Genomic DNA, 576,716 nt, shown 5'->3' on the forward strand with positions numbered 1-576,716 from the left:
AATTTAAAGGCTGGACTCAGATTTAAACTGACATCAGATTCCTGCTGGAAGTGGAGATAACTACTGTTTGTGATGAAGGCTCAGTGGGGGCTGCTGAATTGCCATAGTCTGTATTTGCAGTCCTTTATCCCTGCTTTTGCAATACTACTGTACCAGGCAGATGAACTAGCCCATGGCTGCAAGAATGAATCATCCACCTGAGCTACTGATGGCCTAGGCTGCGTTGGTGTCCTACTCACCAGTCCAAGAATATGAATCAACAGCTATGAAACTACTTTATCCTGGCTTAGGAGGTCAAATGACCAATCACTCTACATGACCACACATGATGGAGACCAAATAATTGATAAGAAACTAGGCAGCTTTCATGTGAGTTCTTTCAACATATGTAACCGCAGGATAATGTACATCCTAAGCAATATCCAACCACAACAAAAGCTACTATACATTAGAATGAATGTATATGTCATGGGCATTAGTAGGGGGCAAGGGACCAGTGTCAGGAGACACAAGTAATGATCAAAGCTTTTCAGGATAGATACATCAAAGAATTGCAGATCAGTTCTATTGCATAAGCAATAAAGATCAACAATTGTCTACTTTAACATGCTTCCTGATTGCTCTGTTACGATTTATTTGGGTACATATTTGCTTTGAAAACTTTGATATGGTTTTGCATGGAGTCCCATTGTTTTACTAGATATGCTCAGCTTTGCCTGACTTAACATAAATGAATAATCATGAAATGTTCCCATGCTGTCATTAAAATGCACTGCACCTCACATTTTGGACACAGCAAAAGCTGAGTTGTAAACTGAAATGTGAACAATACATTGGCATGAAACAGTGCAATACACAAGTGTTTTATCATATCAATATATTGCAAGTATTTTATACTACAACTCTTTCGAATAATGTACAAGTCTCTGCTGCATCACTGCATGTAACTGTACAAAAGTAGACTGGCTAAAAATGTATTAAAACTTGCAAAGAACACATTTATGTTGTGAATTTGTGCTTTAACTGTTTTTTAAAAGTGTCAAGAAATTATCAAATGAGTATCACAGAGTATTTTTCATGGGTAATAGTGCAAAGCTTTAGTCAGAGATGCCACCTGTCATCATTAAACCCCAAACTTGGCAAAACATCCAGTGTGTAGCTTGCTCCAACTTCCTAAGAAATGTGAGCCTCTTGAAACATTTCAAATAATTACCCCACAGAAAGGATCAAGTGCAAATAGTTTCTACTTTCATTACTGTTCATAACTGAAGAATTTAGAAAAGATTACACACTATATTTGAGTGCAAAAAATAAATATAAAATTTATTAAAACACCCACAATATTTCAAAGTTATCAGGAATAATACATTTATAAGTAAATTTTTAAAACAAGATGTTTACATAACAATAAAGTTCAAATAAAAAATGGTTTCATATTTGCAAATTTCAGGCATCCTGAAAACAAAATGACTGGAACACTGGGAAAAGGCTTGAGAAAATAAAAAAGAACAGAACTGTAAAAATTATACAAAATAAAATTATCAGCATATATTTACGGTCCTATCTACAGTTTAATACATGATAATCCTATTGCCTTGGAACTTTTTTTAAACCTACCATTCATCAATAACACCCCCCCCCCAAAAAAAAGAAAAACTTCATTTCAAGTCGCCACAGTCACAAATCAACAAAAAAATCTTCAAGTATGGCTCACAAAGCATAGCTCCATTGGAGACCTTGTTACCAAATATATGTATCAGAGACAAGAAATCAAATACATTAACAATCTACAGCTTAGGTTACTATACTGCATTAGTCTGCCACATTCCATCTTAGTTTTCTTTATTCTGTTACGTAAAATACTTTAAAAGTTACTGAAATGACAGTGTTAACGTATACCTATTTTAATGCATAACGTTTAAGCATAAAAACCTTAAAAGCCTAGCTAAACTGGACACTACTTTTTTAAATGTGATTCGTGAGAATTATCCCTGAATAATGGATGTTTAGAATGAGACAATATGGGGAAAATAAAAATAAAATAAAATCCCTGATTATTAGCAAGAATCCTTTGGCCACTTACTTCTATTATTCCTAGGCAACTGTAAAATAAATAAGTGTGGACATGTAACAACAACAAAAATCAAATATATATAATCAGATTTGCTTCAGATAGGAGTCTGAATTGTATAGTAAAAGCAAATGTTTGCCCATACATAGGACCATTTTTTTTTTTACATATGCTTATGTGTGTTAACATTAATGCACACATATCCATGTTTAAAAGTACAGGGGGTACAATTTTAATACTGGCAGATTTTTGCAGAACTAAATTTATTCAGTGAAATTACTTTTCAATATGAACAAAATGTGCATATGCCTTTCACTAGGCATGCAATATCTAAATTATCATTCTTGGTACAGACTTAATAGGACTAAGTAAACTTGTCAGGAGTGGTCAGAGTTGCTGTAATTTGTTCTTCTCCTGAGCTCAGTCTGGAATAGTTTTCTATACAAAAGTTGCCTAAGAAAAAAAGTTTATTTTGGCCATTAAAAAAAATTAAAATAAAAACAAAAAGACATATACAGTATTCAGCTTAAAAATTCATGTAACTTTTTTTACAGCTTAGTCTTTCACAAGCATTACATATGCATTATACGTCACAAGTTTGCCACAATATCTGGTTTTATTTTGAGGTATTTCTTTTACTGTGGCAATGGGAAGCTTACACAAAATGTGGTTTTCTGTACAATTTAAATACCCACTCATGAACATGAGAGGAAAAATAGCACCTGCATTAAATTTAAGCATTTCAAAGATTTGCAAAACAAATACTGACAAAAAACAAAAGAGATGTATAACAACCCAGTTAAGCTGAGGCAGGCTTGATGTGAAAGGAAAGACTACGGGGCTTTTCTAAAAATGACATATGCCAAAATATGCACAAATTATTTGTCTTGTAAAACCTTTATAACTACAATATTTTCAACTGTTATTCCTACCCAATGAGGTACATGGAAAAACAATCATTGATGAAGAGTTTTGATTTTTTCATGGCTGTTATGAAATGACATCATGCATTCGATTCTCTTTGCTCTGGGTTTATTAGATGTACATATCAGACTGCCTGTTAGAAACAGATGTGTAAACAATGTACATTATATACAGACATACAGGCATGTGTATTCTTCTTTAACAGATTTCAGTATAGCCACTATAATTACGTGATCTGCTACTATTGAGACAATTCCTCGTTTTCTTGAACATTCTAATATGAAGATACCTGCTTTAATTTCTTGCAGTATGTTTGAGAAGCAAATATAAAACAATCTTACTTTAAACAGTGCACATGCAAAAATTATAAACTGAAACAGCTACGAGAAAATGAAGTGCTTCTTCCACCAGTACTAGTGCAACTAAATGAAACAGCAATGTTTTAAAAAAGTTGACTTACAGGGCTTAACACTATACTAGTAATCATCACTCAGTATTTCATACTTTCTCGTCAATGTATGTTTCCAGGCAAGTTACTACAGTCTACATTAAACTAAGGAATTTGGGAGGTGATAAAATTGTTCAAAACTGAAAAACGGAGTGTGCATAAAATACATAAAATACATTGGCATTTTCTGTGTAACAGATACAGTCGTCCACAAGAATAATTTTAAATAACATGTTTAAAGCACCATAAAACACATATCAATTTATCTTTACTGTTTTGTTTTTTGAGTAACTCAACAAGGTTTCAACATTTTCACATCAACTCACTGTTGTTCAGTTTGACCATCAGTGTTTTACACAAAAAAACACTTCCGCCATACTTTCTAGCTGAATGCCATTGTATGTCTGATGTCTTCGCTTTTCTCCAGGATTTTTTATCCATGGAGTTAGGATGTTTAAGAATGGGTTGAGAGGGCAACCTTTTATATAAAAAAAACACTTCTTTCGGGGGGGATTTCATGAGCTACATCATTGACATGTTGATGTCATCCTGCTGAAGTTTACAGTGAGTTTATACTCAGGGAAAAATAAAAGAAGCTTAGTACACACCTTAGAAGAATGCAGAAACACAAAAGCAATGGCACAGTTCCAGTGAATCCAAGTATATATTATATATATATATATATATATATATATATATATATATATATATATATATATATATATATATATATGAACCCCTTTATACACACTCTCTGAACTAGTTAACTTCACTTGTAAAACAGCTTTAAAAGGTTCTTTTGAAGAGAGAAAAATTAAACTCTGACTATGTTTATAGAGATTTAAATCACAACTAAGTCAACTTGCCTTTCTTTCCATTTGGCTAAAAGGAAAGCAAATAATTCAACATATTTATTTCAAGTTCCATGATGTAGGGCTGTTAGTGAATCAGTGCTTGATCAAGAAGACTTGTGCCCCCCCCCCCAAAAAAAAAAAAAACACACCAAAAATTAGAAGCTCTGGCCTCACATCATTTTATTCTGAAATATCAGCATTTTTTTACTTTAACTACAGACTGATATAGTCTGTCTGCCTTTAGTGCCAAATATACTGTTTATGGACATTTTGAAACTATCAGTCCAGAACGGAATGGGTGATTACTTAAGATAACCTACCAGACTACATTAATGGTTGCAGATGTCACATTTAACTTTTTTTTTCATTTCAGTTAATTAAGCATTCCGGTACGAATAAATTCCTTGGTGTTAATGATAATACTCCGAACTGCTAACCTAATATTTAGTAAGATGAACATTTTCCTTGTCTATACCAATTCTGCTGCGTGACAGTAAGTAACAACACATGTGGAATGGTTCTCAATTCAGAAGATGACAAACTCTGTTCTTTACTTTCCTAGATGATCCTCCTGACAGCGATATGACTAGCAGGCTAGATTACTGTTGCCCTGTTGATCACTTCCTAATATGTACTTTATCCTACTTACAGTCACAGGGAATATGATCTTTATCACAAACAGTCGACAGGTGTAAGGCAGCGAGTCAGTCTTGTACAGGATTTCAGTCCATTACAGAAGCTACGGACATAATATATATTTAAAGGATCATTAGTTCAGTAATCTTTGTCTCTTCAGAATGTGGAAAAAAAAATAAAAATGATACTTAAAAGCCACAAGTGTCCACTCAATGTTACATATACTTCTACAGATGTGTAGAAACATAAACAAGTACATGTAAAACATAAATGTGTACACATGCATATCGTATATGTATATACATATATATTTGTAAAATTCTGATATTCTGTCAGTTTTATATAATAAAACAAAACAATAACAACAAATGTTACAGTTGGTTAAGATCTCTGTCTCACAGCAACAAAGGTTTGTGGTTCAAACATTACAACCTTCAGACACAATTTGTTAATTGAAAACTTAACAAAAAAATATGATGGTAACATTGAAAATAGCCAAGTGGTTGACTTTTCTCAAAACCACGCAGCTCATCTGTGATCATTTAACATACTATACTTTACCTCATTATCAGAAATTGGGGAAAAGAAAAGCCTTGCGCAAAATAACAGACTTCCCGCTCACTGTGCATTAACACTGGGTGGTTATAATCTGCATGCCCTGAAGCAAGAAAATCTGGACAGTTTGATGACTGACAGGTGAAGGGATATAAGTTTTTGTGGGGTGCATTATCAGCATTAATCCTTTTTCAGATAAATCAAATAAAACAAAAAGGTAAACCTATAAGACTTGAACTTCCAAAATATGATGCTATAGGGAACATGTTAGTATATTTCAGACCAAATTAAACAATAATGTGGGAGATTGCAAAAAAATAACCTTTAAATAATTAGCTTATTACATGAACTTATTATTACCTATTAAATTTGCCTCTATTTACTTTTTAAAAAAATAGGCATTTTGTATCCTCCCTAAGAGCACTTTCTTAATGAAAACTTAGAACAATAATTGAAGAAAACTCTGCATACCTGTTGATGTATTTAACTATCTGCCTCTCAACCCCACCCTCAGTTTACATGCTGTGTATTGTAACCTCATCACTGTTGCTTGGTAACAGTAATTAAATATGTGCGAATTATTGATTTACTGTACATTTAGTTTGTGAGATTAAAAAAGCTGGATTGTATGCTTTAGGAACACAACCGCTTGATACTATAGTCAATTATGTTAACAGTCTTTCTAGACTTGCTAACTTTAACACAGTACCTTCGCAAAGAAGACATGAAAAATCAAAATAAGCCTTAGAATTACACGTGAGAATGCGTGTGTGTGTGTGTTAAAAATGTTTCTTTGCCCTTTCTGCCTGTTTTGAGCATGACTTAGAACATACTGTGAGTACTCAAGGATAAACATATTTTAACAGCACTTAAAGTCCTCTTCAGCCTTATAAAAATAAATGACAGGCCATAAAATATTATACAGCACACTTTGTACATTTTTCCTTAGCGCTGGCAGCAGGAAAACTTTGCATTTTCACATCCAGTAATGGTGATTGTTATTGACTCACCTAGTCTGCCAATAAACTACATAAGTTTATTGCTCACCACTTTTCACCAGTACAGCTTATCATTACAGGTTAGTACAATCTAATTCACTTGCACTAGAGTTTACCATTCATAAGAGGCAAATGTGAGTGCATATGTAATACAAAAGGCTTCTAATAATGGTGTGATAATGCTAATGCCTACATCAGCACAGCTCAGCTAAAAAGCAGTTTATCTTTACACTTTGGGCCAGCTAATAATAGGAAAAGGAAACTCTTAGCTATGCTTTATAAAGGGATACTGTGTCACTGGTGCACAAGAAATTCTTCTTCACTGTCTGCTTTATAATTCACCTTGTGGAATGATGGAAACCTGTAATAAGCCATATTTTGGCATGAACCCATTCCTTTATTACATAGTAGCAAAGCAAACTGAAGTGACCTGACTACCTACTGTGCAGCAGGTGCATTCATGACCTTATAGCTTTGCTATATCTGCATCAGCCACAGGAAAAAATCACTGCATAAGAGCAATGAAGCATTCCAAGGCCATATGTTACTAAAGCAATAAGCTGTGTGTATTACTTTGGGATTTACTACAAAGTACTGATGGCCAAACATTTTGGGCAGGAGAGAATAAATTTCACAGTGAACCATACCCCCATGGCATGGAAGCTATGGTAATACTATGGTAAAGAGAATAAATACCATGGTAGCCATGCCATCATGGCACGGATTTTATGATAATATATAGTACAGGTAGTACAATCAGTACATTCTATTTCTAAGGAAAATGCCTTATAAACATGCAGGTGCCACCTTCCTGTATTAGAATACAGAGATCAGTATTTTTAATATTCCATGCCATAATTTTAAAGTTCAAAAAATACAATTACTTAGTTTTGTGTATGCATAGGAAGGCTTAACAATCACTGACACAAAGGCAGAAATATTCCACTTATTAGAAAGGAACAGCATAGCTTTACTTACACCTTCAGTTATCTATCACTCTATCTATCTAATATATTTATCTAGCTAGTTGTCCAATTATTTACTTATTTGTCTTTTTTTTTTTTTTTTTGATGTGCTGCATACTGGCCTTCTTTTTTAAATGGGGTAGTGGAAACTATACTGTTCTAGTTGGAGTTACTACATGATTTATAGCTGCTGAAATATGACAAGATTTCCCATAATTTTTATGAACCATGACATAACTTGTAGTAGAACCCTTACCTGTAGAGATCAGAGAATGTTTCTTTTCCTTGGGCTCCATTTAGTGGTAGGAGTATATAAATTTTCATTGTGCATTTTCCAGTGCTAGAAGTGATATTACAGTTCAAAATCTTACCATGTTTCGAAAGCCAAACTGATTTAAGTCACATATGACAGGTATTTCTGTGTCTAAATACTAACTATTTTTTATTGGAACAGATGGAAATAAGTATGCCAGTAAATTGAGGGAGCAGTCTTCGCCAAAACAATGCGTCACCTATGATAAACTGCATTGGGGTAAACCATGGAATTTAATAAGGAAGCAAAATGAGCTCAGGAACAGCTGCAAAGAAAATGTGTTAATAGGGGAAATGGAAATGCCGGATAATCCCAAAGGCATCTGAGATCCCGCAGGTGTCTAAATGTACTACATTGGGAGCATGTGTTACTTTAGTTAGGCTTGCCCTTGATATAAAATTTGATATAAAATAAAAGGAGGACAGGTGGAAAGGGCTTGTTCAGGACAAGTTAAATGATGTGGACGATTATCAGTTAAAGAAAAAAGTCCTGCAGATCCTGACCAAGTAGAGTGAAAGACTACTAAATTAAATGTCCAAGAGGTGGGTTTTCATAATAATATAAAAAGACAGTGGTCAAAATTGTATAAAAAAGGCAAAAAGCTAAATCAATCTGAATCTGGCTGATGCCAACCCACCAAAAGGGAAGAAAACAACCAAGGCTATGTTACTTTTAGCTGTAGGACTGCCAGCTGTAGATACTCACCACATACAAGCTGATTTTGTTGTATATTGACAAAAAATGTGTAGTTTTTCAAATTTTAACCTAGAGTGTTATGACTTTTATTATGTCTGTTAAGTTCTCATTCTGACAAACTAATGTGTTGTTTTGTTGTTTTTATATTTGTGCTTGAATGTTATATGACTTTGTTATGTCTGTCTAGTTTTTCATTCTGTTAACCATATGTATTGGGAGCTTTTTGCCTGGGCCTCCACTGAAAATGGGTACCTCATGACCCATTCAGACTTTCCCAGTAAACAAATGCCAAATGAATAAATATATTTAAAAGTATCTTTGATCAGAAGAAGTTTTTTTTTTTTCTCACAAGGTGCAAATGATCTTGTTGTTTTATTCTTGGTTATTAACATTTATAGTTTTTATTCCAGACTGTTTACATGTTTTCTAGCTAAGTTACTACAACTTAGCTACCTTGAAGAGAGCAAAAAGGTTTATTGGGAATAAAACATCTCTGTGGGGTTACTTTGTTAGACCTCAGTGATGCCAGAATTATTTTGGAGATGTTGATTTTTTTTTTAACTATACACCACTTCAATTCTTTGTTTGGTCTATTAACAGCACAGAAAGTATTGCTGGCATAGAAAAAGTGCTGCCTTCAAATTTAAAGGCATATGGCAGGAAAAGTCAAACTAAAAAGCTTTGAAATAGAAAGGGAAGCTAATCAAAAATATAAGATGGATAGATAGATAGATAGATAGATAGATAGATAGATAGATAGATAGATAGATAGATAAGAGATGTGCATTAAAAATGATCACGTTGACAGAAAATTTGAGAAGTACAATGCAAAGGGGGATTGCCACAGGTATCTTGTGGGAACACTCTAGCAATAACTCGAGATATGTCAAAGACAGTCACCTTTACTTTATCCTAAAAGTCCTACTACTGTTAATCTCTTCTCCTGGAAATCTCACCAAGTAAGTTTTCTTTTCCAGACAGAAGTGTCAAAAACACGTTTGTGGAGGCTTTTAGGTAATGTAACACACAACTTGACTAAATATAACTTCTTTTTTTAACTTCTCCAAGTCTTTTGGGTTTCTAATACCATGATGGGAATGGACCCCGTTCCTAAGTCAAAGTATGATTTAAGTTCATGAAATTAGTATTGTTTCAATCTTTGAGTGTTATGACTTTATTATGTTTAAGTTCTCATTCTGACAAACTAATGTGTCTATAACTCAGTTGGGGTAGGGAGATGTGTTTTCAGTTTTCCGAATGATTTAGCAAATTTTTATGAGAATCATGTTTTGTCAAATCCTCTAATGAGAAATCCTTTTGCTCCTGCTTTTTAATTTCTTTATGAAATCATTCATATTTTACTGATTAAAAAGGAACTGCATCTCATGATTTACTAAAGCTCAACCTACATTCTGATCATTTCATTTCTCATCAGTGGAACAGAACTACAACTGGGCACTTCAAAATTTAAGATGTTGAAACTGTCATTCTAATAAATGACATTCTGCCATTTAGAACTGTAAACAGTGAGCTATTATTTGTAAAATATACAAAGTCTCTAATTTCTAATGAGCTTTATTTGTGTGTGATCTACAAAACAGTGTCCCACAAGGAAGTTTGCACAACTTGGCAGCAAGTGTACTTATCTGCTATGATTTAGGAAAAGCGCTATATTTTTTTCTTTCTGTCCTTAGTTCATCTAGCTTTACTTAATGCACAAGCATCCCATATTTTTAAGTAAACAGGATAAAATACCTGCAGACCTAATATATAAAAATAAGAAAGTGCTCTTCTTTTCACACCTTCTGCTATACTTTCTGAAGGTCAGCGTTATGGTTTATGTTCATATGCTGGTAAACTAGTGGCATGCATTTTTGTACAAACCAGCTATGCTACCAGAAAGAAAACTAGTTTTTTGTTGTAAGACAGGTGCAACCATGCAGAAAAAAAAGTAATTTATATGGTTTTAAGATGGGCCCTGTAATACCACATTAAGTGACAATATGTATGCTTATACAATATCTTGAGGAACAAAACCTAACAAGTCTGTTTGTTGGCAAAGTAATGGCATTTATAACACAAACAGTACTGTCTGTATGTGTTCAATTAAACATCAGGCAAAAAAATTAAGAATCTACAGTAACACTGCATGGCCATGCAGAATGTCAGACAAATGCCACATTTGCACTACAAGTAATCCCTCTGTATGGTCTAGACATATGCATGCAGCAATGTTCTTATGTCTGTATACATACTTAATTGCTGATGCATTTAGTTTGCAACTTGTATTTTCTCATGTACATGGCACTCAAGTTACAGTACAACTAGATAACCTCTAGTGGGTTAACGATTAAGTTGTAGAGCTGTGAAAAGTGATTAATTCAAAAGCTGTATCACCCCAATCTGTCACAGGGATACGACTGCGCATATTGGTGCAACTAAGACTCCAAACTCTACATTTATCCAGAAGTTGAAAGCACTATATAATGGAATCCCTGTCATTTTAAAATGGGCTATTTTGGACAAATGCAAAAAATGATTGTGTGATACTGTCTTTGCTAACTGCCAATGTAGATTGCAAATATTTTTCACTTGTTTTAACTATTTAGTTTCTATATATATATTTAGCTAACAGGAAAAGCAGTTAGTAATTCTATGGGTAACAATTTAAAAAAATAAAGCACTTCAAAAATGTATAAGAGCTGGGAACTTCTAAAAACTAAGTGCATTTTCTGACTGTTGTTTCATGCTGCAGTTGCTGTGTGAAAAAGGCAATAGTCCAAACAATTTTACTTAAGAAATCATTAATTATTCTGATATAAGAAATATTGAACCTTTTTCAGTCTGCCTTTGAATTTTAACTTGTCTTTACTGCATTAAGTTATGTTATTTTTTTCCTGTACATAATACATGCATGTTACAGACCACTCTCACATGAAGTCTTTGAAGGTTTTTTACTGATATGTATGAATCAATGGTGATGAAAAGTAGGAAATGTCATAAGAGCTGTATCTATCAATGGCATGTCTGGTGTGCATCCAAACTTTAATTCTGTGGGATCACAAAAGATAACACCACTTACATATTTGATACTGTGTGAGTGTAAACAAATAAGTATTGCTCCTTATATTCATTGTCTTGTCATTTTACCACCATGATGTCTCACATTTGCCACCATTTGTGCATGTTTTATGATTTTCCATTGGGTTTTACCGTCACAAGGCTGGACGGAGCCTCTTTTAATGTAACCATGTTAATAGATTTAAGTGCTGCTCTTAACCAGATCAAGGGTAACTTGTAACTAAAGCTATTTTCATTCATGACTATAGACACATCTACTACTCCCACATTTTCATCTCATGTTTACTCTGACATTAAGAGATATGTGACCATGAAGGCACAACAGGGAGACACTGCCAAAGAAAAATGCAAAGGAATGTCATATGATTGTCACATTTTTGCCAAGTCGATTTCACTTTACATTACTGATGAAAAATAAAAATATTATAAGACTTATGTCAGATAGACACCTGGAACTTATAAAGCACAATTTGCCAATAAATAAGCAAGAAGGAAAGGTAAAGACTGTGATATTTTTAACTTTTGTGGCTACAGACGTCTGCATAGTCTGTATGACATTATAGACAAATGTTGAGATATTAAAATTTTGTTTATTCTGGCTTCTTTTTAAACTAAGGACAAGTATTGTATTCAGACAGGTTTTCTGTTTTAAGACACCTGAAGACATGTCAGCATTTTTTTCAGCAAACCACAGGGTTATAGTATTTTCCATACAGATGGATATTATTTCACAGTTTCAAAGTAAGCAATTGCTGGGCTGTTCATTAGGATAACAGATAAATTAAAGTCAAGCCCTGGGATTCAATGATGCCTACATTAAATGTACACACATCGTTCTGAGCGAACAGACAACACAGACATAACTCATACCTTCTTCCTCCTAATTTTGATTTTTCTACTGACATTCTTGCAACTTTAAATACTGACAGGCATTCATAAAGGTTACAACAAAGTGTAGACTACATGTACACTTAGTGTTATCTTTCTGATTGACTAGGAAGCACAAAAAATGTGTTAAGAATATTCTTGAATACATAGTGTGCACACTTAGTGTAGGCTTTACTGACGCTGGCCTAAGAAATCATTAGATGATCACTTTAGCCTTAAAAATGAAAAAAAATAACAATTTTGTCTTATCTCATTATTCGTTGCACCACAAACTTCCTGCAGTACAGTAACAATCATTACTAATTATTAGTTTGTTCTGACTGTAAATTAGCTGATTGAATGGTCATACTCATTATTTTTTTATTCTTTTTCTTTTTTAACTAAGCATTACCTTTCTTCCATTGCACTATGGAATTAAAATGCCATGCCTTCTCCGATAGGATATTCAGCTGGAATACTAGCACTCAGAATTACTGTTTACTTCAGAACTTTTTGATCATAGTTGTCACTAACTATATAGGTGTCACTACTCACGTACATTAAACTTCCTTTTTAACACTTAGTAATACTATTCTAACAATCATTCACTCTATTACATGACATTCTTGTGTCTTCTGTGACAACAGATATACCTTATTCCTTCACAAAAAGCATTACATTCAAAATACTCAAAGTTCACGCCTGCCACTGGCAAGGAAGAATGACAGAGCTACCAAAACCTTGCTGTATAGGTTTCTTGTGGTTAGCAGTCTAAAATGTAATGGGTCACAGGATAAGAGGGCCAGGAAGTCAAACTTCTAAATAAAGTATTATATAATGTCATACTAACCCAATATGGTATATACTGAAAGAGATGAAAAATACCGAAATCCTAAACAAGGTGAACAACAGTTAAGTTAACTTATGTGGCAGTGCTAACATCCCTTTGTAAGGGGAACAATAACTCTAGGGTTAGGAAAAGTTCTGTTAAGGGCATTCAGTTTGATTAAAAAGGGGAAGCATTGCTGACATTCTTGGACATGTTCATTATTTAAATCTGACCAAAAGCATAAATGATAAGATAAAGGGTATTTGATAAAAACATACCTACAATTCTTCAAATATGTATGTGTGTTTGTGTGTATGTATGTGTGTGTATGTTTTGGGATTTGTGCAAGCTGTCAACTGTACCAAAATGTCAACAAACAGCTTTGACATATACGATAAAAAGTGTACTTCATCTGTATATGAGAACAGATCAGGAAAATGTTGTTTGTAAATATGTAACACATTCATGTGTTAATTACTCCTGATGCTGTTAACCTGTTGTAAGTAATTGCATACTACTTGTTGAAACTAGAGTACGAGGAAACACAAAATTCAACACTGAACTCAAACTGCATCATTTCCAGTCTTACCAGCACAACCTACATTGTGAAGGGAATTAATCTCTCTTGACAGAAACTGAGGAGTAGCTATCCACTGCAACAAACAGTTGACATCTAGCACACAATAACCACTTTTGCTCTTCCTTCTAGAAACTACTACCAGCTAACACAGCAAAATGTTTACGAGTTAATTCCCACCCATCAGTAGCTATCCACTATTCACTATGTTATGATGGATAAAGCACTATAAATGGCAATATATAAATACACTGTTGTTTACAAATTATGTGACAATTTCTAGGACTTTGCTGTAAATGATTACCAAGTGCCCATTCTTAGGAAATGATACCAGCAAACAAGTTACCTCCACTGCTGATCTATCAGTTTGATTAAAGAAAGGACTGATATCCAAGTCTTTAAATGAGCTATTTCCAGCTTCCTCCTGAACAATATGTCATTTACATCTAGTGTATATACATCATAATTAAAGAATTCTACTTCATTTTTTTATCACTGATTTTTAAAACGTGTTTGACTAGAGCACCAACCAGTTTACCTTGGACAGGCAGCTGCAGAATGCAGAATATTTAGCAGCAAGGAAGGGCCTTTAGGTCTGCATAGATCCAAATTACTACGATGAGAGCACCTTGTAATTTCATTGACTGGGACCTGAGGTAGGTTGTTTGTAGTGTACATTATTAACATCTTGTTAGATACGGCAGTAGTACCTACTCGCCAAACCAGTTGTGACACTGGGTACAGTTTCTATCATTTCTTCTTCACTACAGCTACACTCCCAGTAATGGCAGCATTGGGAAGTTGCAGAGTGTAGCCCAAATTAGCCTCAAAAAGCCCATGACACTGTTAAACTGAATATATATATTTGTTTCCAAAGTCTGTAAAATGCTGTTTGTATTTTGTGATCAAACTTGTGAAGAGGAGGAAATATCGGAAAAATGTATCATCAGAAAAGTGGCCTAAAGCAGGGAAGACACCACTTAAACCCAAAGCTGAAACGCAATGACCCATTTCAATCTGTGTTCACTTTCTACTACAGTTAGATGTCAGTCATAAGAAACATGTCTGGGCTTACTATAACAATAATGCAAAGCTGCAGTTGAATTTTTTCAACTTAGCCAATGGAATTAGCATGATTTCTCAAATAAAATGTTTGATACAAGACTGACAAAGGAGTCTATATGGACAACAAGCGCCAACAGGTTCAGTTACCTAAATGTACAGCTTAAAAAAGACACAGGGGACTAAGCCATGAATTAGATGGTAATCATAAATCAAAGAGTTAAAACAAGAGATACAAACCATGAGCCAAAAATGGACCAGTTCACTATTGCCAAAGCTTAAAACATGCATGTCTCCAAAACTATTCCACAGTCATTGCAGTCTCCGCTGAAACCCTGAATGAAGTGCAGCATATAAAAGGTTCCTAAAGTTGCCAGAAAACATGACAATGCAGAAAAAATCATACTGAGCTTCATATACATTGCAGCTCAGAGAGTGATTCTGGCAAGCTTGTTAAATTAAAAAAAAAAAAGTTAGTGTTTGCATAACACTAATCAGTGGTGTAAAATCTGCCATTAAAAAGAACAAACACAGTTTCAAACAGAATTTGGTTGTGAACTTAAAGTAACTATCTGCCCGTGCAAAACAAACATGTGTTGATTACCACAGTTGCAGAAAAACACAACACCACTTAATTCACATTTTAATTACAGGAACGGATCATAATACTCTCACCCAAAACTTAGCATCAGACCTTTCCACAGGCTCCTACCCAAGTGTCACATAACTTCAAAAACGGTTTACTTTTTAACATTTTTTTCTAAAATGAACATTTCTTTTAAAAAGCACTGTGTGTCAATGATGATTTTATTTATTTGTTTATTTTGCATTGAATGTTGTTCTTTATAGATATAATTCCTGAGCGAACACAGATCCTGAGCCAAGAAATCGTAGAGTTCCTGCCTCATAAAAACAAAACAAAAAAATAAATAAAATATTGTGGTACTGGTGTTCTGATGTCTGTCTTCACAAATATGCCAACATCTTCACAATACACTTTGCAGTACAAATATAGAAAGTACATTCACTGTGTAACCTCAGTGGAAGAATTATTTTTTCAATCTTAAGTGCCAATGTCTTCAGTGGTGTGAGCCATTCTTTAAAAAACTGTACCAGAAGCTGCTTTGGAATTATCTTAGAAAAATAAAAATGCAGTGAATTCAGGGTATTAGAAATGCAAATCATTGAAAATGACAGCATAATTTTTCTTCTGTACAGATATTAATGAATTATAAGCAAATGTACTTCATCTAAAGCACATTATAAAACAATCCAGAAAGGGGCTGTAAAAACAAAAAGGCATAAATAATTCTAAAGTAAATCATTTTTCCTCTGTTAGATGGAAACAGATCAATATATTTAAGGCCTGCTGGTGTCAGCCTGCTCTGTTGCGACATATGCCTAAACATTTATTCTTTAGAAATGCCATTAGCTGTAAACAGTAAGACTAGGATAAACAATAAAACAAGTAAACGAAAATGTCTTCTGCTCAGAATTATGGACAAATTTCAGAATAAGAAGGGGTATCTCTGACAGGATGGATGGAAACAGACTGAATCTTCTTTAATATATATATATAGTTTTTTCCATAATATGCAGTCAAATACACTAGTTCAAGTTGTTTAAAATCATGGTGAAAGTGCTTTTACAAATCTTTCTCTATTTACAACCAATAAAATCAGAGCACATGAAGCTCAAGGTTTGGTAAAGTGGGTACCTGTTTTATGCCAGTGTTGCTGAAGTAAGGGGATTGCAGTTACAGTAAAAAAAAACACTTTGAACCTCAGCGCTCTGAGATAACATGCAAGTGCATTTTTTTTCAGATTAACATTGTAGTTTATTCCTGCTGTGACACTGTGTTAATAAAGCATTTTCTGTATAGCTTAAACTGTGACTCAGTTGTAACAGTAATTATTCAGAAGAACATGTGATGTCATCGTTTCTCATGGTGGTATACCATATGACCTCATGAATAACATGGAGAGGCACAGAATTTATTATACAGAAGCTTCAAGATGCACCTAACATTTCAGCTCTATCCCAATAATCAGGAATCGTGTAGCACCAGTAGAATGCACCATTAAAATGTGCGTACCACAAATCACAAAGGCTTTGCATTTCATTGGTAATTACAAATCCTTCCTTTAGTATTCCTGTAATCATGCCTATAACCTCTATCCTCTTCAATGATCTGAAGGAAAAATTAAGGGTCAAACCTGAAGCAGCACCATTTTGAAACAGTAGTTGTAAGTAAAAAAAGCATAGCACCTACAAATAGTACCAGTAATACCAGTTACAAAAAAGTTAAGTAAAGAAATATCAGAAGGAGGGGAACATTTTCTATTACCAAAATGACAAGCGAAGCATATAAAGTGTTATCAGAAATGAAATGGTCAATTTGTATGAGTGAACATACACACCTGATGTCATTTACTTAGCTAAATAAACAAAGCATGAAATAGAAAATGCCCCCCTCACCCACAAACACACACATTACTTAAAAGCACCAATTGCAGCAATTGCAATGTAGTCAAGAACCAAGAGTGAAAAGCTGAGCATCACCTTTGTAACAGCTTTTGTTTAAAAATACAGCAACCTTTTTCATGTCTGAGGTTATACTTTTTTCAACTACCATGTTGTCAACCAACATAGTAGTAAAATAAAGGATTACATTACACATAAATAGATGAATTCCATATTACATGAGAACCATTTTAACATACATTACTAAAAAGGAATCAGTTATTGTTTCAGCCGTTTTGCGAAAATGACACTGCATCTTTAAGACCTGCAAGCTTAGTTCAGTTTGCAACCATTTTCCTACAAACTAGTCTTCTCTTTTAGGGACATTATATGGGTGTCAATGGAGAGCAACTGCACAGATATTTCAGTTTATTACCACCAAAAACAATCATTCAGAAGCAGCTGATTTAAAATCTGCCTAGTTTTCACAATAAAAAATCCAATAAATACTTATTTAAATTGACATAAAAACCTCTCCTTTGTGAAGGACACTAAAAATTCTTCCCGTTCTTGTGACATACATGTAAAGATTAAAAATGGAGATATAAATATTAGTTTACTGAAACTGTCAACAGTAAAAGTTTTTTTTTTTTTTTGCTCGAAGTGCATCTCTCATATTTGCACTTGAGAATTTTCTTCCTCTACATGCATTCGAGGAAAGCACCACAATGCAGCAGCAGTTAAGTCAGTGCTGCAGATGTTGAGGTAAAAATTGCTGTAGATTTGAAATAATCTCATATCCAGCGGTTGAAGGGTCCGGTTACTTGGGTACAGGCATAAGCAGACACAGTGACTACAGAGTTTGTTGGGATGGCTACAGCCTGACGCTTGGGGATAGAATCTTTCAGTTCATTTTGCGACGATTCATTGTTTGAACTACCTCCCCATTTTCGTTTCCTTCCAAAAGGCTTAATGTCAGGTTGCAGTCCCAGCCTGGCAGCCTCTTCTTGCCGAGCCCTTGCTCTTTCAGCCAAAAGCTTCACTTTGGCTTCCCAAAGAGCAAGTCCATGATTTGGGTGGCAAAGGTTTTTATGCTGGTAAAACACTAGAGAGATTCGTGTTGGATGGGTCCGATTTGGTTTGTTAAGAGGAGTTGTGGCATGGAGTTCCCTTCTTGCACATTCAATCAGGACAGAACCATGACCAGGAGCAACAGCAACCCCACCAATATTTTCATCCAAAAAGTTATGCTCACTATCTGACCAAACTTCCTCCATTTCCCTGTCATGTTCTTCATCTGTATGTTCCACATTATTCTCAGATTTATACACATTCCAGTGATTCTGCTGAAGACCTAAACCATTTAGCAAGGAAAAATTACCATGCTGCAAAGCTTGGCTAAATGGTTTGTCACTGTTTATGCTTGAAACTACAGACACTGAAGGACAAGAAGAGTTCCAAGGCTTTCCATACAATCCTGGGCTTGGGGTAGGGCCTCTACTTTCACTGATGTGGGAACTCCATGGTGTACTCTGGTAGTTGGAATGACCACTAACAGATGAGATAGAACTCCAGTTGTCCATTACATTTCCATTAGGTAAACCAGACAAAGATGATGTTGACATGTCCTCATCTATCTTACATGAACTCCAAGATCTACCTTGGTCATCTGTTCCTGGGCATGTTGCCTGGCCTGATTCTGTGAGTGAATTCCACTGTTTCTCTTGAATGGGCATATCAGATAATCCAGTGCTGTTTGGAGTCAATTTATAAGAATGTAGCTTTTCCTTTGTGTTTAAGTTCAGTAGCTTAGAATTTTTATTAGACTGTAATGTTCTCCATGCATTTTCTGAGCAACCCTTTTCAAATGTTGAAAGATTTCCATTTGATGTATGAGAATTCCAGAGATGTTGTCCAGCAACTTGTGAAGACCTTGCAGTGGAAGTGATGCTGTTAGTCTGTGTGTTATGTATATTCGGAGTTGCCACTGGAACAGTTTCTGTATATGGGAAAGAATCTATTGATTCTTGCTTAATCATCTGACGTAGACAGTTAATGTTTTGTGCAAATTGTTTATTTTCTGCTGGGGTGTGACTAGTCCTGTGATCTGCGGAACTTGTGTTAGTATTTCCAAAGCCATGTGACTCCTGGAGTGTAGATGGGTACTGGTTACCTTTTGCGACTATGTGGGAACTATGCTCTGAGTGATCTTTGCTGTTTTTGAAGTTTGGATTATCCTGCAATGTATGGATATTGGGTTTCTTATCGAAGCTGTCATTTGCCCAAGGTCCAGGCCGGACTTCATTGCTTCCATAGTTTAGGAAGTGTGACTGAAGCATGCCAGGGTATCCATAACATCCATAGGGTGGAAGGGTGAATTTTGAGTGAAAACCATTGATGGGCGATGGGTTAGACTGTGCATAGATGGAATGGTATGAAGAGTAAACACTATTTCCACCATAGGGAACAGATGGTCTACAGTTCCCTAGCACTGAGTAACTTTCTACAACTGCATTCCCTTTGTACTTAATGGTGTTATACTGATCCAGTGGCTCACTTTTTATGCATTTTAGTTGTTGATGGGGCAATCCACTTGTCAGACCCAAACCTGTGACATAAAAATAATAAATAAACATGAGTTAGCATTAAATGTCAGTTGTTGGAATATACTAGAAAGCAAACTAAATATTATTCTTGCCTTCTAAAGGTTACTACTTAAGAACCCATATTATTTGTGTACTTGAACAATGTAGTGGACAAAATTTAAGCACAGCCAGCATGGAATTAGTAAAGAAGTTGGAAAATGCTAAGTAATTAAAATAACACAAACATTCAGTAATATATTCTCATTTAAGTGCAATTCCAGTCACTCCCACCTCTCACCTCTGTGTATAGTGTACTTTTATTTTCATGTGCTAATCATCTAGTAGTCAGTGCTGTCCAGTGTATATAAATAGTGTACAAGCATGTGCATCATCTACCTAGATATTTACTTTTGTACTATATTATTCTTTAATATCTATCATGTCTGCCTTTTTGTCTTTATTTTCTCCTGTAAAAGAGCTGACACTCGACATTTCGTTTAGGTAGCACTTGTGTTTCCTAAATGACAATAAAGTTTCTTTGAATCTTTGAATCAGTTACAGTCTATTATCAACTATAAGGGGATTCTTATATTGGTGTTTCTTTTTCAAGAGATTACACTGTTTTCAGTCTCCATATCTCTTCCGTAATCAAATTCAAAATCCATGTTACAGGCACTCAACATGTAATTTCTTTCTTTATACTTACTTGACCCTCACTATCTTAAAAATTTATAGTTTTATAATACATAGCAGTGATGTTCTTAATGGGTCATTTGCATATATCTCATGTTACCTCTAATAAAAGAGGCTTTAAGGAATCACACAGTGGAAAATCTTTATCTTACTGATTGGTTTGACTGTGTGACCTTGTTACCCATTGCTTTATTTTGTTAGTTGGGATATTTTGCAGACACCCTAATTGTTAGGTATCTGCTGGATATGACAACCCTGTGTTTCCAAAGGTTAAGCAAACAGTCCACTTTTGCTGTGCTGAAGAGGCCTTAAGAAGGCTGAAACATGCATGTGCACAGCTAGTACATTTGGTTTTATTCTTCTTCTTATGTCTGACAGCACTGAGTTGAAATACTTACTGTGGCCATTTATGTTATGCTCACAACCAGACACCTAAGTTTTTCACATTAAAAAGTAGTTACTTTTGGTGAGGGAAGAGAAGTCTGTGAATATAAATGTCTGAACCCCACTGTCTAATAACAGTTAAACAGGTCATTGGTCTGGCTTGACAGAAGTAATGTGAAAAAAGTTGAAATACATTCCTGTGACAAGTAATTTTTAACTGATCACAATCAGACATCTGAAGTGTCATATGTACATGGTTGGTAAAGCAGCAAAAACTGCTGGGTACGGAGGATGTCTGAAAGTGACGGACCCCCTGCTGACATACTCATTAGAAGTCCAGTGATGATGGGACATCATGAAGTTAGAAAATGCACCGCAGAGAATCTAAAACCATATGGCTTCTAAAACTTCCAACCCCCCAACTCCAACACAGCTTAATTATTTCTTCTGGAAAACTTGAAATCCCCAGTGGTGCAGTTTGATTAAAACATAACTCAGTTTTGTAAGTATTTATAGCTCACCTAAGCTAGTTTAGCTTTCCCACAACATTAGTCAGGGCTTGCTGCAGTTTAACATGATGATACAAAATAGCAGTATGTGCTATGTAAGGCAAAGCAAGATGGTCTATTTATACATTCTTGAAGACAAAAACACAAGTTCCTGAAAATGATGTTGAAATTGAAATATTCACCAGAAGTCCAATGAGGAGGAGTATAACACATACTGGGATCAAAAATGTCAGTAACATGTTGGAAAATATAACATCAAGCACTTAAACCCCCCCAACCCCCCCAGTCCCCAGCATAATTAAATTACTTCCTCCACCAAAGCTCTTAAGCAATAATCTACAACTTCTGCAGCAAATCCTATGCGTAGTTTTGGAGGTTATGATTAACAGAATGGGTAGAAAGGGAGGCTTCAAGTGGAAGCTTTGCCATTTTCTGTGCTAATCAGCACCCAGGTCCAGCAGAAGCTCCTCTTCACCCCTAACCCTGGGGGAAAACATTTAATTAAAACATTTGTCTTTTACAACTGGCATTACACAGTTATGAGTAATGGTCTTGTAACATAAAATAACTGGTCTTTAATTGGATATATATCATCCAAGTATAACTTATTGTTCACTGTTATGGATATGTTTAGAAAAAATGCAAGGGTATGAGTCTTCCAAGAAGTAGTTTTCTTATAGAAACAAAAATAAAAGAACTCTCCTTATAAAATGCTACAGATCACAAGTCAATGCTTCAGTGAAAATCAGGCCTTTATTATGCATAGAAAGAGGCACAACTTGAAATCATACATTCACCTATTTATCACTACCCCTTATATGGTGAAGCTGCAGAGAATGAGGTCTTATAAAATGTACACAGTGAATCTACTATGAATCAATTGACCGACATTGCCCATATTGTTTATTAATCTGCTGTAATTTACCACAAAGTTAATATTTTAGATGCACCTCTTACTGTTTCATTTTAAAATGAGAATGGGACTCCTGTTTTCTAAATGATGCATTTAACAGGTGGAGTACTTATAATGTGATGGCAACTCATTAAGGTGAAGCCCTTCTGCTTTGTGTGTGTGTGTGTGTGTGTGTGTGTGTGTGTGTGTGTGTGTATCTGGCATCCCAGTGAAAAGTAAATCCTCACTATGTATGCTGATAAATAACTTGCATAAGACACATTAAGGGCTGTGCTAAGACAGATGCCTTTAATACTTTAGTTTAAATGAACCCATCCATCCACCTTAATCTTCTCTTGTTGTAATATATCTGACAACAGCAGCAAGCACATTCAGATATGGTTCAAGTTGGTGATAATGAAAGTACTACAACAGCTACAACTGTAAATTTCTGTCATACCTGGAGATTGAAGACATGACATATCCATTATTTCCTGCTTTACCGAAGGCATCAGCATTCCCTTTTTTAGCTTTCTTCTCTCAGCTGCAGCTTTTCTAGCTTCTAACTGTCTTTGTCGGCAAGTCTTAGCTGGTTCTGGCAGCTTCCGTACCTCCCGAGGAAATGCAGTCAAAACCTGAATGGCTCCACTTTTAATCTTTGCCTGCTGGTGCTCTTCACTGTCAAACTCATCTGTGGGTGAAACTTTGTAGAGTGGAAGGACATGGAGCTGTTCATCTTCTGGAATCTTCCCCACCTCACGATTGTCTTCTTTTGTCAGTGTGCAAACCTGAACAGAAAATAAAAATTAGTCTGCATATCATAGGTTTGCAGTAATCCATTACTGAGTACCTACACAAGACAAGAAAAGTCAGGTTTTCTTGTAGGTTACAGGAATGCCATCACCTAAGCTCTATCCACTCAGAATTCGCTATTAAAAATGTGACTGGAAAATAGCCACTTCCAAGTGAGTTCAATCTAAACATATCCCATTAGTTATTGCCCCTTGTGCAACAGTGATTAAACATAATCCAGTAGTGACGCTTATGTAACACCATAGTGAGTTAATTGTAAAGTGAAGGCGCTGCTTTTTACTATTAATATATGAGCAAGTTGACTATAAACACCTTTATAATACCAACACAGTTCAATGAATCATCTTGCCAACTCCATCCTTCTTCTGTACCATCTGTAACAATATATTAGCAAGATCTTGATTACTACAAGAATAACTGTTAGGAAGAGAATACAGCAAGTTCAAAAATCAATGTTTCCCTTTTAATCATCAGAACTCCGGGCCAGTTAATCTACCAAACTTATTTTACAAAACAAATAATGTAAACATATCTACAGACAAGCAATCTGATGGTACTGGGAAGTTTGGTAGCTGCACATTCTAAAATGGCAACCATACTGTGAAAAACATATTCATATTCATATGTGTGATTAAACATCAAACAATTTCAGGGGAGGGTCACACTGGCATGAAAGTTAAAATCCTCTGAAGTGATGCAACCTTTCATTTCTATACCAAAACTGCTCTGAGCCACAACTGTCAGAACAGGTCATAAAGAGTAGTACATGAACATAGTATAGTCACAAGAACTTTAAGGTAATATTACTTTAAAATAGAAAGTCCATCTTGATCAAACTGTACAACATGACCCTTCTGATACAGATACTTTTGACTCATTGGTAGTTGCTCAAAACTGAAACTGAAGAAACTAGCATAGGTTAAACACACTGATAAATGCAAATGACTGAACTAACACGCACCTTACTGCCCACAAAGTCAATGATCCACAGCCTTAAAAAATGTAGTGCCACTACTGCCTGGGTAAAATTACACAACATGGACCTAGCATTAATTTGTTGTGCTTGGAGGAGATGTGGGTTCACCTACTGGCCTTTACCTTCTTCCTTGCTTGCAAACGTTAGCAGTAACATCAACTCTTAACTAGCATGTTCTAATAGTTAACACATAGGATTAAGTCTGTCAGCTGTTTACTCGTTGCTTCCTGTATTCTATAGTTTGATTCCCTGAGCCTCCATTTGCCTATTGTGTGACTTTGAGCAAGTTATTTGACAAGACAGTGATCTCAGCTGAGTCTAAAAAAGTTTCATGTGGATCAGTGCTCTAACCCAGTTAAAAAATATAAAGTAACAAAAATAGACTGCTTTTTGCTGCTGCATGAATCTTGTATTTACATGTGCAGAACAGATGGAGAAAATGGAAGGCAGTTAAAGAAGGTTGCATGGATTATGGACTGCTTTGTCTCATGCTCACTTGAAAAGAGACTGGGAAGGGGAATTAACACTTCCCATCCCCACCTTGTTACTCAAACATGCCTGCAGGTGATGTGTACTGATGACTTAGAAGAAAAAAATTAGATAAGTGAAAAATCAAAGAAAATGTGTGATAAGACTGTTATATTCCTGACAGATAAAATAAAGAGCAACAGAACTTGAAACAGATCCTTGTACCCTGACACCTTCTGCATGTCCTTTCTCCAAGGATAACAACAATGACTAGCCAAGATGAGATTGCAGTCTAACAGTGCCACACGCTATCAGCCAAGGGTGCAGTAACACCAGTAATATAGTTATATAGCTTTTGTAAGGGATACTGTAAAATGATTTAAATCTGGTTTCTTATTAAAACCATGATCAGCATCAGTGCAGCCTGCTTACTTAATAACAACATGTTTTTTGTAAAGAAAAGAGTATGGCTCATATATATCAGGGGATGCAAATCTGTAGAATGTTTCAAAACAAAACTAATAGGTCATCTGTTAACTGTGGGAAGTAGTTATGGAGTTGCTTTAAGCTAACATCTCAGGATATACATACATTCTGACTCATTTCTTCCTTAAGACAAAGTCTGCCTCATTTTTATTTTTGTTCTTTTCATTTCATTGATGATTTTTGCAGCCCTAGTGCATCTTGCTTTGATGCAGGTAACCGTATATATCTTTATTATTTGTACTACATTTTTATATACTTTATCTACAGATAAATCTCTGTTTTGTACTTATGTTATGTTTTTACAGTAAGCATGTCATGATGGTAATAGGACCCCAGTTACATCTACTTAGCTGCAAAATAAACAGGAGAAAATTCAAGCGCACAAAGACTTTCATCGGTCCACACATAAAGGCAGACATTACACCTCTTCTTTCAGGAGGAGGTAGTGGACAAAAGGAATAGTCGGAGACTTGGGGAGGTTGAAAAGAATGCAGATAATGTATTTATATTAAATGGATAAGGACTGACTAGAGGATAGCTCTAAGAAGCACCAGGGTAAGCTTGACAAATGTCATTTTCCACTAGCTCTTTTGAAAATCTTTGATAAATGGACAAGGGAATGGAGATATACTTTAGGCAGACTTTATGTATATAAATATTTGGTCAAGGAACAAAACTCACTATACATAGCCCCCTTAGAAATATAGATACATAGATAGATAGACAGATAGCTAGATAGACAGATATGGTTGTCTATCACATGCCTGATGTGACCCATACTGAAACTGGCAATGCCAGCATAATATCAATCCTCACAATGCAGGAAACACAAAACAGCATAACATACCAAATCCCAAATGGCCATACTGCTCCAGATCCAAGAACAAACAATAACATGGGTTACAGGGGGCAATTTCAGACTACAGATATATTAATCTATCTGTATACATATATATTTGGTTATTAGCAACTGTACTGTAAAGGAAACCTTGCAAGAGAAACAAAAAATAAGAGCAGCATTACAGTATTAGACGTTGGACAGTTAAGAAGAGTAATGTAAACAGCCCAGCTATACAGGTTCATAGGAATTTATCAGACTAAATGCCACAAGGACCTTTTTAACCCTAGCCATGCATCCCAAATCTCTGACAAGTTCTGATACCCTTGATAAGTGTAAGTATGGGCCTGGGAGATGAACCATTTACAGGTTAACTGTGTCCATTAGAGACATAGGTGGCAAACCAGGGATGAATTTCTGGTTTCCCATCCAATTGTCCGAGTTGCACTTGAATTGGGTTAGGGAGGAACTCTGCTTCACATAGACGGTGAATCTGTTCCATAGAAAGGGTAGTCTCAGGGATACATACCTATCTCTCCAGCAGGTCCTATTTATATCACAGGTAAGGTTTAAGTCTTCAGAATGGGTAATTCTGGTGCTATTTGTTTTATGGATATACAGGAGGTCCATCAGAGTGGGGTCTAACAATGCCCTGCATGCCAGGCATAGATCTCCCTTCAAAAGCCTGTAGGAGAGAGAATACAGGGATAGGGCCTTCAGGCAGTCTTCATAGGACATATTACTTACACCCTGTATACTTTTAGTGAGGAACCTCTGTGGACGATCCAGTTGTTAGATATGCCTGGTTACGTACATACCAAAGGGAGCACTGTACTCAATGATAGGTCTGATGAATGCCAAATACAGTGGAACAATGACTTCCTTAGACTTAGATGCCACACCATATAAGGCGCCTTCCAAAAAAAAAACACAAAAAAGGCATTGCTATCCCAGTTATACACATTATACAGATCTGATCCGGACATGCCCTCAAGTGAAAAGTCTATTGCACAAAGGAACGGTATACAATGCGGATAAAATTACCCCCCACCCCCACAAATGTTACATTTTGGATCTTTGGGATTCAGAAATCTAACAGTTGTTTGGTGGCTACTGAGTTTGCATGGATCAAAACTGCAATCACTACCGTCCTCTACTTTATGATTTTCACATTGGCAGTATACACAGAGTGGCGCTAATATAATACATGAAATCTCATTACAAGTTGATCAGATGATACAATGCTATAAATCACATGGCAAAATGGAATGAATATTGGGATATTTTCAGGCAAAAACTAGGACCAGGTGCTAGTTTTCATATATTAAGAAATATGATTTTTAATGACCCACTGTAAAGGCATCTTATGATCTTAATTTTGTATCTTTAATTTTGTATTAGTTTGCACAGATAGCACATGTGGATGTTTTGTAATGTTATACTGACTTATCTTTTAGCTCATTTATAACATTTCTTATTAATTCTGTGTGATGGAAATGTATGGTGAAAACAGAGTTGTCTACAAAAATAAAAAAAAAAAAAATTGAGAGAAAGAGAACCATATTGGTATTAATTTTACCAGCTGTCACAGAAATAAAGTAAAACAGCAGACAGAGTCAAGGAAGGCCCTGAAGAGAAAATCTTTTCAGAGAGTGAGAAAGAATGAATAAGAACTGGCTGACAGAAAAACTGTATCTGGCTACAAGGAATGATCTCTGCATGAAGAACAAAGTACAGTTGTGTACCTACCATAAATGTAGATGTTCGAGTCTATTCACTGTTGCAGTCATTACTCTTGGATTATCCTGCTGGCAGGCTACCCGCAGTCAGCCAGAATTCCAAAGTCTAGGTCTGGCGTTGGTTGCTGTCGCCTCCTCCCTGACGTCAGTGCACCAGGGGTATAAAAGATGCAGCCGACGCCATTTTCTTCAGTTTTTCTTGCCCCAGATGTCAGGTGCCCCCAAATTGGTAGGCTGAAAAATATGCCAATAAAAATGCATGCACAAAAATAACATTCCCTTTATCTACAAGCAAATACACCAAATAGGTTGTATAGGATAGAGACGTGCAGATAAGTCCCAGCAAAGAGAAGGGGGATGGTGGGTGGGTAACCTGGACTGCAACAGTGAATACACTCGAACATCTACATTTATGGTAGGTACACAACTGTACTATGTTCATTGTGTTTCACTGTTGCAGTCATTACTCTTGGGTTGAATCCCAAAGCTGAGGATGGGTGGCTGGGCTAAATAGGATTAGGAGAGGCTATGAGGCCCTGCAGAACTACAGTGGCAAAGCCTGCTCTGGACTTACAGTAAAGAGGTAAGAGGTAGTGCTTTGTGAAAGTGTGCACTGAACACCAAGTTGCAGCCTCTAGGATATCTTTGGTTGGTACTCCTCTGAGAAAGGCTGCTGAAGTGGCTGCTGCTCTGGTGGAATGAGGCCTAATGCCCTTAGGCACTGATTTGCCATGTTGAGAATAACAGAAACGGATGCAATGGCCTATCCATTTAGAAATAGTCTGTTTTGAGATAGCCTTTCCTTGTGATCCTGCAGCATATGACACTAAAAGTTGCTCAGTCTTTCTAAAAGCTTTAGTTCTGTCCAAATAGAAGCATAACTGCCTGTGTATGTCCAAAGAATGCAGAAGTTTCTCACCCTTGTTCTGTGGATTTGGATAAAAGGTAGGCAAGTGAATGGTTTGGTTGAGGGCCACACTGGATACCACCTTAGGCATAAATGTAGGATTTGTCCTCAGAGACACCCTGTCTGGATGAAAAATGATGAAAGGTTCCACAGCCATGAGTGCTTGTAACTCCGAGACTCGCCTTGCAAAGGTTATGGCTAGGAGCAGAGCTGTTTTCCAGGATAAGAATTTTATATCTGCTGTTGATGCTGGCTCGAAAGGAGGCAGTGCGAGTTTTTCCAAAACATAACTTAGGTCCCAGGCCAGAACTGGTGCTCTCCTTGGAGGCCCAATGTTTTTGGCCCCTCTGAGGTACTGCTTTATTAAAGGATGAGAAAAGATAGGTGGTTCCGTATTGTAATGTGCAGAAATGACAGAGGCATGAATCGTAATTGATGAGAAAAAAAGGCCTTTGTTCAGCATCTCAATTAGGTATTGTAAAATCTGAGGGATATTTGGTACAGACTTGTCAATGCCTTGTTCCTGGTTCCAAGCAGAGAATCTCTTCCATTTTTCTGCATAAGATTTTCTGGTACTGGGCCTCCTGGCCTCCAAGATAACATCCATAACAGCTTTTGAAAGAGGAGTGTTCTGAATGGCTACATTATCCGCCTTGCTGCCAGATTTAAGGTCCTGAGTTGGCTGTGCAGGATCTGATTGTTTTGTTGGGTCAGCAAGTGAGAAGTTTGAGGCAATATTCATGCTGGACCTTGAGACAAGCTCTTTAGGATTGGGTACCAGTGCTGGCGTGGCCAGTCTGGTGCAATCAGAATCATTTTTGGCTTCTCTTGTCTGACCTTTAGGAGTACTCTGGGAAGGAGAGGCAGTGGGGGAAAAGTATATACTGTTAGATTGTTCCAACTGAATGATAGGGTGTCCACTTTCCATACTTGCTTGTGGTAAATCCTTGTGCAAAATTTCTGCAATTGACAGTTGTGAGGGGAGGCAAATAGATCTATGTCTGGGCATCCTCATTTTCTTATTATCATCCTGAAGACTTGTGGATCCAGTTTCCATTCGTGGGGATCCATGAGGTTTCTGCTTAGTTCGTCTGCCAGAGTATTTGTTTTTCCTGGCAGGAATTGTGCTTGCAGGTAAACTTGAAAAGCCAATGCTGTGTCCCATAAGGCCATTGCTTGTCTGCACAGGGGATAGGAATGTGTACTTCCCTGCTTGTTTATGTACCACATGACCGTAGTGTTGTCTGTCCTTATCAGTAACTGTCCTGGATGAAGCAGGTCCTTGAAAGCTGTCAGGGCATTTTGAACAGCTAGCATCTCCTTTTGATTGATGTGAAGATGCCTCTGGTTTGCAGGCCATGTGCCCTGAATACATTTTCCTGCTATATGGGTCCCCCAGGCATAATCTGATGCATCCGTTGTCAGTATCTGTCTGGCTGTGGGTAAACGGAATGGTAGACCCTTGTTGTGGTGACAGGCTTCTGCCCACCATTGAAACTCCTGTTGTAGGCAGGGAATGAGTGCAATTACTGTCTCCAGGCTGTGGCAATGCTGAGTCCAAACACTTTTCAGATACCATTGTAGTTTCCTCATATGCAGTCTTGCATATGGAATTAGTAGAATGCAGGATGCCATGAAACCCAAGGCCTGCAGGATTTTCCTTGCAGATAGGTGAGTTTTTGTTGCCAAGCTCTTGAAGCAAGTAGTCAGTTGTTTTTGTTTGTCTGGTGTAAGATAAGCCATCTGGGCAGTTGTATTTAAGCTTGCACCCAGGAATATTATCTCTTGAGAGGGCACTAGTTTTGATTTCTTTTCGTTTACTGTGTACCCTAGGCCAACTAGTAATCTTTTTTACAAATGCCAGATGCTTTAGAAGAGTGTCTTTGTTCTCTGCTTGAATTAGGCAGTCGTCCAAGTAGGGATATATTTGAATTCCTTTTTGTCTGCAAAACGCAATTACTGGTGCCAGGCATTTTGTAAAGACCCTGGGCGCAGTAGATAAGCCAAAGGGCAGTGTAGAGAATTGGTAATGCATTAAGCCAGCTATGAATCTCAGGTATCTTCTGCAAGATTGTCTGATTGGGACATGCAGGTATGCCTCTTTTAGGTCCAAAGTTATGAGCCAAGCCCTCTTGCCCAGCATGGGCAGTAGCCGCTGAAGAGTCAACATCTTGAATTTTGGAACTTCTAGAAACGTATTTAGTATAGTCAGGTCCAGAATCGGTCTTCAGGTTTTGTCCTTTCTGGGCACTAGGAAAAGTCTGGAGTAAAATCCTTGCCCCTGCTCTTTTTGTGGTACTTGCCGAATGTCCCTCATGTCCATGAGGGCTGTAATTTGTTTTTGTGCCTCTGCCCATTGATTGTGTGGCAGGTCTGGCATGCCCTTTGACCTTGGTAGAGTGTGAAAATGGAACCTGTAGCCTTGGGACACTATATTCAATACCCATTTGTCTTGGGTAACGATTTGCCAATTTGATGAAGAAAGTGCTAGTTTTCCCCCTAAAGTGGCTGTCAAAAGAAAACTGTTTGGAACTGGTAGAGGAAAGTCATTGGGACTGTTTCCTGTAAGGCTGTGATTTGTCTTCTCCTCTTTTGGAGGTAGGAGCACCCCATTGTTTAGGCCTGTATGAGCCTTGGGGCTGAGATCTGCCTCTGGGATGCCTGTATCTGCCTCTTTGTGGGCTGTCTGAGACTGGAAAGGACCAATTTTTAGAAGGCCAGTTCCTGCTAAACCTGGGTGGCTGTACCTATAAGAAATCCTTGACTGTTTGCATGGATTTTGCCTTATCCTCCATTTTTTTCAACACCTCTTCTGCTTTAGTACCAAACAAAGTATCATGCTGTAATGGTGCATCTAATAATTTTGCTTTAACATGATCAGGCAGATTTTGTTCCTTTAACCAAGCATGCCTTCTAATAACAGAACCTGTAACAGCGGCCCTGCAAGAGGCCCCCAGTGAATCATAATCACATTGCAAAGTATGCTTTCCCACTTGTTCAGTTGCATGCAATAAATCCTGCAATTCCTTGTTCAATGAACATTCAGTCTTTGTCAACATTTTCTGTTTAAGTAATGACATTAAATATTGCTGATATTTAAGCATATGAAATTGACAATTTAAAGCCCTTACAGCCAGGGTAGCAGAAGTGTAAACTTTTTTCCCCCATCTGTCTAGAGCCCTAGAATCCCTATCAGAGGGGACAGGTTTTTTTGCAGTGGAAGCTTTAACCCCCTTGGGACCCTGAGATTTAGTTTCTGGGTCAGCAGCAGGGTTTTTATATAGGAATTTATGAGAATCTGGGACCCTGTAGTATCTGTCCGGCTTAGCAGGTGCAGGGGGTAAAGAGTCAGGTGCCAGTCCGGACTCTGAAAATATATCATCTACAATGTCTAGGACAGGTGGAATAGCAAGGGGTCTGTGCTGAGGAAGAAGCAGGAAGTCTCTGAGCCTTTTCTTAGATTCAGAATAATCTTGGCTCTCCCAGTGGAAATGCACCCTCGTAGTATGCAGTGTTTCCCCAAAAGAATAGTCCTCAGGAGGAGAGGCTGAAGGAATGGATTCTTCAGCATCAGAATCTTCATAAGGAAGCATGGAGTAATCCTGTTCAGAAGAGGAATCAGAGGAAATAGAAACCTGATCAGAAGGATCATACTCTGTCTCTTGCCTAGGCCTCTTATCAGGAGGGGGATGGGAACCCCTGATCACGGTAATTAGGTCTTCAGCCATTTTGAGCATCTGTTTTTTAGGTATGGAAGTCTGAATAAGAGAATGCTGTACTTGTTTCTTTTTCTTTAGAGCTGCTTTAGTCTTTGTCTTTGAAGCTGAAGATGGCTTAACATAAAGTTGTGTAGGTCTGAAGACACCCTCAGAAGCCGATGGCTGCTCAGCGTCTCCGGACCCATCTGAGGGATTGATTTCCGAGGGTCCAATACCTTGAGTTTCCAGAGGCCCAGTCGGCTCCACATGGGAGTCAGTAGCGGCCTGTGGCTCTGAGGTAGCGAGCGCCAGGGGCTGCGAAAGCACCTCACTGAGAAACGGCGAACCGGCGACTGGCCTAGAAGAGGCTTCGTCGTCAGTTTTGGAACCCGGATGCCTATCCTTGTCCTTGCATTTTTTGTAAACTCCGGTAGTCGGCTGTTCCACCGGCATTATATAATTAAATCTTCGGCCAAAGTAATGAAATGCAAAATTGAACCGACGCTTGATAGTGTGTTGGTTAAATCTAGCACAAAATTGACAGCTAGCAATGTTGTGATCAGGGCCTAGGCAAGGAATACAGTAAGAGTAAAAATCCTTATGATTTATTTGCTTTCCACAAGAAATACAATTGTTAACTTTTTCTGACATCAGTCTGGAGCAAGAAAAAAGTTTCCCCAACGGGGTACTTAGCTTTAATGAAGACTTTGGTTCTGAAATTCAGCTTTGAAAATCTCAGGAGTCGGCTGACCGGCACTTGTGAACTGCTTTTGCTTCGGGCACCACGCTGCAAGAAAGACTGAAGAAAATGGTGTCGGCTGCATCTTTTATACCCCTGGCGCACTGACATCAGGGAGGAGGTGACAGCAACCGATGCCGGATCTAGACTTTGGAATTCTGGCCAACTGCAGGTAGCCTGCCAGCAGGATAACCCAAGAGTAATGACTGCAACAGTGAAACACAATGAACATCTTCCAAACAGTGGAGGGAGAGAGTTTTTTTTGTCACTGACATAAAATGCCCCAAAGGCACACTTCCCAAGCTAACAAAGATGCAGCCTTTTTGCAGAAAGCTTAGCCCTGCCCCACTACCCAATTTAAAAATAACTAACCTCCTGGTTACACTACAAGAAAATAAGAAACACTTTTATGGGAAGCTCAGAGTTCCATTTCTTAACAAAATGTTCCATTAGGAAATATCATGTCAAAGAAACCAAGATGTACCAGAGAGATGGTATCTAAGGACAACAAAGCTGAGCAAAGATGCAAGGAAGGAAATATGCAAGGGGAGACAAGGACGAAAGGAAAAGAAATAAGTGCTGAGGGTAAGGGTCTTGGGTGTAAAAACCCAAAAGAAAAGGTATGCTTACAGAAGGTAAAGAAACAGGAGGAAAAAATAAAGGAGTCTCAGAATGTTGACAATTTAACAGTAAAATGCACAGCCATGCAACACAGACAGAGGGCCCTGTGTCTGCCTGTCCGTCACAGTGGGTTTCTTTGTCACAGGATCTGACCTATTATGTATGTACTGAATGGTCTTTCATCTTTAATATGTGACTCAAGTGTAGCCATTTACGCCTCACTTCGACTAAGCAAATCTAAGTATGTAAAGGTGGCCTTAGATGACAACGTAAACAAGCATTTAAGTTAAATTTATTGTGAAACACATTGCTGAATGCTTACTTTAGAAGTAGATATGGGATTGCACATTACACTGCACACATTTACAAAGTGACATATCACAGAAAATTGTTAATATTAGGTTACAGCCTGAAATCTGTTTTGCCTGTCCCAAAGTGGTGCCTAAACCAAAGTGTAGACCATCTTTTCAAAGACACATTTAAGATAACATCAAGAAGCCCAAATAACTGAAACTGACAGTATACATATCACAACAGTATATAGATCAAGAAACCTTAATCTGTTTGGAAAAAGCATCTGAGGAAGTGCGAAAATATAAACAACAAACCCAAGAGATATTTGAAAAGTATAAAAAAGAAATATGGACATGGGAAAGAAAGAGAGATTTGACATGGTGCAATATTTATGGAAAGGAGAAAGCCAAATTAATCAATATAAAGAAGGCAGCCCCAAAGATATTTGAAGAGAAATACAGGCAAAGGCATCCGAATATGGAAAATTTTACAATAAAAAAATAATATCACAAAGATGGAATGTAGAAAAGAAGATTAGTTAAGCAGAAGGTAAAAAACTAGAAGCTGAAGTTATGGAGTGCCTGCGAAGTGAAGGATTTGATGTAGAAGGTCTAACACACGTTAGATCACAGCAGGATGGAGTGAATCCCCAAAGCAGGGAGAAACAGGAAGATCAGGAAACATCTGAAGAAGAAATATGGACATGGGAAAGAAAAAGAGATTTAATATGGTGTAATACTAATGTAAAGGAGAAAGCAAAACTAACCAATACAAAAATTGCATTACCGAAGATATTTGAAGAGAAATACAGACAAAGGAATCCGGACATGGAAAACTTTACAATACAAAAAATAAGAAGACAAAGAGGTAAAGTAGAAAAGGAGATTAGTAATGGAGAAGTTAAAGAAATAGAAACTGAGGTTATGGAGTACCTGTGAAGTAAAGGATTCAGTGTAGAAAATCTAACTCAGAAAGCACCACAACAGGATAGAGTAATGGATATCTAAATTAATGGAAAACCAGTGGAACAGGAAGCAATTGGTCAGGTGCCATATGAAGATAATTTGGAGCCTTTCACAGGAAACCAGTAAAAATGTTCACTTGAAGCTAGACAGCAAGGGAAGGAACATGAAACCATGGAAACTCTGACGCAGTCGATGTTGAGGAGTGATAGGCCAGTGAGTTCCCATATGATACAGCAACAGTTAGCACAGGATGAAACTGATGACACTGTGTCACAGGAAGATGCTATAGAACCTTATATAGAATGCCCACAGGAACTGGAAAACAAGGGATATGCCCTCAGTTTGGAAGAAAATGAGCTAAGAGAAGAGTTACTTGATTTATTAGAAATGGACAGATATACCAAGATCAATGAAAAAAATAGACTTAAGAAGGTTAATAAAACTCAAAAAGTCAGAAGTCTGATAAAACAAATGAACACAGTAATTAGGACTGTCCATAGAGATCCATGCAATATAACAGTAGTAAACAGAATATATTACTGTGCAGCTAAATTAATAACTGATAGAGTTCTACCACAAGAACACAGGGTAGTGAAGGAAAGGAAGGGGAGAAATTGAATACCATCATGGAAATATCTAATAGAGAAAATTATAAAGCAATTAAGACAAGAGGTGCCACTGTTAGAAGACTATAGAAGAGGGAATAGATCAACAAAAATACTAAAAAAGATAGCTGTGATAAAAGCAATGGGCAATATTAGAACAGACCGAGATGATATACCATGCACAACCACAAATAAACTAAAAATTTAAGCACAGGCGGAAAAATTTAGAAGATATGAAGATAAATATAAACGAAAAGTGCAAATAAGCAATTTATTGATGATCCAAAAAGATTATATAGAGAACTTGGAAATAAGGTAAAAGGAATTGAAAAACCACCAAAAGAAAAAGAAATAGATACATTTTGGAGAAGTATCTATGAAGATCCTGTGGAACATAACAAAGATGCTAAATGGATAGAAGAAGTAAAAGAAAGAATAAGAAGGTTAAAGGTACAGGATATGAAATGGGATGAAGTAACAGCTAGAGAGATTGAAACAAAGTTAAGAAAAGCCTCTAATTGGAAAACCACAGGTCCAGATGCAGTACCTAACTTCTGGTTAAAGGTATTAACATTTTGCACGAAGATTTAGCCATAAGTAAGAACTACTTATATGCGCACCCAGAAAGTACAGTTGTGTACACTTAACATAAATGTAGATGTTCAAGTGTATTCACTGTTGCAGTTATCACATTTGGGTTACCTGCTTGCAGTAGCCCTCAATCGGCCTGATTATCAAAGTCTTGTGTCCTGGGTCGGTTGCTGTCTCATTTTCCATGACGTCAGGTAGTCAGGGGTATAAAGCATGCAGCCGACGCCATTACATCAGTTTTTCTTGCCCCAGATGTCAGGTGCCCCCCTAATGGGAAGCAATTAAATATATATACAAGGTTACACCTCCAACAAAAAAGCAAATACACCAAAAAGCTTTAAGCCTAGTAAAAAGGAAAAGAGTTATAGCCAAAAGAAGTCAGGGGGCTGGAGGAGGGTAACCAGGACTGCAACAGTGAATATACTCTAACATCTACATTTATGGTAAGTGTACACAACTGTACTATGTTCTTCATGTTTCACTGCTGCAGTCATCACATTTGGGTAGATTCCCAAAGCTAAGGATGGGAGGAGGAAATTAGATAGCATTAGGACCAGCTATAAGGCCCTGCAAGACTGCAGTGGCAAAGCCAGCTCTGGATTTAGAGAAAATTGGCAAATGGTAATGCTTGTTGATAGTATGTACGGAACTCCAGGTAGCAGCTTCTAGGATGTCCCTGGTAGGGACACCTCTGACAACGGCTGTCGAGGTAGATGAAACCCTGGTTGAATGTGATCTTATCCCCTGTGGGATAGTTTTCCATGGTGGTTATAGCAGAAATGAATGCAATGGCCTATCCATTTAGAAATGGTTTGCTTTGAAATGGCCTTCCTCTCTGCCCCTGCAGCAAATGCCACCAGCAGCTGGTCCAATTTCCTGAGAGGTTTAGTCTTGTCCAAGTAAAATCTAAGGAGTGCAATATACATTCCCCTTTGTTCTGTAGATTAGAAAAGAAGGTTGGCAAATGACTGGACTGATTAAGAACCACACTGGATACTACCTTGGGCATGAAGGAGGGATTGGTCCTGAGGGACACCCTGTTCGCATGAAAGATGATGAAAGTTTCCACTTCCATAAGGGCCTGTAATTCAGACACCCTTCATCACAGCTAAAAAGAAGGCTGTTATCCAAGAAAGGACTTTCAACTCTGCACTTGCAGCTGGCTCAAAAGGAGGCAGAGTGAGTTTTTCCAATACAAAGTTAAGATCCCAGGCTGGAGTTGGGGCTCTCCGGGGTGGTCTTAAGTTTTTGGCCCCTCTGAGGAACTGCTTGAGCAGTGGATGAGAGAAGAGGGGTGGTTCTGTGTTGTAATGAGCTGAAATGGCTGAGGCATGAGTTTTGATTGAGGAAAAGGAAAGGCCCTTGTGAAGCATCTCAGTTAAGTATTAAAAAAATCTTAGGTAAATTGGGCGCTGCTGTGCCCATCCCCCGAGTTTGGTTCCAGGAACAGAATCTTTTCCATTTTTCAGCATAAGATTTTCTAGTACTAGGCCTCCTTGCCTCCAGAATGACATCCAACACTTGTTTACTCAGGGGTGGTAACGGAGAGATCAGGTAATTAGCCAGGCTGCCAGGTTCAGGGTTTGAAGCTGAGGGTGCAGAATCTGGCCCTCCTGCTGAGACAGCAGGATAGGGGTCTGAGGCAGGTGCCATGGTGTCAGCAGTGACACAATGCGCAAGAGGGGGTACCAGTGTTGGCGTGGCATGTCTAGTGCAATCAGTATCATCCTTGGCTTGTCCTGTTTGATCTTTAGTAGTACATTGGAGAGGAAAGGCATAAACTGATAGATTTTTCCAGGTGAAGGACAGGGCATCCACTTTCCAAGATTGTTTGTGGGGAGTCCTTGTGCAGAATGTGTCCAATTGGTAGTTCGGGGGGAGGCAAACAGGTCTATATCTGGGCTCCAGCATTTGTTTATCAACATGTTGAATGTCTTTGGTTCCAGTTTCTACTCTTGTGGGTCCATGAGATTCTGCTTAGTTCATCTGCCAGTGTATTTAGCTTTCCTGGCAGGAATTGAGCCTGTACGTGCACTTGGTAGCTCAAGGCTGTGTTCCACAGAGCCATGGCTAGTCTGCAGAGAGGGTATGAGTGGGTTCCCCCCTGCTTGTTTATGTACCACATAACAGTGGTGTTGTCCGTCTTTACCATTAATTGTCATGAAAGAATGTGGTCCTTGAAGGCTGTCAGAGCACTCTGTACAGCTAAAATTTATTTTTGATTGATATGCAGGTGCATTTGACTTGGGTTCCATTTGCCCTGAATGCACTTCCCTGCCAAGTGAGCCCCCCATGCATAGTCTGGTGTTAGGGTTTGGGCGGCAGGGGGTAGAGTGAATGGCAGTCCCTTGTTTTGGTGGCAGGTCTCTGCCCACCAAAGGAACTCTAACTGTAGGCAAGGTATGATAGGAATCATTGCTTCTAGATCCTGAGAATGTTGACACCATAGGCTTTTTAGATACCATTGTAGTTTCCTCATATGCAGTCTTGCATATGAAATTCGGAGAATGCAGGAGAACATGAACCCCAAAGGCCTGCAGTATTTGTCTTGCAGATAGCAGGGTCTTTGTGGCCATTAGTTTGAAATAAGCTGTCAAATGAACTTATTTCTCTAGCGTGAGGAAAGCTATCTGGGAAGTTGTGTTCAAGCTTGCTCCCAGGAATACAATTTGTTGGCAGGGTACAAGACGTGATTTATTTTCGTTTATGGTGTACCCCAGAGAAGTTAGCACCTTTTGTACAAACACCAGATGATACAAAAGTATGTCCTGGCTTTCTGCCTGAATTAGACAATCGTCTAGGTATGGGTATATCTGAATATTTCTTTGCCTGCAAAATGCAATGACTGGAGCTAGGCACTTTGTGAATACCCTGGGCGCAGTAGATAAGCCAAAGGGCAGTGCAGAGAACTGATGTGCATGTAGCCTGCTTTGAAGCGTAGGTATCTTCTGCAAGAGTCCCTGATTGGGATGTGCAGGTAGGCTTCCTTTAAATCCAGTCTTGCCAACCAGGCATCCTTGCTTAGTATAGGAAGCAACTGGTGAAGAGTCAGCATCTTGAATTTTGGGATCACCAAAAAAGTGTTTAGGATAGAGAGATCCAGGATAGGATGCCAGGAGTTGTCTTTTCTGGGCACCAGGAAAAGTCTTGAGTAGAAACCTTGCCCCCTTTCCTCTTCTGGGACAGTTTGAATAGCCCTTATACTTAAGACAGAGAGAGAGAACTTGCTTTTGAGCCTCTGCCCACTGATTTGGGGGTAGATCTGGCCAACTTTTTGGGGTTGGTAAACTGTGGAATTGGAATCTGTAGCCTTGGGAAACTGTATTTAAAACCCGTTTGTCCTGGGTAATGAGTTCCCAGTTTTTTGCCTGCAGAGCAATCTTTCCTCCTAAAGGAGCAGACAGTTGAGAAGGGCTTGGAAGTTTTAAAATTAAGTAACTGAGAAAGTTTACCATAGGGGGAGTCTTACTACTCCCTGCTTTGGAAGTGGGAGCCCCCCACTGCTTAGTCCTGTGCGTGCCTTGGGAGACTGAAGCCTGGGTGTTCTGCTGGTTCTGGGTTTGGACTGAGAAGACCTGGAAGAGGCAGGAAAGGACCAATTCTTAGACGGCCAATGCCTACTAAATCTTGGAGGCTGTACTTGCATGAAATCTTTAACAGTTTGCATAGATTTAGCTTTTTCCTCCATCTTTTTAAGTACTTCTTCTGCTTTGTTGCCAAACAGGCGGTCCTGGTTTAAGGGAGCATCCAGCAATTTATCTTTAACACACTCTGGCAAAGATTGCTCCTTAAGCCAAGCATGCCTTCTACGTACAAACCCAGTGACAGCAGCCCTGCAAGATGCCTCTAGTGAATCAAAACCACATTGCAAAGTATGTTTTCCAACTTTTTCAGCAGAATGCGCCTGTAAATGCTTATTTTCAGCACAGTCAGGAATCAACATAATTTTCTGTTTAAGCAATCCAATAATATGCTGCTGATACTTTAACATATAAACTGGCAGTTTAAGGCCCTAATGGGGCAGAAGTGTATACCTTCTTATCCCATCTGTCCAGTGCCCTGGAATCTCTATCAGAGGGGGTAGGATTTTTGGCAGTAGTAGCCTTAATGCCCTTGGGTCCCTGTGAAATGGTCTCAGGATCCACAGTAGGATTTTTAAAGAGGAACTTGTGAGATCCTGTAATATCTATCTGGTTTTCTGGGAGCAGGAGGTAAGGAGTCTGGGACCAAGCTAGATTCTGAAAAGGCATCATCAACAATTCCCAGTACAGGGGGATAGATAAAGGCCTATATTGAGGTAGGAGTACGAAATCCCTAAGCCTCTTTTTAGAATCAGAGTAATCCTGGCTTTCCCAGCAAAAATGCTCACTAAGAGTATGCAAGGTTTCACCAAAAGAGAAATTCTCTGGAGGGGGAAGCAGAGGTAATACAGTCCTCTGCATCAGAATCCTCATAGGTAGATAAGGGTAAATCCTGGTCATCAGAGGAAACATAAATTTCAGAATCCTGAGCAGAAGAATCATAAGCATATTCAGTCCTAGGTCTCTTAGAGGAGGAAGGCTGGCTTCCCCTGATTAAAGTAATATGGTCTTCAGCCATTCTTATCATTTGTTTTTTAGGCATAGAGGCCTGACCATGCGGTCTGGGCATCGGTTTTCTAGGCACGGATCGAGTTTTAGGCCTTGAAGAAGAAGATGGCATCGGTTTAATATGCAAGTCAGTAGGCCTGAATACACCCTCAGAAGCCGGTGCTTCAGTTGAAGCATCTCGTGGCATACCGGACTACGAATGGGTCTCAGAAGAGGCCTGTGAATCTGAAGTAGCGGGTATCAGAGGCTGTGAAAGCGCCTCACTGAGTACCAGTGAACTGGCGACTAGCTTTATGAGGTATTTGCTTTCCACAAGAAATGCAATTATTGACTTTTACCGACATATGTTTAGAACAAGAAAACGTTTCCCCAACGGGGTACTTAGCTTTAGTTGAAGACTTTGGTTCTGTAACTCGAAAACGAAAATTTCAGGAGTCGGATGACCGGCACTTGTGAACTGCTTCTGCTCCGGGCACCGCACGGCAAGAAAGACTAATGTAATGGCATCGGCTGCATGCTTTATACCCCTCACTACCTGACGTCATGGAAGATGAGACAGCAACTGACACAGGACCCAAGACTTTGATAATCAGGCCGACTGAGGGCTACCTGGTTAACAACAGGAAAAACAATGCTCCTGCATAAGAGTGAACCTGCAAGCTACCCTAATATTTACAGACAAATAACTTGCCTTCCGAAGACATATAAACTATGCATGGGAATAGATGTTGACAGAGTTTATAGTCATTTAGAAGAAAACTCAATTATGGCAGTAGAACAAAAGGGCAATAAAAGAAAGTCATATGGAACAAAGGATCATTTGTTGTTAAATAAAGTCATAGTGGAGAAGTGTAAAAAAGGGAAGAATCTAAGTATGGCATGGATTGATTACAAAAAAGCAATGATAGTACCCCTCATTCATGGATAAAAGAGTGCTTAAAAATGTATAAGATACACCCTATACTGATCGACTACATTACAGTGACCATGAAACAGTGGCAGACCACTTTGCAATTAAGCCATGATAAAGGACAAATTGTTATTCCAGGGATAAAAATTCAAAGGGGGATATTCCAGGGTGACTCTCTGTCACCATTACTATTCTGTCTTGCCCTTAATCCATTAAGCTGTTTACTCAACAGCTTAGGTCATGGCTATAATCTGGCTCCTAGAAAACAACAAAGTGTAAAGACTTCTCACCTTCTCTTTGTCGATTTAAAACTGTATAGGTCATCAGATGAGGAACTGAAAGCACAAATGCAAGCTGTCAAAACTTTTTCAGATGATATAAGAATATCATTTGATCTTGATAAATGTGGAAAAGCAACCTTTAAAGCAGGAAAATTGCAATGCCAGGAAAACATCAGTTTAGGAAAAGAATGTGATATAAAAGAACTTGAGCAAGATGTAGTGTATATTTAGGAATTGATGAAGGATCAACAATAAAACATGAACAAATACAAATAAAACTTAGTAAGGAATACTTCAGAAGACTTAAATTAATCCTGAAAACAGCACTGACATCTAAGAACAAAATCCAAACTATAAACCAAGTTGCTCTTCCTGTCCTAACTTACAGTTTTGGAGGAATTAGCTGGCCCCAAAATGTGTTGGATAGATTAGACAGGAAAACAAGAAGGATGCTTCACGCTCACCAAATGATTTATAAAAATCAGTCCATACCAAGATTATATATTCCCCGTTCCAAAGGAGAGAGGGGCCTCCTTGAAACTGACTATATGTATAGATCTGCAATTGTGGGACTCCACACATACCTGCTGACCTCACAAGACCCAAATGTAGTGAAAGTTTAGAAACATCATCTTCTTCTTCTCTTTCGGCTGTTCCTGTTAGGGGGTCACCACAGCAGATCATCTGTTTCCATTTCTTTCTGTCCTCTGCATCTTGCTCTGTCACACCAACCACCTGCATGTCCTCTCTCACCTCATCCATAAACCTTATCTTAGGCCTTCCATTTTTCCTCTTACCTGGCAGCTCTATCCTTAGCATTCTTTTCCCAATATACCCATCATCCCTCCTCAGCACATGTCCAAACCAACACAATATTGCCTCAATGACTTTGTCTCAAAACCTTACAACCTGAGATGACCCTCTAATATACTGATTCTTAACATGAGGAGAATAAATCTAAAAAGACTTCTCTGCTTAATCTAGCAGAAGCTTATCGGCGTCAAGCAGGAATGGAAATCAAAGCAGTAGTGGATAAAAATCAGGCAGCAACTGAATGTGTCAAAAAACAAAAGAAAGAATATAAGGTGAAGGATCAGATGAGAAGGCAAGAAATGTGGAAAAAGCACAAATATAGTTGCAAGTACAGAAAACTTCTGGAAGAACCTCATGTTGATCAGGAACGAACACAGGAATGGTTAAGGAGAGGCGAATTCAAACCAAGAGATGAAAGGTTAATATTGGCGGCCCACGACAGTGGGCTACATACATGTTGATTTATAAAGTCCCTTGAACATGTGGGAGAAACAGACAAATGTGGGTTTTGTAAAACCAAATTGGAAACAGTTGCACACCTCAGACTGTATACTGAAAGGCATAATAATGTGGCAAGACTGCTGCACTGGGGATTGTGCAAACATTATGGTACTGAAGTGGCTGAAAAACACTGAAAACATGAGCCACAGAGCATCACAGAAAATGAAGAAGTCTATATCACATGGGATCATCCATTACCAACAGTTCAAAAGACAGATGATAGAAAACTGGCTATAGTGGTCCAAGAAAAGAAGACAAGAGTAGCATTGATCATTGAAATTGCCACACCCAGAGACTACAGTCTCTTGCATACAGAGAGACACAAAGCCATATAACATCAGGAACTGCAGGCAGAAATGAGAACAATGTGGAAGAAATACACCCAAACAGCTCTAATAGCAGTAGGAGCAATGGGGTCTTATAAAAAAGAATTTACAATCATATTTAGATATGTTACCAATACATGTAACCCCATACGAATTGCAGAAGGAGTCATTACTGGGGACATTGCGGGTGCTGTAAAGAGCACTACTCATAAGCAAAACTGCTATACAACTGGTAGCATGTTACAGACCACCCTCCCAATCTCAGGAACCCCACTCAGCCTTCCTGAAGACATTGGAGGATATGAATGTATCACAAAATACCATCATACTGGGAGACTTCAACTACCCAAACATAGATTGGGTACATTATTCTACCCCTAATACCCTAGCCCAAAGGTTCCTGGAATTCATAAATTCAAATGCGCTGGAACAACTAGTCACCTCTCCCACTAGGGGAGATAATATACTAGACCTAATCATCACAAACATGGGGACAAAATGCTCCACACCGGAAGTATACCCCTCACTAGTGAGATCTGACCACAAACTAATCACCCTGGATATACATATCCCACCTCCACCCCCAGCACAAAAGACCACAGTGAAAAACTTCTCAAAAGCAGACTTCACTCTTCTTAAGACTGAGATGGTATCCTTTAAGCCCACTGTGCCAGTGGATGCCACATCCCACAATGCCGAATCCTTCACAAATGCTTTCTATGGACATCTCCAAGAATGCATGGATCATGCAATCCCAAATAAATCCAAGTCCCTCTCCACCAAAGGCAAGCGTCCTGTCTAGTGGACCTCAGCCATTAACAAATTGTATAAAAAAAGAAGGAAGCTACTGCACGTCAGAGCAAAATCCCATGAAGGGAAGACATCTCTGATCAACATTAGCAGAAAACTACGTTCTCTCATAAAAACATCCAAGGCCAACTTTGAGAGAAAAATCGGTAAGGACACTAAAGAGAACCACAAAGCCTTCTTCAGCTATGTTAGAAACCTGGGCGGAAACCCTCAGATATGCTCAGAGTTAGTTCACAACAACAAAAAATACACTGAACCCACAGATATTGCCAACATTCTGGGTGACAGGTTCAGTGCAAATTTCTCCCCTCCCTCACCCCCAAAAGAAGAAATACTTATCCCAGCTGAATGTAATCTCTATGTCATCTCAGATGTCCAAGTGAGAACCGCCCTAAACAAAGCAAAAAACACAGCATCAATGGGACCTGACGGTATCCCGGGTTGCGTGTTACGTGAACTCCAAGAGGAGCTAAACCCACACATAAAAATGCTATTTAACCTTAGCCTTACTTCAGGATATGTACCTGAACAGTGGCGTACAGCAACAGTGGTCCCACTCCACAAAGGGGGTACCTCTACAGACCCAGAAACTACCGCCCATAAGCTTAACCAGCCTGGTCTGCAAAGCTATGGAAAGAATCATTATGGAACTCATAAACAGAGACATAGGGGACCTACAGACACTTGACCCCACCCAGTTCGGCTTTGTAAAGGGCAGATCTTGCCTTTTGAACCTGGTTGACTTTTTCGAAACAGTCACTAGAGCCATTGATGAGGGCAAAGCAGTCCATACAGCCTACCTGGACTTGGCTAAGGCCTTTGACACAATACCCCACTCAGGCATCATAGATAAGCTCAACAGCTTAAACGTAAACCCTTATGTCACTAGATGGGTTGCAAACTGGCTAAAGGAAAGAACACATAAAGTTAAAATCGCTGGAACAATGTCAGACTCAAAGCCAGTCACAAGTGGTGTCCCACAGGGATCTGTCCTGGGACCCCTCTTGTTCGGCATTTATTTCTCAGATGTTAAAGCAAACATGGGAGGGTTGTGGCTGACAAAGTTCGCAGATGACTGCAAACTAGGCGCCATAGTCGATACACCAGCGGACACATACATCCTACAAAAAGGCCTCACAGAAACGGACAACTGGTGCCAGATTCACGGCCTTAAACTAAATGCCAAAAAATGTATAGTCATCCCCTTTGGGAAAAACAAAGTACCCACAAATTATCACATAGACAGCAACCCACTGAATATGGAAAAAGTAATCAGAGACCTAGGGACCCAAGTCGACAGCGACCTCTCATTTGACACCCACGTTGCCAAAGTGGTTAGAAAAACATTCTACCTTGCACACCTCATCATGAAGGGATTCACATCCAGATCCAGGGATGTCATTGTACCCCTATACTCCTCCCTCATCAGACCCATGATTGTGTACCATGCCCCATTTGGTATGTACCTCACCCGGCATTTGCAACAGCTGGAGAGACCACAAAAGTACCTCACCAAGAGGATCAAGGGTCTCCAACATATATCTTATTCTGCCAGACTAAAGAAACTTCAGCTCTATTCAGTAGCATACCGCCAGAGGTGATCTCTGCCTGACGTACAAGGCCATGTCCAATCAGGATCTGATAGACATGCTCCACCTCAAAAAATCCAAATCCATCAGGACCACGAGAGCTAAAGACTTAAACCTCGGCACAAGTATGAATAGGACATGCTGGAGCATGTCAGGGAGGGATAGATTCATAACCCAGAGGCTTCCCATGCTTTGGAACAAGATCCCAGTTCGTATTAGGCAGAGCCCCTCACTGACTCTCTTCAAGAGAAATCTTGATGAATGGATGGGAGATTGTAAAGTTTACCCCAGGGGTCACATCTGTGTCACTGTTAGACAGGGGCACAGTAAACTAATTCTATTATATAAGGGGACCTTCATTGTGTCACTACAAGACAGAGGCACAGTATTCTAATTTTATTCTGTACATTTTTGTACCAGTTCATGAGGTGGCAAAAGCCACATCACTATGGCTAGGCTTACAAATGCCCCAGGGCAGATAGCCTAGTACTATACTATGAAACTATGAAACTATGGCTGACATCAAAGGACTTGGAGAAATTCAAAAAGACTGAAAAATCAAGTATGAAAACACAGGGCCAGATTTCAAAAGAGTTGCTCTCAGTATAAGTTACTTACCTTGTTATAAGGTCTATCTATAAACAGGCTTACTCCAGCAGCCAGATTCCAAAAGACCTGCTCTCATTGTAAGTGGCCACTTATACTGAAAGCAACCCTTCTGGAAGTGGATTCATTTTGTTAAAGCTCAAATTTAATACAAATGTTCAGAATGCAACCATGCACATAACTATCTACAGTATTTCTACTGAAAGATAAAATTCCCACCATCTACTTATAAACCTAACCAAACCCCAAATGTTACCAAAAATACACTCTACAGCAAACATACTTAAATAAATGGTACTTTGTTCAATTTACTTTCCATGCATATCAAATTCTCATTCAAGGCAACATTCACACAAATCACATTTGACCAAAAAAGACTCAAGCTGCCTCAAAAGATCTTAATATGGTTGAAGTAGATGTTTCTTACAGGAAAAAATATGCAAGGATTGAATAATATTCAATAAGATGAAATCAACAAATCTCACTTGGCAGCAACAAGAAAAGGAAGTACATCAGGAAAGAATGACATTCCACTTTCTTGATGCAAAGTTATATGTGCTCCAAGAGATCAGGGTTTCCTTACATTGACACCAAAAACAAGCCCGCACACATGCGGGAGGGACTGGCATAATGTAATGGTTAACATGTTTACTTTGCAGACACAGGGTGCAGGGTTTGATTCCTGCCTTTGAGGGACACTGTCTTGGCTTAAAATGGCCCACAAAGGGAGTTAGCCTAGTACTTATCTATGAACCATCTTCAGAATAGTTCTGCCATAATATAACCCTATTATAGCAACAGTAATCTACCCCACTGTGTGCAGCAAGACAGACCATAAAATGTGTCTCAGGCAGCTGAAGGCCTTCAAATGTGCTTTAAGCATTGCAGTTCAAAGCAGGCAAATGCACACACTTACTGTGAGATCATTAAGAAGCTATCACATCTCTACTTTACTTCTTCCTGAGGAGATGTAAAACATTACATATGAATAAAACAGAAAAAGGAAAAACAAGTAACTGATAGTGCCATCACCCAAGGAAATGTAAGGCAACATAATCAAAGACCCTCCAAAGATAGTGCAATGTAAGAATTTCATACCACTGTGCAGCCATTGAAAAGATTGTGCTGGTCTTTATGGGCATGTGCACAGAAATCCATACATGCTGTTACTCCAGAGAATGGACGTCCTTCTTCGAAACCAAGCCTGCAGTCTTTAGCCACCTCTTCATTAGTAACCTAGATGTGGAATATTAGTGACCAAAGAGAAGTCATTAAAAGCAAACCAATCACAATTTGTGCAAAACGTTACAACAGTAATATAATTCTAGCTGTACGGTTTGAACTTCATGGTTGATTACTTCTTAGTACAACAGCAACATTAACTAAGCAGAACACTGTGCATCATTCGAAACAAGGGGTCCTGGTTCCTTACATATACTACTAAATCTCAATATACTGAACCCCAGAAAATCATTCTTTACATAACAACTGGGATATAAGCACACATCCGTCCTGTACACAACACCAAGCAAAAGATCCCAGTACATTTTGTTTAATTTAAAGTTTGTTTAGACTGAGATCTCCGTACCTGGAATCAGAGATGGATCACCTACATAGTGCAAATTAAATAATCATTTGTGTACATTTAATTAATTTTGGTGACTGGGTGAACCCAACCATCTCAGGACCTTTTTCAAGTGACACACAAGCAGAATTACTGCACATGTCACAGCACACAGCACAATATGATAAGCAACAGAATATAAAAAAATAAATATTTACAAATGACAGCAAACAAAGAACTTCTAATAAGTGTATTATGAAAAAATATATATATTTTGATAAGTAGATATGTTAAAACAAGTAAATTTAACTCTAAAATCTACTGGATGGACAACTGACAATACGTAGCTGACACATTTAGAAATGAGATTGCCAATCTCCATTCAGGGGATGACACTGTGAAAGGTTAAATAAAAATTACTGAAATACTTTTTTTCATGGATAGGTTTACCCCCCCAAAAAGCCCCTTCACCTATTTGTGACCAACTTAGAGGTCAAGCAACCAGTACACCAAGGCAAAAACCCTGAGTCTCATATATTTCCTTTAACCCTTTTGCAGCAATGCCCAAACCAAGAATGAAAATTCAAAATATTTCCAAGCATCACAACACAGGAAGGTAATGGGATAAGACTAAGAACTGAATCGATATATATGAAACACGAAAGGCAAAATCTATAACACAGCTTGTTTATTTATAGACTTCTGAGTTGTAGCATTAAATCCACGGAGAGTAAGGGGGGGGGGTAACTGTACAAAAGGAGAAACATCTTTGGAGCAAAGAGAAGAGATAGGCAGGCACAGCGGAAATATATGAATGAAGCACTGAAGCAATCATGGTATATTAATCTCTACTGGATTTTACCTACGCAGTGCTCAAAAGAATTTTCCCAGAAATCAATGCCACTGGTAAAACATGCCTGCAGGAAATGCAGTAAAGGTGCTTTGCCTAGTCTGGGTAACCTATACCAGGGACATACATGATACATAAAATACAGTTTATTTATATGTAGACTTTTGCATTGCACCACTATAGTCACAGAGAGCAAGGGATGGCGGGAAGAGGAATTTTTGGAGCAAAGAGAAGAGATAGGCAGGTACAGTAGCAAGATATGAGGCACTGAAATTGTCATAGCATAATCATCTATAACAAATTTTACCTAGACAGTGCTAAAAAGAATTTACCCAGAAACCAGTTTTGCTGGAAAAATAAGCCAGCTGGGACTGCAGTATTGTTGCTTTATCTAGTCTGGGGAACCCAAACCAGAGATAGATATGATTAGACCACAGAGAGTGAAGTTTGCAGACTTTACACACTAAACCATGGAAAAGTACAACAGTAAAGACTGAGAACTAGTAGAGATTAGCACTGAGAGGTGCCTGCATAGACACCCACGAAGTTGGTTATACACTGCTATAAATACTTCAGTCGGTTTCAGAATAGGCAAAATGGCACCAGTACAGAGCAGATAGTGAAGAACGTTGGTTTTATCCAGTGAATAGAGGATTAGGACTGCTTATAACTTAGAACATCCAATTTATACACAGTAGTGAAAACATCCACTCTATGGCATTAAGCTAACTTTGTCTACCTGTACTTTTTGTTTCCTGAGGACAGGAAGAAATTTTGTGCTGGAAGTCTAGTTCTGAATAGATCAACAAGCTACTGATGGGTGCTGTAAGACTTTTGAACATTTGCAATCCTTCAGTTTATTCAGTAGTTGCAGTGCCTAAACTTTGAACACTTGACAAATCTGTGAGAAGTTAACCTGAAACCAAAAACCATAGTTTTAGTTTATCTGCGTTTAGTACTGAACATTTCCAATGCACCTGGTTCTCAAAGGCTTAGAAACACACTTCAACCTGTACAAGGATGTGGAAGATAATGGACAACAAGAGGATGAAAAAGGTTAACACCAGAAGCTTTCGGTCTTCTGCTTCCAGCCATCAAAGTAACTACTAGTCAGTTAGACATTGATACAACTAGCTACCCAGTTAGAAATCCACATAACTGGCTAGCCATCACACTGTCTATACAGAAAGCCCTGGTAGACCTTGTTTTTCACAAAATCTCACCAAGGCGACACTGATATATAGACTGTATTTATATAGCATATATTATGGGCAGAAGTAGACTGCGGTGGTGGTGCTGCGGTAGCATTGTCTCCTCACAATAAGACGTTGTCCGGTTCGATTCTCAGCTAGAGCGTTTTCTGTGTGGAGACATACGTGAATCGGCGTACCTTCGTTGAAGGTTGTGCATCAGGGCCGGAAACTCAGCACATAAAAATGTACTGCCAATCATTAGCGGACCGGAGTTCCGCTGTGGCGAACCCTAACCGGGAAAAGCCGAAAGACACAACAAAAACATATAATGGGCAGAAGTAAGTCAAAAACAAAAAAAAAACATAGCTGGGTGCACAAGACCCAGGATAAAAAAGTGCCCAATCCTGATATGCACACTGGTGCCATGACTGGAAAAAATGACAGTGTAGAATCTTCAAAATACAGAAACATTCCTACAATGGGGCCAGGCCCAGGTGGAGTTTGCCCCCCCCCCCCCCCATTGTAGAAGGAAGTAGCAGTCCACAAAAATCACAAAAAATAATTGGCCAAAGAAGAGCCATAAAGATGACAGAGTGGACTACTGAGGATAAGAAAGAAATTATGTATTGTTACAATTATGTAAAAAGTCCAGAATTTCCAGACACAACATATACAAAACGATTAAGAGAGAAATTAGTGGAAAGAAAAATACTTCCACAAGAACTGTCAGAAGCTTCAAATAAAAACAGGCATCCATTAATGCAACAGATTTTAGAAAAACAGTATATAGATCAAGAAACTTTGATCTGTTTGGAAAAAGAAGCATCTGAGGAAGTGCAAAAATAAAAAAGATTTTACAATCATATTTAGACATGTTTTAATCCATGTAACCCTGTACGAATTGCAGAAGGACTCATTACTGGGGACACTGCAGGTGTGTTAAGAGTACTTTTAGCTGACATCAAAGATTGAAACAATACTAATTTCATAAACTTTAATCATACTTGGACTTAGGAATGGGGTCCATTCCAATCATGGTATTAGAAACCAAAAAGATTTGGAGAAATTAAAAAAGCCCTGTCTCTCTGAAGCTGTTGAGCAAATGCCATGAAAAGATTTAAACATACAACACCAGTAAATTAATTTTGATGTACCTCTGGATTAAGTCAGTGATTTTATTAACTGTAGGACATCCTGACAAAAGCCAAGATGTTTAGCCATAAGTCAGTGATATTGCTTCAGTCAGCCAGAAAGTAGTTAAAGCGCAACCTTTCCCAGAATATTTACAAAAAAACATCCAAACATATAAATCTGGCAATAGTTAAAATTACATTCCCTTACTGCTCCACTTTGATGGATGGTTGAGACTGATATACTTGTTGGTGATTTATTTATGAGGTTATTAACTGGTCTGGCTATTGCTTTACCATCTAGTTTTAAGTGTAGGTCATATCTCTTTTACATCTGTCCCTCTTAATCCTTCCTAAATAGATGACTTTTAGAGAAAAAGTGATGAACTGCACTTAATAAATAATTGCAGTAACTAGAGGTATAGGCTTATTTTACTTCAGAAAATGTGTATTAATTCACATTCTCTTATTTTGTCCATGTCTCAGGTTAATAGTACTAATATTTTAAAAGTGTCACTGATTCCACCTGATTTTTTCTGGATTTGTCCCTGATTATGAAGAGATTTGGCCATGATTGGTTAAAAGTTATGGAGTTGTCCAACAGGTGTAAGTCCCCCACTGCTGTTCCATTACAGTAGTTTGTGGAAATTTTCAAGTAGTCCAGAGAAGAAACAATGGGAAGAGGTGACCAGTTATGTTGGGTACACTTGCTTCCTAATTGAGAGAGACTGCCCTTGTACAGTAGCATCGATCCCTCTGCAGATGAAGAAATGACCCTGCAAGCTACCTCAAATTGACTTGAAAGGGGGTGATGTGGGGAGAGATTTAATTGTAGGATGTGGGTATCTCTGAGTAGTAAACAGGCTTCTCTAGAAGGTTTTTGACTGCCAACAGAAGTCTGATATATTAATTAAAAACATAAAAACAATACTAGGCAATTATGGGGACAATGAGACAACAAACAATACATATATTTAACAAGATACATTTAAAAAAGTTTTTTAACACTTTTTGAGCACTTAACAGTTAAACAACACAAACTTGTGTTAGACTGCAGTCACACTATACTTATGTAAACAGCTGCTTTAGAAGCTATACACTGATTTAATACTCTGTACAGAGTCACTATGCTGTTCATCTTTGCTATGTCCAAGATGCAAACACAATTCAAGTTCTAGCTTAGATTACACAAACTCCAGCCCTCCACTGTTACATAGGCAGAAGCCATGCTTCCTTACAGAAGGGTGAGGCGGGATAAGACAGAGGGAAGGTTGTTGAAGAATACTGCCTGTGCAGAAGATTGGCTAGGCTAAATGCATGTGAAAGGCTTGGCTAAATGCATTACATGGATTTAGCAAGGATTGCTTAGACTTTGGTTCCTTAGCATTTCCAACATTACAGTGTCATCACCATTCTACACAGCTGTAAAAGAAAGCCTGAAAGCATGACACATCCTAAGACAAATGGATACTATTCATATGCAATAGTTATACAGTTCACCCTGAATGGTGATCATCTCCCACACCTTGAATCTGTCCACAGGAAATCTCGCATTCTGTACGATATTATCTTAAGCCACCACATTTGTCTTCTTTCCTACATGTGATATTATCTTCATATACCCATTACCCCACTGACCACTGTCAGAGGACACCGCTAGATGATCAACTACACTGGCATGGGCAGAAGCTTGCAGCTTTAAAAAAATATATCTCTTTCAAAGGAGGACATTACTGATCCTAAAAAGCAGGTAATTTCCAGTGTTGCAAATTATTTGTAAATGCTGAATATGTTACACTATGTGGTGATACAAAAGCAGAAGTTCCACTTACCTGCAACCATCAGAATATATTTCCAAAAATTATACAAAGAATAACTTCACTGTCAGAAAGTATGCATATTTCAATTTATGCATATTTTCTAAAGGTAATTTCTAAAGTAAGGAGGTTTAGAAAGTTAAGGAAATAACTTTGGATAAAAGATATTGTGTTAACTTTTTGTACCCAGCTAAATTATGTTTTGCATGTTAAGGCTTTATTATACATACATAAATATTATAAATATTTAAAGTCACAGAGAGTACTTCAGCAATGCAAGGCTATAATACATTTTACACAATTAGACCAGCTACTGCACAGGAGGGAACTAAAGGTGGTTTAAAACCAACCTCAAATACAGACTAGTTAAAGTGTATGACCCATTGGAACTCATACATGTGCAACTGACTTGCAACCTATAGGTCACCCTCCATGTCCTAGGAGACCCATACTACCTATCTCAGTGTACTAGAGTCCTTCACACCCATATAACAGAGTGGGAATCCTACACCACTTAAAATGCACAAGCCCAGCGATTCCTAAACTTTGTTAATACCAGCATCCTGGAACATTTGGTCCATTCTCCTACCAGGGGTAGAAACATCCTTGACCTTGTACTCATGAACATGGGGGAGCAATGTTCCTCCCCACTGTAATGTCTTCACTCATCAGATCTTATCATAAGGCACTATTGCTTAAAATAAAAAATAAATCTGCAGTTTCAGTGAAACTAAAAACCTTTAGGAATTATTCCAAGGCTAACCTCTCTCTACTAAGTGACACCTTGGCTAAATTCCAAGTACCCTCAAACCCAGTAAATACCATAGCATATGCTGAGCTATTTACAAAAATCTCTGTACAGTCATATTGACAGCTGTGTACAACAAGCAGTGCCCACTTGTTTTATGAATAAGACAAACTCAAAAGACAAGCCACCCTGTTAGAATAACAATATCAATTGGTTATACACTAAAAGAAAAAAAAAATCTTGGCCAAGCATAGAAGGAACAAAGCCATATATACCAAAAGCCCCTGACCAGTCTAAACAGGCAGCTAAGAGGGATAATTAATAGTTCAAAGGCTAAATTTGAAGAAAAAATAACCTGACAGGCAAAAGACAACCACAAACCTTCTATAGCTATGTCCATACCTTCAGGGGAAATGTGCAACAATGCACAGAACTTATTACAAATGACATCACCCATACAGATAAACAAAATCCAAATACGTTCCAAGTAGGCAGGTAGACCGGACTCCAGGTACAACTTTAAACCAAAATAAATTTATTTGTATAAAGTGCTTTTCATCCAGTTCTATACATGAACTTCTTCAGATACACTGTTACTAAAGAAAATGGTGTTTAAAATACCCTCCCTTACTAGTCATGGGATCAAAAAAACAATCAAGGATTTAAAGTACCCTCTACATAAGAACACTTACATTACTCAGACTTTTCTCATACCAAAGCATATAATAAAACTTTTTTTTAAAAAACAAATGATTATAATACATGAGTAAAAACATAATATGAAAATCTAAATTCCTATTCAACTACTCATAAATATTATCTTTTTTAAATTTTTCAATTTTAAGATGCTGTGAATTGAATACATGTAATTTTGGCCTGGTAGTGTATATGCATCCAGGCATATTTACAATTCAGATAATTCCAACATTACTGTCATTGGACCACTTCTCTTGTTAGGCTGCATCTGCTGTATTATCCAAAATTTAAAAGTGTGTCCTGGGTTCAGACTGACATGTTTTACTAAGGCATTTTGTCCTTATTCCTAGAATTACTATATAGGTGTTCATAAATCCTTTTACGTAATTTTCGTTCTGTTTTTCCTATACAGAATGAAGGGCATTCTTGACATCTAGCCAGGTACACAACCATTTTAGATTGACAACTGCATCTATTATTGTTCTTTAATTTCATGACCCTGATGTCTACATAATGCCCTTCTTCTATATATTTACAATAGGGGCAACCGCCACATTTAAAAGTACCTGGATTCCTATACAATTTAATTTTTTCTTTCTCCAAAATATTTTTCAAATTCATGCCCCTCCTGTAAATAATTTTCGGACTTGTTCCTATTTTACCAACCAAGTCCCTTTCACCTGAAATGAAATTCCAATTCTTGTATATAATATGTCTTACTTTGTAAGCTGCCTGATGACAAGTAATCACACACCCCATTTTAAAATTGGTATTAGTATTAATATTTACTATTTTCTCCTCTGATTCAGTTAACTGTCCCTCATGTATGTATTCATCTTCTAAAATGGTCCTATAAAGCCCATTCCTTCTTTTTCTTTTAACCTCTTCTATTAATTCATCCAACAAGTTACTTGGGTATGCTCGTTTAGTGAACTACCCCCTTAGGTTTTCACATTCATTTTCAAAATCGAGGTTACTAGTCACGATTCTGGCTGTCCTTACCAGTTGACCCTTCATGACAAATCATTTCTGGTGGTAAGGGTGAGCACTTGAAAAATGCAGAAAGGTGTTGGAATACATTTTTTATGATGAATTCTAGCTGTATAGCCCTTCTGTTCATTTTTATTCAACTTAAAGTCTAAATATGGGATCTCGTAGTTGTGGTAGGAAAAAGTAAACTGTAGGAAATTGGTCATACTGTTGAAGTACTCGACCAATGTTGTCGCCACCTGGCTATCACCCTTTATGATTATAAATATATCATCCAGGTATCTCGTGAAAAAATATATGGAATCAGCTATGCCTACCTTATTAAATATAAATTCTTGCTCCCAATAAGCCATTACCATATTGGCAAAGTTGGCTCCGCACGGAGAACCCATTGCCACTCCCTATCTTTTGTAAGTAGTATTTCTGTTTGAAAAAAATGAAATTATTACTGAGAATAATATCAAGTAACTCCTCCACTAGATTTCAGCTGTTGAAGCACCCTTTCTATACATCATGATGGATACCCACTCTATGCCTAAGTCATGAGGTATAGATGTATAGAGATCTTTGACGTCAACTGTCAGGAAATTATAGTCGTTGTTAAACTCTAATGAATTTATTTTCTCTAAAAAGGACCATGAATCCTTACATATTTGAGTTTCAGTAATTACATATTTTTTCAAGATATTATCTACTACTTTCAAGCAAGCGTACGTTATTGAATTTCTTCCGTTCACTATCGGTCTAAGTGGGGGGGAGGTCATTCAAATATTTATGGATTTTTGGAACCCCAAAAATCACTGGTGTTAAAGGTGTTAGAATGCTCATGCAATTATAAAGGTCTAAATCTATCTTAGCCTCAATAAATAAGTCATTAATGTATATTCTAATGCGCTGGTTTGCTAAGTTAAATTGGTTTAGTAACACTTCCTCATAAGTTTCCATTCGTAGTATTTTCTCTACTCTATTTTCATAGTCATTAATGTCCACGAAGAGTAAACCACCACCTTTGTCAGGCTTCATTATTCTTACTTGGGCTGTTTTCAATACATTTAGTATTTCCCATTCTTCTTCACTCATATTCATTTTATGGTGCCCGTCTTTGCCAGTTATGCTTCTAAGATCTAGTTTGCATACTTTCTCAAAAATCTCTAACATACGATATAAAGGGGGGGTTATACATACTAGATATAGCACAGAGTCTTACATCTAAGCCATTACTATTACCCATGATTAAATTTAGATTAGGTTTTCTCAAAAACAATTTTAAGCCCAGTACTGTTTTAGCCAAATCCATGCTCTGGTCAGGAACAAAAGTCAGTCCTTTAGCAAGGAGTTCGACCAGTTCTGTGGGAACTTCAAAGGAAGAATAGTTATAAATTATGACATCCCCTTCCACAGTCTTAACTAGAACACATTTCTGTCTATCTAGAAGGTACTGTGAGGAATTTACCTCCACCTCTTGTTGTGGGCTTTCCTGTGGTTGTTTTTCCTCTGCTGCTTGCCTCGGGTAAAATCCTGCTTTGCCCCATTTGAATAATTCGACCTTTGTTCATTATTATGTTGTCCGTTCTGATAATAATCAACATTATCATGTTGATTCCAATTCAAATTGTTATTAGCTTGCCCCTGATGTTAATTACGAATCCGCTCACTTCTCCGATTTCATTATTGCTCCATCCTGTATTATTTCCACCTCGTACTTCTTCATTCGTGATGACATCACTCGGGTCATTAGAGGTGATTGCTGTATCACTTCCTCAGTCTACATCTTGTATATTCATAGGGTGGGTGTGGTTTTGTGCATTCCACACTTGCGCTGATGATGGGCAAGGGTAGGTGGTGCCATTCTCGTATTGGAGGCGGTCCCGGTTCAGCTTTTTTATCTTGGTTGCCTTCAATTTATTTAGGTGTTGATCTATGCTCTGAAAAATTCAAAGATATTCGAATTTATACCTGCAAAAGTCAACATGGTTTCTTATTGACTTGTCAAGTATTTGTACATCATGGGTTATATCTTTAGCCGTCTTATGGTAGTGTTTGATTATTAATGCTAATAAATCAAGTCCTTGCTGGCTGAAAAGATTTATAAGTTCTTTACGAAACTCTGCATCTGGTGTCAGTCCTGTCGGATACTGATAGATTCTAAGTCCCTTAGGGATTATTTTTAAGTGAATACATTCATTGAAATATTCTATTTCGAGACATAATTTTTTGTATTTCATCAGTTTATTGTCCAGTGCTGTTAGATTATCTCTCATGGAGTTACCTTCAGCCAGTGGATCCGTTGGTGTATTAAATACTTGTTCTTTAAAATTCAAAGGTGCTGCAAGCCAAACTTGCAGATTCAGCTCCCCAATAAGCCTCAGAGGTAAATTACTCCCTTCATTATAATCCAAATTTCGATCTTCCCTTTGCTTGTTATTCATATGTCTCAAATATATCCTGCTGGTACCTTCCCCAGCAGAATTTTGAATGGGAGGTTGTGAAACTGCACCAGAAAAACCAGGTAGTTGTTGCAACATTTGCTGAGAGGCATTCTCTTTCTGTATACAGTTCATTCCAAGCTGAGGTTGTTCAAGTCTTTTATATAAAGCCTCTACCTATTTCGTGAGGTTAGATATCATCACAGTCAAATTTTTCAGTGTCTTCCTCTCATTCCTTGGTTCCATGAACAATGGTGGTGAACTATCCAGTTCATTAACTTCCATAAACTTAGTACAAAACAAACAAACCAACTATATGAACAACTGCAAAAAGCAGAATGATAAAATCCAAATAAGTTCCAGGCAGGCAGGTAGACCGGACTCCAAGTACAACTTTAAACCAAAATAAATGGATTTGTATAAAGCACTTTTCGTCCAATTCTATGCATTAACTTCTTCAGATACACTTTAACTAAAGAAAATGGTGTTTAAAATACCCTCCCTTACTAATCATGTGATAAAAAAAAAAATCAAGGATTTAAAGTACCCTGTACATAAGAACACATATTACTCAGACTTTTATAATTACATGAACATTCTAGCACCTTTAACACTGGTGATTTTTGGTGTTCCAAAAATGCATAAAGATTTGAATGACCCCCCCACCCCCCCCACACACACACACTTAGACCAACAGTGGACGGAAGAAATTCAATAACGTATGCTTGCTCCAAAGTAGTAGATAATATCTTGAAAAAATATTTAATTACTGAAACTCAAATATGTAAGGATTCATGGTCCTTTTTAGAGAAAATAAATTCATTAGAGTTTAATGACAACTATAATTTCCTAACAACTGACGTCAAAGATCTCTATACATCTATACCCCATGCCTTAGGCATAGAGTGGGTATCCAACATGATATATAGAAAGGGTGCGCCAACAACTGAAATCTAGTGGAGGAGTTACTTGATATTATTCTCAGTAATAATTTCATTTTTTTCAAACAGAAATACTACTTACAAAAGATAGGGAGTGGCAATGGGTTCTCCGTGCGGAGCCAACTTTGCCAATATGGTAATGGCATACTGGGAGCAAGAATTTATATTTAATAAGGTAGGCATAGCTGATTCCATATATTTTTTCACTAGATACCTGGATGATATATTTATGATCATAAAGGGTGACAGCCAGGTGGTGACAACATTAGTTGAGTACTTCAACAGTATGACCAATTTCCTACAGTTTACTTTTTCCTACCACAACTATGAGATCCCATATTTAGACGTTAAACTGAATAAAAATGAACAGAAGGGCTATACAGCTAGAATTCATTGTAAAAAAATGTATTCCAACACCTTTCTGCATTTTCAAGGTGCTCACCCTTACCACCAAAAATGAGCTGTCGTGAAGGTTCAACTGGTAAGGGCAGCCAGAATCGTGACTAGTAACCTCGATTTTGAAAATGAATGTGAAAACTTAAGGGGGTTGTTCACTAAACGAGCATACCCAAGTAACTTGTTGGATGAATTAATAGAAGAGGTTAAAAGAAAAAGAAGGAATGGGCTTTACAGGCCCATTTTAGAAGATGAATACATACATGAGGGGCAGTTAACTGAACCAGAGGACAGAATAGTAAATATTAATACTAATTCCACATTTAAAACAGGGTGTGTGATTACTTATCATCAGGCATCTTATAAAGTAATAAATATTATATACAAGAACTGGAATTTCATTTCATGTGAAAGGGGCTTGGTTGGCAAAATAGGAACAAGTCCGAAAATTATTTACAGGTGGGGCATGAATTAAAAAGATTTTGGAGAAAGAAAAAATTAAATTGTATAGGAATCTGGGTACTTTTAAATGTGGCGGTTCCCCTATTGTAAATATATAGAAGAAGGGCATTATATAGAAGTCAGGGGCATGAAATTGAAGAAAAATAGCAGATGCAATTGTCAATCTAAAATGGTTGTGTACCTGGCTAGATGTCAAGAATGCCCTTCATTCTGTATAGAAAAAAAAAGAACGAAAATTATGTGAAGGGATTTATGAACACCTATATAGTATTTCCAGAAATAAGGACAAAAATGCCCTAGCAAAACATGTCAGTCTGAACCCAGGGCACACTTTTAAATTTTGGATAATACAGCAGATGCAGCCTTACCCAAGAGGTGTTCCAATGACATTAATGTTGGAATTATCTGAATTGTTATGGCAAATACGCCTGGATGCATATACACTACCAGGTCAAAATGACGTGTTCAATTCACAGCATCTTAAAATTTAAAAAGATAATATTTATGAGTAGTTGAATAGGAATTTAGATTTTCATATTATGCTTTTACTCATGTATAATATTCATCTGTTTTTTAAAAAAAGTTTTTATGATATGCTTTTGTATGAGAAAAGTCTGAGTAATGTAAGTGTTCTTATGTAGAGGGCACTTTAAATCCTTGATTGGTTTTTGATCACATGACTAGTAAGGGAAGGTATTTATAACGCCATTTTCTTTAGTAACAGTGTTTTTGAAGACGTTCATGTATAGAAGTAGATGAAAAACGCTTTATACAAATCAATTTATTTTGGTTTAAAGTTGTACTTGGAGTCCAGTCTACCTGCCTGCCTGGAACATATTTGGATTTTGTTTATCGGTCTGCTTTTTGCGGTTGTTTATCACCCATACTGAACCAGAGACTATTGCTAGCCTTTTGGCAGACAGGTTCACTTCATATTTCTCCCCAGATAGTGCAGATGAAATACAGTATACCATCATTCCCCCAATCATTACTAGGGAACAGGTCATCAATGCACTTTCCAAGGCCAACATCAATGGGCCCCAGTAACATCCCAGGATGCTTAATAAATAGCATGAAACATGATCTCTCTGATCCACTATTCAACTGGAGCTTACAGTCAGGTTTTATGCCCAAGGAATTGAAGATGGCTACGGTCACTATCCTGCACAAAGGAAGTCCAAACACTGATCCAGGTAACTACAGTCCCATAAGTCTGACCAGCCTCATATGTAAGGTCTTGGAAAGAATCATCATGGACACGATAAATGAGGACAGAGTTAACCTGCAAACAATGGACCCATCACAGTTCAGCTTTGTTAAAGGAAGGTCATGCTTATTAAGTCTGGTGGACATTTCCAAGATGTTCATCAAAGCACTGAATGAAGGCAAGACTGTGCACACAGCTTACCTCGACCTGGCCAAGGCTTTTGATACAATACTCCACTCAAGCATTATAGACAAGCTCACTAATTTAGGTATAAACCCATTTATCACCCACTGGATAGCCAACAGGCTCAATGACAGAACCCGGGAGGTCAAAATGGGACAGGCCACCTCACCTCCACTAAGTGGAGAGTCACTAACGGAGTCCCCCAGGGCTCAGTACTGGGCTGACTCCTTTTTGGCATTTATTTCTCTGAAATGGGAGCAAATACATATATATATATATATATATATATATATATATATATATATATATATATATATATATGTATATACACACACACACACATAAATACATATATATATATATATATATATATATATATATATATATATACACACATACATATATATATATATATATATATATATATATATATATATACACACATATATACATATATATATATATATATATATATATATATATACACACACACACACACATATATATATATATATATATATATATATGTATGTATATATATATATATATATATATATATGTATATATATATATATATATATATATATATATATATATATATATATATATATATATATCTATGGGTCTACTTTAAAAGCCGAACGCTACTTACGACACAAAAATCACCGGCCAGATAACCGACAACACACAAAACCGACAACGCAAAACACCGAACACCATAACACCGACACACCAAACGTAAACAACACACCACACTGCATAACATACCCACTAGCCCTAACCCAAACCCTAACCCTAAGGTCCGACACTATCGCACACTCACCCTACCTGCACCCTAACCCTAACTCACTTAACCCACCCCTAACCCCAAGGTACGACACTATCGCACACTTCACCTACCTGCACCCTAACCCTAACTCACTTAACCCACCCCTAGCCCAAGGTCCGACACTATCACACACTTCACCTACCTGCACCCTAACCCTAACTCACTTAACCCACCCCTAGCCCAAGGTCCGACACTATCTCACACTTCACCTACCTGCACCCTAACCCTAACTCACGTAACCCGTCCCTAAACTACAGTCCCTCACTATCACACACTTACCTTACACGAACCCTAACTCCGACACTTACACACACTCACCTTTCCCACAGCCTAACCCGAAATCCCACAATATCGCACACTTACCTCACCGCTCCTAACGCCGTCACTGTCGCACACTTACCGAGTCGCGATCGCACATTACCCTTGTCGGTCTTTCCACTGTCGGCAAATCACCCTGTCGGTAAACTTACCTGTCGGTCGTTTGGTCTTCGTTTTCCGAGTGTCGAGGAATCGTCGGTTCGGTCTTTAGAAGTAGACCCATATATATATATATATATATATATATATATATATATATATATATATATATATATATATATATATATATATATATATACACACACACACACACACACACACACACACACACACAGACACACATCTGTGTGTGTGTTGTCTTGAGGCCCTCTGAAGAAATGCATTAAAATATTTCACTCAAATGGCAAGTATTTTTCATGTTCCTTTACTTTAATTTCAATCCATAAGCCACATACATTATAATCTTTGACTTTAACAGAACACATAAAGACTCCATTTATTGATTAGATCATGCCTTTATTGAAGTAAACTTATCAGGGCAGTATACGAGTTTGAAAACTCTGAAATGCTATCAGATATGTAAATCATTTCCAAGTTTCAATGACATTAAAATGTTTACTGAAATTCAGTTATTCGTAGTTCTCATCAGACTCATTCACACTCAGTTTATAGGCATTTCTTGTTATGTTTGTGACTTTGCTTCAGCTTATCTTCCTTCAAGACCCCTGGCCCTGGTCGTCCTATTCTTTTTAGCTCTACCTATGGTCGATTTTAATGAATGACAGGTCTTCCAACTTCACTATATCAATAATATGTTTCTGACTGATTAAATGTGTCTCACTCTTTTTGTAACTTTTTTCCTTTTTATTGTAAGAGGTACCTTACTTGAGAATACAATAATTGGTTAGCATGATAAACAGTTGCACATAATATACTTTTTTGAAATGTTAAAAATGTGTCCCACTTTTTAAGTTAGTTTTTGTAACCCTTTTCTTTACAAACATTATACTGTAGGAATCATCTTATTTACGGAAGGTACAATAATTAGTGTGATAGTTTGTTAGCTTTTTTTCTCTGATTTACAAGGTTTTGTATAAACTCCAGAAGTGACATAAGCATGTCAACTGACCTTAGAACAAATGCTGATTACTAAAACATGCATAGACTCAACATTTCCCTGTTAAGCTGGTTGCCCAAGATAAATGTGGTGTAGTTCTATTAATGAAAAAAAAAAGTTGAGAAGGCCACATTAGAAACCATTACATTGGTACTATCAGGCAGAATTATATTATTGTTTCCAAAAATGATCTCCAGCACAGTCTCAGACCACAAAAACATCATCAAACAAACAAGAACAGACATGCTCCAAACATAGACATCAATGTTTTTATTAAGTTACGATGTTTTAAAACCACATGTCCTTCCTTAGACAATTTACAGTCACATTAAAAAATAAAGAAAGCCACGGACTGATTTGAAGAATTTAGGCAAAAGTGGCAAAACTATAAGAAATTAGCATAGAAATTAGGGGAAAGTGGTTGTGATGAAAAAGGAATATGCTGTTGCTTTTACTGTTGTTTGTTTAAATGGATAAATATTCAATATAAGATTGGTGATATGCATGCTCTATTTTAAGTATATGACTACTTTCAATGACATATACACAGGTTTTCAGAGTTCATGATGGACAAACCCACCAAGAACCTCAGGGGACTGAGATGTTAATATGAATCCATGTTTAGATAGATGTCATTCCTCACCACAAACATTAATACTTGAAAAGACAGAATTAAGTTGAGATTTTATGTACAATATGTGGCATTAATCCAGAGACTAATTATGTAATTGTACAAGATTATATTTAATTTTAGTACCAAAGAACGTGTTTGACTTTAATTTTTGTCATATAATAACCATGAAGACAGTTTGGTAAATAGCATCCTCCCCACTTGTAACTACCACAAAGAACAGAAATGGTATACATTTCCCTGTTCATTATGAGCTGTTTGTCATCTTATATAAAATTATGTCTGGAAGTAGATACAAATCACCCAGCATATTTTGCAACTAATTAGAATATTTTTGAGGGATCAGTTTTTATGATGTTACTAACAAATACTTGCCTCTAAGATCATAAACCTACTGATGCTGGGAATTACAGACTTATTATTCTCCCTTTTTTGCAAGACTAGGGAATGTATTCTAACTGAATTAAAAAGCAAGGAAATGGGTGACCTTAAATCCCTGGGCAGACACCAGTATGGCTTTCTAAAAAGCAGATCATGTCTGCTTGTCCTGGATGGGTTCTTTGTAAGGGTTACTAAAACCATGGATAAATGGTATACAGTCTTTGTTGCCTACCTACACCTTGTTAAGGCCTTCCACAGTATGGACAAACTATCTCAGCTCAACATTAACCCATACATATTTTGCAGGTTAGACAGCTGGCTATCTGACAGAACCTATTTGGATGGGGGCATTTGCTCTACACATACATGGGTCAACAGGAGTATTCCACAAGGCTCTATCCTGTGCACTCTCTCTTTGATATGTACTTCTGTGGCATGAAAGTTGATATTAACAGACCATGGCTAACCAAGTTTGCCGATACTTGGAAACTGGGAGGGGTGTTCAAATTCCATTATGTAAACTCTCCAGCAATGGTTACACCACACAAATGATTTGTGTGCTAATCAAGGGCTTAATTTCATACCAAGAAATGTAGCACAGATCCAAAATCAGGTTTGGATATCTGTGTAACAGGCTCCCTTTTGATCACCATGTCTCTCTGATGGTTATAAGAAAATTCTTCTAGCTTTGCATTATTTATTATTCATGGTATTTCCTAATGGCCCAAGATCATCTAGTCCCACTTAATTTGTTCCTTATCAGGCCCATTACTGAATATAATACTACACTGGCATATACCTTGCTAAGCACCTAAACCAACTTCAGAGACCTCAAACTTTTTCTACCCGAAAGATCTCAGGTGTCAGTGCACATCCCTCAAATCAGTGTTGCACAGGCTCCTGAGGACCAACCTGTGATTAGGCTTCTCTGCAATAAATGACCCGGCACTCTTTGAACTCCTATACCTAAATAGAATTAGTGGCAAAGCAAACAAATGTCCACTCTAGTGATCTAATCCTATACTATCACATCAACAATGGCATGACAGATGTCTAACCCAATGTATCTTCCAATTCTATCACCCCATCAACCCTCATTGGCTATCATATTTACATACTCTGTGGTACCAGACATGTGACAAGCCCATATTAACCTATAAAGACTGATGCTACCTCAGGACTTTGTATATGTTAATGTGCCCCCTCCCCAAGTATCCAAGTATGCTCTAATTCTGTGTGCTGTCTTAATTTCTTGGTCTTTTGCTCAGGCCTCCTTTCACCAATTAAGTCACCTGTGGATTTCTTCACATGTAGTGGCTCAGTGCTCAACCACTGTCCCCAAGTAAATCATACTGCCCTTTGCCCTGCTTACATTATCACTATCACCACACAAATCAGACATTGTAATGAGTACAGGCCACTGGTTACCATCAAAGGTCTTGTTGTGTGGGGGAAGAACCACTGAATACAAGTGGCAGCTTACTAAACCTAACCATATGGGCTTAAGAGGAGGGGGAAAAAAGAGTGTGTGCCAACATTTGTCAATATCGGTTTCAATCTTAGGTTCCCAATAAAATACTAATTCACTTTCTCAGTTTCTTTAGAATTTGCAAATTGAGTACATAAACTTGTTAAAAATAGCATTCTAAAGAGTCAGCACTATGGCCATCTTCTGTCTTCTAAGGACTCTGACTCATGATCTATTACATTCTCATATGATGAGCCTTCAATTAGTGAAGCTCCCCATTTACTGTGGGCCTACTTGGTCCAACAAACTGCTGTGGAGAGGAGAAAGCCTTTACTTCGTAAAAGATCACACAAAAGTATGACCATTCCTGTGACAACTATTAGACCTGTACTGAAAATGCTGCCAGTGTGACTGATCTTTGCATATTTAGGGGCCCCAAGAAACAGCACACATTCATCTCACTTTAATAATTGGATTAGTTCCTGGTATGATTCTAAGGGGATGCAATATTTGTTGGCATGGAAGGAGATGGTCAACAGACCATGCTGCTTTGCAAGGATAGGGGTCTGCACATCTCCCCTCTAGGCTTCAAATATTAGCTAAAACACTGTTCTCCCCATAGTGCATTTTGTAGGCAATGCCAAACTAAAATTACTTTCAACATAGCAAATAAAAACTAAGAAAATCTACAGTTGTTACTGCTCAATGCTGGGAGTCTAAACAAGAAACTCCTCTCTCTACAAGCTCTCCTCACCCCGGAGAATGCTGACATCTGTGCAGTCACTAAAACATAGTTTAAAGCCATGAAGAGCACACCAGCAGTGCAAAACTATAATGACTTCCACACACTTACACCAGCTACAACACAGGCAGGCACTAAAGGTGGAGGTGACTTAATTTACATTAAAAATAAATATACCTGGTTAAGGCTTGTCAAACAGGGTGATGCACTTGACATTCTCCACAATCAAATCACCACAAACAAAATCCCATACCACATCCTTGCATGCTAAAGGTCCGCATCTGTGACCCAGGAAAACCACAGCATGTATTTAAGCTTAATGGTAACACTCACCAATGCAACCCAATACCATATTGATGGGCAACTTTTGGGAATTCTACACAACACCAAACATACAGGCACAAAGATTCCTGGAATTTGTAAACACAAGCTCCCTCAACCAAACTGTCAATATGCAGACCAGGGTCACAAACATACTTAATCTGGTCCTCACTAATATGGAAGAGCACTGCCCAATACCTACAGTAATGTCCTCCCTGGTGAGATCAGACCAGAAAATGGTCTCCTTTGAAGTAAAAATAAAACCTGGAACCCCAGCTTACCCTGCAATATTCAGGAACTACTCTAAGGTTAACTTCCTACTATTAAGTGATGAGCTGGAAACATTCCTAGCCCCACTAAATGCTGAGAACACTGCTATCTATATAGAACTGTTCACAGGAATTCTTTATAAACATGTTAAAAGTGGTACAGAGGCTGCTGCACTCACCAGGAATAAGTACAGAACTAACACAAAAAAATTGGCCACCCTCATGGAATCACACAACATCAAAAGGTTCTATAACCGGAGGAAGAAAATCATGGCAAAAATTAGGAGATATAGCATCTGGCAGGACAAAATGTGTTTTCATCAAACTAAACAAACTAACAACTCAGAAAAGAAATAATGTTTATCAAAGCAAATATGAGATAAATTTGGTCTCCCGAGCCAAGGACAACTAGATATAATTATATTAAAAAACACAACATTTTTAACAAATGAAGAAAAACTACAGAGAAACTATGGGGAGGAAAAACAATCTGGAATTTGGGAATTGAGACATGTTCTGGAATAGCCATATTCTATAGAAATACAATAAAGATATTAGCTATAACTATAGCAAAAATGGGAAGATTAACCATTGTAAACTTAAAATGGAAAGAACATGTATATAGAATTATAACTTTATATACAAATTGTACAGAAAGGGAAAGCTTATTTCATCATATTTTAAACTATGTAGTGATAAATATGAATATTATAATAACAGGAGACTTTAATTGTGATTTAAGAGGCACACATAGAAAGAAAGGAAATTATATAAGAAAAATGTTAGAAGTTATAAAATGTGGTAAGTTAAAACTTTGGGACAAAAATTCATGGACTTACAAAATGGGTATGCATAGAACTGAAATCGATTATTTTATAGTATCAGAAGGTTTAGTTACATAAGAAGGAGAGGTAGATGAAACAGGAGTTTCTAATCATCTTGCAATATTGCTAGATATAAAGGAAAACAAGGAATATATAAAAATAGCCAAAGGAAATAAAAAGAATAAATGAGAAAGCATGGAATGAAGAAGGAAAGATATTACTACGAGAACATTTCATAAAAATTGGTCTTATTGTTAGGTGATATTTAAGGAAAAATATAAAAAATGTTTTTTTTATACTGGCAATATGATGTTAAGAAAAGCAGAGAAAGAAAAATATAAAAGAATATATGATGATGCATTGGAAGATTTAGAATGTAATGAAGGAAAGAACTTTGGCAAAGAAAAAGAAAGAATAACATGAAAGAAATCAAGAAACAATATAAGAATTGGGATACTTAAGAAGATTAATACAGGAATATGGTAGTGTAATGAGAGAAATAAAAAATGTAACAGGAGAAAGACTCAGGAAAAGATTATGAATATAGTGTAGTACAATATGTACAAGAAATGTTTAAAGAAAAAATAAGGAAGTGAAAAAACATGGAAAGGAAAAAACATTAACAGAAAAAGAGAGTAAAGAGTTGGAAATGGAGATTTCTTAAAATTAGCAAGATAAAGTATTAGGACAAGTAAATATAGATTTGCAAAAAAGATATTTATTAAAGATTTTGAATGAATGTTTAAATGAAGGTTGTATATATAAAGAATTATGTAGTTTAATACGTAAATTCATATGGGACAAAAAGGCAGAAGACACAACTGGAGACTGATAGTATTTAATAATGATTATAAGATCTTTATGAAAATAATACAAAAGGGATTTGAAACTAAAATGGAAAATACTATGGAGCATAGTATATATATATAGTATAAAAAGGGGAAGGGTTGTCAAGAATTATTAATGATAAAGAAATTGTAGATGATATTATGAACAGAAAAGAAGCAGCAGAAATCATATATTAAAAGAATACATAAAAAGTTATTTTATATCACATAGGTTATATGGAATGAAAGAACAAATGCAATTATGTTTAATGGTGAATGGATTTTAACAATATTAAGTAAAATCAGTTGGTGGTTATGGAAAAAGGAGTGGGGGTCTAATAAGGATGAAAATTTTGTATGATTGCAAAGGAAATTAAGAATATGTGTAAACAGATTGCTATATCTATATATATTTGTACATTTGTAAATATGTAATTATGTTGTAAATAAGTATTTTTTGTATATAAATAAATGGCCCTTTCTCTTTTTGATAGGTACATTTTACATTCATCTGAGCTATCACTAACTCAAGTAGATGGGTCCTTGGTTTCACATCTCACTCCAAGGACAACATACCCCTCTTATGCTGCACTGTAGTGTCACCAATCGGTGTACCTGTTGTGGAAATAGAACCCATAGCCTTCTAACCAAAGTTGAGTGTGCTATGTGGTGTACCTCTGACACAATATGACTTTTACAACCAAACAATGACTGGCTTCCAAACAGCTCACATTTAACACATGACATGTAGTAGTGTTAATCCATGCAGAAGGGACTGTGCTTTGCACAGGAAAATAAAATGCACAAATTACAGGACAACATGAACGCTTCCAGTGCTTCTCTCTGATTTATGTTCTTTGTTAGATATACCAAGATCCAGCATACCTTAGCTATGTATCAGAAATGAAGACCAGTAAGTGGGGCTATGAGTATCTTGTTAAATACCAGCATATGTCGTCTGGAAGGGTCTTTCCAGTGTTACCAATGACAAGTTTCCACAGCCTATTAGCCCAACCTCACTGTTCCACTACCTCAGCTGACCATATAGTAAAAATGGCAAAATAAGTGGTATAAACATGTTTTTATTTGGGGGGGGGTTGCCCATACTGGACTGATGCACTAAGAGGAAAAATTCTTCTCAAGCTTCATTAAAGATGTTTGCACAGAGAATTCTGGCCAAATATGTATGTAAAAGTCTACAAAGTCTGTGTCCATCCCAGATTTAGATAGAGACATATACATTCAGTGGATTGATTCTTCTTATTAAGTCCTTATGGGCTTTAAATCAGCTTTGCTTTTAATGGAAGAGTAAGGTAATATATTAATCTATAACCCATAAACTAATCTGGATACCTGTTGTGTCACTTTGAAACCCCAAAATAGGTATAACAGCAATTCCTAGACCTGCAGTTAATGGTAACAAATTTATATGTGCTACAATTTATAAAGAAGCAATGGTCCCTGATGTTTTCTGTATATGAGATAAAATATAATATAAAAAGCTTAAAATTAAAAATACAGAGTATGATATTTATATGATGACCAGCTTGCTATAAGCAAACCCATGGAGGGGGGGTGGGGGGGTCAGTACTCTCATGTGAATAGTGTGGGTCTTTAGCCACAAAGAAAACTAAAAGCAACATTAGTACTCCAGAAAAAGAGTAACATACAGTAAAGCGCTTTTTTCAATTTTGGGGTATTTGTGTAATTGAAGTGGGTAAATATACATTTGGAACAATAAGTATTTACTCATTTTTCATAATAAGCATCACTAGTTATGCATTTAATTATTATTACATGTTTTCAAGGGATTGCTAGTCAGTTTCTTCATTAAAAATAGATTCAGCAAAAATTTAATGAAATAGTTTGTCACATAAAAATGGATAATTAGTAGACCAATGCACTAGAGAATGTAGTGGACTGCGCCATGTAATGCTTTCAATGAAAGACAGAAAACTAAGTAACAGATAGTTTTAAGAAAAGCTATCTGTACAGCTGAAAAGACCTGATATATGTATCTCTCAGCTGTCCAGACTTTTGCATAACATACAAATGTTGGTCTGTTCCTCATAACATGTGTGGTTTTCTGGCAAATCCTCAAGGATTGAAGTCTCTAAATAATGAGAGACATTTGTGTTTCAGACTTCTTGTCCTTCAAACAATAAATGCTAATGCAAAACCTGCTATTCTATCAACTTTCTAAATCTATTAAGAGCAATATTTAAAAGTTGCCCCAGGTTTGGAGCCTTTTTCCACCATTAATGTTGTCTTAATCCAGAATCCTTCCATCAAGAGCATGAGAGGTATGTTGACATATCAGTAAGCTTCTTTTTCTGCTACTGTATTTCTGTTTGTTTTTTTTTTCCATGTGTTTGTAGACTAGAGAGCAATTATCTGTTCCAATCTGTCTCAAAAATTGTGATGTTGCCCTACAAATTACTGTACAAAAAATACAGTCAGCTACATGGGCTAGATTTTCAGACTGTTGTAAAGTTATGTTTTGCCAGCAGAGGTCACTACAACTTCATCTTTTCAATGGGTCCAAGTTGGGGAATCAAGTGGAATACATCACTGAAGAAGTAAAGGCTTCAAAAAATTGACAGAAATTTAAAACGGTGTTGAATACTGGAAATTTAACTGAATAGTATGAGAAAGGAAACAAAACTGGTATACTAAGTTATTGTTTCTGTATTTAATCTCCATAACCCACCAAAAAGATGAGGCAGTTTGTAATGCTTAGTAGAACATTGCAATTAACCTGTACACTGACTGAAGTGATTATACTGCGGTGGTGGTGCTGCGGTAGCGTTGTCACCTCACAGTAAGACGCTGTCCGGTTCGATTCTCAGCTACAGCGTCTTCTGCGTGTAGACATGCGTGAATGAGCGCACCTTCGTTGAAGGTTGTGCGTCAGACCTGGCAACTCGGCACGTAAAAATCTACTGTCAATCATTAGCAGACCGGAGTTCCGCTGTGACGACCCCTAGCTGGGAAAAGCCGAAAGACACAACAACAACAACTGACTGAAGTGATTGTATTTTGGGGGAACTTAACAATCATAAAAATAAATTGCAGTAAAAGATGGCTGGAAAGCATTATTTCTAGATTAATACTCAACTTTATTTATCAGGTACTTGTATGATGTACTTCTTTTAAGTTTATAATCCTTGACAATGTGACAATGTATTCATCTGCTCTGCAGAAATGATGCCAGGCATAGACAACCAAATTACCAACTCCATCAGGGAAAAGCCTTCCAGAGTAAATCAGCTCTGTGAAGTACATACTGGTACAGCACAAAAGGAATGACATGTTTCTGAATTTACCGTTTATTCTTGTGGCAGATGAGAACCCACTCTTCCATGCATCTCTATATAAGAGGTAGTTGTTTACTTGGAGTACTGCAACATAGCTGTTTGAAAAGGTGTATAAATAGCAGTAGGTTTGTTTTGCAGTAATTAGAAAACACTAAGGATTTTTAAGGTGTTTCAAACGGCACTCTAAGGGAGATGGTGGTTGGATTTTATTAAGAGAATAGTGACATTAGGGCTTGTACAGGAAGGGGAGACACTGGTAAAGACATTATCAAGAAGATTATGACCCTTGGCAGGAAGGTGAATGATTTAAGCAAGGAAATTATCATTAATAAAATCAAAGACTCACTGATTATATGTACTGCTAGTAGCATGAACGTGCCTGTTTATAGTGGGGGTAGTTAAAGTCACCCATAATAAGTGTATTCAGTCTGATGGAGAGCTGACTTAAATAATCAGTGTGCCAAGGGGGGAAAACAATGCAGGCAATGATATGGTAAGACAGTTTTATTGTGAGTTACCTGTGTAGGGCAATGAGCTGAGCCTTACCTAAACAGACACTACTTGGGCAACAAACATTTTAACCAGTAAGCAAAAGCCATTTAATGAGAGCTGGAGTCCATCTCTGGCAAAACAAGAGGGTCTATTAGCCAACTTGTCTGAGGCAGACACATGTCTGATCTCCCTAGAATAAGCAGGCAGTTGCTAAAGATAACTGTCTTACGTTTGACCTTAGGCCTCATTCGTGGCAGCAGTACAATACTGCTATAGTACCACTGAGTATCACTCCTTGGAGACACAGAAGGAAAGATCAACAGTGTTTCTTTACATCTGCTCCAGAGTGGAGTATCTAAAGTCACACACACTTTCACAGACAATCACAAGGTCATATTCATTCACGTCTACACACACCATCACAAGGTCATACTCATATTTAGGAAGGTGAAGGATCCTGATTGTCCATGTAGTGTCCCTAGTCATAATACCAGAGAAAGAGCTTACATTTTCCAGTCAAGTGATGCATTGTCAGTGTTCCTATCTATGGAATTAAGGACCGTGTGACTCTATGCAGGCATATGGGAACTCAGGGGAGAATGTCTGTGGTTCTAGTGATTCCGAACAGACGTAATGTATGTGAGTAGGTGTGGGTATGTGCGAGTCATTAGGTAGCTGACATTTGCTACAGAGTGGTCCTGGTTGGTTTAGCAGAGATTATTTTTTTAACCAGGGTGTTATGCTGCCGTTTACTGATACCAAGTGTTATCAATGTATAGTCTCCAAAGTAAGCAAGCATCTATATTCCTCATAGTAAGCAAGCACAGTGTTCTAGAAGAAAGCAGTCATCAGTAAACTTATGGCAGTTGCTACACTACACTCCTACAACATGCCGACTGGCAACAAAAGAAGCAGAGCAAGCCATGAGTCCATGATGGCAGAAGCAGTATTACTGGATTCACCAGAAGTTCAAACAGAAGGCTTATGCAAGGTTTGTCAGTAATGAGACACAGTAACGTTTTATCAACTGACCAGCTATTACTACCACTGGACTCACTGTGGCTGTACACAGCCAGGATTTCCTGACCTTATTTCCTTCTCGCACTAGCAACAAGACACTAGCACTAACCCAGAGCTGGTTCCTGAGAACCTATCAAAGGCCATCTATTCATCAGTAGTCTCCTTCCAAATGTGGAGCAGGTATGGAAGCTTGTCACAGTCTTGTCCTGATAGATATATTGGATAATGCATTCAGCATGTCAACATAACAGCTTGATAAACTGAACAATGGTTCAGAATTTAAACTGAAGATGTTCCCACCACAACAGTAACCACACCAAATGGAGAAGCTGCATATACACCAATCAATCAGAGGTGGCTAGAAATCTATGTCGCCTCCTCCTTCTGTGAGCAGGAGTAAAGCAGCAGCACTAGCTGTAATCTGGCCCCTATGAAACAGTCTGCAGTCTCTCCAGCAATCAGTGTTCTCTAGCAAGGCTAAGAATTAATGATCCTCATCTTCCTCTCTCACCTGGAGCAAAAGAGTTGCACTCATCCCAAGCTAAGTTTTCAGAAGTGGTTTACAGACTTCTCAATGATCAGAATTCTCATCCCAGAAGACACAGATTTAAAAGTAGTCTGGAAATGGGGTAATGTTGTAAATACAGTGTGCACCTAGCTGGGTAATGTTGTAGATACAGTGTGCACCTAGTTGGGTAATGTTGTAGATACAGTGTGCACCTAGTTGGGTAATACAGTGTGCACCTAGTTGGGTAATGTTGTAGATACAGTGTGCACCTAGTTGGGTAATACAGTGTGCACCTAGCTGGGTAATGTTGTAGATACAGTGTGCACCTAGTTGGGTAATGTTGTAGATACAGTGTGCACCTAGCTGGGTAATACAGTGTGAACCTAGCTGAGTAATGTTGTAAATACAGTGTGAACCTAGCTGAGTAATGTTGTAAATACAGTGTGCACCTAGCTGGGTAATGTTGTAGATACAGTGTGCACCTAGCTGGGTAATACAGTGTGCACCTAGCTGGGTAATGTTGTAGATACAGTGTGCACCTAGCTGGGTAATACAGTGTGCACCTAGTTGATTAATGTTGTAGATACAGTGTGCACCTAGTTGGGTAATACAATGTACACCTAGTTGGATAATGTTGTACATACAGTGTGCACCTAGTTGGCAGAAAGTGATGAACAGGAAAGTACTCAAAGTTTTATCACTCTAAACGGAGGACCTTCCTAATATGATCTGGTAGTGCACACAAGTATGAACAAATGAGATGCCTGAAGGACAATCCTCAGCTCAAGAGACACTGGGTTCAAATACACAATTGAAACAAGGTGAGAAAAATCCAAAATGGTCACAAAGCAGCTTTACCTGTCAGCTAACACACATAGAGCCTTGTCCATTTCTACTTGCTTATTAAATAATTGATACTTCTCCACTCCTTCCACAATTCAGACAGTGTTAATGCTTTGTAGGCAGCATAAATGTTTGCTAACCAGCCCTAACCAAGAACTTTTCTATAACTCCAAAAAAAAAAAAAAAAAAAGTAAAACATCAAATATATACTGTGACATATGGTAAAAGGTCCTGCTCTCAGTCAGGAGCAGGCTGAGATTCCAATCATGGATTCCCTACTCCAGGGACCTTGGCAGATTCCCACTTTACACATAGGAATGTGTTAATGGCCTAGAGAGAGAGTTAAATGGTGCTAAGCTTTGGAAGTCTATTGAGAAGTTGCAACACAAGTTCTGGTACAGTGACCCATGCAAATATCTACTGTTTTGGTAAGTTCCTACACAACTGTATTTTTTATTCAAACCAGTAAAGTGTTCAAAACCTAAATTTTCACAGGTCATATATACTACTTTAAAATGACTATAGTAACTTACAAAAATTATACAAGTAACTACTGACATAAAATAACAGTATCAGAGCAGCACTGTTACTACACTGTAGCTCGGAGTTTGAGATGGACACCTTATAGATTAATCAGCATTTATTTGTTGTAAAACTAACAGCAATTCTTCCATGCCTATACTGATGCTACGTTACCGTGCTTAACATCACTAGTAACTTTTTATTTTTGTTGCATTTTGTGCTCTTTGTACCTGCTGAACACCTGATCCATTACTCTACCTCAGCCACACCACGGACATAATTCAGGCAGCCATCAGGGTGGTGGTGAGACTCTCCTTGTGCCCTAGTTCATTCCACTTGCACATGCTCTGTTAGTGTTTAAGGGGAGAGAGCACAATCTGAAAGTGTTGGAAATATTACTTGCTTCCAAGGGTGATATAAATTACAAGCTGCCCCCAATCCCCTTTCAAATTGTTTCCCATTTGGTATCCCCCCTGAGTAGCATACGCAGGTAAGAAAAAAGTGCTCTGGTTGTTCTGATATGCCACGGAAATCTACTATAATTATCCCTATGGAGAATTCTCATAATATGCAAGATATCTTCTAAAATACTTGATTGCTTTGGGAAACTATGCAGTGATTGGATTATTCCATTGAACTAAAAATAAAGATCCTTTTTAGCATTGTAAACTGACTGCAAACCGAAAAGTCAAGATCCAAGTTTGAAAGTAGCCAAGCAGCAGCAAATAAAGTGTGGTCACTCTCTCTTATTAGTTTTAGTGATGTATTTTATTATAATGTACATAAAGCTTATTTAAGTACTGGCATAGGCATCCCTGTAGAAAGAATGTGCAAATTCCATTTAATGCATCCAAAATCTTGCTAGCCCACTAAACAAGATAAAAGTAGTTTACATTCACTAGACAGAATGTGTCACAATTAGCATAAGCTACAGCAGCATTTAAAGTAATGTCTTTCAGCTTTTCCCGGTTAGGGGTCGCCACAGCTGAACTCCGGTTCGCTAATGATTAGCAGTGGATTTTTACGGTGCCGAGTTGCCAGCCCAACTTGGCAGGATGCAACAAAGAAACAAAAATAAGTCCTAGTATGTTGCTGTAGCATAAAGCTACAGCAGCATACTAGGACTTATTTTTGTTTCTTTATTGCATCCTGCCACAAATACATCAAAATTAGCAGGTTCTTACTCCTCACTAATTCTTCTGTTTGTTTTGCATATTCCTCTGTACAGCCATGAAACCTCACATACAAGGAAGTAAAGAAGAACAGCCTAGCACAAAATAACTGTCCTTAAGAAGTTAAAGTCATCTTATATGTCCCTTTTCCTGAATAGCAAAGATCCATCTCAGACCTGTGTTCCCTGTTGCAAGAAATGCCAATAAAACTGTAGTCAACTCCAATCAGCTTGCTATTTTTATTCTGTCTTTATTCCATGCAGGCAGAATTCATTACTATTATTTGCTGAGTGTAGTAGTTCATTTTCAATGTGGATTATAGTTCTGCAGGCATTACTGTAGTGTATTAATTGTCATCAGTAGCAATTAAAGCAACGGATAGTACTGTAGCCTTTACTTACCTGATTTTGGTAAGCCTGTGGTGCAAGCTGCTTATAAAGTGGAGCAACTTTTGTAGCAAGGGCCTGTAACTTATCTTTAAGTAAGTCTTCCTATAGAAATAAAAAAAGAAAAAAAGTCATATGTTGGCAGTAGTTCAAGTCATTAAATAAAGATGCTTCCTCCTTACACTTAAATCTGTCCTGACCTCATCTGGGTGATATCCCTGCAGTCGGAACTTGCGAGGTGTTTTGCTTCGGGCATATTTGCAGCCATTAAAATACATGCTCCATGAGCAACCAAAGGAAAAAGAGGCACCACAGGTATCAGGATCTTTGCCTTGGCATGCACATGTACGGCTGAAAAAGAAAAAAAAACACAGGTTACACTAATGGGTTTCACATCCATGTAAGTACAGAAGTAGTTTTATATATGATTTTAGGATTTATTGGATGTACACAGCCATGGAGGGGTAGTAGGATTGCTGGAAGGTTAGCAGGTAAGGCAGTTGTGATACTCTGCATGCACAAAAGATGATTGCTACATTAGATCTGCTCTTTATCCTCAGTTTTATCCAACTGATATGATGGGTTATGTCTTTTGTCCACAACCAATTACTTAAAATACTGTATCCACTTGAGATACATGGTACTTGACCTGTCTCAAATATATTTTATAACTTACTTGTGAGAACTATCCTAACTACTTTTTCTGATGGCTTGATTCATATGCCTACCACTCTCTCAGATATAGTTGTCTTCTTAATTTGTACTTAACACCACACACCAGTTTCTACTCATGTTTTCTAGTGGCTACATATCAAAATTTGTTCAAATGGATCCCCACTACTAAGATGCATGCAGGTTTCAGTCATGTCTCTGCATAGCATCTCACATACACATTTTGTATTTCAGACTAGCTGTCTCAGGCTTCACAGGCAAACTGCTGAAATTGGAAATGGCAGGTAGATGGGGGAATATATCACAGTCAAGATTCTTGGCTTCCTGCAGAATGAATATCAAGTGCTTTTAACTCAGACCCTGATGATTCTTACGAGTGTCAGATGGGGATAGTAAAAACCATGATAGAGCAAAGTACTTCTCAAATGCACCTGTTTTGAAGGAACTTGTCTATCTTCAGGCCTGATTTACACCTGCATATGATGTACATATTCTGAGGGGGTATGTCTCTATTTTCAGGCTTGAGTTATCCTTTCACAAAATTTTATAATACCCCCATCACACAAGGTTTTTGAAGGTCTCTAGTACACAATAAGCCATACTACATGACCAACAAACTAATTTCACCAACAGTTTAAAGAGGATGCACATTTTACATCACCTCTTTTCAGAAGCAAAAATAAATTACTTTATGTGGTAGAATTCTGCAATACAGTTCATTATAATCTATACATTTCACACCATCTCTTTGATAATTTGCTTTTATATTTCCATCAGTTTTATCACTTGTTTTTAAACATGTTTCTGAATAGAATCCCACATTCCTAATGGAAGTAGGAAGGATTATATGCTATTTGGCATTCACATTTTATGCTAATTAGACATCCACGTTTTTGTCTGGAAGTTACTACTTTTAAAGGGCCTTTGTATTTCCATGTCTGTGGGAGGTGTTGCTACCTATCTTTCTGGGCTATGTGGAAATCAAACCAATTGTCCAGTAGTCTGGAACACTGTTCAAACTCCAGTTTCAGAAGATTTACTATGCTTTTTTCTGTTGCTGTTACAGAAAAGCATAGTAAATTGGCAGATTTATGATGCTTTTCTGTAAAAAAAAGCATCACAAACCAGGAAAAGAGGACACCCCCCCCCCCCCGGTGTGACTATGATATCAGAAAATGGGCAGAAATTGGGCAGGGACAGGGTAGGAGATGGGTGGGGTAGGGGAGGTGTAAGGGGTATGGCCTTGCCCCAGTTTCAGCCACAACAAAAGATGGCAACCCTATCTGTAGGATGGGAGTTATGGAAGAGGCAAAGTAGAAAAAACATAAAGAAAAGCAATGTTCCGAATCACAGGTAATGGCAAGAAAACAAAATAATTTTCTGGAAACAACAAAGTGATTTTTTGACAGTTTAAATCATATCTGGGCTACATCCTGTGCTAAGCGTTGTGTATTTCAACAAGGCATTCAGGGTCTTGGTTAGTCCTTAGCACTGAAATCCGTATCTTTGCTTTATCACTAATAAAAACACAGACTCAACAGCAAAACAAAAATTAACTTCTACTGTATTCAAAAAAGTATGCAAGGAAGTCTTATTATGTTGAAAAAAGGATGTCTATGATGGTGGTGTTGGAGAAGGGGTTTTTGTTTCTTATATGTCCGCCATTGTCTTACACCAGCTCTGATAACTTAATCAAGTGCAAATCACTGCCAAACACACCAACATATCCGTGCTGTAAATCTGACCTTGAATGTAAGCTGCTAGTTATGTTGCATTCCACACCTGATCACCACAATTTCTGAATTTTAAAATGTAATTGGACCTGTAAGAGATCTTGTTGATCCACAGAAGTGGAACAAAATAAACTAAGAAAACAGCAGCTGTTGCTTCACACACACACACATATCTAATGGCTGATGTTAACAAACTCTTTTCCTACAAGATATGACCTGACAGATGAGCTTCTTGATATGGGAGAAATTGTATGTGATGTCATTTGGGTAAACAAGGGTTTACACAGTAATCATATTCAACAAGTGAGAAAACTGTTAGAAGTTGCACCTCACAGACAGGAAATCCTGCAGTTACTCAGGACCTAATACACTGAACATACTTTGAGATCACATAGCAGCATCTTTAGGGGTGAAAAGGTTCAGATGTATTAATCTCCATAAACAGAGGTGCAGTTTAACTGGTAAAAATAGAAAGCAGGGTGCAGGATAAAAAATACATCCCCCCTGATGTGCACGTAGGCTTGTCTCAAAATCTCAGACAGTCACCTCTGTAACTTGACGTTACTGTAACGGTTAGAGTTACCACCTTTTCACATACTCAAAGTGGGACATTTTTTGTACAAACATGAGATTTTGCATGACAAATTATACCCACGACCAGTGCAGAGGACAGAACTTCACTTTTTTGTCAAAATAAAAGCTTCTTATTGTAGCATTTGAGTTGTTTATGATATTTCTTTTAATATTTAGGTGTTTCATATACAAAATAAATGTTTTATGCAACAATTAAATAAAAGTTACGAAATATGTTTTGCCATCAAATCTTAGGACATTTGCCATTTTTTAGTTTTTTTTCGCAGGACACAACTGCCCAAAGAGGGACTGTCCCTCACAAAGACTGAGGGATGGTAACCCTAGTAACGGTATATTTCAATAATTCTCAAGTTCAAGAGTACCCTAACTTTGTGATGCTGTCAGCAAGTTAAAATATGCCTTGAGGTGGACCACAGCAGTGGTTAAACCTAGGCAGGTCTGTAAACAAACCTTGAGATGGACCTCAACAGTAGCTAAACCATATCTGGTCTATAAACTGCAGCTTAAACATAATACCACTCAAACAGATTGGATTTCTCTGCTGATGACAATCTAATAAAACAGAAGCCAGACAATGCATTTCAAACATTGTTTTTTTATAGTTATAATGTTATCAAGTAAGAATTCAATAACTGTATGAAAATAACTGCTGGTGACAAGAATAAAAGACCTGATAGAAATCCAGTACTACATTTCCAACTTTACTGTACATCACAGCTATGTAGGACTCAGCTGTGTTCTTTTAACTCAGGGTGGATTTCAAAATTTCAGAAATCACAAGCAGTAACATATAATGTTCTTGATGGCCACAGAAGCATACGCAGACAATGACTGATAAGTTAATTATTGCACAAACCTTTAATCTAGGAATCTATTTTTATTAAAAAAAAGAAAAACAGTTATCTATCAGACAGCTTACATTAGATGCCTCTAATTAAAACAATTCAATAAGGTTTGCTTGTAGTATGCACTCAGCAAAATCTGCTTCCCATGCCCCCATCAAATGGAGCCTAACAGTAACCCAGAAAGAGGGGAACGTACTCATCATTCAGTCCACATCTACGACTAGTGGGGTTCCCATACTTGGTGATGGTTTCAGTTATTTCTTTATACAGGTGGTCTCCGAAGGCACGTGGGATCCCCTCCCAAGCCATGATTAGAATGATGATGACCGCATTCTCGCAGTGATGACCAGCTCGGTGACGAACCAAGCACAGCAGCTTTTCTTCTTCACTTGCTCTTCGTATAACCTGAAAAGAAAAATGGATCTCTTAGAACATCACCACTGTGAGGAAAAAGTACCATATTCACAACCAGCTATATCCTTGCAATGTTTTCCTTCAATACTAATAAAAGGCCAAAATGTCCATCTGCTCCTTCAAACATTTTTCACTTTGTTTGGCCTGTTCTGCTTCCTATGTACAAATGTCGCATAAGAACAAGTTCACAAAAACATGCTTCATAGTAAACATCTAAATCTTGTGTATCTTACTGCATTTTACTGCTACTAAGTCAAACTAATTATTTGTATGTACTTACTGCATTTTGCTGTTGCTCACTTGAGTACAAGTCATGGCTGAAGAAGGTCAACTGACCAGTCCACCCAGCCATTTACAAAATAAAACATATTCCAATAGATAATTTTAAGTTCTAGCCAAATCCTGACTGTGAAGAACACATATTTTTAAATCTGCTGATGAACATATACATCTGCTAAAGTAGGCAGCTGGAAAAAAGTTAAACGTATATGAAAAAACAGTAATGAAATAATATGAATTACATACTCCATGACAAGGTATATTGCTTTATTTATTTACATTTTTCATTATGCTTTCTTTCCTGAAATGAAATAGGTATCTTGAAAGTTCAACTGCCATTTTATTTTCCAACTATAAAAATGTGTAAACTTCGAGTTACTACTGTGCAGGTTACTGTCAGAACACACCTTATCAAAAATTATTATTACTCAAACAAGTACCGTGTAGTCAGCAGGCAACAGTCATGAAAGAAATGTAAAGAAGTGTCATCAGTAGTTATCTTTTGTTATCTGAGCCATTAGACAGCCAGCTCATTTAAGAAACCTGAGAAAAACTAAAAAAATGCAGATTAAACAAATATAGAAAGCATTTGCTGCCTACGAATAAACGTTGCTGCTGAAACCTGTGTATGAATCACTCGCCACATACTAAACATGGAGCTGACATCACACCCGCCTACAAATGTCATGGTTACTATAGATACAAATGCTTGACAAAGCAAGCCAAGAGGTGACCAATCACTGAGTAGTGCTGTAGTTTGCTTTTCCACAGAAAGCATGACATCTGGAGGCATGCATGACACAGCTGAACAATCATCTCACCAATTCTTTTCAAAATGTGTAGGCACAGTACACGAATGCAAAAGTACTTTCAAAGCTCTGCAACACAGAAAAGTACATGGAAATGAAGCACAACTTTAGATTTTTTCCTGAATTAAACAGACTCCAAATAATGTGCAAAGCTGAATTTCAGACTATGTAGCCCATGTATAAAATCAGTTCTTAATTTCTCTTAATTCCAGTTAACTTTCTTAATAAATAATGCCAGTGTTGTCTTTAAACACTGCTAACTTAAATGTTCTCTCTGATCAGTCTGTCAAAAAAGCTCTATACCTGTACTGCATATGGGTGAGAAGAAAAGCAAGAAATGGTTTTAAATAGTTTACATTCCATCCAGTGACTTATGTTCCAAAGTGCAGTGCTTCCAGGAAAGGGAAGAAGTACAGTCTTGTAAAAATTCCCAGAATTACCAGTGTGTTATGAGATTCAAAAATAGTAATACTGGGATAAAAAAGCAATAGAAATAATCAGAGGCACAGTGCAAACTAAGTATTAAAGCAAAGTGCTTGCCTACAGCATGTACAATGAAAGATATGATCTGGGTGATGGTCCACATAAATACTAATAATGAACATGGAGGTACAAAGTTCAAAAGAAAACAGTAAGGCAGGGGCAGAAGACTGTAATTTTGGCTGGAATGCTGAGCAGCATATCTGAAAGAAGATGAGGAGACTTTATGACAGGATGAGTACTAAAGTCATAGAGCTCTCAACAGTGGTGGAAAATGGTTGATGGGTGATGGTACAGAAAGGGCTGGAATAGGAAGAAGGACTGGAGGAACTGGTAAAGACACAATAGTATAATGATCACTGCTCAAAACAGACTTGTTAAGGGTTCACTGCATCTCTACCAGTGACACTGCATGCCCATAAGTAGGCAGTCATGGAAACTAGGCAAAAAAGACAAAGTTACTTTTTTTCAAGGGGAGATATGCTTACTCTGGTACAATGATGTGGCAGTTATTAAACCATTCCTCCACACAAAGTTCTCTGAGTGAAACATTACATTAAGCAGACAGTTACTGAACATAGCCACACAATGTTTCTGATTCTTTTATCATTCTGAATGTGGCTACTGAACTAGAGATTGTCTACCTCTCAGACGGCTTAATGTTATACACCTGCAAAATATCCCCATAGGTATATATTTCAGAAGACATGTTAACATTACAAGCTTTTTGCTGCCTGTTGCGTGTGTACACTACTAAAAGAAGTTATGTCTTACAATAATGTTCCATCTGTGTTGTTGATCTTCTTCCATTCATCACTGATGGGGTCGGTTCCAAGCCCCTTGGAACCATGTCGGCCTAATACCAAGCTCACGTACACCAAAAAAAACTCTCCAGCTAACCTGCTACCCATAATGCCCTTCTCCCTGTTACCTCAGATCGAGTTTGCATAAGACATATAGAAATAAAGCAGAGGCCATTTCTGCGCACGAACCCTGACACACCACAAGGATCCATGAGATCCACCACGAGCCTTTGGTGGGGGACGGAGGGTGGGATGTGATGAATGGAAGAAGATCAACAACACAGATGGAACATTATGGTAAGACATAACTTCTTTATCTGATGTTGTTAATCTTTTTTCCATTCATCACTGATGGGACAGAATTCCAAGCTATCTGAGAAACCTGGGTGGCCCTTATGGAAGAACATTCCTGAGTTCCATTGAGTCAAAGGCCGTTCTTCCCCTGGAGACCATTTCCAACTTGTAATGTTTGATGAAAGTGTGTGGTTTAGCCCAAATGGCTGCTGTGCAAATGTTGTCCACAGAGGCTCTGGAGTGAAAGGCTACAAAGGTTGCTATAGCTCTAGTTGAATGTGCTTTGATATTATGAGGTCTAGGCTCGTTTGCACATGAATATGAAAAAGAAATACAATCTCTGAGCCATTTTGATAAAGTGACTTTTGAAACAGGCATATTCCATTCTTGAACCAGAGAAGGAAATGAAAAGTTGGTCTGTCTTGCGGATAGATTTAGTCCTGTCTAGGTAAAAATGTAGTTGCCTATGCACATCCAAGGAGTGTAGGCAGTATTCTCCTTTATTGGAATAGTTCGGGAAAAACACTGGGAGCTCGATGGATTGATTCACAGAAAAATCAGAAACCACTTTGGGGAGAAAAGATAGATTAGTACGTAGAGATACTCCGTCTTTATGAAATATTAGGTATTGTCTCTTGATGCATAAAGCCTGTAATTTTGTGATCTGTTTAGCTGAAGTGACAGCTACCAAAAGGAGAGATTTCCATGAGAGAAATTTGATATCACATTTTCCATCAGGCTTAAAGGAGGGTTGAGACAGTGATTTCAGTACTAGGGGCAGATTCCACGTCTCTAAGAGACACCTAATTGGAGGTTTGCTGTGTAACACTCCTTTGAGAAAGGTTTTGCATAAGCAAATGGACATAAGTGGAGTGCTTGAAAATTGCTGCTAAATGGACTCGTATGGTAGAGGCTGATGCTCTGTTTTCAAAGAACTCAGATATGTATTGAAGGATGACAGAGACCGGAGCTGAGAAGGGATCTAGCATCTGTTCTTTAGACCATAGAGAAAACCTTTTCCATTTATCTCTATAAAGTTTTCTGGTGGATGGTTTATGGGAGGCCAGAATAATATCGTGAACAGGTGAGAAAATGGCTTCCTGCCTCGTGACTAACGGAAGTGGAGAAACCAAGCTGTCAGCTTGAGACTGGACAGATTTGGGTGAGTCAACCCTTGGGGGTGAGAAATCAAGTCTGGGCAAGTGTCCAGGATCCATGGAGGCTGTAACAGATGAGGCCGGAGGAAGGGGAACCACACTTGGTGAGGCCAGAATGGGGCAATGAGGATCACCTTGCATCTTTCTTTAAGAATAGAGGTATCTAGGGAATTGGAGGACAGGCACAGAGGAGACCCATGGGCCAGTCGTGAGTCAGAGCATATCTCAGGAAGTCCCCCTCTCGGGGAAGGAGGACAAAGTAGCTGCTGCATTTGTTGTTCATAGGGGAGACGAAGAGATCACAGCAGAGCTGGCCCCATCAGCTGAAAATTTCTGCCATCACTTTGGGATTAAGAGCACTCATGTGGAAGGAGAACGCATCTGCTCAACCTGTCCGCAATCACGTTGGAACTCCCTGGGATGTGTGTTGCTATTAGAAAGTGGTTGGAAGCTATTGCCCAGTGCAAAATTCTCATGGCCTCTCGACACAGGAGGTAGGATTTGGTTCCTCCTTGTTCATTGATGTACCAGACTACTGACATATTGTCTGACTGAATTGCAATTGTTCCAGGGGGAAGAAGTGGATGTAATGCCTGCAATGCTAACAGCACTGCTCTTAACTCCAGAACACTGATATGCAGGTTGGCCTCTAAGCTTGACCATGTGCCCTGGACTGTTTTTCCCTGAAAATGGCCCCCCACCCTATCAGGGAAGCATCCGTGGTCACAGTGGCATTGGGTTGAAGGGACTGAAAGGGGCAAAACCAAAGTACTGTATCTGGCCTCATCCACCAAATGAGATCTTGCTTGTAAGAGTTGGTTATGAGCACCTGCGAATTTAGGGGGTGAAGATTTGAAAACCACTGGAACAATAGGAGCCATTGTAAAAGTCTCATGTGTGACCTTGCCAGAGGAACTATTGGAATGGCTGCAGCCATGGACCCCAGAGCCTGGAGAACTTCCCTTGCTGACACCTTCTTTTGACAGAGTATCACATGCACTTGCAATCTTAACCTCTGAAGCCTGTAAGCTGGGAGAGATACCAGACAGGATCGAGAATTGAAAACTGCCCCTATAAATTCCAACTGTTGGGTAGGTTCTAGGTTGGATTTCTCCCAGTGTACAGTAATTCCCAGCGACTCTGCTAGTGAAAGGGTGCATCAGAGGGCCATAGTCAGAAGACGCTTGGTGGGGGTGGAGAGGAGCCAATCATCCAAATATGGAAACACCTGGAATCCTTGAAGTCTCAGATGAGATGTCACCACTGCTAGATATTTCGTGAACACTCTGGGGGCCATCGAGAGACCGAATGGCAGGGCTTGCAATTGGTAATGATTGGCTTCTAGCTGGAAGCAGAGGAGACTCCTGGAGCATTTGTCCATTTTGATGTGGTAATACACATCCCGGAGGTCTATCGAGCACATCTAAACATCCTCCCTTAAAAAAGGGAGAATGGATTGAATAGTGACCATGTGGAACTTGGTTTGCACAAATGATTTGTTTAAGTGGCTGAGATCCAGGATGGGTCTCCAGTCCCCGGTCCTTTTTGGCACTAAAAAGAATCTTGAGTAAAACCCGGATCCACATTGGTCTGGAGGGACTGGTTGGATGACTCTTTTTTGACACAGCTTTGTTATCTCTGAAGCCGATTCTTCCCTTTAATTGGGTGGAACATTGGAAAGGTCTTTTGTAAGTTTTGGACAAGACGTTAGAGGGATGTAGTAGCCTCTGGAGATTATTCTCTGCACCCATCGATCATTTGTAATAGAGCGCCAGGCAGATTGGTGCAGAGAAAAACGAGCCCCGACTGCTTCCAGAGGAAAGCAATCAGGCAGAGCTTCAGGAGCATTGATAAGACCGCCCAGAAAAGGAATCTCTGGAGTCTTGTTTTCGGGGACCCCCTCTGCCCCTAAAGGGGTGTCTTCCACCACTGTAACCCCCTCTGACTCTGGGGGAATCCTTGCCACGTGCATTATGGAAAGGACCCTGAGATTTCTTATGCAAGATTTTCCCACTACTCTGGTTCCTGGAAAAGGAACGTTGAGGCATGGAATAATGTAGGCCAATGGTAAACAGAGTCTTTCCATCTTGCTCGCACCTGGCTAGCATGTCCTTCACTTTAGAACCAAATAAGGAAGATGGTTCAATAGGGGAAGACTTGAAGGAGTCTGGGAGGTCACAGATGCGCAACCAAGCATGATGCCTCAATACTATGCCTGCACCCACAGCTCTGGCCACCCCTTTGGTTGTGTGGGAGAGCAGCCTCATGGATGAATTGGAAATAGATTGAAGGGTGGCAAGTTGAGAGGCAACCTTGTCTCATGCCTCAACAGAAACTTGACCCGCGAGGGATTCAGAAAGTTTGGTAATCAGATCTCTTTGGAGCCTCATGAAGTGTGCCAAGTAGTTCAGGGACCTGACAGCAAAGGTCGCTGAAGCAAAGACTCACTTCCCCAAGCTGTCCACAGCCCAAGACTCCCTGTTGGGTGGGTGGACAGTAGAAATTTCTTCCACTAGATCATTTTTAGTGGTCGCTGCCACCACCATATCGTCAACTGACAAACTTTTGGACCAGTGTGGATGCTCTTCCAGGGGAGAAAGAATCTTATCACGTCTCCAGGGAATGGCCTCAATAGAGTCAGGGTTCTGCCAAACATACTGCATGATGAGCTTGATTAACTCATCAGCAGGTGTGTTCACCCAAGAGGTAGAAGGCCAGGAGAGAAAACCCTGCAGGAACACGGATTCCTCCAAGGAGGGGTTGGAGTGCTTCCAGCCACCCCTATGTTTTAATACTTCCAGGATGTCTTCAAAGGAGACATCATCTGGGGTTGACCATGGGGACCCCTCCCTATCATCGTAGTCCATGTCTTCTGTCAACGACTCTTCAGGAGGGTCCATATGCTTCCTCTTGCACACCTTCTTCCAAGGAGGTTCCTCAGTGGGAATATCTGAGGAAGATTCGAAAGGGTGGGTACCCCGAACTGGGGTTTCCTGAGGCTTCACCTCCAGGTTCCCCAGGGAGGTGGCTCATGGTAGCTGTAGCTCAGAGGGAGCAGGATGAAGATCTGATGTTGGAGGAGTGCTTCCCGAAGCAAGTCCCAGAGGGGGATGAGTCTTTGGAACATTTGGTATCCTTCTGGCTGTTAACAGCTGATCCAACAGGAGCACCACATCAAGTTCGGATAGACTCCTGGTGGATCTTGTGGATACTCCTGAAGGGGAGTCGGGTCGATCCAAAAATGGGCTATACATTTGACACAGGAACGGATCCAAAGAGGGAGAGTATTGGGTCTGTGATGTCTGAGCTAATGGCACCATAGTCTCTAATTTGAAGACAAGAAGCAAAGGAATCAATGGTGCAGTAAAAGGGCTCGGTGCCGATGGGGCAGTCAGAGTTGAAGTCATCGGTTCCAAAGTAGTGGCAGAGGTCGGCACCACTTTTGATGTAGATGAAGGCAAGGTCAGTGCTGTAGCTGGAGGAGTTGGTGCAGAAGGTGGTGCCGACATCAAAAATCTGGCAGTATCCAAGACGGCTTGAGTCATAATAGTATTTGGAGCAGAGCTCAGAACAGCAGTAGTCGGAGCTGAAGTAGAAAGTCTATGCTCCGAGGAAGTTTTGTGGACCTTATGTTTAGGCGTCTTACCTCTATCACCAGCGGGTGAAGAGGGATCAGAGTGGGGATGTTTCTTGTCCTTCATTGGAGTGGTTGAGACCTCCGACACAGAAAGGGCCTCTGAGAAAGGAGAAGCAAGAAGGCCTTTCAAAATCAATTTGTTTTAACATTCATTCAGCATCCGCTGACTGAAACTTTGACAAATTTGACAGGGGGATTGAACAGAGAGAGATGAGGAACCCCCAGGCAATAAACGCAGTCGTCATGAGAATCGTTATTAGGACGTTTACCATAGCAAGAGGTGCAATGCTTAAACCCTGAAGATCCTTTTTTCCCATACATGTCCACAAATACACTAGCAACAAGTTTACTAAACTAGAGTCAGGAAAGATAGAGAAAAGAAGATACCAACAATGGTATCAAGAGATACCACAAGGGTACGGAGAGGTTGTACCAGCGATGGTAAGAAGAATTACCCAATGGGTAGAGCTAGGTATGAGAAAGTTACAAATAACTCTGAACGAGTAAAGCAGAAAGGAGATAGTTTTAGAAAGTGACTATGTAAGAGATATGTATCAAAATGTCAAAAAAATACCACTTAACTTGAGAGCTCGGTGAAGCACGGCTAAATGGCTATGCGGCAAATGAGATCTGAGGTAACAGGGAGAACAGCATTGTGGGTAGCAGCTTAGCTCGAGAGTTTTTTTGGTGTACGTAAGCTTGGTATTGGGCCGACATGGTTGATGAATGGAAAGAAGATTAACATCAGATCAAAGGTTATAATCATGGATCTTGAAATTCATTGGATCTGCTGCAATAAACCTCTCAAAAAACTAATTAAAAAATCCAAAAACATATGTGGTATTCTCCCATGGAATATCTTTTAAATGATTCACAGAATATGACATCAACATGTCTTGCTTGTCATAGGAACTGGCCAAAACATCAGTTACTACAAATATGGTGGTTAAATGTGCTATAGAGTAACAAATGTTTGATACATCAGTGCTAATGAAAGATGTAAGAAAACTGGCTAAATGTATAAAGCACTGATGTTGTTTAGCTTAGCAGAAACATCAAAAAGAAAAAAAAATAGAAGTTCTGCAATACACCGCTTAGTCCAAGATGGTATGAATAGTCTGATAGAAGAAAAGCTAGGAAATCCAGGTAGGATGTTCAGAATGTTCTAGTGAACATCCAAAGAAATTTATGCCCAACCAGTTCAACAGATGAGAGTCACTTAGAAATTGGGAGAATTTTGTGCTCCGCAGCAAAGTAAACTACTTCTGTTTGTTACATCCAAGTATGTGTGCTCTGAGAAGACAAAAAAATGTATGTGTTTGCCCCAAATGCTTATTTGTCCTTTCCTTCTTACAGTTGTGCCAAAACAAAACAAAAGAATACCAGTACCAAAGGAAATTCTGATCTGACTTTATTCTCGTTGAGCTCAACCGAAAAAGTCAGCCCAATGTTTCCTTCGATTTTGGAGTCTTTTTATTTTGTTACTCTAGTTTTTTAAAACACTGTACCTTTGCATCATTTGATTTAATTGTTATCTTCTTACAATCCTATTTTTTGACATTGCTCAAGATTCAGCAGAGGAACCAGTGAAGTTCCTAAGCATGGCACATTTTGTACTGTGGTGATTTACCTTTTTTACTCCTGTTATACTATCCTAATACCCGCTGGTATTCCAAAACCTGTGCACCAGCTTGATTTCCCAGCATGGTCATACTGCTCTGCACCCAGTAATCAACATCCCATTATTTAAATGCCCACTCCGTTAGTATATTACTGTCAATTGTTTGAGCAAGTCTGAGGATAAAATACCTACCCAAGCCAAAAACAATCACAAGGCATTTTTTCGCCATGCTCATAATCTCAAAAGCACAATGTAGCAGTACACAGAGCTGATTATGTATGAGGCTAAAGATACAGTGAAACTACTGACCGATAAATTTAGCTGTAACTTTTCCCCTCCATCCCCTCCTTCTGTCCCTCAAGATACACCTGAAACCATCTCACCTCTAGATATCACACAAGACCGAGACCTAAAAGTGGCATCGCAAGCTAAAACTACTGCATCCATGTGTCCTGACAATATCCCTGGATGCATCTTAAACAGCATGAAACATGATTTAGCTACACCCCTAACAACACTGCTCAATCTCAGCCTCCATACAGGTTTTGTACCAAGCAAACGCAGAACAGCTACAGTCACTCCCCTGCAAAAAGGAGGACCTTCCACAGATCTAGGCAATTACAGACCCATAAATCTGACCAGCCTCATAAGCAAAGCAATAGAAAGACTTATCATAGAACTAATAAATTTGGACATATGGAACCTCCAAACACTGGACCTGTCTCAGTTTGGGTCACTAAAGCAATGGATGAAGGCCAAGCAGTACACACTGCAAACCTCAACCTGGTCAGTGCTTTGAACACAATTCCCCACTCAGCCATAGTAGAAAAGCTAAAGAGAAATGGGAATAAACCCCTATAACACCCACTGAATTGCCAACTGGCTTACAGATAGGATGCAGGAGATTAAAGTAGGGGAAGCTACCTCCACAAACAGACCAGTCACCAGTGGAACCCCCCAGGGTTCTGTACTGGAACCTCTGTTTGTCATCTTACTTTTCTGAAGGAAAAGCCAATATCAAAGTACTCTGGCTGACTATGTTTGCAGATGACTGCAAGATAGGAGAAGTCATTTAATTTGCAAATGAATTAGCCATCCTGAAGGAAGGTTTGTCCCAAATAAATAACTGGTACCAAAATCACTGACTGAAACAAAATGTCAAAAAATCCATTATTGTATCTTTTGGGAAGTCCTCTATCCCAGGGATCTGCTACATACGTCCTTGAGAGGTAATCTACTTGTTAAGAATTTGGGAGCTTATATGAACAGTGACCTTATTTTTGACTAATGTGTCCTTTGTTGTAAGAAAGTCCCTTTATACTGAACAGCTTGTAAACAAGGGGATTGTGTCTACTTCTAAGGATGTTATTATCCCCCTTTACTCAGCCATCATTAGACCAATCATTGAATATAATACCACTTTGGCATGTATCTGTCCAGAGACATGCAACAACTGGAATGCCCACAGAGATACCTTACTAAAAGGATACAAGGCCAAAGCAACATGTCCTACATGGAGTGGAGCAAAACCCTGTCATTATACTCAGTATCCTACAAACTGCAAAGAGGTGACTTGTGTCTGGCAAACAAGACATCTTCCGATCCAAGACTGATGGATTTACTGCACATCAACAAGTCAAATGGCATCAAAAAACTTAATCTAGGGCTAGGGATCTAAACCTTTTCTTCAACATCAACAGAAGGGTTTGGATGGACACATACATCATGCAGAGGATACCACTGATCTGGAACAGACTTCCCATCCATATAAAGCATAGTTCATCCTTGCACATATTCAACTGCAACTTGGATCTATGGATGGCAAAGAGACCATTTACCCCAGGACTGCTCCCTGTACTACTAATGGATAGAGGCACCCACTAAATACTGTAACCCATGCATTGGTTCCACTCAAATGATCTGTGGTATGATCCAGTTAATATATAATTGTCAGCCATGGGATGGGTAAGCATAAACTCTAACCAAATGGGATAGATTAATTTCTAGCACAAAAAGGGCAATTGGTTAAGCTTAAAATGGCCCATAAGGGTAGGTAACCTAGTACTTACCTATGAACGTATGCATTCATCTTCATAGCAAAACAAGGGAATTTTACAAATGTCACAGAAAGTGTAACAGTCTCCTGTGAACTTACTGCTATCTGCTAAGTTAACCAGACAGTCTCCTGTGAACTTAGTGGTATCTATTAAGTTAACCAGAGGTGTTCCATAAAAAATGTATTAACTAGACAAGCAAAGCACCTGCCAGAATCAGCCATTCCATTACTAAACAGAAACACACTGCAGTCTGCCCTATCCAGCACTGTCTGAGCAGATTCTCCTGACTTGTAGCTCAGGTACCCACTACCATCAACATCCCATGGACTGGAGGTTATTTTATTCCTCCAATAGGGTATGCCCTTTGTAAAATATGTGTGCCACATAAAATATGGTGTAAGGACACTCATCACCCAAGACCAGATCCTGAAACATTCTACTGGAAATGTTTTATGCTTGTTATTAGACCACAGGTCCTTTGTATGAGAGTAACAATGAAACCACAAAACGCAATAGGCATGCAGACGAGGCTAAACAACTAATAACCACAATGAAAACTCCATCCGGTAGAAGTCTGAAACAGTTGAAGGAGCCTTCCATCAGTTTTAAGTATAGTACACCTTTCTTCCCAAAGAACCGTTAAGTTTACCTCAGCGAACTGCTTATAATCATAATCCATCACCACTAGCTATAGTCTACAGCCAAACATTACTTTGAATTAAAATACTATCACAAGAACACTCCACAGCAGTACTTCTGCAAAATATCTCCCGCAGCAAAGTTGCATCTTCATTCCTACTAGACTTCTTATTTTATCTTTTCTGGATAACCCCTGCTCTCATTACATGGACTACACTATTACAGACAGCATGGCCTGTCTCTAGTGGAATAACTCAATTTGCACAGCTGCTCCTACCAGGTGTTTGTCAGAGTAGCAGTTTCCACTGATGTTCTACGAAGGAGAAAGGCTTCTGCTTGGTCCAAGTGCTATACACATTCTCTATCTGCTGCACTCTTATTTACTTATTTATTTATTTATGTTTAACCACAACAGTAGCACTAATATGCACAATCCATTTTCAAAGATGGTATAGGGATAAAAGCTCCACAACAATGACCAAGATGCAAATCTTTTGGAAGCTCTTCTGTTACAGTACATTATATGGAATTATTCTAAAAATGTATGTTTACTATCACCTTCTATAATCCCTGGATTTCCACACAAACAAAAACCTTCTGGAACATCTGTATTTACAAGAAAACTAATATGTCCAGATCAGAAAATAATAATGAAACTCATAAAATATTCACATTACAGCTTCCCCTACTGATACAAGAAAATAAAATGAATAAATGATAACTGCTATTTTTTTAAGAATCTACACTTTTAAGAAGTTACTAACCCATCACATACTATTTCCCTTCCTAAAACAAAGTATTTGGTACCAATTAGATTCTGAAGATTAGAGAAACCAAACTTTATGTTTAGTATATATGCCATAACCAGTTAAAAGGCATAGATATCACAAGCAAACCAGAGAATAGTCCTGCATTCCACTAAGACTCCTCAAAAGATTACATCACACAAAAAAAAAATACTGCAAAATCACTGAAAGACAGTATCCAGAGCAATGTTTTGAACAGACTTTATATGAAACTCTTGAAACTGGTAAACTCTCTACTCATAAAATAATATAATAAATCCACTAACAGGGAGACTTAGAAGCACTTTAAATAAAAAATCCATGTGTACAAAAAATCACACAAGCGTTTTCGTCTCTGACCATTCAGAAATTTTATAAAGATCTTAATAAAGTTTCTGAATGGTCAGAGACGAAAGTGCTTGTGTGATTTTTCTTTATTTTTTAATAAACGGACTTAAATAATGGACTTGAACAAAAGGATTTTTTATTTAACGTGCTACTGAGTCTCTCTGTTATCAGATTTATTATTTTATTTGGTTTGTTTTGTGCTTTGTAAACTCTCTACTCATGTCTGCGCTCTTTAACCCTCTCTCACTGATTCATAGGTAACACAGAAATACCATTTTCTTGAAGTGCTGCTCTAACAATTACAACTGAGAGGCAACGTGCAGTGGCAAGTAACCAGAGATTCATTTGATACACAAAAATGCACTTACCCATTTAGCAATCGGACATCCCATTGAACTCTTTCCTTCTTTTCCTGTGTACAACACTTTTTCTATTCTTATTGCCTTGCCTGTTGTGCCAAACCTAGGATGCAAACATGTAACTTGTGAATCCAACAAGAGACCACATATTTAGTACTTAACATATGCAAAAAAAAATCAGAGATTATGATATCCAGTTCAAACGGCCCTCAGAACATTTAGAAAATATAAAGAGTCTTTTAAGCCGATAGATGTCAGCCTGACTGTGGCTCTGAACTATACCCTGTCCACTTTCCCGAGCTTGAACCCAAAGTCTTTTGGTTGCAAGAGTCACCATTCTTATAACAGTCAGCTGCATTACTACCATTAAATCCTGTCAGTTTACAACAGGCAAACTCATTACTGTAGCCTCCCCAATGTCTTTCACCAAAAATGTTTTTGAAACTAATACACAAAAAAGGATAAAAATGTACACTGTGATGCAGGTAAATGTGCAGCATTCAGAGTCAAGCTGTCCAGCTTCTTAGCACTACCTGTCAGGTTAATAACCTAAAACTTTTGATGTGTACAGAAAACTCCTGTGTTGATACCCTTTCCTGCAAAAATATAAATATCCTTTCACTAAACATATATACCCTTTTTGCTATGGTATATATACCCTAAAATGCAGAATTAAAGGTACAAGCCTGAATATTGAAGGCATACTTGTTGAGACTTGTATTTCATTGAGTTCACACCTTATACTCCAAAACAAGTTAGTATTAGTTGGGAGGGTACAGGGATTGCCACCCACAATGCTGGCTTGGAGGTATCCAAAAATCCTGTAAGTACCAGTTCTGATGAGAATTAAAGGAATACATGTGATAAAATGGGATTTCTTCTCATTTATCTCTGATATTTAGGATGAAATCTACAATTAAACAAGCAAGACATACTAAAATTATTACAACAGAAGTCTGTAACTGGACAGCTAATAATATAAAATATCACTCCATGCATGGCTATCTTTTTTGCTGGCTTATTTGTACCTTTTTAATTTCATTTATGTGCTTGTGGTTTAAATGGTCAATGCCTCTGTGCAGGAAGAAATTCTGTCCACATAAAAATTAATTTGTATACAAAGACTTGTTGGAGCAGAGGAGAGTGGTCCCTAGATAGTTTAAAACAAGCTTCTAAGCTCTGTTTGACATCTGTTGGTAAATATGTAAATTCAAGAGATGTATTCACCATAGTTTATGTAGAGATTATGCCTAGCAAGAACTTCCTAGTACTTCATTCCAATCATCTACAGACTACAAAACCAAGGCAGCTGAACATACTCTCAAGGAGGCTGTGTTTCCCTTAAGAATTAACATTTACAACCTAAAGCATCTTTATACAGACTTGTCCTTTGAGGAAGGCCTCTGCACAGCCGACAGCTGAAGAATGGCAATGTGTAATGCAGAACAGGATTAAATTCCAGTTGAAAGAACAAGGCCGGTAGACAGATTACATCACACTTTTCAAATGTGCAGTTTATGGTGTGTCATTTACAGTGTGCTGACTGAAAAACTCATTCAGTACATTCAAATTTGAGATGTGCATGTTCCATAGAGCTTCAAAGTAACTTGAATACTTTTACTTTGTGGCTTCTTGCTGGCTCTTTTGCTCTGATATTGTCTCTACAAACATCTCCCTCCACACCACCTAATTCAGTTTATAAACATGAACACACATATTACTCTTTGGTGATAAAAGCTGATCTTTTCAAGAACACATCAAAGCTAAGATCAGCCTAAGTCTAGCTAGTGCATTCATCCACCATTAGGGTATAGACAGAGAAATGAACCTTCTCAGATCAACATGACAACAAAAAATTAAACAAGAGAGCATTAAGCAAGATGAAAGCCAGTGGGTGGTGGTGATACAGTGTCAGTTTCGCATATAATCATAAATGGCATGTTGTTCAGAGCATATTGCAACCTGGAATGCAAAAATAAGTTACACTTCTGAGCTTTGGCCGACTAAGATCTACCTGAAATCAACTGGACGTATATGTGAATTTAAGTCTCTCTACAACGTACTTGTTAGATTTCTGTGTAGCCATTGATAGCAGTAGGGGGGGGTGTAGTTTCACCTCATCACTGATATTCTGTCCTGCCTTGTATAAGTGGTACATTTTGAGTTATCTCTGCTTAATATCTGAGCTTTGGCCGGCTAACATCTACCTGCAATCAGCTGGACGTACAAGTGAATTTAAGTACACTTTTATCTGCTCTTTTTCATATAGTACTGTAGTTAATTTATTTATTTGTGTTTTTCACAGAATATTAACTCAACTGAAGTTGTGGCTGTCTCTCTACAGCGTACTTGTTAGATTTCTGTGTAGCCATTGATAGCAGTAGGGGGTGTAGTTTCACCTCATCACCGATATTCTGTCCTGCCCTATATAAGTGGTACATTTTGAGTTATCCCTGCTTAATAACTGAGCTTTGGCCGGCTAACTACTACCTGAAATTAACTGGACATTTAAGTGAATTTAAGTACACTTTTATCTGCTATTTTTCATATAGTACTGTAGCTAATTTATTTATTTGTATTTTTCACTGAATATTAACTCAACTGAAGTTGTGGTTGTTTCTTTACAGAGTACATGTCAGAATTTCTTTGTAGCCATTGATAGCAGTGGGGGGAAGTTTCATCTCATCACTGATATTCTGTCCTGCCTTATATAAGTGGTACCTTTTGAGGTATCTCTGCTTAATATCTGAGCTTTGGCCGGCTAACATCTACCTGAAATCAACTGGACGTATAAGTGAATTTAAGTACACTTTTATCTGCTCTTTCACACAGTACTGTAGTTAATTTATTTATTTATGTTTTTCACTAAATATTAACACTACTGAAGTTGTGGCTGTCTCTCTACAGAGTACTTATTAGAATTTCTGTGTAGCCATTGATAGCAGTGGGGGAGTTTCACCTCATCACTGATGTTCTGTCCTGCATTACATAAGTGGTACATTTTGAGTTATCTCTGCTTAATATCTGAGCTGTGCCTGGCTAACATCTACCTGAAATCAACTGGACATATAAGTGAATTTAAGTACACGTTTATCTGCTCTTTTTTATATAGTACTGTAGTTTATTTATTTGTGTTTTTCACTGAATATTAACTCAACTGAAGTTGTGGCTGTCTCTCTACAGAGTACATGTTAGAATTTCTGTGTAGCCATTGATAGCAGTGGGGGGTAGTTTCACCTCATCACTGATATTCTGTCCTGCCTTATATAACTGGTACATTTTGAGTTAACTCTGCTTAATAACTGAGCTTTGGCCGGCTAACATCTACCTGAAATAAACTGGACATATAACTGAATTTAAGTACACTTTTATCTGCTCTTTTTCATATAGTACTGTAGTTAATTTATTTATTTGTGTTTTTCACTGAATATTAACTCAACTGATGTTGTGGCTGTCTCTTTACAGAGGGCATGTTAGAATTTCTGTGTAGCCATATAGCAGTGGGGGGTAGTTTCAGCTCATCACTGATATTCTGTCCTACCTTATATAAGTGGTACATTTTGAGTTATCTCTCCTTAATATCTGAGCTTTGGCCAGCTAACATCTACCTGAAATCAACTGGACAAATAAGTAAATTTAAGTACACTTTTATCTGCTCTTTTTCATATAGTACTGTAGTTTATTTATTTGTGTTTTTCAGTGAATATTAACTCAACTGAAGTTGTGGCTGTCTCTCTACAGAGTACTTGTTAGATTTTCTGTGTAGCCATTCATAGCAGTAGGGGGGTTGTTTCACCTCATCACTGATATTCTGTCCTGCATTATGTAAGTGGTACATTTTAAGTTATCTCTCTTTAATAGCTGAGCTTTGGCCGGCTAACATCTACCTGAAATCAACTGGATGTATAAGTGAATTTAAGTACACTTTTATCTGCTCTTTTTCATATAGTACTGTAGTTAATTTATTTATTTGTGTTTTTCGCTGAATATTAACTCAACCAAAGTTGTGGCTGTCTCTCTACAGAGTACATGTTAGAATTTCTGTGTAGCCATTGATAGCAGTGGGGGTAGTTTCACCTCATCACTGATATTCTGTCCTGCCTTATATAAGTGGTACATTTTGAGTTATCTCTGCTTATTATCTGAGCTTTGGTCAGCTAACATCTACCTGAAATCAGCTGGATGTATGAGTGAATTTAAGTACACTTTTATCTGCTCTTTTTCATATAGTACTGTAGTTAATTTATTTATTTGTGTTTTTCACTAAATATTACCTCAACTGAAGTTGTGGCTATCTCTCTACAAAGGACTTGTTAGAATTTCTGTGTATCCATTGATAGCTGTGGGGGGGGGGTAGTTTCGCCTCCTCAATGATATTCTGTCCTGCCTTATGGTACATTTTGATTTATCTCTCCTTAATATCTGAGCTTTGGCCAGCTAACATCTACCTGAAATCAACTGGACGAATAAGTGAATTTAAGTACACTTTTATCTGCTCTTTTTCATATAGTACTGTAGTTAATTTATTTATTTGTGTTTTTCAGTGAATATTAACTCAACTAAAGTTGTGGCTGTCTCTCTGCAGAGTACTTGTTAGAATTTCTGTGTAGCCATTGATAGCAGGAGGGGGATTGTTTCACCTCATCACTGATATTCTGTCCTGCGTTATGTAAGTGGTACATTTTAAGTTATCTCTCTTTAATATCTGAGCTTTGGCCGGCTAACATCTACCTGAAATCAACTGGACGTATAAGAGAATTTAAGTACACTTTTATCTGCTCTTTTTCACATAGTAGTGTCGTTAATTTATTTGTGTTTTTCACTGAATATTAACTCAATTGAAGTTCTGGCTGTCTCTCTACAGTGTATTTGTTAGAATTTCTGTGTAGCCATTGATAGCAGTAGGGGGGGTGTAGTTTCATCTAATCACTGATATTCTGTCCTGCCTTGTATAAGTGGTACATTTTGAGTTATCTCTGCTTAATATCTGAGCTTTGGCCGGCTAACATCTACCTGCAATCAGCTGGACATACAAGTGAATTTAAGTACACTTTTATCTGCTCTTTTTCATATAGTACTGTAGTTAATTTATTTATTTGTGTTTTTCACAGAATATTAACTCAACTGAAGTTGTGGCTGTCTCTCTACAGCGTACTTGTTAGATTTCTGTGTAGCCACTGATAGCAGTAGGGGGTGTAGTTTCACCTCATCACCAATATTCTGTCCTGCCCTATATAAGTGGTACATTTTGAGTTATCCCTGCTTAATAACTGAGCTTTGGCAAGCTAACTACTACCTGAAATTAACTGGACATATAAGTGAATTTAAGTACACTTTTATCTGCTATTTTTCATATAGTACTGTAGCTAATTTATTTATTTGTATTTTTCACTGAATATTAACTCAACTGAAGTTGTGGTTGTTTCTTTACAGAGTACATGTCAGAATTTACTTGTAGCCATTGATAGCAGTGGGGGGAAGTTTCATCTCATCACTGATATTCTGTCCTGCCTTATATAAGTGGTACCTTTTGAGGTATCTCTGCTTAATATCTGAGCTTTGGCCGGCTAACATCTACCTGAAATCAACTGGACGTATAAGTGAATTTAAGTACACTTTTATCTGCTCTTTCACACAGTACTGTAGTTAATTTATTTATTTATGTTTTTCACTAAATATTAATACTACTGAAGTTGTGGCTGTCTCTCTACAGAGTACTTATTAGAATTTCTGTGTAGCCATTGATAGCAGTGGGGGAGGGTAGTTTCACCTCATCACTGATGTTCTGTCCTGCATTACATAAGTGGTACATTTTGAGTTATCTCTGCTTAATATCTGAGCTGTGCCTGGCTAACATCTACCTGAAATCAACTGGACATATAAGTGAATTTAAGTACATGTTTATCTGCTCTTTTTTATATAGTACTCTAGTTTATTTATTTGTGTTTTTCACTGAATATTAACTCAACTGAAGTTGTGGCTGTCTCTCTACAGAGTACATGTTAGAATGTCTGTGTAGCCATTGATAGTAGTGGGGGGTAGTTTCACCTCATCACTGATATTCTGTCCTGCCTTATATAACTGGTACATTTTGAGTTAACTCTGCTTAATAACTGAGCTTTGGCCGGCTAACATCTACCTGAAATAAACTGGACATATAGCTGAATTTAAGTACACTTTTATCTGCTCTTTTTCATATAGTACTGTAGTTAATTTATTTATTTGTGTTTTTCACTGAATATTAACTCAACTGATGTTGCGGCTGTCTCTTTACAGAGGGCATGTTAGAATTTCTGTGTAGCCATATAGCAGTGGGGGGTAGTTTCAGCTCATCACTGATATTCTGTCCTACCTTATATAAGTGGTACATTTTGAGTTATCTCTCTTTAATATCTGAGCTTTGGCCAGCTAACATCTACCTGAAATCAACTGGATGTATAAGTAAATTTAAGTACACTTTTATCTGCTCTTTTTCATATAGTACTGTAGTTAATTTATTTATTTGTGTTTTTCGCTGAATATTAACTCAACTGAAGTTGTGGCTGTCTCTCTACAGAGTACATGTTAGAATTTCTGTGCAGCCATTGATAGCAGTGGGGGGTAGTTTCACCTCATCACTGATATTCTGTCCTGCCTTATATAAGTGGTACATTTTAAGTTATCTCTCTTTAATATCTGAGCTTTGGCCAGCTAACATCTACCTGAAATCAACTGGATGTATAAGTGAATTTAAGTACACTTTTATCTGCTCTTTTTCATATAGTACTGTAGTTAATTTATTTATTTGTGTTTTTCGCTGAATATTAACTCAACTGAAGTTGTGGCTATCTCTCTACAAAGGACTTGTTAGAATTTCTGTGTATCCATTGATAGCTGTGGGGGGGGGGGGTAGTTTCACCTCCTCACTGATATTCTGTCCTGCCTTATGGTACATTTTGATTTATCTCTCCTTAATATCTGAGCTTTGGCCAGCTAACATCTACCTGAAATCAACTGGATGAATAAGTGAATTTAAGTACACTTTTATCTGCTCTTTTTCATATAGTACTTTAGTTAATTTATTTATTTGTGCTTTTCAGTGAATATTAACTCAACTAAAGTTGTGGCTGTCTCTCTGCAGAGTACTTGTTAGAATTTCTGTGTAGCCATTGATAGCAGGAGGGTTATTGTTTCACCTCATCACTGATATTCTGTCCTGCGTTATGTAAGTGGTACATTTTAAGTTATCTCTCTTTAATATCTGAGCTTTGGCCGGCTAACATCTACCTGAAATCAACTGGACGTATAAGAGAATTTAAGTACACTTTTATCTGCTCTTTTTCACATAGTACTGTCGTTAATTTATTTATTTGTGTTTTTCACTGAATATTAACTCAACTGAAGTTGTGGCTGTCTCTCTACAGCGTACTTGTTAGAATTTCTGTGTAGCCATTGATAGCAGTAGGGGGTGTAGTTTCACCTCATCACTGATATTCTGTCCTGCCTTATATAAGTGGTACATTTTGAGTTATCCCTGCTTAATAACTGAGCTTTGGCCAGCTAACTACTACCTGAAATTAACTGGACATATAAGTGAATTTAAGTACACTTTTATCTGCTATTTTTCATATGGTACTGTAGCTAATTTATTTATTTGTATTTTTCACTGAATATTAACTCAACTGAAGTTGTGGTTGTTTCTTTATAGAGTACATGTCAGAATTTCTGTGTAGCCATATAGCAGTGGGGGGTAGTTTCAGCTCATCACTAATATTCTGTCCTGCCTTATATAAGTGGTACCTTTTGAGGTATCTCTGCTTAATATCTGAGCTTTGGCCAGCTAACATCTACCTGAAATCAATTGGACGTATAAGTGAATTTAAGTACACCTTTATCTGCTCTTTCATACAGTACTGTAGTTAATTTATTTATTTATGTTTTTCACTGAATATTAACACTAGTGAGGTTGTGGCTGTCTCTCTACAGAGTACTTATTAGAATTTCTGTGTAGCCATTGATAGCAGTGGGGGGGGTAGTTTCACCTCATCACTGATGTTCTGTCCTGCATTACATAAGTGGTACATTTTGAGTTATCTCCGCTTAATATCTGAGCTGTGCCTGGCTAACATCTACCTGAAATCAACTGGACATATAAGTGAATTTAAGTACACGTTTATCTGCTCTTTTTTATATAGTACTGTAGTTTATTTATTTGTGTTTTTCACTGAATATTAACTCAACTGAAGTTGTGGCTGTCTCTCTACAGAGTACGTTAGAATATTTCTTTGCCTGGAAAATGCAATAACTGGAGCTAGGCAGTTTGTGAATACTCTGGGTGCAGTATATAAGCCAAAGGGCAGTGCAGAGAACTGATAGTGCGTGTAGCCTGCTTTGAAGCATAGGTATCTTCTGCAAGATTCCCTAATTGGGATGTGCAAGTATGCTTCTTTTCAATCTAATGTTGCCAACCAGGCATCTTTGCCTAGCATAGGAAGTAATTGGTGAAGAGTCAGCATCTTGAATTTTGAAATTTCCAAAAAGGTGTTTAGAGTAGACATGTCCAGGATAGGACGCCATGAATTGTCTTTTCTGGGTACCAGGAAAAGTCTTGAGTAGAAACCTTGTCCCTTTTCCTCTTCTGGTACCAGTTGAATAGTCCCCATGCTTAAGAGAGAAAGTACTTGTTTTTGGGCCTCTGCCTACTGATTTGGGGGTAGGTCCAGCCACCCACTTGGTGCTGGCAACATGTGGAAGTGAAATCTGTATCCGTAGGACACTATATTTAAAACCCATTTGTCCTGGGGTAATGAGTTCCCAGGTTCTTTGCATGAACAGCAATCTTTCCCCCAAAAGGGGCAGTCAGTTGATAAGTGCTTGGAAATTTTAAACGGAAGTCATTGAGACAGTTTACCATAGGGGGGAGTCTTATTACTCCCAGATTTGGAAGTGGAGGCCCCCCACTGCTTAGTCCTGTGTGTGCCCTGGGACTGAAACCTGGGGCTTTTGCTGTGTCTGGGTTTGGCTTGAGAAGACCTGGATGGGACTGGAAAGGACCAATACTTAGGGGGCTAATACCTACTAAATCTAGGAGGCTGAACTTGTAAGAAATCTTTAACAGTTTGCATAGATTTAGCTTTATCTTCCATCTTTTTAAGAACTTCCTCAGCCTTGTTGCCAAACAGGTGGTCCTGATTTAAGGGAGCATCCAACAATTTAATTTTAACATGATCAGGCAAGGATTGCTCCTTTAGCCAAGCATGCCTTCTGAGCACAGACCCAGTAACAGCAGCCTTGCAAGAGGCCTCTAATGAATGAAAACCTCATTGCAGAGTATGTTTTCCAACTTGTTCAGCAGAATGCATTAAATCCTGTAATTCTTTATTTTCCACACAGTCAGGAATCAACATCATTTTATGTTTAAGCAATCCAATAACATGCTGCTGATGAAACTGGCAGTTTAAAGCCCTAATGGCAAAGGTTGCGGAAGTGTAAACATTCTTACCGCATCAGAAGGGGTAGGATTTTTAGCAGTAGAAGCCTTAATGCCCTTGGGCCCCTGTGAAATAGCCTCTGGATCCGCAATAGGATTTTTAAAAAGGAACTTGTGTGATTCAGGGACCCTGTAGTATCTGTCAGGTTTTCTGGGAGCAGGAGGCAAGGAATCAGGGGCCAAACTAGATTCTGAAAAAGCATTATCAACAATGTCTAGTACAGGAGGAATAACTAAAGGCCTATGTTGAGGTAGGAGTAAGACATCCCTAAGCCTCTTTTTTGAATCAGAAAAATCCTGGCTTTCCCAGTGGAAATGCTCCCGTAGAGTATGCAAGGTTTCCCCAAAAGAAAAATCCTCTGGAGGGGAAGCAGAGGGAATGGAGTCCTCTGCATCAGAATCCTCATAAGTAGATAATGGCAAATCCAGATCATCAGAAGAATCAGAAAAAACAGAATCCTGGTCAGAAGATTCATAAACAACTTCAGTCCTAGGCCTCTTAGAAAGGGGGGGGGGTTGACTATCCCTGATTAGAGTTATTACATCTTCAGCCATTCTTATCATTTGTTTTTTAGGCATAGAGGCCTGAGCATGTGGCCTGGGCGTCAATTTTTTTAGGCATGGTTCGAGATTTAGGCCAAAGTGAAGAAGGAGGTATCGGTTTAATATGCAAGTCCATAGGCCTGAATACACCCTCAGAAGCCGGTGCCTGCACAGTGGCTCTGGACCCATCCAAGGTAGAGACATCCGCAGGTTCCATAGTTCAAGCATCTCGCGGCATACTGGACTCCGAATGGGTCTCAGTAGAGGCCTACGAATCAGAAGTAGCGGGTGCCTCACTGAGTACTGGTGAACTGGCGACTGGCTTAGGAGAAGCATCGTCAGCAGTTTTGGACCTTGGCAGCCTGTCTCTGTCTTTAGCCTTGCATTTTTTTGGAATCCTGGTAGTCGGATGGCTAACCACCGACATTTCTGGATAATTAAACAGAGAACCGAAATATTTAGAGGCGAAAATATACCGATGATGGATAGTGCAAGGTACATCGTGGTACATCGACAGCAAGGTACGTCATAGTCAGGGCCTAGGCAAGGAATACAGTACAAATGAAAATCTTTATGATGTATTTGCTTTCCACAAGTAATGCAATTATTAACTTTTACTGACATCGGTAAGGAGCAAGAAAAAGTTTCCCCAATGGGGTACTTAGCTTCAGTTGAAGACTTTGGTTCTGAAACTCGAAAACAAAAATTTCAGGAGTCAGCCGACCAGCACTTGCGAACTGTTTCTACTTCGGGCACCGCACGGCAAGAAAGACTGATGTAATGGTGTCGGCTGCATGTTTTATACCCCTGACGACCTGACGTCACGGAAGAAGGGACAGCAACTGACGCAGGACCCAAGACTTTGTTAATCAGGCCGACTGATGGCTACCTGCAAGCAGATAACCCAAATGTAATGACTGCAACAGTGAAACATGAAGAACATCCTTTGGTTCTTTTATGTTCAATTTTTGGTCTGAACGTATGGAAGGCATTGTAGCCCTGTAAGGCCAGGGTGCTTTCCACACCTTTGAACCATGTCTCGGTAACTGTGCAGATGTCAGCATCTTCCAAAGTGAGGAGTCCTTCCAGTAAGCGCTGTTTCTTGTTTAGACTCCTTGCATTAAGCAGCAGTACCTTGAGTTTATCTAGACAGAATTTGGTTATGTTGAGAGGTTGGTTATTTTGACACTGCCTAAAAAAGAAACAATAGGGCTGGCTAATGCCTTTGCCAGTATCCAAAAGCCTACAGGAGACAGGTGCGGACCATCTTGGGTCCCCTTGAACTGGTACCAGAAGCTAAGACAATTGTTTATTCAAGAATTCTGAACAAAGACAAAAATAATGGGGAAACAGAGGGTTGAAATACAGGACAGATTTTAGATAAAGTCTAATGAGCTAAGAAAGTTGCTAGATCAAAGGATTTTGCATTGGCATGCATTTTCTGAAGGATATGAAAACTGAAATTCATATGGCTGTTATTTAACAACTGCGTTCCTCAATGATTTGCCAGAAAACAGAAATTTAATGAGGAACAGACCAAAAATATGAGGCAAAAATCTGGCAATTCTTCAAAATTCTGGAGAGTTGAGAAGTACAGTATGTGTTTTTAACATTGGTCTAACCAAGTCTCAAAGCAACCCATTCAGAGGTGGGCATGGAAAGTCAATGTAGTTTGTATGGGAGCTGGGGATACTGCAGTCATTATTTCTTTAATTTTCCTCACAAACTTAAAAGGTGGGCACCAAAGGGCACTTTATTTTGCATCTTGGCTGGGAACAGTATGGTCATTATTTCTTCAACTTCTCAAAGTCACACCTCAGAATTGTGCACAAAAAGTCAATATAGCTTGTCCACGGCCACTGTTTTGTGTAGGAGCAACAAGATGAAATGCATTAATGTAAGTTTTCATGTTTTTTTTTCAGTTTCTTCGTAATTGATGTATATACAGGTCACTACCTTCTAGGGGGTGAGGGGAATGGAAGTATGCTGCACATGCACACCTCCATTTGTTGTTTCACTTTTGTCCTAGTTTCTTATCAGAGGGGTACAAAGAGGGTGTCTCTCTTCTGAGGTTTGGGTAGACGATACTTGTCGTGTAGATGTATGACAACAGCAACTTGAGATATATGACAATGCCCACTTATCCTTTCATTTTCATCACAGTCTAGCACCAGAAGGGTAGAAAGAAAGTTCTTTTTAAGGAGAGGTAGGGAGGAAGGCAGTCACTGCAGATATGATTCATGTGTCCTGACAAGCATTTTTCTTAACAGTTTTGGGGTATGTAACCACTGTTTTTCCAGCTTTAAACACTGAGCCTTGCACACCACTTATTTTTTTCTTTAAAAGAAAAAGAAAGTTTATTTCCTTGATCATGTTTTTTCTGGCCATCATTGGATCAAGGGTTGTGGACAAATGCTCTAAAGTGGACCTCAGATCATTTAGAACCCTTAGCTTCTGAGGCCCTAGTGGCTCCCAGACCTCCAGCTTAATTAAATTATTTTACAGACAATTATGAGAGTACAACCTTAGCTAGTTAATATGCATCCAAAAAGTGCAGGAAAAAGTTGACAAGTATAAAAAATGAACAAGCACTGGAATCTGTGTAGTTCCAACCTCACTACCACGAGTGTTGAAGAAAAAATAAAAAACAGAGAAAACTAGTGGTCTTAAAATTTCACTGATGAGCTCAGTCACAATAATTCCTAAAAATCATGAAAACCAGGTAGTGTTCCAAAGCAACAAGGCATTATTCGTCAGAGACAAGTGAACCTCAGTAACAAAAATCTGAAATATTTTACATTAAACATATCAGCTTTTATACACTTAGAAGTAGGTGTGGAAAATAGAAGTTTTGTTTAATTTTAAACCAGCCTATTCAAGGCAAATGGAATGATTTTAAGTATTTTTCTTCATAAGACAAAACTGTAAACAGAGTTGAATTTCTGGGCAAAAAAAAAAAAGTTATGAGCACATATGCAGTTTGTTGAATGCAGCCTAATAGTTTTATCAGTTTAGAGAATGGTTATTATAAACATACATGCCTTGAAACCAACTCAGAAATATGACACTAACTATACATTAGAGCTTAAATTTCCCCTCCTTTGTTCGCTGGCATGTATAAATAATTTAAGTTTTACATTTGTATGATGGATTTGGTATACTATGTAAAAGAAAATAACAAGCCTGAATGTCATTTTGACATGCAGAATTTAATGAGGGCTTCTCAACAAAAGAATGCAGCCATAAAAATGTATTTTCTTTGTGGAACATGGTCCTTGGTGCATCCTGCACTGCCCCTAAGGTATATAATCAACTTTAAGCTTTATCTCAGGGAAAGGGGATATTTCTCTGTCAGTGTGTTTTTTGGGGTACACAATACCACAGACTAGGGCTGACTGCAATAAGTAATTTGCTACAAGTCAAGTAAATAACATAACACAGGTGGTAATGTAATGATGTGTTACACATGTCCAGTCATATGGAAATGTTTCTTTCTAGTCATAAGTGAAAGAATTACTCATTTACATTCATAGATTAGTACTAAGCTAACTGCTCTTGCGAGCCATTTTAAGCTTAGCCAATTATCCCTTGTGGGACTCAAACCCAGCACCTTGTGTTTATAAGGCAAACACCTTAACCATTGGACCAACCTTTAAGCCACCCTCCCAACGTGAACTGCTTTCATTACAAAATGTGTGTCAGAATAACACTCTGCAATTGTTGTTTCAGCCATTCAATCCAGTACCTGTCTGACAAGAATTTCTAGCATACATGGAAATTAAACAACCTAGACTTACTTTTTTAACATCTTTGAGAAATATGATTATAACTTGTAGTATGTACTGTGTTTTCTGTGTTTGGCAAGGAATAAAAGCTGCAATGGACCTGAATGCAGTAAAAACCCACTGTGGTACAGAAATAGATCTGAAGCATAAACTGATGTGCTTCTAAGAAGACGAATACTGAGATACCATCCCTCTCCAGCTGTGGAATAAATAAACAGTGGATCTGAAGCAGTGACAATAGGAAGGGGTCCTCTGAATGTAATGATTTCTTCTAATCAATCAGCATGTGCATCCCGATTCATGTTAAGAAATATGGAGGAACTGGGGTGTACAGCACACACAAAGCAAAGTTCAACCAGGTCCATATCAGCTTTGCAAATGTGTATGGTATATCAACTGACTGTGTCATGGTGATGCTACCCAAGACCTGCTAAGAAGGTGACTGTAGACTGTACAGTTGTCTCTTTTTAAATGTATACAGAAAAAAGCTTACTTTAGTATAACTACTGACCTTCATACCACAGGTTATGAAAAGCAGAATGAACTTCACTACCGCAGTGAAAGCATGTAGCTGTGTGTGTGTGTGTGGAGGGGGGGGTGTCTAACACAGAGAGAGGTTGTGGGTGTTGACTGATGTGTGTACTTCACAACCAATTCCACTTCTGTATCTTCATACAAGTTACATTCCATGATCTACAGCAATTTGTTATTAGCTTTATTATGTGGGAGGTAAGTTAATGTAAGCACTTAAAAATGTTTAATTATATTTATTTAACTAAATTTCTTTAATGACAGTAGGCTCATTTCCTGTATTCTTTGGAAAAAGCTACTACAAGTACAAGAGAAATGCGAGTATGTGTTACTGTAAGTCTAGGCCAGGTTTAAATAACCAAGCCTTCCTTTTATGTGTTACTCCTCCCTCTTCCATTGTTTCACTTTCCTTTCAGGATTCTAGATACATCCATTTCTTACGTTACATATCCTTATAACTCTTTTGCAAATTTATGTTTACTGTACCGACAGTTGCCCAACAAACCGACAAGTGAATGCCTTTTAAGCTCTCAGTATGGTGCAATACATACTTCCGTGGCCTGAGAAAGAAGAATGTAAGATGTGGGCGACTTCCATATCAGCTTATGCTTACATTAAATGTTCCTGCAACCTCAGTGACAACACTTTGCAATCTTTCATGATGTTCCGACACGAGTATGAGACATTAGAAAGAGGAGCTTGTTTGTATTTTCAGTATGCTGCCCATCAGCTTGGACATTTTTGGTTTTTCATTAATATGCTTAGTTTTCAGCTTTTATGCAGGAGGAAGGTCTTTTTATGTCACATTCAAGTCTGAATGGTGAACTTCCTGTGAGTAAGGCTTAAGTGTCAACTTAACACATAATAAATCATAGGCCAGAAGTCATTGCCAGTGTCAAAACCACCGGTACTAATTCACACTAACCCAGCCAGCAGGAAGAGCTGGATATGCAGCACAATGTCTTAAAAGCACATGAATTAGCAGCCAGCAGAAGACATTTCATAAAGTATGTGAGAGGATTCTCTCTCCCTCCCCGGCAAAACTAAACTCAACTGTTTTTTATTACTGACCTTTAAAACAAGAAAAAAAAAACTCTCAGCTGGGGTTGGGGGGTTGTGGAAACAACTGGCAATAAATAAATAATTCAGTTTCTGGAAACATTAAGAGCTCACTTTGAAAAATGGAAACTTGAAGTCCTTTTAATCCAAGTCCAGCTGGCATTCTAGCTGTTGTACACTGTCCTGTCACTATCCAAGACAGATTTTCTGGTTTTCAACAGTTTTAATCTCTAGCTAAAACATTCTACATTGCAAATGTAGAAAGTCTAACAAACTTATTTCATACCTTTTCTAATAACTCCATTAACAGTTATGAATTTACCAAGTTGTCAAGGTAACAACCTTAAAAAGAAGAAAAACAATCCTGTTTTACCTTCAGATCACTTGCACTGTACATCACCCAGAGCTTGGCATTCGCATAACACATTTATTCTGTCCCATGCCCTTTAACGCAGATGTAACTGATGACGCCTTGCACTGTACTGAAGTAAGTCTTTCATTATTAGTTGTGTCTTTCGGCTTTTCCCGGTTAGGGGTCGCCACAGCAGAACTCTGGTCCGCTAATGATTGGCAGTAGATTTTTACGTGCCGGGTTGCTGGCCCTGATGCACAACCATTCACACATGTTTCCACACAGAAGACACTCTAGCTGAGAATCGAACAGGACAACGTCTTACTGTGAGGCGACAACACTACCACAGCACCACCACTGCAGTTTAATGTTCTAAAATAACCAACCAAGCACTGCCAGTTGAGCAACTCATCTCTATTCCAACACCAGCAAGTATTGTGCATTACAGAAGTTGTTTATGTGTTCTAGACCCAGTATGCAGTGCATCAACAAGCCAAAGCTGTCTTCCCAGTGCATATCTCAAGTCTAGCAGTTATCAGAGCTCTTAACATAAAAATAGACAATGAAAGAAGTTTTTGCTCTGGGTATTACAAAATTATGCTTTGCCTTCTTTACAACAAAGTTTTCATCCAGGTCCTAGCAGTGAGAATAGAACCATACATGTCCTAATGAGTACAGTGGGACACCTAGAGGCCATCTTAATCCCAGCAGCCAGATCAGGGTGACTGCCAGAGTTGTGTAATGAAGCAAAACAATGCCAACACAGTAAGCAAAACCATCTCTGTCCTTAATCGATGCCACAGTATAAAGCAGCAGTCTCTGTGTCCCCCCATTACCCCCACAAAAATACCCTTTCCAAAAACTGAAGAGATGAATCCAAGCAAGCCAGCAAAATTACTCCTGAAAAAGGAATCCAAGTGTAGGAAAACAAGAGATAATACCATAGCAAAACGTATTTATTAAAATTCTAACACACTTGTAAAGGCACTAATAACAAGATATGAGTACTTTCTGCTTTTCGCCTTCTTCAGATCTGCATTTACAAATCTAGAGCTCAGTTAAATACTAAAATCATCCAATAAAATTCAAAATGCATCATCACTAACATCATTTCCTATGGAAGTTACATCATCACTGACACAGTTTTCTGTGCAGACTTCTTCTGTCAATCACATAGGCAAAAGGAAGGCATGTCTAATCAGTGTCATCATCTTAGCCTAGGCTTCTAAGAATGGGTTTCATAGGTAACACTTCATTAAGTCCTGCTGCTTTATCTGCCCTCAAGTCAGCAATCCATTTAGTTTCTTCAAGTTCAGTTAGACCTTTAAGATCTCCTCTTCTCATATTGGGATCTATTAATTGTAGAGACATGAAGCAAAAAATATGATCTGTGTTCACGCTAATATGTTTATACAAAGCTTTGGTGAGAACTTTATGTTTAATATCCCTTATATGTGCCTGTATCCTAACCCTAAAAGGGCAATTCATTTTGCCAACGTAAAAACATGTACATTTCATACACTTGGCAACATATATAATGTTATTTGAAGCACAATTCACAAATGCTGGGGTTTTATATAGTTTTCCTGTGACTGGATGTTGAAAATTCTAGCCTGTTAAATATTGGCATGCCGTGTACTGTCCACATTTAAAGGTGTCATGTCTCTGCGAACATGTATGTTTCTTTATCACCTTGTCTCCACATAATAATTGTTTCAAGTTCTTTCTGATTCTTGGTATATCTCCTACCATATGTCGTATAGATTCATCAGATGTCAATATTCGCCAGTTTCTCCTGATCACATCGCATATTTGTTTGGCATCTTTACTATAAGTCAATGTGCATAGGATAGTATGTGGTTCTGTTCTTTTTCTTTACTATTACTATCACGACATATGTATTAGTTCTGTGGAAATATGGTTTCCCTTTGCTATCTCTTAGCCCTTGTATACTTTGTATGGTGCTATCAGTTTCTTTGGCTTTATACCCTCTCTGTACCAGTTCTTCTTTAGTTTCCATAACACTTCCTTCATAAACGCTTTTCATGGTAGTCAGTCTGGACTGTCGGAGATATCTGTTTTTAACCACCTGTGGAAATATGTGGCACGGAAGCACCCTTTTCTAAAGGCAGATCTGAAGAAGGCAAAAAGCCAAAAGTGCTCATCTCTTGTTTTTAGTGCCTTTACAAGTGCGTTGGAATTTTAATAAATACGTTTTGCCATGATATTATATCTTGCTTTCCAGAAACTGCATGGAGGAGATGGTATGGTCAAAGATGATGCAGCAGACAAACTGCGAAGACACTTTATGGATAATGACAGATTTCACTGCATTTTAGTTATTTAACATTTGTTTACCAGGAAAGTACGACTGGGACAGAGCCCATTTTAAGCCAAGGCCCAGGGGGAAATGCTCCAGACGCATGCCTTTGAAATGTGGGAGGAAACTGGAGCACCCAGAGGAAACCCACATGAACGCAGGGGGGGACATGCAGACTCCAGACAGAAAGCATGCCAGCCAAGAATCGAATCAGGGAACCTCTTGCTGTAAGGTAACAATGCTAACCACTGCACCACCCGAGAATAGTTCCTTAATGTCATTCCCTGAAAACTTTAACTGTGGTCCAATAATTAAAATGTCTTTGTTTTTTCTGCATCCACTTTTTATCATCACTATTGTATACTTCAGCAAATAAAATGCTAACAAGCTGAAGAACTGACACAGTGACTACAGCTGATAAAAAAGAAAATGTGATAGTTAAATACCAGTGCTGAAGGATGTTTTTTAGGAAAGTAATGTTTGGGTTATTTTGATGGGTTGCATCTCTAATTTCCTGGACCTATCATACAACAAGGGGTAGATGTTTTGAACATTCAGATTATTAGCCTGGAAAATGTCTGAAATGGGCACAGCAAATCAAAGAAACAAAACTTGGTGGGCCTGATTCCAAAGTGACCACTTACACTGAGAGCAGGTGTTTTGGAGTCTAGCCCACTCTGCAAGCCTGTTTATATTTAGCCTTACAAGGAAGTAACTTACACTGAGAACAAGTCTTTCAGAATCAGGGGAGACAAAATGACAGCAACTCTTATGGAATCTGGCCCAATATTACACTGTTTGAAACTGTATGTTCCCTTGTTATATCTAATGTGACAACCTAGAGGATACTCCCTGCTTTGTCTGTGAGAGGCAGCACATTATGAATATATTTTATTTCTTTCTTAGGCCCCCCTGACTTATGAGGATCTATTACAACAAAAATATGAGGGCATTTTTTTGGTTCCCCTATTAAAGCCAACAACTTGGAGAACTTGATCAAAAGGACCTTCCAATAAATGTAATCTCAAACAATAAGTAAAAAGGTCACACAGAAAAAAATCAGTTAAAAAACAAAAAGGAAATTCTGGCAAAGCTACACTTTCCTCTGTGTGATTCCTTAAACCTCTTGTATTAGAGGTGACATGGGATATATGTAAATTACCCCTTAAGGACATCAGGTGTTTCAGCTAAATGGGAATTCTGAATGTCCGTGACTTTTTCTTTTAAGTCTATTTATGGAAAATTTGAGGCCAATAAAGTCAAACCCCACTAGCTGTGGACATGCATGTTTCTGTCTTCTTATGGCATCATCAGCACAGCATAAGTAGAATGTTTGGCTAACATTTGGAAACACAGGTTTGTCATACCCATCTGATATCCATAAGCATTAGGGTGTCTGAAAAATATCCCAACTAACAAACTAAAACAATAAAAAAAATAAAAGGTCACACAGAAAAAACAATCATTTTTTGTGTCTGGTTAACAACCATGGTACAGTGATGCACTTCACTTACTTCCTTATTGCTATCTAATTCTCTTCCATGACTTTCTCTCTAAATATACCATAAGCCTGTTTTTCCCTCACTTCATATTGCAATTCCTGTTTGTATAAGACTAACGTATCTTTAATTTGTCTACAAGCTGTCTAACATTTCTCTAAATATTACATTTATTTTTTATTTATTTTAAATTTTTTTACTGGGAATTATCTAACTGGGCCAGGAGCCCATTTTCAGCAGAGGCCCGGAGAGTAAAGCTCCATTATACAGTAATTGTTAAGAGGTAAATATATGAGTCAAATGTAAAGGCTATAGTTTGAAGAGTTAACAGAAGATACAGTGGATATAAAAAGTGTACACACCCATGTTAAAATGCCAGGTTTTTGTGATATAAAAAATGAGACCACAATAAATCATTTCAAAACTTTTGTGACCTATAACCTGTACAATTTAATTAAAAACAAACAAGTTTGTTAGGGGAAAAATATAAAAAATAAAAAACGTACAATAAGCCAGTTGCATAAGTGTGCACACCCTTTAACTAATACTTTGTTGAAGTACCTTTTGATTTAATTACAGCATTCAATCTTCTTGGGTAGGAGTCTATCAGCATGGCACATCTTGACTTGTCAATATTTGCCCACTCTTCCTTGCAAAAGCACCCCAAATCTGTCAAATGAAGAGGGCATCTCTTGTGCACAGCCCTCTTCAGATCACCCCACAGATTTTCCATTGGATTTAGGTCTGGGCACTGTCTGGGCCATTACAAAACTTTAATTTTCTTCTGGTGAAGCCATTTTTTTGTTGATTTGGATGTATGCTTGGGGTCATTGTCATGTTGAAAGGTGAAATTCCTCTTCATCTTTAGCTTTCTAGCAGATGCCTGAAGGTTTTGTGCCAAAAGTGACTGGTATTTGGAGCTGTTCATAATTCCCTCCACCTTGACTAAAACCCCAGTTCTATCTGAAGAAAAGCAACCCCAAAGCATGATACTGCCACCACCATGCTTCACTGTGGGAATGGTGTTCTTTCGGTGATGCAAAGTGTTGTTTTTGCGACACATGTACCCTTTGGAATTGTGGCCAGACCATAACACATTTTCCCACATGCTTTTGGGAGACTTCATGTATTGTTTTGCAAATTTTAGCCAGGCCTGGATGTTTTTCTGTGTAAGAAAAGGTTTCTGTCTTGCAACCCTATCCCATAGTCCAGACATACGGAGAATACGGGAGATTATTGTCAAATGTAGTACACAACCAGTAATTGCCAGAAATTCCTGCAGCTCTTTCAGTGTTGCTGTAAGTCTCTTGGCAGCCTCCCTGACCAATTTTCATCTTGTCTTTTCATAAATTTTGGAGGGACGTCCAGTTCTTTGCAACGTCACTGTTTTCCCATATTTTCTCCACTTTTTGATGACTGTCTTCGCTGTGTTCCATGGTATATCCAATGCTGTGGATATTTTTTATACCCTTCTCCTGACTGATACCTTTCAACAATGAGATCCCTTTGATGCTTTGTGAGCTCTTTGCGAACCATGGCTTTTGCTGTAGCAGGCAACTGAGAAAATGTCAGGAAAATCCTGCTAGGACAGCTGAACTTTATTTGGGGTTAATCAGAGTCTCTTTAATTGATGGCAGATGTGTACTCAAGAAGGCTGAATGCTGTAATTAATTCAAAAGGTGCTTCAACAAAGTATTAGTTTAAGGGTGTGCACACTTATGCAACTAGCTTATTTTACATTTTTTATATGTTTTCCCCTAACAGATTTGTTTGCTTTTCAATTGAACTGTACAGGTTATAGGTCGCATTAAAGGTGGGAAAAGTTTTGAAATTATTTATTGTAGTCTCATTTTTTTATATCAAAAAACCTTGGCATTTTAACAGGGTTGTGTACACTTTTTTATCCACTGTAAGTGGTAAATACATGTATCAAATGTACAGGCTATATTTTGAATATTTAACATAGCAAGAAAAAAGTAAAAAGAAAAAAAACATATACAGCAATCAAAATGAAACTACAGTGGCAAAATATTTTTTTTGTCATATACCTTGTATCAATTCTTTACTACTGTTTATATATTGTCTAATTTGTTATAATTATTTAAACTGCAGATATTTTTGTTTTATTTTTGAAGATTGTAAAATTATTGTTCTTAAAATGTTTTCTAATAATTTCAAGCTTTTCTCCCCCAGCCTCTGCTGAAAATGGGCTTCAATGCAGTCGGACTTTTCTGATAATCAAATGTCAATAAATAAATCTACTGACTTGCTCTTCTTTCCCACACACATGTGCATACTTTTTCACATCTGTACTCATAGCTGGCCTTAGGCATAGGCCAACTAGGCGGTCCAGCAGGGGCGCTTTGCCAGGATTTGATTTTTTTTTTTTTTTGTAGTAAAGAAATGGTTTCTTTAAATATGTTGAATGAGTACAGGAAAAACTGAAGAGTAAGACAAACTGTGAGAAAAAGGAAGAAAAAAGTAAGCTGGATGGTACAGACCCAACGAGGGGCATCGGATGGCGAGGGAAGGTGCTGTGGAGCCCTTTTGCCTATGGCACCAGTCGCGGTTCTCAAATAAAAAGGTCAAAATAATTCTCAGATCTAGTAGACAGGGATGTGGGAAAAAGTTTTCATCAAACAATATGATTTTTCCATTAAGTTAAATATAAAGTAAAGCCAGTCAAAACTACAGGATGTGAACTTAAGGAGCGTATACATTACAAAATTGGATACAGTCCCAGAAATTTCGCAACTAATATGTAGAAAGGTTATGCCAAATAGTTTTTGCCAGCATAGGGGTTTTGCTGTCAAATGTGATGCCAACAACTGCTGCCAACTGACAAACCATGATGCTGGAAGGCATAGCTCTAACAGGATAAAGCTAAGTGGCCATTGATCTTTTCCCTTCTTCCAGAGGGGACTGAGGGGCATTAACTATGGCCAGACATTGCAAATACCATTCAAGAAGTCTGAAGGAGAATGCGTTTTCCAACAAATATATTTGGTAGCATGCTTTTCTACATATGACTAACATTAGTGCATAATGTATCACTAACATGGGGAACGGGCAAAAGTAAAAATGGTTGCTATTTTATACTGATCCCCTGGGTGAGAGGGATCAAGTTCACCATCTAGTTACGATGTCTGTGTTTTTGATACACTTATCAACCAGGTGATCTTTTTTTTAATTAAAAGGCCATGGGAAATGAGAAGATGAAGAAACATACTGTTCTGTTAAGCACAAAATTATTCTGTCACAGAGATGGGTAAGAAAGAAGATGGAAATTGTAAGGTGGAATCATATCAGTTTTTAGTTTTGAAACCCAAATGTGGTTTTATATCCTCATACTTGGAATTTCAGATTTTAATTCTTTCAAAGAATAAACAGAATTATCTCCTGTTTTTCTTAGAAAACCATGTTCTATATGCAGTGTTCACTATTTAGTTGGTTAAGTACACATACCGATAATCAGCATACCACATTAACCATGTTGTGTTCTTCATCAAAAAATGTCTCCATATAGGCAAACAAATTACTACTTGCTGTGCCTTCAAACAAGACCTTGATCAGGTCTGTGCATTCAGACTCTTTTACAACAACTGTAAACAAACAAGGCTACAAGTACTTGTACAGGAAGGAACTGATTATGAGGTGCAAACACGTCCGAAAAACATTAATGATTCTTATCGATACTACCAAGGTAACTACATATCCATTCATGTTACTGCTATCATGTCATCTCACACCTCCTAAAATACACTCCTCTCATATAAATAAGATGGACAATGTGCACACACAAAATGAACACGACAAGGTAACCTGAGGTGGAGCACAGTGACATCAGGATCACTGTTCATGGCTCTAGTTGCTTACAAAACTTGAAAGAACTTTGTGTATTACATTCCTGCCCATAAAACACACATGTATACATAAGCTTGCGAGTGCATGCTCACAGATACACATACACACACACACAGACACACAGACACACACACACACACACACACACACACACACACACACACACACACACACACACACACAGACACACACACACACACACACGCGCAAACAAAGCAGCTCATGACTCCTCTTTTGGCAGTCTGCCTTTTGTCTAAAGACTCTGAACATTTGTGCAATTGTATCCACTGGCCCACTTCTGACTTTGAACTAACTAATAACTACCATTGTGACAGGAGTAGCATGTTGAGTCATAACGGCTATAGTATATTTTGTGTTAAAAAGGGGAGAAGAAAAACAGTGATTGTAAAGTCAAATCAAAAGCATGTATTTTACGTCTCTAACTGTGGATGTTTCAACTGTATCTGTTAGTAAACTGTGATTTGGTAAGAGCTTGAAAACCATACCTTTCTTCCATAAGCTTCCTAATAGATGCAACCGAAGGCCCGGAGCCCAGATGTGTGTAATAAGGCCCTTCATCTTTCTCAAGGATTTGTTCTGTAAAAACAAAAGATGCAATTGTTCTGATTACAACAGAAGGAATAAAACGAAAGAAGCAAACTATGTGATTTTTAAAATCATTGCAAAGGTTGTCACACAGAATGCTGATACTACCTGCTAGTTCATTGGTTTATAGGTTCATAGTTAAGTACTAGACAAGGTGCCCTTGTTGGGCATTTAAAGCTAGCCAATTTCCCTCAAGGGTGATAATCAAACCCTGTAGCCTGTGTCTGTGAGGTAAACACCTTAGCCATTATGCCAACCCCAAGTTGCTTGCAATTGCTTGCTTCCTTAATATACTTTCTTATCGCCATATTAGATTTAGTACTTACAAAAACACTCTGTAGTTAAAGCTAAAATTACATGCTTGTTACCTTTTATATAAGTTTTCTTATGAGCTTTCCTTGGCAATACAATCTTGAGTCTCACCTCTCTTTATCTTGAGCTCTCTTTCACCCCTCATTTTATCCCACTACCCAGCACTTTTTGACCCTTCCTACACCCACCTGCTCCCTGCTCTTCCTCCATCCTTGCTCTACCCATTTAGTGCTTACCATCAAACCACCCTATAAAGTCACTGTAACCTATGAAATGTAGAATAAAGTCTATACGTATAAGTACATATACCCAGATCTTATTAGGACAGCTAAATGTTTACATTAGACACGTCACAAGTAATTTATTATGCCCACAAATACTTCATTCTATTTTTGTTTCTTTTTTATGCTGGGTATTATGCCTCTCACCTATCCATATTTTTGCAGAATATCCAGATTTTTGCCTCTGGTCTGTTCCTCATAAAACGTTTTTGTTTTCTGGTAAATCACTGATGACTGAAACCAGTAAATAATGGAAAACATTAAAATTTCAGACGTCTTATCTTTCAGAAAATACATGCTAACACAAATAGTGCAATTTTAGCAACTAAGTTTATAGGAACAATACTTAAAGTATGTCCTTTATTTTTGGCATTTGTCCTCCCACTATTTAGGCTTTGTCCAGACTTCTTACACTAAGAGTTTGAAACGTATGCTGGTATAGCATTTTTACTTTGCCAGTGTACTGTAAATGACTACTTTGCATACTGCAACTTCCTACTTTGTTTTAACTGGCTAAGCTTAAAATCGTCCACCTTGAATCAGTGTTTCAGTCCAATAAGCAAATGGCAAATAAATAAAATTAAATAAATACATTTAAAGATGTTCAGCTAAAGCAGCTCTCGATGCCAAGGGGTTAAACCCAAAACCACACTTTTCAAATGTACAAATGTTTGCAGAATGTCCAGATTTTTGCATCATATATCTGGACTATTCTTCAAAGAATTTATCATCTTCTGGCAAATCATTTAGGACTGAAGTCACTAAACAATGATAGATATTTGAGTTTCAGATGTCATATCCTTCAGAAAATGCATGTTAATGCAAAAAATGTCATTCTAACAATTTCATAAGTTTATAAAAGCAATATGGTGAAGACAGTTATCTTGGTTATACGTACAGTCACAGCCTTGTAACTGGCAAAACTTGGTGGTAGTCTTAAAGTTAGGATAACAGAGTCAACAAATTATCTGCAACAAACTACCGAGATTCACATCATGAATGAAACTATATGTAAAATCTCACCTTTATGTTGGCCATCTCTCCCCACAATTATTTTTGGTTTTGTCCAGAATTCTTGGACTAAGAAGTTACAAGGTATGATCAGAACTCATTGATATTAGGAGAAGAGAATAAAAGCACGCCAGAACTTTTAGGGCTTACTTAATGTGACTGGTGTGTGCAGCTGAAGCCACGTTAAAGTCATGATGATTACAGTTACTGCAAATATATATGTGAGGAAAAAGCGTCAGGACCAGCTGAAGTTTGAGCAATGCCAAGACTAAAGAGTGTATAAAATGATGTTAACAACATTGTACTAATCAGCTCACATCTTTGCTCAATGCCGAGCCAGACCCACGTCTCTACAATGGTCTTCTCTAGTTCAGAAAACAGAGTAAACACATCCTGTAATTTGCAATGCACATTGTGTTTGGGGTTTTAGAAGTCAGGCATAAAATCTCACAATGCATTAGAAAAGGAAGCATTACAAGTTCAGATACATCCCAGCTCCTGGCAAATGCAGACAAACATGGTTCAAGGAGCACAAAGGAGGACATCCCATAGCATGCCAGGCTGTTGCTCATCCTAAATTAGCAACAGTCCTACTCATATCTGTAATGACATCAAATTATGTAAAATACACACATCTTCAACGTGCCTGTGAGTCCCTCAGGAGCAGAACAAATGCATGACACAAGTGTTCCACAAACTAGAAGAGATCATGTGGCACAGACGGTTCAGAATACAGAAGCATATCTCTCTGCATAAAAACATGTTCTACACCTGTACAAACTCCTCCTCCATCTGCTATTCACAGGAAATGTAAGCGAGGGAGTTCCCTATATATCAACGACCTTTCAACAACACTGACTCCAGACCCTGTTCACAAGGAGCAACTACATACTCTCAACCTCTTAGAGCAAAAAATCTGGACAAAGCTTAAAGTGATGGGGGGACAAATAGGGACAGGTTTTAAATATTGTTCTTACAAACTTAGAAAGTTGATAGAATAATAGGTTTTGCATTAGCATGAATTTTATGAAGAATGTGGAGTCAAACTCAAATGTTTGTCATTATTTAATAACTTCAATCCTCAACTATTTGCCAGAAAGGTACAAATTCTAGGAGGAAGACACCAAAATATGAGGCAAAAATCTGGACATGTAAAAATCTGTACAGTTGAGAGGTACGGACAACTACTGTTTTGTAAAATTGTTGTGTCTTTCGGCTTTTCCCGGTTAGGGGTGGCCACAGCGGAACTGCAGTCCGCTAATGAATGGTAGTTGATTTTTACGTGCCGAGTTACCAGCCCTGATGCACAACCTTCAACTAAGGTACGTCCATTCACGCATGTCTCCATGCAGAAGACGCTCTAGCTGAGAATCGAACCGGACAGCACCTTACTGTGAGGCGACCACGCTACCACAGCACCACCACCCCAGTTACACTGTTTTGTAAAGGATGTAGTTAAAAGACTTTATCAGTGCCTATACCAGCTCTGATGCAGTAAACAGACTTTTATCATCTCTACCAGCTGCAGGGATGAGTGCACAAATTTGTCAGATTTGCAAACTGCCTTAACTACCAACTTATCCTGTAATAGTCTATGTATTGCTGAGGAGACTTCTACACTAGACATTATTCAAGGTTCATGTCTGTGGCTTCCCCAGATAGAGTTCAGCATTAAGACCACAACAAAGCATTTGAAAAATGATGCAGCACATCGTTCTGTGCCCACTGGGTTATCCTTTTTAGGCATAGACTTTTAAACCAAATTCAACAGAAGAGAAGAGATTGTTACAAGATTAGATAGGCACATAAATACAGTACGAGAGAAACAGACATGTACCACCAGCTATAACTGGAGGAAAGTTAGCATAGACAGGCAAATTAAGAGCAACTGTCTCATTCAAAATTTGCAACCACCACTTTTCCGGTCACAGTTGTTGTAAAGTACAAGTACAAAGCCACTAACAAAGACAGTCTCTTGCCTTTGGAATAGTCTGTCCCATATCCCAGCACTTAGACTATAAAATTAAGTGTCAAAAGGAATCAGTAGGTTCAAAAACAACGATGAGTATGTGTGTGGGGGTTATCTTGTTTGTTTTGTAACATTTACTAATGGTTTTATGCCCCTGGGACCTTTCTGGTGCGGAAAGACAGGCAGACATAAACTCGGCAGAGCTTGCAGCTGTGAAAAGCACATGCTGCACAGAGAAGATATTAGCCAATCCACTCACCAGAGAGCCCTGGAGATGACGATTTCTGACTGATGGTATAAACAATAGGTGCACAATGCAGAAAACAATTTGGGTCACACATGAGACCTGACAGCTGTGGTGTTTAGTCGCTCCTAATCTCAGCCTCCCTTTTCGGCTACATTTCTGCTCCGCCTTAACTTGCAGTGTATGTAATTTGATCTGTTCCACTTTCACCTTTCTTTGTCTGCTCCTCCACTAGTTTTCCGTGACATTGCTGTCCTTTTTTAACTTATCACATCCCTTCTGATCATACGTTACCTTAACAAAAATTACACCTACTTTTTGCTCAAGTGTTTGCATTAATAGAGAGTCCTAGAATGTATGTTTATATAACTGCTGGGTTTCCTTTATTTCATTATCTTATGGTACATCAAAAAACCTTCAATATCCATAGAAACCTACAAGGAAAAATAAAAATATATATGCATACATCAAAGGCAAGTTCGCAGTACAGCCACTGTGGAAAAAGTGGGAAGAAACAAATAAAATGAAGATATGAAGAAATGCATACTCCTTAATCCTCCTGGCTTGTTAAATTCATCCAAATAAAAAGGGTCGACTTAAGTAATCACAGTTAATCAGTGATCAATTGCATAGATTTTTAATTTTTTTTTATTTCTAAATATATTTTTATGTGACAATTTCTTTTTAAATGATCTTCCTCTAAAAAAATCTGAACCGTTCTGCTTAATTTAGCAGCAACTGCTAAATCCTGCATTCTATTTTTAAACCACTTTAATCAGCGCAGCCTGTGATGTTAAAGGAAAGCAGCGTAGCCTGACCATGTGATACACTCAGGAATGCACAGCAGATGATACGGAGAGGGTTAGAATCTCTGCAGTCAGTCATGTAGTATCTTTTCATTGTGCACCATTAGCACAGGTGTTGGGGACAAACAATCCTTTAAAAAAATTAAGATGTAACCACAGCTAAGGTTTTTCTGACAGAGAAAGTCTACTCCCTTTTCTTTAGATGTGTCATTGTCAAAGGCCTAGTATGATCCTTAGTGTATTCTCATTTGTTCTTTAATACAGTGCTCCTTTAACCTCTTCCATGCATCTCTGAACTCATTTTCCACTTCTGCTTCCACCATCTTAGCAAAAAAGTTGACTCTACGTAACCAAAGAGTCATTTTGGTAAAGAAATATTTTTTCACCCCTGTTTTATTTCATTGGTGTTTGATAACTAGGCAAAAATCTACTGAGCGCAGAGTTCATATTTTTATGTTCTTAATATGCAATCTTTTTTTTTTTTTTTAGAATTACACCTTCTTCTGCCTCTTACTTTCCATTATGAGGCACCTGAAAAAATCATTTTATTTACCTACAGCAATTGTTATTCATGACCACCAGCTTGACCACCTATTCTAGTTTCTGTATTAAACCACTATGATACAGACCACAGTACCAGATTATGGCTATGGGGATCTTTTCAAGGGAGGTGTTAACTTTCACTGACTTCACTTACTTCCACTATAGTGAAAGGCAAAAGCCAATTGACAGGTGATTTCCAACTTTCCGGCTGACCATGCATGTAATCCAAAACAATAACTACTGTTGCTCTCTCTCTCTTTGTCCACAAAACCAGTTTACAGCTTCCTGTCTTTACTTAAGCTCAGTCAATGCCATTGCTTTCCATGTCCACAAAACCAGCTTACAGCTTGCTGGCTTTATTCAAGCTCAGTCAATAAACTTTGTGCATCCAGGATAGCCTTCTGGCTTCCACCAGATTATCACTCTGTAGGAAACAGCTGCACTCCCTCCCTGTGATAATACAGTTTGTCATTTGCTTGTCAGTACTATGCATTCCAGCTGCACCCTCAGGTCCAAGATCTGTACGTCAGACACTGGACACCTGCATCAGAGTCAAAGCCACCTTTAAAACAGTGCAGTCGGCTCTTCACAAGATCTTTGTTGCAGTCACAGCATTGTTTTAGCCATTCTCATCTAGTACCTGACAAAGATGATTGAGCTATGAGCTACTAATGAGCTACTTTCTATGCTCCATTGTTTAATTCCCTCAGCCTCCAGTTCCATAACTGTGTGACTTTGAGCAAGAAACTTAACCAGACAGTGCTCCCAGGCATAGTCTGAGAAAGTCCCATGTGGATCAGTGCTGTACGCCACTTAACAAATAGAAATAAATAAATAAGTAATCTCCTCTCAGTGACCTTTTAGAAACTTATTTTTCAGAATACAGCAGATTTCTTACATACCCATGTATTCCAGTGTCCCACTCTATATACAGAATGCCTCTTTAGAGCTACTCCAGACTACTACACAAAGAGAGTGTGTTCAGGTAAGAATACATAAAAGTACATCACAAGTAACACTGGGGTTCCACAGGGATGTGTTCTCAGCCCACTGTTATTCACCATCCTGACCCATGACTGCTATGCTAACCACAAGTCCCACCATATCATCAAGTTTGCTGATGATACCACGGTCGTGGGACTCAACACAAAGTAGGATGAAAGGGTGTACAGAGAGGAGGTAACATCGCTGATTAGTTGGTGCGAGGGGAACAACCTTGATCTGAATGTAAGCATGACCAAAGAGATTATCAACAACTTCAGGAAAGGGAAAACAAACCACCCAGTGCTCAGGATCAATGTTGAGAGGGTGGAGAGGGTTAAGAGTACAAAATTCCTGGGTGTACACATAAATGAGGATCTCTAATGGGTGGGAAATACCAGCCAACTGGTCAAAAAAGCACAAAAATGCCTCCACTTTTTAAGAAGGCTGAAAAAAGCTAAGCTTCCTCCTCATATTCTCTTCACCTTCTATAGAGGTGCAATAGAGAGCATCCTCACCTGCAACTTCACACTGTGGTTTGGGAGCTGCACCAGTACAGAAAGGAAGGTGCTACAAAGAGTGGTGAGGGTTGCAGGGAAGGTAACATGTTCCAGTCTTCCATCGATACAACATCTTTATTTGGCAAGAAGCATCTGAAAGGTCACCAAAACAACACAGGACAACACGCATCCTGCACATGGACCGTTTAAGCACCTGGCACAGGGCAGGAGATATTGCAGCATCTGCTGCAGGACTACAAGATTCAGTAACAGTTTCTACCCTACAGTGATTAGACTTCTGAACTCGGGCACTAGTCCCAGGGGTCTGGGCACATTATAAGTCAATTTTTATTTATTTGTGCAATATATACTTACATATATTCCAAGAAAGTGCAATATTTATTTATTATATCCATAGTCTGTATTATTTAACTCATTTAAGTGCAATACTAGACAAATACATTTTCAAAAGCTGTTTTTATTTTACTTGAAATAGGATAGTTAATTTAACTCAGGGGAGGGTATCCTTTTCATATATGAGTGTTGGTAAATGTCTATGATTTTTCTTGCATGCATTGGGAGTAGTATTGTATTTGTTACTTATGCTTATTCCTTTTCTTGTATGTGTTGTTTCACTTTCCTTTGCAATCTCAAGAATTGAGCTTATGCACAAAATTTCATTTAGGCTACACGTGTGTAGTTCTAAATGACAAAGTTTACTTTCACTTTTGACCTATTAGTTCATTCTGTGCAGCTGCTCCTTAAGCTGTTTCCTGATTCAATGTGCTAAGTATTGGCTAGAGTTTATACTCTCTCTTGCGCTTCAAACAGGTGTACTTTTTTGACTGCTTTTTTTTTCCACTGGGCTAATCCACGTACACACATTTCACTTACAGTGGAAGTCCAGGAAGAACATAGTAATGTTGTGTAACTAAACTTACCATAAACATAGATGTTCGAAAGATAACTGTTGCAGTAGCCTTAGCTATATGGAATACATCCTGGTAAGGATATAACAGATGGCCAGCTTCCAAAGCTTCAGGGTGCCTTCGACATGCCTAAACTGTCAGTCAGCTCGAGGTGAGGTGACTAAAAATAGAGGTTTTGGTACCAAACCCTTTAGTGCTTTCAGAGCAAGAGTCAGACAGAGGCCAAGTACTGAACAACAAAAAATAGGTATTCACAACCTGGTATAAATATCACACCAAAAAACAAGGGGGAGGTGGAGCGAGGGAGTGACTGCTGCAGCAGTGATCATTCAAACATCTACTGTTATGATAAGTTAACTTACCTAAATGTAATATGTTCATCATTTTGATCACTGCTGTAGTAGCCTTACCTACGTGTGTGGATTAGCTTACTACATTTGGGAGGTGGAAGGGGAAGGGTCCAGGAGTCCTTGAAGAATGTTCCTAGCAAAGCCTGCTCTAGACCTAAAGAAGGAATCAAGCTTGTAAAGGCATACATAGATGACCAAGTTGCTGCTTCTACCATACTTCTAGAAACTAGCCCTTTCCAAAAAGCCATAGATGAAGCCAAAGCCCTAGTAGGGTGGGGCTTTGATCCTGTCTGGAATAGTTTTGTTGTGGTGAGTATAACAAAATGTAATTGCCTGAGACAACCATTTAGAAACAGTCTGTTTTGACATAAGTTTTCTCTTCTTCTTACCTTCGGGTTAAAAAACAAAAAGAAAAATCTAGCAAAGCTAGAATTTCCACTGTGTGATTCCTTAAACCTCTTGTATTAGAGGCGACATGGGATATATGCAAATTACCCTTTAAGGACATCTGGTGTTTCAGCTAAATTGCAATTCTGAATGTCCATGACATTTTCTTTTAAGTCTATTTATGGACAAATTCAGGCCAATAAAGCCAGGTTTGGCTTGAGATAATGAGAAAGGGTTGACTTGCTGTAAGACATTGCAACTCAGATATTCTTCTTACATAGGTCACAGCAACCAGTAATACAGTTTTCCTTGCTAAGAACCTCAAGTCTGCCTGATTAGCTGGTCTAAATGGAACAAATGTTAGCTTCGCTAACACAAAATTAAGATCCCAAGGATGGGCCACCAGTTTTATATAGACTGTTAATATATAGATTCATACTAAGCTAACTGCCCTTGCGAGACATTTTAAGCTTAGCCAATTATCCCTTGTGAGACTCAAACCCTGCACCTTGTGTTTGTAAGGCAAACACCTTAACCATCAGGCCACCCTCCAAACCTAGCTGGTTTTCTTGGAGACCTCTTATGCAAAACTCTTTCAAAAACATTTTGACATGAGAATACATTGAAAGAGGAGGATCAATGGACAGAAATGTTGAAATGGCCAAAAAATGAACTTTGGAAGATTAAGAAAGGCCATAGGATAGTAACTTACAAATATTGCAAAACCAGAGAACAATTAGTCCTGAATGGGTGCTGGCTATGATGTTGTAACCAACTAGAAAACCTTTTCCATTTGCTAATATATGATTTTCTAGTAAACAATATTTCATACCTTCATCAGTACCTGTTGCATATCCTCTGTAAACAGGTGCTTAAAGGGAATTAAGACCCAATCATCTGAAGTTGATTACGGTTGGGGGTTTATCAAATACCCCTGACCTTGTATGAATAGATCCATTCTGTGAGGATGCTTGTGTTAATTGCCCCTGGCCATTTCCAAAAGAAGGGAGAACCACTGGTTTCAGGGCCAGAAGGGAGTCACTACAATGATCTTGGGGGATTTCTTCTGCATCTTCAGAAGTACCCTGGATATCAGTGGGAAGGGTGGAAAAGTATAGGGGAACATTCCTGTCCAAGGAAAGGAACAGGCATCTGTCTTCTAGGCCATCTTGCATGGAGTCCTGGAGGAGAATCTTCCAGCTAATTGTTTAGAGAAATGGCACAGAAGTTTACTTGAAAAATTCTCCACAGATGGATCAAATCTTGGAAGACTCCTTAATCTAGTTTCTATTTGTGAGGGTCTGCCATTGTCCTGCAAAGCTTTTCTGCTACACAGTTTTGCTCTTGACGGAATGTATGATGCTTGTAGAGTGAGACTGCGCTGTGAAGCCATATCCCAAGCAAACACAGCTAGTCTATAAAGGGGGTATGACCTTGTTCCCCTTGCTTGTTGATGTACCACATGTCTGTGGTATTATCTATAACAAGTTGAAGAGGTCAGAGGGACCAAAGATGATTCAGAGAGTTCAGTGCCTTCGACAGAGCAAACATTTCTATTATATGATCTGCTTGTGTCTGTCTTTGGTGTCCCACACACATTGCGCTTTTATGCCTTCTGAAACTGTTACCCAAGCAAAGTCTAAGGCATCTGTGGTGACTGACTACATTGGAGCAAGGAGGGAGAAGAGAAGACCTGGGTTTAGTGAAATTTCTTGTATCCACCACATGATTTTTCTTCTTACAAACCCCAGCACTGGAATTTGAAAAAACAAAGGATATTGGTGAAGGGATCAAAGAGACTTCATACACCACTGTATGGTTCTCATGTGGAGCATTGCCAGGGGTATCAAGAGAACCACAGATGCCAAGAGACCCAAAATCCTATGGTTTTCCCTTGCAGTGGCTGAAGTCTGACCAGAAAACCTTAGAAATACTTCTAGATATAGATCTATTTTTTTTCCTGTGAAGGAAAGGCTCTTTGAACTGCAGTGTCTAATGCACCCCAGGAACGCAATCCTATGTGAAGAAGTCATAAAAACTTTTGAATGTTCTCTTAGAATCCCAGCTTGTGTAAGAACTCTCCCCCAAGTGATATATTCCTTACACTTTGAAAAAGACTCTGGAAAGATAAGCATGTAATCTAAATATAGAAAATGTGGATACCCTGCAGCCTTCAATGAGCTATAGCTATAGTTACACTTTGTGAACGCTGTTGGTGCAGTGGATAGTCCAAAGGGTAATGCAGAAAACTGATAAAGTGATCCAGATGCACAAAAAAGAAGTGCCTGAAGTCAGGATTAAAAGGGCTGTGATGATAGGCGTCTTTTAAATCTAGTGTTACCATGAAACATAAATGAGGAAAAAGAGGTAACAGGTTGTGAAGTGACAACATTTTTAACTTAGGCACTATCACAGGTTTAGGAAAGAAAGATCTAGAACTGGTCTCCAAGCATCTTTTTTCTTTGGCACTAAAAACATTCTTCAGTAAAATAATTTCCCAGCCTGGGAAGGAGGAAGTTGTTGTATCACTACATAAGACAGCATGTGTTGAAGGACAGGAGAAAATAAGGTGTCTGGTATGGTGGTTGAGGAACTGTCTTCTGGAAAGGAGGGATTTTCTCCAAATGCCATCTGTAACCTTGATGAATGACCCTATCTCTATGTCAGTAAGCAACTGTAACAGTGAAAATATTTATCTGATGTACTTAGAAACAGAAGTGAGGAAATGCAGAAGGGGAAGAGAAGAAAAAAAACTAACATCAGGGACATGGGATGTGAAGGAGAAGTGAGTATCATAGACGAGAGGACAGTAGTTAGTAGACTCTGATGACAACTGACAGTTACAAACCAGTGAATGGAATGCAGTAATTCAGGTAAGTGGAAGGTAAGATTAAAAACAAGGGCACAGTAGCAAAGACTAAATTAAGAAGAGAAGGAGCATGTTAAGAAAGGGAATTCAGGAAAAGTACAACAGAACTCGTAACAGTTATTGAAAGTGATTATAAGAGTTGGGCAGAATCATTCATTTTTGAAAAGCAGTTGTCATGGAAACTTTCACTGGATAATGGTATTTATATGATACTGCATTTGTATATTTTAAGATATTTAGCCTCACTGGGCTTTTAAAGTTAAGTAGATGTTTTCCATTTTGGCTAACTGTAGAAAACTATTTAGTATTCTGGCAATGTTGAATAAAAAAGATCCTTCAAAACTTTTTTCAGGACTTGCGGAGACAGTGGGAATGTACATTTCCAGTAAGTACTGGATACGCTTGTTGAAAAGAAGTACATGGATAGACAGGACATTTTGTGAACAATTTTATGCACCATTTCTATGTGGACACTTACACGTGGGTTATATAAGAATCCACTTTAAGGATGTTAAAGCTAGACATTAGGTTCATAAGTTCATAGGTTGGTACTAGGCTATCAGCCCTAGGGCCTATACAAGCCTAGCCATAACAATTCCCTGGCTACTTCTTCTCACATTATTTACTTTCTTGGACACCTGTCTGTAAAAGAGCATTTCTGTAGCTATTTTGATATATATGCTGTTGCATTTCTTTTGTTCAATGTGCAAGAGATATTAGTAAGGAGTATAAAGCCATATAAATAGGGAGAAGTACAACTCTGGACTTGTGTTTCAGCAGCTAAGTACCAGTTAGGTCTTAACAGTCTATAACTTTGCTGGTTTTTGCAGATGCAATTTTGCACATGGGAATTAAATTTCATGTCTTGACTGAAAAGTTATTTTTGTTGGGAATTGTGACTATTTCTTGTAGTGTATTAATCACAAGTAGATTAGTTTTGCAAGGTGTAATTAATCTTGGAAAAAGAAAGTATGCATTTGGGCTTATAGGTTTCTAAGCTATCCCGAGGAGCTGCCTGATTTCGGTTTGTTTTACAATTTTTGTGCAGTGCCAGAACAGCAGAGGTCATCTACAAATTATATGTTGATGAGGATTAAAAAAAATAATAGATATTAGCAGTAAGCTTTGAGGGTATGTCACAAACCTGGTAAGGACATAAAGAAAATAATGGAATAATTATTTCCAATTTAAAAACAAAACATAACCATATCCCCTGGCCAATAATTACATATTTGTCTAGAAGCACTATTCTGACTGTTTATCTTGCAACAAATACTAATCATGTGCCAAAAAGGTAAACCTTGCCATCAGTTTCTTTTACAATGTAATTTCAAAAATATATATGGAATTAATGGTAGTATCTGGCATAACCCCACAGGTCAAACTTCCCTTCTGTACAAAAGCCACATTTTTGACCACCATCCTGATGACTCTTCATATGTAGTTCCATAAGTTAACTCCCTAATCATCCACTCCTAAGTTATCACTTCCTTTTAGCAGTTTTCTACAAATTAACTTCTTATTCACTTAGTGTACAGTTATTGTACATAACTATCGTTACCATACAAAGATGGAGTTGTGTTTAATTATGCACAAATCATATTCACTACTCCATCTTTTTTGTTATTTTTTGATCAGTTGATCAAGAACACACTAACTTTATATGGTAATACATCATATCACTTCAGCTCTCTTTATGGTTCAGTTGTCTAAAAGATTAAAATGTCTTCAATACTTTAAACCAGCGGGATTTCAGATACATTCCCAAACACTGATGGTGGCCTAGCTGACCTAAAAGTTTTGCCCGTTTCCTGCAACAGTACTGAAGTGGAATTCCATCAGCCTTATTTTGGGACTTAGTAATACAATAAAGACTTTTCTTGGAATTAACCACTCCTATTAAAAATTTACTAAAAACAATTTTTGTGTCTCTGGCAGTAGTGTGTATAAACATTCAAATCCACAACATTGCCTTGAATCAGAAACATTCACTTTTATGCACAAAAATATACCTCTGTCAACTTGCATCCCTGGATTCCATGAATCAAAAGGAGTAAAAGGACCCACAGGCATGGGGGAGAAGGCCTAAAACAGCTGTAAAAAATACTTGGCTGTCACTTTCAGGGTACACATTATTGTTCTAAAACGTGCTCTCATCTAACAAAAAGGATGCAAAGGATTTATTTTTCTCTGGCCTAAATGAACAGACCTCATTATCTTCAAAAGGCCTACATGCTGTTTGATGTCATTATATGAATATACCAAGACCTTACTCAAGGAGCATGATTAGGTATGTACTTCAGATATAAATGTTGGCCCTTCCTGCAGCTACTGAGAGCACAAGACAGATGAATGCTGCTTAGGTAAGAAGAAATGGTTCTATAGCAGCCGTGATCTGTTCCAGATAGCTATTAAAAGTTTTGAAGTGTAACTTTCAAAGTTAAACATGAAGCAAGATAACTTGCTACTTCTAGTAATAGAAAATGGTTGAATGTTCCCCAAGACTTTAGCAAAAAGTATAAAATATGAGTGCAGAGTTTCACTCGATTCCATTAACAAATTAGATCACAGTTCACTACAAAAAATGGTATATTAGTATTTCTATCCAGCTGAGGGCAGTAAATACCTGCATGAGATTAGACTCTACCCAATATGATATCAGGAAGTTGAAAGGATAAGAGAAAACACAAAATCACTTTCTTTAACAGGATATCTCTCATTTTAATATAAATACTCACATTATTCAAAGCCATGCAAAGACAGCATCACACATCTAAGGATAGGGCCTTAAGAGGTGTTTTTAAAAATGATTTAGTTTCTCATTTCAGTCGATATATAGTTAAAAGATATACTGCACAGCAATAATCAGATGCATTATAAGCACTGGTATTTTTTAATGAACTTTTCCTGTAAAAACAGGTCATTTTAAGACATACTTTTACTATGTTAAAAGCTGCCAAAATGTCACACACAATATTTAATTTTATCATCTGCTTTCTACATCTGAATCCTTTGAAAGCAGACAACTAAGGGAACTCTGTTTTTTTTTTTTCATTTAAATAAACAGTATTATTATCTGCTGGGGATTTCAGGAATGATCAACTCCATCTAAATGAAGTAAAAGTTGAGCTGCAGTCCACATGACACTGTAGAATACAATCAGTTGAACTAGAGTAGAATACAATCAGTTGAACTAGAGTCCTATGCAACACTGTAAAACAGCTAGTCTAGGCGCACACCTCTTAACTGTCTAAATGTTTACAGAATGTCCCATTTGTGGTCTTTTCCTCATAAAATGTGAGGTTTTCTGGCAAATTACAGAGGATTAAAATAACTATTAATGACATACATTTGAGTTTCAGACTTCTTATCCCTCAGAAACATGCGTGCTAATGACTGTCATTTTATTCTAGCAACTTTCTAAGCTTATAAGAACAATAATTAAAATCTGTTCTTATTTTTGGGTATTTGTGCCCGCCCCCCGCCCCATTATTTTAAGCTTTGTCCAGATTTCTTTTGCTAAGAAGTTAAGAGGTATGTCTCTGGGCGTAGCTTTGCACAGCTTATAATAATGAATGAATGAAACTGCAATATATGATAACTATTAAAATTAAAAGAGAACTGCCTAAGTAATAAACTATACTCATTGTCATCTCCTGACATAACTTTATTGGCTGCTGCAGCCGTAATTTAAGTTACAAGCATCAATTGGTTTGAAAGTGTCTCAGCAGTCTTTCTAGGAATGCTGCAGTTTAAGAACAGAGTACATCAAGCCTATTCACTGTATGATTACGGAACACAGCTGCACCAATCAGTGTTGTTTCTGAGGAATCTTGTTACTTATTCATGAGAACAGAAAAGTCTCAGAGACTTCCTAGTTACAGAAACCAACAGCAGTTCACACTCTGGGCCGAACAGACCAATCAGCTTTACAGGTTCATGATGCTAGCTCTAGGCAAAGCTATAAATAGTCCCAAGGTCTGCATAAAAAAAAGTTAGGAATGATTTCAGGAAGCTTTTGTGAGGACACTGCAGGTGTTCGCAGGGCTCAGCTTCAGACCAATGATAGTGCTCCTAAATGATTTGAGGAACAGTTGGGCATGGGGAATGATGCTGGCAGGGAGATTTTGAACACATTATACACAATATGCATTCTTACAAAAGACAAATTGGCACACGTTGCAAAACACATGCACTTCTGAAAAGAGAACTTTGTAAGAAAAAAGATACATGTCATGTAGTAACCACTTACACACACACACACACACACACACACACACACACACACACACACACACACACACACACACACACACACACACACACACACTCACACAATCACACACTCACACAATCACACACTCACACACACACACACACACACACACACACACACACACACACACACACACACACACACACACACACACACACACACACACATCCTTATTGTGTGTATTTCAAAAATGAAGGAGTGCTGTATACAAAAGCAAGTATCCTCTTCCACTGGAAACATAACTCTCAAATGCCCCTGATTTTGGATAATGTTTCCAAATATTTTTTTTACATTTTAGGTATGTTCTTCATAAAAGTTGTGACTTTCTAGAAGATCTTTTAGGACTGCAGTCACTAAATAATGGCAGACATTTGAATCTCAAATGTCATATCTTTCAAAAAACACATGCTAATAAAAAAAATTACTCTATCAACTTTCTAAGTATATAAGACCAATATTTAAAATTTCTCCCTGACTTTTTTTCCTCCTCAATATTTTTTTGATTTTGCCGCTGATTCTTGTGTTTAGAAGCTGAAAGCTATAAGTGGAAATACCAAATAATGGGTATCAAAGAGTATATTCAGTTCATGGGTAATGCACTACAGAAACTTACTCTCGTTTCTGAAGTTTAGGATAAAATAGCAGTTATAACAAATAATTTCAGTGTTTCTTGACATTTTGAAACTCAGTTTATATCTGATCTACTGACAACAGCAGTAAGTGGATCAATTCCTTATCTTTTTTACAAAGAAGAATTAGGGATCTGCATTCTGCAGTACCAGCCTCTCATCACACAATATGTTGATCCCTGCAAGACTGGTATAGATGCACAATGCATTTGTTACATTTTGTTAGTAAGTAAAAATTAGGGAACCAAAACACTCTTCTAGACGTGACTTAGAGAAAGCAAACTCCAGAAAGGCAGCAAGCAACAATATTAAGCATTAAATTTAGTGTTCGTATATTTACCTAAAACACTGTAAACAGATATCATGCTAAAAGTATTAAAATAAAAAGGGAGACTGAATAATGAATAGACAAGAGCATAAGTTGTTATAAGACAAACAGAATGGGATGGTGAGAAAATAAGAAAAGTATGTTACACAGAGACACAGACACTTAAGAAAGAATAAAAACTAGAGTATGAATACATTAACAACTGCTCATCAGTCAATTTTCCAAGTACATCAAACACTACACAGATTTTGAAGACAGGAGAGGAAGCTAAAAGTTTATGATGATTGTGTGAACAAAAGTATTGTAATGTTAGGACATAAAATAAAGTTAGCACTACTGCAGTTAGGAGTACTGTTTGCAGCAGTATCAAGATTGCTAAATGTAATAATGTGCCATGCCATATGCAGAACAGGGAAAACTCCTGGCTGTAAATGATTACCAGTCTGGGTATTGCAGTGCTAGGCTTCTTGGGGGGGGGGGGGGGGGTATTTAAGCATCCGCATATGCTTGCGTGCTGTTGCCCCAGTAGACAGATTAGTGAGATAAAAGTGAAGAGGTAAGTAGTATTACTGAATGAATACACAAACTCAACAAACAAACAAATTGAAGGGGGAGGGCTTTAATAACCCCACCAGTTTACAGTGTGATGGCATGTAGTTGATCCCCAGTTCTTATCCTTAGCCACTGTGACATAATGATGAACGCCTTTACTCAAGTCAACAAGCTGGGGGGGACACACAAAAAATAACTTATAGAAGTAGCTATAATAGCACTTCTCTGGATGTATTTAGGATTATACAAAGTGGTTTCTTGCAACTTTAGGATAAATCTAGATATTTTTAGCTACATTACCACCAATCTAAAGGGACAATAGTACCGAAAATCTAAAACTGGGAGATGGACATGTGCTGACAGACAAAACTGCTGACCTGCCATTTCATAAAGACCACTTTAATGAGGAGCCGGATAGTTAAATGGTTTGGTAGATGGTTTGGTCTGTACTGGGCCAAGTTAGTGACTTAAACTTGGAGTCTGATTTGGGGTTAAAGTTTGATTTAGAGCTGGAGTGTAGGGGTTATGTTCATTGTAGGAGGGACATGGAGACCTTAGCAGAAATTGTGTTTGTAATTATGTGCATGTCTGGTATTCATTTTTGATAAACTTTTTTTTTTTTTTTTTTTTTGCTTTTTAAGGATGTGCACTGAGTGAAATTGGTTACCACATTGTTATAGTGTACAAGATGACAGAGAATTTCTAAGCACAATTTAGAAACCATACAAAGTCCCCAAAAGTGGTTCAGAAATGTCTGTTTCTAAAAGAGATCAAGTTTGGGGACTTTCTAAGCATTATAAAAACCCATTTGTGATAAGCTCATTTCATCACAATATGGTTTTAAGAGCGAGGCTACAAATGAGAAGTACAATTTAGTACATGCAAGTTGCATCATTAGAAATATTGAATGAAATGTCAACAATAGGCAGAATTAAACAACAAGACAGTGTGCTTCCATGAGTGCCATATAAATCTCATATAAGGAGTAGACAGAAATGTCACATATAGCAAATCCTCTTGAAAGAGACAGATATTCTACAAGAAATACATCAGTAAATGATCACTAAAGGTTTACTACAGGATTTAATCAGCCTGAATATGATTACAAAAGTTAATGATCATCAAGTCTAGAAATGTATGCTTTACTTCCCAGCATGCATATGCCTTCCCCACTTCCATCAATGATCCCTGTTGTATTAGATACATCCCACTTCCAGCATAGTGGCACTGCTCTTTTCCATGATGCCTCCCCATTTCCTGAACTTTCCCCTCAGTTTCCCTATTTTACACATCATAATACACACACACACACACACACACACACACACACACACACACACACACACACACACACACACACACACACACACACATATTTATCTACACATATGAGTATTTATCCTAACAAGATATCCTGGTAAAGGGGTCTGATAAAACTGTGCTTCAGTTCTGGGATGCAGATATGCTTACTTATTTATATACATCCTAGGCACATTACCAGTCAGTTATCACTAGCCTATAGCCATCATTAACCACTCAAAAATAGCAAAGTAACTCAGCTCCATTTATACTAAAAGGGGATAAATGCAACTTCACACACAACTCACAGTACTCTCAGTATAACTTCTCTCACTTAAACAAGATCTCTAGAAACTAAATTAAAAAAATTAAATGAAAAAAGTTTGACAGAATTAAAGAAGATTGCAGCTGCAACCATCCGATCAGAAAGTAACACCCCAGGCAAATGAGGCATTATTCTAAATAACTAAACTAAAGATTACACTAGCTAAAAATAATGAACCAACAAAAAAGAAAAATCAGTACACAATTTATTCAAATAATATAACATGGGCATGACAGTCAGATGAACTAAACCCCCCCCCCCCCAAAAAAAAAAACATGAAAAAATGCATAATTGGAATATCTGGAAAGCCTTATTCGTCTGATAAATGAAATATCTGGTACATTAATATTAGAAAATCTTACTTCCTGATCTTACAGTACCAAATATTTCATGCATTATTCTCCAGATCACCACATATTTCAAATCTATGCATATAATAAGTTGTATGTTTATAATACGTTTAGTGATGGGGTTACAGTCCAAAAGAGACAACTTTGTTAAGCACCTTGATAGCACAAGGGAAGTGCTTAACAAATAAAACTTATTAAGGATTAAGTCCCAGTCTCATGCTAGAGCATTAAAGGTGGGCAGGGTCAGCCATCACAGAACAGTGTCAATGGGCTAAAACATCTTGGAAAGCTGTAAAACAATTTTATGTTCCACAAAAAGGTAAAAGTGCAGTGAAGTGAAATGTCTAGCAGCTTTTAAAATCATCTGTCCATCAGAGAAACACTTGGCTTCAGACTGCTATCTGAGTGGCAGCCCTAAGTGTTTCATGACTATCAAAGCTCTAAAACATTTCACACTTTTTTCTATGACGAGTATTACAGTGCAACAGCTAAAGCTCCAGGTAAAACAACGAATTATGATCGTCCCTCTTCAGTCATAACTCATCTGTTACATGTTCCTAACAACATATTGCTCCTCCCTTCAGGTGAATTTTTCAACATCTATAATAAGAACGTAGAAAACTTGGTTATGATCAGGTACCCCAGCATAATCCTTTATATTATGACCCTTGGACATCTGTCTCTGAGCACACTTCCTCTGTCCAAAGAAGCTTTTTGAAACCACGTCTCAAGAGTCAGATTACATATGAAGTAAGTATGTAGGATCCGCTATGAGTAATCCTGTCACATTTAATCAACACACGATTACTTGAATCTAAAACATCTAAAACCTTAGGAGGCTGCTAGTCAGGGTACTGAATGTCTCAGAAAAATGTTACTTTTTTGGGGCAAGCCACTGCACATGGGGGTAAGCCTCAAACTCCCAAATTAATAAATATATATATATATGTGTGTGTGTGTGTGTGTGTGTGTGAGATATACATACATATATATAAATATATATATATATATATATATATATATATATATATATATATATATATATATATATATATATATATAGTTTACTATGAAAACAATGAACATCAGAATGTAAACCATTCAAAAATCTGGTTTACATGTCCAATATTCAGAATATGAAGTAGGTTGAAATACCAAAAAACAATACAGGTGAAATCAAATTCGACTTCTGAAGTCCGTTGACCCCTAGCAGCAGTAGGTATGGACCACATCCATACTGCACTGCTCTCACAGTAATGTTTTTACAGAAGGGCAAGCCCCCCTGTGCCCCCCCCCCACACACACCCTGCCACTTATATAATACAACTCCAAGATTGCACTACAGTGCAGAAAAGGGTAAATCTCCCAGTCGACTGCAATGAGTCTACTGCCATTATACAGTCGGTCTTCTTGAATCGACATTTCAATGTTCTTCAAATTGTTTGTCTGCATTCTTACTCCAACAAATGTCATTGTCACACAAAGCACACTTGACATTACAATAGTAGACCTATATATTCTTCTTCTTTCGACTTTTCCCGGTTAGGGGTTGCCACAGCGGATCACCTGTCTGCTCATGATTGGCAGTGGAGTTTTACAGTGTCGAGTTGCCAGCCTGGCACCCAACCTTCTGCAGAAGGCACACACACACTCACACCTAGGACCAATTTAGAGTGTCCAATCCACCTGCAGCATGTCTTTGGGATGTGGGAGGAAACTGGAGAACCCGGAGGAAACCCACGTGACCACAGGGAGGACATGTAGACTCCACACAGAAGGCACCCCAGCCGAGGATCGAACCGAAGAACCTCTTGCTGTGAGGCGACAATGCTAACCACTGCACCACCGTGGCCGCTCCAGTAGACATATATATAATATATACACACATATATATATATATATATATATATATATATATATATATATATATATATTACACACACACACACACACACACATACATATACACACAAATTGTGGCATTGAACAAACTTGGAGAAGAGGAAGAAAGTGAGGAAAATGTAACTCTCATCTTCTCCAGGTCTAGCTGCCAGGTCAGCATGTGGTGATCTTTCACGCATGATGTTCTTAATATCATTCAAATATTCAAATGGTTAGTGAAAAACAGTAGGGCTCTCAAGTCTGGAGTATCTTATGCATGATGAAAAGTTCATATCAGATGACTATGCATTCCCTCATGCCTAAGGCAGATCTCATATGAGGTCAGCATGCACACTCTCATGCACGATGTGTCATATCAGATGAGTTTGCAATCCTTCATGCCTGCAGCACATCTCATATGAGGTGGTTATGCACTCTCTCATGCACGGTGAGATCTCATATCAGATGAGTTTGTATTCCTTAATGCCTGCAACAGATCTCATATGAGGTGGTTATGCACTCTCTCATGCACGATGAGATCTCATATTAGATGAGTTTGCACACACTTGGTGCATGATGGAGATCTCATATCAGATGAGTTTGCATTCCCTCATGCCTGCAGCAGATCCCATATGAGGTGATTATGCACTCTCTCATGCACAATGAAGATCCCATATCAGATGAGTTTGCATTCCTTCATGCCTGTGGCAGATCTCATATGAGGTGATCATGCACTCACTCATGCCTGAGGCAGATCTTATAAGAGATGAGTATGTACCATCTCACACCCGAGGCAGATATCAAATCCAATAAGTATGTGTTCGCTATCTTTCATGCCTGCAGATTTTATCATTGATGCTCTCAGCACTAACATTCAGAGCTGTAAAATTATTGACAGATCCCACTACAGATTAACGGAGAGACATCAGCAATGAACTCCAAAGTCACATATAGGGGTCTGGATTCAGATATGTACTGCTTCATAGCTAATTACTAGACAATTAGCCTGCAGGCCATTACAATCATTAGTCAGATCAAACCCTGTACCTTATATATGTGAAGTAAAGACTTTAACAATTATACCAATCATGCACCCTAAGCCCCATAACATTATATGAAGAAACCACATGTACAGGCTAGCACTATACTATATAAAAGTAGCAACTGTTTTATATTAAAAACTAAGAGCTAACCACACTTGTAGGCCAGCAGATTTATTACTTTCGAAGACTTACAAAAATAAATAAATAAATAACCTTTCACTTGTTTTAGGAGTTTATATAAAAACTTCAGTTCTACTCCATTTTAGTTCTACAGCACACTGACTCCCAAATTCCTCATTCCTCTGTTGCCTATAAAGCATTGTCTGTGATCCAGACAATGAAGGTGCCACTGATAGAAAGTGGCAGTAAGTGGCCGGTACAAGTTTGAGCTTCCCCATTCCAGGAGGAGGGTAGCAGCCCACCTGCTACATTGTTTACACTCAAATTGTATGGCATGAAGCATATGGTCTACAGTTAACCTCCATCAAGCATGAACAAGAACATACAGGTGCACAAGGAATGGTCTAGCAGACCCTTGCATCCATAAGCACAGACATCAGCTACCAGTGAAGCATTAAGGCCATAATATAAAACCTTCTGATGGCTGTCTCTACTACTGACCCTTCCACATTTCTCTCCCATGCTGCTCTGAATCTCATGGGAGAATTGTAGTAGGGAAGACTTTGGGGCTGGTAGTGATAAGGGGATTGAAAAACATGCCAAAGATTTGATAACACTAGTAATGCATAAGGGCATTTAGTAAGTCAAATGACAGTCGAAGAATGCTAACATGATTATACTTAAAAAAATCCATCATGGAATGCCACTAATGCTGCCAATAAAATGTATTTAATACCAGTCATTAAGTGCTTCTGTTCTTAATATACCTACAAAGAATTTCATCAGAACAATTGTTAAACAATTGATTTCCTTATTTATGAAAAACATCATGTGATTTGTCACAACCCATCATATTCTAAAATAACACTTTAGTGTTTAACAACAAAAGAATATGAACATTTAGCAACTACCTCTCAATTTATATATTATTTGATAACAAAAAACACTGGTAGCAACAGAGGAACACATAAATAAAGATTTGGGGGAGGGGCAACATTAAAAATAGAGTGGAAAGGAAAGAAACTTTGTGGCAACTAAGGTTAGGAGCTGACAGTCCACCTGGACTTAATGATACAGTTAACAGCACATGTTTTTTGGAAGAAAAGAAGTTAGGGTTTATAGTTTTGGTTTTATTGTACTTTTTATGCATTGTGTATTTTTTCTTTCAAATTAGCATAATGAGTTGATTGATTCATTGAACTATTGAAATGATTGCTCTAATGGAGGGTGTGAATGTTAAGTATATAAATGTAAGAGGTTTTTATCTTTTTGCATTTCTGATGAAGTGTTATTGATGAAAGCACTGAATTAAATGTCTTTACACTAGTTTGTAAGTCGTTCCCTTGTTGCTTCCAGTGTTTTTTGGTTATTGGTTTTGTTTTACACGAAGTGCCATTTTTTTGGTCGTTATATATTAATTGACTAACCAAAAACCAAAACAAAAATATTATAAAATTTGTATGCTTGTGGTAATGTTTTCTGAGGCATTTTTTGTCTGTTTTTTTTTCAGTTCTTCAGTATGCTATACAGGTATTAGGGTTGCATGTACGATTAGGCATAAAGCTGTGTTGATATGCAGTATGTAAGTTATGCAAATAAGCAATACATAAGGAAGTGACATATGCCTTAAAGCCATAAACATGGTGACCCTTTGCAAATGCTTTCGATATCATCAGAAAAAGGCAGCCTGACGTGCTTCTCTTACCAGTATAAATGGAATGTAGCAAACCTGTACCCCCCCCCCCCACCCACCCATTCAAGGCCATACACGTGGCTGTTTATGACTAAAATCCATTTCTCTTTTCACTCTGAACACCTTATGATTCCTTGTCTTGTGGGTGCTGCAGTTATAAAAGAACTCAACTACTGGTAATCCATTACATCAGTGGAGCTCAGCAGATACACAGACTTCCACCAAAGTGTACCACCAGCAACAATTTAAGGTCAGGGCAGAAGAAGCCAAACATCTTCCTTCTCCTCCTCTCATCACACTAACCATGTGTGTATGGACACATTTATACATATATGCATGCAATGTCTTTTGTTTAAATAGCAAAGGAGGGATCACTATGAAAGGGAGTGTTGGAACACAGCAATGAAAACGCTTAAAGCACATCGAGCACATCCACTCCCTTCTGACTATGCAGCAGATGAACCAACGGAGGTTTACCCAAAGTAAATCAACAGAGCCCTCCCACTCTTGTATTTCCCTTCAGTTACGTGCTGTTTATTTCTTTCCTGTTTTCACTGCATAACAGCCTATCAGTTTTTCCTGGGTCTTTCCTTCCTGTTTCCCTGCTTAACAATTATGTATTTCTCTTTTTTGTCCCCTATTCTTACCATCCGCAGCGCCCCCCTGTGGCATACAGTATCATTGAAACATGCATGTGTGTAACTATCTAGTTGAATGTAAACATATCCTCTTTCTTTTTTATGCTGAATGATGTGATAAACAGGCGTGTGATAAATGAATAAATGATGGAATATTATTAATGGAATTTCTCTTTCTTAGTCTCCACTATAAAACAGCCCTGCATAGTTGGTGCCAGCCATGTTATCAAGTAAAATATATATGCTGTCAGTTTTAACTAGCATTGGTTCATTCTAAAGTAGATACACTTAAAAGGGGTGTACTATTTTCCCACTTCTGCACCCCACAACAACCCACCCCCCCTGCTCTTATCACCATCTTATACATTAACCCATTAGCAATCTTTCAACAGTAACACCTGCCCACCCCTGCACCCATAACAACTAATATCCTTTTACTACCATACTGATGTTAAGTAAACATGTAGATATTGTACTGAGAATTACATTTTTGAATCTCTCTGCACTATCCTGTTGTGTAATTATTAAAATAACCTGCTCTGCATTTCTTTAGTCTCTGTTTTATAACTATTGTACCAACTTTCTATTATGTTCTGCAACTCCCAAGTATTGGCTGAAATGGTTTTCTTTGTCTTATTCTACCACCCCAGTCAACAAAGAGTAACTACATGGGGGTGTATACCATTAATCAGTTTTCTAAGCATCATACCAGATGTGATTCTAGTCAAGCAAGGGTTTGAAACTCATGAGGGGAAAATTGATAGTTTAAAATATGGAGTTTTGGGGAAGCCCTTCACTAATAGTGGTGATAATGTTTCTGAGAAGCTACTAGAGCTGGAAACTAGGATGATTCTGAAGTTCAACACTTTGAAACCTTTTGGTTTAAATTTAGAATTGGGCATTTGATGGAGTTTAATTAATTGTTTTATTAATATTTTTTGAAAATAATTTATGAGTTTTGTATTTATTTTGTACATAAATTTATGAAGAATTTATTGTTGTGAATAATATATAAAAACATGTACATATTTATGGATATTCATCATAATTTATAAGGTCACTTTAAAAAGTATAAATGTTTCTCCTTTTGTGATACTTATTAGTAAATTGAATAATTGATTGTTTGAATATTTATTATAAAAGCTGCCATTGTGCAGCAATTAACTGTGATCCTTGAAGGCAAATTGCCGAGGTACCAGATCATTTCACATTAAAGGAGAAGAAAAGTACTGGCTGTTTGGTGTGTTGTTGCTATTTTGGTTATCCATGTTTATGTGCAAATGAGGAGAAGGGAACATTGTTATTCCTTTTTTTTTCATTTTGAGTAACTTTCAAAGCTAAAAGCACTTACAACATATATATCAATGACCTGGCCATTTATGCAGTGGGTATATTTACTTTTTCATGACACATGAAATGGGTGAAAAAAATACTTGAAGTACAGATTGCAAAGTGCCCCAGTGCACAGCATATAAAAATGAGGAAAGTGCATGTTTTGGGAGCGAGGGGGAAGCATAAGTATTGGGAACTGGAAGAGGTCAGACTGCCTTAGCTCACAGAAGGAAAAAGATGAGCACTTCTCTTTCAAAACAGGGATAATTAATACCATCTGGTCTGGGAGTGGGGTCTGAGCATGATTTTCCTGCAAAAGAGGTGGGGGGAAGGTGTTATATAAAAACGTATAAGTGATGTCTCTCAAAGAGTACAGCAACATACCCCCCAGACTATAGCTGCTGAAATGCACTCAGGGGTTCTGTCGGATGGTCACTCAGGAAATTCAGTGCAGCAGACACAGACAGACACATCAGTGTGAAGAAATCTATTGGTGGAATTGCACATTTTCATATTTGGGACTCAAATACTTTGGATTTGGCTTTATAGCTCACTGTCAGGGAGGTAACCACAGAACTCTGGTTCTTTTGCGCCTCAATATACTAATCAATTGTGGGATTAAAACAAGAAAAAAATGTTCTACAGGTTTCCCTTCCGGTGCCTGAGGTCCATTTGTTCAAGTTTTGTTATCTTGACGATGGATCCTCATGATCTCAGTTGTTATCTGTTCCTTTCAGTTTGTGCTCTCCTTGCAGTACTGTGCAAATTTTGAGGGTGAAAAACTTAAATATGCTGTCAATTTTAACTAGTGTCATTTCACTACAAAGTGAGAGATTTCCTACTATTTACTTACATGATTTTTGTTCTTTCTCCAGGTTGGATCTATATCACAGTTATAAGACTCAAGTAGTTGGTGCAAGGCTGTCTGTCCCACTACAAAAAAAATATATTTTTCTTTGTGGGTGCTATGTATACATGAGGAAATAATTTTGTGCTTTAAGAAACAGCAGTCATATTTCAAGGAATCAGAAACCAAGGCATCACAGCGGAAGCACAGTTCTACGTGCATAGTAGTGTCTAAAAGGCCAAACTGTGTAATGTACTCGCAGTTTGCAGCAAGTTACTGCCCTTTCTTCCAGTTTGCATCCTCAATACTTCAGTACTGGATTGACAGCAGCCTAACACTAGGCAGCAAAAAAACTGTTGTTTTCAGATAACAACAGCTGTCAAAATGGTTATCTTCACAAAAAACAGTTTGCACAATAATAACCTCTCCCACTCTGAACTCTGCAGTTCTGAAGTATGACTAGGGGAATTACAGTCATTATCTAATAGGAGGCAACAAAAGATTGTTTCATTCACCTAACAGCTGTGATAAAATATGGGAGTTCATTTTTATTAACAAACAATACCCACGACAGTAATAACCCCTCAGAATCCAGAATTCACAGCAAAGTATCCTGTCGGGGCAGATTTTCTAACAGCAGTACTCCAAGCAGAATTGCATCTTATGTTGGAAAATCAGACTATCCAAATAAGAAAGTTACTGTTCACTGACATCTAACCAACTAAAATAAACAGAGTGAGTTTTGTTTAATATATACTTCTGAGTTTTCTGCTGCTGCCAAGTTTCTTGTACTGCTCTGAACTAAAGCTTTGGGAATTTTGTTCTAGCACTTCCATTGTGGACAGTATATTACCTAGTGAAGTAACTTAAAATGATATAATTAAAATGCCTTAACTCATTCAGAAAGTGTTCGCTTTTAAGTAACTGTCTACTGCGGGAGCCAAGTTTTAAAACTTGACTCCATGTACTTCAATTAAAATACTTTTTCGTGAAAAGGTATGTTATGTTCATTAATGACCAATGTGTGAGTGTGAGTGTAATGTGTGTGTGTGTGTGTGTGTGTGTGTGTGTGTGTGTGTGTGTGTGTGTGTGTGAGTGTGTGTGTGTGTGTGTGTGTGCTTGACTTGAAGATTTTGTAATGGTTTGATATCAAAATTTTAACTAAAAAAATATTTTTTCAGAATTACTACTTAAAAACATACCACAGAAGTAGGTCAGTGAGGCAACGGGATGGTGCCTTACAGGTAGCACTAGTGACTTGAGTTCATTGATGAACATAAGTCATTTGATGATGGTCTGGGGTAAGATTAAACATCTTACAACTGCTGTTCTCCTTGGGAAGGAGACAGGATGAGCTCTTGCCATTATGTATCCATCAGTTAGAGACCAGGAGAGGTTGCATTTTAATTGTGTGCAGACATCAATGCACATCAGTTACTGATGTCACTGCATGCTCATCCGTGGAGGGTATGGACTTGATAAATCCTCCACTGATCACAAGCTTTTTGGTATGATGTAATTTCAAAGTCATTGCTTCTTGAACAATGTCAAGCCTAATCATTTTCATTAGTGGTAAGCTGGAAACATTACTGTTAACTAAATACTTCCTAGATGGCATAAGCCAGGCACAGCCTGGCATAACAATGGCTGGGAAGGTGCGATACCAAAGATGGCCACAGAGGCACTGGCTTGAAGCTGGCCAAGGAACAATGAGGGAAGGTAGAAGAATACACCTCTTAGATATGTGAAGTTCAATATGCTTATTTCTTTTTCCTTACTGAGTGGCACCACATTGCAATACTGCTTTAAATATGATACCAACATCAACTGGAATACTATCAACTTTGAAGCCTCATCCCACACAATCAATCTGTACAACTCATTCCTAACCCTTCTCAATCAGCAAGCCCACCCTTGAACCAAATGCATCAAAACCAATCCCTGCCCATGGTTATCAAAAGATACTAAACTAGCCTTGCACCAAAGGGACAAAAAATGGAAACAATATCAAAAACATAGAAACCCTAATAGAGTATAAGCAACTACGAAACTCCACAAAAAAATAATAATTAAAGACCACAAAGCCCACTACTCCAAACTCTAGTCCTTGCACTCAATAAATCCCAAACAAATATGGGACTCCATCTCATCCATGCTGCATCCTGGCAACAAAGAAAACCCCTGCCCAGACTCCAATCTCTCCAACCTTGAAACAGCCAGCCAGTTCAACTCATTCTTCATAGACTGCATAGCTAAACTATCAGACTCCTTCCCACCCCCCTCTTCCACCACCACCCCAATCATCAACCTTCCTCCACATCCTTCTGCCTCAAGCCCATCCCCACAAGCACTATAAAAAGACTTCTCCTCAAACTAAAACCCTGTCGCAATGCACCCTTCAACCTTCCACCCACCTTCCTCAAACAATCTGCACACAGCATTGCCTACCCCATCTCTATTCTTATAAATAGATCCATACAAGAATCATACATCCCTTCTATCTGGCGCCATGCTTACATCAGCCTCCTCCACAAAGGTGGCAAAAATACTGATACCACCAGCTTCAGGCCTGTTGCCATCCTTTCCTCTCTTTCTAACATACTAGAGAAAACAATACAAGCACAACTCATGGCACACCTAACACTAAACAATCTCTTCTCTCCTACCCAACATGGCTTTCGCCCTGGTCACAGCACCATGACTGCCCTCTTTCCATTCTTGTAGCCATAAACCTCAAACGCGACTCAGGCAAGTTCATATCCATACTATTCCTAGATCTGTCAAAGGCCTCTGACACCATCTCACACACCATACTTATATCCCAACTCTCCACCCTACACCTCACTCCCACCACCATCACCTGGTTTTCCAGCTACTTGTCCAACTGCCAACAAGCTGTCCAATTAAAAACTTCAACCTCCCCCTTCCTTCCCACACCCACAGGTGTCCCACAAGCTTCTGTTCTTGGCACTCTTCTCTTTAACCTATTCATTAACAACTTTCACCAATCCATCCCAGACTCATGTATCATCCAATATTCAGATGACTCAACAATCATCTGCTCAGCCTTCTCCCCCTCCGAGCTCCTAGCAAAACCCAACTAGCCTTCTCCAAACCAGAAACCTGGATGCAGTCTAACCATCTGGCACTAAATGCAAATAAAACCAAACTAATGTTTTTTTCCCCTACCAAAAACTCCATTGGCAAATCTACACTCACCATAGAGAGCCAAAACAACACCCTCCGTGAAATTGTTCCCAACACCAAGCTTCTTGGCATTATTGATAAAGAACTAAAATTTGACACCCACATCCACTTCACAATCAAGAAAATCCACCAAAAGTTAGGTCTCCTCTACAGGCACAATCACTTCATAAGCCCCTCTACTGTCAAACTCTTGCATCCACCTTCCTACTCCCTTCCCTTATGTATGGTGCCCCTCTTTTCACCAATCTCCATCTTGGCCTTTGGTCCAAACTTGAATCCTGCTACCACAAGATTTCCAGATTTGCAACCAATTCAAAAAACTCATCCCACCACTGCCACTCCCTCCTCACCCCCAACTGGCTTGAACTACCCAACTACCTCAGTTACCTACAACTAACAATTGCCCACAAGCTCATCTTTAAACCTGCCAACTGCCCAGCTCTCGCTACTTCCTTAAAACCTTACATTCCCAACCGATCACTCAGGTCCACAAAACAAAATCTCTTTCAGGTCCACAAACCTGCACAACCTCCTGGCCATTTACTGCTATCTCACTCCTTAGCTAAACAGTGGAACTCTCTCCTCACACACCTACGCAACCTACCTAACCATACAAATTTCAAATCTCAACTACTCTCTCATCTTTCTTCCAAATGGGAATGGCCTTGCCACGCTCCAACTTAAACTCCCCCTCATTCCACCTTGCAGTGACTCATCCAACTACCTCTACTATTATTTCATCCCACCCAAAACAATACCTCCCCTACTAAAAACTAATTTTCTCTCTAATATCTATTGCACTATACTCTCCAATCTTAAATATACTATTACCCTCTCCATGCATAATATTTTCTTAACCTACTAATGGCTAGTAGATATATATTTTGAAATGTTAAACCTACAATTGAGTTTATAACAAAAATATTCACTTTATGTAAATGTTGAAATTTCTGTATTGAATTATATCTTTTCATTTTTGTAACATTGTGACAAGCCAATTGCAAATATCAATGAGCTTATCTGTAAAAGTTTAATTAGCTGTATGAAATATGTCCTTTTGTAACATGTGAAATGTAACTTGCAGTTATTGTGGAGCTTTTGTCCCCAGGCCACCACTGAAAATGGGCTCTTCTTGGCCCAGTGGACTTCCCCAGTCATCAAACTTAAATAAATAAATAAATAAATATGAGAGCAGGCATGAGCTTACAGATTCTCTTTTGAACCATTTTGTGTCACAGTTAATAAGTACTTGTGCCTTGGTTTCCATGTGCCCAAAGTCTGGAAACGAGCAACAGAAGTTAACGTGTTAAGAGTGTGGAGAATTCTGAGGCCCTGTTGGCTACTATGTTCCTTTAATATAGTAGGACTACATTCCTTCAACAAAATGAATGGTGTGTAGTTCCTACTACAGAATTTACAGGAAACCCAAATGATCCATTGTTCCAGCTGTAAATGTTCTGAAACCATAAACTTTTTAGCCCATAACACTTTGGTATGCTTTTCTTTTTAGTCTACTGTAGATGTGTGTGTGTGTGTGTGTGTGTGTGTGTGTGTATATATATATATATATATATATATATATATATATATATATATATATATATAGAGAGAGAGATATATATATATGTGCAGCGGTAGCTTTGTCGCCTCACAGCATTCTCCCGTTCGATTCTCGGCTGGAGCGCCTTCTGTGTGGAGTCTGCATGTCCTCCCTGCGGTCGAGTGATGTTCAAAAGTCGTGCGTAGGGCATGCCTTCGTTGAAGGTTGGGCATCGAGTTGGCACCTCAGCACCGTAAAAATCTACTGCCAATCATTAGCGGACCAGAGTTCCGCTGTGGCAACCCCTAACCGGGAAAATCGGAAAGAACAACATATATATATATATATATATATATATATATATATATATATATATATGATTTTTTTTTTATTTGTATTATGTTCTTGCCTTACATTTCTTTGACTGACTATCTTATACTCCCGGGCTGAGGCTGGTAATATTCCGTTGTGATCGATACTCTACTCTGGTTAACAAATGTAAGGAAAGAAAGAAAGTCATGACTTGTGGAAAAAAAAATTCACTTGAATCATAAATGCAGACATTTTTAGTAATGTAGTAAGTACAGACAAACATCTGCTATTAAACAATCTGGTATAATGCCTGAATCAAGGCAGATTGCCAGCAGTGTGACCTAAAGAAATGTGTCAGTAGGGTTACAACAGGACTCATTAGGAATTAAGCACACTTGATCAAATTAATGATAAGCAGTACCAAATTTAAAATTCACTTCCCTCACCAGAGAGCTATCATCTATACTCTTTACTGACTTGGGGGTGACATGAATTATCAGTAAAGTCTACCACACTGGAGCATGTCTATCTGACAGTGTCATAACAAACTATGTCATCTACATGCAGCGTTTATCAACTCTTCATTCAGAGTCACTGAAGTGCTTTAGCAAAGCATATGCAAATTAGGCAATTAAAGATCAGATCGCAGTACAAGGACAATTACATTAAGTTAGCAAAACCTGCGGTCTTTGAATGTTGCTTGCTAGAATCTGCCTGTTCGAAACATGGCACAAGGAGAATACTGCAAAACGGTTTGTAACAGGGAAGTGTACACCTTGTCCCAGCTTCTTACACACACTAACTGCCATCTTTGTGCTGAAGTTTCCATGCTACAATCCCAAGAAATATGTTCATGTATGCATCACTGAAGGTAGGCTCTTTCATCCCCTGGAAATTACAACTTACTGCATTTGAAGTTTCATAAAATGGGAACCAATTAGTATTGAACTGCAGAAGAACAATCACAAAAAATAAATAAAATCCTATGATTTCTTTCAGTGCATACTGTGGACAAAGGCACTTTCTTGCAGTGACTCCCTTTACCAAAAATGCTTTTTACTCAAACTGCCAAAAAACACAATTTATCCAAATGGTATCTGGGTAAAATCATCTAGTCACCCTATTGTGTTTAGTAGAGTTTGCATCAACTTGACTATATATGCCTGATTACTTTTTGATTTGCAATTCCCATCCAGACATGGTTTGTTATATTTTTGCTTTTTTTTTTTTTCTTGTGCAACATCTAAAGCACTTTGCCTAGGTATGGATGCTTTACCTCGGGGAATGAAGAAAGCATTTGTAAAAGGCTGACAGGATACAATGTGAAGTGCAATAGAATGCTGTTACAAGACCTTCAAACTTTGCTCCACTGAAGTTCTGAGAGGCTACAAGTTACTTAGTGTCGATACAAAGATATACTACACATAATTCAACAGAAACGTAGCCTCAGTAAACAAAACGAAAGTGAAACTCATTACTTTGCCCAGACACTCAGAAAGCCACCAGTAGTTAGTTTTCTTCTCAGACTGGGTACTAAAGTCAATGGTTGCCATTCCCATAAGCAGTTTTACATGGAGATGACACCATGGACATTTGATTGTTGGAATTGCAAAAATAGCAATATATCTTTCATTCATCGTGTTAAAAATTAAATTAGGCAAAATGCAAACAGAATAAGTATCTTGACCAAATGGCTATACCTATGGTCAGGATTGTTGTACTATAGATTTAACTATACTTATTTTTAAAACTTAGTTGGAGAGAGTGTGACGTCTAATATGGTAACTGTTAAACATGCACTGATACAGGATACAGAAATTCAGGTCAGCACAGTAGCATGGCAGTTAGGAATGGTATCCTGCAGTGGTTCTCCAAAATTGTTCATAGCTAGGGTGCCTTCTTTGTAGAATCTGCAAATCATCCCTGTGCCTACATGGGCTTTTATGAGGTGCACCTGCTCCCTCCCACATTCCAGAGATGTGCTTTATGTAAACTGGCGATGCAAAATGTCCGTAGGTTTACAAGCCATATCCATATATAAATAAGCATGTATTTCCTGTGAATGTATGGTGCCCTCCCCAGCATAAGTTTATTTGCCTTGCATCCATTAAATGCTAGTATAGGCTCCATTTCCAATGCAACACTGAACCAGATTAAGCCAATAATAGGAGAATGTAAGAAAATCCAGAGAAAGGTAAAAATCTGGTAAGTCAAGGAGTACTCAGTCAACCTTTTAAGGGTTCCTATCAGCTGACTGAAGACGCAGGTTAGCGAATGCGTCTTGGTCGAGCTGTAAATGCCGAAACAGCAAAATATTGAAGTGGCATATAAGCAAATTCTTTGCCTGGGAAAGAATTTGCTTGACCACTTCAGTAGTTTGCAGTTTTCGGCACTGTAGTGCAGTCTCGGAGTTGGTATATTTAAGTCGGGGAGGTGGGGGGGGCAAAGCCCCCCACTTAATTTCATGTTTAAAAGTGTTTTCTTTTTTTTTTTTGAAACAGTGATTTTTTTTTCCCTTGGAAGAAAATCTCTGTTCTGACAGTTCGGTTTTGTAAGCTTTTGCTTACATGGGGTCAATCAATCACCGTTCGCTAACCTAAGCGTTCGGTGATCTAATATAGACCCCACTTTAATGTGCCTTTTATCCCTCCTTCCTGGTGATAAATCAAGCCTTCCCTTCACAAATCAAACCCATTTTTCCAAACAAAAACACTGTTATGGAGACATTATCATCCAGGTGGCCCCCAAGTGATCTTAATGGTCTAGCTCTTCCCTGATGGCTGATGTTCTGGCAGGCATCAGAGTCTGCCATGCCTGTGTGTGTGTGTGTGTGTGTGTGTGTGTGTGTGTGTGTGTGTGTGTGTGTGTGTGTGTGTGTGTGTGTGTGTGTGTGCGTGTGTGTGTGTGTGTGTGTGTCTCAACACTCTCACATAAATATGACAATGGGTACTGCATGGATATGGCTTTGCAGATTCCATTTACCAACATATATCTCCAGTAGGTGCCTGCATTGTTGCATAATAGCCCCCTCCCCCAGCCAACATTTGGAATTAGAAGCCAGCAACTCCCTCCACAAGCTCCTTCTCAGGCTTTTGCAATGCCCGCATGCTAGCTTTTCTTTTTAAGTCCTACGTTTGTAGAAAAACAGAAACAATAATGGATTTCAAGGCCTAATGCCACATAACTTAAAAAAGTGCATTGATAATCCTTGTGACATCACACTTTTGGCATGTATTATCATTTAGATAGCAAAATATTTAAGGTGGGATGTATAATCCATTATTTAACTGGTAAGAAATAATGTTAGCAGTATCCACACACAATGAAATGTGAAAAAGGGGGTTAACAACAATCCTGAACAGCAGTTTGGCACCTTTAATTGTATAACATGTCTGCATGGGATCTAGATTCCAAATAAGCAATGACATCAACAGTTTTAGCAACAAGAACAGTTCAAACTGCTTTATTCAGACTCCAGAAAATAACTGCATTACAACAAACTTTATTCTCTGAAAAACATGACCATCTACTGGCCTTTTACAATACTGCATGTAACTTAACACAAAATATAAGTTGACATATAAGATAGTACAAACATTAATAAACTACCTGCAATAACCATTTTTCCAATTGTCAACTAGGATGGTACCACAGTGACCACATAAATTTGACAAAAGACATAAAATAAATCTGTCTACTTTGGATTGAGCATGAATCTTCAACATTTGCATAAGATACCATCATACCTCTCAAATGTACAGATTTTCGCTGACCATTAGAAAAGACAAGCAGGACCTCAGTTCAGGGTCTTATACATAGTGCTGGAAACTGGTACCAGCTTGAAGTCTATTACTTCTAGGTCATATAAAGAGATGGTGCAGCGGTAGCATTGTCACCTCACAGCAAGAGGTTCCCTGGTTCGATTCTTGGCTAGGGTGCCTTCTGTGTGGAGTCTGCATGTCCTCCCTGCATTCGTGTGGGTTTCCTCTGGGTGCTTCGGTTTCTTCCCACATTACAAAGACATGCATCTGGAGCATTTCTCCATGGGCCACCACTGAAAATTGGCTTTGTTCCAAGTTGGACTTCCCCTGTTAACAAATGTTAAATAAATAAATAAACTCTGAATCAGTATTTCAGTTTTAGTTGACCCTTTGCTTTGGTGCACTGTTGCATTGTGGGAGAACTTTAGGTACAACAGATAGCAGACTTACATGGTATGCTAGGACTCTGGTTCACCCTCCACCTCCTGGTCCTAACTTCCCCACTACCAGCACTTTGACGTAAGCCTTAGTTCATTCTGAATTCGCAGGATAGTATACATACTGTGATCCCAAAATTCTGAGGTTTCATGGGTAGAAAAAATAAAAATAAATCAAAACTCAGAAGGCAATATTTTATCTGTGATTCTTTATTGTCTTGCATTCTAATTATTCCCTCCGTTAATGCCACTGGTTACATTAAAACCGTATGTTGCTCATGAACAAATAACGTTTTAGAGTTACATAGATATAAAATTGCTGCTGCAGCCTTTTTTAACAAGTTCTTTCTTATTTTGCAGTAATCTGCTGTTCTCTAACTGCTACTGGGTAGACTGGTGAGAACTCACAGCAGTAGCTTCATCAAAGACATTTAATTTTGTAATCTATCTCTACCTCCCCCGTGGCTGCAGTCAGGGTTTGAAAAGCAGTACAATGAGGTTGAAACAACAATGATTTTTTTTTTCCGCTTCTTCATTTTATCAGCACCTAGGAACTCAGGGAATTTGCTGTGAAAGGAGCTTTGCTGGTTGTTCACCTTTGTCTGCTAACAATGCATTCTCTTTGAAGAGCTATGGCTTTGACAGTTTCTTTTTCTACTGGAGAAAATGCGGGAGAGTCTTTTCCAAGGCTGAGCTGCTGTATAGTCCAGCGTGGCTGTCCTGTGTAGGTCAAGGGGTCACGGTCTTTACTGGGACTGAAGGAGGTACTTAGAATACCACTGCACAAAAGACATGACTCCCTGCCCTTTCAGCTTTAAGCATTTTTAGAATCAATGCCAAAAGTTTAAATGCTAAAGCAAAATTCCTCCACATAACTAACACCCTTTTTTTTTTTTTTTTGCTTTTCTTCCAATTCCACACCACAGCAAAAAGCAGAAATAACAACAATGTAAACAAGCACATGGATTAATTCTAAAAGCAAAGCTTCCCTTACAGAGTCACAAGAAATACAAGTTTCAGCTGTGATATATAGAAGGCAGCCTCTAAAGAGCCTGCTTTGTCCTTGAGCTATACGGGAAAAGGTACAATGAGAAATCCAACAGGAAAAGAGCCACAGACAAAATCAAACATGGAAAACAGCCAAAGATTGGTGAACGTTACAGTGGCAAACGTGTGGCTTAACACATGGGCAAGTGTACCATTCTAAGGTCACCAAAAATATGCATTTGCAGGTCTAGTTATTATGGCTACTGCAGTTTCCAGAGCTAGATTCCCACTCTTACTACATAAAATGAAGTAAAGGAGAATGCAGCTGTTCTGACTATACCGTCACAGGACATAGCTTTTAACTGTCTGATTTTGGCTCAAAATTTTGCTCTGTCCTTCCTAATCCCTCCTAAAACTGACAATGTTTTGAGGAAAAGGTGATTGATGACATTAAATATATGACAAATATTAGTTATAAACTCACTTTCCTTCAGATAATGCGTGTTAATTCAGCGGTTAGTGTTGTTGCCTCACAGCAAGAGGTTCTCCCGTTCGATTCTTGGCTGGAGCACCTTCTGTGTGGAGTCTGCATGTCCTCCCCGCAGTCAATTGATGTCTAAAGACATGCAGGTAGGTGCGTGCGTGAATGGGTGTGCCTTGTTTGAAGGTTGGACATTGGGCTGGCAACTCGGTGCCGTAAAAATCCACTGCCAATCATTAGCGGATCGGAGTTCCGCTGTGGCGACCCCTAAACGGGAAAAGCCGAAAGGCATTACTTTTTTAGTCTATCACTTCTTCTGGTTAACAGTATTAATATTTTAAGAAGTGCTACTGATTAATTCTGGAGTTGTCCCTAATTCACGAGCTAAGAGGTTGAGAGTTATGCTATGGAATACCTACTTCACTGCTTGAGACCATACACAGAAAAAAAGTGACCATGTTCTTTTGAGCATGTCACAGTGGCAAAAGTGCAGCTTAACACATGAGTAAGTATGTCATTCTAGGGTCACCAGAAGATACACTCTGGTACTTCATCCTCAGAGAACTAGGTTCCTAGTCGCTTTACACAAAACCAAGTAAAGCAGACTGCAGCTTTCTTAGCTGTACTGACACAAATCCCCATCACTCTGGTAAGGAGCGATTGCTACAGGATGAATGACTAGACACCAGTGTTTTCACCTTTAAGCACTAACTTGATATGGCAGTAATATTTCATTCCTCAACACCTGACCAAAGTACAATGCAGGTTTTTATTCTGGGTTTTTCCTTCATGCACTTAAAGGTAATGAAGTAATACCCTTTGCCTTGCACTGCATATGGTGCTGTTTCTACAGTTTGCTACAGCATTTCACTGTTGTCTGAGACATTAATTGACTTGTTTACTGAACTTTGTATGCACTTACAAAATTCCTTTACTGTGACACCAAGGCTCAAAAACTGGATTTAAATATTGACTGTGCCATAATAAAGGCACACAACATGCTAAGACTTCTCCCTTTACCATGACTCTCCCAGTAAAATCACAATCCAGATTTGCAGTGGAAAATAATGTAGTGTTGATTATATTACATCATACTTAGTAATGTTGTTAGCATTGCACTGGCTAGGTTTTATTGTATAAATGATGCTGTTTATTAATAGACTAGCTGATATCCCTAGCATCTATGAATGTTTGGATTAGCAGTAGGCTTTTCATTTGGTTGGGAAACAGCATTTTTATTGAATGTAGACAAAGTGGTGAATATTTCTGTCTGTAACTGATAAAGTTTTGTCCATCTGTTGTGACATAACTGGTAACCAAGTTTGCTTTCCTACTTAGTGTCCAGTGGTTTATGAAATCATGGAGGTCCAGGGCTCCCCATAGTAAAGGTGAGAACTGGTTGCAAATCCTGACACTTCAATAAATAAACTATGATTCAACATTAAAATACTATCATTGTTACAACTTTTAAGATTTTTTGTATTGTCCTTGACCTCTTGCACCCCCTCCCTTTTGTAAAGACCTGCACCTCCCACTTCTGCAACACACACACACATATATATATATATATATATATATATATATATATATATATATATATATATATATATATATATATATTACCACAGACATTGATGCACTTCGAGAAAAGGAGAAAAGAACACATTGAGATACTGCACACACTGACTTAGTACATCCCTTTTCCTTAATACTTATAATTCTAAAGCTATACAGACAGGAAATACAACCCTCAGACTTTCAACAAGCACCTGGAGTCCAGTGTCAGTTGCCGCCTAACTGGGCAATGGGTATGCAGTGATGGAGTTTCTATTATCTTGGTAGATATAAATTTAATCACCATATTTATGGCACAAAGTCATCACCCCAAACAATCAAATATGAGGCTGTTTGTGTGCACTTTTCTTGATGAGTGGTATGGAAGACGTAGTGCTCAGTCATGTGGACATCTGGGAACAGACCATTTGCAGAAACTTCGAAAAAATGTTAAAAAAACTAAGCTCTAGGTGAAGTGATGGTAACTCCTCTGCAATGCATGGTAATTCAGCTTCTATGTACTCTTAATTCATGTATGCTAGCAACTCTCACAGTAATGTTTCATTGTTTAATTGAAAATCAAGTCTATTATTAACACTCAAGAGCTTTGCAACATGTTTACTGTTTTGCATGTGTTTCCTTGGTGATAGTAAAAATCAAGAAGTTTCTATAGCAACAGCATTGCACTACTGCCAGCATCTTTGTAGTAGCTCTGAATTTACCACCAGCATGCCTACATGCAGTGGTACCTATATGAATTCCCTGCTTCAATGGAATAAACCATTCTCCAGTGCTAAAGCATTTAAATACTAGATTCAGACTCAAATGCTTTGCATTCAATTATCAAATGCATAGAAACTATGGCAGCACAGATTTGAAGCTTTCTGTTTTAAAATACATTTTATATTAATGGTGGCATTTAAACGAAGTAAAATTGTTTCTCAGTTTTAAATGCTGCAATACTTTTCTTACACCTAAAAAGGTTTTGCAGTACTCCACCCCTTTTTGTGAGTGTATTGGATACGAGTAAAAAAGTAATTTTTTGTGTTGGATTTTGTCGAGTATTTTATGTAGGATTTGGCACATAAAAACAACATTCCTACTGACTTACTGATATGTAAAAAAACCTTTCTATGAAGACCTTCTAGTCATTTGGCTGCTCTGTAAAATGTCATTAAAACAACTCACCCTGGACGATGCATGACTGAAAACCACATAAGTGAAGGAATGGGTCTATCATCCATAATGATCCATCCTGCCTTTCCCCATTCTGGGTTTCCTGTATAACTCTCAGCTGTCTAAAATTTTCCAGAATGTCCCTGTTTTTGCCTCTTATCATTGCTCCGTCCTTTGTATAATTTCTGATTTTCCAGGAAATCACTAAGGAATACATTCAGTCAATAATGCCAACCATTATAGTATTATACTACCTATTGTTTGGAAAATGCATACTGATGTAAAATTTGTTTTCTACCAACTTTTTAAGTGAATTAGAGCAATATTTTTAAATCTGCCTGATGGTAATCCTTTGCATTGTATTATTTTTGGATTTGTCTGGAATTCTTAGTTCAAAAAGGTTCACAGATTAGTACTAGGCAAGCTGCCCATCAGGCCATTTCAAGCCAAGCCAACTACCCCATGTGAGAATCAAACTCTGCACCTTGTGTGTGTAAGGTAAAACACCTTATCCATTATGCCAACCTTCTATCTCCCAGTATGTAGGTAAGTAGTATGATGCCATTATCACATGTCTAGAAAGGGGAGCTGCTGCAGTGCATTCTGGGATATGGGTTGTAGCAGCCTGAGAAAGTTTTGAGTGCTTAACAGTCCTAATGCCTGTGGCCTTAGTCTTTGAAATTGCAAAGGAAAGACCCATGCCTACAGATCTGTCATTATAATAAGTACATACCCTTCATTTGAGAAGCATTTACATTTACAACTTAAGACTTTGCTACATTGTTTACTCATAATAAGACATTTTCTTAACAAAAACACACACACACACACACACACACACACACACACACACACACACACACACACACACACTTCAAAAATAAATAATTTAAGATACCATACCAGAGTTATAAAATCCTAGAATGTAGAAGGCAATTGGGCCATGTGACTATTTAAGCCTTACCAGTACCCACCCTTAGACTTGACCTTCTTTTTCAAGGTGTGATAGGCCAGTCCTGTTGGGGGGGGGGGGGGAATTTATGAATACTCATCCAATTGTCTAATTCTTTCTCAGTGGAACATAGTGTGTCATGTTGCCTGATCTGGAGAAGACTTTTGTTGTTGTTCCATGACAACTCTGGCTCTCCACTGTGATTTATTTACGTGCTGAAGCAAGTTCAGATCTCTGGTTCTAGTCTTCACTGGACTGTTTGATTTGTGGAAAAATATGAGGTCTTGGACAGTTGGATCACTGATAGCCACAAGGCAAGGCACAGATCACCCCCTAAGAAGTCTACAAGATAGAGGAACAAGGCCTCCAGCTTCTCTTCATGGCTTATGTCCTTTAGGTTCACAATCTTTTTTTCAGGAACCTTTGGGGTCACTCCTACTGCTTGATATGTTTAGTAATATATATCCTAAACAGCCCATTGTATTTGATGATAAGCCTGATCAGTGCAGAATGCAGAGTGATGAGCACTTCTTTGGATATGGAGAAAATACACTTTTTTGATCAACTGCAACAGACAGAGTTATTTCCTAACCAGTGGTGCAATATGATGACTGAACGAGAGGGAATTACCTACCCATGTTCTAAGCCTCTCACAGCATCTTTATGTTGGTCTGGGGTCTTTTCTATACTATAAGCTAGGTGGGGGGGTTTGTTTGCCAAATGCGACAACATTGCATTTTTCAGCATTTAATGTTATCCTGGTATTAATGTGTGCAAGTTTGCCTTGTAGCTTCTGCAAATAAGAAGTGGATTTGAGTATAACACCCACTTTAAAATTAACTGCAAACTCAAGTTTACCAGAGATCCCTGTTTTTGATTTTGAAATCAGAGAATTATATGCTGAATATCAGAAGTCCTAGTACAGATCCCTGTGTTACTGTGCCAGTCGCCTTCATGCTCTCTAAAGATGCATCTGCCACCCTCACAGAGTGGGTTCTGCCCCTCTGTCAATCAGTTATCCATCTAACTACATAGGAATCAGTTTGGAGCACATTTAGCTTGTTGATAACATCAACATGTGGTATTCATACTAACAAATTAAATTCAAATTGTATGGGTCTGCATGGTACATCGACCAAGATATTGTGCTTTGCTTTTCCAAAAAAGTAAAAAATATGTGTAATGTCAACATTCCTTGCCAAATATTTAATAATGACTTTGATATGCACTATCAAGATATGGTATTACAAATGGATTTGCTGAAAAAGAGCTCAGGCTGCACTGTTGTTCCTATGGTAGAATTAAGCAGGCAGCTTTTTCTGAGCTGCTGCGGAGTGAATGAGTTAACAGTTATTAAAATATAACAAACATATTTAATTATAAATGTTTGAAAAGCTTGTTGTTCATAGCTGTGATAGAATTGAAATAGTAAAAGAAATATAATGATATGAACTTATATGGACACAAAAACTGCTGCTAGAAAAGTTGTGCTATGGAGTTACCAATAAGTGTTCAGTCACCTCTAAATACGGAAAAGTGGGTCCGACAAACAGAAACAGCTTCACCTCCAATATGAATAGCTCCACACCGTCACAAAAACATTTCCACAAGTTCTAAGTTAAAATTGATACTTTATTGCCAGAAATATCAAAGGCCAACGCCACTACATAAAATCGGTTAAGCGCTTTCACCCATGTGATATGGGCTTCATCAGAACACCATATCTGATCCAAAGACACCTTATAAAACTTTTTTGGTACCAAAAACTTCCAATTCAAATATTTGCATTCATATGCATTAAAGCAATATTACCTAACTAAATGTTTTGCCCTGCCTATAAAACAGCATGTGCGCAATCCTAAAAATACATATGCAACACTAATAACTTATAAAATCTAATAAAAACGTAAATCTAAAAAGTAGTAATCTAAAAAATGCTGGCACTATTGCTTGTAACATTTAATTAAAATACGTGCCATTATTAAATATACTCTACTACTGTTACATTTCCTTCAACATGAAACTCGACAGTAATTATTGCTAAAGAAATTCATAACGTTCTACTGTTTTCAAAAAAAACACTGCTTAATTTTAAACAATAACATCATAATGCTCTTGTGACCTTACTTATGTGATTTTGGAATCAATTAATGTGTTCACACATAATTGTAAATATAAGTTTATAAAAAACATATAGCATATATATGGGTCTGCTAATCATTAATCTAAACATAGCAGATATTTAGCTATTTTATTGGTTAGTTACTACTAACTTTAATTGATGTCAGACAAAAACTAAGAATAGATATTTGCCCATATTATTTGCTTAAATACATACATACAATGAGTGAACCCCCTATAGTTCCTAACTTATATTTTCTCTCAACTGCTGAAAGGCTAACCTTTATAAGCCAATATTAATAAAAATTAATAGTAATAAAAAGATATATAGATGTACAACTGCATATATTTATATATATGTATGTGTATGTGTAACCTATTCGTCTCCAAGCTAAGGGAAAATTAAAATGATCTCTGGTAGGAACATAAATAATATAAATGATAACAAAATAGTTATGAATTGTCCTTTATATATGTTTTGTTTTAACTTGGAGGGGTGAAAATTACTATATTCAAGATAATCATTAGAAAAAGTGTATTTCCTATAAATTTTGCAATACAAACATCCTTCGTGTTTGTATACATATGTGTCCAAATAAGCAATACCCTCCAAACTTTGAGAATAAGTAAATTTAAGAAAGTCACTACTTCTGTTCAAAAATTTGATAAATTCATCCAGTTTATCCTTACTCGAATTCCACAATATATAAATGTCGTCTAAAAATCTCGAATAATGTAAAATGTTGGAAAAATGGGAGCTGGGGAATAAGATGTTATCTTCCTAGTCAAGCATCACCAGGTTGGCAAATATGGGAGCACACGCCGCTCCCATAGCTACCCCCCCAGTTTGCCTAAAATGCTCACCCTCATAGTAAATAAAGTTATCTAACACTATGTTCATCAATTCCATAAGTAAACTGACTTCTTCCCATTGTATATCCGAATGCTTAATAATACTATTACAAAAGGCTTCAAGTCCAGCCTGTTTGGGAATGCATGAGAAGAGATCTATAACATCTATGGTTACAAATATAAAGCTATCATTCCAAGATTGGGTGGGATATTTTCTTAAAAATTCCCACGAGTCTTTAACCATGTGTGGAATTTTATTGTAGATGTGTTTCAATTTAACATCGATAAATTTGCCCATCGGAAATGTTTTGGACTTACTGCCCAAAATAATGGGTCTAAATGGTGGATCTAATGCATTCTTATGGACCTTTGGTATACCCACCAATGTGGCAAGCCTAGGATACTTAACATTTAAAAATTTGTGTGTATCTCTATCTATTCTACCATCTATGTAGAATTCGTCAATATAGGAGTCAATTCTTTGGTATGCAATATTGATCTCATTAGTGGAAATTGGTTCATAGTTACCTGAACCATATAGGATGTCATACATTCTTTTAATGTATTCTATGTTGTCATATAGCACTACCCCACCACCTTTGTCGGGTTTCATTACCCTCACACTAGTGTCCGATTGTAGATCACTTAATGTATCTCTCTCCTCTATAATCAGATTGCTTATAAAAGATTTGTTCTTATATTCACTATATAAATTGTAAGTCTCTCTAGTCACAATTTTCTCATAAACTTCTATTGATGGATGACTTGGAGGGACATAGGTACTTTTCAAACTAAGTCCTGTATTCACCTTGTTAGTTTCTTTATTAATGTCCCTATGAGTGTTACGCATATCGTTTACATAATCACGAAGTTCATTTTCCTAGTGAATTTCTTAATTTCACATAAACAGTCGACTAAATCAAAACGGGGGGGTCGGTATGTATTTCATCCCCTTTGCCAATAAACTAAAGTGTGTATTATGTATACTTTTGTTGGAATAATTGTATATATTGAAACCATTTAATGTATACATTCTGTCCTTCACTTTAATACTATTGATAGCATTAGTATTGATGTTGATACTATCATCGGTCTCTTTTTCTACCACCGTCTGTCGTTGTCCCATCCCTTCTGTTTGTCCTTCCCCCTCAGGTAGTATTGCTTTTGATAATGGTTTCTGTATGGTTCCCTTTGTTGTACCTGATCTTTCCAAAAATGTGGTTTATAGTGCAACTGTTCCCTATTTTGAACATTGTCTGTATTCTGTTCATTCTTATATGTCATATTAGTAAAACCTCTCTTCACATTATCTCTAGACCAGTTGTATGCCATCCCTTTTCTGTATTGTTACACATCTCGATAAATCTTTTTCTGTTTATTTTCACAAATATTGTGTATCCACCTTTCTGCCATATTGAATTGTTTACAGTATAGCCTTTCCCATTCACAAAACAATAGATCACTACTAATTTTCATATTTAATTTTTCAGATTCCTGTACTAGTCTACTTAGTTTTTCATCATTGTATTTCATAATCATTTTCATAAACTTCATACCACAATCATCAAAAAATTGGTTAAAATCACTAATTGCATTATCTGTCAACACTATTCCCATAGGTACTTTGAAAAATCTCACACCCTTGGGTACGATATTCATTGAAATGCATTTCCGTAAATAGGCATTGTCTGCCTTAAGACCATTAATATTTTTTAACTTCTTCCCCACTGTAAAAATCATATCCTTCAAAGTTCCCAATACCTCAGAGTTGGTATCAGTTCTGTCATTACTCTGAGATATATTATCAAAATTACAGTCAGTGTTCAAAAATTTGTAGAACTGTATTTCATTATTGTTACCAACTCTTCCTACTGATATCATAGGGTTAGTTGAAGAATATACAGTACCTTTAAATTGTTGTTCATTCCTACCAACAGCATTTGAATATGTCTTTGTGGGAAATACTCTCTTGTGCTTGGTGCCCTTCTCTGAAGATGCATCTGCCACCCTCACAGAGTGGGTTCTGTTTCTCTGTCAATCAGTTATCCATCTAACTACATAGGAATCAGTTTGGAGAACATTTAGCTTGTTGATAACATCAACATGTGGTATTCATACTAACAAATTAAATTCAAATTGTATGGGTCTGCATGGTACCAAGATATTGTGCTTTGCTTTTCAAAAAAAGTAAAAAAATATGCGTAATGTCAACATTCCTTGCCAAATATTTAATAATGACTTTGATATGCACTATCAAGATTTGCACTCTTGGAAAGGTCAGTGTCTGCTGAACAACTTTCACATTTACATTTTTAGTCTAGCTCTTATAGTTAAAGAGTTATGAACATTTGTTTTCTGTATGGCATTACAAATGGATTTGCTGAAAAAGAGCTCAGGCTGCACTGTTGTTCCTATGGTAGAATTAAGCAGGCAGCTTTTTCTGAGCTGCTGCGGAGTGAATGAGTTAACAGTTATTAAAATATAACAAACATATTTAATTAAAAATGTTTGAAAAGCTTGTTGTCCATGTTATAGAATTTAAATAGTAAAAGAAATATAATGATATGAACTTATAGTTATTTACATTTTTCTAAATAGTCGTATGGACTATTAGCACAGGATAATTTTGATTTAAGTTTACTAATGTTTTAGGGGTAGTAAGATGGTGGGTTGTATTGATGGATGTTACAATAATAGATGTTTATAAAGATTTTGATGTAGGCAAGAAGCATGCATAGTCAGCTTGGTTAAAGAAATGTGATATTAATGCTTTTTTGAATGATGGTTGAAGGGGCGTATTTGCAATAAATAAATAATAATTGTGACTGTGCAATTACTCAATATGAGCAGTCATTGAAACAGTCATGTGCATTACCTAATGTCAATAAAATGTTTAGTTGGTTTTATACAAAACAGACAAAAACAATGAAAGAGACGGACAGAAAGACATGCAGACAGACTGAACCACATACATACCTTCCTCCTGTTTGCCCTATTTAAATATGCTTGAGTCATGCTATTCACTCATTATATACATTTCCTCTCTTCTTCTGCAGTCTCCCCTTATATCCTTATCCCCTTAACCTCCATCCCTCTTATAGCCATTGTAACCTTTTTTGTAGTCTCTTAACTAGCATGAGTTCCTTCTTCTTTGTAATCTACCAGAACTGTCAATAATACTCGATGAACATCTGTAGAGCAGTAGTAAAAATGTTCTGCTTCTCAAGTTACTCACTTTAGGGATAGATCCTTGCACTGCAGTGACTTTAACCACAGATTCCTCAGTTTTTGCCTGCTGGTTCATTTCTTATATTACTGCTGCTTTGAAGTAATTTCTTGCTGTGTACTTCTCATTGTAATTTCATGTAGTTGGACTTTTGCCATGAAGTTTGTTGGACTCCAGTTTTCTTATATTGAACCACACTTGCCATTTTCTACCTAGTCTGATACTCTCCACTGTAAGTTATCCACCTTCCGCCTTCCAACTTATGCTAGTATCATCCACAATCAGGCTAATCATGGTCTCATTGTTTCTTTTCTCCTTGTAATGTCGGACACAGAGAAAATGAAGAATACTGGGGCCAAGACTGAACCCTGTAGTATCCCACTCACCAGCTCTCTTAATTTTGATAGTCCCCCCAACCACTACTTTGTGTTTTTGGCACTTAGCCAGTCTTCTATGCTTTTTGTTTGTTCTCATCACCCATTTATTTATTTTTATTTATTTGGTTTGCTGATCAAGCCATTATTTACTTATTTCAGGCAAAGCCCAACAGTTAGAGAAAAATATTGAACAGGGGTGGTTCATAATACTGGGCATGCAGCTTGTGATTCCTGTGCACTGGCCCAGTAATCAAGGAGCCTCAATTCTCACCATTAGCACCAGTGAGGGGCATGCACATTGGAAAAGATAACAAGTACACACACACAGTAAAGTGCAATTTCCCTTAAGAGCACACAGAGATCACATTCAGTCCGGGGTTGGGTTCTCCCTTTCTCTCCAGATCCCCAGTAAGACTCCCCACTGGCACAGCTATAGGGTACAGGTCTCAGCCTGGTGGTCAAGACCCTAAAACCTCCAGCACCCTCTCTGTCCAACCAGTGCTTTGTGTCCCTGCCCAAGTAGCTGACACACACATTTTGAGATATACGTTATATACAAACACACAGACACTCCTGGGCAGGGATGGCCCATGCTATTGGACTGCAGGACTGCAGCCCCCCCCAGCTGTAAAAGAAAAAAGAAAGTATTAGAAAGTAAAATAAAAAACAAAGAAAAAATAAAAAACGAATGCAAATCGAGGACCTTCACGCATGCGTGCTAGCAGCATGCACAGAATCCGGACCATCTCAGCAGCAGTCCAGATTAGGAAGCATTCAAGTGCAGAGATCCCAGAAGTCTGTGCAGTTGTAACTGCATAGACTGGAAAGGGATCAGACTCAGACTGCAACATCTGCAGGCTGGGAGTCTCGTCGGGGAAGGACGTCTCGTGGGGCTTTCTAGTGCAATCAATGGAAGGACTTAGTGCTGCAATGAACGAAACTAGCAATGGACCAATCCCAGGTAGGGTGTGTGTGTGTGTGTGTGGTATAGAGTTCAAAGCTAAGAAGTTTAAATTCATGCACTTTGGTACTAAAAATCTATGCTGTTCTTATTCTTTTATTGATACCGTCTTAGACAGCATTGAAAACATAACAGACTTGGCTTTTACTATTGACAAGAGTTTCTCCTTTGGTGCTCACCAGTTAGATGTAGTTGGAAAATGCTAGTTTAAACTTGGGGTTGGGAGGGTGGCCTAATAGTTAAGGTGTTTGCCTTGCAAACACAAGGTGCTGGGTTTGAGTCCCACAAGGGATAGTTGGCTAGGCTTAAAATGGCCCACAAGGGCAGTTAGTCTAGTACTAATCTGTGAACGTATAATATCAAATAGCTTTACAAAGACAAAGTATACTGTATGGACAGTGTGACCACTGCCCACATTCCCATTACCTTCTCAAAATAATTCACCGGATTCATTAAACAGGATCTAGCCTTAAGAAAATCAAACTGGTGGGAGTTGAGTCTTATAAGATTTTTTTATATATCATAGTTTATCACTTCTGCTATTAATCATTCCTTTGCCTTGCAGATGAGGCTCATCAGACTGTTGGGCCTGTAAATCTTGGGCTCTATAGTTGGGCCGCCCCTGCAAAGTGGCATCACACACATACACACACACACACACACACACACACACACACACACACACGCACACACACCCCATACCATATTACAACAATGCTACTCAGACGGGGGGGGGGGGGTGATAGCCCACCACACTGAATAAAAGTATTAAACTTTCACCTTCAATACTACTGTTTGGCAGCTCATATGTAATCATACAGCTGTAAGTGTTAGCATCACTGTAAAGGGATGTTAATCACCTTACTTAATAGTTTTTAACTAGCAAAATCCACTTTAGGGATTGGCAAACATTACAGAACTCCTGTGTGGAAGGCTTTAGAAGTGCTATATCTCAGTTTCTGATTCTACATCACAAGAAGACCTTGAAAACCTCTCTAGGAGCTTTTAGGTTCACATGCTTCGCTTCTTAGCTTTAAATCATTCACAGAGGCCAAGACAGGCTGGAATGAGCATGTGATTTTTTTTTAGTATTAAAAACTGCATTTTTTTATATTTATAATGAATTTGCAGAAGGAACGTATGTATTTCAAGAATATTTGTTTGGAATCAACATAGTTTACATTATAAAATTGCTTAACATTTAAAGTCAGTCCAGCAATTGTTGAGCAGGTAGAAAAGATAATAGGAAGTGTGGACACTGCAAGAGTACAAAGAAAACTAAGTTATCAGGACATGTTGAAAGCAGACACAGGCAGCTCTGGTTTATTAATAAGCTTAGAACAGAATTATTGTGGTATAGTGTTGGAAAGAATATCAGAATGTGGGCTACCAAATGGAGTTTAGGTCTGACTCTGGAGAAGCCATTATTGGAGCAGCTGAGTGAGTTAGAAGGTCTCTGAGAGATAGGGGTATTATTAAAGTAAGAGTACAATCAATATGTAATCCTTGACATGTGCGGACAAGAGGGAGGGATCACAGGCTGCTAATGTTACACTAGACCTCTCAATTGCATTGCTCAAGAATTCTGGACAAAGACAAAAATAATGTTAAGGCAAAGGCCCAAATCCGGGATAATTTCAAAATGTTACTCTTAATCACCTTAAAAAGTTAACAAAACATCAGGATTTGCAACAATGCGTATTTCCTGAACAAGAGGTATGAAATTCTAATGTCTGGCATTAATGACTGATCATGATTTACTGGAAAATCTGAAATTTTAAGGAAGAGACAGGCAAAAATATGAAGTACACGCAGGGACAGCTGAAAGGCATGCCACCCTCCTTTATTCATAGTTAAGTAATGTCTGATATGCATGAAATCACAAAACAACCTCAAAGCCTCTTAAACATCAGCTAATGGCGAAAGTGATTGTGATACCAACACCGAGGATTATGATCAGGCCACTGACTGTATTGAGCATATTATATGTTTAGACATGGTTGCCAAGAAATTCACCTTGAGAGCTAAAGTCGAGAGGTGAAACTTGGCATCCATGTTGAGAACACATCATTTTTCATTATGATCTGAGATCATAATTCTTTGTAGTGCATAGAGATTTATCTTCTCCATGTACAACTAGTTAGTGAAAAATTAGATTATAATAATGATGTGTTGTACCAGCTTTGAAAACTGGTAAAGCAACGGGGAAGCAGTTGACATCCTATGTATTCCCTGTGAAAGGGAAGCATTACCTTATTTAAAAGTTACTTATTAGAACACCAGCAGGCTGTTCAATGGCAACATGAACTCTCCCTCTTTCTACAAGTTACATCAGGGGTTCCCCAAGGCTCCATCCTTGGACGTCTGCTGTTCTCTCTTTTCACCAACAAACTCCACACCTCTACTCCTCACACAACAGTTATATAATATGCAGATGACGCTACGCTAATATGCGTAGCCTCCTTCTTGCAAGACCTCCAGAACATAATTCAAGATTCTTTTCTATCTGCCGAAACATGGCTTGCTAACAACCAAACTCATTTTGAATCCCAACAAAACCAAGCTCCTTCTCTTCTACCCCGCAAGATCTCCCCCGTCATACCTGTCATTCATTATTACATCCAAAACCAAAGCCACTATCACACCAGCAACCCATACCAAACTTCTACGTGTAGAAATCATCAACAATTTGAAATTCAGTATTCACATCTCTCAAACCATTAAGACATTTCACAAGAAACTAGGTGTTCTCTATAGAAATAAACAATTTCTAACCTTAAACACAAAAGCTACCATTGTTTACACTCACCTCTTAGCAACCCTTCTATACACTGCTCCAATTCTAAACAACCTCAGAAAAACTGATCTAGCTAAACTAGAATCATGTTATAATAAAATTGCCAGGTTCACCACAGACTCCCCATATAGCACACATCATTGTACACCCCTAAACTGGCTAGAACTAACTCAACTACTAGTCTTTAATCAATTAACCTTTGTCCATAAAATCCTGCATCAACCAGAAAAAACCCTGCTCTCCAAAATCTTATACAGCCACATACCAACAACTGTATTCTCCGTTCCAGCAAAAAATTATCTTGATATTTCCAAAGCAAACAACTCAGCCAGGGGCTCACTCTTCTCAAACTTCATTCACCAAAACATGGAATAAACTGCCAGTCCCAATAACCTCCAACTGCTCTTTAGTACAATTCAAAAAACTTCTAAAGTCTCACTTAACTGACACTTGGCGCTGTTCTTGCACCTGTGCTGGCTAATACTAGTACTTGTAAGATCTCAGCAGCCTACACCTTATTGGTTCAACTACTCTCATCTGAATGTGTATGGAATATGGTGTTTGTATTGACATTGTATATAGCTGTTTAACTTTAAAATGTGCATTCCCACAGAAAATTTTACATGAATCATTATTTGATAATTGCATGTTGTAACTCTTCTGATTTCTGTCAATCATACATGTATTACCAATTTTTTAAAGTTCTACTGTATTTTGTCAGTCATGTATCCTTGTCAACTTTTGTAATTTTTTTATGTCGGAGCTTTTCTTCCCCCGGCCTCCACTGAAAAAGGACCTGTGTCCAGCTGGACTTTCCCGGTAAACAAATGTAAAATTAATAAATGTGTATCCAAAGTTCTGGGTGTACTTTAGCAGAGAGAAGGCAGAAACCCAAGTTGAAATGAATCTGTTTCGAGCTGCTGCTATTTTCTTGTCAGCACTGTCTGTGTTTCATGCACAATTGGTGTTATTAGTGCCTAAGGAGTGCTTAGCAATACTCTGTGTTTTTAAGTTATGGTCTCGCACCATTTAACCATTTTTTTGAGTGTAGTCACGGCACTCTGTGCACTAAAACTGAATTTGACATCAGCAAAGGTTTAACAGCTGCACACCACTGTGCTCTTGGAATGTACACTCTGTTTCTACTTAAAAACACCTAATGTGGTACATTCCATTTCCACCTAAACAGAACATAATCTTGAAGAGCAAATGTCACAGAAAATGGAAAAAACAAAAACATGAAAGTTGAACTGCTTCACAGAAATATGGTTTCTGTAAATGACAAAAGCAGTGTTTCAGTTTCAGCTCATTATGCTAATGAAAATAGTCTCTTCAAATGCATACTGAACAATGGATTTCTCAGATCTTGCACACTGTCCGATTTCCATTATGTGAGCATAACTGCACTGCATTTGTACTGTTTTCTGTTTTTCTCATTCCCAAAGTTCAATCCATATCCAATAACAAAGCTCCAAGTGCACAAAGCAGATCAGAACAACTGCTCTGCAGGCTCTGATGAGTAATAATACATCCTTTGGGAGGATTTGAAAATCATTACTTCAAGTGCTGCCTGGTATCCAGTCATGTCTTTTGTATTGGTTGCAGTAACTGATACGTAGCAGCTGCTTAAGAGCTGTTATCAGTTCTTTACCCAGCATGCTTCAGTTCTCTGATGACACCCTTAGGGACTACTCTTGCAAGGACAATGCTAACATTCTCTGCTGATGTCTATATTTAAATTACATCTCACTGGCGCAAGATTTTTTCTTCACAGAGGAAGCATACAATGGTCTTTTCAGATCCCAGATAAAATATCCCCTTTCTCTGGTAAAAATGTTTTAGTATACTTTCTGAACTGTACGTATTATGACTTATTTTATTTTCTAGGGAAGGAATTCTGAATCAACGCTCCTCATAAAACCCAGACAGTATGCCAAAGGAAGATGGAGTAGCTTGCAGTAAAGTACATTACAGAATAGTCTAAAATTGAATCTAGTAGTACAAGCCAAAGGCTAAGCTGATCAAAACTGAGAGAAGACAGATTGATCAAATTAGTTCACAGACAGAAATGAACAATGACAACCATGGGCTTGAATAGTACTCCAGTAAACTTCCAATCCAGAAGGTCAATTTGTCAAAACACACTGGAAAAATTACATTTACACTTAATTCAGCATGGAAGGCATTGTAGACCTGTGAACAATCTTGGGTAGAGTCAAATACCTGAATTTTAAAACAGAAAAGAAAGATTTAAACATGAATCTGATCACTTGAAAAGTTTCTGATTTCATCAGCTGGCAGTGCCTAGATGCAGTGAATGAAGTTGCCTCCTTTTACATCCAGACTGCTTAAATCAAACCATTAACTGTACTAAGGAGATCCCAGGTATAAAGGGAGAACAGTTGTATCACTCAGTGCTGTCTACAAAAGGCCACAGATCTTACTTCCTCATGGAAGTATGTTGCTGTGCATATCAAACGGCTATTCTGAATTGTTGGAAAATATGCAGTCACTGAAGTAATCAGAAACAATTATCATAAATAATAATAATAATAATAATAATAATAATAAAACAATAATAATAATAATAAATACCCATTTGTTAACCAGGTAGGCCCCAGTGCGCACACAGACCCTTTTAGGGGTGACTGGGGAGCAATCTCTGGTTAAGTGACTTAATCAAGGTCAAGCAACAGGCAAATGAGTGCTGAGAGAATCAGACCCTGTACCACAGGACCTGCAGCTCACAGCCTTAACCCTCTGTGCCAACTGCCAGAAATATAACACTGTTTGCAGTTCTAAAATCTACAGGCATTCGTTACTCTGATTGGTATAGTTCTTATGTATTTAACCATCTTGCACTTTTGAACCCAGATACCATCACTGGAATCAGAGACTTCTCTTTTGTGGACTTTTAGTGGACAAGAACATCTGACATCTTTTGCAGGCTGTGATCTTTCAGGATTACACTGAACACAAAAGAGATTTGAGCGGAAATATCCTGTGTACCTTCACAGCACGTTTAAAAAGTAAATTCTCTGATGAATTTACATACTGGAGAGCCCTAAGAAAATTGCAAAACTGGGCATTTCTTACTGCACATTTGCAGAGAGTAAGACCAACCTTCTTTTACTGCCCCTCCCATTGACCCTGTAGCAGTTCTTACAAAGATCAAGGTAGCCTGAACTGCATGCCATACCACAGGCTTCATCACTGAAGACAGTAAGTTACTGTACATTGAACTCCTTGTCATATGGTTCCCAAAACATTCCAAGATGATGACATAAATGAAAAAGTAAGATCATATGACACTGCACATGCACCTGATTAGACATGGAGACAGGAAACAGCTGTACATTAAAAGCAACAGCACACACTAACTTGCATCTAAGGGACAGAGGTATAGTGTAAACCTTAAGAGAGTTATTTAAAAGCAACACAAGAGGGAGCAAGTTGCTGCTACAAAGACTAGCAGCAAAAGAAGTAGGCCAAGACATGGAGGTATATTGTGGTCACTGATGTAAAATTTAAGAGCAGCAGAGAACAGACACTTGAGGTGGACAACACAGGACAACAAGCATTACTAGGGTGATACAGGAAGTTAAAGCAGAGAATACAATACATTCACACACACCACATATCATCATCAGATTTTTAAAATGGATTTCACAGCAGATCAGATGAATACTATGGACTTCTTCCAGTGAAGAACGCCAAGTCTAAATAATGTTACTCTCACGAAGAGAGATGACAGGTTTCTTCTAACAATGCAGTGAATTAAATGAAGTAAGCAGTTACATGTCCCCTACAGACAACTCAAAGAAACACAGTTTGGCAAAAGACAATTCTCTGAATCTATTTCACTGTATAGTGTTTGGCCAAAAACATTCAGTGAGTGGAAATTAAGTAACAGTACAGACATGATATACTTGCACGATGTGCGGTGGACGTGTTGGGAGAAAAGGGTTGTCATCTTTTGGCAAATTCTGCAAATCATTCAGTAAATTATTTTTTACCAAAATGATCCTTATATTTTTTTTGCATTTCACATTCAAGCATATAGAATAAAACAAGATTTCTGTCAAGTTAGCTCTTCTCAGATTAAATTACGTGTACTGTCACTGCCAGTTTTCAGCACCATGGCTAGTCTTGATTGCAATATCATTGTGAAAATACTAACTGCAGGCATTAGATTCCATGCTATTTTGAGAACCATACACAACTTGTCCCTGACACTTTGTCTACAGGAAAAAATAAGCATTAATAAAATAAGCTCCTCTACAGATGAAATGTGTGCCAGGAGTTCTCCACAGTATTTTCGGCAGAACAGTGACTCCGCATTTAATATCTGTGCCTCTCAGTTGTGGAGTTCAAGCTTGACCTCCATTCACTGTCTTTCTGGATTTTACTTGTTTTTGTGTATATTTATGGGTTTTCACTGGGTAATCCAAGTTTTCTACTGAATACTCTAAAATGTCCATATATACATACTGCATTTAATCATGCCCTTATGGCCTGGGTCATGAATGAAATGGTCCAAGACAGACTGTTTTACTTACTCAGTTAACAGATGAATAAATTAAATTAAAAGTTTCAAGCCCAAAAGCAAGGCAATGTTACTGAACATTACTACATTAATTCAATATGTGTGTGCAGCCACAGTTTAAATTCTTTGGCCAAGGGGGTATGAATTTCACTAAGCTTTTAAGCACATACCACGGATACTAGCTAATGGACCTGTAAAGCCTGAAGAGCAGCTATGCTTCCTTTTGATATGCTCTTTCTCCACCCCTCTTTTCCCCCCACTTCTCTCAAATGCCCAGAATTTTGCATAATGTCAAGATTTTTGCCTCATAGTTTGTCTGTTCCTGATAGTATTTGTGGTTTTCTAGCAAATCTCTGAAAGACTGAAGTCAGTGAATAATTTGAATGTTCATAGGTAGGTACTAGGCTATTGGCCCTAGGGCCTATACAAGCCTAGCCAAAAAGGTACCCTGGCTTTCGCCACCCAGGAAAATTATGGCGAAAGCCAGGGTACCTTTTTGGATAGGCTTATATAGGCCCTAGGACCAATAGCCTAGTACCTCCCTATGAACTTCATATCTTTCAGAAAATGCATTTTAATACAAAACCTGTTTATTCTATCAGCCTTCTAAGTTTATAAGAGCAATATTTAAAACCAGTCCCTGATTTTGGGCCTTTGTGTCTCTCCCCCATTTTTTTTTTTTTTAATTCTTGGTTCAAGAGTTTGAGACGTCCCTTTATCTCTCTCGCTCTCTCTCGCAATTCTTCTACAATATTAACTATAGATAATATTAGGAATAGAATGTACTTCACTCGTAGACTGTACTCTAACATCAGTGGTACTATAGTATGAAACTGAGATGCCAGGACAGGAACAGTGCAAGACTGCAACAAAAACAAAATGAGGATCAATAATACTGTCTCACCAGATCAATAACATGTTCTCACCTACTTGACAACAAAGGCCTGGACAAATAATACTGCATAGATGCAAGTATCTGAAGCAAAACACAGCATGGCTTCCTTCAACTGGGTTTCAACTAAAGCATGAGCAGAAGCTAAACAATCTCTCTGTGCTGTTGACTCCTACTCAGTCTAAACTGCAGGCACTGCACAGATTGCCCAAAAACAGCTATGTATTCATGTAGACTGTAAGCAACTGAAACACTTCCATGACTGTGTTATGAGCAGAACTGCAGCCTTTTATGTGCCCAGCATTTGCAGTACCCTGTCTGGCTTCACCCTCAAGTCAAGTCCTATGTTTTATGCATTCAGATGGACTGTCTGTTCAATGGCTAGTCTCGTTTTTATAGTCAGGTCTGCTTGTCGCTGGCATCAGTTGAAGGAAGATAATTCCCTCCGCCAGTAGCCTTACCTTAAATCAAGTCTCCTATTCTGGCTGTAAATCCATTCACAGGTCACAAAACATGTGTAGAGAAACAATGAGAAGAGAAGCAGCACACACTCCCCTCCCCCCACCTCCCAGTTTAATAGTCTCCAGTCTTATGTCTTATTGTTGTGCATGTCTGTTCACAGCATGGTCTTGCTGGCAAGGTGCCAGGAAAAGGAAAAAGCGGAACTCAGCTAGACAGCTGCCATCCAAAGATGAATAAGTGACACAGACTGAGGCCTGATTATACTAACGTGCCCATTTCCTGCAACCTCCACAAAGCATTTTATGAAACATGCCAGCTTCCATGCATTGTCTTTCTATTTCTGCTCTGTGCATCTTGAAAAAATGTATTATTTTATTCTACCACATATAAATAAATGGACATTCAGAGATCTGATTGCTCTTGGCCATAAAAAAAGTGAAATTCAATGTAACTATTTCCAGAAGACATTTGCTATTTCTGTTGGCACCTCCCTCAGTAAAAAAGGCAATGTTCTGTAATGTCATTCTTCTCTAATTTTCCCCTTGCCTGTTCATGGTACAGATGCAGAAGTTGCCATCTGTCTTGTTCCTATGTTATTCTGATCTTGTTAAAACGTGTGCTGCATACAGTAGTAAAAGTGAACACAGACAAAGCTGCAACCGTCTGAAAGTCTGGACAGACAGTTACAGATTGAAGGGAGAACCAGGAATAAGAAACAAAGGAAACCATGAAAAATACTTTATTTGCTAACCTTGTCAAAAGACTTACCCAGAGGATTTGCTTCATTATTTGGGCCTAGTCACTGTACAGGCAGTTGCAAATTAAAGGGTACAATTGCAAATCTATTTGCAGTTAAACAATTTAGGACATCCATACATGTCAGGGTGAGAACTGTATAAATGGAATGATATGGATTCCCAAAATGCTGTGGATGAGGCAGTTACATTAAATAATCTAACTATACTTCAGAAGTTATAAAGGACCAAACACAATTCCTACATGAGAAGAAAAGTTGTGGATAGAATGTAAGGCAAACAAAGAGAAGGTATGAATGTACTTACAAACTTTAGGGGCTTAAAATACACGGAATGGACCACTGGAGATGCATCCAGAAGCAAGACAGGATCCAGGAAAAAAAAGCTAAATGGTCCATCAGCATGACTTTACAATCTTTCATCTGTGATTGGTACAGAGCAAAAGTACTGGAAGAACATGACTGATGTTCCACTGCATAAAGCGGGAATCAGGATCATGGAGAAAAGTTGGAAATTACAGTGTTAATGACACCAACATCTCTGGAAAGATTTTTCTTGGAAATTGTAGAGTGAGTTTACTTAAGCAATTCCAAATGTCACTTCTTTTGCAAACATGAGACAGTACAGTTTATTCCAAATAAGTCTAACCATGTTGACAGCCCTAAATTGTGATAGCTGCAATACCTGGGATTCCTAAAGGTGAAGTCCATTGTGGCAAACCCCATTAAAGCCGCCCATTTAAGGCTTCTTTAGTTTCTGGCTATCAAGCTTGCATAGGTCTTCTGGGGAAAATGGTGAATAGTCAGGGCCAAAACATACATGCTGCAGAGTTGGCGGTACATTTTTGTTAAATGATTAATTCGTCACAAGTCTGCATTTAGATACACAACGTTTTGCTTATCAAATAATCTATTTTAATTAGTTTGAGGTCTGAATTTTAGCCATTCCACCCCTGGAATCCCATTTAAAGTAAGCATGTTATTGCAGAATTCTAATCTAAGCAATGGTTTTACAGAACAATTGCAAAATCTGTCTATGAAGTGGAATTGTACGATAACACTGTTATACTTCAGGTCACAGAAGAGTATAGTAAAACATTGGTCTAAATGTACTGATAGCTGACAAAGGTAGTTATGTGCATCATCTTAACCTGGTAAATGTTTGCTCACAACTTTGCCAGCCAGAGGAATTAGCATCATGTAATTCATATAGTGCTGCAATTAGCATCTTCTCAAAAAGCTGGGAAATTCTTTGAAAAAAATAGTGTGCATTTAGGTCCATGTTACAGCACCAAAAAGTATGGAGTGAAATGTACAGTTGTGTACATCTCAGAGGAGTGACTGTTCTATCAATAAGTCACAAATACAATATCATCTACAGCTCTCCTCGGCAGCATCAGACTTCATCTGAAAGCCTTATCTGTTCCTGTACCAGCATTACACGGAACCTTCATACATAGCACAAGGCACATGTATAACCCAGAATTGCCAAGCGGTTTCTTCTGTTCTTGGATCCCCTTAGCTGCCCCAGGGAATTGTGACTGTGGCAAAAAGAGTGTCTAAGCAATAACATTCTATAACTACAACAGAAAACAACAAGCAGCTGTGAAATAAAACAGTTAAAAAAAACATGTAAAGCAATTCAAGGGATGTTGGGAGGATATCTGTACTGTTACAGTGCCCATTCACAAAGATCTGCTGTTACAATACTTACAGTTACAGTTGCACTTGCTTCTTTAGATAGTGTCACTGTAATAGTAAAATATAACATTTGGGTAGATTCCCATGTACTACTGTCATACCATGCAATGTGGACAGTTAAGATGATCCTCTGTAGAAAAGCATTACCAAAGCCTGTCCATCCAGTTTGCAATGTTTTCTAAAGTTGTGGACTCTAGACCATGCGTCAGTGTCCAAAATATTGTTTGCACAAATACTTCTGAAATGTGCTGCTGATGTTTGTACTGCAGTAGTGGAATGTGACCTTATTATGCTGTGTATGAGTTTGTTATATTTATCATAAAAAAGGCCAAGAAGTAAGTTAACTTGGACTGCGCAGTCAGGAGCGGCCTTAGGTCAACTGGTGCCCTAGGCAAAAGGACTCAACAGCGCCCCCCTCCACAACACTTGGTGCCCCCATCCTGGTCTACCTACACTAAATAAATACTGGAAAAGTGGCCCTGCTAGGCGGCCGCCTAGTTGGCCTATGCCTAAGGCCAGCTATGTGTGCAGTGGTGCAGCAGTAGTGTTGCCGCCTCACAGCAAAACGTTTTCTGGTTCGATTCTCAGCTGGAGTGCCTTCTGTGCGGAGTCTGCATGTCCTCCATTCATGTGGGTTTCCTCCAGACTTGCATCTGGAGCCTTTTTCCCCGGGCTTCTGCTGAAAATTGGCTTCATTCCAAGTAGGACTTTCCTAGTTAATAAATAATAAATAAATAAATAAAACATTTGTATTTTGAGTAATCTTTTGTACCATCTTTTCACTATTACTATTTTTGTTTCATTTAACACATTCACGTATTTATTTATTTAATTTATTTTATTTTACATTTGTTGACCGGGATAGTCCGACTGGATGCATGTCCATTTTCAGCGGAGGCCTGGGGAGAAAAGCTCCAAGGGTAAGCAGATACAGCATTACATAATACCAGCATTACATATTACAAACAGACTATTTACAGAGATTACATAAGTAAGCAAGTTAAACAAGTTCCACAGGTTACAGTTAATCCTGAGCACAAGTCTGGATTAAATTAAATTACACAGTAAACTGGTTAACAGATTTTTACACATTCTAGAGAGAGTTACACTGACATAGCCAGTTAAGTGACAAATGTTGTTGAGTCTAGTTTTAAATTGACCTAAGGTGGAAAGTAAGGTAATATCAGCTGGAAGAGAGTCCCAGGATCTACTTCCAGAGTTTGCAAAAGAGAGAATCACCGGCTGTGTTATTAATTTTGCTAGTCTGAATTAGTAGTTTGTTAGAGGATCGAAGCGGTCTAGGATTGTTATTGGGGGTGATAATATTTTTAAGTGCAGGAGTATTGTCCGGATTATAGAGGATTTTATAGGCCATAATCAGTTGGTTATACTGGATTAGGCTGGGTAGTTCAAGCCACCCAAGCTGATTTAGATTGATGCAATGATGTGTCCTAAAAGGCAGCCCAGTGGCAAACCTGGCAATGTGGTTGTAGCAAATTGAGAGTTTGTTAAGGACAGTCTTGTTTAAATTCAAGAGTAGAGGGGATGCATGCAGAAGGGTTGAAAGAAGGTGAGAGCGAGCTATGGCAATTTTAGCTGGAGAGGTTAGGAAGGCTTTTATTCTGTAAAGTGACCCTAGTTTTTTTATTGATGGTTTTGATAGTTTGGTTAACATGTAGGTCAAATTTTAGATTATTGTCTATGATGACACCCAATAGTTTTGTAGATGGGTCAGGGGAGATTATTGTGCCATCATTTGATTTTATGGTAAAGGTGAAAACAGTAGACCTATGTGTAGGTGAAAATAACAGCATTTTAGTTTTTTTGGGATTTAGGATCGGACGATGTTCAGAAAGCCAGTTTTCTACTGTATTAAAGGTGGTCTGGGTAGCTGACCATAACTCTACTGGAGAAGTGGCTGAGCAAATCAGAGTAAAGTCATCAGCATACTGGATACAGCTGACTTTTAGGATGACAGTATAAAGGTCGTTAATGAAGATGGAGAACAGCAAGGGCCCTAGTATAGAGCTTTGTGGTACTCCAAGGGTGTTAGGTAGAAGGTTAGAGAGTTTGTTCTGCCAGAGGACAGCCTGCTGTCGACCATTCAGGTAGGATTGAAACCATTGGAGGGCTCCAGTATCTAGACAGAATGTTTGCAGAGTGTGGATTAAAAGTTGGTGATCAACCATATCGAATGCCTTGGAAAGATCCAAAAAGAGGGCTGAGGATATATAATTATTGTTGCGATTATGGTTTATGGTGTTGGTAAAGGCTAGGAGGGCTGACGTAGTACTGTGATGAGGACGGAAGCCATGCTGAGTGTCTGCCATAAGGCGATTCTGGATTAGGTGGTGCATGAGTTGTCTATGAATACATTTTTCCATAATCTTTGCAAGTGGAGAGAGTATAGCTATTGGCCTATAATTGGAGAATTCAGTAGAGCTGCCTCCTTTGTGAAGTGGGATTACATAGGATATTTTCCAGATGGTGGGAATTTTAGCTTCTCCTATGGCTCGATTGATTAGTATTGAGACGGGGTAAGGAATAGCATCAGCTGATTTTTGTAGTTACTCGGCAGGGAGTTGATCAGCAGAAAGTGTAGTGGGTTTTAATTTTTTGATCAAGGTATGGATAAGTGAAGTGGCGACTGGTTGGAAGCTGAATGCGAGTAGGTTTCTAGGGGTGCTACTTTCAGGACCAGGGGAGCTAGGAGGTAGTTGGCTAGCTAGGGCTTGAATTGTCTCAGTAAAGAATTGGTTAAAACTATCAGAAACATCTTCAGGGGTTTTATCAATAGTAGCAGCAGGGATTGGGGCTGAAGTTTGTCCAGGATGTAGTAGATTATTTAAACCTGCCCAAAACTTCTGAGGGTTATTTTGATTTACTGTCTGTAAATTACAGTAGTATTGTTTTTTGTCTTGTAAAATTGATTTTCTGGTTCTGTTCATGGATTGCCTGTATTTAATGTGATCTTGAGGGTCTTTAGAAGAATGCCATAAAGCCCATGCTTTGTTTCTAAGGGTAATTTTGAGTTTAGACTCTATAGAAAGCCATGGCGCAGTTTTTACCTTGGTTCTCTTTGAACGAACAGGTGCATGCAAATCAAGGATCTCAAGGAATTTGTTGTTAAAGTATGCTACTGCTTCCTCTAAGGGGAGATGTTTTAGAATAGACCAATTACATGAGTTTAGTTCTTGTTGGAATTTGGGAGGGTGAAAGTTTTTATTGTTCCTAACCTTTCTAAGTAAGGGTTGTTGGGAATTAATGGTTTTGTGCTTAATTACATATGTGAGAAGGTGATCACTTAGGCCATTAAGGAGGGTACCAGAGGTGTACAGTTGGGGGTGACTATTTATGAGTACCCAGTCAAGTATACTTTCTTTTTGGTTGGGTTTACCTATCCTGGTAGGGGTGGATATGATTTGTGTAAACGCATGCAGGTTAATATGGGTGGTTGGGGATTCTGAGGAACAGGTGCCCCAGTCTATGTTAAAGTCTCCAAGTAGTAGGGTTTCTTGGGGGTAGTAACATGATAGCCAGTGCAGGATATCTTCAACTGTAGATATATTGTTACCTGGGGGAATGTACATACAGATGATATTAATGCATTTATTTTTATTAAGTTGCAATTTGGTGGCAAGAATCTCTTGAGTTATTAATCTGAGGTGGTTGTATTACATCTATGGTGACATTCAACTCAGATTTATAGAGTACAGCTACCCCACCCCCCTTCCTCGAAGCACGATCCAGCCTGTGTATGTTGTACCCAGGTGGTAACACTTCATTGTCTTTAGTGTTAGGTTTTAACCAGGTTTCAGATAAACAGAGAATCTCAGGGGAGTGGACATCCAGAAGTGCATGCAATTCATGTACCTTGTTATTAATGCTTCTAATATTGAGATGACAGACTAGCAGAGAGTTAGTTGGCCTATTAATTGTAGGTTTGTAGCTTAGATTGCAAGTAGAGGGGGTATATGTATCTGACGTGAGTGGGCCAGGGTTGGGGTGAATATCACCACCAAGTATTAGGTTGAGTCTATACTTGGTGATGAACTTCAGGAATTTGTTTATTAGTTTGTGGTAGTGTTTGGATCTAGAGCTAATGTGCCTGGGGTTGAGATATTGATAGACTGAACAAGATGTTGGATAGGATCTGGTACTGTAAGTATGGTTGAAGGTGGAAGGATTTACAGCTGGGGTGATAGTATGGCCTTTTGAGACCTGAAATCCCGTGAGAAACTGTTTTTCATACAAGGTAAGGAGGTATGGTGTGAACAAGAGGGGTAGTAAAGAGGAGTATATAATTATCTGTGATTCAGCTAGTGAGTTAAGGAACTGTTTTACCTGGTGATGCAACACCAGAAGATACAGTGGTGAAGTAAAGATATTGGAAGGGGGATGGGAGAATGCCAGATGAAAGCTGATAGGTGCTATTAAAATGTAGGTAGTAGAATGAGGGTGGGTGGAATTATCCCAGATGAAAGCAGATAGGATCTAGAAAGTGGGGGAGTGGCTATAGTACTATAAATTTAGAGGTACTGGGGGCGGGAGGAAATTGGGGGCAGGGAGGGGAGCGAAGAGAGCCCGAGCGTAGCGAAGGCGAATGTAGCGAGGCTATTGCAGTTTACAAGGTTTCCTAAGGTGTCCTAAAGCTATAAGGTAAGTATTACAGCTCTTAATGTAAGAGTCAATTTACTTCAGTTACAGGGGAAGGAGGCAACCACTCAAGTAGAAACAAAGAGCCCTATGGCTGACCAATATGGTGACCTGCTTAATTACAAAGCACTGTAAGTGAAAGCTTAACAAATTCTTTTTGTGTGTGCAGCCTAATCTGTTTAAATGTTGAGAGAAACTGATTGCAGTCCTGTAGACACCGTTTTGTAGGGAACTGTAGAGTTCAACTAGGAAAAGAGAAAAGCAGAGATTCTAGGGTAAGCATGAAGGTAACAACAGGCAGTTATTATATAATAATGCACTCAGAAAGGTTTGGTGGTTGGGGGGTAAAGTAGCATACTTCAGAATGAACTAAGATTTATAGCTAAGAAACCTAAGCAAGAGAGCAATGCAGTAAATAAACACTTGCCAGATTTTAAAGATATACCAGAAAAACTAAATCAATTGTTCACAATTGTACAACTGGAAAATTGCCAGTAAAAGCACTTCAGGTATAGCTAGCCCAAGTTATTCAAGTCATAAAAGCACTTCTTCAATGTGTGTGTGTGTGCAATTTAAACATTAAAAAACACATGCAGCAAGGAGGAGATCTGATTATACACTTTCTCTAGGTACAGGTTCAGTTTAAACACAAATATTACCACAGACATTCAGTAAAGTCACTAGCTACTTATAGAGCCTCTGAAAAAAAATAGAGCAGTCTGTGCAGAATCAGAAATTAGCAGCAGGTTATTCAGTTACACAAAAAACAGTAAAAGATCCATACAATGAAGAAACTTACACTAAGTCACACCAGGTCAGCCAAGGGGGGAAGAGAGAGGGAAATCCTGAGCACCTAGATTTGAAAATGATGCCTGTACTGAGTTTTAGCAGTTTAACCTGTTTGAGGAAAGAGGGGGGTGGGGGAAAAGAGAAGGCAGTAGGAGTGGTTACAGGGAATACCCTGATTGACTCAAGACACCACACCAGAGATAAGTTGAATGTAAGGACCTAAAATCTGCACTCAGCACTGCGTTATTTGCACTCAGTACTTTAATTTTAATGTTACTTGCACTCAGCATTGTAATTTCACTTATGTTTAGTAGGAAGACAGACCAACAGTATACAATTTCGGGAATACTTACAAGGGTTACTTGTTCAAATGTCAGGCTGTTGCAGTTTACAAGGTTTCCTAAGGTGTCCTACAGCTATAAGGTAAGTATTACAGCTCTTAATGTAAGAGTCAATTTACTTCAGTTACAGGGGAAGGAGGCAACCACTCAAGTAGAAACAAAGAGCCCTATGGCTGACCAATATGGTGACCTGCTTAATTACAAAGCACTGTAAGTGAAAGCTTATTTTGTTATATGTAATTATGTATTTATTTGATATGTGAAAATTATTTATAGGGTACAGCTCTTTTAGTAAATGAAGGATGAAGTTGGTTTTATATCAAATATTTAATATCCTTAGGAACAAAATTATATCATTAGGAATTAAATAAATTCAAAAGAAAAGTGCAGCGTAATGATGGTGGGGTGATTTTCATTTGCAGGTAGTTTATTCAGTGCATTCCAACTATTATATTTACTATATTTGTGATTTTTATAATATATTATTAGGAAATTAAATATAATTGATTTTACATGTATTATAGTTATATGTTTATTATACTGGAGTGTATTTATTAATATTTGATAGTCATTTATTTTATTGCTTTGATATGTCCTACATTTGTATTTTACTGAGATCTCTCCATTGGTGTTTTTGGGTCATGTGATGATGGGGAGAGTTATTTCTTGAGACATCATTAATTCACTTGTTAGTTCTGATGAAGTCCAGTGATTTTCACCACCTACAACAAAACTGCCAAAGTAACTGGAATAAAAGGAGTTTTTTTAAGTATTATACTTTTGATCACATCTTGTGGCTCAGCATGTTTAAGGTCTGTTTCTTGCACCTCTATGGATTTGCATTTATTAGTTGTTTCAAATAAATGATAGTCACTATAGTATTTTATTAATAGTATATGCTGCTTGTTAATAACAGACTAATTCTTTTTACCAGTTACACTTTAATTTTTTTGTATATTCAGTACAGATAAATACCCTTATACTGAAGAAACTTAACTAATTAAATAAATAAATAAACAAACAAACAAATAATATATATATCTGGGTCTACTTTTACTCACCGAATTTCCACTTCTTCACATAGGAAATTGCAGACTCCACTTTAGCGAAACACTATTTAACCAAAACCAATGAGTACCAATCTGCTTTCCCTGGGAAACTAAACACTTGGCCACCATGGTGAACATTGCCCTTTTCCCAAGTGTAATGCAATCTCGAAGTTGGTATATTTGGTTGGGGGGAGGGTATGGGGGCAAAGCCCCCCACTTGGATGGGTTCAATTTCTTTCTGTTGACTTACTTTCCCTGGTGGCTAAGTGGTTTGATTCCCAGGGAAAGCACTTCAGTAGTCTGTGGTTTGTAAAACTGATGAGTAAATCTAGACCCATATATATATATATATATATATATATATATATATATATATATATATATATATATATATATATATATATATTCTTTACTGAAGGAAAAAGATGATACTATGAATTTACTTTTCTGCCACTAAAAAATCATTGTAAACAGTTTCTTGAAAGCAGACAAGTCTAATCATGAGCATTCTTCCCTCCATTTTCACACTCCTTCAATACAATTCACACAGATATGTGGGGCTGTCTCTTGATTTTATAGGACAAAAACGGGATATTAAAGTAGATTGCTCAACCTGCTGTCTCTTTTAGTCCCTGTTCATTGATACAGCCTCGGAAAATCACCCATGCAGCTTTAAAAACTAACCCACTCAACAGTTTTCTCTGTTAGGCTTTGAAAACCAAGCTGAAAAACCTCTAGCATGCTCTGAAATGATGATGTCACATCTGCCAGAGCTCTTGCTCTAGCTACAGGGACATTTCCTCCCCCAAAGTGATGTAATCCCCACCTGATTTGCATGCTGTATAGAAGAGCCAGTGGACCACCCACATAGTGATGTCAAAGCTGCCTTGCCCAGCCCACTCTTAACCTAGCAAAAATGTCAAACTATAAACTCACTTTTTTGAAGAGCCCTACCGATATGTGACAAAGTACAGGCAGAAGCACATAGCTGCAAAAACTAAAAGCATAAATTTGCAAAGACCATCTGTAGACATTAATTGCATGTTTTTACATAAGAAGCAGGTGTCTGTCACAATTAATAGACAACACTACATCAGATTACAAGAAGTATACAATACCATAATTTTCTTTAATTACCACTTCAAAAAAGCATGTGGGTGCTGTCATGCAAGTCTGTGAAATATTTTGTGTTTATAGTGCATCATTTGTTAGCTATTTAACCAAACAGGAAGGAAAAATAAGTGGGAGTTTGATGCTTTGCAAAACAGTGATTATTGCAAGTGTTATGGAACTTGGTTCTAAATTTGACAGGAGTGCAACAAAAAAAAAGTCTCCCACTGTAAGGGGGAAAGGTTAACAAGAAAACAGTACATTAGTCTGATCACCTGCTGTGAGCTGTCAATCACATGCAGATAATGGGTCAAATTACCCTTAGCTCTTTGACAGCTTGGGAAAGTAGGTGTGAAAGAGGAGGGAGGATACCTTGAAGAACTAGATTTCAGCCTTCACAAAGGAAATCAAGTTAACATTTCTAAGAAGAAAGAACATTAAAATGCACTTTTTAGTTCTGTTCTGTAGCATTTACACTGCCTGTGTTTGAAGTAGTCATTGAAAAAGAATCAATTTTTAACCAAAAGTAGGTGACTATAACACAGCAGTGAATGCCTGTAAAACCAGTGCACTGACAGGAGCTTTAGGGAAAATGTGGCAGATCTGATGCAATTTTTTGGAGACAAACACTGCATTCTGGGATACTTAGAGGCAGACTAAACAGTCAGAATTATTTCAAGATGCCAAACCCCATGTGGTCAGAGTCAGAATTGCATATAAAAATATCTAAAAAGCTCTAAATAGTCCCAGAGTGGTGTTAAAATGTAGGAAACAACAAACCATGATGAAATAAACATGTTTTTTGAGTCTGTGGGTTTGGTTGTCCTTTAATAATTTACTTAAAAGAATAAAAATATGATATTGCTGGCATACGGAATTAGGTTTAATCTTCATTACTTAATTATCGTACCAAAGTGTGCCGTTTCTGGTCATTTTGCACATCTAATCATATATCCAATATATCTTATCATATTCCAATAGGAAACCTCTCTTATACTGTACTTCCCTTAGATACTGATTCATTCAATGATAATGTATAAAAATTACCCTATTATTTTCTGTCTCATGTATTGTTTTCAGCAATTGCAAACTGCAGCAGTTTTTCTCATTCCACTAAAATATAAACTTGTTAGGTTTCACTATTACATATGTTAAGCTAACTAGTCTTTCATTATAAGGAGCTTACTTTTTCAAACTGGGATATCATTTTCCAATGTTTTTCATTCTTTTTTTTTTCCAACAACAGACCACTTCTAAGAAATAATTCCATATTTTTTTCATTAAAAGTACTGTTGTCAGTGGTCTTTAATACCATAAATGCATTAATATGAAGTGTTATCTCTTCTTCCTAAGATAAAATAAGCAGATAAAAATGACATTTATTCTTTTTAACAGCATATAATTACAAATTCTTCACTAAGTTAAATCTGAATTACCAGCTCTGGCTATTTGCCCAAAGCTTCAACATTTGAAAATTTACCAGTCTTACTGTCACTGTTCTTTCTTTCTTATTTTTCTCTGGCCCTAGCTTTTCTTTTAATCAGTTCCATTTTGTTCACGGCTTTAGAATTGTCACACACACACACACACACACACACACACACACACACACACACACACACACACACACACACACACACACACAACATACAAGAAGATTTGTGTTTTATTTTTCTAGTGTTGGGAGACCTGCCTACTGCTGTATTTTTAATTACCAAAATTTCTGACACAATAAACACGTTCTTCATTCCAGCCAGTGTTTATAAATCTGACTTTAGTGATTTCCTTAAAGGTATGCAGAACAATAACAGTTTTTAATATGCATCCAACTATCACAGCTCATACTTACAGAGGTGACAGTTAGTAACAGTTTGTAAAGAAACAGTATGTTTTATGTTAAAATCTCCTTATCACTAATACATACAGGGTGGTAGTTAATGTATGCATGGCATACGACAAATATCCAAACTTTCCTGGTATAAAATGTGCAGTGCATTAATCTCCCCAGAAAAGAGTTCACTAACTTAGTGAGAATGACCCAGTCAACAAACGATAGATAAATAACTACACAGACAGATAGATAGATAGGTAGACAGACAGAGAGAGAGATACTCTGATATCTACGTTGTTTTGTTGTTGACCACTATATCAACACGGGTATAGCTCACAAATTAATTTTATGATCATCTGCTAGCACAAAAGGTTTTCTCACTTCATACCTTTTTTATGCATTTTTATGTCATCCGAGACTGAAAAAGTTTAAAAAATAACTTTCATTGACTGCATGACTGTTCTGTTTTGTCCATCTTATTGCAGATATTTCCATTTTAACTTCTAATCCAGTTTCACATAATAAAAATAAGCAGGGATGCACAGGAATAAAGTACTGTTTTTTGTTTTGTTTTGTTTACAACAAGAATTAAGTTAATATAGTTGTATGTAGTAGAATATGTAATTAAATTTATACACTAGTTATTTACAGACAGTTTCTAGAGAAAAACCTTCAGTTTCCTGCATGTAACAATGTGACTTGAATTTTGCTAGCTTCCTTTAAATACCTTAGTGTTTAAAAAAAAATGCATATCTCAACCCAAACGTTCTTCAGGTATAAACATTTCGTTTACACATTAGAGTTCTTGCCATTTCTGCCTGCCATTTAGAATGTAGACACTTACTGCACCTCACTGCTAGTGATGGAGGTTTTTTTTTTTTTTGCATTACTTCTATTAGGTCATCCTAGTCTCCGTTTGAACTTACGATACTCCATTTAACATTAAATTCATCATCAATTCAGGTTATCACAAGTCTCAACATTTTGAAAAATACAAGAACCCTTTTTGTTTTGACAAAATTCTGCATAATGTAATTTCCTATCTACATAATTGAAGTACCAAGTATTTTCATGATAAACTGGCTTCCATTCGTGGATTCTTATGACTAATGTAAACAATTATTACCTGTAGGAAAATATGTTGTTCTAACTAAATTTGTGCTTTGTACCTGTACTGCCAGTTATTTTTTATTGCAAATCAGCCCCTATTTTTATAGTTTTACATTCAAACCCCCCCTACTTACAATCCCCTAAAACATATAGTTATTTAAAAGAAACTTTCAGTGGACTGTATATGAGTAGTGCATAACTTATCTGACCATATCTGAGCATAACCTCGGCTAGCACTTGCCCAGCATGATGCAATTATTCTTTTCTGGAACTTCTGAGATGAGCTCCATTAATTTTCAAATCTGCCAGGTGACCCAAGAACCCACGTCTTACTCAGCAATGCCAGATGGTGGTTTATCCCAGTGACTGATGAAACAGGCTTATGCATTCCTAGGTATGTGTTTCCTTTTCTGTAGGCTTTTTGTTGCTCCACTGCCTAAAGACCATCAGTCCACCATGATCAATCAGCCCACTCCTTCTCTGTAGTGCAACAACCAGTCCCAGAAGCCATCATTTACACAGCCATCAGTTTTTTTTTCTATGAGGTTATATCTCCCACCTCTTATTGATTGACATGGACATATGTGTCACTGTGGGGGCCTACTATACCCTTCCATGCATGTGAGCACTCCCATCCATATGTTAATGAAGGCTGCTGTCACTGATTTGGAAAGCCAAGGCCATGTCTTCAGTTACAACCATTTCTCCTGAAAGTGTTCCCTTGCAAGCAGCAAAACTGCCACCTGACCACCAGTTAGTTGACATTTACAGATCACAGCTACTCTCCAATCCCACCTGGCTCTTCCAGTACTTCAGTATTAATTAAACTCTGGCTGCCTGGGCTGTAATCAGTGCTTTTTCCCCCTATTACACACAACCAAGATTGTTTGTCTTTTAAACAATGCTTAAATGCTCTTGCAATGATTTTAATGCCTATACTGCAACTCATTATACTAACAACTTCCTGAAATTTTTCCATATCTCATAACGTAACATGGAAGATGCCTTTATTTTCCCTGGTAGCCATTAATAAAAGTTTTCTTCATCCAGTCTGTTTATTTCTTACAAGATGATTATCTGAATAAAGTACACCTATTTCTTTTGACAGGAACCAACACTTTAACTTAATTATTTCAAATTCAGTACAAGACAAACATTCACTGTAACATACTCTGTGAACATTTTTCTTATACTACCAGCAGTAATGCAATAATAGTGTCAAGCATGTTCTAAATACACAGCAATAAAAGTACAATTGGCATAAATTGACCTTTTGTTAAAAAATAAATATCAATTTTGTGTCGTTCTACTTTTTCACTCATAGGAAAGGTACTGTCTCCCCAAGTCAGGAGTGCATTACAGCATACTAAACTTTTGGAAAAGTGACAAGGAAGTGCACCAGTTTACAGTAACCTTCCTCAAATTAATACAAGGGCTCCCCTCTTTTGCTAATTACAGCACACAGATCTGTCCATTCATCCATCCACAACTTTTTTTTTTTTTTCATTTTTTGCACAAGAGGCCAGGGTGTCACTTCAGTAATAACAATCAGCTGAAGCCAATGTTCACATCAGAGTATGGCTAGCCCTGCTCTGGTTGTTCTTCCATACTACAGACAAGCACACATGCTCACACCTACGACCACTTTAGAGTGCCCAATCCAAATAATGCATGTCTTTGGAATGTAGAAGAAAACTGGAGCACCCATAGAAAACACATTGAAACACAAGGAGGACATGCAGACTCTATGCAGTAGGTACCCGTGCCAAGAATCGAACTGGAGAACCTTTTGCTGTGAGGCAACAATGCTACCCTCTGCACCACTGTGCAGCATAACAACCCACAAATAAAGTCAGAATACCTCAGTACAGCTTCACTGACATAAAGGGAGAAGAGGAAATTTAAAAGTGTAAAAGATAACATAGTGAAGAGAGTTTCTCTTCTACCCAGTTAGTTTCTGTATCAAGCACTACAGGCCCATTTTAGTTTTTGGTTTAATGTCCCTTGTTTCATATAGTTAATGTAGGTTTAATCCAGTTAAATCTTCCTTTCTAAACTTTATGCTGGTTGATCCAAGCACCTCTAATGGCTTCAGTCAAGTATCTTCTTAACTCTTCAGCTAAGGCATCACATAAAAGGCTGTAGGCTGAAATGCTAATGCATGATCCATTTACATAACATGTGGCTTGAAAAAAAAGAAGGAGGACATACAATTAACAATGAGAATGGATGACGGAAACCCACCTTCACCTTCAGTAAAATACTGTGTTTTTCCTTTTGTTTAATGATTTAATTCTTAGACATATTTTTACACCTATGATTATTTTGCATAATCCTTAACATGCATTTCATTAGAAGGCCGCAGTGGTGCAGTCGTTAGCATTGTTGCCTCACAGCAAGAGATTCTCCGGTTCGATTCTCAGCTGATGCTCCTTCTGTGTGGAGTCTGCATGTCCTTCCTGCAGTCAAGTGAGTTTTAAAGACATGCAGGTAGGTGCGTGTGTATGTGTGTGTCTTCTGTGAAGGATGGGCGCCGGGCTGACAACTCAACTCCGTAAAAAAAAAAAACACTGCCAATCAATCTGTGGACCGGTAATGCTCTGTGGTGACCCCTAACCAGGAAAAACCGAAAGACATTGCTTAACTTTTATTAACATGCATTTCACTATCCTGATATGAATTCAGAATATAGCTGCAAAGACATTCATGGAGCTTGAAATGAAGCATTCACTGTTTCAAACTGTCATGTACTTGCCAAATGGTATAACAATAAACAAAGTTCTTACATCATAAAAAAAAATTGGAACCACATTCTGTTTCAAAACCAGTGCTGCACAAGTTTGTGAAACATGGAATTGAAGCAGCTACATTACAAGCAAGCAGCTACATTTTTTTATTTTTTAAATCTTGATCAACCATTTTCATTTTAAAATAACCATACACCTCAATTATACCTATACATGCAAAATAAAGTGTTTCATAGTCTACATTTTAACATAATTCAATTAAATACAGTGAAAAGCCAAAGTACCCTATCCAGTTTATCCTGTTTACAGTTTTACCATTAACTAGACACACAACAAAAGCAGAATCACCTTCTTGCACATATGCTTACTGAAGCCCATATATCTCTCAAGTTTCATAATGAGAGCTGTTACTGACTCTGCACATTTTATGTATTCTAGGAATCCATGTCGAAGGCCAAGTCATTGTACATCAATTTACTCAGCAGGACATTTTGCAATCTGTGTTATTAAGACCCTACATTATTTCTTGTAAGGTGATAAACAGATGAAGCCAAAAGAACTTTAAACAATAGAACAGGTGCTTGTACCAGAATACTTCTGTATACAAGGCTCGGATTACCCTGTGCTCTCCAACAAATGAAGAATAATGGTTAGAGATTCTAATCCTTCTCCACAGGAATATCCTTTCACCCTACACAAAAAAGTCTCATGATCTGCCTTAGTGCTTGCTTACTTTTGTAAGGGGAACACAACATTGCTGCAAATTCAAACTCTGACTTAATCAAAACCTTATACTGGGGTGGGGGGTGGAGGCGGCATCACTTCAGATTTTTAAGAATACAGAAATATAAAAATACATTATAGGGTACTGCTTGTGACACTACATTTCATTCATTTTATTAAAGTGTTTAATACCAGAATACTCTACAGTTAAAATAAAGCTACAACATAAATTAGGACAACTTAAAAATCAAACAGTTAAACAACATTAAAAAAAAATAATTGTTGTACAATGTCTTAAACATCCTGAGGGACCTTCTTCTAAAAGAAGCCTTAGGATCATGTGCCTTTATCATGGAAGGTAATTGATTCCATAGAATGAAAATAAGACTCAAAGCACAGCACCTACCAGCTGTTTGTAGCCAGCTCCAGTGGCATAGAGGGATGGAGTCATGTGTATGTCCTAGGCAACCCACCCAGTTCAGTTAGTGGCTCAGGTGCTTGACAAATACAAAGGAACGAAGGGCACGTTGGGAGCTCTCACCTGTATCTTAGCGGATGTCATGACTTGGAGAAGATCCATAGACTGGGACATGCAGCTGGGTCAAGGATCCCAGGCTGCCATAGGGCTCAGGGCAATCACATCCTCCGAAGTCACACATCAGGGATTGCCCGGCCTACTCTGGAGATGTCAGCGCACAAGTGGCAGCGTATGGTTTACAAAAGTTAAGAACAATGCCCAGACCCTTCACCATCACTGAAAATGCCAACTGATTCACCTATAAAAAGTATCAGAGAAGGATGTGGACAGTTGGACAATAGCATGCACATACATAGGTCTTTCTATACTGAGTTTCAGTTGGATATTACTCATCCAAGTACAAATGGACCCTATGCAGTCCTACATATATTAGTAAAGACAGATGTCTGGTCCTATTAAAAGGAAATGTATAGCTGAATATTATCTGCATACCTGCAGTACTGAATTCTTCCACCCCCACGTGACCTGCCTTAATAAAAAAAACAGAGAAAAACAATCATGCTATGACATAAAATCAGAAACAAAAACAGTAGAGCCATGCTTTTTAACCAGGCTCGATGCAAGGGTAATCCTATGGGCTAGGCTTGTAAAGGCCCCATGACCATTAGCCTAGTACACACCTATGAACTAATCAATAAGTTACGAAACTTAAAAAATCCTCAAGCTTTTGGACCAAAGAAACCCTTCTTCTGGTGCTCAAGTTGTTAATACTGTAACAATTTCAGGGCTCCTGCATTGTAAAAGTTTTAGAATTTTTTTTTAATGACCTGCCTGTTGGTTGCTTAAAAAAAAATTGCCCCACTTTGTTTCCGATTACTGCCCTATGGGAAACATGTTTAAAATGAATATCTGTGAGGTGAAAATGGGACTTTTGGCACTACACAGCCAAAGGGAATTAACCCTAAAAATAGCAAACTGAAGGCAGTCCAACAGGTAGGAGGTAAATTGCTTGAGAATTGTGGAAAATAAGCCACTCTGGCTGTAAAGACACCCCATTATGACTCCACAAAGCATGGTTTAAATGTTATCAAGAGATCAGGAATCTGGACTATAATCTTTGAACCTTCACAACAAGGAGGTTACTTGCTAGTCTGATAAGAGCCATCTCAGTACTGTGCCTTAATCTAAAGCCACAATTAACAGGATCAAGGAGGTCATGTGGGCATGTACTCTTAAACAGGAATATGACGGAATTTCAATCACTTTCTTCTGATACCCATTAATAAAACAGGAAATCTGCACTCAGGGGAGACATTCTGCAGATTGCATAGCTCTAAAGATGCTCTATTAAACTTGAGTTAATAATGCTTCTTATAAAGTAAATTAAAAAAATATATATATATATATATATTTCCAGTGAAGTACACAAAATATGAAGGATAACTGGACCAAGGAACATCGGCTATAATTTAAGCAGCCTGATAGGGCCAGATTTCAATCTGCACAGGGTAGACTGCACAGTTGAATTAGATCCATTACTTTTTCATGGTCAACGCATTTAAACTCCATCCATAAAAAGTGAACACACTGTGCATCAGAACTTCTAGTACTCATATTGGGTGCTACCAGGGAGAGGGTGGTCAACATTGTACTGAACAAAGACAATCTTATCAACAAAGAAATGTTTACCCTCCCTCCCATGTCAAAGAATGAGTTTCCTGAACATGTAGACAGGCTGGGCTGCACAATCTATCCAGCATACAAAACATGGCTGGATAGTTCAGTGCAGCAGAAATTGCATAAGGTAAGAACATTACATTTTTATGTGACATACAGATGTAACAAATAGTCTAATGTGCCTCTCTTGAGTTGATGAAGTTTCCCTCATGCTTTGCCTTTGTACCTCATAAAGTTCCTGACTGAACTAAACTTCTCTGGTCACAGTACGATTAACAGTGATTTCTGTTATTGCATAAGGCCTTAGGTATTCCTTTCTATTTTACAGTGCAAGACATTTCAAGCCACTGAACTATCTTTAAATATGGAGGCTAAAGTATATAACTGTATATCTCGTGACATTGTCCCATCTTCACTCCATGTTTTAATGTGACTTTTTAATACTATTCTTGGGCTATTTGGATACCATAAGAAACTTAAAAAGAGTTTTTTTCCTACTATTTTAAAATTATTTTTATGAGGTGAAAAGGGGGAAGTATATATTTACAGAACTGTTGCTAATAATATAATTTTAATTATGTCTATTCTGCCTTCCAAAGTAAAACTATAATTTACTCTATACTACATTTAAAAAATTAAAGTTTATTTTAATGCTATTGTTACATCTAATTAGTATCATAGTTTCCAAAGTGAAAAACATATTCCTAAGTATTTAAATAGGCATAATTTCTGTTGTATTAGTACTGCATTAATTTTGCAATCATTAAATGTAAGTTTAGAAATTTATTTTCATGTTGATATAGTGTGCCTCTCTATGCACTAATTTGTTTATGCTGTACTCATGAACTGCATTGCACTTTTTATGTCATATATGAATATGCTTACCTTTGCCATTGTGCTGTGTAACTCTTGCTACAACCTTCACATTCCCAGACTTATAAGCTACCTCTGAAGGACATTTCTTACCACAAGTTTCTAGTCTCAAAAGAAAGTGTACAGAAAGAGCATGATGCTGGTACAGAACCAGCAGAGGTTGTTCATCCTGCAGAAGGACGTTTCTACCCAACCCTAAGACAAACATCTGCGGCATGTCAGCCATGACCCCCAAAGAATCATCTTGTATGTTTTTCTCATATAGCTTTCTACTGCTATGGACTAAATGCTCCTCTAAGAGGAGTAGTGCAACAGTGAACAACTGTAAACCTATCCTGCACTCTTGCCCCCCAATGCATTGTGTATTTTAATAGACACTCCATTCTCCCTCATCCAAGTTCCTTCCCTCAATGTTTGATCATGTAATTCACATCCAGTTTTGAATCTGTGCTGGTGGTACAACAGAAAGCCAAGCAGTTTGCATCTCATCTCATTAAGTCTCTAAAATGACTATTTTTAAGTAACCATGTTATTGATTTATGTTTACGCATCTTGATATAATTTACATGTATGCCTTCATACACTGGCTAAATATTTCCTGCTTTTAATCAGTACCACTTATTTTGTACTTTACGGTATTCTGGATGCCTTTTATCTTTACAAGCTGAAGGTTCTATTCTAGATAAATAGCATACCGGTTTGGTGTTTTCACCAAACAATCTGATAAATGTTCAGAAAGGAAGAACACTTTAAAAAAACAAGAATAATGTTTCCTAATCCATTAACTGCACAGTCCCTGTCAGCTTGGAGCCAAGTCTAAACGGTGACAGGCATTATTTGTGTGAAGCAGAAAACTGGAGCAATAAAGTTGTCTAACAGCAGCAGAGAATACCTCTGAGACAAACCTGCCAGCTCTGGCAATCTTCCTATATGCTGTGTCATAGTTTGCACTGATGATGTCACTTAATGGAATGATCAAGCTTGTAAAATGAAATGAGTCAAACTAGGTGGGTATGACTTGTATGGAATGACATGTTTGTTCTTGGTGATTTAATCCTTGGCAGACTTCCAGTATACAGCACAGTATACGTCTCGTAAATTGGCCAGCTCTAACTTAACTATCTTGGCATTTTAAAATGCATATGATGATAACATGCAAAATTACTTCTTTTATTCACAGCTATTTTACTAAATTTTGAGAAAATCTTTAAAATGACTAATGCTTACTGTACCTTTGTGAAAAGTTCAGATCAGCTTTCTCTTATTTTATAATTCTCTTACAATCAGATGAAATGTGCACCATGAGTTAAAAGGGTTTTATAAAAATGTATAAAATACTTCTGGGGAATAAATGAGCAATTTTCATAACATAGCATTCTGTCTACCTGAGAACCATGATGCTGTTCTGTGATGCATACTGTACCACATTGTACTGTGTCCAAGAAAGGCCTGCATGTGTGATGAAAAGAACAAATGCTGGTAACTTGGCATGGCCCATACTGGGTGAAGCATTATAAAGTATAAATCTCCAAAATAAGACATGGGGGTGATCACTAAGCCTGTGGTAGTCTGGTTTATCATATGTCCACTTAACAAAGAGACTTAAATGTCTATGATGTTCTGAAACTGAAATTATATTAACAGACTATTGCATTTGTCAACCAAATTGTAGTGGCCTTATCGGAGATATATTATTTTAAGATATAGATTGTAACATTAGCTGTTCTCTTGTGTACATCATTGAAAATAATGACAGTTTAGAAAAGTATACAGTGACTTCACAGGTTCTGCATATTAGCCTTGGTAGTACTGAAGGACAGCTAACATACCTCTGGTAACAGAGGGATTATTCCTTAATCTAAAATGAGATTCGAAAGAGACAATGTTGAAAACAGATGTGCCCAAACTGGATGCAGCAGCATTTGTTTTTATTTATTGCCATCAATGCTGATTATTTGCCACATATGGCTGTAGCATGTTTGCATCCATTCTCAGCCAGTTTGAGATTCCTGTACTCTACAGTTTTGACTACTGTTTGCATACAACAAATGTGTGTTAAAATTTTGAAATGTACGCTACACAACATAGTGCTGCCTCAACATCGGAGGAGATTTCAGGCCACCCAAATAAAGGATAGAAATCTGAAATTCAAATGAAGTAGCCAGATGTGTGTTATCTGCAGAGAAGACACTGATGTAGGCTGATATGTAACCCACATAGGACTATGCTTATAATCTGTGTGTGTAGTTCTATGTAATGGACACTGAAGCCATAGAAAATTATACTTCCCAAACCTTAATCATAGAAAAAGGACTCTAGCTGGCTCTAGAGTTGAGGCACTTTTCTTTAGGCTTTGGAAAGCATGACTGTAAATCCAGTGCTTTGTCCCTTACAGGAAAGGCTTCATCAGTGAAAATATATTCACAGGGAACATGTGATCCCTTAAAAAGAGTGCACGGAACTAATATGTCGATCCTGCTAAGTACAGTGCATCTGCCTGGCACCTACATGAGGCAAATGTTCACAATGCAGCATACTAAGTAAAAGTAGAATGATTTTATGGCTGCACTATAGAAAGAAGCATTTTTTACTGTATCTTGTCTTCATGCACAAGCAAGACTGTAAACCATAAGTCTTAATTTTCTAGCCGTGTAGACAGTGATGCTGGTTATAAAAAAATCAAGTAAGGGACTAATTATTTCACTGAAGGCAATTGGCAAAGAGAACAATCTCTGGGATTTAAAAAGAATTGAGCACTGGCAACACACCATGACAAGACTGGGTGTTTTTTTCAAACTTTCTGTTCATAGGTTGTTACTAGGCCAACGACCACTAGGACCTTTTCAAGCCTAGCTGCGCACACCAAATCCATTTGGATCCAGAGTATCATGTTTTTTTATATGATTGTGGCATGTTAGTAGGCACACAGCTAGTGATATGTGGTGGTGGGGTTATTAGTTAGGATAACACTTTTCTTATTGACAGCCTTTGTCCATAAGGGATATGGGGGCCAGACCATGGGTAAATCTGCAATCTCCCATCAAGTTGTTAATGTTTGCTTGAATAAGGATGAACTCTGTTTTACATGGAGTAGGAGCGTATACCACAGTGCATGTATCCTTTGCGATACATCTGTCTCTCCAGCATGTTTTGTTTATGTCCTAGGTCTAGTGCTGTGTTTTGTACAAGCAACAGATCCATCAGGTCTGAAGAAGCCAAGTAATGATTTCCTCTCAGCAGCGTGTGTTTTACTGAATTGGAATAATGTAGCTAAACATTTATTTACTCTAAATGCCATGGCACTTACATGCCAGGGTATTTAATTTAGGAGCATATGTAGCCCCATTCCATGAAATATGGAAATTTGAAAAAAAACAGGCAATTGTGTCATATAGCACTTCGCCAGAGGTAACTTCTTTCTAAATCCCACTGAAAAAAACATAAGAGTTGTTTGACGGATCAGTATATGTATTATAGGCTGAAATGTTTACTGGCTGCTAGACTTCAAGAGCATTGCTTCTTCAATAACAAGCAATTTTGTCATACAAATCCCATTTTAAATGTCCATCATATTATATATATATATATATATATATATATATATATATATATATATATATATATATATATAAAGGAGTGAGAGTCTATACATCAGCTAGGTTACTAAAACAGAACTTGCCAAAATAACTATTGTCCAGGAAACAATGCTCGTGCCAAAAATGTGAAAAATAATTTGCAATTTTTTTGGCCCATTATATGGCATGAGGTTTCTTGTTTGTTTTTATTGTATAATGAAAGGTCATAAATCTCTGTTTCATCACTTTATTTCATTTTGGTAACCTGATGAATCACACTGAGCTAAAGGGTTATTTACAGATGAGACTCTCTGGAAAAGTTCCATAACACAAAATAATGGAAATTTAGACCTGCCAGCCAACCTAACAAGTCTTTGACCATGTGTGTGTGTGTGTGTGGGGGGGGGGTTAACAAAAAACCTAGAAGAAATACACATATACAGAGGGAGAACAGGCTTAGTTCACCCAGTTACATACACAATGTAAATAAAATTATCATACAACAATACTGTCTGAGTATCGTACAACTTTTATCAAAAGTAAAACAGATTTGATTTATTTTCAAAATATCACTAACCTCTATGTAGTGTACTGCATCAAAACCATTGTTATTCTTTTTCCTTCTTTTTGTCTGGGGCTGTTATTTGGATTTTGAAATATCCCTAACTACTGAGGAAAAAACTGCAGCAGACCCACTACCATCCTTTTTCCATCTTTTTGTCTAGGGCTGTTATTTGTGCTTAGAAGTATCATTAGCTATCAAACAGTATACCCCATTAGACTTGCTGCATCATTTTCCTTCCTTTTATAATGGAACTGTATTTTTGCAATTCTAAGTAGCAGAGCAAGCTACACTGAAATGCTTGGATAACACATTTACTTGACCTTTTTTTCCTCCTGAAGTTTCAGTCATCTAACATAAGTAACTGGAAATATAGTACAGATGCAGTTACAGTTTTTCTGTGCAAATGAAATACTGTTCTGTATGTATAATCACATGCATTTAAAAAGTAATGAATTTTTATTTTCTCATTTGCAAATTCTTTCAACTGAAGTCTTATATCATCAATGAAGGGTATCCCCACAGCATTAGTGTGACTGTTGGTATATGCCCTTTTGAAGAGTCAGACTGACCATCAGCTATCATAATTTAATGGTGATTTGCTTACTGGAAATGTGTATATTAACTAAAAAGTTATTTTCTTGTACAGCAGCTTTTCTCTTTATTTTTTTTATTAGTCTTATTTGCCACCATGCTTTCTGTCCATCAAGCCTTCACTGATGGAATCTGAGTGCATTCATTCCCCTACCATTCTGGAGTAGCTGTTTGGCCTCACTGGCATTGTGGTAATGACTGCATGTAGGATATGTGTTCCTGGTCCCACTGGGCATGGAGTGAGTGACCTGCAGTAGCCACAGCATCCTTCCTATAAAATGCATTCCCATGCATCCACTATGAAGGCTACTGTGTTCATGGCTTGGTGGCCAAATGCCCACCCTAGGGATATCTTTGTCATCTCCAAGGGGTTGTGATATTAGATTTCCCTGGTGCACCCTTCCCCAGTGGATAATATGCCCATTCTCTCCATTCCTGCTCAAACAAATTCCTAAGCTGGTAATCAGTTTTAGCCACCTAGACCACATTCATGGCTTTATCCCTGTATCCAACTGGAGCTGGCATCAAGCAACAGTTATTGGTCTGATGCATTAATTACAAAAGAAAGAGCAAAATAAAAGAGAAATGTTCACATCCTTTTCATCCCTTAGCATTCTAATGTATACATGAAGACAGAGATGAAAAGCTCTTTTTTAAAACAAGTTTTATTTATGAAATATGTCAATTTCTTTGCACGCTACCATAGAAATTGTCAACTTTTTTGCATATCTGTGCATAAAAATATCAAGCACATCATCACTATATTCCCAATATATTACTATCAGCTTCTGTCTTCGGTATTCACTTTTGGCTTTGGACCTGAAATTAACATGAAAATCGGTAATGTGTTAATCATCACTATTCTACACTACATGTGAAGCACAGGCATATACTAAGGCATACAGGAAACAACTTGAACCCCTCCAGATCTACAGCCTATACACAAGAGGTGGCTACTAACAGAAAGGCCAGTGACTTAGCAAAACTAACCTGCTTAAATCAGACTGCTAATGAATCTAACATTAGGCAAAAAAGAATGTGAAGTGATGGTTAAGTACAGAGCACGCAAGTTAAGTTATGGTCTAAAACCGTCATTTCTGCACAACCCACAAAACAGTGGGAAGTGCAGAGAACAGCTTAGTGTACAATACAGTTAAAATGTATTGCAGAAGATCTTCCAGAACTATATTTTAGCATACAAAACAGCTGATAGCAGCATAAACCGGAAGTCAGTGGGTAGCAATTATCCTTCATCAGTGTGACTCGACAGCAAAGAGCAGGGCCAGCTCCTGTCAATGTAAAAGTCCTTTTACCAAGAAGGACACTGAGCCAGAATATGCAAGAACCATCTGGTTATACAGAATGCTGTTACTAGAGTCATAGCAATGAGGTGAATAGGATTGCAGCAAACCACAAAATTGAGAAAAAGTTTGCTAATGTACAATGCAGTTTTCCTATAGTTAGCAAGCCCCCTGCACTCCCATAGCTCCACAATTCTAAATATATGACCTTCAAGATTGCAGCCTTTGGGGTAAAGAGTAACCTTCTTTCCATCTCCAGCTCAAAATTCTTATTGTTAAGACTGGCTGTTCTTTGAAAGATGTAAGAGTCAATTATGTCTAATTAACTAATCCTATTTCAGATGTCTAGCAAGACATCGTTATCAATAAAATCTGCCTAAACACGCAGGAATGTTAGACATTAGTTAACCATGAGCTGCAATTCTATAGCTTTTTCATTACATTTCTACATATACAGGATCCTCTAAATAAGCAAAGACTACTGAGAAACTGAATACTATAACACATTAACATTTTTTTGCCATATAGTGGAATACAATGAATTATTTTAAAAATGAAAGAGGAGTTATTAAAAAACTTATCCAATGTGGGCAAATCCCAGACTAATTAATCTCTTTCTTCAATAGCCTTTAGGACAAGGAGTTGCCTGGAGGACTGAATACTTTGAGAGCCAGGCTAAACCCTTCCTGGATCATCCTGGTTTCCACTACTCAGCAATGTGTTCAGTACAACCAAGAAGGGAATCCTACTTTATAAACATTTCAACAGTGGGAGAACACACCTGTTAAAGGACCTGTTCTGTACAAATAATGGATAACTATGTGGGCATGGAAAACAGAATGATATATCAGTTTTGTTAACATTAACTGCTTCCTGCACATTACTTATTCCTATAAGAAAATTGAAGATTTGTACTCTAGTTTCTGTGGTGCTCATACATGGCTGAAGTCCCTTCACATGACTTTTGTCACAGGTACAACACATCATTACTACCCCTCACTGAAAACAGTCTGCAATCTCATAACATAATTTTCTAATTACTGAAGTGGACGCTGTAATAATTCTCCTCCATTGGTAGTGACAACCATCTCTTTCATTCCTTCTGCTATTAATAGTTTTCGCTTTATACCATAACATCCCTGAGAGTGTCAGTATAACCTTAGTGTGATTTTTAACATCCCTTAAATCACCAAGCATTATGATGCACACACTTTACATCACCCCTTTCTGGAATGCTGTAATTTATGTTTACAGCTTATTCTTGCACTGAATCTTGGCTTTCAACCAGTTCACACAAATCTCAGCTAAAAGTTCAGGCCTCCTCAGAGTAATCACACTATTTAAGATATCCACCATCCAATCCAGTTCTTCTAAGGAATAACTTTCAAAAATAATAACTAAGACTGGGGTGAGATAAAATTTGTACTCTGTTGCAGCTCAGCCTGTAAGTGAAGTGACTTGAACAATACATATGATGATGCTTGTGGGTTTAAGTGCATATGTGTACATCATTGTTAAAGCAGGATGGTTGTTTCCTGACAATTACATTATAATACAAGTAAAGTGGTCAGACTCTGCTGATGTTCTATCTGCATTTAGTAGATATATTTTTTTGAAGTGCTGCTTGTTGGTCTAAGGGTATGATTCTCACTCTGGGTGTGAGAGGTCCCAGGTTCATATCCCAGACAAGTGTAGTGTTTAGGGTCAGTCTGCCATAACAGCTAAGGTCTTTGACACATAGACACAAGGTACAGGGTTTGATTCTGACCTCAGGTTATTGGCTAAGCTTAAAATGGCCCTTTAGGGCAGTCAGTATAGTACTCACCTATGAACCTATGACCTCCAACCTACTATTCTGTTTCCTACTTTCAGGATGAGCTATATTTTCACAGATTCTCTGTATCCTATCATTAAATTAATTCCTAATACAAAAAGGGTTGCTCATGTTGCCAATATCCCTCTATTTTCTGTTGTCGGAATTCTTGGAATAATTTGTCTTGCTACAGTTGGGACTTGGAGCATGACTCAGCAATCAGAGTGGTGAGAAAGCTGTATCCAGATTATGGCAGTAAGGGAATGTTAGCACTGCTTGAAACAATGATAGTCATTCAAGTTTGTTTTCTAGCTTGATGTAAACCTCCTAGGTAGTCAGCATTCAGATTTATAACTAACTGCACTTTGTCTTATCTTTCTGTTTCCTTGCACTGTAATTGCATAGCATTTGTAAACAAGTTCCCTGTTCACACAGTATAAGAATCAGCAATACATAAACTATATTGAAAACAGCCTGTAACACTAAATGATGATAGAAACTACTCACTGAAATCTACTTAGTCGGATGCATATATGAGCTTGATTGCATATAAGAAGGGTAAGGCCTACATGTCTCCTTCCTCAATGACAACAGAAGACTGTACTACAGAGTATTATATCCCTAATGTTTTCAAACTCCATTCCTGCAGAATTTTTTTTTTGGATCCAAGTTGTTGTGTCTTTCGGCTTTTCCCAGTTAGGGGTCGCCACAGCGGAACTCCGGTCCGCTAATGATTGGCAATAGATTTTTACGTGCCAAGTTGCCGGCCCTGATGCACAATCTTCAATGAAGGTACGCCCATTCACGCACGTCTCCACACAGAAGACGCTCTAGCTGAGAATTGAACAGGACAACGTCTTACTGTGAGGCGACAACGCTACCGCAGCACCACCACTGCTATCTTAATGACAAGCAGTCTTTTCTGAGTTTTACAACTCACAACTCTGCACATCTGCATTGTTGTTTCACTTAAAGAAAGTGCAGTTATGTGCAGTGACAATTCTGGAATGCAAAATTGTGTACAGTGCTTTAAGCTTAAGTTCAACTACAAGAACATTTAAATAGCTAAAGAAAGTTGTAACCGTTTATTTAATAACACAGCACAAAAAGTCTGAGTTGCCTTCAAAAGTTAGTACATTACATTTCTTGACATTATTTGTTTGTTTCTAGCATTTCAAAATTAACAATATAATTTCTGTGGACATGTAATATATATCCAAAATATTCCTCCAAAGTCCAGCTTAGAGCACATGTTCTGGTGGTGTGCATTACTTTTAGAATTTCTTCATTAAAAAAACAGATCCTGGTTGGGGATTATCTGGGTAATTTAATATGGAAGTCTGTTTCCCAGGAATCGAAATGGAATGGAGAGATCAAGAAAGGGGATTAATGGCACTGTTAACTCTGATTCATCTCTTGAAGAACTGGAAATCAGAATAAACTCATTATTATGAGTGACCCAAGGAACAAAGCTTGAAATGAAAAAATTCTAACACTGATGTGGTCAGGTTCATTGATATTACGCTACTGATCAGTGAGAATCATAAGAAGACTACCCTTATATTCCAATGATAGCTTTTTGCCCTTATATTTTGGAAAAGAATTAGCCAGAAATTGGCTGAACAAGGACATGTTGGGACATTTACATATCTCCCCCGTCTAAGAGGGACAGGGATGCTAAATAAGGGATTAATTTGCAGTTACTCATACATTCATCCAAATTACATATGAACAGCGTAACAGAAGTACTTTATGTGGGATGGAAGACAAATCTTTTGAAGCAATATGTTCAGTGATACAAATATATCCCTTCGACATGTTCTATTTGTTTTACAAAAGAGATTCAGATCCCTAGAGCAGGTGTTTATGATACCACTGGACTTATGAATGTGTGGGACTTTCCTGGTTAACAAAAGCAAATAAATAAATAATAGGGGTGACAGAATAGAGTGTGTTGAAGCTCTATACAGGAAGTGGAGGTTACCTCTTAGTAGCCTGTATGATACTGAGAAGAGGGCCAAGGCTTTGAGATGATCTGCACAGTTTTTACAGTTTAGGACCTTGATATTTTTAGTGAGAAAGCATTATGGTCATTCCAGTTTTGACAAGAGTTTGTACTGGTACATACTGAAAGGGCATTACACTCAATTATCTGCCTAATGAATGCAGAGTACAGTGGAATGATTACATTCCTGGATCTGTATGTAATACCTTTACATATAAACTGCATCACGAAAAAGGACTTTCTTACAACAGTGGACATGTGTTGCTTGAAGGACACATTGCTGACATAGGTACTCTGATCACTAATTAGGTGATCAGAAGTATGATCAGTATGTTAATGGTTAAGGCAAATTACTATGAATTTACTTATAGTTGTGCCAGGGGGTCTTTTCTCAGGCCAAGGTAAGATGGTGTGAGGTTGAGTGTTTCAGTTTGACGTTTTACTTTAACCACTTTTGCTATGTTAGCTTCTTCAACTGTTCTGCCTTTACTGCCCAGGTTTCTGTACCATACAGTAATAATGGTCACACCACTGTCTTGTACACCTTACTTTTCAGCTTCTATGGCATTCTTCTGTCATAGACTACACCTGATACTCTATGCCAGTTGGTTGCAACCTCTCTGATTCTAGCTTTGACCTCTTCATTCAAACTACCTTTTTCCTCAACTATTCCTCCTAGATACCTGAAGCTGTTTACCTGTTCCACTATCTTCCCTTCTATCTCTATTCTCAGTTTCTTCTGATTTCCCCAATTTGCTGCCATTAACACTGTCTTATCTGTGCTTAGTTTCATCCCACGTGCCTTCAGATTTACATTCCATTCTCCTATCCTTTGCTGAAGTTCTAGCTCAGAGTCTGCCTGCACTGCCACATCGTCTGCATACAGCAGCTTTGTTGATCCGTCCCCTCCAACCTGTTTGCTAATGCAGTCCATCAGTATGAACAGCAGTGGGCTCAGAGCTGAACCCTAATGTACACCCACACCCACTGGGAAGCACTCTGTGAGGCCGAACACTGTCTGTACTTAGTCACTGGGTTCTTGTACATAGCCTGCACTACTTCTACCAATGTTTCCGGGACTTCAAACCACCGCATATGGCCCAGATCAGCTTTCTTGGGACCTTGTCATATGCCTTCTCCAAGTTTAGAAATGCCTAGTTGGACTCTCTCCTCATCTCTAGCTTCTTCTCAAGTATCTGTCTCAATGCAAACATTGGGTCAGTTGTGCCGCATCCTGATCTGAATCCAAACTGCTCATCTCCTATCTTACAATCTACTACTGTGCGTATCCATTTATCAATCACCCTCTCCAGAAATTTCATGCAATGCGATAGGTGTTTGATGCCTCTGTACTGCCCACAGTTGTGGATGTCCCCTTTGTTCTTGTACACTGGCATGAGTATGCTTATTCTCCAGTCATCTGGGATATGCCTTTCTCTCCACACTGCTATTAGTACCCTCAGGAACCATTTCCCCCTATCTCACCCTACATTTTTATCATATCTGCTGTGACCTCATCTGAGCCTGCTGCTTTCCCTGACTTCATTTTCCTTAGTGGTGTTCTTACTTCTCCTAAGGTGGGCTCCTCTTCTTCTCTCATTGTAGGCTGTTTCTGTGGCAGTACAGCTTCTGTGGGCTTTTCTTCATTCAGAAGCTTCAGGAAATACTCCTTCCATCTGTCTTTGATGCCCTCTGGGCTAATGAGCAGGTTGTTGCTGGCATCCCTTATGAAGGGTGTCTGACTATCTTCTTTATCTTTGTGTCTTTGCCTTGCAACCTGATATAGTTTCTTTGTTCCCCTTACTGAGTATTTTCCAGAAGCTGGTACAGTGCCTCTGATGCCCTATTCTTTGCTATTGCAACTTCTTTCTTAGCTTCTTTGTTAGCCAACCAGTAGTCCTTCCTAGCCTGGTCAGTCTTTTCTGTCTTCCACTTCTTCCTGCACTCCTTCTTTCTTTTGATGACTTCCTGGACTTCTGCACTCCACCACCAGCTTTCCTTATGTAACTTATTTCCATACCTGGCTCAGCCACATATCCTTTCTGTAGTCCTAACACATGCTGTTTTTAGGCGCTGACATTCTTCTTCAACTCCACATATTTCCTCCTCTTCTTGGGGTACTAGAGCCCTGAGTAATTCCTTGAACTGTTGTACTTTTTCTCCAGTCAACTTCCAGGTCTTCAGCCTGGTTTCTGTTGACCTTACAGCCTTCTCTGACCACTGCTTGCAGCTGATTGTGGCAACTAGTGGTTTATACTGTGGGCCAACTGTTTCACTGGGGTGATTTTGCAATCATGGATTCTGCCCCAGTGCCTTTTCCTTACTAGGAAGAAGTCTACCTGAGTTGCATGTTGGCTACTCTTGTACGTGATCTTGTGACTCTCTCTCTTTCTGAACCATGTGTTGGCTACTATCAAGCCATTTTCCAGACAGATATCTTCTTCTTTATTCCTGTTGGCCCACCCATGTGGACGCAGGCAGTCCTCCTATCCTGTTCTGTCTGTCCCGATATGTGCATTCAAGTCACCCATTATCAATACCAATTCATGTTGTCCTGCTTTATCTAGTAGGTCCTGCAACTGCTGGCTGAATGCGCTCTTTTCCTCACTATCACAACCCTGCTGTGGGGCATAGGCTGAGATTATGAATACTACCCTATCATTACACTGGAGTCTGACTGCCATGAGTCTGTCATTAATTCTGATGTTATCCCTTACTGCCTTCTGAAGCCTCTCTCTCACCACAGCACCTACATGATTTCTAGCCTGCCCTCCACCAGAGTAGTAGACTGGATCCCAAGCAAGGTGGCTTTGCTGCACTGCCCCTCCATCTTGTCTCCTGGACACATAAGATGTTCAGCCTCCTCCGTATCACCATGTCATCCACTTCCAAGCAGCATCCTGTCAGTGAACCTACATTAAGCATAGCAATTCTCAGTTCATGCTTGGCAGGTTGGTTGGTTTTATGTCCAGCTTTCGCACAACAGAGCTATCCCAGGTAACCCAGGCTGGGCAGCTAGACACCAGCCAGCCAGTAGCTTATTGACCCAAGGCTGCTGGGCTTTATGGTGGGCACACACTGGCCAATAGGGGCACATATACCCCTCCCACCATTAGCAGGGGTCCCTGGCGTGGGTCAGAGTAGGCCGAGTCTTCAACCTACTTATCACCAGTAACTACCCATGCCCATTTTTTGGTGACATTAGTCAACATGACTGAATCACGTACAGCCATATTTTACACAGTCAGGCAGCTAGGCCTGCCATGGCGCGCAGTCTGTGATCCCTGTTCTCCTATCTTGAGGATACTGCACACCACAGTAGATGCCCAAAGCAGTTGGTCTGTACAACTCTTTCCCCAATAGGGCACCATGTAGAGTCTGTGCTGCTGACCACATCTCCATTCATTGGTGAGTTTGAGATGGAAACACTCAGCATGTTTTTCGGACATGGGAGAAACCCCACGTTGACACAGGGAGAACATGCAAACTCCAAACAGGCATTGGTTCCGTGGTAGCTGGATCAGGATTGAACCTTGTGCATGGGAGGCAAAGACCTTAACCACTAAGCCAACAAAACACAGTGGTCACCAAAGCTGAAAGCATAAAACTTAAACTTTATTGTAAAATCAAATAAAATGATAACTGCTTTCAGACTATTCGCTAGTCCTACCTTTTGATAACTGGAAAATTCTCATATCAGATGAAAAGCTAAGACACATAATAGGTCCATCTTCAACTTTTGGTTTTGAAAGGAATAGAAATTTAAAAGAATTACTTTGTAATAGCAAAAAAGGAAACAATATAATCAGTAATAGTAAAACTGGAACTTTTCCGTTATTCATGTAGAGATTATGTTATAATCAAACATCATATGATGTTTGATTATAACATATGATGTTTGATTATAACATATGATGTTTGATTATAACATATGACGTTTGATTATGTTATAATCAAACATCATATGTTATACCAAACATCTTGTTTATATAACCAACTGCAACAGAGGTAAAACGGACAGACAGTTCAGAGAATGAATAAGGAAACACGTTAGCAATATAAAACTCAAGATGATAAAAGTCCGTTGTTCAAACATATGACTAAATATCCAGGACATTGTTTTTTATTCATGGCTTTACAAGTGATACACAATGATACACGAGGAGAGGACAAGATGCTAAAGACCAAAACTATTGAAATGAAATGGATAGCAGCCTTACAAGCTTACAGACCACCAGGTTTAAACACTAACATATGGGTTAAACCTGCCCTCAAGCTTTAGCGGCTACACTTTAGCGGAAAATATGACTGGCTGATGAGAAGGTGTGTCTATATAAGACTTTTATGACAGGTGTTTGCCTATTTAAAAGGAGGAAGTAATTTTAATAATTAGATCTGAGGAAGGACTAGCAAATAGTCTGAAAACGCTTATCGTTTTATTTGATTTTTCAATAAAGTTTTAAGTTTTATGCTTTCAACTTTGGTGACCAGTGCATTTTGTTACTACATTTTCATTTATATATTTTGCAGTGCATCTTCAACTGCTTGTTTCCTGTTTATTGTATATAGATATATATATATATATAGATATATATATATATATATATATATATATATACATACATACAGATATATATATATATATATATATATATATATATATATACACAACATTGCTTAACACTACCGTACTTTTATGTCATGCACTTCAACATTTCATTAATTTATATAACTAATTCTTGGTGAAGACAGGCATTTGAACACCTACAGTACTTAGTCATTTATTCATTTACTCATTCATTCATTCAGTTAATTCATTCTCCAATACCCACTTTACCAATTTCAGGGTCTGTAAAAGCAGGAGACCACCCTGCAATTCAACAGTCAATAATGCACAGAATTAATCTTGAGGAGTACACCAGTCTCTAAGAAGATATGTGTGAATGCATTTATGCACGCGTGCACACACACACACACACACACACACACACACACACACACACACACACACATGCACTCGCACACATTTTGCTTACAAGGTCACCATTTCACCTAGCTGCATGTCTTTGGGACTTAGTAAGATTTGACACCTAGTGAAACCCCACCCACACAAATTCTGGACAGGGCAGACTCGGCATAAAAGGAGTTCTGGGCAGGAGACCAATAGAGGAAGCAAGAGCTATAAGGGCACCACTGTGCAATATTTATTACCTCAAATACTTCAGTGCACACACTCAGCTCCGACTTTAGCAGTTCTTTTCCATCATCTTCTAATAAAATACAATTATTTTGTTCCCACTTGTGTTAACATACTCCTGTTAGAGTTGCTCTTTCTGTCTTAGCTGGAAGATAATATGAATGATCTATCACTCTTTGCAAGAACTGTGAACTAGCTACTTCAGTTCTTTCTTCTGTCTCAGAGATTGCTCTCCTTTTCCAAAAGTTAATTATGTGGATATGATCACCAGGTCACAGTGCATTTTATATGTACAGTTACTATAGTCACAGCTTAGGAACCCATTTGTATTCAGTACTACCTATACTCTTATGCAAATATGGCCAACATAAGGTGCAGAGGAAGGGATCCTATCAGAAGCTTAGGTGCCACAGGGAAATGTGTTGGATAATGTAGTGTGGCTGATGGACAGCTCCATTCTCTACGAAGGAGGATGAAGATGGGCATGGGGGTTGTTTTACTGTCCAGCTCACCTCTACTGAGGATGCCAGAAAGCTTGCTTAAAGTGTGCCAGCTCAGAGAAGGAAGACCCAGACAGACACACATTTGTAAAAGTATATGTGTGCTTCACACCACATTGTTGCCACTGCACAGTGGATGCCAACAGAGGAATACTTGTTTGGGCATCCAAAACAAAACAAACAAAAAAGTAACTTCAGCAATGAAAATTATTATGTTATGTTGTAGTCACTATGAAATGCCTTGCATATATCTGTAAACTGGCAACCTATAAAAATACATTTTTCCCAACTTTTAAACAAAGAAACGTAAGTGAAATGAAATAAGGTAGCAGGCATTTTGGCAAACCTATAAAATGCACATGTATGTCTGTACCAATTGCACGTGTATCCTTCCTATAAAGGGCTGATGTGTTGTCCAGAAATGGTACCCTGCCTTTGCCTTCGGAATGAAAGGATGGGCACCAACTCCCAGCAGTTCTGAGTAAGATATAAGAAGGTATTCAAACATGAACCAATTAAGTCTAAATGGGTTATCTACTGGTTTAGTGTAGAGAAAGAAAGGCTATCAGCAACTGCAGTCCTAAATTTGAGTCCCTCAGCTTCGGCTTAATTTCTATGCTATTCTGAGTTGTTGTTGTCTTTCAGCTTTTCCCGGTTAGGGGTCGCCACAGTGGAACTCCGGTCTGCTAATGATTGGCAGTAGATTTTCACGGTGCCGAGTTGCCAGCTCAACGCCCAACCATCAACGAAGACACGCCCATTCACGCATGTCTTTCGGAACGCCACTCGACCCACAGGGAGGACATGCAGACTCTACACAGAAGGCACTCCCTGCACACTAGCTGAGAATCGAACGGGAGAAACTCTTGCTGTGAGGCAACAACGCTACCGCTGCACCACCGCGGATTAATTTCTATGCTATTCTGAGTACATCATTTAAAAAGACAATGCTCTTGGTTGGTCCTGAAAGGATGCAATTGTGCCTAATGAGATTACCTGATTAACATCTAAGTAAAAAATTAAATAAAATAAATAAAAATAACCAGGTACTGCAAGGATAAAAGTTGTTCAGCATGAACATTCCAGTAAAATACATTGTATTTCAATTAGATATGTCATTATGTGCTACTACATGGGCAGATAAGCAGGAAAAAACTTCACATTTTAAGAGTATATTTTTATTTGTAAAATAACATAACTATGTTTCAACAAGTCTAACACTGTGGAATGTTGTGCATATAACTGCACTGTTACATACTCTGTAATTAATGCATATTCAATTACTGCTGTCAGCTACACAGAAAAGTATCTACATACACTAATTTTACATAAGTGAAGCCATAAGCAAACAAACAAAAAGTCCAGACATAGCTCAAGCTTTTGGAAGGTTTGCTTGTAAATACAAATGGACCAACCAAAAGTGCAGATCTTACTCATAGTAACTGCTATCTAAACTTACCAAACTATCTGTGTTACAAATACAGAAAACAAAATATTAACTTCTAGACTAAAGTCACTGGTTAATGCAGAATAATAAATACTAATGAACTCAGTCTTCATGCACAAGTACCTATATTTAGCCTAACCATTGCCTCTGAGTGCATTTAGCATTTTTTAAGTGTCTGGGGGGGGGGGGGGGGCACCTTGTGAGATGTAAGCACTTTTAAAGCCAGGTGGGTTGGAGGCAGCAAAGAGAGATTGTAAGTACAAACTGGAATTCTCTGGCTATACCCCTGATCCAAACAAGCAGAAAGGAAGGATTAGTTCTCAAAAAGGCATTCTCCAGCACATGTGAACAAAGTCAGTGTTTATTTGTTAAGTTGTATAGTATTTACTTAAAAACATGGCACTGCTCTTCCTAATACATTTAGTTTTCTAGCACTCTGATTAAATAATCATATAACTCATGGTTCCACGTCACAGATTCAAATTCCATTTAAAAAAATAAAACTTCCATCCCCAAATTCCAAAATCTAACAGTCTGAAAACGTAAAGCTGAAAATGCATTACTTCTGCAGACTATATTGAAAACATGTTTGCATATATAGCATAACGAAAACAAATCTCACATATCACAAAACGCAGTCCTAACAGAAACCCTAACCCTATAATTAAACTAGCCTTAACATTAAATATATCCAAAAACCTAAAATTATAACAACTAAACCCAACAAAATTAATATTTATAGTGCATATTACTCTTAAACATTACCCTCAATCTAATATTAAAGCTGACCATAACTGCAAGCAGAACTCACCATCTAATCCTAATCCCAGCACCCCAAGTCTAACTTTAAAGTCAATGACATCTAAAACTAGCAAACCAAACACAAAGTAACATATGCACAGATGGACCTGTTAACCTAAGTCCCATTTGAAAGCATGACAGTAAGATGAAGTGGAAAAGTGATTCTGAGCTTTTGCTAATTTGGTTGTTTGCATTTACATAACTGCAGTGATCTGAATTTCTTGCATGATACAGTGGTGCAGATATTACATCACTCCCTCAGAGTGTATGGTTCCCAAATTCAGTTCTTGACTAGGGTACCTGCTCTGCAGAATCTGCAAATCCTGTCTGTGCCCACATACATTTTTACCTGGTATTATGGTGTACTTCCACATCACAAAAACACACACTGTATGAGAAATGGCAAATTTCCAAATTAACCAAGTCAGTGAGTGGGTCTGGTTATGTATCTCCTATTACTGGCTGGCACCCTGTTCAGGGTAGGTTCATAGCTTTTTGCCCACTAAGTACAAGAAAAGACCACCACACCACTGTGACCCTAACTTTGTTAACAGGTTACTGGAGAATGAATGCGTGATCTAAAACATATTACTGACAGGTACAAACAATCATCATTCTACAAGCCTTGATAAAATGATAGCTACTTAGTAACCCTAGGAGTTCAAACAGCTATACATTGAAAGATAGCAACACCAGTATAATGGAAAAAAACAGATTATTCCTCCTACATTGATCTTTTTTGCAGTACTAATGTTCCTTTATCTCTCTCGTGCAGCTTATAAATAAAGGGATAGCAAGCAGATCCAGAGAGATCATGGTCCCATTTTACTCAGCTCTCACTAGGCCCATTACATAGTACAATGCCCTGCTTGGTATGAACCTGACTAGGCACTTGCAACAACTGGAGTGACCACAGAGGTTCCTTACAAAAAGAATAGTGGGTCTAAGGCACATGACCTCTATGTACCATCTCAAAGCCCTGTCACTATACTCAGTCTCAGGCAGGATACTAATGCTTATAAGGCCTGGTTTATAAGGCATCCATAGACTCAACACTAATGAACCTACTCTACATCCAAAATCAAATGGTAATAGAAATACCTGGTCCAGAGACATCAGCCTCTCTGCAACATAAACAGAATGGTCTGGTGGGACAGGCACATATCCCAGAGGATACCACTATTATAGAATAGACTCCCCATGTGCATACAACAAAGCCCTTCCATGACCCTGTCATTTGGACCAGTAGATGGGAAATAGGAAATTTACCCCATGAAAGACCCCAACCCTCCTATTGGACAGAAACAGTGCTTAAATGCCTAACTTGCAGTAAGGATCCCTAATACACTATAGGTGAGACAAAAACAAAATAATCTGCTACAAAGTATTTAAATATAGCTAGAGTAACGATAGCTAAACGCCTAAGGGATAACACAGCTTGGTAATAAACAGGAAATATGGCTAGGATTAAAATGTTTCATCAGTATTCACCTGTGAATCTATAAGATGGTAGACTGTTTTTCAGTTTGTTAGACCCAGACGTAATGTTCCTATATTTCTCTTGCACAACTTATAAATAAAAGGATACCATGTTGGTCCAGAGGGGTCATTGCCCCACTTCACTTAGTTCTCGTTAAGCCTATCACAGAGTACAATGCCATCCTTTGGTAAGAACCTGTCCAGTCACTTGTAACAACTGCTGTATCCAAAGACGGGGTTGCAACACTGAAATGTTTTTGATTTACACTTTATATAATTTTATAAAAACACAGAAAACATTCTGGTTTGAAGAACATTTATAATGGTCCTGTCTCTCCAAAGGATTACAAGAGTAAAGAAGTTCCTCCTTTTCGAATGTCACTGGCAAGAGGGCCTATTTAACTTTTTCAATGATTTCCTTTGGTATTATTCAGTAACCATTTATTAAACCAAAATTTAACATACATTTGACTTGAAACTGTTGCTTATTTTGTAGTTTTTCCAAAGCTCAGAACCAAACAACATTTTGTAGATGAGATGTGAAGTCGGTCACCTCTGATTAGCAACTACATTTAGACTGACCTGGCAAGCTTTACGTAGTGTCACAACCCAAAACAAATTCTTACTGACCTTTTAGTTTAGAATTAATATCCTAATTAACAAATAATATTACATGTACCTATTGCCCCCATTCACTGACTTGCTTCAACAAAAGAATGTCTATACAGTGTAACAGATGAACTGATTCCACACAGTTCCACAGAAAGTTGAGAGTAGTATATAAAGATCTGACGCAGGCATAATTTGATACTGGCTTAAGGTAATACTTAAATGATGTTTGTATTTGTAAACGACAGTCTTGGAAAGAAAATTAATAATGTGACAAGAAAATGTCTTTTGGGAGGCGTATTTTTTATGTATTTTCACAGTATCCTTGAAGCACCTGTTATTCAGGTTCATTGCTGTTGCCCCAGGATACAATTTCCATTTGAAATATGACACTAGCCATATATGACTTATAACATGCAATACTAGGTATAAGCGTAAAGAATTAGAATTTTTAAGACTTTTCATTGGCCTTGCAGCTAGAATCAGTCACATATTTCATTATTCTGCTTTGTTTTTTTCAGGGTAGTAAATTCCTAGCATGAATCTACCCCCTCCCTACTGAAACTGCTTTCATGATATAACAAATGGTTACACAAACAACACAAGTATATAACACAAAAAGGATCATAAATATTCAAAGTGGTGTGCAGAGAAACTCCGAAGAAAAATCTGAGACAGAAAACCACTATAGTACTATTTAGATCAAGTGTTATTTTTAGCTAGCAATCTTGAGGCTGAACTAAACAGAAGAAAAGTTGTCATAAGAAAACATCATTTGGATGGAGCTGTCTTTCTGATAAACACCATCAAATTCTGATTCTGAATTCCCTTCAAGCCAAGTGAATAAATATTACTTATCCTAATCTCATTTCTACGGACTCTATTCTGTTCTTCAGGCTGGCATTCTCTTTATTTAAACACCAACAGTAACTATGGTCACCTAATTATGCACCTTCTAAAACCTGGCATCAAACAATTCATCTCTTGCCACTCTGAACTCCATTGTCTCAATTTTAGCAAGTGACCTGCTGGCCTTATCAGTCAAGTGCTTCAATGCTTTCAAAAGCACTTATGGGGGGCTGATTACCAGAGTCCAGTGATTTTGTAAAGCTAGCAAGACCTTTACTAAGGGAAGGTGTATGACCTTGCTTTCCCGCGCTTTGATATCCAGCCAGTCCCAACTTTGTAACCAAACAAAACTATGAATTTGTAAACGAATATGCTAGTTTCTTGTACTGAAAAGACTTAACCACTCTTAACAGTAGACCATGCCTGGATTTTCAAAAAAAGTGTGACCATCTGTCTACAAGACAAGGCAGCAACCCTACAAAATATTTTTACAGAATTTCTGATCAAATAAATGCTAACAACTGTAAAATAAAACACAAAGGTAAAACACTCAAGAATATGTTATTTATATTATATCATCCATAAAATTAATGCTATTTATCTGCAAATGATCAATACTTTTACAGCGTGGCAAAATACTAAAATAATATAAAAATAATTTGGGTGCTGACCATTTACATTTAAATAAATATATGTAACTTCAAAACTACAAAGGCAGCAAGATGGAGAAAGTGCAAAATTCCTAAGAAAATGCAATTTGCAAAAATGAAATACTCTGTATGCATATTTCTCCAGAAATACAATGCTTTTATATTTCTTCCAACATGTGTAAATGTACATGATAAATTAGTTATAATGAATTATATAGTTATCTCACAGTCATTAACTATTTGACAGATATATAATATACACACATATATATATATATATATATATATATATATGTGTGTGTGTGTGTGTGTGTGTGTCTGTGTGCATGTGCATGTGTGTGTGTTTGTGTGTGTATACACACACACACACACACACACACACACACACACACACAGTAGATAGACGCACGCACACACACACACACACACACACACACACACACACACACACACACACACACACACACACACACACATACACACACATGTTTAATTTAAATGAAAACAACAAAGTTAGAGGGGCAGCTTTTTCTCCCCACTGTATCATCCTATAGCTCCCTACTCAATGCCCCATGTTGTTTGCTGGGTCTACCTGCCACTTAGATATCCCTGAACTTCTTCTTATTTGACTAGGGCCAGAACAGATCTTAAGGGAGTCTTGAGGGTCTAGACATCAACATCCACTGGGGGTTCCTTTGACTACCTGTTACCCTCCCCCATGGTTTCTGTGGTACCATCCAAAAGGAGGGCACCCACAGATCTGCCCTCCCACCAGGGATGGTAATTCCCATCACTGCCTCCCTGCCACTCCATTGATTGCCCAAGTCAATAATCGCACCTGGGTTGGCTGGGCCATAGTCAGGGATTTATCCCTATATGCCACAAGAGTGGCTACATAAAACAAAATAATTGAAACACAAAACAGACTCTAGAACAATGGGAAAAGAGCACATTCTCACTCCCCGCTGTACCTTGACCTCCCACAAAGAAATACCAGCATTTTTTATGAAACACACTCCCTACTGAAACAAGATTTCATTCTTTTATGTTTATTCATTGGGTTCTACCTCATGCTTAAACTGAACAAACTATTTCTGATAAAAACAATTTTCATTGTCTAGGTATTACAGAGTTGTATTCTGTAAATTACATCCTTAGATACTGTTACCATCACTAATATCAATAATGATGAAGTTGTTTGCTGTACATATGAACTGGTTAGCGATTACCGATACTGGCATATATCTTTTTATACAACTATGTCAAGTCTGCAAGAATATCCCATAGTCCAGTCCACTTATTTGCTCAGATGTAGTAATCAAATAAATATATTAAAAATAAAAGCCACAAGATGTGTTACAAAGGGAAAAAAATGAGCCAATATGGAAATCTTAGCTATAGTCTTCATAAGACCCATGACTTAGTCAGTTGTTTTATTTAACAATGATTATTGCAGTTTAGCCTTCTTAAATAGATTTCTATCTTTAATGTGTTTTTACAAAATATCAGTGCATAATACCTGCTCTATCAACAGTATATGTGACAGTTTATCCTGACTGGCATATACTTAAACACCAACAGGCACATATTCTTTGTAATCTCTTTTCCTAGACTTTTATATCTTCCAAGCCTTTAGCAATGCAATCTCTAGAAATAAGGTTAATATTTCAGATAAAAACATCAGCTGTTAAGTTAATGGGTAAGTCCTAAGCTAGCTACCTCTGCATACATTTTAACCCTAGCCAGTTTCCCTTTTGTGCTCAAATTAACCTATCCAATTTGGTTAGAGATTGGCCTTACCCATCCCATGGCTGATTATTATATATTACTCCCAATGAGAATAAGTGGGATCATACCATATATAATTTGAGGGGACCCACACATGGGATAAAGCATCTAGGAGCTGCCTATGTCTATTAGTAGTACAGGGGGGAATCCTGGGGTAAAGTTTCTGTTTCCCACCCATAGATCCAAGTTGCACTTGAATATGGAAGGGATGAACTTTGTTTTATGTCAGTGGGGAGTCTGTTTCAGAGCAGCAGTATCCAATGTGAGATATACCTGTCCCTCCAAACCTTCAACGTGGTGGTACAGCTGTCTCATGTGATTTTACTTATACTGCTGTTTAATACAGTGTTCATTTCTTTTCACTTTATGTGCACTTGGCATTGGTGGTTTTAAGTACGTTGGTTAAAACACATACTAGAAAGCCTTTGCTTCAACACATACATACGCTGCTTGTTATAAAGCCTCTAGGTTTCTTCATGCAATTCATTTCTGTATAAATAAAACAGGCACCAAACTTCAATAATTTACAGACTATAGTGGCTATTTGTTTACAGTAGTGGCTTTAATTCTGTCCATTTTAAGAGCTGACATGCTCAGTTTAAAACTGCAGCACAGGACTCTAACAAAATCCCATGTTACAGAAGCAGCCCTCTTTAGTTTAGTACAGCACTTTAAAATGGGAATCTCATTTTTTTCCCATAGACACTCAAGTGAGATTTGGTTTTACATTGCTACAGTCATGCTACATGTATGTTTACTCACTTTTGGAGCAATATTTGATATTTCCTTATCCAGTGAAATGTGGTACTACCAACCAGTGACTTTGCAGACCCTTGGCAATACCTATGTTTATACATATGAAAAGGAAGGTGTGAAAAGAGACTCAAACTTGAACACAAGGTCATACAGAGTTAGAAGTATAAGGGCAAACAAATGCTGGTTATTTCTAATCAGTCACAGCTTTAAAACACTGAAAATGCAAGTCTTGTTACTAACATACTCATCCCAAAATGATCTACAGCCTGCTAACTAGGAATAGCTTTTGGTGCCCTATGTTTAAACAATACCATTGAGATTGTCAGTGGAGTGAATGCTAACTCTTCCAAGGGCCGAATTCAAATGCTCTGAGCATTTTTCCTTGTATATTTGGTGTTGATTCTTTCAAATCAGTTACTTTCTTTGATAAGTGGAAACCTTCTTTAGAAACTCCCAGAAATGGCATTTTTTAAATGGGTATATTTAAATTCTAGTACATGCACTGTCTTAAACTTTGATAGCCTCTTTTCATTTTGATTTTTATGTCTCAGCTTAGCCTGCTAATGTATATTTTATGTTAGTTTTTCCCTGTCTTGTTATATGTAAATGTTTTACTTATTTATTTTCTGCCTAGATAATTTTATGTAAAATCCCAAGTTAATAAACATTTGAATACAATCAAGCAATCAATCAGTCAATAAATAAATAAACTTACTGACTAACTAAAACAAGTAAATACAATAGCCCTCTCCCTTCCCTGAAGACTGAATACCCCTTTCTGCACAATTTTTTCACAAACACGAATGGGGAGAGCATTTGGCCTGAGAGAGAGATGCATACGACCCATTAATATACAAGATATTTTGCATGGCACAGTGGAGTAAGTATCGGCTACCACAACATGAAGAAGCAGACTACAGGTTCCACAAGGGCTCTTAGCACCAGAGACTAGAGGTTCCATGAGGGCTCTAGCACCACAGACTAGAGGTTCTGTGAGGGCCCTAGCACCACAGACTAGAGGTTCTGTGAGGGCTCTAGCACCAGACTAGAGGTTCCTTAAGGGTTTGTAGCACCACAAACTAGAAGTTCTTCAAAGGCTCTTAGTACTGCAGACTAGAGGGTCTGTGAGGGCTCTTATCACCAGAAGGTTTAGCCTAGGCTACAGCCTTGTACCATTAACAATGAGCTTCATTACTCAAGGATTTCTGAACCTTTTCTGTAGCTTGCATTTAATGTATGTATGCAGTAAGTGTACAGCATTCTTGTCTTTTTAAGGTGGTTTTACTTTGCACTAAACTATGAAACATGTTATACCTCTGTAATTACCTATAGTTTTAACCACAGGACAAAAGAATTTTGAATAAAAAACCTGAATATTTTACAGGACTATTGGTCATAAGAATATTAATACTGGATATGAAGAAAGTATTCAAAACACAGAAAGCAAAGCTTTATGTTTTCCTACAAATCTCCTACCTTCTTTCTTAACTAGTGAAATATAGCTGAGCCCATTTTTGGTGTGACTGACTCCCCATTTCCTCTCACAACTTTTAGAACCAGAGGTGAGGTGGAACCTTTCCCAAGTAGCTTCAAATAATCTCCTTACATATTCATGGTATTCAGTAACCCTCTTCAGATACCATCAGATATACATACGCATTTGTATTCAATTTTAAAAGCTTGTGCATTCAACATGAAATAAAAGGCATTACGAAATTTGATTATTATGTGCTGTGTTTACCTTAATGTTCATCAATGCATTCATTTTTAATACATTACTTTTTTAAAACAAGGAATTTACTTAAAAATATGGTTCTAATATATATTTTAAATTAATGTATTGTATAGTGCCAGCAGTGCCTAATGAGTTGTAGATACCTGTTTAATTTATCTACTCCAGTGTTATTTTCTCAGGTGCAAACACTGGCTGAGAGTAAGAACAACACCACACATATCCAAGCAGACTTGTTGTTTATAGGTTCATACTAGGCTATCTGCCCTAGGGCATTTATAAGCCTAGCCAGAGTGTGTGTGGCTTTCGCCACCCCTTGGGATGAGAATACTACGCCCATTTAGGGTTTAGTTTACTGTGCCTCTGTCTAGTAGTGACACAGAGATGACCCCCGGGGTAAACCTGCGATCTTCCATCAACTTGTCAAGATTTCTCTTGAAGAGAGTTAGTGAGGGGCTCTGCCTAACATGGACTGGGATTCTGTTCCAGAGTGTAGGGAGCCTCTGGGTTATGAATCTGTCCCTCCAGCATGTCCTATTTATTTCTGTGTTGAGGTTCAAATCTCTTGCTCTCGTGGCTCTGATGGATTTGGATTTTCTGAGGTGGAGCATGTCCATTAATTCCAGATTGGACATGTCCTTGTACATCAGGCATAGATCACCTCTGAGTAGGCGGTAAGCGACTGAATAGAGCTGGAGTTTCTTCAGCCGGGCAGCGCTTACTACAGTTACCATGTGCTTTGAATGCCTTGTTTCATCCTTGAGATGGATTTTGTTTTTCATCATTATCTTCCATTCCCTACCAGCTCACAAAAGGTGACATTAAATTATGATTTCTTTTACTGAACATTTTTAACAAGGTCTGTCCATTTGATCCCCAATGTATGCATGAACAAAAACGTAAGTACCACTAGAATTACTAAACAAAAGCAATCAGGTCCATATACAACATGCTTAATGCATAGATTGCATAATCCAAGCAAGTACATCAACAAAACATTCTTAGAAGTGATTAGTTAATATGCACAAATAATATAAATAGCATGCCTAATAAATGAGCTGCACAAAGTATTCATATTAGGACAACACACAAGTGTTACAATATGGATTAATTAATGCAAGATCCTTGTAACCAATTCATACTGCATATAAATGACTATAAAATAATACAGAAGGTATAAAAGAACTGAATCCCGTGTGTGTGTGTGTGTGTGTGTGTGTGTGATCTCATCTGCAAAAAGAAGTGAAAGAAACTGCATTTTGCACACAATCAAAAAAATATTTTTTATGTGGGAAGACAAAGCCCCTCGCAGTCCTTATGCCAGTGGCTGCTCCCCTGATGAATCACTTAATGAGGTCACTGCACTTTGGAGGGAAAGGAGACTTAGTTTCATCAATAATGTTCATAGATGAAACAGTTTTTCAGTCAAATGTCAGAAATCAGTTTTGAAGTGTTTGAAAGGTGAATTGTTGTCTGACTACCCAAATAAATTAATGCAGTACACTTAGTCTTTTCTATGGTGTAAATAAATGAAGGCAGCTCACCCTAGTAATCGGTTTGTGAATCATAACTAACCCAACATATCGACTAATGTACTGTAAATAAATGAAAGCAGCTCACTCTAGTAATCGGTTTGTGAATCATAACTAACCCAACATACCGACTAATGTAGTATAAATAAATGAAGGCAGCTCACCCTAGTAATCAGTTTGTGATTTATAACTAACCCAACATACCTGTAAATGTATTAATGTAGTATAAATAAATGAATTCAGCTCACCCTAGTAATCAGTTTGTGATTTATAACTAACCCAACATACCTACAGATGTATTAATGTAGTATAAATAAATGAAAGCAGCTCACCCTAGTAATCGGTTTGTGAATCATAACTAACCCAACATACCTAAAGATGTACTAATGTAGTATAAATAAATGAAAGCAGCTCACCCTAGTAATCAGTTTGTGAGTCATAACTAACCCAACATACCTATAAATGTATTAATGTAGTATAAATAAATGAATTCAGCTCATCCTAGTAATCAGTTTGTGAGTCATAACTAACCCAACATGCCTATAAATGTCCAATAAACAAAAAAGTGAAGCAGAAGCACCAAAACTGTAACTAGAATCCACCTTGTAGGTCCTTCAGAAAACGGAAAATACAAAATTTGTTTAAAAAAAGGTTTTAATGCACAATCCACAAACTGCATAAACACAAACGCACTTGTAGCACCAGCATTTTCATCTCTACTCATAAAGACTTCATCAGATGACCTAGAATAAAATTATACCCTTTATATAGTCCCCTCACATATATGAATAAAACAATCACATTGTATAATAAAAAATTTTTTAAAAAATCACTTCCTTTAGGAAAACAGCGTTGTATAAAACCTTAAATTACACAGAGAAATAAACACTTACTTAAAAACATACTATTACATAAATACTTTAAAATTCATTAAATACTTTCCTTATAATATAAAAATATAAAAATGTTAATAAAAACAATTTAACTTAATCAGGTGATGTAGAAAACAACATTATTGTACCTTCTAGTGGCTTTATTAGGAACTGTGTCTTAAATGAAAGTCTGTTTAAAAGCTAACTTTATTTTTTTAGTCTTGGAACAAATACCAAAATAAATCGGGGTGGATTATGGGATGAGTGAATAGAGTTCAGGGAACTTAGGGGGCAAGTAAGGCTGGAAGCATCAAGCCCCCCTGGTTTAAATTATTTTATATCTACTGTCCCATTATTAAAACTGAGATCTGCCAAACTATAATTTTCATTTAAAGGGTATAATTTTATTTAGGTCATCTGATGAAGTCTTTATGAGGAGAGATGAAAACACTGGTGCTACAAGTGCGTTTATGTGTTTATGCAGTTTGTGGATTGTGGATTAAAACCTTTTTTTAAACAAACCTCATATTTTCCATTTTTTGAAGGACCTACAAGGTGGATGCCTATAAATGTATTAATGTGGCACAACTAAATGAATGCAGCTAACCTTGGTAATCAGCTATAACAGCAGGAAATCAAGGCTTGCAGCATATCTAGTAATTAGTTCCTTCCTGCAAAGCATTCAGCTGCATTAGTATAGTCAGCTAATAACAAGCTACTACATCTCAAGTAATCAAACCAGTACAAAATATCTGGTAATCAATTGTTATGACACAAGCAATAAAAATTATATGCGATACCTACAAGTTCATGCCTACACCTATTAATAAGTACTTACAGCACAGGTGATCAAATCAAAGCAGCATACATATTAACCACTTCATACAACGCAAACAAATCAAAACAACAAATAAAATAATGTGAATAAAAAAGTGCAGGAAATTCTAGTAAATCCACTACCCAGCTGCAAAAAGGGAATATAAAACGAGTACCAAACCAAAAAAATACGAGTCGTAACACTAGTAAATTATGTAGCATGTAACCATGGGTGAGAGAAAGATAAACAGATAATGTATGTGCGTCATTCTTGTGGTATTGGTAATAATTAGATTCACACCAATAGTATTTGATAAAAATATTCTCTGTGTTTAGGCAAAAGCACAAATAATAACAAATGTTAAGTGTTATACAAATTGTGTAGCAAGAAACACTTGACGGTTTCATAAAGTCACACATTACATTTACGCAACCTAACATCAACTGGTTCCCATTAAGCTATCAAATTATATCATGTTCTTTAAACCAGTTTAATTAGCTATCATTGAAACATGGATTAAACCTCATATCACTAATAGGGAAATATTCCACCTAGTTAGACCATTCTAAGACACAATCATTCAAATAAATAAGAGAGGTGGAGTTGCCCTCATATACCTCAAGCATTTACAACTGCTACCATATCCCAAACAAATCCCACAACTTTAAAACTGCTGAAGTGCTCATCTGCCCAGTAAGCCTTAACAAATCTCTCTGCATCATTTCCATGTATGCATTATTTAGCCAAAACTGTAGCACCCTAGAAGACATTCTCTCATGGTTCACTACTACTATCACTCACAGAAAGCACTACTCTTACTGATCCTAATATTAACTGGTCCCCATTAAAAAGTATCTCAACTTCTTTAAACCTATTTAATTTCCCCTGACTTATTTCATCTCCAAGTAAACCTATTTAATTTCCCCTGACTTATTTCATCTCCAAGTAAACCTATTTAATTTCCCCTGACTTATTTAATCTCCAAGTAGGTACAAGAAGTCACATAATTCTGAGTCAATCTTAGAATAGATATTAAGCACCAACCTTGAAAAAATATATCAGGTGGGTACCATGGCTAATTCATAGAGTGAACATCACCAAACATATGCCATAATCCAGTTTAATCAAAAAGCCCACCCCACCTTTATATGATCTAGTTTGCAAAATAAACAATTTCGGCACCTTAAAATTTCTAATCAGCACTTAGTGTAACTGGAGACCCTTATTTAATCTATTCCTAAATGAAGTTACTTCTGCCTATAATAACATCTTCATAACCATTCCCAATCTAATGGCTTCCATCAGAAGATAAATGGTAAAGTGCAATTCCATCCTCTAGTTCACTCACTCCACAAAAAAGCTTTTAAAGTCCAGAGACGGGGCACGGAAACCCTGGTAAAAAGCCAAAGTCTCAAACTAACTACGAAGCCTACAAATAACTTTGTAATCAAGCAAAGATCGATATAAAAGCTGACAAAAAACTATGCTAACCTACTTAACTCCCATTCATCCTCTCCTAAGAATATTTGGGTCCCAACTAATAACCTATTCATACCCAGAAAATCCTGTCAGCTCAACCTAGTGCCTTCAAACACAAGTTATCATTGCATCTACATTCATCTCTCACTTCATCAATGCTGCTGCATATATATATATATATATATATATATATATATATATATATATATATAAACAGCATGCAGAATTATCATCCTTTCCTCCGCAACCAGTTTTAACACTTACCATCACAAAACAGCTAAATATATTAAAGCCAACAACACCAGCTGCAGACAATTTGCCAAAAGAATATCTTAAACTGGTTATAGATATCCTTAATTATCCCATATCAGTACATAATAACAGGTCCATAAAACAGTCCTATAAAACAGTCATAGAAAAAAAAATATATAATCTTATCTCTTCACAAAGCAGGTACATCAGTTAAACTTTTCAATTACCAATAACATTGCCATCCGTCCTCTTATAGGTTCATAGGTGTGTACTAGGCTAATGGCCCTGGGGCCTTTACAAGCCTAACCATAGGATTATCCTGGCATAGTGTCACCTGACCTTAGTTCCCAGTGCCTCTGTCGAGTAGAGCCACTGGTGTTATCCCCAGGGTGAATTTTCTGTTTCCCATCCACTCATCAAGATTTCTCTTGAAGAGGGTCAGTGAGGTGCTTTGCTTGACATGTATGGGAAGTCTATTCCATAGCATGGGCAGTCTCTGGTTTATGAATCTGTCCCTCCAGCATGTTCTGTTAATTGTGGTAATGAGGTTGAGGTCTCTGGTGCGTGTGGTATGGAGGGATTGGGATTTCTTTAGATATAGCATTTCTAACAGAGCTGGGTCAGAAATGGCTTTGTAAGACAAGTAGGGATCGCCTCTAAGTAGGCGATATGAGACAGAGAATAGTTGGATTTTTTTGAGTCTGTCCATATAGGACAAGTGTTTAAGGCCTAGGATCCTCTTTGTGAGGTACTTTTGTGGCCTCTCCAGTTGTTGCAGGTGTCTAGTGAGGTACATGCCAAATGGGGCATTGTACTCGATGATTGGCCTGATGAGGGAAGAGTAGAGGGAGACAATGACCTCCTTCTTCCTGGATGCAAAACCCTTAGTAATGAGATGTGCCACATAGAAGGACTTTCTGACTACAGTGGCAATGTGGTGATAAAAGAGAGGTTGCTGTCAACCTGTGCTCCCAGATCTCTTATAACGTCTTCTGTGTTCAGTGGACTACCATCAATGTGGTAATTCATGGGAACTGGGTTTTTCCCAAAGGGGATGACGACACATTTTTTGGCATTGAGCTTAAGACCATGGTTCTGACACCAGTCATTGGTCACAGTAACGCCATTCTGTAGGATGTCAGCATCACTTGGGGAGTTAATAATAGCTCCCAACTTGCAATTGTCTGCAAACTTTGTCAGCCAGAGTCTCTTCATGTTGTCCTGGACTTCAGAGAAGTAGATACCAAACAGGAGAGGACCCAGGACCAGACCCTGTGGGACTCCGCTCATGACTAATCATCAGTCTGACTTGGAGTCAGCTACTTTCACACTGTGGGTTTTATCTTTGAGCCAGTTTACAACCCACCTAGTGATATAGGGGTTGATCCAAACCAGAAAAAGAAGAGCCAGCACAAATCCTGTTGGAAAATAAGTGCATTAAAAAATACACATAATATACACCATAATAACAGACTGCATATACATATGCAAAAAAAACAAATTGCACAGACCGGTTTCAGCTAAACAGCCTTCCTCGGTGTAACAAAAATAGTAAAGACCATTGCATTCAGAAGCAGCCCATAAAGATAGAGGTGTACAATTAGGACAGGGACCAATGAAAACACAAACTAGATAATCAAAACTGTTCATTTAAACCTGGAGGAAAAAGCCCACCCAGTTTAACAACCCACTTTTTCTTTGATGTCTAAAACTTGATGTAAACCAGCTAGATCCTTGTTTTTATGCACAATACAATCAATAATAGTAAATTTAAACGAACCAGTCTGATGATTACAAATATGCTTATATAGTGCACTAGTTTGCTTATGTATCCTAATATCACTCAAGTGTTCACTAATTCTATGCATGAAAGGCCTAGAAGTTTGTCCCACATAAAAAGCTTGACAAGAGCAACTAGCCAAGTAAATAATCCAAGTTGAGCTGCATAAACATTTCAAGTGTTTTTACTAGAAAAACAAGTGGTTTTATATATGTGTGAACAACTTGAGCAATGACCACACAGATGACAACCTACTAACTTCTGCCCAGTGATGGTCATTTGTGTCAATATTTTATCTCGTCGAGCCCTTTTATAATGGCTAAACAAAGACCCCAAGGATCTGCCCCTATGAAAAGAAAAAGCACATTTATCATCCAAGATGTCCATAAAGGGACCTCCCCCCCAAAATGTTCCAGTGTCTGGAAATAATATCCATAAAGGATTTGGTATTTTTGCCATAACTAGTAACTAGCCTAGGGGTCGATGACAAGCTTAGTGAGTTTTTCTAGGATTCCTGAGTGGGGAATAGTATCAAAAGCCTTGGCCAGATCAAGGTAGGCCATATGAACCACCTTGCCTTCATCCACAACCCTGGTGACGGACTCAAAGAAGTCAACCAAGTTGAGCAGGCATGATCTACCCTTCAAAGAACCAAACTGTGTGGGATCCAGAGTTTGGAGACTCTCTATATCTTTGTTTATTAGGTCCATGATGATGCATGCCATAGCTTTGCATATCAGACTCGTCAGGCTAATGGGGCGATAATTCCCAGGGTCTGTAGTTGCTCCTCCTTTGTGAAGAGGGATAACTGTAGCAGTGCGCCATTTGACAGGGACAAAGCCTGAGGTGAGGCTGTGATTGAACAGAGCATACAGGTGAGGTGCCAGTTCACTCTGTAGTACATGTAGAACACAACCAGGGATATTGTCAGGTCCCATAGAAGCTGTATTCTTCACCTTGGACAGTGCTGTTTTAACCTGTGCAGCAGTAATACTGGGTGCCTGGCAATCTACTGATATTGTGATTGGTCCTTTGGGGGGAAGAGGGGGTAAAGTTGGCAGTGAATCTGTCAGCCAGTATACTGGCAATATCTGTTGGCTCAGTATAGGAGGTACCATTGTGCAGTAGCTCAGAGAAAATCTGGGTATTGCAGTGGGGATTCTTTACATAACTATAGAAGGCCTTGTGGTTGTCTTTACTATCTGCTACAATTCTGTTTTCATACCTAGCTTTAGAGGATTTGATGAGGGATCTCTACTTTTTGTTTTTCCACTCTTGGGACTTCACCTTATTCCGCATCAGTTTCCTCCTTCTGTTGTAGAGTTTGTTTATGGCAGGGGACCACCAAATTGGCTTCCTTTTTTTGGAGGAGAGTACCTTGGTTCTATTGGGTATGGCAAAATCCATGCATTTGTGTACATGTTCACACAGTACACTGGTGTATGATTCTGCAGTCACACAACTATTCTCTCTTTGTATGGGTGCTGGGAAGTTAGCCACCTCTGCTTTTAGGATCCCAAAGTTAGCTTTGGAGAAGTTTTTCATGATAGTTACCTTTGCCGGGGGGGAGGGGGGAGTGATGTGGATTTCCAAGGTGATTAGTTTGTGGTCGGATCTAACCAGGGAGGAGCTGACTATTGGTGTAGCGCAACGGTCGCCCATGTTAGTAATGACCAGGTCAAGGATATTGCCACCTCTAATGGGGGTAAGAACAAGCTGCTCCAGGGCATTGGAATTAATGAACTCCAGGAAACGTTGGGAAAATGTATTGGTACATGAGTAGTTTACCCAGTTAATGGAGGGGTAGTTGAAGTCACCTAGCAAGAGAGTGTTAGGTTAGACCTTAATATTCTCCAGGATGCTTAGAAACGTGGAGTGCGAGTCTTTGGACATGGTTGGGGACCTATGGCAGGCTATGACCTGAATCTCTGTCTTACCCAATGTTAGCTGCATCTGAAGTATCTCTGATGCATTATGTTGGGCTACCAGTCTGGAGATGTGCGCATCCTTTATGAATATGGAGACACCACCACCTTTGGAGCTTCAGTCTAAGTTCTGGGGCCGAAAGGTGTGGAATGAGTTATAGCCTGGTAGTGCAGGGTGTTTTCTGCTGCCTTGAACCAGGTCTCTGTTACAGCACAAATGTCGATGTTCTCCATTTTAAGGAGTACCTCGAGCGAGTGCATTTTGAGATTTAAACTTCTTGTGTTGAGCAACATGACCCTCAGATTTCATTTGTTTGTAGCTGCTACGGTGGTAATTTGGTCTTTGAAACACTGACTAAAAAGGCATTATAGGAGTGGCAAGAGCCTTGGTCAGTATCCAGAAGCCCAGGGGTGACAGATGTAGGCTATCTCTGGCAAAGTATTGAGGTCTGTCAATCATGTCCTCCCAGGCAGACAGATACTGGATCCCCTTAGAATGACACCAGAAACTTAGCCAATTGTTGAAATTAATCTAACATATTTTCACAATGACTTAATTTCCTCCTGCACAACATTCTACTTTTCCCCACTCAGCATGGATTCTGCCTAATCATAGTACTGATTCTACTCTGCTGGACATTTTAAACATGCTAGTGTCAACTGAAATGAAGGCAATTTTGTTTTAGCAACATTTCTCAAACTTTCAGAACCTTTTGATACTGTTTCTCACCAAAAAGTGCCCCACATACTTGCAAAAATGAACTTGTCTACAATTACCTTCCCAATATGTCCCAATGTGCCAAGCTGTATGAGTCCTTCTCCTCATACCTCCCAATAAAGACCAGTGTCCCCCAATGTTCCATTCTTGCATGATTGCTATTCAATATTTTTATCAATAATTGACATAACTCATCAGGTTAGTCCACTGTTACTCAGTATGCGGATGATTCTACTATCATCGGCTGTGCCCCTGACTTAAACGAACCTTACTCACTCTCCTCCACTGAATAATGGGTAGAGCAACAACAGCTCATACTCAAAACTAGTAAGACCAACCTCATTCTCTTTACCCCAAGACAAGTTAATACCAGTGACTTCAAAATATCCTCTGCTCAGAAACTCAGTTAAGATTTCATTCTCAGCACTACATTTCTCAGAGTGTCCACTGATTCACACTTGAAATTCAGCTTCCATATACAAAATGCCATAAACAAAAAAACATCAAAAACTAGTTGCCTACACATAACTAAACCATTTCAAATTTGAACAAGAAACTTTTCTATTCATTTGTACTGCACTAAAGTTGGGCATCCGGCTGGCAGCTCGGCGCCATAAAAGAAAATCTACTGCCACTCATTAGCGGACCGGAGTTCTGCTGTGGCGACCCCTAACCAGGAAAAAGCCGAAAAGACAAACAACTTGTCTGATAAACTATTATTTCTATGAATGTAGAGCTTTCGTCCCTGTGCCTCTGCAGAGAAGTGAACTTGCATGGCCCAGTAAGCATTTCCTGGTAAATAAAAGCAAAACAGATAAAATAAATAATAAATAAATAAAAACATGTTCTGCATCCTAACTGCTGGGGACATTTGCATATCAGATAGAAGATCAGATGTTGATTTAAATGAAAATATAACATTTTAAATCTGTGTTCAAAATATGTACTTTGTGTGAGTGAGGGAGCACAATGCTCCTACACTCCTCACGTAGTGGTCAGTATTTTGCACTCTGTTGTCATGCACCTCAGACTGGAGAAGATTCTCAAATACACCCCCACTACCACTACCAAGACCTCCATAGATTAAAATATACATTGCTAAATGGTGTGACCAAGCAAATTCTTTCTCCTGTATCTTTATTAATATAATACTATTAATATAATAACTTTACAACTCTTTATCCAAATAACAATCCAAAATGTAAGATACACGCCAAGTAATACAAATAGACTACTAATATCTTAGGTATGTGTCTTCAATATAGAAAGGAAGGTGAATCCATGGAGAAGGAGCAGGCGCTGAAGATATTAAACCAAAAATTATCAACAAGGAGCAAAGTGTGATAACAGTAGTAAAAGCTAAGGGAAGGATGGAATACTTAGACTGAAGAGTGGAATCTACAGATGATGAAGTCAAAATTCCACTGTAACACAATTGTTAAGACAGCACCCAATACAGTGCCCAGTCTGGGAGGCCATCAAGGGGAAAAGAAACTAAACTGTTGGAGAAAATGAAGAGAAGGGCTATACAGATAATAGGATGAACAGTTCCACTATCATATGTAGAGAGGTTACAGAAAATGGGATGTTGTTTTTGGAGAACAGGAAAGGAGAGAAAACAGCAATGACAAATAAGACAGCAAGTGGAAGGCTGTGAGGAATAGAGCTTCAGGGATAAGAGAATTTGGCTTGCAAGGAGATGGGAAAACTTTCTACCAATCTCTCACCTGCCATATTACTCAAGGTACTTGAGAAAGTGGAAGGAAATCATATAGTTAACCAGGGAGGAAAAATACGCACTCATAAAAAGGAAAGACAGAAAATCTGTGTTGGCCACAGGTATTCTAGTCTTGTTTCTTTTGCAAAGGCTGATACAATGTGAAATAAACACTGGGCAAATAATGAAAGAAACTTCTTCAATGCAATAGCAACTGAAAGTTGCAAGTTCCAAAATTATGATGGTTTCCTGTCAGTAGATCAGACATAATCTACCAACAGGCTAAACTGCAATGTCTGAATATCAGAAGACATAAGTGTAAGTAGAATGTCCGAAAAACAGGTTCGATCAAATGTTTCAGCAGGATATGGCTAATGAAGGTGATAGATGTGTGTGCACATGCGAGTTTATACAGGTAAAGATTAGAGTAAAGGCTAGGGAAGAGGATAAATGTTGTATTATTGGTGTTTACGTTTGCAGTGTGAGCGAATGTCTTGTTTCATGGTATTATTAGGGAAAGCATGTTTTGTAGCATTATCTGCAGGGTTAAGGTTAACCCCATATCACCTTCATCATGTCTGCCAACCTTAACCTTACCCTATCCAAACCCTTTACATTATGTTACAAACTCCCTTTCCCTAACAATACTACTTTACATACAATTTATATTTAGACATTGGTGTTTTTTCCATCATGATCTCTTATGTTTGTTCTCTTGTGGTCAAGATTTTGCATTTGCTAAGAAATGTATTGGTTCACTGTCAGACATTTAGCTCAGGCACCGAATTTTCACTGTTAAATTCACCTTCTTAGAAGGGCTAAAAGATGGCAGCTCAGCCTAGAGATTAATCAGTTATAAATAAAAATAATACATGTACAAGCATTTGAGGGTTCATTTACAGATTTTCTGTCTGAATACCTCACATACACTTCTAATCAAAGCACTCAGTGTCTCAAAATCCACATCTGAAAACCGACCAGTGTGCCAAATGTGTCTTGCCCAGTTACCAAAAACCCAAAATCTATAGCTCTATTGTAATGAACAAACTCTGCTTAAAGAATAGCACTGTCTCACTGCATAGCACACCTAAGATGAAAGCTTGATAAATGTCTCTAGAAATACAATAACATAGTTATATTTATTTATTTATGTATGTATGTAACATTTGTTTACCAGGGATGTCAAATTAGGCCAGTGCCCCTTTTAGCTGAGAACCAGGAAGAAAAGCTCCATTACAAAAGCACATTAAAAACAATACAAGAAATTGATAACAATCAATAATGCATAACTTTGGTAAACACAGGTAGTAAATAGTTTATACATAAACAATAAAAACTGAGAGAGTAATATAAAGTGTAAAAAAGAACGTTAACAAATAAACTAGCATGAAATAGCTTGTGCCATCATAGAGAAATGACTGATCAGTAGATCAATATCATGGTTTTGGTGGTAAACATTTATGAGATACATGTATGGTATATGAACAAGAATATGGCTGACTGTTGCTATGCTAGTGTTACTTGTTCTAAACACTGACAGTTGAGGGAATACCGAGGTGAAGTACAAGGAGAGAATATGATGACACTGTAGGAAGGTTGAGACAGATAAAAATAAAAACAGTAGTGAGCTTGAGATAGGTAGAGAGAAATTGGAATTCCATGAGGGAAGTGATAGTTTGCAAGTTACAATTTAGTAAAAGAAGAGATATTTTGGTTGTAACAACAAGGAAGGACAGAATGCTCAGCCTGGATTAGTGCAGGAGTAAAACCAGTTTTTGGTTAGGTGTTCCTTAAGCATAGTTTAAATTTGGATGTATTGCTAGAATTTAGTATTGCCTGAGGCATGGAATTTTAGGACTTTGATACATGGTGGGAGAATAGGGTTACCATAACAATTATTAGATTTAGTTACTATGAGTCGTACTTTGTTGGATGACCTTAGTGGGCTGCCATTTAAGTAGGGCTGCACTAAGCTATTGAGTGCTGGACAGTTGTACAGATGGTGGAAGATGGAATGAAAGAAAGTTAGTTGATTGAGGGATTGGAGATTGGGTAGCTCAATCCAATTTAGTTTACAAAGTGCTGTGTAGTGATGTGACCTGTAAGGGAGGTTAGTAGTGAATCTTGTGATTTTGTTATAGCAGGAGTCCAGTTTGTTTAAATCTGATTTTCTAATGTTAGTGAATATTGGTGAGGCATATAGAAGGGTAGAAAGTAGATGAGTCCTAGCTATGGAATGTCTAGTATCCTTGGTTAGGTATGGCTTGACACTGTATAGTCAGCCTAGCTTAATGTGGACCTTTTTGATAGTTTGAGCGAGGTGTTTGTCAAATTTATATTTTTTTTGTTGATTGCGACTCCTAGTAGTTTGGTTTGCTGGACAAGTTCAATTTTAGTTTTACTGGCAGAGTAGATAGTGAAGGGGGAACAGTTATCAGGAACGTTGCTATTAGAGAAGAGCATAAGCTTTGTTTTATTCGGACTGAGTATGAGTTGAGAGTCTGAGAGGTATTTTTCAATGTCCTGGAAAGATTGTTGGGTTGTTTGTAGGTGTTCTGGTAGGGAGGGAGCTGAACATATGAGGGAGGAGTCAACTGTGTATTGAATGATGGTTGCATGCTGGGTGGCTGTGCTGAACCTGTTGGTGAATATGGTGAAGAGCAATGGACAAAGAAATGAGCCTTGAGGTACACCTACTGAGATGGGTAACAGGGTGGAGGGTTCATTGTGCCACTTAACTGCCTACTGTCCGTTAAGTACCTGAGAAACCAGAAGAGGGCTTTAGGGTTTAAGGAAGCGAGCTCATTTAGTAGCTTTTGGTGACATACAGTATCACAGGCTTGGCCATATCAGATAGACAAGATGAGCTGGTTGTCATTTCTAAGTTGGTTGACTGAGTTTGTAATACTAACAAGGGCAGTGGTTGTACTGGGTTTAGGTCTGAAGTCATGCTGAGATGCAGATAGGAGATTATTACTTAGTAGATACTTAAAGAGATGTCTGTGTATGCATTTTTCAAGAATCTTGGTTATGGGGGGGGGGGGGGCAATTGGCCTTAGCTTAAGAACTCAGTAGAGTTCCTGACCCAGAGACTCCCCAGACTCCGGAATAGACTGCCCATACATGTCAAGCAGAACACCTCTTTGGCCCTCTTCAAAAGGAACCTTGATGATTGGATGGGAGAAAGGAAATTCACCCCAGGGATCACGTCAGTCGCCCTGCTAGACAGGGGTTCAGGGAAGTAAATAGTGTGGGAAGAAATAGCCAGAGAATTGTTATGGCTAGGCTTGTATGGGCCCTAGGGCCGATAGTCTAGTACCAACCTATGAACCTGCAGGAGTCGCCTTTGTGAAGAGGGATGATATAAGACTTTCCACAGTTTGGGGATGTATATAGGGTAGGATACAACATCTCTATATTTGTCAAAATAATAAAGTGCAACACTGTCAAAATAATGAAGTACAACAAGGCAATAAGGTTTGATGTGATTTATTCCTTTTTTTTTGGGGGGGGGTGCATTTCAACGTTTGGCAGAATATGGTACTTCCTATGATTTCACTGTCTAGCAGATATAAATGAGTGCAAACTGTCCAGTTCTGTGTTACAATAATCTAATATGCTCCTGGATCACAGTGCTGTATGAAGTCTTATTACAGAAATTAGAAATGGAGTCTAATGTGTACAATTCAAATCAGTACTTGTAAAACAATCCATTTCCTTCAATAATGGCTGAATTTGTTGTTTTTATAAACCTACTTGCTATGCAGTTCATGTCCAATATATCAATGTTAAAAATAATACAAAATATCAAAGGAAAAGGCAATTAATAAAATACAAAAACAATTTTTTTAGAAAGAAACATATATGCAAAATTAAAACAGATTCTGGAGACAAAACAGCCAATTAAACAATATGACAGTATTATAAACAGTAAATATGAGAAGAAATACAATATGCAGTAAATACGTATTGTGCCCTAAAATGCCAAATTCTGTGACAACCCTGCATTTTTCCAAAACTCACACAGTCCAGATTCATGATTTGTTGCTATTTTGTCCTAAAAAATGGAAATCATCATCCCTAGCAATATAGTCTGATTGCGAATTGACTACGGTATATAAAAAGGAAACCTTGTTATTTGTGGCAAACCTCCAAGATATTGTACACCATTTGGTGAAGGAATATATTAAGTTATTTGTTACTATGCTATGTAATACTTTGGGTTTTGGATAGTGATGGAATAGTTTAATGTACCATTTTAACTTATTTTGCTTTTGTAGGTCTTGGGTTTTGAGATCAGCTCACTGACATAGTTGGCAACCATACTAACAATGCTTTATTACTTCCATTTTCACTTAATCACTTTTACACACAATGCTAAAAGTCCCAGGATATCCAGCCTACTATGCTACTCACTGTTTCACTCCCTCTCTTGCCATCAGCATTAAATGTTTGTGTGTGTGTGTGTGTGTGTGTGTGTGTGTGTGTGTGTGTGTGTGTGTGTGTGTGTGTGTGCGTGTGTTTGTGTTCTTTTTTTCAATAGGAAACTGACTTCTTGACCTATGCAATTTACATGTATAGTCTGATTTATTGTGAACCTCCACTCTTTGGGTATCTGCTTTTGTTTTGTACATGACAAATGTAGAAATCCCTTTTTTCTTCGTTTTTATTCTCAGTATGTCTGCCGATGAGTTTCTTCAGGTACATTTTACATCTTTGCTGCCACAGAACTTCTGTGCATGCATCTTTCTTTATACACCCTTTCACTTTTCCCTACAACATACACAGTGATCCTGCTTTCCTTCATTTTCCACAGGAGAAAACATTCTCCAACTACATCTCATTGGCTTCCTGACCACAAAGAACCATTAGAGGGTCTCCAACATGCACACCCTTCCCTATCCCTAGGTGTATCTAATGACAACCTCTGATCTTTTCTCACGTCTTCTGCAACTGCCAGCTGCTTGCTCTCTTTATCAACCCTGCCTTGTGCTAACTTTATACTTTACGTATTTTAGGTAGACTTTCAGATTCTGTTTCTAATGGACTCTGCCTACCATGAAAATGATTCACCCAAAATAAGACACTACAATACATACCAGTACACATTCACATGGTAAACCAAGAGTTCATAGACCGTTGTAAAAATTATAGTGTGCTGCTCTAAAGGCATGCAGACTTACCGACACAATCACACACTGGATAGTCTCCTGTAGCCTTTTTTGCTGGGTATTCCAATAATTTTTTTGTCTGGGCATCCAGATACTGCATGGGAGACTCTATGAATCCACTAAGAGAAGGCGTGAATGGTGGTTCAGTTTTTACTAACTTTGCTGCTTCTGAATTTCCATCTGCATTCTGACAGAACTGAGGCTGAAAGGTAGTGGACAGCACTGTGATAGCACCAGAACTCTCAATTTTGGCCTGCTTGGGAGGCCTGGCTATAAAAGAATTTTCCTTATACCGTGGAATCTCCTCTGTTAATGTAACAGGATTAGGGACTATGGGAGACTGCTGTGCTGAAGTAACAATGTTTTTGGTATGTGTAGTTCCAGTACCTGATTGTAAATTAGTCTTCTGTTCAGAAAATAATCCCAAAGTAGCAGAATGACTTGATCTCTGAGCTGGCTGATGTCCTGAGTTACTTTTACAAGAGTACTGGGGATGTTGTTGCTGACGTTTTTTATGTGAAGTAAAGGTTGGTGGAAGTCTTGCCTCAATTTGCCTAATTAATTCCTCAAATGCATCATCCAATGAACTTGTGTCATTCTGATCAATAGTTACTTCTAAATTCACCCGTCTTTGATCAGTTTCACCCTGCTCCACAGCAAATGAGGGGTGAGAATCAACTGATAACGGCATGTAAGAAGAGACAGGCGGGCCAGGCTGGACACTTCCTTGAAAACTGCATGCTTGATTTTGATTGCATGGATTAGTTACACAAGGGGTTTGGACATTTAAAGACAAGGGATTGCTAAATTGTTGCTGTGCAATGGAAGTGCTTACAGGTTGCTGGGACTGATGACTAAGGACATTGCTAGAGGGATGGTGTTCCGTTAGTTCTGATGTTTCGGCACATTCCTTTTTTATATTGTGTGCTGTTAGTTCTGGTGTTTCTGCACACTCCTGTTTTATTCTTTCTTGTTGGTGAAAAGACTCGAGACTTATCTGCCTCAAAGGCAAGAACTGAGACTGAGGTTCCTTCTTTAGCCTTCTGCCTTTCAAGTGCTTACGGGGTGACTTATGCTGGTTGTTGGGGGTCATCGAATTCTGCAAAGATAAGTGAATTTTTTTCTTCCTTCCTCTGACTTTTTTTTCTGGTTGCACAGCTGCTAAATGCTGTGATGCATGTTCCCACCAGTTTGGCATCCCCTGCTGATCAGGTTGCACCTTGTCCTGCTCTAAAAACATGGCCCGTTTGTGTTTCAGGTGCTTTTTTAGCACTTTCTGTGCTTTATGTTTAACAGGGCCACTAGATAGTGGATGAGGGGGCACCTGCGTTGTAGCTATCCCATAACAGTCACTCCCGTTCTCAAGCTTTACTGGTGTAACACGTTGGGACTTCTTACCTTTTGTGATTTTCTTTTTCTTAGAGACCTTCCCTGTGTTAAGTGCAGACTTGCTGTAATGTTTACTAGCATCTCCTAACAGTTGTTCCAGCTGGGCCACTGGATTGCTATTCATGGAACTTTGCTGAAACATCCATGGCATACCCATGCCAATACTTTTGACTTTTTCTGTCCACTGTTTTTCAGCATCTGACATTTCTGTCGTTGGCTCAGAAGCATTAAACTGTAATGAAGAATTGTGTAATATATTATGTTCTGGAATGTACTGGGTTTCTCCTTGGTCTGGATGCCTCTGTTGTTCCCATGATTGCTGCAGTTTAACCTCTGGTCCCTGAAGCAGATTTTGACCAGGATATGGCTGACAGCTCTGGTTTTGGAAAACATGATTTATAGGCACCTCCGAAAACTGAGCTAAATTGAGGTCATAAGGTGGAACCATAAGAGCTGGATCCTTAGCACCAAGTAAATCGGGCATCGGTAAAGTGTCGCTGCTTGTTGAGATGTCCCCTGAAGGCTGTGCAGGTGTAGATGACAATTGTGTAAGGGCTTCAATTACAAGTGCCGTCTGAGGGCTAACATTCCTCTCCTCAGATAGAGGCAGTGCATTCTGGGGTACTAAAAGGGCAGTTGAGGAGCAGGTTTCCTCCGCAGCAGGCACCTGGTTTGGAAGAGCACCATTTACTACAGGTTTGGCATTGTTCATGCTAAGCTGATTGGAAGTCCTGATCTGTTCCTTACTGCTGGCCTTCTGAATTTTCTTTTCAAGCCATTCAAGATAATCAGGACACTCTGGGCCTTCACAATTGCAGTAAGGCGGTTTCTTGCCATGTCTTGCAAGAGCCAGTTCAGCCGTCAGTGTTTGCAAATCTTCAGTGCATACAGAATCATCCATTGGAGCCACTGTTGCTCCAGCCATGGTGTTTCTTTTCATTTCAGCATAAAATTGCTCAAAAAGCAGTGGCATCTGCAGTGACTGAGACCTAAGTGCTTGCATGTTGAATGAAGACATAGCCTCGGCCACTGCAGAGAAAGCGGCCAAGTTTCTGGCATCTTCCAAGTTGACATTGCTTGTAGCAACCGTTTGTTTTGGTGCCAGAGTATTTTCCCAGCTAATGATTTCAGAAGGCTGCTGCACAACAGACTGACTTCCCATCCATGCACTTATCTCCATTGGTGTTCCCACTCCTTTCTGCTCGCGCACTCCATTTATCAGGCCTGTTGTGCGCTCTGATTTCATCCCTCTTTCTTCAACATGGCTGGGCAGCCCTTCCTCCATTTGGTCTGATATGGGGCCATCAACTGAAGTTGCTTCTGAACCTGTCTGTGAATGAGAAGAAACCAAAAAGAAAACAGTCATTTATCAAAGAATGCATCACTTTTCTTAAGATTTCTAACTATGTCAAATCTAGAATGTATTTCTAATGCTGAATGAAAACACAGTATGAAAAAATTACTCATTCACAGATATGAAGGAACTATACAGACAAGAAATATGTGATAAATAAATTCTGAAAATTAAAAGAAAAGAACATAAACAATTAGCAACTACTTCTTTTCTGTTTCAATTACAGTGCTAATATTTGTTACTGTGCGGATACATTTGTTGTTTACTTGCTATGTCTCCCAAACACACACACACACACACGTGTGTGTGTGTGTGTGAGTGTATGTGTGTGTGTGTGTATGTGAGTGCGTGTGAGTGCATGTGTGTGTGTGTGTGTGTGTGTGCGCGCGCGTGTGTGTGTGTGTGTGTGTGTGTGTGTGTGTGTGTGTGTGTGTGAGTGAGTGCATGTGTGTGTGTGAGTGCATGTGTGCGTATGTGTGTGTGCGTGTGTGTGAGTGCATGTGTGTGTGTGTGGGTATGCACTATCACACACACCCGCATATACACATATGAATAGCTGAAATAAAGCACTTGAGTCAGTGGGTTACTTCATACTGAAAGCAATGCATGTGATGAGACACAAAAGTACAGTTCCATGTATTGAAAAACAGCAGTGCCACATCACTCCATTTAATTTAAGTATACTGAATAGAACAATTTTGCACTTAGTCTGCCCCTCTTATTAAAACTGCATAGTGACCACTTGGCACAAGTATTAAAAATGCAGAGAAAAGGCAGCCCATAATTGCAGAGGGTCTAAGGTACCTTCATGTTGCCCTAGCTTCATTTATTAGCGTTTTTATTAAAAACACACAGGTGGAGTTAAGGGAGAATCAAGATCTGATCAGTTTCCTTACACAAGCAATCAACAAGGCAAATGCCACTCAATTAAGTGATTTCTGACCTGACACTGACAGTGTCATTACTCTGAATACAAAGGCTAAAAGTACTGCTCTCATGCTTTGTTCTGTTCCTGGTAAGTGCAATCTCTCTTTCACTGGCAGAAGAAGCTTGTTTTTAGACTTCAATACACTGTCCTGCATTGCCTTGTTGAAAAGATCGTAAGCCTCTTCTGCTTAACCAAATTACTTACAATTCTTTTGCATTGAACTTTAAGAACATTTTTACTTTCCCAACAGGTTTTTAAGAAATTGTGATTAATGTTTATTCTCTCACTCTGTTTCTCTGATTTTATCACCATACTTATGCATAAAGAAATTATTGCTTCTGCTTCACCATTTTTGTTCATCTTTTTAATATATTTTTTGACTCTGTAGAACACTTAGGTTCATAGGTTCATAGGTTTATACTAGGCTATCTGCCCTAAGGCATTTATAAGCCTAGCCCAAATTATTGTGGCTTACGCCACCCCTTATATGAAAAAATACTGTGCCCATTAGTTTGTTGTGCCTCTGTCTTATGCCTCCTATATTAACTTGAAATTATCACAGCAAAATCTCAGTTAGAAGGCCTTGTCTGATTACATGGCATGGGGGGGCTCATCTCTAGCTGTCACCCAGATGATTGGGGTTTGAACAGCAGCCCTCTCACTGGAGGAGCAGGAAGGAGTGAGATAGCAATAAAGAGATAAGGAGCACTCAAAACAGCTACTTCCAGGCTTTGGTGTAACCCCAAACCATAATACTGAAAAACACCAGCAAAGCACAGAGGCAGAGTCCAAGAATATAGTTTTTAGCATAGTTAAACATTTAATAGTCACTATTTGACAAAAATAAAAGTGACAACACTTCAACAGCAATCCAATAAAAAGTCAATTAACTAAAAAATTTTTTAATAATAAAATACACTCAAGTATGTGCTTTTGTCATAAAGGACATTATCAGACTGAATACAATAAAAAAGTTTGTTTGTTTGTGTCTTTCAGCTTTTCCCGGTTAGAGGTCACCACAGCGGAACTCCGGTTCGCTAATGATTGGCAGTAGAGTTTTATGCACTGGCTTGCCGGGCCTAACGCATAACCTTCAATGAAGGAACGCCCATTCACGCATGTTGCCCTACAGAAGACGCTCTAACTGAGAATCGAACGGGCAACGTCTAACTGTGAGGCGACAACGCTACCGCAGCACCACCACCGCAGTTCTATTGTATTGCTATTGTATTGAATGCAATAAAAAAGTAAATACCTTAATACAGCAGTTCAGAAGTCACATGACTATAAATGACCACTCAATGTTTAAAAACTTTAGTCTTTGGTACAATTTTAAAACTAATGACATCATTAATACCCAGAGTGGTACAAGCTTCAAGATGTTAAAAATATCCCTTGTTATATATTAGAACTTGTATACTGCCACCTCTCAGATTAATTGAGGCAGCATCTAATACTGAAAATAAATATTTGCCTTGCTTAAAGCACTGTTCATATCAGCAACAGAAATACCCCTCACATGTTCATAAATCCCCTGTTGCAAATGTTTAGTGGTTCTACCAATAATAAACATGAAAACAAGAAAAATAGCAACATAAATATTACTTCTGGACAAACGTAAATAAATAGCAAAATATTTATCTTATTGATAATATTATTGTCATTAACTACAATATAAACACATTGAGAACAAGTATCATGCTTAAATGCACCATGCTTGTGAAATACAGATTTCATAGTTGTGACATATTCTTACTCTTCTATATTCAAAAAAGGGCTGTAAACTCCCAATAACTTGCATATATGGTCATAACAACTTAACATTTTCCAATTTGATTTAATTGTATTTTGTACAACAGTCATATCAACAAAGTAGGCAAAATCAAAGACAAACTCCCATTAGTTGTCTTTTCCACACCAGTATTAGAATTAACCACTTAGTGGGGGTGGCAATAATATCTTTCTATTTTATAAACTTAGGAATCTATATAGAGAATCCCACAAGAAACCAATGTCTTTAATGTTATCAAATATAACTTTCCTAGGATAGCATCTATAAGAGAAATGCTCTATTAATAATAAATTCATAGATTCAGAAACACTATCCAATAGCTTAAGCTTACTATTCCTAACCGCCTGGCTCTTAACAATGTTGTTCTTGAGCCAAAAAGGAAGCACACTACAACAGTCCAAATGAGTGTTACTCATTATTTGGTGTATAACTTACCATTTCTCCAATAAAATGTTAAATCCATGAAGGTAGTGAGAGAGTGGCCTAGTTGTTAAGGTGTTTGCCTTACAAACATAAGGTGCAGGGTTTGAGTCTCACAAGGGATAATGGCTTAAAATGGCTTAAGGGCAGTTAGCTTAGTATGAATCTATGAAGTCAACTTTTTTTTCCAAATGAAAATTAAAAGAAAAATTCAAAAAACTAATTACATAGCCTTGTGGACATGCTGACAAGATATGTTGCCACTGTATTCAGAAAAGTAAAATGTCACACTTAGTGCCTTTTAACTAACTTGTGGCAAAGGTCTTATAACTTTTATGTTACAGGAAGGTGAAAAAGAATGAGAAACAGAAAGGTATTGTCTGAAGCTATTTACATAGTCTGCAAGTTAGGTTTTTTGGACTCAGATGAAATATAAATGTGGCCTTGGCCTTTCTGTTTTCTTTCCACAGGGCCAATAACAATTCTGATGCAACTGTAGAAGGAGGAGAAAGAATAATTCAGAAAATTCAGAATGTGCTGTGAAGACCTTTGCTTCTAAAAGGCAATCAAGTCAGGCTGTAGCTTGGTAGACTAAATCAACAGCTTAATCAGATGTTACCACATCTTATATAGAATCTACTCACCCAAACAGAGCTATAGCATCTTAAAAATGTTAACACTCTGCAGTGAATGAATCCCTGGAATAAGAGAAACACAAGTAGTGACTGGGTGAAAGATTACAAGATCAAACAGAAGTTATGATGACAGAACAAGTAAAGGTGATCAAACTTAACTGAGTACATATGAGAAAACTTTACAAAACAAAAATGAAGGAAAAGAACAAGACCAAGTCAGCTAGCTATCGATATATATCTTATAAGATGCTATCCTTAGTTTGGTGAGACAGAAACATTTTGTTATTCAGATGGGCATGGTATCCATGTCTATCCATTTCTACATCATATTAGTTAACTGCCCTTGCGGGCCATTTTAAGCGTAGACAATTTCCCTTTTTGTGCCTGAAATAATTTATCCCATTTGGTTATAGATTGGCCTAACCCATCCCATGGTTAATAATTATATAGCACCTCTAATGAGAATAACTGGAATCATACCACAGATAATTCGATGGGACCCATGTGTGACACTGCCAGCCCAGCTATCTGGAATTTTGTAAATAATCATACGCCATTTGTGAATATTAATATTATTCATGTGCTTGTCTTACAAATGTAAGAGAACTATATGTTATGTGTATATTAAACTTATGGTGCAGAAGTGTGTGTTGAACTGTATGTTATGTACTGACCTTCAAGAATGTAACCACAGTGTACCCTACTGGAAAAGAGCAAAACTGTATATAAACTACATACCTGTGCAAATGTGTGTTTTAATAACAGAAGCTGGAACATACAGAGTTAACTTGCAAAACTTCAAGAAAATTAGTTGAAAAGTAAAGCGTTTTACAATTGTGTTACCTCTCAGTAAGCAGACACAATGTCTAGAGCTAGAGTTTTTCCTATTGTCTTGAAACAGAAATAATTGCTAGGTTTCAAATGTAAAAGTGTTTTATTGCTTCCTATCAGCTGCACATCTGAGAGATGTGTGCTTCTCACACAGAGATGATAAAATTCTGTTGGTATCTGTTAGCCTGGGAACTGAAGGCAGGTGAAAAAGAGTGATGTCATCCAGGCTAACCCAGCAGTAATATATGATATTAATTCAACAACTCTCTGAGGGCATTTTGTATCTTGTCTTGGACTTGGAAACATCCTCTCATCAGCACTTGCCTTGCTAATAGTAAGTAACCAGGGTACAGTAATATCTCTTAGATATAGATAGGAATATAGCAAAGATTAGGTTAGATGTTTTCTGTATTTATTTGAGACTGTCTTGCAATGTTGTTTTAAAATATTTCCTGTGATTCTGAACTCTGCAGTTACTGTGTTGCTTGAGTATTGTCTTGTTCATTTATTATTTATTATTAAATATATTTAAACCTATCTTTGTGGCTGATATTTGTAAGACATGTTTAAGCTCTTAACGTAGTTGCATATGTATTTATTGACACTGTATAGGCCATTCCAGTAGCCTTGCTCTTAGTCACACTTACCTTTTGGATAATAGTAACATTATACAGTAGGATTAGGCACCCTTTGTAAGGGCTTTAAGTAGCTGATAGGTATGGGTTGGTGGCAGTGACAACTACCTTATTGTCTGAGTAGAAGGGGGCATAGCTAGTAAACCTGTGCCAGCCTTCCCCAGGTGTGTGTCTGTGTTTGTATATAAATCAAATTTCAAAGTGTGTGTGTGTGTGTGTGTGTGTGTGTGTGTGTGTGTGTGTGTGTGTGTGTGTGTGTGTGTGTGTGTGTGTCAGCTACTTGGGCAGGGACACAAAGTACTGGTTGGACAGAGAGGGTGCAGGAGGTCTTGGCTTGACCCCCTCAGCTGAGATCTTAACCCTATAGCTGTGCCAGTGGGGACACTGATAGGGGATCTGGAGAAAGAGGGAGAAACCAGCCCCAGATGGTCTGTGATCTCTGTGTGCTCTTAAGGGAAACTGTACTTTACTGTGTACTTGTCATCCTCCCATTGTGTAAATCCCTCACGGTTTCCAGTGGTGAGGATTGAGGCTCCTTGATTATTGGGCCAGTGCAGGGGCATCACACCATGTATGGGATAATGCATTTAGGAGCTGCTTCTGTCCATTAGTTGTATATGGAGGACATCCTGGGCTAAATTTTCTATTTCCAATCCATAAATCTAAGTTCCACTTGCGTTTTTTTTTTTTCTTTCCTTTCAAGAAACTGCTGAATTTCAGTCCAGTACAGTACTCGAGTGAGAAAAGCAAAATATTACGAACTACTAAAGCTGGTTAGTTTTACTGTACATAAAGTTTATCTAAATCTGCATTGATTTAGTGGAAATGCTTGTTACACATTTGATTGGTTACATATTTTGTCTACATGAGGAAAAACATACTACTGCTAAATGATTACATTGCAAGGCCCTCCTTTGCAGAGAAATTTAGAATTCATCCATGCTTGATAATATTAAAACCTTGCTGAAAAAGTAGGTATTTTCTGCCAGGTGATCTCTTTGCTCTGGCATCACAGTCTTCTTTTATACCACATTCTCCTTCCTACATTCATCAATATCAATACCCTTCTGGTCAGTTCTGTCTGTTCTCAACCCACCCCACTTACCTCTACCATCTTTAGAGACTATTACCTTGACAGCTTAAACCCCCACGTCGACTTCTCCGCCATGATTAAATATTTATACACCATAATTTTTTCTTACTAATCATTGTAAAATCTAAATCTAATCTCATTAATTCACACAGCTAAACCTTTTCATCCATGAACTTATTACTACTTCACTGCAAGGCTGCTGTGTGCCTTTTAACATTTTTTCTGGATGGTTCTTTTAAATGTTAAATATGGGTTCATAGGTGTGTACTAGGCCAAAGGCCCTGGAGCCTTTACAAGCCTGACCCACAGAAGTGCCTTGGCATCATGCCACCGTTAGTTCCCAGTGCCTCTATCAAGTAAAGCCACTGGAGTGATCCGCAGGGTGAACTTTCTATTTCTCATCCACTCATCAAGATTTCTCTTGAAAAGGCCCAGTGAGGTGCTCTACTTGACAAGTATGGGAAGTCAATTACAGAGCATGGGCAATCTCTGGGTTATGAACCTGTTCCTCCAGCATGTTCTGTTGATTGTGGTAATGAAGTTGCGGTCCCTGGAGCATGTGGTGAGGAGGGATTGGTATTTCTTTAGATGTAACATTTCTAAAAGGGCTGGGTCAGACATGGTTTTGTAAGTCAAGCAGAGATTGCCTCTTAATAGATGATATGAGACAGAGAAAAGCTGGAGTTTTTTGAGTCTGTCCATGTAGGACATGTGTTTAAGGCCTAGGATCCTCTTCGTGAGGTACTTTTGTGGCCTTTCCAGCTGTTGCAGGTGTTTAGTGAGGTACATGCCAAATGGGGCATTATACTCGATGATTGCTGTAATGAGGCAAGAGTAGAGAGAGATGATGACCTCTTTCTTCCTGGATGCAAAACCCTTTGTAATGAGATGTGCCACATAGAAGGACTTTCTGACCAAAATGGCAATGTGGTGGTCAAAGGAGAGGTTGCTGTCAACCTGTGTCCCCAGATCTCTTATAACACCTTCAGGCTTCAGTGGGCTACCCTCAATGTAGTAATTAGTGGGAACTGAGTTTTTCCCAAAGGGGATGATGACACATTTTTTGGCATTAAGCTTAAAGCCATGGTTTTGACATCAGTCGTTGGTCTCATTGAGGCCTTTCTGTAGCATGTCTACATCACTTGGGGAATTAATAATGGCTCCCACCTTGCAATTGTCGGTGAACTTGGTTAGCCAGAGTCCAGCTGTGTTGGCCTGGACTTCTGAGAAGTAGATGCCAAACAGGAGAGGACCCAGGACTGATACCTGTGGGACTCCACTCATGACTGGTCGGCAGTCAGACTTGGAGTCTGCTACTTTCACACCGTGGGTTCTATCTGTGAGGCAGTTTGTAACCCACCTAGTGATATAGGGGTTGATACCTAGTTTGGTGAGTCTATCAATAATTCCTGAGTGGGGAATGGTATCAAAGCCTTGGCCAGATCGAGGTAAGCTGTATGAACTGCCTTGCCCTCATCCAGAGCTCTGGTGACTAACTCAAAGAAGTCAACCAGGTTGAACAGGCATGATCTACCTTTCACAAAACCAAACTGCATAGTATCCAGAGTTTGGAGATTACCTGTATCCTTGTTAATTATGTCCATGATGATGCGCTCCATAGCCTTACATATCAGACCTGTCAGGCTAATGGGGCGATAATTCCCAGGGTCTGTAGTTGCTCCCCCTTTATGGAAAGGGATGACTGTAGCAGTGCACCATTCTGTAGGGACAAAGCCTGTGATGTGGCTGTGACTGAACAGGGCACACAGGAGTGGTGCCAGTTCATTTTGTAGCTCATGTAGAACACAAACAAGGATATTGTCAGGTCCCATGAAAGTTGTATTCTTGGCCTTGGACAATGCAGCTTTGACCTGTGCTGCAGAATTGCTAGGTGCCTGGCATTTTTCCAGTACTGTGATTGATCTTTTAGGGGGAGAGAGAGGGGTAAAGTTGGCACTGAATTTGTCGGCAATATCTGTTGGCTCAGTATAGGAGGTACCACTGTGCAGTAACTCGGAGCAAATCTGGGTATTGCTGTGGAGATTCTTGATATAAATGTAGAAGGCTTTGTGAGTAGTTTTCCCAGTTGATGGAAGGGTAGTTGAAGTCACCCAGTATGACAGTGTTGGGTTGGACCCTAATAGTTTCCAAGGTGCTTAGGAATGTGGAGTGAAAGTCTTGGGACATGGTTGGGGACCCATACCAGGCTACGACCTGAATCACTGTTTTACCCACTGTTAGTTGTACCTGAAGTATCTCCGATGTGTTATACTGGGCTACTAGTCATACATATTGAATTAAACATTAAAATGAAAACAATAAAAAATAAATACATACATTTAAAAAAATTAAAATAATCACACAAGTTTGGAGGGTTTTAACCCCCTCCCCACACACACACACACACACACACACACACACACACACACACACACACACAATCTTTCCTACGTTAATATAACAACTTCAAGTTGTATCCCCTTTGGTTATGTTATTTAAACCTACAACAGTATACGAAAACCTAATAAAGTACATATGGCATTCTAAACTCTGTATCTCTCTCTTTATTGTATCCTAACTACATGTGAAATTCTCCAGATTGCACTTTAAGTCTAATATACTCAGCAAAGTACTGTTTACTCAGTTCTGAAGAAGTTCTGTAATAAACGGGAAGAAAGAGCTAAACTTAAAAGTTGTCTTGGGTCCAGTGTTTTCAAGTTTATTTTGTGTTTTTCCCTGTTGGAGTTTTTCATGGTTTTACTATTTACTCAGTGTCTTTGGTCATCTAAACTGACCCCTTTCTGGATAGCCACAAATTTTAATGCCCCCTTTCAAACAGCATGGTTACTCTGCCTCTGTTATAGACATATCATCAAATAAAAAGTCATGATAATCATAACTACTTCCCATTGGACTTCTGAGTGCCAATTTCCCCAAGCTTATGTAGACATACAGCCTAGGGCTTTTAAATACTGATGTTCACCAAGATGACCTACACAATAGATACTATACTGTATGTATTAGGCACTGGGTAATATGCTTTGCTTGCAGAAGCTTTAGTTGTCTTGACTTTATTTTGTATTGTACTACCAGTAGGCTACGATAAAATACATGTATTGCATCTGCACTTTCTACAACTTGCTAATTGCATTACTTCACTGGCATATTTTGATATTTTATAACACATACGTTGTTTGTATGGTGTTCACACACACCTATTCCCTGTAAAATGGTCCTTGGCTTAGTGGGAGCACCTGCTCAACAAATATTTTAAGAGCTGAAGCAGAGAAGATTTCAGTTATGGGATGAGAAAAGGAGGATTGAAGGGAAACATATGCGGATAGGGAAGTAACCAAGGAGGAGTTGATGAGGGGAACTAATGTTGCCAAGGGAAGACTCATGTGAACTGCACTACATGAAACTCAAAGAGCATTAGGCAGTGATGGGGAAACTCCGGATTTATCTGTTCAGCCTGTTATTAAAGAAAGGAAAGGGGGTCAAAACAGACAGGAAGGTAATGGTAGTATTATTGTTATATAAGGGAGGGTCAGAAAATTGCCAGGTCAGGTCAAGATACACAGTGCTTGCAACACTTGGCATTCCTGGGCTAAGGAGAAAATGCATCAGAATTTGCATTCCATATTCAAATGCATTAGATAACTTTAAATGGACATCATGGATCTTAGAATTTTTGGTGTTACCATTTCCATAGTCCCAATGGTGAAAAATACTCTATACAATACAATGATTCAAAGTAACATAAATATTCTCAAACTGGGTATTTACAACTCTCTGGAAGTCACCTGGAATTAAGGACTAATAGAATAAGAACCAATAATTTACCAGGGTAAAAAACAACTGAAAATGGAGCAAGACAGCAGTACATCAGACCAATGTCTGAGAGGAAGACACTCAGCTCACTGGGGACATCTGCTAAAGCTCCGCAAATTAGAACAGGAGTATGTACATCCACCTCTGGCTGAATCTTATGGATTGATGGACTGATCCCTACGATGGGCATCAATGGGTGATGGCGAAAAGTGAATTATCATCAATAGATTACTGAATGGAGTGCCACAAAAAAACCTGTTGGGCCCCAGACCTCTCCTGTGTGTTTATATCACACATTCCACTTGGTTTAGAAAACACTGTCAATGTCTTTACAGGCCAGCTTGGAGAGCAGCAGCCAAAGAATGGGAGGATTATATGGACTAGCTATTTAGCTGGGTTGTAAAGCTGGGAAATTCACTGCCATTTGAAGTTTACTGCATGCAGCTGTAAAGTGCGATGCACTTTGGGAGTAATAACTATACGTATATTAGATGGCCTATGCCTGAAGAGTGTTACTTCAAAAAGGACCTGGAAGTGATAATCTCTGTAGGGGATATCTTCAGTGGATTCTGCCCCTCTACAGGGCATGTTTTAGGTTCTACCTGGAGTTAGATGGCTATCCTGAGGGGGTTTAAACACAGATCACAAAAATCATGAGGGGAATACTGGATGTAGGAAAGTCTACCAAGGACTGACATGTTTTCACTAAATGTAAGGTTGAAGAGAAAGGACATAATCTGGATACGTGATTCTAAGAGGAAAAGTGGGGAGAGACAAGAATTGAAGAGGTGCTATTCACAGTCTGATTAATTTCAAACTCTCTCTCTCTGTATATATATATATATATATATATATATATATATATATGTGTGTGTGTGTGTGTGTGTGTGTGTGTGCATAACTGAAATTATCTAAACATAAGAGTGACAGCAAAATGATCAACAGAAAAATATCTAAAGTAGAAACATCTAAACTGAAATATATCTAAACACAAAACACTGATAAAACTGAAGTTGTACTATGGGAGGGTTTATGCCCTTTCCCCACTGTTGGTATATATAATTAGCAGAGGGCTTGCTCCCCTGCAAAAACATTGAGAAAATGTGGTTCCATTTTGTCAGATTTTTGAATGGCTTTACATGTGGTTAGATTATATCAATTTTTCAATGTTTTTGCAGGGGGACAAGCCCACCTGCATCCCCACACCCATGCTAATTATACATACCAACCAAGGTCATACAACAGTGTGGAAATAGCATAAACCCTCCCCTAGTATAATTTCAATTTTGTTAGTGTTTTTCAGTTTAGATATTTTTGTTGATCATTTTACTGTTGATTTTATGTTGATTAGATAATTTCAGGTACACCTACATATATATATATATATATATATATATATATATATATATATATATATATATATATATATATGCTGGGAGAAGTCACAGGTGGGACAGAGAGGAGTTAAAGTGCAAACTTTGGATGATAAAGTTTTTTTTTTTTTACTGAATGGGTAGAGAATGGTGAAACATATCCAAGAAGAGATAGTGAAGTAGAGCTGAATAGACAGTGTCAACAAGGCGGCAACTGGGTGAAGGATACTAAGGGGCACTAGCTACAAGGTGCCCGCTGCAGTACTCTGACAGATTACACCGATTACAAAGTCTCCTTTTGTAAGGCCTCTCTCTCTGAGCTCATAATTATACATGTATATGGATTACAATCAGTTAACCTGATATTAAATGCAATTAAAAATATCTCCTGTAATATATGAATGATGTAACCATTTACAAGGTGCTACCTCTAGAAATGTTCCCTTTGTTGTGGGTAACAATGAAAAATGTGAAAAAAAATATACAACTGTTGGTGCCACAAGGATATAAGGTGTCTATGGGCATCATGGAGCAACCAGGAACTGCAGGAGATGTCCATTCTTTTCTCCAGGGGAAAATATTCAAGAATCAAAACAGGGGATGCTGATGACAAGAAAGGACACATTAGGGCATAGTCTGAAGAACCAGCATTAGACAAGATGTGTATGGTGAGGCAAAATGGTGAGAGGGCAGTGCCATGGATCTAATCTGGCAGAAGAATAACCCAGCTCTTAACACCAGGCCATCCCCTATTCCCTTATTGATTTGCATAAGATGCTTAAACTTGGGTCAACTCACGGGTAACTGCAATACCTGCAAAGTGAGGGTAGAGAACAGTGGGAACGAAGAAACAGGCACTCAGAGAAATATCCGTGTAGTGAGGCAGAAAGTGCAAAGGATCATTTTAAAATGGAGTAAAGTACAAGAAAGAGTAAATATGATCAAGAAAAACACCCACTTTTACAACATGAATAATGGGAACAGAGGGTGAAGGGCTGCTGTAGCTGTATTTAAAGTACTTAAATGCCTAATGGTCACAGTGGGTCTTACAAAGCTTACATTTATGCTGGATATCAAAGCACTGCTGTGCCACTGACAGAATTTGGAAGCACCCCTGTTCAGGCCTAAGCAGTCACCTCCCCATATCAAAACATTTCTCCACAGAATTTTGCACTCAAGTGGAGCATCCTTCTCTGTTTGACCATTAGTCACATTAAGATTAAAGATACTCCCTCATCTTCTGATGCATTGGTGTCCTTTACTTCTGCACACACACACTGCTGAATTTCAGTGCAAGTTTTCTTAAAGTCTGAAGCATTTCCATCTCAGGAGCACAAAAATGCAGTTTTAATCACAAAATTTCCATTCTTTGTTTAGAAAGATTCAATTTTCAGAGAGTTCATAAATCATTCACTTTGAGACTGGACACTCTTTCATGCCTGCTCTCTGTGTCATTTAAACCAAGTATCATTTTTTCACAATTTTTCTAATCATGCCTCTCGTTAATTTCGCGTTATGCTTCACTGTTATCCAAATCCTGGTATGACACTTTAATCCGGACATCTATTCCACCCTCTCCCTTTCATCTAGCTTTGCTGTGTCACTTTTTAAAAATCTATTAAAACCACAGTAGACTGCTTATTGGGGTACCAGAAATCAAAATGGAAAACTGATGCTTAGGCCCACTATGACCTAGAAAAATCAGTCCATTGATCCACTATTATAATTATTACGTGATGACTAAGGAAACACATATATATCTACATTGCAGTAAACAACACCTTCAGTTAACATCTCGCATTCACTTGCAATAATCTGATAATCCCACCTCATTTAATAAGAAAAAGATGGCAAAATACAAGTACATTCAAAGTTCAAATGAGGATTACATATTATAAAGGAAAGGTCCACCTGGAAATCCAGGTATCTAGACAAGCTAGTTTAAGTCTGAAAAGCTGCCAGTCTAATTTTTCATATCTCGCTCAAAGTTTTCCTTTTCTAGTTCCCTTGTACCTCATTTCTTCTAGCTTAGTCCTTTATTCAATAACTTTAAATCCAGTCTGCACCAGTAAGACACAGCCATTGTACTAGCCAGATAATTTATTTTCCCTGAATCTTTTCCGTTACTCTCTACCTTGTTACATAATGGCACTGCATTTCTTTTGCTCTGTTTAAAAAAAAAAGCTGCTTCTAACACTTGTGTTTTTTTCTCTATCAGTACCTATTCTGAATTGCTTTTCACTATTTACAATATTTTAGGATACTCCCTGCATCTGCAGATCATAGCTGGACATGACTTTTACTGTCTGCAGTGTTAGAACACTCCCTACATTTGCTTCCTACAGATCATAGCTGGACATGAAACTTGCATTGGCTTATCAACTCATTCCTAATTTGTCTTTTACGTCAACAAGGTAATGCAATAAATTGCACAAAATGACGAGAAGAAATAGACTGCAGTACACGTGTAATGGATCCTAACTGTAATATAGCTGGGAGTAATGAGAGCGCAGGTAGGAGATTTGGCCTCTGAAGGTCGGTCATTAAAAAGGGTTAGAGAATATGAATGGAGGCAGAACTAAAAGATAAGACAAGAGAAACAGAAACTGAAAGCGATGACAAGGAATTAAGAGCAGGAAGTTACTACATAAACAATAGTGTAATAAAATCAAGGTGCTCTAGTTTTGGCATATATGTTTTATTCACACAGAAAAATATGCTGTTTAACAGGGAGTAGAAGTAAAATAAACTGATAAATATCTCACATCGCTGATGTATGTATGGATCTTAGCACTCACAATTAATATCACCATTATTTGAAATGCTTGTTAAAATTATGTCCATATACCATGGCTCTATATAGTCAAAGGATATTGCAACAATTATTATTTATATTTTACTCTTACAATTACTGTCACTATTGAGCACGTCTAATCATATCATAATACACACACACACACACACACACACACACACACACACACACACACACACACACACACACACACACACTCTCTCTCTCTCTCTCTCTCTCTCTCTCTCTGAAAGGTATCAGGTTGTAACCAGAACCTCCATTAACTCCAGTTCAGAATATGACTTCCATAAATATGATGCAAACTGGTGGAGCAGCTATGCAGCAATTAGCACTGTTGCCTCAAAGCATTTAGTCATCCACTTCTGTTCCCAGACTGGGTGGCATCTGTGTGAAATATGCACATTCTTTCAGTGTGTTCTATTTTTCCCCTTTCTTCCTACATCTCAAAGAGCATGCAGGTAGGTGAACTGGAGACATACTAAATTTAGATTATTGAAATGCACCACGCCTAACGAAATAAGTTTAATCTAATACAGATTTCCATGAAATGAACATACAACTTTTGCTTGCAGCCTCAAAGTTATGGGATTACGTTATCCCTTTTACCAATGAGGTCTGACTTTGGCATTAGAACAAACAATTAGGGAAGGAAATTTTAAAGGTTTAGTTTTGTTGTTTTCAGTAGAATTTATTTTCAATATTTTCATTTAGTTATGTGTCAGGAAATATAAACAAAGCCTTAAAAAACTGTGTGTGTGTGTGCGTGTGCGTGTGCGTGTGCGTGCGTGTGTGTGTGTGTGTGTGTGTGTGTGTGTCTATATACATATATATATATATATATATATATATATATATATAGAGAGAGAGAGAGAGAGGGAGAGAGCTATAGATGTATGTTTGTTTGTGTGTGTGTGTGTGTGTGTGTGTGTGTGTGTGTGTGTGTGTGTGTGTGTGTGTGTGTGTATGTGTGTGTCCTAAGACGAACTCTGAGAAACTATTACGATGCTTTATTGTGTTTAAACCTCAGAATGTAGGTTCAAAAAAATGATATACGTAGGCCTAAAGCTGTACAGATGAAATTTTAAAATGTGAAAATGTAATAAACTACATCAGGGCAGATTCAAACTTCTAGAGCCGTATACATTAAAACAAAAGTTCTAAAAGGCACATGCTACTACTGTTTGACAAGGGTCAGCAATTCTCATCTTCTTATGCAGTTTATCAAAAATGTAGGCAAGTAAGCATAGAAACTTGGTATACTTTTTGTACATAACATACTGGGCTAGATTTGAAAAACAACTCAGGGTATCACAAAGCACTGAGCTAGTGAGACCCACCTAAACACAAACAATTCCAACAGAGGGTTTTCGTAGTTTCCCACTCCAAGTGCCAATAAAATGGCAAACATCTCTGTAGCAGGTGTGGTAAATATAAACTCACCTAAATATAGGCACTTTGGTAGTCCCTGCACCCAATGCCAAGAAAATGTCAACCCAAACTACTGCAGTTGTTGTGATACAACTATGAACAGGGATGGCCTACATTAGGTTGTGGGGATCTGTAAGTAGTAGCCTCCATTGTTCTCCAAACTGTACAGCACTGGCTGTATGATAGCTAGAAAAATGAGGGATGAGTATAGAGCATCAGGGTTAGCCAAGCTGTAGGTAAACAATCATGTACACAATGTTGAAACAAACCATCACTTGACATACAGCTAGCCTGTACTGTGAATGTCTACTTGCAAACTACTATATACAGCAGGTGGGCAATTCTGTACCTTTCATAGGTTGGTACTGGGCTATCTGCCCGAAGGCATATATTAGCCCAGCCATGTTGTGCGGTATTCACTGTCCCTTTAGTAGCTCCCTAGACCCTTGTACTAGCAGCTAGTACCCTTGGCCCCTATCTAGTAGTGCTGTTGGTGTGATCCCCGGTGTGAACTTTCTATTACCCATCCACTCATCAATCATTACTAGTAATTCCTCCATTAGCATATGTAAACTATACATTTTATACTGGACATACACGGCCTCATGTCAGCTCATCCAGGCTATGCATTTTGTTTTCCTTTTATTTATCTATCACTCCACAGTGGCAGTCAGCTCAGCACAGAGGGTTCCAGAGTGTTGACCATCAACAGTTCCATACAAGCTGGAGAGATGAATCATAATATGGAGTAACACCTATGGGATCTACACCTACACAGCAGCCCCTCTAGGTAATGTTTTACCTCCTCTGCCTGCAGTGTACACTGGTCATGGTGGTAGTAATACTGTAATTGTGTTTGGGAAAGGTGTTAAGACTACAGGAGACTGAATTAATAAATGGGCAGTGATACAGACATGCTGACATACCAGCAGATGCAGGTCACCACTCTACTGGACATCACTGGCTTCCATAAAACTGACTGTGCGTAATTTTGACACTCACACGGATTTGCCATGCACAGCTAATGTGATCATTAACACTGAATGTTAAGTATATGCATTATTGCCGTCAGAAAGATCCCTCACTCCTTGTGAAAGTAAGAATGGATACAGATCTGCATTAATAAGAGATGACTCCACCACCACCTCTTGAAGTTCTTCCAGGGGTTTGCCTTCTTAAAGGGGATAAGGTACCATCAACAATGTGATGAAGGCCTATCCATCATACTTCTCAGCTGTCCAGATTTTCTCAAACTGTCCAGATTTTCACCTCATACTTTTATTCTGTTCTTCATAAAGATTCTAGTTTTCTGGCAAATCATTGAGGCTTGAAGTCAGAAAATAATAACAGACATTTGAGTTTCAGACTTCATATCTTTCAGAAAATGTATGCTAATGCTAAAACCTGTTACTCTATCAACTTTCTAAGTTTATAAGGGTAAAATTTAAAAATTATCCCTATTTTTGGGCCTTTGTCCCCCCATTATTTATGGCTTCGTCCATATTTCTTCAGCTAAGAGCTTGAGAGGTATGCTACCCATATGCATGCATGTAGCTCAGAAAGAGAGATATAAAATGCAGATTCTCATTACTATCCATTTCTATGCATAAAATGCACAGTTAATGTCAGACTACTGCTGGGCGAGCTTACTTTTGTAAGCCTTTTGTTTCCTTTTTAATTATCTGCTTTTTAGTTCCGAGCTACTAAACTGTAAAATAATAATCACCAAAATGGGACAATTTTATTTTGCAGTAGCACTGGCTGTGAGTCTATGGAGACAAATGAGTTTGCATTTAGTCTTTTTTTCAGCTGCGGTTTCTTCTTTTCCACTTACCATCAGTTGTCTGACTTTGTGCATTTCCTGTAGTGTATTGCACTCCAAATTCCCAGGAGTGATTTGTGGTAGTTAGTTTGGTCACAATAGATGTTGATTATTTCCTAGATTCCAGTTCTCTGTCACTCTGAAGTAGCAGTATTTTAACTGTACTCTTGCACCTCCCACACCTGTTCATCTGTGTAATGGGGTGCTTTATGGAGTATGGAGGGAACCTGTTGGAAGATTTGTCGTTATTTTGCTACAAAGTATTACTCAGAAATCCTCACTACCATCACCAAATCCATCTTTAACAGTAGCTATATGCAAATGTCATGGATGGCTTGGCCAATCAGTGAAATCTCACAGGTTAGTTCCTCACAGCTGATTTCTAGTAGCTGCAGCTTTATTGAGATAAGTGAGCATTTTCACTTTCAGAAAAAAAGAAAACATAGATTCGGTTGTGTAGCCAGGGCCTTTCCTGGTGCGATATTTAACACTGACATTCCTGTTTTAGATCTTGGCAGCACTGCTATGGACAAACAGTGCCTCAAAATAGGTTTCAATTGTATTTCAAATCCAACTAAACTTGGTCAGCAACTGAAACAAAACATGCCGGAGAGACAGATATGCGTCTCAGAGATTGCCCCTTCTTTGGAACAGGCTTCCTGTTCACATTAAGCAGAGCCCTTCCCTGGCCCTCTTCAAATGCAATTTGGATCAATGGATGGGGAATCGCAAATTCACACCTGGGATAGTGGCTATGTCCCTAATGGACACAGGCAATCTGTAAGATACTCAATGCACAGGCACAAATCCATGCCATCCTCTTGCCCCTAGGGGCCATATATTGGGTAAAATCACATTACATTGCCTAGGCTTGTAATGCCCCTTAAGCTGTTAGCCTATTAATCTCTTATGAACATATGAACCCAAGAAAACAGATTTACAGCAAGTATAAGGATTTAAAACAATAGTTTGGTGTGTGTGGTGGTGGTGGTGGTGGGGGGGGGGGGTAATACATTATAGTGTATTTGACTTAAGATGTTTTTATATGCTACATAGTTATTTGTCCATGGAATGGGCTAAGATTTATGACAGTCAAGTTGAGAAATGGAAACTGTCTTGTGCAGGACATCCAGGGCTTGTACAGGCTGTAGGCTGAAGTGAATATGGATCCTTATGGCCCTGCCTAATTATAAGAAGATGGGGGAGAGTTACTTGGAATGGGGGAGGGAAGAGCAACTCTAACTGGTGTAACACAGTCTACTTTCAAGCAAGCACACAAACCATGCAATACCCAAGACAGCATCACATCTCTTTATGCAATGATTCTTTTCATACATTCCATCAGCGGAGTGCAGGAAACAGTGGAAGAGAAAGACACTTCAGGAAGCACCTGGTAAAAGTTACACAGTGAGCCCTCTAAGACAACAGCAGAAACAAAGTTAAATAAATACCTTTAGTGGCAAGACTTCTTTTATTTTTCAGGCAATTACTTTCTTATGCTTATACTACTTATTACTACTAAAAAATAAAGGAAATGTTAAATCCTCCATTTGAAGACTTACACTATCATACCATCTGCTTTTAAACAGTCATTATCCTAAATCTATACAAATCAAATATCACAAGACACTTAAAGGAAGTTTAGTACATCCAACGGGAAGTTAATGAACAACAGCAAGTTTAATTTACATGCGTGGGAGATGAAAGCCATCTGAAATGTGATACAGCTTAGAACATTTTTTTCTTTAACAATTACTGGAAGCAAACTTCCAAACATCTAAACAAAACAGATGACCACTGTAAAGCAAGAATGAGATTTTTGCATACTAAAAATGGAATACTGTTTGGTTTCATAAGAAGAAAGCTCCAAGTCTCTGCTTAGGAAAATAAACGTAGATAGAACTGGATGGAGAAGGGATGGTACATGTATGAGGCAAACAAACATTTGCCAGTGGTCATATTTATCCAGCTGTTACAATGAACCTTTCTTCTTTCTTCTAGTACACTTCTTCATGTCACACTAAATTTTTGTTGAAGAAGAAAAAAGCAGACTTCAAACTCGTCTGAAATGCAGATGGGCTTAACAATGACTACAAAAATCCGCAACGCAGTAAAGCTGGCATACTGTTTCTGGCTATGTGAAGCAGACAGTAACTGCCCTGAGTGCTACCCAGTCGATGTGGTGTAAACTCAGCATGTTCAGTGATGGAAGTGCTGCTGAGGGAGAGTGGAATGGAGCAATGATGCCAGCTCTCCGATTGCCCAGAGAGGGAGGGAAGAAGGTGGTCTGCTCAATGGAACATCAACATCCTCTGGTGAAACGTTCTGCTTCAGCCAACCTATGCCTGCACAGTACCGCCCTGTGCAATGATGACAGAGTATATCAAGGAAGGCATGTCTGCAGCCAGGGTGGGGGTTAGTTTAACATACCTCTCAACTGTCCAGATTTTCACAAATTTTCCATATTTTTGCCTCATATTTTGCTCTGTTCCTCATAAAATTTGTGGCTTTCTTGCAAATCATCGAGGATTGAAGTCACTAAATAATGACAGACATTTGAGTTTCAAACATCATATCCTTCAGAAAATACATAACACAATGCCTTTTATTTTGGTATCTTTCTCACTTTATCAGAGCAATATTTAAAATTTGCCCCTGTTTTGGGGGATTTCTACCCCCATTATTTTTGGTTTTGTCTTAATTTCTTGTGCTTAGAGCAAAACCTATGCCTGCTGTGAATGGCGACTCATCAGTTCTCATCTCTCAACTCTCAACACAGTTTGTAAAATGAATCTGCCAGAAGATAGACCCTTAAGAAGAAAGGTACTCCTCCCATAATGTGATATGAGTTAAGGTAAGTGTATATGACAGAACAATCTGGACAAAAGAGTATCACACGGGTAGAGGCTAAATAATTCCCACAGTAAAACAGATACAAATAAAAAGGTAAGTCCATCCATTCTCCATCAATAAATAGCTTTAAAATCACTTCATGCACAAAGAGAAAAGAACAACAAACACCTAGTACAGCCTTTTGCTAGCATTAGTGAATATATTCTGTACAGTTAAACAGGCTTGTTGCTGTACAAGCTTATTTATGTAAACATACGCTAAAGTCTGAACATCTACAGTACAGTAACAAAGACAGCTTTAAATGCCTCCTCTTTCTTTTCTTGAAGTAAAGTTCAAGATTATAAACATTGCTCTGAACTCACTATTATTATTGATACTTCTTAATACAAGAACAGTAAAAGGTCTTAGTACATTTCATTTTTTTTTGCTGTTTTGTGTGTGTGTGTGTGTGTATGCCTGTGTGAGTGATGTAGCAAAGTCCAAGGAAATGGTGAAACAAGGGCTATCTTGTCTGTCTGCCTTGCTAAATTCCTAATAAAGAAGTGTTCTAAATAAGTGCATGTGTTCACACAGCCTGGAGTGACCTTTCTGAGATGCTGTTCCATGCAACTGATTTTCAAAAACTTTTATTCTTCATACATCTGTAGTAATAGTGGCATCAGACATAACTGTAAAGTCATTGGTGGATTACAAACAGTCTGATATAATGTGCTTAAACAACAATAGTCTGTATTGATTTAACCTACCTTACATGACTCATAGGTTCATAGGTAAATGCTAGGCTAGCTGCCCTTGTGGGCCATTTTTAAGCCTCAAAGGTGAGAATCAACCCCCGTACCCTGTGTTTGTGAGATAAGCATCTTAGCCATTATGTCATACCTCTCAAGTTGTTGGTACAAAAAATCTGGACAAAGCCTGACAGAAAGGGAGACAAAGGCCCAAAAATAGGGACAGATTTTAAATATCGCTCTTATAAACTTAGAAAGTTGCTAGAATAACAGAATTTTTCTTAGCATGCATTTTCTGAAGGATATTAAATCTGAAACACAAATATATATATGATTATTTAGTGACTTCAAGTCCTCAGATCATCCCAGTGATTTGCCAGAAAATCACAAATTTTATGAGGAACAGATCAAAAACACGAGGCAAAAATCTGGACATTCTGCGAAAATCTGCACAGTTGAGAGGTATGCATGCCAGTCTCTCCATAATAACTTGCTGGTCAGGAGCCAGTAATATTTCATTTCCAGTATCAGAATATGATTTACAGGCAAGAAGATAAGAAGCAGGGGACAGCAGTAGAATATGGCATGATAAAACTGACATGCCCCCAAATGATGTTGTATTTGAACAAGCAAAGTTTGCTAAAATTATGACAAAACTGGAGCAGGTATTAAATATGAAGAATTACCACCATATGATGTCAATACGTGTCCTGCATTTGAAAGGAAAAGTGGGAACTCTGTAGCTGGCTGGAATGATGGACACTAACCCACCCCAGAATGATGTCCACTAATTCTCTATAACAATAACTTCCCAGGTTGTCTCTGAAGTAATATTTTTCCCAGCTGGAGCAAGACCACTAACAGGTTTTGTTTTTCAAATAAATAATTCTCAAGTGGGTATGACAGTTTATGTGGAACAAAGCAACCGATGGCTGCTGCTGTGAAGAAAAGTTGCTGCAGACAAGAAATTTATGTACTCTGATATTGCGATCAGCTGCAGAGAGAAGAAAAAGGAGACACTAACATAGATTGGATTCAGGCTTGATCTCAGATGATCCTGGAGATGATTAAATGGTACACCTATGATTCCAATTTCCAAACAAGTCATCTCAGGTGCAGTTCAGAGTATCACCTGTAATCCACATAACATACAAGTAACTATGGATTTGTCTATTTTAAGGCTCAGTACAATTGTATATGTTTTTTTTTTAATTTAGTACAGGTACGGCAGAAAAGGAACACTTATGACCTTATTCACCATAAGCATAGATGTATGAGTGAGATATTGATGCTGTGTTTAGCCATAAGTGGATATTTGCCTTCTCTTCTGACTTTCAGAGATTTTGATTACCCCAATACAGAGCTGGTCTCCACCCCTAGCCCAGGATACCAGCTAAAGAACAGCTTAAAATGGAAAATAGCCTACAGCATTTTTACAACTGGGCCCTATCCTAGGAGTTCAGGTAGATGATCTCAGTCCCCAGTCTGAAAAGTCACTGGGGAAACAGAAAGCTGATCCTAGCTATAAGCCAGAACCAGGTGTTTGTGGAAATGGTGCCTCTTGTGCACCCATTGGCTCTTTATGTAAAACTGGGTTTTTCTCATGAGTATTCTGATTGGGGAGCCATGAAGATCAATTATGGCATGTACACTAGAGCCCTGAGGTACATTCATGCAGACACTGCTTTCTGTTGGCTGTGGTCCAGGGCAATGGGTTCCTCTGCAAAGTCTTGGACTGTGAGAAAACAGTATGGTACACTCTGTGTCCATACTGCTTCCAGAAACATCTTGTCCCTCTCTGGTAAAAGGCATGAACTGAGGAGGTTCGGGGGGAAATCCCAGGCTGGATAGGAATAGTTAGATTATTCCGGAGTCCTCTCATTTCTCTCATAAAAACTATCATCTGGACAAAGGTAATATGGACGCCCTAAGTCCTGAAATGGGCATCCACTAATGCTAGACATTTGGGATTCACAGGGCCAAGGAAAACCAGAAGTTAAGAAACTGAACTGGAAATGGTTTACTACCCTTAGGATCTCTTGAATTCTCTGTGGTTCTTATGAGTTAGGATGTGGAGGTACAAATGTATGACATCTAAAGTCACTCGGGACAGCCTGTAGAAACACTCTGTAATGTCTGAATGGTCAAAATTTTGAACTTCACTTGTTGTTGTGTCTTTCGGCTTTTCCCGGTTAGGGGTCGCCACAGCGGAACTCCAGTCCGCTAATGATTGGCAGTAGATTTTTACGTGCCGAGTTGCCGGCCCTGATGCACTACATCCATGAATTTGGTCAACCAAGAATTGGTCTCTAAGAGCCATCCTTGTTTGTGATGAGAAAGAACTGAAATAAAACCCCTTCCTTTGTTCCTGGAAGAATTTTATTCAGGACTAGCTTTACTACATCCTCTAGTTCTAGAATGATAACAGGAGTTCCCAAAAAGGGAAGAAAGCCTTTAAGTTCTGTCCTACACTCTGATATGATCTCCTTTACACGTATGTTTTGTCACTGAAAAACATATTGCACTGAAATGGGAAATACTCCCACCGAGGAGGTGGAGAGAAGGAGGCCAGGAAGGTCTGGGGCTGAATTCTGAAGAAATGTCCAGAGCCACACGTCTGCTAAATAATAATGCCTTGCAGCTGTGTCATGCTATAGGCATCCACATTATCATTCCACATTTTACATCATGATTCCTCATTTTAAATGTAGTTCAGTAATCCTGGTAGCTGTATCTTTAATGGCTTCATCACATACCTCTCAACCTCTTAGAGCAAGAAATCTGGAGAAAGCCATAAACAACGGGGACAAAGGCCCAACAATAGGGACAATTTTAAATACTGCTCTTAGAAACTTGGAACATTGATAGAATAACAGGGTTTGCATTAGCATTAATTTTCAGAATGATACAAAGTCTGAATTTCAGATGTTTGCTTCCTTCTCAACTGTACAGATTTTCATATAATATTCAGATTTTTGCCTCTTACTTTTGGTCCATTCTTCATAAAATTGTGGTTTTCTGGGAAATTAGTTTCAAATCATTAAAGACTGAAGTTAGAAAATAATGACAGGCATTTGAGTTTCAGACGTTATACCCTTTAGAAAATTCATGCTAATGCGAAACCTGTTATTCTATCAATTTTCTAAGTTTGTAAGAGCAACATTTAAAAACCTGTCCTGATTTTTGCACCTTTGTCCCACTTTTATTTATGGCTTTGTCTAGATTTCTTGCTCCAAGAAGTCGAGAGGTATGAATGGCATTATTTTCTGACTTCAATCCTCAATAATTTGCCAGTGACTTGCCAGAAAACCACAATTTTATGAGAAAGAGGCCAAAAATATGAGGCAAAAATCCGGACATTCTGCAAAAATCTGTACAGTTGAGAGGTATGCGAATGTCTTGATATCTGATTATGTGGGTTTTTACAATTTATTAGTCTAAAGGCTAGGCTTGCTGAAGTAGATACTTTTTTGCCAAATTTCTCTAATATTCAAGTATCCTCATGATTAGGGGACAAACTGAGTTCCAGAGCTAGATTCAGTCCCCTAGCAGCACACATGGAGATTGCTGCAGGATAGGATGACTTTGTGACTGATCACTTCAAGTGGCAGAAAAGAACTGAAGACAGATCAGATTTTACTCATTTTTCAAAAATACACAAACTGCAAGCAGCCAAGTTTCATCAGCATTCACTTTTAGACTGTGCAACACAGAAAGGATAGCAGAATACATGATGCCACATTTGGGAACTCTGATACAGGCAAAAGATGTCAGTCTTCTTAAATGTATATGCATGCAATAAAGATGTGAACACAAGACTGGAAATGACAGCAGGGTAACTGGGTGACTTACAGAGACAGAGAGACACAGAGATTGCTACAGGAGCCTGACTTACTGATAGTAAAGAGGAAGAAACAGAAAGATCTGAGGGTTGGATGATCCCCAACAAAAAAACAAATGGAGAAGACTAGCTGAAGCTAAAGAAGTGGATAAAGGGGAAAGTAAAGGAAGGGAGAATAGAAGATAGAGATATATGTTTTATGGTGGCAAATGGAAATAAATAACAGTGACAAAATAGCTGAATTATCTGTTGTCAGAAGGTCAAAGGCTGAAATAATATGTTAACATGGGTAACTTGCTCTAGGAAACTATACTGTCAAAGGGAAGAATTACAGTAAGATAGGAGGGGACACTCTTCCAAGAGTAATATCTTACTGAAGGGGCCAGGCACCAACTAAATGCAGATAGCAGGAAAAGGACTGAAATGAATGCCATTATTCACAGTATGGAATGAATGATTCGGAAAATGTGCAATAAAAGAAGTGAAAATGATTATGGTGGTCAGAAAGTTTGGATGCAAAGTGGGTTAATGGCTACCTTCCTCTAGGAAACTGTTAGTTTATTTTGTTTTTTGTTTTTTTTTGTGGCAGCAAGGCTTTCCTTAAAAGGATGTCTGATATAAAAGTACATGATTAGATGGGGGCAGGACAGCTTGATTCTGGTTCATGTTCCAGCAGATTAAAAGAGCCCAGAATGAGCCTGAGACACAATCACAAGTTGTTGTTGTTTTTATTTTTTTTTCTTCAGGGAACTGCTGACTGTTGATTTAGACCAGAAGTGCAGGCTGGGAGTGCTTTTTATTAAGTCTGATCTGCATATTTCCAGATAGGCCACTGCCATAGGGCCAAAAAGAAGCAAATCTAACTGTGCCGTATGGGAGCAGAGGAGATTTCAAGCCACTGTAGTTGGGCAAATCTAGTAGAGAAAGGTTTGCAGCTCATTTTTAGAGTAAGGGTGCGTTACTGACTCCAGGGTGCTTGCATGCTCCCTCACATGAAAAATAACCTGCTTCAGTGAGAGAAACACAGATCAGATGTGTGTGGGAGGCACTACTGATGCTAAGGACAATAACGGCAGGATTCCTGGGAGGTTTTTTTTGTTTATTGAGGTAAGCCCAGTCTCTCAATTGCCACTGATTGTAACTCTATGCAGTGAATCTCTTAAGAGGTGCTTACTGTTTGTTCGGGGGTGAGAATGTGTGTTCAAAAGCAACATGCTGAAATGACTTCATTATTGTAAGAGTCGTTTTTTTTCTTTCACTTTCCTTCCTTCATTTTCCTTCAAGCATCACCGTGGCTACCTTTTTGGTGAAGGATTGTGTACACATATTGTACATGAAAGCTCAAGCTCTTCATTTGACCATTACTGGCAAATAAATGTTATTAACTTGGGGTCAGTTTATATGCTTACTATCTAACTTACAAATGAACCACAAGAGGAAGTACCAAAATATTACTACTGTTCCTTCATTTTTCATTCTTTTCACAGTAAGAAATTAGTGTACAGAAAAGGGCTATCATTTTGGAGGCATGCAATCCATGATACCAAGGACAGTTATGGTTGATAGGGTTTTCTGAAGGGCAGTATCTATCAAAGAGCAAAGTTACCATTATTATTATTATTATTATTATTATTATTATTATTATTATTATTATATTTTGAACAACTTCACAGTCAGAGGTGGTGTTAGCTTCTTATCTCTGGCTTGGCTCTTCTAGAAAATTCCCATGCTTATGCGTGAATGGGCATGCCTTCGTTGAAGGTTGGGTATCGAGCTGGCACCTCGGCACCATAAAAATAGAATGCCAATCATTAGCGGACAGGAGTTCCACTGTGGCGACCCCTAACCAAGAAAATCCAAAAAAAACCAACAGCCCACCTTTATATACAGTCATCTACAAGGGGCAGAAATACTGTGCCACTGGTATGGATCGAAGATAGAAAAGTTAAACATCTGAGGTGAGTGGGCAAGTGCAGGACAGCAATCTTGTAGAAAGCTTTAACATCAGATAAGGGTGAGGATAATTTCTTATACCCCACAGAATGGCATTTTTTCAAGAATGTTAAAACAATCACACTTTAGGAAAGTCACTACATGGCACATTTTTGCTTTAGGACATATATACAGTAATTGTTTAGCAAAGGCTGGTAATATCTGGAGTACATAGTACATGCTTTACTGAAATAAAATAGATAAAACAATATAATGAGCAACTGTGTAAGAAGAATCATTTCTTATTGGACCACACATAATGTGTCTGGATGAGGAACAGTAAATTAAGTGGGAAAAAAAACTCTACGAGCATCTTAGTTGACTGTACATGAGTGACAGATGGTCTGTAATGACAGACATACTCATAGCCCAGTTTTAAAGGGTATAAAGAGATGCTATTCTCCTACATTCAAAATTGTTAAATAAGTCTGGATGACCTAAGCTCCCTAGATGGAAATACGTGAGGAAGCATTTCAGCTGTGGACTTCAGTCCTGCTGCATAATAATATGGCTTACAATAAGCTAGATATAGTCAAGTCTGCTGGGTGTTGTTAGGCCAGACAGGCAGTTTAGTGTCCGTAGTTTTGATTGTCAATATTATGAGCTTCTGGTCTTCAAAAAGTTTGACTGATAGAATTTCATGTTGATACTTTCCACCTCCCATATAGAGAGATAGATAACAAGATTACTTTTAAAGAATATTAATAAAGTAATGAGCTGTGACTGTAAGGGGAAACTAATTCCACAGAGTTATTTTGTAAGTTATCTGTCACTTTTTTTTAGAATTATATTAGTTGAGAAGTGGCATACCCCCAAAGGGTATTTGTATTATTAAGGAGGCTGTGGAAATTCATGCCCCAAAAAACTGGGAGTTGTTAGATCCGTGCAAATATGCAGGATGTACTAGAATTCAGCAAGGGGGCAAACTCAACAAGTAAGACCTGCACCCAGTGGATATTTATGTTATTAAAGGGGTTGTGGGGCTTTCCATCCTACCTCAATAGGGTTAGGAGGCGAAAGATAAACTTCATGATGAAGAAGTCAACAGTGGCCAGGATCAACAAGTCAGGCTTTCAATGAGCTTGTCCTCAACAAATAAAAAAACACCTACTTTTCTCTCTTATTATGATTTATTTTTATTATTAGGGTATTAGCTCCTTCAGTGGTGCATTCTATGCTTAGACAGAACCAGGCCACTAACTGCCTTAAATGTTACTTTTTAATAATGCATAAAAACTCAGTAGCAGGAAGATCGTTGTTGTTCTTTTTGGGGTTAAGAGAATGTCTCAGCACTGTCATGATCGCACATTTAAGTGTAACATTACTCTCTGAGGACAACACGAGTTATGCATTTCTTTTTGACAATTTCCTTTTGGGAAAACTGCCAGCCAGGATAATTACTCCATCAATAAGACAACCCTAAGAACTGACCCAATAGTCATGAATCTGGGAACATGTGTAGACTGTAATCTGGCCTTAGACCAACATATGGCCAATGTAGTAAGAAAACCATTCTATGTCACACAACTTATAGGTAAGGACATAACATCCAGGTCCAAGGAAGTCATAGCTACAGCATCCATGGGACCAGATGACATCCCAGCCTGTGTACTACATGAACTACAAAATGAATTGGCACCTCACTGGAGTTTCGTGTTTAATCATAGCCTCACCTCAGGCTTCGTGCCCAATGAGTGGCGCACAGCTACAGTTATCCCACTCCACAAGGGGGGATCCACCTTGGACCCCAGGAACTATCATCCAATCAGCCTGATGAGCCTGGACTGCAAAGCCATGGAATGCATTATCATGGAACTTATAAACAAAGAAATTGGCAACCTTCAAATACTGGACCCCACACAGTTTGGTTTCGTGAAGGGCCAATCTCATCTCCTCAACCTGATTGACTTCTTCAAATCAGTCTCCAGTGCCGTGGATGAGGGTAAGGCAGTCCACACAACCGACCTGGACCTCACCAAGGCCTTCAGCACCATCCCCCACTTTGGAATCATAGATAAATTTACTAAACTGGGCATTAATCCCTACGTCACTTGATGGGTCGCAAACTGGCTTACTGACAAAACCCACGCTGTAAAAGTAGCCGACTGGAAAATCCAGCTCCAGACAAGTGACAAGTGAAGTACCACGGGGTTCAGTCCTGGGACTGCTCTTGTTTGGCATCTACTTCTCCGAAGTACAGGCCAACACCAAGGGACTCTGGCTAACAAAGTTTGCAGATGACTGCAAACTGGGAGCCATTATTGAATCCCCAAGTGATGTGGATATCCTACAAAAGGCTCTTACAGAGACAAATGCTTGGTGCCAGAGCCATGGGCTCAAGCTCAATGCCAAGAAATGTATAGTTATCCCCTTTGGGGAAAAACATGTACCCATGAATTACCACATAAGTGGCAGTACACTAAATACCGAAAGTGTGATAACGGACTTAGGGACACGCGTGGACACTGGTCTCACCTTCAATAACCACATCACTACAACAGTCAGGAAATCCTTCTATGTGGCACATCTCATCACTAAGGGCTTTTCATCCAGAAAAAAGGAGGTCATTGTCCCTCTGTACTCATCCCTCATTAGACCCGTTATAGAGTACAATGCCCCACTTGGTATGTACCTCACAACACACTTGCAACAGTTAGAAATGCTGCAGAAATACCTCACTAAAAGAATCACAGGTCTGAAGCAGATGCCCTATGCTGATTGTCTAAAAAAACTCCAGCTATACTCTGTCACATTTCTTCTACACAGAGGTGATCTCTGCTTAATGTACAAGGCCATGTCAAACCCAGAGCTGTTGGACACGCTACACTTAAAGAAATCCCAGTCCCTCAGAGCCATGCACGCCAGGGATCTAAACCTGATTATCACAATGAACAAAAAGTGCTGGAGGGATAGTTTCCTGTCCCAGAAACTCCCCATACCCTGGAATAGACTGCCCATACATGTCAAACAGAGCGCCACTTTGGCCCTCTTCAAAAGGAACCTTGACGACTGGATGGTAGATAGGAAATTCACCCCGGGGATCACATCAGTCGCCCTGCTAGACAGGGGACCAGGGAAATAAATGTCCTGGGTAGAAATAGCTAGGGAACTGTTATGGCTAGGTTTGTATAGGCCCTAGGGCTGATAGCCTAGTACCAACCTATGAACCTATAGTGCCACTTTATTTGGCCCTTATCAGACCCATTATTGAGTACAATGACCACTTCGGCATGTACCTGACCAGTCATATGCAACAGTTGGAATACCCACAAAGGTTCATCAGGAGAATCAAAAGTATAAACACATTGTACTACATGGATTGCCTTAAAGCCCTATCTCTATATTTTTGGTCTCCTACAGATTACTGACAGATAGTCTATGTCTAGTATACAATGCATCCTCGGATCCTCTGATGGACCTTTTGCACAACTAAAAACAAACAGCATCAGAGCCACTTGATCCAAGGTTTTAAATTTTTCTTGTGACGTAATTAAGACATGTTGGCATGACAGATATGTGTCTCAGAGGATCTACATGCTCTAGAACAGACTCCCCATCCATGTGAAGCAGTGTCCATCCCTAACCCTATTTAACCATTACCTTGACAAACTGATGGGAAATTGAGAATTCACCCTGGGTCTGGCTCCCATGTCTCTGAGACAGAGGCAGATAGTAATTCCAAAACTAACATATCCCCCCAACATAACCTCTAGAAACTACCTAGCTAACATACATCCTCCTAATAAATGCCCATGACACATAGGGACTCAACTGAGTTTAATTGCACAGCTAGGCGTATAAAGGCCCTGGTGGTCATTAGCCTAGTACAGACCTAGGAATCTATAAAAACATTCTAGGTTTATGCTGCAAACCCAAATTGTCAGAGTTAGATGAACAGACATACAATTAATAAGACATAACCCAACCATATGTGAAGTCTAGTTATTCTCCCAGTTTAAAATACAGGCATGACTAACTCCTCTTCAGTCCCTGGTTCAAGTCTGACCTCAAGATATTGAATGTATATGTTTGCAAAAGTACTGCATGTTTTAAAGATGAGACATACCTCAGAACTGTTATATCATACCCTGAAATTGTAACTATCTACTCTCTGATTTTTGCATACCCTGAAATTGTAACTATGTACTGTCTGATTTTTACTAATACTGTTTAATGTATGTCTATATCATCATTCTTAACTGGCTGATTATGTATTTAATCCAGAGCTTTTCTCCCCGGGCCTCCACTGAAAATGGACATGTGCCCAGTCGAACTTTCCCAGTAAACAAATGTAAAATAAAATAAATAAATAAATTGAAGAGAAGGAAAAAAAGAAAGTGCAGGCATACCCAGGAATGACCTGAAGGCATCTGTAGTATGAAACAAAATAGATAGTTTTTGACACCCAGCAGCAGCTGCCTATTCTCAAAAAATAAATTATACAAATGTTCCCACTTAGTCTGGAAATAATCACACTGACTCAGTAAAGGGCAGTCAACCTTCCTGCTGCAAAACTTCTTAAGGTTAGCTACAAAAAAGATGGAATGTGGTTACCACACCAATACCACAAATCTTTCCACATGGCAACTGAAATCAAAGCCACATGCAACTTTCAAAGGCTGTTGAGTGCACAGTGTCTGTTAGCTCTAACAAAAATCTCAAGTCCCATGAAGTAGCATGCTTTTAACTCCTTCAGCAGTGATGCAGCCCCTACAGATCTGTTTAAACTCTAGCAATGGATTTAGCTTCTGCTGAGCAGTTATTGTCTTTGAGCAAATGAACGTATGAAATTAGCAAACAACTTAATTATTGTGGCTACTGAGGAAATACAATTGTACTAATAATTTCTATCAATTTCTTTCCTGACTATTCAAAGAAATGCACAAATTACAACACAAAGGGTACCCACGTGATAAACTTACACTACCTGTCAGGAGTGCTTACTCCTGTTATCTAAAATCACCTTCCATGTATAGCCTTCAGAAACTCTTTGCCTGGACCTTGGCTGGCCATGATTAGATTGACAAGGTCAGAGCATAAACACATTACAGTTTATTTAAAACAGATCTAAGACACATTTCATAACTTCATGTGTGTGTGTGTGTGTGTGTGTGTGTGTGTGTGTGTGTGTGTGTGTGTGTGTGTGTGTGTGTGTGTGTGTGCATGCACAGTACAGTACAGTAATTAACTGCTTGGGTGGGGTACAGTTGTAAAAAAATAAAAGCTCATCTGTAGAATTTGAGCCTCCTCAGTCATGGGGTATATTCAGCAGTTCTTTGGAAACGTGTTACTGGCTCCTTATAAAATATTAATATTTTATGAACTTTCCCTGAAATATGCTTTGTTGTGCACGATTTAATTAAGGTTTTGTAGAGACGCCCTGCTGATCTACTTGTAGCATGTCAAAAAGGTATTTCCTGAATTTGTACTGTAAGCTGCTACAACTTATGTACATTACCTATATAGCTGTTGTCTTGAGCATTACGTATCTAATTTGCTGTTTCTGAAGAAAGTTTTAATTACCTTTACTTTCACGTGTTAAATTCCTAATATGTTTCCATGTAACTGTTGATTGAGTGCTCCTTTCCACGTGTGGAATAAATAGAAAGAAGAGATAAACATAAAAAATATGTACAAATGCTGGAAAAAGAGCTTCACAATAAGCAGACTAGTGTAAACACATATCTAAAATCAGTTAACAAGTGCTTGGCTCAGATTTAGTCAACTAGTCTCATCAGTTCGACATATAACCTAAACAGTACAGAGACGCATCATGTGATTTCATACTAGTACTGCTGATGTACTAAGAAGCTTTGTAATGGCATACTGCCAGCTTGTTTCATCAGCTGTTGCTGCTTCATAATGACTACTGTTTATGAAGCCTCCCTGTCAGTGTTGTGTCAGTATGATGAGTATTGGTGATTCAGAGGACGTACTGCACTTTTGGCTGTTTTCTGAGTAACCAACATAGGAGAGCCAATAACAGGTGATTTAGATCTGAGTTCTAAAAATCAAGACTTGCATCCTTCACACGTTGTTATACATTAAAGCAGAAAGATGCACTGGATAGTTTGTAAGAGACATGCATTGAGATTACCATATTCCTTTCCTACACAGACGTTGAAGAAAACAACACAGAAACAGAGCACAAAGAAGATTCTTTAAATTCTTAAATACTGCTGCCTACATACGGAAATGTAAATAATGAATGGAAATGTTTTGTTGATGCACAATTTTTGATGAAAGCCCATTGATTTCTTAACTGGTAAAACATAAAACAAAGTGTTTAAAATGACTGCTTTTGTTAGTAAAGTATTAATCTGCTCATTTTCAGAATTTACCATTTTGGTCTCCACTGTTGTAGTGCTGTGTCTACTGCTTAGCTCTACCTTTTCTAACAGGTCCAACCTCACATATTGTAGTAGCCGACCACCTGATAAAATATATGGTTATTCTGAATTCCCCATGTTTTAGTAACTGTAAGTTGTCACTTATCTCTACCAGTCCCCCATTTCCCCACTGCCCTCCACCTACACCGGCAGGTGATTCAGTTTCACTCCAGGGCTTCTGCTTTAATTCCTTACCTGTGATCTCTAACTCTATAACCACCATCTAGCTGGAATTTTCTGGAACCACCTCACAGAGAGTGTGAATACACTCATATGTACTATGCATAGCCAGAATAAACTAAAGTATGTTCCAAGCTCATAACACAAATTAGTCTTCTTTGTCTACTGTAAAGGTTACTTGCATAGCACTGAGACCCCCCCATCACTCACCTCTTTGTTAAAAATCTTGCCTCTTTGTCTCTCTCTGCCATCAATAATTTAGTCACTGACCTTGTGCCAACTCTCTTAGCTAGCTATACTCTTTTGTTTTATGTTTGTGGTTTCCTTTTAACTGCTTTTATCTTACTGTGAAAACATGTGTATACATCCCTATAACATGTCTTGTCTCTCTGCCTACACCTCCCCATCTCTTCTACTTACCTGCTGACTCTCACTGTGTTCTCCTTACTGTTTCCCTCCTGGACTGCTGATTGGTCTTTGTGGTAACTGCCATTTTCTGGCCCAACCTGCTCCATTTGCCCTTGCTACGCTTGGGCTCACTCCACTCCCCTACCCTACCCCCATTTCCACCCAACTCCACTTTCATTTCATATATACTGGCTACTCCTCGTTTCCAAACCCTCCCACTATCCCCACTTATCCAATCAGAGCTGTCTCTGGTAAACTTCCTACCACTCCTTTCCAAATAGCTTCCTATCCCTCCTCTATATCCACTAATATATTAATTGCTGTTTATACCTAACCACACCTCAGCCCCACTCTCTCATCCCCCTCCTTCTAATTATCCCCCCCCCACACTCACAGCATCTTAGCATAACTTCAGCCTTTGACTCTACCTTCCCTTAACCTACTAATGCTCCCTTCTTACTCACTCCACTCATATCTTGTAAATTAATCTCTCCTTAATACCCCCTATTCATCATTTTCATCTTATTTCTCACCCCTCTCCTCCCTATTAAATAACCTCTTACCCACATATGTTTACCTAGCTCTATGTCATCTTTCTACTTTTATTATCTCATTTCAAACCATGCCACCCTACCTCACATCAATCCTGCTTATGTACCTCTCTTTACTTACCTCCTATCATACTCACCTTAATTTTTCACATTCATTCCCAACATACACTTCTCCTATACTCCACAAGGAATCCTCCCTGCCATTCCTAATTTGTCCCTCTCTCTTTAATTCTTCCTTCACACATCTCTGAAATAAATTTTTGCTCTGTCTCGATCACATCCTTCAAATCTAAATACAAACCCACTGGCTTTTACCTTTATGCAAATAAACCTTCCCCTTTTTCTAACAATTTACTATCATCCAGTGACATCCACCCCAACCCAGGCCCATCTAGCCCAATCACAACAAATACTTGTCTCACTAAACAGCTCTCTAGCTTTGCTGTTAACATACAAAGTTTACCTAATAAAGTTACAGAACTACACTCCCAGATCACCCACCATTCATCACACATCCTGGCCCTATCTGAAACTTGGATAAAACCACATATTTCTAACACTGAAATACTACCTCCCCACTACAACATCTATTGCCATGACAGAACCACTAAAATAGGTGGAGGTCTCACAATTATGTATTCTGAACACCTTAACCTGTCCCCCCTGCCAAAACTTTTGCCAACTTTCAACCAGCTGAACTACTACTTCAAAACTGTCACCTCAACCCCCATAAGAAATTCGCCATTGCCTCAATCTATATCCCACCTGGAAACAACATTCCCATCCTTGAATCTATTCTAGCACTGATTTCTATTAATATACTTTATGAGACCTTACTATTATGCAATGTAAATATTGACTGGCAAAAACTATCCTCTACCTCTCCCTCCCTTCAAATCAAACTACTCAGCCTCCATCAACTTATCACAACTCCTACCCACTTCAACAACAATAAAACCCACGGTACGACGTTAGACTGGATTCTTACCTCTGACCCCACCCTATATCATGACCCCAGAGCCCTACCTAATTCCCTAAGTGACCACCTCCCTATCCAAGTCCAATGTTACTCTTCCCAAATACCTAAATTCCACCATTTTAGAGAGTGTCACAAGCTTTCTTCTTTCAGTCCTGAAATCTTCAATAATGGGTTCAGTTCCATAAACTGGGGCTTCCTTAAGTACCGCCCTCTTAATGAAACCATTCTACATTTTAATTTCATTTTTCTTGATATACTTGACTTTTTAGCTCTTCTTAGAAATGTTATAATCAAAGCCAACTACTCACCTTGGCTCACCAAAAACACCCTATCTCTCATAAAAGATAGAGACAAAAATTGGAAAAAATGTCTAAAAACTAAATCGGCAATATTCCTACAAAAATATAAGGAACTAAGAAATCTAACAAAAACAGCAACTAACAAAGACAAGAAAATTTACTTTTATAATCCACAGTTCTCCCAAAAGTCTAACCCAAAAAAATGTTGGCATACCTTCAATAAAATCTTAAATCCAGGTCAACCTACCACCCCCAACCCCTACCTTAATAATTCTCCCTTAGAAACTGCCATCTTACTTGATACCCACTTCATCGAATCTATTCAAAAACTTACCCAACCCTCCCAAAGGCATTAGCACCCTCACACCACTCACTACACATGCAACACAACCCCTTTCTCTCTTAACTCTGTCTCCACAGCATACATCAAGTCACTTCTACTAAAACTGAAACCTTCTTCTTCCTCTACCGATAAACTTCCTCCCCTCTTTCTTAAACTCCCTGCTCATTCTATAGCCTATCATGTCTCTATCCTAATAAATAGATCTATCCAAGAGTCTACTATCCCTGACATCTGGAAATTTTTCTACACCATTCCTTTTCACAAAGGAGGTAACTCTACTGAGCCTTCTAACTACAGACACATTGCCATCCTATCTCCTCCATCCAAAATCATCGAAAAAGTTATTTACAATCAGCTTTTAACTCATCTTATTAATGAAAATCTTCTGGCCTCCACTCAGCATGGCTTTAGGCCACACCACAGCACCTCCACTGCCTCCTATCCTTCACTCACACTGTTGCTAAAGCCAGGGACAAAAACCTCCTTGTGTATTGCCTCTTTCTCAACCTCTCTAAAACTTTTGATACTATCTCCCATTCCAAGCTACTTACTAAGCTTACTGACCTTAATCTCTCCCCCTCTACTATTCACTGGTTCTCAAGCTATCAAATAGACTCCAGTCTGTCAGATGGCAAACTGCTTGTTCCCCTTTCCTACCTATCCAAACTGGTCTCCCTCAAGGCTCAATACTTTGCCCCCTCCTATTCAACATCTTCACCAATCATCTTCACTCATCCTGCAACACCTCCTCCCTCATACAGTACGGCGATGACTCTACTCATCTCTTGTGCTGACATCTTTAAACTTTTTTCTATCACCCAAAACTCCTTCTCATCTGTGGAAAAATGGCTCACAAAGCATCAACTTATACTCAACCACCAAAAAACTAACCTCCTACTATTTCTCCCCAAAACTCTCCACCACCTTAAGTCCATCTTTACGATTTCTTCACTAGATAACACTCTCATCAAAACTGAGCCTCACACTAAGTTACTGGTACAATAATTGATGACCAACTCAAATTCGACATCCATATCCAACATTGTATATAAAAAAAAAAGCAACATGAAACTGGGTCTTCTCTACAGGAATAAGAAATTTCTTGCTCTCAACTCCAAATCCACCCTTGCCCAAGCCTATCTCCTTCCATGTCTCCTCTACACCTCGCCTATCCTAACTTACCTCCAGTCAAACCTTCTCACCAAACTAGAACAAGCTTACAATAACATAGCCAGATTTACCAGTAACCATTCTTATGAATCCCATCATTGCCTTGCCCTGAAACAGCTTCAATGGCTAGAAATCCCCCAGCTCTTACTACATGCCCAGCTGCAGCTGACACCCTCCCTACTCAACAAACTGCTAGTCTGCCCATCACTCTCTACCTTAGTATCCCCTTATACCCCAACCCGGTCTCTTCATAGCTCTGACCTTAGTATCCCCTTATACCCCAACCCGGTCTCTTCATAGCTCTGACCTTAGTATCCCCTTATACCCCAACCTGGTCGCTTCGTAGTTCCAACCAGCACCTTCTAGACATCTATAAACTCAACAAAACTTATGATAAACTCCTCTATAAACACTCTGTGTCCCTTGAATGGAATAGGCTACCACCTCACATTTGTAGCATCACTAGTTCCAATTGCTTTAAAACTGAAGTCAAGCACTACTTTCTGAACTCAAAAGCCTGTCCTTGCTTAAACCCTCCATAACCTGCATTTTCCTATCTTTTTCTTTTCACTACCTGTCTACGTCTAATAATTCAATGACAAATATGCTCATTAGACAATACTACATTATACTACTTGGGAAAGATATGTCATTGTTGTAAATACTTAAATGTACTAGATGTATTTACTTAATTTTGTTTTATTTTTACTACAGTTATTCATTTAACCTGATTACTGCATATATAATTTTTGGTTATGTTGTATTGCTGCACTGTTTTTCTTGGGTTTTGTATATTGCCTACTATGTTATCTTTTTATGTTTGTATTGCTGGAGCTTTTTTCCTCGGGTCTCTGCTGAAACTGGGCCTTTGGCTCAGATGGACTAACCTGGGTAACAAATGTCAAATAAATAAACAAAATTTACTCACTTTCTTTAAAGACAGAGATATTTTTCACTGCACCATAGGTCAGAGTCATGTTTCTGCTGTGAAGATCAGTGTTTGTAATTCTTTGGCACTTTTTAACATGCCTCCTACCCCAGCTCTTTCCTCACATTCTGACTTATAGTGCTCTTCCTCCCATTTAATCTTGTTCAGCTTTGACTGCACAGGCAGACAGCAGTATGCCCATATCATCGAACTTGGTAACCCAAAAAAACACACTTCACTGGGGTAAAAAAGCACCACTGGACCCAGAAGCTGAATTCCAAACCTTTTATTCCACAAGTTAAGCGCTTTCATCCAACCTCTGTTGGACTTCTTCAGAACAACACATGGTAGAAACTCAACCCTTTTTATACACACCTTAAAACATGTTTAATTGGAGAATTAAAATACTGAATAATAATGTTGTAATAATAAAATAATTGACCAATAAATGAGTCGATAAATTTGCCCCATTCTTAAAACACCTGTTAATACATATCAAAATTCAAACAATTAAATACAAACTATATAAACAAAATAACCCATTAAAATGTTACTTGTGTTAACCTAAAATATACTTTAATTTCAATATAGCTGTTATACTGACATTATCATTAATGCCCGGAAAATTGATGGCATTCAACCTCAATTGCCACTTCAATTCACAAATATCTAAGTTTAGGTCCAAAACTCTACCCTGTCTGTCATTTGTCAATTGCTGTAAAAAACAACAAATTTAAATCTATGGCATGTTTTTTTATTATGCGTCTCACCAGAGCGTTGGTGGTCCTCAAATTCTTAATATCAAAAATGTGTTCCCTGATTCTATCTTTAAAATGCCTGCTAGTCTTGCTGACATAGAAGGGTAAACAGTGTTCGCATTTGGCCATGTATACTAAATTTTTACTGTTACAATTAAAATGTCCATGAAAATGGAGGGTTCTCCTATTGATGCATGTTTTTTCACCAGTCTCAAAAATATGTGCACATACATTGCATCTACCAAACTTGAAATTACCAAGTGCTCTACTACACTGATGGGAGTCAATGTAAGCCGCCAATTCCAAAATCTCCTTGAAGGATCTATCTCTTCTAAAAACAACCATGGGGGGGGGGTCCTCCCACCTTGTCCATAAGGGAACTATCAGCATGTAACAGTCTCCAGGTCTTTTAGATAATATGAGTGACCCATTCAGCATCCTGGTTAAAAGTGGTACAAAACTGTAACCCCCCCCCCCTCCATCTTTCCTGAGTCTTAAATTGCAGTTCCTTGGCATGTTAGAACCATCTACCATATTGGAATTCATAATCCCTGTAGGTATAGGCTTATACACCCCCCCCCACACACTGTTTTGGTTCTAACTTCCTTTGCCAAAATCCTACAAAGAGCTTCAGGGTAACCTCTTTTGATAAATAACTCCGTCATAAACTCAAGCTTCAATAAAAAGTCTTGATCAACCGTGACCATTCTGGCAGCCCTTATAAATTGTCCTTTGACAAACAGACTTTTTCTGATGGTAAGGGTGCCAACTGCAAAATTCCAGATAGGAGTTGGAAAATGTGTTTTTTTTGTAAACACTTGATCTCAGGGTATTGCTGCTACTGTCAATAGTCAAATGTACATCCAGGTATGACACCCTATCATAGGTTCATAGGTTGGTACTAGGCTATCGGCCCTAGGGCCTATACAAACCTAGCCATAACAATACCCTGGATATTTCTTCCCACAATATTTACTTCCCTGGACCCCTGTCTAGCAGGGTGACTGACATGATCCCCAGGGTGAATTTCCTATCTCCCATCCAATTGTCAAGGTTCCTTTTGAAGAAGGACAAGGAGGCACTCTGCCTGACATGTATGGGCAGTCTATTCCAGAGTATGGGGAGTCTCTGGGTCAGGAACCTATCCCTCCAGCATGTTTTGTTCATTGTGATGACAAGGTTTAGATCCCTGGAGCATGTGGCTCTGAGGTATTGGGATGTCTTTAAGTGGAGCATGTCCAACAGCTCAGGGTTTGACATGGCCTTGTATGTTAAGCAGAGATTGCCTCTGAGTAGACAATATGCCACAGAGTACAGCTGGAGTGTATTTAGATGGTCAGCATAGGGCATCTGCTTTAGGTCTGTGATTCTTTTAGTGAAGTATTTCTGCGGCCTTTCCAGCTGTTGCAGATGTCTTGTGAGGTACATACTAAATGGGGCGTTGTACTCTATAATGGGTCTAATGAAGGTGAAGTACAGTGGGACAATGACCTACTTTTTTCTGGATGAAATGCCCTTAGTGATGAGGTGTACCACATAGAGGGATGTCCTGACTGTCGTGGCGATGTGGTTATCGAAGGTGAGACCACTGTCCACCTGTGTCCCTAAGTCTCTCATCACCCTTTCGGTGTTTAGTGTACTGCCACCGGTGTGGTAATTCATGGGTACATGGTTTTTCCCAAAGGGGATAATTATACATTTCTTGGCATTAAGCTTGAGCCCATGGCTCTGGCACCAAGCATCTGTTTCTGTAAGCCCCTTTTGTAGAACATCTACATCATTTGGGGATTCAATAATGGCTCCCAGTTTGCAGTCATCTGCGAACGTTGTTAGCCAGAGTCCCTTAGTGTTGGCCTGTACTTCAGAGAAGTAGATGCCAAACAAGAGCGGTCCCAGGACTGAACCTTGACGCACTCCACTTGTCATTTGTCTGGAGCTGGATTTGGAGTCAGCTACTTTTACAGTCTGGGTTCTGTCAGTAAGGCAGTTGGCAACCAGTCAAGTGACATAGGGATTTATGCCCAGCTTAGTAAGTTTATCTATGATTCCAGAGTGGGGGATGGTGTCAAAGGCCTTGGTGAGGTCCAGATAGGCTGTGTGGACCACCTTACCCTCGTCCACAGCTCTGGAGACTGATTCAAAGAAGTCAATCAGGTTCAGGAGACAATATTGGCTCTTCATGAACCCAAACTGTGTGGGGTCCAGTTTTTGATGGTTACCAGTGTCTTTCTTTATAAGTTCCATGATAATGCATTCCATGTCTTTGCAGATCAGGCTCATCAGACTGATGGAACGGTAGTTCCCGGGATCCAAGGTGGATCCCCCCTTGTGGAGTGGGATAACTGTAGATGTGCGCCACTCAGTGGGCATGAAGCCTGAGGTGAGGCTATGATTAAACATGACACTTAGGTGAGGTGCCAGTTCATTTTGATGTCATCTGGTCCCATGGATGCTGTATTCTTAGCTTTGGAGAGTGAGGTTTCTACCTGTGTGGCCATGATTACTGAAATTTGGCAATCTTTTGGTATTGAGATGGGCCCTTTAGGGTGTAAGAGGGGGGTGAAGTTGGCACTAAATCAATCTGTCAGGATATTGGCAATATCCTTGGGATCAGTATATTTAATGCCATTCTGTTGTAGCTCAGAGCATATCTGAGCATTGACATTTAGATTCTTGGCATAACTATAGAATGCCTTGAGGTTGTCTTTGGAATCTTTGGCAATTTTATTTTAGTAACTAGCTTTGAAGGATTTTATGAGGGATCTCAGCTTCTTACTGAGGCTGGTAAGAGAGTTTTTTACATCCTGGGATTTTCCTCTTTTTTGAAACAGTTTCTTCCTTCTGTTTTGTTGCAGGGGATCACCAGACTGACTTCCTTTTTTTTGGAGGAGAGCGTCTTGGTTCTATTTAGGATGGCACGATTCATGCACGAGTGGATGTGCTCGTACAGTGCCTTAGTGTAGGATTCAGCAGTCGAACTTTCAGATACCATCTGCATGGGTGTCATGAAGTATGTCACTTCTGACTTGAGTAGCATGAAGTTGGCTTTGGATAAGTTTTTTACAGAGGTTTCCTTACTGGGGGGTGGGGGTGGGATGTGGATGTTAAGGGTGATTTGCTTATGGTCAGACCTGACCAATGAGGGGTGACCACTGGTGTGGAGCATCTATCTCCCATGTTGGTAATGACCATATCTAGGATATTGGAGACCCTGGTGGGATAATGGATTATTTGATCCAGGGCATTGGAATTTATGAATTCCAAGAACCGTTGGGAAAAGGTGTTGGTACCCGAGTAGTTTTCCCAGTTAATGACAGGGTAGTTGAAATCACCCAGTATTAGGGTGTTTGGCTGTATCTTAATATTTTCCAGTATGTTTAGAAAGGTGTAGTGAGAATTTTGGGGCATGGTGGGGATCTGTAGCAAACTAAAATGTTGATTTCAGTCTTACCTAGTGTTAGTTGCACCTGCAGACTTTCAGATGCATTGTGTTGGGCAACTAGCCTGGAGGTGTGAATATCCTTGGTGAATATGGACACTCCTCCATCTTTAGTGTTCCGGTCTTGGTTTGCTGGTTGAAATGTGTGGTAAGAATTGTAGTCTGGTATTGCAGGGGTGCTCTCTGGAGCCTTGAACCAGGTCTCAGTTACTACACAGATATCGATGTCCTCCATTTTTAAAAGTGCCTCGAGAAGTGCATTTTGAGGTTTAGACTTCTAGCATTGAGTAGCATTAACTTCAGATTTTGCATGCTTTTATCTGTTACGGTGGTGGTTTTGTCCTTTGAACCTTGCCTAAAAAAAGCACTATAGGGGTGGCAAGAGCTTTAGCCAGTAACCTGAATCCCAGAGGTGGCAGGTGCAGACCATCTCTGGCAAAGCATCGTGGTTTGTCGATCATTCTTCCCAGGCAGACAGATACTGGATCCTCTTTGAATGACACCAGAAGCTTAGCCAACTGTTGAAGTCAATCATTTTATCCTTATATTGTGGTATCATTCTGGGCGAAGGCAGGATGCTACTCAGGGCTAGGGTCATACCTGCCTGGGCCACATGATCCAAGAGCTCTTCCATGTCTCTTTTCATGTAGTCCAGGGAGGTAAGTCTCAAGTCATTCACTCCAACATGGACAATGACATAGTCGTATTTGCACTTGTTGTGGATTACCTTGAGTGCATGCGTTATGTGGCGGACCCTGGCACCCGACAGGCAACTTACTGTAATTTTCTCCTTGTTCAGCCTGATGAGTGGGACATCAGTGTGCCTGACTATAGAGTCACCTATGACTAAAGTGTTGGGTATATTGTCTTGCTTTAGGGGCTGATGTTGGGTGGCACACTGGTGTTGTGAGTTATGTGTCACTTTGGTTGTGACCAGTGTTTGCATTTCAGCTTCGGAGGTCCTTGTTGCTTGGACAGGTTAATGTTAAGGGCCTTCGCATATGTGGGTTTAGTGTTGCTATGTGTGGGTGTTGATGGTGTGGGTTTTGAAGGGCTATGTGTTGCTTGAGGTGTAGTGCAGGTGTTAAACTTCTCCTCTTGACTGTCTAGCACAATCTTGGCTGGAGAGTGCTTTGCTTCCAGTATGGCTATGTAAGTGCATCTCTCACAGGTTATAGTGTTGGGTGGTAGGAGGAGAGGGTTGTCTGTGTACATGAGGCAGTTGCTGCATTGCTCCAGTATGCCCAGATTCACCAGGTGGACAGGAGAAACCACTGGAAGCTGACCCTTGGACATGCCTGTTTAGGTGCTTTTTTTGTAAAGTACAAGAGCTGCTTTCCCTTACCTTTGCAAGGTACTTTGCATTTATAGGCTGTTTAGTGCCTATGATTAATTTCTCCTAATTGACAAGGAGAGTTGAGTGTTTGTATCTGTTTAAGGCTTCCTAGTGCTTTCCAGCAGGTTCTAGAGCAAGTGCTTGTCACAGGGGTTCAGATTTTAGTGCTACTACTGAGAAACCAGCTAGTTCTAAGGGAAAATTTGAAGAGCAGACTTTCTGGCACATGGAATAGTTTAACCATAGCCCCATGGTGCTGCACGATGTGAAAAATGTGCAAACACATGCATTTTTAAGCCAGAAAGTTGAAAGGGATAGAAATCAGCCCAAAAAGGCTAATAAAATTACAATTGCAGAGCTGAAAACCACTCCTCTAGTGTTAGATAGGCAGTAGAATGCTCATCACTCCCACTAGTAAGCAGTAGGACTTCCCTCTACCACAGCAAGGTTTGGATAGCTCTGAACACAGAAAATAAAGTCCTGAGACAAGCAAAGCTTGGTATCTGGACTATACTAGCTAGGAAAGGTGGGAAATGAGTAAACAAGATAGTATTTTTTTGGTTTTTTGAGTTTTATTTTTTTTTTGGTTAAAACAGGCTAAACAATGCAATAATACAGTAAATAAACACAGAAAAGGTAACGCACTTGAGTGTGTAGCCCTAAACAGTAAATGCAATTAAAACTCTACAAAATTAGCAATTTAAAACTTTATAAATGAAGCAAGACAAGTGCACAACTGAAAAACGGTTTAAGAGGCAGTAATACAGTAGAATAAGTAGCTAGTCTACATATACAGAGAAGTCTATATATACAGAATAGCAGCTAAAACACACTTAAACAATTCAGATGCAGTGCAACCTAGAGCACTTCAGTTGTAGCAATATTAAGGCAAATACAATTTTAATAAATGGACTAATATATACTCTATTTCCTAAATGTTTGAGAAGCACAGTCAGAACACAAGGAGATTCAGTCATTTTTTTTTAAAGAAAGGGAAAAAAAGAGGAACAGAAGGAAAGAAACTAAGTGGGTTGGCCTTCTCAGATGTTCTCTCTTTATTAGGTAGAATGAACTAATGACACTAGACTGGGAGGAGTGTCCCAGATCAAATTTACAGTAGTGGTGGGCAACTGTAAATCCACCAAATATAACAACAAGACACCAACAGGCAGGGAGGGTAGAGAACAATACTAAAGCTATTAGCCTATACTGTTTCAGACAGTAAACACTACAGAAATCTTTATCACAGCAGTGAGCCACAAAATGAAAGTTTTTAAACAGATAAAGGAGCAAGGAGACTCTACAGAATGCTTTTAACTGCAAACAAATCAGTTACCCATGCAGATTAGTTAACAGCAATAAAATACAGTAAAAAGTATGCAGCAGGCAATAAAAAGTGCTATACATAAATTGCTAGAAGCAATAACCAGTATAAATAAGCCAAAAAAAAGGATACTTATTGTTATATATCTCAGATCAGAGTTGTAGTCAATGCCCCTCCTCTACTATACTCGTGGGTAAACTTAAAGAATTCAACCATTTGGTTAATATATCGAAGAAAGTGTTTTAACATTTCTTCTTGTCCATCCCAAATAACAAAAATGTCATCCAAAAACCTGGTATAATGTTTTATACATGCCTGAAATTCACTAGAAAAAATGAATTCCTGCTCTCAGTGGGACATGACTACATTGGCATATATAGGGGCACAAGCTGCCCCCATAGCCACACCAGTCACCTGCTTGTAATATTGTCCTTCAATAGTAAAAAGTCTTTAGTTAATACCGCTTCCATCAATGTGGTAAAAACACAAATTTCATCTTGATCAAAAAGATGTGTCTTACCAAGTTGTACTCCCAGCCATTCTAACCCAACACTATGGGGTATCACTGAAAAGAGATTGCATATATCTATGGTGACTAAAAAAGTGATTTCAGTGATAGTAACCCAATTTAACTGATCCAAAATTTGCCACGAATCCTTAGTAATATAGGAAAATGTTCCCAACCCCTTTTGCAAGTGGTGGTCCAAATACCTGCTTAAAAAGCAGGTTTTTGCCCTTTTACCATCCACAATAGGCCTAAACTGTAAGGAGTCTAGACCTTTGTGGATTTTAGGAATGCCACAAATGTTTGGTATTACAGGATAATTGTTCCTTAGGAATCGGTATTCCTTTTTGTTGATTTGCCCCTGGTATAACATATCCTCTATTAAAAGGTCCAGTCTCTTATAGGCTATATGAATTTCATTAAGATTGCACTCACAATAAGTGTCTTCAGTCAATAAGGCTATAATCTTATCAGAATAATCACACCTATCAAGAATTACAGCCCCACTATCTTTGTCCAGCTTCATTATCCAGATATTGGTATCTGTGGCTAGTTCCATCAGTAGGGTTTTCTCTTTTGTGGACAAGTTGTTAAGTACCCTATAGGGTTGTTCTTTATAACCATCCCTAATATCAATTTCACAAAATCTCTCATATGTCCATATACTGCTATTAAGGGGGGGATTAAAATAACTGGGTCTCTTTAACTCATTCCTTTGTTCATCACAACTTCCCCCATTAAACCACACTTTCAAATTCACTTTGCGGGTAAAAAGTTTCAAATCTATTAAAATATTGGATAAATCATCATGCCTACATGGCACAAACATAAAACCCGTTAGATAAAAATTTAGAAGAGACAGATCCTTCAAGGAGATTTTGGAATTGGGGGCTTACATTGACTCCCATCAGTGTAGTAGAGCACTTGGTAATTTCAAGTGTGGTAGACGCAATGTATATGCACATATTTTTGAGACTGGTGAAAAAACATGCAGAAATTGGGAGAACCCTCCATTTTCAAGGACATTTTAACTGTAACAGTAAAAATTTAGTATACATGGCCAAATGTGAACATTGCTTAGCCTTCTATGTCAGCAAGGCTAGCAGGCATTTTAAAGATAGAATCAGGGAACACATTTTTGATATTATGAATTTGAGGACCACCAACACTCTGCGAGGCACATAATAAAAAACCCATGCCATAGATTTAAATTTGTTGCTTTACAGCAATTGACAAAGGACAGACAGGGTAGAGTTTTGGACCTAGACGTAGATATTTGTGAACTGAGGTGGCAATTGAGGTTGGATGCCACCAATTTTCCGGGCATTAATGATAATGTCAGTATAACAGCTATACTGAAATTAAAGTATATTTTAGGTTAACACAAATAACTTTTTAATGGGTTATTTTGTTTATTTATATAGCTTGTATTTAATTCTTTGAATTTTAATACGTATTAACATGTGCGTATGTAGTAGTCAGTGTCCCTGCTGAATGGTGCTGCACCAAAAAAACAAGGCTGTGAAGTAACGTAGTGAAGTACCAAACACGGAGGAGCAGGCAGTATTCCAAATAAGTTACGAGTGGCTGAATGAAGAACTCTGGCAACTCAGCATCTATCCATTGCCTTGATGTCACCCCAGAGGGACCTGCCTAGTGACGCAGCCTTTGCAGCTATCTTCATGGGCTTGCTGATTCATAGCCTGGACACCTGTAGTGGAGAGACACTGAGCTCCTCATGGGGCCTGTAGCAGAGTGCACTCTGCTACAGGCCCCATGAGGAGCTCAGTGTCTCTCCACTACAGGTGTCCAGGCTATGAATCAGCAAGCCCATGAAGATAGCTGCAAAGGCTGCGTCACTAGGCAGGTCCCTCTGGGGTGACATCAAGGCAATGGATAGATGCTGAGTTGCCAGAGTTCTTCATTCAGCCACTCGTAACTTATTTGGAATACTGCCTGCTCCTCCGTGTTTGGTACTTCACTACGTTACTTCACGTATTAACATGTGTTTTAAGAATGGGGCAAGTTTAGTGACTCATTTATTGGTCAATTTTTTATTATTACAGCATTATTATTAAACTTTTTTAATTGTCCAATTAAACATCTTTTAAGGTGTGTATAAAAAGGGTTGAGTTTCTGTCATGTGTTGTTCTGAAGAAGTCCAACAGAGGTTGGATGAAAGCGCTTAACTTGTGGAATAAAAGGTTTGGAATTCAGCTTCTGTATCCAGTGGTGCTTTTGTACCCCAGTGAAGTATGTCCATATCAACCAAAGCATGTTTCACATCTATTCACATAGTACACAGAATTCTCCTCTGATTTTAGCACAATAACTAGCCACCTTTCCTTCTTTCTTTACATGTTCTCTAGTATAATCATGTGCACAAGCCATCCCTCCCCCAATGTATTTGATGACTATTTGACCTCTATCTGCCTACCTTATTGCTTAAGATGGTTCAAACTGAGTCAATGCTCTCTAAAAGTACTTGCACACAAAATGGTATCAAGTTTTCCTGGTGCAGTCATTAAGGTGGTTACATCGACCCACCACACCCTCACCTGGGGCTATAGCAGTCTATCTGTACCTTTCTCATGTCAACCTCTACTTGCTAGAACACAGTACTGATGCATAGTCAGGAGTATCTTATCTTCACTTCAGCATGTCGTCTGAGCCAAATGGTCAAAGAATATACCAGGCCGACCCTTCTTTTCCAGAAGTAAAGCTTGAGTGTGGTCTCAGTTGCTTTGGAAAGGCACACAGTGAATGAGGCATGTACCCATTTACAGAAACAGAGCTGTAGCATTCTCACTGCACTCCAAATGTGGTGCATCAATGAACTCATTTGTCTGATCTGTTTTAAAGCACATCAAGCCACAAACAGTGCTACACTTCATTATCTGCCTGATGACAGACTTCATTAAAACCAAAATTTCTCCTCTTATTATTACCTTTCAAAGCTATCTATAGTATGAATGACACTGTATGGTATGTTGTTACCCTTGAGAGCAATGCCCTCCCAGAAGCCTACACTGAAGCATATTTATTACTATAAATGTTTGCTTTATCTGCCACTGACAACACCCTGTGCTGTGGGCTACACCTGAAAAACAAGAAAGTTAATTTCATCATGTCATTGTAGGCGTGTTGAATCTTTTTTTAAATAACTACTTCCTCTAGAAGTCACAAGACTGCCCTTTTCTCAGCCTTGCAAAATCAGTATGTGGCAACACAGAATTACAGAACACTGCAGATGCATACACACCCTTCTCAGTCATGGGCAAAGTTTGAGATGGCTGTGAAGATAGTAAAACTGGTTATGGAAAACACAACCTGACCTTCTAAATGAGGAGGAGCTAGCATATGTAACTAAGCAGCACTTCCCCACAGCACGACAGTATGTTTGAAGTAGACAAGAGAGAACTAGACGTGTTCTCTGCCTTTATGCACACATTTTTTCCCTCAAACTGCAGGATCTGTTTTTTCACCCCACGCCCTCCTAGTTAGTGCAGAGTAGCAGAATCCATGTAGGCCCCGGGCTGTGTTTTTATTTGTCTGGTATTTATTTATATAGATATGTGAAAAGCATGCTTAGACATGAGATATGTTATCTGAAAACAACTATGTTTTACAACAATGGCAAAACTTGTGAGAGGATGCATGTGTACATTTATTAAATGCAGCTGGGTATTTCTCAATGTTTTCAATATAGGGTAGTGAAAGTACGATGCAAACAGAAAATAAATTCTCTAGCTGCAACACTCCTGCAGTCAACCAAGCATATCTGTTTTCCTGATGCCTTCTGGCCAGTACAGTCATTTAGCAGAGAAGTTGTGTGATGTTATCTGTTTATCTGAAGCACCATTTTATTTTCTGCACAATATTAAACACAGGGCAGGATTCAAGGTTTGAAGCTCTTAAGCATGTCTTTCTTGGTAATTAAACAAAGACATGATATTATGACTCCTCCAAAGGGACTGGGCTTATCAGGAATTCAAGGATATGCTGTCTAATTACGTCTGCAATAGTATTCACTCTTCTGGGCATATCTCATGGGGTACCAGTTTAAGTCATGCAGGTCTGCATGTTACTGCTTTTACAGGCACAGTAAAAGAGTCACATTTACATGTTTGAACATGACAGTAATTTGGCATTTGTACTAATGAGTCATACAGATGACTACATCTATCATTAAAAGAAAAAACATATGCAAACTGCTATAAAGTAGTAACTTTCCTGCAATAGTTTAGAATATTTGGGTGATTCAGGTATAATATGTCATAACACCTTTTAATGCTTATGAAATGTGAAAACACATCAGGTTCCCAGTAGCAGGTGTCCATATTATCAACTGCAAATCTTAATGGTCAGTGGGTGAGATATGATGCATATCACTCATTTAGGTAGATTAAGAGCTATTGCAGTTCAATGGTTTAAGTAGAAAAGTGACAAATATATTTCATTCACTAATCACTAATCTGAAAGATTTCTCTCGGGCTTCCTCCTGTGATGACCGTGACATAGGCTTTAGTAAGACTTGAAGCACAGGAAGGTAGGCAAATAATACCAGTGACACAGGTTCTGAAATAAATCCTGACAATGGCGGGGCTGGCTGTTGGAGCAGAAATGAGTAAGCCAATGACTGCTCAGCTTTTGGAGGAAGGAAGGAAGGGACTGTGGACTATGTGTGTGGTATTCAAGCCAATTTTTTGTGGAGGCTGAGAGTGCCCCCAAAACTGTGTGAGTGTATTTGTTCTGAAAACAATAGCAACAGATGATATCACTGCTTGTGTGTCCTCAGTTTAAAAAGGATAAAACAGAAAAATTACTATGGATGACATAGCTTTACATACCAGGCCCCTAATTTGGCTTGCAACATTCTCTTTTCATATGATGGTACCTGGCAAAGCTCCTACCCTCTAGCCACTGTGTCACATGTGAGGTTGCCTAATCCAGGCTACTGTTTTTTGCTGGTCAGTACTGGCAGATTTAAGAGCCTAGCATGATACCCAATTTTAACAAGTGAAGCAGGGGGTGTTTAACATTTGTTAAGAATGGATCTCACATTATAGAGGAGTTAACTAGTTTGTCTTTTTCAGTATATCAGAATGTAATCATTGCGCTCCATGCACTACATAATATTCTGACTATCCTACAGGGTTTGTCCAACACTCAGACTTTAAAAAAACTGAGAATAGTTGTCTACTGGTTTCTGAATGGGGAGCAGGGGGGGACATTACTAATTTGGAATCGCCTCTATTGCTTCATGTTTAATGGTCTACAGTGGCAGGCTGTATTTTACTAGATTTATTTTAAACACTTGGTTATAGACTTTACAAAGAACCCTGCTTACAAATCTTTCAACATTACTTTATTTTGTATCAGAGATGCCTTCCCAGAAAACCTGTTTTGTGTTTTACTATATTTTGTTTTTAGATTACACAGGATGTTTCTACTTTACATTCCTTTTGTAACGTGTTCATAGATAAGTACTAGGCTAGCTGCCCTTGTAGACTATTTTAAGCCTAGCAAATTTCCCTTTCTGTGCTTGAAATAACCAATCCCATTTGGTTATAGATTGTCCTTACACATTTCATGGTTGATAAATATATGCTACCCTTAATGAGAATAACTTGGATCATACCATAGATAATTTGATATACAGTAATGTTTTACTGTGAAACATTTGAACCCACACAGTTTAAATTGCCACATGGCTATACTGTCATCATAAACTTTCTCGTTGTAGATATGTCCCATGACTTTGTTAACATAAATGTGGAATTAAAGATACAACACATATACAAAAATGAATAAGCCATTATTTGGAAAGCTAGTAAAGTAATGAGCTTACACCACTCTGGACGTAGTTATAGTCTGTGCTGTCTGAGATGTAACATTTTAATTTCATATAGGGGTTTAAAGCTGAAATGTTCGCTACCCTCATAATGAGAAAAATGTTAATTCCTTAAAGTTTAATTTATAAGCTTTAAATTACGTGGTGTACGTCTGGCTACAAACATTCTTGGCTATGCCTGAAAGTAGGTTATTGCTGCATATTGTATTTAGTTGGGTAAGAAAGACTAAACATGCAAAAAAAAGTATGATGACCTTAAAAGATGTTTACTAATGATACTTTGGCATCCGACAGCGATATTATTAAGAGAAAAGGAGAATGCAACCGCTTAAGTTCATTCATGCTGTGACATCCCTGCTCTGGGCCATTAATCACAGAGCCTTAATCCTCACCACTGACACTGGAAAGGGATGTTCACTTGGAGCAAAAATAGTTACACACAGTATTTCCAGATGCAGCTCTTTGCACCAAACACAATTTCCCTTAAGAGCACACAGGGAACACACTCACTCCATGGGCTGGGTTTCCCATCTCTCTCTCAAGGCCCCCAGTCAGACTCCCCACTGGCACAGCTGAAGAGCTGAGACCTCAGCCGAGTTCCAAGCCAAGTCCTCCACCACCATCTCAGTGAATTCAGTGCTCGTGTCCCTGCTCCAAGTAGCTGACACACACACTCTTCGAGATTTGATTTTCACAGGCACGCACATGTACACACACACACACACACACACACACACACACACACACACACACACACACACACACACACACACACCTAGGACAGGCTGGCACATATTTACTAGCTCTGTTAACTTGCCCAGATTACAGACTATAAGGTAGTTATACTGCCACCAGCCAGCTACTCTAAAGCTGTTACAAGGTACTGGATTATACTAAGTAAAATTAATAGTAATACAAATGGTAGTGTTTGACCAATGCAACAAGGCTTTCAGGAGCTGCCACAGTGTCACCAAATAAATATAAGTATTCTCAAAGGTTAAAACATTCTGTAAAAGACCAGCCACAATGAAAGGTTTAAATCTACTTAATAATAAATAATAAAAAAAGAAAATATTAAATATCTATTTACAATAAACACCAGAGTTTCAATCACAGAAAATATTAAAAATAACAGAGATACATATTCACACAGATGCAGAAAAGCAGTACTTTAATCTCATTACATTTTCCTGATTGATCTAAACAGTTACTTACTGTTTCCTACTTACTTAATAAAGCAAAGCAAGATGAAGTGGGTGAGTGGTCTCATCAGTTCCAAACAATACTGCCCTGAGACTTCTGTCTCATCTAATACTAAAACATATTTTAAGTGCTGGATTACAGAATGACATGACATACATCTGGTCATCTGAATTCTGGTTCCCACACTACCCTCCTTTGCTGAAAACTGAACCAGAATTTAGCACTTGTGCGTTACCATACACACTGTATAGCTTCGCTGAGATGTGTTATAGCATCTGGAAGCTATAAAACCATGTCAAAATTCCACCCTTCCAAGGTAGCAATTAGTTCACCCCTAAGGACAATACAGTAGGATTCCTAGTCCTGGTTTACACAGACATTTCGTCTCTGGCTGCAATCAGAACTGTAAGTTACAATTTGTATGGCCTAAACCAGGTAATTTAATTTCAGATTATTTTCTAAAGTTATCTGAAATGAGATTAATCTCTTTTCTTCCACTATCCTTTGTTACAATATATTTATTTCAACATTTACAATACAGTCTGACATACGGGTGCATTTCTTTTCTGTCCAGCATGACCCAGTGTGGTACATCTTTAGCACAGGCAGCTTTACAAATACATTCTCAACATAAGCATCTGTACAAATCAGTTTGATATACAAATGACACATAATTCTTTACAAAACTCCAGCTAGCTATGGTGGTATATGTTATACATCCACTGCCTTACTTGTCCTGGCATAGCTGGCAATACCTCACATCATTACTCACGCCTACATGAATGTACAATGCAAGAATCTTTTACTAAGTGTAAGTCGTACAATTTGGAGTACACCACACACGCAAGGATGGGGCTGGTAGAGACCACTGTCTAATTTGATAACGGGAGCAAAAATTCTATATATTGAAAAGGAAACTTCTAGCAGTCATGCTGTTTTCTGTCAACTAACCAGCCGGCAAACAGCAACTGACTTATCCTATAAAGATTATCTGCATACAGAATGCTCTGCTCTCACAAAATAATAAATAAACAAAGCAGGGAAAGAACTACATGCAGAAGTTAAATGGAATTTGTAAAACCTTCTGTACTACCAATGGAGGCAGTGTGGAATGGATATGGGTGTGGCATGCTATCAGCCCTCAGTCATACTGTGAGAAATAGAGGCAGTCACAGAATTCAGATGTTGCAACAGATACATTCTGTCAGGGGGTCATTAAAACTTCCTGCAGTGGAATGCACTCTGGCAAGATGTTGCTATGTGCTACCTGATTACCAAGATGCTGTAGTCCAGTATTTGTCAGATGCAGAACAGATTACAGTGATACAGAACAAATGATCCCTGATTAGCCCAGATGAAGCTGAACCCAGAATTATTTTGAGAAATCCCTTTTAAAGATCAGCACTATTGACAGCTCAGAGGCAAAATGTGACCCAGTCAACATACAACTGAAACACCATCCTACAAAAGGGGCTGACCATAAAGGGCATTAGATATGCATTTGTCCAGTTCTGGTTATGTCTTATTCCTATAGCCTTGAGACAGGTCTTCCCCACGTTTTACAAAAGTGCTACAGTAGCATCCCATAGAGATTTAAGCTTTGTTTCTGTTTATTTCGCCTCCTATTCACAGCATGTGCAACACGCTTAAAAAAAATCTGTGTTTCCAGTATTCACATCAGAGTATTTAAGTCAAACAGAGTGTACACAGAAATATGGGATTGCTCAATGGCACCTCACTCAGAATAGATTACAAAACCTACAAGTGCTGAAATTTTTTTAACATGCTGGGAAAGTTCACCTCTGAATGTGATTGCTAAAAGATGAAGTGTGTAAGCATGCACATACCTCAACAAATAATAATAATACTTTAAAAATATAACTAACTGATTATGGGAACTGTTGGTGACGCTTACTCTTGTCACCTTTTCTAGATCAGTGCCTACTAGATTTTATACATGTTGTTGTTTAGCCAAGCTTCATTTAAATGGCAAGCCAAATGTACTATGCAAGTGTCTTACAAAGAGATGTATTACTGAACATAAAATCTTACTTTCCCTGCCAGACTATTAAACCTCTACTTACTATATGACAAGAGATAAATACATGCGTAGTCATTCTGCAGTTTTGTGTTTTTATTCTTTGTATCATTCACTCATTCTTATACTTTTGTAATTTTTCCTTTATTATTTAGGCAGTACAAAAACAGAAACACAGTGGCCTTCTAGGTTTAATGAAGTGATTAAGTATGACATCATAATGCCCTGCTCATGAGTTTGCATTTATTTATGCAGCCTTGGCTACTGAGCAAAAGTGTCACTGGAAATTCAGAAAAAGCTACAAGAAAGCTGATAAAAGATTTTTTTTGTAATAAAGAATAGTGAACTATTCTATAATGTGCTATCAGAATAACATCAAGGACTGCTTACAGCTGTTAATATTCTTTTAACAAAATGGTGAAGCAACACTTTACGTATGAGACACACAGTAAGAGTAGCTTCAGCTATTGCTAAGATATGCATTGAAGTCTTTTCTTTTCACAGGTGTCTGCCTTGCATGTGGGACATTTTTTTTTTCATAAATGCTGTGACAACAGCCTTTAAGCAAGCAGTACTTACAACAAAGCTGTCTGTTGGTTCTCCAATTGAGGGAGTGTTGTTCAGACAATCACTTAAATATGAGAGCTCAAATTCTCTTTTGCAAGTGTGTGGTCAAGTCATACATGGAAAACACCTGGCACTGCAAAGTCCTGTGAAGCATAAAAGCTGCTTCTGTAAACTTCCCATTGCAGAAGGCTAAAGTTAATGGCTTTAGCTGACTGCTCTAGCTAGCATAGCTGACATCATACTGCTGTGACATTGGTTTTGACACCCTTCATTCTCACTTCTGTTACTGCTATACGGATGGAGTTTCTGCCCTGTAGTATATTGGATAGGAGCCAAGTGGTAATGACTCGATTACTGTTTTTACAGCAGCATGAGTGGCTTTTAAATTCCTCGCAGTTTGTATTCTTATCATACAAGACATTTTTTCAAGTACTCCACCATTAGAAATATATTGCTTTTAGGCAGGTATTACATCAACTTTCTGGGTTCTAATCTACATACCGGTATTCTTTTGCTGTACCACATCCACCACTCAAAGGAGTTAGTTACTCCATGGCATCCAAGAGGAGCTGCCAGGGTGCATGTTGTTGTTGGAAAAGAGTCCGTACCCATTCTATTCTTCAGAACATTCTATCACAAAATGACAAATTATCTCCTCAAACAAGGAAAATGTAACTGCTTCAAAAATGGTGGGACACACACTTTCCTCAAAGGCAAAAACACCTCTCTAATCACCAACATATTCACTCCGTTAATTTTACCTCAACTTCTTTCTCCAGTTTATGCACCTCTCCCTCCCTACTCACACTATTTTCATTCTTAAAGCCTGCTCCTTCAACTCTGCAGTCTTCTCTGCCAACTCGTTGCACATATGGTTGCAGACCTCTGACAAAAACTGGGCTGCCATTTGTAATGTCCTTTACATATTTAGTTGATCTGCATTTTTTGACATGTTGACCTGCTTGTACAAATATATATCATTTGTGTTGTAATCTTATTACTAAACAGCTGTTCTAGATGGATGCATGAAAATACTTCCAGACGATGTACAAATTTAGTAATACTTGTAATGGGCAACTTGGTGTAGAGTTTGAATGTTCTACCATTTCCTTTATGGTCTCCCAGGCTGCAAATGAATATGGTCCTCTGGGATTAATCTTCTACCCCAGTCAATATAAACATAAATACATACATACATATATAAACTACTTGAATAGGCATTATGTTTGAATAGGACGTGGATCATGATGTGCATGTATGTATGTATATATGTATATATATATATATATATATATATATATATATATAGATATATATATATATATATAATGTTAGAGAAAAAAAGATTTATAAGCACATATAGCACAAGCTTGTGCTTAAAGCTGTTTTAGTCAAAAATTCGCAGCTTAAACTATCAAGGAATCTCATCTCAGGGACAACTACTCATACTTGAAAATGAGGTGAATTTCCCCTTAACCAAATTCCAAGATACCAGAAAGTAACACTCTTAACACCCCTGAAGTATTAAATATGCATTTAATGTTGAACGATACCCTTCAGTAACTGAGGAAGTATATTAGGATTGCTGTGGTATTTGATTCAGAGTCTATCCTTAAACGCAGACTGAGTGACAAGGTGTAAACACAACAGTGTATAAACCCCTTTTACTGTGAACCAGGATCACAAATATAAGCAAAAGTGAGCAAGAGACTGTGGAAAAGCTGCGTGATTTAATGGTGATATGGGTTAAGGACTCCCTCATGTACATGGGGTTGTGTTGGATGTTTTTAATGCAATATTATTTCCATAAAATAAAAAAAAGCTGTAGCAGATATAAGTGCTTTACAGAAAACACAAAACAAAAGTAATACCACAATTTTGGCACAAAACTTGCTAGAAAGCTAACGGGGGTTCAAAGAACTTTAAGACAAGTGCATGTCTAGCGGTCTACAACATTAAACTCACATCTGCTCAGCTTGTTTAAAACATTCGCATGGTTTACCACAGCAAAGAAACCCTTAAAAGGTGAAAGACACAAGTAACTAAATAAGCGATCCAGAATATCTTGCAGCTGCCTACTGAGAAGCAATTTTTGCACAGTTCTTCTTGGGTTATTAAGAATAAGTCTGGCTATTGCACATAGAAGGAATGATATAACTCCGGATGAAGTAACTCACATCAATAGGGCCCTAGAGAAAAGTGAAGTGAAGGATCCCCCCTCTACAAACACACACACACACACACACACACACACACACACACACACACACACACACACACACACACACACACACACACACACAAGGCCAGGAAAATCAAAGTGCCATCTCTTACTTGACTGATACCTTATAAGACTGATTTTGTACAATTATTTATTTATTATTTACATTTGTTTACTGGGTAAATGTCCGACTGAGCAACATAGCCCGTTTTCAGCAGAGACCCGGGGAGAAAAGCTCCAGTACAAACACATAGTTATGCAACAGAAACAAGCATGTAAAATATGTAATTTCAGTTTAGTTTTATTACAACCAGAACTTCTCTATCAATGTTTGTATCCAGTAGGACTAAAACAGTACACAAAATACAATTTTATTAAAGCCACTACTGCTCAATTTCCAGATACTAGATTATATAGAACACACTGCATATGCTCATGTAATTCCCTCCAATGGAGTTCTGGAAATCTGCACTGTAAATTCCAATGGGCGGAGCATCAAATTACATTCTCACATTTCAAACAAATGGTAATATGTCTGGAACTATAGGGATTACTAAATAAGTATAAATAAAGTTTTCAGCACAAACTATCTTTATCATGGTAGTATTCTTTAGGTTCTAGGTCTTAAAATGGATTTTATAAGTCACAGTAAACACAACCATTAAGTTTGTAATATTTTGTAAACAACTTACAATATATTCAGCAACCACTCAAATTGCATACATACATACTGTCAGCAGCATTTTGTTCATCCAACTAAGCTTTCATATGAAGCTAAGCAGCTCTGTCTGTGCTACCTGGTTGTCACGTTATTTATAAAAACATGAACTGATAACAATGTGACTAAATATTTTACGAACAACAATTTATATAGCTTTACCTGCACTTATCACAGGTCAAATATCAATACGGTTGTGTTTGTTCATTGTGTAAGCTTTAACACAAAAGATTTTAATACCTTTTAAGTAACATGGCTTTGGAATTATTAATGTAAATACGAACAAGCAATATTTGACACCTAGACAGGTCAGTAGGATGTAACTGCTGAAACAACTGGAGGGGTCACTCAGCTGTAATGAGTTAATGGTTCAGATGTATAAACAATAAAACACAAAGATTAAGCTGCTCTGCATAGTAAGGATGGGGCAGTTAAACTATGGCCTAAAACTGGTTATTGACTGCCTGGCATGACTTTCCAAGTGCAGTCCTGGTTTGAGCAGTTGTGCAGAAACAAGTAATATGGAAGGCATATCTCTCGACACTCACTTTATTAGGATATAAGCATTCCCATCCAGTGGCTTGGAAATCACAGATTCACCACTCGTTGTCATCACTAACCCTTATGGACAGGGGCAATTTGTAGATGCCCTAAGGCACAGGCATATACCAAAGCTGTTCTAACCATAGGCATTGATAACTGGGGAAATTGGGGCATGAATGGCTAGGCTTAAAAAGGCTCTAAGGCCATTAGCCTAGTAATTTCCTATGATCCTATAAGATTGTGCAACACTGAACCTCAGCATTTTTATAATGAAATAAAAAGAAGCCACCTGGAATAGGTCAGGAATCAGAAATAGCCTGTGAAAAGCCATGTTTTAGTGGCAATGACTCAAGATCCATCATAGTTCCCTGCACCCGTTTTCTCTTCTCTTCTCAATATCTTCAAAACAGACACGTTGTTAATATTTGTTTTCTTTTTTAGGCTTCAATTACCAGATGTTTTCAGTGGTGCTCATCTGCAGTCTTGTCCAACTTTTCATACTCAATTGTGTGTACAAGAAATGGCAAATGTCCTAATATATTAAAAGTTATTTTCTATCTTTCCTCTAAGTACTGCATTAAACTACAGTACTGTATTTAAAACAACAGAACAAAATGTAAACAAGTAAAAAAGTCTACAATGAAGACAGTTTTGCAAGAAAAGTGATGATAAGTCTTTTGCATTGTTGAGAATTTAGTCTTGCAAAAGCACATTTCAAATAGAAATGTCTGACTTTTGGCATCAGAAAAGGTGCAGCCCTTTAATCCTGAAAAACACCTTCAGCTGAGGTCTATGAGTTAAGAATGAACCACGTGGTGCTGACAGGACACTCCCTGCAATGAGCTGAATACGGTCTCAGTTTACAAGATAAACTTCACTCAGTATAGTAGTGGAAAATACTACTGTGTTATTGTTCACACTACTCCATGACAACAAAAACCTGAAACGTCAGCAAGTTATCTTTAACTAAAGGGCATAGAGCAAACTCCAGCAGACATAGTAACCACTCAAGGACACCAGTGTTAGGAGTTTCACACAGGCTGTAGATTACTGTGGGTCACTGCTACATGTGGTGGCAAAATATGCAGCCTGTGCAACATGCTTTATTTTATCCAGTTTTGTTAGGATCCAACTAAAATAAACACATGCCTCATGACTAAATGAGGTCCCTCAAACCTTCTGATTCTGGCACTTTGCCAGTATTTGTTTAATCCTGTTCATACACGCCGTCAAAACAAATATAAACAGTTATGCTGTCATCATGTTTATCAGTCTAAATGGAGCAAATTTTAACACAACACCCTTCGTAAAAGCTGGGCCCTACCTACCAGTGCAACTGTTATGCTGACAAATCAAGCAAGGAGAAAGTTTGATTTAGAAACTGAAGATTGCAGACCTGACAGTGTGGCCACGTAAAGTACTGTGTCTTGTACGATTTTACAGGTTCATAGGTATGTACTAGGCTAGCTACCCTCTCCGGCCATTTTAAGCCTAGCCAATTTCCCTTTTTGTGCTAGAATTACCCTACCCCATTTGGTTAGAGATTGGTCTTACCCATTCCACTATATATTACCCTAATGAGAATAACTGGGGTCATACCACAGAATATTTGAGGGGAACCATGCATGCGATAAAGCATTTAGGAGCTGCCTCTGTCCATTAGTAGTAGAGAGGGCAGTCCTAGGGTAAATTTTCTCATTCTCATCCATAGATCTAAGTTGTGCTGGAAAATGAACAGGGATGAATTTGTTTTATAGGGATGGGGAATCTGTCACACAGCAGCAGTATCCTCTGTGAAATATGCCTGTCCTTTCAAACCATTCTGTGGATGTTGCAGAAAAGGTTTATATCCCTAGAGTGAGTATTTCTGATGCAATCTGACTTGCTTATCTGCAGTAATCTATCCATCTATCCATCCTCAACACCCTTCTCCCATTTTGTGCATAGGGTAGGGGTATCACTTCAGCAGTGCCAATCATCTTGAGCCAAGGTTTGCACCACTGCATACCACTCACTCGCACACACACTCTTACCTACAGCCAATTTAGAGTGTCCAATCAACCTACTGCATGCCTTTGGAATGTGGGAGGAAAACGGAGCACCCACAGAAAATGCAAGTAACCACAGGGAGGACATGCAGACTCCACACAGAAGGCACTCCAGCCGAGAACTGAACTGGCTAGCCTCTTGCTGTAAGGCAACAACGCTAACCGCTGCAAAAATCCATCAGTAATGGGTCAAAGAATGCCTTTTATGCCAGACACAGGTCACCTCTTAGCAATCTGTAATATATAGAGTACATTGACAGGGCTTTGAGTCAGTCCATGTAGGACATGTTGCTTAGGCATTTTAACAAACTTAAGTTAAATGAGTTATAATAAACTAACTTACTATTTGTTTCTTGGAGGAATATTTGCCTTCAGTTGACTTTATCTCCTGAACTATGTCTGTCTTTTCTTTTATCTCATTATATTAAACATAAATAAATGTCTTGCTTTTATATGCAATACCTCTGCTGTTAGAATTTGAAATATGCTCTAGAATCTGCCTGACATTGTGTGATCTTGTCTGACTTTTTAGCAGCAGGACATTGCACAAGCTAGAGACAAGTGTGCAAAGAAACGAAAACATTCTTAAGCGCCAAGATAATAAATGAATGACAAGTATTATCTCTCCGCCCATTTTTTATTGTTGTGCTTCCTATATTTTAGTATAAACACTTGCATGTACACATTTATTCAACAATACCTGTGTTATCCTACTCAGTTTAGCATGGAAGTTGTAGCCTGAGCCAGTACTGAACGTCAGTAAGGCAGAGAAACAAATTCTGACAGGACATCAGTCTGTTCCAGTTTAATAGTTTAACAGATTTTTTTCCATATACTGTGAGATTCTTGCAACTGCTTTTCACACTCTCCCATTTCATGATTTTCATCTGTCCCTCACTAAACAAAAAAGTTGCCAAATTCACCTCCCACTTTCCTCATCAGGGTTTAATGCATAACTTATGTGACATCTGTTTCTAGTTTCTATTTAAATGTAATATAGCTTTTTTTCTAATTACTCTTTCCAAATTTGTTTCATAATTCTTATATCATTCATTTCATTTATTGCACTGTAGCCTTAACTGTTATTATACTATGAGCAGTGAGTGGTTAGTTGGTTAGACATTGAATTTCCCTGTATCTAACTCCCTGAATGTTTTTTTTTTTTTCCCTGACCACATCTCCTACCTTTCTTAATGCAACTGTGAGATCACACATATTCAGCTATCTATATACCTGAGGGAAAGAGAACTTCAGCTGAACAGCAAAATGGGAGGTTTGAATCCCACTACTTGCCAACTAATGTAAGGGAGAGACTGGATGGTCAGATTGATGAGGTTTCAATCCCACCACTGCCAACCAATATGAATGGCCACCAGGAGTATGGTCTCTTGAGTTACTCCCCTGGCACTGCACAAATTAAAATATACAAGGGTACAAAAATATGATTATTAAATAATTCACTAAGTGTTGCCTGGGCACAAGTGCATGCAGGAAATATGCATCGCTGTCCAGGGTATTGGCTTTCACCATCCACACCCAAAATCAGACATCATGCTGAACATACAATTGTAAGCCAAAAGTCTTTTGCCTAGATCCCACACCTCTTTTTCTCCATTCTCTCTGTGTTTCAGTGTTTTCCAGTACTTACCCACAGTAAAGATATTTAAAGTATTTTAACATCCTATACTATTGCATCATGGTGTCTTGTGAGTTAAATGCCACAATGTACTTTGCAGTAGTCTAACTTTATCTTTTGGGGCCATTTTTTAATAAAAAAAAACTTTGTAAACATTTTATTAAAAGCATGACTCAAATAAATTTAGTGTTTCCCTATACAATGTCATGTTAGGCAAATGTCTATAGATTTTAATTGATGCAGCTCTGTCTGTGCTTGGCATGCATCCATTAAAGTCTGTGGACGTATCTCATATTTTCTTTCAGCTGATTTTACTAAGATTAAAGATCACTATTAAACCTCAGTAGCATCTGTGCAGGGAAATTAATTTTGTGAAGGAGTTTCTTACATTTAAAGAATACAGAAAACATTCACCGATAGAGTGAAACTCCTCAACAGCACCTTAGGCACCACATATCGTGGTGCAATAGGTAAGTCATAAAAGTAAGTTAAAACACACACACACACACACAATTTCCAGGGGAAGGCTGCTAATATTGTCCAACACTACAGCCTTCTCTCCCTGCTCATAGTAGTAAACTGCTACCATTCCATATTATTAGGCTTGTGCCTTCTCAGTCACCATTTCACTCTTGTTAATAAGCCAAATTATAATTATTGAAAATAGTGATGTGTAAAGCAGTCTGAACAATTAGAGGTGGGGGGTATCACCAGCTTGTCAACTGTTAGCAAAAAATACCCTTGTAACAATTAATAAATATAAAAAAGATGACCAGCCAAAACATTTTTAAGACAAAATAAATAAAAGTACTTTATTTAGAAAATGAGTTAAGCAATACAGTAAACAGTTAAATATATAGACATAGATTAAAATGTACAAGTAAATATTTTGAAAAACGGAGTACAAGAAGGAAAGCATGTAACTATAGTTACTCTTTATAGCTCAATCACAGCTAAAAGATTTACTATATCTTAAGCTAAACTTATTTGAAATGTTAGGCAAAGACGAAAGTGTTGAGACAGGTTATACTTCTAGTCATGGGCTTCCCACAACACTGCTTCTTCTCAGTTGTTCTGAAGCAACACAGCTGCTGTCTGTTTTATATACTTTCTTTGTCTTTTTGTCATACAGAAGCAGAGATTTAACCAAATCAGTTTTCCCACATTTATATATTATAAGAGACTGTCCACCACTGGAAAACTATCTCTTTGAAGAAACTCTTAATTTAATTTTTCATGATCAAAAATCAAAAAGGTTGCTTCACACATCAGTCGTGTATTTCACAACCGAGGTGTGATAGTAATGGTTGTGTTTTTTCCAGCAACTTGCAGTTACAACTTAAAGTTCTGTCATGAATTATGTACATTTTTTTGTTATTCCTCTTTTTTACATTCACAGAAAATGGTCAGATGTTTACACATATTTCCATGCGACAGAAATGCACACATTGCAGATTTGATTGCATATCCTAGTTTATTTGCTGCAGGTTTTATCAGATTTGAGTGCAGCTAACATTTCTGTTATGTTATGATTCAGAAAAATGGTGGCATATTTATATAAATCGCACATACCAATGCAAAGAGTGCTATTTCTCTTTGGTCGTGAGACCTCAGAGTTAGTGTATTTAAGTAAGGAGTTGGAGGGGTAGCAAATAAACATGAATAGTGCAGGGTTGGTGGTCCCTCCATGCAAAAATGCTTGTGTGTTTGTAAATCTGATATATGTGTAGCTATGTTTTCGTTTGTGATCAAAAATGTACTTGTTCATGGGACTGTGAGTTAATCCACTATAGGGAAAGCCTTAGCTGTACATAGTTGGTACGTTCTACTTACAGCCTCATTATATTTACTTACCATAAATTAATTGTGAATTAATTTATTTATTTGACATTTGTTAACTAGGATGGTCCGACTGGGCTAAAGCGGAGGCCCAGAGAGAAAAGCTCCACAACGCAGCAATAGAAACATTAACATGATAAAGTAAAGTACATGACAAATATTTGGCGATATATGCAGTAATAGTACAAATATCCCTTGTTAGTAAAAAATAGGAAAGAGATAGAGAGAGTAAGGATAACAGGAAACAGAAGGGAAAGGAAGAAAGAAATAGTAAAAATCGTGTCGGGGCTATTTGAAGATAAATTTGAATAAAGAGAGGGTGTAGGAGAGAGGAAAGGAGAGTGAGCAGGGAGAAAGTAGTGATGGAGTAGGGGCAGGGTTCAGCTGGGATGATCACAGAGACAAGAACAGGTGCTGTTTAGATGTAGTTTGAGTGTTTTCTTAAATTCTTGGACATTGGAAATATTTCTCAGGGGCAATGGAAGTTTGTTCCATTGGGTGGTGGGGGAATAGCTATAAAGATTCTGTCCAATTGATGTTTTAGGTTTGTAAATTTGGAATAGACATTAATCAGAGCTTCTGAGATATTGGGAGGGGGTGCAGAGGGAGATTAATGCAGAGATTCTAGGGCAGGAGGAGGATTTGTTCAGGATAGAGTGGATTATTAGAAGCTGAGAAGTCAAGAGTTGGTTAGGAAACTCTAGCCAGCTGAGTGTCCTCAAAGCTTGGCAGTGGTGAGATTTAGAAGGCAGAGTAGCAGCAAATCTGGCTACCTTGTTGTAAGTAGTTACTAATTTGGAGAGAAGTAAAGACTGTAAATTAGTTAGAATTTGTGAGCCATATAAAAGGTTGGGGAGGAGGTAGGCATATGCGAGTGAGACTAGAGTCAGGGGTGAGGAACCTTTTATTTCTATATAGTAGACCAAGCTTTTGGTGGGTTTTCTTAATACAATGCTGTACATGCAGGTCAAATTTGAGCTGGTCATCTATGGTCACACAAAGGAGTTTTGTATGGGTTTCAAGGGTGATGGCAATGTTATTTAATGAAAATATGGTAAATGAAGACATGAGGTGGTAGAGGGGTTTTGGGAGGAAGTGTTTTCTCTTTTTGGGGTTGAGTATGAGTTGGTTGTTAGTTAGCCAAGATTCAGGGAGGTTGAAGTTTTTCTGTGTGATGATCAGCAGGTCTGTAGGGTCGTCAGCAATAGAGATGATACTGGAGTCATCTGCATACTGAATGAGGGAGGACTGGGGGCAGTATTGTTGTAGTTGGTTAGTGAAGATGTTAAAAAGAAGGGGATCTAGAATTGAGCCTTGAGGGATACCCATTTTGATAGGGAGAAAGAGAGAGATAGTAGAGAGCCATTTGACAGATTGCTCCCTGTCTGTGAGGTAGCTGTTGAACCAATAGATAGCTGGTGTGGGAAAGTTGAGTTGGGACAGTTTGGAGAGGAAGATGGGGTAAGAGGCAGTGTCAAAGGCTTTAAAAAGGTCTAAGAAGAGGCAGGACACTAGTTTACTGTTATCCCAACAACCACAAAACCATAACAATTGTCGCCATCTACATACCCCCAAGAGATAACATACCCTTATTAGAACAGATTCTCTACTGGATGTCTGACAATATATCAAATGAGACCATAATACTCAGTGATGTCAACATCAATTGGCTAACCCTCTGCTCTAACTCCCCTACCACCAGCATAAACCTATATGGATACACTCAACTTATCTGTGCTCCCGCTTTTCATCATAAGCCCACTAATACTAGTTCCATCACTGACTGTGTCTAATCCTCACCTCTATCACCACCCTGAATCCCTTCCTGACTCCTTAAGCAACCACAGCCCAATACATATCCAAAGAAGCTGATGATTTGTAATATCAGTTTTTGTTCTATTTCACTGCGATTATTTATACTCTTCAGATTATCAGTTTCATTAGTTTTGTTTGTGATATACTCCAAGGCAATGATTGAAATGGGTCCTAGTTGATTAGGTCATTACCTTTTCAACAGGTACAAAATACTTTTTGCTGGTTAACTTTCATACAACTTAATTCTGGGAGTCAGATAGCTCACAGAATTTAATTTTCCTCCGTTCATCCTCATATTTTAGTATGAAACAACATCTGTGGCAATTCTTTGTTCTTGTGTACTCAATAAAAATTTTCTGCCTGTGTCCCCGGTAGGAGTAACGGTAGTACAATTTGCAGCTAATCCATTCTGGGAAAGAATAATGTGTACCCTAAGCTGGCAGACCCTCAAAAATGGCAAATTAAGCCTGTTCCAACTCTAGAAGTCCACAATGCAATGAATCAGGCTCTCTGAATCTTAGCTACTGCAATTTAGTTGCTTCTACTTTACCTGCCAGTGACATGATCGCAATAAGGTTTACCTACACAGAGGTTTACTCCAGAAACACCTGTATTACTCTGTATAGTTTGTAACATCATAATCAGATGCTACTAAATTGACATTTATGGAATACGCATGGCAATAATTACTCTCTCTCCTTTCGCCAATCGAGAAAATGTAATTTACTGACTTCCTCATATTGCTTTTATGCTCTTTTTGTGCTTCAAACATTATATAAACTGAACAAAAAGGCATATCGTGCCTCAATTTGGTGGTGGAGATCTTCTTTTCATGCACCAGACAGAACAAGTAGACAGTCTCACAGTACATTAATATGCCCACCAGCAGGCTAAGAAGAGTATTTTATTTATTTATCTTTGTGTAGGTGATTATGCATTTCAGTACCATTTTGGCAAAGGCATCCCTGTCTGTCAGTCTCCAAATTAGTCTTTATCAACCCATAAGTTTCTAAAGCCCATCATGAACCAAAGCTGCATTGGTTTCCCAGTGGGGCCCCCATTTCCAGCCCAGTTTCTCCTTTAGGGAATACAACCTCATGCGTAATGGGGAAATAGTGACATATGCAGTCATGAAAGTGGGCAGCTGGGACCATTCCAAGGTAGCTTTGGCTGAAGAGAGATTGTTGAGTCCGTTAATATTGGTATTAACAACCACTGATTCTCTATCTCCCCTCCCCCAGAAAGAATGTCAGACATCCTAAGATATTCAGTATCCTCAGCTCATTACACCAGCAGACCTCTAACTCAGACATATACAAGTAGATGTCTGTTGTTACTATACTTCGAGCACACGCATACTCACACACGCATACACAAAAAACATGCACACACATGCACGCACGCACGCACACACACACACACACACACACACACACACACACACACACACACACACACACACACACACACACACAAACACACACAAACACGTGTGCACACAAACACACACACACACACACACACACACACACACTTATGCGCTACAGGACTTCTTCTCAGATCCCAGCTTCTGGCAGAGCAAATAGAGAACCTGCATCTATGCAAATAAGCTGCATTGCCTCACAGCACTTAGGTCTAATGGGTTTTGAACTACTACTTCATTGTGATTTCTTTGCTAATGCTCTCTGACTACCTGATCACTGCATACACAGCTATTTAAAAAAATGTTTTCTTTTTAAGCTGTTCTCATTGTAGTTGTAAACACAGATCGCCTAAGTTACTAAGGCAGAAATGTATATGATATATGCATAGTGAAACTGAGGTTTAGGTCAACCATTAAGGTATACAATGGTCATATCTTTGTACCAATGCAGTGCTTTTAAATGTAGATTCACTTGATTAAACTACTATGCGTAAACAAGAACTAAGACATGTTGTTTAACATAATTTATCAGATGAAGCCCTGCATTTTGAAACAAATAAACAGCAGAACAATAAATGCAATAAAAGATACATCCCTCCATTTTGCTTTTCATCCACTAGCTTCTTTTTGGGGAAGTCTTGTTTCTATCTATCATTTTACATTGGATTCCAGCAATAATGCCAGCAAATGCACTTCTAGAGATGTCCTTACATTTTAAAAAATACATCCCACCATTCATGGTTGGATTGTTGCCGAAGGCAGCAGAAGGGACTCAATAGACAATTGACAGAACCCTAATCTGTGTATTGTGTTTCTTGCAGAAGCCTTTTCAGCATGAAGAATTGCCTCTCTACTAACGCACAGACAAAGGAGTCATTGGAAAAGCTATCTGAGTTAACATTCCCCCTCCCTGCAGACACACATGCACGCGCACACACACTTTTGTCTTGCATGGCTAAACACATGCTTGCCACATTTCAGCAAAGTAAGAAACAAACTTTTAAAATAAAATATGGTCAAAGTTTACATCAGACAACTGCTGGTAAATTACACTTTGCAACAAACATTGTCAATTTTAACTGGGAGGAGGGATTATCGTGAAAGTCAAGAATGCATAGAAACAGTAATTTCCTTTTTCCTCCACACTTCAGCTGGGTAGTGCAACTTTCCCTTTAGATACCTGATATCATCAGACACACAGGATTAATGCGATAAAGTTCCTTCTACTTAAAATTATTGAGTAGTAATTAGCCATCTGCTTTACCTTTTACTACAATATTTCCCTAGCTAAACCAAAAATACATTGCAGATCATATTTAAAGAGGTAGTTATGTGTTTCGTTATCTGTCACATGTCATTTCGCAGATTAAACCAAGCATAACCAGGGAAGGTTCATTTCTTGGAGGGGCATCTGAGCGTATTAGTCAGCAGTAAATAGAAGGCCATCCACGCGACACAAAATACCACTGTGAACTTTCCCTTTAAGACAAGTAAAGCATTCTTTTCTCACAGGGCTGCCAGAGAGAACTGTAATATGACAGCATGTTACATCATCAAATCTTTTAGTAGGCGCATGAGACCAAGGGATTTAATTTTTCCATGTTAGTCATCTGTCCTCATCAGAGAATTCTTACGGAAAGTAAACTTAACAAAACAGCATACATAATACAAGTCATGGCAAAGGACTTCAGCAAACAATGTGTAACTGTGTGCTGCTGAGAAGCATGTAAGCAATAATTTTTTGTGGACTCCACAGTCTTATTTCAATGCACCAGTAACTGTAAAGCACATACAAACTATTAATATATCACCTTATGCCCACTTCTTTATCACTCCCTTTCCTGCCTACTTAGCGTATAATAAACAGTTCCCTGATTGTCCACTATCTCTTCTTTTCCACTCACACTCTAATACCTTCCTTATGGTTATTGCTTAGGAATGTCTCGTACAATAATTGTGCTATCTTTATTCATCCAGCTCTCCCCTTCCACCCCCCGCCCCACAGGTAGACAGGGTTACTCTTTCATCTCCTCAGATCAACCCTTCTAGCAAACTAGGAAGCAGCCCTACACTGTTACATACAAATACTCATCATTACTGTTATAGTAATTAGGAAACTCTTGAGAGAAGCACTTAAATAGCCATGTGTTCCATCTCTCGGCTAATAGAACAAACCGGGAAGGGTAACAAAGGGGAGACAGTATTTAGATATTTATGCAGCACTAAGTGTTGTTTTGGGCCTTTGACTTTCCCCTTCCTAGCTGCTGCTTTCCTTATGCAAGGGGATGTAAAATCAAATAAGGGGAAAAAAAAACTTCAACCACCCAATGGCTGCTTAATGTTAGCCCTCTCAGCTAACTCTCACCCTTGGTGTTGAGGGAACAAATTTGTCAACCAGCCAAGAGAGGGATGGTGATCAACAGGCAATGGGGGCAAAAAATGGTAAAAAATATATTTATAAATCACATATTATCTGTACAGTAATTTTCTCATAATTAGAATGTGCCTGTTAGCTGAGTGGTGCACTGACCATCACACTGCTGTCTCCCAGTACTTGATTCTCCCATTATGTTCTTCTATGGAAAATCTTTACTGTGTCTACAGCAGTTTTTGACAGCTGGCCTGGTATCCTTCTATATCCAAAGATATGTTGTAGGGTGAAATGGTGATATTTTAAATCATCTTCGTGTATGTGTGCCATGTGTAATGGGGTGTGTGTGTGCACGTGTATGTGTCTGTGTGTTTATGCATGTGTACGTACAGCCTGCCATGGATTAGTACCCTACTCAAAGTGAGATTTTATGACTTGATCCCATTCTGGATTAATCAAGCCCTCATCCTAGTAATCGACCTTCGGTTGCCGGGCCATAGTCAGGGCTTTTTCCATCTATGCCACAGATGCTAGTGCCACTGAAGAGCACGGCCTAGGAGTATCTGACAAATTAGTGTAGGCAGTAAATATAATCATCATATTAGATAACAAAACACTAGTAAATAAGATGTGATGTACTTTGTTTTGTTCCTGGACTCCCTTAATGATCATAGTTTAAGTCTGCAAGCAGGTTTCACTCAGGATGCCCAACTGCTGAAAAAGATAAGGCTGGAAGAACTGATGTCCATCACTGGTTAATTCCCAATCATACTATGAGTTCTTGCTGCACAGATCCTTTATATACAAGCTCTCTTTCCTGTGATTTTTAATCTTAGCATATAACAAGAAATCCTGCAAATAAATATTTTGAAAAATTATAAAAATCAAAAGAACATGAAGTTGAAAGAGGAAGCATTCAGAGACAAATTCACTAGAACTCCAAAATCTGAAAAAGCTGTATTTAACAGGAAGTAGTAGAACAATTATTCATTATCTTACACACTTAGTGGCAGGTGCAATTCAGAGCCATAAAAACACTGTGTGTGTGGAACAAAAAGCCATTGTAATAACATAGCCAGTAGTTTAGAAAGCTATGTAAATGTGTGTGTTCACATTATTTACAAATGAGTTATGAGCTATAGAAAAAGACATCTCAAAATACTGCACCTACGATAAAAAAAAGTTTAGATTTATTTTTGTAGCCCACATATCAGACAAAGTTGCTGCAGACTCGGTCAGAAACACAGCTGCAATGCCTGCAACATGTCGGTGGAGAGGAACAGACAGCAATATCAGCATGGGATGAGGCAGTGGAACAGGAATTTCTGGCGTCTTTTCCTCTAGAATGCCACACTTGACACCTGAGGTTTGCAATTATAAGTTCACCAATGAACAGAAGAATGATCATATCTCCTCAGACAACTGTTCTGCTGTCCTAATGAAGTTGCTGACAATTGCACTGTATGGAGAACTATGGACACTGGCTATGTGACTGTACATATCGCTTCCCTGAAAAAAGATGGAACTCTGCACTCAGGGTACTACTACTACCGGGGATACTCAGCATGCACCAGGATGCAGAGATCAGATGAACAAGCTTATCAAATCATCTGCAAGCATAAGCAAAAAAGAGGTGCTACTTACTTGGCAAATGCTGTCTGCAGGTACTACACTTGTAGCCAGGTGTAAGATGTTGTTGATAAACCTAAATTCCTATGAAACTATCTAATAATGAGATATGAAGGGACTACCAAGGTGAAAAACAGGATTGGTAAAATGGATCACTTGCTTACAGGTGTAAAACGTGAGCTTGCAGGAGAGCAGATGCAATGTACATTCAAAAATAAAAGCATTTTCTAGGTAAACAATCCTGCTTGCAAAGCAAATAATTGAAGAATGACAGTGTTTGCATAGTAACATACACAATTACCATAATGAATAGCCAGAACAGAAGAACAATACTTGGACAGACTTCACCAAAAAATGGATCCAAAGAAGTGAGTGACATGCATACAGTAAACAAAGACAAGCCAATAAGCGTTAACAGCTAGTGTTATATTCAATGAGATGTGCTGTCTTAAATGGGAGAAACTTACAAATATACTTAGTGGTAGCACATCTTGCATTTCGAGTGCACAACAGTGGAAAAGTATTGTCATAGGTTTGGGGGGGGGGGTTTGAGTTGATCAGGCTTATGCTCTTCAGGGGGTTAAAATCTGAAAGGCATCAGGGAGAATCCGACGAGAGATGACAATGAGGTTCAGATCCAGGTTGAGACCACTGGCTTGTACTTGTTGAGGATGGGAAAAGTACAGTTGTGTACACCTACCATAAATGTAGATTTTCGAGTGTATTCACCGTTGCAGTCTTGACTTGTGGGATTTCCTGCTGTGAAAGCCTTTGGTCAGCCTGACTACCAGAGTAAAAGGCTTCCCTCCTCCTACGACCGGTGGATCCACTTGACTGATGTCAGTATGACTGCTGGGGTATAAGTGGAGTCTGCCTAAGTTATTACCTCATTTGTTTTCTTGCCCCTTGGAGTTCGGTGCCCCCCAATAGGAGCAACAGGTCAAGACCACATGGATACGGCAAGGATCCCTAAGCAGGCAGGAGTGTATTGCAGGGATCCCCGGTACATGAGAAAAGTAACAGGCTCCCTGAAGGCTATGGGAGGAAGGAGGGGAGGAAAGATGACTGCAACAGTGAATACACTCAAACATCTACATTTGTGATAAGTGTACACAACTGTACTATGTTCTTCATGTTTCATTGTTGCAGTCCTGACTTGTGGGGAGATTCCCAAAGCTTAAAAGAGGGGAGGAAGTTAAGTAGGATGAGAAAGGGACGCATAATGTTAAAAAACTGAACTGACATAGGTGTCTGGTGTTAAAGGGTACAGACGATCAGATGGCAGGTTCCTCTTTCACTTGGTAGTTATGCCCTGCATAGAGGTAGTAGCTGTTCTAATAGAAAGGGCCCTTCCAGACACAGGAGATATCCTTCCCTGATGATAGAAAAAGAGTATACTGGGAAAGAGAGAGACAGAAAGAGATCCCTTTGGAAATGGCTTGCAAGATACAGGATCTCCTTCATTGAAGGAAGCACTGGTAAAGTTTTAATGGCCAGAAAAATCTGGCAAGTTTTATAGTGGCTATGCAGTAGGGTAGCCACCTATGGAAGATTTGAGCAAGGAAGAGAACCCTTCCCTCCATACAAGGGATTTGGAGAGAAGATTGGTAGGTGCCTGGCTAGAAAAAAGGAGGCATCAATTTCAAGCTTGGGTTGATGGTAGGATTAGGACTGAGAGCCCAGAGAGTCCCCAACTGGGGAGATAGGAAACAAGCAGGAAGGGTTCAGTGTCGGAATATTACATTTTATCTAAGACAAGCGTTAAGTAGCAAGATAGTGTATGGGTTCACCTGGGGGACCAGGAGTGAAAGTCCCTACCATAGGGTGGGCTAAGGTAGGCGAGTATGACAGTATGAAGGCTGAAATAGCTGAAACCTGAGCCTTGAAGGATGGGTGAGAAAAGTCTAGAGAAAGAGGATTTAATAGTAGGACTGGCAGGAACAGGGATTTTGTCCCTGCTGGGATCCTGATAGAATTGTGCACCTCCAGTAAAAAAAAAAAGCCTTCTTATTATGTTGCCCAGGCACTTCTGGAGCTAGGCCACCTGTCTTTCCCTAAGAAGTCCTGCACAAGATAATGCACAGACGTGGGGATGGAGGGGAAGTGTTATCAGGATCATACTTGGGTGCCCTGAGTTCTGTCTCCGATGTCAGTGCAGTAGCATCTGAAGCCACAGAGACAGATGCCACCCCCCACTTGAAAGAGCAACCTTCCAGCTAATAGACAGAGTAAGAAGGTATGCTCCAAGCTTATAGGGAGAGGGTTAGTAGGAAGGCTAAAGAGAAGAAAGTACCAGAGTAGGATTGATCAATCTGGTGCTATAAGTAAGTTCAGTAGTTTAATTATTTCTGGGTATTCCTGAGAAAGTCAGCATTGTTACGAAAACCTAGATTCACTGTGTGCTTTCCCTAGTGGTGAGGAGTTTCATCTATGGAGTCCACATGACTCAGCCATGATAAGAGGAATCACTCAAGCAACCTCCACTTCAGGATGCCTACAGGCTGCTGATTTGTCTGCTTGTTGGTAGAGCACCCTCTGGATGAAGAGAGCCCACCAGTGCTCAGAACGAATAGAGTCCATCAGTGCCAACCCTAAAGTTAGCTGGGGGGATTGTAAATCTATCCACATAGATGGCGAGGGTAGGGATGGTTTTCACCCATAGATTTTTGTGCCATATGTCAGTGTGTAATTTTATGCGAGCACGAATAGCACCCTTGGGTTACATTTCTGTTATGGGTGCAACAGAAGCCCTTTGTCCTGCTCGAAGGTTCTATTGTCCAAGAGCTTACTCACTTCCTTTACGTTAGTAAGAGTAGCAAGAAGATAACTGAAGTAGTCCATGAAGGATTAAAGTTTGAAGTTTGAGCTAGCTGTTAGTTGAGTGGAAAGTTTGAGGTTAGAGGAAAGTCCTAGGTATACCACACATAAATGCCCTTTTAGGCCAAATACAAGTCTTTTCTGACAGAAGGCAGTTTTGGCTGTTGGCCCCCTACCTTTTGAAGGTGCCACAGAGGTCTCCTCATGTGACTACCAGCGGGTCTACTTTTTTAATTTCAAAATACCAAAATCTCGACTTTCAAAATACCAATCCCAGAAAGTCGAGATTTTGGAATCTCAAAATTAAAAAGTGAAGGGAAAAAAAAAACAGCTAAAATAATGTTTTTGCAGGTGGGCAAGCCCCCCTGCACCCCCCACACCCCCCTACTTAAATATACCAACTCCAAGATCATGCTACAGTGAAGATAATGGTAATGCTCCTGTTCTGTTTACCGTTCTCTTCACTATAGCGCGATCTCGGAGTTGGTATATTAAAGTAGGGGAGCGTGGGGTGCAGGGGGGTTTGCCTCCCTGCACAAACATTATTTTAGTTGTTTTTTTTTTTTTTTTGGTTCACTTTTTTTCACTTTTGAGATACCAAAATCTCGTTTTTTTAAGTTCGGTATCTCAAAACTCGAGATTTTGGTATTTTGAAATTAAAAAGTAGGCCCGACTACCAGCTTGGGGAGCAGGGAGATGGAAATGGCTAAAAAGGCAAACTCATACAGAGGTAAGAGACGTTCCTGTCTGTAGGAAGATTTCATTTGTAGAAGAAAAGATTACATCTTCCCAAGTCCATTACGCAAAGCATTCTCTATTTTGGATTTAATGTACAAACTGCTTCCTTCTGGGGTCACTTTTTTTTTCCCCCTTATCCAGGAAGTATGATCTTCACATGAGCAGCTTGTATACATCAATTCTGCCTTCCAAGCTGCAAGGATTTATGTCACATGCCCAGCCCATCTGCAATGCAATGAACTGCTGGTCGGGGGGGGGGGGGCACCTTGCCTGGGACAGGTAGGTTAGGGTTCAAAGGGTCCCACCCTAGAACCGAATTTTGTTTGAGGGTGAGCTTCAGATTCCAAATTCCTAGCTGATTAATACGCCTGCTTTCTTAACAGGCCAATCTATGTCTTCCCTAATTCCATTTCCCAAGGTGAGAAAGAAACTCTGCACCTTGTGTCAGTGAAGCAAAACCTTAAACAGTATAATAAGTCCCAATCTCAGAGGTGCTGTGAAGCAACTAAGGTCCGTCTGTAACTAAGTCTGAGCAGAGTACTAGGCTAGTGGCCAAGTGTTATGTTACTGCCCCCCGGGGGGGGGGGGGCATTGAAGTAGTCAAAAAGGGTAAGGTGCAAGCAGTCAAAATTTGTTGTCAGCTGAAGGCCAAGTAGTCCTCAGCTAGAAGTATGCTTAGAAGACTGAGGTCCTTAAGGAACCCTTAGTGTAGGACATGGTTTAAGAGAGGTGTAGGTTGAAACCCCTGCATAGGGCAGACAGAAGTCCTAAGGCTGAAAAAGTGAAAGTACCAGATTGTTTGAAAGTGACATTCTCTCGCACTTGAGGTAGGGAGTGCAGGAAAGGGAGGGGTATCTGCTACAAAAGGATCAGGACTGCTCCTTGCCAAGGATCTGGTGCCTTTGCTGAGTCCCTGATGCTGAGTGTGGCCCCTTAGCCTGTGGGCCTTACTTTGGCCTGCAGACTGTAGTGGGTTGGACGAAAAAGTGCAGAGCTCGGTGGGGTAGTTTCTGCTGAAACATGGGGGCTGCACCTGCACAAGGGATCTGGTTGCCTGTCTTGACTTAGCTCTGTCCTCCACCTCTTTGACAATAGTTACTGCTTGTGGGCCAAAGAATGACTCCTTATCCAAGGAAGCATCCAAAAGTTTGGACTTTACATGCTCTGGGAGGCCTTGCTCTCTTAGCCATGCGTACCTCCTAATGACAGACCCAGTGGCTGTGACCCTGCTGGGTAAGGTATTAAAACAACAGCACAAGGAATGAGTGATCACTTGTGAAGTGGAACTGCAAATGTTCATTAATTCTTGAGATAAGGCCTTATTTTCAATGGTCAAAAGTTTTTGCTTCATCTGATCCAGCAGTGACTCTTGGTGTTTTATTAAGTGGAACTAGCAGTTAAATGCTTTCATAGATAGTGTAGCAAAAGAGTATACTTTCTTTCCAAATCTTTCAAGGGCTCTACCCTGCATATCATTGGGTAGAGGATATTTGGGAGTGCTGGTTCTGTTCTGAAAGCCTGGAATCCAGGACCAAAAATCTGTGGATCTGCTGAAGGGTTATTGAAAAGGTGCTTATGTGAAGCCATGACACTGTAGAAAGCATCAGATTTTCTAGATGCAGTGGAAAGGGAATCTGGTCTCAAACAGGATTCTAGAACGACATCATCAACCACCTCCAAAATTGGGGGGTACTGACAGGGGTTTCAGCTCTGGGAGGTGGAAGAATTCTCTGACTCTCTTCTTGGGTCAGGGCTAATCTTGTTCTTCTCAATGTAAAAGTTCCCCAAGGGAGTGTAAAGTTTCCCCAAAGGATATGTCCTCCAGGGGGGGGAGGTTGAAGGTAAAGTTTCCTCTGAGTCAGATTCCTGAAAGAGAGACAAGGAAGGGTCATCTGCAAAGGTTGAGCCCTCCTGGTCCGAGTCCTGCCTGCTCTCAAAGGGGTCAGTAAGAACCTCAGGGATAGTGTCTTTTCTCCCTTTCCCAGAGTTATATTCAGGGGTGGGAGGTGTCTGCCCCTTACCAGGGAAAGCAGGTCCTTTGCCAATTTAACTAATTCCTCTTGAGGTTGAGAGCTGGAAGGGCTGGAAAGATGAGAAGATTTCCTAGTTGTAGGCTTCTGTTTTGGCCTTGGGGCATCAGAAACATGGACTCCTGAGTACCTCTGAGGTATAATGGTATAGTTGAATTGGCGGGAAGCCAAGGCCTGCTTGGTGGTCTTGGACCCAACCGATGTATGGCATTCAGTGACTGGTGATGGTGTAGAGGTTTCTGACAGCATACTGGCCTCAAAAAGGGTCTCAGTAAAGGCCTTATCCATTACCTCGATTGCGGGAGGAGGCTGCAAAGGCACCTCACCAACTTCAGAGATAACTAGTCATAGCAGACTATCTGATGGTGAATGGTTGTGTTCGGAAGGCCTAAGCTTAGGCCATTTTCATTTAGTCAGATCAACATCGGGATGTGGAACAGACACCATGCCACATGGAGATTCCGGGGAGTTGCTAAGGAATCATGCTAAGATGTCCATCCTACACCTAATAGTTCTGGAGTTGAATTGGCTGCAGAAACAACAATTTGGAATGCCGTGTGAAGGGCCTAAACAAGTAGCACAGAGGGTATGAAAATCCCAGTACAGAATTTGTTTACCACAATGGAAGCAGTTGTTAATTTTCTTTGACAGTTTTGAAAAAGGAAAAAGTTCCCCAATGGGGTACTTAGCTTTAGAAGGTTTCACACTGGTGTGGAACAACCGACGCATGTACAGCTTTGTGTCTGATGGCAAGAAAGAAGTCAGGTAATGACGTAGATGAACTCCACTTACACCCCAGTGTACTGATGTCAGTCAAGTGCATTCACCAGTCATAGGAGGAGGGAAGCCTTTTACTGTGGTAATCGGGCCAGCCAAGGACTTCCACGGCAAGAAATCCCACAAGTCAGGATTGCAACAGTGAAACACGAAGAACATCCTATGGTCTCAGCTAGTTGTGACTGTGTCACATGTTTAAATTTTACTTCATTGCAGATGTACAGTCTACTGACACTGGCAAGCTATGACCGTGGACTAGGGCATGTGTCTGCTGCAACTTTCTAAGTAAAATAAAGCCTTTTACAACATGAAACAGAGATGTGTACTGTAAATCTTCTCTGTCTGATCCATTAATGTTTAAAAAATGTCCAAAAACTACTGAATATCTTAGCATACTACATTTCAAAACCTGCCTTGTATCTCAGCATTGCACACCAGATCATAAATTGCATATTTGTACACTGGAGTTCATTGCAAATAGCCTACTATGAATTACAAGCTGCACACACACACACTGAACCCCATGTTTTAGTATCACAATATAGTGTCATGGCCTCACACCTAGCCATAATTCTAGCTACTCTTTGTGGGAAAAAGTAAAGGTTTCAGATTTTCCACCATGTTTTCACTCAAATCTTATTAAAATTCTTTGTAAACTAAGCAGTCACCTGACAAATACTTTTTTGTGGGGGGGGGGGGGGGGTTCCACTACAGAGTTCAGTAGGAATAGTTATCCCTGGGTCTTGCATACTTAATGAGATGAAAATAACCCAAGCAAAGAAGGAAACATTAGTGCTCATGGCCAAAACAAGTATACATCAATATGTCTATGCTTGTATAATTTAAAAACCTCCAGACAGAAAATAGTTTCAGATGCTCATGACGTATTAAGACAACATCCTTCTGTGATTACAGCTGTGTATGCCCATGCCTGCATGGTTACTGCCATGACAGATTGCATAACCGGCTGCAGCATAATTAGCAAACAGAGCTGTGCTTCTGCTTTTCTCTCATTTCTTGCATCAGAAATGTGGAAAGATGGTATCTCTCTGAGTACTGTACAGGTCAACATCTCAATGATATTCCCAGCAGCCCTAATGAGGTCTTCGGTGTCCAAACTATAGATATATCATGGCAATCTTGAACTGTTTCACAGTGCAATTTAAGATGCTCCCCAAGTGGCTAGATGCATAACAAGGACAAAAAGAAGATCAGGAAGTCAAAGGTCAACATTAGTGATCAGAATTTTGAGTTGACAGTATGAGAAAGTTAGTTTTACCCATGCCTGCTCAAATTAAAAAGGATGCATCAGTTTAGCATGTTAAAGAACTATGCCAACCATAAAAACACAAATTGATACTGTGGAGGTGCAGTATAAATGAAATCAAAATGGACCTCTTCTCCACGATGCACAGCCAGTAGTTCATTAAAAAATAGGGGAAAATCATACAAAAAGTAAAAAAAAAAAAAAAAACAGGGTAAAATCACACAAAAATCATTGTGGAGATGAGGTCCATTTCTGATTTCATTTATACTGCACCGCCACAGTATTAGTTTGTGTTTTTGTGGTTGGCGTATTTTTTTCATTATTGATACTGGTTTCCAAAAGGCATTTTTGTGATCTTTTCATGTTAAAGAACAACTGAAACAAGGTCAGGAATGCCAGCATCAGTGTCTTGCAGCACATAATGTCAGCACAATTACTGATGTTAGACACAATGAATGCACATGATGTCCTCAACAGTGATTCTACATCACATGATGAAAGGCATGAAGATAACTACAGGATGATTAAGTAACTCCATACTTGTTTAAGACATGGCTTGAGGCTTATACAGTTATGCCATGTTCATTATGTCGGACTTAGCGTACATATACTGGAAATGAACACGCTATACTACCTGTACGTTTATTTATGTAATTGAAATGGATGTCTGCTATGGTCACTTTATTTTAAGTTAGCACCATATACTGGTTATCTTAAAACTCTAATAAAGAGAAGATACATGCCATGGATGCAGTAAAAGAAGAAGGGAGGAAGTGAAAGAAAGCAGCTCAACAGCAGCAGGACAGGGTCATACTCTGTTCAATTAAAAAAATGAATACAAGACGGCCTGTTCTGAATAACACTACCCTGACAAACAGCTGTATTGCTTCAAGTATTTTTAATGGCCTGTGCTATATTTACTACGCAGTGTCTGATATTTTTATAGTTTGGGATAGCAGTTATCATTTATTTTCAGCCACTGCTTGGTACTCTTTACCTTTGTACTTACTAGGCCCAGAATTAGTGCAAGTTGACTTGGTCGTTAGCTAGCATTCTGTAATTGTCTGTAATGTAACAGTACTGATGGAAACACAGCAAAGACAGGAACTCGAGTAGTAACACCAATTGAGAATTTCCTCAGGCTCCTCTCTGTAACCCCCCCCACACACACACACACACACACACACACACACACACACACACACACACACACACACACACACACACACACACACACACTCAATTAACTGACGGCATACAGTGATGAACATTGCAAGTCAATTTATTTCATAGCTTGTAAGATTTGTTTGTTCAGGGCACCATCTTCATTCTGTGCCAAATGCTGTTACTGTACTGATTGCCAACATCCACCCAAAGCTATCCCCTCTTCTATAGTCTGAATAAAGATGCCACTAGCAAGAGTGACTGGAGATGCAATAGGAACCACCACTAAGGGGGACAAAACTGAGTTTTTTTCGAAATGTCTACGGCAACAAATCACTGAAGATATAGCATATTATCGCTGCATTTCAATAAGGAAAAGAAAAGATGAACAAGAACAAATTTGCAATAAATAAGAAATAAAAAAACATTACTGCTGAATGTTCCCAGTGACACACAATCCTTCCACGTGGGTGACATAGCTTCGCGTATCTTGTATAAATTAGAAGTTACAGACTTTGGGGAGGGGCATCTGATACAGCGCTATACACATCCGATACAAAAATAAAATAGTGCACAGCTTTTTAGATGGTTTAGAAAAATAACCCCTCTTTTATGACAAGTGCAATCTTAAACTTTCAGGGTAGGAAAAAGGGAATATGGTGGGGTAGTGCATCAGGAGCGAGACCAGCTATTGCTGGAGCTGTGCCTACTATCTTCAGATGACAGAGCTGTCCGTGAGTTCCCCCATCTCGTCACTAAAAGAAGGTTGGTCAGGGCTGTACCAATGAGGAGAAAGCATGTGAGCTGACGTAAGATTTGGAAATCCTGCTGTGAACAGGAACTAGTGCATGAGAAAAAATAACAAAGGCTGGTCCACCTTGAAAACTGGAACAGTATGAACTAAATATAAATCAACAATTAAAAACAAATCAATGTATAGATGAAATCCTGCATTCTAACACATTAAGCAACTATATAGGCTGTCAGTTTGCTTCAACTGGCTCTGTAACCTCACTGCATGCATGCATGTCTTTTCTGTTGCACTTTTCCTGGATTGTGGATGAAAAGTACCTGATAGAATCAGTCCACATACTCAGTAAAGAAACAAATTAATTAAATCTGTCACGTGGTAACATTTTTTTGGCATATTATGATTATTTCCCTGGACTGTCACTGCAACTGTGCATGTTGCATCACAGATTACTGCATTAGTATTGCATGGCACATGACACTGAAAAGAAATGAATGGATGACCTTGCCTATTGGAGACTGTCACTGCAATATCTAGGACAAAGATCCTGATGCACTTATATAACTGCTCTTGTGGCTTGATTTAGCCAACTACTTATTTGACTATGTTAAAATGCTATACCATTGCCCTTTCATCTGGAATAAATGAAAACAGGAGCCATACAAATAGAAAAATCGATGCTGTTACAAAACTATACAGTACTATATATAACACGTGCTGTTACATTTCCAGCTGAATGGAGTAATAAATAAATTGTGCAATTTCAGATCCCTAATATCATTTGTATGCTTTTTGGCTAATATGGTATTCCAATGCTTACTCAAACATTCACTCCATTACATCTGAAAAGCCATCAGTTCAGCTCACCAGCAAAGAAAGCAAAGATATTTAGACATTTAAAGAAAACATTGAGATTTGAAGCATTCACTTTGCAAAAAGTTTTTCAATAGAGTACATGGTGTAGGGGAACCACAATTTTCCAGAAATCTCAATTTATCTTTTTTTTTTCAATTATTACATTAAAAAAAACATATTTTATCTTTGCTTTTCAATTATTACATTCAGCAAAAATATATATGTAATGCACTAAAGAACCAAAAATAACTCAGGCCACATGTGACTTGCTGAATATTCAGCCTTTATCTTCAGCACTGCCCATTTCCTTCAATTGCTCCAGTGAAAATAATTATTATAGTATGTACACATCTTCCAAGATAAAACAAAACATGAGGTTATCTGAATGCAAACTTCAGCTACAGGACACGACCTTTTATTTTGCTGCTTCTGCTGGTGAATTTCCAACACCACACTCCAACAGAGAAAAAAAGATGACATTCAGTGTATAGGGACAATAGTGACATACATATTCATTAGAGTGGATCAATTATTCAGTAACCAGTAGCGTCACTCTGCCCTGCCTCAACTCAGTGCAATGCAGATGGTAAAAAAAAATGTTGCAGGATTTCCATTCATGCAACTGTATCAGGGAAGGCCTCACCTGCTTGCAGAAATAGACTGCATTTTAAGGGCATTACATGAAAATCAACATTTTAAGGACTACAGCAATCCTGAACTATGGCATCAGAAGGAAAAAAAAATAACGACACTTTGTAACAGTGGTAATAGGCACAGGATGTGTTGTTTTGAAAGTCATTTAAATGTCACACTGAAATGATGTCTCTCTCCCAAACACATACATAATATAAAAACAGATGATCTGTGTCTTGATCTGCCTTACAAATAAAGTCACTCACACACACACACACACACACACACACACACACACACACACACACAGGTGTGCTTTAACTATGGAGTTTTAGACAAAAAACTCAAATAACCACATTTAGGTGTCATATAATTTACGATTTTTTATTACTAATTTCATGCTTGCCACTACTTTTATAAAGCCTACAAAATCATGGGCTGTGGTAGTGAAGAAATGTGGTTCAAAGGTATAATGTCTTTATACTCAAACTGTCTCTTACACACACACACACACACACACACACACACACACACACACACACACACACACACACACTTCAGAACAAATTAAAATACAAACACCAAAGTAAGTAATTTCCATCTAAGAAAATAAAAATAAACATCCAGCAGAACACTTTCGAGTAGTCATCTTGCCAACAAAAATCACAGCACAGAAATAATTAAGAGTATTCTAGGGCATTCAATGAAGCCAGTCAACCTGTGTTGCAAACACCATGTAGCCACAGTAACCTTGTTCGTTACTAGACAACAAAGGCTTTATGTTTCCAAGGAAAAACAAAAGGCACCTTCACAGATGTCACCATCTAAATGACATTTAACTTGACATGCAACAATCAACAGCACTGTTTAGCTGCAAGATACTTAGCAATGAAGCTGAGAATCAGCAAGAGACACAACCCTCCCCCACTGCAACCTAGAAACATGATTTTCTGTAAAAGAAAGCTAATGAGGAAGCAGCACTTACATTTGTAAAGTCCAGCCGGCAGAAAAAAATGAAAATGAAGCAGAGAAATGAAGGCAAAACATGAAGAGCCCTGGTAAATGTGACACCACAACTGAGAAGCAGAAAGCAGGAAGGAGTGATCTGGTTAGCTATTCAGCTTACACACACCTCCCCCTTCTGAACAGCTGAAGGGGCCATTATTCCTGTCACACTGCGCACGTACATAGGCCAAAACAAGACAATGCCTCTCAAAGCTGTTTGTGAGGGAAATAATAGCTAGAGGAAGGCAAGGAAGCTCCATTAAAACTCTGTGCTCCTGGTAAATAATGTAGAACCCTTGCTGCCTTTAGAAAGGCTTAAGAAAGCTGAAGAAAATGGTGTTTCATTGTCAGTAAATTTCCATGTTTATTCTTGATTGAAGGACTTTAAATGCCCTGAACATTTTTTAAAGAGCAGCTGTGTGAAGCACTGTAGGCACAACCCTTTTCCTGGATACAGTACTGGTCCCTCCCTTTTGGAGACATTTCAAACACCGTTGCTAAAGCATATTTTGTTTACTTGAAGGCAGAAGGACTGGACTTGTGGCTGTGGATTTGAAGCGAAGATGGTCAGCATTATTACTTACAAAATAATGCAGTCTGCTACCATTTTTGTCTTCTCAGTCTTTCGTTCTGTCTCTGTGATGTAATGTGTGAGATTCTAACAGCTGAGTCGAGGAATTTCTCTACCCTACATGCTTACGTACAGTCATATCTTCCAATCACATGCGGCGTTGTGGTCCACTAGAATGAAGCTTAAAATTACTGTTGGTGACTTGCTCAAAAAGGAGTATACATATTACAAAAAAGCGCTACCAAAGGCTTACCTCCTAGTCCACGGCTTGCTGAAAAACAAATTTTCAGCATTTAGTTTATTGTCGGTGATATATAAACTAAAATGACAGAATTAAAATGTCGAGTGGCATGCAAATTTGTTCTCGATTCACAGACTAATACCGAAATGATTTTGGCTAGCGAGGGAAAATTAGAAACTTTACCTGACGTCTAACAGAATGCACCACTTTTATGACTCATAAACTTAGTATATACTAAAGAAATGCATAAAAACTTAATTTATAAATAACTGTGGGATGATACTCATCACATTTGTGATTTTTTTCATCATTAAAGCATTTGCCATGCTTTTGTACAGCCACAAAAATCAAAGATGCACAAAGATGCAATCTTTTTTTATTATGCAGCTCCCCTAAGCCCCCACTAAAAAGGGGGTCTTGAGAGCCCCCAGCGAACAATCCAAGTAAGCAAATCCAATAAAACAAATATAAATAAACATCTTCTTTTGCAGATAAGTGGCTACTAATATTTATATAGTGAAAACTGCATGTTGAAGAACTGGTACAAATAAAAAAAATATATCCAATGGACATAATAAACACAATCTGTTATGCAGCTCCTGTCAAGTGTGAAAATCCCACACACACAGTTTAGTACGCACCTGCATAACAGAGACAATTACGAATATGAAATGTAGATAATATATTTTTAAGACAAGCCTCCAATGAACAAACTGATGGCTCCAGTGTGGCAGGAGACAACATGTTTCCCAGCATTTAAGACAGATTCAGTCATTAATTATAAACCAATAGCTGGACCATTTAAAAACACCTAGCAAAACCACTGGTCTGCAGTTGTTAAAAATGATTCTGCTCTCATTATGCAAACTTCTGTTCAGACGTCAGGCTTTTGATGCTGTTCTTTGAACATGCTGTAGATAATCAAACCAAGCATTGACTTAACATACAGAATAGTAATCAGAACAAAATGAAGACAGTATAGATAATCAAACCAAGCATTGACTTAACATACAGAATAGTAATCAGAACAAAATGAAGACAGTATAGATAATCAAACCATGCATTGACTTAACATACAGAATAGTAATCAGAACAAAATGAAGACAGTATAGATAATCAAACCAAGCATTGACTTAACATACAGAATAGTAATCAGAACAAAATGAAGACAGTATAGATAATCAAACCAAGCATTGACTTAACATACAGAATAGTAATCAGAACAAAATGAAGACAGTATAGATAATCAAACCAAGCATTGACTTAACATACAGAATAGTAATCAGAACAAAATGAAGACAGTATAGATAATCAAACCAAGCATTGACTTAACATACAGAATAGTAATCAGAACAAAATGAAGACAGTATAGATAATCAAACCAAGCATTGACTTAACATACAGAATAGTAATCAGAACAAAATGAAGACAGTATAGATAATCAAACCAAGCATTGACTTAACATACAGAATAGTAATCAGAACAAAATGAAGACAGTATAGATAATCAAACCAAGCATTGACTTAACATACAGAATAGTAATCAGAACAAAATGAAGACAGTATAGATAATCAAACCAAGCATTGACTTAACATATAGAATAGTAATCAGAACAAAATGAAGACAGTTCAGATAGCAATTACAACAAACTATGAATTCTGAAAATGGCATTATTTTGTTTAAAATGACAGCCTGTAAATTTGGTTTATCTTCTCACATGCAGCCGAAAGCCCCCAAGCCACAACTGTATTAATTTTTCTTTCAAATGGTTAAAGACTTGATTTCATCAAGTACAGTTCAGCCATATGAACAACTTTACTCCAAGAAGATTGCCAATAAGGGGACTCCACAATGTTGAGTTCCAGGGCCACTACTTTTTTTTTATATTTTCACAACAACTAAGGGTGCAGAGTTCTAGTCCTTCCACCTCAGTTTGCCTACAATGTAATTCAATTAGCCAGACAGTGACCCCTGAAAATATACACATGTCCAGTGGGCTTTCCTGGTTAAAATGTATTATAAAAATAATAATAACAATAACCTTCCCAGAAAAAGTGTATTTGGATATCTGAGTTCCCAGATGACTCTCAGGTTGGTTTGGCTGTCACTACTATGTGTGACCATTACAAATTGAAAGAGTTCTCAGATACCTTATATAACCAGTCATTGAATTACGAGACTACATTTAATACACGGAAATGCTCTGTATTACATTTGGGACATTACATCAGGACAGTTCATTTTCCACTGACAATCATACTGCCAGTTTTTAGTCAAGTAAAGGACTTGCAAGATTAGATTTCAAAGCGGAGTCAAGTACAACGTAAACACCAATACATAATGTTAATTTTATAGTATTATGAAGGATATTTTCTGCACAATAACTGCTAGACAGTCTGAGGTACTAACTACCCTAGGTAAAGTCTTAATTAGCCCACTTATTGAATAGTGTGGCTCCGTGTTTGAATACAGTGTTGGATCTACTAAAAAAATAGAAGGCTACAAATTTCATTTACAAAAAGAGTCAGGAATTATCCTCTTATGAGCTTACATACCAATATCAATACAGATGCATATCACATTACTTTAGCTCCCAAATGTTTGATATTCTCTACTGAAGAGTGATGCTCTTACATCAATACTGATAACTGCCTGCTTCACCAATTTTCTGTAATGTGCACAAATCTCACTTCTTAAAATGTACTACAACTGTTAACTCTGTGCGGGATTTCCTGTTTATTCTATGTTAATGAATTCTGTTACTCTCTACCATCTTTATAGCTTGTTTAAACTTTGTAATATTGTACATCTTTATTTCTTGGAGCTTTTTTTCCCAGGCCTCCACAGAAAAATGGGCAATATACTCCGTCAAACATTCTGAGTAATCCAAAGCAAATAAATAATAGTGAGACACATCACACAAGGGGTGACTGATGAAAACCTTCAAGCACATTATGAAAGTGAGTTTGGTACTGATGCTCAAGTGTTATAAATATGTAATCTTAGCATCACCTACTGGAGATATACTCAGGATCAATACTGAGTCAACATGAAATAGAATAAAAAATATTACATAACAAAATGTAATAACTGCCACATGCTCATTGAAAAAAAAAACACTTGCTCAAACAGAGTCTATATGCAAGGGGTATAAACAAATAGCTGACCTTGAGGTAACCCTCTCAAAATCCCATGCAATGCAGTGACCATCATAGTATTTCATTTCCACTCATATAAAGTCATACTCTGATGCCATTAAGAAAATCACTAACTAAGCCTCTTAGAACTCTAATTAGGAATCAACAAATCCCCTGCCCAAATACATCAACTGTATACACCATTTCAAAAGCATGTCACAAAAAAAAAAACTAAGACTAACAAAAATAAATCAGCTTCTGAAAACATCCTAGCAACTGGAAACACACTGATTCCATACTCCTTTGGCCAAACAAAGACAGGATTACAGTTAACTGTCTCTCTTTCTTGGGAGGTAGGATTGCTAATATTTCAAGAGCTGTTAAAACCCTCTCCCCCAGTAAATTACAACTATGACATAATCACAGTCCATGCTGGAATTAACACTCTGGCACAAAAATCCTTAAAAGACATGCAGAAAGACTTGATGCAGAAAGACTTGCTGGAACTTGTTACACATGCTTCTTGTCAAGAATAAGACTCTGGTCTTCAGCGGTATCCTCCCCTCATCAGAAATTATGCCTAAATTCAAAGAAAAGATAAATGCCTACAAATAGCTAAGTAGTTGATGTCTCACTGGGAAGGGTCCAATAACTGTCTCCCTGGCCCAAGAAGACTGATAATTCTAACTGCTTTGCCAAGGATGGTCAACAACTTTCTTTAAAGGGCTTCCACATACAGGCCAGAGTCTTTGTTATCCCTCAGTTTAGCCTTTTTTAGAAAGAGTTCATCTTCATGAGCATCCCGATCTTACCAACAAACCAAGTCATAAATTAGACAGCATTATGATCAGCCTTCTCAGTGCCAAGAGTCATAATAACAAAAGTACAGTTGTGTACACTTACCATAAATGTAGATGTTCGAGTGTCTTCACTGTTGCAGTCATGACTGTAGGGTTCTCCCCTGCTGGCAGGCAGTCCTCGGTCGGCCAGAATCCCAAAGTCTGGGTCCGGCGTCAGCTGTTCAACCATGCTTCCTGACGTCAGAGCGCCAGGAGTACAAAGCTGACAGCTGACACCATGTTCTCCAGTTTTTCTTGCCCCAGATGTCATGAGTTCCAAAATGAGTAAGGTCCCATAACCTTTGCAAATACACCTCAAAAGAATGGTGAGAAAGGAAACCATACAAAGGTAAAAATAAGAGGGGACAGGAGGGAGGGAAACCCAGACTGCAACAGTGAAGACACTCGAACATCTACATTTATGGTAAGTGTACACAACTGTACTATGTTCATCGTGTTTCACTGTTGCAGTCATGACTGTAGGGTAGAATCCCAAAGCAGAGTGAAAGGGAGGTGGTCATAAAGTAGAAGAGGCGGCTAAAAGGCCCTGCAAGACTGCAGAAGCAAAGCCTGCTCTAGACTTAGAGTAGAGAGGTAGATTGTAGTGCTTTGAAAAAGTATGCACTGAACTCCAAGTTGCAGCCTCCAAAATGTCTTTGGTAGGAACTCCCCTGAGGAAGGCAGCTGAAGTGGCAGCAGCTCTGGTAGAATGAGTCCGTATACTCCCTGGGATTTGCTTTCCATGGTGTGAATAACAAAATCTAATACCATGAGCAATCCATTTAGAAATGGTCTGTTTTGAAATGGCTTTACCTTGAGAACTTGAAGCATAACAAACAATTGCTCTGATTTTCTGATGTCCTTGGTTCTGTCCAGGTAAAAATGTAGTTGTCTGTGTACATCCAAGGAATGTAAGATCCTTTCCCCTTTATTTTGAGGAGTAGGGAAAAAGGTTGGCAAGTGAATAGTTTGATTTAAAGCCACTTTGGAAACCACCTTAGGCATGAATGTAGGATTAGTCCTTAAAGAAACCCTGTCTTGATGAAAAATAATATAAGGTTCCACAGCCCTTAAGTTCTTAGCTCCTCTGAGAAACTGTCTCATGAGCTGGTGGGAAAAGATTGTAGGGTCTGTATTATAATGAGCAGAAATAGCAGAGGCATGAATCTTAATGGAAGAGAAAGAGAGACCCTTATGTAAGAGATCTGTCAGATAAAGTAAAATCAAAGGAATGTTAGGAAGAAGAGGATCAGAATCCTGAGCCTGCATCCAGGAACAAAATCTTTTCCATTTTCCTGCATAAGATTTTCTAGTGCTAGGACGTCTGGCTTCTAAAATGACATCCATAACCTGCTTGGGTAGGAGAGAATGAATCAAAGACCCTGGATTAACCAGGCCGCCAGGCTGAGAGTTCTGACATGGGAGTGAAAAACCTGACCCTGATGTTGGGACAGAAGGTTCGGAGTCTGTGGTAAAACCCAAGGGGGCTCCCAACATAGGTTTTTCAGAGTTGGATACCAAAACGGTCGAGGCCAATTTGGGGCCAGCAAGATAATCATCTTGGGCCTGTCCTGTATTATTTTTAATAATACTCGTGGAAGAAGAGGAAGAGGCGGAAAGGCATATCCCGAGAGGTTTCTCCAACTGAATGATAGGGCATCCACTTTCCAAGCTTGTTTGTGGAAAGTCCTGGTGCAAAAATTCTGTAGTTGATGATTGAGATGGGATTCAAAGAGGTCTATGTGAGGACATCCCCAGACTGCTGTTATCATCCTGAATATTTCGGTGTCCAGCATCCACTCATGCGGATCCGAAAGGTTTCTGCTCAGACTGTCTGCCAGGAAGTTTTGCTTTCCTGGTAGAAATTGAGCTTGAAGGTCCAGATTTCAAGCTAGAGCTGTGTTCCATAGATTCATGGCTAGTCTGCAAAGGGGGTAGGAATGAGATCCCCCTTGCTTATGTACCACATAACTGTGGTGTTGTCTGTTCGTATCAGTAGTTGTCCTGGTTGCAGAAGATTCCTGAAGGCCCACAGAGCTTTCTGAACAGCTAACATTTCCTTTAAATTGATATGTAGGTGCTCCTGATCCTTTGTCCAAAGGCCCTGCATACAGTTGCCCAGAAAATGGGCTCCCCATGCATAATCTGAGGTGTCCGTGGTTAGTATCTGAGTGGCAGGAGGCAGACAGAAGGGTTTTCCTTTGTTTAGAGTACATGCCTTGGACCACCAAAGGAATTCCTTTTGAAGACAAGGCAAGACGGAGATCAGTATGTCTAAACTGTGGCAATGCTGAGACCATACACTTTTTAGGTACCACTGTATTTTCCTCATATGTAGTCTTGCATATGGTACGAGAAGGATGCAGGAGGCCATGTAACCCAAAGCCTGCAGGAATTTCCTTGCAGAGAGCTGAGTTAAAGTTGCCAAGGTTTTGAAAGTTGAAGCCAGCTGTAATTGTTTTTCGTGTGTCAGAAATGCCATCTGAGTTGTTGTGTTTAGAAGAGCACCCAGAAAAGTTATCTGTTGCGAGGGAGTCAAGTTTGAGTTTTTTATGTTGACAGTGAATCCCAGGAACTTGAGAAGTTTCTGCACAAATTCTAGATGCTGGAGTAAGACATCCTTGCTGTCTGCCTGAATAAGACAATCGTCCAGATAAGGGTAAATTTGAATTCCCTTGAGTCTGCAATAAGCTACTACTGGAGCCAGGCACTTGGTGAAGACCCTGGGTGCAGTAGACAATCCAAAGGGCAGCGCAGAGAATTGATAATGCCTCGACCCGGCCTTGAATCTGAGGTATTTTCTGCACTCCTGCCTGATGGGAATGTGTAAATATGCCTCTTTTAAATCCAAAGTCACCATCCATGCATTTTTGGTCAGCATTGGAAGTAGCTGCTGTAGAGTAAGCATCTTGAATTTTGGTATTTCTAGAAAAGTGTTCAAGACTGACAGATCCAGAATGGGTCTCCATGAATTTAGCTTCCTGGGGACTAGAAAGAGCCTTGAGTAAAAACCTTGTCCCATCTCTGAAAGCAGAACTAGTTCTATGGCTTTCATAGCCAAAAGAGCTTCCACCTGGTTTAAGGCCTCTGTCCATTGATGTTTTGGAAGATCTGGCCATCCGCTTGGCCTTGGTATGGTATGAAAATGGAATTTGTAACCTCTTAAAACCACATCCAGAACCCACTTGTCTTGGGTTATATGTGTCCAATTTTGGTGAAAAAGTGAAAGTTTTCCTCCGAGAAGGGCTTCCAGGCAAGAAGTTCCTGCAGCCCAACAGAGGGAGTCATTGAGTCTGTTTCCTATGGGTTTGCGACCTGTCCTCTCCCCCTCTAGGGGTGGAAGCAGTCCACTGTCTTGGTCTGTAAGAGGCTTGTGCTTGAGGCCTTCCTCGGGAGCATCTGTATCTACCCCGCTGAGGCCCGTCTGTATTGGGAAAGGACCAATTTTTAGTAGGCCAATTCCTGCTAAATCTGGGTGGCTGTACTTGTAAGAAATCTTTAACTGTTTGCATGGATTTCGCCTTGTTCTCCATCTTTTTAATCACCTCTTCAGCTTTAGATCCAAACAAAACATTATGCTGAACAGGAGCATCCAATAATTTAGCTTATACTTGATCAGGCAAATTTTGTTCCTTTAACCATGCATGCCTTCTAATGACTGTGCCAGAGGCAGCAGCCCTACAAGAAGCCTCCAAGGCATCAAATCCACAGTGTAAACCATGTTTCCCAACTTGTTCAGTGGCATGCATTAAGTCATGTAATTCCTTATCATCTGCACAGGCGGAAATGGAAGTAAGCTTTTGTTTTAAAACAGACAGGAGAAATTGCTGGTATTTCAGCATATGAAACTGACAGTTTAAAGCCCTAATAGATAAAGTAGCAGAAGTGTACACTTTTTTGCCCCATCTTTCTAAAGATCTGGAAACTTTCTCAGTGAGAATGGGTTTTTTTGCAGAAGTGGCCTTAACTCCCTTAGGACCCTGAGAAATGGTTTCAGGGTCAGCAGTAGGGTTCTTGTACAAAAACTGGTGGGAATCAGGAACCCTGTAATATCTGTCAGGCTTAACAGGAGCAGGAAGGAAAGAGTCAAGGGTTAAGTTAACCTCCGAAAAAGCATCATCCACAATATCCAAAATAGGAGGAATAGCCAGGGGTCTATGTTGGGGAAGAAGAAGAAAATCCCTTAGTCTTTTCTTAGATTCAGAATACTCCTGTCCTTCCCAGTGGAAATGTTCCCTCATTTCATGCAAAGTTTCCCCAAAAGAGAAATCCTCAGGGGGAGAAGCTGAAGGAATGGATTCCTCAGCATCAGAATCCTCATAAGGAGGGAAAGAATATTCCTGGTCAGAAGAGGAAACTGAAGAAACAGAAGCCTGATCAGAGGAGTCATAATAAACTTCCTGCCTTGGCCTTTTATCTGGAGGGGGATGAGAACCCCTAATCATAGTAAGTAAATCCTCCGCCATCTTAAGTAACTGTTTCTGTGACTTGGGAGCCAGATCAGAAGAGGCCTGTGTTGCAGTCTTTGATTTGGAAGGAGTCTTTGCCTTTGTCTTTGGCTTTGCCTTTATCAGGAGCTGAGTAGGCCTGAAAACCCCTTCGGAAGCCGGTACCTGCACAGCGGCTCTGGACCCATCCGAAGGAGCAATGTCCAAAGGTCCTGCAATTGAAATATTCAAAGGCCTAGATGGCTCCTCGTGGGAGTCTGTTTCGGCCATCGGTTCCGAAATGGCCGACGACAGGGGCTGCAAAAGCGCCTCACTGACAACGGCTGAACCTGAAGCTGGCTGTGCTTGTGCGATATCATCAGATTTGGACCTCGGAGGCCTGTCTTTGTCCTTGCGTCGTTTGTGAACTCCGGTAGCTGGAACCGTATCCGATGACATTTTGTAATTAAAATGCCTACCGAAGTAATGAAATGCAAAATCGTACCTTCGTTTAATAGTATATTGATTGAATCTAGCACAAAACCGACAACTAGCTACGTCGTGGTCAGGGACTAGGCAAGGAATACAGTAAGAAAGAAAATCCTTATGAGGTATTTGCTTCCCACATGAAATACAATTATTAACTTTTTCTGACATCAGACTGGAGAAAGAAAAAAGTTTCCCCAACGGGGTACTTAGCTTGAGTAGGAGAATAAAATCTTTGGACTGAAGTTTTGTTCAAAAAAGATTGTCAGGAGTCAGCCGACCGGCACTTGTGAACTGCTATCACTGCACAGCAAGAAAGACTGGAGAACATGGCGTCAGCTGTCAGCTTTGTACTCCTGGCACTCTGACGTCAGAAAGCATGGTTGAACAGCCGACGCCGGACCCAGACTTTGGGATTCTGGCCGACCGAGGACTGCCTGCCGGCAGGGGAGAACCCTACAGTCATGACTGCAACAGTGAAACACGATGAACATCTAGCCCTATTCGAAGACATGAGGCCATGTTTGTTTTGTGACTTTGGAACTGTTCACATGCCAAGACAGCACTGCATCTGGCTTGGGTTCTGTACCTATTACACCTTCGAGCCACTGGAAATGATAACACTGTCTCAAGTTTCATCAAAGATTTCATCTCTACCAAAGTGATACCTAATGGCCTTTCAAGTGAGCTAAGTGATACCTAATTGCCCCCAAGTGAGCTCAAAGAATATTTGCTTACATTAGGTAAGTCGGACCTTCAATGTATAGTTTATTGCAGGTCCCCTGCCATTGCCCCACATGACTATGATAGGTTCCTAGCATTCATAGAAAATGTTTCTGTTAGAGATGGACCTCTAATCCTCAGTGACTTCAACCACCCCTCCACAGACTGGAGTATTTATGCTCTAAACATTGGGTATGCACAACATTTCTTAGAGTGGGTGAACCAGAATCCGATGGATCAAATTGTCTGTAACTCCATCAGGGGCAGAAATATCAGCCTGCATTCTGCCCATGGATGGTCCCTTAATCTTTAAGTTTGATCATAGTCTGGTTTTCTTTGCCCTTAGAGCATCCTCTACCGTGGTTACCAACACCAACCTCTTCAGAGACATTTAAAAAAAAAAATAACCTTTTACAGTTGTATGAAGAAATCACAAACCTCCCCCATGCTACATTACATTTTAAGGCCTAAACCTCTCAACAAAAAACTGAAGGCAGCTTTTAAGACAAGAAAAGATTCTCATGAACATAGACTTGTTTCTGATGTTAAGGATAATCTTAAGCCCTTCTTCAGACACTTTAAAAAAAGAAGAAATAATTCAAATCACTGGACAGAATTTGTCTGTAATTACTCTCCTATTCAAATCCTAATGACATTGCTAACATACTGGCTAAAAAGCCTGTTGCAAATATTTCCCTGAAACTACCATTTCCACCACAAATATGCCAGAGTCACCTCCCTCCTATTACTTCCAATGACCATATCTTTAAAGGGCTCTCCAATAACAAAAATACTTCTTTAGTGGGCCCCAATAATATTCTGGGTTGTCTTATCAAATGTCTCAAGCACTGAGATTATCCTCTTCTAAATTTGTTCAACCAAGGCCATGCCAAAGGCTATTCTCCTAATTAATGGTGCAATGCAGTTGTGATGCCCCTTCATAACAGTGGCCCAAGCAGGTATTAGACCCATTACTCATACCTGTCTTGTCTGCAAAGACACGGAATGTATCATCACTGATCTCATAAACCAGGACATTAAGAATTTAATCAGGCTTAATCTGCAACAATCAGGATTTGTTAAGGGCAGATCATGCCTCTTTGGTCTTGTGAACTACTTTGAAAAGGTTATACAGGCTATGAAAGGAAGAAGAGAAAAAACACCTTCTTAAAGAAAGGTGTTTTTTCTGTTCTTCCTGGCGTGGATTATACAGGCTATGAAAAATTATCACACTGTTCATGGTGCCTACTTGGATTTAGCAAAAGTATTTGACACCATACCAAATAATGACATTGTAAACAAGCTAACAGCATTAAACATAGATCCTAATGTGGTCAGATGTATTACAAACTATCTCAATGATAGAATGCACATCGTCAGGGTCAGGGATGCCTGCTCAGTTAAGGAAAAGGTGACCAGTGGCATTTCCCAGGGGTCTGCATCGGGCCCCCTCCTTTTTGTAATTTACTTCTCTGATCTCAGAATTGATAAAAATGATTGTCTAGCTAAGTTTGCCAATGATTGCAAGATGGATGCATTTGTCATATCAACAAATGATACAAATTCCCTTCAAGCAAAGCGGTCATGCATTAACATGTTGCAATGAGAAAGGTCTTAAAGTAACTATTAAGAAATCCGATATTATCTCATTCAGTAAACAACAAATTGCTACCACCTGCTGAGTCCCTGGCACCCCACTCTCCAGCCAGTCTGTCATCACAGGACTGGAGTCCTGGGTGGATGTCTTCCACTCATTTGATCACCATACAGTGCCCATAGTCAGGAAATCTTTTCTACATTTCACAATTAACCACCAAGGATATCTCTTCCATAACCAGGCAAGATACTGTGCTCTGCCCTGATTAGACCTACTACAGAATATACTTTACCACATGGAATGTATCTCACTATACATATAAACAAACTTGAAAGACCACAGAGGTCCCTAACAAAAAGAATCTCAAGTGTCACAAATCTCAGCCATCAGAAAAGACTGGACACTCTTCTTGTACTCAGTGTCATACAGAATCTTAAGGGGAGATCTACTCCTTGGATTCCATACTCTCAGGGATCTACTACCCAAGATCTCCCTTTTCTTGATGTATCAAACAGTACAGAAAACACTAGAAAAACAGATCTGAATTAACATCACTGAATAACAGTACAGATGGCACTAGAACAAGAAATATGAATCTATAGCTGGGAATAAATAAAACTAAATGGAAAAATAGGTTCATCACCCAGTATCTCCCCTTCCTATGGCATAGACTCCCTTTGCATGTCAAGCAATACAGCCTCAAAACATAGCTTAGATGGGTGTCCTGAAATGCACTCCAGGATTTAAAGGCCATGCCCGCCTTGAAAAGGCTAGTACAACCTGATGGTAGTATTAGGTTAGCTGCTTTTTGGCTCATTTTTACGCCTAGCTAATTTCCCTTTTTGTACTCAAAATAACCTATCTATTTGGTTACAGATTGACCTTACCCATCCCATGGTCGATAATTATATATTATCCCTGATGAGAATAACTGGGATCATACCATAGATAATTTGGGGGACCCATGCATGGGATAAAGCATTAAGAAGCTGTATCTGTCCATTAGTAGCACCAGGGGGCAATCTTAGAGTGAATTTTCTGTTTCCCATCCATAGATCTAAGTAGCTCTTGAAAATGGACAGGGATGAACTTTGTTTTATATGGATGGGGAATCTGTTCCACAGCAACAGTATCCTCTGCAAAATATACCTGTTCCTCCAAACTGTTTTGCTGATGTTGCAGAGGAGATTTAGATCCCTACACAGAGTATTTCTGATGCCATTTGACTTGCTGATGTGCAATAAATTCACCAGTAATTGGTCAGAGGATGTCTTGTATGCCAGACACAGGTCACCTCTTAGCAGTCCACAGGATACCTAGTATAGTGACAGGGCTTTGAGCTGATCCATGTAGGAAGTGTTGTTTAGGCCTTGTATCCTTCTAGTAAGGTATCTCTGTGGACATTCCAGTTGTTGCATGTGCCTGGACAGATACATGGCAAAGGAGGCATTATATTCAATGACTGACCTAATGAGGGCTGAGTAAAGAGGGACAATAACATCTCAAGATATAGACACGATCCATTTGTTTATAAGCTGTGCAATATAGGACATTCTTACAACAACAGATAAATGTTGGTCAAAAGTTAGGTCACTGTCCACATAAGTTCCCAAATCCCAAACAACTGGGTCAATGCTTAGGGGCATATTATCAATGTGGTAGTTCCTTGGGGTAAATGACTTCCCAAAGGATACAAAAATGCATTTTTAGCATTTAGTTTCAGGCCACGATTTTGACACTCGTTATTTAAGACAAACTTTCCTGCAGGATGGCTAAGTCATATGGGGAGTCAATGACTCTTCCTAGTTTGGAGTCATCTGCAGACTTAGTTAGGCAGAGCCTTTTGTTACTGGCTTTTAATTCAGAAATGTAGATGCCAAACCAGAGATGTCCCAGCATAGAGCCCTGGGGACTCCACTGGTGACTGGTCTCTTTGTGGAGGTAACTTCCCCAATTTTAATTACCTGCATCCTATCTGTGAACCAGTTAGCAATCTAGCAGGTGACACAGGGTTTATTCCCAGTTTATTTAGCTTTTCTACTATGCCTGAGTGGGCAACTGTGTCAAAAGCTTGGTCAAGACATGCATGGAATCCAGTCATCTATGCTTGTTCTTCCTTTTACTGCTATGATAATACCCAAGTCTACTCAGTCATGTAATAGACATACACACATAGTAAGCCCTATTGCAGTGTCACTCAATGTGTCACATTTAATCCTAGCACTCACTAATACTGGCTACACTGGTCATCTAGCCTGTTGTCCTTGTGTAAAATTAATAATTTTGAACAGTGCCTCACATCCTCACGGCCATTGTTTTAAAGGGAGAAGAAGTACCTTGTTTTGACATGTACATATAACTGTGCATTTCTTATTCATGTGACTGCAAGCGGCTGCCTCTAACTCAATAGACCAGATGTCATCTGCATCAAGATCAAACCATATATTCTTCTTTATCTATCAGACCACGTCAAATAAATCTAATGTATAGTGTGTGCCTTGAATTATTCCGTATCTGTATTCTATAGTTTTATACTTTCCATGCATAATTCTCTCTATTTTTGTTTCTCTTTGTTACCTTCCAAATTGTCTCCTCTTTTTTTTATCTACTTATCAAACCAATATATCACATTTTTTAGCTTGTTGTGCTGATTCTGCAGTTTTATTTCTTTACATTTACCCTGCATTACTATGTTTATTTTTATCTACCTGCACGGTAACCACATGAAATTTCAGGATCCAATACAGTGAGTCCTGAAACATGCAGACTGAATGGCTGTAAAATGGGCTTAAATATACCAAGTCCAAGATGGCCATTTCACAGAATAGTACCTTTTCTCCAAGGTACAGTGATCTCAGAGTTGGTATACATAAGTTTGGAGGGGGGGGGGGGGGCTTGCCCCCTGCAAAAAAAAAAAAAAAGTTTAAAGGACAATGATTGAGATTTGCTCTTCTGTAGTTTATTGGGAGGATTCAATAAACCTTACATGGTAGCAACAAGTTTTAGATTCAGTAACGTCTGTGTAGAGGCACACCCCCCCTGCACAAACAAGGTTAACTCTGTGGCATGCTAATTACAGCATAAGCAGCTGAACTGCATGCCAATCAACCAATCCAACACGGTAGAGTTATTCAACAAGCTATAAAGCAAACATGTACACTCTGTGCTGTTTTTTTCCCACAAATTCCAAAATTGTTTGGAATATAACCACGGAAAGCAGTGTACAAGGACAGAATGTTAGGGCCTGCTGCTTTAATTCACTTGTATGTGCTACAAGCTGAAGACAGTGCTGCTGCTACTGCCAATAGGCCTAGGCCAAGAAGAAGAAGAGTTTTCAGGCCCCATTTAACTTTTCACAACCTACATGACAGGGGAAATTATAGAGAGTTACAGAGTGGATAGGGACACAATACAGGAACTATGCAACCTCTGCCATCGTCAACTCACAGCCAGAGCCAACCAAGAGGAACCCATCCCAGTGGAGACAAAGGTACGTGTAGCACTTAGAATCTTAGCTACAGGTATCTTTCAGAAACCAGCTGGGGTCATGCTGGGGGTGTCACAGGCATCGGCATCCAGGATCCTTCACCAATTCCTGAATGCTATGCTCCAACATGCTAGTGACCATATATTTTCCCTGCAATTCAGAGGAGAGGGCCAGAAATATGCAGGAGTTCTACCATGTAGCACACTACCCTGAACCACTGGGTGACATAGGTTGCACACATATAGAACGTAAGGTACCACCAGGGGAACAGGGTAGGCTCTACATAAACAGAAAGGGCTACCACTCTATCAACTGCCAAGTCATGTGTAATGCTAAGGGAATCATCTTGAACATGTGTGTGCTGGTAACACTGGCAGTTACAATGACTCACATATCTGGCACACCTCCAGAGTGTACCAGATATTTGTTAAGGAGGATATCCCACAGGGTCATTTACTGGGGGATGCAGGCTATGCAATCGAACTGATGACTCCCATCAGAAATACATACCCACAGAAAAATGCCATAATGAGGCACATGCTCAGACCAGAAACATCAGAGAGCGTGTATTTGAGCTGCTGAAGACATGGGTTCAGTGCCTGGCTTGATACATCTGGGAGAGCCCCGCAGTACAATTCATGGACATGGACAAAAATATTCACAGTATGTGCCATGCAAAACAACATCACCCTGAGGAAACAGCTTCAGTAGGATCACCAAGGGAAAGGGCACTCATCCCACCACCAATGTCAAGGTCTCCACAGGCAGAGAGGAACCACCAGCTGCTGTGAGTGTAGGCAGACATAGGTGTGCTCAGTATGCCCTCGCATTAGCTACGAGACAATGCACAGCACACTCACGCACCATCTAAGTGCTTAAATCCTTCCTCCATACATATATTAGCATTAAGGCCAGGCAACGCTCCAAACCTACCCATGTACTGGCTGTGTACGGCTTACATCAGACAGAGTCAGCCTTGAACTAAAAATGTCTCAGCCTAGAGTGCATTGTGTTATAATATGAAGGAGTGGCATATCCTTGTGTTTCACTAATTGGTATTGTAAGCAAGTAAAAGGTGGAAGACTGTTACAGAAATTATCTTAACATATGACAGCAGAGACTTATGTGACTTAATGTGCCCATTGTTAAGTAGTAGGCCTCAAGCATCAAAGATTCACACAGTCATACCCCCTCAAAAGTAGTGATGGTGACTGCATGGCCTCAGTTTAGCACCATACATTTGTACTGGAAAATTATTAAAGAGATAAGTTAGAAAGTAATGGTACACATTGCATTGTTTCTGACTTCACAACCCTCACAATATCACTCACAATAAAGTTGGGAAATTTGATACTATCAACTATCTAACTTTCCAAGGCCAATACAATTCAAAGGAAAATTACCAGTTCAACAACACAAATGCAGACATACTAAGCACTAAGTCAGCTATACACCCTGAGCATCAGACACAAATGTTATATATCCCTGAATCCAACAGATAGAAAACAGGGATAGAGCAGAGTTATCATCACTTACACTGGATGTTCTGTTGGGGAATAGGAGGCCTAGGCTGACACAAAAGGTCAGTAGTGTGTGTGAGCAAGAAAGAGAAACAAGCAGACTTCTAGATAAATGGCATGGATGAATCATGTAACTGCTGTGTGTCTGTCTGTAGGGGTTCCTTAGCTGAAATTGGTGTGTGAGTGTCTGCATGAACACAACCAGGCTATGTGCTGGCTCTACATCTTGGTATGTCGAACGGGTATGAGACATGGTAGAGGTGGCAGTTCATTGTTGTCATTCCCAACCAGGAGAACTAGCTCCACCAGGAGTTACACTGGCATGTCCATGCCCATGGTCAGATTCACTCCTGCTACTTGAACATAATTGATATCTGCTGGATGAGCTCCTTTCATGGTGATGCCCAAGACCATGACCCCATGGCTTGCCATGTCTGGGTGTGGAAAGCACACTCACTGATGGAGCAGTGGAAGTACTGCCACTACTGCAGCATGATCGGGCATGGCTAACACCAGATGATGTGGTTGACCTACGTGCACAAGGATGCCGTTCCCCTCCCAGCAGATGTTCCATCACAAACAATGTTCATTCCATAACAGACACCCCTCCTTTCAACAGAGAAACCCCTCGTTCTAACATGTCATTCATCTGATCCACTGAACTGGCAACACGGCGGAGGCAGTCATGCATGTCAGCCACATCTACCACCCTGAGCATTTGTCTAAAGCACCTGTGCCTCCATGACAGCCATAAGCATATGCTGAGTGGCACTGGAGAGACACCTGGACCAGGTGGAGGAGGAACAGCAGGCCTCCTCTGAGCACCCCATTCAATGCTGCTGTGTGGCACCTCACCCACACTTTGACTACAGCCAGTCTCAACAGGCAGTGAAGCAGCAGTAACCACACTTCCCCGATTAATGGCCTCACCCTCCACCTAGCTAATATCTGTGGGGCCACTGGAATGGGTAGGCTTAGGCCTACTGACTGTGTCTGACAGAACTGCAGGGGATGGCTGTATGTCAACCTCAGTGTCAGATTCACCCTCTCACCCCCTGACTGTGCCTCTGTTTGGCCACCAGCATCATCAGAGTCTGCTGATATACTGACATCAGGTGGCAGACTGCTCACACTCCCACTGTCATGATCACCTGTGATGAAAAGCAACAAAGAAAGGAAAAAAATTAATACCTACATTACTATAGTCCAATATATGCTAATAAACTAACAGTGCTGCCACTATTACAGGCAGTACAGAAATACACAACAGGCCTGACATCAACAGCACACGAAAATATTTCTTTAAATTGCACAGCTGTACTGACATAAAAATGTTTGTCTTATCATCTGCAGGTGATTTTCCCCTCTGCAATAAGCAAAAGGTGATAGCAACATCATCACATTTAACTGTAACACAGGATGTAATACTTTTACCCTTCATATGTCCATTAACTATACTTTCAACAAGAACTTGGCTGACAACTCAAACCTAAGCTAATAACTGTAGCAATCTTCAATACTCCCACCAGAAAAATCATGCAACACAGAAGTAACACATTGATTTCAATTGTTTTACTATAAAACAGTATTCAACTGTTGAGATACCAAAGCCTACCTAGAAGCTTTTCCTGGGACATGCTTGCTGTTTCTGAAACTGTTGCTCCGACATCCAGGACACGCTGAACTGCACTCTCCTGTGAACTGTCTGGATCCCTGATAATGGCCAAGAAGTCTTTATTTATTAATTAATTAATTTATTTATTTTATTTTATTTGTTAACCAAGTATGTCTGACTGAGTGATTGCCCATTTTCAGTGGAGGCCCAGGGGGGAAAGACAAAACATTACAAATTACAAACAGAGAATAATAGTAATTACATTAAGTTTTTTAAAAAACATGAGTTTTTTTTTAACAAAAAACAGGACTGACATATTTCTAGTTTGATTAAGTGCAGGCCACATTGGGTGCTAGTGGTGGTTCCCTAGCAGACCCTACCCCGGTAACCATCTGGTCACAGCCCATTGCAGCTGCTCTCCTCCATGCAGATGTGATCATGTCAGTGGCCCTATGGTTATCTGCTTGCATATCCTGCCACGGCCACCCACGGCATTCACATCACCAACAATCTGGTGCCAAATTTGCATCCTACATGCCTTATCTCCCCATCCCCTTTCCAGCAAAAAAGCACCATGTTGCCTAATGGCATCCACTCTCATCTGGTTCTCTGCATCACTAAAGGTGGGTCTCCAAGGATTGTCACACCTGGGTGGCATACTACTAGGTGTCCTAAAAGACAACAGAAGGATAATTCACATAAGTTTCATATAACTACAAATGAACTCTTTCCAGATAAAACAGAAAAGGTAGCCACTCAGTATTACCCCCTGGAGAAATGTAAAACAGTCTAGAGATGTGAAATACAAACAACAGGCAGGATGCAAAAACAAGGAGCATAACAATAGCAACATATCCTTGTTTGTGCCATAACAGTAACTCACCTTTGCTCCCCCAAAAGAACAGTCTATCCTTGTGTGTGCCATAAGAGTAACTCATCTTTGATCCTCCCAAAAGAACAGGCAAATGATACATTTTGCTAACAAACCATCTCTGAAATGCTCAAAATGCTATCAAAGGAACTGTCCCAGAAACATGTGTACATATTTATCACAGATTATTACCATTTTCATGTAATGGCAATCATGTATACATGTGAAATACTGGAATTATGCTTCCATGTAAAGAATACACTCTAATGACCTCTGCTTCATCATATTATGCATTTTTATTGAGTTTTGAACATTATATTTGAATTAAGTTGTTAAACTTTATTTTGCATTCTCATGGATTTTTTGCACCTCTGCTGTATATTCTATGTGGCTTTGATATTTCTATGTATCTTATTTTTTTTCTCTATATGTACATTGTTAATTTACACAAAAAGGACTGAAACCAGGAGCCAGCAGGAATAAATAGATGAATAGGTATACAGTTACTCCAAAACAAAGAGAATCCTTGATGTCAGAATTCACACTTCTTTATTGCAACACAGTAAATGCAGGCGCTTTCATCTCTGTCAGTTCAGAGACTTTATCAAGATACAGAAAGAAACAGGAAAACCCCATTTATAACCCTGACCCAATTAACACCTTAACAAACCATCACACAATTAATTTCCTTCACCTTCAACCTACAAGACTTTTTTTTTAATTTCCCTAAAACAAAAATATATTATAATCAATAAAACCAAGTCTCAATGCAAGTTCAAGATAAATAACTTATAAAACATACATATAAATATATATACACATACATAAAAGGCCAAAACTTCCCTAAGAATAAATACATACATACTAAAAATGTATTAAAAAAACTTCCATGACAGAAACATTCATATAAAAGGAAGAAAATTAATACACTTGAAAGGCACTCACCTTTCAAGTCCCTTTAATTTCAAAAAACAAGCCAGGGAAAACATATAATTTAATCCTGGCCAAATGATAATGATATGTTTTCTCTGGCTTGTTTTATAACTTAGTTATATTGAACTTGCATTAAGACTTGGTTTTACTGATTATAATATATTTTCGTTTTGGGGTAGTTTTAAAAAAAGTCTTGTAGGTTGAAGGTGATGGAAATTAATTGTGTGATGATTTTTTAAGGTGTTAATTACGTCAGGGTTATATATGGGGTGCTTCCTGTTTCTTTCTATATCTTGATAAAGTCTCTGAACTGACAGAGACGAAAGCGCTTGCATTTACTGTGTTGCAATAAAGAAGTGTGGACTCTGACATCAAGGATTCTCTTTGTTTTGGAGTAACTGTATACCTATTCATCTATTTATTCCTGCTGGCTCCTGGTTTCAGTCCTTTTTGTGTGGATTTAGTTTAGTTTATTTGTGTTGTGGTTTTCACATTGTTAATTTCTTATATTTTACTGTATTGTAATATTTATGTTAAGTTTTGAATCATGGAGCTTTTCGCCTCAGGTCTGCACTGAAAGTGGGCCACATGGCTCAGTTGGACTAACCGGGTTAACAAATGGCAAATAAATAAATACATAAATAAATAGCTTGACAGACATGCCCATGCCATCAGTACACTTGTAACTAATTCATAGAGATAAAAGTGAAAGAGCCTTTGCTTCAGATTTTTCTTATATACATTCCAGCATACCCAGTATGTAGCTGATGAAATGCAAACACAACTTTTGAAGTTCAGTAATCCTCTGTACAGATATAGCCCAAAGAAATAGCTTATGTGCAGCCTTCCCAGCATACACAAGTCTCCCCACCATCACTTAGCATAGGCACATGGTTGCCTTTTTAATTGGTGTAGATTCAGGGCTGTTAGCATGGTGAATATGCAAATGAGGGGTGAACCGATTAGAATTGCTGAATCATAAATACTTGTATTTGTGTAGGAGATGTAAACATAGTGCAGACACTCCCTCATTGTTTGTTTTTAATGGATTACAACTGTGAATGATTACTGGTTTGGAGAAGGAAAACACAACAACAATGCAGGCTGCCTTACATCCAGTAGGTTTATCAGGTTAAATCTACAAAGTGTTAGACATAAGGTTGGAAATGTAAGTAAGCAGCACACAATTCACAAGTTATGTACCTTAACATCCATCCTGCCCTTCATTTGTTGGCAAATGCATATATTATTTCCCGTTAATATCTTCACACATTTTGGGTGGCCGCGGTGGTGCAGCAGTTAGCGTTGCCACCTTACAGCAAGAGGCTTTCTGGTTTGATCCTCGGCTGGGGTACCTTCTGTGCAGAGTCTGCATGTCCTCCCTGTTGTCGCGTGGGTTTTCTCCGGGTGATCCGTTTCCTCTCACATCCCAAAGACATGCTGTAGGTAAATTGGACACTCTAAATTGGCCCTAGGCATGAGTGCGTGCATTTGTGTTTCCTCTGTGTAATGCTGGGCACCGGGCTGGCAACTCAACACCGTAAAAACTCCACTGCCAATCATGAGCGGACAGGTGATCCACTGTGGCAACCCCTAATTGGGAAAAAGCCGAAAGAAGAAGAAAATCCTCACACATTTTAAGGCCACTGACTCAGAATGCCTTACAGATGGCATGTCTCAGCTTACTGGTCAAATAACTGAAAAATAACTAACAAACACAGAGGTAAGACAGAGCTGTATATTTACAAGCAATAATTATAATAGGTTGTGTGATCACTAAGTGTGTTACATCCAAAAATAATAAATGTACTAATAACAGTTGCATAGTTTCATATTATGGTAGATGATGTTGCAGTTGGTTGTGTGCAGTATGATTTCAGCTCCTTCCTGCAAAGCTGTTTGTGTGGCAAAGAGGGATAATGCACCCATCCTGTATTCTGAAGGCTCATTAGAGTGAAAGTTCAAATCCAGCTCTATGTAGACATATCTCATGTGAACCATCATTTTCTATGTACATCATAGATTGACTTTTCCTCATTTAAGTTACTTGTCCCTTTTTTTTCCTTTTCCGTCTTGTTTTTTTTTTATTTTTTGGGGGGGGGCAGTGGTTTGCATGATGTGGCTCTTACAGCAGTCATGGGAATGGAGAAAATGAATGGCAGGTTTGGCTGTGCTTATCTCATTTGCATGAAGTGCAGCAGTCCGCAAACTGGTCAATTGGACCACCCAGGAAGCAGATAGGAACCAAACAGCCAAAAACAGAAACTAGATACACTCATTTAATTCTGTTGGGACTGCGTAAACCCATTAAGTGGCACTGCACAGCAGTTAATACAGAGACCTTAAGAATGACTAGTAAATTAGGGAATGTTGTGTAACTAATCCTTTGGCAGAAGATGTAAGTTAAGAGTTGGAGTAGAGATGGCCCTGGATTCTAGTACAGGGTGGCCAAACTCTTTTTACTATTGTGACATCACAGTTCATAGCAATGAACTGAAACATGAACAAGTGTTATTTCAACTGTCGTTTGGCAACAGGTGCAAGTGTAGGACTGCCATACACATGGTCCTGGGTTTTAATACAGGATATTCCATACACTTTTACTGTTGTTCTACATCCTATTATATTCACTCTTAGTTATAAACCTTTAGATAGTGGCACTGATATTAATTATATGTATGAGGGATGACACACTATTATTGTGTTTTATATTCATTTATTTATGTATTATTACATTCATTATCAGATGTATGACTTGAGGGTATACTGTGCACTATATTTCTGCAAGTATAATTCTGATATTTTATTTATTTATTTAAGTTTGATGATCAGGGAAGTCCACTGTGCCATAATGAGCCCTTTTTCAGTGGAGGCCCAGGGAGAAAAGCTCTAAGACATTGCAGTTACAATGTTACATGTTACAAAAGACAATAGTATGTACAGAAAGTTTAAAACATTTACAGAAGAATAAACAACTCGTCATAAGATCATAGAGTTCATTTAAACATATGGCTGCTAGCCCTTTGCCATTAGGTAGACTAAACATTTACATAATAAATAAACATTTTGTCAAAGATCTTGGCAAGTAAAATTTGTAAAACATACAGATGCTAGGTCTTAGCAAGTTTAGTGAGACAGATTTTGTGAGGGGAAAGTACCAGTCTATTTGTAAAGGAAAGCACAGTAAATTGGATAATAGAGAGAAAAGTCAATCCCTGGTAGGGGAGAGAAAGTTTTAGGTAGAGATGAAGCAGTAGTGGTTAAATTGGTGATGATTTCAGTGCAGGGTAATAAGAGAGGTGGTTTAGAGGGGGGTTATGTTGGAGCGTGACATGGGCATTCCCATTTAGCTGATAGAAGAAAGAAAAGCTGAGATTTGAAATTCATATGGTTAGGTAAGTTGCATAGATGAGAGAGTTCCACTGTTTAGCTAAGGAGTAGGACATGAGTAGTTAGCCAAGTGGTCATGCTGGTTTGTGGACGTGAAGGAGATTTTGGCTTTTAGATCTGAGTGAGCGGTTGGGTATATAGGTTTTTAAGGAAGTAGCAATAGATGGGCAGTCCACAGGTTTAAAGATGAGCTTGTGGGCAATGACAAGTTGTAGGTAACTGAGATAGTTGGGTAGTTCAAGCCAATTGAGGGTGAGGAAGAAGTGGCAGTGATGGGATGAATTCTTTAAATTGGTTGCAAATTTGCAGATTTTGTGGTAGCAGGATTCAAGTTTGGATCGTAGGCCGAGTTGGAGATTGGTGAACAGAGGGGCACCATACATAAGGGAGGGGAGCAGGAAGGTGGATGCAAGTGTTTGACATGTAGAAAGGCTGAGGAAGTGGTGGTGCCTGTAGAGGAGACCTAACTTTTGGTGAGTTTTCTTGATTGCAGAGAGGATGTGGGTATCAGATTTTAGTACTTCATTAATGATAATGCCGTGAAACTTGGTGTTGGGAACAATTTCAAGGGCAGTGTTGTTCTGGCTCTGTATGCCGAAGGAGGCTTTGTCAATAAAGGAGGTTTTGGTAGGGGAAAAATCATTAGTTTGGTTTTATTTGCATTTAGAGCCAGATAGTTGGACCATCCAGGTTTCAGTTGTAGAAAAGCTAACTGGGTTTTTGCTAGCAGATCAGAGGGGGAGAAGGCTAAGCAGATGATTGTCAAGTTATCTGCATTTTGGATGACAGATGATTCTGGGATGGAGTCTTGAAAGTTGTTAATGAATAGGTTAAAGAGTAGAGGGCCAAGAACGGAATCTTGAGGGATGTCTGTGGGTGAGGGTAGGAAGGGGAAGGTTGAAGTTTTCCATTGGACAGCTTGTTGGTGGTTTGACAGGTAGCTGGAAAACCAGGCAATGCTGGTGTGAGAGAGATGTAGGGTAGAGAGTTGGTATATGAGTAGGGTGTGGGAGATGGTGTCAAAGGCCTTTGACAGATGTAGGAATAGTGTAGATACAAATTTGCCTGTGTCACATTCCAGGTTGATGGTTTCTAGGAAGGAGAGAAGGGCAGTCATGATACTGTGCTCAGAGCAGAAGCCATGCTAGATAGGGGATAGGAGATTATTTTGGGTTAGGTGTGTCATGCATTGTGCTTGGATGGTTTTCTCTAGTATTTTACAAATGGGGGAAAGGATGGCAATAGACCTGAAGTTGGTAGTGTCAGTGTTTTTGCCACCTTTGTGGAGGGGGATGATGTAAGCATGACGCCAGATAGAAGGGACGTATGATTCTTGTATGGATCTATTTCTAAGAATAGAGATGGGATAGCCGATGCTGTCTGCAGATTGTTTGAGGAAGGTGGGTAGAAAATTGTCAGGTGCATTGCAACAGGGTTTGAGTTTGAGAAGTAATCTTTTTATAGTACTTGTGAGAATGGGAGTAAGGCAGGAGGGTGTGAAGGGAGGTAGGTGTTTGTGGTCGTGATTGTTGTAGGAGGGGCTGGAAGAGGGGGGTGGGAAAGATGAAGCTAGTTTGGCTATGCAGTCAGTGAAGAATGAGTTGAACTGGGTGGCTGTATCAAGGCTGGAAAGGTTGGTATTTGGGCAGAGGCTATCTTTATTACCAAGGTGCAGAATGGATGAGATGGAGTCCCAGAATTTTTTGGGATTAGTTGAGTGCAAGGACTGGAGTCTGAAGTAGTGTGCTGTGTTGTCTTTATTTACTAGTTTTTTATGGAGTTTCGAAGATGCTTAAACTCTAGGAGGGAGTTGTTTCTTTTTTTGTTTTTGATATTGCTTCCATTTTATGTTCCTTTAGTGCATGACTAGTTTAGTTTCTTTAGATAACCATGGGCAGGGATTGGTTTTGACGTGTTTGTTTCTTGGGGGGGGGGGTTGCTGGTTGAGGAGGGTTAGGAATGAGTGGTTAAAATAGGATATGGCATCATCTAGTGGAATGTTTTTAGAGGGGACCAGTCAGTATGCTTTAGGCATTCTGAGAAAGTTAGAGAGTTGAAAGAGGAGAGGTTGCGGGTTTGGATGTACAGGTGTTGTTTATGTAGAGGAGATGGGAGCCAGTCAGTGAAGGCTGGTAAGTGATTGCTGAGCGGCTCAGGTATTGTTCCAGCTTCAGTGATAAGATTAGGGTGAGTTGTTAGGATCCAGTCAATGATGGTTCTAGAGATACCATCTTTATTTTGGTATGGTTGGAGAGTGAATTAGTTGGGAGAAATTGTACAGGTTTATTGTGTGGGAAGGGGCTTCATAGGTAATAGTGGTCCAGTTGATGTTGGTATTCCCGAGGATATAGGTTTAATTTTTTTGTTAGAGGAAAACCAGGAGAGGATGTTTTCAAGAGTACTGATGTTATCACCAGGGGGAATATAGAGGGCAGCGATACATATGGACTTGTTTATAGGTTCATAGGTAGGTAGTAAGCTATTGGCCCTAGGGCCTATATAAGCCTAGCCAAACAGTACCCTGGCTTTCACCACCCAAGAAAATTAATTTCCTGTGCCCCTGTCAAGCAGAGTCACAGAAGTGATCCCTGGGGTGAATTTCCTATCGCCCATCCAATCATCAAGATTTTTCTTGAAGGGCGTTAATGAGGAGCTTTGTTTGATATAGATAGGTAGTTTGTTCCAGAGTATGGGAAGTCTCTGGGACAGGAATCTATCCCTCCAGCATGTTCTGTTTATCGTGGTGACAAAGTTTAGGTTCCTAGAGCGTGTAGCTCAGAGGGATTGGGATTTCTTTAAGTGGAGCATGTCCAACAGCTCTGGGTTTGACATAGCTTTGTATGTTAGGCAGAGATCGCCTCTTAGTAGGTGATATGGGACAGAGTAAAGCTGGAGTTTTTTTGAGATGGTCTGCATAGGGCATTTATTTGAGGCCAATAATCCTCTTTGTGAGGTATTTTTGCGGCCTTTCCAGTTGTTGTAGATGTCTTGTGAGGTACATACCAAAAGAGGCATTGTACTCTATAATGTAATGGGTCTAATGAGTGATGAGTACAGGGAAACAATGACCTCTTTTTTCCTGGATGAGAAACCTTTTGGGATGAGGTGTGCCATGTAGAAGGATTTCCTGACTACTGTGGCAATGTGATTATCAAAGGAGAGGCTACTATCCAACTGTGTCCCAAGGTCTCTTATCACTCTGTCAGTGTTAAGTAGACTACCGCCTATGTGGTAGTTCATAGGTACGAGTTTTTACCAAAAGGGATGACAATGCACTTTTTGGCAATGAGCTTGAGGCCATGGCTTTGACACCAAGCATCTGTCTCAGTAAGGCCCTCTTGTAGGATGTCTACATCGTTAGGAGTTTTGATTATGGCTCCTAGTTTGCAGTCATCTACGAACTTTGTTAGCCAAAGACCTTCTGTGTTAGCTTGTACTTCAGTGAAGTAGATACCAAACATGAGAGGACCCAGGACTGAACCCTATGGTATTCCACTTGTCACTGGTCTGAAGTTGTAGTTGGATTTACAGTCTGCTACTTTTACAGTGTGGGTTCTGTCAGTGAGCCAGTTGGCAACCCATCTTGTGACAAAAAAAAAAGAAAAAGCCGAAAGACAAACTTTGGTATCATTCTGGGTGATGGCAGGATGTTACTCAGGGCTAGGGTCATACCTACCTGGGCTACAAGATCAGACAGCTCCTCCATGTCTCTTTTCATGTAGTCCAGGGAGGTACATCTCAGGTCATTCACACCAACATGGAAAATGACAGAGTCATATTTGAACTTGTTGTGGAGTGACCTGAGTGCATGCATTATGTGGCGGATCCTGGCACCCGACAGGCAGCTGACAGTAACTTTCTCCTTGTTTAGCCTGGTGAGTGGAACATCAATGTACGTGACTATAGAGTCACCTATGACTAGAGTGTTGGGTATGTTGTTATGCCTTATAGGCTATGGTTGAGTGGTACACTGAGTTTGTGGGCTATGTGTCATTTGGGTTGTGTTGGGGGTGGAGGTTGCTTGCGTTTCTGCTTTGGCGGTCCCTGTTGCTTGGGTGGATTTTTATTGAGATCCTCCACGAATGTAGGTGTGTGTTTTGTGTTTCTATGTCTGTGTTTTGGTGGTGTAGGTTTTGAGGGACTAAGTGATGAGTGTGGTGTGGTGCAAGTGTTTACCTTCTCCTCTTGACTGTCTAGTCCAGTCTTGGGTGAAGAGAGCTTTGTTTCCATTTTGGCTATATAAGTGCATCTCTCACAGGTTGTAGTATTGGGTGGTAGGAGGAAAGGGTTGTCTGTGTACATGAGGCAATTGCTGCATTGCCCCAAGATGTTCAGATTAATCAGGTAGACTGGAGAAAACACCGGGAGCTGACCCTTAGACATGCCTGGATAGGTGCTTATTTATTAAGTACTAAAAACTGTTTTCCTCTAGACAAGTGAGCAAAGGTGAGTGCTGTAGTAATTTGTAGCTTATTTAGTGCTTACAATGAGTTCTGAACAAGTGCTGAGCTCAAAGAAACATATCTGAGTGCTGAAACTAAAAACTGGCTAGTTATAAGAAACAAAATTAAGCTAGAAGGCTTCCCTCCAACAAAGAAAGGCTTAGGGGCTTAGAAGCTGACAAACAGTCCTGGATACAACAAATCTATATCTGGACTAGTCGACTTACAGGAAAGGCAGGAAACAAGCTTTGAAAAATTTTTTTTTTGTAAAATAGAAAGGGGAAAGGAGGAGCAGAAACTAAGTGGGTTGGCCTTCTCAAATATTCTCCTTGGATTAGGTAGAATACGGTAATGACACTAGACTGGGAGGAGTGTCCCAGATCAAATTTACAGTAGGGGCGGGCAACTGCAAAGCTACCAAGTATAAGAAAAGGATACCAATAGGGAGGGATGTTGAGAAACAAAAATCAGAACAAACAAACCCAACCAGATGCTTAACAATTGTAGAAAATTTATAGTTAGTACCTCACACACAGTGAAACTAGCTAGAAAAGTATGCAGCAGAAAATAAAGTGCTATAAATAACTCATATAAATTAGCAAAAAACAGGATACTTAATGTTATATATATCACAGATCAGTTTGCTCAGTGCCCTTCCTCCGATTAGCTCAGTGTGAAATGTGAAAATGTGAAGTGTGAAAAAGTGGTTGTTTATTTTTAATAAACCTATTACAATTTCAGCGTTGGCAAAGATTGGCATTTTATTGGTGTAGGGAGTTATGGCAAGGGAGGAGGGATAGATTATAGCTACTCCTCCTCCTTTTCTGTGGGCTCTGTCATTGTGAATCAGTTGGTAACCTGGTGGTAATATTTTGTTATCTTTTATGAAGGATTTGAACCAGGTTTCAGAAATGGCGGTTATGTCACTGTGGTAATGGGAGAGCCAGGCATAGAGGTTAGGGATTTTATTTCTAAGGCTTTGCGCATTAGGTTTTATGGGTTGAGTGGAGGGTTTGTGACATTAATGTTAGAGATATCCGGGTTAGGGTGGATGTCACCAGCAAGTGAGAGAAAGAGATATGGTGGTGGAGTAAAGTGAGGTAGTGTATTGGGGATGGATAGCAAGAGTTTTGTGAGAGAACTGATTTTTTGGAAGACATTTAAGAGATAAGTGCAGGGGGGAGTAGTTTAGGTTTGAATAGATGGGTTGGGTTAGAGGTGAAGAATTCATGTGGGATGGATGAGTAGGAGAGGGAGTGAGGATGATGGTAAGATGCAGTAGAGTGTGTATGAGGGGTATGGTAAGGGTTGGGAAATTGTGTGAGATAGGTAAGATAGCACAGAGACATTAGTAGGGCAAATAATGTAACAGGGAGTGTTGATATGCAGAGCATTCTGGGAGGAGTAGTAGAGTGCATGGTGAATGCTATCTGGACTTGCATGGCCTTCAAATTTGTCTAAGACATACACACAACTGCCTATATATCCAACAATCTTGCCAGGTCACACACATACATGTGTGTAACAGCTCATACTGTCGCCTGCATTTATGTGTGATTCCTGACTATATCTGAGCAGCACTTCTTCTGTGGCAAAGATGGAAAATCAACACTGTAGAAGTCAATGTTCTGTCCCTTATGCCTAGGTTTGATTACCATAGTGTAAAAATCAATTTTCTCATTCCTCACTGCTTGGCACTGCTGGTCTCCACACACCATTATGCAAATGTGTAGCGTGGTTGTGTGCACTCCAGTAAATGTGATAATTGGAAATGGCGGGAAAACATCAGTCGCCATTGTTCTAGATCCACTGGTAGATAGCCATGGCAGGTGTTAGTGGGGAAGGTGCCAGGTTTAGGATACAGAGGTGGGGTGTCCATAAGACCAGAATATTCACTGGACTCCTAGTAAAGCTCTACAGCTGCATGCTTCTATAAGGGGAATATTCTAGCTTCCACTACAAGTCTGAGGTTTGGGATAGTTTAGCCCAGGCTGTATCTAGTGCCACTGGTATCCCAGAAATGTAGGCATCATTTCAATAACCTACACAGGAATACACTCGATCACTGGACTGAGGAATTTAGGACACAGGATATCTCACATCTCTGTAAGTATTAACCCAAGGGAATACTGGTAAGACTTAGAAAGTTGAATATAGGCAAGACTGGTACAACTAATGGTCTTCTGTTCTATGTTTTCCCCAGCTGCCAGTGATCGGGAGTGCAATGTCCAAGCTTACGAGGCTAGACTATCGAGACTGAGGAAAGCAAGTGTTATGTGTGCAGCAGTAGAGCAGTGGTACTGTAGCATTAAAAGTTAAAGATAGCCTTTTTGGTATTTCATAGAATTGTAACAAACTGAGCTTGCATATCCCAACAGTAAAATCAAGCATGCATGCATTAGTCTGTAGCACAAACCAGTTTGTAAGAGTCCAATATTAGACTTTAGTCAGAGGTTGTGGGTTCAAATATCACAATTCACAAGTGTACAATACTGTTATTTCCTCAATAATACTTACATTAAACTAAAACCTCTATACATCAGTGGCAGACATGCCCTGATGTAAACTGTTATCTGTATAATTGGAACATGCATATCTGCAATACCTGCAAATTTCAAGGATCACTTGCTGCAATCTGTAATATATTGTGCATCTGTTAGGAACTGGTAGACTTAAATGTAAACGTTAAGATAAAATACAGTTGTATAACTGTATTAATGCATGGTATGTTACATATGAAGGTACTAATCTTATCTCATTTTCTTTTCTCTCACCCCAACCCTTAGCTCTCTTTTTTATTTTATTTATTTTTATTTTATTTTTTTAAATATTTTTTTATTTTATTATTTTATTTTATAATTTTTTATTTTATATGTATTTTATTCTATTTTTATGTTATTTTTATTTTATTTTATATGTTCTTTTTTTTTTATGTGTCGTCAAAACGTGTCCATGTCATCCATGTATACCACACCACTAAATTCTCCACAGCACAGTGAGGGAGGCCAGCCCCATTGGCTAAGCCTGCCACCACTCCATCAGTTGCAGCACTGATTCCCAGCACATCTGGGAGCCAACCTGGCAGCACTGCCTCTGCTGCCCCTGCACTACCTGCTCCCTCTGGAAGCAGTGGTGGAGATTGTGATTTCATCACCCACACAGAGGTGCCAGGGATGGTGCGTAGGGTGGTGCTCCACACCACTGGTGCACGCCTATGTCTACACCACCTGGAGAGGCTGCTCTCCCTCATTTTGCATAGTACTAGCAGGAGGAAGAGGAGATGTCAAGCACTCCAGTAATCAGCATAGTGACATGACAGTGATGACAGACCACTGGATAAGGATTCAATTCTCACAGTCTCCCACCTTGACAACTGTGGGCTCAGGATATCATGACCCTCACCCCAATCATGGTGTCCCCCAACCTTTCTGTCCATCACCATCCCTGTCTCTTGTCTTGTTTGTCTTGTCTGTCTGCATTTGCCTCCTCACCTATCCAACTTACCTGACCCAGACATACCTATGTCCCTTCTCCAACATTCCTCTCTCTCTGAAATAAAAATTAAAGTGGCACCTGTTAAACAAAAAAAAAAATCTTCCCATACATAGCTCTCCATTTCACACACATGTCTTTTTGACACATTTGACTCAGTCTAATTGGCTATACAGTACAATTGCGTTGTGGTCACCCCCTCTCTCTGGAGGTGACAGTCTAAATTCAGTTAATATTTTGCACATATGTCAGTTTACACTGTTAAACTGATAGTTAAGGTTCTTTCCTACCTCTCTCCTGCACATTCCTGTCCTGCTTTCTCTTTGTTCTTCCCCCTGCTTGCTCCCCATTTCACCACTTTCCTATCTACTCCATTTCACCACTTTAATCTGTTCAAAACATAGAATCACACACAACACACATAAGTTTCTGGAAAAGCTTTGAAACCCTTCACTTTTTTGGGCTCCATGCTTTCACAGAGATGTGCAGCGTGTACCAATGCGCAAATGTGGTTACCTTTGCCCAGTGCCACTTAACACTAATGCGCTATGCCAACACACAGCAACACATGTACTGTAAAGAATTCATGTCATTCCATTATCACTCTGTAATTTAAAGTATTTAAAAGTATTAGATACACTCTCAAAGTTGGGGACTGCACCTCCACAACTAGCCAATTACCATTAGAATATCACAAGGATCTCTGCCGGGCCCTCAACTGTTTGCAAGATACTTCCTTGAAGTGCAGGCAATGGTAGATGGTCTGTGGTTTACCAAGACTGCAGATGACTGCTAACTGGATGCACTCATAAGGAGTCCCCAGTGATGACAACATATGACAGAAGGAGTTGACACACACACAAAAGATTGGGGCCACACTCTTGACTAAACTTTAAAGCATACAATACTTCATTGTCCCCTTTGGGAATATAGTACCCCTGCTAATTATGATACACACAGCACCCCTCTAAGCTCAAACACAGTGTTGTGAAAGTTGGGAACACATGCTGACAGCAATCTGCACTTTCATCACTGTGTCCATAGTTGTGACACACACACATTCTGCACTGTGCACCTTATACATATGGACATCACATCCAAAACCAGGGTGGTCATGCCTCTGCTGTACTCTACCCTTAACAGACCACTAATTGAGTACAATGCTCCCTTCTGTCTGTACCTCACCAGACACCTGAAGGAATTGGAGAAAACACAGGTTTGTGCCTGGGAGAATCCAGGGCCTCCAAACATGACATACATGGAAAGACTGAAAGACCAGTCACTGTACTCAGTATCATGCAGGCTGCTGATAGGTGATCTATGCCTGGCCTACACAGCAATCTCAGACCATGTCCTACTGGAAATGCTGGACATCTGCAAATCAAAAGGGGCAAGAATAACTTGATCCAGTGTTCTCAACCTAGCCAGTGACATAAACAGAACATGCTTGGGAGACAGATATATTGCCCAGTGATCCACACTCCTCTGTAAAAGGCTTCCATTGCACGTGAAGCAGTGCTACTCAATGACCCTGTTTGAGCACAACCTTGAGTACTGGTTCAGTGATTGTAAAGTCACCCCTGGGGTATCAGCTATGTCCCTCATGGACAGGGCCAGTCAGTGCTGCTCAAAAATTGCTCTGCTAACAATGACCATCTAACTATGCTCAATAAGGGTGCTTGTGTTTTTACACAGCTAGGCTTCAACACCCTAGGGACATTAAGCTAGTAGCCTCCTATGAAGCTATGAACCTATGCAGGCCTCCACACATCTTGTCTCCCACATGGCCTGCTTATGTTATCTACTATAAGTTGATCTGCACTCTTGTAATAGCCAGACTTGTGCAGTGGCACTTGTGTAAAGTACTGTGTTCTGTAGTATGTGTACTTAGACAGATAGGGGTTCTGTTCTCACTGCAGTCAACTTGTGTGTGTGTATGTCTGCATGTGTGTGTGTCTGTGTGTGTGTATTTAGACAGAAGAGCAGAAGTTTGTATCCCACAGTTACTGCTCCCATGTCAAGGACTGATAGTATTTTGATTCTTGCAGATGCGTACACATCCATTTCATACAGCCCATCCAACATCTTGTCTCCCACATGGCCTGCTGATGTCATCTACTATAAGTTGATCTGCACTCTTGTAAAAGTCAGACATGTGCTGTGGTACTTGCAGAAAATACTGAGAACTGTAGTCTGTGTACTTAGGTAGGGATTCTATTCTCACTACAGTCAACTGTGTGTGTGTGTGTGTGTGTGTGTGTGTGTGTGTGTGTGTGTGTGTGTGTGTGTGTGTGTGTACTGTTGCTTGACATTACAGAGAGCATTTTACATCACCATATGGGACTTTCTTATATTCTCCTCAACAGACACTGCTGATGTCATCAGTTATGTCAGATTTTTGGATATGCAGTACTACCACCATGGCAGGGTCAGAGACTGGCCTGTAGGCCAGGCAGAAGTCACCTTATCCCATACCAGCCAGATTACAGTCACATGGCTTTTCATTTATCCACATACATCATGGCATGGTTTGTAGGCCCTATGTTATCTTGCTGAGAAGCCCCTGTGGTCTCTCCAGCTGCTGTTTGTGTGTCTGGTGAGATGCATGCAAAATAGAGTATTACACTTTATTAGTGTTCTGATGAGGTTTGACTAAAGTGTTGTCATACAATCCTAAGATCTGAATATGATGGTGTGACGTATGATGTCCACAATGCAGGCTTTCAATACCAGTGTGAACACTTGGTGATCAAAGTTCAGATTGCTATCTACATGTGTTCCCAGTACTTGCATCAATGGGTTTCAGCCTAGCAGGGCTGTTGTCAATGCTATGATTAACATGAAATTCCACTTTTCAGATGGACAATATAAAAAAGACATTTCTGCATTTATTTGTATATTTTGTGCCTTTGCAACCATTCATTTGTGTGCATGTTAACTCCTCCTGTACTATGTTATCATCATTGGTGGGCTCAATGATTGCACCCAATATGCACAAATCAGCAAACCTGGTAAGCCAAAAACCATATACGTTCGTCTGAACTGTCAAGAAATAGACTCCAGACAGTAAAGGGCCAAGCACAGATACCTGGGGTTTGCTAGTGGTGACAGCTCTACTGGTACATGTTGATTCACCAACTTTCACATTATGTGTTCTGTTGGTGAGCCAGTTGGTGACCCATCTACTGGAAGAGTTAATCTCCAGCTGGGAGGGTTTCTCAATGGTACCTGCATGGTGGATTCTGTCAAAACCATAGGCCAGATCATTCTTGGCAGTATGCACTGTCTTACCTTCATCCAGGCCTATTACATGTAATCAATGGGCTGTGACAACATCACATATCACCTGCGGTGTGACTTGGCACATACACCTTCTTGACATGGTTCAATGCACTCTTCAACTTACCCTTCACACGGGCTATGTTCCCATAAAAGGTTGTACATCAACATGCATCTATCTAAGTTGTGGGGGGACAGCACCTGATGCATGCATGCATGTACAGACACATCCTGACTCTCCTTGACTGTGAGGTAGACCAACAAGCCATCATAGACTCAATGATGATATTCCACAATATATGAAAAATGTTACATCATTAGCATATTCAAATGGAGCAAAGTTAGTGCTTGTGAAATTTCAAGGAGCTGACTTTCTGTTCACTGCAGAGAAAACCCTCATCAGTATTAATCTGAATCATTTCCTGCCCATCACTGAATAAGTTCTGTAAAACCTCATTATGGATTTTCTTAATGGCTAGAGAAGTGTGAGATGTTGCAGCTTTTTCACTGCCTACACAGTGTGTTAAATAGCAGAAAAAAACAACACAAGATTTCACAAAGCGCTAAAGTGTGCTTCAGTTAGAAAACAATGACAGTGCTACCTAAGCTATCTTTTCTTTGTAAATGGCACTCCTGATGTTGGGATAGAAAAGAAGGAAAATCTCACTATTATGAAAAAAATGGCCTGTGAGAGGAGTTATCCCTTAATCATGGCATTTCATAGAATATGCTGGACAGATGTGGCTGTCAAAGGAAATCATGGTCATGAGTCCTCATATATGAAAATATAGCAAAAAACATGTTATTTGTTGGTTCAAATACAGATATATTTATTATCTGAACTAAAATTACCCAAGAGTGCCTTCCCAATTCCCAAAAGCACTTTTAGTCTTCATCTGCATTTTCATAGGAAAAGATACAAATCTGCCCAATGACCACAATTTTATAAGGTTTCCATTGTTGGGTCCAGTATGCTAATGTCTGTGACCTCCTTTTGCACAAGATGTATTTGTGGACACTAACTAAAAATCTGGAACTCCTTCAGTATCAACCCCCCCCCCACCACCACCACCACCACCACCACCACCATACACTCATTAATGGAAATTTTATCAAACAAACCTAAAAGAGAAAATGGTTGATCAAAGTATAGCAGAAATTTGAGAAATTACATAGCACTACAAATAAATAAAGGTGTAAGCCAGCAGAGAAGCTAGTGATGAAAAGGGAAAGTAAATAAGCTAAATGACCGAGTATTTCACATTTGTTTTTCTGTGAAGCATATTTTTGCTTGTATAAGAGCACATGATAACTTTAAGTAATAAGTTCCTGCAATGATCTTGGTCACTCAAAATATATCCCTTCAAAAACAATTATTTTGTCAACATATTTTGTAAAAGTAATTTAGTAGAAAGGCCTTTTTATGGAACTATCAAAAATGTTCAAAAATCATACAATAAATATAAATCTGGAAGTTCATTGATGTAAGCAGAAAGCATTGATCAAAAGCCATAATAATTTGGGCAAACTCATACTCTTCAGGCAACTGGGAAGGTGATCACAGAGAGCTATCCCACCATCTGTTATTGAATACAAACATAATTTTCATGAAGATCAAACATTTGACCAAGCAAAGACAGCAGTGAGATAAAACTCATGCCTTGTAGATGTCCACTGAAATAATAACAATTATTAATGACATGATATCATACCATCAATTATTACATCTCTTTCAGTCAACAACCTGCAACCAGTGTGTTAAGACAAGGACTATTTCAGTTTCTCTGCCTTCCCTGTAGGTAGCTTGTTTTAATTTATTTATTTATTTTCTCAAAGGCCACACATCCATTTGGGAACACTGTTTCAGCTTTTAGCAGCACCATACAAAAGGCAAACAGAAAATAAGGCAGTAGTGAAAAGAGATACTCAAGACAAAATCTACTAAAATCAATGTTTTGACTTAATATTTTTTAAAAAGACAATATAAAATATGACAGAAGAAAGAATAATAAAATAAGAAGAAAAACTATGCATTTCCTGCATTAGAAAAGAGACTCCAAGATCAATAGGTTGGTTTTATTTTAGTTTTACACCATTTTTTTCTTTACAGCTTAATGGAAGTGTTTCAAACAGAATATGAACAAGTTTTAAATAGTTTAGAAAACGGGTCTATATTAGATGATCGAACTTTCAAAAGTTCGACCGTCATATGGTTGACACCGTATGATCGAACTTTTAAAAGTTCGAACATCTAATAAAAAAAAAATAAACTACACAAATAACCTACCCGAATGTTTTAAGCAGGAGGGCAAGTCCCCCTGCACCCCCCACACCCCCCGCTCTTTAAATACACCAACTCTGAGATTGCACTACAGTGCAGAAAAAGGGAAATTTTCCCATTCCGCTCTGTACGTAGAACTCCATTAAAAAGTACAGTTTTGTACCTACCATAAATGTAGATGTTCGAGGATCCACATTGCTGCAGTCCTAACTATTGGGTAGTCCGCTGTCCAGTCGGCCCGAATACCAAAGTATATGGCTGACGTCGGTCAGGGCGCATTAGACTGATGTCAGTACGTCAGGGTACTAATGCGCATGACCGACGTCATATCCTCAGTCTTTTCTTGCCCCAGATGTCAGAAGACCCTGAAAAGATAAGGCCAAAAGCCAAAAACTCCCAACATACCTGCACCAAAATATATATACACAATATATACAAAATTAGCAGAATATAACCTCACCTACACAACCACCCCTAAACACAGAGGGGAAGGAGGGAGGTAAATTGGACTGCAGCAATGTGGATCCTCGAACATCTACATTTATGGTAGGTACAAAACTGTACTATGTTCTTCATTCCACATTGCTGCAGTCCTAACTATTGGGTAGAATCCCAAAGCAGAGGTAAGGGAGGCTGGCAAATCATAAGGAAGCAGGAACTGACAACATGCCTTGCAAAATAGCTGTGGCAAAACCAGCCCTAGACTTAGAGTAGAGAGGAAGGTGATAATGCTTAGAGAAAGTATGCACTGAACTCCAAGTAGCTGCCTCCAAAATATCCTTTGTTGCCACCCCTTAGAAATGCTGTTGAAGTGGCAGTAGCCCTAGTGGAATGAGGCCTAATCCCAGCTGGAATCTCCTTGCCATGATGGGAATAACAAAATGCAATGCAACACCCAATCCACCTAGAAATAGTTTGTTTTGACACAGGCTTGCCCTCTGAACTCAAAGCAAAAGAAACAAACAACTGCTGAGACTGCCTAAAATCCTTAGTCCTGCTCAAATAATAACGCAATTGCCTGTGTACATCTAAAGTGTGCAAAATCTTTTCCCCTTTATTTTGGGGATCTGCATAAAAAGTAGGCAAATGAATAGTTTGGTTTAAAGCCACACTAGAAACCACCTTAGGCATAAAGGAAGGATTAGTACGTAAAGATACCCTATCCTTATGAAAAATCAAAAAAGGCTCCACTGCCATAAGGGCCTGCAACTCAGAAACCCTTCTTGCAGAAGTAATGGCCAACAAAAAAGCAGTCTTCCATGACAAGTATTTCAATTCAGCAGTAGCCGCAGGCTCAAAAGGTTGTAGAGTAAGTTTCTCCAACACAAAATTGAGATCCCAAGCAGGAGTAGGAGCTCTACGTGGGGGTCTTATATTCTTTGCCCCTCTAAGAAATTGCTTGAACAAAGGATGCGAAAACAATGGTGGGTCACAATCATAGTGAGCTGAAATTGCTGCAGCATGAATCTTAATGGAAGAGAAAGACAAACTTTTGTCCAATAATTCAGTAAGATATTGAAGAGCCACACTCAAATTTGGCTCAGAAATCTCCAAATTGTTTGCTGCACTCCAAAATAAAAATCTCTTCCATTTTTCTGCGTACACTTTCCTTGTACTAGGTCTCCTGGCTTCCATAATCACATTTAAAACTTGTTGAGGAAGTTGAGACCTGCTGTCTTTCAAAACAGAATATGCCAGGCTGTTAGATGAAGAGAGTGAAGCTTGACATTGAGCAGGTGACCGTCCCTCTGAGACAACAGGTGTGGAATCAAGGGTAAAGGCCATGGAGGCTTCCTTACCAGACTCCTCAGTAATGGGTACCAGTGCTGCCGAGGCCAATCTGGAGCTATTAAAATCATCCTTGGCTTGTCTTGTCTGACCTTTAGAAGCACCTTTGGAAGAAGAGGCAGAGGTGGAAACGCATACACATGAAGATTTTTCCAACTGAAAGAAAGAGCATCCACTTTCCAAGCTGTGTGATGAAACCTCTTTGTGCAAAACTTTGGCAGCTGGTGGTTTAGTGGAGAAGCGAACAGATCTATGTCTGGAGTTCCCATGACACTGTCAATTTTGAAATACATGAAGATCCAGTTTCCACTGTGGGGATCCATGATTTGTCTGCTTAACACATCTGCTAAGGAGTTCTGTGCTCCCGGCAGAAACCTTGCCTGAAGAGTTAGTTGCAAGCTGAGCGCAGTCTCCCATAAAATCATTGCTTGCCTGCACAATGGGTAAGAATGTGTTCCCCCTTGTTTGTTGATGTACCACATGACAGTTGTGTTGTCTGTTAGAATCAACACCTGCCCTGGAAGAAGTAATTCCTTGAAAGCCATTAATGCAAACTGGACTGCTAACATCTCTTTCATGTTGATATGTAGATGCTGTAGTCTGGCAGGCCACTTGTCTTGTATCCACTTTCCATTTAGATGAGCTCCCAAGCAATGTCTGAGGCATCTGTCGTTAGAATCTGACTCGCCTCTGGCCGGGTCACAGAGAGTCCCTTGTTTAGGTGACATTCCTGAGCCCACCACAAAAATTCCTTTTGAATGCAAGGTATTATTTGAATGACAGTGTCCAAATCCTGGCAGTGCTGTGTCCATACATTTTGAGATACCATTGTAGCTTCCTCATATGCAGTTTGGCATTGGGAAGCACCAGAATACAAGATGCCATGAACCCTAAGGCTTGAAGGACTGTCCTTGCAGTCAGCCCGGACTGAAGAGATAGTTGATGGAAGTAACTGGAAAGATTCTTTTGTTTGTCCGGGGTTAAAAGGCCATCTGGGCTGCTGTATTCAGTCTCACACCCAGAAAGCACATGTCTTGAGAGGGTACTAGACTGGACTTTATTTCGCTCACAGAATACCCTAGGCATCTTAGCACTGCTATGACATATTCCAGATGCTGTAGAAGGTCTTCCTTTTCTTGAGCCAGAATCAGGCAATCGTCCAAGTAAGGGTAGATTTGAATCCTTTCAGCCTGAAGTAAGCTATCACTGGAGCCAGAACCTTTGTGAATACTCTGGGCAGTAGATAAGCCAAAGGGCAATGCAGAGAACTGATAATGAGAACTTCCAGCTCGAAAACGCAGATACTTTCTGCAACTTAATCTTATAGGCACATGAAGGTAAGCTTCCTTGAGATCTAAAGTTACCATCCAGTGATCTTTGCCCAGTAGAGGTAAAAGCTGTTGTAACGTCAACATTTTGAACTTGGGAATGTCCAGATAAGTGTTGAGGATAGATAAATCCAAAATTGGTCTCCACGTGTTCCCCTTCTTCGGTACTAGGAACAGGCGAGAATAAAATCCTAGGCCTCTTTCTGGCACAGGAACTGGCTGAATGGCCCCTATTTGGAGTAACAGAGAAATTTGCTTGTACGCCTCTTGTCTTTGTAGAGGAGGAATGTCTGGCATGTCTTTGAAAGGAGGCAAGGTATGAAAATAAAACCTGTAACCGTGGTGAATGATATCCAGAACCCATCTGTCTTGGGTAATTAAATCCCAATTTTCTTTGAAAAGAGACAGCCTTCCTCCCAACGGTGCTGCCAGGCGAGAATGAACTGGCAGCTGAAAAGGCAGGTCATTGGGTCTGCTTACGAAAGGACTGACCCCTGCCCTCCCCAGAAGTCTGAGCAGGGGAACTCCCTGTCCTAGGCCTAAAAGAACCCTGAGCTCTGCCCCTACCACGTCTAGACCTACCCCTAGACTGGGAATCATAAGCAGGAAAAGTCCAACCCTTAGCAGGCCAATTTCTACTAAACTTGGAGGCTGCACTTGTAAAAATCTTTAACAGTTTGCATAGATTTAGCCTTGTCCTCCATTTTCTTCAAAACTGCTTCCACAGGCGAACCAAACAACACATCAGACTGCAAAGGAGCATCCAAAATCCTTGTCTTAACATGCTCAGCTAAGTTCTGATCTCTCAACCAGGCGTGCCTACGAAGAACAGAACCAGTGGCAGCCACCCTGGAGGAGGCCTGCACAGCATCAAAACCACATTGCAAGGAATGTTTACCCACCTGTTCAGACACATGAACTAAATCCTGCAACTCTTTACAGTCAATACCTTCCGCCAGAGCATCCACCTTAGATTTCAACTGTGAAAGAAGATAATTCTGATATTTTAACATGTGAAACTGACAATTCAACACCCTCATGGCTAAAGTGGAAGAAGTATACACTTTCTTTCCCCATCTATCCAAAGCCCTTGCCTCTTTATCAGGAGGGACAGGATTTTTAACAACTGAGGCCTTTACACCTTTAGGCCCCTGAGAGACAGTTTTCGGGTCTGCCCTAGGACTCTTAAAAAAATACTTATGAGCTTCAGGCACCCTATAATACCTATCCGGCTTAACTGGGGCAGGAGGCAAAGAATCAGGATTCAGGGAAGCCTCTGCAAAAACATCTTCCACCACATTCAAAACAGGAGGTATAGCTAAAGGCCTATGCTGGGGTAAAAACAAGAACTCCCTAAGCCTTTTCCTGGAATCAGAGAAATCTTGGCCTTCCCATTTAAAATGCTCCCTCATGGAATGCAAAGTCTCTGAAAATGAAAAATCCTCAGGCGGAGAAGCTGAAGGAGTAGAATCATCCACATCAGAATCAGAATAAGCAGGGAACTCCTGCAAGTCTTCAGCCGAAGACTCAGAAGCCTCCGAGCATTGCTCAAAACTCTCAAGCTCAGGTTCCACCCTAGGCCTCTTATCAGGAGGGGGCATAGAACCCCTTATCATAGTAATCAAATCTTCTGCCATTTTAAGCATATGTTTCTTAGGCAAAGACCCTGAAGCACTAGGAGAAACCCCCACTGAAGCAAAACTTGGCCTGCCCCTTAAGGAAGCCTTGGGAACAGAAGGGAGGCCCTAACCACCTTAGGAAGTGAGGGAAGAACAGCCACCTGAGAAGCCCCTCAGCCTGGCCTACTTCCTGAGAGGAAACATCCTGTAACAGTAAAGTCTCTCCCTGAGACTCCAAAGAAACACCTGGCAAAACCTCCGGCTCCACTGAGTTTCTAAAGAACCGACGTCTGGGACTGTCGGTTCTTCCCCTCTAGGTTTTGCTGTTTTGTCCTTGCGTTTTAGCGAAGCCGGCGCCGGAGCATCCGACGGCATTTTATAGTTACAACGCTTCCCAAACACTAACCTGGCACAGTCTAACCTTCTCTTAATAGTGCGTTTGTTAAATCTAGCACAAGAACGGCATCCAACAACGTCGTGCTCAGGCCCTAAACAAGGTATACACAAAGTATGGTAATCCCTATGAGGTATCTGTTTCCCACAAGAAATACAGTTATTCACTTTTTCTGACATCCGGTTAAATACTGAGGCAAGAAAAAACCAAAATATTCTAACGGGTACTTAGCCAACTTTGATTCGGTCTGAAACTCTGACTTCAGAAATTTTCAGAACGCCAACCTGCACTCGCAAAATTGCTTCTGCATCGGACCATGCGGCAAAAAAGACTGAGGATATGACGTCGGTCATGCGCATTAGTACCCTGACGTACTGACGTCAGTCTAATGCGCCCTGACCGACGTCAGCCATATACTTTGGTATTTGGGCCGACTGGACAGCGGACTACCCAATAGTTAGGACTGCAGCAATGTGGAATGAAGAACATCATTCAAATTTTCAAAACTTCGATCATATGGTATCAACCATATGACAGTCAAACTTTTGAAAGTTCACTCATCTAATATAAACACTTAGAAAACAGATTTAGTTTCTGAAGTGGTTTTATGTGTTCATTATTCAGAACTACTGAATCTGATGTGAAAAGCACAGCTTTACTCAAAAGTAGACATAACCAGTAAATCACAAAAAATCCAATTCTATGGAATCATCTTCCACTCCACATAAGGCAAAGTATTTCTCTTACTCTATCCAAATGTAACTTAGTTGAATGAACGTGTTAACTGCAAATCCAGACCCTGTTTAACACCCTTTTCCATCTGGATAAGGGCAGCATATTAAGTATCTTAATATATCTGTACTCTGCCCATTTCTGGGTTATTCACACGCAAAACATAAGAGCTTAAAACTACCATGGGAATGTAAGACTAAGCTTATTAAAATCCTCACAGATCTATGCCCCAGTAAGTACCTGTGAAGTTATTAATTTATTTTGTAAACTGTTCATCCTGAAGACTGTGGTGGCATCAGGCTGAAAAGGACAGACCAACTAGTTAGTATTTCATCCAATAGATCTCCCAGATGTTCTCTGAAAGACATAATCCCTTCAATATGACTTGGATGTACTTCAAAGTTTCATTGACTATGCCTGTACACTCCTTGTGGGAGATGCCCAGGGGAGTATTCCTCACAAGTTGCTCGCACTATGTCACCTGACTCATGCTAATGCAATGGAGCAGTGGCGGCATCCCAAGATCCTTCAGAATTGATGGACTCTATACTTTGTCTTGGAGACTGAGCACAGCTTCCCTGCAAAGGGACACACTATTGTATCTATGACCTCATCCTTTCAGGCACTATCCAAAGCTCAAGATCCTAGGTTAATAACATTAATTTTAAATGTGCATGTCAGTATTACAGTGCTGACATATTCCAACTTCAGTGGAACTGTGATGCCTAGGACCAAATGAAAATGTCATAAACTTTAGTGTTATAAAGCCAGATAACATACTACCCAGCTGAGGTGAGGCAGTACCAGTTTGCATCTAGGAGAGTACGCTAAGGTAGGCTGCGAGTGGACATAACTAGTGGCAAACACCATGGAAGATTTATAGAATGCATAAGAAGGAAATGTGAAACTTCTGTAATTAGAAGGAGGTGCCAAAGGTCAAGTATAAATGGTGACTTCTGCTGAAAATATGCAATATAGGCAAGCAGGATAAGCCTTCATGGGGAGGTTCTTCACTACCCTCATAATGCCTTATCTGTTGACACGTACTGAGATTCCTGCTTTCATGTCATAAGAAAGAGCAAAATCAGTATAAACACTGTAACTGGATAACCTAATATGCCAAAAAAAATTTAAAACACTTTGTAAAGCAACTGAAATGCCAAATCATAAATACCAGGAAGGTGAGGTGAAATAATTGGGAAAAGGGGATCAGCATGGAACAAGTGGCAACTACATTGTAAAATAACTATTGACATGTGACCTGATAAAAGAACTACTATTGGTGCTGTTACAGATGAGCCAAAACTCCATCAGATGAGATCTGTTTCATCTCATGTTGTCTTACGTCTACCTGAGTACTTACTGTGTTTTTAAACAAGAAAAAAGCAAAGAAAGGAAACTCTGTTTACGAAGATGTCAGAAAATGGTATCTGACAAGGTGTCATAGTCTAAAGAGCTATGGAGACATCTACCACTTATAGCCTAGTCCCACATGGAAAGCAGAGAGTGCTGAAATGCAGAATGTGGTCATGTAAGTGTCGTAACTCAATGTATGTATTATGAGAGTACTGTCATAATGACAGGTCCAGCATCTGCCAGGACGATGGTCATGCAAGCAGACTGAACCTCAACTACTGTTGCAGAGTTGTCTTCCTAAATGAATTCTGACATTAACTTCTCAGCAAAATAACTCACTTAACTGCTTAGCATACAAGCAGCTTTTGAATCTTACCTACTAGAGTCATCAAAAGCACCCTAATCACTGACCGACTCATCAGTCCTGATACATCAGATACACTACTAAACAAACACTGAAGTATATGAAATAAGTATGAGATCCATGTCAGACTACTCTGCTTACAACAGTTCAAATGAATCATTACAATTCTTTGCAGAGGGGCTGTGTGCTTCAGTCTTCCGCATGTAATTATCTCAACTCTGCAGCTGAATAACATCAGGAAAGATGTAATCAGAAGTGTTGCTGTAATTACTTTTGGAGGTTGACGGGGATGCATAGATCTTGATCTACATGAGGAAACATGCTTTAGTGCTGATTTTTGTAAGTCTGTAGAACCACAAGATTTCTTCATCACTTCTGTTATAAAGTATTCGGTCATTGTATCTCTTGCAGAAGTGTAGCATCAATGCAAAAAGTTCAACAAATCTGTCTACAATTAAGTCATTTTTAACAGTATGAAAAGATCATTAGAATCCAAAAAAATATTTCAGAGATCAGTTTCCTAGGTAAAATTGTCCAGCACTATGCAATCTGAACAGTTAAAGAAAGATATTTCATAGCAAGGAAAATCCAGGCTATCGCTCTCATGTGAATAACTCAGGGATTAGTTTTCTATCAATTCTGTTCTTGAAGAAACTTTTTTATCTACAGCTATCTTAGCAACAGTCTTCTATATGAGCAGCTTAAGGACTGAGCCATGGCAGAAATAAATGCAGAACCAGCTTGTATCAAATATGCATCTGACCACAAAACTGCATAACAGAACTGTGGCCATGGCCAGCAAAGTTATAAACCTTTTCAATGTTTGTCCTTCTCCCACCCTCCAAAAAAAAAAAAAAAAAAAAAAATCAGTAGAGAGGCGATCTTCCATTTAACAACACTTATGCAACATTAAAGAAGGTCAAACAAAGTAACAAACAGCCCTAGAAACATTGTATTTTTACAATAAATGTCTTTCATACCTCAAACTAATTCCAGATTAAGACTTTGTAGGAATACAACCTTGAATCATGAACAGAGGTGTATACTGCATGCATAAACATAAAACTATGGCAGTGTAAATTTCAGCCCCTCTATCCAACTATTTAAAAAACCTAAGACCTGAGTTTTCTGCTACTAATACCTCAGGTATGCAGAAAAGCTGGTTTTAAATCTTATCTTGGATAAGAAATGTAAAATGATTCCAAATCTGCAGCATTTCCTTAGCCACCACCTTAGTCACGTGACACCCTCTTCTTCAAAACATTTAGTTACTGTTTAAACATAAAACAGGTGTGCATTCCACAAAGCCAACCAGTTGGAAAACTATACATTTCTAAAACATATACTTTACAAACCTCTTGATTAGCACAGAAAAAAGAACATTTTCCCTTCTCTCAGCTTAGGATAGGCTTTTTTTGTTTAAACAAATATCTGCTATATGCTCTACTTTATTATTTTAAAATGATTACAGCAAAATATGAGAGGCAGTCATATACAAGTTGTCCAAGGAGTACTATAATACATATGTATATATGATACGTATATATTTTAAGTACTTTCATCCTTTTGATTTAGCTCTATTTCATAGCTGCATTACGCACTAATCTCACTGCTCTGTATAGCAAAATAAAACATAATTACACCTTTACACTTAGGACCAGCTAACACTGCTTTTTTAACAGTTTGATGCTTCACTCTGTATCCTTTCAGCCCTCATGCACTGAAGGCAGACAGTAATTGTATGCAACTATTTTTGGGCTTGCAGAAATTAATTTAGGTAAATTTTGTTGTTAGAAAGTTAATTTCTGACACATTGAAAAGTAAGTGTGTTTTGATGTAGTGTTAAATATAGGATTCCATTATTCTATGCAAGTTTTCCCATGTAGTTACAGGGAAGTAAAACTGCACAACTGCCTATCCAGGATATTAACTTTTTCTATTATTGATATTGCAGACTTACACATGACATGAACTGGACAGTCCTGCACAAAATATTGGAGGTGGGCCCATTTCCTCTCATAATCCCTGCAATGGGTGGGATTAGTGGGTTATCAACTTTCTATCTAACTACGTCTTTATTTTATTTATTTACTTAAGTTTTGTTAACAAAGTAGGTGGACTGGTCTTAGGACCATTTTCAGCCATGTCCTGGGTACTGCTGCACAATATCGTCCACATACTATAGCACAGTTTTACACACAAAAATTTGTGTATAAATAAATATACAATTAAGAAAAGAGTGCAACTATGCAAGCAACAACTTCTTACAATGACACAGGAGATGGTTATACATATTATCATTTCATATTTAATATCTCTGTAATACTTACAATCTGATTACCAGTAAGTTATATTTTGCTGTCATGATACTAGAAGAAAAATAAATATGCAGCACAACCTCTATGAATCTGATCAGCCAAACACATTTACCATTAATCAATCATGCATCATACTCAAGATTTAAATACACAATGAAATGTTGATTCTTTAATCCATGTCCATTAACAGACACATAACGTTCACTATGGATACACATTTAGTGAAAACGTACTATTAATCAAGTCACTTCTTTATTCTGTTGGAAATGTATGCACAACCATCACAGCCATTAACACACATAAACAGGCTCATCATTCTATATATATATATATATATATATATATATATATATATATATATATACACACACACACACATATATATATATATATATATATATATATATATATATATATATATATATATATATATATTTGCTTACCAGGCAGGACTGCAGAATACAATTGTAACTTTTCAGGGGTAACCAGGAGCAATGTCTGTTTAAGTGACTTGCTTAGAGTTGCGCAGTAGGCAACTGGAGATGGAAGGAATCAAACCACCTACCCCTGGTTAGAGGAAGCAGCTCATTAATAGTTCACAGTCGTAATCTTCTGTGCTAACTGCCAGGCAGCCGATTGTCTTACTGGTCATAATACCAACCTGGCTGTTCAACCATAAATCTGGTAGTCTGTTTGACATCATCACCTTAAACAAAATCAAATATTTTAGAACATCTATATGTCATCAAAAATCAATAACAAAAAAATCAGTTTGTTTCTAAGCATTTAAAATTTAATCAGATCTGTAAACAGTCTTAGGTCCAAAACAGTGACAGGCTTTCTGACTTTCTCAGCTCTAATCAGCCTTAGAGGGTTAGATTCTATAGTTAGATTGTATCGTCATACCCTTTGGCAAAAACAATGTGCCCACAAATTACCACAAAGGTGGTAACCCATTAAGTACAGAAAAAGTAATTAGGGATCTGGGGACCCAAGTTGATAGCAATCTCTCCTTTGACAACCACATTGCCAAATTGGTTAGAAAGACCTTCTACATAGCCCACCTCATCATGAAAGGATTCACATCTAGATCAAGAGAGGTAATCATGCTCCTTTATTCATCCCTCATCAGGCCCATCATAGAATACAATGCCCCCCTTTGGGATGTACCTTACCCGACACCTGCAGCAATTAGAAAGACCCCAAAAGTATCACACCAGGAGGATCAAGGGACTCAAACAGATGCCATATGCTGCTCGGTTAAAAAAACTCCAGCTCTACTCAGTTGCATACCGCCTGCTTTGAGGCGATCTATGCCTGACATATAAAGCTGTGTCCAACCCAGAATTAATGGACATGCTCCACCTCAGTAAATCTAAATCCCTTAGAGCCATGCGCTCGAGGGACTTGAACCTCAGCACAGAAATAAACAGAACATGCTGGAGGGACAGATTCATAACCCAGAGGCTCCCTTCGCTCTGGAATAGAATTCCAATTCATGTTAGGCAGAGCACCTCACTGACTCTCTTCAAGAAGAATCTTGATGAGTGGATGGGGGATCGTAGGTTTGTCTCGGGGATTACTTCCGTGTCACTATTAGACAGAGGTACGGTAAACTAAACTTTAAAAAGGGCACAGTATACTCAAACCAAGGGGTGGCGTAAGCCAAACACAATTGGGCTAGGCTTATAAATGCCCCAGGGCAGATAGCCTAGTATAAACCTATGAACCTATGAACCCTGGTCTGACAAGATTCTAGGCAAAATACTGTCAAATCTTTAAGAAGTCTCCTAGGAGTCTGTTCTTGCAAGAAGTACTTGGCATCTCTAAATAATGAAAGATCACAGAATTAAATGTAGATTAGGCAGATAAAGGACCAAGTCAATGGTAAAGAGTACAAAAAGGAATGGTCCAAGTATCAATCCTTGTGGAACTTCAACTATGAAATATACCTGGATATTTTGATATAGCAAATTTCCTCTAGCAACCAGCTCCACTATTTTATAGTTGTTATGTTACTCTAATATGATTTCCTATCTCTGAACTCCATTATCACTGGGCATGCGTTGCACAGTTGCAGAACAGAAGACAAAGTTTTCTGCTTACTTACACTACACTTTATTGCACATGTGTATAATCCAGTGTCATGAACTTGTATCTTAATTCAGTGCTACAAAATGCATTATATATGCCTGATACTGTTTACTCTACAGTTAGAATTTCAAATAGCATCCTATCTGCCCAGAAAGGAGTGAAAAGAAAAGGCATAAAAAGGTAGTCAAGAACATTCTACAGGAGATTTCACCCAAAACTGCCTTACTTCTAACACACAGGCCCAAACTATAACACTTTTTGTAGTCAAACAAAAAAGCTGCTGCAACAGGACAATGTACAATGACTTGTCAATGTCACTGACTTGTACAATGACAATGACATCAACAATATCAGGTCAGCCAGACCCTAATGTCTTTATAAACTACACCTAGCCTGCCATTTAGGTAAGATCTACTTGCAGTTTGGCTTCCCTTAATTATCAACAGCAAATATGATAAACAGTTGTTCTGAAAGAAACAGGCCTTTGTATAGTACTTAGTTTTCCACAAAGACAATCAAAACATGTACAGAAATTTGCCATACTACCCTATCACTGCCAACCCATCCATCCTATCTACGTCAGTGTCCCTCATTTTTATATTTCTAATACCAACTTCTCTCATGTTTCAGTGCTGACAGTCCTACTGTTAATGTTACTGGCTGGCTCTCTTCTGCATTTCATGGCCTGATTGTCTATCCCATTGTTCCTTTCTGCTTTCCTTACTACTCTGCCATTTCCTGCTTCATTATACCATTCACCATCATTCCAGTTCACATTCTCTGCTTCTCCTTCACTTGGGTTTGCCTCATCTCCTCTGATGACCTGATTCTCTTCCTTTATGACTCCATCCATCTTTTCTGCCTTTCTGGTCATTTCGCTTCCCCTTCCCTGACCTACCTGATGGTCCGTATCCTCCTCTTTCCTGCTGGCACTGCCCGATTCCTCTTGCTGCCTGATCTCCTTTCCTGTTACTGTCTCCCTTCCCTGGGAAAACCTTCTGATGAATGCCTCTCTCCTCAGCACCTTCACCAAGTCTTGCTTCCATTCATCACCATCCTTAGTGCTGATCTCCCTGCCCCAGCCCTATAACTCTTGCCCTTCCTCCTCAACAATCACACAAGCCTTGGCAACTCCAAGATATCTCCTTTCAGCTCTCCTAACCTCCACGGCTTGAACTACCTCCCCACCAAAATTCCATAAACAAGACCAAAAATCTATACCCAAAGCCCCTTATCCGTTCTGTTCTATAATCCTGAGCTACCCATCTGTTTTGCAAGTCTTATCTGAAAGAATGAGAAAAAACTAATTGCAAAATCCACAAAATTACAAAAAAATCAGGTTTGTTTACAAAAGAAAAGGCAGACTCTACAACATAACAGTGATCATTTCTTACAGCTGTTTTCTGTTAAAACTTTTTGCACTATACATCTCAAGAGTATTACTGTATAATTCATATTTCCCATGACTTGCAAGTCACAGCCTTAGAAGTGAAAACACACACTCACACACACGTAAACATGTATACCATGTCCTGAGAAAGATTCTGTGCACCCTGCCCCATCTCATGAGTTTCAAGACAAATTATGTTATGTGTAGCCTCAAGAGCAACAATATATGCTGCTTTACCTTGAGTGTATACTACCATTTATATCAAGCAAAGTGTCTAAGAGCATCATAAACATAGGAGTATTATACAATTACAGGCGTCATAAATCTTCTAATCACAGCCTGCTTGGGCCCTGTATATTAAGTAGATTTATTTATTAATTTATATTTAGTAACTGGGTAAATGAACCGGTCTGAATACCAATTTCGGCCACAAAACACTTCATCATACACCAGCACTGAAAGTGTTATTAACAAGACCTGCAGTATTTGCTCATTCATGAAAAAGTCCCACTGAATCTCCTACTTAGTTGAAAGCTAACTTGAACTGTAGGTTATACCTCTGTTATAATTTTCTGTAGGTATTTATTTATGTTATATCAGCCATGCAATAGTACACATCATAAACAAACTGCATTTATTTAAAGTGACATCGACATAATAATAACATTAACAGTGGATTATATAAGTTCACAGTAACTTCAACTACAGAAGCATTTCAAATGCAAAAGAAAGTAAACAGTTAGGTTTCAGACGAGACACCTGTGTTTTGGTTATTTAGAAGGTCATTATTACATCACGCAAGCTTAAAAATATCTCCCCTATACTATTGCTGGCTTAAGTCTTACGCTGTCACATCCTCAACTGATTTTTTATATGCTGAAGTCCTTGGAAGTATATCTTAATGACTTTATACCTTTGCCTTCCTTTTGCTGTTGGCTAAAATGCCCTCAAAACAGACAGAAGATGCTATATACTCACATAAAATGTAGCTCTCATTATGAGATCCCGGTGTAGAAATGCAAACATCACACTATATTTCCTCTATCTAGCTGAATAAAGAACTCTAATCCAGTGGCACGTTTGCAGAAAATAATAAGGTGGAAAGTTCCAGAAATATAAAACTAGAGCTAACCGATATAAACTGACAATACATACCTGCAGCATTTGTTGAAAATTATCTGTGATTAAACTACATAACTAGTCATATCATCTCCCTCCGTACTCAATTTTCATTAGTTCATTTCACACTCTCTCTCTGCTGAATCAAATATGATTCACATTTTCACAGATCCAATTGTTACCCTTATTACAGTAACTATAGATGTTTTGGAACTGACTATACGAGAACACTGAATACTCATCTGTAGGCAGTGACTCATTTTAAACCCCAGCATTATCAGAACAGGGTGGCATTTTATTTCTGAAGCCTACACTTTAAGATATCTGCATGTTTTGAATAAAAAGTGAGCTTTATTACAGTAAAAAAAAAGGAAAAAAATCAGCATTTATCGTTTCGTGTGCACAAGCTTCAATCCCTTTCCGTCTCTCTGTCTCTGGCTAAGATGACATTCATATAACCCTTTCGTGTTTTGTTTCTCGTCTTATTACGTTGACTCACAGTGGAAAGGGGAATCCCCTGTTTTGAAACACTGCCCAACCACAGTAGCGCCACCAGAACAGCGTGACACAATGATACAACAGCAACACACACCACTCATTATCTCCACAACGTTATGCAGTCGGTATATTCTAATAACCTAGCGGCTATTTCTGGAAAGGGGTTAAATACTCAAACAGAGATTACAATATTTACTGATTGCCATCTAAACAGCAGTACTAAAACTCACAGACTTCTGTTTTAGCTGTTTATTTGCAAGTAATCAAATAATGTACGTGTAAAATTATACTACTCTACTTTTCAAATGTACTCTTCAAAGAGCAGCTTAAAAGCAAACACAGTTCCTTGAGATCATATGGTTGACCTGACATGGCCTCTGTATGATACAGTGCATTAGCTGATAACTTTTTTTTATTATTTCACTGTCAGAAAATATTGCGTTCACTCTTCTCAAACCCCCTCATCCACACCCACTCTTCTTACTAATCTAACAACTCACCTCCCTCACATGCATATGATTAATAATGTTCTACTCTTCTAAAAAAATTTTTAATCCTCCTGTAACTTAATCCTTCAAAGAGCTTTCCTTTGTTCAAACAAAAAATATACAGTTTACATGTTGTATGCATTAGAAAAACTAGACTTAATACTTACAGCCAATGAATGCCTAACAGCTAATCTGACTGCTGCTGACTTAGTGTTTCTCGTTATTTTTCACATGAAATGTTTAGTTGCATCACCTGTAGTATACAATCTCATAGTCCGAACTACATGTCAATAAAAAAGGCACTTGCCAATTTTATTTTATCAGTATCATAGTTACTTTTTTATCTAAAGCTTTCAGGTCTTTCAGCTTAATATATATATTTTCTAAATATATCAAAGGTGTTCAAAAGTTAATGTTTTTGCCACTAATACAAGTTAATGCTCATGCATTACATTATACACCTCTACCTACACCTGTGTTTCTTCATGCTAATATTTAAGCACCTGAACATTATTTAAATATTTTAAGATTTGAATTGTTTTCTGGGTCATACCTAGTTGCTACCTAATGGTTAACTATCCAGTCAACAAGCAGCATTAATACCTGACAGGGTGGGCATTACAAGGAAATTGTAGAATGCCAAAGGGTGCTGTGAGGCTGGTGTAGAATACACAATTGCTGCTAAAATAAGTATCTTCATCCAAAAGATGAAAGTTATGTAAGTATTAAATAAAGTCTACATACACATACACACACACGCGCACACACATTGATAAATGCATAGACACAGACAAACAGAATTGCAGAATTGCATAAATATACACAGTACCCCCTTATAAAAAACACACACACACACAGACACACACACACAGATGTAACCACTTTCCTGACTGTATATACCTCAGATGTCTGAATGAGATCAAATTAATGAATTAATACATAAATAAAAGCCACAGTACTATATTTCACCTTGATGTCAGACACATACAGTACAAGCCACTGCAAGTTCTTCTGTAGACACACAAATAAACAGACACACACACACACACACACACACACACACACACACACACACACACACACACACACACACAACAGATGAGTATACAGACTATATATTAGCTGTGAAGTCCAAGTGCTAATCTATCCTATGGCAGCAAGTATAGATAACTACTTCTGCTCACTTCTCATTTCTAAGACTGCTAATTTTCCTCTAATACCCACAGGGAAAAAAACTGAATACGACTGTAAAAGTGCAATCAGAAGAGAGTCAAGTCTTTCTTAACTGTCTTCTGCTTTTATCTTTACCCTCTGACTTTGTTTTTACAAATTTGGGGTAGGGAGTGGAAAAAAAGGCATTCAGATTAAAATTTTTTAGCCATGTCATTTGGATTTCAGTCTGTAAACAGTAATACTTGTTTTTCTCAGGGATCTCCTGGCAGATTAATCCCCTGCTTTAAAATGCCAAGTGTCCAGTCAGCATTTAAAATTATATAAGCTCACTTTCAAAAACACAACAAATAAGTAAATACTTTCAGAAATGTGTGTATGTGCCATGATATGTATTGGCTACTTTTTACTATTGTGACATCAAAATGCTGACACAAATTACTTTAAATGTATTATTTTGTTCACATACAAATGTCCTGAAGTCCCTTTGTATACTACAGTTTTTGTGTCAAAAATTGTGCATGTGAGACACTGATTCAAACAGGATATCTTCTTTCAGTATCCATGAAACAATACCATTCCTACAGCTCAGTCTGATGAAATTTTATTTACATGTAAAATTGTGCTGTCATAAAGTAGTGAGCTGCACTGTGGTAATTGTGAAAAAAAAGCAGGCAAAGTGGACTTTTATGTAAAACAAATACACAACTAGAAAAACTTGTAGAAAACAAAAAAGAGAGGCAGAATTAGCAAGTCCAACAAACTGTTTTAATGGTTAGCGCTTTCGTCTGCCACTAATAAGCAAACTTCATCAGACAAGGAAAATAGGAAATTACATATTTTAAATAGTAAAAAAATACATGACTTCACTTCCCATCTCTATTAAAAAGACATAATACTTTTAAATATATGTATAAAAAAATATATATATATATATATTATATATGTGTGTGTGTGTATATATATATATATATATATATATATATATGTGTGTGTGTGTGTGTGTATATATATATATATATATATATATATATATATATATATATATATATATATATATATATAAGAAAAAAGTTTAAATATGTATATGTATATGTAGCTATGTAAACCTATAGTTAAAAATCATTGTTCTAAAGATTTAAGTTTTAAAAGACATTTCACATTTCAGTTGTCATTTAATCTTGGGTAGCTGAAAGCATTCAAAACCAGCTGCCAGTTAAGTTGCTTTTCTTCCAGCAACAGCAATGACCAAGGGCCACCCCAAATGTCTGTGAGAAGTTGTTCTATAACCACAAATGAAAAAGTGTGCCCTGGGTTGAATGCTTTCAGCTACCTAGGATTAAATGACAACTGTAATGTGAAATGTCTTTTAAAATCTTTAGAAAGTTGATTTTTAACTATAGGTTTACATAACTACATATGCAAATAAATATTTAAACTTTTTTCTTACATATATATATATATATATATATATATATATATATATATATATATATATATATATATATATATATATATATATATATATTATACATATATTTAAAAGTGTTGTTTTTTTAACAGAGATGGGAAGTGATGTCATGTATTTTTTACTATTTAAAATATGTAATTTCCTATTTTCCTTGTCTGATGAAGTTTGCTTATTAGTGCCAGATGAAAGTGCTAACCATTAAAACAGTTTGTTTGTTGAACTTGCTGATTCTGCCTCCCTTTTTTTGTTTTTTACAAAGTGGACTTTTAGTCTATTCTTGGCAGCTATGTAACATCAATACACTACTTTTGCAATGCACTTACTGTTAATCTATTTATTCACAGCATAGGTATGTAAGAGAATCAGGACTAAGATGCTAGGAGATATGTACATTATCAGATAGATGCATGGGTTTTCATAAGGCCCTACAAGTACAGACCATCATGAAATATGATTTTAATAAAACAACAATAATGTTTTAAAATGGTATGCATAGCTCTCAAAACATGGCATGCCTTGCCCTTAAAGGCACACACAATTATTGTTCCCAGGTGAAAGTGAAGTGAGCATCATCCACTAATTCTTTATGTACAGATTTTATTTATAACTTGTATATGCATTATGTATAATTTGTGTTCTTTTGTTTATGCTACTACTGAATAAGTTTACAACCTATATCTTTTGTTATTTGTATCTTTTGGGGGTTCGCCACCCGGCCTCTGCTGAAAATGGGCCTGTGCCTAGTTGGACTATCCCAGTAAACAAACATCAAATTAATAAATGTACAGATTTTGATCTTTCAGAAATGTGTATATTAATACTTAACAGGGTTAAAAATGCACGTTTCGCTATGGTATTGCACTTTTCTTCACAACCTTACTCATAAGCTTTCAGAAGGGCTTGCAAAGGAAAGTGTCAAGCGATGAAAGAGTTAACAAGTATCTACACAAAATAGAGCATGTGATGAACAATGAATGCAACAAAGCAAGTTACAGAGTCTCACCACCTCATTTGCAACAGCTGACTCTGATTTTTTTCCAATACAGTATTGAACAAACGTGCACATGTCGACATGTACATACATAAACACAGACAGACAGACACACAACACATGCACACACACACACACACACACACACACACACACACACACACACACACACACACACACAAAACACCAAATTCAAGTATAATGATTAGGACTCCAGATTACAAGGCAATCAACAAAGACAGAGTCTGAAGTTCGGACATAAGGAAGGGCATGGCTTGCAGCTGCTAGGAATGTGATTGATCTGTAAATTCATTCAGTTGTAAATGTTCACTTCCTCTAGGCCATGGAAACAACACTGACAGGAAGATAACATGTTGCTGTGCTAAAGTCTGGAATTGGTTCCCTTAAGTCATGGAATTGTCCTAAAGGGGAAATTATGTATGGCACAGTAAAAGTCTGGAACTTTTAAAATAAAATCAAAACCAGTGATTAGGACCAAAGGTAGAGTTGTCATGTGATCATGGCTTCCTGGTGTGAGCATGTCTAAATCCAGTATTGCCCAAAATCTCATTATTGTGGAATGCTATTAACATGCGCGGAATTCCAAGCTGGGGAAATACGTAACGTAAAGATTCTCCAAGCTAGGGAAATACAGTATTCTACTTTGAAAATTAATAGCTAAACAGTTTAATGAAATGACACTAATGGGAGCAGTTATGCCTGGACTTAAATTTGAAACTGTATGTGTCCTATTTTGCAACTATTTCCCAACTAAATTCTATGAGTAGTGGATAAAGACTGATCTACATTACCATGGAAAGACAGAAAGGGAAACAGGATGTTGACTTTTCAAGTTAATGAAAAGAATAAAATAACTCAGAAAATCTTTGAGTCAAACTACCAGCACAAGCAGCAAATGCTGGGAGCAGACAGTGGAAGGAAAAGTTAGCAGGCATGTTACATGGTTTTACTTTAGTAAGAAGGACGTTCAGACCAGCAAGGCATCAAATACAGCAACATGAAGAGGGATGTTACATGGTGATACTTTACACACAATGAGGCAGAAACTAACACTGTATCTGATACATACACACACACACACACACACACACACACACACTTATGCTACATAATGTTACTTTACAAAGAATGACTGAGCCAAAGACACTGAGCCTTGCAACTACCTGTCAGTTACATGTGTACAGCTCAAAGCTACATTGAGAATCAAGCTATTCCAGAACAGAATTACTCATGGTACAAAGTTATGATTTTTCAGCAGTAAAGAAAGAAGAGAAGAAATAAGGTAGAAGTTGTATTTGCAACACTGGAATGGACAGAAAAAAAATTACCGGTGCAATTTGTTTTTGTAGCCTAGCGCTATGGTATAGAAGAATGGTATCCTAACTGTGACCAAGATGACCTGGGTTTGAGTACTGGCCCTAACACTAATGAAGCCAGGCAGGTAGGGGGAGAAGTGTAGGGGCATGGACAGCTCACCACTCATGAGGAGGCAGGGATGGTTGCATGCACCTAGGGGCACATGAAGCAGTGTGATTTCCCCTGATGGAGATAACAGAAAACACTGCTAAATGCTTTGGGGAGGATGCAGGATTGCCTGGAGGGAATGTCCCTTACAAAATAACAGGACACCTCTGTGGTCAGCCCATTGCATTTCCCCTCCCTAGTGTTTCTCTAGGTACATGCACCAGTAGTGCTAAGGCAGAAAAATTTTCATATCAATCACCCCTGATGCCTATCTGAATTATGGCTTCTCATGGTCAACCCTTGCCCCTGTGATGATGGGGCATGAATAGGCTGTTTAGCCAGAAGGGGGTAAGGATCAACTTACATTGGGGCAAAAAGACCAAAACCTTTTTATTCTAATTAATTGAATTGTATTTCAACATATTTTCTTTAAGAAACACCATCATATCACAACTATACATAAGCAAGTACAGCAGATAGGATTGTAAAAACAGGAGATTGTAAAAAAAAATAAATAAATAAATAAAAAGGGGGGGGTAGATAATAAGAAGTCCCACATTTACGTAATCAAATATATTTTCCACAGCATGAGCTGCAATCATATGGAGCTAAAACAGCATACTCACAGAGAGAAAGTTTTGCTTTGCAGCTGTATATTTCAGAAGAGGTAATTAAATGAACTGTGAATGCCATTCTTCACCCAATCAATGTGTGTGTGTGTGTGTGTGTGTGTGTGTGTGTGTGTGTGTGTGTGTGTGTGTGTGTGTGTGTGTGTGTGTGTGTGTGTCATACCTCTCAAATGTACAGATTTTCACAAATGTCCATATTTTTGCCTCATATTTTTAGTCTGTTCCTCATAAAAGGTGTGGTTTTCTGGCAAATCATTGAAGACTGAAGTTACTAAATAATGGCAGATATTTCAGTTTCAGACTTTATACCCTTCAGAAAATACCTAATATTGCAAAACCTGTTATTCTAGCAACTTTCTAAGTTTATAGGAGCAATATTTAAATTCTGTCCCTATTTTTGGGCCTTTGTCCCCCCATTTTTTCTGCTTTGTCCAGATTTCTTGAACTGACAGGTTGAGAGGTATGGTATGTGTGTGTGTGTGTGTGTGTGTGTGTGTGTGTGTGTGTGTGTGTGTGTGTGTGTGTGTGATCAACTTGTGCTTAGTTTTCTACCTATCTGGAATTACACAAGTTGGAAATGGGTGTGATTTAATCTCTCAGTTGCTACTGGGGCACTGAAACTGGCAAGAAATCCATTTTCATGGTAATGGATAAGGAGTTTAATGTTTAAGACAGCTGTTATGGTAAACACATTGCTGGGATGAGGACACGGAATAAATCACATGCAACATGAATGACTCCACTATGCAGGAGATAATGATTTTGTGAAGGTTTTCCTGCTCAAGGCACGTATCTCCTTCAGCAGCTCTTTTTGGGATATAAAATCTGCCCAGTTTAGGTTATCTCCTTGATGTTTTAGCTCAATTTTCTTTAGAGACTGTAGCATGAAAACTAAAAAACAGGCTGATGAGATAAGAGCTGGGATAGCAAGTCTCTTTACTAAAAGGAAGTTAAGCAAAGCAAAATTACATCTGAGACACAACTATGATTGCCAAAAGTCATTCAGAAGGAAGTAAAAGATGACTGTTGAGATACTTCTCTATCCACTTCCTGTTTCAAAACTTCTCACCACATGATGAATGTAGTAGAGTGAGACACTTCCTGACAGAGCACAGTGGGTGTGACAAGTGTGCCTGGGATTTGTGTGGGGGGGACAGCATCATGCAGATGGGTGCTTTATCAAAGGAAACATTACTCAACTGCCATGTCAATCTTTTTTTCTCAGCTAAGCACTCACAAATTATTCACAGCACTTTATATCTTAGGTGTATTCTGATGCTCTCAGCTTAGAAAAAGGCTGATTTTAGCACATAATTCTATCATCTACTTCAGTTAAAGCAGAGAATTGAAAATGGTTGATGTTGCACATGGTCTACTCCTCGACTGTACCACTACAAAGGAAAGAGTAAGCCAGCAGCAGATAAAAGACTACATGCAGACTGTCTCTAGAGTCAAATGCCTACAAACAGGACTGTGTGAAAAATGTCACTCTTACAGTGCACAAATTCCAAAAGATTTTAAAGTGTAAATAAACTCTTGCTAGGTACCCTTCCCCTGAACGTACAGTGAGGTCATCAATATGATTTCTGAAACAAAGACCTTAAAAGCATAATTTAAAGTCTTTCATGAAATTGATACACAGAAACAAAACCACACTGGGTACTTCTTTAACATAAGGAAAAACAGGCTGATTCTTAGACCCTTTTCGGACACAACCCAGGCAATAAAGGCAAGGGTAAAATACGGTGTAAATGAAAAATTTTCATTAGTAAATCAACCAAAATGGTTTTAGAAGGTGAAAGGAACTGGAGTACAAATGGAAAATCTGTGCAGACACAAGGAGTATTCTTTACACAGACAATGACCCTAAGTCAGTACTGAACCACAGACCCAGGAGATCTTTTCACTGAGCCCACATAATATTACTTTACCAATGACTTTTTTCCTCTGTCATGCTATCATCATCTGTTACAGATATTTATTACACAGCTGTTATTTTAGGAATGTAGATGAATTATGCTGAAATTACAAGCAGCAAGACATGAAAAGTGACCAGTTAGTATTTTGCATGTAAAAATAAACAATAGAATTACCTGTTGCTTATGGATTAAGGTAGTGAATGTTGCACTCTGTTTAGTCCCCCCTAGAAATGAGGCAGTCACCTCATGCATCCTAAGTGGTACAGGTCATTTACTAATAACTACCAACTGTGAGTGGGTAAATAGTACATGAAAGAATTCAGTGTGCAGGTTAATTGTGCAAAGTGGGCCAGCCCTACAGACAAAAACAGGAAATTCACCTGAAACTCCAAAACTGGAGTTTTATACTTCATAGGTTCAATTACATGAAGTTCTGTAGCTGAACCTTTTAGAGGAAACCATGACCATGCAGTTCAGTGACACAGAGGTTAGCATTGGACCCACACACACAGCCTGGTTCTCCAGCTTGTCTCTTGGCTGTGGTGCCTTCTCTGCAGCACCTGTCCATCTCCCCTGTAACTGCATCAGTTTTTACAGGTCTTACAGCTTCCTTCTACACCCACAAGAAGTGATGTATGTCACTTGCAAATCCTTCAAACTGTCCAGGGGAATGGGGGGGGGGAGGCAAAATCCTCTTTATCCCAACCCAATGTAAACTGCTATAAGGTAAAAAAATGGAACAAGTTTGAAAATAATTTGGACAATTGCCTGTTTGAAGAGGTCTTTGGCTCAGAGGGATGTCCCTGATTAATAACATGAAACAAATTAAATAAATAGTATACCAGACAAAACTGGATTAGAAATGTAATTGTTCTCATTCTAACTATTAACACAATAACATCAGATTCATTTTTATTTACTGTGCAAAAATCAATCAAGTATATATATATATATATATATATATATATATATATACATACACATATATATATATATATATATATACATACACATATATATATATGTGTGTGTGTGTGTGTGTATCTATATACATATATATACATATATATATATATATATATATATATATATATATATATATATATATATATATATATATATATATACATACATACATATACAGGCAGTCCCCGGGTTAACAATGAGATCCAGTTTTTAGTCTGTCCTTAAGTCAGATTTGTATGCAAGTCGAAACACATACATATGGTTCTTATTAAATGTCACTTAGTCAAATGTTTGCCTCAGTCTAGTATTTATTTTACTTTTCTTTGCATATCAAACACTTTAGAAACACTTCCAAAAAGAAAAACATAAACAATGGGTTGGGAGGGTGGCCTAATGATTAAGGTGTTTGCCTTAGAAACACAAGGTGCAGGGTTTGAGTCTCACAAGGGATAATTGGCTAGGCTTGAAATGGCTCGCAAGGGCAGTTAGCCTAGTACTACCCTATGAACCTATGAACCTATAATACTGTATACTGTAGCTATGCTTCCTTACTTCCTATTAACATAGCTGGTTTAAGGCATCATGTTATTAAATGCAGTGTTTATGAGGACTTTTTCACACACACACAATCATATTTCTCAACTGTACAGATTTTTGCCTCATATTTTTTGGTCCACTTTTCATAAAATTGTGGCTGTCTAGGAAAAGTACTGGCAAATCATTAAAGACTGAAGTTAGAAAATAATGACAGACATTTAAGTTTCAGAATTCATACCCTTCAGAAAATTCATGCTAATGCAAAACCTGTTATTCTATCAACTTTCTAAGTCTGTAAGAGCAACATTTATTAAAATTGTCCATATTTTTGGCCATTTGTCCAGTTCTATTTATGACTTTATCAAGATTTCTTGCTCTAAGAGGTTTAGAGGTATCATACACATACACACACACACACTCTTAACCCTACTTTACCTATTCTATAACTACCCCCTCCCCTTTTTCAACCACCCACCTCTCAACTGCTGCCAGGGGATCACTCGCTTGCTCCCATTCTTCACTCACTCTAACACACACAGTCCCTTCTTCATTCATACGTGCATTCACTCACACATCGCTCTCACCCTCTCCCAATCTCTCACACACTCACAGTCACTTCCTCATACATACATGCATTCACTCACACATTGCTCTCACTCTCTCCCGATCTCTCACACAGAGTCACTTCCTCATTCATACATACATTCACTCACACATTGCTCTCACTCTCCCGATCTCTCACACACACAGTCATTTCTTCATATATACATGCATTCACTCACACATTGCTCTCACTCTCTCCCAGTCTCTCACACACAAAGATTTGGGCAACTTTAAGGATTTTCATTTTTTTTTCACATTATTTCTGTCATTGTGGCCCGTTCATGCCTGTGGGTTATCTGCATGTCCAATGTCTGTCACATGCGGTCTGCTTGTATACATATACACACACACACACACACACACACACACACACACACACACACACACAAACACACATATACATATAACACACACACATATATATATATATATATATATATATATATATATATATATATATATATGGGTCCAGGACTAATGGTCGAGCGGCTGTTTCACCGAATGTGAAACGGCCGGGCATACTTACACGAAAGTACTTTTTACCGAAGAAGCACTTTCGCGTAAGTATGCCTGCTGCAAAGATCGCACTACAGTGGGGATAAGGGAAAATTCCCTTTTCTCCACTGTAGTGTGACCTCGGAGAGGGAATATAAAAGTAGGGGGGTGCAGGGGGGCCTGCCCCCCTGCAAAAACGTAAATATAATTTTTTTTTTTTTGAACACACTTTAACGAAAGAGCTTTTTCGGTGCAAGCACTTTTGTTAAAGTGTGTTCGGTGATAGTGGAGTCGGACTGCTGAACTTTCGTTCACCAATCCTAGATCCATACATACATATATATATATATATATATATATATATATATATATATATATATATGTGTGTGTGTGTGTGTGTGTGTGTGTCTGTGTGTGTGCATATATATATATATATATATATATATATATATATATATACCTATGTTTTTTACCTATCACCCTTGCCAGCTCTGCTGGAGGTAGCATGCTTAAACTTACAAACCACTTCTATTAAACTTTATTTTAACTATATCCATGTATAGACACCCCTTTAAAAACAGATTGCTGTCATTCATCTTAATCATTCACACTCACCTTACTGCATTCTGCAGAGTTTTAAAGTTGGTTTTACCAAAACTGTCTCAAAATTTCAGTTCATTTCTTTTATCATGTGCTGTAATGAAACACACTCTATTCCCGACTACATAAAAGCTCTTTCTGTCTGTCTGTCAACCCCTATGTCTATTGGTCTCCCTGCCCCCCCTCCATACACACCCACTCTAATAAATTGTTTGGACAAAACGTACCGCAGAGCAGGAAAAAACAGACTGCAGCCCACCTAATGTGTGTTACTGGATAAACTGGAAAAACAAAGCCTAAAAATAGCATACAAATAACCAGTAAGAAATGCATGTTTTGTAAAACAAAGAAACATGGAAGACAGTCTTGTTTACTCTTTTCCTCTTATTTTCTCTAAGAAAAAATGCATCTCAGCAAATACACTGGAGCAATTACAATGCATCCTGTATCCCAGCGCAAAGCAACACTAGCAGAACAATACACCAAATAGAAATTCTGCAACTGCTTATGACTTATATTACTGATTTCACTAAACAGCAGAAACTAAATGAACTCAAAACTAACTCATCAACACACAAAGGCCCATCTCACAGTAATTTCTCTGCTGCGTCAGTGAGCCAGTTCCCATCTCCTGCTTTCTTTCCTCTTTGCCATCACTAGTTTCCAAAAAAAATAAATTACATTTAGATCACTGCCTTGCATTGCACTCTGTTACACCTGCATTCTTAACGCATGTTTATTTTGATACGTATTTATCTCTGCTCAAGATATATTCCACCACATTTTTTGTGAAAAACTTCCACATTCATTTCTTCTTCTTCAAAGTAGTATCAGTTTATGCCATCGTATGCTTTCAAAGGGCCAGTCATTCAGTATGACAGTGTGTTCTTGCCAGCATCTTCACAAGAGAGCATCTATTTATTGCACAAGTCCCTAATCCCACCCTTGGGCAGGGGAATGGGCTACATATATCACTACAGTGGCTCACAATACCCTCCCTCGTGAGTACATACTGCTGTGCACTAACTAAGGAGTGTTGCCACTGGTTAGTGGCTTGGTGAGCTGACAGCCCTTCCTCAGGATATCCACTACAATGCCACCACTCCTCTGAAGGATTGTGGGTATGTGTATCCTCTTTTACCTTGCCTTCCCTACCACAATGCCCATGACCCACCAAATTCAGTTTTCCTGGGTTGTAGTCAGAGCTTTAGCCCTGTATGTCATGGTTACTGGCTTGTATAAACATAGAATATTAACCTCATTTGTATATTCTGGTCTTTTAACTTCAACTTAGATCAAAGATTTTCTTCAAAGACACTACAAGGCTCTATAAGAAACTGCTTTCAAAGCAATACCACTTCAAAAGAAAGACGCTAAGCTGTGGCAAACTGAACTTACTTAAATGGAATGGGAAGAAAACAAAGAGAAAACTAATATTTTCAGCACAGTCAACCTGGGAGAAAAACAGTAAAATAAGACTACAAACAAATCAAAACTCATAATGTGAAGAATTGTAAACAGTCTGAAAAACCTCCAGCTTAAAAATAGCTTTTTGCTATAAGGTGCAAACCCAAGTCTATTGAAGAAAAAAAGACTGCCAACTTCAAGAACAAGAAAGATACGGGGGAGATGACGTGATTTCAAGGAACAAAAAAGAAAAAGAGGATGTTGGTCTGCAGACAGGGGCAGAAATCAAAACGAACTATGGTATGATTACTCTTCAGTAGACTCAGAGAACTTTCATAAGCACTGCAGAGCAGATGGCTTTTCAAATCTTAATACCACTTACGAGGAAACAAGGAAACAAAATAACAGGTAAAACAAAAATCGACCACAAATACCTAGGATTTACTTACTATAACTTTTTGTTATATAAAATTAAGAAGTTTGCACTTTATACATAACTAAAATACATATTAGTGATTGCTTTTGAGCATAATACAAGGATTTTTACTGTCTGAACAAAAATACTACTAGATGATTTAATTTATGTGTCTTTGTTCCTTTAAGAAATGAGGGGTGTGTGTGTGTATATTTAATAGGGAAATTAACCTCATATAACTTGATTTACATTCTCATATACAGGATTACTTATCTATTGGCCAAATCTTATATATGTTTCTGCTTAAAATAATAATTCAAATATAACTGATTTTTCAAAACTTACAAAGCTGATCTGGATTCAACGGACATGTTACTCATTTCTATATTAATAGTGCCAGTTTGTTCACAAAATGGTCAGTAATATTTCAAATCAATCAGAAAGCAACTTGTGATATTTTTGTGGAGATGTAAAGATTATTTGCCTCAAATCTCATGCTGATAATTAGAGCTGGTTACAGCTATGTAAACCTGAAAGTAAAAGTCAGTATCACATGACTAATCACCACATGACTTCCCTGCACATCGCTGAGAGCGAGTTGGATGAGGTTTTGTCTGGCTGAGATAAATGTGGTGAAGCTAAACCGATCACTGTTTCCATATAAAATTAGTGAAGGTGTGGTTTGTAGTGTTTGTCAGCAGTAACACCATTATTTTTTGGTCTTTCTCCCTTCTTCATGTTGGTGTGACAGGGAGATAAATTTCGGGTGTGTGGAATGCGTTTGGCCCTCAGACATTTTCACTTGGCTTAACTTCCAAGCAGTTGTACTTCCCATTGAGTTGTAACATGATAAATCACAGTGGAAGCACAACAGACATCTTCCCAGTGAAGTGTTAACTTATAAATGAGATTACTTTTCTTTAAATCATACAACTTTATTTTAAGAAAGATTAAGAATTTACCCACTTTATTAATTAAAAATTTGCTATATTTTTAGCATTATACAGTATTTACATAGGTTTCATTTTATAGTGCACTATAAAAGGAACTATTTAAAATAGGTTACACTTTCTTATATTGTTTAGCAGGTTATTTATACATAATTATTTAGCATTTCTTAAAGTAGAAACAAATTATTATCATGTATTATTTTATTTATGAGGAAGCTGTCTAGAAGCATTGTTTGCTGTGTATGATGCTGACTGCTTAAACATTTAGAGACAGTTCAGCATTACTGTTACAAAACAAGAGTTCAATTTCACTTTTAATGACATATGAATTGCAGTATTTTGCTAAGAAGGAATACACCTTCTTCATCTTACAACATTAGCAAATAGTAAACTGCAACTTTGATTTTGCCTTTCACCATATTTAGCAAATGATTTTCATGATGATGGCAGACTTTGCCTTTTATGTACTACAAATTTATGACAACACACTCGCAATGTTATAATTGTTGCTTATAATATTTAATGTTCAAACATTACTACTGATCAGCATAGTTACTGAGACATGGTTTCAATGCAATGACAGTACTTCCCCATACCAGAGTTTAGTGCCTATCATGTTTTCAGGGCCTTGGATAATTGTGGGGGAGTATCTGTATTTGTTGAAAACACCATCGCCTCACATCAGATTACTTGGAACACCTGGAGTTTCACATCACCTATAACAAATCCAAATATTATTTCATTGCTAGCTACAGATCTCAAGTCAGTACCCCCAAAGATCATGGAAATCACCTTAGTACCACTGAGGACTTAAATACCAAACCAAATACTTCTTGCAGAATCATGTCAACTTGCAGTTTTGGTGACAGCAAAAAGTTAAAACATTTCCTACTGAAACTATCTTCAACGAACATAAGAAAACATTTTTATAGGGGGGCAAACCCCCCCTGCATACCCCATGTAAGAGAACACACCCCCTGAATTTATACACACCACCTCTGAGTTCACTCAGCAATGGAGTAAAAGGCAAACTCCACTGTCAATGAAGTTAGTTTTTCTAAACAGTGCTTGCACATTTTACGTTCAGCAAAACTAACTTCACCAATCTAACACATTGCCCTTCTTGCTTGAGACTTTACTTACCCAAACACTGACTGACACATTTACATCTGTAAAAATAGATATCCTTAGCATTCTGTGGACCTTGTTAAATCCGAAGTACTGGAGCAAATTGCAAAACCTACTCTAATGTCAGCAACCTGGTACTTAACAACCTAACGTATACTGGAAATCCACCATGCATCTACTTATCCCTGGTTAAATATGACCACAAATCAGTCACCATCTCTATCAGGCTTAATGGTATCCCCCACTACCAAGTGAAACCCTTTTAGAGACTTCTCCAGGGAAAACCTACTTCAAATTGTAGAAGACCTATGCAAAATTCTTAACAATCCCCTGCAAATGGACCAAACTGAGAGGACTGCACATCCATCTCAAATTTTACAAGCGTCTAAACCTTTGCACAGAAAAGTCTGTACCTGTCTGCTTAAATTAAATATGGATAAATTCAGGAATAAACCCCTCTGGTAAAATTTGTGTATTAACAATCTATACAACAAAAGAAGGAAAATATTGTAACTGTGTAAGAAATGCCCAACCCCTACATAAGGACCACACGGAAACATGCCAGAAAGGAAAATACAAGCACATGAGAAAAAGTAAAGCAGAGTACAAACTTAAGGTTGCAGATACTAAAGGAAACTAGAAATATTTATTCACTTATGTCTGGGAATTAAGGAGTAATATTCAACAAAGTGCTCATCAGTAATAATATCGCACATTCAAATGCTGAGGCAATAACTAATATCTTAACACATATGTGCTATCAGCTATCTCTGTACCTCTGGACTACTCTGCTATTGCTAGGTTCAGTTGTAGATCCTAAGGGCATGGGGGGTGCCTGGCACATCTCCATGTTCATATGGGTTGTTTTACTTTACTCCATACACACTTCTCCCCTCACTTGCAGCAATGTGGTAATGCCTAAGGTGGGCGTGCAATGTGGACAACAGGCATATCACCCCACCTCTGTGGCAACTCAGCTAGGTCTACCTTTGACCTTATGAAGAGACGTCACACATACCACCCATCCCACCCTGCTGCTCTGTCAGCCATTCTGATCACTAATCAAACCTGAGGTCGCCTGAGTCACAATCCAGTCTTTATCCCTCTATGCCACTGGAGTGACCATAAAATGCTTACATTGTAAACTCTATTGTTTCTTGATCTCTGTGAATTTTTCTGACAGTGAGTTGAGGGTAACAACCTGTCACACTGCAGGTGAACAGAGGGCTGAATGAAGGCTTTGTGGCTAAAATTAGAATCCTTTAGCACAGTGTGGAATGTCAAGTTCCAGTGCCAGTGGGACAATAGTGAGAAGTCTTTTAGGTAATTAAACAAAGAATGTGAACAGACTGCTTCCATTTCATGGAACATAAAAGGTATTTCAAATTCTATTAAAAGAAAAAAGATGCTTAGTAAACTTAAGAGAAAACATTGTTGACTTACATTACTGCAAGAGACAAAACTGAAAGAGCAAGATAAAAGATATGCTGAGGAAAAATGATTTGTAGAAAGTTGAAACAGACAGTAGATTGGAGGTGTGAAAAAGAAGCTTTTATTTAGGAAAAAAATTGATGTAGTTAGAGTGAAAGATTTCTGTAGTAATGAGGGGGACATAACAGGCTCTTAGTGGAAAATAAGGACCATATTTTATTTTATTTTATTTTATTTTATATTTGTTAACCGGGTGTGTCTGACTGAGCCGAAAAGGCCCTTTTTCAGCAGAGGCCTGGGGAGAAAAGCTCCACAAAGAAAAATTACAGACACATTTAGTTATTTAGACATGATGACATATATGCACAGAGATGACCCTGAGTTTTTCAGGAACATTTTTAAAGACATGGGACAGAATTAAATCTAAAAAAATGGAAATCAGATAACTGGGGAGAGAACATCAACATAATCCTAAAAATCTAAATAGGAAGTTTGGTAAACAAGACTATCAATGAAAAACTTTAGAAACATTCGGTGAAGAGATGTTAAAGGGAACCGATAGTCAGATAAAACAGTTTATAGTTACAAGAAGTACAAAGGCTAGTAGATTAAAAGATGGTTTAAGGGGCATAGATCTTGAAACCTCAATAAAGGATTGAGCCATTTCAGATCATGCTAGTAATGAGATGCAACGTGTCAAATAAAAAATATTGGAGGTGGGCTTATTACAATTAACAAAATAAGGACAGAAAATGTTCAGATAAAGCTTTTCAATCAAATTATGGAAAGGAACATTACAGACTTTGAAAATTCAGATCTGTTTTAGTGGGGATGTTATAAAAAAATGCCAAATTCTGGTGGCTGCCAAAAAAGCAATTACTAGAAATGGAAGTTAAAGTCTAAACCAACCATATTAAATGTATTGAATATAGTAACAGAGATAAAGAACTGGAAGTGGGTTCTTTAGAAAAGGGTAGGGGCAAATTACATAGAAAAAATTAACAGTGCAGTGGTGTAGCAGTAGCATTGTTACCGAACAGCAACAGGTTCTCTGGTTTGATTCTCGGCTGGGGTGCCTTCTGTGCGGAGTCTGCATGTCCTCCCTGCATTTGTGTGGGTTTCCTCCCACATTACAAAGACATGCATCTGGAGCATTTCTCCCCAGGCCTCTGCTGAAAATTGGCTTCATTCCAAGTCAGACTTTCCTGGCAAACAAATGTTAAACACACTGTGCTGTGACTGAAACCTGGTTCAAGGCTCCTGAGAGCACCCCAGCACTATCAGGTTATACCTCATATCATGCGCTCCGGCCCCAAAATCTGGACTGAACCACAAAAGGAGGGGGAGTATCCATATTCATAAAGGATACCCACACCTCCAGGTTAGTGGCAACGCATGAAGCATCAGAGACCATCCAGGTGCAATTAACCATAGGTAAAACTGCCCTACAGTTTGTGGCATGCTGCAGACCACCCTCTCAAACTCAGGAAACCCACACAGCCTTCCTGAAGACACTGGAGAGTATGAATGTCTCTCCAAACACCATCATATTGGGTGACTTCAACTACCCAAACATAGACTGGGAACATTACTCAAGCCCCAACACCCTAGCCCAAAGGTTCCTGGAGTTCATAAACTCAAATGCTATGGAACAACTAGTCACCATTCCCACAAGAGGAGAAAATATACTAGTCCTGATCATCACATGGGGACAAAATGCTCCACACCGGAAGTATATCCCTCATTAGTGAGATCAGACAATAAATTAATCTCACTGGAGATCCACATCCCGCCCCCAACCCCAGCAAAAAAGACCACAGTGAAGAACTTCTCAAAAGCAAACTTCACACTTCTTAAGACTGGAGTGGTATCCTTCAAGGCCCCCGAGCCAGTGGAAACCACAACCCACGCTGCTGAAACCCTTACAAATGCCTTCTACGAGCACCTCCAGGAATGTATGAATCAAGCAATCCCTAATAAAATCAAGACCCTTTCCACCAAAGGCAGGCGCCCGGTCTGGTGGACCCCAGCCATAAACAAACTCTACAACAAGAGGAGAAAGCTACTACATGACAGAGCAAAATCCCTAAAAGGGAAGGCATCTCTGATCAATACTAGCAAAAAACTACGATCACTCATAAAATCATCCAAGGCCAACTTTGAGAGAAAAATCGCTAAAGACACAAGGCCTTCTTTAGCTATGTTAGAAACCTGGGTGGAAACTCCCAGATATGCTCAGAATTAATCCAAAATGATACAAAAATCACTGAACCCACAGACATTGCCAACATACTGGCAGACAGGTTCAGTGCAAATTTCTCCCCTCCCTCCCCCCCAAAAGGAGAAATATCTATCCCACCAGAGTCTAGCCTCCCAAACATCTCAGATGCCCAGGTGAGAGCTGCTCTCTCTAAAGCAAAAAACACAGCATCAATGGGACCGGGCAGTGTCCACGGCTGTGTGCTACACGAACTCAATGAGGAACTAAACCCACACATAAGGCTGCTGTTTAATCTTAGCCTTACTACAGGATACGTATCCAAAGAATGGCGTACGGCAACTGTGGTCCCACTCCACAAAGGCGGTGCTTCTACGGACCCTGGAAATTATCGCCCCATAAGCTTGACGAGCCTTGTCTGCAAAGCTATGGAGAGGATCATAATGGAACTCATAAATAAAGACATTGGTGACCTACAGACACTGGATCCTACCCAATTTGGCTTTGTCAAGGGCAGATCCTGCCTCTTGAACTTGGTCGACTTTTTTGAAACAGTCACTAAGGCCATTGATGAGGGTAAGGCAGTTCACACAGCCTACCATGACCTAGCAAAAGCGTTCGACACAATACCCCACTCAGGCGTCATAGAAAAGCTCAACAGCTTAGATGTAAACCCATATGTCACAAGATGGGTTGCAAACTGGCTCAAGGACAGAACCCACAGGGTTAGAGTTGCTGGTGCCATGTCAGACTCTAAGCCGGTCACGAGCGGTGTCCCACAGGGCTCAGTCCTGGGCCCCCTCTTGTTCGGCATTTATTTTTCTGAAGTGCAGGCAAACATAGGGGGATTGTGGCTGACAAAATTTGCAGATGACTGCAAACTGGGCACCATAATTGACACTCCATCAAACACAGACATCCTCCAGAGAGGTCTCATAGAAATGGATAACTGGTGCCAGAGCCATGGCCTTAAGCTAAATGCCAAAAAATGTATAGTCATACCCTTTGGGAAAAACAAGGTAACCCCTAATTACCACATAGGTGGTAATCCATTAAACACGGAAGAAGTTATCAGGGACCTGGGGACCCAAGTTGACAGTAACCTCTCTTTTGACACTCACATTGCCAAAGTGGTTAGGAAGACCTTCTACATTGCCCACCTGATCATGAAGGGATTCACATCCAGATCAGGAGAGGTCATTGTACCCCTGTACTCTTCACTTATCAGACCAATGATTGAGTAAAACACCCCATTCGGAATGTACCTTACCTGACACCTGCAGCAGTTGGAAAGACCCCAAAAGTTCCTCACCAAAAGGATAAAGGGGCTCAAACATATGTCATACGCTGCCCGACTGAAGAAACTCCAGCTCTATTCAGTCGCATACCGTCTGCTCAGAGGTGATCTGTGCCTGACATACAAGGCCATGTCCAACCCGGAATTAATGGACATGCTCCACCTCAAAAAATCCAAATCCACCAGAGCCACGAGAGCAAGAGACTTAAACCTCAACACGGATATAAATAGGACGTGCTGGAGGGACAGATTCATCACCCAGAGACTCCCTACACTATGGAACAGAATCCCAGTCCATGTGAGGCAGAGCCCCTCACTGACTCTGTTCAAGAGAAATCTTGACGAGTGGATGGGAGATCGTAGGTTTACCCCGGGAATCATCTCTGTGTCACTGCTGGACAGAGGCACAGCAAACTAATGGGTATAATATTCTTATCCTAAGGGGTGGTGAAAGCCACACACACTCTGGCTAGGCTTATAAATGCCCTAGGGCAGATAGCCTAGTATGAACCTATGAACCTATAAATAAAGTAAATAAAAATAAATAAAATGGGAATTGTGCAATCAATACATATAGAAAAAGGTTTTGGAGGAGGAATATGATTTTGGAAGACAGGAACTGAATAAGTTATGTAATGCAATTGATTATATCATGTAGAAGAACATATGCAATGTATAATGTTTGCAAATGTAAACTTGTTCATATGGTTTGTTTATTTTTATATAAATGTAAGTTTGCCTATGGCCATAAATTTTACTTTCCTTTAGTTTTGTTGTATATCATGTTTAATTTGGAATGCCACCATGGCAGTTCATTTCCAGGGCTAGTGCTGGGCTTACTTCTGTTAGGTACAGAAGCCATTATACAGCCATTGACATGGCAGAGTTTCTGAGAGCAATTCAGCATAGTCAACTGTGTTCTCTGGGTTTGGAGGGGCACTGAATTTTGACAATCCACACTTAATAAAAGGTAATTTGCCTTGGAATAGTTCCTGACCTTTACTGGTTTTAACAGGATTACAAAGTTGATTTTGATTTTGAAGCAGACAGCATTATGGTTGGATCTTACCAGTGAGGATGAGACATTTGGTGGGAGGGGGTGCAGCATTCTCCCATATTTGTAAGCACGAGGGCCAATACCATGGAGCTTCTAGTGGGCATATTCATTATTTGGTCAAGGGTGTTTGTATTTACAAAGTCCAGGAATCCCTGTGCCTGTAGATTTGAGGCTGTATAGGATTCGCAGTCTATAGAGGGACAATTAGAGTCGTCCATGAGTAGGGTGTTAGGCTGGATCGTACGTGTCTCCAGTAGGTCCACTGATGCATTGTAAGCTTCTTTGGACATGGAGGGAGACCTATAGCTTGCTAGGATATGGTGCTGGATTTTGTTTATGGTGATCTGCACATGGAGGAATTCCACCGCATCATCCTGTTTGACCACCCTAGAGGTAAGTTTGCTGTTAACATATTTTGAGATACCTCCTCCTTTAGCCCTTGTCTGTGCAGCTTCTGGCCTAAATGTACTTTCTGCCACTTTAAACCATGTCTTGGTAACTGCACAGATGTCTATATTCTCCACTGTGAGGAGGGCTTGGAGGGAGTTTACTTTCTTTGTTTAGGTTCCTGGTATTGAGCAGCAATACCCTGAGGTTCAGTTGAGTTGATCTTGATGTCGGTAGGTTTGCCAATATGGCATTGCTTGAAAAAGGCACTATGGGGCTGGATAAAGTTTTTGCCAGTATTCAAAAGCCTAGAGGGAACAGAAGCAGTCCATCCTTAGCAAAGAAACGTGGTCTGTTAACCACGTTCTCCCAAGCTGACAAATACTGGATCACCTTAGAATGATACCAGAAAGATGGCCACTTGCTGAAATCAATCACTGTTTATTCATATTGTGGTATCATCTTAGGTGATACTTTCCATAGTCCAGGGTACAAATTTCGATTCCTTCTTTCTCCATTTGCCCACTTTTTGATGCTGAGCAAGTCATTTAATAAAACAGTTCTTTCAGGCATGCCTCTCAACCTGCAGACATTGAGCAAAGGAACAAAGGCCTTTGAAAAGTAGGAACGTCCAGTTAAAAATCTAGACAACTAATTAGCATAAAATTTGAATACCAAAAAGCATACAACTCTTCCTGCTTCCAGTATTAACATGAGGTACTACTCAGAAAGTGTTTAGAAAGTAGAGAGTGACAAAAATGATGGGAAAATCTAACCACATTATGAGAGAGGTAGTGTAAAATCGTTCGACTTTAATAAAATATACTGCAAAATTCTACCACACAAGGTGACTTATTCTTGCTTCATAAAATATTTGATGCAAAATGTGCATCCTCTTCCTTTAAATTATTGTTGCCACTAGTATGTTGGTTATGAAGTGTGGTTTTCTGTGTACTAGACAGCTTTACAAATGACACGTGATAAGGCTAATTCAAAAAAATTATGTAAATGGGTTAATGAATGTTCCTCCAAAATATCTACAGCAGAGAGGTCTGCTTTGAGGTGGTGATCCTTGAAAAGGGGCACTTGTATGCAGTGGGGCTACTCTGTTAACAAATATATGAAATAAAAAAGGACACAGAAGCAGCTTTGGAAACAAAAATCCCGATCTGTACAATTAAAATAAAACCTAAAATAAAAAAAAACAAACAAAAAAAAAAAACAGATTATCAATGTGAGTTTCCCAATATGATAAATGCAAGCTACAAACCTGGACTCTTCCCGAATTCGCAACAGAAAATATATGCTAGAAAATAATCCAACACAATACCCATCACTGCATTGGAGTAATATTGACAGATATCATACAACTATCACAAAAGTGATGAGTCAACTGGCTACATGCCACAATTGTACCAGCTACAAACTCCAAAACAGATACTTTGTAATGGGTACAATCCTGATTACGTGTCCACTCCCTAATGATGCCAATTTAAGCTCATAGATCTCTGAAATATTCCTAAAGCTATACAGTTAAAGTGTAACAGTATATTTTCTGTTAATATGCAGGCAGATGGTAAACAACTACACAAACAGTGTTGACTGCTCCATGCATTGCACAAAAATGTGACAAATATTTTTAAACCCCAGATTTATCACTACAAAGAGTGATGAAGCAGACTTTCTGATCATAAACGGGTAGGTGATACTGAAATTAAAGTTAGAACCCAGCTAATTTGAACTTGTTCCTGCCCCTACAATGCCTGTGCAAACTTGATGCCCCCAACATAAAATGCAGGCCCAGGAAACAGAAAAGCAACACTACAAATAGTCCTATTAACACCACAGCTGCCCAGTGATTGCTGTTATTGTAAACACATTTTACAAGCTCCAAATGCCCCTGCTCTTTGCTCTTCAAGCAGTCAAAAAGGCTACATACATTCACTGTGCAGGAGACGAAAAACAGCATCATAAAATAACTTTAACATTTCAGAATATATGCAAGATTGTATCTTCAAATATTTCCATACTTTCATATTTCAGTTTTCCACTTTCCATAAAAAGTCATCTGATGTATTAAAATGTTTTACAGCTAATTTGCTCAGAACTCCAAATAGGAAAAGTAATTTTCAACTACACTTTTTTCTACAGAATTAAAACCAACAGCGGGGCAGGTGTTATTTTTAAGTTCAGAGACATCATTCAGGTTCAAATGTGGCAGGCTATTAGGAAGTGGTATTCTTATCTCAAGAAGGTGAACACTTCTAACATCGTAACTCAACTGCCTCAGCTATTTGACAGCATACACGTGCAGCAAAGCACACAGAGAAGTGCCTGGACCTCCTTGTTTTATTGTCCGCACAGCTACTGAAGCATGCAGGAAAGGAGGCCCACTGCAGATCATACTGTTCTGCACACTCCTGGGAAAACAAAGAGCATTATGTCGCAATCACCCAGCTCCATCTGTTTACAAATCCTACTGTCTAGCCAGTGGAAGGGAGGGAGGGAGGAAGAGAGTGTTCATGGGCCGAAATGGACCGAGGGATTCACACCAGTTCAGCAAAACTGGTCACTGTGTCATGTACCACCTTCAAAGTGGAAGAAGGGACCTTGTCTTACAATGCTGTCAGAAATCTGTAAGTTCCAGAGTATAGAGAAACAAAACAGAATCAAATACAATAACAGTAAAGTCAGGATTACTGTAATATAAAATACAATCTACCCCATAAAAGAGATATACTGTACAATGTACCCCAGAAACTTGAAATGTCTCATAACTCTTAAATGAATCAATGTCATGAAAACCAGACCCCCTGTAGAGATCCTTCAGTGCACAATATTCCCCAGTGACAGAAATAATAATAGCTCATATTTCTAATTACTCAGTGGTCTAGCTTAAAACAAACCCTGGTGCAGAATTATTACTAAAGGAGATGTGCCTCTGCAAAGACAATGCTGTGAACCACATACACACATTGAAGCAGTCATATAATATCTGTTCTCTGCATGGTTAGTAATAACACACTCCTATATTCCACCGTCTGTGTTATATGGAGTTGCAAGTTATGGTTTATTAGGTTTTCTTTTAATAAACTGCCTTCTCTTTTTTTCCTGTATCTACCTCCAACATAAAAAAAAAACTCTTAACTAAACTTAAACCCACCAAATTAGCAGCAGACAACCTCCCAAGTGAATACCTACAAATCGCAGCTGATGCTCTGGCCTACCCAGTATCCATCTTGATTAACCGATCTCTGTCAGAAAGTTACGTTCCCACACTGTGGAAAGTATCACATATAATTCCCCTCCACAAAGGTGGACCCTCCGCAGAACTAACCAATTACCACCCCATAGCTATTCCCTCTCCACTCTCCAAAATACTAGAGAGATGCATTTACTCTCAGGTCTCAGGCTACCTCCTTACTAACAACCTCCTTTCCAGTACTCAGCATGATTTCCGACCAAACCATAGCACCACCACTGCCTTACTCTCCTTTACTAACACTATCCTTCAGCATAAAAATAATGGCTATCTCTCCTCTGCTACTTTCCTAGACCTATCTAAAGCATTTGACATGGTCCCATGCAAACATCTTAACTCTGTCCTCAATAACCTATCCTTCTCACAATCAGTCACCAACTGGTTTCAGAGTTACCTGTCTGACCGCCAACAATCCATTGTATGGCAGAATGACATATCTCCCCAACTACCTGTCTCCATAGGGGTTCCCCAAGGATCCATCCTTGGACCCCTACTCTTCTCTGTTTACACCAATAATCTAGCCTCTGCCACCAAACATGGCACACTCATACAAAACGCAGATGACTCGACCATCATCTGCTCAGCCCAGTCCCTACCAAAACTGCAAAAGGTCACACAGGAAGCCTTTTCCTCTGTTGAAACATGGTTATCCGATGCCCAATTAATACTCAACCCAAACAAAACTAAACTACTCATCTTCCACCCCACCAAACATACTCAAAACAACTCTCACTTTAACATCACAGCAAAAGACAACACCACTATATACCCAACTGAACACACCAACTTGCTAGGAGTGGAAATAGACAATAAACTAAAATTTGACATTCACATATCCATGACCATAAAAAAAGTCCACAAAAAACTAGGAGCGTTATACAGAAATAAGCAATTTCTCACTAAAGCAGCAATGATTTCAATAGCAAATTCCCACCTTATCTCCACCCTACTTTATGCCTCTCCAATATATACCAACCTAAGGCAATGTGATCTAAACAAGCTAGAGACCTGCTACAACAAAATCGCCAAATTCGCCACAGGGGCATCCTACTGTAGTCACCACTGTCTCTCACTTGCTGAACTGGGCTGGCTTGAACTCCCTCACCTCCTTCAGTGGTATCAACTCTCACTCGCCCACAAACTAGTAAACCATCCACTAAATATCCCATCCCTCCAGAATCTACTCCAACCCTATCGCACCACCAGACCACTAAGATCCAGCAACAAAAATCACTTGCAGATCACTAAAGCCAATAACTCTGCTGGTGAAGCACTATTCTCTCGCGCCATAGCCAAATCATGGAACTCACTCCCACCCACAATTACCTCTGTACCATCATGCACCCACTTCAAAACTTTACTAAAAGCGCACCTAAAAACATACTGACTATGCCCTTGCAACTCCCACTCTAATATCATCCACCCCATCCAACCACTACCTTTCTTTCCACTCCACTAACTACCTTTATTATAGCAAGCTCAGATGCTCATAAGTCTACTACTTATTATACAGCAGGAACTTCTCATTGTAACATTTGTTAATGTCTGTTATGTACTTCACAGATAAAGATTCTAGTTGTCTACTGATGTACTATGTTCTTCATCTGTAAATATGTTGTAAGTAATTGCTATGTTAAATTGCTAATCGCTAAGTAATCCAATGTAACTACTGTCTGTTTATTTTACTGTGGAGCTTTTCTCCCCGGGCCTCCGCTGAAAATGGACCTACGTCCAGTCGGACACTCCCGGTCAACAAATTTAAATAAATAAATAAAATAAATAAATAAAATAAATAAAGCAAACTTAACAAGATAAGAATGGTCCCCACTCATAAAGTCCACATACACAAGGCAGAACAATATGAAGTAGGTAAACTTAGACAAACTCAATGGTGCGGTCAAATGCATATCCGAAGACAAGTTACTGTCATGTTCAGGTAACAATGGATACAATCATAACTTGGAACATGCACACCCAAAAGAAATCACTGCAAAGCTGCATCAGTTAAAAAGCATGCAGACACAATGCCATGTAAAGTTCATCACAAACACATTATCATGTCATGTCTTATGCGCCAGCTATACAAAGTCAATACCACATTTACTCCCCAGGCAAGATGCTTGCCATAAAAGATAGCAGTGATACAGTCTTGCATTGTGTACTTTACACACACACACACACACACACACACACACACACACACACACACACACACACACACACACACACACACACACACGCTCACACACACACATGCACATACACGCTTTTTTACTTTTTTCCATCCTGACATTTAACATTAGTGTATCTACCCCAGCAGTGTGTTCCAGGCATAGACTTTCGCACAGAACTGGATCAACCACTGGATTACAAACCATGTATTACAAGAAGCATAATACAATTACAGTACCTGAGGTCAACTTCTACAAAAATAAAACATAATGAAAGTTCCTGAAGCCTTTATGAATGTTTATTTTTCAGCCCTTACCAAGTATAAATCATACCTTTCAAAGTCTTTTCAGTTAATTTGTTAAAAACTAGAAAATGCAGCATGGTTTTCATTAAGTGGTCAGCTCAGTGAGGAATAAAGCAATAAGATTTTCTCCCTGGAGTGAAGAAATAATGATCTTTAGAATCTGACTGATACATAATCTACTACCATGACTTTGGTAAATACACTCTATAAACAGTCTAAATGAATGTGTACAAATGTACCTAGATACATAATGATAGCATCTTTTTTCATGATTTGACCATTTACTTTGCAATCAAAAGTAACTGACTCCTTACTTGCCAAGTCTTATGATGATATACTTAATGGCAATACAGGTGTGGGCATTATTACTGACCTAGGTGTGTCTTTGTCTACCATTTTTGAAGAATTTTGCTGAAGTATTTATTCTACCCAATTTATTCTACCAATGGGCAATCATCAGCCCATTAGGTTTTCCATCACCCATTTCCCATTTTTTTTTTATCTCTGAGAAGAATAGCAGAAAAATAAGTGGCAAAGTGCAGTGGGGATAGGCATATAACCCTCTACCCCCACCCCATCCTTGACTTGCTATGAACTTTTGTTTAACCAGGGTTTATCCACTGAGTTACATACAGATTGATATTTAATACTTTCAGTTTGTCAATTATTCATGTTGGACAGTGGTGAATGCCTTAGTAAGGTCATAATAACTCTGAACCCTTCATCCATTGCCACTGTAATCTTGTCAAAGAATATAACAGATTCTCATCCAGTGCCACCATAACCTTCTCAAAGAATGTAACAAGATTCTCATCCAGTACCACCATGACCTTCTCAAAGAATGCAACAAGATTCTCATCCAGTGCCACCGTAACCTTCTCAAAGAAGGCAACAAGATTCTCATCCAGTGCCACCGTAATCTTCTCAAAGAAGGCAACAAGATTCTCATGCAGTGCCACCGTAATCTTCTCAAAGAAGGCAACAAGATTCTCATCCAGTGCTACTATAACCTTCTCAAAGAATGCAACAGATTCTCATCCAGTGCCACCGTAATCTTCTCAAAGAAGGCAACAAGATTCTCATCCAGTGCTACTATAACCTTCTCAAAGAATGCAACAGATTCTCATCCAGTGCCACCGTAATCTTCTCAAAGAATGCAACAAGATTCTCATGCAGTGCCACCGTAATCTTCTCAAAGAAGGCAACAAGATTCTCATCCAGTGCTACTATAACCTTCTCAAAGAATGCAACAGATTCTCATCCAGTGCCACCGTAATCTTCTCAAAGAATGCAACAAGATTCTCATGCAGTGCTACTGTGACCTTCTCAAAGAATGCAACAAGTTTTTCATTCAGTGCCACAGTGACCTTCTCAAAGAATGCAACAAGATTCTCATCCAGTAACACTGCAACTGCCTCAAAGAATGTAACAAGATTCTCATCCAGAGTCACTATAACCGTCTCAAAGAATGCAACAAGATTCTCATCCGGTGCCGTGGTGAGCTTCTCAAAGAATGCAACAAAATTCTCATCCAGTGCCCTTAACAAAGCCATCCTGTTCCACACCTAATAGAGTTCCCCTGTGTCATTCTGGATAAGCTACGTTATGACACTCCATGATTATGGGAAGACTCCTGGTCAGGCTAATACATCTAAAAGCTGTTTGGGTCTGCTGTAATTCCTTGTCCTATGCCTGCCATGCCCTTTGTGAGTTGGCATAACTATACATAAGTCAGGGATGTGTCCACGTGGTGTTTTGTTTAGCATGATTGATAGGGGATTGGTTGGATTTTTATGGTTTCTGGGATGGGATGGAAAATATCAGTGATAACATGTGGTCTCTTGTAACTTGATCATTTAATTTTACTTGTAGCAACAGTTATCACGAGTGACCATGTAATGGACTTTTCCCTTGTATCTTCAGCATTTCATCATATTTAATTCCTTAAACTGACATGTGTACATTTTTCAGAAAGCACAGTCACCCTGTGCTGATCGTGTCTCTGTTTACTGGTAACCTTGTTTCATACATATTCACTGTGTCCTGTGGCTGGCTAACCATTCTACTGTTTACGTGTAACATCATTTTTGTTCACATTCACTGTGTCCTGTGGCTGGCTAACCATTCTACTGTTTACGTGTAACATCATTTTTGTTCACATTCACTGTGTCCTGTGGCTGGCTAACCATTCTACTGTTTACGTGTAACATAATTTTTGTTCACATTCACTGTGTCCTGTGGCTGGCTAACCATTCTACTGTTTATGTGTAACATCATTTTTGTTCACATTCACTGTGTCCTGTGGCTGGCTAACCATTCTACTGTTTATGTGTAACATCATTTTTGTTCACATTCACTGTGTCCTGTGGCTGGCTAACCATTCTACTGTTTATGTGTAACATCATTTTTGTTCACATTTACTATGTCCTGTGGCTGGCTGCTCATTTCATTGCTCACTGTTAACATGACATTCACAAATCTTCCCTTTGCAATTTTCTGATGTACATGGCCTTTAGTGTTTTTGAGATTTTCTTTGATATAAAAATCTTCCCAAATCCATGGACCATGAACTTTAGCATCTTATGTTTGCTACCACTGTAAATGGTCAAAATAGTACATGCCTTACTGAAACGTGAAGTTCTGCAGGAAAAACAATACTTTCATTCAGTGCAAATGAATTTTGTTCACCTTAATACAAAACTAAAAATGCACTGCTGTAAAAATATAGTTGTTTTTATAAGTACATATTAAACTAAGATTCATATCATGATTTTCTACAAAATGTACGAGGTAGAAGGAAAATATTTCTATTTTTCTTGTTCTTGCACAGAAAAGAAATGATGAAATCTGAACTGCCCTGCAAAAGTAAAGGTTCGTAATAAAGTAAGATCATTCCCCTGGATGGCACTAAGTCAGCACTAGCTTATCCTAGTTGACGGTCTTGGGACCACTTTAAGTAAATGACACCTTATGACTAGGAAACTGCAGACTACAATTGAGAATCTCATAATTAAGAGTACTATTACAATCATAATGTTCTGACCCTAGAATGTAGAAAGAATATTTTGTCAGTGCCTCTGAGAATTTGGTATAGATTAGTTATATGCTCTAGTACAGGAAAGTTTATATATTTACATTATGTCATTATTATTAAATTTCCTGCAGTGCTGAAGTAAAAAGTATGTACATGCTACAGCATGTGTAAACTTTCAGTGTAGTTGAAATCTTTATAAATGGCATCTTCCCATATATAAAAGCATGTGAAAAAAAAAGAAATAGTATTGTCCAAAGAATAAAACTGACCTACTTATCCATTTTGCTTACCACTTTTATGTCAAACATACTAATAAGACGTGATAGAAAAGACAAGGCAGTCAACTACTGTCATTATGAAATGAAAGTTGAAAGCTTCTCACCTATAGGAAACACTCACTCACTCAACAGAAACAGTGCAAATGGAAGAGATGGCAGTCAGGAATTTTGAAATTACACACAAGCTTCCAGAATACAATGCCCACTTACTTAAGTGTAGTCCTCTGCCCAGCCCCTGGCAGTACATATTCTGGATAGTATATCTTTTCAAAACGGAAAACAATCCAGAAATGACAAGCTTAAATAAAGATACAGTTTAGTGAACCAGTTTTCCCAACCAGGTATTTTGGGAAAACGTAACAAAATAAATCCATGGTGAGTAGGATAGCTTTTGTTAAAATTCTAATATATGTTATTGCACAATACAAATACTTAGTCTAAAAATCTGTGCACATAGCATACGACATGCACATGTAGTAAGATCAGCTAGTCCACAGGCAGTGTCCCACTGTTGCCCACCCCAAATCTCTTATGAAAAGGGAAAAAAAAAACAGAAGAAAAAATAGGAAATCTCATACTCTTGAGGTCTTCAAGCTTAGCAAACAGCTACTTGCTGTTTCTGATGCAAATATCTCTCCTTTTCCAAACTATCTGCTAAAGTGCAATGACTGCACATTTATATACTTATGTATATATTTATTTATTTATTTCCATGTGTTTACTGGAAAAGTCCAAAGCAGGCAGACATGCCCCTTTTTGGCAGAGGCCTGGGGAGAAAACTCCCCAGAAGAAAGACAATATGGTAACACAGTAGTAGGTAAACATCATTGTGAATGCACAGCACAATTACTCATTAAAACAGTAACAAAACAGTGCATAGAATACTGTCTGTGGTCAGCATAGCATAGGGCAAATTTAAGAAAGGTTTACTTATGATCACAAAGACTTTAGGGAAATGAGACAGGGAGCATCCATAGTGGACAATGGGGAGAAAGAAGCAAGGGTGAGGGCGCTTACTTCCAAGTATCCCAAATTACAGTGTCAAGCCCCTGAGATACTGCAAGATTTAAATAGAACCAAACAAGAAGCACATTCAGTGCAGTAGTACAAATGGGAGGGAATGACAGTATTTTACTGGGCTTAACAAAGAAAATCCCCTAAATTTCTGTCCCCCAGACTGAGAGAGAGGAACATAGCTGGGATCATTATTACACTAAGGGATATGGATGGAAACCTCTCTACATTTTACTTAGGTTATTAATACAATTATAATGAGGTTCTAATAGAACTTGTGCGACAAGCCACCAGATATCTCATGGGGGGGTCTTTGGAATGTTTTCACTAAACCCATTAAATGGCCCACCATGAAAAGTATACAACAGCAGTTACTCTACCAAGATCTGAAAACAGGAGAAATCTCCTATGCCATTATAGCAATGTAGAAGTCTATAAAACTCTGAATACAGAAATTGCTCCCTAGCTATTAACAATATACAATCACAGTTTAGATAAGGGGAAATTATCATATCACTCTAGGATAGACAATCTCACAACCTTCCCAAAAGAGAGCAGGGATCTACTGGATTCCCAGAATTATACAGCCATCACCTTGTTGCTAGTAGAAAATAAAATATTAGCCAAAACCCTCACAGCTTGGCTCCAAAAAATGTTCCCATATCTAATTCACAAGAATAAACAGGGCTTCATGAGTGATACAAAATATCGCTGGGCTTTTGTGGCTCTTCTATAACCTGCAGCAATATTGCCAGATTAATCAACCTAAAGCTAATGCACTGTTTACAGAGCTCAACCAGGCTTCTGATACATTTCAGTGGGATTATTTGTGTGTGGTATTGGCTCACTTTGGCAAAAAAAAAGCTTTCTTATGGTGGTGTAAATTGCTGAATGTGCATCCCATATCTAAAGTAATTGCAAATGCTTCAGAATCTAGGCCATTGGAGTTATATAAGGGCACAAGACAAGGGTACCCAGTTTTCCCCTTTACATTTACCCTTGCAGTAGAAGCCTTGGTCTATATATATATATATATATATATATATATATATATATATATATATATATATATATATATATATACATATCAGACTGAGATGTAAACACTGGGCGATAACCCCGCATGACCCAATGGTACTGGCCAACACCCAGTATGCTGACGATCATGCTCTACTGTTTCCCACCCTCAATGTCTTCTACTGGAAGTTCTGAACTTATTGCAACTCTTTGAATCAATCTCAGGATTTAAGATAAATTGGAACAAGTCTGCTTTACTTCCACTAAATACCAGACATATATATATATATATATATATATATATATATATATATATATATATATATATATATAAGATAAGATCTCCCAGTTTGGGATAAGATGGACCACAAAAGTTACATATCTGGGTATCCAAATAAGTACAAAAATGTCAGTATTAGCATGGACAACTTAAATAAACTGAACGAAGATAGTACAGAAAGAATCAAGTCCTGGACAATTATCATATTGTCTTTTTTGGCCTGTATTGATGCAACCCATATGTGCATTCTACCAAAACTCTAGTTCCTGGCCAGATGTACACCAGCTTTAATCAACATCACTTAACACTAAAACAACAAAAATACTGATGGCATACATCTGTAATACATCTCCCCTAGGACAGCCAAAGAGAGAGTTATGACCCATAAAAGACTATGGGATCTATTACCTTCTGACTTATAAGAAAGACAGTAAAAGGGATAAGTCCAGATAAAATCACTTTACCTAGCAAATCTAGAGGACTCTCTCTGATAGCCTCCCTGTGGGAGGAATAAAGACATCTTGCTGAAGTTTCCAGTAGTGTATTCAGTTAAGTAGGTAGATGGATGAGTGTCTTTGTTCTAGATTTTGTCTGTGTCCCCATAAAATTATCACAGGGATGCAAAAATCCTTGATTGTAAAATGAAATCATATCAGCATGGTAGCAACAACAGTATAAGTGTCATCTAGAGTGATGTGTATATAATAATGAAAAGTTCAAGATATGAAGAAAAAGATTTTTTTTATTTATTGAGTGCGGTTGTCATTTAATACTTCTACAGCAAAATACAAGTGTCTAACATGCAAATAAAAATGTCAGATATTCAGAGTTTTCATTGTAAGCTACAGCACAAATTTCAAAATAATATCCCTTTGACGACCTGAAGATGGTAAATATTTGGTGAGGGCCTTCCAATCCTAAGCCAGACCAACAGTTTTGACAATCACTTTCAATTCAGTTTGTGAAAAACAAGTCCATATGTAACAATCTGTTTTCTGGATTATGGCACACAATTAGCTACATTTTTTCTTATTAGAGTGCTTTTCCTCCCCTTTAATGCAACCCAGAGTGTGTAATATAAAAAGATAACATAATTTAGGTAGCACTCTTCAGATTTCTTCCAGAAGCCATCTCTCCATGCACCATATTATGTTTTTGTTAAACATTGTATCATTTCCCTCACCATTTTGTCCACTTTCTTTGACATCATCTATGACAGGAGGAGTAGCTAATAAGAAAATAAAGTCATGGGCTAGGCCACTGACCATAGCTGATGGATAAAGAAGTTTTAAACCAGGATAATGGTTGTAGACAGTCTTCCTCTGCATGTGCAGTTGTCAACACCCACAGATGTCCAGTTTCAGGCATTCAGCTAGAAAATGTGGCTTTGAACTACAGAGTCTGAGCAAATCACTAAATACTCTTTCAACCCTGTCAAATATAACTTAAAATGCTGTGTAAGAGATGGCCACAAATCAAAGAAACGCACTGCTTAAGTAAACTATGAGTGTCTTGCCAAAGACAATTAATAAGGAAGGAAAGCAGCTCATTTCAAGTCCCGTGAGGGGTAATATCACAGTGAACATTCTTCTCACCACACTCAACTCTGCATTTTCATAAAATTACATCAGAAAGGCAAAAGAAAATCATACAGTATGGCAGCCCCCATCTGGGCACTTTGGATCGTGACAAATTGGAAAATAATACTTACCACTTAGATTATGACCCTGTGGCAATGTAAAACAGCCACGTCTTCCACTGCCTGCTATGTAGGGAAACTGTAAGATCAAACTTGGGGTTGGGTTGCCCTTACATTCCGCCATTCCCATTACAAGTCATGAATCAGCTAACCTACCCAAATTTTATGAAAACTGAATTAAGCACTGTACTGAAGTGACAGAAGTGTGTGTGTGTGTGTGTGTGTGTGTGGGGGGGGGGGGCAGTCTATTTTGGACATGTTCTGACATGGCTGTCGTCTGGAAAATTTTGATGAAATAACGATGTACCCCTTACTTAAGGCACTTGATACCCTCTTCAGATGTTAGGCAATGACATCCTGTCTAACATTCAGGTCCTTCATGTGTCGATCATCAAGAAAGTCTTGTGAATCCACACAAAAGAAGTCCTTCCCATTTCTCTTCTTCGATCTCCTGCTGTCTCTTTCAGAACCATCCCCCTTTACTTATCCCCTTCCCTGTGATGAAACAGAACAGCAGCAAAGTTTGTGAACTTCTTTTGCAACAAGAAATTAATTCTGTCCTTTCAACTGGCCTCATCCACTCCTTCATCCATTTTCTGAACAGGTTGTGCTGGTGAGGGTCACATTTTAAAATAAGTTCATAAAGTAGTAACTTAGTAAAAGTTTCTAAACCTGCAACGAAACAGATGATTTTTCTGAGCAACATGTCTTAGTAGTTTCCCATATCAAAGTTCTTGCTTTTCTTGGCTGACACTTATAGCATGACTCCTCCTCTGTATATGAAATGCAGAATAAGAAAATGCACTACTTGCAGTTGTTCACTCTCTCATTCACCCCACCCACCCCACCTCCCTGAGCACACACACAGTTTCTGGCCTGCCTTAAAAGATAACAAATAATCTGCTATTCCCCAAAGGCCTTTACTTTCCAGCACTCATAGGCATGAAGGCTAAGTAAGGACACATTAAACTAAAGGCAAATAATGAGTTTGTATGCAGGAAAATCTGTCTGCAGCTGAAGCAAGAAATGACAGAATGAGCAGTAAGCAATGAATTAGCAACAGAAATACATTTGCTGCATTTCTTTCCTTACTTTTCAAATGCCATTTTTGAAAAATCAAGAGCAGAACGTTTGTTAACACTTGTGTGTATACTCATAAAACAAACAGAAAAGCATTCAGAGGAGTATGCAAAGTTACTTCACCTAGTTCATACTGAATATTGATCTGTTCTGTTAAGTAGGATGTAAAATGACAGCTTTGCTGACACTTTTGTCAAAGTTCTTGGAGAATTGCAATGAATGGTGTAGACCACATTACTTACTTATAAAAGCCATGTATTACACTCTGGAAACATAACCATGACTCCTTTTGTTTGAACACGTATCTATAGTTCTTTCACTCTGCTTTATTTTAGTAACAACACTAACAGTGAGCTTAATATGAGTAAGGGCACAGATTAATCCAACAGCCGCAATGAAATTATTAATTCATGATTATTTAATCATTTACAATTATCATGATAGTTTACAGATCAATATTGACCAATTTCAGACATAGCTCAAATGAATGCAAAATATTTCACAAAAAAAAAGGCAGAAATGTAAATAAAAACATAGTAGTTCAGTTTAGTTGTATAGAATAAATGTACATTCTAGAAAACAAGTACAGTGCAATGTACAATGTATACTCAAGTTTCTACAGTGGGTCCACCTTCAATAATTCTCTGACAAGAGAAGAGAAGATGAAAGGAGAGAGGGATAGTGTGTTAAGTGATATGTCCTGCGTTGAAACGAGAGCAGTTGGTTTGGATGAAGAAGTTCTTTTTGAGTTGCATTCTGAATTTGGAGTAAGTGTTGATTTCCTTTAGCTTGACAGGGAAAGTCTGCCAAAGAGAAGGTATCTGAGAAGAAAATGCATGTGCAGTGCTATGGAGTTTGGCACTAAGGGTAATGAAAGTTGATGTGGCTTGTGGGTAAGTGTCTCAGGTTGTATGAGGAGTTTTTTTCATGAAGTTAACTGTAAGGGGGTAATTGTCTGGAGCTGTTGTACTTTGCAGAGTTGGGATCCAAACAAAAGGTTGCAGCATTGTTTTATGTCTAGCCATTCGGCATTTAAAATGCCTGAAAGACAATATTTTTTAGTAAACGTGTAAAGAAAATGGAAATTTCTGATCCCCAGGGTGCTTCCAATCAAAAAGAAAGCAAGGCAAATACAAGGCTGTGGTCATTTGATTGGATACACTGACAGCGATACAAGCAATGAAGTTTCCACTTAACGTCATGTCAAGGAGCCTTTCATGACTCTACAAACCAAACAGCAGGTAAGCAAGCCGAGGTTACTGTAAATTATAAAAATATATGGCAAAGTACCTTTCTGACACTACACTAGTTTGCAAAGTAAAATACTTTGTGTAGTCATAACGTCATCTTTACTTTCCTTTTCAAATGCAGCTAGAGGAGAAACATTGTGACAGAGGCCTAAAGCTCAGGCCTAACTCAAGTTAGCAATGCTTTGCCTACCTCTATAGATTAAATTTGGCATTTTCAATTGAAGGTGGTCAGTGAATAACTCCTCTACCACTCACCCCTCTCAACCAGTGTGGTCAACAAATCTATAATAAAATAATAATAAATTCTGACTGTTTTGTGAAGGGCTTGAGGAGATGACAATGAAAGCAATGGCAAATAAACACAGGTATTACACTGTGTAAGTGTAATTGCTCAATGGTCAGAAGAATTGTTTTCTACGGCAAATTATTTGATATTAGTGTGTTCTTGTCTTAAACCTGACAGCACTATTAAGTAATATTTACATTATAAACAATCAATCCAGAGGGCAAGATGAAGTCCTTTACTGATCAATTGAACTCATTCCTACTTAATGCTATTTAGTCTCCTGTGTCTACTAAACAAGTGTTCTACAAGCCACCCACAAAAAAAGGGTTACCACCTGCCCTTATTTATGTTATTTTCCCAGTAGTGCCCTGCAAAAAAAAATGAAAAATGACGTCCTGAAAATTAATACAAAATACATTTCCTTAATTTTCCATTAATAGTTGCATAGAAATCTTAATTTGTATCTGAAATACCTCAACATTTTACAAAATAGCAGAAACAACCAAGATTATACACACAAGCTTTTATTTTTGGCAAAAGAGTGAAGTCCTGTCCATTGCACTGGTTGCAAGTAGGATCTGTCCTGCAAAATCTCATGATTCTATTACAGAACTCCCACTTTGGGAATACGAAAAGGTAGCATCTCTAATCACACACACATCTGTAGCCCTGCCTGAGTTGTATTGTGTTCTTCTCAGTTTATGTCACTTGGACAGCCTAGCTACAGTGAATGGCTGCCTTTCTGTACATGCCTTATTCACAGAACTCTACGTTATCATTTCTGAAAACAAGTACCCACATGACTGACTAAGGTTCCTAAACCGTTATCAAGTTTTAAACAAACAAAAGACAATGGCAGGTGATACATTCTGAAAGTATGGATGCTGGGAATGGAATTTTGATTCTAAATGCCACTTCGGTAAGTATGGAAGTTATCCATATGAATACTGCAGAATGCATATCCCAAGCACAGAATATTCATTAGTGCCTCCGCCAATAGTCACTCTAAACTCACTTAACAGACAGAAAAAGTCTGGATCTACTTTTTCTTAGACGCTCATATAGGGATTAACTGCCAAAGGGCTTTGTGAATAGCACTGAGAACAGAGATCAAATGTTATATCACATTTCATTTAAAAACACAGATCTAGCAAAAAAAGAAAAATGGCTTTGGAGATATTCAACAGCAGTTATCTGTTCAAGCTACAACTCACATGAAACATGGAAACTTTCCAAGACCAGTAAATTACATTTCAGCACAGACAGTGATGTAGACATATCTTTTTTTCTGCTTTCTAGGAAAAAACTTAACCCAGTATGACCAACGTGGTGTGTAATGTTTTACAATTATAAACCGAGATGAGCTATTAAAATGCAAAAACTTACTAAGCACAGCAGCTTTGGTTATTACATATGGTCTATCTATACATGATCACTCTGTTTCTTTTCCTGCACAAGTCACATGCTTTGTACTTTTTAAAACAAACCATTCTTTATTAAAATGGAAAAGAAAGCATTATTATATGTTATTATCAAGAAGAATTGTATTTCATATATGGCATCACAAGCCGCATTAGTTCATCACAATTGTTATTCATGTACCACAGCCAAAATGCATGCTATACTTAATGAAGTAATCAAATGTGCAAACCTTAAAGAGGCACACTGCATCACATGACATAAATCTTGAACTCAGCTCAACAGAGACAGTTCAGTGAAAAAAGTTGGGGTACTCATATTTCATTATTGCTGCCAAAAACTAAAATACTAGAAGTACAGTTTAAAGCAAGAGAATACAAAAAGAACAGGTTTGCTAAGTTATCATTAAAATGCTCAGTCAGCACATACAGACTTCTTATCTTCTCTTTGTCGATGATTTAAAACTGTATAGCTCATCAGATGAGGAACTGAAAGCACAAATGTAAGTAGTTGAAACTTTTTCAGATGATATAAGAATGATATGAAGATATAAGAATGTAATTTGGTCTATAAATATGTCGATAAATGTGCAAAAGCAACCTTCAAAGCATGAAAGTTGCAGCAACAAGAAAACATCAGTTTGGGACAAGAATGTGATACAAAAGAACTTGAGCAGGAGGAAGTGCATAAATATTTGGGAATTCATGAAGGATCAACAATAAAACATGAACAAATGTGAATAAAACTTAGTAAGGGTAAGACTAAAATTAATACTGAAAACATGGTTGGCATCTAGGAACAAAGTCCAAGCTATAAACCAATTTGCTCTTCCTGTGCAGTTTTGGATAGGTTGGACAGGAAACCTCAGTGCATACTAAGACTATATATTCCCCGTTCTGAAGGAGGTATGGGTCTCCTCAAAATTGATTACGTGTACAGATCTGCAATCGCGGATTGCATACATATCTGCTGACCTCAGAAAGACCCAAACTTAGTGAAAATTTTGAAACATGAGGAGAATAAGTCTAAGATGACTTCCATGCTTAGTTTAGCAGAAGCAAATTGGCGTCAAACAGGAATGGAAATCAAACCAGAAGTAGATAAAAATCAGGCAGCAACCGAATGTCTCCAAACAACAAAACAAAGAATATAAGGTAAAGGATCAGATAAGAAGGCATGTGAAGAATGTATAAATATAATTGCAAGTATTGAAAACTCTTGGAACAACCTCATGTTGATCAGGATCGAATGCAAAAATGGTTAAGGAGTGGCAAATTCAAACCAAAAGATGAAAGGTTAATACTGATGGCCCAAGACAGTGGACTATGTTCACAATGATTTACAGTCCATTGAACATGTGGGAGAAACAGACAGATGTAGCTTTTGTAAAACAGAATTGGAAACAGTTGCACACCTTGTTGGTGATTGTGATATACTAATGGCAGAAGGACTGTATAGTGAAAGGCATAATAACGTGGCAAGACTGCCGAACTGGGGATTGTGCAAACATTATAATACTGAAGTGGCTTAAAAACATTGGAAACATGAGCCACAAAGCGTCACAGAAAATTATGACATTTATATCACATGGGATCATCCACAACCAACAGTTCAAAAAATAGATGTGAGAAAACCAGATATAGTGGTCCATGGAAAGAAGACAAAAGTAGCATTGATCACTGAAATCACTGCACTCAGTGACTATAGTGCCTTGTGTACAGAGAAACACAAAGTCATAAAATACCAGGATTTGAAGGCAGAGACAAGGGCAATGTAGAAGAAAGATATCCAGACAGTTCCTGTAGTAGTAGGAGCAATGTGTCTCATAAAAAAGAATTTACAATCATACTTAGATATGTTACCAACACATGTAACTCCATACAAATTGCAGAAGGAGTCATTACTGGGCAAACTGCAGTTGCTGCTAAGAACACTTCTGGCTAACAATCAAGGATTGAAACAATACTAATTTCATGAACTGCAATCATAGTTTGACTTAGGAATGGGGCCCATTCCTGTCATGGTATCAGAAACCTAAAAGACTTAAACCTACTGTAGTGGAGGCCCATGGGATAAAGGTAAATAACCCCTAAGGACATGCCAGTCTTGTCGGTGACTCATTTGTAGCCCCAGGGAACAAGGATTCCCTTGGAGAGTTTTGTGTGTGTGTGTGTGTGTGTGTGTGTGGAGCCAGGAGCCATCACCTTTATGGCAGTTTGTCAAAGTCTCTACCATAGGGACCAGCTTGTGCAATGACATCAGAAGTTATAACCCCCCCCCCCTTATCTGCACTGTGAAAGATGCCAATCTCCACCACAGGTCGTACAGGCATTGAGTTCCACAATCCCTCTTCCCCAGGGTAAAAAAGCTGGCCAACAGCCACTTTATCCTTTCCCTCCTGGTTAGCCCTAACACTGATTCAAGTGCATTCCAAAACTTGGGTCACTAGTGGCACAAATCAATGCTCCACATCTGTGCCATCAGGCTTCAGATTTGTGGAATCTTGCCTCAATAAGTAGCTTAATTTCTTGGCAAAAAACTAAATTACTGACAAAACTGTACTTAAAGTTTATGCCAATCACTTCTTTACCACAATAAGAGTAAAACAACCTTGGCGAAATACTGAACTAGCTACAGTACATATATTGTGAAAGTTGGTTTAGACACAGTAGGAAAAATGATGTAGATTATAGAACAAAAACATTTGCTCCAGTGACTCAAAAGTTATAGAAAGACATTTATGGCAAGTTAGGGAGGTAATAAAAACATCTTGGCTGTTACTAAGTATATCTGAAAATACAGTAAAAAAAATCCAGGATAATGAACAGACAGCATTATGAGCTACAAGATCCATGTTCTGAAAAATCAGTACACTTAGTTTTTCTTCCCATTTTGACAAAATAAAAATGCAAAGTGATTGGATAGCTGATAAACCAACTTTATTTATTTGATAACTGATCAGGTTAAACTCTTTTAAATAGCTTTTTATAATACTTATTTATGAACCATTTTGCATATCAGTATTACTTTCTAATTTCCAAGATTAGAGTTTCAAGCTGGGATTTCTTTCACTGGGATTTTAATTTAACAGCGTTTAATTAAGAAGATTTCACGTGTCCCTCTCTGTGGTGTACAGGGATAAAGTCTTGGCAATAACCCAGATAACTCATATTTGGCTAGTGGACTGGATGACAGAACAGAGAGGCAGGTGAGGGTGGGAATGAGCAGCTTACACACCTCACCACTCTTGGCCAGAGGTAAATGATTGTCCTGGTCAGCAAAATTGATCCCATTCAAGCAGAGACTTGCACAACAACAATGCCCATCGGGAATGTGTTTTGGAGTTCTAAACTGTTGATGGTACCTTCTACAGTTGTAAGAATGAGAGCAGGAACATGCCAGAAGAGGGCACATCATGCATCAGCAGTGATTCGGTGCTCACATTAGCCACCATGGGCAGGACTCTGGACCTTACCAGAAAACCCCTGATGGCTGCCTGTATGACAGTTCACAAGGAAAGGATATCTGATGGTCGGCAGGCAACAAGGGAGAAATACGATAAAAACAATATCTGCATAACGTTTTAATTCTGTCAAGTCAGACTATACTTTATTCTAGAATTAACAATTTCTTGTATGGGTTCTCACCTAGACTACACATAATGACCAGCATTAAGAAGAAAACCTTTCTATTTCAGTATCAAAGCTTAAACGTCAGCAGGACCCTATATTAGTCTTTCTAGGTAAGAGACATCATATTATCCCATGGAAGATGGGATAACTGGTTCAAAGAAAATACATTAGCCTGCTGGCTGTTTGAGATGGAATTCAGTCAGCTTGACTTGTTTCCAGAATGCTGCATAACTGAGTTCAATCCTGTAAAATATAGTTGCTTAAATTGTAGCTAAGTCTAGTACCTTAAATTTGATGTTAAGATTCACAGTTGTTAAGGGAATTGTGATTTGCAGCAGGATCTGTGTCCCCAAGCTCCACTGACTGATATTTTTTGACTTTCTGATCGGTTTATTGAATTAAGCTGCTAACTAATAGACATGTAAATATGTAAATCAGGTGGACTTACTACTGTTCCAACATTCGTGTGTGTGTGTGTGTGTGTGTGTGTGTGTGTGTGTGTGCGTGTAGATGTGTACACACGCACACACGTCACAAAAACTTAATTATATTCGTCAAGGCTATGCTTGGCCTTTTGTTTCTCAACATCAACATTCTAAAACTTGATATACATTTTAATATAACACATGAGGGGGAGAAAGGGGATTACCTAGGTTGCATACTGCAATGGAGGCAGAATGAATTTCTGCACCATACATCCTTGGTAACCATTTGAAATGCCAGGACTCACCAGAGCGATCCTAAAACACAGAGACAGAATTGCTGAAAACAATGATCTTACAATACTTAATACTAAGTGTGAGAATGTCGTTTCCTGGAATTTTCCCTTTTCTTTGAGGTATTGTGATACATAAGCATGGAGGGGTGTGGGGGGACTTGCCGCCTTTCAAAAAAGAAGTTTGAAAGAGAAAAACAATGTCCAAGATTCATTCTTCTCCTGCAGTTTAATTTTTTTCCCCACGTGTTGGCACTTGACATTTTGAATACCGACATTTCAGTAGGGAGCCTGCACTGTTTGTAGAACGATTAATGTCTGAAAGGCCCACATTCTGTACAATTTGTTCCTAGTATTAGATTATTATTTTATTCAGTGAGACATGCAAGGCTAAGTAAATCTGGATCTCTAATTAAGTATCTTTTTACATGTTATACTGAAAACATTGTTTGATGTCTAAAGTGATGCTTAGCTCTACTGTGTAATACCACTGGACTACAGCTTTGCAACTGTGATGAGCAGATGCCATTTTTAAATATTCTGCAACACTGCTACACTCTCAAAGAAGCATGCAGGGGTGCTAACTTGCACCACAAAATGTGCACAGGTCACATGCAGGTATACAGAATATTGTGATACTTTACTAACACTATAGTCCCACACTAACACATCATGTCACAGTAGGAAATGCCACAAAGAAACGCTACCTGAAACATGGTTTTATGCAGCCTCTCAAGAGCACTGCACTGAGAAACAGTTATATAACCTTTCTGTAAACATATTGTGCCATACATCTTTTTGCAAAATAAGTGAAATTAACAAAACCAAACTCTCAAGTTTCTTGTATGATTAAGACTGAATCCAAACACTAAAAGCAAGGTGATAGTACAGCGGGTTTTATATACGTTTAGGCATCTCATCTGTGCACCTTTATGATAAGCATAGATTATTACAGATACAGTCATAACACTGTACACATGCCCAGCCACATGGAGTTCAAAGTGCACGTGCACTGCATACAAATACAATGATGACTCTCTACCAGTGCATGAGCAGTACTGCTTATCAACTGCCCAAAAGCCAATGAATGTACTGATAACAAATCAGTGCTGTGTCATGCTATTGGTCTAGATTCTGTGTACCTATTTATATTAAAAAGCAGTGCCTGTACAATATCTGCACTGTGTCAAATTAAACTGTTTCTCTATGTTTTTGAGGGCCTCCAAAAGAGCACACAATTCGGCTGGTTACTAGCTGTGGTACATGTGCTTTGCAACCTTTTCTCAGTTACTAATTATGTTTTTTCTTTTCTACCCACCAGAATCTGGAATATGCAGAAGGGACTACAGACAGACATCTGTTTAGTGTGAGTGGAACATGTGCCACAATCTAACAACTTACTACACATCATGGCACTTTATCAGGGTCAGTATTTATACTGCCAGGTGTGGACAAGAGAAAATATAAGCAAGAAAGAGCTCAAACTGCCATGAATTAGGTACATGCAAACCTGGATACGAGTCTGATAGTCTCTTTTGCAAGCTGTATGACTCATTGCATGCAATTCAACCATACAATTATCCCAAGTCACTCAGCTAACAGGCACTCCTGTAAAGCTGACCACTGTCAACTACTATAAATAAATATATGCACAAGTGTATATATGTGTGTGTGTGTGTGCGCGCGCGTGTGTGTAAACAGACATTATCCATTGCCATTAACATGTACTTTATTTACTTCAGTACACAAGAAAACAATTAAAAAGCACTTCTAAGATCCAGGAATTCAGTTCCTAAGGCCTGAAGGAATACAAGACTGTCACCTTCAGCACAAGTAAACTAAACAAAGAAATGAAAAGGTACATGGTTCAAAACCAAAATCTCAAAAAAACATACGGATACCACAAGACTTTGGCAAAGTAATCCATAACAGTCATTTTCTTCCAAATAAACTTTACTCTAAAGCAGCTAAATTGTATTAATTAATAGTATTAATTTTATGTGTCTGGTAAATACGTATACAAATTAGAGTAAAAACAATAAACTATTAATCGATCTAAAACAAGTATATCTATAAGTTCAACAAAGCATGAGCGGCAGCCAAAGACGCGCACTGTGAGGCAAGAAACAACAACCAAAATGAACTCGATGCAGTCACCAAGGTATGGGTACGAAGGCTTAGCAAAACCTGAAAGCACTAATCTCCTTCATTTATTTGTTTATTCTTTTTATGAATCCTTATTGTTGTTGATTTTACTTGAATTATTAAAGCTTATGCTCATACCCATACCTTGGTGACCAAACTGAGTTCATTTTGGTTGTTTTAGATATATATATATATATATATATATATAGAGAGAGAGAGAGAGATACTGACACAGATATACGTGTGTGTGTGTGATATACACACACACACACACACATTATATAGCCATTAAACATGAAAATAAAAAATGAAAAAAATGAAAATACTTTCCCCTAGAATTACCTTAACAAATTCTAAACTAAAACCAGTCATAGGTTTATAGGTTGGTACTAGACTATCGGCCCTAGGGCCTATACAAGCCTAGCCATAACAATTCCCTGGCTATTTCTTCCCACACTATTTACTTCCCTGGACCCCTGTCTAGCAGGGCAACTGACGTGATCCCCGGGGTGAATTTCCTTTCTCCTATCTGCAAAGGACAAAGCCAAATTAATCAATGTAAAGAAGGCAGCCCCAAAGATATTTGAAGAGAAAGACAGGCAAAGGCATCCAGACATGGAAAATTTCACAAAAAAAAAAATAGTATCACAACGATGGAACGTAGAAAAGATCAGTAAAAGTAGAAGTTTAAAAAAAAAAAAAAGAAGTTGAAGTTACTGAGTGCCTGCAAAGTGAAGGATTTGATGTAGAAGGTCTAACACAGGTTACATCACAGCAAGATGGAGCGAGTCCCCAAAGAAGGGGGGAACAGGGGTTTTCCTCCAACAAGTTTACACTTAGAACTTGAGAATACAATGCATTGTAATTCACAGAAAGGTGCCAAAAACCTTGCCTGTTAACTCGCCGTGACACACTTGTACCAATATAATATTAAAAGACGTGAAAAAGTGTAACAACCAGATACTAAACTATGGGCCAGGCACAGTGAACATTTCACTCAATAAACACCAGTTACTAACCATGTACTGTACCATCTAGGCACATACCTCTCTGTTATCCTTATTATTAATTAATGTATTAAATTGTTAATTATTATCCTTTTCTATTTTTCCTCTTTCTTATTTTTTTGTATTGTAAAGTTTTCTATATCCGTATTCCTTTCTGTATTTCTCTTCAAATATCTTTGGTGCTGCTCTTTTTCTATTGGTTAGTTTTGCTTTCTTCTTTGCATAAATATTACACCATGTTAAATCTCTCTCTCTTTCCCATGTCCATATTTCTTCTTCAGATGTTTCCTGACCTTCCTAAAATATAAGGCAAGTGCTTTCATCTCCAAGGTGTCAGTCATAACTAAGGCTTCTTCAGTCTGATGAGTGACACTTTGGAGACAAAATTACTTACTTTATATTTTACAACAGTTTTTTTGTTTGTTTGTTTATTTTATCAAAGTTATTTTTTGGAAAGTCTGATCATTTACTTTCCATGTTTTTTTTTTCCTGATTTTTGTGAATTTGTATATTTTTTCCAGAATCTATGCAATTCACCAGCATTTGTGTTTAAATATGTGTGTGTGTGTGTGTGTGTGTGTGTGTGTGTGTGTGTGTGTGTGTGTGTGTGTGTGTGTGTGTGTGTGTGTACATCTATATATATATATATATATATATATATATATATATATATATATATATATAGATATAGATATAGATCTATATATATGAAGATGCAAACATTGGTACTCTGCTGTGTCTATTGGGTTGACTATTTGTGTGTGTACGTATGTATGTATGTATATATATATATATATATATATATATATATATATATATATATATATGTGTGTGTGTGTGTGTGTGTGTATGTATATATGGATCTACCTGACTACATCGACAGTTCACAACACCGACAACGACTCAGAAGATCGACAAGTCAGAAGACCGACGGAGGAAAACACCGACGCTGAGAACACTGAGATGGGGAAAGGATGTGTAAGTATGCGGTACTGACGGCTGTTAGGGTGCGAGTAAGGTAAGTGTGCGATGTTGACGGTGTGTAGGGATAGGGGTGGGATAAGTGAGTTAGGGTTAGGGCGCGGGTTAGGTAAGGGTGCGAGTAAGGTAAGTGTGCGATGTTGATGGTCTGTAGGGATAGGGGTGGGATAAGTGAGTTAGGGTTAGGGTGCGGGTTAGGTAAGGGTGCAGTAGTGATATTTTTTGGGTTGGGGCGGGTTAAGTGAGTTAGGGTTAGGGCGCGGGTTAGGTGAGTGTGCGATATTGACGGACCTTAGGGTTAGGGTTTCGGTTAGGGTTGTAGATAGTTGTGTATGTAAGGGTTAGTGTTGGTTTGTAAGGATTTTGGTGTGCTTGTGTTGTGTGTGTGGGTTTTGGACAGGGGATTTGTTTTGTTTGTTGTTATGATGTATCGAGTGTATGAGGTGTCGTGTTTGTGAACTGTCGATTATGTGGTGTCGGTGAAGTTGTTGTCGGTGTTATGCACTGTCGATGTAGTCAGGTAGATCCGTATATATATGTATATATGCATATATATATATATATATATATATATATATATATATATATATATATATATATATATATATATAAAAGCAGATATCTGTATGTACGTTTGTATGTTATTCCATTGTACTGTTCCCACCCTTAAGACACTGTTCTGACCTAGGTTTATTGGCTCAAACTTCAGTCATAACTTACTACAGAAGCATAAAATCACAACAGATAATTACTTCACTGAATTGCTACGTGTCATTTCAGCAGTCAATTATAGCATACACAGCCAGTAACACTACTACTACTGTTTTTTTTTTGTTTGTTTGTTTTTATGTTTGATTCACTATCAGTACTGTTTCAAATTCCCAAGTTCTCGAGTAATGAGAAAAACAGTAAAGGTCTACATGTTGTACAGCATTTGGTCATGGTAATAAATTACAGATGGTATCTGTCAATATAATATGAACAGACATCAGCTAAGAATTCACTCAGAAACACACAAGTACATACACATGCGCATGTACACACACACACACACACACACACACACAAATACACACACACAAAAAAACTAATGCTCATTTCTCTATATACATGGACCTTTTCCCATACTAATGAACTTCTTATTCCAAGAGCATACAGAAAGGCATTGCAAATAAAAAAAAAAATAACTCCTAAACTTTCAATGCAGGAATAAAATTTCTTTCTTAGTGCATTCCTTTTCTTGCCAAGGTATATTATTACTGAGAATGCTTGAGGTGGCTAGCAACCTATAACAAAACAGCAGAAAGGGACTGAACAGGTAGTGCAACAGATAGCAGGGATTTTGCCAAAAATGTAAGGGGCGAACTTGGGGTAGCTGTAAAATATTACACAAGGTAGTCTAGCACAGACAACTGTTACAAGGTTCTATGGGTAAACAGCAGTATCGCCAGAATACTCCACTGATACACAGACAAAACAGCTTACATGCATATTCTTTGAATAGCCCCTTATAACATATTCATCCACTCATGGAATTTGGTGGCTTTACCTTAATCATTTTGTTGTCAGGGTCTGAGAGGAATTTGCTCTCCCTGGGCCAGAAAACAAAGTCCGTTAAGTAATAATGATGAGTCATGAGTGACGTAGAGGTGTTTCACCGTTGATGACCCTCTCAACCACGTGTAGGCAGCAGGAGTAACCAGCAAAACACTGTCAATCAAACATCCCCAAACACTGGGGAATTGCAATGTAGGCTAAAAATGAATGCACTTACTTCCTCCATACTTGGAATGCAGACAGAAGGTGCAGTCGCAGTCAACGAGCAATGGTTACGAAACCAGAAACAGGTGTAATATGCTACTTTCTATATCAGATTCTGCCCTTTAAAAAATGTTGCAATTAAATCAATATACAAATGGCCAGACGAGAACAAGCTGCATTTAAAATACCCTGCGTGCATTCAATAACTGTCCCAAAGGTCACCTTCAAAACATGTACAACATTCCAAATAGAACATTCTTGGGAAGGGGGAAATTAAACCGTTTTAACACTACTTCAGAATATATGTTATTTTCCAGCAGAAACTCCATCAACAAGTAATAAAAACAAGAAAATATTTTTATGTGTGATTCCCTACTAAAACTGCCAGTTTCAATGAAGACTCTATACTTGTTTCCATTTATATATCTATTGAGGTGTGTGTTTGTGTGTGTGTGTGTAGATATATTTATGGTTGTTTGTTTGTGTGTGTGTGTGTGTGTGTGTGTGTGTGTGTGTGTGTGTGTGTAGATATATATATATATATATATATATATATAGTGAAGCCTATATATATATATATATATATATATATGTATATATATATATATATATATATATATATATATATATATATATATATATATATATATATATATATATATATATATATATATATATATATATATATATATATATATATATATATAGTGAAGCCTATATACATATATATATATATATATATATATATATATATATATATGTATATATATATATATATATATATATATATAGTGAAGCCTTACTAAGCTGTACTAATAAGAACTAAAAATAAAAATATGCCATACATATATATATATATATATATATATATATATATATATATATATATATATACACATACAGATATTTCACATATTTCCACACACACACACATATATATATATATATATATATACATATATATATATATATTAATATATATATATTATATATATATAAATACACACACACACACACACACACACACACACACACACACACACACACACACACAAACACACACGCACACATATATAAATGTGTGTGTGTGGGTGTGTGTGCTGCACTGACAGTTACTAAATGGCTAAAGCATGGCAGCATCTCTCCTTTCTAAACCCGGCTATTTATGCAGTTTAAGGTCTGCACTTGAACCATGAAACTATTCAAGGAATACTTACAGCACACTGATCTGTATTCATGTAACAAAGAAGACATTTAAGAACAAACAGATTTCATCACTTTTTTCTGCGCGGTGAAAATATTTTAAATATTCGTGTCAGAGAAGTAATGAAAATGAGGTATAAATAATGTTTACCAAAAAGTTCTCTGTTCACATTTAGGATTAAAAAAATTAGTCTGGCAGTTGGCCTAGAAATATATATATATATATATATATACCACACACACAGACCACTCCCAACTGATGTGCTTAAGAGACAGTGCAGGACATGCTGGAGGTTAAGAGAGAAGCGGTATGAACATACATGGAAGGCAGTGCAGATAAACTGGCTTTATTACGTACTGTGGATTAACAGCAGTACTGCCAGATACTGTCATTAATAATCTGACATTCACAATGGTTCATAAGCATATATTTCAGCACTAAAATCCTAAATAGGCACTCACAAGACATATTAGCTTTATGCTTAATTTGGCAGCTTACTATAAATGATAAACTGCTGAATTTCATTCTGTTGTCAGAGTTTGAGTGGAATTTTGCACGCACTCGGTCAGAAAACATAGTTTTCAGGGCAGACGTGATGAGTCATGAGTGACGTACAGGAGCTGCATTGTTGGTAAACCTCTCAAACACGTGCAGTGAGCACGTGTAACCAGCAACACACTGTCAATCAAAGTGTATCCACTACCTCCAACACAAAGGACTGAGGGATTTCGAAGCAGTTTAAAAATGAATGTTCCCAACTCCAACATGCTCAGAAAACGGAGGAAGATGCATTTGCAGCCAGTAACCAGTGGTTTCCATAAGTATATCTATATATTTATTTATGAGTACTACATGAGTTTTCGCTGCATGCATTTTATCACACGGAGAAATGGTGGTGTTTTCCATCAGTGGTACAATTTGTTGAAGTTTGTAACAAAAGTTCATTACATAATTCAAGCATTTTTGCCTATTTTCAAGTTTGTGTGACCCCAGAGTTAGTACATTTAATTTCCGGGGGGGGGGGGGGGGTACTTTTTGTAACTGCAAAAGTAACCTATACACTTCCAATTACTTTTTTGTGGCAGTTAATGGTACTCGTCGACGAGCTAGTTCATTGCTTTGTGTTTTGATCAAACTCACCACAGATTATATATGTTTAGTACCACAGTTGTTTAAAAGACAAGTTTCATTTCTATAATTTAAGACGAAGTAAGTTTACATAAAGCATGACAACGTAGTCCAAGAATACTTGAAATTTCTGAATCATATTCATATAACGAAGGAGAATGTGCAAAAAGCAACAAATTTCATAATTTTCTCTTTTTTTAACAATTATGAAATATTCGTATTTAATACATAATGACTTTAAACTTGAATTATGAACAACATCTGTCAAATGTTTGTATTAAGGAAAAAGGATGCACTATAAATGTTTAATACAGATCCAATCCAACACACAAACATGCATGCACACACTGATATTTACTTTCTAACATAAATATGACACAAAATATAGCTGCACTTCCACAGCACCGTTTTTGCCAGAGGTTGACATCTGCCATACCACTGCAAAGGCTGTAGTCACGATCCCACTCTGATGACTCCCCAGCATGTTCTTATATTCAGCCGTATTCCTGTCAAGTCACTCCTTCCTGCGACTCTTCCTGAGTGCGCAGAAAACATGGCCCTGTCAAGGTTTAACTGAGGACAGGCATACAGATAACTTGTTACTGATGTAAAGAACAAATGCTGCAGGATATGGTAGAGGTACTGAGGAAAGCAGAAAGGGAAACACACATGGAAAGTTACGTAGATCTAAAATAATACACTGTCTTTAATACATTCTGTGAATAAACAGTGATTGGTCCAGATGGTGTCAGTGATAAATGAACACTTACAATGGCTAACAAGTATATATTTTAGTATTAAAGCCCTAAACAAGTATTTGAAGGCATTTTAGCTCTATGTTTAATCTAGCTCTGTACATAAAGGATAATATACTACCGAGTTCCATCCTGCTATCAAGAATTTGATTGGAATTTGATCTCACTGGGTGAGAAAACAAAATTTGCAGGGCAGGCATGATGAGTCATGAGTGACGTACAGGAGCTACATTGTTGGTAAACCTCTCAACCACGTGTAGGGAGCACGTGTAACCAGCAACACACAGTCACAGTCAAAAGGAGTTCACTCCCTAATTCTAAGCACTAAGGAAATGCAATGTAGGCTAAAACTCAATGCGTTCACTTCCTCTACGCAGTCATTCTGCAGTGACTTCCAGTAATGTGCAAAATCCCGTCATCTGGTTCAGATTCTACCTTTCCCAAAATATTTTAATGGAACACCCGAGGGGTCACAAGGACACTTAAATGTGGTGTTTAAAATGTGCTGTATGTCACCAATGCCTGCAATAAAAGTGATTTCCAGATATCTGACTCAGTCCTTGTACCTGAGAAATGAATGAGAATAGCTGCATGATGCATTTGATGAACCCCAGACTTGTCCAATGAGGGTGGCAATACAAAAGCACTAGATTTCATCACATTTTTCTACTTTTTATGTTTGAAATGTTTGCATCTTTAGAAGTAACATTCTCATACTATGAAAAGCATGTATCAAATGTCTTTCTCTTGTCTAACAGCACATGAAGGACAAAAAAAATCAATACAAAAGATACATTACTTCAAAATATTTGTTTTTTTTTTATTTTGCAGCTGAACAGTAATATAAGAAAGTGTTATGTGTTTTCTATAAAACTTCTGTTGTGCGCCTACCTCCATTTACATGCACACAGACAGACCTACAATATATTTGTTTTCTTTTTTCATCTGAAAGCAAATGAGGTGATGTTCTCCTTGGCCTCCTCCCCAGTTTTGATTCACAGAGTCGCACAACAACAAGAAACATCCAAATACATAATGTCTATTATTTATATAAGTGGAGGGTGAGGAAATCTAAAAGCTGACCCTAAACAGCTACCTTTCCACTACCAGCTGACAAATGCAATACAGCTGTGTCTGTACCCTTACACACAAAGAGTTAATGGCTGTCCTCTGACTTTTAATTTTGCACATACTTTAGTTTAATGGAAATTACAATTTTAATGCCGACCTTAGGTTCTACAACACAGGAACAAGTACACTACATGACACTCTTGTCAGAATGAAGTACCTCTGCTTTACAAGAACAGATTTTGGTTGAACGCTAGGGTTGCTTTGCGAAATAACCATTTCTTTCACTTAGCAAGTACAAAACGTGGCAGTGATTTAAAATGTACTGCTGACACACTAAGTCTAGATGAACATATCCCTTATGAGTGGGGAATAACAAAAGAATGGGACGTATTTTCTGAGTCCACTTACTAACGAATAAATGTGCATGAGCTATACAACTGGAAGATAATGGCAACCAACATTCCGTAACGGAGTCATTGTTCCATCGTTTTTAATTATTTATTTATTTATTGCATACATCACTTAAAGTACAAAGAAAAAGCAGAAAACCATTTTCACTGATCACAGAACAGAGTTTGTTTGTTTTTATTTAATGGGGAAAGTGTCCCTGCACTCCCGTAGAACCACTGACTTAAACATACCAAGTTTGAGGTCACACAGCTGTGGGTAAGGATGCAACATCAAAGGTTACCAAAATAGCTTCAGATCATTATATTTTAGCTGCATAGTACTTGCTCCTTCCAGATTGTCCCTACAAGCCAAAATATACAAATTCTGCTTACATTCATGTTTTTTTTTATACAGGCATTTACATGAAAATAGGATATTTTCCTTAACTTTCCAGCCTATTTGTCCACACTTGTCACTTTACTTCTGTTTGTGGCATCCAGAGTAATCAGTATAGAGACAAAATGTGACATAAATAAGGGAACCATTACAATGAATGTAGGAAATAATAACACACAGTATCAATGAGGGTTGTCATCACAATTTTAAGAAGCTTACGTCAATAAAACTTATAACAAAGCAAGAGAAAGAACGGACTGCAAATGCTATATATATATATATATATATATATATGTATATATATATATATATATATATATATATATATATATATATATATATAAAGTTGTCTTCAGTAAATGTTTTTGCTCATTTCATTAAACAAAATACTGCTATGGAACAGCCATAAGGACAGACAGATGACCCATAATATAAAGTATCAAATGTTTTATACAGACTAAAGGACTGAACTTTTTTTTTTTGCATGAGTTAGAAAAATATTACAGGTTTCAATGACTCCAGTCTGTAACAATTCCTTTTTTCATTTATTTAAATTCAGAAATTAGTCTAAACAAGGCTGAACAAATTACTATGATAAAGAAGGAAGTCATTACACAATACATGAACTGCACCTCCCGGCTCTAGTTCGTCAAAAACTGTACAAGTTTAACTGCACAGAAACTGATTAAGGGGCTTCCCCTTTGGATGATGTAATTTTAAAGGGAAACCGTTATGCTCATATACAGGAAAAAAGCAGTTGCAACAAACTCCCCAATTAGTTTTTAGTTAAAAGAATGCACTGTTGTTTTGGTGTTAGGGACAAAGGGCTGCTTTAAAGAAAGTGGATTAAGTCATCTTCCAAGCAGTAATGATGTGTTTAACAAATGAGAGGTGTTTTTTGATTTGTGTCAGGACTCAGAGGTAGGACAGACAGCTGCACAGGGCTGCACATCCACTAGGCAGCCTCAAGCTTAAACTCGCTTGTCGGGTCACATTAGCAGAATGAACAAAAGTAATTCTGTGGAAAGAATAAACAAACTTCCCTGATGATATTTGGTAACTCTGGCACGAAGACGATCCAAGCACTCTGCCACAATATTGTGTCCTGGACAAGGGCTAGGGACCGTGAAAGAGAACCCAAGGTGGTAGTGCCACAAATCTCAGGGCTATGAAATCTGAACATCTGGGCACTAATATGGATTAATTAAACACAAGGAAATAAAAAAAAAAAGATGCTGATCTGACCTGCAGCTGTAAAGTAAAACAGGCGCAGAACCTCAAACTATATAGAGAACAGCTATCGGTACTTCAGCTATACCATGACATTGTTTCTCTTTGTCATTTTCTAAACCTATCTACAGGTTCTCTTTAATCTACAATGACAAGAAACAGAGAACACCATGAGGGGAAGGGGACATGAGTATTAGGCTTAAGTAAACAACCAAAGTACTGCATGATAAAAAACAAAACTGCATGATTTTTTAAACTCCATTCATGGCATCCAGTTATGAGACACCATGTGTTTATATAGATTTTAATTCCAAGTTTTACCTCTTCAAAACAAAAGTGTCCTGGCAAATAAGCAATACACATGGTACTTTGGCAGGAACCATTCAGATAACGTAAGCTTGGGGAGGATTTCTATTATTTTTTTTTACATCAGTGAGTGGACATGCAGTGTTACCAAGGTAGTAACCAAAGGACACCATTGCAGCATGTACTTACCTTGTTCAGAATATAGCCTCAGTTCACTAAAAGTATCTTTTTCACCAGATGCAGCAAAGCTATCATTAACATCACCAGTCAGCTCAGCCCATTATTTCGTCATAGGAGTTTATCGTCTAAGTACATTCAAACAGTGAACCCCACGTGTCTTTCATTTCATAAACACCTTCTTACTGCTGTTCTAAACATCTGCTGTCAAAATTAGTACAGTGTTTACCTTATTACTTTTGTTCTAAACAACAGTGCTTCAGTATTACATATCCACACTTAAATAACAATTCTTATTTAAAAAAATGGCAGTGTTGGTAAACACAAATACATAATATTAAACAACAGTGTCTTAACTTAAAACTCAACCCAAAAAAAAATGCTAAATGGACCCAGTGCATAAACAACAACCTTGTTTTATATATTTGTTAACCAGGTAAGACCATTGAACATAAGTGTCCCTTTTCATGAGTGATCTGGGAACATTGTCTGGTCACATGACTTGCTCAAGTCACAAAGTAGAGAGCTGGAAGTCGATGCAGATACTGTAAATTTTGAATGAGGAATTAGTTTGTTACCAACTTGGAGTCTTAACCCCCTGCATTAACTGCTAGCTTTAAATCACCCAGTCCTATATTACAGTAAATATGCCTCATTACAATAATCATTTTTAGGCCGGTCATAACAGACTAACATATTTAGATTTTTTTCCATACTTTAAGTTCATATGCTGTTTGTCATACTATTCTGTAGCATAACCCTTTTATGTTTATGCGTTTGTCTCGTCCCTTGAAACCTAATCTGTTTAGTGATCCACACATTTCAAATCAGTCAAGAAATAATTACAATTTCTGTAAAACTCCATGCAATGGAATTTCATGCTTACAGGTACTCTAAGTATGTTCAGTAAACTTTTTACATTGTTAGGTAGTCTCCAAAACACGTGTCTGTCTGTCCATCTATCTATCCAACTTACTACATATGTGGCACATCTTATAACCAAAGGTTTCGCATCCAGGAAGAAAGAGGTCATTATCCCTCTCTACTCATCCCTCATTAGACCAATCATCAAATATAACGCCCCATGTACCTGACCAGACACCTACAACAGCTGGAGAGGCCACACAAGTACCTCACAAAAAGGATCCTATGCCTTAAACACAAGTCCTACATGGACAGACTCAAGAAACCTCAGCTGTTCTCCGTCTTTTATCATCTACTTAGAGTTGATCTCTGCTTGACTTACAAAGCCATGTCCAACCCAACCCTACTAGAAATACTACACCTAAAGAAATCCCAATACCCCCATGTCACACGCTCCAGACATCACAACCACATTACCACAATTAACAGAGCATGCTGGAGGGATAGGTTCATCTCCCAAAGACTGCCCATACTCTGGAATAAGCTTCCCATACAAGTTAAGCAGAGCACCTCGCTGGCCCTCTTCAAGAGAAATCTTGACAAGTGGATGGATAACAGAAAGTTCACTCCAGGGGGTCACTGTAGTTGCCCTACAGGGGCACTGTGAACTAACGTCGGGTGGCATGGTGCCTGGGCAATTTTTCTGGACAAGACTTGTAAAGGCTCCAGGGTCATTAGCCTAGTAAACACCTATGAACCTACCTGTATGTGTATGCATTTGCATATACTAACCACTGTTGTACTGCATGCACGAATGACTCTGTATGCCTTATACCTAAAGCATTACCTTTCTTACTTGCAGCAAACAGCACAGATCATTAACTAGATGATAGCATGTTGTACAGATTTTTACCATTTTTAAACATAAATCAATTAGACTGGCTTAAAGAGTGACTGCAACAAAACAGGCAAAAAATAGACATAAATACAGCAATTTTGAACTGTTCCATTGTTTCTGAATTCTATTCACCTATTTGTTAGAAAGTTCATGCACAATTCCAACTCCCTGCTGCTAAAAAACAGATGTTTGCCAATCACATAAAGCCTCCAGAGTGAGTAACTGATCATTAACAACAAATTAATTGACAGCGTCACTTGTGAATCTGATTACTGGTAAACTATGGTTCATGCTTCCAATGTGTGAACCACAGGGCACCCATCATCTAACAGAGGCCTGAAGAGGTAAGGAAGTGAGAGGTGCATGTGCAGATGGAGTAAACGAAGAAGTAGACGTAGGAGGAAAAGCAACAGGAAAAATTAACTAAAGCAGAATTTAGAAACAGAGATAACACAGCAAGCAAGCAATCAATCAACAGAAATATTCTGGTGTCACAAGACAGGACACGATGGCAGCTACCATCACAAAAAGGAATTATCTTTCCTTGTCATAATGTATGGCTTAGTTCATTCATGAAAGATAAGTTGTATGTTTTATTGAAAGGCTCCTGTTTCCATGGAAACAGCGTGGCAGTACTAAAATCAAGAAAGAAAATGCAGAGGTTGCTTAAAAAGAGAGAAAGGAAGGCATCATTTGTAAAGGTTCAATTCTTTAGAGTATGACCAACTGGTATCGTTTTATTTTAACAGCTACTTTCCACATCCATAAAAAAGTCTGTCAAAATATTCACCTGTTTGAGTGTGTGTGTGTGTGTGTGTGTGTGTGTGTTTTTTTTTGGGGGGGGGGGGTAGCAAACCTTTCAGGATAACTTAATTTTCTTAACAAGTGGCAGTGATAAATGCCAAGTAACTGAATAGTAAGCAAATAGGGAGAGTTCATACCCAAATAATTCTGATGAAGAAAAAAGAATGCAGCAACACACACACACACACTAGCAATATCTGATTTATTTACATGACAGTGATTAAAGGCACCGTTTCCTAATGCTTGCAATCCAAAGTATATGTGTATTCAAAGGGTATTTAATTTCATTCAGTAGCTGGTAATGTAACATTCCACCTCTTGATACTGACATTTTAAGTTTGCATTGATGTCTGCTTCAGCAGAGAATTAATGGAGGAAGGACAGTCACTCCCTATATTTGAAATTTAAGAGATAAATGAAGCTTATGATTCCAGATATAAATTAATGATTTCCAGCACTTCAAAAAACTGTATCATCTACAAACTCCTAAAATTTGCCTGAAAAGAACTCACTTTGTGCTCTGCAGAATTAGGTTAATTGTTTGAGAGAACTAGGCCATTCAAGATCCTTTGCCTTTCATTCTTATTTTGGGGGGGGGGGGGTAATGATGCTCATAAAAATGTTATTCCTCTAATGATATAATCTGTCAGTCACTTTTCTAATGAAAGTAGGTCAGGAAGCCCTTCGTGGGCTTCAAAGCAATGACAAGAAAATGTCCGTTTCCAGGGAGACTAGTTCCATCTTAAATGCACTGCCGAACATCAATCAACATGTGCGCATATGAGAAGTCTTTGGATAAAACCAAGACTGAAAAGAGCAATGCTAGAAATGCTCTGGCAAGTCACAAAAAACCCTGACAATCTATTCTATCTTTTTTGTTTGTTTATTTTGTTAACGACTGAAAATAATTCAGTTCAAGATAAATATGCTCAGTCTGTATTTATCACTCACTGGAGAAAGAGCTCCTTCCAGAATTAGTAAACTACAAAAATCTGATGTTTGTGTTTAGCACTGAACTGCTGTTCCATATGCACACTACTAGGTCAAATTAGGCTGCAGTTGTTACAATTATTTTCCATTTGCTAGAAATTTCCTTCTATGTCACAGGCTAGTATATTGTCATTCTTAGAACAGAAACAAAATATAGCATCAGGTAAGGAACATTTCACCCACCTAGTCTGCCTACCACCTACCTAATGAATGTTACTATTACCAATTAAGCGAAATTGCATTTCATCTTGGCCTCCACTGGATTTGCTTCATTGTTTCTGGTTTACATAGCAAAATGTTAAAAAGCTATCTCAGTGGCTACTATGAAAACAAAGATGGCCTGTGAATTCTGTAAAACCAAACTTGTTGGGCAGCATCACAGAAAGGAACAGAAATCATTTAGCATAGAATCACCAATACGGGGCAGGGGAAATAGGAAGCAAAGTCATTAGGAAAGCCTTGGAAAGCTTAGTATGTATACATCTAATAAGGAAAACAATGGGAGAATATAATCTTGGCAACCTGGCAAAGTCAAGCTGCATGCAAAGGCATGAGGCTAAAGCAGAAGGGCAGATGGCACAGAAGTGGACATGGCAGCAGCCTAAATGGACATAAAGACTGACAGACTAACTTAAGAAAGCTTTGTTAGAAAGGGGGTTGTGGCATCAGAGCATATTACAAACGTCAGAGGTAAAGTATAGGTTAACAAAGATTTGATACCTAGAGAAAAAAGAAGAGGTCAGGGGAAGGAGACAGCAGTAAGGACAGGAAGAACCCAAAAAGAAAAAGATCTTCTTCTGTCATGTTTATTTGCGAAGTGTATGCCTTACACAGTCCCATATAGTTTGGTAAAAAGTTTAAAACATGATTTCTGCAATGTTGACAGTCGGACCTAATGCATATTGAAAAAAAAAAAACAATCAGAAAACAAGTAATAAATGTTTATCTTTTATTTTAGTTGACATATTTATTTAATTTTGTAAGTCCAGTGTTTGAATGCATCAATTCCGAATGGATAATGAAAGCTGTATCTGCCAGTCCACTGGTACAGATGAAGGACTGCTTGACTTGGCTTGGTCCGCAGTGCTTATTACCCAGAATCGATTAGTGGCTGCACTGCCAAATAACTAGTAGCAGAAGAAGAATTGTGTGGCTGGTGGCTGTTTATCTACCTAAAGGTTACAGAAAAGGAAGAATTCATCCTTAGGGTAACTCCTAGAGGTGGCCGAGAGTCCACTCCCAAAGCACACTCTCAGAACACGACAAAACAGCGAGATAGCAAATCTATCACAGTTGTGTGGGAGAATTCATATATACTTACAACCTACTTCAATGCATGCCAGTCAGACACTCCAAGGGAAGAGGCAAGGAAAAAAAATGTAGGCGTTTGTTGTTAAGGGCTTATTCTAAAACTGTCATATCTGAGCCAGTGAGATGGACTAATCACTACTGCAAAACAGTTAGTGATGCTAGAGGAGCAAAAAGAACAACGATCTTGCCAAGATGGAGGAACTCAGGGGATCCCAAAACTATCCCAGATGCATATTTTCAATCAGACTGATTGAAACGCAAGATATCAAGCAATTTCTTCTATGATAATTATAACTAATCACAAATGTAACCAATAACATTATGTCTGTGATCATGGATAAACCTTCAAACAATTGCTTTTACATGGGGGGGATTTGTCCCCCACACCCCCCAACATGGTGGGTCTGCCCCCACATCTTTGGAATTATAATTTCATGATCACGCAACCATGAAGGGAAATAACTGAGAATTACATTATAGCCGATGTTCAGCAACATTAAGATAATATACTTCAATCAAATGAACCACTCAAGACTTACCACAAAATGTCTGCTATAAAAGAAACATACGGCAAAACGTATGGAACCCATTTGTATATAAATTAAATGGCTTTGTGTTGAAATAACAAAAGACACAAACAAAGAAACTACCCATCTTGCATTATTTGTGTGTCTTTTTGGAGAAAGGAGAAATAAAGGTGTCTCAACAAAAGATTGTAAGATTGCTGTTTTCATTGGTTTTGCATTTCATCACTGTAGCTTTATACTCATCATACATATAAAAAACTAAAACTAAACTGAATAACATTCAAACTGAAGCTACAGTGTACATTACCATTCAGATTAAATTTATCAGGCCTGAGTCGCTATATATTAAAAAAATAACAGCACATAAAACAAGTAGTTTTGCAGGGGAGAGCAACAGACCTCTCAACCTCTTAAAATAAGAAATCTGAACAAAGCCATAAATAATAGGGGGACAAAGGCCCCTAAAAATAGGGACATTTTTTAAATATTGTTCTTACAAACTTAGAAAGTTGATAGAATAACAGGTTTTGTTTTAGCATGACATTTCTGAAGAGTATGAAGTCTGAAACTCAAATGTCTGCCATTATTTCTGTCTTCAAACTTTAATGATTTGCCAATAATTTGCCAAAAAAAACACAATGTTATGAAAAATGGGCCAAACATATGAGTCAAAATCTGTACAGTTGAGAGCTATGGAGAGAAAGCTCCCTGCACTCTTAACACCCTTGGAACACACATCTATGGATTAAAGTCTGACAAACTGCTGGACTCCCTGTGTGTGTGTGTGTGTGTAGACTAGCAACTTTAGCAGAATGTGTACTTGTTAACAGCTGAATACTATGTTTCTAAGTCTAAAACTGAAATGTATCAGTTCCTTTGAAAAATGCTCAGCAAGTAATATGTTACTTTGTTTCAGATGTGGGAGAAAGGGATCACACTGTGAAGTTCTGTTGTATTAATAAATAAGAAAATACAATTATAAGAAATGTGAAAACGTAAATGCATGTTTTAAAACAAGTTGCTCCTATAAAGAATTACAATACTACATCTAGAATAACTCACTGTGAATTATATTGTGTTACAAGTAAGGTAATGAAATGTATATTTTAGAAGGAAGCTAGATCCTAGAAGAACATTTACCATTGTTAAGGGTCCCCTGATGTGCAAACACAAGATTAGTAACAACCAAAGAGTAGAAGTCATTTGTAGACATTCAGACACTCCCAAGAAAACTGCTACATTCTGTGACTATAACACTTAATATGACCAATGATGTAATAGCTGGAATTTTATCCCATTTTAAACACTATGGAAAATGCTGATAGAGGGAGAAGCTACAGACAAAGTGCGGCAGGCTGATAAGGTTAAAAGTAAAGAGGTACAAAAGGGCTCGATACATACTTTATAAGAATGTGGGAAGAACGAGGCAGTGGCACTTACACAGAGAACCAGAATCAAAGTTAGGAGAAATCATTTGGCAAAGAAGCTACAATAGAGGCTAGAATCTGGTTGTGGTTAGATGGTAGAAGAAAATGCTCCCTGCATGTGTGTTGAATTACTGCTGTAAAAAATGCTTATCAGTGGCAAAATGCATATGTAATAACAAAATAGATGTCATTTTACTTATAATGCCACCACTGCCAAGTGGGACATTTAGTTCCACTGAGGAACCTATGAATGAACTAGTTAATTCCAGACTGGAAATGCCCTGCACCAAATGATTTATGGTGGTGTTCTTTGTCTTCCCCTTTCAAACAACCTGCATTCTACACATTTTGGGTACCATACATGTAATTTAGCACACCTTTATTACACTACACATAATTTTATTTTATTTATTTATTTAACATTTGTTTACCAGGGAAAGTCCAACTGGGGTGAAATGTTCCAGATGCATGTCTTTGGAATGTGGGAAAAAACTGGAGCACCCGGAGGAAACCCAAGCAAACACAGCAAGGACATGCAAACTCCACACAGAAGGCACCACAGCCAAGAATTGAACTGGAGAACCTGTTGCTGTTAGGCAACAATGTTAACAACTACACCACTGTACCACCCAATGGAAAAAAAATAGCAACAGTAAATTATCAATTTACCAGTTAACCTAAAAATGATCATTTTAATAGGGAGAGGTGGGAAAGCCTCCTGTGCAACCACTCACCTGGGACTCAGCTGTCTCTGATGTTGCTGATTTTGCTTATATTTACGCTCTGTCATTTCAGGTTTTCTACTGAATCACTGAGGATTGCAGTCAGACAACAACATTAAAATTATATACTTTTTACTGATCAGAAAATCCATGTTGCTGGAAATCTGCTTTATTAACTTCTGAAGTGAATTAGAATATTTAAAAATTGTCCCTAACTTTAAGCATTTTGACCCCATTATTTTTTGCTTGCTCACAGATTTTCGAGCAAATAAGTTGAGACTTATGCTGATAAGCAATACAAGAAACAGTGAACACACTTTGAAATGCAATAGTAAATCATAGTATTAAGGATAATTATAAAACAACTGTTTTCATGGATTGAGTCCCGATGTGGCCCCTACCCCTTCTACTTTTCTCTTCTCACCCTGAGATCACACAACCTCAAGAAAACAGACTACTTAAGTTTCCTGAGGGTCCTTATATATTTCCTCAGTGAGGTTTTACTTTAGTGTGAAAATATAACTTTTGGGAATGGCTACACAGGAGAGCTTGCCTAGAAAAAAAGTTAAAAGTGAGAGCTATTGTTTTTATTCCATTGTCAGGTAGCAAATGTATTTGCTACATTTGCCACACTAACAAATGTTAGTTTGCCACATTTGTTAGTTCTACTATAAGCTGTTAGTTTGCCACATTTGTTAGTTCTACTATAAGCCAGCCTATAGTGTAATAATTTTAGTTATTTCAAAGCTAGTGATGTTAATCTAAGCTCCATTTCTGACCATGCCAGATTTCACCCTATACCTGCTTGTCAGTGAAATTAACCTTTTCCTCGACTATAAGTAGGAGCAGAAAACATTATTTACCTAACCGCATTATAATACCTTCACATTACAACTGTGTATATACGTAACATAATTAATGTCTGTCTCACAAATTTTATGATTCTCTCTCTCTCTCTATATATATATATACATATATATATATATATATATATATATTAAAGAAAGAAACTTTACAACAGTACTGCCTCTGCTACCTTTAAATATACTAGGGAAGAGTACAACAGACATATGTTGCTATTTTAAGTAGGTATACTGATAAACGCAACTGATAAACTTGCACCTTAGAAAGTATTATGAATTAAGAAATACAGATGGACTTCATTAAATGCGTTTTGACCTTTGTAATTAATTTTTCAGTCAACTACATTTACTATACTCTAAACACTGTGAATGAAAATGTTGTAGTCTGTAATATACTATGCATTCATTCCAGCATATTGACTAGAAAGGTACAATGACAATGGAGGCTCCTTTTTAGTGGTCCCTCTGGTATTACTCTGAGTCAAGACAGTATGCAAATAGGTAGTTGCTTGCATTCAAATCCAGGTCTCCCAACTTTGCATCTTTTTACTTTAAGCATGGCATTAACATATGACTTGATGCAGTTTGAATGGGCTAAGGCTGTTGGAGGCATATGCCACCCTCCTAACTATACAGTGGGTACAATGGCTCAAATGTTATCAAACAACATAGCATAATGCAGAGCAGAGTTATACCAGTTATCATTTGCATATGCTCTCCATTAACTGTAAGTATCCACTGATTCTGTTACTTTTCTGTCAATGTCATTTATCAGCAAAATGGTGTGGTGGGAGTATAGTGCAGGTGTTTAGGTAACCAGCTGCAAATCACTAAGTGTCACAGTTCTGTGTTTAATTTCCACAACCTGCAATTAAATACTGTGACTATGAATGTTATTTACCATCTAGTATTAATGGATCACCCCTTGAAAACAGCTGCTCGTGTCCATAACATTTAGAGTATTTAATAATGTTTATATAAATATAATGATGAGAGACATCAAGCTATATATTTTAACTTACAGAAAGAGCTGCATAAAATCTAAGGCTGACAGATCAACAGAGGAGTCATAGGTACAGAAAACAACAAGCCACGAGATAACTAAAAAGAAAATAAGATTGTACTGTTCACTCTTGGCATGATTATGTTGATTTAACAATTACTGGCATGCCGCAAGCTAATCAGCAGGACAAATGGCCTGCACAAAACGTGTCCAAATGCCATGAGAGACTGATGGCAACAAAATGCAGTTTCAACTATGCTACTGTCAAGACAGCAAAGAAAGAATGGTGTGACCCCACTCTTCAGTCTGAATGGCTGGCAAATGACGTGACCCCTCTCTTCAGTCTGAATGACTGCTTGTTACATAATTAAGGCTGTTAGGGTTGCTAACGAGCACAACACACTAAACCTACCAGGTCACACTTTAGTAGAGAACACAAAGCAGATCTCAATGGAAAACTATGTTACGTCTCACGTTAATGTCTCCTCAACAGGAATGAGCCTGAAGAACAGAACATCACCTTAAAGAGGGTATTAAGGATTTGGGAAGGGGGAAGAACATTAACAAGAGTGAAAATATTATTGTGTTAGCAACACACAGGAAGACAACATAAGGACCAAATGGTTGGAGCTCCATGCTGTGGTAGAGGAACCCACGTGCACCTCATGTGCTGAAATGGAGCCAGATTTGCTGAACCTCTACAATACTGACCCAAGATGGCAGAGGTGGAAGTGGAACTGACAATGCCTCAACACTCATCAAACTCAATGAAGCATACTGGTTTCTACCAATACTGCATGTTCATTCATTAATATTACTTGCAGTCCCTTAGGTCCCACAGATGGAGGGGAAGGCATTTCTAAAGGACACAAACAAAAAGAATATGCAACAGGCAGCACTTAAAATGAATTTGAGACAAAACATTTCTATAGAATAACTACAAAATTAACCTGAAAAATAAAATTACTGACTTCTAAAAGCAAAACTCATGGGTTCAAATGCATTTCATCACCCACATATAAAAAATGCAGGACAGGAAACATTAAATTGTTTAATTTTAAAGACTTGTGTGCCATGGCCTTTTTTCCTATTCCTACTTTACTTACATTTTAGAACTAAACTATTTAATTAAAATAACACATTTCCCTACTGTGCCTTATTGTTTAACCATGTTTTTAGGTTTACAGCACTTCATCTTAGTTATGGATTATTCCCATTATGGTAGCCACATTGACTGACCAGATGGCCATCTCTTCTCTCTCAAAGGAGGAATATTAAGGTTCTTCACTACAGAAGAGGCTGAAGGGCTCACCCTGAATGAAGTGGGCAAGTGTCTACAAACAACATACACCCAGCTCCATGTGTTGTAAGGCATGCATTAATGCAATACGATGTCAGCAGCTCTGTGCAGCTAGCAAATGGGAAATGAGAGTTCTTTTATTCCGAGTCTGAGACTTTCAGTAAACTTAATGAATACTGTGTGAATCTGAGTAACTCGCTTAACCAGGCAGGCTTCATAGACCAACCTCTAAAAAGATACTTCTTATTAGTGAGTTTATCTATTTAACAAATGAATAACAGGACACAGAAGAAACCCTCCACCTCCCTGCTACATAGTATGATGACCTCTGAACTATGCAGCCTTTCACCCACCCTCATAATAGGGGTATATGAAGGGGACATGAAATGAGTTAGGACAAGAGGAACTTCTATCAGTGGTGGAGATGGACCCTAAAAAACTGATGTAAAAAATCTGTTGAAACAGAAACAGCATAGTATCACCATCAATGGATTCCATTTTCTCAGACAGGCAAGCAACAGAAAATTAAAAATTAAAGTTTTTAATTAAACTTTTTTTATAATTACAAGGACAATGAGACAAAAATATTTATCTTTTAATTAAAACAACATTACATTAATGCCATACTTGCCACAGATGTCTGAGACATCTGACTATTAACTTCATAATCTAGCCACCAAACAGGCACGTGTAGATGCCATGGTGGGGCAACATCTGAGCAGAGAAATATAGTCAACAAGTACTCCCACCACACAAACATTAACATCCATGCTGTCTTCTGGCCCCAGGAAAATACTGAATTGATAAAACTGTCAGTTAAGATTCAGCCAAATCAACAGAAAGAAACTTCAAAGAGTAGCTTTGTAAATATGTGATATGACAGTTCAAAACCCACAGCACCAAGTTCATAGAAGGCTGTCAGCCATCTTTTGAAACTCCCAGCAATGAGAAAACGGGAGTGACTGAAGGTGAGGTGTAAGACCTGTGGAAGAGGAAGAGACTTTATGAACAGGCCATACCAGTCACATGCAAGCAAGTGATATAAACTGAACTAAATTTCCATTCGATGCAGCACTGACATTTTAATTAAAATAATTGCATTTGCAAAAACAGTATCAGTTAAATCAAAGAGGCCACAGAGTTCCTGTACTCACAGAGTTTTCTATGAAAACAGCTATAATGTGTATCACAGGGTCTCCAGAGCAATTACAAGAGTCTCCTCTTCAATTTCTACTAAACAGGTTCATAGCTGAGTACTAGGCTAACTGCCCTTGTGTGCCATTTAAGCCTAACCAATTATCCTATTTGAGAATAAAACCCTGCACCTTCTGTCCATAAGGTTAACACCATAATCATTATGTCAACCCCCATCCCCAATCACTAATGTGTTATAAATTCCTCAGCATACCAAAATACATGGCTATTTGCTTGATTTGTAAATTTTCAAATGTCAAGAAATACAGACCCTTGTGTAGTCAGTTACAAAGCATATGCAACTTTGCACTCAGTATATTAGGTTATATAAACAGATATTCTACAGATCTATGTATGTATGTATGTATGTATATGTATATATATATATATATATATATATGTGTGTGTGTGTGTGTGTGTGTGTGTGTGTGTGTGTGTGTGTGTGTGTGCGCGTACATAAACATACACATATATATATATATATATATATATATATATATACACACATACACACACATATATGCATACACACACACACACACTCACTCCACCTTTGTTTATACAAGAAACACTCCACCTTTGTTTACACAAGAAATATATGAAGTCTGGCTTTTAACAGGAAAAAAAGCAATACGACCACATTACACTGTGCTGTATTAAACCAATTTCAACAGTATTTTAGTGAATTTTGATGGTGGGGTACAGATCAAGCAATCCCTCATACCTAACAAAGAACCAGTTTCCAAACTAACTGTCTTTGTTACACATAACTGCAGGGTTATGTTGTTCCCTCTTAGAAAGCTACAAAGAACATGGCAATAAGTTCAGTCAGAAATACAGGTAGAAATTTAAATATCAAGTAAGAAAACAAAGAAAATAATAATTTACTAAACCTAATAATGTGTCAAACAACGTCAAGAAGGGATTGACTATACCAGGTCTAATCATCAAATAAACTTGCAAGCATGCACGCAAGTCTAGATACAGGTAAGGCGAAGAACTGGATGTGATCTACAGACAACTGTGCTTATAGCGCAAAGAGATATAAAATATGCACACATGTAGAAATGCACATGACCCGAGATGTAGACAAATGCCACCTCTGATAATAAGAGCTGAGCAACAGTGGAACACAGTGCAAAACAAATCTGCCTTTATTAACGCCACATTTGGGAAACAGCTAGTCATTAAAAATGAGAAGTGTAAGTAAGAACATAGATGTAGAGAAAAAAGAAAAAGAATCACATTATAAATGTATTACTCCGTCAGTGCTCTTTAAAACCTATGGAGATCTACCCTCAGCCTCATACTACAGGCGTACAAGCCCAAATGCAAAGCATCTTGCTGCAGTTTAAAAATGTAATTTTAAACTATAACACTTAGAACCCTCAACTTGCAAGATACTTCCTGCTCTTTTCCCGCATTCAGTGATGCAGCATGTGCACAGCCCACGTGATTGCCAAACGTCAGCCACACGGGTTCTCGCCAATCAAAAGCCTAGATCTTGGCCCCCAGACTTAAGGTCTAGTACTAATTTTGACTTCCAGGAAATGACGAACTGAGTGCCTCAGTGCTTTCCCAGAGGGACAAGAGGATGTGTAGCAGAAGGGTAACTGAAGATATCGACCTACACCAACAATTCCTTCTGAGACTGGCACTTCCTGGTGGAAGCATAATTCGCCAAGTGCTTCAGTAGGAAAACTAAATGCCTGAAGTTTTACTGCTTAAAAATCCAGGGGAACAGTTTAGTCCCATGAGAAATCACGAAATGGAATGAACTAATATTCTGTAGTGTTTGGTTTGGATGGCTACCTTAGTACAAGCAACTGTAATCGCAACCCGGCGTCTAAGGTGGTAAGTAATCTCGCCAGGACTACTGCAACACAGTGAATAAAGGCCTGCATAAATGTGTAGGACAACATGATAAATAACAAATAATGTGCAGTCTGCTAGCAGATGTTCTTAAAATACAATAAGGTAACTTTCCAATTTAGGTAAAGCAAGTCAAAGAATATTATTATCTAGGAAAGGAACTTGTGCTAACCAACAGCTGTCTGCTGCAATCTGCATATCCATTACAACTGATAACTTTGACAGTATGAATGTAAATACCTGCAAAACCTGTACTGGCTGCAGCTTGTGTGTCTCTGCAGTTTCCTTTGTTCCAGCCTAAAAAAAAAAAAGAAAAGCAAAGAAAAATTGTAAGAGTAGGAAGCAGACAAAAAAGAGGCAACAAAACTTAAAAGAATATGACTGCAAAATAATGTAATGAACTACAAGTAGGAAAACAAAAACATAATAAAAAAAAAAAATCAGTCTAGCATAAACAACCCCTAGCAATGATTCCTAGAAAGAAACAATAAGCTCACATCATAGCTTTGCAGGTAAATGAAGAATGAATTGTGTCATAAAGTAATTCTTAAATGTTACTCAATGAATTTTACCTGTTTTGTTACCTTTCTGCAGCAGACCCCAAGCCACCATCTGTCCCCATCATAATACAACACTAGCAGGCAGCCATCTTGGCTGTCTTGTTCTGTTAAACTGGATCACAGACACACTGGTGCATTTTTCTTTTCTGCCAGACTGCTAGAATTATTATCATCATACCACAAAGCACAAGCACTAGGTCTCTCTCTCCCCTCCCCCAAGAAACAAACACTGCGGACGTGATACGCATTCCCACTGCTTATTCTTGTTCAGCCGGGACAGCCAATCCTCAGACATGTAGAGAGGAAAGGGGGGGGACTGTGGGGCTGCCTGTGTTAGTTGTTTGACAATTATCAACCTCACTTGAGCCTTCCTTAAACAGAAGCCAGTAGCATGTGTTTCTCCTACAAGCACAGGCAAGGAGTCAGCACTAAAGCATGGAGCGGATTCAGAATGCTGCTTAAAATGTCAGCTTTTCCATAATACACAGCACCTCTTATTTACTTCCCTACCAGCTGCTGATAAGTAACAGATGAAGCTACTAAGAAGCCAGCAGAGCATGACCATTCATTCTGCTTGTACTGTACTGTTTTCAGCAGCTGCTTTTGATCCTGCCCCCACAAACTAGACTGTCTGTTCTATCTAGCCATCACAGTCACAACATTAATTCCACCTCAACCTTTCATGAAGCAGCACAGTATTTGTTCCTAAGCAAATGCATGAGAAGAATGTCACAACCCTCACATTGAGTAAAGACTTCCAAACTGTCTCCTCTGCAAGTCTGTGTGAATATAAGACTACGTTGCATAACATTTTGTTTCCAACATACCATAATGCATACGTTTCCAGTATCTAGAACTGATGTCCCATTTCCATCCTTTCTTCCAGGGTCAGACATGTTTTCAAGACCTCAGTTTTCTTGGTCTTTTTTTTTAATTTTGTAAGCCAGTCTCTGTGTACTTTAATTACTCTCACCTGGACTACCTGTATTAAATTTCTGTCTTCCCTACAGTGTCAGCACCAACATTTTTGCTTTTGTAAGCCTGCTAGATGAATGTACCTTTTTACAGAAGTGATACAAAATCACAAGTTGGTAAAGTGATTTGCTTAGAGTCACACTGCGTGCAGTTGGAAGTTGAAGAAATCAAATGCAGTTTGAAACCTGAGAGCAATTCAATTTAATCCTCAGTGTTACTGCAAATGTTAAATCTACTATCACCCTTCTAATGAACATTTGCACCAAAAGTACCAGTAGGCATAGATATTAATCCACAATTTTTATTGCACTTAAATATCCATGCAACTGCTTTTCTGCACTGAACTAAGTTTAAGTTTAATGGCTGTGTGTGCCCATGCCAGTCCTTTCAGGGTGTCATGGAGAATTACCAAGCCTCTTATGCATCTCGTGGGTTCCGGATGCCACTGTGCAGAACTGTGTCATTGTTTCTCGGCAATTGCAAAATATATCACAACATCCACAACTTTTCCTGATCACGTGAAGTCCAGAACTCTGTTGGTGATGTACCTTTTTCTATATTTCACAGAAATGTTCAGAAGTAGAGCTCTCATGAAGCTTACAAGTACACCACTGGGAAGCCCTCCTCCAAGAAGGCTATATGAAACTAATGAGTCCAAAAGCTGTATATCCTTTGGGGAGCATAATTTATTTTAAATGACAGTTATGAATGATTGCTGTCAGTTATCAAGAGGGACTTCCATACCCCAGATGTATGGTTTGGAGTGGTGAAAACCTTTACAAGTAGTTGATAAAACAATGTGTTCAGTGCAACAAACACCCCAGTCCAGGTGAAGAATGGATTAATGACAAGTTGCTTAGCCACATGCCAAATCTGTCATGTACTTACCAAAATAACAAATGGGCCCACCTACAAATTACATTGGAACTATCGAGATCCTGAGATCTCGATGGTTCTAGCTTGTTCATTCTGAAAGTACAGGAATAAACTCTAGGATAAGATCTGCTTAACATGCATGCAATCACTCTTCCTCATTCTGAAGACCAAGATGTGGCTTCAGACACTCATGCGCCAACATTGGTCAGTATGACCCTATAACACTACCAGCAGAAGGTACCATGTGACAGCCTATGGAGCCAAACTCAAAGCTGCAGGTCACATGTGACTATCCCCATTCTCACCTACTTCCTGTTTAACCAACTGTTACTGTTTCACTACACTCATGGTCCAACAAATATTAGGGAGGGCAGAATTTTACTAACATGCTGCCTACTTCACAAAGAAACATGTCACTTTGACTTGCATCTGGTACCCTTCAGCCTGCTTGCTATGCTTTTTTCTTGCCTCCCAATTTTTTTTTTTTTTTGTGATGGTGCTGCGGTAGCGTTGTCGCCTCACAGTAAGACGCTGTCCGGTTCGATTCTCAGCTAGAGCATCTTCTGCATGGAGACATGCGTGAATGGGCGTACCTTCGTTGAAGGTTGTGCGTCAGGGCTGGTAACTCGGCATGTAAAAATCAACTACCAATCATTAGCGGACCGGAGTTCCGCTGTGGCGACCCCTAACCGGGAAAAGCCGAAAGACACAAAAATTACAGTTGCAACACATCCTGTGGAGACATATACAAGATTGTCACAGTGGTTTGGAATCACAGTGTACTGATATTATACAAGGGATAAACTTGGTGGAAAGTTATTTTCTCTGTGACAGCTAAAGGATGACACTTGGTGCAGGCCTCTAGCCTCTCAACTTCACTATCTACCTGTCATGACAAAAATGAAGAAGATATATGGGTATACTGACTCATGGCCCCTATCCCTGCCTAGGGAGGATAAGACATAAAAAAACACCATTTCAGTAAAAGATATTGTGGAAGAACAAGAAAACAGCACTGAAGTCCCAGCTGTTAAGTTTAGCAGAAACTGAATACGGTGAAAAAGCATTGCCTTTGATCACCCTAATCAGGATCTGTTTTTTTTTTTTAAACAAGTGGCCATCTATCCAGTTAACTTCCTGAGGATATGGTCACAAGGACCTTAAAGAAATGCAGATGAGAGATGCCCATTGGTTTGCTATCTTCTCTTTTCTTCTTCAGACAGATCATCCATCCATCCATAAAAATGTTTCAATATGCATGCTGTAGACCAGTGCCTGTAGGTACTCTACAAAAACATCTACAATGAAGTAGAGTTCGGGCATACAATGTGGTCCATAGCTCTACAAGAGTTATTCTTTAATTAATAATGATCTCAGTGAACTTTTAAGACAAAATGATTGGTTACATCTCCGTGGGTTGTCCACTCAGTTCTTAAGAAACAGTACTAAAGAAACAATGAAGTAAAAAATGCATAACCAGTTAAGTACAGTTTAGCCCACTTAAACTTTGCATTTCTCTACCAACACGATATACAATGTCTCTCACTATCCTATATTCCCATGACTGTACACAACAAATGTCATATATTCTTCATGCATTTTTTAATTCTTCCTCTATTATTGATTCCATAACTGCTTCATAAAGGTTTTCAATGTGCCCAGAGTCCTCTCTGACGCAAATACTTTATCACGATACTTCTAAGCTGTTACCCAAATCAGTGTCCTCTGCTTTCTGTACACCTTGCTGAGAGATAATGCTCTACTGTACTTTAATTATGCTCATCAAGAATGGGAACATTTCTTTCATTTATCTCTCTCTCTCTCTCTCTCTCTGTCTATCTATCTTACAGTCGTTCTCCAGCAAATTGTATAAAGGCATACCTCTCAACATCTTAGCACAAGAAATCTGGACAAAGCCAAAAATAATTAAACAAAGGCCCAGAAATAGGGACAGATTTTAAATATTACTTTTATAAACTAAGAAATTTGCTAGAAAACAGATTTTGTGTTAGCATACATTTTCTGAAGGATATGAAGTCTGAAATTCAAATGTCTGACATTATTTAAAGACTTCAACCCTCAGTAATTTGCTAAAACATAAATTTTATGAGGAACAGACCAAAAATATAAGGCAAAAGTCTAGACAGTTGAGAGGTGTGCATAAAGATCTTCCACTTCCTTCATTCAGCATTGGCTGTTACTTTTACATTCTTTCCACCACACCTTCTATTACCAGCTCTGCTGCAGATCCTATGTAGACAGGGGACTATACCTTTCCTTCCTGCTGCTATTCAGGGTTACCTATGCAGACAATAAAAAGGGATGGTCCCAAAATGGAACCCAGGCAGCATTTCACTCAGAACTTCAGTTTTCTCATTGGACTCCTATTTACTAATACATGTTGAGATGCAGAGTTATATCCTTGTAATTGCCATCACTGTTACCTTTCATGTCCAATATTTACACCCCTGTTTCTGTAACTACCCTCTTTTTTCCCCTTTGTGCCTGGTGGAATCACATCACTTGTGACATGGCCACCATCACTACCATGTGACTGCTTGTGCAGTCAAACTCTAAGCTGCAGGCTCATATGTCATTGTCCCACATCCAAGGATCATATAACCTGTGACTACTGTCAGTATCACAAGTCACATATAAAGGTCACATCAGGCCAGTTATTTTACATTAAGAGGGTTCGTGGTCTGCACTCTTGTGGGAGGAGAGGCTGGACTCTGCCCTTCTGAGCTGGGAATTTCTGGTTAAAGGCTTATAGTGCCTGCATATTTGAACTGCTTCTTACTGAAATTGGTACACCTTGTTTGCTGTAGCATAGACTAGATCCAGGCCTACTGAATCTAGCTTTGTTTGTATGCTTGTTGTTTGTTTGCTTGTTATTTCCCTGAAACGCTAATTCCACCTAAAACGCGGCTTTTCAGCGCTTCTGTGGATCCCTAGTGATATCTGCATTGCTTACTGTACTTATTTCCTTGTTTCACTTGAAAGAAAGTTACTGTTTGTCATTTTTGCATTTAAGTTACCTGTAACACATTGCAGTTAAGTTACCTGGCACTTGCTCACTAAAGCAATTATGTAAGTCAGCACTAAAAAAATTAAAAGCTCTACACCCTCACAAACTCCCCTTGAGTACCTTGTTCCCCCATTGGCCCTTTTTTCAATTATAAAGGAATTCCCAGTACTATTCCAGCATGTCCAAAGGTCAGTTGTCAATCTCCTCTCCGGTCCAGCTGGTGAATCTGGGAATCTTAAGGCAATGTTACAACTGCCTCATGTACACAGACAACCCTCTCCTCTTCCCAACAAATTCCAACACATGTGAGAGATGCAACCATATAGCCAAACTGGAGGCTAAGCTCTCTCAACTCAGTACTAGCATAACCAGTCAGGAGGAGAAGGAAACCACACTCACTACAATTCCATTCTCACATATACCTACCACGACAGCAAACCAAACACATAAACACACAAAAACATACTCGGAGGCTTTAAATAAAAATTCTGCCTAAGCAGCAGAGACCTCCAAAGCAGACACCCAAGCAACCGCTACCCCAAAACAAAACACGTGCAACACATAGCTCACAAAGCCAGTGTGCTGAACAGTCACAGCCGTTAAGGCTAAACAACACACCTGATACACTTGTAATAGGTGACTCTATCGTCAGGCACACTGACATCCCGCTCACCAGGCTGAACAAGGAGAAGGTCACGGTGAGCTGCCTGTCGGGCGCTAGGATCTGCCACATAACACAAGCACTCAGGTCACTCCAAGGCAAGTACAAATATGACTCAGTCATTGTCCATGCTGGTGTGAATGACCTGAGACGTGCCTCCCTGGACTACATGAAAAGAGACATAGAGGAGCTCTCTGAGCATGTAGCCCAGGCCGGTATGACCCTGACCTTGAGTAGCATCTTACCTTCACCAAGAATGATGCCACAATATGAAGACAAGATGATCAATTTCAACAATTGGCTTAAGTATTGGTGTCATTCAAAGGGGATCCAATGCCTGTCAGCCTGGGATGACATGCTCGACAAGCCACGATGCTTCGCTAGGGACGGCTTGCACCTGTCACCCCTGGGCTTTCGGATATTGGCAAAGGCTCTTGCTACCCCAGTAGTGCCTTTTAGGCAAGGCTGAAAAGACAAACCCACCTCCATAGGTATCACAAGGGATAAGAAACTAAGAGTAATGCTACTCAATGCCAGAAGTCTAAACCTCAAGATGCATGCACTCAAAACTCTCCTTAGCATGGAGAACATCGATATCTGTGCAGTAACAGAAACCTGGTTCAAGGCTCCCGAGAGCACCCCAGCACTACCAGGTTATACCTCATACCATGCTTTTTGGCCCCAAAACTTGGACCGAACCACAGAAGGAGGGGGAGTATCAATATTCGTCACAGATACCCACACCTCCAGGTTGGTGGCACAGCACGAAGCATCAGAGACTATCCATGTGCAACTAACAGTGGGTAAAACTGCCTTCCAGTTTATAGCCTGCTACAGACCACCCTCCCAAACCCAGGAACCCCACTCAGCCTTCCTGAGAACACTGGAAAATATGAAGGTCTCTCCAAACACCATTATATTGGGCAACTTCAACTACCCAAACATAGACTGGGAGCATTACTCTAGCTCCAACACCCTACCCGAAGGTTCCTAGAATTTATAAACTCAAATGATATGGAACAACTTGTTACCACTCCCACAAGAGGGGAAAACATACTGGACCTGATCATCACCAACATGGGGACTCTATGCTCCAGACCAGAAGTGTATCCCTCACTGGTAAGATCAGACCATAAACTAATCTCACTGGATATTCACTTCCTGACCCCACCCCCTGCCCAGAAAACCACAGTGAAAAACTTCTCTAAAGCAAATTTCACACTCCTCAAAACCGAGGTGGAATCCTTCAAAGCCCCCGGGCCTGTGGAAAATATGGCCCAGACCGCAGAATCCTTTATAAATGCATTCTATGAACACCTTCAGGAATGCATGGATCATGCAATCCCAAATAAAACCAAGACCCAATCCTCCAAAGGCAGACGTCCTGTCTGGTGGACCCCAGCCATAAACAAGCTATACAGCAGAAGCAGGAAGCTACTACATGACAGAGCAAAATCCCAAAAAGGGAAGGCATCTCTGATCAGTATTAGCAAAAAACTACGGGCACTCATAAAATCATCTAAGGCCAGCTTTGAGAGAAAAATTGCACAGGACACTAAGGATAATCACAAGGCTTTCTTTAGTTAGGTTAGGAACCTGGGTGGGAATTCCCAGATATGCTCAGAATTAGTCCAAAATGACAAAAAATACACCGAACCCACAGACATTGCCAACATCCTAGCTAACAGGTTCAGCGCAAACTTCTCCCCCCCCCCACCAAAAGGGCAAATATCTATCCCAGCAGAGTGCTGCCCCCCTGACATCTCAGATGCTCAGGTAAGAGCCGCCCTCTCCAAAGCAAAAAACACAGCATCAATGGGACCAGACAGTGTCCCGGGCTGCATCCTACATGAACTCCAAGAAGTGCTAAACCCAAACATAAAACTACTGTTCAGTCTCAGCCTTACTACAGGATATGTACCTAAAGAGTGGCGTACAGCAACAGTGGTCCCTCTCCACAAAGGTGGTGCCTCAACGGATCCTGGAAACTATAGCCTCATAAGCCTGACTAGCTTGGTCTGCAAAGCTATGGAAAGGATCATCATGGACCTCATAAATAAAGATATTGGGGACCTACAGACACTGGATCCTACCCAGTTCGGCTTTGTTAAGGGCAGATCCTGCCTCTTAAACCTGGTCGATTTCTTTGAAACAGTCACCAAGGCCATTGATGAGGGGAAGGTGGTCCACACAGCCTACCTGGACCTCGCAAAAGCCTTCGATACAATACCCCACTTGGGCATTATAGATAAGATCATCAGCTTAAATATAAACCCCTATGTCACTAGATGGGTTGCAAACTGGCTCAAGGACAGAACCCACATGGTTAGAATTGCTGGAGCCATGTCAGACTCCAAACCAGTTACAAGTGGCGTCCCACAAGGCTCAGTCCTGGGACCTCTCTTGTTCGGTATATATTTCTCGGAGGTACAGGCCAACATGGAAGGACTGTGGCTGACTAAGTTTGCAGATGACTGCAAACTGGGCGCCATAATCGACTCTCCAGCCGATACAAGCATCCTCCAAAAGGGCCTCATAGAAACAGACAACTGGTGCCAGAGCCATGGCCTCAAACTAAACTCCAAAAAGTGTATAGTCATCCCCTTTGGCAAAAACAAAGTACCCACAAATTACCACATAGGTGGTAATCCATTAAGTACGGAAGAAGTAATTAGGGACCTGGGGACCCAAGTTGATAGCAATCTCTCATTTGACAACCATGTGGCCAAAGTGGTTAGAAAAACATTTTATATAGCCCACCTAATCATGAAGGGATTCATATCAGGGGAGGTCATTGTGCCTCTTTACTCATCCCTCATCAGGCCCATAATTGAGTACAATGCCCCTTTTGGGATGTACCTTACCAGACACCTGCAGCAACTGGAAAGACCCCAAAAGTACCTCACCAAGAGGATCAAAGGGCTCAAACAGATGCCATATGCTGCCCAGTTAAAGAAACTCCAGCTCTACTCAGTGGCATACCGCCTGCTCAGAGGGGATCTGTGCCTGATGTATAAAGCCATGTCCAACCCGGAATTAATGGACAAGCTGCACCTCAGACAATCCAAATCCCATTGAGCTACGCGCTCGAGAGACTTGAACCTCAGCACTGAAATAAACAGGACATGCTGGAGGGACAGATTCATAACCCAGAGTCTCCCTTTACTCTGGAATAAAATCCCAGTCCAGGTTAGGCAGAGTCCCTCATTAACTCTCTTCAAGAGGAATCTTGATGAGTGGATGGGAGATCATAGGTTTACCCCGGGTATCACTTCTGTGTCACTGTTAGACAGAGGCACAGTATACTAACCTCAAAAAAGGGCATAGCAAAATTAATTTAAAATGGGTGGCGAAAGCCAAACACACTCTGGCTAGGCTTATAAATGCCCTAGGCAGATAGCCTAGTATGAACCTTTGAACCTATCACATGTGGTTGCCATCACTAGCACACCTCACATGCATAAGTCACATCACCTGTGACTACTGTTACCATCACAACTCACATCAAAGGGTTGCATCACATGTGGTTACCATCACTGTCACACCTCACATACACGAGTCACATCACCTGTGACTACTGTTACCATCACAACACACATCCAAGGGTCACACCACCTATGGCTACCATCACTGTCACACCTCACATGCATGAGTTGCATCACCTGTGACTACTGTTATCATCACAACTCACATTCAAGGGTCACATCACCTATGGCTATCATCACTGTCACACCTCACATGCATGAGTCACATAACCAGTGACTACTGTCACCATCATAATTCACATCCAAGGGTCACATCACCTATGGTTACCATCACTGCCACATCTCACATGCATGAGTTGCATCACCTGTGACTACTGTTACCATCACAACTCACATCCAAGGGTGACATCACCTATGGCTACCATCACTGTCACACCTCACATGCATGAGTCACATCACCTGTGACTACTGTCGCCATCATAATTCACATCCAAGGGCCATATTAGCTGTGGGCACCATTAATGTCATACTTCACATCCAAGAGTCACATCACCTGTGACTACCACTGCTGTTACCATCCACACCACAAAGCACACATTTCAACATGTTAAAATGTTGATGCAGAACTCAGGCCACAACAATATGTGAGTAACAGTCAAACTGGATCACCCTTTGTTTGTACTGACCGAAGCATGCCAGTTTGTCATGAAGGGTATAATTGTCTTTCAACTAAATGCATTTTTTCCTTTCTAATTAAGCATATGCCATTCAGTAGTGCATTTTCAGTTTATCTGAACATCTCAATGACCTGTAACTCAAGAAAAATATGCTTTATTTTATAGTAATGATCAATAATTCTGACATACTGCTACAAAATTGTGCACTCTTATTTAACATTGCTTATAAGATAAATCCATTTTTTGTTACATGGCTGAATTAGCGGGTTCATAATATATCACACTGTAGTACCTAATGAAGTCCTTATGAACTCTGGACAAAAGCACTCAAACTTTGTTAGTCAGTTTTATTAATGTACATCCTGCTTTGGAATAACTGGTGTGTGCTTTGTTTTGAGGTAAGTGAACAAAGCTTACATGTCATGATCACCCCATTACCATGGCTTTGGATCAGTTTGATGCACAGGACAGCAAGGCAATTCAAGCTCCAAATGCTATTATATTTCCATTTTAAATGAAAATTATATATTGAGACTATGGTTCAAAATGCTCAAAAAGTAATGCTGAGCTGGTAATATGAGGTTTCCTTTGTTAGGAAACTCAGAAGGGTACAGTTTACTGGTGATTGCCAATGTGCGAATCTCTGGGGTTTTAAAGATTGAGAGTTTTAAAGTACTTGAGGGATTTCAAACTTCCACACTGTGTATTTGAGGGATTTCACACTTCACTATTTGTAAGAATAATGGTAAAATGTTATCCATTTTACACTGCTCAAAATATACCCAGTGAATGAATTCAATCTCTCTTTTGTAAACTAAGGCCTCTTGACCACACAGCATCTATTCTTCCTTTTGACCCTTTCATTTCACACCACTATCCCACTCATTTGAGCACCTACATAACCCAGCAGGGTAAGGACTCCACCTCCCCGAATTGGGGGGGGGGGGGTTCTATGTAGTGGTGATTAGCATACAATATCAGAGGGGTTTTAATCAGTCCCAAAACCATCACATGCATTGTTGATAAGGAAAAATAGCATGTAAATGTGGACCTGAAGAGCAAATGTCATATTAGAAGCTATTTTCTTTTCCTCTCATTAACTTATGTAAATAAGAAGTAGTGGGGGTGCTCCCTACAGGGCTGGCATTTACTCCTTTGTGAAAAATGTTTTATTTTATTTTTAATCCTTGTGTCAGGCAATCTGTATGGTTGCTTGTTCAGCAGTTTCTTCAGTTTGTGTGAGAGTGTGGGGTCATCTTTAGAGAATCAATGTGTGTGCGTGGTCTTTCTGCAGACAGGACTGGCACCTTTTGGCTGTTGCCTACCTGTGTTCTGGCTTGTTTTCCTGTAAGTTATTATGAGACTATCATTTTTTTTTTTTTTAGTTTTACGCTCTTGTGATTTTCCTTCCAGACCAAGATTTACAATGTGACAAGGGTCACATATGTGATCCTGTGTGTGCTCCCACATATGTGCTTCTACAGATAGCTATCACCACTCCCAACTTTTGTAGACGTTTGAGTCACCAAGGCTAATCCTTTGCCTTTACCAGGGGATGTGCTTATAGCAAGTCATCCTGGATCCAGAAACTAGGAGGGAAGAGATGTCCATCAACTACTTAAGTCTTTCTTCTGCGGCTGGCATATGAGAAACTAGCCAAATGTGGTTCATCGGCAGCAAAGGCAAACACCTCAGTTTTATTTTTCTCCGGCCATTCTAGTACCCCTCCACCCCTAGAGTCAGATAACAAAAACAATCTAGAAATTGCCAATGCCTTCAATACCTACTTTACAGAGACCATTCAAACCCTGGCCACACAGCTAACTTCTACAAACACTAACCTACCTAATTCCCAACATGACAATCTTCCTACTTTCAAGATAAAACCCATCTCAATCTCCTTTATCCAGAAACTAATTCACAAGCTAAAACCCTGTACACCCTCTGATGACAACCTTTCAGCTGAATACCTTCAACTTGCATCCAGAGCAATTGCTCATCCTGTAGCTATTCTCATTAACCGTACCATTTCTGAAAGCACTATCCTAATCTTTGGAAAATCTCACACATCATTCCCTTACATAAAGGAGGCAACTCTAATGAGTACTCCAACTATAGGCCCATAGCACTACTCTCACCCTTAGCTAAGATCATGGAGAAATGTATCCATCATCAGCTAATAGACTACCTTACTAAAAATAACATCCTGGCCAGCTGCCAACATGGCTTTAGACCCTTTCACAGCACCACCACTGCCCTTCTATCTTTCACCAATACTATTAACACCAACGAACAATAACTACCTCTCATCTGCACTCTTCATTGACCTGTCAAAAGCCTTTGATATGGTCAATCACTCCCTACTTATAAATACCCTACAATCCCTCTCTCTGGATTCTAATTCTATCCTTTGGTTCAAGTCTTACCTCAGCAACCGAAAACAAGCTGTTTTGTGGCAAAATCACTTGTCTTCATATCTCCCTGTTTTACTAGGAGTTCCTCAAGGCTCTATTTTAGGACCCTTCTCTTCTCTCTGTTCATAAATGATCTTCATGTAGCTATTCCTCAATCCACCTGCATACAGTATGCTGATGATTCTACTATCATCTGTTCTGCAAAGTCTCTCCCTGAGCTGAAATCTCTAAGCCAAACTGTCTTCTCCATAGTAGAAACTTGGTTCCAAAACCGGTGCTTACTCTTGAATGCCAAAACCAAATTACTTCTGATTACTCCTAACAACAAGACCCTCCCATACACTTCTCCATCCTAGCTAGTAATGGAACCCTTATATCACCTGATCTGACCTGTAAGTTATTAGGAGTTACAATAGACAATAAACTCACTTTTGACAATCATATTAATAACACCATTAAGTCCGTTAACAGAAAATTAGGCTCCTTGTATAGGATAAGACCCTTCCTCACCCCAAAAGCAAGAACTACCGTTGCCCACTCTCATTTACTCTCTACCCTCCTCTATGCTTCTCCCATTTACACCAATTTAAAGCAAAACAATCTCAACAAACTTACCAAAGCCTACAACAGTATTGCAAGGTTTGTAACTGGTAAGCCCTACAGAACCCATCACTGCATTAACCTACATCAGCTAGACTGGCTTGAACTGCAAAATGCGCTGCTACTCTCTCAACTAACTACTGCTCACAAAATCTTCTACCTTCCTAACAACACACCTACACTAAACAATCTTATAACACCCTATAATAATCTTCATTCCCTACGCTCCTCTAATAAACTCCTAGCTTATATACCCAAATCTAACAACTTAGCTGGTGACTCCTTGTTCTCCACCACCACAGGTAAGCAATGGAACATGCTGCCACCCAACCTAACCTCTATTTCCTCTTTTCCCCTCTTCAAACTTAATCTTAAAAATCACCTAAAACTACAATGGTTATGCCCTTGCTGTAACCCTGACTAATATTCTACTATTAGCCTATAACCTATCGTCTCTCTCTTCCTTTACATTACTACTCTGCCAACAAATGTTATGTAAATGTTATCTTCCACAATTTTAACCCGATGGTTTACTTTAAAATGTTACGTTAATTCCTTCCTAATGTATGTGGCATTGCCTCTTATTGCTTTTTTTTTTTTCTATATTATTATTAAGTATGTGGAGCTTTTCTCCCCGGGCCTCTACTGAAAATGGAAATATCTCCAGCTAGACTAGCCAGGTCAACAAATGTAAAATAAAATAAATAATAATAATAAATAAATTATTCCAGTAAGCCTACGTGCAACCACTGAAATTCAGAACCCAACACCTTGTTGCTGAGAAAAAGGAGATCAAATGTTAAGGGAGTTATTGCCAAGTTTTATTGATACCTTTCTTTCACCACCAAAAACTCAAAGTATCTGGCTTAATTTGAAACCAACAGGACCTGGGCTTTTCTCCTATCCATACCGCTAGAGCATATCCTCTTCTGCTAAGTACAGGCTTTTCTGAAAGTCAAACCATGGCTTTCTATCAGAAGTGCAAAATTTCAAGTGTCTCAGCTCTGAAAATGGAATTATATTTTTTACAGTACCTAAACTGCTCCTTTTGCATAAAATCTTGTGTTGCTACTTTGCTTTAGATCTTATTTACTTTATTTATTTATTTTTTTATTTGAAGTTTGTTTACCAGGATAGTCCACTGGGCTTCAAGGAGCCCGTTTTCAATGGAGTCCTGGGGAGCAAAGCTCCAAAAGTAATTCACTTACAAAAGTTTCAAATAGAGTACAGTTAGAAAAAACTTACAAAGTAACAAAGTTACAAAATAAATTGACAATAGCAGCAGCAAATAACACTAGAAAACCATACAAAGTAACAAAGTTACAAAAAATTGACAATAGCTGCAGCAAATAATTCAATGCGGTTTAGTAAAGAAAAAAAAAGGAGTGAGCAAATTGAGTTTTTGAGAATAAGCTAGTTTGTGTAACTTGATGATATGTATTATATAGGGCTGATATGTATTATACAGGGCTATATATGTGGTAGTTAATGGGTAAGATAGTTTATAGGTAAATAGCTATGGTCAGGGAGGTTGAGTGGGATGGGAGCAACAGCATTCCCATTGTGTAGTTAGGTGTGAGTGGAGTAAGGATTTAAAGACGGAGAGACTGATGATGGTCCGGATGAGAGGTGGGAGAGCATTCCAGTGCCGTGCTAAAGAGAAGGATAAAAGCTGCTTGCCTACTGGGCGGGCAGGTTTATGTACTTCTATTAAATTTTGGAAGTTTGATCTTAGAGGCCTAACAGGGAGGTACATTTGGAAGGTAGTGGTAAGAGATGGGCAGAAAGTGGGGCTAAAAATAAGTTTATATGCTTGGATAAGTTGAGTGTAGGTGAGGTAATTGGGGAGTTCAAGCCAGTTTAGATGATGTAAGGAAATGCAGTGATGAGTGGAAGATCTGTGACCTGCTGCAAATTTTGAGATTTTGTAGTAACAGGAGGAGAGTTTTGATTTGAGGGAAGATTGCAAGTTAGTTAGGATGCAAGCGCCATATAAGAGGGAAGGGATAAGATATGTGGTAGCGACAATGAGCCTGGTGGAGGAAGAGAGGAAGCGGTGGTGGCAGTAAGGCATGCCAAGTTTTTTATGGGGTTTTGAGATGTTTAATAGGAGATGGCTATCGAATTTTAGGTGATCATCAATGAGGACTCCTAGTAGTTTTGCTGAGGAGACTATTTCGAGGGGTGTATTATTTTGGCTGGTGATGGAGAATGAGTTTGAGTCTAGGATGGTGGTTTTGGAAGGGGTGAATAACATGAGTTTGGTTTTGGTTGCATTTAGTGCTAGGTGATTGTCTAGCATCCATTGTTCAGTTAAGGAAAAAGCATCCTGTGTTTGTATTGCTAGTGAGGGTATGGAGGTGGCAGAGCAGATTATTGTAGAATTGTCAGTGTATTGGATGAGTTTGGCATTAGGGATGGTATGATGGAAGTCATTGATAAAAATATTCAATAGAAGGGGACCTAGGATAGATCCCTGGGACATACCTGTGGGAGTATTGCGGAAAGGTGAGGTAGATTTGTATTCCATTTAACTGCTTGGTGCCTGTTAGACAGATAACTGGTGAACCAGTTGATAGTGGAGTGGGATAGGTTAAGTTTAGAGAGTTTGGAGAGGAGAAGGTTATGGGAGATAGTATCAAAGGCCTTAGAGAGGTCTAAGAGGAGGGTGGACACGATATGCCCAGAGTCACGGGCTTTGTTAATAGTTTCTAAGAAGGAGAGGAGAGCGGTGACGGTGCTGTGGCCAGGTCCGAACCCATGCTGGGTGGAAGTAAGAAGGTTATTGTTTATGAGATAGGGTAGAAGTTGAAGGTTGATACATTTTTCGGGAAGTTTGGAAATAGGAGATAGGATAGCGATATGGCGGAAGTTGTAAATATTATTATTGCTGCTACCTTTGTGTAATGGAATGATAAATGCTTTTTTTCCAGAGCAGTGGAACATGGCTTTCAGAAATAGACCGGTTTATTAGTATACAGATAGGGAAGGCGATGGCTTCTGTGGCTAATTTTAGGAAATAACAGGGTAAATCATCAGGTGCACTGGAGCATGGTTTCAGCTTTAGAAGAAGTTTTTTTATGATAGAGATTGGGTTTAAGGAGAAGGGAGGAGTTTGGGGGCTGGAGTTATTGGAGGAGAAGGGGTTATGTGAAGGTGAATCAGTGGGAGCTGGATTTTTGGTGAAGGAAGAGGTGAGTTTAGCTATGGAGTCAGTGAAGAAAGAGTTGAACTGAGTAGCTAAATCCAGGTCAGAGTTAATTGGATTGGGGCAGGGGTTTTCTTTTTTACAAGGGTTAAGGAGAGAGGAGATACCATTCCAGAATTTCTTGGGGTTAGTGTTATGGTTAGTCTGGAGGGTGGAGAAATAGGCTTTGCGGTCAGTGGTGATAAGTTTCTTTACTTTGTTGCGAAGTGTTTTGTATTCGTTTAGGGTGGAGAGGGACTTGTTATTTTGGTAGCGTTTCCAGGCTTTATCTCAAAATCGCATCATGGCTAAGGTATTCTTAGTTAACCAAGGGACTGGCTTACTTTTTATCCATTTTGTTTTGGAGGAGGCCAAGGAATCAAGCAAGTTTAAGAAAGTTGTGTTGAAGTATGAAACAGCATTTTCTAGGGGTAAGGTTTTTAGTGGGTTCCAGTTAGTTCTTTTTAGTGCATCTATGAATACATCAGGGTTGAAGTTTTTTAGGAGCCTAGCAAAGGTATAGGTGTGGGACAATTGAAGGGAGGAGGGAAGATGATGGCAGAATGTTGGGATGTGGTCACCTAGTGGGTCAGGAAGAGTACCACTGTCAGAGAAGTAGTGGGGATGGGAGACCAGAATCCAGTCAAGGATGCTTCCAGAGAACAGGTCTTTGGAAGGTCTGGTAGTAGAGTTGATAAGTTGAGTGAAGTTGTACAGATTTATATTTAGGGGGTTGGTTGGTGATTGAATTGTGGCCCAATTAATGTTAATGTCGCCCAGGATTATAGTTTTGTGGGTAATGTTGGTGGAGCACTAGGAGAGTAAATCTTCAAAGATTGGGACATTGTCTCCAGGTGGGATGTAAAGGGAGATGATGCAAATAGATTTATGTTTGTTTAACTGAAGGAGTGTTGGGATTAATTCTGCATTACCGAATTTGAGAAAGGGCTTGGAGTATGGGGTGACTAAGAGTGATGAGAAATAGAGGAGAGCAACACCTCCCCCTTTTTTATGAGTTCTATCGTTTTGAATAATACAGTAGTTGGGTGGTATCAGTTCTGTATCTTTTATATGTGGTTTTAGCCAGGTTTCAGAGATGGACAGAATATCAGGTTGATTGTGGAGTAGCCAGGCATGGAGAGTAGGGATTTTATTACATATGATTTGAGCGTTAAGGGCTATGAGATGGAGGGATTTGCCAGTTGACAAGGGTTGATGAGAGGGGGGGGGTGAGCTATGGTTGTGGAAGGGGCCTGGGTTAGGGTGTATGTCCCCAGATAGAAAGATAGTGATTATAATATATATTTTTTTCTTCTTTCTTTTTTTTTTTTGGGTGGTCATTTTTTGCCCCCCCGCCCATGCCTTCCAATCACTAAGCCATCACAAAGCAGACTCAACCAATTTGTTCCTCTGAACAAAAGAATACCCCAGTACCATATAAGGAAAAAGCCATTGAAGGGAGACCTCATACAGACAGCCATGAGGGTGTTTTTCTATAGTCCTAACCCAGTCTCTTTGGTGGGGAGATAAGCTACCCACATCACAGTGGGAACCTCACTCTACATTCCACCATGCACTGCACACATCTGGACACTCACTACTGAAGGCTAGCACCAAGCACTGACATATTCATCAGGATGTTCTTTGCAGTGCTACCCTTCTTCCAAGATATTGTGGTAGTTTGCATTTCTGCTCTGCCCCCACCACTAGTAAGAGTCCATCCATCCTGTCCTGCTAAACTTTATCCTTTTATACAACTGTCACTGACAAGAGGTTTTACGTGTAAAATATCCAAGATGCAAAATTTCATTTTAAGTATAATCATACTTGACCACCAAGCCCCATCCCCTGGCCATCCTATTTTGTTAATTTGTTCACCTTGAGGCTAGGTAATAGCTGAGAACCACATGTAGTAGTATCATCCAAAGTGGGTCCAAGGTTTTGCATATCAGTCCTAACTCCCCATGCACAGTCAGTTTGTATTCCTTAGACCTGTATGCAATTAGTGGGCCTTTAGGTATCTTCACAAGTGGCATAAGCCTGAAGATGTCTTCACCACCTTCAGACAAATACCTCACAGGGGAAATCACTAGGAAGTGCATGTTTCCTCCAGAAAGGAGAGAAGGCATAGCCCTTTCACTTTCCACTCAGTGCAGTTAGCTCTTCCAATCCAGGGATCACTAATCAGTCTTAGTTATCTGGGCTGGACTCAGACAAACTCTCTGGCATTATTCTTCTGTACCACAAAGCTAACATGCAAATTTAAATGATCTGATGTATAAAAAAAGGAAAATAAAAAAAGAAATACAAGTACAGTGAATAAAATACCAGTAGTGGACATAGTAGCTTATTTATTTTTTTATTTATTTATTTCCAGTTTGATTAATAATTAGTTTATAAATAGATGTGCTTTGGCAAGCATCTGCTTGTGTATTAAAGGGTATTTAATACAGAGGTAGTATTTGGGAGATGAACACAAGAGGCTCAGAAGGACAGTCAGGACAAACATATCAAAAATGAAGGGTAATTACTAAATAAAAACATAATATTGAGCCAAGCAATAGTAATGCTAACATGGTATCTAAGATCCAAGGAAATGGTTAATCTGGATGTTAGACTAAGCTCACAAAAAAAAAAACAAATAACACAGGTGCAGTAGTTCAAGGGTTGTGGGTGGATGCATAACCATGTGACAGTGGGACAGCAGTAACAGAATAAGCAAGTAAAAGGAGGAAGCAGCTGTAGTGGGAATCTGAGTACAAGACGACTGAACACAAGTGTTGGAATGTTCCAGAACAACAAGAAACTTAAAAAGGTCAATGCAAGAAGGCAAAGAGTAAAGGACAAAGTAAAGGTAAGGTAGAAAAACAGCTGAATCAAACTGAGTACGCCAAAGAGGGAACAAATGAGAAGTGGTATGACAGAAATGATGGGATCTGTCTCAAAGGGAAAACATAAAAGGATGAGAAAAACACTCTCCCTTCCTATTCCTGTGGAGCAAAAGCAAACAAACAAACAAACATAATATATCCTTAAGCTATACACGATGACCACGAAAGGGGTCAGAAAGCATACTGGAGTACTGATGTAACGTGGATCACAAATCTGCAGCAGAGACAGAACACATGTGTTACTGACTGTATTTGTCACATATGGGTCAAGCTAAAGCCATTAGATGAAGAGGCAGGGCAAGCAGTAGACATATGCTCACTCACAAGGGTCTAGTTATTTTCACACGTTTATTTATTAACTAATGAATCGCAGGGACCCTTTTCAGCCATGACTTTGGAACAAGGCAGTTATAGTCATTATAACAAAACCATATAAGATCCAAATACAAGACACAGCTTCCTAGTAGCTTCACACCATATTTCAGAATGTATGGCTTCAGCAGAATCAGGGTAAATGGGAAAGCAATCAAGATTAGCTAGCACTTGGAAGCTGAATGTCGCTAACTGTGACTCCAGTGGTGGGACCGAGAGCTTGCTTCCATTAAACAATAATGGTTAAAACTGTAGTCACTTGAAGTGCTATATCCTATGCACATACCCAGGGAGGATAGATGAGATAAGCAGGAAAGGGTCATCGACCCTACATTTGCACTGATAATGAAATCCAAAGAGTTGGGCAAGCCTTTCCTTCTAAAACATGGAGAGGAAACCATGAGATTGTTTTTAACATTACAATTGTCTGTTTTGTTCTAGTTATTATACTGTATGCTACCAGGTCCCCTCTGAAAATGGGCTCTGCCCAATAAGGCTAGGCCTGGTCAAAAAATATAAACAAATATATACATTAAAACTGCAACAGAAGCAGTTATTTACTACTGCAGTAACCTTTGGTTAGGAAAAGGATCCTTTTTTGATGCGAGTACTATTCAAATACCTCACAACCATAGACTACATTCACACATGCCTCTCAACTGTCCAGAATTTTGCAGAATGCCTAGAATTTTTGTGTTAAGAGGTTGAGAGGTATCCTTGCATAGAAGACTTGACTTTCAAAGGGCAGTCTTGACTCAGGCAAATGTGTCTTGTTAAAAATGAGGATTACCCATTAAGTACTGCAAAAACTGTTCTGTGACTGAAGCATGTTAATATGAATGGAAACTGTGAAATAAAAACAATATTCTATAGCTTTAAACTGTATCCTGGAAAAAATTCTTTCCACTTCTTGAAAGCGTGGCTCTACTACAAAGCTGTGTTTAATAAGGAATGTCCCAAATTTGACATCTACAAGGATAGTAAATATACTTACAGGTGAAAGTGAAGCTGAACAGGTTGATTATCTTACAGCAAAATTCCTCCAAATGGGAGTTTACACTTCGGCAAGCATGTGCCCGCATCAGCATTCAATCAGGGTAGTGGCATCTGAACTTAATTTCCATGCATTACCTTTTATTTGTGTTAATTACTTTTCTGTTAATTTTTTTAAGTCATTTTGGCAAACAAACACACCCAAGCATGCACACAGACAGACATACACAGAGACAAGCATGTACATACACATTTCCCATTTAAGAAACACCCCCCCAAAAAGAATTGTCAAATTTGCTAATTAAAATAGCTCTAAAACTGATACAAATATCACATCTGCATAACTTAGTCCAAGTCATAATCTCTTTCCCATATATACCTAATGATTATCTCTTTCCCATATACACCTAATTATTATCTCTTTCCCATATATACCTAATGATTATCTCTTTCCCATATATACCTAATGATTATCTCTTTCCCATATATACCTAATGATTATCTCTTTCCCATATATACCTAATGATTATCTCTTTCCCATATAGACCTAATGATTATCTCTTTCCCATATATACCTAATGATTATCTCTTCCCATATATACCTAATGATTATGCATGCCTTTTCTGCTTACTTTCACACAGCTTCTGAACACAAGTGAAGAACAGCAGCTAAAAATTAATTGCACAAAGTCAAACTTTCAAACTCTTGCTCAACAAACTGCATATATTTCCACTATAGTACTCATCCACGATACCAGATGAATTCATTTTTTCACCTGAAATTAATGCCTTACCTAGAGGTAATTTTGTCCTTAAGTGCCATAGGCTGGCTGTAGGGGAAGCACAGCTGCTTCCAACACAACCTGATTATAGAAAAGCATCTCCTAGACACAAGAGACTAAAGAGGGCAAACACTAACAGGGGTCAGGCTTTCTGGGATGTAACAGGGAGTTTCTATTACTTTTTGGCAGACACTCACATGGTAAAACAAACAAAATTCAATGAAAAAAAGACAAGAGCATCATTCAGCACACCGTATAAGAATAATGCTGGTCTGTACTATTATGGTTCTTTGATTTTAGTGGTCCCAGGTGAATTACAAATGAACATTTTTTATTTAATTCTTACATTTTAACAAACATGTTGCTTGGTAGTTTAGAGAAACACAGCACTTTATAAACTATAAATAAAAGCCAACATGTACTTGACTACAACTATGACATTTTCATCACAGTACATATTTTAATTTCACTTTTTGTTTGAACTGTTTGCACCTATGAAAAAATGTCTTTAATGCTTATACCAACACACACACACTGTCTCTCTCTCTCCACTCACACAAATACTTAATCTTCCTTTTGCAACCAATAGGAAGGATTTACAGTACAAGGGGTTGAAAATATGTAATGACAGCCTTTCTGCCCTGTGTTACCCACATGCCACAATCTGCAACAACCACCTGAACCGGTTTATTTATTTATGGGGGGGGGGGGGGGCAATAGGTTTCTGTTCAGAAATCCAAATGCTGAGACATATTCCCCTGGATATTCTTTGAATGTGGTCACTACGGTTAGGGAGCAGTAGTTTCAGTGTACCTGGCTGCATTTATTTTATGGGTACAGTACTCAAACCCTCCTGCAAAAGGATTTAGAAAGCTATTTTTTTTTAAATATGTTTCAGCCTGGTGTTTTGTAATCACCGTGTTTTTTTCTCAGTAGCTATGGTATCTGATCATTGTATTACAGAAACTTAATCATTATGAATAATAGAGAGCCTGACACAAGCGAAACATATTTAAAACATTTTATTTTGTTATGGAGTAACTACAAAGGCATCACTATCACACTAGTTCGAAGAATCAGTCACATTTTGTTTTCAGGAAATATGATAAAAAGGAATGCCTGAGAACATGTATTCAGTGCCAGAATTATGACAAGAAGATCCTGCTAATCTGCAGCAGAACCAAGAAATGCATATTCGAACTGTGGAACTGCTTTATAGTGATGTACACAAAAAGTATGCAAGCAAAAATAATTACGCTGCTAGATATTTTGACATACCATGTGAAATCTGTGTTGTGATGTATACAACGATCCACTTTAAACACACAACAAAACTGCATGCAGAGCAACATCCCAGTGCCTTTGTGTTCCATTGCAAGTAGAAATGTAAGCAACTCAACTCCTACACTCCTTAGATGACAGTGTTCTCCCGGCAGCTCTGGCACAGAACGAATGGAAGCACCTATCTGAGGTTAGAAAGGCAAAATTCACATTCTTATGTCATGAAAGATTGCTGCGTCAGATCAGCACCAGGAGGTGGACAGCACACGTCTTGTCTCCTCCCTCCTAATGACCTTATCTGATCTCTGTTTACTCAGTAATGGCGTTACCGTTTACGCAGCAACTGATTAGTGGTGAAAGTAGCTCAGTGGTGCTAAACAGTCACCCCCCCCCCCCAAGGAACTTGACTGTACAGGTCCATAATGATTTCTAATTAGATGCTAGTTTAAAACTGTCACTTATCTGCTGCTACTGGATTTTGCACCGACTCAATATCCAGCAGCCGTACTCGGCAGGAAGTAAAGCATGTGACTTTCTTAAAAAGACAAAAAGCGACCAGTTGGCTGTTTCAGAACTGATTCCATATAGTCTACTTTCAAAGACCTGTAAAAATCAAGGCTGACAAGACAATTCTAATTTTCTTAGTGACATTTACATCACAAATTCAGAAGGCAGTTACCCTTATAGTGTAGCACAGTTATCCAACGACTAATGCACACAAACCAACAGATGGAGATCTTTGAGTATCAGATTGACAGTGGACCCTATTTGTTATTTAGTCATCTGGCCCAGTCAAGACTGAGAAAACCATGCTCCTCCTAGTTATGCAGACCGCTGTCAAAAATGTCTCTCCAAAAGAATGATTTACTCAAACTGTATTACTAGGTAATGCATCTATTATAAACCAAAATTCTTCTTGGCTTCACACAGACATGCTAGATCACAGGCAGTTTTAGTCAGCTGAAACATCAGCATTTAATGTCCAACTGAGTCTCTCGTACATTTATCACAAAATAACAGGAATATAAGTCCACACCTTGATTACGATGGATCTTTTTAAATATAATACAGAGAATGACACACATGATGTTGAACAAACAGGTATGGATGGTGCATCAACATTGAAAACAATATTACAAAACTGTTTTTAAAGGTTTACATAACAAATTCAAGTTCTACAGATGGAACCAAGGCTTAATGTAAATCTGTGAATGCTGCTTTAGCTTGAAAATGCTGCCTAGTAGTTATGAAAAATAAATAAATAAAAGAAAGAAAAATTGTGGCTACGGTACTGACATACTTTTAAGTTTTTCATTTTATTTGGTGTTTTTGCTACAATAATGCATTGAGCTGGCAGCAGCTATGTCTGAAAAAGCTTTTGGAAAAAAACAGGGACTCCTCCCACGTTTACAGACTAGACGTTAATTGTAGTGTGTACACATGACAGAGAGAGGGACTGTACAAATGCACAGCACAGGGAACCCCCAGTCCATGCTCAGTGGGATTGCCATCTAGTTATTACAGGGAGTTACAAAGGAGTTTTCCCTATGTGAAGAAACGTTCACCACTACAGCACTTAGGAACGTTGCCGCAAGCTGAATTTTGAGCAAATAACTATATTAGAATATAAATGAGCAAAGCATTGCAAAGCTTAAAAAAGCAAAACTAAATATTATGTGCATTGGTCCTATTCACACAATATTACACAAGGAGAGGAGGAATAAACAGATGTACAAACAGTCATGTTTACCTGCATGCCAAACAGTTACTGTCCCATCCACTCACACTGTTGTCATTGGTTTCACATAATCGAATTAGCAATGCACAAAAAATGTATTAGGTGTAATATAAAGAAGCACACCAATATAATATGGCACTTAGCCAGGATAAATATTTATTCAGTGAACCGAGACAAAGCCAGAAACAACAGGGTATATCATTCTCAAGTCACTGAAACATTATTTCCAAATCTAACACAGGCAAGTACGGGTCTTGTGTATGTCCCATTACAGAATTAACATTACTTAAGAAACCAGTATAGTGTCTAAAATGAATGTTATTAATGTGATAAAAGGTCTAAAAAGGTTTTCCCTTTAGGAAACAGAAAAGGTAATTCAAGCCAACTCTTTAATAAAGAGAGCTAGAGCACTGACTGCAACTCATATGACTCAGATTTAGAGGCCTAAGTACAGTGCTGGAAAAGCTGATGGAAAGGGTATGGCAAAAGAATGGTCAGCGAAAGTGTGCCCATCTTGTTGGGGGTGGGGGTGAGGTGGAGGTACCTCAGGGATGCATGTTCCACTAGTGAGGTTCTCCTGTGAAGATCAGGGGAAACTAGTCAGAAGTGACAACTTCCAAGTGGACAGGGCTGCAATAAAAGACAGAGGTTGCATGAGTGCGTGGGGCACCCAAACTGAACCACTGCACTCTGTGTTCTGAAACAGCTGCCAAGGCACACAAGCGGAAGCTATCTGCATACAGTCAAATGCCAGTCTGCCCGGGATGACAGGCCATTACCATTCAACTGTCACTTCTATTTACAATGGTTACAGTAAGCCAGCAGAGGGGAATAAAAGGGTCAGTGAAGTGGGGAGATGACTTTATTTATTTATTTACAATTTGTTAACTATGTAAGTAGGTTGATCCTTAGACCATTTTCAGACACAATGCAGGCCTCAACTGCAGGGGAAGTACTACATACATATACATATGTGTATGGAGGTTTACTATCAAAGTAGAGAAACATACCTTACTGCTTGCCAGAAGGTCAAAGGTAAGGGTGCAAAATGGCAAAACTGGGAAAGCAAATCTTGTCAACTCTGAAACGTCGACACATAGTTTGTGGTCACAGTTTTGAGCGTCAGTGTTTTTAATTGGATTGCACTACAGTGCGGATCGGGAAAATTTCCCTTTTCTTCACTGTAGTGCGATCTTGGAGTTAGAATAAATAATTAGCAGGGGGTGTGGGGGCGTAGTAGGCATGTGTGTATGCATTTTGTTTGGTGTTTTTTCCCATGTGGTGAGTAGTACATTGCATGTCGAATGTCGATTTTTTTTCCTTACGGAAAATCGACTATCTGAGCAGTCGGCATGATGGTATTCGTGGTTCTGGATTGGGTATGTGAATATTTGTGATCACTTTTTTGATAGTAAACCATGTACGGATAATTCAGATAATCAGTGCAGCTAATCAACTTGCAAACTTACATATTTTTGGGAGATGGGAGGAAACAGAAGTGCCTCCAGATAACCCATGCAAACACAGTGAAAGACATGAAAACTCCACAAAGTGACTGAAGTGAAGATTAAATCCCAGACCCTGGAGCTTAGAAGCAGAGATCTTATACAACTGAGCAAACACATTGCCAGAAGTTCATCTAATGTTACTAGGTAAACGCTCTCTGATATGTAGCAGTGTATGACACACCTGACAGCTAGTTTTTCTCCTAGAAGACTGACTCCATAGCTTCCAAATAATTTACCTTTGAATGTACAGTGAGAACCCAATTGTGTGTGTGTGTGTGTGTGTGTGTGTGTGTGTGTGTGTGTGTGTGTGTGTGTGTGTGTGTGTGTGTGTGTGTGTGTTTGGAAGGTGGTGGGGAATGTAAGTACTCTATATTGCTTGCTCTTAAAATATTTCCAGTCTTGCAGAATGTTAATAACCAAAAACATTCTAAAACGCTCCTTTAAAAGGACATATTTTTTAAAAGAAACAAGCTTCCTGTCTGATTTACATCTTTACTTTATTAGATCTTTACTGATCTTTACTGAACAATCTAAGGTGTGGTTATTAACTGGTTCTGAAAATAATGAAAGGCGTCTAGTAATGCAGTTCTTTGTGAAGACAAGCAATGTGCATTATTTTTTCTCTTTTTTGGAGGGGATAATGCATTACATTTCTATGTTTTTACTCATTTCTCTTTTTGTATGTATGCTAAAACAGCATCTCAGCCACAAATCCGCAGAAAAGCAACCAATATATGTATAGTAATATTACAGAGATATAAGATTTGATATGAATCTGTGTACATTAACCACACATACCTGGACTTAACGTAACTAAATCACAGCTGTAATACATTGCATAATATAGAAGAGAAAAGCTGGGGGGAATTTTGTCAACATTGTCCTACTTCTTAGAAGCTTCTAAAGTAGGGTAGAGAGTATATGTCTCTGTCTAAACCTCCACCCTTTTCTAACAAAACACCGACAGACACAATGTATGAAATATATAACTGAGTTATATTTTTAAGCACTGCCAATGCAAACCACACCCCTGTTCCTCTTACACACAGGTCATTTATTTACCATTTATGGCTCAGAGCACAGCCAGCTCATGTTGCATTCTAGTCAGGACCCAACTCTTCCAACAGGAAAAGCAGCTACAGACAAAGCAGAGAGGGGGCTGGGAATGTGGGAAGGGACTTGAAAGCCTTTTTCCCCCCCTCTCGATTTTAATTCTCTGCAACAGCTACACCATCTGCATCTTGCATAAAAAAAAAAAACGAGATCCAGTGCTCACTATGCTGAGGAAGAGTGAATTAAGCAAATCAGTGGCAATGACAGAAAGAAACACTGGCTCTGGTTACCAAAACATTGATGATAGAGAGAAACCAGATGGACCAGCTGTGTCTGGGGGAACTGCCAATAGCTCAGAAGAAATATATCGACTGTCTAGTACTCTCTCTCCTTTGTCTTGGAGTTGTATAAGCCACACAACATTCTGGCGACTTTCATCCAGAATAGTGCATAAAGTGGTTAGCCCACACATACAAGGATTAGAAAAAAATCTCAAACTGCAAACTGATTTTTGCACTAACACTTTCAGAAATGCAAATCATTAATTCAGCTGCCAGACATGACTGAAGTATGGAAAATACTGTCAGAAAGTATACATCAGACTCTTAGGTATATATCTACCCCTGCTAGGTTAATGGTTGCCATGGCAACCCTTCTTAGAATTCTTTCCTATGAAGACGTAACACTAGTTAAACTGAGCTAAGCCAGCATGGAAAAACATGACATCCCTACAACCAATGAGCCACAGTGTAATGTATTACTGTTCAGCATGCAAGGCAGATGAACAGATGAACTCAGATCTAGGACCAGGTGTACACTGCTATGCAAAACCCATAATGCTGCATTTGGCCACCTTGTGGTACCCTAACATGGTATGCTCCTAACAGATATCCAAAGTGCTTGGACTGGAGATGGTAGAGGTGCCAGGGGCATGATGTACAGCAATCATCAACCAGATAATTTAACTGAAAAACATTGAAAAATAAAGCCAAGGACGAAAAGCAACTTTAACAAATATCACAAAAATATTTTTTTTTCTGAGGGCCATGCCACTTTTCACCCTCACAGCCTCACTTATTGACATGAACAGAACTCGTGATCTTTGGAGTAAGGGAACACTTCCATACCACAAAGTTCCCCAGTCTAGCCGAAATCAATGCCACATATTCAAATAAATAGGGATTTTACTAAATGTGTTGAACAGATTTTGATGCATATAAAGTCAGGTCAACAAAACCCATATATGCAAGTGCGATGGGGACATCTATGTCGCAGACAGTTACTATCCCTCCTATTCCTTACAACTTAGTTTTTGTCCTTGTCTTTTAAATCCCTGCTGAAATGGTAAAAGGTCACTATCTTCCATGCTGGCTACCCACCCAGCAGACTCTCTTTGTCACTATAGTTTCTTTCTTTTTATTTACAACACCACTATTACCCTCATCCTGACCTTCCTCACTTACATACAATGTGCCCCTTATCATTTTACCACATGGATGCATGCATGCGCATGCACACACACACACACACACACACACACACACACACACACACACACACATAAATATGGATTGGTGGTAGCTATAGATAGACTACTGCTAAAGCCATGGCTAAAACAAAGACACATTTATAAGACTGAAATGCACTGAAGTTGTTCTTGTTTTCTACTCTTTTTATTATTATTAGGTTTCACAACGTGTGCTGAGTGATCCTTTTTGTAGCTGTGAACAGAAGAAGGATAAGGCTGTACCAGAAAGCTGCTTTTTTTTTTTGAAAATTAAAAATTAAAAACAAACCTTGGAGTTCTATTCATGTTGCAGTGTATATATCTATATATATATATATATATATATATATATATATATATATATATATATATGTGTGTGTGTGTGTATGTGTGTGTATGTGTATATATATATATATATATATATATATATATGTATATATATATATATATATATATATATATATATATATATATATATATAGTGTACACATCCCTGTTAAAATTCCAGGTTTTTGTGATATAAAAAATGAGACCACAATAAATCATTTAAAAACTTTTCCCACCTTTAATGTAACCTATAACCTGTACAATTCAATTGAAAAACAAACAAATCTGTTAGGGAAAAATATAAAAAATAAAAAATGTACAATAAGCTGGTTGCATAAGTGTGCACACCCTTAAACTAATAGGTTCATAGGTTCATAGATTAGTACTAAGATAACTGTCCTTGCAAGCCATTTTAAGCCTAGCCAGTTATCCCTTGTGAGACTCAAACCCTGCATCTTATGTTTGTAAGGCAAACACCTTAACCATTAGGCCACCCTCCCTCCCAGATGGATAAAAACAGATGCATCAGATTATCCCTGTGGGGCCCATATGGCAGGAAGATGTATTCAGGGCACATGGTCCGCAAGCCAAATGCATCTACATATCAATCAAAAAGAGATGCTAGCTGTTCAAAATGCCCTGACAGCCTTCAAGGATCTACTTCATCCAGGACAACTATTGATAAAGATGGACAATACTACAGTCATGTGGTACATAAACAAGGTTACATAAAAAAGCATTGAGGCACACATTCCTACCCCCTCTGCAGACCAGCCATGACTTTGTGGGACACAGCATTAACTTACCAAGTACATCTGCAAGCACAATACCTGCCAGGAAGGATAAATTCTCTGGCAGACGAACTAAGCAGAAACCTAATGGATCCCCACGAGTGGAAATTGGATCCACAAGTCTTCAGCATGATAAGGAAATGGGGATGCCCGGACATAGACCTCTCTGCCTCGCCTCACAACTGCCAACTACAGAAATTCTGCACAAGGACTTATCACAAGCTAGCATGGAAAGTGGACGCTCTATCTTTCAGCTGGAAAAACTTAACAGTATATGCCTTTCCCCCACTGTAACCTATAACCTGTACAATTCAATTGAAAAACAAACAAATCTGTTAGGGAAAACAATACTTTGTTGAAGCACCTTTTGATTTAATTACAGCATTCAGTCTTCTTGGGTAAGAGTGTATCAGTATGGCACATATTGAATTGGCAATAATTGCCCACTCTTCCTTGCAAAAGTACTCCAAATCTGTTAGATTGCGCGGGTATCTCTTGTGCACAGCCCTCTTCAGGTCACCCCACAGATTTTCTATTAGATTTAGGTCTGGGCTCTGGCTGGGCCATTCCAAAAATTTAGTTTTCTTCTGGTGAAGTCATTCTTTTGTTGATTTGTACGTATGGCTGGAGTGAAATTCCTCATCTTCAGCTTTCTAGCAGATGCCTGAAGGTTTCGGTCCAAAAGTGACTGGTATTTGGAACTGTTCATAATTCCCTCCACCTTGACTAAAGCCCCAGTTCCAGCTGAAGAAAACCAACCCCAAAGCATGATATTGCTACCCCATGTTTCAACATGGGGATGGTGTTCTTTTGGTGATGTGAAGTGTTGTTTTTGCACCAAACTTACCTTTTGGAATTGTGGCCAAAAAGTTCAACCTTGGTGTCATCACACCATAACACACTTTCCCACATGCTTTTGGGAGACTTGATGTATTGTTTTGCAAATTGTAGCTGGGCCTGGATGTTTTTCTGTGTAAGAAAAGGCTTCCATCTTGCAACCTTACCCTATCGTCCAGACATATGGAAAATATGGGAGAGTGTTGTCACATGTAGTACACAACCAGTACTTGCCAGAAATTCCTGCAGTTCCTTCAGTGTTGCTGTAGGTCACTTGGCAGCCTCTCTGACCAGTTTTCATCTTGTCTTTTATTCAATTTTGAAGGGATGTCCAGTTCTTTGCAACATCACTGTTGTCCCATATTTTCTCCACTTTTTGATGACTGTCTTCACTGTGTTCCATGGTATATCTGATGCTGTGGAAATTTTTTTGTACCCTTCTCCTGACTGATACCTTTCAACAATGAGATCATACTAGGAGCAGGCAACTGAGTAAATGTCAGGAAAATCCTACTAGGACAGCTGAACTTTATTTGGGGTTAATCAAAGTCTCTTTAATTGATGGCAGGTATATACCCAAGAAGACTGAACGCTGTAATTAAATCAAAAGGTGCTTCAACAAAGTTTTAGCTTAAGGTGTGTACACCTATGCAACCAGCTTATTTTATGTTTTTTATTTTTTATATTTTTCCGCCTAACAGATTTGTTTGTTTTTAATTAAATTTTACAGGTTATAGGTCACATTAAAGGTGGGAAAAGTTCTGAAATGATTTATTGTGGTTTCATTTTTTTATATCACAAAAACTTGGCATTGTAACAGGGGTGTGTACACTTTTTACATCCACTGTTTATACACACGTGTGTGTGTGTGTGTGTGTGTGTGTGTGTGTGTGTGTGTGTGTGTGTGTGTGTGTGTGTGTGTGTGTGCGTGCGTGTTCTGCATTCTGCCACTGACCTTGTGCCTCAGGTTGTGACTGAAATGGAATGCAAAGAAACAGTTCACTTCTTCATTAATTAATTAATCAAAATCTCACTGGAACAGTCTACATAAAGAATCATAGGAAACTGCAATGATCTCTATGGATTATATTTCCCTATTAGCGGGTTATCTACAGTCTCCAAACAACTGATATTCTTTGTATCTGAGGCATCTGCTCTTCTTTGGATGAGGCTGTACTCCCTGGCCACCAATGGAAAGGCCTTTACTCAGTGGTACCTGCCATTTCAAAAATGGTAACAAATACATTTCCCAGCTAACAAGTGAATGACGGAGTGTCGTATTTTTATTAACATTTCTACATTTGTCAACTGGGTAGTTAAAGGCCACAGGTGTACCACACACAAAATACACACTAATAGAAAATATATACTGTATACTCAAATACAATACATATAATGCAAAAATAGCAAACCAACAATCAATATTAGTAACTAAAACTAAGTATAATAGTTTTTAAATGATTACAGAGCCATTGGTTGAATGACCACTTCGTCTAAGGACAACTCACCCAGTCAAAATGGTTGAAAGTCAATTTTACTGAAATGCAATTTAATCTAATTCAAAATAACTGAAACATGATACAATCAAAAACACAAAGGAAAACTTTTCAAAAAATGATTTTACAGGGGTGCAAGTCCCAATGCGCCCCCATACCCCCTTCTTAAATATATTAACACTGTATCACACAATGGAGAAGAAAAGTGAAAATATCATACACAAGGAATCACTGCCAGTGCACATATTTTAACCACGTCAGCAATGATTATGTGTTGGTAACCATGAAACCTACTAAAGCTTTTTTATACACTTCTACACATCCCTACTTCTGTACTATACAGAGTACAGTTGTGTAAAATCCTTCCATAACATTAGATGTCCTTCCCTTCACTGTAGCAGTATTCATTACAATAGGGATCCCCTGCCAAGGGCAGTCCAATGTCTGGCCAGTATATCAAAGCCTTAGGTTGTAATAGAGACATCATATGTCACATGTATGCTCCTCGCTCATGACGTAGGGCATAAAGGTGACGTATGGACATGCCTTCCTCACAACTGATAAGCCCCAGGAGGAACAACAGTCCAAGAAATACAAAAAGAAACATGTACATCCAGAAGGAAAAAGTAAAAAACGGGAGAGGAGGGAGGGAGTGAATGCTGCAACAGTGAAGGGAAGGACATCTCCTGTTATGGTAAGATTTTACACAACTGTACTCTGTCCTTACATATCAATGTTGCAGTATTCATTACACTATGGAGAGTACAAAAGCTCAAGAGAAAACATGGGAGGAGGAAGGTGCAGCAGAGCCCTGGCAAAATCATCAACAGCCTTGGAAACCATATCCAGCTGATAATGTTTGGTAAAAGTATGCACACAACTCCAAGTAGCTGCCTCTAGGATGAAGTGGGTATCCAACCCTTTGAAAAAAGCACTAGAGGAAGTCACAGCCCTTCTAGAATGAACCTTAACAGAAGAAGAATTTTTTTTTCCATTGAAAAGAATAACAAAAGGAAATGGCCTTAGAAATACAAGTAGAACTAGTTTGCTTATAAACCGCCAAACCTAAAGACCTAGGATGAAAAGAAAAGTACAGTTTTGTACCTACCATAAATGTAGATGTCCAAGAGGAATGCATCTGCAGTCCTTACAAATGGGTTGTCCTGTCGTCAGGCAGCCCTTGATCGGCATTCCAAAGTCTGGGTCTGGCTTCGGCTGGTGTCGCACTTCACCCGACGTCATTGCGGCAGTTATTCGGGTATAAAGGCATCAGCCGACGCCATTTTCCTCAGTGTTTCTTGCCCCAGATGCCAGGTGCCCTCTTGGTAGGCTAAATTTGGATAAATGCCAAAGTTTCCAAATAGTAGAGAGCAAACACACAAAATAAACATGTATGTACATATATACAAACAAATACACCATAATAGATCCCCAAGCTAGCTGAAGATTGGTAAGTACCCTAGGAGTACCTCAGAGGGGAAGGAGGGTGGGTAATCCTGACTGCAGATGCATTCCTCTCGGACATCTACATTTATGGTAGGTACAAAACTGTACTATGTCCTTCAAGGATGCATCTGCAGTCCTTACAAATGGGTAGAATACCATAGCTAAACTAGGGAGGAGGAAATGAGAATAGATTATGGTGTAGTCAGGATCCCTTGCAAAACAGCAGTGGCAAAGCCAGCACGGAATCTAGAGTATAGAGGTAAGTTATAATGCTTGGCAAATGTATGCACGGAGGTCCAAGTAGCAGCCTCTATAATGTCCTTGGTAGCCACTCCTCGTAAGAAAGCTGTGGTAGTGGCTGTGGCCCTTGTGGAGTGAGGCCTGATGCTCTCTGGAGTTTTCTTTCCATGGTAGGAGTAACAAAGTCTAATGCAATTTCCTATCCATTTGGAGATTGTCTGTTTAGAAATTGGTTTTCCTTCTTTTCCTGTTGCATAAGCTACCAGAAGCTGGTCAGTTTTTCTATTGTTTTTTGTCCTGTCCAGATAGTAGCGTAATTGCCTGTGTACATCCAAGGTATGTAAGAGCTTTTCTCCCCTGTTCTGTGGATTGGGGAAGAATTTAGGAAGGTGGATAGCCTGATTTAAAGAGACTCTGGATACCACCTTAGGCATAAATGTAGGATTTGTTCTCATGGACACTCTGTCTTGATGGAAGATCAGGAAGGGTTGTACTGCCATTAATGCTTGTAGTTCAGAGACCCTTCTTGCTGAAGTTATTGCCAGCAGGAAGGCAGTCTTCCAGGATAAGTATTGCAAGTCTGCTGTAGCTGCTGGCTAGAAAGGAGGTAGAGTCAGTTTTTCTAGCACAAAGTTCAAGTCCCATGCTGGCAATGGAGGTTTTCTGGGAGGTTTTACATTTTTAATTCCCCTCAGAAACTGTCTGAGCAGAGGATGCAAGAAGACAGGAGGATCCAAGCTGTATTGTGCTGAAATTGCTGATGCATGTATCTTTATGGAGGTATAGGACAGGCCTGTGTGGTAGAGCTCCGCCAAGTACTCCAGGATGTTGGCTATGTTCACCAGTGTCACATCTTGTCCCTTTGCAGCACTCCAGATGAGATATCTTTTCCATTTTGCTGCATAATTCTTTCTTGTTGAAGGTCTACGAGCCTCCAGGATTATGTCCTTAACCCTTTGGGATAAATTTGGGTTAATTTCTGTTATGTAATGTTCCAGGCAGTTAGCTGCAGAGTTTTTAGGTTTGGATGCAGAATGTTGTAGTTGTTCTGTGTCAGCAGTAATGGGATCAGGGGCAGTTTCCATATTTGTTCCCGGGACATGCTCCTCAGCAGTAGGTACCAATGCTGTCTTGGCCAGTCTGGGGCTATCAGAATGATCCTCGGACGTTCCTCTTTGATCTTGAGAAGCACCTTGTGCATCAAAGGAAGTGGTGGGAATGCGTATGCTGTCAGGCTTTTCCAACTGAAGGATAGGGAGTCCACCTTCCAAGCAAGTGGGTGGTAAGTCCTTGTGCAGAATTTCTTCAACTGGTGATTGTATGGGGATGCAAACAAGTCTATTTGTGGTAATCCCCATTCTCTTGTGATGGCTTTGAAGATGTCCGGATGCAGCATCCATTCGTGGGCATCTGTTGTAGTTCTGCTTAATATGTCTGCTAGAATGTTTTCCTTCCCTGGTACATAAATTGCCTGTAACTGAAGGTTGTAGCTCAGAGCCACATCCCATAGGTCTTGTGCCAGCCGGCATAGGGGGTATGAGTGTGTGCCTCCCTGTTTGTTGATGTACCACATAACTGTGGTGTTGTCTGTCCTTATCAACAGCCGGCCTTCGTGGAGAAGAGGTCTGAATGCCTGGATTGCTAATTTTACTGCCATCATTTCTTTTAGATTTATGTGCAGATGCAGTTGGTCTTGAGTCCATAGGCCTTGAATGCACTTGTCCATCGTGTGTGCCCCCCAACCGAGGTCTGAGGCATCTGTCGTGATAGTTTGCCTTGGTTGACTTTTGCAGAAGGGCAGTCCTGTGTTTGATTGACAGGCCTGAGCCCACCATAAGAACTCTTGTTTCAGGCATGGGATCATTGGAATTTTGGTTTCCAGGCTGTGCTTGTGCTGAGACCACAAATTCTTTAGGTACCACTGTAGCTTTCTCATATGAAGCCTGGCATGAGGGACCAGAATTATGCAGGATGCCATGAAGCCTAGAGCTTGTAGCACTTTTCTTGCAGTTAGATGGCTCTGCTTTGTTAATGCCAAGAAATAGGGAGGAAGTTGCTCTTTCTTTTCTGCAGTTAGAAATGCCATTTGTTTTGATGTGTCCAGTTCTGCACCCAGAAAGGTTATTATTTGGGATGGAATCAGCCTTGACTTTTTTGTATTGACTGTGTATCCCAGGGCTTGTAGCAGGTAGATGACTCTTTGTAAGTCTTCTGTTAATTTGTTTTTGTTGTCTGCTTGTATCAGGCAGTCGTCCAGGTAGGGATAGATTTGAATTCCCTGAAGTCTGCAATGAGCGATTACTGATGCCAGGCATTTCGTGAACACTCTGGGTGCAGTAGATAAGCCAAAGGGCAATGCTGAGAATTGATAATGCTCTGATCCTGCAAGAAATCTGAGGTATCTTCTGCAAATTGGTCTTATGGGGACGTGCAGGTATGCCTCCTTGAGATCTAGAGTTACCAGCCAAGACTCCTTGCCCAGCATGGGAAGAAGCTGCTGTAGGGTCAGCATTTTGAATTTTGGAACAATGAGGAATGTGTTTAGAGCAGACAGATCTAGAATAGGCCTCCATTTGTTTTCTTTTCTTGGTACCAGGAAGAGCCTGGAGTAAAATCCCTTCCCTTGCTCCATAAATGGTACCCTTTCCACAGCACGCATTCTTAATAATTGAGATATTTGTTTTAGGGCTTCTGCCCTTTGAGAAAGTGGTAGGTTTGGCATTCCTCTCTTTCCTGGTAGTGTATGGAAGTGGAACCTGTAACCTTTGTCTATAGTCTGCAAAATCCATTTTTCTCTTGTAATGCAGTGCCATTTTCTTGAAAATAATGTTAGCTTTCCGCCTAAGGGTGCTTCTAGTTGTTCCCTGGTAGGCGGTGCCACCGCCAAGTCACTGTGATTGAGTTGTTGTAGTGGTGGTGGCTGTATCCGTGCCTCGTTGGTTGTTACCCTGCCACTGGCGACCCCTGTAGGCACCCCTGGATTGGTTTCTGCCTCTAGAGCGCCTATTCCTGCCTCTTTGTGCCTTAGAGGAGTCCGGAAAGGACCAATTCTTGGAGGGCCAATTCCTGCTAAACCTTGGAGGTTGAACTTGTAAGAAATCTTTTACTGTTTGCACAGATTTTGCTTTCTCTTCCATCTTTTTCAGAACTTGCTGTGCGGGGGCACCAAATAAATTGACCTTGTCCATAGGTGCATCCAAAAGCTTAGATTTGACATGGTCTGGTAATGCCTGCTCTTTCAACCATGCATGCCTCCTGATAACTGTGCCAGTCATGGCTGATCTAAAGGAAGCCTCCAGTGCATCATAGCCACATTTTAAAGAATGGTTACTAACCTGCTGTATGTTATGTAACATTTCTTGAACATACTTCTTATCTAAAGATTCTTCAGAGGACAGCTTTTTAGTCAACTGGTCAAGCATAAACTCTTGATATTGAATCATATGAAATTGGCAGTTCAAAGCTCTAGCTGACAAAGTAGCAGAGGTGTAAACTTTTTTACCCCATCTCTCTAAGGACCTGGATTCCCTATCAGAGGGAGGGGTTTTAGAAGAAGTAGCTGCTACAGCTTTAGGGCCCTGGGAGATAGTCTCTGGATCTGCAAAAGGGGCCTTATATAAGTGGTGATGAGTGTCCGGGACCCTGTAGTACCTATCTGGTTTAGCAGGAGCCGGAGGTAAAGTATCAGGAGTAGTGCAAGCATCATTAAATGCATCATCAACAACAGATAGGACTGGAGAAATAGCTAAAGGCCTATGCTGGGGTAAGTGTAGAAAAGTCCTAAGCCTTTTTCTAGAGTCTGAGAAATCTTGGCCCTGCCACTGAAATTGTTCCCTCATAGCATGCAAGGTTTCCCCAAAGGAAAATTCCTCAGGAGGAGAGGCTGAAGGGATGGACTCCTCAGCATCAGAGTCTTCGTAAGGAGAATAAGAAGCCTCAGGAGGGTCTGTATGTTCTGAATCATCAGAAGAATCATCTGTGGCTACTGGCTCGAGGGGCTCTGCTCTAGGCCTCTTTTCTGGAGGAGGGAGAGAGGCCCTGTCTGGATGAGGCTGGGATCCACGAATTAAAGTGATGAGATCCTGTGCCAAAGAAAGCATATGGGAGCTGGTGCTGGGCCTGTGAGAGGGGGCTTGGCAGGCACAGGTTTGGAAGTTTTGGCTGCTTTAGCCCTGGCAAAGGCCTTAATAGACATAGCTGGAGGAGGCCTAGCAGCTCCACGTGCAGGGGTAGAAATATCTAGTGGAATGGTGTCTGATAAATCCTGTGAAATCGCAACAGAAGGCTGGATTTCAGAAGCCGTTTCTACCAGTATAGAAGAGGCCTCGGTAGAAGGCAAGTTATCGGCTGAAGAAAGAACCGCTTGCTCGGTTTCGGCCGAAACCGAGACACTCGTGGATTGCTTAACCGCGGTTTCAGCCGAAACCGCGGACCGAGAGTGTCGGTCCTTTTCTTTGCGCTTTTTGGTCATTTACGTAGTCGGAGGATCCGACGGCATAATGTAGGCAAAATCAGAGCCGAAAATCTGTTCAGCAAAGTCCGAGCGACGTCTAAGCGTCCGTCGGTTAAAAGAAGCACAGGCTGGACAAGCTGCTACGTCGTGGTCTGGGCCTAAACAATGTATGCAATAGGAGTGGAAATCTTTATGAGGTATTTGTTTCCCACAAGATAAACAGTTATTAACTTTCTCTGACATCGGCTGAGGCAAGAAAGAGTCCCCAACGGGGTACTTAGCTTTATAGAAGTCTTCGAAGTAGTATTCGGTAGTAGTAATCTCTGGATCTGACCGACCGGCACTTGCGAACAGCTTCTGCTTCGGGCGCCACGCGGCAAGAAAGACTGGGGAAAATGGCGTCGGCTGATGCCTTTATACCCAAATAACTGCCGCAATGACGTCGGGTGAAGTGCGACACCAGCCGAAGCCAGACCCAGACTTTGGAATCCGGCCGACCGAAGGGCTGCCTGACGACAGGACAACCCATTTGTAAGGACTGCAGATGCATCCTTGAAGGACATCAAAAAGTTGCTCAGATTTATGAATGGCTTAGTTTTTCTAAATAATATCTGAGTTGTCTATGAAAATACAAGGTATGAAGAACCTTCTCACTAGCAGACTGTGGTGAAGGGAAAAAGTGGGCAAAGGAATAGACTGATTAAGAGACAACTCATTAATCATCCTGGGCATAAAAGAAGGGGTGGTATGAAGAGACACCTTGACCCTATGAAAAACTAAAAAAATGAGGTACAGCCATACCAACCTGAAGATCGGACATCCATCTAGTTGAAGTAAGGGCCAAAAGAAGAACAGTCTTCAAAGTATAATGCATAAGGAAGCTGAGGCTGCAGGTTCAAAAGGAGCCTGGGTCAATTTTTCAAGAACAAAATTAAGGTCCTAGGAAGGAGGAAAATGGTTCCTGGGAGGCCTGATATGAAGGACCCCTTTACAAAATGGTTTGACCTCAAATCTAGATGCCAAAGGAGGAGTTAAAAGCAGACAAGCAGAAATAGCTGAGAAGTAGGCTTTACCTGATGAGAATGTCAACCCAGCACTGAGCAATTCACACAAATAAGACAGAGGCAAAGGAACTTTCACAGAAAGTACATCCAAGTTATCAGCAAGACACCAAACAGAAAATCTCTTCCATTTGGATAAATAACATTTCGTGGTAGTACATTTCCTGGCCTCATGCAGAACTCAAGCACATTCTCAGAAAAAAAGATGTTTAAAAGGTATCAAAACAACCCTATCACCCACAGTGTCAGCTAAAGAGTGGACAAATAGGCATGGATGAGAGACCCCTTGTCTTGTGTGAGTAGGTCCATCCTGTGAGGTAACTTGCAGTGACTGCCCTTGGCTAAGTGCAGAAGAAGAGGGAACCAATGCTGTCTGGGTGGAAAGGGTGTCACCAACAAGATTTTGGGAGAGTCTTGTTCTATCTTCACCCTACCTAAAATCTCACAAATTTACCCTTTGAGCTTTCCATACTCCTGCTCTTCTCTACACTATTACCTCTTTTCTTTTCTCCTAACTAATCTAGCTAACTTTCTCAAACTAAACAATCTCTCTCTCTCAACTCCAAGTATTGTATATATTGTAAATCTCAAGTAATTCACTGATGCTTATTGCCCAATGAGTCTAAACTTACTGTTCTGAATGTAAATACCTACTAGCTGTTCTACCTAGATCAAAACTGCATATCAATGTTATTCTATCCACCTGTACCTGACTGCATGACCTCATATATGTATTTAGTAACACATTATGTAACCTTCGTAACCATGTTTGTATGTATTTCCATTGCATTATGCAAACCTTTGTAACCATATTGCTTATTGGAGCTTTTCTCCCCGGGCCTCCACTGAAAATGGGCACACCTCTGGCCCAGTGGACTTCCCCGGTAATCAAACTGAAATAAATAAATAAATCTTGAACAGGACCCTCGGTATGAGAGGAAGGGGAAGGAAGGCATAAAGAAACACCCCCTTCCAAGAAAACGATAGGGCATCCACCTTCCAAACCAGAGGACATGGGACTTTGGTGCAAAAGGATGTATGTTCAGAGGGGAGACAAAAAGATCTACCTGAGGAGTATCCCACTGGTGGAGAATGTCTTGAAACACATCTCTGTGAAACATCCATTCCTGATTCTGTGTTATGGACCTGCTCAGAGAGTCTGCCGCAATGATTTGTTCCAAAGGAATATAAACAGCCTGAAGATTTACTTAATACTGGACAGCCAGATCCCAAACCTGAACAGCTAGTCTGCACAAAAGGTAAGACAGTGTTCCCCCTTGCCTGTTGATATACCACATCACTGTGGTATTGTCTGTAAAGATTTTTTGGGGGGGCCCTGGAAGGAATAGAGAATGGAAGGCCTGAAGGGCCAAAAGAAGAGCCCTTGTCTCTTTGACTTTGATATGGTCCATCATCTGAAGAAGGGACCAAAGTCCCTTAGCCTTCAGAGGGCCAAAAGAAGCCCCCCACCGAGTGTCCGAGGCATTTAGAAATACTTCCTGACAGGGGACTGGAGGCTGAAAAGGAAGCCCTGGATTGAGAGACAGTTCATGAATCCACCACTGAAGCTCTAGCTTGAGGCATGGAATAAGAGGCCTCTGCACTGTCTACCAAACTCTATTTCTCCATCTCTTTTCATTTCTACCAATGAAAGTGACTCTATGAACTACGAACCATTATTTTCTACTTACTCTTCTTTTAGCCTTCAATCTACTTAACTACTGATGTCTTTATTGTATATACCTGTACTGAAGAAATTTAATATTTTATGTATTCTCTTACTGTAAAACTTGCCTAAATGCCTGTTTTTTGATGTGTCTTAAATTCCCTATGTATTTTGAATGCCTGTTTTAGTTGTGTTTTAAACTGCCTATGTACTTTGAATGTACTTTTATTACTTTGCATTAGATAGTGGAGCTTTTCTCCTCGGGCCTCCATTGAAAATGGACATGTATCCAGTTGGACTAGCCCGGTTAACAAATGTAAAATAAAATAAATTTAAAAGTCCAAGGGATGAAAATGTTGAAGCCAGACTGATTTTAGGAACCACTGTAGCTTTCTCGTATGAAGCCTGGCTAGAGGAAGCAAAGAAATGGTGGAGGTCATGTACCCAGACTCCTAAGAAACTCCTTGGCTGTAACTGAGACCAGTGGAAGAAGGGACTAAAAAGTTCAATCAGAGTTAAAGCCTTAAGAGGAGGAAGGGATACCAGCATAAGAATGGTCTGGTGCCTGCAACTGAGAAAAACATAAACCTGAGGAGGAGTCAGGAAGGATTTATGGTAATTCACTGCGAACCCTAGGCTCTGCAAGAGGCAAACAGCATAATGAAGATCCTGAAGCAAGATATCTGGATAGGAAGCCTGAATGAGCAGGTTGCCCAACTCAGTAAAGGTTTGTATTCCCCCTCATACTGCAAAAAGCAGTCACAGGAGCGAGGCATTTGGTGAAGATCACTGGGGCAGTAGGGAGGCCAAAGCGCAAATCAGAGAACTGAAAATGCAAGGAAGAAACAAAAATATAAACATTTCCTGAAAAGACGGTGAATAGGAATATGGGGATAAGCATCCTTGAGATCCAGAGAGACTAGGAAAGCCTAAAGTAGGAGAGGAAACAGGGTTTGAAGTGACAGCATTCAAAAGGAGGGAACCTTTAAAAAGGTGTTGAGTTAGGAAAGATCCAGAATGGGCCTCCAGGTGCCTTGTTTCTTTGGGACCAGAAACATTCTATAATAAAACCCTTTCCCCTTTTAAGGAGCAGAAAGGGCTTGGATGGTGACTTCAGACAAAAGTCTTTGAAGAACCTCTGGAAAAAAAGGGCAGCTGTTCCTGAGGAGGTTGAGGAATGCCCAAAAAAGCAGGAAGGGATTTCCAAACCATGTAATACCCCTGACAAATGGGGGAAAGAACCCAAGAATCCTCAGTGATCCTTAACCAATTGTGAAGCGACAAAGAAAGGCAAAGAGATAGAGGAATTTGGCTGAGGACAGAGAGTGAAGAAGATAGACAGAACCTGGTTTGTCTGAAAAAGGAGGCTTCTGAGCTGAAAGAATCTGAGTAGACTTAGCAGGAGGTGCCCTTCTAGTACCCTTTTTGCTCCTGAGAAGAGAGTGAGACTGTCTACGCAAAAAGCCAGACTTAGTAGGATAATTCCTCTAAAATTTGAAAACAGGGGAAACAAAAATATGTTTTAATTCCTGCATAGCCTTATCCTTCTCCTGAAGAGACTTAAAAAACTCAGCAGCTTCAGAACCAAAGACATTTTTACAGTCAAGAGGAACATTCATCATCTTGGCTTTAATATCATCAGGCAGGGGCTAAAGGTGAAGCCAGGAGTAACACATTAATACAGAAACAAAGGCAGCAGCTCTACAACAGGCATCTGCTGTGTCATAACTACATTTAATGAAATGGCATGCCATTTCAGAAGTACCCAACAAAGAGAGGGCTAAAGCCTTCCCCTCAGAATCTGGAAGGTCTGAAATAACTTGAAAAGCCCGAGACAGAAGGGCTAAAATATACCTGGTTGTATTAGTCTGGTAATTTATAGCCCTTAAGGCCAGAGTAGCAGCAGTGTACACCTTTTTGCCCAATCTTTCCATGGTTCTAACATCATTGTCAGATGGAAGCGGTTTAATAGAAGGCAAAAGCTTGGAAGGCTTGTCAAAAGAAACAGAAATAACAGAGGGGTCAGCAGTGGGACACTTATAAAGAAATTTACAATCATCAGGCACCTTATGAAACCTATCAGTTGTTATTAAGGAGCAGGGGCACTAGGAATCAGGAGCCTAATAATCTGCTGAAAAGATGTCCAACAAAGCAGCAAGCACAACAGGAACCGCAGAGGGCTTAGGAGACTCCATTTTGAGGAGTTCATAGAACCTCTTTTGAACATCAGAAAACTGGGTGCAGTCCCACTTAAAAAATTCCATCATACGAGAGACAGTATATCCCCAAAGAAAATATCCTCAAAAGGAGAATCTGGATTAATAGAGTCCTCCTCCTCAAACCATAATCCAATGGACAGAGAATCTGGGAGGAATAGGCCAAAGACTCTTAATCAGAATCTTATTTCTCATCAGAAAAGTCCTGCTCCCTGGGTTTCTTAAGAGGAATAGACGACCAAGGAGGGGCAAGAACAGAGACTTCCTAAGGGGGCTTCAAAGCCATGATAGTATTAAACAATCCCTGGTGGTCTGTAGCAGTTTATAGCCTGCTACAGACCACCCTCCCAAACCCAGGAATCCCACTCGGCCTTTCTGAGAACACTGAAAAATATGAAGGTCTCTCCAAACACCGTTATATTGGGCGACTTCAACTACACAAACATAGACTGGGAGCATTACTCTAGCTCCAATACCCTAGCCCAAAGGTTCCTAGAATTTATAAACTCAAATGCTATGGAACAACTTGTTACCACTCCCACAAGAGAGGAAAACATGCTGGACCTGATCATCACCAACATGGGGACTCTATGCTCCAGACCAGAAGTGTATCCCTCACTGGTAAGATCAGACCATAAACTAATCTCACTGGATATTTACATCCCGACCCCACCCCCTGCCTAGAAAACCACAGTGAAAAACTTCTCTAAAGTAAATTTCACACTCCTCAAAACCGAGGTGGAATCCTTCAAAGCCCCTGGGCCTGTGGAAAATACGGCCCAGACCGCAGAATCCTTTATAAACGCATTCTATGAACACCTTCAGGAATGCATGGATCATGCGATCCCAAATAAAACCAAGACCCAATCCTCCAAAGGCAGACGTCCTGTCTGGTGGACCCCAGCCATAAACAAACTATACAATAGAAGGAGGAAGCTACTAAATGATAGAGCAAAATCCCAAAAAGGGAAGGCATCACTGATCAGTATTAGCAAAAAACTACGGGCACTCATAAAATTGTCTAAGGCCAGCTTGAGAGAAAAATTGCACAGGACACTAAGGATAATCACAAGGCTTTCTTTAGTTATGTTAGGAACCTGGGTGGTAATTCCCAGATATGCTCAGAATTAGTCCAAAATGACAAAAATACACTGAACCCACAGACATTGCCAACATCCTAGCTGACAGGTTCAGCGCAAACTTCTCCCCTCCCCACCAAAGGGCAAATATCTATCCCAGCAGAGTGCTGCCCCTGACATTTCAGATGCTCAGGTAAGAGCCGCCCTCTCCAAAGCAAAAAACACAGCATCAATGGGAGCAGGCGGTGTCCTGGGCTGCATCCTACATGAACTCCAAGAAGAGCTAAACCCAAACATAAAACTACTGTTCAATCTCAGCCTTACTACAGGATATGTGCCCAAAGAGTGGCGTACAGCAACAGTGGTCCCTCTCCATAAAGGTGGTGCCTCAACGGATCCTGGAAACTATCGCCCCATAAGCCTGACTAGCTTGGTCTGCAAAGCTATGGAAAGGATCATCATGGACCTCATAAATAAAGATATTGGGGACCTACAGACACTGGATCCTAGCCAGTTCAGCTTTGTTAAGGGCAGATCCTGCCACTTAAACCTAGTTGATTTCTTTGAAACAGTCACCAAGGCCATTGACGAGGTGAAGGTGGTCCACACAGCCTACCTGGACCTCGCAAAAGCCTTCGATACAATACCCCACTTGGGCATTATAGATAAGCTCACCAGTTTAAATATAAACCCCTATGTCACTAGATGGATTGCAAACTGGCTCAAGGACAGAACCCACATGGTTAGAATTGCTGAAGCCATGTCAGACTCCAAACCAGTTACAAGTGGTGTCCCACAAGGCTCAGTCCTGGGACGTCTCTTGTTCGGTATACATTTCTCGGAGGTACAGGCCAACACGGAAGGACTGTGGCTGACCAAGTTCGCAGATGACTGCAAACTGGGCGCCATAATCGACTCTCCAGCCGACACAAGCATCCTCCAAAAGGGACTCATAGAAACAGACAACTGGTGCAAGAGCCATGGCCTCAAGCTAAATGCCAAAAAGTGTATAGTCATCCCCTTTGGCAAAAACAAAGTGCCCACAAATTACCACATAGGTGGTAATCCATTAAGTACAAAAGAAGTAATTAAGGACCTGGGGACCCAAGTTGATAGCAATCTCTCATTTGACAACCACATGGCCAAAGTGGTTAGAAAAACATTTTATACAGCCCACCTAATCATGAAGGGATTCACATCTAGATCAGGGGAGGTCATCGTGCCTCTTTACTCAGCCCTCATCAGGCCCATAATTGAGTACAATGCCCCTTTTGGGATGTACCTTACCAGACATCTGCAGCAACTGGAAAGACCCCAAAAGTACCTCACCAACAGGATCAAAGGGCTCAAACAGATGCCATATGCTGCCCGGTTAAAGAAACTCCAGCTCTACCCAGTGGCATACCGCCTGTTCAGAGGCGATCTGTGCCTGACGTATAAAGCCATGTCCAACCCGGAATTAATGGACATGCTGCACCTCAGAAAATCCAAATCCCATCGAGCTACGCTCGAGAGACTTGAACCTCAGCACTGAAATAAATAGGACATGCTGGAGGGACAGATTCATAACCCAGAGGCTCCCTTCACTCTGGAATAAAATCCCAGTCCAGGTTAGGCAGAGTCCCTCATTGACTCTCTTCAAGAGGAATCTTGATGAGTGGATGGGAGATCGTAGGTTTACCCCGAGTATCACTTCGGTGTCACTGTTAGACAGAGGCACAGTATACTAACCTCGAAAAAGGGCATAGCAAAATAAATTTAAAATGGGTGGCGAAAGCCAAACACATTCTGGCTAGGCTTATAAATGCCCTAGGGCAGATAGCCTAGTATGAACCTATGAACCTATGAATCCCTGTGTAAAATCATGCCATTCTCACTGAGGATCCTTAAAAGAACGAGAAATATGCTTTGTCTTGTGCTTCTTCTTTAAAGGAATGTCAGCCTTTAACATTCTTAGGCAGTGTAGACCCCTGCTGACACTCAGTCAATGTAGTGGGAATCTCCTCCCTAACAAGAACCTGAGGAATACCCCTCGGTCCCTCAGAAATAATCAGCTGTGATTCCCACTAAACATCCAAAATGGACATCTGCAGAGCCTCCAAGGATATGCAAGAAGCCAGATCTGTACTGGCCTCCAAAGTGGTCATGGGAGAAGAATCCAATAGACAAACCAGGTGATCCTCTGGGCTTTTACCAGCCTTGAAAGAGATGTCTGAGGGAGGTGGTACAGCAGTAGAATCTGACTCAACTTTTTTGGCCTTATTCTCAGCAGATGGCTGACCCTTCGACTGAGACAATTCCACCACTGTACCTTGCACCAACAATTTAAGACATTGGTTTTCTAGGTAGATAGATAAGGAGCAGAGGTGACTATGAAGAGTTTTAGGGAACAAATGCCTGACAAATAAGGCACAACGTATGGTTGTGACAAACATCTCCCACCTAAGCAAAACAGAAACTGTTCAAGACAGTCCTTATGGGGAATCTGTCTCCCACAGTGGCATTTTCACTTCCTGGATGACATGTAACCATACTACCAAAAGAAAAGATAATGATAAAAAGTAAAACCCCAATAGGGCACTTATCTGAAATAGCTTGGTAACCAGCAGACGAAGAAGCATTCAGACTGAGGACGGAAGATGGCATTCACACTGGTGGCAAAGAATGTTCTAAAGAAGGTACATCCGTATGTCAATTTTATGCACTATGCCATGAGTGGGGAGCATATGTATGACATACAATGTCCCTATTACAACCTAAGGCTTTGGTATACTGGCTGGACATCGGGCTACCTTTAGCAGGGGAACCCTAGTGCAATGAATACTGCAACAGTGATATGGAAGGACATCTATATGTAGTTATGTCACATTCAGTGAAAGTGACTCTCAACCAAATAGTTAATCAACTAAACTATCAACCATTTTTCTTATACTGGCTTTAGACAAAACTGTCATTCACCCAAATGACAGGAATCCATTTAAATTACTACAGTTTAATACCACAGACTTACTATTCTTAGTAGATTAACTCCAGTGAGAATCCTAGGAATGTGCTAGCTATTTTGGTGCCCATTACGATCTCCTGAGCTGGTGTCCCCTTTCTCAACTTTTAGCTGTGGAGTAAAAATAATTAAATAAATAAAAAAAGGTTGATTCCTGATCTGGCTTACCTCTTTAAGAAGCAAGTCACCAAGTCCATATATATATATATATATATATATATATACTCCTCAACTCTGAGGATAAAAAAAAATTCTCCTTTACTTTTTTAAACTGTAGCAAACTACTTGCTAGATTTGTAACAAGCAGATACTACAGTCTATGCACACACAGAGCATTAATGCACTTCAGTTTAGAATGCAAATGCAAAAGCCATTTCATTTCTGAAAGACAGTGCCATTAATGTGTCGATTGTGCTCCCCAACACTTGGTACCATGGCTAGCTGCCTCCTTGGGCCCACCCTAGGTACGCTTCTGGAGAATCCTGCTTTTCATAATTAATGAATGTAATCAAAACAAGTTTCACAACTATACTTGCCAGCTGCTGTGCCTAACCCATAAGGCACCTGTTGCTGAAATGGGTTCACTAGAACGTTAACATTCAAACATGAGATCTGAAAACTTGTAAACAGCAAATACAGAAATTCAGTCTAAGATTTTAAAGGGGTTTTGAAAAGGGTCTTCATATTCCTGCATCCCCACATTCCTGTTATATATACTAACTCTGAGACTGCTGTACTTGGAGTAAGGGGTATTCTCTGAGATACCACGATCTAGATCTTAGTGTATTTTTTTTTTCTACTTGGTGCCACTGAAAAGTATTCTACTGAATGGCTACTGGTTGTAAAGCACTGATATCTTTTTGGTATACTGAGCATTTACATTCTGCTCTGTGGTAACTTGTGGCTTCTTTAAAAGTGACTCAAGCTGCTGTTTGCTCTAAAAATTAAAGTCTTTCTAGAAAGTAAATGGTCTCCTTGTATGTTCTTTGAGGAACATCATTCTGAAAAGCAAAAGTAATGCGTTATTAAGTGGTTTTATACTGAAGGAACAATGACTCACTTGGGTACACCTGTGGAATTTAAGGCAGCGATGGAATTCTGGTCTGCATGTATTGGAGTATGCCACATTTTATAACAAACAGTATCCCTGCTGAAAAGCATCTAACAACTTTATTGAGTTTAATAGGTAATTTGGCATATGTGATACTACAAAATCCAGTTCATCCACTGAAGCACAAAAAAAAAAAAAAAAAGCTGCATGTGAATCAAGAAGATTTTAAAAGGGCATTTTGATCCCAAACTCTTAATTATGGTGCAAAGATTTATTTTTAATTGCTATAAACAGAAGGTAAATGAGACTGTTATACAGTATGCTGCTGAACTGAAGAAGTATGCAGTGCGAAACAAGTTTCAAGCTAACTTGGATGAGGCTTTGCATGATATTTCCTATTATGGTATTCAGTGTGAAATGTGCCAAACAAAGTTGTTATCTGAAAAAAGCTGCTAAGATTATTGTAAGAAAGCTGTACTGCTTCAACAATAACAACACGGTCCACAAAGAAGTAATTTTAACAAAGTAAAGTAGTCCATGACAGGCTCATGTCCTCTCAAAGATTAGTTTGCCTGCCTTGTGTTACTTCAGTGCCAGGATAGGCTTTGGCTTCCTTACAATGCTGAACTAAGTGGGCAATTGGAAAATGAATGCATGAATAAGAAGTGCCATTGCTGTCATAAACTGGAGTATCCTAAGCCAGCAAGTCAAAGCAAGTCAGAGTCTTGCACTAAAATAACACTTCATCATTAAACTGCAAAACATATTCCCGCAGAAGAAGATGATGTGCCAATGTGTTCTTTAATAATAATAAAGAAAAGCACGCTTTTACCGCTGCTTTTACAGAAAATAATAATGAGTTTGATACAGATATAAACATCACTTCTGCAGTATCCATTATTTCTAGGGAATTATTTTAACCTGTACGTCGAAATAAATAGATGCAATCAGCTAAAGTTAGGTTGAAGGATTATGCTGGGGAAAAGTGTTTGACTTCTGGCTACAATTTGTTAAGAGTAACAGAAGAATAAAGTTGGCATTAACTGTGGTGGACGAAGAAGGTTCAGCACTTACTGGGAGAAAATGGATATAAAAGCGTATGATAAAATTAAAACAATTTTGTTAATTTCTGTGGAAATTATAAATTAACAGCGAAAAAAAATTGTCAACACTGAGGCATATTCATTGCTTTCGGTGGAGAACTTAATAGCTATACTCAATGGAGGAACAGTGTTTTCAAAAAACTATATTGGCATCAGTATATCAACAAGTGTTAATGGATGATAAATACAAGCAATGTTTAATTATTAATACTTATCATCGCTTATGCAGTCCACAGGATGTGTTGCACAAACACCAAGGATGCGTGCCAAGTAACAATGACAATGTGGGGTATGTGCTAGAGAGGAATACAATTCATCTGTTTGCTAATAAGGCCAATGCTGTTAAACAGGAAACCACCAAACATGTACAAAAGATACACTTGGGTCTAGTTAACTTTTAGAAAAAACTTCTGTTAATCAGAGCATTGTATTCGTACCATCATACATACATACTGTTGAAAACCAGGTACCTTGGCTGTGCAAGTGTCAGCAACTGAAAGCTTTTAAAGTATGCATTGAGCTGTTGACTAGAAAAGGTTCTTGCTCATAGGTTCATTGGTAAGTACTAGGCTATTGGCCCTACGGCATAATTAAGCCTAGCCAAAATGTTTCGGCTTTCATCTCAAATGAGGTTTAGTTACCTGCGCCTCTGTCGAGCAGGGCCACAGACATGATTCCCAGGGTGAATCTCCTGTTTCCCATCCACTCATCAAGATTCCTCTTGAAGAGCGCTAGTGATGGGCTCTGCCTCACATATATGGGGACCTTATTCCAGAGCAAGGGGAGTCTCTGGGACACGAATCTGTCCCTCCAACAAGTCCTGTTTATTGTTGCTGTCAGGTTAATGTCCCTTGAGTGTGTAACTCTGGTGGATTGGGTTTTCCTTAGGTGGAGCATTTCCAGCAATTCAGGGTTTGCCATAGCCTTGTATGTTAGGCATAGGTCACCTCCGAGTAGTCGGTACGCGACCGAGTATAGTTTGAGTTTTTTTAGCCTCATAGCATAGGGCATGTGTTTAAGGCCCGTTATACTCTTTGTAAGGTACTTTTGAGGCCTCTCCAGTTGTTGCAGATGTCTTGTAAGGTACATCCCGAAAGGGACATTGTACTCAATTACGGGTCTAATAAGTGATGAGTAGAGGGGGACAATAACTTCCTTATTCCTAGATGCAAACCCCTTTGTGATAAGATGGGCCATGTAGAAGGATTTCCTAACCACTTTAGCGATGTGGTTGTCGAAGGAGAGGTTACTATCCACCTGTGCCCCTAGGTCTCTTATCATACTCTCTGTGATAAGTGGGTTGCCAACTATGTTGTAATTCATTGGTACTTGGTTTTTCCCAAAAGGTATGATAATGCACTTTTTGGCATTTAACTTGAGGCCGTGATTTTGGCACCACGTATCTGTATCAGTGAGACCCCTCTGAAGGATGTCAATGTCAGTAGGAGTCTCAATTATGGCGCCCAGTTTGCAGTCATCTGTAAACTTTGTTAGCCATAATCCTTCCATGTTTGCTTGTACCTCGATGTATTATTATCACAGATTACCTTTATGTTTGCTGCTGCAACTTCTGCATAAGGTAACAGAGCTGCTGTTATTCAACAAACTATAATTACTGGTGATGAATGATCAATTGCTTATTCACCCTGAACTTCGGCTGCAGAAAATAAATACTTGCAGACAGAGTTGTAAATCTTAGCCTTAATTTTTGGAGTTAAGAAATTCCATCAGCATATAAGGGAAAGAAAATACATACTGATAGCTTATAACATGTGACTCACTTTCTTAGTTGTGCAGAAAAGTCTACCTTTTGTGGTTGCTCCTAAGTGCTATGTCTGCATACACTTATACTGAGTATTAAATTTAAAAGCTCACTGAATGCAGATGAGACTTCTGAGATTACCATTAGCAGAAACCACATACCTGAAAACACAGGCAATGTTATAGTGTGTCAATGCTCTGATGGAAATGTATTTCCAATAGATTTCCTTAAAATCCAGGAAGCTGGCTTAGAAGAATTTTACTGACAGTGAACTTTCCAAGGTATAAAAATACTTTTTGGAAGATTGTCATCTTAAGGTGGATGAGAACTTAAAAGTGTTTTATAAAAGGAAATTCAAGCTGTCTGTAGAGAAAAGTTGCGTCTTCTGGGGGGTTATGGTGATTGTATCCATGAGGCTGAGAAAGCAGTGTCAGATAAACTATATATTGGAGCATACATAGTGAAAATGAAGGCCTTTGCTTATAAATTTGGAGGCTAAAATTATATGCAGAAGTAAAAGGTGTGTTAAAAGTGTGCACCATGCCAAATGGAACAGAAAAAAAAAATATCCATGTTCTGTTGCATCCTTGGGAATTTTCATGTGGATAGTGGAAAAAGCTGCCTATTGACTTTGCAGGTTCTTTCTTTAATACCACTGTTCTGATCAGTGAGTATACATTTAAAATCATTATAAATATTCAACACACTAGACAGTATTTCTTAAACTACTGCAGGTAGACTAAGAAGATGCAGCTTACCTGAGCATGTGGCAAATTGTACTCAGTTTATGTCTAAAAAATTTTGATGCATCACAAAACAAAATGGAATAGCTTCATGTGGCCAATGTTAAAGGAATGCTGACTATAAAAGGATAGGCTAAGAGATATGTGCATACATTTAAAAGTTTGCATAGACCATGACACATAATGATGAGATTTATTTTATTATTCCAACACTCTTCTGTGCCAAATTATACCACAGTTCACTTTGCTGATGAACTTCTTCTGCAAATACATCGACATACAAGATTTGACTTGATTAAAGCCAATATGGGTGTTTTACTTTGAAAGAAGCAGTGCTTAGAAAAGTTAAATTGCAGTGAACATTCAGTAAATAAATATTCTGCAGTACCTAATGTTTGCTCATGACATAACAGAAGGAGATCTCTCAAGGCAGTGACAGTGAAACGACATAGCATTCTATAAAGCAGAAGGGCCAGATACTAGTAAAAGCATATTAGAGAGGTTGCAATCTGTGAAGACGTAGTTTGAGATGGTGGTTTAGTTCCCCAGAAATGGTGGACTCTATGTGTAAAACTTTACCTAACAAAGGTGTATACCTAACATTTTCCAATATATTTTGGAGCCTTGTAATGGGTTTGGAGCAGGGGCGGCTCATGCTATTGGGCTGCAGGACTGCAGCCCCCCCCAATGTGTAAACAAAGAAAAGAAGAAAATAAAAGAAAAAAGAAAAAGAAAATACAAAAATAAAAATGTGAGTCGCTAAACATCAAGCGTGCGCACACGTGGCATTTCTAGACTGCTGGTGAACCAGTCTGGAGCATGCGCACAGAATCCAAACAGTCTCACCAGCAGTCCGGATTAGGAAGAGAGCATGCAGAAGCACTATCCCAGAAGTCTATGCAGTTATAACTGCATAGACTTGAAGGGAGATCGGACTGCAACATCTGCAGGCTGGGTAGCACACAGCTTGCTCCTCTCTCGCGGGAAGGACTTGCTCTCATCATTGCGGGCTAGATGAAAGAACATGTTTGGATGCATCATCGCAGGCTGTGGATGGATGTTACAACCTGTTTTATGGACTTTGAGGTAAGGAATACAAAGTGTGTGAGTGTGTGTGTGTGTGTGTGTGTGTGTGTGTGTGTGTGTGTGTGTGTGTGTGTAATGCCCCAAGTGGTATACGTTGGTGGGTAGAGAACAGGCTTGAACCCTGTACCTTAGGCCCAGGTGGCAAGAGCCTGAATTCCCTAACCACCACCATTTGTAAAAAATGTGCAGATTTTTCCCTCATACTTGTTCTGTTACTCATAAAATCTGTGGTTTCTGTAGTTTTGTGTCCTTACAAAGTCAGGAGTGCAGTGGTACAGTGGTAGCATTGTTGCCTGACAGCCACAGATTCTCTGGTTTGATTCTTAACCAGGGTGCCTTCTGTGTACAGTCTGCCTGTCCTCTCTGTGTTTGTGTGGGTTTTCTCTGGTGTCTCCCATCTTACAAAGACATGTGTCTGGAGTGTTTCTCCCTGGGCCTCTGCTGAAAATTGGCTTTTGTTCCAAGTCAGACTTTCCTGGTTAACAAATGTTAAATAAAAATGACAAGCATTTGAATTTCAAACTTAATATTCTTCAGAAAGTACATGGTAACACAAAACCTTTTATTCTAATAATTATCTAAGTTTATAAGATAGATATTTGAAATGTGTCCCTATTTTTGGGACTGTATTCCCCCATTATTGGCTTCGTCCATGTTTTTTATGCTAAGGTTGAGAGCTATGGTAAGAACTGAATTCACAGAGTATGTATTCCCCCATTCCTGGCTTTGTCCAAGTGTTTTTTGCTAAGAGGTTGAGAGCTATGGTGAGAACTGAATTCATTGAATATGTTTGGGGCTGTATTCCCCCACTATTGGCTTAGTTCAGGTGTTTTGTGCTAAGAGTTTGACAGCTATGGTGAGAACTGAATTCATTAAATGGTAGCCATTTGAGTTTCAGTCTTCCTCTCTTTCACAAAACAGCTGATTTGGAATAGTGGTATTTTGCTCTGACTGTTTTGCACAGGGTCCTGGGTTCAAGTCTTGGCAGTGAAATGTATGGTGGTAACACAACATTTTATTCTAGCAACTTTCCAATGTTATACAAGCAATGTTTAAAATGTGTCCCTGGTTTTGGGGCTTTTGTCCCCCTCAATAAATTTTGCCTATTTCCAGATTTCTTGTGCTGCAAAGTTTAGAGATACAGCTGAGTGAGTAGATTTTTGCAAGGAGCTGAGAGCTGCAGGGGAGCAAAAGTTTAGTGCTGCCTATGCTGAGTCTGTTTGCATTGTTAATAGCACAAAAGGTAGTGTACTTGCTTTTGATGCAGAAGGCTGTGGGTTCTACTCCCACAGTAGATAGATGCATTGCTGATACTGTACTGTGTTGCAAAGGAGGTGGATGCTGCACACCTTTTTGGTGAAGATACCTAGTAACTATGAACCTGTTATCAGTTTGCCATCCATTCCCTATTGCAATATTACTAGCTTATCATTTTTCTAGTGTAACATAGGCAATTTATTCCTCAAGGGCAACAGACACTTTATTTGTAGATGAAACCATGAAATATAAAGTTGTTAGCTAGCTAGTTAGTTAGCTAGTTGTATGCTAGCAGCATCCTCTTCATTAGTTACAGATCTCTTTAATGTCGAATTATTTAGATGACTTTTACTTCTTTAGAGATTGTGCATATTTAATGACACTGGTGGACTGTAGAAGTTTGAGTAGACTTTAATTATGTAAATGTTCTGAATTGGGCAGTTTAGTCATTATTGATGCATCCATTTTGTTTCATTGTTTACTGGAAAAATGTTCAAAACAATAAATTTAAAACACCCTCTAAAACTGTACTATATTGTACAAGGAATATAATTTAATACAATCAGGAAGGTGTACAAAAGAGCATGTGTATGTTTCATGTGCAAAGGCCTGTGATTTGAAAACAGCCCAAACCCAAAGTTAATCTTTATCTGCCACTAGCAAAATGTATTTTCTTTGAATGTAGGTTTCAATGCTGTTTCAATGAATGTGAGTTTCAAGGGCAGAGAAGTTTTAATGCAAAGTCTGTTTTCATTGTGAGACTGCATTGCTTTCATTAGCAGATATCTATTCGTGTTTGTGCTGTAAAATGCAAAATAAAACTTTCAAATGAAGTCCAAATTATTGCAGATGTAAAGCAGTATGCACATTAGTGTTTATGGTAAATGGAGTGAAATAGCCAAGTAATGGTTCACTGGAATGGCTGCAGGGGGGAGACTCCATTTGACCATGATGTTGTGAGGGGTGGAGGGCGGCAAACTCAAAGACAGCCCCGACTGAACTATACCTCTCAGCTGTCCAGATTGTTGCAGAATTAATAGATTTTTGCTTCTTATTTTTGGTTTGTTCCTCATAAAATTTGTGGTTTTCTGGCAAATAATTTAGGAATTAAGTCACTAAGTAATGACAGACACTGAGTTTCAGACTTCATAACCTTCAGAAAAATGCATGCTAAAGCAAGACCTGTTATTCTATCAACAGTCTCAGTTTATACAAGAGCAATTTTTAGTACTGTTTATATGTTCCCCCAATATATTTGACCTTGTCCAGATTTCCTGCATTAACAGGTTGAGAGGTACGTGCAAATACATTGCTTTATAGAATTAGACATATCCAAACCTCTCAACTGTCCCCGATTTTGGCTCACAATGTTGCTCTTCCCCTAATAATCCTTCCACAAAATGGCAATTTTAGAAGAAAACGTGGAGGGTTTACAATTAATAAATAACTGTAATAATCAGAGTTATAGCTCACTTTTATTTCAGAAATACTTGTAGATTCTTTTATTTTGTCAGCTGCTCAAGTTAGCAGCACTAATACTAAAAAAGTGTCCCTTCTTTTACAGGTTCCCAGCTTTATTGTGTGGCTATTTTATATTTTTGCATCACAGTTTTGGCCCATTTTTCATAAAATTGTGTTTTTTTGGCAAATTAGTGGCAAATCATTAAAGACTGAAGTTAGAAAATAATGACAGGCATTTCAGTTGCAGATTTCATACCCTTCAGAAAATTCATACTAATGCAAGACCATTATCTTTCTAAGTTTATAAGAGCAATATTTAAAAATTGTCCTTATGTTTGGGCCTTTGTCTCACTTCTATGTATGGCTTTGTCCAGACTTCTTGCTCTGAAGTTGAGATATGACAAATGTGTTAGGGCCATCACAGTCAGCCAGAGACATTTCAAATTGTGACATACTTGTTGCACCCCACTCCCCCATGTAGTGACTCTGGATGTATCCAAGCAAGGCAAGGAGCAGTTATGCAGTGTAAATGTGCAGAGTATCCCCCCATCCAAGGTAGACACAAGTACTACAGTGGCTTTTCATCTGTCCTTGATTTTGCAGAATGTTCTGGTTTCTGTCATATTTTTATACTGTTGATTTATGCTTATTATTATTCAGAAAGTGCCCGTTGCTCTGTGTTTAAGTAGCAATGCTTTAATGACCATCAGGTAAGCTTGTCTGAGATTGTAAGATGCAAGTAAGCTTTAATAAGCATACTGTTAAAGAACTGCCAACATTGAAAGCCTTTCTGTTGTTGCCATGCAGAGAATACTTACATAACTAAATAACGTATAAGACTTGGGTACTGAAATGCATATGACAGTATTTGTAATAAAGGACAGGATTACATTATTTTAAGAAGCTCATTACATTTGTTGGAGACTTTCAGTCATCTTTGCAGGCTTTACCTGCAAACTGAAATGAATGGTAATCTACCATGTGTGATCCATAACCTGTGCAGTAATCATTTAAGCAATGTATGTTGAGCTTGTTTCTCATTTGATTTTCATTTTTTACTTTCATCATGGTTTCCCCATGAAACAAGTACATAGTTGTCAGGCAGCAGGTCTTTTCTGGATAAGAAACATTTTTACAAGTGGGGGTGTCACAGAGATTGCTACTTTCAGCATGTTACTTGGTACTTTTATAAAGCTGAATATAAATTACAATTAGAACTGCAGTGCAAGGAGAAGTGGTTTGAGTTGAGTGCTGCTTGTTTTTCTTATACTTGATTTTGACTGGCATTCCAGTAACGTATTTAAAAAGTAATTTATTTTTCATGCCTCACACCCTTTTTTTCCATCTAGATATTAAGTAAGCTGTCATGCAGCCAATGCATTGAACTATTTTTTTTCTTTTACACTTCATTTTGTCTTGATTGGACTCTCATAACGATGGTTTGGCACTCAGGGCAGCGTATTTAATTAAAATTACACTTTTTGTGGTTTTGAGCATAGCTCCTCCCCTTTCTAGTTGACCCCACCCATTCAGCTGTCTCCTGCAGCCCCCCCCCCCTTTGATTTGAAGTCACCAGCCGCTACTGGTTTGCAGTGCTTGAAGTACAAGTGGTTTCCCACAAATTGTGCCATTCAGAGAACATTCTTAAAACATCTCAGTCTCTCAACCTGTGGGCCTGAAGTTAAACAAACTGCATAAGATTTTCAGAAGAATTCCAATTATCCAGTCATCCCTAAAATGATAAAACTGTCCTGCTAATTAGAACTAAAAGAAGGTAATGGGATGTTTGCACTGTTTCGTAGTAGCCTGGAACTTGTTCACTATATGATCATAGAATATGGAAGCCACAAAAAAATAAAAAATCTTCAAGAAAGCAAATAGTCTGGCTGCATGTTCTTTCTTCAAACGTCACAATACTGCATGGCACTTAAAGTAGGAGAAAATGGGTTTCATGAAGCCCCCATGATCATTAATGTGCCTTAGCTAACAGGAAGCTTATTCTTGAGATGTGGATAAAGTTAGAGCAATGCCCTTTCTCCTAGAATGAGCAAGTCGTTGGTCCGGTAAGGAGGGAAGCATTAGCAGCTATGAGCTAAAGGTGTACTGTCAGTAGGAGTTGAGGGATGGCATAATGGTTAAGGTGTTTACCTCACAGACACAATACACATAGTTTGATTCTTACTTTGGGAAAATTAGTTAGGCTTAAAATAACCTGCAAGGACAGCTGTATAAAGTACTTACCTATGAACCTGGAAGGGATAAACCTTTGTTCTATAGTTTGGTGGTAGCCATATAGGCAAATAAGTCTGTGGATAAGAGTACAGAATGTGAGAAACTTGGTGTTCTGTTTAAAGCCACTTGGCATTGTGTGAGCAAGACTGTAGCCAGGCATGCATTTTTTTCTTTGTATCAGTCAGTAATATTGTTATCTTTTTCAGGCTATATTCTGCCTGTAATTGTTTAAATTAATGCATTTAACAAAGGGTACACAAATTGCTTACAGAGAGGATTGCTAATCTAAAAACAAAATCTTTACTAGTTTTGGAAGAAACTGCTGAAAATGATGCATACATTTATTAACTGCTGGGGGGGGGAGCAACATTCTGAAAAATGTGTTCCCTTTTTTTTAAATACCAAGTGGGTTGGGAGTAAAAACAGTTTGGGAGTACAAAATGGAATTTTCTGGCTACATTCCTGTTCATGAGGATATGCAATGAAATAAGCCAATTTTGTCAACAATGATTTATATCTGAGATATTTTGGGAGGGGGTAAGGTGAATGTAACTATAAAAAGACAGTAATCCGATTGTATAACAAAGTATACTAAACTTACAAAGTCTAGCATCAAGGGTTAACAGCCTGGTGGGAGTCTTTCTGAGCAATTGTGACAGTTGAACATAGAATGAAACAAGAAAGCGCACAAGAATAATTCTAAGATATAGAGTTTCTTGCCATTGTCCATTACTGATAGAGGACACTGTTTGCCTAACTGCTGATGACTATCAAAATCATTATTCTGATTTTATTTCAGTTGTTAAGCAATGCTTTTAAGATAAACCACTTTAGGATTACTCTGAACACACTTTGGAGCCTTCTATTAATGGGATAGCCTACAAAAGAGCCTCCTCCCCATCTTACTCATATGTGCTGACTGTAACTGTACCCTCCTGCCCCTAACCCTGCACATTACATTACTACACCCCCTTTCCCTAACAGTAAAACTACATAAGATGAAAGGATACAGAACACACACAAAACACCAAACATGCAAAACAGTAAAAGATTTAAAGACACATAAATCTATTACACTATTAAAAGCGTGCATACAACGAAAAGTGTATACAAAATCCTAAACTATAACCTATAGGGTACATTGGAAACATTTTCACCCCTATAGGTTATATTTTAGGATTTTGTATGCACTTTTCATTGTATGCATGTTTTTAATAGTGTAATAGATTTATGTGTCTTTAAATCTTAATTGTGACTAATTGAATGGGTTTTAAAAGCAATGTGATTCAAATTTTGTGTTATCTGATGAAGTCTTGCTACAAGACAAAGCGCTAATCTTTGTTGGTATTAAAAGATTTGTCTACATTTGTGGGCCTGGACCTCTATTTTCTGTGTATGATAGGAGGTACTGCCAGCCATGCCAGGAAGAAGAAGGGCAATGGATGTATGACCTGTGCCAACACAGCTGGCTGGAATTTTGTAAACAATTGTATGTCATTTGCACATCAAATTGATATGTACAGATGCTTGTGCTCAAAATGCATTTGTGAGCTCTGCTTGTGTTAACTGTGTTAAAATGTATCAACAGTGCAACCTACTGAAATGAAGAGAAATGTACATATATTATGTTATTTGAATTAAATGCATATGTTTTAATAGAAAACACTGGCACAGCAATTGTTAACCACCTGGTTTATTTTAAGAAAAATAAGGGAAATGTAAATGAGCTGTTAAATCATTGAATGCCACACCAAAGTGCTGAGGAGGATCAGAGATGCTGTGTCTAGGACAGAGCCTTTGTTCATTAGCTCAGTGAAAAGAGGGGAGGCCCCCAGGCACTGCCATAAACTTTTGGATGTGTACTGCAGCCACCTATGTTCAATTCCTGTCTCAAACTTCAAAAGGAGATATTGTGGGGATCTAGAGTCAGGTGACCAGATGAGGTCATTCTGCAAGTCATTTTGGATATTATATTTTACAGGGAATAACCTCAGAATATAGAGTATTCTGTTTGGGAATCTGACGAGAAAGGGTGCTCATGTATTTCATCTTGCCTTGCACAAGTAAGTTAACATGGAACAGTAAAATTCTCTTAGATTCAGTCAGGAATATAGTGAAGCTTACTTTAGAAATTGTTTTTCTTTATTTGTATGACTTTGTCCATCAATGTTGATTTCCATATTTTCTGTAATTTGAACTCTTACTGTGAATATATATTCAATATTTTCATGTTTTTTTATTATTTATTATTCAATATATTTAAAACTTTTATTGTGGCTGGTTCTTGTAGAGTGTATCTAACCTTTGAGAGTACTTATATTTATTTGGTGACACTGTGTGGGCCACTCCAGAAGGTCTAGCCATCTTGGTGAATTACTAACATTTGTATTTGTATTAATATTGCACAGTATAGTTGGACACACTTTGTTAAGAGCCTTAGAGTAACTGATTGTGAAGTTTCTGATGGCAATGATAACTACCTTATACTTTGGGCAGAAGGAGGCACAGCAGGTACATCTGTGCCAGCCTTTCTTAGGGGTGTGTGTGTGTGTGTGTGTGTGTGTGTGTGTGTGTGTGTGTGTGTGTGTGTGTGTGTGTGAGAATTAAATCTCTCAGTGTGTGTGTGTGTGTGTGTGTGTGTGTGTGTGTGTGTGTGTGTGTGTGTGTGTGTGTGTGTGTGTCTGTCTGTCTGTGCGTCAGCTATTTAGGGTAGGGAAACTAAGCACTGTGTTTACAGAGGGTGCTGGAGGACTTGGCTTGGACACTCAGCTGAGGACCTAACCTTACAGCTGTACCAGTGGGGAGTCTTACTGGGGATCTGGAGGGAGACAGATATAGAGACATCCATACCCGCGGCTGAGCATGTCCCCTGTATGCTCTTTACAGAAATTGTAGTTGATGCAGAGAGGTCTGCACCTGGAAATACTGAGCGTATCCATTTGTATTACAAGTGCACGTCCCTCTCCAGTGTCAGTGGTGAGGATTCCGGCTCCTTGATTACTGACCAAGTGTGGGACATCATATAGTTGTAGCCATTACACATTGACAGTAGTGGTGGGCGTCACACCTTCCATTAGCCAATTACTTATGGAAACACAATAGCCCGACCACTGCTTCAACAGCTTAGTTTCTTTAAAAATTGTCTGTTTATGTTGGCCTGTTCTGTAGGACAGTAACATTTACCATGGATAGTGTCTCCTTTACTAGTTCAAAGAATGTGAAGTTTGCAAGCTAAGCACCTTCTATGATATAAACTAAAAGAACCGGTACTTTTCCATTAAAGGGGCAGCAGTCGTCGGCAAACATAAATATTGCCGTGGAATGTAGGCAAAATTAAAAGCAGAACAAAACAGTAAAATAAGCAGTACTGACATGTCAGACAATCAGTAATACTGTCAGAAGGCAGACAATTTTAAAACCAGAAACAAATAAGCAGCACGGACTTGAAAGCAACTGTACATTTTGCATGCTGGCCCATTAATGGTTTCCCCGCATTTTCAGTTCACATTTTTAAAACCTGTTGCTATGTTTGAAAGGCCTTTGTGGCCATTGCCAGTGTCTGCAGGATGACAGATATTCCTCACACCATTCCAAATGTTAAGACAGTGACTGTTCAAAATCAGCAGATGGTCGGACAGACGAGCACTTCCTTATTTTTTCACTATTTAATGTCTGTCATTCACACCCTATTTAGGAAGTACTAGGGAATGTTTGTAAAAGTGTGTGTGTAAGCGGCACTGAATTAAGAGGAAATCAGTAACAGTCCAATAAGAAATCCCAAATTAAAAGCAGAATACAATAAGAAAAGTTGCGATGGAAAATCAATACTACTGTCACAACCAATGGAAAATGAAAAGCAGAACACAACAATAACATAAGCAACACTGACTTGGCAGGAAAATTCATTACTACTATGACAACAAAGGCAAAACAAAAAAAACAGAACAATAAAATAATCAGTACTGATACATGAAAGGTTCAATAATACTGTCATAACGAACACAACATTACAAGCAGCAAAAAATAAGCAGCAGTGACTTGACATCAGCCTCGCATTGTGCTGCTGCCCTGTTAACGAAAAAGTACCAAAAAAACTATCCTTTAATTCTCATGCTTTGGGCTCCTTGCAGACTAACAATAATTTATTTATTATGGTAGCTATGCCTTAAAAATCAACTGACTATACTAAGTGTAAGGAACTGCAAATTACTCCCAAGAGAAGCTTCATATACATAATTTCAGAAAAAGTACTGCTGAATTGCACTTTTGATTTGTTACACTGACAAGTCTGTAATACTTTATTTAAACTTGTTCAGTTAAAGATTTTTTAGGGCTCAACTTCACAGCATTTATTTTTAATATTTTGTATCTTTACATATATTTTTCTGATTATCCCTGCGACAAACCAAAATGCTGCCAGCCCAACTAGCTGGAATTTTTAAAATAACTATATGTCACTGATGATATTAATATGGTTTATATAGAAATGTGACACTGCCAGCCCAACTATCTGGAATTTAGTAAATAATCATATGTCATTTGTGAACATTAATACGATCCATAGGTCTGTATTACAAATGTAAGAGAACTATATGATATGTGGTATTAAACTACTGGTGCAGAAGTGTGTGTTGAACTGTATGTTATATACTGAGCTTCAAGAATATAACCACAGTGTACCCAGAAGGAAAAGAGCAGAAATGTATATAAACTATATGCCTGTGCAAATGTGTGTTTTTATAATAGAAGTTTTAACATACAGAGCTAACTTGCAAACTCTGAAAAAATAAGTGAAGAGTTTTACAATTGTGTTTATCTCAGCTAGGAGACAGGATGTCTACTGCTAGAGGTTTCTTTCTATTGTCTGGAAACATAAATAATTACAGGTTTCCAATGTAAAAGTGATTAACTGTTTTATGACTTCCAGTTCTAGGCAAACTTCTGAGAGATAAGTATTCTTGACACAGAGGTGCTAAATTTTAAGTTTATGTTAGCCTGGGAACTGAAGGCAGAGTTGACAAAGAGTGATGTCATCCAGTTGACCCAGCAGTAATGTGTTATTATTTAAGAACTATCTCTCAGAGAAAGTCTGTGCATTTTGTATTTATCTTTCAACCTGGAAACATCCTCATCATCAGCACTACATTTGCCTTGCTCTGTAAGTAAGACTTAGATCACAGAATCTCTCTTAGAGATAGATAGGAATATAGTAACATTAGTTTAGATGTTTTCTGTATTTATGTGAGATTGTCCTGCAATATTGTTTTAAAATATTTCCTGTGATTCTGAACTCTGTAGTCACCATGCTGAGTTATTGAATGTTGTCTTGTTCTTTTATTATTTACTATTAAATATATTTAAACATTTTAATTGTGGCTGGTTTGTTTAGAGATATTTAAGCTCTTAGAGTCTTGGACACACTTACCATTTGGATAATAGTAACATTACGCAGTATAATTGGTCACCCTTTCTAAGGGCCTTATAGTAGCTGGGAAGCAGTGGTTGGTGGCAGTGATAACTACCTTATAGTCTGGGCAGAAGGGGGCATAGCTAGTAAACCTGTGCCAGCCTACCCCAGGAGTGTCTGTGTGTTTCTATATAAATCAAATCTCAAAGTGTGTGTGTGTCAGCTACTTGGGCAGGGACATGAAGCACTGGTTGGACAGATCGGGTGCTGGAGGTTTTGGCTTGACCACTTGGCTGAGATCTTAACCTTATAGCTGTGCCAGTTGGGAGTCTTATTGGGGATCTGGAGAAAGAGGGAGAAACTAACTCCAGACTGACTGTGATCTCTGTATGCTCTTAAGGGAAATTGTACTGTACTGTGTGTGCACACCTGTCATTCCCCCAATGAGCACATCCCTCACTAGTACTAGTGGTGAGGATTGAGGCTCCTTGATTACTGGGCCAGTGCAGGGGCATCACAATCCCAACAAGCTCTGCTGCTATGAGCTTACTGATTTGATTGTTAGCTGTGCAAGTGAATGATTCCTTCATAGACCCTGCTCAGCTATATCAAAGTCCACGCGAACAAGTGTAAATGCAATATGTATGGCTAGTCTACAGCAGTTAATCACTTAGCATACTTTTGGAAAGTGAGAGGAAACTGAAGTGCAAGGAGAAAACCAACAAAAACACAGAAAACGTAGCCAAACAAAAGGGAATAGCTCAAGTAGATAAATTACTGAAGTCAACAGGGAGATGAATGAGACATTCCAAACTATAATTTGTAACTAGAATAAGGCAATACCATCTAGGTATTACTGTGTCTAATAACCTCACCCAGTGGATTTAGAATTCCAGTAAATTTCCTGTAGAACATAAGTAAAACCTTCCTGTGATTATATTTATTTGTTAAGATGGCTGTTCATTCTTATATGGGCCCCCTTATCAAATGCATGGTCTATTACAAAATAATGAGTGGATTTATGTGTTTAACAGATTTATATATCTGATGGTACTGATAAATTCAAAAAAAATCTTAACACCTAAGAAAAATGACAACAAATAAACTCAATAAATTCACCACAAATTCAACGAAAATGGAGAAAACACCACACTGGAAACAGAATTAATTTCCTAAGCGCTTTCATTTATTAAAATGTGTAAACTTCTTCAGACATTTTTAAACCAACAAACAAATGTTTAAATACATTAGAAATAATTATGTCATTTCCTAAAACAACCACCCCACCCCATTTTAAAGTACCAGAGCATTTACCAAAAACATGTACATGTCCAATACCTTAATTATTAAATCATTAAACTATATATCATCAAATCATTAAAATAATCACAATACAAGCTGAATACATACATATAAATACAATACAAACTAAATATATACATATAAGTAGTTGTTCCTACTATCTCAGTAAGGCTTTTAGTTTTAAAATGCTTTTGATCGAAATCACATCATATAGACCTGGCGGAACTAAAGCATTCAATTTCAACTGCCATAAAACTTCCTTCTCTTCAAGTTTCAGACTAGTTGGACCACCCCTACCATTTTCAAATATCTTTTCAATGGTCAAAAATAAAAAATCATGTTCGGGAAATGATAAAATGTGCCTGGCCAAGGCATTATTAATGTTCCCTTTATGCATTGCATAACAGTGCTCATATATCCTCAAACCAACTAGTTAGTAAATATATTGCTGATTGCCCTCATGTAGTTTTTTGAAGGGGGGAGAATTTGAAAGTATTGCTTGAAAGTAATAACTCTAATTGTTATCGACCATACTGTGGAATGTTCAAGTATGAAAACTGTCGCTGGTGTAAATACATCAAAGTAGGAAATTCATTTATAGTGAGAGGGGAAAAGTTCCATATTAATGATAAATATAATTGTAATACAAGGGGAGTGGTCTATCTAGGAAAATGTCCCGCTTTTTATATAGGGAAAACCGATAGACCACTCAAGAATAGGATATATGAGCACTGTTATGCAATGCATAAAGGGAACATTAATAATGCCTTGGCCAGGCACATTTTATCATTTCCCAAACATGATTTTTTATTTTTGGCCATTGAAAAGATATTTGAAAATGGTAGGGGTGGTCCAACTAGCCTGAAACTTGAAGAGAAGGAAGTTTTATGGCAGCTGAAATTGAATGCTTTAGTTCCGCCAGGTCTAAATGATGTGATTTCGATCAAAAGCATTTTAAAACTAAAAGCCTTACTCATGGGCATTTTTAGAAGCCATTAATAGTCTTTCTTTTGATAAGAGTTTTAATTTTCTCACAATAGACTTTTGTGATCTTTATACCTCTATTCCACAGTGGGTGTGAATGGGTGAGGGACTTTCTTTTAGAAAAGCATTTAGAAGGACAAACCATTGATTTAATTATTTATCTATTGGAATTGGTTCTCAACAATAACCATTTTTTGTTTAACAAACAATTTTATCTACAGAAAACGGGTGTAGCAATGGGGTCCCCATGTGGAGCAACTTTTGCAAACACAGTGATGGCATTCGGGGAAAAGCATTATCTTTTTTCAGATCCTGTTTTTCAGGAAAGGACTGCATGGTACACTCGTTATTTGGATGATATATTTATTTTGTGGAGGAGTGATGAAACTTCTGCTGTTACCTTTGTGCAACATATTACCAAATTTACTAATTTCTTGAAATTCACATGGGAATTCCAAACAGATCGGATTTCCTATTTGGATGTTGAATTAATAAAAACCCCACTAGGAATAGTTTTATTTCTAAGATTTTTAGGAAACCCACATATTCGAATGCATTTTTGCATTTCTCCAGTTGCCATCCTCATTATCAGAAGAGAGGTGTTGTCAAGGGGCAATTTGTTAGAGCTTATAGGATGATTACTTTGGAGAATGATTTTTTGCAATAATGCAGTTTATTAAGGGATATGTTTGTCAAACGTGGTTATCCTATTAAGTTGATCAAAGATCTTTTTGAGGAGGTGTCTAACAAAAGGGCTAGTGGGTCATTTAAACCAATTTTGAACATAAAAGAATGTAAAATGGTTGTCAGGTCTGTAGTTAATATGCCAAACAACTTGGCAACTACATCTGATTGTTCATTATTGTATGATTCTATTAATGATGTTAGTTTTATTCAACAGAATAACTTTGGTGATGTTGATGTAAGCAGATCGAGTTTTATTACCACATGTTCCTTGGATGCCCCACTTTTGAAATCAATCATTACCAAAAATTGGTGTTTTTTGTTTGAGGATCAACTAATTAGTAAATATATTGCTGATTGCCTTCATGTAGTTTTTCAAAGGGGGAAGAATTTGAAAGTATTGCTTGAAAGTAATAACTCTAATTGTTATCGACCATACTGTGGAATGTTCAAGTGTGAAAACTGTCGCTGGTGTAAATACATCAAAGTAGGAAATTCATTTATAGTGAGAGGGAAAAAGTTCCATATTAATGATAAATATAATTGTAATACAAGGGGAGTGGTCTATCTAGGTTTATGTTCAAAATGTCCCGCTTTTTATATAAGGAAAACCACTCAAGAATAGGATATATGAGCACGGTTATGCAATGCATAAAGGGAAAATTAATAATGACTTGGCCAGGCACATTTTATCATTTCCCGAACATGATTTTTATTTTTGACCATTGAAAAGATATTTGAAAATGGTAGGGGTGGTCCAACTAGTCTGAAACTTGAAGAGAAGGAAGTTTTATGGCAGTTGAAATTGAATGCTTTAGTTCCGCCAGGTCTAAATGATGTGATTTCGATCAAAAGCATTTTAAAACTAAAAGCCTTACTGAGATAGTAGGAACAACTACTTATATGTATATATTTCGTTTGTATTGTATTTATATGTATGTATTCAGCTTGTATTGTGATTATTTTAATGATTTGATTATATATAGTTTAATGATTTAATAATTAAGGTATTGGAGATATACATGTTTTTGGTAAATGCTCTGGTACTTTAAAATGGGGTGGGGTGGTTGTTTTAGGAAATTACATCATTACTTCTAATGTATTTAAACATTTGTTTGTTGGTTTAAAAATGTCTGAAGAAGTTTACACATTTTTAGTAAACGAAAGCGCTTACGAAATTAATTCCGTTTCCAGTGTGGTGTTTTCTCCATTTTCGTTGAACCTAAGAAAAATGTTAAGATCAAAACTTTGCTGCCCGGCTTATGTCTGTGGCAGAGTTAGTAAATATGCTGTACTTGAAACTTTTAACTGCTACAACTGATTCTGCTACAACTGACTCTGCTAGGCTACTGTCATTTCAGATCAAGCCCTACTGTTTGAACAAAATGCCACCCAATAGAAGCTCGGGGAGCATATATTAATTATTCCCTTCCCTTCATTCTTCATTATGACAACACATAAAACTCTGTCCCCGAGAGGCAAGCAGATGGTTTCATCATCCTGTGACTTTACTCTTTTTCAGCAGTACCTAGAAAATTAAATTAGATATCACTTTGAGCAGGCCTCTGGTTGCCATTCCAAATGTTATCATAGCCTCTCTGCCATCACACTCCTGATAATCACCTGACAGACAATAACAATCATCATGTAATGTTTAATTGTGTGATAACAGAAAACTAGTTCTTCTTCCACTCTTACAATCAACAGCACAGTCACAGCATTCTAATTACATCTCTTTTAATGATAAATGAGTTCTAAAGATTTTGGCTTTTAAAGATTTCATAAAAAATCTAAAGATGTCACTAATATATACTCTTTATCTGGAGGAAAGAAAGCAATCAGAGAAAATGCTCAGTTTAACATGTCTGCTTACACAAACTAATATGCTCAAGTCTTACGCTGCTTTATTTGCAATCCTATGAGCACTCCTTCCCTTCTACTTCCATTTGCGTGTGTGTGTGAGTGTGAGTGTGTGTGTGTGTGTGTGTGTGTGTGTGTGTGTGTGTGTGTGTGTGTGTGTGTGTGCGCGCGCGCGCGTGTGTGCACGTGTTCTATAAAACAGAACATGTACACTCCATTTCCATTGATGATAATGGTTATTACCAGACAAGTTGTTGAAAAAATCACTTGGATAGCACTTACTCATAATCCCCTTAGCAATAAATCAAGAGCAATGTTTGAGAAATGAACTTACCTAGGAGCACTGATAGGGCTGGGGGTTGGCATAATGGTTATGGTGTTTACCATTCAAAGACAAGGGCCAGGGTTTGATTCTCACTCTTAGGAAGCATAGGTTAGGCTTAAAATGGGCATCTGGAGTTGTTAGTCTAGTAATCACCTATGAACTGGTAAATGCTTACATTATCCATTATTTGGTTATGTTTTTATTCATACATGTATTACATATGTTAACTATCTCTGCAAATACCAATAGCATGTAGGTGTACATTACTTCCTGCAGTGATGGCACAGACATAAATTTGTATGCTGCTTTTTTGTGTCTAAAACTATATGTAGTGTACTTGACATGTCATGCAAACAATCATTTTGTAATGTACAGCTTACTGAAGAAATAGTAAAGGGGCTAAATATAGAAAGGAGCAAAATACAGTTTATACATATATTCATCAGAGAAATACAGTTACTGCTGGGGGTGACCTTAGCAAAGTTAATTCTGAAAAGTAAAGTACAAAAATGAGCTCCAATCATTGGTAAAAATAAATAACTCTGGCTGGTTTTAAGATCAGCATGACGATGTTTACTATCTAGGCAGTCTATCAGATGGCTCTTAAGAAAGTAAATGAATGGTAAACTAAGTACTGTGACTGGTATTTCTACATTAATTGGGAAGGAAATTTCTAAACCTCAGAAGCAATTTTTCAGAATGCTTGTCATGTAACTGAAATCATAAAAGGGGGATCACACTAGTATATATTACCCTAAGTGATGTGAGAATTTATTTATTTACTGATACACAGAAAAGCAATACAGACTATTAAAAAGAATCAGTACAGTAGTACAAAATTCATTGCAGTTCATCAGAGAATCCCGTCTGAGAAAGGGATACAATAAACAAACACAAAATAAAAATTACATTGCATGAAGTCAGTATAGATGCTTGTAGTACATTACTTAAATTAATATAGATAAAACAGAGCAGCAACATTATCACAAGAATGGAAATTCCCACTTTTAAACAATGAAGGTCCAGAAAAAAAGTGCTGGAATGCATTGCTGAACCTCTGGAAGTATAATGTTAGAGTTTAATACTTAAGCACTGAAAATCAAATTTAGAAAGACAAAGAAGTAAAAATAAGTTTAGTAATATATAAATGAGAACAATAACTCATTACAAATGCAGGAAAATAAGTACAAAGTGAACTGAACACAGGTACAGTAGTATGTGCCAAATCATTCAGTGTCACTGAAGCAGATGTTTTTATATTCATTTACAAGACAAGATCTTAGAGACCTCTTGAACTGTTTAATATTGACAGCTTGTCTTCTGGCTTCAGTAAGAGAGCTCCAGGTTGATAGGGCAATTTTGGAAAAAGAACATTATGGCAATTTTGGAAAAAACAATGTTTCCAAGGTAGATAAGGTAACAGATAATGGAATGATTTAATTTTAAGTTTATTCATAACAGATGAGCATTAAATTGCTCCTGTGAAGTTATTTTAGAAATAAAAGTGGAACACTGATCTTTTACCTCATCAGAAATGTAAGACCACTTGGCATTTGATAATGTAAACAGGTAATGACATTATGAATGGACTAAAGTGATGAATCTACACTTTTTTAGCAAAGAGTTTTATAAGCAGGGAATATAATTATGTAATAAATGGGGAGGGGATTGTTCCAACTTTGATATAGGTAATTTTTTAACAATTACAGACAGACTCTAGCATTTACAAAATGCACAGTATGGACAAGTATTCTTAGTACAAACAAGTTACACTATATATGAACTACATACAGGATCATAGCTCACTACTATGTATCACATACTCAGATGTCTAATTCATTACCACTCACTGTATTACATATCTGTGTAGCACAGCACAGGGAAGAGGCATGTATTAAGTTGTACTACGGCTTTCCTTGCTGTACTGTGCCCAACCGCTGTGCCGGAGAGGGAATTTATAAAAGACTTTTCACTCATTAGTCAGGATGGCAGACCTAGGGACATTACTACAATATGGATCTTGTGTTGTGTGAACTCCCATAATGTACAGCTCGGTGATGTCACTAGGGGATGGGGCAGGACTAGCACAAATGTACTAGCAGGGTTGTTTCCACGACAGAGTACTCCAGTGCTAGTAGGGATATTCTTATTTAAAAACCTTTTGTAAACAGTCTATGTATCAAAATCAGAAAATAATGTTTTTATATCTTAGTTTTGTTTATGTATCTACTGGGCTAAGCCTGAAATTGGCCTATATGGATCAGTGCGTTACACAAGTAAAAAAATATACAAATAAATATATAACTACGATGTAACTGATTTTTTTTTTTTTTTATCATGATGTACTCAGCTATGTATGCCAAGAAAGATATGAGCAGATAAAGGGAGATCACTGCACTTACAACCATCACACCATGTGCTGATAAGAGGATGGAGTCCCATTTATACAAATGGAATCAGACTGTATGCAGATGATACTGCCTTTGTGAACTTTGTGAACATACACTACCTTTGTGAACTGTGTGCAGTTCTTTTGGGCCTATTTGCATATCTGATCCCTGCCGGAAATATTATGCTTACATAATGGGGTAAAGCACCATACAATTATTTACACCACTGTGCATGCAGTTTTGTGAATAACAAAGGGCTACCAGGCCAGCCTTGTTCAATGGCAGTCAGTATCTATGAATAGCATTCCTAGATTCTGCAGTGACTAGGGTATGTTTTTTAATAAAGTTTTAGCTGAGACGTTTTTTTTCACATTTTTTCCAGTATATAAAGAAAAGCTAAAAGAGAGGTCAATCACAACACCTGGGTGTATAAAGTCAGCTAATGAGATTTCCTAAACAGTCATTTATTAATATGGGAAATAATCTTTGGAGAATAGCAAACATCTCTGCTTAATCCTTTCAGTAGTACCAGAAAGCTGCTTTTTGAAAACCTGGAGAAAACCATGTTTAATCTGATCTGATTACAGCTTAAAGTTTTGGCCAAGTCTAGTATTATCAAGTTGTCTCCAATAGCAGTGTCAGTGGCATAACAGGAAGCACACTTGCAGAAGTATGTGGGTTCTATTCCTACAACAGATAGCTGGATTGCTAACAGTGCAATGCAGTGGGGGGGGGGTCTGGGGGATGTGCTGGGCTCCTGAGTGTGTCATCCTTCCAATGAGACCTTACACCTAACTGCTTGAGTTGGTGGTAGCTCAGGTGGATATAAAAGATCTCAAGGCACCTATCAAAAAAGAGTAGGGGAAGTTTCCCAGGGCCCTGGCCAAATTTCCCCAAGTAGTGTCAATACCACCTCAGGTCTCCACTGAAAATAGGCCACGAGCCTAATGGGACTAACCCAGTCAAAATAAGAATAAATAAATAAAAATAATTATGTTTTCTTTACTGGAGTTGCTGTTAGGCAATTAATGTATACAGAAAATACTATGGGACCAAGTTAAAATGCTCAGTTGCTTCCTGTTGATGTATATCCAAGTTTAGAGTAAACTTGGTGCAAGCTCAGATTGATCTGGAGGAGGCAGAAATGGTAAACTACTGTAAAATACCATCTGAGAAACTCATAATTTGTAACTTTGTGTTTGTAAATTTATGGGGGTTGTTATAATGGTTAAGGTGTTTACCTCAAGCCACAAGATACAGGGTTTGATTCTAGTCTTTGGAAGAGACACATGCTAGGCTTAAAATAGCCCACAAAGGCAACTAGCCTAGTATGAATCTATGAACTTCAGAATAACTAAAAAGTAACCAATGGAATCAAATTGCCCAGTTTAGGTCAGAAAACACTGTGCCTGCCAAGATACTGTCAGCCATATTGTCAAATATTATACTGGTGGCAATACAGATAGCAATTCAAATGCAACAGACACTTTTAAAGCCATACTGGCCAGGAGAAAGGAGTCCAGTTTTAAAATGCAGTCCAGAATTTGAATACTGACAAAGTTTTCTAGAAATGTAGTAAGTGTGGGTAACTTGGCAGTGTATATAATCAGATGAATTAGATGGGTGAGAAACAGCGGCAAAAGAGAATATTATAACAGATTTCCATGCTTTAGAAAGTACCAGAAGAGAATAACAGGCTTTAAATGTAAGTTGGAGTTAATGCAGGCAAAGAAAAAAGAAACAGTTGGCATGATATAATACCATGTTCCTTTGTATTTGTATTAGCTGATCATGTAGTTAGTATTTATGAGTACGAGGGAGCACAGGGAAGCTTTTCTCCCATTGCAGAAATGTTTATGTAGTACGAATTTTGTTACATTACTTTTTTTTTTAAAGCAATCTGTATGGCTACTTGAAAAGGAGAGTTTTTATTGTGTGGGGTTGATTAATGTTAATACACTTAGCAGGGTTTTTAGTGTGTGCTATCACTTAGTGGGAGGGTTGCAATCTCTGAGGTGATGATAATTTATAATGCAGTAAAGTGTCCTAGATCCAATGCTGTAGAAAATGTAGCTGTTTTATTAAGAACATACAGATTATATTCAATGGACAAGAAGGTGAATGCAGAAGTAAAGATGTGAGCAACTTTCACACTGAGTTTTCAAATATGAGTCTGAAGGAGGTTTAGGATAAAGTTATGAGTTATTTATAAAATTAGGCATGGTCAGTGGATGAATAGTGGTTTTAATAAAAAGTTAGAAAGGAAATAGCAGAGAACGTGGTAGGGAATAATGCTGTTTTTTGGCACACCTAACAGAGATTTAATTTCTGTCCAGTATGATTTTGGATGACTCACTGTGTTTGTTTATGTCTCAACAAACAAGTTTTGGCAGTTTAACTGTAATTCTAGCTTCTGTCTTAAGGTTATTAAAAGATGTGTAATCATTATGGAGGCTTTTTTTTTTTCAGTGTGCCAGGTCTTTCCTCATTTGCTTAGCAATGTTTAATGTTAGCAGGTAACTAGTGGCATTTTGACCTTTTACTCTACATTTGACCAGGAAAAACATTTTTTAAGCTGAAAAATTTATCAGTGAACCAATTTAAAGCAGTAAGTTAACACTGCATAATTTTGTGTTACATTATCAAACAGATTTTATAGAAACCCATGTGTATTGTATATTTTCAAAATTATGTCTGTATAAATAGTACATTTCATTTTTTTTTCAGAACTGTTGGACTTAACTTGTTGAGTCAAAGTTATATATTTTTTTCCAAACTGGTCTCATTCCAAGCTGTGACATACAGCCAAATAATGTACTTAAACACATAAACGGTACATAATATCAGTGTGCATTAAAGGATTCTAAATGCAAATATTATGGAATTGCTAAGGCAGCAGCCAATGACTGTCATTACCTATAAGCAAAATAGATTTAAGCTGTTTTAATTCACACCCTAGGACAGCTGATTACATTTATAGAAAGGGATGCATCACAAATCCAGTTTAATATACTGCAGCAGGAATTAATATGTCTCTAACACTCCTATGGCTTTCTAATTCTTTACATACAGTTTTGAGGGTAGCACACACTCTCTTAACACAAACATTCTAAAAACTGTTAAAAACAGCAAGCTCTAAAACTATACAGGGATAAAACCCTAACTATGGCCTAGGTGATCCAGGTTCAATTAGCAGCTCACATAACTGATGAAGGAGAACAAGAATGTTGAAACTTAGCTGGCTTGCTCCTCTTCAGAAGGAGGGGCAGGGATCATTTTCCCAGAAATCTTCTCCAGGGCAGAATCCCCAGTGAAGACAAGAGATCATACTGGAGTGCTGTCTACAAGTGGTAGGGCCACTTGACTGCATCACATATGAAGGTGTGAATGCACTTTATAAAGGCTAATTGTATGTCCTTTCCTTGGATGCTGAAAACATGCACAGAGCATGATGGCACTTAAAGCAGAAAGAACCACAATTCTTGGGGCACAAAAGAATGCTACCACTCTTTCTTCAGGGGCACAAATTGGTCATAGGACTCGTATTCCAGGGAATTAATACGTTTGCAGGGTACCAAGGATGCAGGTCTCAATGGTCAGCTGGGGGGACCAGCCAAAATTAATCAATTAATTATAATAAATAAATAAATAAATAAATTCTTAAAAACTGAAAAAGTCTATATTTGACCTTAGCAAAAAGACTGAGACTGTTAATACAGTGATATAATTCAACACTATCTTCCAAATAAAGTAATTTCATTAAAAAGCACTTAATGTTATAAGTTACCATGACAATAGCTAAATTCTCATTCAGCTGTACCACAGCCAAGCCTTTAAAAAAATGTTACCCAGCATCTTCAAGTGTTACAGTTACAGTGGCCTAATGGAATGATTTCAGCTGTTAAACCCTCATAAGTTCCCTTACTATGACAATAGCACTACAAGACAGAGGTGATGTGACCGTTTGTATTGGACTGACAAAGCCAGTTCACTCTTTTATACTCCATAAGTTCTTCATATGGTGTAAAAGCTCATGCTAGCTCTGCAGTAACACCTCTGTTTATCCAGTAAGGGGTACGACATTTCCCTGTTTTAGTCCTTTGGGCAGAAGAGCACAACACTTCTCTTTCTTGTAGTTTGTCAAGTACAGATACGGATGGTTTGTGACTTAACGTTGTAAGTACAGATATTACAGCCAATTTCATATACTCAGAAGTGAAGACACTGATCAAAATTTAAAATTTAGTTATCATCCTTTCTCATGCTTTTTCAGTGCTTGCAGACATACCTGTATGTGCAAAAATAAATTAACACCACAGATTTTTTTTTACTGGTTTGTAAACAAGACCTGTTTGAAAAGAACTGTGTCTTTTGGCTTTTCCCAGTTAGGGGTCGCCACAGCGGAACTCCGGTCTGCTAATGATTGGCAGTAGATTTTTACATACCGAGTTGCCAGCTCTGACACACAACCTTCAACGAAGGTACGCCCATTCACGCATGTCTCCACACAGAAGACGCTCTAGCTGAGAATCAAACAGAACAGCGTCTTACTGTGAGGCGACAACGCTACCGCAGCACCACCACCGCGGATCCCTGTTTGAAAAGAATATTTTTTTAATATGACACCATTTTATTCATCCTTTCAGCAGAGGTGGAAATAACATTAATATGCATTCCTGTCTTACAAACAACCCACAGATAAATTGGCCAACTTAAAAATGCAAATATGACTGGTGTAATAACTTACTTGAAAAACATAAATAAATATTACTGGTGTACCCTCAATGTAATATAAATCACATTGCTTTACTAGTCCAAATCTAAATTCAAAATTGTACAAACATTATCTTTTAAACAGTGTTGTGTAAATTTAAACCTCATCCAAATGTGTATTGACTTTTTAGACACTCTTGTCTCACTCAAAAGCGACAAGGTAACAAACATGAAGAAGATTTTAATTTTAATTATCATTAGCTACAGAGTATGATAAAAATGTACTACCTTCGCGCCATTAGCCATCTTTTTTGGCTCATTGTTTATCGAAAATTAAATACTGAAAATGTTAAGCTGGAAAACCTAAAAAATACACAAACATTTTTTTTCAAGGGGCAACCCCCCTGCCCCCACAAAGTGAGGGATAAGTCTCCTGCACCCCCATAACTATATATACCAACTCCACAGTCACACCATACCGAAGAAAATAAAAAAACAGAGAAAAGCACACTGAAGGTTAGCAAAATCCAATGCATACAATGCACTGTGATGAAACTTACCACAATATTAAATTCTCGCACTTGATCCGCTTTACCAGCAGTGCATTGAGCACCTGTACATAAGCCCTTGTACTCACACTGCTAAGCATTTCTGTTGTTATAGTATAAGACCTTCATTAATACAAAGAAAATGTAAATGTAAGTAGCAAGTTATACCAGTCAAACAAAAAAAAAAAAATCAATCTTCCTTACCCTGCTTACATATATAACATTGCTTGTATTGTTATGAAAAGATAACTCAGATGCTAGGCATGGATCATGTCTACCCAGACCCAGGTACCCCCACTTTTATGACCATTAAAAAATAATTCACTATCAAAAATCTATGAAAACGTTAGGCCATTTAAATAACAAAATATGTTTGTTCATTTAAGTTTCTAATTCAATATATTTAGGATTAGCTTCACAATACATTTCAAACAGCAAAAACCGGCATACATTTCATATGGCATACATAAGCATGTGTCCTTCCAGTCATGCAAATAACACACTGGTAAAACACAATAGTGCAACTCTGACAGTAATCAGATGGTTTGCTGGAACTCCCCTAAGAAAATCTTAAACGTACTCTTGACATCCAGATTTTACTCCAAATATACAAAATAACCACCTTCTTCCATTCCCAGAAACATATAATGTGTACATTACAAATTTCAGAAATGATGGATGAATTTCAAAATAAGCAATACAATGCTGCATTATTAGATGATATTTCCCATGACGCTATATCTGAACAGGATGCTAGAGCGAGACCATATTTTATACAACCGGAAAATTTGATATCTGTCTTTGATAACCCTACTAATAATGGTAATAACTGTGTTAGATACTTAACTTACTACAGCATTAGAACTGAATGGATTTTCAGAATTATACAAAATAACTAGGGTATTATTTGTACACCATCAGGTATGAATAAGGTTTTAAGTGAGAGTCCTCAATTCACTTTTAAGAACTGTTCAAATCTGAAACAGAGGCTCTGTTATCAAGAAATTAAATCAATAGAAGGGGTGATTTATAATAATAAAAAGGAATGTTTCCATGTTACAATGGCTCAGGTAGGTACATTATGACTGACATGAATTTTGTGCATTTGTGCATCCAGTCGTCAACAAGGTATATAAGTTTGGTTGTTACGTGAATTGTAACACAGAAGATATAATATATTTAGCCGTGTGCACCATGTGTAGATATTTTTATGCTAGGAAAACTAATTGCATGTTCAAGAAGTGAATTATTGAACATTTATCAGATATCAGGAGAAATGTGATCACAAATTCGATTGCGAAACATGTTAAAGAAAAAGATTTGCAACATAACTTTAAATTTCTGTTGGCAGGTGATTTTTATACCAAAGTTTACTTAAATGAACTGAATATTGCACACAAGAAAGTCAGAGATACCCTCAAGGATTTATTTATTGATCAGCAGATTGATATACAGAAATATAATTTCTTGAATGCACACTCCCCCCAATATACCTGTGATTTTTGGGGTTCTAAAAATTCACAAGTGCATCCAAAAACCCCCCATATGACCCACTGTTGACAGCAGAGGGTCAATTACACACTCTTGCACAAAATACCTGGATGAAAAATTAAAGTATTTAATCACACAGGAAGATCACATTTGCAAAGACTCATGGGATTTCCTTAGTAAAATTAACTCTCTGGAGTATAATGACAACTTCATTTTTATAACAATGGATATGATGGATCTTTATAATGTTATACCCCACGATGTCAATTTACAATGGTTTATGGAAAACTTGCATGATAAGGGAATCCCACAAAACATATTAACACCTTTGAAACATTACGAGAGATCATCTTAAAGAATAATTATTTCATTTTCGACCATGAGTATTTTTTAAAATCCACAGGAGATGCTATGGTAGCTGCATGTGGTGGACTTGTAGCAAATGCTGTTATGTTGAAATGGGAAGAAAACATCTTTTCAAGTCAGAATACATGAATTTTTGTAAAATGTACACGTGCTTTTTGGATGACATTTTTCTCATTTGGGAAGGAGACAAACTAATTCTCAACATTTTTTAAGTACCTCAACCAAACAACCAAATCTCTCAAATTTACATTTGAAACCACCATTTCCACTATTGCTTATTTTGGACATCTCTTTGACTAAGGATGTCCAACAAAAAAGATTTGTATCCAAATTTCATTGGAAAAAAAACTTTTTTGAACACTTATTTGTACTATTCCAGCTCCCACCCATTCCACCAGAAACATACAGTGGTCAAGGGACAGTTCATGAGAGCTACACGCATGGTATCACAATTACAAGATTTCCAGGACGAGTGTGAACACATCAAGTCTATGTTCCTGGCCAGAGATTACCCTTCTAATCTGATCAATGAGTTGATGTATGATGAAGTCATCAATAAACAAACGTGAGAGGAATTTTTTTGTCCCCATTCTTCAAAATGAGTCTAGTACAACACATATAGCTTCCCAACATTCGACAGTGGAACCACTTTTTACCCTCTCCCCCACATCACAGGTAGGGGGGAGCATGGACATGCATCAAAGGAACTTCAACTATAGCGGAGCCTTTATTACTCCATTTAGTGTGGAATGAGGAGACATAAGGAGAATTTTGTTGAAGAACTGGACCCTGATGAAGGAGGACACAAATATTTTGAACAAGCTGGGTGATAAACCCCAGGAACATGATGGTATTGGCAATTCTTTTTCCAAAAAGAACTATAAAATGGCACAATGTGGCTTTTGTTCTATCTGTAAATTTATTATGGTATGTGAAGAACTAAAGACAGGCAATCACGTTTTTAAATTAAAAGGTTCATTTAATTGTCTTACTATTGCCATAGTATACTCTGCTCTATGCCAAAATTGTTTTGCATTTTACAGCTGTAAAACTGAATATAAGTTAAAGGACTGTGTGTATGTAAACACAAATGACATTAGAATCAATAAGGGAACAAATGTATTAGCAAAACATGCCATAAATGCTCCAGGTCATTCTTTTAAATTTATGATCATTGAAAAAGTCACACAAGGTGAATGCAGAGGTCTGTGGCAACTGTACTTAGAAAAATGTGATCTATATTGTTAACTTTATTTGCATGCCATCAGCTGGCCCGGACTAAATGGTCACACCTCCATTGGTTATTTATTAAAAATTAATGCTCTAAAAAGATAAAATTTGAAATTATGGTTTCCTTTCAATAGTCCATTTTTATATTCAGTCTCCTAAATTGATTTCTTTTAATTTCTTGTTGTGCAACAATAACAACCATGGGACATTATGTTATTTAAGAGCTTAAGTGAAGACTTTTAATAGGGATGTATAGATTTATATTCCTATGAGTGAAAGAGGGTTTGGTTCTCATGTGACTCAGGATGTTATATAAGCTTCCTTTTTAACTGGCTTGGATATTTCACTGTTTTATCTGATGAAGTTTTGTAATTATTAAGGCGAAAGCTCTAAATTCTAACATTTCTTTCCGCTTCCGAGTGTTTCTCTAATTGTTTTTCTGCTAGAGTTGTGGTTTGGAGCCTCTGCAGTACGTATTTTTTCTTGGTTTGTACAACTTTTAATCTCACAAACAGATATTCTTACTGCAAGAAGAACACCACGAATGCTGGTGTTACAGATGAACACATTTGTTCCTTTTAATTAGTGTAATGGAATTTCATCAGATAAAATAATCACAGGTTCACATTTTCATGTACAAAGCAAACCAGTCACAACACTTTATGTAATAAAACATTCACTTCCATGTAAAGACATACTTAGTGAAAAAATATATATGCAAGTAAAAAGTATAAAAGTATAAACATTTAAAATACTTAATCTAAAAACATAAGTATATCAACATGTTAGAAATGTATATATATATATATATATATATATATATATACACACACACACACACACACACACACACATATATATATATATATATATAGAGAGAGAGAGAGAGCAACATGTTAGAAATGTATATATTACACACACACACACACACACACACACACACACACACACACACACACACACATATATATATAAATTGAAAGTCACAATGTACAAACCAACTTTAAAACAAGATAAAACTTAAATTGTATTGTTTATCTCCTTTTAATGCTAGCAAGCTCCTAATGGATATTTTGTCAGTAATTTCTGGAGTTTGCTTAGTATGTAATAACACCTGCCAAAAGGTCTCCCTATACTCTAAAATGAAAATCAATTCCTTCCCCTATCATTCCTAGCTAGTTTTTCCAACACACAAAATACAAACTTTTTAAAGTTACATTTTGTTGCATGTCTAAATAAGGCATTGGAAGTATCTTTGTTCTTAATAACCTACATATGTTGGTATATTCTTTTCCTAATCTGGCCTTGCCTATATAAAAGGCAGTGCATGATAAGCAAAAAGCAAAATACACCACTCCCTTTGTATTGCAGTCAAAATTTCCTTGTACCGAAAGAACCTTGTTATAATGTCCAGTGACCATATTATTGGTCTCATTGATATACCTACATTCCCTACAAGCACCACACTTTCTCATTCTTCCTTTATAACTCTCAGAACTTTCTAAGCTTTTATTTTTTACAAAAATATTTTTCTTACCCTCCTAAGTAGAGTATATCACCTTCTGGAAAGAGATACGCCATTTTTTTCTTTTTTAGGGATGAGGTTAGATAAGCACTAAGTTAAGATTAAGGCAGTTCAAGTAAGGGTTAAGTACAATGAGAGGAACATAGAAGTGAGTAACTTAGGGTATAGTGACAATATCTAAAAAAGCAAAGGTCTATGTGACTACATAGAGAAAAGGGAATTTAGATGGAGTGGAGGATCTCACAAATAGAGGAGGTTTACACAGTAGAAAGGTACAGTGGAAGATGCAGGTATTCTTGACCTATGACTGCAGTGAGAACTTGGAGGCTGGGTTTGCTGATCTGTCAGACGGAGGTGCAATTTTACAAATTCAAACACAATTAATACATATTGTTTGGTCACTTAGAGCTCCAGAAGCTCAGCAGAAACAAAACATGAAGTCACTAAAACAAGTATGTGTTCTGTAAGTCTGAAAGTAACATTGCAAAAAACTTAAATGTACTCATGTAAAGGCTGCAAAAACCTTACTGTCTTCTGTCAGTTCCTTGGTACAATCAACAGACGTAAGCCGGCTGCCCTTGAATGAGATCTAAGGGTGAACTAACCTGGAGTTCATGCTTTTAAGCAGAGCAGGCATATTCTGATTCCCATTAACAGGAATTACTGGGGTTATAGAAAAGAAGACTCTGTGAACGTGTGTGTGTGTGTGTGTGTGTGTGTGTGTGTGTGTGTGTGTGCGCGCATTTGTTTGTTTGTTTGTTGTGGAAAACATAGGCTACTACAACTGCTAGATACAGTTAGTTTGCTGTTGGACACCATGAAAAACTGACTCTCACAGCTTAGCCATCCACAGGGTACCATGCAAATTTTTCTGCTACAAGCATACGTTTTCACACAGTAATAATGCTTTAGAAATATGTGATATATTTATGCAGTCTTGGATCTGCTTCTGTTAATTAATTGTATATGGCAGCATTTTCTTTGCTACCACTTAGTTTAATAAGTAAGAATGTATTAGTTTGACTGACTTTTTCCCACAATAAAACCACTGAATATTTACAGCAGACCACACACCAAATGTGTAACTTCCTGGAAGGAAACTTGAATGAACTTAGGAGTAAATTTAACATAAGAGTGCTAATGCTGTGCTGTACTACTGGACATAGGTTGGGAGGTTGGCATAATGGTGTGACGCCCCTGCACTGCCCAGTAATCAAGGAGCTTCAATCCTCACCACTAGCACCAGTGAGGGATGTGCACATTGGGAGGATGACAAGTACACAAACAGTAAAGTACAATTTCATTTAAGATCACACAGAGATCACAGTCTGTCTGGGGCTGGTTTCTCCCTCTTGCTCCAGATCACCAATAAGACTCTCCATTGGCACAGCTATAGGGTTAAGATCTCAGCTGAGTGGCCAAGCTAAGACCTCCAGCACACTCTCTGTCCAACCAGTGCTTCGGGTCCCTGCCCAAGTAGCTGACACACACACTTTGAGATTTGATTGATATACAAACATGCGCACACTCCTGGGGAAGGCTGGCACATGGTTACTAGCTATGCCCCCTTCTGCCCAGACTATAAGGTAGTTATCACTGCCACCAGCTAGCTCTTTATCAGCTACTATAAATGCCCTTACAAAGGGTAACCAATTCTACTATATAATGTTACTATTATCCAAATGGTAAGTGTGATCAAGACTTGCATGGCTATTTAAGAGTGGCCTGCACAGTGTCATCATATACATATGTAAGTACTCTAAGAGCTTAAATATCTCTAAGCAAACCAGTCACAATTAAAATTTTTAAATATATTTAATAATAAATAATAAAAGAACAAGACAATACTCAATAATTCAGCATAGTCACTACAGAGTTCAGAATCACAGGAAATATTTTAAAACAACATTGCAAGACAGTCTCAAATAAATACAGAAAACATCTAAACTAATCTTTAATATACTCCTAACTATCCCTAAAATAAATACTACAGATAAATCTTACTTACAGAACAAGGCAAATGCAGATGGAAAGTGCTGAATGGATGTTTTCAGATCCAGGGGCTGGGAGGGTGGCCTAATGGTTAAGGTGTTTGCCTTACAAACACAACATGCAGGGTTTGAGTCTCACAAGGGAAAATTGGCTAGGCTTAAAATGACTCACAAGGCAGTTAGCTTAGTACTAACCTATGAACCTATGAAGACAATATACAAAATGCCCAGTCTCTGAAAGAGTTCCCAAATAAATATCAAAACATTACTGTTGGGTCAGCTGGATGACATCACTTTTTGTCACCTGCCTTCAATTCCCAGGCTAACAGATACCAAAAGAATTTAACATTTCTCTGTGAAAAATACTTCTCTCAGATATACAGCTACTAGGAAGTCACAGAGCAATAAAAACATCTTACATTCCAAACATAGTAATTATTTCTGTTTCAAGACAATAGAAATAAACCTTTAGCTGTAGACATCCTGTTTCCTTCAGTGAAGCTGAGAGATAAACACAATTGTAAAACAATTCACTTATTTTCTTAGAGTTTGCAAGTTAACTCTGTTCTTTTCCAGTAGGGTACACTGTGGTTACATTCTTGAAGCTCAGTACAGAACATACAGTTCAACACACACTTCTGCACCAGCAGTTTAATATACGCATGACATATAGTTCTCTTACATTTGTAAGACAAGCATATGAATCACATTAATATTCACAAATGACATATGATTAGTTACATAATTCTAGATAGCTGGGCTGGCACTGTCACATTTCTATATAAATCATATTAATATTTTCATGTGACATATAATTATTTACAAAATTCCACATAGCTGGGCTGACAGCATTTTGGTTTGTCACAAATGGTTAAGGTGTTTACATTACAGGCACAAGCTACAGGGTTTGATTCTCACATGAGGTAATTGACTAGGCTTCAAATGGCCCACAAGGTCAGTTAGCCTAGTACTAACGTATGAACATTGAACATGATTGTGGTGAAGTGGGTACCTAATGGTGGATGATGGGGTACAGAGGTGATGCTTTACTTAACCAATGACTATGTAACTGTGATGAAATGGGTACATTACGGTGGGTGGGGGGTATGGAGGCTGTAGAGACAATGTGGGTGTTTTTGTTAGGGGTCCATGAACAGGTAGTACCCTTATTGTCCTAACTCCCTACTTTTTTTTACAATTCCTAAGATGGTAAACAGTAAAACATTAACTACTTTCAAAATAATGCCTTTTTTGTTGTGTAAGTTTATATATAAAGAGGTGTGCAAGCAAAATTATGTCATACTTTACTGCTACTTCAAGAAGACTGTGACCTACAATGAGTATTCTGCAGTTATCCTTTTTACAACAGATTATTTATTTTATGTAGCATGGTACTATCTGCATTAAGGCAGTGCAGAAGTGAAACTGCCTGCAATGAGCCATTGCAAGGGAGTGTTCAGCAGATAATCTGCAGTCTGACACTGCAGAGGCAAATAGACATCGATGATTTGCACTCATTCTGTGCAAAGGTCACATTATGGCTAGGACCACTACAGCACTTAGCCCTGCTACTTTAAAAAAAACAGAAGCATTTAAAGCATCATTTCTGCTTCAGTACAAACAAGCCAATAAATCTGTTTAACAGAGAAGCTAACAAATGTGTTTAACTAGAAGGCATTAGATATGAGGCATACAAAATAGAAGGCCATTAATATTACACAGAGTGAAGTCTGACCTCATGAATTCACAAAAGGTGATATGTGTCTGTGTATTACCTACTCATCCTGCAGTCATCCAATATATATATATATATATATATATATATATATATATATATATATATATATATATAAAAGAGACTGCATTTATTATTGCCTTTGTGACTCTTCTGAAGAAAGAAAATAGCTGAGAAAGATGAGTTCACTTACCACATTAAGAAATAAGTGAAAAATATCATCAAAAACAAGTACACAAAGGCAACATAAAAAACTGCACAAATATTACAATAAATGGACAAAAGCGCATTTCTCATGTACTGGGTTTACTCATTTCACTCTTGCAATGATAACAGAGAATTACTGATTCTCATCAGAAGAACGCAGAGTCTAGATAAAAGCATAAAACTGGTTCATTTATACAATCTTCCACATAAGTAAAGCAGATGTGTAAGATGTGTCCCAGTATTCCTTCATAACATCTTCTGCAACTATAAATGCCTGTTTACCTTCCCAACAGTGCCAGCCAGGTGTTTGACATTGCAAAACAGAAGACATCCTGTCTTACGCTTGTGTATACTGTCTAGGTTCTAGGAGCTTACCAAGGAGGACTCTTGGACTGGATCTATGATTTGAAAACTGGTAACCAACAACTGGCCTACAGGACATATTTTCATGAAAAAGGCAATGGGTACCAATGAATGTAAAATGCAACCATGTTTAATCCCTAGAGAAGCTATTGTTTCAAAGCCCCCTCTAACTGTTTAAATGCATTTACAGTTACAAATTTAGGATTGGCAAAAGTGTAAAGTTGTTGAAACATACTGTTTTTCCCTCTGAGTTGTATTTACGATTTAAATTATCTTCCATTTTAAAATGTTAATTGTGAATGGCATACAGTAACTACATCTACCTGTGAGATAAATAATGCAGTGTGTGCTTTGAAGGTGAGATCCAAGTGTGGATACATAAATAAGAATAAAAAACACAGCATGTATGCCAGAAATTTAGTTATTGCTGCACTATCTGGGATGCAAATTTTGTTTCGCTGACTCTAATATATTGTAAGTAATTAAACCTGATGTTTTAATGTCTTGTAAATATTCTTAATGGAAAATTTAGTTTCATGCCTCAGACCTGGCTAATGACTCAAAACGATCATTGGACCAATCTAAATAACCAGTTAACAAATGTGAATTGATAAATAAAAAAAAAGAAAAGTACATCCACATTGTGATTCACCAAGCAAGGTCTGATTAACAAACCCAGACAGTGGTGAAGCTAGTTGAGGAGAAGTGGAAGTAACTGGGTGACATCACCTCACCCATTCAAGGGATACACAGTGGTAACTAGGTCCAAGTGCATAAATATCATGTGTTTGAGAGCAGGTAGTGACTTATGCATAAACTGACATGAAATATCAAACAGTACACATGCAATGTCTCTAGACCACCTGGATGGAAACACACACCCAATACCAAAGGCCATGCTTCAGCATTTTGCTGTTTAAATATCAGACAAAAAGGAAGGTTAATGGACAGAAAACCATCCTGAGATGGTTGAGGATGACAAGGACTTGTACTAGCCAGCTCTCACCCCTTCCTACTGGCATGAGGGAAGAAAGTCTTCAGTAAGATTAATCATCTTTTGAAAGTGGGAACTCCATTGGATGACATTGTCAGTGGCCACAGAAAGGACAAAGAAGGAAATCTCCATTGGTTGGTAAAGAATGCATGTGGTCCCACAAAGCAAGGGGCCAAAAAATATACATGCACCTATATCCATATATATATATATATATATATATATATATATATATATATATATATATAGGTTTACAGTCAAAATGTTGAACGTAGGATATATATATATATATATATATATATATATATATATATATATATATATATATAGGTTTACAGTCAAAATGTTGAACGTAGATTCGGTGAACATGGGAACGTCGAATGGCAGATGGCCGATTCCCATGTTGCTGAACGTTAAATTATCGATAGTTCATATCAGCAACTGGGACATTCATCCTTTTCCTCAATGTAGTGCAATCTCGGAGTTGGAATATACAGTTAGTGGGGGGAGGGCACAGGGGAGCTTGCCCCCCTGCAGAAAACATGATTTGAAGTATAGGAGTAACACTTACCTGAGCTCCTACATGGTTATCACATTTGATATTCGGTGAAAATGTTGAATCTGCTGAATTAATTCATCAGATTCGACATTTTCACCTAATTAATATGCAGGAATTTGATTTGCTGTCCGTTCTATGTTCCAAATGGTATTTTTTTTTCAATTTTCAAGATTTTGATAGTAAACCTATATATATATATATATATATATATATATATATATATATATATATATATATATTGCAGCCTTGAGTGAAAATGTCTAGAATGTTCCAACAAAGGAAAATATCCCTGAAAACAGGAGGTAATGAAAGAATAAAAGATTGAAAACACAAAAACAAAATGCCAAAGGCACCAAAAAATTCTTAAAATAGTCCTAGGCAACCAGGAAATGAACTCAGCCACTGATATAAGAATAATTCCAACTTCATTAAGGCCAAAGAAGTAAAAAAAATATGAAGGAATGGATTTATTTATTTATTCTCTTTAAGCTATTTATAAATTGGTTTGAAGTTTTAAGAAATTGCATATGCTTTTTAACATGTTTTAACATCTGTTAATAGGTTTTAGGATGAATGTGTTGTACCAGTATATTATTTAGATAAGTAGGCTTGAATATTCAATTTTCACTGTATCTTTAAACTTTGAGTTTTCGTTAATTGAAATGATGGGAACTAAAGGTGGGCTCAACAGACTAGGGGGTGCTCCTAATCGAGAGAGGGTAGTCAGCCCCCTCAGGACCAGCAAGTTGGCCTGTTCACTACCATCTGACTCTCAATGGGGAGCATACAGCTGATCCGGACTCATAGGTTGGGAACAAATGTCCCATAGAGCTCAAACTAAGCAGTGGAGTGCTTGGTGCTGACAGCCATGGAATGAATAGGCTGATTCAGGGTCAGTAGTGAAGCCATTAATCAAAGTCCTGGGGTCATAAAAAATAATGAAATAGCCAGGACAGGAAAAACTAAGATCTGGAGAATGGAAGCAAGAATTACTAGCACAGCCAAGCAGTGTAGTATATGCAGCTTGGTAAATACAAATATAAAAGAAAAAAACAGATAGTCTTTCCAGTTGATTTCTAAAACCACTACTTGCAGAACAGCCTGATAATATGGGACAGGGTCTCTGCTCATGCCACGGGTTTACCTGAATTTGGGAAGGGACTCATAGAGCTGAAGTTTCAAAAGGTTTAAAATGCTTTCAAAGGCAGGAATAGCTTCGAAGAAAGAAGCAAGAGAAAGATGAACATTTTTTTCTTCTCCTAACAAACCCAAAATAAACCACATGTACATGAGAACAGACCTTTCAAGTAACTTTTAAATTAAAAAAGATTAAAGAAAAAATGTATGGAAAATAAGAAAATCATAAAGTAGAATACAGCATTACAAGATGCATAAATCACTAGAAACAATCAGGCTTCTTCAATAATGCATTATTCATAATTATCGCACACACGTGCTATACAGATATTACAGAGGGAAGAACAGGTTATGCAACTCCATAAAATCTGGCTATACTGCTAGCTACCCTAGTTAGCTAACTTTTGGTTTAGATGCTTTAGTAATAATCCTTCTTCCCTTTATCTTTAAATGAAACACATAAGGACTTTTAAAGAAAGACTTTCCAAAAGAAGTGAGGTTACCAAGAAGTGAATGGTTTACAACTTAATATGCATCCTTACTTCTACTAATACACTATACGTAATGTAACTACCAAAAGAAACACTTACACTGTTGGACAAGAGGTGTAACAATTCTAACTGCACTAAAACACTAACTCATTAATATCAGAAGAATTTATTATGTGAAAACACTAAGTAAAAATCACCAAAATCAGACACACAAACCAACTCATAAAGTTTAAATGGATGAATGTCAAAGTTCAGATATACTATGTAAAATAATTACCACACTAATCAGTTGTTTATACTGGAATGCAAGTACTTGTGGCCTGTAGCACTGCCACTTACACACAGAATTAGACTGCCTTATCACACTGACTTCTACCGTTGATGACTACACCGGCTCCTCCCCACTGACGTCTACCACTGATAACTGTACTGGCTCCTCTCCACTGACCTCTACTGCTGATGACTGTACCAGCTCCTCCCCACTGACCTCTACCGCTGATGACAGTACTGGCTCCTCCCCACTGACTTTTACTACTAATAACTGTACTGACTCCTCCACACTGACCTCTACTGCTGATGACTGTACCAGCTCCTCCCCACTGACCTCTACTGCTGATGACTGTACCAGCTCCTCCCCACTGACCTCTACCGCTGATGACAGTACTGGCTCCTCCCCACTGACTTTTACTACTGATAACTGTACTGACTCCTCCACACTGACTTCTACCGTTGATGACTGTACCAGCTCCTTCCCACTGATCTCTACTGCTGATGACTATACCAGCTCATCCCCACTAACCTCTACTGCTGATGACTGTACCAGCTCCTACCCACTGACATCTACCTCTGATGACTGTACTGACTCCTCCCCACTGACATCTACCACTGATGACTGCACCAGCTTCTCCCCACTAACCTCTACTACTGATGACTGTACCAGTTCCTCCCCAAGAACTTCTCCCACTAATGAATGTACCAGCTCCTCCCCACTGACCTCTACTGCTGATGACTATACCAGCTCCTCCCCACTGACATCTACCACTGATGACTGCACCAGCTTCTCCCCACTGACCTCTACTGCTGATGACTGTACCAGCTCCTCCCCACTGACCTCTACCACTGATGACTGTATGGCTCCTCCCCACTGACCTCTACTGCTGATGACTGCAGCAGCTTCTCCCCACTGACCTCTAATGCTAATGTCTGTACCAGCTCCTCCCCACTGGCCTCTACTGCTGATGACTGTACCAGCTCCTCCCCACTGACCTCCACTGCTGATGACTGGACCAGCTTCTCCCCACTGACCTCTACCGATGATGACTGTACTGGCTCCTCCCCACTGACCTCTACTGCTGATGACTGCACCTGCTCCTCCCGACTGACCACTACCACTGATGACTGTACCGACTCATCCCACTGGCTTCTACTGCTGATGACTGTACTAGCTCCTCCCCACTGACCTCTACCTCTGATGACTCTACGGCTCCTCCCCACAGACCTGTACTGCTGATGACTATACCAGCTCCTCACTGAACAAATATTTGCATGAAGAGGAGGCCAGATGAAAAATAACGTACTTCTACACCTGACTCACGCTAGCTACATTTTACAACAGGTCAGGGTTGAAACTGCCAACTTCTCAGACTATCATATTGGTTAAATTAATGTATACAATGCAATACTAGTATAATAATACATATAAAATCTCAAGTTTTTTTAAAAGAAAGTCTTATGAGCCATGTTGGCAATTATCAAGTATTTTTCTAAAGGGGTATTGCCACTATGACTTCTGTACATTGTACCTTTTTAACTTCTTAGGTGTATCTTTTAACACTAACACAGTAATCCCAACAGTATACCCAGTAAGTTACATTCTACAGTATAATTCAAATGTGTTGTTTTAGAACTGGCCTCATAATGTGTAGATATTCTTACAGTTACTAAGTACTCTTTTAAGGCAGCAGGATGACTGAAAGCATGACCATCAATTAAAACAATTCACTTCTGGCAGGTGAGAAATACCTGGAAAATAGTCATTAAGCAGTGGAGTCATGTAAGGTTCAGTACTGGGCCTAGTCCTGTATAGTATATCCGTCTCAGATATCATGCTAATTCAAGGGTGCAAGATCAAATGTCTTGCAAATGACACCAGTACTGGTGGGAACACAGGAAGAATACCAGGAAAAAGATCATAAAGACCACAAGGATTTTCACACCTCCAGGCTAGTTGCCTAACACAATGCATCTGAAATTCTACAGGTACAACTAACACTAGGTAAGACTGCAATCCAAATTGTAGCTTGCTACAGATCCGCCACCATACCCCAAGATTCTCACTACACCTTTCTAAACATACTGGAAAATATTAAGATACAACCAAACACCCTAATACTGGGTGATTTCAACTACCCTGCCATTAACTGGGAAAACTACTCTGGTACCAACATCTTTGCCCAACGGTTCTTGGAATTCATAAATTCCAACGCCCTGGATCAACTAATCCATAGTCCCACCAGGGGCTCAAATATTCTAGACCTGGTCATTACCAACATGGGAGATTGATGCTCCACACCAGTGGTCACACCCTCATTGGTCAGGTCTGACCATAAGCTAAACACCCTTGACGTCCACATTCCACCCCACCCCCCAGTAGGGAAACCTCCATAAAAAACTTCTCCAAAGTGAACTTCATGCTACTCAAGTCAGAAGGGACAAACTTCATGACACCCATGCAGACAGTAACTGAAAGTTCGACTGCTGAATCTTACACTAAGGCACTGTACGAGCACATCCACTCGTGCATGAATCGTGCCATTCCAAATAGAACCAAGATGCTCTCCTCCAAAAAAAGGAAGCCAATCTGTTGGTCCCCTGCCATAAACAAACTATACAACAGAAGGAAGAAACTGTTGCAGAAAAGAGGAAAATCCCAGGATGCAAAATACTCCCTTACCAGCATCAGTAAGAAGCTGAGATCCCTCATAAAATCCTCCAAAGTTAGTTACGAAAATAAAATTGCCAAAGATTTCAAGGACAACCACAAGGCATTCTATAGTTATGTTAAGTATCTAAATGCCAATGCTCAGATCTGCTCTGAGCTACAACAGAATGGCATTAAATATATTGATCCCAAGGATATTGCCAATATTCTGGCAGATCGATTTAGTGCCAACTTCACCCCCCTGTCACCCCTTAAAGGGCCCATCTCAATACCAAATGATTGCCAAATTCTGGTAATCATGGCCACACAGGTAAAAAACGCACTCTCCAAAGCTAAGAATACAGCATCCATGGGACCAGTCAACATCCCGGGCTGTGTACTACATGAACTACAAAATGAACTGGCATCTCACCTAAGTGCCATGTTTAATCATAGCCTCACCTCAGGCTTCGTGCCCAATGAGTGGCACACAGCTACAGTTATCCCGCTCCACAAGGGAGGATCCACCTTGGATCCCGGGAACTATCGTCCCATCAGTCTGACAAGCCTGAACTGCAAAGCCATGGAATGCATTATCATGGAACTTATAAACACAGACATTGACAATCTTCAAACACTGGACTTTACCCAGTTTGGTTTCGTAAAGGGCCGACCTTGTCTCCTCAACCTGATTGACTTCTTTGAATCAGTCTCCAGGGCCGTGTTCAAGAGTATGGCGGTCCACACAGCCTATCTGGACCTCGCAGAGGCCTTTGACACCATCCCCCACTTTGGAATCATAGATAAACTTACTAAGCTGGGCATTTATCCCTATGTCACTCGATGGGTTGCCAAATGGCTTACTGACAGAACCCACACTGTAAAAGAAGCAGACTTCAAATCCAGCTCCAAACAAGTGACAAGTGGAGTACCTCAGGGTTCAGTCCTGGGACCGCTCTTGTTTGGGATCTACTTCTCTGACGTACAGGCCAGCACTAAGGGACTCTGGCTAACAAAGTTCGCAGATGACTGCAATCTGGGAGCCATTACTGAATCCCCAAATTATGTGGATATTCTACAAAAGGGCCTTACAGAAACAAATGCTTGGTGCCAGAGCCATGGGCTCAAGCTAAATGCCAAGAAATGTATAGTTATCCCCTTTGGGAAAAAACATGTATCCATGAATTACCACATAAGTGGCAGTACAATAAACACCGGAAGTGTGATAAGGGACTTAGGGACACAGGTGGACTGTGGTCTCACCTTCGATAACCACATCACCACAACAGTCAAGAAATCCTTGTGTGGCACACCTCATCACTAAGGGCTTTTCATCAAAAAAAAGGAGGCCATTGTCCCACTATACTCATCCCTCATTAGACCCATTATAGACTACAATGTCCCATTTGGTAGGTTCCTCACAAGACATCTGCAACAACAGGAAAGACCACAGAAATACCTCACTAAATGAATCTTAGGCCTAAAGCCGATGCCTTATGCTGACCGTCTAAAAAAACTCCAGCTATACTCTGTCACATATCACCTACTCAGAGGCGATCTCTGCTTAACATACAAGGCCATGTCAAACCCAGAGCTGTTGGACATGCTACACTTAAAGAAATCCCAATCCCTCAGAGCCAAATGCTCCAGGAATGTAAACCTGGTCATCACAATGAATAAAACATGCTGGAGGGATAGGTTCCTGACCCAGAGACTCCCCATACTCTGGAATAGACTGTCCATACATGTCAAGCTGAGTGCCTCTTTGGCCCTTTTCAAAAGGAACCTTGATGATTGGATGGGAGATAGGAAATTCACCCCAGGGATCACGTCAGTCACCCTGCTAATCAGGGGACCAGGGAAATAAATATTATGTGAAGAAATAGCCAGTGAATTGCTATGGCTAGGCTTGTATAAGCCCTAGGGCTTCTAGCCTAGTACCAACCTATGAACCTATAAGATGCCTAGACATACACCACTTTAAGCAGAGACACTTAAAAAAGTTCTTGTCACCCTTTTCAAGCATGTAATAGTGATCCCCTCTCAAATCAGGTAGGAATGTTTTTTAAATAGATGGGTATGAGGCATTCTGCAAGGTAAGTGAGTATATGAAAGCTACAACTTAATAAACAAAAAACATGCCTGGTTAATGGCTTTAATGGGGGAAAATTCAAGGAAATCTCACCTATACAAAAGGACTGCCCTAGGGTGGGCAGAGAAGGAAAAAGATTCACAGCATCTAATAACCCTGACACTGACTCATGATTGGCTGCAGTGCAAATCGGCAGCAGTAGGCAGGCCAATAGTATTCTTGGGCTGTGTACTGATAGAAGTGGACCTTACCAATTCTGAAGTCCAATTCTTACATACAAGATGATGACAGTACCTCATTTCAACTATTCTGTCCAGTCTGGTAGCTGGAGAGAAACAGAAGGAACACCATTATGCAAATATTGTTTTCACAAAAAAAGGTTATAGGGTCCAAAATTACAATGTGAGAGGCAGTAATACAGTATAAAAGCACAAAGGGGTTCAAGGATGCCTGGGGCAGACAGAAAAATAAAAAAAGGAAATCTTCCATGTCAATTCACTACCAAATGGCAACAGAACAAAGGTAGGACATGATACCTTTTATTGGACCCATGGTGTGGATTTCACAAAATGGGGCAGATAGAAATTACAGGTCCCGTGACTGCAACACTTGTACAGATTCAATATTCTAAATCTTCATAAGCATATAGTTAAAGCTGGCAATAGAATAAGATAGTACCCACAAATTATACTGAAAGCCAAGTCTCATTTACGTATACTTGATTAAAATAAACTTTGATCAAATACAGCCATTCAAGGTATAGCCTTTCCTTAAAATGCAGTGACTTTAGAGATTATTGCAATAAAGTTAGGGAGTGCTTAAGGTGGTAACTTGCTGTCCCTATGGTGTGCAGGGTCCTGGGTTCAAGACTTGCAAGGGCTGATTATTTAAAAACCTGCATTTGCACTTGTTTCCCCCACTTCCTCTAACTAGTCTAGTCCAGATACAGAGTTGCTGTATCCAGGACTGTTTCTACGCTCCTGAACCCCCCAAGCCTTTCTGTGTTGTATGGAAGCCTTCTAGCTTATGAGTGGGAGTGGTAAGCACTAGGTAACCTATCTACCACATTAGGAGTGGTTCTGGCCCAGAAATTGTAGTTATTGGCCGTGTGGGCAGTTTTTCTATCTCACTCAACTTTCTGAATTAAAAGCCCGCATTTGCACTTGTCCCCCCCCCCTTTCCTGTAACTAGTCTAGTCCAGATACAGATTTATTGTATCCAGGACTGTTTGTAAGCTTCTGAGCCCCCCAAGCCTTTCTGTGTTGGAGGGAATCCTGCTAGCTTATCAGTGGGAGCGGTAAGCACTAGGTAACCTATCTACTACATAAAGAGTGGTTTCTGACCCAGAAATTGTAGTTATTGGCCATTTGGGCAATTTTTCCATCTCTCTCAACTTTCTGATTTAAAAGCCCACATTTGCACTTGTTTCTTTCCTTAACTAGTCTAGTCCAGATGCAGATTCTTAGTTTTAGCCCTTGAATTTGCTTATTCATGCTCAGGACTTGTAAGCACTAAATAAGCTATGAATTACTACAGCACTCAACCTTCCTCATTACCTAGAGAAAAACAGTTTTTGTACTTACCTTCCTCACTTGCTTAGAGAAAAACAGCTCTTGTACTCCACTTTCCTCACTTCTCTAGAGGAAAAATAGTTTATATTCAGTAATGTCCAAGGGTCAGCTCCCAGTGTTCTCTCCTGTCTATCTGATGAATCTGGGCATCTTGGGGCAATGTAGCAATTGCTTCATGTACACAGACAACCCTGTCCTCCTACCACCCAACAATACAACCTGTGAGAGATTCACTTATCTAGACAAAATGGAGGCAAAGCTCTCTCCAACCAAGACTGAACTTGACAGTCAAGAGGAGAAGGTAAACACTTGCACCACACCACACTCATCACATAGTCCCACTAAACCTACACCACCAAAATCCACATATAGAAACACAAAAATATTCATGGAGGCTCTCAATAATAATCTGCTCAAGCAACAGAGACCTCCAAAACAGAAATGCAAGCAACCTCCACCCCCCCCCAACACAACCTAAATGACACACAGCCCACAGACTCAGTGTGCCACTCAACCACAGCCCATAAGGCAAAACAACGTACCCAACACTAGTGATAGGTGACTCTATAGTCAGGCACACTGATGTCCCTCTCACCAGGCTAAACAAGGAGAAGGTTACTGTCAGCTGCCTCTCGGGTGCCAGGATCCACCACATAACCCACGCACTCATATCACTCCACAACAAGTACAAATATGACTCTGTCATTGTTCATGTTGGTGTGAATGACCTGAGATGTACCTCCCCTGACTACATGAAAAGAGACATGGAAGAGCTCTCTGATCTTGTAGCCCAGGCAGGTATGACGCTAGCCCTGAGTAGCATCCTGCCATCACCCAGAATGATACCACAGTACAAGAACAAAAGGATTGACTTCAACAATTGGCTAAGCTTCTGGTGTAATTCTAAGGAGATTCAGAATCTGTCTGCCTGGGACGACATGGTCGACAGACCACGATGCTTTGCCAGAGATGGCCTGCATCTGTCGCCCCTGGGATTTCAGATACTGGCTTAGGCTCTTGCCGCCCCTATAGTGTCTTTTTTAGGCAAGGTTCAAATGACAAATTCACCACCATAACAGGAACAGGCAATCAAAAACTGAGGGTAATGCTACTCAGTGCTAGAAGTCTAAATCTCAAAATGCACTCCCTCGAGGCACTCCTTAAAATGGAGAACATCTATATCTGTGCAGTGACTGAGACCTGGTTCAAGGCTCCAGAGAGCACCCTTGCATTACCAGGCTATAACTCATACCACACTTTTCAGCCATCTAACCTGGACCGAACACCAAAGGCGGAGGTGTGTCCATATTTATTAAGGATATCCACATCTCCAGGCTAGCTGCTCAGCATAATGCATCCGAGGTTATCCAAGTGCAACTAACTCTGGGCAAAACTGCAATCCAAATTGTAGCTTGCTACAGATCTCCCACCATGCCCCAGGACTCCCACTCCTCTTTTCCTGATATACTGGAAAATATTAGAGTTCAACCAAACATCCTAATAATGGTCGATTTCAACTACCCCACCATTAACTGGGAAAACTACTCATGTACCAACTCCTTCGCTCAACACTTTCTGGAATTCATAAATTCCAATGCCCTGGATCAACTTATCCACACCCCCACCAGGGGCAATAATATCCTAGACCTAGTCATTACCAACATTAGTGAACTCCTCATTGGTCAGATCTGACCATAAGCTAATCACCCTAGATATCCACATCCTGCCCCCCCCCCCCCCAATAAGGAAACCATGGTAAAATATTTCTCCAAAGCCAACTTCGTGCTTCTTAAAGGAGAAGTGGTGAACTTCATGACACCCATGCAGATGGACAATACAGTTATGACTGCTGAATCCTACACAAATGCACTCTATAAACATTATATGAGTGCATAGATTATGCTATCCCAAACAGAACCAAGATGCTATCCTCCAAAAAAGGAAGCCAATCTAGTGGTTCCCTGCCATAAACAAACTCTACAACAGAAGGAAGAAACTGTTGCAAAAGAGAGTAAAATCCCATGAGTGGAGGAGCTCCCTGGTCAGCCTCAGTAAGAAGATGAGATCCCTTATAAGACCCTCCAAAGCTAGCTATAAAAACAAAATTGCCACCGATTCTAAGAACAACCACAAAGCATTCTATAGCTATGTCAAGAATCTCAATGGCAACACCCATATGTGCTCTGAGTTACAGCACAACGGCACAAAAATTACAGAACCAACTGATATTGCCAACATCCTGGCAGATAGGGCCAGTGCTAACTTTACCCCCCCCCTCACCCCCTAAAGGGCCCATATCTATACACAGAGAATGCAGAGTCCCTGTAATCACAACTACGCACATAAATGCTGCACTCTCTAATGCCAAAAACACAGCACCTATGGGACCGGACAACATCCCAGGCTGCATTTTACAAGAACTTCAGAACAAACTGGCTCCCCACCTAAGCATCATGTTCAATCATAGCCTCACATCAGGCTTTGTGCCCACTGAATGGTGCAACAGCAACAGTTATCCCACTCCACAAAGGGGGAGCCACCACTGATCCCAGGAACTATCGCCCTATTAGACTGATGAGCCTGGTCTGCAAGGCCATGGAACATATCATCATGGAACTCATAAACAAAGACACTGGTAACCTCCAAACTCTGGATCCCACCCAGTTCGGGTTTGTGAAAGACAGATCATGCCTCCTGAACCTGATCGTCTTCTTTGAAGCAGTCACCAAAGCCGTAGACAAGGGTAAGGTGGTTCACACAGCCTATCTTGAGCTCGCCAAGGCTTTCAACACCATCCCCCATGCTGGAATTATAGCTAAACTCACTAAACTAGATATAAATCCCTATGTCACAAGATGGGTTGCCAACTGGCTCACTGATAGAACCCACACTGTACAAGCTGCAGACTACAAATCTGACTTCAAACCAGCGACAAGTGGAGTACCACAGGGTTCAGTCCTGGGACCTCTCCTGTTTAGTATCTACCTCTCCGTAAGTACAGGCTAACACAGAAGGCCTTTGGCTAATGAAGTTCGCAGATGACTACAAACTAGGAGCCATGGTCGAGTCCCCAAATGATGTGGATATCGTACAGAAGGGCCTCACTGAGACAGATGCCTGGTGTCAGAGCCATGGCCTCAAGCTCAATGCCAAAATGTGCATTGTCATCCCCTTTGGTAAAAACTCTGTACCCATGAACTACCACATAGGCGGCAGTCTACTTAACACCAAATGTGTGATAAGAGACCTTGGTACCCAGGTGGACAGTAGTCTCTCCTTTGACAATCACATCACCACAGTAGTCAGGAAATCCTTCTACGTGGCACACCTCATCACAAAAGGGTTCTCATCCAGGAAAAAAGAGGTAATTGTTCCTCTCTACTTGACACTTATTAGACCCATTATAGAGTACAATGCCCCTTTTGGAATTTACCTCACAAGACATCTGCAGCAGCTGGAAAGGCCACAGAAGTACCTCACAAAGAGGATTACTGGCCTCAAACAGATGCCCTACACTACTGTCTCAAAAAACTCAAGAATTACTCCATAGCATATCGCCTACTCCGAAGTGATCTCTGCCTAACATATAAAGCTATGTCAAACCCAGAGCTGTTGGACATGTTAAACCTAAAGAAATCCCAATCCCTCCGAGCTGCACACTCTAGGGACCTAAACCTTGTCACCGCAATAAACAGGACATGCTGGAGAGATAGATTTCTGTCCCAGAGACTTCCCATACTCTAGAACAAGCTACCCATCTATGTCAAGCAAAGTTCCTCATTAGCATTCTTCAAGAAAAGTCTTGATGAGTGGATGGGAAATAGGAAATACAGCCAGGGATCACTTCTGTGACTCTGCTCAACAGAGGTACAGGAAAATAACTTTCTTGGGTGGCGTAAGCCAGGGAACTTTGTTGGCTAGTCTTATTTAGGCCCTTGGGCCGATAGCCTAGTACCTACTTATGAACCTAAGACTTGCTCCTGCCTGGGGTGTCCTGTTTACTAAAAGAGAAAACTGTATTTTTAAAAATGTCATTGATAATAACTGTTTGCACTCAACAAGGTTTTTGAGGAAATCACTTTTGATCTCCTACAACAGAACATAATAAAGCACTTTAGTGTAATGCACGGGCACAATGAATGTGTCGTGCATGCAATATCATTACAAAATGAAAACTACAGGTATGGTGACTGCATGACTGTAATACTAATGAAGCTGGTGAGTAAACCGCTCATCAGTGGAAAGCTTCACCACTGCAGTTCAATTATTCCCTTTCTGAATCTCTCAACTAAAAAACTATATACACTAAAAGTAAAAACAGACATCTGCATGGAATCATGAGAAACAGTCACATTCTTTGACAGTACCAGTTTGTTTTAAGTCTTTCCAGTTCTAGCCTTAAATGCACATTTTTTGAGGATTTACCCTCACTAGTGGATGCTTTATCAGTTTCCTTACACAGCAAAGCTGAAGTCTGTATTGGTGTGTACTTGTGAACAGTTACTTTTTGCATCACGCAAGCCCATGATCTGTTTTTTTTTTCCAGTTCCTAAACATGGGAACGATCTTACATACCTTGCCATCATCTAGCATGAAACAGTTCTTTCTGCCCACCTGCACTATGAATAATCTTCAGGCTGAGTCATGCTTCAGGAGAAGGTGGTATGATCTGAGCAGCTGGTGGTTTAGTGGAGAAGCGAACAGATCTATGTCTGGAGTTCCCCAGGACACTGTCAACTTTTGAAATACATGAAGATCCAGTTTCCACTCGTGGGGATCCATGATTTGTCTGCTTAACACATCTGCTAAGGAGTTCTGTGCTCCCGGCAGAAACCTTGCCTGAAGAGTTAGTTGCAAGCTTAGCGCAGTCTCCCATAAAATCATTGCTTGCCTGCACAATGGGTAAGAATGTGTTCCCCCTTGTTTGTTGATGTACCACATGACAGTTGTGTTGTCTGTTAGAATCAACACCTGCCCTGGAAGAACTAACTCTTTGAAAGCCATTAATGCAAACTGGACTGCTAACATCTCCTTCATGTTGATATGTAGATGCTGTAGTCTGGCAGGCCACTTGTCTTGTATCCACTTTCCATTTAGATGAGCTCCCCAAGCAATGTCTGAGGCATCTGTCGTTAGAATTTGACTCGCCTCTGGTCGGGTCACAGAGAGTCCCTTGTTTAGGTGACATTCCTGAGCCCACCACAAAAATTCCTTTTGAATGCAAGGTATTATTTGAATGACAGTGTCCAAATCCTGGCAGTGCTGTGTCCATACATTTTTGAGATACCATTGTAGCTTCCTCATATGCAGTTTGGCATTGGGAAGCACCAGAATACAAGATGCCATGAACCCTAAGGCTTGAAGGACTGTCCTTGCAGTCAGCCCGGACTGAAGAGATAGTTGATGGAAGTAACTGGAAAGATTCTTTTGTTTGTCCGGGGTTAAAAAGGCCATCTGGGCTGCTGTATTCAGTCTCACACCCAGAAAGCACATGTCTTGAGAGGGTACTAGACTGGACTTTATTTCGTTCACAGAATACCCTAGGCATCTTAGCACTGCTATGACATATTCCAAATGCTGTAGAAGGTCTTCCTTTTCTTGAGCCAGAATCAGGCAATCGTCCAAGTAAGGATAGATTTGAATTCCTTTTAGCCTGAAGTAAGCTATCACTGGAGCCAGAACCTTTGTGAATACTCTGGGCAGTAGATAAGCCAAAGGGCAATGCAGAGAACTGATAATGAGAATTTCCAGCTCGAAAACGCAGATACTTTCTGCAACTTAGTCTTATAGGCACATGAAGGTAAGCTTCCTTGAGATCTAAAGTTACCATCCAGTGATCCTTGCCCAGCAGAGGTAAAAGCTGTTGTAACGTCAACATTTTGAACTTTGGAATGTCCAGATAAGTGTTGAGGATAGATAAATCCAAAATTGGTCTCCACGTGTTCCCCTTCTTCGGTACTAGGAACAGGCGAGAATAAAATCCTAGGCCCCTTTCTGGCACAGGAACCGGCTGAATGGCCCCTATCTGGAGTAACTGAGAAATTTGTTTGTGAGCCTCTTGTCTTTGTAGAGGAGGAATGTCTGGCATGCCTTTGAAAGGAGGCAAGGTATGGAAATAAAACCTGTAACCGTGGTGAATGATATCCAGAACCCATTTGTCTTGGGTAATTAAATCCCAATTTTCTTTGAAAAGAGACAGTCTTCCTCCTAGAGGTGCCGCCAGGCGAGAAGGTACTGGCAGCTGAAAAGACAGGTCATTGGGTCTGCTTACGAAAGGACTGACCCCTGCCCTCACCAGAAGTCTGAGCAGGTGAACTCCCTGCCCTAGGCCTAAAAGCACCTTGAGCTCTGCCCCTACCATGTCTAGACCTACCCCTAGACTGGGAATCATAAGCAGGATAAGTCCATCCCTTAGCAGGCCAATTTCTACTAAACTTAGGAGGCTGCACCTGCAAAAATCCTTAACAGTTTGCATAGACTTAGCCTTGTCCTCCATCTTCTTTAAAACTGTTTCCACAGGCGAACCAAACAACACATCAGACTGTAAAGGAGCATCCAAAATCCTTGTCTTAACATGCTCAGCTAAGTTCTGATCTCTCAACCAGGCGTGCCTCGAAGAACAGAACCAGTGGCAGCCACCCTGGAGGAGGCCTGCACAGCATCAAAACCACATTGCAAGGAATGTTTACCCACTTGTTCAGACACATGAACTAAATCCTGCAACTCTTTACACTCAATACCTTCCGCCAGAGCATCCACCTTAGATTTCAACTGTGAAAGAAGATAATTCTGATATTTTAACATGTGAAACTGACAATTCAACGCCTCATGGCTAAAGTGGAAGAAGTATACACTTTCTTTCCCCATCTATCCAAAGCCCTTGCCTCTTTATCAGGAGGGACAGGATTTTTAACAACTGAGGCCTTCACACCTTTAGGCCCCTGAGAGACAGTTTCAGGGTCTGCCCTAGGACTCTTAAAAGATACTTATGAGCTTCAGGCACCCTATAATACCTATCCGGTTTAACTGGGGCAGGAGGCAAAGAATCAGGATTCAGGGAAGCCTCTGCAAAAACATCTTCCACCACATTCAAAACAGGAGGTATAGCTAAAGGCCTATGCTGGGGTAAAACAAGAATTCCCTAAGCCTTTTCCTGGAATCAGAGAAATCTTGACCTTCCCATTTAAAATGCTCCCTCATGGAATGCAGAGTCTCTGAAAATGAAAAATCCTCAGGAGGAGAAGCAGAAGGAGTAGAATCATCCACATCAGAATCAGAATAAGGAGGGTACTCCTGCAAGTCTTCAGCCGAAGACTCGGAAGCCTCCGAGCATTGCTCAAAACTCTCAAACTCAGGTTCCACCCTAGGCCTCTTATCAGGAGGGGCATAGAACCCTAATCATAGTAATCAAATCCTCTGCCATTTTAAGCATATGTTTCTTAGGCAAAGATCCTGAAGCACTAGGAGAAACCCCACAGAAGCTAAACTTGGCCTGCCCCTCAAAGAAGCCTTGGAAACTGAAGGGGAGGCTCTAACCACCTTAGGAAGAGAGGGAAGAACAGCCACCTGAGAAGCCCCCTCAGCCTGGCCTACTTCCTGAGAGGATACATCCTGTAACAGTAAAGTCTCTCCCTGAGACTCCAAAGAAACACCTGGCAAAACCTCCGGCTCCACTGAGCCCTCTAAAGAACCGGCGTCTGGGACTGTCGGTTCCTCCACTCTAGGCTTTGCTGTTTTGTCCTTGCGTTTTTTAGCCGAAGCCGGCGTCGGAACATCCGACGGCATTTTATAATTACAACGCTTCCCAAACACTAACCTGGCACAGTCTAACCTTCTCTTAATAGTGCGTTTGTTAAATCTAGCACAAGAGCGGCATCCAACAACGTCGTGCTCAGGCCCTAAACAAGGTATACACAAAGTATGGTAATCCCTATGAGGTATCTGTTTCCCACAAGAAATACAGTTATTCACTTTTTCTGACATCCGGTTAAATACTGAGGCAAGAAAAAACCAAAATATTCCCCAACGGGGTACTTAGCCAACTTTGATTCGGTCTGAAACTCTGGCTTCAGAAACTTTCAGAACGCCAACCTGCACTCGCAAAATTGCTTCTGCATCGGACCATGCGGCAAAAAAGACTGAGGATATGACGTCGGTCATGCGCATTAGTACCCTGACGTTCTGATGTCAGTCTAATGCGCCCTGACCGACGTCAGCCATATACTTTGGTATTCGGGCCGACTGGACAGCGGACTACCCAATAGTTAGGACTGCAGCAATGTGGAATGAAGAACATCAGTCACATTCTTTGACAGTACCAGTTTGTTTTAAGTCTTTCCAGTTCTAGCCTTAAATGCACATTTTTTGAGGATTTACCCTCACTAGTGGATGCTTTATCAGTTTCCTTACACAGCAAAGCTGAAGTCTGTATTGGTGTGTACTTGTGAACAGTTACTTTTTGCATCACGCAAGCCCATGATCTGTTTTTTTTTTCCAGTTCCTAAACATGGGAACGATCTTACATACCTTGCCATCATCTAGCATGAAACAGTTCTTTCTGCCCACCTGCACTATGAATAATCTTCAGGCTGAGTCATGCTTCAGGAGAAGGTGGTATGATCTGAGTCACAGACTGAAAAAAAATCTGCTGCTATTTAGTTACATCACTACAGCAAACAGCCTCAACTCTATTTAAAAAAAAACAAATGAATACATTCTTAATTAATAATTAAGAATGAAAACAGCCACCCAGGCAAGGGATGACCACAAAGACTTCTCTAATTATGTTAAAAACCTCAGAAGCAATGCTCAGCACTGTACAAGGCTAATAGTAAATATATTTAACTCAACCTTCACCCCTTATCCCATACATTATTCTCAGATCACTTACCCACACCTACACACCCATCAAAATGTCCCAAAAACAAAGTTTTTAAGGTCCTATCTAAGGCCAAGAATATTACATATATGAGGCCAGGTAACATACTTGCTTGAAAAATCACTTGTCTGTTTCCCTTCATAAGATATTTGATAACAGCCTCAAATCAGGGTTTGTGCTGGTTGAATGGATGACAGGAACAATCATTCCCTTACACAAAGACGGGGCTTCAATGAACCTGGGTAATTATAGACCCATAAACCTGACCAGCCTCATCTGTAAGACTAAGTCATTGTGGATTTAATAAATAAAGATATAGCTAACCTACATACTCTCAACCCAACCCATCTTGGATTTGCCAAGGACAGGTCCTGCCTACTTAACCCAGTCGACTTCTTCAGAAATGTTACTGACTGAAGCAATGGACAATGGTAAGACAATGCAAACTGGATAGTTAGACCTTACAAAGGTGTTCAACACCATCCTACACTCAAGTATCTCAGACAAACTCCCTCAGCTAAATATCAATCCCTATTTAACTCACTGTACAGCAAATTGGTTTACAAATACAACCCATTAAGTTGTAAGTTTGGGGCAGCTCTACCTCCTCCAAAGGACCTATCACTTCTGTGTACCTCAAGGTTTATTCCTTGGGCCACTCCTCTTTGGCATTTATTTCAAAGAGGTCAAAGCTAATGTTGAGAGTCTGCGGATGACCAAGTTTGCAGATAACTGCAAAGTTGATGCCATCATAAACTCCCCAAAGGACAAGATGGCCTGTTCCAAACAAATATATGGTATCCAAATCATAGACAAACTAAATTGCAAGTAGCATATAACTGCATCCTTCAGCAAGCATGACTCCCCTTATAATTATTACATAGACAACAGACCCATGAATGTTGTTCCTGTGGAACCAATAATGAAAATGAGCTGTCCTTTGATCACCACATATCCACTGTTGTAAGAAGTCCTTTATCATCTCACAGCTTATACCTAAAGGTATTGCATCCCATTCCACTGCACTCACCACTCATTAGGCCGATCGCTGAGTTTAATGCCCCTTTTGGTATGGAACCTGTCCAAACACTTGTTACAGCTGTAATAACCACTACCTTTTCTCACTAAAATAATCAAGAGCCTAAATCATAAAAACTACGTAGACCATCTCAAAGCCTTGTCCCTCTTCTCAGTACCATACAAGCTAGTGTGAAGTGCTTGCGCCTTACATATAGAGCTTCAACAGATCATATTCTATTAGACCTACTGTATTACACATTCGCAAGTCCAATGGTATCATAAACACCCACCAATTTTCACAAGCCAGCACCTTCCCAAAAAAACTGGCACACATACATTCAGTAGAACCTTTACTGCAATACAAACAGGTCAAAAACAAAATAAACCAGTTCCAGCTAAAGCCTTCTTCAGTATCTTTTGCCACAACTTTTTTCCCCCCGTTTATATTCCAATAAAAGGTCTATTGAACTTATGCATGTTATTTCTTTGGGAAAGATGCTGGTTTGTAAAAACTTGATGATCTTTGATCCCATGTGTCTACAGGTTGGAACTTCACGTGCAAGTCTGCTGTTATTTTATCATAAACACCCACTCAGGGGATCTCAATCTCTTTTGCAAAATAAATACAACATGTTGGAGGGATAAATGAGTATGACAGAGAATGCCACTTCTATGGAACTGTCTTCCACTCCATATAAAGCAGAGCACTTCTCTTACTTTGTTCAAATGTAGTTTGAACAAATAGACAGGTAGCCACAAGTTCACCTCCAATTTAACACTCTTAACCCTCATAGATACGTGAAACGTGAAACATCCCAACATATCCTTTTTGACACATCTATCAGTTATTCATATGAAATATAAGGGCTAAAACTTACCATTGGAATATAAGGCTAGGCTTCTTAAGATTCTCACAGACCAACACCCTAGTAAGTACCTGAGAATCAGTGAATTCAACATGGCAACCAGTGCTGGCACTGCTACATTAGAATCACACTGAAAAGACATCTTCAGTGAAAATATAGGACCTGCAAAGGCAGCCCTTTCTTATGGCCTTTGTACTAAAAACAAGGGTTTTAAAGAAACAATGATTCTCCTGCCAAGCACCTGCTACTGTTGCAAATACCACAGCCAACAGCCATAAACATAAAATGCCAAAGAGTTAGCATAACAACACATTCTTCCCTTATTCCACTAAGCTACAATTAAACCAATGAAAATTATTTTCTGAGTTCCATCAACACACAAAACATAATAAAGGCGAAGAACAAGATCATATGCTAAAATGACATATGTGCCATAATCTGGAAATACCTTATGCAGTTATGATTTACAAACTCCAATTTAACACAACACTTCCCTCATTTTACTTTTATTAGAACAAGTTACAGGTTTAAAGTAGCATGTCATTATACTATCCCAAAGTGTACCACTTTGCAGTACATTTCCATCATCAGAACAGCTAGTATGTCCACTACCTTCCTCTTTTTTTAAATAAATAAATTTCATAACCATTTTAATGAATGATCACAATTGTTTTGTTGCCTCACTCTATATTCAATTGTGGGGACATATGTAAAAATAGTTACAGCCCAGGGGTTCTCCTAATAAGGCAGTGTGAGCTCAGCCTGTGTACATCCTGGATGTATGGCGGTACAATAAGGCACTGCTGAACCACCTGTGACTTTCTGACTACATTAGGATGTACCATTCCAAGTTTAGTTTCAAAGTTAACAATCCTGAAGTGCAAGACATTGTACCAGAATCGCTTCATCTTCATATGAAATGTATACAACTACCACATCTAACATCAAACCTGTAATGTGACATAATGTACCAACACTGCTTCACCTAAAACCTGAATGACTGCCACATGTAGCATCAGACCTGTAATGAGGCACAATGTACTAGCACTGCTTCACCTTCATATGAAACCCAGATGACTATCATATCTAACATCACACCTGTAGTGTGACACAATGTACCAGCACTGCTTCACCTTTATATAAAATGTAGATGACTGCCACATGTAGCATCAGCCTGTAATGTGACACATTCTACCAGCACTGCTTCACCTTCATATATAATGTGGATGACTGCCATGTGTAGCATCAACCTGTAATGTGACACAGTGTACCAACACTGCTTCACCTTCATATAAAATGTGGATCACTGTCATATGAAGCATCAGACATGTAATGTGACACAATGTACCAGCACTGCTTCACCTTCATATAAAATGTGGATGACTGCCACATGCAGCATCAACCTGTAATGTGACACAGTGTATCAGCACTGCTTTACCTTCATATAAAATGTGGATGACTGACATGTGTAGCATCAACCTGTAATGTGACACAATGTACTAGCACTGCTTCACCTTTGTATAAAAATGCGAATGACTGCCACATGTAGCATCAGCCTGTAATGTGGCACAGTATACCAGCACTGCTTCATCTTCATTAACACAGACAGGGTAGTAAAACAATTCAATTAAAACATAAGTCTCAGAAAATAGTTGGCATTTACTGATAGTTTTACTTTAAGAATTCTGTAGTACTTCATTGGAAGTCATTTTTATTGGCTGTTTTATTTTCAAGTGTCTTTATATACTTTGATTATACTTGTAAACACTGTTCTGAAGAAGTCCCGAATGATGGGATGAAAGCGGTTAACCATGTTTGTTTCTTCAATACAAGTTTTCTTATTCATCAGACTTGAAGTTTCTTGTGTATTATTTCATTACTGGTCTATAGTACAATTTGTGCTTGGATTTTCTGCTTGTTTAAACTGGAATACAACATCTTGAAGGGTTTTGTGCTACAACAATTACTACAATTTTTGCAGTGTGATACCATAACACAAGCTGAAATGAGCTACTTTTTCTCTTCACCTGATGTCACCCGAGGTACTACGTGAACCTTTTGTTTTTTTATTAGTTTTGGTTTGGCTGCACAGACACAAGCTGTTTTTGTATTCTTATCAACCTGTACTGTGAAACAATGTGCCAGCATTGCTTCACCTTCATATAAAATGTGGATGACTGCCACATGTAGCATCAGACATATAATGTGACACAATGTACCACATTCAAAAATAAACAAAAACGAAGTCCAAGCCAAAAACGAATTTATTACCAACAGCACACTACAAGCACGGTTCACCAATTACCTAGGTTTCGTCCCAAGACTCGGACTTCATCAGAATGGTTGAACCAATATCACAACACACTTAAATATGCCACCAGTCAATAAACATATAATTGCATAAAAACAATTAAGCCCAATCAATTATAATAGCCCACACCCTACTAAACCTTGGCTGGTATTACACATTAACACCAGTGTAAAACATGTGTTCATATTGCTAAAATAAAAACATTGAAAACCCCATGATAAAACTATAATAAAAATTATCATTGTAAACATAATTGTAATTGTAAAAAAATTGTTATACATCCACAAACATGCACATAACCAATTATTATATAAAACCCAAATTCAAGGGAATGTAAAATGTAAGTATATTATACAAGAATTGAATATAAAAATGAATTAAAATAATCAATAAAAGTTGTATGTGTATATAGAAATGGCTAGGTGCCAGTTAAATACCCAATATAAAAATGTATGTATATGGGTAACATGTCAATTTATGTCTGTCCCATAATATTCTTCAGCCTAAGTAAAGGTTTAATGGAACTATAATCATTGAGCCCAGGGGAATTGTGAGCATTCAACCTGAGCTGCCATTTTAGTTCACTCACGTCCAAATGCACATCAGTAATCCTACCCTGTTGATCAATCATCACTTGTTGTAAAATACAAAATTTAAACTTGTGGTCAGCATTACCCATTAGGTGTCTTGAGAGGGCATTTGTGGTTTTAGAATGTTTTATATCTAATAAATGTTCCTTAATCCTGTCCCTAAAATGCCTACAAGTCTTGCCTACGTAAAATGCAGTACAGGTCTGACATTTGGCAAGGTAAACCACATTTTTAGTGTAGCAATCAAAGTGACCTGAAATAGAAATAAAACAGTTGTTGACCACTAACCTACTACCTGTTAATAAAATGTGGGGACATGTCAGACATCTTCCACATTTGAAATTACCAATACTTCTAATGGTAGAAGGCCCTTTGACCAGTAAATTCCTTTCAAAAATGTCCTTAAATGCCAACTCCTTTCTATATACAAACTTGGGTCTCTTTTCGAAATGTACTGCAAAGTCTTTATTCATCTGAAAAATACTCCAGTTCCTATAAATCATCTTTTTAATAAAAACAGAATCTGCATTGTACGTAGAAATAAACATTAAGGCTACATTTGTCAAGGAGGCTGTTTTGGTATGCACATAACTGGAACCACAGTGACTGTTTTCTGACCTAAGTATAGTTTGAAGCACACCACTATCTCTTTGATGTTCAATTTCCCTACGTACATCTAAACACAGTTGTTCCGGGTATTCTCTATTCAAAAACAATGAAACCATAAAATCCAGCTCCCCCAACAGATCGTTATCGTCACTGACCATCCGGGCTGCCCTGACCATTTGGCCCTTGACTATAGCCCTTTTCTGATGGATTGGATGCCAGCTATTGTCCTGTAAATATGAGTTGGAAAATGTGGGTTTCCTATGTATGTTAGATTTGATAGTACTATTCACCTTGTCATAAGTTAATCTAAAATTCAAATATGTAATGGTGTTGTCATTGGTTTCGTGTGTAAATTGCAGGAACCACACTGTGCTGTTGATGTATGTAATGAAAGCCTCAAGAGTAACCAAATCACCACCTCAAATAATAAAAATGTCGTCCAAAAATCGTGAGTATAATTTAACAAATTTAAAAAACTCACTATTGAACACATACTGCTCTTCCCAATACGCCATAATGTAATTGGCATAAATAGGGGCGCAAGCGGCACCCATGGCCACTCCAGTGCGTTGTCTGAAATAATGCCCTTCAAAATATAAAAAATTGTTAAGTAAAACAACCTCCATAAGTTTAACAGAAACATTAACCTGGTCCTGCTCGTAAACACCTGTGGCCAACAACTGCTCTTCCAACCAAGATAACCCAATATCGTGTGGTATGACAGAAAACAAATTACAAACGTCAATAGTTAAAAAAGAAATCTCCCCATTGACATCCAAACTCTTCACCCTCTCTAAAAAATGCCAAGAGTCCTTGGTAATATGGGGAAATCTCCTGATACCCAACTTCATATGATGGTCCAAGAACTGGCTAATGAAACACACCTTACTCCTTTTACCATCTACAATAGGTCTTAACTGTACATTATCCAGTCCTTTGTGAATTTTGGGTATTCCAAAAATACCACTGACCACAGGAAAAGTGTTAATCACGTATTCGTAATCAACTTCGGTTAATTCACCCTGGAATAACATATCCTCTAAAAGAAGGTCCACCTTCCTGTAAGCAATGTTAATTTCATTAATACTGGTTTCAAAGTAATTGTCTTCCATAAGCATAGACATCATAGTCATGATGTCAATGGGGAGATTTCTTTTTTAACTATTGACGTTTGTAATTTGTTTTCTGTCATACCACACGATATTGGGTTATCTTGGTTGGAAGAGCAGTTGTTGGCCACAGGTGTTTACGAGCAGGACCAGGTTAATGTTTTTGTTAAACTTATGGAGGTTGTTTTACTTAACAATTTTTTTATATTTTGAAGGGCATTATTTCAGACAACGCACTGGAGTGGCCATGGGTACGCTTCCTATTTATGCCAATTACATTATGGCGTATTGGGAAGAGCAGTATGTGTTCAATAGTGAGTTTTTTAAATTTGTTAAATTATACTCACGATTTTTGGACGACATTTTTATTATTTGGGGTGGTGATTTGGTTACTCTTGAGGCTTTCATTACATACATCAACAGCACAGTGTGGTTCCTGCAATTTACACACGAAACCAATGACAACACCATTACATATTTGGATGTTAGATTAACTTATGACAAGGTGAATAGTACTATCAAATCTAACATACATAGGAAACCCACGTTTTCCAACTCATATTTACAGTACAATAGCTGGCATCCAATCCATCAGAAAAGGGCTATAGTCAAGGGCCAAATGGTCAGAGCAGCCCGGATGGTCAGTGACGATAATGATCTGTTGGGGGAGCTGGATTTTATGGTTTCATTGTTTTTGAATAGAGGATACCCGGAACAACTGTGTTTAGATGTACGTAGGGAAATTGAACATCAAAGAGATAGTGGTGTGCTTCAAACTATACTTAGGTCAGAAAACAGTCACTGTGGTTCCAGTTATGTGCATACCAAAACAGCCTCCTTGACAAATGTAGCCTTAATGTTTATTTCTACGTACAATGCGGATTCTGTTTTTATTAAAAAGATGATTTATAGGAACTGGAGTATTTTTCAGATGAATAAAGACTTTGCAGTACATTTCGAAAAGAGGCCCAAGTTTGTATATAGAAAGGATTTGGCATTTAAGGACATTTTTGAAAGGAATTTACTGGTCAAAGGGCCTTCTACCATTAGAAGTATTGGTAATTTCAAATGTGGAAGATGTCTGACATGTCCCCACATTTTATTAACAGGTAGTAGGTTAGTGGTCAACAACTGTTTTATTTCTATTTCAGGTCACTTTGATTGCTACACTAAAAATGTGGTTTACCTTGCCAAATGTCAGACCTGTACTGCATTTTACGTAGGCAAGACTTGTAGGCATTTTATGGACAGGATTAAGGAACATTTATTAGATATCAAACATTCTAAAACCACAAATGCCCTCTCAAGACACCTAATGGGTAATGCTGACCACAAGTTTAAATTTTGTATTTTACAACAAGTGATGATTGATCAACAGGGTAGGATTACTGATGTGCATTTGGACGTGAGTGAACTAAAATGGCAGCTCGGGTTGAATGCTCACAATTCCCCTGGGCTCAATGATTATAGTTCCATTAAACCTTTACTTAGGCTGAAGAATATTATGGGACAGACATAAATTGACATGTTACCCATATACATACATTTTTATATTGGGTATTTAACTGGCACCTAGCCATTTCTATATACACATACAACTTTTATTGATTATTTTAATTCATTTTTATATTCAATTCTTGTATAATATACTTACATTTTACATTCCCTTGAATTTGGGTTTTATATAATAATTGGTTATGTGCATGTTTGTGGATGTATAACAATTTTTTTACAATTACAATTATGTTTACAATGATAATTTTTATTATAGTTTTATCATGGGGTTTTCAATGTTTTTATTTTAGCAATATGAACACAAGTTTTACACTGGTGTTAATGTGTAATACCAGCCAAGGTTTAGTAGGGTGTGGGCTATTATAATTGATTGGGCTTAATTGTTTTTATGCAATTATATGTTTATTGACTGGTGGCATATTTAAGTGTGTTGTGATATTGGTTCAACCATTCTGATGAAGTCCGAGTCTTGGGACGAAACCTAGATAATTGGTGAACCATGCTTGTAGTGTGATGTTGGTAATAAATTCGTTTTTGGCTTGGACTTCGTTTTCGTTTATTTTTGTTTGTGGTTCGTTGGTTCCTGGGTACAATGTACCACATTGCTTCACCTTTGTATAAAATGTGGATGACTGCCACATGTAGCATCAGCCTGTAATGTGGCACAATGTTGCTTCACCTTCATATAAAACGTGGATGACTGCCACATTTAGTAACATAATTTCAGATCCAGATTCTGTTCAGCTGCTTGGCAGCACCATATGGCATGCTTTTCATCATCAGTTGACATAACTAAAAGACTAGGCCTGGCTCTCCAAGTTACCTCTGAAATTTAGGTCAGCTGAATGACTAAACATCATGTCAACTTCGTATCAGTATGACAAAATTTATTTGATCAGACACCTTCTTCAGATAAATCTTTAGAGAAATTAGTGCCATTTGGAATACACTGTTGGCAAGTATCCACCACAACAGCTCTTCAGCTGTACAACACCATGAGTGTGCATCATATACTGTCTAACTCTGTGACATGAACAAATGGACTACCTAACAAAAACATATTGGAAATTCAACTTTTTCATTAAATAACATCAGAAACAACTTTAAATAGGTTTATCTACTCACTTTCTCTCATTCTCGAAAAGCACGAATAAACTTATGCTCATGTACAAGTCCACCATAAAAGTAATTTGTGTGTGTGTGTGTGTGTGTGTGTGTGTGTGTGTGTGTGTGTGTGTGTGTGTACTGTATATATACATATATATATGTATATATATATATATATACATATATATATATGTATATATATATATATATATATATATATACATATATATATATATATATATATATATATACACACACACACACACACACACACATACAGGGAGGGGGTGCACATGTATGAGCATTTATATCTATTGTCTTATACATGCATAATGCATACACACACATGTATCTATCTATATATATATATATATATATATATATATATATATATATATATATATATATATGTATATACAGGCTTACATTGGTAATATTGGGTGCTCTTCTACCAATGTGCAAATTCTCTGTGTTAAGATATCAAGAAAGGGTATTACCACAACTGAGAACTGTGACACATTTTAAACATAACTACGTCCTCATGGTGTGGCCCTAGAAGTGTGCTAGCATGGGTCCTGCACAGTAGGCGGCACATCCAGGTCAACATTCTGTGACTTGATAATTATGTTCCTTGGGTTCTTCATCCTAAGAATATACACTTTGCAAAAGAGTTCAGTACAACATCAATGCAAATGCATGTATATATGACAGTGCCACTCACTATGAATAAGCAAGGAGCTGCTAATGGGAAGGGTACAAGTTTCATTATAATAAAACCTGCATTTCCACTCCAGCATTTCAAATAGTACTACTCATACTGCCTAATAATGTTTTTCTTTTTTTTACTTCTACCCTGACTGACAGTTCCTCTACCTGCACCCAAATGACCCATTTGTTCTGACATTCCCAGTCTACGTGAGAACCCTACAACCAATTCCAATTCCAGTTTTAATCCTGCCTGGAATCTTGCTTGGTCCTCTAGTCCCTGGTGATAACTGGGTGAAAGGGATCAGGCCAACTTGTTTGTCATGGGGAAGACCTACCATCTTCCTCTAGGAATACTGCCTCTTCTCAACAGCTCCCACAAGCTCTGTGATCACTGTCTCCTGAGGGGAACCATACCTCTGTATGTCAGTTTCCCCTTGGCTACATAGTGCAGCTGCACTGCTGGCAGCCCAGGCTTGGCAGGTATATACCTAAACTAGGTGATCACCTCATGCTCATGCTACCTGTCACACATGTGGGGAGTCTAAGCCACTCCCCCTCCCCCCAATAAATGCAAACTAGCAGCAGATGCTGACACTCATCCTCATTGATCAGCTCCTATACGAACTTCAGTTACTAACTGAACTCAAGTCTCCTTGTCTGTTTTCAGGGCTGGCTATATAAACTTAATTTTTAATACAAAGAATCACTTCTGAAACACATGTGCACCCTCCTTAATGTAAGTTATCAGTGGCTGCTGCTAAGAACCTCAGTATTCCTTCCATATGCAACCTATATCAGGTGCATGGCCATCTAGTTGGGCACATTTTCAAATTTTTTCAAGTATTTAAATGTATTTAGTATGTTACAACTGAGTACACATCCATTTGTTTTCAGATACAACGCCATAGATCAAGCAGAGATCACATTTTTACATCAAAATGAGGAAAATAGAAAAACACTATTTCAAAAAAATCAATTACCAAACCCGTCAGCTTGATTCTCAACAATCTGTGCCTTCTGACAAAAAGGCCTCTTCCATTGAAAGTGAGGACTTGGTAGATGGCAGAGTTAATTTAATTTTACTCACTGACTGTTCTAACAATATGGCTGTTCTTGTGATGAAGGGTCAGAGCTCAAGCGATTTCTTCAAAATACAACCAGATATTAAACACATCATAAACTACTCAAAATCTCCTTTTCTGACAAGAACTCCTTTTTCTGTATTGGAGTCTCGCCAATGACCAAGGTTTTACAGACAAGAGGTGTTTATCATCAAGTGTGGAACTTTTTGGTTTTTGGCTATTACATAAATTGTCTTATCAACAATGACTATCCTTACACCTATGCCTCCTCAATTCTTATGTAGTCAAGAGTACATAAAGAGTGGGACATTTTATTTCATGTACCCTTCCACTATGCTGATTTACTCTAACAAACATGGCTATTTGGAACCACTGACCAGAAACATATATGTTAATGCAAACAATTGTAAGTATAATAATCTGGACCAAACTCTGATTCTCAATGGAGTAAAACTCCATGTCCAGGTACATCACAGCATCACAATTGTGTTTACAACAGACTTCCAAAAAGATTTATTGCAAAGGGTCAAGTATATGGTTATTTCAGCTCAATATAAGACCATGCATTTTCAAAAATAATGTAAAAACTTACAAAAGAAGTTAGAAGTACCAAAACAGCTAAATATCAGCTAGCAGACTATTACTTCATCAGATCATTGCATTATGATGGTCCCTTTAGCTACTGAATAACTGTTGAACATTTAATTTTCAGTTGTCTTCTGAGTAAGTAATGCTCACCTGTTTCCTTCACTGGAAGATCTTCTAGGAATACTAATTCATGTAATATGTGGAAAAAAGTATATGATTTACTGAACAAGTAATGTAAATCGTTTTACAATCCTCATATTTCAATGCACGTTTATTAATAATTGATTTTTGTGGAGAATATTGTATATATTTTAAAATGTTTGTTTTAGTTTCTCATTATTGTTATGTTATTTATATTGGAAAATGTATGTATCTCTAGATAATGTTTATTTGTCAATATTTATCTCAATAAAGCTGTTTTTAGTAAAAAAGAATATTAGAAATTAGACAGGTGGTGGTGGCAGGATGCCCATTTATATTGCAGGTGGCAAGAGCCTGACTTGGATTCCAGTTACTGAAAGGACAGCTGAAGAAAAAAAAAACAGACAGCCAACAGCCTACTTGCCATTTTGGGGAGGGAGCTTTTTTTTCTTTCTTGCTGCTGCAGTGACTTCTGGGAGTACCTGGGCCTAGGATGCTGCTATAGCTGTTCTGTTAAAGCTTAGTAGGAATGACTATGCATGATAAATAGAACCATACAGAAGTGTGTAAAATGCTGATTGTTACAGTCATTATGTCCATGCCTTGAAAGATTTATTTTTTGACTCATTGACTAACAAGAGTGATTGATTGACTTGATTGATTTTACCATGGAAAAGACAATATGGATGATTTGTTCAAACTCTGCTGCAGTATGGAAGAAAGGATAATAGAAGCACAAATCTGTAACCTGCAACTCATTAGTTTTCTGTGTATGGCAACAGATAGTTTTCTTTAAATTTCTTATTTTGTTTTCTTGCCTATTCTACATGACAGTTTATTTGCTTAGAGCATTTCATCTCACTGTGTAAATGTAATTATGCCTCTGGTCCATTTTCAGAGGAGACCTGGTGAGAAGAGGTTATCCTGCACTCCAATACATACAATTTATATGAGTAGCTTTTCATCAAGTTTTATAAATCATGATTTTCTTATGTTGTGCCAGCGATGCAGGAGGACTTACCCTACAATTTGTTTTTCTTGCTTTCAGTATTTTCAATCTACATTTCATGATAAAGAAAATCAATTAAGCACAATTTGTTCTAGGATGATTCAGCTGATCACAGGTACCAACGAGAAATGCTTCACATCTTGGTACAGTACTGTAATATGACAACTTTGTAAACAATAAAACTTTAGTATAGAAGAGGCAGACATTTTTACTAAAATAAAATTACACAGTCATGTGCATCTGGTACAGAAGAACAACAATGGCAATGTTAGCCGCCTGGCGGTTTGAACATTGGCTCTTGATAGTTCTCAATATCGATGTGGCACCCAACCCTATGTGCAACAGTGGTAAAAAGGGGATGTGGATGAATGGATAGATTGATTGATAGATACAACTGACTAATCCATTTGAACATCAGGTTGCTAAAAACCTGCAAGTAAAATACAAATGTATAGTCATCCGTAGCATTATTTATTAATCCTTAAAAAGTCCACAAGGAATGGGAACACTTCCAAGATATATCTAAGTATCCAGATGGCATTACCAGAAGAAAATTAAACGTGCAAACTCATGTCTATGTAAACATAAAGAGGATGATTTGACAAGATTTAGGTGCCCAATAGTTGCAGTAGAATTTTGCAAAATGATATTTACAAGACCTTATCTCATTCACTTGCAAATACTCACATACATCTCAAACCCACCACTCAAGAGGTTGAGGGATGCTAATTTTTAGGACATACATTTAAAGATGCCTATTTTGGTAACAGGAGTGTGCAAGAGACACCAACGTTAACCATACATTTGTTTATCCTGCTATATGTGAAGGATAAAAGAAAGTGACACAAAGCAAAAATATAGAGATAGGGAAATGCATGAAGATGCTACAGACAACCCATGCCTCAGCCCCTGACATAGCCACCTTTTCCTTGCCTCTCTTCCAAGTACATCTGAATACCTGTGTTGTTACCCTGTAACCCAGCACATTAAAATGCTCAGTTACCTCTCAAGTCTAAGTTGAAATCTCTTCCTTCTAACCACCAGCCATGTACCACATTCCCTACTCCCACTTTGTAATCTTTTTCACCTCCATCCACCCTTTATCCAAACATGCAGCATTTCCAAACCATAATCCTCCTCTACTACTCTCTTTTAATTTGCACTTTTGATTTTCATAAATTCTGCTCATACTGCAGCCTCTTTATACTCATTCATCATTTTGATAACACGGCACTTCTACTAATCAAATTTAGCTTTCTTTATTTGACCGCTGGAACAAAACAAGAGTACTCCACATGTGGTCTTCCAGTGCTCAGTACAAGTGATGAATGCCCTAAGTAGCCCTGCAAGCCATTACTTATGCTACAAACCCAACATGTTACTCCCCTTTACTTCTGACACTGACAGTAAGCATACAGGAAAAAGGCTACAAGCTTTGAATGAGCTGCTTCCTGTAGTCCAGGGTTGGAATCCATCAGCCTCTTTTTGCTTAGTGTTTGACTGTGAGGAAGGCAGTTAATCATGTATGCAAGCTTGAAGAGATACTGGTGTCATGTGGGAGTATCCAGTTAACTAAAAAAAGGATTGTTAAAGAAAAACAGTAATGAAACTGTACCAGCAAACTGTACAATATACTGTGATTCTTCTGCTCAGCATTTGGCATCTCATGGCGTCTATTGTCAGTCACTAACCACTTTTTCCTCTAAAACCAAGCTGTGTCAGATAGATGATCATAAGTAGTTAAACCTATTCTGTGCATCGTTGGTGCACTCTGCAATAACCCAAACCTTTGTCATAAGTAGTTAAACCTACTCTGCGCATCGTCGGTGCAGTCTGCAATAACCCAAACCTTTGTCATAAGTAGTTAAACCTACTCTGTGCATCATCGGTGCAGTCTGCAATAACCCAAACCTTTGTCATAAGTAGTTAAACCTACTCTGTGCATCGTCTGTGAAGTCAGCAATAACCCAAACCTTTGTCATAAGTAGTTAAACCTACTCTGTGCATCACCAGTGCAGTCTGCAATAAGAGAAACCTTTGTCATAAGTAGTTAAACCTACTCTGTGCATCGTCGGTTCAGTCTGCAATAACCCAAACCTTTGTCATAAGTAGTTAAACCTACTCTGGGCAATGTCAGTGCAGTCTGCAATAACCCAAACCTTGGTTAAACCTACTCTGTGCATCATCAGTGCAGTCTGCAATAACCCAAACCTTTGTCATAAGTAGTTAAATCTACTCTAGGCATCGTCGGTGCAGTCTGCAATAACCCAAACCTTTGTCATAAGTAGTTAAACCTACTCTGTGCATCATCGGTGCAGTCTACAATAACCCAAACCTTTGTCATAAGTAGTTAAACCTACTCTGTGCATCGTTGGTGCAGTCAGCAATAACCCAAACCTTTGTCATAAGTAGTTAAACCTACTCTGTGCATCATCGGTGCAGTCTGCAATAACCCAAACCTTTGTCATAAGTAGTTAAACCTACTCTGTACATCATCGTTGCAGTCTGCAATAACCCAAACCTTTGTCATAAGTAGTTAAACCTATTCTGTGCATTGTCGGTGCAGTCTGCAATAACCCAAACCTTTGTTATAAGTAGTTAAACCTATTCTGTGCATCATCGGTGCAGTCTGCAATAACCCAAACCTTTGTCATAAGTACTTAAACCTATTCTGTGCATCATTGGTGCAGTCTGCAATAACCCAATCCTTTGTCATAAGTAGTTAAACCTACTCTGTGCATCGTCGGTGCAGTCAGCAATAACCCAAACCTTTGTCATAAGTAGTTAAACCTACTCTATGCATCATTGGTGCAGTCTGCAATAACCCAAACCTTTGTCATAAGTAGTTAAACCTACTCTGTACATCATCGTTGCAGTCTGCAATAACCCAAAACTTTGTCATAAGTAGTTAACCCTATTCTGTGCATTGTCGGTGCAGTCTGCAATAACCCAAACCTTTGTTATAAGTAGTTAAACCTATTCTGTGCATCATCGGTGCAGTCTGCAATAACCCAAACCTTTGTCATAAGTAGTTAAAGCTACTCTGTGCATCCTCGGTGCAGTCTGCAATAACCCAAACCTTTGTCATAAGTAGTTAAACCTACTCTGTGCATCGTCTGTGAAGTCAGCAATAACCCAAACCTTTGTCATAAGTAGTTAAACCTACTCTGTGCATCACCAGTGCAGTCTGCAATAAGAGAAACCTTTGTCATAAGTAGTTAAACCTACTCTGTGCATCGTCGGTTCAGTATGCAATAACCCAAACCTTTGTCATAAGTAGTTAAACCTACTCTGGGCAACATCAGTGCAGTCTGCAATAACCCAAACCTTGGTTAAACCTACTCTGTGCATCATCAGTGCAGTCTGCAATAACCCAAACCTTTGTCATAAGTAGTTAAATCTACTCTAGGCATCGTCGGTGCAGTCTGCAGTAACCCAAACCTTTGTCATAAGTAGTTAAACCTACTCTGTGCATCATCGGTGCAGTCTGCAATAACCCAAACCTTTGTCATAAGTAGTTAAACCTACTCTGTGCATCATCGGTGCAGTCAGCAATAACCCAAACCTTTGTCATAAGTAGTTAAACCAACTCTGTGCATCATCGGTGCAGTCTGCAATAACCCAAACCTTTGTCATAAGTAGTTAAACCTACTCTGTACATCATCGTTGCAGTCTGCAATAACCCAAACCTTTGTCATAAGCAGTTAAACCTATTCTGTGCATTGTCGGTGCAGTCTGCAATAACCCAAACCTTTGTTATAAGTAGTTAAACCTATTCTGTGCATCATCGGTGCAGTCTGCAATAACCCAAACCTTTGTCATAAGTACTTAAACCTATTCTGTGCATCATTGGTGCAGACTGCAATAACCCAAACCTTTGTCATAAGTAGTTAAACCTACTCTGTGCATCGTCGGTGCAGTCAGCAATAACCCAAACCTTTGTCATAAGTAGTTAAACCTACTCTATGCATCATTGGTGCAGTCTGCAATAACCCAAACCTTTGTCATAAGTAGTTAAACCTACTCTGTACATCATCGTTGCAGTCTGCAATAACCCAAAACTTTGTCATAAGTAGTTAACCCTATTCTGTGCATTGTCGGTGCAGTCTGCAATAACCCAAACCTTTGTTATAAGTAGTTAAACCTATTCTGTGCATCATCGGTGCAGTCTGCAATAACCCAAACCTTTGTCATAAGTACTTAAACCTATTCTGTGCATCATTGGTGCAGTCTGCAATAACCCAAACCTTTGTCATAAGTAGTTAAACCTACTCTGTACATCATCGGTGCAGTCTGCAATAACCCAAACCTTTGTTATAAGTTGTTAAACCTACTCTGTGCATCATTGGTGCAGTCTGCAATAACCCAAACCTTTGTCATAAGTAGTTAAACCTACTCTGTGCATCATCGGTGCAGTCTGCAATAACCCAAACCTTTATCATAAGTAGTTAAACCTACTCTGTGCTTCGTCGGTGCAGTCTGCAATAACCCAAATCTTTGATATAAGTAGTTAAACCTATTCTGTGCATTGTCAGTGCAGTCTGCAATAACCCAAAACCTTTGTCATAAGTATTTAAACCTATTCTGTGCATCATCGGTGCAGTCTGCAATAACCCAAACCTTTGGCATAAGTAGTTAAACCTATTCTGTGCATCATCAGTGCAGTCTGCAATAGCCCAAACCTTTGTCATAAGTGGTTAAACCTAGTCTGTGCTTCGTCGGTACAGTCTGCAATAACCCAAACCTTTGGCATAAGTAGTTAAACCTACTCTGTGCATCATCAATGCAGTCTGCAATAACCCAAACCTTTGTCATAAGTAGTTAAACCTACTCTGTGCATCGTCGGTACAGTCTGAAATAGCCCAAACCTTTGTCATAAGTAGTTAAACCAATTCTGTGCATCGTAAGTGCAGTCTGCAATAACCCAAACCTTTGTCATATGTAGTTAAACCTATTCTGTGCATCATCAGTGCAGTCTGCAATAACCCAACCCTTTGTCATAAGTACTTAAACCTACTCTGTGCATCGTCGGTGTAGTCTGCAATAACTCAAACCTTTGTCATAAGTAGTTAAACCTACTCTGTGCATCATCGGTGCACACTGCAATAACCAAAACCTTTGTCATAAGTAGTTAAATCTACTCTGTGCATCGTTTGTGCACTTTGCAATAACCTAAACTTTTGTCATAAGTTGTTAAACCTAATCTGTGCAACGTCGGTGCAGTCTGCAATTACCCAAACCTTTGTCATAAGTAGTTAAACCTACTCTGTGCATCGTCACTGCAGTCTGCAATAACCCAGACCTTTGTCATAAGTACTTAAACCTACTCTGTGCATCATCGGTGCAGTCTGCAATAACCCAAACCTTTGTCATAAGCAGTTAAACCTACTCTAGGCATCGTCGGTGCAGTCTGCAATAACCCAAACGTTTGTCATAAGTAGTTAAACCTATTCTGTGCATTGTCGGTGCAGTCTGCAATAACCGAAACCTTTGTCATAAGTAGTTAAACCTATTCTGTGCATCGTCGGTGCAGTGTGCAATAACCCAAACCTTTGTCATAAGTACTTAAACCTACTCTGTGCATCATTGTTGCAGTCTGCAATAACCCAAACCTTTGTCATAAGTACTTAAACCTATTCTGTGCATCATCGGTACAGTCTGCAAAAACCCAAACCTTTGTCGTAAGTACTTAAACCTATTCTGTGCATCCTCGGTGCAGTCTGGAATAACCCATAACTTTGTCATAAGTAGTCAAACCTACTCTGTGCATCGTCGGTTCAGTCTGCAATAACCCAAATCTTTGTCATAAGTAGTTAAACCTACTCTGTGCATCATCGGTGCAGTCTGCAATAAGCCAAACCTTTGTCATAAGTAGTTAAACCTACTCTGTGCATCATCGATGCAGTCTGCAATAACCCATACCTTTGTCATAAGTAGTTAGACCTACTCTGTGCTTCGTCGGTGCAGTCTACAATAAACCAAACCATTGTCATAAGTAGTTAAACCTATTCTATGCATCATCGGTGCAGTCTGCAATAACCCAAACCTTTGTCATAAGAATAAATCTACTCTGTGCATCATCGGTGTAGTCTGCAATAACCCAAACCTTTGTCATAAGTAGTTAAACCTATTCTGTGCATCGTCAGTGCAGTCTGCAATAACCCAAAACCTTTGTCATAAGTATTTAAACCTATTCTGTGCATCATCGGTGCAGTCTGCAATAACCCAAACCTTTGGCATAAATAGTTAAACCTATTCTGTGCATCATCAGTGCAGTCTGCAATAACCCAAACCTTTGTCATAAGTAGTTAAACCTATTCTGTGCTTCGTTGGTACAGTCTGCAATAACCCAAACCTTTGTCATAAGTAGTTAAACCTACTCTGTGTATCGTCGGTACAGTCTGCAATTACCCAAACCTTTGTCATAAGTAGCTAAACCTATTCTGTGCATCATTGGTGCAGTCTGCAATAACCCAAACCTTTGTCATAAGTAGTTAAACCTACTCTGTGCATCATCGGTGCAGTCTGCAATAACCCAAACCTTTGTCATACGTAGTTAAACCTACTCTATGCATTGTCGGTGCACTCTGCAATAACCCAAACCTTTGTCATAAGTAGTTAAACCAACTCTGTGCATCATCGGTGCACTTTGCAATAACCCAAACCTTTGTCATAAGTAGTTAAACCTACTCTGTGCATCATCGGTGCAGTCTGCAATAACCCAAACCTTTGTCATAAGTAGTTCAACCTACTCTGCCCATCGTCGGTGCAGTCTGCAATAACCCAAACCTTTGTCATAAGTCATTAAACCTACTCTGTGTATCATCGGTGCAGTCTGCAATAACCCAAACCTTTGTCATAAGTAGTTAAACCTACTCTGTGCATCGTCGGTGCAGTCTGCAATAACCCAAACCTTTGCCATAAGTAGTTAAACCTATTCTGTGCATCATCGGTGCAGTCTGCAACAACCCAAACCTTTGTCATAAGTAGTTAAACCTATTCTGTGCATCGTTGGTGCAGTCTGCAATAACCCAAACCTTTGGCATAAGTAGTTAAACCTATTCTGTGAATCGTCGGTACAATCTGCAATAACCCAAACCTTTGTCATAAGTAATTATACCTACTCTGTGCATCATCGGTGCAGTCTGCAATAACCCAAACCTTTGTCATAAGTAGTTAAACCTACTCTGTGCATCATCGGTGCAGTCTGCAATAACCCAAGCCTTTGTTATAAGTAGTTACACCTACTCTGTGCATCATCGGTGCAGTCAGCAATAACCCAAACCTTTGTCATAAGTAGTTAAACCTTCTCTGTCCACCGTCGGTTCAGTCTGCAATAACCCAAACCTTTGTCATAAGTAGTTAAGCCTACTCTGTGCATCGTCGGTGTAGTCTGCAATAACCTAAACCTTTGTCATAAGTAGTTAAACCTACTCTGTGCATCATTGGTGCAGTCTGCAATAACTCAAACCTTTGTCATGAGTAGTTAAACCTACTCTGTGCTTCGTAGATGCAGTCTGCAATAACCCAAACCTTTGTCATGTGTAGTTAAACCTACTCTGTGCATCGTCGGTGCAGTCTGCAATAACCCAAACCTTTGTCATAAGTAGTTAAACCTATTCTATGCATCGTCGGTGCAGTCTGCAATAACCCAAACCTTTGTCTTAAGTAGTTAAACATATTCTGTGCATCGTCGGTGCAATCTGCAATAACCCAAACCTTTCATACAAGTAGTTAAACCTATTCTGTGCATCATCAGTTCAGTCTGCAATAACCCAAAACCTTTGTCATAAGTATTTGAACCTATTCTGTGCATCATCGGTGCAGTCTGCAATAAATCAAACCTTTGTCATAAGTAGTTAAACCTACTCTGTGCATCGTCGGTGCTCTTTGCAATAACCTAAACCTTTGTCATAAGTTGTTAAACCTAATCTGTGCAACGTCGGTGCAGTCTGCAATTACCCAAACCTTTCTCATAAGTAGTTAAACCTACTCTGTGCATCGTCGGTGCAGTCTGCAATAACTCAAACCTTTGTCATAAGTAGTTAAACCTACTCTGTGCATCATCGGTGCAGTCTGCAATAACCAAAACCTTTGTCATAAGTAGTTAAATCTACTCTGTGCATCGTCGGTGCTCTTTGCAATAACCTAAACCTTTGTCATAAGTTGTTAAACCTAATCTGTGCAACGTCGGTGCAGTCTGCAATTACCCAACCTTTGTCATAAGTAGTTAAACCTACTCTGTGCATCGTCGGTGCTGTCTGCAATAACTCAAACCTTTGTCATAAGTAGTTAAACCTACTCTGTGCATCATCGGTGCAGTCTGCAATAACCAAAACCTTTGTCATAAGTAGTTAAATCTACTCTGTGCATCGTCGGTGCATTTTGCAATAACCTAAACCTTTGTCATAAGTTGTTAAACCTAATCTGTGCAACGTCGGTGCAGTCTGCAATTACCCAAACCTTTGTCATAAGTATGCCGTAAAATGCAGGTATCATTATATGACCTATAGATTAGATATAATTTTTGTCAATAATATTTAATAATATAGCAATAACCCACGCCTGGGTGTGGGTAATGCTAAATTTACCCACGGTTGGCGTGGTTTGGTCCCGAGCGAAGCCCGAGGGACCAAACAAAGCCAACCGTGGGTAAATTTAGCATTACCCACACCCAGAAGTGGGTTATTGCTATTATACCATGACATTATTTAAGAAAAGAAACTATCACTTTTCTTAAATAATGGCATAGTATAATGCCTGTTTACTGCCCTTCCGCAGATGTCTGGCATCCGCGGCAGTTCTGATGTACTGCGCGCCTGCGCAGTACATCAGAGCTGTGGGCAAAAGCAACGGAGAAAGCAAGATCTCCGTTGCTTTTTTTTTAGTATTTCGCTATGTTAAATGAGTTTAACATAGCGAGACAGTTTTAAAATAAGCAACGGACTCCGTTGCTTTTTTTTAAAACACTGCCTCACTATGTTAAATGGGTTTAACATAGCGAGACAGCTTTAAAATAAGCAACGGAGATCTCCGTTGTTTATTTTAAAGCTGTCTCGCTATGTTAAACCCATTTAACATAGCGAACAGTGTTTTAAAAGCGAGTTATACTAATGGAAAAAAGTCCGGGCGACCGGACCTTTTTTCATTAGTATAACTCGATTTACAATGGGCACGCTGGCCAATCAGCATGCACGTTTTGGGGGGATCATGGTATAATATTTAATAATACAACTTGTATATAGGTTCAAACAATACATCGATCAACATACATAAATTTAGATTATGTAGTTTAGTGGAAAATTACTTATTTATTAGGAGATGTATCTTTGATGAAGTAACATTTATAATAGTCTATTTATATCATCATTTTTTACCACTTGCATATGCACTTTAAATTCATAGTATTGCCTTTTAAAGTGATATATATATATATATATATATATATATATATATATATATATATATATTAATGAATCACAGCTGTTTATACTGTTTACTAATCAATTGCTAATTATTATATTAAGAATGTTTTCCCGTGTAAATGAGTATTTAAATGTAAATGTTTGGTTTCATGTTATCTGATGAAGCGTAGGTTACACTACGCGAAAGCGCTTATCTATTTTTGTGTACTATTAAATTGATTTTGGATTTTATCTGGTTTTCGAGATTTATTGCAGTGCATCATCGTGGCTAGATCTTGCATTACTTTCCTTCATTTCAGTGTTTTTTGTTTGATGGGAGATCCACTCAGCAGTGTGGTTGCATTCATCTTCTGAAAAACTTTGTGCTTTTTGTTTGCGACCTGCTGCACATGATGGAACCTACAGCTACTATGCCATCTTCAAACCCGGAGTCGAGGGATACAGCTATGCTTTGGAATGGACTGTTATATCTGGAATCCAACCCTTTATTGTCTCTGGACTTTACTCATGACCCTGGCAATACATCTTCCCATGATACTGGTGAGAATTTAACTGATTTTTACAAGCTACTGAAATCTTTAGAGGATGATTTATACCAGCTGCAATGCTATGCTTGGCAAAGGTTGCATTTAGAGGCTTGTCTACATTTTAAAGTAGTCCCCAGAGGCATGCGGATTTTCTGCATGCCTACTTATGGGGATACCCATCCTATACTACTTAAACAGTGGCAAGACTTAAATATTGAACTGGGTTTCAGTTATGCCAGGTTAATGTTGAAATATTTTTCGCCTTTGGAAACTGACCTGCGGAATAAAATAGATACTATTTACAAAGAATTAACTGAACGCTTTGTTTCTGAATTTTGCTTGAACAAAATACGTAATGTCTTTGTACAGGTGAATGCTTTCAGTGATAGACTTAGACTTACTAAGCAACACAAACTAATGAGGGACCATAATGATTTCTTATAGGGCCAAGTATTTGTTTGGCCCAGGTCTTATAATCCACAAAGTTCTGCTTCAAATACAGAACCTGTAGCACGAAATAATACAGTTTTGCCAGCATTTCATAATAATGGAGATTTAGATGCATCTCCATTGCCTGTTTTGTCAGCGCTGAATATTCCTGCGTTCGTAGGTTCTAATGAACCCTTATCTGAACCATCTATAGGTGCCTGTAGCAATAATGATCACTCAGCTACAGACACGCCTCCTCCGAACCAGCAGGCACTTTTCAGTAACCAGGCTGCTCATGCTTCAGGAGCGATACCCAAATTAATTCAGCTGATTAATGCAGCCTCTCCTTCTTCTTTTTTACCTTATCAGAAGAAATTCATATCGCAGGTAAGAGGACGATCCAACAGCAGAGGTCCACGAAAAAGAAAATACTCAGGAGAGAGATTTGTACAGAACAGGAGAACAAGACATTGACTACTCTGGTATTTAATTTTTCTCATTATGTATTGGATGATTCACATGTAAGCCTATTAAACAGAGGACTAAATTTTATTCCAGCAACACCAGCAACATTAAGTGAAACTCTCATAGACTTAAGACTTTTTTGTCGACAAATTAGTTTAAAGTTGCTATTTTCTGATATAACTGATGTTTCCTGTATTAAGTCACAACTATCACAATACAGATGTAAAAGTTCCTTTATACCAGTGATGCCTCCACAAATTGAATGTTTTCTTAAATTATGCAAATGTGATTTCTATAGTCTTTTTTGTACAACTAATAAGAAAGGAAGGTTTTACAATTTAACGCAGAAGGAATCTGAGTCCCTACATGATTTTATACATAATCATACTATAACTGTAAAACCAGCAGATAAGGGGGGGGGTAGTACTGCTGAATACCACAGACTATGAAACTAATATGCTACCCATGTTATCGGATGATGCTACTTACAAGGAAATTGTTCAAAGTGATGTGAATTGTATTATACATAATGTAACTGACACATTATATGATCTTTTAATGTGTCGTCAGATTAGCCCAGAAATCTTTGAATATTTTTCAATTAAGCATCCAGTAACACCTATTATCAAGGGAATACCTAAGATACACAAATATATTCTTCCCATCCCAATGAGACCTATTGTCTCAGGGGAAAATTGGATAACATCTAACATCTCTATTTTTCTTGAACACATATTAAGACCTGTTGTTAATCAGTTTTCATCTATCTTGAAAGATACTTACCATCTATTAGAGAGCTTAAGTACTTTAACACTGAATAAAGCAGAACATGAATATTTACTCATTACTTTAGATGTAAGAAATTTATTTACATCTATACCAAATAATATAGGTATACAGTCAGTTCGAGAATTATTAGTTAATGAAACATCCTTTAGTAATGACAGGATAATTTTGGTATGTCAGCTACTTGAATTGGTACTTAACAACAATGTTTTCCAATCTGGTGATAGATGCTTTTTGCAACAGTGGGGGGTAGCCATGGGCACCCCCTGCGCTAATACTTATGCAAATCTAGTGGTCTTTTGGTGGGAGAAAACCTATTTGTTTGAAAATGAGATGTTCAAGTTTGTAAAATTTTATAAACGATTTGTGGACGATATTCTTATTATTTGGGAAGGTACACCACAATTATTTGATCAGTTTCTGATGTACTTGGAGACTACCACTACCTTTCTCAGATTCACAAAGGAAAGTTCACTTACAGAAATACATTTCTTAGATGTAATCCTAAAGTTAATAGAGAATGGTACCATTACTTCTTCATTATATAGAAAAGCAGTATGGAAGAATACTATTCTTACGTTTGATAGTATGCATCCTAGACATACCTTTTATGGTATAGTCAAAAGTTAATTTGTGAGGATTTTGAGATTATGTAAAGAACCTGAATGTTTATTAAAAGAGGCAGACCTCATGGAAACCTTATTCATAAATAGAGGCTATGAACCTAATATGGTAAGAAATATAAGAAAAAATGTTTTGGGTGATAAGGATCCCTTACACATGGAATATGTCACTAAATCAGGTGGACTTAGTGAACATGTTGGATATAGAGCTACTAATAGGTTACATAATGCTAATAACACAGTTAGCTACATTATTAAATATACTAGTGACATTAAGAAAGTACAGCAAGTGATCTATAAAAATTGGAATGTTCTCATCATGGATACACACATTAAACAGATAGTAGGTAGTAAACCACAATTTCTATATAAAAACAGTAGGAACCTTAAACAAATTTTATGTAATGATCATTGTAATAAGAATGTCTTTGGTGTTTCTACACCATTGACTTATGGTACTTTTGCATGTAATCAATGCAATAGATGCAGTTACATCACTAGTGTCCAGATATATAAACACCCCAATATTGATTTTGTTTTTGTTCCTAAATTTTATGCAGACTGTAATACGTGTAATCTTGTTTATCTTGCTAACTGCATGGTTTGTCAAGCCTTCTATGTGGGCTTGACAAAAAGAAGACTACAAGATAGAATTTATAACCATCTGTACGATATTCGTAAAGGTAACGAAACTAATGCATTAGCGAAACATATGCTTGACCATCCTTCTCATAGGTTTTGCTTTAGAGTTTTACAGGTAGTACAGCGTAAACAAAGAGGTGGAGATCCAGATAATGATTTGGCTCTGGCTGAGCTGAATTGGATCTTAAGGCTCAGTGCACATCTACCTCCGGGTCTGAATAACTATTAAACCTGTTCTCGTTAGCAGAAATTAATAACTATTTTGCATATAGACATAGCTTATATGTATCACACTTTAAATGAATCTATGGAATTTAAATATATTTTTAATAATTATTTATACATATATACAATTAATTTTAAAATGAAATTTAATTAATGTATTATTATTAATGTTACTTATATACATATGTTTCTATTATTATTAATCTATTTTTATTTTATTAACATATTTTGAGATGAATTTATAGATCAAAACAGTTCATAGTTGTTATATTTAAAAATGCAGGTATCATTATATGACCTATAGATTAGATATAATTTTTGTCAAATATAATTTTATAATATTTAATAATACAACTTGTATATAGGTTCAAACAATACATCGATCAACATACATAAATTTAGATTATGTAGTTTAGTGGAAAATTACTTATTTATTAGGAGATGTATCTTTGATGAAGTAACATTTATAATAGTCTATTTATATCATCATTTTTTACCACTTGCATATGCACTTTAAATTCATAGTATTGCCTTTTAAAGTGATATATATATATATTAATGAATCACAGCTGTTTATACTGCTTACTAATCAATTGCTAATTATTATATTAAGAATGTTTTCCCGCGTAAATGAGTATTTAAATGTAAAGTGTTTGGTTTAATGTTATCTGATGAAGCGTAGGTTACACTACGCGAAAGCGCTTATCTATTTTTGTGTACTATTAAATTGATTTTGGATTTTATCTGGTTTTCGAGATTTATTGCAGTGCATCATCGTGGCTAGATCTTCCATTACTTTCCTTCATTTCTTTGTCATAAGTAGTTAAACCTACTCTGTGCATCGTCGCTGCAGTCTGCAATAACCCAAACCTTTGTCATAAGTACTTAAACCTACTCTGTGCATCATAGGTGCAGTCTGCAATAACCCAAACCTTTGTAGTTAAACCTACTATATGCATCGTCGGTGCAGTCTGCACTAACACAAACCTTTGTCATAAGTAGTCAAACCTACTCTGTGCATCGTCAGTTCAGACTGCAATAACCCAAACCTTTGTCATAAGTAGTTAAACCTACTCTGTGCATCGTCGGTGCAGTCTGCAATAACCCAAACCTTTGTCATAAGTAGTTAAACCTACTCTGTCCTTCATCGGTGCAGTCTGCAATAACCCAAACCTTTGTCATAAATAGTTAAACCTATTCTATGCATTATCGGTGCAGTCTGCAATAACCCAAACCTTTGACATAAGAATAAACCTACTCTGTGCTTCATCAGTGCAGTCTGCAATAACCCAAACCTTTGTCATAAGTAGTTAAACCTATTCTGCGCATCATTGGTGCAGTCTGCAATAACCCAAACCTTTGTCATCAGTAGTTAAACGTATTCTCTGCATCATCCGTGCAGTCTGCAATAACCCAAACCTTTGATATAAGTAGTTAAACCTATTCTGTGCATCATCAGTGCAGTCTGCAATAACCCAAAACCTTTGTCATAAGTATTTGAACCGATTCTGTGCATCATCGGTGCAGTCTGCAATAACCCAAACCTTCGACATAAGTAGTTAAACCTATTCTGTGCATCATCAGTGCAGTCTGCAATAACCCAACCCTTTGTCATAAGT

The 576,716-nt window shown here is 38.7% G+C and overlaps 1 protein-coding gene across 1 annotated transcript; it reads right to left on the reverse strand.

Annotated features, from left to right (window-relative positions):
• Positions 1 to 8,711: 8,711 nt before the first annotated feature.
• On the reverse strand, positions 8,712 to 446,469 carry TET3 (tet methylcytosine dioxygenase 3). Its single transcript, XM_044082118.1, has 12 exons — positions 446,450 to 446,469; positions 446,234 to 446,333; positions 445,902 to 445,958; positions 237,620 to 240,326; positions 118,612 to 118,702; positions 94,693 to 94,786; positions 81,198 to 81,406; positions 77,358 to 77,508; positions 77,173 to 77,262; positions 47,666 to 47,803; positions 22,863 to 23,190; positions 8,712 to 19,947 (listed from the first exon to the last, which is right to left on the reverse strand). Exons 1-12 carry the CDS (start codon positions 446,467 to 446,469, stop codon positions 18,134 to 18,136), a joined length of 5,799 nt encoding a protein of 1,932 aa, XP_043938053.1. The 3' UTR covers positions 8,712 to 18,133.
• Between the last annotated feature and the right edge of the window lie 130,247 nt (positions 446,470 to 576,716).

The sequence above is a fragment of the Protopterus annectens genome, chromosome 9.part0, assembly GCF_019279795.1.
Source record: "Protopterus annectens isolate FY-2018-M chromosome 9.part0, PAN1.0, whole genome shotgun sequence".
NCBI classification, from domain to species: Eukaryota; Metazoa; Chordata; order Ceratodontiformes; family Protopteridae; genus Protopterus; species Protopterus annectens.

Coding starts and splice junctions, on each gene's coding strand:
- TET3 (XM_044082118.1), bottom strand. CDS start 446,469: ATGCGTATCACGTCCGCAGT. Junction 118,703..237,619: donor TCCAGTGTGTGATTGTGTCG/GTAAGTCTGCAT, acceptor TTGTTTTTACAG/AACAAATCCTTGAGAAAGAT. Junction 19,948..22,862: donor GTCATGTCTTCAATCTCCAG/GTATGACAGAAA, acceptor TTTATGTCACAG/GTTTGGGTCTGACAAGTGGA.